General features: G+C 44.6%; 1 protein-coding gene across 3 annotated transcripts; it reads right to left on the bottom strand.

Annotated features, from left to right (window-relative positions):
• Positions 1-273,683: 273,683 nt before the first annotated feature.
• Positions 273,684-573,885, bottom strand: EPM2A (EPM2A glucan phosphatase, laforin). Of its 3 annotated transcripts, none has more exons than XM_077283028.1 (5): positions 573,499-573,675; positions 570,074-570,334; positions 437,722-437,896; positions 401,239-401,480; positions 273,684-274,023 (listed from the first exon to the last, which is right to left on the bottom strand). In XM_077283028.1, exons 2-5 carry the CDS (start codon positions 570,327-570,329, stop codon positions 273,902-273,904), a joined length of 795 nt encoding a protein of 264 aa, XP_077139143.1. In that variant the 5' UTR covers positions 570,330-570,334; positions 573,499-573,675; the 3' UTR covers positions 273,684-273,901. The 3 variants fall into 3 exon arrangements, with proteins under 3 accessions (XP_077139143.1, XP_077139142.1, XP_077139141.1); XM_077283027.1 differs by lacking the exons at positions 273,684-274,023; positions 573,499-573,675 and adding exons at positions 328,470-336,168; positions 573,689-573,885; XM_077283026.1 differs by lacking the exon at positions 273,684-274,023 and adding an exon at positions 328,472-336,168 and having other exon boundaries at positions 573,499-573,681.
• Positions 573,886-576,716: the final 2,831 nt, after the last annotated feature.

The following is a 576,716-nucleotide window of genomic DNA, read 5'->3' as shown; positions in this document are numbered from 1 at the left end:
TTTTCTCCCACGATTTCTCAGTTTGGCTGGATGGCCAGGACTAGGAAGACTTCTGGTGGTCCCATAATTCTTCCATTTAAGGATTATGGAGGCCACTGTGCTCTTAGGAACCTTGAGTACTGCAGAAATTCTGTTGTAACCTTAGCCAGATCTGTGCCTTGCCACAATTCTATCTCTGAGCTCCTTGGCCAGTTCCTTTGACCTCATGATTCTCATTTGGTCTGAAATGCACTGTGAGCTGTGAGGTCTTATATAGACAGGTGTGTGCCTTTCCAAATCAAGTCCTATCAGTTTAATTAAACACAGCTCGACTCCAATGAAAGAGTAGAACCATCTCAAAGAGGATCATAAGGAAATGGACAGCATGTGACTTAAATATGAGTGTCTGATCAAAGGGTCTGAATACTTATGACCATGTGATATTTCAGTTTTTCTTTATAATTAAATTTGCAAAAATGTCTACATTTCTGTTTTTTTCAGTCAAGATGAGGTGCATAGTATACATTAATGTGAAAAAATGAACTTTTTTGAATTTACCATATGGCTGCAATGAAGCAAAGAGTGAAAAATGTAAAGGGTTCTGAATACTTTCCATGCCCACTGTATAGTTTAATGCAACCCCATACCAGTATAATGCACCCCCATAGTATAATGGACCCCCATACTAGTATAATGCACCCCTATACCAGTATAATGCAGCTCCATAGTGTAATGCAACCCCATAGTATAATGTCCATAGTATAATGCATCCCCATAGCATTATAATGTACTCCAATAGCAGTATAATGCACCCCCATAGTGGTATAATGCACCCGCACAGCGGTATAATGCAGTCCCATAGTGGTATAGTGCCACCCCATAAGCGGTAAAATGCACCCCTATAGCGGTATAATGCACCCCTATGATGGTATCATTCACCTCCATAGCGGTATAATGCAGCCCCATAGCAGTATGATGCACTCCAATAGCAGTATAAAGCACCCCATAGCAGTATAATGCACCCCAATAGCAGTATAAAGCACCCCATAACAGTATAATGCACCCCAATATCATTATAATACTCCCCCATAGCTGTGTAATGCAGCCCCATAGCAGTATAATGCAGCCCTATAGCGGTATAATGCACCCCTATGGCGGTATAATTCACCCCATGACGATATAATGCACCCCCATGGCAGTATAATGCACCCTCATAGTGGTATAATGTACCCCAGATAGTGGTATAATACTCCCCCATAACTGTATAATGCAGCCCAATACCAACTGATTGAACGGGACGTATCACTGTTGGTCTAATCAGATGTACTTTACTGCGACTGTTGAATATTTATGGGTTATATATAATGAGGAATGTTGCCATGTTAAGGGAAAGACACCAAGGAATACCCCATTAAGGATACAGGCAGAAATAAGGGGGATCAATATATAATTTTGAGTGGTCTCCATAAACTGCCATATCCATATATTTTTCATCTGGGGGTGGCTTCATTGGTTACCTCCAGGTTGAGGCATATGTGTGGTTTATAAAATACTAGTTTTTATCTGTATATGTTCGTTTTTGTTGTAAGCACTGGCACTTTTTTGCACTTGTGGTCACTTTTTCTAGATTTTAGCAAATTGTATTAAAAGCTAAGTTTTATCAATATTTTCTTTAACCAGCCATCACAATGCCAAATGAATTGAAAACAAGCTTATTTATGACCTGGATCTCATGTGTGCTTCTATACTACCCACCTGATTTATTTATGATTTGAAAACATGCATGGTGGGGACGATGGGTAGGAGGGTAGGCACTTGCCTATGGCGCTACCATCTGCCTACCCAAAAGGAGTACAGAGTTGAGTGATGTCAGTCACTGACACGGCTCACCCCTCTCGCTGTCCTGCACCCTGGCCATCGCTCCCTCCCTGCTCTCATTTCCATTTGCGTCTATCAGACGCGAATGCAGTTGCTGTGAGCTGTGCCGCTATCACAGGAGATGAGAAGCTGTCATCACTCCTGCTATGCCGGGATCTCCAGCAAGACGCAGACCACTTCAGACCTGCGCTTTGTTGGAGAAGTCACACCCAGGAGACGTTGGATGTCGGGTTGCAGAGATGTAATCACGCCATCCAGCGTCTACTGCTGCACTTCACAGAAGAGAAGACGGTGGAACAGGAGCCGGGTTTATGTGAATTTGAGCTTTTTTTTCTCAATTCTTATATTACTGTTTGGGGGTATAAAATGAGGGGCTTTGCAGAATGGGGAGATACAATGATGGGGAGGGCTATGCAGATGCGGTGCCCCAGGGTCCTGGTCATCGCAGTGGTATTGCTTTCCTCTCGGGGAGAGCGATGCTGCGTTTGGAGGCAAAGAAGGATAACTGCATCCAGGTATCACAAACATGCAACACTTCACACTCCAGACCACCAGGGGGAGCTTCTGCTCTTATTTATTAGGTCACTCCCCATATATATATAGCTGGTAGTCTGTAGGGAAAGTCATTGAGTTCCAGACAGGAGTTCTGGCAGAAAGTTCCAGACCAGAGTGTGAGGAGGACAGAGGGTCCAAGGAGCTGTGCATGCCCTCTGAGCTGCAGATCCCGGAAAGAGACATTCAGAAGGCAAAACTGTATTGCATCGAGCGTGAAAGAAGTCGTAGCAAAGGAGAGGATACCAGAAGGGGACCAGCCCTACACAGGCTGCCTCCTTCTGAGGTGCAGAATCCCGGAGGCCGGAACACCGAGGGAGTAAGGACCTTTATGCTTTGCTCCAGAGACCGGCAGGACAGCTAATTGAAAGTTACCTGTCCGCCCCACAGCCAGGAGGCACGGTGGCAACCCTCGGAGGCTGGGGCGTGCTAGAGTCCCTATAAAAAGCCTCAAGCCAACAGTGATATAGGTTTGTCCTATCCGATTACGGGGGACAGAGAGAGAGACACCACATCTGTGAGACCCTTATGTGAAGACATAGGCAGTAAGGGACTACACCACTGCAGCGCAAGGGAAGGCTACTGATTTCCACCTGGACAAGGGGAATCTGGACTTGCCTCCAAACCAGCTGGACTCCGCCTGCCCTGTGATCTGGTGTCCTGGACTGTGAATGCTGAAGTCTTCAGTTAAGAGACTGCAACCTTGTGTCCTCATTCTTCTTTGCGCCTCTCACCATACCACCATCCATACACCGGGAAGCCCTGGGGATATACTTCACCTGTGGGAATGTATACCATCTAGCTGCCATAACATCACCCCAGCGGACCCCCTTAATGCGACGTCTGTCACCCTGATCGAATACCACAGGTGGCGTCACGAACACAAACTTTATCCCTTTAAAGACCTTTCCCTTTTACATGGATGTCCCAGAGCCATGAACTGAATCAGCCACCGTGACATCCCCCTATGAACCACAGGACCCGGTACAGAGTACCCCACAGCCCCATGGGGGCGATCCAACTTTGGCATCACGAACAGGATCTACTAAACCCTGTAAATAGGGTCATGTGTGCCTAAAGACTGTGCCAGAACTGTGCCTAACCGTGATTTATGCTAAAAGACTATGAGTAAGGAACCGCGATTTGCCGCCAAAAATTGCCGCCTAAACCGCCGACATTACAGCGCCATGAGAAACGCTGGAGAAGAAGGGCATACCACCATAGGAGGAGACTACCAAAGCGGCGCCAAAAGTAATGAACGCCCCTTCCGACTGGTGCTACGTGATGAGGACGTGCCCATCAGTCAGGGAGGTCCGCCTCCTGATTTGCAATGGCGGGAACAAGGAGAAGCAGGAGTCCCACCCCCAGAAAATGGAGGAGCAGCATGCGTGTGTGGCCGAAGACCCAGGAGCAGGGATGCTGACCAACAAGTACCTGAACGACGACGAAGTGACCCGGGACCATCGCAAGCCGCTGGGGAAGGACCCGAAACAACTGCTGCTGGAGAATCCGGACTTCCTGGAGCCGCCGGTGGAGGAGCTGAGCCACCAGTTCCGGGACACAGAGCTGACCGTAGTGAAGAAATGGGGACTCTGGACTTGCCTCCAAACCGGCCGGACTCTGCCTGCCCTGTGATCTGGTGTCCTGGACTGTGGATGCTGAAGTCTTCAGTAGAGTTGAGCGACTTTTACTTTTTTCGGACCGAGTCGGGTTTCGCGACGGGTCGGGTGATTATTGTGCAAAGTTGGGGGCCGACTGAAACAAGAAACCCAATGCAAGTTAATGGGGAATCAAAGTCGGCAGTGAGTGGAGGACAGGAAAACACGTACAGTGCCCATTTTAATGCCAAAAACATCAATTCTTATTACTGAAGCTTGTCAATCTTAATTTACTTTATAATAATAGTTAGGCATTGAAAACTGGGGGTCATTTGGCTAAAGTTGTGGGGGGTAGGGCTGGCTCAAGATTTTCGTGGGCCCAGGAAACGCAAAATATGTCACAGCGATGGAGCAGGGAGAGGTAAGTATTTCAACTATGGAAGTGCTGTGATCCTGGGCAAGCAGGGGAGGCCCACTTGTTGGCATTGGCACTGGCACAGGGCCCCTCATAGTACGGCGGTGTGTTTGACGGCGGGTGGCGCCTTCCACCGGCAGAGACACTTTTGCATACTATGAGGGGCCCTGTGCCAGTGACGTCGCCAATGAGTATGCCCCCCCATCTGATGAAGGAACCTGCACTTTCATCTGCACCTTCCTCTTTGTCCCCGTGTAAGGTGGTATAGTATGCGGGAAGGGGAACCTGACTTTCAGCAGGGTCAGATTCTGGCTGTGTAGAGTGCAAGGTAAATGTAGTGGTCTGGGTCAATGTACCAGCAGACTCATCTAGCAGTGGCTGGGCAATGGGCAGGATGAGGAGGAAACACAGATATAGGCCCAAATAATAAAGTAGGCTAAATGCAGTTCAAAGTTGGTAACAGGACTAAACAGGCGGCATTGCTTTGTTCAGCGGAGGACAACTGTAAGGAGTGGCAGACACAGTTAGTAGGCCCAAATAATAAAGTGGGCTAAATGCTGTTAAAAATTGGTAACAGGACTAAACAGGCAGCATTGCTTTGTTCAGTAGAGGACAACTGTAATGAGCGGCAGACACAGTTAGCAGGCCCAAGTAATAAAGTAGGCTAAATGCAGTTCAAAATTGGTAACAGAACTAAACAGGCGGCATTGCTTTGTTCAGTGGAGGACAACTGTAATGAGCGGCATACACAGTTAGTAGGCCCAAATAATAAAGTGGGCTAAATGTCTGCAAAAAAAATGTTCATAAATAAACAGGTGGCACAGCTAGGTACAGGGGTGGGCTCCTCTGCTGAGTAGCAGACAGTGGTAGTAGGCGCAAAGTATTAACTGGTCTAAATGGAGGCCGGCCCCCTGTATATTTTAACTATCATCTATCATTTCAACAAATTTGTATTGGCAGTGCCATTGAAGGATTTAACAGCCCAGACTACACAGTGGTGGAGCAGGGAGAGGTAAGTATTGCAAGTGGTAGATGACTGTTCGAGCTGGGGGGAACACTCTCTCATGGGTGGCGGTACTGGCACAGGGCCCCTCATATTAAGATGGTGTGTCTGACATTGGTTGTTCACCACCACCATCAGAGACACTTCATTGTACTATGAGGGACCCTGTGCCAGTGCTGTCGCCCAAGAGTGGTCACACCCACCTGTCCAGGCAAATGCCACTCGCACGGGTGCTTGCGCCAGGTGGAGACCACGGCCCTATTGGGGGAGTCAGCCCATTTAGGGAGGTATAAAAATGGCCTATGGTGGACATTCAGCAGCTGCAAATGGAGGAATTGGAGCAGTCACTAAGAGGAGGCCAAAAGCAAGACATTTTTCAGGCAAGCTACGTGTCAGCAGGGGAAGGTGGGGCCAAATAATTTGAAATCCATGATTGGTTCATTTTATTGAAGGTTGATCATCAACATTTCGGGTAGCCAGACGTGTCCTTTTTTTGGTCAGTATTGAACCAGCAGCACTGAAGACTCGTTCTGATAGCACACTAGCAGCAGGGCAAGCAAGCTCCTGTAATGCATATTCTGCCAATTCTGGCCAGGTGTCTATTTTAGATGCCCAGTAATCAAAGGGGAATGACCTGTAAGGGAGGAAAAGTAGTTCGTAACCATACTGGAGAAATGCTGTCTCCTGTCACTTTGAATCGATGAAGCAGTACCTGTCGTGTCAGCGGTCATTGCGAAATCACTCCACAACCTGGTCATAAAACCCCTCTGTCCACAGCCACTTTGGATATGTGCACCTCTAACACCTCTGCCATGTTGCCCCCTAGGGCTCGTGTGGGAACCATCACCGCCGCTGTGTGCTGGGAATGCCTGAACCAAACGGTCTACAACAGTTGCTTGTTTGGTAGCCAATATTTGCTCAAGGTTCTCATGTGGCATGATATTTTGTAATTTTCCTTTATATCGTGGATCCAGGAGGCAGGCCAACCAGTATTCGTCATCGGTCATCATTTTGATAATGTGGGGGTCCCTTTTTAGGATACGCAAGGCATACTCAGCCATATGGGTCAATGTTCCAGGTGTCAATTCACTGCTTGTGCTGGGTTGAGGAGCACTTTCTTGCAAATCAACATCACTAGTATCCCGCAAAAACCCTGTACCTGACCTTGCAACGCCACCAGTTTCTATTGCCCCCTGAGAAGCATCCTCCTCCAATAAATATTCATCCCCATCATCCTCCTCCTCTTCATTTGCCACCTCATCCAGGACAGTTCCCTGAGCAGACAATGGCTGACTGTCATCAAGGCTTCCCTCCTCCTCGGCTGCAGACGCCTGTTCCTTAATGTGCATCAAACTTTGCATCAGCAGACGCATTAGCATCCGCTCATGCTTATGATGGCGTCGTCTGCACTTACCAGCCATGTGCATTCCTCAAAACACTAAAGGACTTGACAGAGTTCTTGTAGCTTCGACCACTGCACACCAGACAACTCCATGTCTGCCATCCAAGTGCCTGCCCGTGTATGTGTATCCTCCCACAAATAAATTACAGCACGCCTCTGTTCGCACAGCCTCTGAACCATGTGCAGTGTGGAGTTCCACCTTGTTGCAACGTTGATTATTAGGCGGTGCTGGGGAAGATTCAGCGATCGCTGATGGTTCTGCATACGGCTGGAGTGTACGGGCGACCGGCAGATGTGCGAGCAAAGTCTTCGCACCTTGAGGAGCAGGGCTAGTAACCCCGGATAATTTTTCAGGAAGCACTGCACCACCAGGTTCAAGGTGTGAGCCAGGCAAGGTATGTGTTTCAGTTCTGAAAGGACTATGGCAGCCATAAAATTCCTTCCGTTATCACTGACTACCTTGCCTGCCTCAAGATGTACACCGCCCAGCCATGACTGAGTTTCTTGCTGCAAGTACTTGGCCAGTACTTCCGCGGTGTGTCTGTTGTCGCCCAAACACTTCATTTGTAACACAGCCTGCTGACGCTTACCACTAGCTGTTCCATAATGGGACACCTCATGTGCAACACTGGCAGCTGCGGATGGAGTGGTCGTGTGACTGCGCTCTGTGGACGAGCTTTCGCTTCTGGAGGAGGAGGAGGAGGGGTGGCAAACGCCTACAGCCAACTGTTTCCTAGACCGTGGGCTAGGCAGAACTGTCCCACTATGGCTGTCCCCTGTGGACCCTGCATCCACCACATTAACCCAGTGCGCCGTGATGGACACGTAACGTCCCTGGCCATGCCTACTGGTCCATGCATCTGTTGTGAGGTGCACCTTTCTACTGACTGATTGTCTCAGTGCATGGACAATGCGGTCTTTGACATGCTGGTGGAGGGCTGGGATGGCTTTTCTCGCAAAGAAGTGCCAACTGGGTAGGTCATAGCATGGTACTGCGTAGGCCATCAGGTCTTTGAAAGCTTTGCTTTCAACCAACCGGTAGGGCATCATCTCTAACGTGATTAGTATAGCAATGTGGGCGTTCAAACCCTGTGTATGTGGATGAGAGGATGAGTACTTTCTTTTCCTAACGAGAGTCTCTTGTAGGGTGAGCTGGACTGGAGAGCTGCATACGGTGGAACTAGCGGTGGTGGTGGTGGTGGACATGGCGGATTGAGAGAGGCTTAGTGATGGTATTCTTGATGTTGGCCTACATACAGTGTTTCCTACCAATAACCTTGTGATTCCCTGACTGCTTTGGCCTTGCGACGATACCTCCACATTTGCTGCTGGTGGTGTCCTAACCGGTGGGCTTACAGTGAGGGAAGCAATGTAGCGTTGCTGACTACCTTCATTCTGAGCAGGTGCACCAACGGTATGTGACGTTTGGTAGTTAGTCCAGGCTTGCAATTGCATGCTGGTTAAATGTCTATGCATGCACATTGTATTTAAATTTTGAAGATTCTTCCCTCTGCTAAAGGTCTTTGAGCATTTCTTACAGATAACTTTTGACTGATCATTCGGATCTTGGTTAAAAAATTGCCACACTGCACTCTTCCTACTATCGGATACCTTTTCAGGCATTGCACGCTGTGCTACTTTCACTGGATGGCCACGCTGTCCTAAAACTGTTTTTGTTTTTGACATACGTTTTTGGCCTGATACGGGCCTGCCAGATGACAGCTGTTGCGATGTAGATGGCTGCTGCGGATCATCCTCCTCCGCTTCTGAGCTACTGGCAGCGGCACCCTCTTCCCCCAATGGCTGCCAATCTGGGTCAACAACTGGGTCATCTATCACCTCCTCTTCAATGTCATGTGCATCTTCCTCTGTGTCACCGTGTAAGATGCTATAGCGTTTGGGATGGGGCACCATAGTCTCATCATGGTCAGATTCTGGCTGAGTACACTGCAAGGTCAATGTAGTGATCTGCGTCAATGGAACACCATAATAATCTAGCTGTGGCTGTGCATCAGTGCACTCCATGTCCGATTCATTTTGTAATGGGCAGTTAACAATTTCCCTTTCTAACCCAGGCACGGTATGTGTAAAGAGCTCCATGAAGTAACCTGTAGTGTCGCCTGACGCATCCTTCACTTTTGGTTTGGGTGAAGGACACAAGGAAGCGACTTGTTCCTGACCGGGAGCATCCACTGACGACTCGCTGCTTTTATATTTTGAACTTTCTGAAGAGGAGGCGAAAGAGCTAGAGGCTGAGTCAGCAAGGAAAGCCAAAACTTTTTCCTGCAGCTCTGGCTTTAAAAGCGGTTTTCCTACTCCAAGATAAGGGAGCCTTCGAGGCCTTGTGTAGCCAGACGATGACGCCTTAGGTGCTATTTTGCTTTTCCCACTACCACCAGATGCTCCACCACCACCACGACCATCAGTACCAGCTGGCAATGACCACCCACGGCCTCTTCCACCAGACTTCCTCATTTTTGGGAAAATCTAACCAAAATAACAACCATTATAGGGTACTGTAAAACAAGGTAGAAGGTGTATAAAAACTTGTTGAGAATTTAAATCTCCCTTTTTTTGGGGGGAGACTGCACCAAAACTCAGGCCCAGTGTATAACACAACTGTTATGATCTGGTGGCCTAAGAGCAGCATGAGACGTACTCTGGAGAAGGTGGTACATGTACTGACCGCAGACCCTGAACTTAACACCGCAACTAGAAGTAGCCGTGGAATGTACCTAGCACTCCCTGGACATCTCGACACAGCCGGAGGACTAATTACCCCTAGAGATAGAAAAGGGAAAAACTATCTTGCCTCAGAGAAAATTCCCAAAGGACAGACAGCCCCCCACAAATATTGACTGTGAGAGGAGAGGGGAAAAAAACATACAAAGACTGAAATCAGAATTTAGCAAAGGAGGCCACTTCTAGCTAAATAGAAAGGACAGGACAGAGTACTATGCGGTCAGTATTAAAACACTAGAAAATATCCACCACAGAAAATACAAAAAACTGCACAGCTAACTAAAGACATGGAGGGTATATCTGCATCTCCAGAGATACCAGCTTGGCTAAACATATCCTTATACAGACCAAGCTGGACAAGAAAAAAACATGGAAAAGAACTGAACAATAAGGCCACAGCATGTGGACAGAAAAAAAGTCAAGGCCAGAACTTATCTTTGTTGAAAAGAACTGCAAAGCAGGAGAGACCAGGCAGAGATGTGAATCCTCCAGGAACAATGGACAACTGGCACTGACTAAAGGGTGAAGCAAGACTAAATAGCCCAGTCACAATTGCAAAAAGTGAACACACCTGATAAATGCTGAGATTCAGAGACAGTAGCGCTACTTACAACCACCGGAGGGAGCCCAAGAGCAGAATTCACAACAGCACCCCCCCCTTGAGGAGGGGTCACCGAACCCTCACCAGAGCCCCCAGGCCGATCCGGACGAGCCAAATGAAAGGCACGAACCAAATCATCAGCATGAACATCGGAGGCAACAACCCAAGAATTGTCCTCCTGGCCATTACCCTTCCATTTGACAGGATACTGAAGCTTCCGCCTCGAAAAACGAGAATCCAAAATCTTCTCAACCACATACTCCAACTCCCCATCAATCAACACCGGGGCAGGAGGATCAACAGAGGAAACAACGGGCACCACATATTTCCGCAACAAAGATCTATGAAAAACATTATGGATGGAAAAAGAGGCTGGAAGGGCCAAACGAAAAGACACTGGATTGATAATCTCAGAAATCCTATAAGGGCCAATAAATCGAGGCTTAAACTTAGGGGAAGAAACCTTCATAGGGACATGATGGGAAGACAACTAGACCAAATCCCCAACCCGAAGCCGGGAACCAACACACCGATGACGGTTAGCAAAATGCTGAGCCCCCTCCTGAGACAACACCAAATTGTCAACAACATGAGCCCAAATTTGCTGCAACCTGTCAACCACAGAGTCAACCCCAGGACAATCAGAAGGCTCAACAACCTGCCATGAAGAAAAACGAGGATGAAAACCAGAATTACAAAAGAAGGGTGAAACCAAGGTAGCAGAACTAGCTCGATTATTAAGGGCAAACTCGGCCAATGGCAAGAAAGCCACCCAATCATTCTGATCAGCAGACACAAAGCATCTCAAATAAGTTTCCAAAGTCTGATTAGTTTGCTCGGTTTGGCCATTTGTCTGAGGAAGAAAAAGACAAATCAATGCCCAGCCTAGCACAAAAGGCCCGCCAAAACCTAGAAACAAGCTGGGAACCTCTATCGGACACAATATTCTCCGGAATGCCATGCAAACGAACCACATGCTGAAAAAAACAACGGAACCAAATCAGAAGAGGAAGGCAACTTAGGCAAAGGTACCATATGAACCATCTTAGAAAACCGGTCACAAACCACCCAGATAACTGACATCCTCTGGGAAACCGGAAGATCTGAAATAAAATCCATAGAAATATGCGTCCAAGGCCTCTCAGGGACCGGCAAAGGCAAAAGCAACCCACTAGCGCGGGAACAGCAAGGCTTGGCCCGCACACAAGTCCCACAGGACTGCACAAAAGAACGCACATCCCATGACAAAGAAGGCCACCAAAAGGACCTACCAACCAAATCTCTGGAACCAAGAATCCCCGGATGACCAGTTAACACAGAACAATGAACCTCCGAAATAACTTTACTAGTCCATCTGTCAGGAACAAACAATTTCCCCACTGGACAGCGGTCAGGTTTATCAGCCTGAAATTCCTGAAGAACCCGTCGTAAATCAGGGGAGATGGCAGAAAGAATCACCCCTTCCTTCAGAATACCGACTGGCCCAAGGACCCCAGGAGAATCAGGCAAAAAGCTCCTAGAGAGGGCATTAGCCTTAACATTCTTAGAAGCCGGAAGATACGAGACCACAAAATCAAAACGGGAGAAAAACAGGGACCATCGGGCCTGTCTAGGATACAGCCATTTGGCAGACTTGAGATAAATCAGATTCTTATGATCGGTCAAGACCACAATACGGTGCTTGGCCCCCTCAAGCCAATGTCACCACTCCTCAAATTCCCACTTCATAGCCAACAACTCACGACTGCTGACATCATAATTGTGTTCCGCAGGCGAAAACTTTCGAGAAAAGAAGGCACACGGTTTCATCAAGGAACCATCAGAATTCCTCTGAGACAAAACGGCCCCTGCCCCAATCTCAGAAGCCAAAAAATGCGATGGTTAGCACTCAACAGAAGTGGAGATGACGGTGCTAGTGAAGGGAACAAATTGCTCCAAAGTCACTGAATGTAAAGATCACTGCACACGTACAAGAAAAAAATTATGCTTGCAGGTGAAAGTTTATTTATAGTGGTTGTGAAATCAAGCGACTGGTAAATTAACGTTTCGGCTAATACATAGCCTTGGTCACAACGTCGCTAGTATGTAGAATAAAGTCTCCATTCAGGGTTGAACAGGTGCTGATAAGAGGTTATGTCCATGTAGTTTCCATGGAAACCCAACCACTTGGGTTTCCATGGAAACTACATGGACATAACCTCTTATCAGCACCTGTTCAACCCTGAATGGAGACTTTATTCTACATACTAGCGACGTTGTGACCAAGGCTATGTATTAGCCGAAACGTTAATTTACCAGTCGCTTGATTTCACAACCACTATAAATAAACTTTCACCTGCAAGCATAATTTTTTTCTTGTACGTGTGCAGTGATCTTTACATCCAATCTCAGAAGCGTCAACCTCAACCTGAAAAGGAAGAGAAACATCCGGCTGACGCAACACAGGGGCAGAAGTAAATCGGCGTAAAAGCTCCTGAAAGGCAAAAACAGCCGCAGAGGACCAATTCGTCACATCAGCGCGTTTCTGTTATGATCCTAGTGGCAAGGATCGCAAGTTTGACTAGCTAAGTAACTAAACCGACGACCAGCTCTGGGGAAGTGGTATCTGGATTGACCACAACCTGATCCTATCCGCAAACAACTATAGGCAGCCGTGGAACGTTACCTGAAAATCCTAGACGTCTCTTCACGGCCTGAGAAACTACCTATTCCAAGAGGGAAAGTAAAGTCCTTACTTGCCTCAGAGAAATGACCCCAAAGATATAGAAAAGCCCCCCACAAATATTAACGGTGAGTTAAGGGGAAAGCACAAACACAGAGATGAAATAGATTTAGCAAATGAGGCCCGCTAACACTAGATAGCAGAAAATAGGAAGGGAGCTGTGCGGTCAATAGAAAACCCTAAGCAAAATATCCACGCAGAGATTGCTCGAGCCCCCGCACCAACTAACGGTGCGGGGGAAGCAACTCCGTACCCCAGAGCTAACCAGCAGCAAGAACTCACATATTAGCAGGCTGGACTAAACTCATCATACACTGAAATCATATTGCAGACTGATGAGTAATCAAACAGAAACTTAGCTTCTCCAGAAGAGACTGAAAACGAAGATAATCAGGGGAGATCAGAATAGCACTGAATACATCGACAGCCGGCAACAAGTGGAGGTGAAGCAGAGCTAAATAGGAAACTCCCTAGTGCATAACGAGGCAGCTGATTAGCCACAGATCCGCAGGATAACAAACAAAGCCACCAGGGGGAGCCCTAAAACAAAACTCACACAATACCACCTGTGACCACAAGAGGGAGCCCGAAAACAGAGTTCACAATAGTACCCCCCCTTGAGGAGGGGTCACCGAACCCTCATCAAAAACCCCCAGGGCGATCAGGGTGAGCCACATGGAAGGCACGAACCAAATCAGCCGCATGAACATCAGAGGCGACAACCCAGGAATTATCCTCCTGACCATAGCCCTTCCACTTAACCAAATACTGAAGCCTCCGTCTAGAAATACGAGAATCCAAGATCTTCTCCACCACGTATTCCAATTCTCCCTCAACCAGCACAGGGGTAGGAGTCTCAACCGAAGGAACCACAGGCACCACATACCTCCGCAACAACGACCGATGGAACACATTATGAATAGCAAACGATGCTGGGAGGTCCAAACGAAATGACACAGGGTTAAGGACTTCCAAAATCTTATAAGGACCGATAAACCAAGGCTTGAACTTGGGAGAGGAGACCTTCATAGGAACAAAGCGAGAAGACAACCACACCAAGTCCCCAACGCGAAGTCGGGGACCCACACAGCAACGGAGGTTGGCAAAGCGCTGAGCCTTCTCTTGTGACAGCTTCAAATTGTCCACCACATGATCCCAAATCTGATGCAACCTATCCACCACAAGATCCACTCCAGGACAGTCAGAAGGCTCCACCTGACCCGAGGAAAAACGAGGATGAAACCCCGAATTACAAAAAAAAGGCGAAACCAAAGTAGCAGAACTAGCCCGATTATTAAGGGCAAATTCGGCCAATGGCAAAAAAGCCACCCAGTCGTCCTGATCAGCAGAAACAAAACATCTTAAATAGGTTTCCAAGGTCTGATTAGTTCGCTCGGTCTGGCCATTCGTCTGAGGATGGAAGGCCGACGAAAAAGACAAACCAATGCCCATCTTAGCACAAAAGGTCCGCCAAAATCTAGACACAAACTGGGATCCTCTGTCGGAAACAATATTCTCAGGGATCCCGTGCAAACGAACCACATTTTGAAAAAACAGCGGAACCAACTCGGAGGAGGAAGGCAACTTAGGCAAGGGCACCAAATGGACCATCTTAGAAAAACGATCACACACCACCCAGATGACAGACATTCTCTGAGAGACAGGGAGATCTGAAATAAAATCCATGGAAATGTGCGTCCAAGGCCTCTTTGGGACAGGCAAAGGTAACAGCAAACCACTGGCACGAGAACAGCAAGGCTTAGCCCGAGCACAAATTCCACAAGACTGCACAAAGGAACGCACATCCCGCGACAAGGAAGGCCACCAAAAGGACCTGGCCACCAAATCTCTGGTACCAAATATTCCAGGATGGCCTGCCAACACCGAAGAATGAACCTTGGAAATAACTCTGTTGGTCCATCTATCTGGGACAAACAGTCTCTCCGGTGGACAACGGTCAGGTCTATCCACCTGAAACTCCTGCAGCACTCGTCGCAAATCTGGGGAGATGGCAGACAAAATCACCCCTTCTCTGAGGATACCAGCCGGCTCAGAATCTCCAGGAGAGTCAGGCACAAAACTCCTAGAAAGAGCATGAGCCTTCACATTCTTCGAACCAGGCAGGTACGAGACCACGAAATCAAAACGAGAGAAAAACAACGACTAACGAGCCTGTCTAGGATTCAGCCGCTTGGCCGACTCGAGATAAATCAGATTTTTGTGATCAGTCAAGACCACCACATGATGCTTAGCTCCCTCGAGCCAATGTCGCCACTCCTCAAATGCCCACTTCATAGCCAACAACTCCTGATTACCGACATCATAATTCCGCTCGGCAGGCGAAAACTTTCTTGAAAAGAAAGCACATGGCTTCATCACAGAGCCATCAGAGCTTCTCTGTGACAAAACAGCCCCCACTCCAATCTCAGAGGCATCAACCTCGACCTGGAAAGGAAGAGAGACATCTGGCTGACATAAGACCGGAGCCGAGGAAAACCGGCGCTTCAGCTCCCGAAAGGCCTCCACAGCCGCAGGAGACCAATTAGTAACATCAGAACCCTTCTTGGTCAAATCCGTCAAAGGCTTAACAACACCAGAAAAATTAGCGATGAAGCGACGGTAAAAATTAGCAAAACCCAAGAACTTCTGAAGACTCTTAACAGATGTAGGCTGAGTCCAGTCATGAATAGCCTGAACATTGACTGGGTCCATCTCAATAGTAGAAGGGGAAAAAATGAAACCCAAAAAAGAAACCTTCTGGACTCCAAAAAGACATTTTGAGCCCTTCACAAATAAAGCATTGGCACGCAGGACCTGAAACACCATCCTGACCTGCTTAACATGGCACTCCCAATCATCAGAAAAAAACAGAATATCATCCAGATACACAATCATAAATTTATCCAGATACTCGCGGAAGATGTCGTGCATGAAGGACTGAAAGACAGAAGGAGCGTTAGAAAGTCCAAAAGGCATCACCAAGTACTCGAAATGGCCTTCGGGCGTATTAAATGCAGTTTTCCATTCATCACCCTGCTTAATACGCACAAGGTTATACGCACCACGAAGATCTATCTTGGTGAACCAACTAGACCCCCTAATGCGAGCAAACAGATCAGATAACAATGGCAAAGGATACTGAAATTTGACCGTGATTTTATTTAGAAGGCGATAATCAATACAAGGTCTCAGGGAACCATCCTTCTTAGCCACAAAAAAGAATCCCGCACCCAGAGGGGAGGAGGAGGGGCGAATAAGTCCTTTCTCCAAAGACTTCTTTATATAACTCCGCATAGCAGCATGCTCCGGCACTGACAAATTGAAAAGTCATCCCTTAGGAAACTTACTACCAGGAATCAAATTTATAGCACAATCACAATCCCTATGAGGAGGTAGAGAACTGAGTTTGGGCTCATCAAATACATCCTGGTAGTCCGACAGAAACGCAGGGACTTCAGAAGGAGTGGATGAAGCAATTGACACCACAGGAGCGTCACCATGAATTCCCTGGCAACCCCAACTTGACACAGACATTGCTTTCCAATCCAGGACTGGATTATGAGTCTGCAACCATGGCAGACCCAACACGACAACATCATGCAAATTATGCAGAACAAGAAAGCGAATCACCTCCTGATGAACAGGAGTCATGCACATGGTCACTTGCGTCCAGTACTGAGGTTTATTCGTAGCCAATGGTGTAGCATCAATACCCCTTAGTGGAATAGGGAATTTTAAAGGCTCCAAAACAAAACCACAGCGCCGGGCAAATGACAAATCCATCAGGCTCAGGGCAGCACCTGAATCTACAAAAGCCATAACTGGGTAAGATGACAGGGAACAAATCAGGGTAACAGACAAAATGAACTTAGGCTGTAAAGTACCAATGGTGACAGATTTATCAATCTTTTTTGTGCGCTTAGAGCATGCTGAGATAACATGAGCTGAGTCACCACAATAAAAGCACAACCCATTTTGCCGTCTATGATTTTGCCGTTCACTTCTGGTCAGAATTCTATCACATTGCATAGACTCAGGTGTCTGTTCAAAAGACACCGCCAAATGGTGCGCAGGTTTGCGCTCCCGCAAACGCCGATCAATCTGAATGGCCAGAGTCATTGACTCATTCAGACCTGCAGGCGTAGGGAACCCCACCATGACATTCTTAATGGCTTCAGAAAGACCTTTTCTGAAATTTGCAGCCAGGGCACACTCATTCCATTGAGTAAGCACCGACCATTTCCGAAATTTCTGGCAATACACCTCTGCTTCATCTTGCCCCTGAGAGAGGGCCAACAAAGCTTTTTCAGCCTGGTTCTCAAGATTAGGTTCCTCATAGAGCAATCCAAGGGCCAGAAAAAACGCATCCACACTGAGCAATGCAGGATCCCCTGGCGCCAATGCGAAGGCCCAATCTTGAGGGTCGCCGCGCAAGAAAGAAATAATAATCTTAACTTGCTGAACGGAATCACCAGAGGAACGAGGTTTCAAAGAAAGAAACAATTTACAATTGTTCTTAAAATTCAGGAACCTAGATCTATCTCCACAAAACAACTCCGGAATAGGTATTCTAGGCTCTGACATAGGACTGTGAACAACAAAATCCTGAATACTTTGTACCCTTGCAGCAAGATGATCTACACTGGAGGCCAAACTCTGGATATCCATGTCAGCAGCTGAACTCAAAGCCACACCAAGATTAAGAGGAGGAGAGAAGCTAGACACACAGCAGCTAGACACACGGCAGCAAAAAAAAAAAAAAAATCCTCAAGGCTTCTCTTCTCCTGCTTCTGCCATGCAATTAACACTTTATGGGCCGGCTGTACTGTTCTGATGCTAGTGGCAAGGATCGCAAGTTTGACTAGCTAAGTAACTAAACTGACGACCAGCTCTGGGGAAGTGGTATCTGGATTGACCGCAACCTGATCCTATCCGCAAAGAACTATAGGCAGCCGTGGAACGTTACCTGAAAATCCTAGACGTCTCTTCACGGCCTGAGAAACTACCTATTCCTAGAGGGAAAGTAAAGTCCTTACTTGCCTCAGAGAAATGACCCCAAAGATATAAAAAAGCCCCCCACAAATATTAACGGTGAGTTAAGGGGAAAGCACAAGTGCAGAGATGAAATAGATTTAGCAAATGAGGCCCGCTAACACTAGATAGCAGAAAATAGGAAGGGAGCTGTGCGGTCAATAGAAAACCCTAAGCAAAATATCCACGCAGAGATTGCTCGAGCCCCCGCACCAACTAACGGTGTGGGGGAAGCAACTCCGTACCCCAGAGCTAACCAGCAGCAAGAACTCACATATTAGCAGGCTGGACTAAACTCATCATACACTGAAATCATATTGCAGACTGATGAGCAAAAAATAATCAAACAGAAACTTAGCTTCTCCAGAAGAGACTGAAAACGAAGATAATCAGGGGAGATTAGAATAGCACTGAATACATCGACAGCCGGCAACAAGTGGAGGTGAAGCAGAGCTAAATAGGAAACTCCCTAGTGCATAAAGAGGCAGCTGATTAGCCACAGATCCGCAGGATAACAAACAAAGCCACCAGGGGGAGCCCAAAAACAAAACTCACACAATACCACCTGTGACCACAAGAGGGAGCCCGAAAACAGAGTTCACAACACCTTTCTTCGTCAAATCGGTCAGGGGTTTAACCACACTGGAGAAGTTGGGAATGAAACGGCGATAAAAATTAGCAAAGCCCAAAAATTTCTGAAGGCTCTTCACGGATGTGGGCTGGATCCAATCATGAATGGCCTGAACCTTAACCGGATCCATTTCTATAGATGAGGGAGAAAAAATGAAGCCCAAAAAAGAAATCTTCTGTACTCCAAAGAGGCACTTAGACCCCTTCACAAACAAGGCATTATCACGAAGGATCTGAAATACCATCCTGACTTGTTTCACATGAGACTCCCAATCATCTGAAAAAATCAAAATATCATCCAAATATACAGTCATGAATTTATCAAGATAATTCCGAAATATATCATGCATGAAGGACTGAAACACAGATGGAGCATTAGAGAGTCCGAATGGCATCACAGGGTATTCAAAATGGCCTTGGGGCGTATTAAACGCAGTTTTCCATTCGTCACCCTGCTTAATACGAACAAGATTATATGCCCCTCGAAGGTCAATCTTAGTAAACCAACTGGCCCCCTTAATCCTAGCAAACAGATCAGAAAGCAAAGGCAAAGGGTATTGGAATTTGACCGTCATCTTATTCAAGAGGCGATAATCAATACAGGGTCTCAAGGAGCCATCTTTTTTGGCAACAAAAAAAACCCTGCTCCCAATGGTGAAGAAGATGGCTGAATATGCCCCTTCTCCAAGGACTCCTTAACATAGCTCTGCATGGCGGTATGTTCTGGCACAGACAGGTTGAAAAGTCGGCCCTTAGGGAACTTACAGCCTGGAATCAAGTCAATAGCACAATCACAGTCCCTATGCGGTGGAAGGGAACTGGACTTGGGCTCATTGAATACATCCTGGAAATCTGACAAAAACTCAGGAATTTCAGAAGAGGGGAGGAGGCAATTGACATCACAGGAACGTCACCATGAACCCCCTGACAACCCCAACTAGTCACAGACATAGATTTCCAATCTAATACCGGATTATGCACCTGTAACCATGGGAAACCCAGCACAATAGCATCATGCAAATTATGCAACACCAGAAAGCGACAATCTTCCTGATGGGCTGGCGCCATGAACATGGTCAGCTGTGTCCAAAACTGAGGTTTATTTTTAGCCAATGGTGTAGCATCAATGCCCCTCAAAGGAATAGGCTGCAAGGGGAAACCACAACGTCTGGCAAATTCTAAGTCCATTAAGTTTAGAGCGGCGCCTGAATCCACAAATGCCATGACAGAAAATGACGATAATGAGTAGATCAGGGTCAGAGATAACAGAAATTTAGGTTGTACAGTACTGATGGTAACAGAGCTAGCGATTCTCTTGGTACACTTAGGGCAATCAGAAATAACATGAGCAGAATCACCGCAGTAAAAACACAACCTATTCTGACGTCTGAATCCTTGTCGTTCAGCTCTAGACACAATCCTATCACACTGCATAGGCTCAGGACTCCGCTCGGAAGACAATGCCATAGTGTGCACAACTCTGCGCTCGCACAAGCGCCGATCAATCTGAATGGCCAGAGACATAGAATTACTCAGACCAGCAGGCGTGGGGAACCCCACCATAACATCTTTAACGGATTCAGAAAGACCCTTTCTGAGGATTGCCGCCAAGGCATCCTCATTCCATTTAGTCAGTACAGACCATTTTCTAAACTTCTGGTAATATGATTCTGCCGCTTCTTGACCCTGAGACAGGGCCAACAAGGTCTTCTCAGCATGATCCACTGAATTAGGTTCGTCATACAATAACCCAAGCGCCTGAAAAAAGGTGTCTACATTAAGCAACGCCGGATTCCCAGGTTCCAGGGCAAATGCCCGATCCTGGGGGTCACCACGCAGCAGAGATATAACAATTTTAACCTGCTGGATGGGATCACCAGAGGAACGGGGTTTCAGAGCAAAAAACAGATTACAGTTATTTTTAAAGCTCAGAAATTTGGACCTATCCCCAAAAACAAATCAGGAGTTGGAATTCTACGCTCTAAAACCGGAGTCTGAACGATATAATCGGAAATACCCTGTACTCTAGCAGCAAGTTGATCCACACGAGAAGCCAATCCCTGAACATCCATACCAGCGCCGAACTCCTGAGCCACCCAGAGGTAAAGAGGGAAGAAAAAAAAAAAACACAACAGACTACAGAAAAAAAATGGCTCAGCACTTTCCTTCCCTTCTTCTGAGATGCGGTTAACTCATTGTTGGCCAGTTGTACTGTTATGATCTGGTGGCCTAAGAGCAGCATGAGACGTACTCTGGAGAAGGTGGTACCTGTACTGACCGCAGACCCTGAACTTAACACCGCAACTAGATGTAGCCGTGGAATGTACCTAGCACTCCCTGGACATCTCGACACAGCCGGAGGACTAATTACCCCTAGAGATAGAAAAGGGAAAACTATCTTGCCTCAGAGAAAATTCCCAAAGGACAGACAGCCCCCCACAAATATTGACTGTGAGAGGAGAGGGAAAAAAAACATACAAAGACTGAAATCAGAATTTAGCAAAGGAGGCCACTTCTAGCTAAATAGAAAGGATAGGACAGAGTACTATGCGGTCAGTATTAAAACACTAGAAAATATCCACCACAGAAAATACAAAAAACTCCACAGCTAACTAAAGACATGGAGGGTATATCTGCATCTCCAGAGATACCAGCTTGGCTAAACAAATCCTTATACAGACCAAGCTGGACAAGACAAAAACATGGAAAAGAACTGAACAATAAGGCCACAGCATGTGGAAAGCAAAAAATCAAGGCCAGAACTTATCTTTGTTGAAAAGAACTGCAAAGCAGGAGAGACCAGGCAGAGATGTGAATCCTCCAGGAACAATGGACAACTGGCACTGACTAAAGGGTGAAGCAAGACTAAATAGCCCAGTCACAATTGCAAAAAGTGAACACACCTGATAAATGCTGAGATTCAGAGACAGCAGCGCTACCACTTACAACCACCGGAGGGAGCCCAAGAGCAGAATTCACAACACACAACACAATGTAAGTGGCAGAACGTGACTGGCTGATATACGACAAACTAACAGAACTGATGTATATCCACTTTGTGACAATTTGAATCTCCCTTTTTTTTGGGGTTGACTGCACCAAAACTCAGGCCCAGTGTATAGCACAACACAATGTAAGTGGCAGAAAGTGGCTGGAAGATATATGAAAAAATACAAGGACTGTAGTACAATTTCAATATCCCTACAATGATCTTAGGACAAGTATGTCAGCAATACAAAGGACTGCTGCACACAAAAGTGTGGACAAATAAACAAGATAACTGTGCAGAAAGGAGCAACAGGATTTTTGCTTTTAAAAAAGCAGTTGGTTTGCACAGCAGCGTACAAACAGCAATGCAGCTATCAGGGAGCCTTATAAGGCAGCCTAATAAGCTACAGAGCTGATGCACAAAAATATAGCCTCCACTGTTCCTGCAAAAAAAAGGTGGTGTTGGACAGTGGAAATCGCTACAGCACAAGTGGTTTGGGGGTTAATCTTCCCTCCCTAACTATATCCCTTCTTCTGATGAAGCTGCAGCAACCTCTCCCTATGCTAAGATCGGCAGAAGTAAGATGGCGGTCGGCGTGCACGCCCCTTTATACCCCCTGTGACAACGCAGAAAGCAAGCCAATTACTGTCATACCCTTCTCTAAGATGGTGGGGACCGAGACCGAGACCTATGTCATCACGCTGCCCACACTCTGCATCCTCCTTCATTGGCTGAAAAATGGCGCTGAACGCGTCATATGAAACGCGAATTTGGCACGAAGATCGCCGACCTTATGGCTGATCCCACACTAGGATCGGGTCGGGTTTCATGAAACTTGAACTTTGCCGCAAGTCGGAGATTTTTGAATTTGTCCGATCCGTTTCGCTCAACCCTAGTCTTCAGTAAAGGTAAAGAGACTGCAACCTTGTGTCCTCATTCTTCTCTGTGTCTCTCACCATACCCCCATACACCGGGAAGCCCTGGGGATATACTTCACCTGTGGGAAGGTATACCATCTAGCTGCCATAACATCACTCCAGCGGACCCCCTTAAAGCAGCGTCGGTCACCCTGACCGAATACCACAGGTGGCGTCACAAACACAAACTTTATCCCTTTAAAGACCATTCTCTTTTACATGGACGTCCCAGGGCCATGGACCGGGTCAGCCACCGTGACATCCCCCTGTGAACCGCAGGACCCGGTACCGAATACCCCATGGCCCCATGGGGGCTGTCCATAGATGGTGGGGGAATAAAATGAGGTGAGGGGCTATGCAGATAAGTGATAAAATGAGGTGAAAGGCTGTGCAGATGGGGAATAAACTGAGGGGCTGTGCTAATGGCAGGGAATAAACTGAGGGGCTGTGCTAAAAGTGGAGAATAAACTGAGAGGCTGTGCTGATGGAGGAATAAACTGGGGGCTTTACAGAAGGGAGATAAAGTGGGCTGGGCAGAGAAGTGGTAATAAAATGAGGGGCTGTGCAGATGGGAAGGAATAAACTGAGGGGCTGTGGAGAGGAAGGGAAATAAAATCATGGGCTGTGCTGATGGGGGTATAAACTGAGGGGCTTTGCAGAGGGGATAAACTGCGCTGTGTAGAGGAGTGGGAATAAAATGAGAGGCTGTGAAGAGGGGGGATACAATGAGTAGCTGTGCAGAGGAGGGGAAATAAAAAGAGGCGCTGTGCAGATGGAGGAATATTCTGATGGACTGTACAGATGTGAATAAACTGACATGCTGTGCAGATGGAAAATGGGAATGGAAAATTAGAGTGGGGAAAGCCATGGTATAGGCTGTGGTCCATAAAGGCGGATGGTGTGGCAGTCAATTCTAATAATGGTAGAGAGTGTGGAGGCCATATACCATGGGAGGCTTATTTACAGTTGGGTGATATTATGATCAGATATTTTTATGCATAAGGCATTTCAATAACACTTATTTTTAAATGCTCTGTGTCGGGGTGTGTTGTAAAAGTATGGAAAAGAGGGAGGTCTACAGAGAACACCTGTGGCTGTGAAAAGCCATCATGGCATCTAAACAAGATGGATATGAAAAGAGAGATGACTGGATTCCATCTTACAAGGCACCTGGATGTAAATGCTTATTTGTGATACTGACTAATTCTCATCAGTACTGTGGTTCCTATATGGTCCGCAGTCTGATGATGACAGTTAATAACAACTCTTAGTAACACCTTACCATTGTTAGGGACATACTGGGAGTAGTAGGGTTGTATATTCATGCGATACAATTGTTTATGGGTCTTACATGATATTACAATTGATTGCTGTACTAAGCTTGGTTTTTGTATTCAAGTACTCTTGGTTCTGGTCATGTATTCATGTACTTATGGTGATTCTGGTGACATATTTATGTACTAATGGAGGTTCTTGTGACATTAAATTACTGATGGTGGCTCTGATGATGTAGTCAAGTACTGATGGTGGGTGTGTTGATGTATTCATGTACTGATGGTGAACCTAGTGATGCATTCATGTATTCATCAATTCATGGTGGTTCTGGAGATGAACTCATGTACTGATGGTAGTTATTGTGAAGTATTCATGTACTGATGGTGGTGTTGGTGACATTCCTGTACTGATGGTGGTTCTGGTGACGTATTTTTTTACTGATGATGTTTCTGGTGCCATATTCATGTACTATTGATGGCTCTGGTATTCTTATTATGTACTGATGATGATTTTGGCTTTGTATTCATGAACTCATGATTGTTCTGGTGATGAATAGTACAAGAATGACCATCACTGCATAAATATATTACCAGCACCGAAATACATCACCAGAACCACCATCATTTTTGTGCAAGCTGTATTTGTCACATTAGGAACGCAAAAACCATCAGACGTATCCTTTTAATAATAATGGGGTCTATTTGTTTTCCATTAGGGTATTTAACAGATGCTGAGCACCGCAGTTGAAAACTAATGGCCCTGATTGTAGTTACGCTTTATTAGTTTCCATAACTATCATTGGGTTCTACATTTAAAATATAGGACATCAGGGATGAATATCGCTATTTTTTTCCCTGTATTGTGTAAATAGTCAGAAAAAAATTATCGATCCTGTATCTAACTTTGAAATTGCACTCCCTGTTAAGGCTACTTTCACACTAGCGTCGTGCACTGCACGTCGCTATGCGTCGTTTTGTAGAAAAAACGCATCCTGCAAAAGTGCTTGCCAGATGTGTTTTTTCTCCATAGACTTGCATTAGCGACGCAGTGCGACGCATTGCCACACGTCGCAACTGTCGTGCGACGGTTGCGTCGTGTTGTGTCGGTCCGTCGCCACCAAAAAACATTGCATGTAACGTTTTTTGATGCGCCGTGTCCGCCATTTCCAAACGTGCATGCGCGTCCGGAACTCCACCCCCGCCTACTCGAACATCACAATGGGGCAGCGGATGTGTTGAAAAACAGCATCCGCTGCCCCCGTTGTGCGGCGCTTTCACTGCTTGCGCCGGTAAGTCGCAACGACGCGATTCGTCGTGCGTCGTACGATGCTAGTGTGAAAGTAGCCTAAGTAACATCCCTAAAGTACACCACTTTTTTTTACTTTTGATAACTGTTTTGTGAAAGAGGTAAAATTTCTACTGGAAGTGCTCAACACAGTTTGCTACCTAACCTATTGGCGTTGAAGGGGGATGTGCATTAGGGGTCTCTGAGCCATTCCTTTGCCTTGGGGTGGGAGGGGCACCATTGGATTCACCTGCCTAGTGCATCAAAATACTGTGTCCCGGCCCTGTGTGTACGGCATTGTCACGACTGAACACGGGTATGTCCGGCGGACGGCACAACATATAGGTACAATGGGGTGATAAAGGAAGAGGAAGGCCCTAATGGTAGGGATCAAGGGATGTGACATCTCCTGACACCAACCTGTGCCTGTCCCTAAGCTTCCCCTAACACCCTATGTGGGTCCTTCCCCGTCACTGTCATGTGCGTAGTCCCTGGTTGTCACCTCTACTATAACAATGTCACATGAGCCCCAGGAAAACCAAAGCCAACACCACGGGAATGGCATTAGCACCATCAGAGGTGATTATAGGTCTTATTTTACTGGGGGGAAATATAAAGATTGACACTAGGTTGTCTGGGCACTGGATAACCCTTTTAATGTGTGCACAAATCCGTAAGATAGTTTTCCGTGCTTGTATAACTTCATACAAACAATTCTCCCAGTATAATTAATTCTGCTTTTTAGAAGCAAAGCTATTTTTTAATGAAGATATGTAAATCAAAAAACGATTGATTAAATTTCATTAAAGTGAATTGATTTTTCAGTTAATCAGTTAATTTTAAGCCACCTCACCCTAACCTTAATAGTAGTTCAATATGAAATGCAATAAACTAATTAAAATGCTTCTTTAAAAAATCACTGTAACATTCCAAGAATCATAATAGCATTTTATTTGGCTTTTGGATTGTAAATGAAACTCATAAAGTATAAGGAAGTTCAACAGGATACACTTAAAGAAATAACTGTTCCTCTAAATAATAAAGTTGGCCCTGTGCAGAGGAAAATTTGGAAATTCAGTGGCTTTTAACGCTGTACAAGATGCCAGGGCCTACAGACTTTAATATCCCTACAAGACAAATGTAGCTTTACTCTTCACCTGCTGAAATGTGGGTGACCAATATAATACAAACTTACACTATGTGTTTTTTAAAGTAATTCACTGCATAATAAAAGTTATAAAAATTACCAGTATTCTTTCTAGATTGATTTCTGTGGTTTTCAAGATCAATAGGAACCTTCAATATTTTCTTGCAGTAGACACAAATCTGTCTAGGTCATCTAATGGTTTTGCTGGTGTAGGACTAATTCTACAGGGTGGACCATTTATATGGATACATGTAGAAGAAGGGAAATGCCCCAAAATGTATATCTCTATATAGAGATGTGTTTAGTGCATGTTTTATGTATATACACATTTATTTATACATGTATGTCACATGGAGCAAACCCCCCTTCCAGCCTGCTGTAAAACAAAGCTGCTATGAGCTGGAAAACAAGTTTCGTTTAGGACTGAGGGGATGTATTTTAGTGGACAATAGACCGCGACCTCATCCCCCACACCTGGGGCTGGACACACCTCTTTTAGTTGGTCACAAATAAGGGACAAGCCCAGGTGGTTCTTGTCCCTTTCTTGCCTTGCTGGATTCCTGGGACAAGGATGGACTTACACACATGGCTGAGTATACTAGGCCTCAGGGATAGCTGAGACATAGGTGGGAGGGCTGAGATTGTATGTGTGATTTGGGTGATTTAGACAGGTAATTCAGGGTGGGTTTTTACTGTGTGATATTGTTATATTATTGTATACTGTGGTGAGATTACTGTATTAGAGTTGTACATCCATATATTGTATATATATATATATATATATATATATATATATATATATATATATATATATATATATATATTTATAGTCGCCAGCTTGGGTATAAATATATATGCATGTTATAGACTGCAGACTTGTGTGTGTGTAATATATACCCTTTATTGATACACGGTTTTGTCTCAGTTAGTATATAGTGTAAGGAATAGATAACAGTTAGTGTATAGTATAAGGTAAAGATAACGTTGTGGTATTAAGTGGATATTAATTATTAGTCAATTTTGGCATCAATAGTTAATATCGGACCTCAATAGAGGTGTAAGGAGAAATCCTCCTTTGATACTATACGTTTAGTAATTTGTGGAGGAAAACCTGACCCTTTTACAATGGCGAGCTATAGGCCCACTGTTTAGATTTTGTTTAACATGTTTTGCTGTTTGAATTTCTGGTCATCGTCTATGAACTGATCAGGCCGGTGGGACGTGGCCAGATTACATTGATACAGGGTGAAATGTTGTGTAATCCTGTGCATTCAGAGCGCTGATAGTTCAGACGGGTGACGCAGATTTTCAATACAAGCTATACATGGAACAAAATCAAAAACAGAGAACTGTTGTGAATTCCGCTCTTGGGCTCCCTCCGGTGGTTGTAAGTGGCACTTTTGTGAGTTCTGCTCTTGGGCTCCCTCCGGTGGTTTTAAGTGGTACTGCTGCTCCTTGGATTTAGTAGTCAGCAGCTGCTTCCACTGATTGTCTTTCTGGCTCGGCTATTTAGCCTGGTTCTATCCTTCAGCCTGTGCCAGTTGTCAATGATACCAGGTTGGATTCACATCTCTGCTTGGATTTCCCTGATATTCTGACCAGTTCAGCAAAGATAAGTCCTTGCTTTGTTCTTTTGCAGTCCACTTGTTGTGGACGTAATCTTTCTGCACTTTCTATGTTTTTTCTAGTCCAGCTTGTCAGTATGGATTTATTCAGATAAGCTGGAAGCTCTGGGAAGCAGATTTACCCTCCACACCTTTAGTCAGGTGTGGAGATTTGAGGAGTACTGTAATGAACTGGTGGTTTAGGAGCAACATGGGACGTGCTCTGGAGGAGGTGGTACCTGTACTGACCGCAGTTCCTGAGCTTAACACAACACTAGAAGTAGCCGTGGGATGTTCCTGTCACTCCCTAGACACCTCGTCACAGCCGGAGGACTAACTACCCCTAAAGATAGAAACAGGAAAGCTATCTTGCCTCAGAGAAAATCCCCAAAGGATAGGACAGCCCCTGTTGTGAATTCCGTCTGGGTTTCCTCTGGTGGCCTTTAGCGATACTGCGGGTCTGGAGCTGGGCTCAGCTGCCTCATTTCCTGCTATGCTGGTTCCTATTTAACTCCACCTGGACCTTTACTTGTTGCCTGCTGTCGTTGTATTCAGTACTGGTTCTGACCTCTCCTGGATTTTCCTGGTGACCTGTCTATTTCTGAGAAGCTAAGTCTTGTTAGTTCTTTTTGCTCATTGTTCCCTTGAATATGTTTCTCAGTATATGATGTGTTCAGTCCAGCTTGCTTATATGTGATTTTTTGCTTGCTGGTAGCTCTGGGGAGCAGAAGTGCGCCCCTCACATCGTGAGTCGGTGTGGAGGTTCTTGTACTTTCTGCGTGGATAGTTTTTGATAGTTTTTGTACCGACCGCACAGATCCCTGCTATCTTCTGTCTATTTAGTGTTAGCGGGCCTCATTTGCTTAAACCTGTTTTTCATTCCTACGTTTGTATTTTCCCCTTAACTCACCGTTATTATTTGTGGGGGGCTGTCTAAACTTTGGGGTTATTTCTCTGAGGCAAGTGAGGCTTTGCTTTCTCTCTAGGGGTAGCTAGTTTCTCAGGCTGTGAAGAGGCGTCTAGGTTTTTAGGTAACGCTCCACGGCTGCCTTTAGTGTGTGTGGATAGAATCAGGATTGCGGTCTGTATAGTTCCCACATTCCCGGAGCTTGTCCTACTATTCAGGTTTACCTATCAGGTCAGTTTGGTGATCCTACCACCGGATCATAACAGTACAGCAGGCCAGTAAAGAGTTAATGCATCGCAAAAGAGGGATAAGAGAAATCCTGAGTTCATTTTTTTTTTTCCCTCTGCAGTGTGTCTAGCCTCTCTCCTCCCCTTAATCTCTGGGTGGTTCAGAATTCAGCTGCAGCTATGGACCTTCAGAGTCTGTCTTCTAGTGTGGATCATCTCACTGCTAGGGTACAAGGCATTCAGGATTATGTAGTCCGCAGTCCTATGTCAGAGCCTAAGATACCTATTCCTGAGCTGTTCTCCGGAGACAGATCTAGGTTTTTGAACTTTAAAAATAATTGCAAATTATTCCTTTCTCTGAGACCTCGTTCCTCTGGTGATCCGGTTCAGCAAGTTAAAATTATTATTTCTTTGTTGCGTGGTGACCCTCACGATTGGGCATTCTCTCTGGTGCCGGGAGATCCTGCATTGCAAAATGTTGATGCGTTTTTTCTGGCGCTTGGAGTGCTTTATGAGGAACCTAATCTGGTAGACCAAGCAGAAAAGGTTTTGCTGGCTCTCTCCCAGGGTCAGGATGAAGCAGAGGTTTTCTGTCAGAAGTTTAGGAAATGGTCTGTGCTCACTCAATGGAATGAGTGTGCCCTGGCAGCGATTTTCAGAAAGGGTCTTTCTGAAGCCATTAAGGATGTTATGGTGGGGTTCCCCACGCCTGCGGGTCTGAATGAGTCAATGTCTTTGGCCATTCAGATTGATCGGCGCTTACGGGAGCGCAAACCAGTGCACCATCTGGCGGTATTTTCTGAGCAGAAGCCTGAATCTATGCAATGTGACAGGATTCTTACCAGAATTGAATGGCAAAATCACAGACGTCAGAATGGGTTGTGCTTTTACTGTGGTGATTCTGCTCATGTTATCTCAGATTGTTCTAAGCGCATAAAAAACTTCGCTAAGTCTGTCACCATTGGTACTGTACAGCCTAAATTCATTTTGTCTGTTACTTTGATTTGCTCTCTGTCATCCTACTCAGTTATGGCTTTTGTGGATTCAGGTGCTGCCCTGAATTTGATGGATTTGTCTTTTGCCAGGTGCTGTGGTTTTATCTTGGAGCCTTTGCAATTCCCTATTCCACTAAAGGGAATTGATGCCACGCCATTGGCCAAGAATAAACCTCAGTACTGGGCTCAAGTGACCATGTGCATGACTCCTGCACATCAGGAGGTGATTCGCTTTCTTGTGTTACATAATTTGCATGATGTTGTCGTGTTAGGTCTGCCATGGCTGCAGGCTCATAATCCAGTCCTGGATTGGAAAGCAATGTCTGTGTCAAGTTGGGGTTGCCAGGGGATTCATGGCGATGCTCCTTTGGTGTCTATTGCTTTTTCTACTCCTTCTGAAGTCCCTGAATTTTTGTCGGACTACCAGGATGTATTTGATGAGCCCAAGTCCAGTGCCCTACCTCCTCATAGGGATTGTGATTGTGCCATAAATTTGATTCCTGGTAGTAAGTTCCCTAAGGGACGACTTTTTAATTTGTCTGTACCAGAACATGCCGCTATGCGGAGTTATATCAAGGAGTCTTTGGAGAAGGGGCATATTCGCCCGTCCTCGTCCCCTTTGGGTGCGGGGTTCTTTTTTGTGGCCAAGAAGGATGGTTCTCTGAGACCCTGTATAGATTATCGCCTTCTAAATAACATCACGGTCAAATTTCAGTATCCTTTGCCACTGTTGTCCGATCTGTTTGCTCGGATTAGGGGGGCCAGTTGGTTCACCAAGATAGATCTTCATGGAGCATATAATCTTGTGCATATAAAGCAGGGCGATGAATGGAAAACAGCATTCAATACGCCCGAAGGCCATTTTGAGTACTTGGTGATGCCTTTTGGGCTTTCTAATGCCCCTTCTGTGTTCCAGTCCTTCATGCACGACATCTTCCGAGAATATCTGGAAAGGTTTATGATTGTGTACCTGGATGATATTTTGGTCTTTTCTGATGATTGGGAATCTCATGTGAAGCAGGTCAGGATGGTATTTCAGGTCCTGCGAGCCAATGCCTTGTTTGTGAAGGGCTCTAAATGTCTCTTCGGAGTCCAGAAGGTTTCCTTTTTGGGCTTTATTTTTTCTCCTTCTACCATTGAGATGGATCCAGTCAAGGTCCAGGCTATTTATGACTGGACTCAACCTACATCGGTAAAGAGTCTTCAGAAGTTCTTGGGTTTTGCTCATTTTTACCGTCGCTTCATCACTAATTTTTCCAGTGTGGTTAAGCCTTTGACGGATTTGACCAAAAAGGGTTCTGATGTGACGAATTGGTCTCCTGCGGCCGTGGAGGCCTTTCAGGAGCTCAAACGTCGGTTCTCTTCGGCTCCTGTCTTGCGTCAGCCGGATGTCTCTCTGCCCTTCCAGGTCGAGGTTGATGCTTCTGAGATTGGAGCTGGGGCTGTCTTGTCACAGAGAAGCTCTGATGGCTCTGTGATGAGGCCATGTGCTTTCTTTTCAAGAAAGTTTTCGCCTGCCGAGCGGAATTATGATGTTGGTAATCGGGAGTTGTTGGCAATGAAATGGGCATTTGAGGAGTGGCGACATTGGCTAGAGGGAGCCAAACATCGTGTGGTGGTCTTGACGGATCACAAGAATTTGACTTATCTCGAGTCTGCTAAATTGCTAAATCCTAGACAGGCTCGATGGTCGCAGTTTTTCTCCCGTTTCGATTTTGTGGTTTCATACCTTCCGGGTTCGAAGAACGTGAAGGCTGATGCTCTTTCTAGGAGCTTTGTGCCTGACTCTCCGGGAGTTTCTGAACCGGCTGGTGTCCTCAGAGAGGGGGTGATTTTGTCTGCCATCTCCCCTGATTTACGACGGGTACTGCAGGAATTTCAGGCCAATAGACCTGACCGTTGTCCACCGGAGAGACTGTTTGTCCCGGATAGATGGACCAGTAGAGTCATTTCCGAGGTTCATTCTTCGGTGTTGGCGGGTCATCCTGGGATTTTTGGTACCAGGGATTTGGTGGCTAGGTCCTTTTGGTGGCCTTCCTTGTCGCGGGATGTGCGTTCCTTTGTGCAGTCCTGTGGGATTTGTGCTCGGGCCAAGCCTTGCTGTTCTCGTGCCAGTGGACTGCTTTTGCCTTTACCTGTCCCGAAGAGGCCCTGGACGCATATTTCCATGGATTTTATTTCGGATCTTCCAGTCTCTCAGAAGATGTCTGTTATCTGGGTGGTTTGTGATCGTTTTTCTAAAATGGTCCATTTGGTGCCCATGCCTAAGCTGCCTTCCTCTTCCGATTTGGTTCCACTGTTTTTTCAGAATGTGGTTCATTTGCATGGTATTCCTGAGAATATTGTGTCTGACAGAGGATCCCAGTTTGTGTCCAGATTTTGGCGGTCCTTTTGTGCTAAGATGGGCATTGAATTATCTTTTTCATCGGCCTTCCATCCTCAGACGAATGGCCAAACCGAACGAACTAATCAGACCTTGGAGACTTATCTGAGATGTTTTGTTTCTGCGGATCAGGATGATTGGGTGACTTTTTTGCCATTGTCTGAGTTCGCCCTCAATAATCGGGCTAGTTCTGCTACTTTGGTTTCGCCTTTTTATTGCAATTCTGGTTTTCATCCTCGTTTTTCCTCAGGTCAGGTTGAGCCTTCTGACTGTCCTGGGGTGGATTCTGTGGTTGATAGGTTGCAGCAGATTTGGAACCACGTGGTGGACAATTTGACGTTGTCACAAGAGAAGGCTCAGCGCTTTGCTAACCGCCGTCGCTGTGCGGGTCCACGACTTCGTGTGGGGGATTTGGTATGGTTGTCTTCTCGTTATGTTCTGATGAAGGTTTCCTCTCCTAAGTTCAAGCCTCGTTTCATCGGTCCTTATAAGATTTTGGAAATCCTCAACCCTGTGTCATTTCGTTTGGACCCCCCAGCATCATTTGCCATTTACAATGTGTTCCATAGGTCATTGTTGTGGAGATATGTGGTGCCTGTGGTTCCTTCTGTTGACCCTCCTGCTCCGGTCTTGGTCGAGAGAGAATTAGAGTATGTGGTGGAGAAGATCTTGGATTCTCGTGTTTCGAGACGGAAGCTTCAGTACTTAGTTAAATGGAAGGGCTATGGTCAGGAGGATAATTCCTGGGTTGTCGCCTCTGATGTCCATGCGGCCGATTTGGTTCGTGCCTTTCATTCGGCTCGTCCTGATCGGCCTGGGGGCTCTGGTGAGGGTTCGGTGACCCCTCCTCAAGGGGGGGTACTGTTGTGAATTCCGTCTGGGTTCCCTCTGGTGGCCTTTAGCGATACTGCGGGTCTGGAGCTGGGCTCAGCTGCCTCATTTCCTGCTATGCTGGTTCCTATTTAACTCCACCTGGACCTTTACTTGTTGCCTGCTGTCGTTGTATTCAGTACTGGTTCTGACCTCTCCTGGATTTTCCTGGTGACCTGTCTATTTCTGAGAAGCTAAGTGTTGTTAGTTCTTTTTGCTCATTGTTCCCTTGAATATGTTTCTCAGTATATGATGTGTTCAGTCCAGCTTGCTTATATGTGATTTTTTGCTTGCTGGTAGCTCTGGGGAGCAGAAGTGCACCCCTCACATCGTGAGTCGGTGTGGGGGTTCTTGTACTTTCTGCGTGGATAGTTTTTGATAGTTTTTGTACCGACCGCACAGATCCCTGCTATCTTCTGTCTATTTAGTGTTAGCGGGCCTCATTTGCTTAAACCTGTTTTTCATTCCTACGTTTGTATTTTCCCCTTAACTCACCGTTATTATTTGTGGGGGGCTGTCTAAACTTTGGGGTTATTTCTCTGAGGCAAGTGAGGCTTTGCTTTCTCTCTAGGGGTAGCTAGTTTCTCAGGCTGTGAAGAGGCGTCTAGGTTTTTAGGTAACGCTCCACGGCTGCCTTTAGTGTGTGTGGATAGGATCAGGATTGCGGTCGGTATAGTTCCCACATTCCCGGAGCTTGTCCTACTATTCAGGTTTACTGTCATGAATCCCCAATGGCTAGGGATAGCACAGGATGAGCAAAGTATAATAAATATCGGACGAGCTCTAGGGTGATGGAACCTGGGCTGACCGCTGCCCTAAGCCTGACAAACGCAACTAGAGATAGCCAGGGAGCGTGCCTACGTTGGTTCTAGACGCCACGCACCAGCCTAAGAGCTAACTAGTACTGCAGAGAAAACAAAGACCTCACTTGCCTCCAGAGGAATTAACCCCAAAGATATAGTTGCCCCCCACATGTATTGACGGTGAAATGAGAGGAAGGCACACACATAGAGATGATGTATATAGCTTTAGCAAATAGAGGCCCGCTGAAAACTAGAAAGCAGAATGACACAAAAGGGGACTGAGCGGTCAGCAAAAAACCCTAATCAAAAAAACCATCCTGAGATTACAAGAACCCATGTGCCAACTCATGGCACATGGGGAGAACCTCAGTCCACTAGAGCAACCAGCTAACAAAGAGACATTCTAAGCAAGCTGGACAAAAAAACCAAACAACTGAAAATCAGCACTTAGCTTATCCTGAAAGATCTGGGAGCAGGTAGGCAGGAACCAAACAGAGCACATCTGAACACATTGATAGCCGGCAAGGGAAATGACAGAGAGGCCAGGTAAAATAGGAAACACCCAGCCTCTGATGGACAGATGGAAACCAAAGGCCGCAACCCACCAAAGTCACCCAGTACCAGCAGTAACCACCAGAGGGAGCCCGCACACAGAATCCACAACAGTACCCCCCCCTTGAGGAGGGGTCACCGAACCCTCACGAGAACCCCCAGGGCGATCAGGGTGAGCTCTATGGAAGGCGCGGACCAAATCAGTCGCATGAACATCGGAGGTGACCACCCAGGAATTGTCCTCCTGACCATAACCCTTCCACTTAACCAAATACTGGAGTTTGCGTCTGGAAACACGAGAATCCAAGATCTTTTCAACAACATACTCCAATTCTCCCTCCACCAGCACCGGAGCAGGAGGCTCGACCGAAGGAACAACAGGCACCTCATACCTCCGCAACAACGACCGATGGAACACATTATGAATAGCGAACGATGCTGGGAGATCCAAACGGAAAGATACAGGGTTAAGAATCTCCGAGATCCTATAAGGACCGATGAACCGAGGCTTGAACTTAGGAGAAGAGACCTTCATAGGGACAAAACGAGAAGACAACCACACCAAGTCCCCAACAAGAAGTCGGGGACCCACGCGGCGACGGCGATTAGCAAACTGCTGAGTCTTCTCCTGAGATAACTTCAAATTGTCCACCACCTGATTCCAAATGTGATGTAGCCTGTCCACCACCACGTCCACTCCAGGACAATCCGAAGACTCCACCTGACCAGAGGAAAAACGAGGATGAAACCCCGAATTACAAAAAAAAGGAGAGACCAACGTGGCCGAACTAGCCCGATTATTAAGAGCAAATTCGGCCAGTGGCAAAAAAGCAACCCAGTCATCCTGATCAGCAGAAACAAAACACCTCAAATAAGTTTCCAAGGTCTGATTAGTTCGCTCCGTCTGGCCATTCGTCTGAGGATGGAATGCAGACGAGAAAGACAAATCAATGCCCATCTTGGCACAAAACGTCCGCCAAAATCGAGACACAAACTGGGATCCCCTGTCAGAAACGATATTCTCCGGAATCCCATGCAAACGAACCACGTTCTGAAAAAACAAAGGAACCAACTCAGAGGAGGAGGGCAACTTAGGCAAGGGCACCAAATGAACCATCTTAGAAAAGCGGTCACACACAACCCAGATAACGGACATTTTCTGTGAAACCGGGAGATCAGAAATAAAATCCATGGAAATGTGCGTCCAAGGCCTCTTCGGGATGGGCAAGGATAACAACAACCCACTAGCCCGTGAACAGCAAGGCTTAGCTCGAGCACACACTTCACAAGACTGCACAAAGGTACGCACATCCCTAGACAAGGAAGGCCACCAAAAAGACCTGGCCACCAAGTCTCTTGTACCAAATATTCCAGGATGACCAGCCAACACAGAAGAATGGACCTCGGAGATGACTCTACTGGTCCAATCATCCGGAACAAACAGTCTTTCTGGTGGACATCGATCCGGTTTATCCACCTGAAACTCCTGCAATGCGCGTCGCAAGTCTGGGGATACGGCGGACAATATTACCCCATCCCTAAGGATACCAGCAGGCCCAGTGTCTCCAGGGGAGTCAGGCACAAAACTCCTGGAAAGAGCATCTGCCTTCACATTCTTTGAACCTGGCAGGTATGAAACCACGAAATTGAAACGAGAAAAAAATAACGACCAACGAGCCTGTCTAGGATTCAAACGCCTGGCAGACTCAAGGTAAGTGAGATTCTTGTGATCAGTCAAGACCACCACGCGATGTTTAGCACCCTCAAGCCAATGACGCCACTCCTCAAATGCCCACTTCATGGCCAAAAGCTCCCGATTACCCACATCATAATTGCGCTCGGCGGGCGAGAATTTTCTAGAGAAGAAAGCACATGGCTTCATCACCGAGCCATTAGAACTTCTCTGTGACAAAACCGCCCCCGCTCCAATCTCGGAAGCATCAACCTCCACCTGGAAAGGAAGTGAAACATCTGGTTGACACAACACAGGAGCAGAAGAAAACCGGCGCTTAAGTTCCCGAAAAGCCTCCACAGCCGCAGGAGACCAATCAGCAACATCAGCACCCTTTTTAGTCAAATCAGTCAAAGGTTTAACAATACTGGAAAAATTAGCAATGAACCAACGATAAAAATTAGCAAACCCCAAGAACTTCTGAAGGCTCTTAACAGATGTAGGTTGTGTCCAGTCACAAATAGCCTGAACCTTAACGGGATCCATCTCAATAGTAGAAGGAGAAAAAATGTACCCCAAAAAAGAAATCTTCTGGACTCCGAAGAGACACTTTGAGCCCTTCACAAACAGAGAATTGGCCCGCAAAACTTGAAACACCTTCCTGACCTGTAGAACATGAGACTCCCAGTCATCAGAAAACACCAAAATATCATCCAAATACACAATCATAAACTTATCCAGATATTCACGGAAAATATTGTGCATAAAGGACTGAAAGACTGACGGAGCATTGGAGAGTCCAAAAGGCATTACCAAATACTCAAAATGGCCCTCAGGCATATTAAATGCGGTTTTCCACTCATCACCCTGTTTTATCCGCACCAGATTATACGCACCACGAAGATCTATTTTAGTGAACCACCTAGCCCCCTTAATGCGAGCAAACAAATCAGTAAATAATGGCAATGGATACTGGTATTTGACTGTAATCTTATTCAGAAGGCGATAATCTATACAAGGCCTCAGGGAACCATCTTTTTTTGCCACGAAAAAAAAACCTGCTCCCAGAGGGGACGAAGATGGACGAATATGTCCCTTTTCCAAGGACTCCTTAATATAATTCCGCATAGCAGTATGCTCTGGCAGTGACAGATTAAATAAACGACCCTTAGGGAACTTACTGCCAGGAATCAATTCTATAGCACAGTCACACTCTCTATGGGGAGGGAGCGAATTGAGCTTAGGCTCCTCAAAAACCTCCCTATAATCCTACAAAAACGCAGGGATCTCCGAAGGAGTAGATGAAGCTATAGAAATCGGAGGTGCATCATCATGAACCCCGTGACATCCCCAGCTTAGCACAGACATTGTTTTCCAGTCCAGGACAGGATTATGAGTTTGTAACCATGGCAGACCAAGCACTAGTACATCATGTAAATTATACAGTACAAGGAAGCGAATCACCTCCTGATGAACGGGAGTCATGCGCATGGTCACTTGTGTCCAATACTGCGGTTTATTCATAGCCAATGGTGTAGAATCAATTCCTTTCAGAGGAATAGGAACTTCCAGAGGCTCTAGACTAAAACTGCAGCGTTTAGCAAATGACCAATCCATAAGACTCAGGGCAGCGCCTGAATCCACATAGGCATCGACGGAAATGGAAGACAGTGAAAAAATCAGAGTCACAGACAAAATGAACTTAGACTGCAGAGTATCAATGGCAAAAGATTTATCAACCCTTTTTGTGCGTTTAGACCATGCTGATATAACATGAGCTGAATCACCACAATAAAAACACAAACCATTTTTCCGCCTATAATTTTGCCGTTCACTTCTGGACTGAATTCTATCACATTGCATAGTCTCAGGTGCCTGTTCAGAAGACACCGCCAACTGGTGCACGGGTTTGCGCTCCCGTAAACGCCGATCAATCTGAATGGCCATAGCCATAGACTCATTCAGACCTGTAGGCGCAGGGAACCCCACCATAATATCCTTAATGGCCTCAGAAAGACCATTTCTGAAGTTTGCAGCCAGGGCGCACTCATTCCACTGAGTAAGCACCGACCATTTCCGAAATTTCTGACAATATATTTCCGCTTCATCATGCCCCTGAGAGAGGGCTAATAAAGCCTTTTCAGCCTGAATCTCTAGGTTAGGTTCCTCATAGAGCAATCCCAATGCCAGAAAAAACGCATCCACACTGAGCAATGCCGGATTCCCTGGTGCCAATGCAAATGCCCAATTCTGAGGGTCGCCCCGTAGGAACGATATAACAATCTTGACCTGTTGAGCAGGGTCTCCAGAGGAGCGAGATTTCAAAGAGAGAAACAATTTACAATTGTTCCTGAAATTCAGGAAGGTAGATCTATCTCCAGAAAAAAACTCTGGAATAGGAATTCTAGGTTCAGACATGGGAGTGTGAACAACGAAATCCTGTATGTTTTGAACCTTTGCCGCGAGATTACTCAGGCTGGAAGCCAAACTCTGGACATCCATGATAAACAGCTAAGATCAGAGCCATTCAAGGGTTAAGAGGAGGTAAGAAGCAGCTAGACAGCAATTAAGGGCTAGGCAGCAAAACTCTGAAGGAAAAAAAAAAAAAAAAAAAAATTTTCCTTGAACACTTCTTTTTCTCCTGCTTCAGCCCAAACAATTAACACTTTGTGGGCCGGCTATACTGTCATGAATCCCCAATGGCTAGGGATAGCACAGGATGAGCAAAGTATAATAAATATCGGACGAGCTCTAGGGTGATGGAACCTGGGCTGACCGCTGCCCTACGCCTGACAAACGCAACTAGAGATAGCCAGGGAGCGTGCCTACATTGGTTCTAGATGCCACGCACCAGCCTAAGAGCTAACTAGTACTGCAGAGAAAACAAAGACCTCACTTGCCTCCAGAGGAATTAACCCCAAAGATATAGTTGCCCCCACATGTATTGACGGTGAAATGAGAGGAAGGCACACACATAGAGATGATGTATATAGCTTTAGCAAATAGAGGCCCGCTGAAAACTAGAAAGCAGAATGACACAAAAGGGGACTGAGCGGTCAGCAAAAAACCCTAATCAAAAAAACCATCCTGAGATTACAAGAACCCATGTGCCAACTCATGGCACATGGGGAGAACCTCAGTCCACTAGAGCAACCAGCTAACAAAGAGACATTCTAAGCAAGCTGGACAAAAAAAACAAACAACTGAAAATCAGCACTTAGCTTATCCTGAAAGATCTGGGAGCAGGTAGGCAGGAACCAAACAGAGCACATCTGAACACATTGATAGCCGGCAAGGGAAATGACAGAGAGGCCAGGTAAAATAGGAAACACCCAGCCTCTGATGGACAGATGGAAACCAAAGGCCGCAACCCACCAAAGTCACCCAGTACCAGCAGTAACCACCAGAGGGAGCCCGCACACAGAATCCACAACAGTTTACCTATCAGGTCAGTTTGGTGATCCTACCACCGGATCATAACAAGCCCCCCACAAATATTGACTGTGAGTGGAGAGGGAAATGACATACGCAGAATGAAACCAGGATGTAGCAAAGGAGGCCAGTCTAGCTAGATAGATAGAACAGGACAGAATACTGTGCGGTCAGTATTAAAAACTAGAAAAATCCACCACAGAGTTTACAAAAATCTCCACACCTGACTAAAGGTGTGGAGGGTAAATCTGCTTCCCAGAGCTTCCAGCTTAACTGAATCAATCCATACTGACAAGCTGGACTAGAAAAAACATAGAAAGTGCAGAAAGATTAAGCCCACAACAAGTGGACTGCAAAAGAACAAAGCAAGGACTTATCTTTGCTGAACTGGTCAGAATATCAGGGAAATCCAAGCAGAGATGTGAATCCAACCAGGAACCATTGACAACTGGCACAGGCTGAAGGATAGAACCAGGCTAAATAGCCGAGCCAGAAAGACAATCAGTGGAAGCAGCTGCTGACTACTAAATCCAAGGAGCAGCAGTACCACTTAAAACCACCGGAGGGAGCCCAAGAGCAGAACTCACAAAAGTGCCACTTACAACCACCGGAGGGAGCCCAAGAGCGGAATTCACAACAGAGAACCCAGTCTTCTGATTTTTAAAGTTTTTTCTTTTTCCTTTGCTTGGTAATCTTTGAGAGTTTGGTGTGATCTTTACCAGTCCAATCTTCCAAAGAGTCACAGTCATTCTCAAGGTAAAGTCCAGCTGGTCAGGAAAAGGCGGTCCAGGGGTAAAAGAACCTTTCCAAGCAGCAGAGAAGGTACAAGGAGGACGACCAAGATGGCTTCAGGAAGAGTGAGTATGGACTTATCTGTCATGTTCCCAATGGCAGGGAATTAAACACATAACACGGGAAAAAACAGGACGAGCTCTAGGGTGATGGAACCTGAGCTGACCGCGATCCTGAACCTCAACACTCAACTAACAGCAGCCGGGGAACGTTCCTGAGGGGACTCTAGACGTCTTGCGCCAGCCAGAGATCTAGCTACCCCTATCAGAAGAATCACAGACCTATCTTGCCTCCAGAGAAATATTCCCACAGAAATAGCAGCCCCCCACATATAATGACGGTGAAATGAGAGGAAGGCACAAACTTAGTTATGAAAACAGATTCAGCAAAATGAGGCCCGCTTAAGCTAGATAGCAGAGGATACAAAAGGTGAACTGCGCGGTCAGCTAAAAACCCTTCAAAATACCATCCTGAAATTACTTGAACTCATGTGCCAACTCATGGTACATGAGTGGTAATTTCAGCCCACTAGAGCAACCAGCAGCAGAGAATTACATATCTGCAAGCTGGACTAAAAACATGAAAGCAAACATGAAACAGGGAAATCCAGACTTAGCTTGTCTTGAAGACCTAGGAGCAGGTAGCAAAGGTAACAGAGACACACTGATACATTGATAGCCGGCAAGGGAATGACAGGAAAGCCAGGTTAAATAGGAAACACCCAGCCTCTGATGGACAGGTGGAAACCAGAGACCGCAACCCACCAAAGTCACCCAGTACCAGCCGTAACCACCAGAGGGAGCCCAAAAACAGAATCCACAACAGTACCCCCCCCTTGAGGAGGGGTCACCGAACCCTCACGAGAACCCCCAGGGCGATCAGGATGAGCTCTATGGAAGGCGCGGACCAAATCAGTCGCATGAACATCAGAGGCGACCACCCAGGAATTATCCTCCTGACCATAACCCTTCCACTTAACCAAATACTGGAGTTTACGTCTGGAAACACGAGAATCCAAGATCTTCTCAACAACATACTCCAATTCTCCCTCCACCAGCACCGGAGCAGGAGGCTCAACCGAAGGAACAACGGGCAGCTCATACCTCCGCAATAACGACCGATGGAACACATTATGAATAACAAACGATGCTGGGAGATCCAAACGAAAAGATACAGGGTTAAGAATCTCCAAGATCTTATAAGGACCGATGAACCGAGACTTGAACTTAGGAGAAGAGACCTTCATAGGGACAAAATGAGAAGACAACCACAACAAGTCCCCAACAAGAAGTCGGGGACCCACGCGGCGACGGCGATTAGCAAACTGCTGAGTCTTCTCCTGAGACAACTTCAAATTGTCCACCACCTGATTCCAAATCTGATGTAGCCTGTCCACCACCACGTCCACTCCAGGACAATCCGAAGGCTCCACCTGACCAGAGGAAAAACGAGGATGAAACCCCGAATTACAAAAGAAAGGAGAAACCAAAGTAGCAGAACTAGCCCGATTATTAAGGGCAAATTCGGCCAGTGGCAAAAAGGCAACCCAGTCATCTTGATCAGCAGAAACAAAACACCTTAAATAAGTTTCCAAGGTCTGATTAGTTCGCTCCGTCTGGCCATTCGTCTGAGGATGGAATGCAGACGAGAAAGACAAATCAATGCCCATCTTAGCACAAAACGTCCGCCAAAATCTAGACACAAACTGGGATCCCCTGTCAGAAACGATATTCTCCGGAATCCCATGCAAACGAACCACGTTCTGAAAAAATAAAGGGACCAACTCAGAGGAGGAAGGCAACTTAGGCAAGGGTACCAAATGAACCATCTTAGAAAAGCGGTCACACACAACCCAGATAACGGACATTTTCTGTGAGACAGGGAGATCTGAAATAAAATCCATGGAAATGTGCGTCCAAGGCCTCTTCGGGATAGGCAAGGATAACAACAACCCACTGGCCCGAGAACAGCAAGGCTTAGCCCGAGCACACACTTCACAAGACTGCACAAAGGTGCGCACATCCCTAGACAAGGAAGGCCACTAAAAAGACCTGGCCACCAAGTCTCTAGTACCAAATATTCCAGGATGACCAGCCAACACAGAAGAATGGACCTCGGAGATGACTCTACTGGTCCAATCATCCGGAACAAACAGTCTTTCTGGTGGACAACGATCAGGTTTATCCGCCTGAAACTCCTGCAATGCACGTCGCAAGTCTGGGGAGACGGTGGACAATATTACCCCATCCCTAAGGATACCAGTAGGTCCAGAGTCTCCAGGAGAGTCAGGCACAAAACTCCTGGAAAGAGCATCTGCCTTCACATTCTTTGAACTTGGCAGGTATGAAACCACAAAATTGAAACGAGAAAAAAACAACGACCAACGAGCCTGTCTAGGATTCAGACGCCTGGCAGACTCAAGGTAAATCAGATTTTTGTGATCAGTCAAGACCACCACACGATGTCTAGCACCCTCAAGCCAATGACGCCACTCCTCAAATGCCCACTTCATGGCCAAAAGCTCCCGATTACCCACATCATAATTGCGCTCGGCGGGCGAGAATTTTCTAGAAAAGAACGCACATGGCTTCATCACCGAGCCATCGGAACTTCTCTGTGACAAAACCGCCCCCGCTCCAATCTCGGAAGCATCAACCTCAACCTGAAAAGGAAGTGAAACATCTGGTTGACATAACAGAGGAGCAGAAGAAAACCGGCGCTTAAGTTCCTGAAAGGCCTCCACAGCCGTAGGAGACCAATTAGCAACATCAGCACCCTTTTTAGTCAAATCAGTCAAAGGTTTAACAACACTGGAAAAATTAGTAATGAACCGACGATAAAAATTAGCAAAACCCAAGAACTTCTGAAGACTCTTAACAGATGTAGGTTGTGTCCAGTCACAAATCGCCTGAACCTTGACGGGATCCATCTCAATAGTAGAAGGAGAAAAAATGTACCCCAAAAAATAAATCTTCTGGACTCAGAAGAGACATTTTGAGCCCTTCACAAACAGAGAATTGGCCCGCAGGACTTGAAACACCTTCCTGACCTGTAGAACATGAGACTCCCAGTCATCAGAAAACACCAAAATATCATCCAAATACACAATCATAAACTTATCCAGATATAAGGACTGAAAGACTGAAGGAGCATTAGAAAGTCCAAAAGGCATTACCAAATACTCAAAATGGCCCTCAGGCGTATTAAATGCGGTTTTCCACTCATCACCCTGCTTTATCCGCACAAGATTATACGCACCGCGAAGATCTATCTTAGTGAACCACCTAGCCCCCTTAATGCGAGCAAACAAATCAGTCAATAATGGCAATGGATACTGATATTTGACTGTAATCTTATTCAGAAGGCGATAATCTATACAAGGCCTCAGGGAACCATCTTTTTTTGCCACGAAAAAAAAACCTGCTCCCAGAGGGGACGAAGATGGACGAATATGTCCCTTTTCCAAGTACTCCTTAATATCATTCCGCATAGCAGTATGCTCTGGCACTGACAGATTAAATAAACGACCCTTAGGGAACTTACTGCCAGGAATTAATTCTATAGCACAGTCACAATCCCTATGAGGAGGGAGCGAATTGAGCTTAGGCTCCTCAAAAACATCCCGATAGTCAGACAAAAACGCAGGGACCTCAGAAGGAGTAGATGAAGCGATTGAAATCAGAGGTGCATCATCATGAACCCCCTGACATCCCCAGCTTAACACAGACATTGTTTTCCAATCCAGGACTGGATTATGAGTTTGTAACCATGGCAGACCAAGCACTAGTACATCATGTAAATTATACAGTACAAGGAAGCGAATCACCTCCTGATGAACGGGAGTCATGCGCATGGTCACTTGTGTCCAGTACTGCAGTTTATTCATAGCCAATGGTGTAGAGTCAATTCCCTTCAAAGGAATAGGAACTTCCAGAGGCTCCAGACTAAAACCGCAGCGTTTGGCAAATGACCAATCCATAAGACTCAGGGCAGCGCCCGAATCCACATAGGCATCGACGGAAATGGATGACAGTGAACAAATCAGAGTTACAGACAAAATGAACTTAGACTGCAGAGTACTAATGGCAAAAGATTTATCAACCTTTTTTGTGCGTTTAGAGCATGCTGATATAACATGAGCTGAATCACCACAATAAAAACACAATCCATTTTTCCGCCTATAATTTTGCCGTTCACTTCTGGACTGAATTCTATCACACTGCATAGTCTCAGGTGCCTGTTCAGAAGACACCGCCAACTGGTGCACAGGTTTGCGCTCCCGTAAACGCTGATCAATCTGAATGGCCATAGCCATAGACTCATTCAGACCTGTAGGCGCAGGGAACCCCACCATAATATCCTTAATGGCCTCAGAAAGACCATCTCTGAAGTTTGCAGCCAGGGCGCACTCATTCCACTGAGTAAGCACCGACCATTTCCGAAATTTTTGACAATATACTTCCGCTTCATCATGCCCCTGAGAGAGGGCTAATAAAGCCTTTTCAGCCTGAATCTCCAGGTTAGGTTCCTCATAGAGCAATCCCAGTGCCAGAAAAAACGCATCCACACTGAGCAATGCAGGATCCCCTGGTGCCAATGCAAATGCCCAATTCTGAGGGTCGCTCCGCAGGAAAGATATTACAATCCTGACCTGCTGAGCAGGGTCTCCATAGGAGCGAGATTTCAAAGAAAGAAACAATTTGCAATTGTTCCTGAAATTCAGGAAGGTAGATCTATCTCCAGAAAAAAACTCTGGAATAGGAATTCTAGGTTCAGACATAGGAGTGTGAACAACAAAATCCTGTATGTTTTGAACTTTTGCAGCAAGATTATTCAGGCTGGAAGCCAAACTCTGGACATCCATGTTAAACAGCTAAGGTCAGAGCCATTCAAGGGTTAAGAGGAGGTAAGAAGCAGCTAGACAGCAATTAAGGGCTAGGCAGCAAAACTCTGAGGGAAAAAAAATTCCCTTCAACACTTCTTTTTCTCCTGCTTCAGCTCAAACAATTAACACTTTGTGGGCCGGCTATACTGTCATGTTCCCAATGGCAGGGAATTAAACACATAACACGGGAAAAAACAGGACGAGCTCTAGGGTGATGGAACCTGAGCTGACCGCGATCCTGAACCTCAACACTCAACTAACAGCAGCCGGGGAACGTTCCTGAGGGGACTCTAGACGTCTCGCGCCAGCCGGAGATCTAGCTACCCCTATCAGAAGAATCACAGACCTATCTTGCCTCCAGAGAAATATTCCCACAGAAATAGCAGCCCCCCACATATAATGACGGTGAAATGAGAGGAAGGCACAAACGTAGTTATGAAAACAGATTCAGCAAAATGAGGCCCGCTTAAGCTAGATAGCAGAGGATACAAAAGGTGAACTGCGCGGTCAGCTAAAAACCCTTCAAAATACCATCCTGAAATTACTTGAACTCATGTGCCAACTCATGGTACATGAGTGGTAATTTCAGCCCACTAGAGCAACCAGCAGCAGAGAATTACATATCTGCAAGCTGGACTAAAAACATGAAAGCAAACATGAAACAGGGAAATCCAGACTTAGCTTGTCTTGAAGACCTAGGAGCAGGTAGCAAAGGTAACAGAGACACACTGATACATTGATAGCCGGCAAGGGAATGACAGGAAAGCCAGGTTAAATAGGAAACACCCAGCCTCTGATGGACAGGTGGAAACCAGAGACCGCAACCCACCAAAGTCACCCAGTACCAGCCGTAACCACCAGAGAGAGCCCAAAAACAGAATCCACAACACTTATCAACCCTTAAAAGATTAGCAAAACACAGTAAATTTCACCCAGTAACCCCCACTATACCCAAATCTGCAGAATTGTTGTGGTCTACCCTATTGGAACAAGCATGTAGGCATGACAGCATGTGTATAGAATGTCGGTCTTGAATAAGTCAAGTAAACGACTACAAATGTTAGCTAAACTGATCTGTGTGTATGAGGATTCCCTGTGTAATGCATATTCCCCAAATTTCCACTGCCAGTGTTGTGTGACTAATGTGCAGAGAGTGTGTGCCTTACAGACACAACTGGCAGAGAATGAACAGCATAATGTGGACAGAGAAAAGCAGATTGCTAGCCTTGAATCACAACTGCTGAAAATGAAAAATCATTGTGTTGATATGGAAGCCCAGCTGATTCAGTCAGGGGCTGAGATCAAAGCTGTGAAGAAAATGGCAGCAGCTAGTGATGCCATTATTAATCAGTGCAGTGTGGAGCTGGATACTAGTTCCCAACTGATTACTAGTCTGAAAAATATCATCAATGATTTTTCAAATGTGGTGCTGGCCTTCTCTTTGTCTCTGAAAACAAGGTCCGATCCCCGACCAATTGTGCCCTGTGCAGGGCAAAAAGGGGGGAGTGAAGGAACAGGTGAGGGATCAAATATTTTATCAAATTTTGATCCAATAACTAAAAGTAATGACAGATATGTGCTGTCTAAATTACAAAGAAAGTGTAAACGTAACATTGTTAAGAGTGCATCCTTAGTAATGGAAGAGTTTAAAAGTTCCAGACAGAAGGAAGTATCTCAGATCTCAGATCTCAGATGATGATCTCAGATCATGAGTAAGACTTCATAGTTGAAACGCGTTGATCCTCCTCACTGGTGTGCCTAGGTGTTTACTATGTAAAGTTTTTTGTTTAATAAAGTCTCACAAAGTCTAGACTGCCTCCACCTCCAGCTGGATCATTTCTCTTTTTGTCTTTATGTTCTGTCAGGGCCCCTAAATCAGGCATGGCATGTGTTAGATGTTATGCTTGCGCTGGCTCCAGCCATATTGCCAGGTACTGCAAGTGGCTGGATACAATGAGGGAGAGGAAATATCATTCTGTGAAATGTTTTAAATGTGGTCACTTTGGTCATATTGCAAGGAACTGTTATTGCACAAGTAATTGTGAGGGGCCTAGCAATATTGTCAAGGAGCACAGGCATTTTCACAGACATAATGGCATTATCTCTGTGTCATGTGCCCGACTATGTGCAGACTCCTCAAAATGGCCGATTACAACCAGGGAGGCTAGTGAGGCATTGATGTAAACTCAGTTTTCAGAGTTTCAGTCTGGCCTCTAGTCTTTCTGATTGTTTGTTTTGTTTTAGTTTCTTTTACTCTTCTTCTATTTGCTAAGTTTGCTCTTTTTTAATTGAAATGTACAGGTCCTTCTCAAAAAATTAGCATATAGTGTTAAATTTCATTATTTACCATAATGTAATGATTACAATTAAACTTTCATATATTATAGATTCATTATCCACCAACTGAAATTTGTCAGGTCTTTTATTGTTTTAATACTGATGATTTTGGCATACAACTCCTGATAACCCAAAAAACCTGTCTCAATAAATTAGCATATTTCACCCGACCAATCAAATAAAAGTGTTTTTTAATACCAAACAAAAAAAACATCAAATAATAATGTTCAGTTATGCACTCAATACTTGGTCGGGAATCCTTTGGCAGAAATGACTGCTTCAATGCGGCATGGCATGGAGGCAATCAGCCTGTGACACTGCTGAGATGTTATGGAGGCCCAGGATGCTTCAATAGCGGCCTTAAGCTCATCCAGAGTGTTGGGTCTTGCGTCTCTCAACTTTCTCTTTACAATATCCCACAGATTCTCTATGGGGTTCAGGTCAGGAGAGTTGGCAGGCCAATTGAGCACAGTAATACCATGGTCAGTAAACCATTTACCAGTGGTTTTGGCACTGTGAGCAGGTGCCAGGTCGTGCTGAAAAATGAAATCTTCATCTCCATAAAGCATTTCAGCCGAGGGAAGCATGAAGTGCTCCAAAATCTCCTGATAGCTAGCTGCATTGACCCTGCCCTTGATGAAACACAGTGGACCAACACCAGCAGCTGACATGGCACCCCACACCATCACTGACTGTGGGTACTTGACACTGGACTTCAGGCATTTTGGCATTTCCTTCTCCCCAGTCTTCCTCCAGACTCTGGCACCTTGATTTCCGAATGACATGCAAAATTTGCTTTCATCAGAAAAAAGTACTTGGGACCACTTAGCAACAGTCCAGTGCTGCTTCTCTGTAGCCCAGGTCAGGCGCTTCTGCCGCTGTTTATGGTTCAAAAGTGGCTTTACCTGGGGAATGCGGCACCTGTAGCCCATTTCCTGCACACGCCTGTGCACGGTGGCTCTGGATGTTTCCACACCAGACTCAGTCCACTGCTTCCTCAGGTTCCCCAAGGTCTGGAATCGGTCCTTCTCCACAATCTTCCTCAGGGTCCGGTCACCTCTTCTCGTTGTACAGCGTTTTCTGCCACATTGTTTCCTTCCAACAGACTTACCATTGAGGTGCCTTGATACAGCACTCTGGGAACAGCCTATTTGTTGAGAAATTTCTTTCTGGGTCTTACCCTCTTGCTTGAGGGTGTCAATGATGGCCTTCTTGACATCTGTCAGGTCGCTAGTCTTACCCATGATGGGGGTTTTGAGTAATGAACCAGGCAGGGAGTTTTTAAAAGCCTCGGGTATCTTTTGCATGTGTTTAGAGTTAATTAGTTGATTCAGAAGATTAGGGTAATAGGTCATTTAGAGAACCTTTTCTTGATATGCTAATTTATTGAGACAGGTTTTTTGGGTTATCAGGAGTTGTATGCCAAAATCATCAGTATTAAAACAATAAAAGACCTGACAAATTTCAGTTGGTGGATAATGAATCTATAATATATGAAAGTTTAATTGTAATCATTACATTATGGTAAATAATGAAATTTAACACTATATGCTAATTTTTTGAGAAGGACCTGTATTGTTAGACCAGTGAGGTTTAGACAGGAGGCAGAAAGGCCTTATCTGAGGTTCATTATGATTGCAATGATAACAGGATTTGTTAAGGTACCTTCACACTAAGCGACTTTGCAGCGAGAACGACGACGATCCGTGACGTTGCAGCGTCCTGGATAGCGATCTCGTTGTGTTTGACACGCAGCAGCGATCTGGATCCCACTGTGATATCGTTGGTCGGAGCTAGAAGTCCAGAACTTTATTTCATCGCTGATCACCCGCTGTCATCGCTGGATAGTTGTGTGTGACACCGATCCAGCGATGTGTTCACTTGTAACCAGGGTAAATATCGGGTTACTAAACGCAGGGCCGCGCTTAGTAACCCGATATTTACCCTGGTTACCATTGTAAAAGTTAAAAAAAACACTACATACTCACCTTCTGATGTCTGTCACATCCCCCGTCGGCGGCTAACCTGCACTGAATGTGTCAGCGCTGGCCGGCCGTAAAGCAGAGCACAGCGGTGACGTCACCGCTGTGCTCTGCTTTACGGCCGGCCGGCGCTGACACATTCAGTGCAGGGAAGCTACCAGCGGGGGACGTGACAGACATCAGAAGGTGAGTATGTAGTGGGTTTTTTTACCTTTACAATGGTAACCAGGGTAAATATCGGGTTACTAAGCGCGGCCCTGCGCTTAGTAACCCGATGTTTACCATGGTTACCCGGATGCTGCAGGGGGACTTCGGCTGTTGTGAATTCTGCTCTTGGGCTCCCTCCGGTGGTTATAAGTGGTAGTGCTGCTGTCTCTGGATCGCAGCATTCATCAGGTGTGTCAAGTTTTTGCAATCCTGACTGGGCTATTTAGTCTTGCTTGACCCTTTAGTTAGTGCCAGTTGTCCATTGTTCCTGGAGGATTCACATCCCTGCCTGGTCTCCCCTGCTTTGCTGTTCATTTCAACAAAGATAAGTTCTGGCCTTGATTTTTGCTGTCCACATGCTGTGGCCTTATTGTTCAGTTCTTTTCCATGTTTTTGTCTTTTCCAGCTTGGTCTGTATAAGGATTTGTTTAGCCAAGCTGGTATCTCTGGAGATGCAGATATACCCTCCACATCTTTAGTTAGCTGTGGAGATTTTGTATTTTCTGTGGTGGATATTTTCTAGTGTTTTAATACTGACCGCATAGTACTCTGTCCTATCCTTTCTATTTAGCTAGAAGTGGCTTCCTTTGCTAAATTCTGATTTCAGTCTGTGTATGTTTTTTCCCTCTCCTCTCACAGTCAATATTTGTGGGGGGCTGTCTATCCTTTGGGGATTTTCTCTGAGGCAAGATAGTTTTCCCTTTTCTATCTCTAGGGGTAATTAGTCGTCCGGCTGTGTCGAGATGTCTAGGGAGTGATAGGTACATTCCACGGCTACTTCTAGTTGCGGTGTTAAGTTCAGGGTCTGCGGTCAGTACAGGTACCACCTTCTCCAAAGTACGTCTCATGCTGCTCTTAGGCCACCAGATCATAACATTCGGCATCGTTGAAGACAGTTTCAACGATGCCGAAGTCGTTCCCCTGATCGTTGCTCGCTGGAGAGAGCTGTCTGTGTGACAGCTCCCCAGCGACCACACAACGACTTACCAACGATCGCATCCCTGGTCGTGATCGTTGGTAAGTCGTTTAGTGTAACGGTACCTTTAGTTGTTGGTTGTTTGCTGTTTTCTATCAGACCCCCTGTGAAGTAAATAAGGTTTATTTACTGGTACTTGATTTTTTTTAGCTCCAGTTTCCAATAGAATTCATAATGATAAGAGTAACACAGGTCGCAGGATAATAGAGTCACATCCATGGATGCTCTGATTTGTTGCTTGAACTAATATAGGTAGGGAGGTGTGTGTTCACCTAGGCTTTGAAGTTCAGCTGAAAAATTGACTTTGTTTTCCTGTGCATCTTAGATTGGATAAAGGGTGTTGTTACATGAACTAAAGGTACCTTCACACGAAACGACTTTGTAACGATATCGCTAGCGATCCGTGACGTTGCAGCGTCCTGGCTAGCGATATCGTTTAGTTTGACACGCAGCAGCGATCAGGATCCTGCTGTGATGTCGCTGGTCGCTGAATAAAGTCCAGAACTTTATTTGGTCGTCCGATCGCCGTGTATCGTTGTGTTTGAAAGCAAAAGCAACGATACCAGCGATGTTTTACACTGGTAACCAGGGTAAACATCGGGTTACCAAGCGCAGGGCCGTGCTTAGTAACCCGATGTTTACCCTGGTTACCAGCGTAAAAGTAAAAAAAACAAACAGTACATACTCACCTGCGCGTCCACCAGCGTCTGCTTCCTGACACTTACTGAGCGCCGGCCCTAAAGTGAAAGTGAAAGCACAGCGGTGACGTCACCGCTGTGCTGTTAGGGCCGGAGCTCAGTCAGTGTCAGGAAGCAGACGCTGAGGGACGCGCAGGTGAGTATGTACTGTTTGTTTTTTTTACTTTTACGCTGGTAACCAGGGTAAACATCGGGTTACTAAGCGCGACCCTGCGCTTAGCAACCCGATGTTTACCCTGGTTACCCGGGGACCTCGGCATCGTTGGTCGCTGGAGAGCGGTCTGTGTGACAGCTCCCCAGCGATCAAACAGCGACGCTGCAGCGATCGGCATCGTTGTCGCTATCGCTGCAGCGTCGCTTCATGTGAAGGTACCTTAAGACAGGCGGAGAAGCATGGACAGATAACGGATGTACACGAGGGAGTGTCGTGTTATACTGTTTGCTGACCTTGAAGTTTGGACGGATGACATGGTTTTGTTTAAGACCTGTTGCAGGATCCAACTATAGTCAGTGTACCTTAGTTTAACGTTTAGTTTTCCTAGGGAGTTAAGTAGCTGCGAGGGTTGTATGTTACTCTTTTGAATTGTGGAAAACTGGTAGGGGTGTCTGTATAGGAAACAGAGGCAATTGACTAGAATCAAACTATAAGAAAATTACATTCATTTTGTGGGGATAAGGAGAGTTGAGGCATTAGCTAATTACTGGGCAGCTCAAAAAAGGTAAAAGTATATAGAATGAGTGAGTTTGGGGGGACAGGGAAGCATCAAATAAGGATGTTTATTAACTGCACTGGGAGATCTCCCAGAGCGTATTGTTCCTTTTGTCCCATTTTAGGTATCTATGTAGAAGAGCACCTATCACTCCAGAGAAGAAGTCTTGACCTTTGCCCAAATGCCCCTGAGAGACTCCAGAATACCCCTCTTACGTTTGGTGCCGAGCTGAAACATCTTGTCAGGGTTGGCGGAACACACCGAATATATTTATTAGGTGAGATAGGTGCGTTCGCAACCCGGGATCCACCGTGCAGGAAAGAACCTGCTGCTAAGTAAGGAGGTGAAGTAAATCAGTATAAACGAACTCTGTTACTTCACAGAGCCTGTAGTAAAGAGAATGCTGTGCCCTGTTTAGCTCACAGGGGACACAGCTACTGAGTAGAGCCGACAGAGGTCATGCAGTCCAAACCAAACATGCAGCTCCTCTCCGGTGGAGCTGGAATTCTAATGGCTATTAGCCAGCCCTGAATTCACTCAAAGAAACTCCTCGCCGGAGGTGCCAGCATTCTAGGGGCTTATTTCAGCTGGGTCCCTGACTGCATACACAAAACTCCTCGCCGGAGGTGCCAGCATTCTATGGGCTTATTTAAGCCGGGTCCTTGACTACACACGTGTCCATACTGGCGCGGAGCTAGTACACATTTGATACTAGCGCATGGCCGTGCGATCATGAGAACCTTTTATAGCTGCAGCAACTTCAGGACCTTCCCAGAAGGACCAATGGAAGGCTGCCACAGAACTTGATCAGGTACAGGGCCTTCCTGGAGGACTAATGGAAGCTGCTGCAGTACCTGAGCATGTGACACTTGATCTCCACTGAGAGATCTTACCCTGGGCATGCTCAGTGTGTGCAAAGCAGGACTTAGTCCCAGAAAAGCCTGCTCGCCACAGACCATTGCAGGGTACAATAGCAGAGCCTGGGGAGGCAGCAGTAACCCTTTGCACAGTATCAGATTCAGTGAGACGCTGGGACTGACATCTCTGCTGAGCAGGCTCCACTGCAGCTGATGCAGAATGGGAGACCGCAGCAGGCATGGATCGAGATTCCCCCTGTGCAGCAGTGGGAACTCGACTCGTAACACATCTCCTCTCAGATTTCAACCATGAGGAGGAGACTGTAATAAAACCCAACACCATTTCGTCCTGTCATTTTTTTCCTGGTCATTATTTCATATATATTGGACTGTTTATGATCGGCAGGAGGATCAAAAGACTGGACACCCAACTGCACGGAAGTCAGGCTGAGCACCATTAACTCAGCTGGTGAAGGGGGTTAAGGACATAAGAAAAATCCAGTCCTTTACCCCAAATCCAATATATATATATATTGTATATAATAATGATGTTATATTCGTTTTCGTGTTACTGTGTAGTAATTCCATATGTGTGCATATAGACACTTTAGGTGTAAGTCCAGGACTACCTGTACATTGACATACTCAGTAAGTGTGTTCATGTGAAGGTGTTCATGCATTTACAGCCAGTAGATAACTCCAACTGTACGTGGATCAATGATCTGCATGTGCATTATGGATCATCAGCAGCCATGCTATTTTAGTTTATGTCTCTATTTGCATTATGAAATTGTAATTTGTATTTTGTGTGAATGGGGTGTGAATGGGGAAAAGAGTAAGGTTCCCTAGGGACAGGTCCCCTCATCTAAGGTATTTGCCACTTTAACCCTAGCAATGGTGAAGTTCGTAAAGGATGGATTGAATGTCGGTTAGAATTAGACGGCGTAATTTTCCCGCAGTCCAATTAGGTATTGTGACATCACTCCCTACTTAAGAAATTCTGACCTGCCTAGTAAAGATCTGCGTATCTGTCCATGGAGGAACCTCATCAACAATCTTCAATCAAGATTACAGAAGAGCCTGATGGAAGTCATGTCTGATGCATGTCTGATGAAAGTCGTTTCAAGTGCCTGAGTCCAGTCGCTTCCAGTCAGTAAAAAAAAAAAAAACATGTGACATCCAGTGCTCTCATCTTAACAGACATACTCAAAATCCTGCTGAATCAAGCTACAGGAGAGTAACGTGAAGTCTGGCAGGGTGACAGGTGCACACAGGATGATGTTGACTGACCGTGAGGGTGAAGCCGTTCCAGAGTCTCACCAGTCACAACTGGAGAAAGATGACATTGGGATAGGCCGACACCTGAAGACCGGTATCGACCACAAAGAGAAAAGACATAGCAAAAAGACTTTGATAACAAAAGACTCAAGAAAGAAGAAGAAGGTGTACTCTGTGGATAGAGATGTGGGTTACGGTGAACGGCAGGGAAGAGCTGATGGCCGTGTGGATGATGTCTAGGTACCTAAGTGCAGTATTATACTTCATTCCATCCTGAATTGTCACAATTTATATTTGGGGTTAAATAGGCAAATAAATCCCAGCACAACACTTCCTCAAATGTCATTGTCGTGTTTTCGACAACATGGGGAATGTAGAAGAAGGGAAATGCTCCAAAATGTATATCTCTATATAGAGATGTGTTTAGTGCATGTTTTATGTATATACACATTTACATATACACATTTATATATACATGTATGCCACATGGAGCAAAGCCCCCCTTCCAGCATGCTGTAAAACAAAGCTGCCATGAGCTGGAAAAACAACTTTCATTTAGGACTGAGGGGATGCATCTTAGTGGAAAATAGACCATGACCTCATCCCCCACACCATAAGGAACAAGACCAGGTGGTTCCCTCTCTCTTGCCTTGCTGGATTCCTGGGACAAGGACGGACTTACACACATGGATGAGTATACTAGGCCTCAGGGATAGCTGAGACATAGGTGGGAGGGCAGAGATTGTATGTGTGATTTGGGTGATTTAGACAGGTAATTCAGGGTGGGTTTTTACTGTGTGATATTGTTATATTATTGTATACTGTAGTGAGATTACTGTATTAGAGTTGTACATCCGTATATTGTGTATATATATATATATAAGAGGCATCGTGATTACTCGCTAATCCCGCCCCCTGCACAGTAGCTCTGCCCCCACACATCACCACACATAATCCCGCCCCCCACCCAAGTATTACACACAATCCTGCCCCCACAACATTACCACACACAATCCCGCCCCCCACCACATTACCACACACAATACCGCCCCACCACATTACCACACAGAATCCCGCCCCATCACATTACCACACACAATCCCGCCCCCACCATGTTACCACAAATAATCCCACCCCCCACCACATTACCACACACAATCCCACCCCCCCACCATATTACCACACACAATCCCGCCCCCACCACATTACCACACACAATCCCGCTCCCCCACCACATTACCACACATAATTCTGCCCCCTCACATTACCACATACAATCACGCCCCCCCACCACATTACCACACACAATCCCGCCCCCCACCACATTACCACACATAATCCCGCCCCCACCACATTACCACAAATAATCCTGCCTCCCACCACATTACCACACATAATCCCGCCCCCAAAACATTACCACACATAATCCCGCCCCCCACCACATTACCACACATAATCCCACCCCCCACCACATTACCACACATAATCCCGCCCCCACCACATATAATCCAGCCCCCACCACATTACCACACATAATCCCGCCCCCCACATTACCACACATAATCCCGCCCCCACCACATTACCACACATAATCCCGCCCCCCACCACATTACCATACATAATCCTGCCCCCCACCACATTACCACACATAATCCCGCCCCCCACCACATTACCACAAATAATCCCGCCCCCACCACATTACCACACATAATCCCGCCCACCACCACATTACCACAGATAATCCCGCCACCCCACCATATTACCACAAATAATTCCGCCCCCCCACATTACCACATAAGGCTCCATCCCCACACATTACCACACGAGGGTCTGTCCCCACACATTACCATACGAGGCTCCATCCCTCCACATTACCACACGAGGCTCCGTCCCCACACATTACCACACAAGGCTCTGTCCCCACACATTACCACACGAGGCTCCGTCCCCACACATTACCACACAAGGCTCCGTCCTCACACATTACCACATGAGGCTGCGTCCCCACACATTACCACATGAGGCTCTGTCCCCACACATTACCACACAAGGCTCCATCCTCAGACATTACCACACAAGGCTCCGTCCTCACACATTACCACACGAGGCTCCGTCCCCACATATTACCACACAAGGCTTCGTCCTCACACATTACCACATGAGGCTGCGTCCCCACACATTACCACACGAGGCTCTGTCCCCACACATTACCACACAAATCCAGTTTGCTTTTGATTTTACACTGTGAATAAAATGTATTAGTATTATTCTGATTTTTAATTATAGTGCTTTGGCACAAAGCACTATATTGTAATCCGAACGTGGTTAACTTCTTCTTATTCTTAGAAAACACGGTTTTGTTTCAGTTAGTATATAGTATAAGGAATAGATATCAGTTAGTGTATAGTATAAGGTAAAGATAACGTTGTGGTATTAAGTGGATATTAATTATTAGTCAATTTTGGCATCAATAGTTAATATCAGACCTTAATAGAGGTGTAAGGAGAAATCCTCCTTTGATACTATAAGTTTAGTAATTTGTGGAGGATATCCCAACCCTTTTACAATACACCTAAATAAAATGGTAATGGTTGGTGATATCAACTTCTTGTTTGTGGCACATTAGTATATAGGAGGGGAAAAACGTTTCAAGATGGGTGGTGACCATGGCGGTTATTTTGGATCCGACTTTATTTTTCCAATGGCAAGAGAGGCATGTAAGACATCAAACTTATTGGGAATTTCACAAAGAAAACAATGGTGTGCTTGGTTTTAACATAACTTTATTATTTCATAAGTTATTTATTTACAAGTTTATGACCACTTATAAAAAGTGTTCAAAGTAGGCAATGAGGAGCCAGCTGTCTATCAGGATGACATTCACAGCGATGCACCATCAACAGGGCAGAGCAGAATAGAAGAAGCTGTTGATGTGACATTACCAGTAGAAAGGAGAATCACCAGCAGGAATGGTATTGGATGCTTCTGAGTCAGAACAGATTGTCGCAGAACAGAACAGGCTAGTAGGTAGATCCTTTGCCCCATGGGCAATAAAAACCCAAAGGCCCGGATAACCCCTTTAACACTTTAAGAACTGGGAAATTTTTAGATTTCTGCACTTTCGTTTTCTTCTCCCCTTGTACCAAGAGTCATAACCTTTTTAGTTTTCCATTGACATATTCACATGATGGCTTGTTTTTTGCAGGACAAGTTGTACTTTTGAATGACACCATCCATTTTATGATATGATGTACTGGAAGGCAGGAATAAAAGCAAAAAAGAGTGATTAGCAATTATTTATTTACTTTTTTTATTAACAGGGCTCATTTTACAGTAGAAATGACCCGACAATATGATTCTCCAGTATGATTCAGTATAGTCAGTAAGGTCAGTATGATTATGGATACAACAAACATGCATAATTTTTCTGTTATTTAAGTGGTGAAAAAAATTCTGAAATTTAAAAGAAAAATCAAAGATTTTGGATGCGACTAGTGATGGGCGAAACCGAATAGTAAAGTTCGGAGCCTGTGCCAAACACTTAGTGTCTGTGCATGGACCCCGAACACGGACTTCTTCAGGAAGTGTGTGTTACTGTTCAGGTTCGGCACCTCGAACATTGGCTACTTCCCCATTGTCATCTGTGTAACAGAATGAAAAACACCGGCGGCTCTGATTGGCCGTAAGTTAGTTACCGCCGGTCAGAGAGCTGCAGTTCCTATGCTGTTAATGACAGCATGGGAGCCAGCAGTTGTGAACAGGAGTAGAAAGGTTACCGTCAGTCACAGACGTCGCCTGATGAGAGTACTACTCTTATCATCCAACACTTGGTGTCTCTGATAGAATAGAGATTAGGCAAGGCTGAAGAGAGTATTCATCAGCTGGCGCCTGTGTTATAAATACATTTTAAAAAAAGAAAAAAATTACACGGGGTTTCTTCCATTTTTCTCAACCAGCCAAGGCAAAACCGACAGTTGTCAGCTTCATCGTGGCTGGTTATCAAAAATAGAGAGGTCCCCACACTGTTTTTTATATAATTACAGTTAGTCCTCGGGTTACAACGGTCTCGAGTTACATCGCTTCATGGTTACGACGCTTTATACGACGCCTCATTCCGACTTACACGGTTTTGCGTCGTAAGTCGAACTACATGCAACTACGTGCAGTGGCAGAAGAATAGAGTCCAGTACTGTACACTGTACCCAGTTACACAAGGAAAACGAGTCTCCTGCACGCCATAACACCCTAATTATGTAGGGTACTGTGTTAGGATAGGTGTTTGGATAGGCTAAGTGTTTGCAGTACTGTACTGTTATTATGGTACAGTACTGTATGAATGTATGGTCTGACTTACATCAAAATTCGGTTTACGACGCCGTGTAAGAACAGATCAACATCGTAAGTCGAGGACTACCTGTATAATTATTATTTAAATAAATAATTTAAAAAAGTGTGCCCCCCCATTTTTGACAACCAGCCATGCTAAAGCAGACAGCTGGGGGCTAGCATCTTCAGACTGGTAAGGGGACATGGATATTGGCCCTCCCCAACATAAAAACAGCAGCCCACAGCCAACCCAGAAAATACACATCTAGTGGATGCGCCAATTCTGGCACTTTGCCTGGCTCTTCCCACTTGCCCTGGTGCGGTGGCAAGTGGGATAATAGGTTTTGGGTTGATGTCAGCTGTTTTATGGACACAGAGATCAAGCCCAGGGGTTAGTAATGGAGAGGCGTCTATAAGACACCACCATTACTAATCCCATAGTTAGGTTTTAAATTGAAATAAACACACTGACACTTTTATTTGAAATAAAAATTAAAAAGAAAAGTTGTACTCACCTGTATGCCTAATCCAATAATCCCTTGCCCCCTCTAAAAGACAAAAAATGATATAACACCATATTCCTCACCTATCCTACGATAATCCATTAATGGGCCATGTCTCACGACGAACCGGATTATTTGGATAGTGGTGGTCACATCAGTGATGCAAGTGCTATCCACGCAAGCCAGCTCCCACTGAAACAGGAGCATGACAGTGCTTAATGGTGAGAAAGGTCACTTAAGTTCATAGCTGATAAACCCTGGTGACCTCACTTAGAGCACTTTGGGCTGTGTGAGAACTTTCTCTGCATCAAAGTCTGGGAGATGGTATATGACGTACCCTGTGTTTCATAAGTCAGTTAGGAGTTAATGCAACATTGCATTAGGTGCCGTGTAAAATACTGCAAATGTGCCAGGTGCCTATTTTCAGTGAACCTTTCAGTATAGGGATATGATTTCTAAAATTCAGCTTTTGTTTATTAAAAGTTGGAAACTTGAACCAGCAGCAAAAGGGTTAAACAGTTCCAAATAAGTAAAACAGTTGCTATCTCCATTTAGCTTGGTGCCCTGGCCAATTTTATTTAGTGAAATTGAAGAGAATATAAACTGATAAAAATATTACAACACAATTACTTTCTGACCACCAGTTCACATTGAGGAACACATTTGTCCTTCACTTGTTTTAGATTGCAATGGTTTAGATTAATGCAGTTGGAAAGTTCTAAAGACTTTTGGTGACTATCTTTTAATTCTACGATTTTTCATCTACTCACCACTTTTAAAGAAAAAAAATGCCCATGCATCCCGCGGCTAAGCTATTATCAAGGACTATTTTTTTATGACAAAAATCAATGGCAAGCAGGAATTATACACCTTGCAGGCAGTGTGGGAACACTGGCAGTCAGAAAATGACAGTTTCTCCTTGTTGTGAGGATATATTGAACCATGCTTTAGAATACATGAAGGGATATCAGGTTCATTCTATTTATTTTTTTTTATTTTGTGTCCCTCATCCGGTATTAATTACCTTTTAGAATGATAAAACTTTTTTTGTAAAACTTGGTGTCACTTTTTAATGTAACTTTTGCTGAATTTATGATACCTGATAACTCTTCTAACATTATTGTATTAGTAAATATTAATAGTAGAAATGAGCAAATTTATTTGAGTAGAATTGAATTCTACTTAACAATACAAAAAAAAAATCAGCATTTTTGAGAATACGGATTTTTGTAAATTTGCTGTGCATGGATTCAGCAAAATAGCAGCCAGCATTTCCTGAATTGCAGACAGAGGTCAAAAGTTTAAAAAAACTTAAAAGGGTATTCCACAACAATTTAATTTTGTTACTAACTACATGCCTGTTGTACCCAGCACTAATCTTTTAGGCACAGAGTAGTAATATATTGGCATGTAAAAGTTTGGACACCCCTGGTCAAAATTACTGTTAGGTGAACAGTTAAGCAAGTCGAAGATGAAATAATCTAAAAAAGGCCTAAAATTAAAGATGACACATTTCCTTTGTATTTTAAGCAAAAAAAAAATATTGTGATTTTTTACATTTTAAAAATGTGTAAAAAGGAAAATGGTCCTATGCAAAAGTTTGGGTACTTGGAAATTTGTGTGTGCAGATAACTTTCACCAAGGTTTCAGACTTTAGTTAGTCTGTTATGGTTATGGTTAGTTCACTGGTTAGGCTACTTTCACACTGGCGTTAACTGCAATACGTCGCAATGCATCGTTTTGCCGAAAAAACGCATCCTGCAAAAGTGCTTGCAGGATGTGTTTTTTCTGCATTGACTAACATTAGCGATGCATTTGCGACACATTGACACACGTCGCAACCATCGTGCGACGGTTGCGCCGTGTTGTGGAGGACCGTGAGGAGCAAAAAACGTTACATGTAACGTTTTTTGCTCCCGACGGTCCGCTTTTTCCGACCGCGCATGCGCGGCCGGAACTCCGCCCCCACCTCCCCGCACTTCCCCGCACCTCACAATGGGGCAGCGGATGCACTGGAAAAATGCATCCGCTGCCCCCGTTGTGCGGCGGAGACAACGCTAGCGTCGGTGACCTCGGCCCGACGCACTGCGACGGGCCGAGCCCAACGCTAGTGTGAAAGTAGCCTAAGTTCCCAGCTTTATAAATACCCAGCCTCCTCTAACCTTGTGCCAAAAAACAGGAGCCATGGGTTCTTCTACACAGCTGTGTAGCACTCTTGGGGCTCATACTCACATGTGAGAAACTCGCATGAGTCTCGCACGTCAATACCCGGCACTCAGTAGCGGAGTGTGCGGCTGCATGTATTGCTATGCGGCCGCACCCTCCGATCCGAGTACCAGGTGCAGTGCCGGGTACTAACGTGCGAGACCCATCCGAGTTTCTCGTATGTGAGAATGAGCCCTTAAAATGAAAATGGTGGAAAGCAACAACGCAGGAGAGGGCTAGAAGATAGTAAAGCATTTTCAAGTTGCATTTTCCTTAGTATGAAATGTAATTAAGAAATGGCAATTAACAGGAACAGTGGTCATCAAGATAAGGTCTGGAAGACCAAGCAAAATTTCAGAGATAGCTGCTAGAAAGGCAAATCAGAACCTTGACTGCGAAATAGCTTCAGAAATACTTTGCAGACTCTGGAGTTGTGATATATTGTTCTACTCTTCAGCGACACCTGCACAAATATGGCGTTCATTGTTATGACCCCAATGGCGAGGGTCTCAGAGGAACGTAGAAGTCTGCAGAATACAAAAATCCAGCTCATAGGGCAGTGGTAACTGGGTTGACCATATATCTACTCCTAACGCCAACACTAGAAGTAGCCGGGGATCATTCCTACGTTGATTCTAGATGACACGCGCCAGCCGGAGAATCTAGCTACCCCTAGTAGAGGAAAACAAAGACCTTTCTTGCCTCCAGAGAAGGGGACCCCAAAGCTGGATAGAAGCCCCCCACAAATAATGACGGTGAGGTAAGAGGAAATGACAAACACAGAAATGAACCAGGTTTAGCACAGAGAGGCCCGCTTACTAATAGCAGAATAAAGAAAGGTAACTTATATGGTCAACAAAAACCCTATCAAAATCCACACTGGAAATTCAAGAACCCCCGAACCGTCTAACGGTCCGGGGGGAGAACACCAGCCCCCTAGAGCTTCCAGCAAAGGTCAGGATATAGATTTGGAACAAGCTGGACAAAAATACAAAACCAAAACAAATAGCAAAAAGCAAAAGGCAGACTTAGCTGATATAACTGGAACCAGGATCAGTAGACAAGAGCACAGCAGTCTAGCTCTGATAACTACGTTGCCAGGCATAGAACTGAAGGTCCAGGGAGCTTATATAGCAACACCCCTAACTAACGACCCAGGTGCGGATAAAAGGAATGACAGAAAAACCAGAGTCAAAAAACTAGTAACCACTAGAGGGAGCAAAAAGCAAATTCACAACAGTACCCCCCCCTTAGTGAGGGGTCACCGAACCCTCACCACGACCACCAGGGCGATCAGGATGAGCGGCATGAAAGGCACGAACTAAATCGGCCGCATGAACATCAGAGGCGACCACCCAGGAATTATCCTCCTGACCATAGCCCTTCCACTTGACCAGGTACTGAAGCCTCCGCCTGGAGAGGCGAGAATCCAAGATCTTCTCCACCACGTACTCCAACTCGCCCTCAACCAACACCGGAGCAGGAGGCTCAGCAGAAGGAACTACAGGCACAATGTACCGCCGCAACAAGGACCTATGAAATACATTGTGAATAGCAAACGACACAGGAAGATCCAGACGAAAAGATACAGGATTAAGGATTTCCAATATCTTGTAAGGCCCAATAAAACGAGGTTTAAATTTGGGAGAGGAGACCTTCATAGGAACAAAGCGGGAAGAAAGCCATACCAAATCCCCAACGCGTAGTCGGGGACCCACACCGCGGCGGCGGTTGGCAAAGCGCTGAGCCTTCTCCTGTGACAACTTCAAGTTGTCCACCACATGATTCCAGATCTGCTGCAACCTATCCACCACAGAATCCACCCCAGGACAGTCAGAAGGCTCCACATGACCCAAAGAAAAACGAGGATGGAAACCAGAGTTGCAGAAAAAAGGCGAAACCAAGGTGGCGGAACTAGCCCGATTATTAAGGGCAAACTCAGCCAACGGCAAGAATGTCACCCAATCGTCCTGATCAGCAGAGACAAAACACCTCAAATAAGCCTCCAAAGTCTGATTAGTTCGCTCCGTCTGTCCATTAGTCTGAGGATGGAAAGCAGACGAAAACGACAAATCAATGCCCATCCTACTACAAAAGGATCGCCAGAACCTGGAAAAAACTGGGATCCTCTGTCTGACACAATATTCTCAGGGATGCCGTGCAAACGAACCACGTTCTGGAAAAACACAGGAACCAGATCGGAAGAGGAAGGCAGCTTAGGCAAAGGAACCAAATGGACCATCTTGGAAAAGCGATCACATATCACCCAGATAACGGACATGCCCTGAGATAGCGGAAGATCAGAAATGAAATCCATGGAGATATGTGTCCAAGGTCTCTTCGGGACAGGCAAGGGCAAGAGCAAACCGCTGGCACGAGAACAGCAAGGCTTAGCTCGAGCACAAGTCCCACAGGACTGCACAAATGACTGCACATCCCTTGACAAGGAAGGCCACCAAAAGGACCTGGCCACCAGATCTCTGGTGCCAAAAATTCCCGGGTGACCTGCCAACACCGAGGAATGAACCTCGGAAATGACTCTGCTGGTCCACTTATCCGGGACAAACAGTCTGTCAGGTGGACAAGACTCAGGCCTATCAGCCTGAAATCTCTGCAACACACGTCGCAGATCCGGAGAAATAGCTGACAAGATAACTCCATCTTTAAGAATACCAACAGGATCAGCGACTCCAGGAGCATCAGGCACAAAGCTCCTAGAAAGAGCATCGGCCTTCACATTCTTTGAACCTGGTTAATACGAGACAACAAAATCAAAGCGGGAGAAAAACAAAGACCAGCGGGCCTGTCTCGGATTAAGGCGTTTAGCAGACTCGAGATACATCAGATTTTTGTGATCAGTCAAGACCACCACACGATGCTTAGCACCCTCGAGCCAATGACGCCACTCCTCAAATGCCCATTTCATGGCCAACAACTCCCGATTGCCCACATCATAATTTCGCTCGGCAGGCGAAAACTTCCTAGAGAAAAAGGCACAAGGTTTCATAACAGAGCAACCAGGGCCTCTCTGCGACAAAAAGGCCCCTGCCCCAATCTCCGAAGCATCCACCTCAACCTGAAAGGGAAGTGAGACGTCAGGCTGGCACAAAACAGGCGCCGAAGTAAACCGGCGTTTCAACTCCTGGAAAGCCTCCACGGCAGCAGGAGCCCAGTTAGCTACATCGGAGCCCTTCTTGGTCATATCCGTCAAAGGTTTCACAATGCTAGAAAAATTAGCGATAAAACGACGGTAGAAGTTAGCGAAGCCCAAGAACTTCTGAAGACTCTTAACTGACGAGGGCTGAGTCCAATCAAGAATAGCTCGGACCTTGACTGGGTCCATCTCCACAGCAGAAGGGGAAAAAATGAACCCCAAAAAGGGAACCTTCTGTACACCAAAGAGACACTTTGAGCCCTTGACAAACAAAGAATTTTCACGCAAAATTTTAAAGACCAACCTGACCTGCTCCACATGCGAATCCCAATCATCAGAAAAAAACTAAATATCATCCAGATAAACAATCAAAAATCTATCCAGATACTTCCGGAAAATGTCATGCATAAAGGACTGAAAAACTGAAGGCGCATTGGAGAGCCCAAAAGGCATCACCAAGTACTCAAAATGACCTTCGGGCGTATTGAATGCAGTTTTCCATTCATCACCTTGCTTAATGCGCACAAGGTTGTACGCACCACGAAGGTCTATCTTGGTGAACCACTTGGCACCCTTAATCCGGGCAAACAAGTCAGACAACAGCGGTAAAGGATACTGAAACTTGACAGTGATCTTATTTAAAAGCCGATAATCAATACAAGGTCTCAAAGATCCGTCCTTTTTTGCCACAAAAAAGAATCCCGCACCAAGAGGGGAAGAAGACGGACGAATATGTCCTTTCTCCAGAGACTCCTTGATATATGAACGCATAGCGGTATGTTCAGGTACCGACAGATTAAACAGTCTTCCCTTAGGAAATTTACTGCCTGGGATCAAATCTATAGCACAGTCACAGTCCCTATGAGGAGGCAGTGCACTGGACTCAGACTCACTGAAGACATCCTGATAATCAGACAAATACTCCGGAACTTCCGAAGGCATAGAGGAAGCAATAGACACAGGCAGGGAATCCCCATGAATACCACGACAGCCCCAACTTGAGACTGACATAGCCTTCCAGTCCAGGACTGGATTATGGGTCTGTAACCATGGCAGCCCTAAAACAACCAAATCATGCATTTTATGTAAAACCAGGAAACGTATCACCTCGCGGTGTTCAGGAGTCATGCACATGGTAACCTGTGTCCAATACTGCGGTTTATTTGCTGCCAATGGTGTAGCATCAATACCCCTAAGAGGAATAGGATTTTCTAATGGTTCAAGAGTAAAACCACAGCGCTTAGCAAATGAGAGATCCATGAGACTCAGGGCAGCACCTGAATCTACAAACGCCATGACAGGATAAGATGACAGTGAGCAAATCAAAGTTACAGACAGAATAAATTTAGGTTGCAAATTACCAACGGTGACAGGACTAACAACCTTAGCTATACGTTTAGAGCATGCTGAGATAACATGTGTAGAATCACCACAGTAGTAGCACAAGCCATTCCGGCGTCTATGAATTTTCCGCTCATTTCTAGTCAGGATTCTATCACATTGCATTAAATCAGGTGTCTGTTCAGACAACACCATGAGGGAATTTGCGGTTTTTCTATCACATTGCACCGAATTAGGTGTCTGTTCAGACAACACCATGAGGGAATTTGCGGTTTTGCGCTCCCGCAACCGCCGGTCAATTTGAATAGCCAGTGCCATAGTATCATTCAGACCTGTGGGAATGGGAAAACCCACCATAACATTCTTAATGGCTTCAGAAAGGCCATTTCTAAAATTAGCGGCCAGTGCACACTCGTTCCAATGTGTCAGCACGGACCATTTCCGAAATTTTTGGCAATACACTTCAGCCTCGTCCTGCCCCTGAGACATAGCCAGCAAGGCCTTTTCTGCCTGAATCTCAAGATTGGGTTCCTCATAAAGTAAACCGAGCGCCAGAAAAAACGCATCAAGATCAGCCAATGCCGGATCTCCTGGCGCCAGCGAAAAAGCCCAATCCTGAGGGTCGCCCCGTAAGAACGAAATAACAATTTTTACTTGCTGAGCAGAATCTCCAGATGAACAGGGTCTCAGGGACAAAAACAATTTACAATTATTCACGAAATTCCTAAACTTAAACCTGTCTCCGGAAAACAGTTCAGGAATCGGTATTTTAGGTTCTGACCTAGTATTTCTGATAACATAATCTTGTATGCCCTGCACACGAGTAGCCAGCTGGTCCACACTTGTAATCAAGGTCTGGACATTCATGTCTGCAGCAAGCATAGCCACTCTGAGGTAAAGGGGAAAAAGAAAAAAAAAACTCAGAATCTTCTTTCTTATAATCCCTCTTCTGCAATGCATTAAACATTTAATACTGGCCTGGCAAACTGTTATGACCCCAATGGCGAGGGTCTCAGAGGAACGTAGAAGTCTGCAGAATACAAAAATCCAGCTCATAGGGCAGTGGTAACTGGGTTGACCATATATCTACTCCTAACGCCAACACTAGAAGTAGCCGGGGATCATTCCTACGTTGATTCTAGATGACACGCGCCAGCCGGAGAATCTAGCTACCCCTAGTAGAGGAAAACAAAGACCTTTCTTGCCTCCAGAGAAGGGGACCCCAAAGCTGGATAGAAGCCCCCCACAAATAATGACGGTGAGGTAAGAGGAAATGACAAACACAGAAATGAACCAGGTTTAGCACAGAGAGGCCCGCTTACTAATAGCAGAATAAAGAAAGGTAACTTATATGGTCAACAAAAACCCTATCAAAATCCACACTGGAAATTCAAGAACCCCCGAACCGTCTAACGGTCCGGGGGGAGAACACCAGCCCCCTAGAGCTTCCAGCAAAGGTCAGGATATAGATTTGGAACAAGCTGGACAAAAATACAAAACCAAAACAAATAGCAAAAAGCAAAAGGCAGACTTAGCTGATATAACTGGAACCAGGATCAGTAGACAAGAGCACAGCAGACTAGCTCTGATAACTACGTTGCCAGGCATAGAACTGAAGGTCCAGGGAGCTTATATAGCAACACCCCTAACTAACGACCCAGGTGCGGATAAAAGGAATGACAGAAAAACCAGAGTCAAAAAACTAGTAACCACTAGAGGGAGCAAAAAGCAAATTCACAACAGTTCATGGAAGAGTCATTAGAAGAAAACCTCTCCTGCTTCCTCACCTATTACACTGGGTGAGGGAGGAGCTAGGTGCCCAACAAAGGGAAGAGGGTGGGGAAGCCGAAACACTAGGTAAGAGGGGAGTAGAGACACATTCAGATCTGACAACACCCTGTCTGCCCTAATGTCCCTAAATAGGTTCTGGACCTATCGCCGAGCAGGAACCTAATCCCTGACTGCCTCTGGTGATAGGCACTGAATAGTAAGGGGACGGGGTTGCACTAGTCAGCCCCCACTACAAATAAAGACAAACCAAGAAGACAAATGAGGGAATACACTTAGCTTGAGATGACACGTGACATGAGAGCTCACACCAGCAATCCTCCAAGATCCTCCAAGAAGAAACTAGTCGACTTCTAGCATTTCCAACAGACAGAGGTAAATAGAGCTATCACCAGCACCTTGCTGAAGTGACTAAACGCATTTAAACATCCAGCAAGGGTGTGTTCATCAGCAGCAGATGGTGGAGATCACCGCTAGATCCTAGAGGTGGAAGGATATCACTCCACAGCAATGATGCAAGATCTAGAATGTACACAACATAATCTATTATGGAAGGTGCCATAATGATAAGAAGTGAGAAAAGCTAGAAGAATAGAATAAAAATAAATCTGTATTGGTTACAGGGTTGGAAAGCAGCTTTCACCCAGCTGCACTGTCCTACAGCTACATTACTCACCTAACAGGTAAAATAACCTCATACAATACCAATACATAGGTGTTTTTTGTCCTTTTGGCTTGCTGGGTATGGATTGAATATACACTCTTATGGCACATGGATATATCACCCTATTGTGTATCCTACTTACTGGGCTCAATTTTCTCCCCTTAGATCTCTCTAAGGATGGGGTCACACTAGAGAGAAATACGGATGAGGGAGAGGTGCAAAAACAGCGCATTGCACATGGACCAATGTTTCTCTATGGGGCAGCTCCCATCAGCCGTATACTGTATACTGAGAAAATCGCAGCATGCTGTGATTGTCAGCGTATTCCTCCAAAAATACGCCAATGAAAGTCTATGGGGGCGAGAAAAATATGGATTATACATGGACACACGTCTGCCTTGCGAGAAATATGCACCGGTGTCCTATAGAAAAGCCATTAATTCAGTGCTGTGTACAGTAAAATCACACTGACAGGTTAGAATAGAATAGATAAAATAAATGTCTACACATAGACTAGGTATATATATATATATATATATATATATATATATATATATATATATATGTCAGTGAGACACATATACAGTATATATATATATATATATATATATATATACTAGATTGTGGCCCGATTCTAACGCATCGGGTATTCTAGAATATGCATGTCCCCGTAGTATATGGACAATGATGATTCCGACTGTGCCCGTCGCTGATTGGTCGAGGCAACCTGGCGGCCTCGACCAATCAGAGACGCGGGATTTCCATTATGACATCATCGTCGCCATGCTATGCCCGTTGCTGATTGGTCGAGGCCCAGGCGGCCTCGACCAATCAGAGAATGAATAAACGGGACAGACAGACAGACGGAAAAACCCTTAGACAATTATATATATAGATATATACACTATGTTCCAAATTATTATGCAAATTACATTTTTCTCAGATTTTCCTAAATGGTCAGTGCAAATGACAGTCAGTCTAATAAAAGTCTTCACCCGTTAGATTATACATCGAATTTTATTGAAGAAACCTCCCAATGATAACAGTATAATCTCCAAAATGAATAAAAACTCAAAATGCACTGTTCCAAATTATTATGCACAGTAGAATTTTTATACATTTGATATGTTTTAAAGAACTGAAAATGCTCATTTGTGGAATTTGCAGCATTAGGAGGTCACATTCACTGAACAAAAAAGCTATTTAACACCAAAACATCCTAACAGGCCAAGTTACATGTTAACATAGGACCCTTCTTTGATGTCACCTTCACAATTCTTGCATCCATTGAACTTGTGAGTTTTTGGAGAGTTTCTGCTTGTATTTCTTTGCCTCCCAGAGCTGTTGTTTTGATGTGAACTGCCTCCCACCCTCATAGATCTTTTGCTTGATGATCCTCTAAAGGTTCTCTATAGGGTTGAGGTCAGGGGAAGATGGTGGCCACACCATGAGTTTATCTCCTTTTATGCCCATAGCAGCCAATGACTCAGAGTTATTCTTTGCAGCATGAGATGAGGCATTGTCAGCATGAAGATGATTTTGCTCCTGAAGGCACGTTTCTGCTTTTTAGACCATAGAAGAAAGTTGTCAGTCAGAAACTCTATATACTTTGCAGAGGTCATTTTCACACCTTCAGGAACCTTAAAGGGCCCTCCCAGCTGTTTCCCATGATTCTGGCCCAAAACATGACTCCTCCACCTCCTCGCTGACGTTGCAGCCTTGTTGGGACATGGTGGCCATCCACCAACCATCCACTACTCCATCCATCTGGACCATCCAGGGTTGCTCAACACTTATCAGTAAACAAGACTGTTTGGAAATTAGTAGTCATGTATGTGTGGGCCAAATACAACCATTTCTGCTTGTGAACACTGTTTAAGGGTGGCCGAATAGTAGGTTTAGGCACCACAGCAAGCCTTTGAATGAGCCTACACCTTGAGGTTCGAGGGACTCCAGAGGCACCAGCAGCTTCAAATATCTGTTTGCTGCTTTGTAATGGCTTTTTAGCAGCTGCTCTCTTAATCCGATGAACTTGCCTGGCAGAAATCTTCCTCATTATGCCTTTATCAGCACAAACACATTTGTGCTCAGATACAGCCACAAATCTCTTAACAGTATGATGATCACGCTTATGTTTTTGGAAAATTTCTAATGTTTTCATCCCTTCACCAAGGCATTGCACTATTTGATGCTTTTCAGCAGCAGAGAGATCCTTTTTCTTTCCCATGTTACTTGAAAACTGTGACCTGCTTAATAATGTGGAACATCATTTTTAAGTAGTTTTCCTTTAATTAGAATCACCTGGAAAACAAATTATCACATGTGTTTAAGATTGATTTCAGTGATCCATTGAGCCCTGAGACACAATACCATCCACAAGTTTATTTGAAAAACAAAACAATTAAATCTTTATGACACTTAAATCCAATTTGCATAATAATTTGGAACACAGTGTATATATATATATATATATACACTCACTGGCCACTTTATTAGGTACACCATGCTAGTAACGGGTTGGACCCCTTTTGCCTTCAGAACTGCCTCAATTCTTCGTGGCATAGATTCAACAAGGTGCTGGAAGCATTCCTCAGAGATTTTGGTCCATATTGACATGATGGCATCACACAGTTGCCGCAGATTTGTCGGCTGCACATCCCTGATGCGAATCTCCCGTTCCACCACATCCCAAAGATTTCATGTTGTTTACGCCAAATTCTGACCCTACCATCCGAATGTCGCAGCAGAAATCGAGACTCATCAGACCAAGCAACATTTTTCCAATCTTCTACTGTCCAATTTCGATGAGCTTGTGCAAATTGTAGCCTCAGTTTCCTGTTCTTAGCTGAAAGGAGTGGTACCTGGTGTGGTCTTCTGCTGCTGTAGCCCATCTGCCTCAAAGTTCGACGCACTGTGCGTTCAGAGATGCTCTTAGGCCTACCTTGGTTGTAACGGGTGGCAATTTGAGTCACTATTGCCTTTCTATCAGCTCGAACCAGTCTGCCCATTCTCCTCTGACCTCTAGCATCAACAAGGCATTTCCGCCCACAGAACTGCCGCTCACTGGATTTTTTTTCTTTTTCGGACCATTCTCTGTAAACCCTAGAGATGGTTGTGCGTGAAAATCCCAGTAGATCAGCAGTTTCTGAAATACTCAGACCAGCCCTTCTGGCACCAACAACCATGCCACGTTCAAAGGCACTCAAATCACCTTTCTTCCCCATACTGATGCTCGGTTTGAACTGCAGGAGATTGTCTTGACCATGTCTACATGCCTAAATGCACTGAGTTGCCGCCATGTGATTGGCTGATTAGAAATTAAGTGTTAACAAGAAGTTGGACAGGTGTACCTAATAAAGTGGCCAATGAGTGTATATATATATATATTTATTTTTAATACAGAGCTAGATAGCATAAAAGCCGGTAATTCAATTGCCGGCTTTTGCTAAGTCCTACCAAACCCAACAGGATATGAGACATGGTTTACATACAGTAAACCATTTCATATCCGTTAATGTTAGTAGTTTGTGTGTGCAAAATTTTGGAGCTCTAGGTGTTAAAATAAAGGGTTAAATCATGGAAAAAACTGGTGTGGGCTCCCGTGCAATTTTCTCCGCCAGAGTGGGAAAGCCAGTGACTGAGGGCAGATATTAATAGTCTAGACAGGGAACATGGTTATTGGCCCCCCTGGCTAAAAACATCTGCCCCCAGCCACCCCAGAAAAGGCACATCTGTAAGACGGGCCTGTTCTGGCACTTAGCCACTGTCTTCCCACTCCCCTGAAGTGGAAGCCATTCAGGAATTCTGGAAAGTATTTTCAGAAGTGGAGTCACAAGCTCTACCACCTCATAGAGATTACGATTGCGCTATTGAGTTTGTCCCAGGTGCTACTCTCCCTAAGAGTCGTTTTTTTTAATCCAACGATTCCCGAGAGAGAGGCCTTAAAGGAATACCTACAGACTAGTCTTTCTGCAGGTCATATAAGACCCTCTAAATCCCCTGTGGCTGTGGGGTTCTTTTTTGTAAAAAAAAAGATGGGTCTTAGACCGTGTCTGGATTTCAGAGAGATTAATAAGATCACTGTGTGCAATCGTTACCCCTTGCCGCTAATTCCGGATTTGTTTAACCAATTAGTTGGAGCCAAGTGGTTCTCTAAGATCGATCTCTGTGGGGCATATAATTTGCTGCGGGTTAAAGAAGGCGATGAATGGAAGACAGCCTTTAATACCCCGGAAGGTCATTTTGAGTGTCTAGTTATGCCTTTTGGCCTTACAAATGCTCCGGCGTTCTTTCAAAATTTCATTAACGACATCCTGAGGCCGTTGATCGGTAGGAGTGTAATTGTTTATTTGGATGATATTTTGATCTATTCGCCTGATCTGGGGTCGCATTGGCAGAGAGTCCGTGAGGTTCTGCAGATTCTGAGAGAACACACTCTTTGCTAAACAGGAGAAATGCGAGTTTGCAGTACAGAAAATTAGTTTTTTGGGGTACTTTGTTTCCAGTGATGGTTTTGAGATGGACCCGGTGAAGGTTCAGACGGTTTTGGAGTGGCCTAGACCTGAATGCGTGAAGTCGATTCAGAGATTTTTGGGTTTTGCTAATTATTATAGAAAATTTATAAAGAATTTTTCTGTTATCGCAAAACCCCTTACTGATCTTGCTAAGAAGGGTTCCAATACTGTCCAATGGTCCTCTGAGGCTGTTAAGGCTTTTGAGCATCTCAAGGAGAAGTTTAGCTCTGCTCCTGTTTTGATCCAGACAGATGAGACTAAGCCCTTTCTGGTAAGGGTGGATGCCTCATCAGTAGGAGTGGGGGCTGTTCTGTACCAGGAGAGAGAGGATGGAGTGCATCCCTGTGCTTTCTTTTCTAAGAAATTTTCAGAGGCGGAGCTCAACTACGATGTTGGAAACCGAGAATTGCTGGCTATTAAGCTTGCATTTGAGCATTGGCAACATATTTTGGAGGGCGCTAGACATCCTATACAAGTCTTTACTGATCATAAGAACCTGATCTATCTGGATGCTGCTAAACATTTGAATGCCCATCAATAGGGTTGAGCGACTTTCATTTTTTTAAGATCGAGTCTGGTTTTGTGAAACCCGATTTAGTCCAGAGTCGAGTCGAGTGAAGTCGGCCGATTATCGCTAAAAGTCGGGGATCGACCGAAACACGAAACCCAATGCAAGTCAATGGGGAAGCATAGCCGGCAGTGAGTGGAGGCCAGGAAAACACCTACAGTGCACATTTTACTGCCAAAAACATCCATTCTTGTTTTCTGAAGCTTGTCAATCTTAATTAACTTTATAATAATAGTTGGGCACTGGAAATTGGGGGTCATTTGGCAAAAGTTGTGGGGGTAGGGCTGGTTCAAGGTTTTAGTGGGCCCAGGAAACATGGACTACGTCATGGCGGTGGAGCAGGGAGAGGTAAGTATTTCAACGTTGCAAGTGCTGTGATCCTGAGCAAGCAGGGGGGGCCCACTCGTTCGCATTGGCACTGGCACAGGGCCCCTCAAAGTACGGCGGTGTGTTTGCATGGCGGGGGCGCCTCCCACCAGCAGACACTTTTGCGTACTCTGAGTGGCCCTGTGCCAGTGACGTCGCCAACGAGTATGCCCCCCCACCTGATGAAGGAACCTGCACTTTCATCTGCACCTTCCTCTTTGTCCCTGTGTAAGGTGGTATAATATGCGGGAAGAGGAACCTTACTTTCAGCAGGGTCAGATTCTGGCTGTGTAGAGTACAAGGGGAATGTAGTGGTCTAGGTCAATGTACCAGCAGACTCATCTAGCAGTGGCTGGGCAATGGGCAGGATGATGAGGAAACAGATATAGGGCCAAAGAATAAAGTAGGCTAAATGCAGATCAAAATTGGTAACAGGACTAAACAGGCGGCATTGCTTTGTTCAGTGGAGTAGCAAACCCAAGAGCAGCAGACACTGTTTCAAGGGCCTAACCACACTAGTAGGCCAAATGCAGTTTAATATCTGATAGTGTAGGCCGAAAGCCAGAATGTGGAAGCTCAGCTTTGTTCAGTTGAGGACAACACCAGGGAGGGGCAGACACCGTTAGTAGGCCCTAACCACCATTTTGTTTTTTAAAAAACACTTAATGAGAGCCAGAAGGTTGAAGCTCAGCTTTATTCAGTTGAGGGCAACACCAGGGAGGGGCAGACACCGTTAGTAGGCCCTAAACACCATTTTGTTTTTTAAAAAACACTTAATGAGAGCCAGAAGGTTGAAGCTCAGCTTTATTCAGTTGAGGGCAACACCAGGCAGGGGCAGACACCGTTAGTAGGCCGGAACCACCATTTTGTTTTTTAAAAAACACTTAATGAGAGCCAGAAGGTTGAAGCTCAGCTTTATTCAGTTGAGGGCAACACCAGGCAGGGGCAGACACCGTTAGTAGGCTGGAACCAGCAATGTGTTTAAAAACAGCAGTTAATCAGAGCCGGAAGGTAGAAGCTCAGCTTTATTCAGTTGAGGGCAACACCAGGGAGGGGCAGAAGCCGTTAGTAGGCCCTAACCACCATTTTGTTTTTTAAAAAACACTTAATGAGAGCCAGAAGGTTGAAGCTCAGCTTTATTCAGTTGAGGGCAACACTAGGGAGGGGCAGACACCGTTAGTAGGCCGGAACCAGCAATGTGTTAAAAAACAGCAGTTAATCAGAGCCGGAAGGTAGAAGCTCAGCTTTATTCAGTTGAGGGCAACACCAGGGAGGGGCAGAAGCCGTTAGTAGGCCCTAACCACCATTTTGTTTTTTAAAAAACACTTAATGAGAGCCAGAAGGTTGAAGCTCAGCTTTATTCAGTTGAGGGCAACACCAGGCAGGGGCAGACACCGTTAGTAGGCCGGAACCAGCAATGTGTTTAAAAACAGCAGTTAATCAGAGCCGGAAGGTAGAAGCTCAGCTTTATTCAGTTGAGGGCAACACCAGGGAGGGGCAGACACCGTTAGTAGGCCGGAACCAGCAATGTGTTTAAAAACAGCAGTTAATCAGAGCCGGAAGGTAGAAGCTCAGCTTTATTCAGTTGAGGGCAACACCAGGGAGGGGCAGAAGCCGTTAGTAGGCCCTAACCACCATTTTGTTTTTTAAAAAACACTTAATGAGAGCCAGAAGGTTGAAGCTCAGCTTTATTCAGTTGAGGGCAACACCAGGCAGGGGCAGACACCGTTAGTAGGCCGGAACCAGCAATGTGTTTAAAAACAGCAGTTAATCAGAGCCGGAAGGTAGAAGCTCAGCTTTATTCAGTTGAGGGCAACACCAGGGAGGGGCAGACACCGTTAGTAGGCCGGAACCAGCAATGTGTTTAAAAACAGCAGTTAATCAGAGCCGGAAGGTAGAAGCTCAGCTTTATTCAGTTGAGGGCAACACCAGGGAGGGGCAGAAGCCGTTAGTAGGCCCTAACCACCATTTTGTTTTTTAAAAAACACTTAATGAGAGCCAGAAGGTTGAAGCTCAGATTTATTCAGTTGAGGGCAACACCAGGCAGGGGCAGACACCGTTAGTAGGCCGGAACCAGCAATGTGTTTAAAAACAGCAGTTAATCAGAGCCGGAAGGTAGAAGCTCAGCTTTATTCAGTTGAGGGCAACACCAGGGAGGGGCAGAAGCCGTTAGTAGGCCCTAACCACCATTTTGTTTTTTAAAAAACACTTAATGAGAGCCAGAAGGTTGAAGCTCAGCTTTATTCAGTTGAGGGCAACACCAGGCAGGGGCAGACACCGTTAGTAGGCCGGAACCAGCAATGTGTTTAAAAACAGCAGTTAATCAGAGCCGGAAGGTAGAAGCTCAGCTTTATTCAGTTGAGGGCAACACCAGGGAGGGGCAGAAGCCGTTAGTAGGCCCTAACCACCATTTTGTTTTTTAAAAAACACTTAATGAGAGCCAGAAGGTTGAAGCTCAGCTTTATTCAGTTGAGGGCAACACCAGGCAGGGGCAGACACCGTTAGTAGGACGGAACCAGCAATGTGTTTAAAAACAGCAGTTAATCAGAGCCGGAAGGTAGAAGCTCAGCTTTATTCAGTTGAGGGCAACACCAGGGAGGGGCACAAGCCGTTAGTAGGCCGGAACCAGCAATGTGTTTAAAAACAGCAGTTAATCAGAGCCGGAAGGTAGAAGCTCAGCTTTATTCAGTTGAGGGCAACACCAGGGAGGGGCAGAAGCCGTTAGTAGGCCCTAACCACCATTTTGTTTTTTAAAAAACACTTAATGAGAGCCAGAAGGTTGAAGCTCAGCTTTATTCAGTTGAGGGCAACACCAGGGAGGGGCAGAAGCCGTTAGTAGGCCGGAACCAGCAATGTGTTTAAAAACAGCAGTTAATCAGAGCCGGAAGGTAGAAGCTCAGCTTTATTCAGTTGAGGGCAACACCAGGGAGAGGCAGAAGCCGTTAGTAGGCCCTAACCACCATTTTGTTTTTTAAAAAACACTTAATGAGAGCCAGAAGGTTGAAGCTCAGCTTTATTCAGTTGAGGGCAACACCAGGCAGGGGCAGACACCGTTAGTAGGCCGGAACCAGCAATGTGTTTAAAAACAGCAGTTAATCAGAGCCGGAAGGTAGAAGCTCAGCTTTATTCAGTTGAGGGCAACACCAGGGAGGGGCAGAAGCCGTTAGTAGGCCCTAACCACCATTTTGTTTTTTAAAAAACACTTAATGAGAGCCAGAAGGTTGAAGCTCAGCTTTATTCAGTTGAGGGCAACACCAGGCAGGGGCAGACACCGTTAGTAGGCCGGAACCAGCAATGTGTTTAAAAACAGCAGTTAATCAGAGCCGGAAGGTAGAAGCTCAGCTTTATTCAGTTGAGGGCAACACCAGGGAGGGGCAGAAGCCGTTAGTAGGCCGGAACCAGCAATGTGTTTAAAAACAGCAGTTAATCAGAGCCGGAAGGTAGAAGCTCAGCTTTATTCAGTTGAGGGCAACACCAGGGAGGGGCAGACACCGTTAGTAGGCCGGAACCAGCAATGTGTTTAAAAACAGCAGTTAATCAGAGCCGGAAGGTAGAAGCTCGGCTTTATTCAGTTGAGGGCAACACCAGGGAGGGGCAGAAGCCGTTAGTAGGCCCTAACCACCATTTTGTTTTTTAAAAAACACTTAATGAGAGCCAGAAGGTAGAAGCTCAGCTTTATTCAGTTGAGGACAACTTGAATTAGGGACTGCATACAGACTTAGCAGGCTGTCCCCTGTGTGGACCATGCATCCAATACATTAACCCATTGAGCCACAAAGGACACGTAACCTTCCGTGGCCATGCCTACAGGTCCATGTGTCTGTTGTCAGGTGTACCTTTGTCAGTGTAGGCCTATTGGAAGGAGGGACCGCAGACAGGCTTCGAAGGCCTAACACAATAAAATGGGCTGGCTGTAGGCACTTTAAAATTGGTTCCAGGGGTACACGGGCAGCAGTGGTCTGGTCAGTGGAGGCCTAGTGGAAGGATGGACCGCAGACAGGCTTCGAAGGCCTAAAATAACAAACAATAGGCTCATGGCAGTTTTACAGCGGTTACATGGATACACGGGCAGGCAGCTTGGTGGTGAGTGGAGGAGTATTTAAAGTAGGGACCGCAGACAGGCTATCAAAGGCCTAAAATAACAAACAATAGGCTCATGGCAGTTTTACAGCGGTTACATGGATACACGGGCAGGCAGCTTGGTGGTGAGTGGAGGAGTATTTAAAGTAGGGACCGCAGACAGGCTATCAAAGGCCTAAAATAACAAACAATAGGCTCATGGCAGTTTTACAGCGGTTACATGGATACACGGGCAGGCAGCTGGTGATGAGTGGAGGAGTATTTAAAGTAGGGACCGCAGACAGGCTATCAAAGGCCTAAAATAACAAACAATAGGCTCATGGCAGTTTTACAGCGGTTACATGGATACACAGGCAGCTTGGTGGTGAGTGGAGGAGTATTTAAAGTAGGGACCGCAGACAGGCTATCAAAGGCCTAAAATAACAAACAATAGGCTCATGGCAGTTTTACAGCGGTTACATGGATACACGGGCAGGCAGCTTGGTGGTGAGTGGAGGAGTATTTAAAGTAGGGACCGCAGACAGGCTATCAAAGGCCTAAAATAACAAACAATAGGCTCATGGCAGTTTTACAGCGGTTACATGGATACACGGGCAGGCAGCTGGTGATGAGTGGAGGAGTATTTAAAGTAGGGACCGCAGACAGGCTATCAAAGGCCTAAAATAACAAACAATAGGCTCATGGCAGTTTTACAGCGGTTACATGGATACACGGGCAGGCAGCTGGTGATGAGTGGAGGAGTATTTAAAGTAGGGACCGCAGACAGGCTATCAAAGGCCTAAAATAACAAACAATAGGCTCATGGCAGTTTTACAGCGGTTACATGGATACACGGGCAGGCAGCTTGGTGGTGAGTGGAGGAGTATTTAAAGTAGGGACCGCAGACAGGCTATCAAAGGCCTAAAATAACAAACAATAGGCTCATGGCAGTTTTACAGCGGTTACATGGATACACGGGCAGGCAGCTTGGTGGTGAGTGGAGGAGTATTTAAAGTAGGGACCGCAGACAGGCTATCAAAGGCCTAAAATAACAAACAATAGGCTCATGGCAGTTTTACAGCGGTTACATGGATACACAGGCAGCTTGGTGGTGAGTGGAGGAGTATTTAAAGTAGGGACCGCAGACAGGCTATCAAAGGCCTAAAATAACAAACAATAGGCTCAAGGCAGTTTTACAGCGGTTACATGGATACACGGGCAGGCAGCTGGTGATGAGTGGAGGAGTATTTAAAGTAGGGACCGCAGACAGGCTATCAAAGGCCTAAAATAACAAACAATAGGCTCATGGCAGTTTTACAGCGGTTACATGGATACACGGGCAGGCAGCTGGTGATGAGTGGAGGAGTATTTAAAGTAGGGACCGCAGACAGGCTATCAAAGGCCTAAAATAACAAACAATAGGCTCATGGCAGCTTTACAGCGGTTACATGGATACACAGGCAGCTTGGTGGTGAGTGGAGGAGTAGTGCAAGGAGTGTCTGTCCCAGTACTCCCAAAATATAAATAGATGTTAATGTCTCGCAAAACAACCAAAACAAAAAAAAAGGTGGCATACTTAGGTACAGGGGTGGGCTCATCTACTGAGTTTCTGACATAGTAATTTGGCAGTAACTATTTAATGGTGCCAATATAGGACACAGACACAGACTACTTTAAGTTGCATCATAGATGTCTACAAATTTGTATTGTCAGTGCCAGACATTGAATGATGTCAGCGAATAGACTAAAGATTGGTGGAGCTGTGTGACATAATTTTGCACGTGGTAGAGCACATTTTGAGCTGGGGTAGGGGGGAACTCTCTTGAGGCCGGCGGGACCGCCCCAGGGCCCCTCATGTTACAACGGTGTGTCTGACGTTGGGTGCGCACCACCACCGCCAGAGACACTACATTGTACTATGAGGGACCCAGTAGCAATGCCGTCAACCAAAAGCGAGCACACCCACCTCTTCAGACAAACAGCAGTCTCACGGGTGCTTGCGCCAAGTCGCGATACCACGGCCCCGTGTGGGGAGTTTTGCCATTTAGGGAGGTGTAAACATGTCGTATGCTGTACAATCAGCTGCAGCAAATTAGACATTAGAAAAGTAATTCACAGGCAAGAGCTTTTCATAGGAAAGCTAGGTGTCGGCCGGGCAAGGTGGGGCAAAAGATTTCGAAATCCAGTTGTGGTTCATTTTAATGAATGTTAGATCGTCAACATTTTGGGTAGCCAGACGAGTCCTTTTTTCGGTTAATATTGAACCTGCAGCACTGAATACTCTTTCTGATAGGACACTTGCTGCCGGGCAAGCAAGCTCCTGCAATGCATATTCTGCCAATTCTGGCCAGGTGTCTAATTTGGAGGCCCAGTAATCAAATGGGAATGACGGTTGAGGGAGAACATCGATAAGGGATGAAAAATAGTTAGTAACCATACTGGACAAATGTTGTCTCCTGTCACTTTCAATTGATGCAGCAGTACCTGTCCTGTCTGCGGTCATAGCAAAATCACTCCACAACCTGGTCAGAAAACCCCTCTGTCCAACGCCACTTCTGATGTGTGCACCCCTAACACTCCTAGTCTGCTGCCCCCTGGAGCTCGTGTGAGAACGATCACGTGCGCTGTGTGCTGGGAATGCCTGAAGCAAACGGTCAACAAGAGTTGATTGTTTGGTTGCTAATATTAGTTCCAAGTTCTCATGTGGCATAATATTTTGCAATTTGCCTTTATAGCGTGGATCAAGGAGGCAGGCCAACCAGTAATCGTCATCGTTCATCATTTTCGTAATGCGTGTGTCCCTTTTTAGGATACGTAAGGCATAATCCGCCATGTGGGCCAAAGTTCCAGTTGTCAAATCTCCGGTTGTGATTGGTTGAGGGGCAGTTGCAGGCAAATCTACGTCACTTGTGTCCCTCAAAAAACCAGAACCCGGCCGTGACACGCAACCAATTTCCTGTGCCCCCGGGAAAGGTTCGGCATTAAAAATATACTCATCCTCCTCGTCCTCCACCTCCTCTTCGCCCGCTACCTCGTCCTGTACACTGCCCTGACCAGACAATGGCTGACTGTCATCAAGGCTTTCCTCTTCCTCTGGTGCAGACGCCTGCTCCTTTATGTGCGTCAAACTTTGCATCAGCAGACGCATTAGGGTGATGCTCATGCTTATTACGGCGTTGTCTGCACTAACCAGCCGTGTGCATTCCTCAAAACACTGAAGGACTTGACACATGTCTTGTATCTTAGACCACTGCACACCTGACAACTCCATGTCTGCCATCCTACTGCCTGCCCGTGTATCCTCCCACAAATAAATAACAGCACGCCTCTGTTCGCACAGTCTCTGAAGCATGTGCAGTGTTGAGTTCCACCTTGTTGCAACGTCTATGATTAGGCGATGCTGGGGAAGGTTCAAAGACCGCTGATAGGTCTGCATACGGCTGGCGTGTACAGGCGAACGTCGGATATGTGAGCAAAGTGCACGCACTTTGAGGAGCAGGTCGGAGAACCCAGGATAAGTTTTCAATAAGCACTGCACCACCAGGTTTAAGGTGTGAGCCAGGCAAGGAATGTGTTTCAGTTGGGAAAGGGAGATGGCAGCCATGAAATTCCTTCCGTTATCACTCACTACCTTGCCTGCCTCAAGATCTACTGTGCCCAGCCACGACTGCGTTTCTTGTTGCAAGAACTCGGACAGAACTTCCGCGGTGTGTCTGTTGTCGCCCAAACACTTCATAGCCAATACAGCCTGCTGACGCTTGGCAGTAGCTGGCCCATAATGGGACAACTGGTGTGCAACAGTGTCATCTGCCGATGGAGTGGTTGGCAGACTGCGTTCTGTGGAAGAGCTGTAGCTTCTGCAGGAGGACGAGGAGGAGGAGGAGGAGGGGGTGCGAACGCCTACAGCCAACTGTTTCCTAGACCGTGGGCTAGGCACAACTGTCCCTAAATTGATGTCGCCTGTGGACCCTGCATCCACCACATTCACCCAGTGTGCCGTGATGGACACATAACGTCCCTGGCCATGCCTACTGGTCCATGCATCTGTAGTCAGGTGCACCTTTGTACTCACAGATTGCCTGAGTGCATGGACGATGCGCTGTTTAACATGCTGGTGCAGGGCTGGGATGGCTTTTCTGGAAAAAAAGTGTCGACTGGGTAGCTCGTATCGTGGTTCAGCGTACTCCATCAGGGCTTTGAAAGCTTCGCTTTCAACTAACCGGTAGGGCATCATCTCTAACGAGATTAGTCTAGCTATGTGGGCGTTAAAACCCTGTGTACGCGGATGCGAGGATAAGTACTTCCTTTTTCTAACCAGAGTCTCATGTAGGGTGAGCTGGACTGGAGAGCTGGAGATCGTGGAACTTTCGGGTGTGCCGGTGTACATGGCAGACTGAGAGACGGTTGGAGACGGTATTGTTTCCGCCGGTGCCCTAGATGCAATATTTCCTCCTACAAAACTGGTGGTTCCCTGACCCTGACTGCTTTTGGCTGGCAAAGAAACCTGCACAGATACTGCCGGTGGTGCGGAAAATGGTGGCCTTACAGTGACGGAAGGGATGTTGCGTTGCTGACTAGCTTCATTGGCCGAGGGTGCTACAACCTTAAGGGACGTTTGGTAGTTAGTCCAGGCTTGAAAATGCATGGTGGTTAAGTGTCTATGCATGCAACTAGTATTTAGACTTTTCAGATTCTGACCTCTGCTTAAGCTAGTTGAACATTTTTGACAGATGACTTTGCGCTGATCAGTTGGATGTTGTTTAAAAAAATGCCAGACTGCACTCTTCCTAGACTCGGATCCCTTTTCAGGGATTGCAGACTGAGCTTTAACCGGATGGCCACGCTGTCCTCCAACAGGTTTTGGCTTTGACACGCGTTTTGGGCCAGATACGGGCCCGGCAGATGGAACCTGTTGCGATGTTGATGCCTGCTGCGGCCCCTCCTCCACCTCCGCTTCTGAACTACTGCCGCCTGCACCCTGTTCCCCCAATGGCTGCCAATCGGGGTCAATAACTGGGTCATCTATTACCTCCTCTTCGAGCTCGTGTGCAACTTCGTCTGTGTCACTGTGTCGGTCGGTGGTATAGCGTTCGTGGCGGGGCAACATAGTCTCATCAGGGTCTGATTGTGGATCTGTACCCTGAGAGGGCAATGTGGTGGTCTGAGTCAAAGGAGCAGCATAGTACTCTGGCTGTGGCTGTGCATCAGTGCACTCCATGTCAGAATCTACTTGTAATGGGCATGGCCTGTTAAATGTTTCACTTTCTAAGCCAGGGACGGTATGTGTAAAGAGCTCCATGGAGTGACCCGTTGTGTCGCCTGCTGCATCCTTCTCTCTTGTTGTAGTTTTTGCTGAGGAGGACAAGGAAGCGACTTGTCCCTGACCGTGAACATCCACAAGCGACACGCTGCTTTTACATTTACCAGTTTTGGAAGAGGAGGCAAAAGAGCTAGAGGCTGAGTCTGCAATGTAAGCCAAAACTGGCTGTTGCTGCTCCGCCTTTAAAAGCGGTTTTCCTAATCCCAGAAAAGAGAGCGTTCGAGGCCTTGTGTAGCCTGACGACGAAACTGGCTCCACAGCTCCAGACTTAGGTGGAATATTTTTATCCCCACGACCACCTGATGCTCCACTACCACTACCATCATTACCAGCTGACAATGAACGCCCACGACGACCTCTTGCACCAGACTTCCTCATTGTTTTAAAATCTTAACCAAAGTAACTTTATTTGTTGCTGTCAAACAACTTACACGGTGAGCTATAACTTCAGTATGATTTCAATATCCCTTAACAGGTTGGTGAGACCACAAGGAAAATCAGGCACAATGTTACACACTCTGTTTTCTGTGGCACAAAATCACAGAGATGACACACACGCAGGACTGTCACTCAAGCACTAATGTCAATATTAATCTCCCACCTAATTTATTTTTTTTTTTTTCTCAGGGAGACTTTAGAAACCAAATAATATTAAAAAAAAAACAAAAAAAAAAAGGCTTTCTATGGCCCACAATTAGAGAGAGAGAGGTGGCACACCCAGGAGTCAAGACTGGCGCACAAGCTGAAAGGGCAATATTACTCTCCCACTGTTTTTTTAAGTTTTTTTTTTTGTTATTTTCAGGGAGACTTTAGAAACCAAATAATATTAAAAAAACCAAAAAAATAAATAGCCTTTCTATGGCCCACTGAATGAGAGAGAGAGGTGGCACACCCAGGAGTCAAGACTGGCACACAAGCTGAAAGGGCAATATTACTCTCCCACTGTTTTTTTATGTATTTTTTGTTTTTTAAGGGAGACTTTAGAAACCAAATAATATTAAAAAAAAAAGAAAAAAAAAAGGCTTTCTATGGCCCACAATTAGAGAGAGAGAGGTGGCACACCCAGGAGTCAAGACTGGCGCACAAGCTGAAAGGGCAATATTACTCTCCCACTGTTTTTTTAAGTTTTTTTTTTTTTATTTTCAGGGAGACTTTAGAAACCAAATAATATTAAAAAAACCAAAAAAATAAATAGCCTTTCTATGGCCCACTGAATGAGAGAGAGAGGTGGCACACCCAGGAGTCAAGACTGGCACACAAGCTGAAAGGGCAATATTACTCTCCCACTGTTTTTTTATGTTTTTTTTTTTTTTTCAGGGAGACTTTAGAAACCAAATAATATTAAAAAAACCAAAAAAATAAATAGCCTTTCTATGGCCCACTGAATGAGAGAGAGAGGTGGCACACCCAGGAGTCAAGACTGGCACACAAGCTGAAAGGGCAATATTACTCTCCCACTGTTTTTTTATGTATTTTTTGTTTTTTAAGGGAGACTTTAGAAACCAAATAATATTAAAAAAAAAACAAAAAAAAAAAGGCTTTCTATGGCCCACAATTAGAGAGAGAGAGGTGGCACACCCAGGAGTCAAGACTGGCGCACAAGCTGAAAGGGCAATATTACTCTCCCACTGTTTTTTTAAGTTTTTTTTTTTTTATTTTCAGGGAGACTTTAGAAACCAAATAATATTAAAAAAACCAAAAAAATAAATAGCCTTTCTATGGCCCACTGAATGAGAGAGAGAGGTGGCACACCCAGGAGTCAAGACTGGCACACAAGCTGAAAGGGCAATATTACTCTCCCACTGTTTTTTTATGTATTTTTTGTTTTTTAAGGGAGACTTTAGAAACCAAATAATATTAAAAAAAAAAGAAAAAAAAAAGGCTTTCTATGGCCCACAATTAGAGAGAGAGAGGTGGCACACCCAGGAGTCAAGACTGGCGCACAAGCTGAAAGGGCAATATTACTCTCCCACTGTTTTTTTAAGTTTTTTTTTTTTTATTTTCAGGGAGACTTTAGAAACCAAATAATATTAAAAAAACCAAAAAAATAAATAGCCTTTCTATGGCCCACTGAATGAGAGAGAGAGGTGGCACACCCAGGAGTCAAGACTGGCACACAAGCTGAAAGGGCAATATTACTCTCCCACTGTTTTTTTATGTATTTTTTGTTTTTTAAGGGAGACTTTAGAAACCCAATAATATTTAAAAAAAAAAAAAAAAAGGCTTTCTATGGCCCACAATTAGAGAGAGAGGTGGCACACCCAGGAGTCAAGACTGGCACACAAGCTGAAAGGGCAATATTACTCTCCCACTGTTTTTTTATGTATTTTTTGTTTTTTAAGGGAGACTTTAGAAACCCAATAATATTTAAAAAAGAAAAAAAAAAAAGGCTTTCTATGGCCCACAATTAGAGAGAGAGGTGGCACACCCAGGAGTCAAGACTGGCACACAAGCTGAAAGGGCAATATTACTCTCCCACTGTTTTTTTATTTATTTTTTTTTTTTCAGGGAGACTTTAGAAACCAAATAATAAGAAAAAAAATAAATAAATAAATAGGCTTTCTATAGCCCACTGAATAAGAGATAGCACACACAGCAGTGGCACACAAGCCCTGACTGAGGCCAATATTTTTCTACCACTGATTGATGTAGTGTTTTTGTGTTGAGGTAGAATTTAGAACACAAATCACGGAAAAAATAAATAGGCTTTCTATGGCCCACTCAGTGAGAGATGGCACACACAGGGATGGCACTGTAGCAGAAATGCCAATCTTAATCTCCCACAAAAAAAAAAAAAAAAAAACAGGGACTGTCCTACAATTACTATCTCCCTGCAGTAATCTAAGCCAGGTATGGCAGGCAGCAATAGGAGTGGACTGATGCACAAATTAAATAAAAAGTGTGGACAAACAAAAAAGATAGCTGTGCAGAAAGGAAGGAACAAGAGGATATGTGCTTTGAAAAAAGCAGTTGGTTTCCACAGTGGCGTACACACAGCAATACAGCTATCACGGAGCCTTCTAGGGCAGCCCAATGAGCTACAGCGCTGAGGAAAAAAAAAAAAAAATAGCTTCCACTGTTCCTGCACACCGAAGGTGGTGTTGGACAGTGGAAATCGCTACAGCACAAGCGGTTTGGTGGTTAGTGGACCCTGCCTAACGCTCTCCCTGCTTCTGACAAAGCGGCAGCAACCTCTCCCTAAGCTCAGATCAGCAGCAGTAAGATGGCGGTCGGCGGGAACGCCCCTTTATAGCCCCTGTGACGCCGCAGACAGCAAGCCAATCACTGCAATGCCCTTCTCTAAGATGGTGGGGACCAGGATCTATGTCATCACGCTGCCCACACTCTGCGTTCACCTTCATTGGCTGAGAAATGGCGCTTTTCGCGTCATTGAAACGCGACTTTGGCGCGAAAGTCGCGTACCGCATGGCCGACAAGCACAGGGGTCGGATCGGGTTTCATGAGACGCCGACTTAGCCAAAAGTCGGCGACTTTTGAAAATGATCGACCCGTTTCGCTCAACCCTACCCATCAAGCTAGGTGGGCATTGTTTTTTTCCCGGTTCCATTTCTCTGTGACATATATCCCTGGGACAAAAAATGTTAAATCTGTTTAGTTTGTGACTATCCACCATTTTCTTGTGGAGTTCTGGCTGCAGGTCTTTTTCCTCTGGTGCTGGGTTTGTCTTGGTCAGGTGTTTGTATCACTCTTTATTAACCAGTACCTGCCTCCAATTCCTTGCTGGACAACAGTGTTAATCTGCTTGAGCTCTAGTTTGGTGCTTTGCTTTGTGTTCTGTGTGTGTTATTTGTGCAGTGCTGGTACCTCTGGTTCAGCTAGCCTTAGTTTCTGTTTTCTATTGGTTTCTGCAGCCTTCTCTGTGTTTTCTGCTAGGAGGTGACCCGTTTTTGTACCCAGTCCTTAGTTCTTTTAGGGAACCCCTTCCCCTTATCTATAAGTCTTTGCTTGAGATTAACCTAGGATCGTCGGGGGGTCTATTCACAAGGAATGGGTCGCCCACTCCATCGTAGGGTTTCAGCCTAGTCATAGTGCAGGGTCAGTTTTCCCCCTTCTACCTTAGTCCAGTGTTGCAGATCCGTAACACAGGGGAGTGTACGTTGCTCTATACATATCAGTGCATGGCCTGCAGGCACTGTATGTGTGTATATAGATATCATTGCATACATCAAAAGGGTCCACGTGCGCAGTAGATAGAGCCAGTTCATGCTATGTATTCAGCTTTGCTAACCAATAACTAAAAGGCACAGAGGATTGACAGAGGATATTGGTAAGGTCAGCAAGGTACTCCGTCAGCATTTTTCCAAACTTTGCACTCTTTGTGAGAATTCCCCGTGCTTCAGGGCCAGGGCGATGGGAGGGTCTAAGAAAACTTTTCCCGAACTTTGCCAGTGTTCCACTGCCTCTGCTGGATTGGAGTTGTGTCTCTCTCACCCAGTGGCGTAACTACAAAGTTATGGGCCCCGATGCGAACTTTCAAATGGGGCCCCCCCCCACCGTGCCAAAATATTTTCCACCCAAATTCACATTTTCCCTATTCATTTCGCACACTATAGCTTTATTGCAAAGTTGTATAGTGTGACTTCAGTTGCATAACTATCCGGTGCCCCATCCTGGCATATATTTGTCCCCTGTACTACCATTGTTATGTAATGTATAAAAGAAAATAAACCATGATACTCATCAGGGGCTAACATAGAAGTCATGAAGATCCATATAAGAAATATAATGCACCCCCATAGTCCTCCTTATAGTATAATACACTCCCCATAGTTCTCCTTATAGTATAATACACTCCCCATAGTCCTCCATATAGTATTGTACACTCCTCAGTCCTCCATATAGTATAATACACTCCTCATAGTCCTGCATATATTAAAATACACTCCTCATAGTGCTCCATATAGCATAATACACTCCTCATAGTGCTCCATATAGTATAATACTCATCAGTCCTCCATATACTATAATACACTGCTCAGTCCTCCATATAGTATAATACACTCCTCAGTCCTCCATATAGTATAATACACAGCTCATAGTGCTCCATATAGTATAATGCACCCCTCATAGTCCTCCATATAGTATAATACACTCCTCAGTCCTCCATTTAGTATTATACACTCCACATAGTCCTCCATATATTAAAATACACTGCTCAGTCCTCCATATAGTATAATACACTCCTCATAGTACTTCATATAGCATAATGCACCACCATCATCATCCATGTCGCACAATTCACTTCCCACAGTATAATGCACCCCATAGTTCTTCATATAGTATAATATATTCCCCATAGTCCTCGATTCAGTATTATGCAGCCACCCCAGAGTATAATGCAGCCACCCCACAGAGTATAATGCAGCCTCCCCACAGAGTATAATGCAGCCACCCCACAGAGTATACTGCAGCCCTGCCATACAATTCAATGTAACCCCCATAGAATATAATGCAGCACCCCTTATAGTATAATGCAGCCCCTCCATACAGGGGCAGTGAGAAAGACACGAGCAAATGGTGACGAGGGGGCAGGAGGGAAGGACAAGGGGGTAGGGGAGACAGGCACAAGGGTAACATAGGGGGGCTAGGGAGCAAGGAAGACAGACACAAGGGGACACATGGGGGCTAGGAGGCAGGGGAGAATGTTACAAGGGGACTAGTGGGCAAGGGAGACTGATAAAAGGGGACTAGGGGAAGACGGGGGAGACTTGGGAGGAGGGAAGAAGGGGGCACAGGGATTACGAGGACAGGGTAGATGGGGAACACACGGTGAGAAAGGGGACAGGGGAGACTTGAGAGCAGGGCAGAAGAGTCACATGGGGACAAGGGGCAGGGAATGCATGGGGGGTGCAGGAGGACTCAGGGCATGGGAGATGGGGAGCATTGGGGGACCAGGGGAGGAGGAACAAGGCATGTACAGGGGACCCGGAGGAACACAATGACCTGAACCTGGGGACCTACTAGGACATGGGGCACGGGAGAGCAGGGGGGAAATGGGGCTGGTGTCACAGGAGGCCGGGGACGCTGGGGGCCAAGGACGGCGACACATGGGCAGCAGACACACCTCACTTCCGCCGGTCGCGTACACCTCCATGTTCATCCCCGGATCCTCCACATGGCTGAGCCACTGCGGCATCCCCCTCCTGGGCGGCTCAGTCCACGTGCCCCCCACCAGCTCTGGAGCTGCCTGTTCCTGGTCCTAGCAGCCACCACAGGCTTTACCAATATGGCGGCCACCATCACCTGTGCAGATGCTGCACTGCCTGGGCCCCGCACACAGCGGGTGCGCGATGAAGTGATGTCATCATGCACCACTCCATCATTGCTTTGAACTGTACCGGAGTCGTAGACGCCAGTATAGTTCACTGCGGTGGCTGCGACGGGGGGAGTCGTGTGCCTCTGACCTGTTGGGCCCCTGACCTGCCAGAGCCAGTTGCAGCGGCGACCGCTGCGACCGTGGTAGTTACGCCCCTGCCTCACACACACACATACACTACAGATATCACACACACTACAGATATCACACACACACATACTACAGATATCACACACACACACTACAGATATCCCACACACACATACTACAGATATCACACACACACACTACAGATATCACACACACACTCTACAGATATCACACACACACACTACAGATATCACACACACACTACAGATATCACACACACACACTACAGATATCACACACACACACACAATACAGATGTCACACACACACACTACAGATATCACACACACACTACAGATATCACACACACATACTACAGATATCACACACACACATACTACAGATATCACACATACTACAGATATCACACACAAACTACAGATATCACACACACTACAGATATCACACACACACATACTACAGATATCATACACACAACACAGATATCACACACACACATACTACAGATATCACACACACACACACTACAGATATCACACACACACACTACAGATATCACACACACTACAGATATCACACACACACTACAGATATCACACACACAATACAGATATCACACACACACTACAGATATCACACACACACTACAGATATCACACACACACATACTACAGATATCACACACACATACTACAGATATCACACACACTACAGATATCACACACAAACTACAGATATCACACACACACTACAGATATCACACACACACATACTACAGATATCATACACACAACACAGATATCACACACACATACTACAGATATCACACACACACTACAGATATCACACACACACTACGATATCACATACACACAATACAGATATCACACATACATACTACAGATATCACACACACACACACTACAGATATGACACATACTACAGATATCACACACACACACTACAGATATCACACACACACACACACTACAGATATCACACACACACACACACACACTACAGATATCACACACACACACATACTATAGATATCACACACACATACTATAGATATCACACACACAACACAGATATCACACACACATACTACAGATTTCCCACACACACACATACTACAGATATCACACACACTACAGATACCAGCTCATATACACATCTCACACTCTCCTATCTGGTACAGGGGAGGCTGATATAACCATGGAGCAGCTCCTCACCTTCTCCTGCTTACAGCAGCTCTGTCCCACACCTCCCCCATTCACGCCTTCTGTCCCGGGGCTGCAGAGCAGGAGAAGCTGTCTCACCGTGATGACTGGAGCTGCTTCCTATCTCTCACATACCCCGGCTGCCCCCTCCCCCTAGATATGCCTCAGACTGTTGCTGTGTGGGAGGAAACTCCTGCACTGCAACAAGGTGTTGGGTGCCTCTGAACTGCCGGGCCCCTGACTCGCCGAGCCTGGTCGCAACGGTGACCGCTGCGACCGTGGTAGTTACGCCACTGCTTTCACCTGTACTCCTTGCTTGGCCAACGAACTGTGACCTCTGCTGCCAGCGTTTTTAGATGGGAATTTTTTTAATAATTTCGCAAGAAGTGCCCTCTGGTCCTCCAACATTTTAGTACACCTGCCTGCCTCTGGAATAAGAAATATAAGGTGCTCCTTGTAGCGTGGGTCTAGAAGTGTCACCAATCAGTATTGCCTGTCACCCAAAATTTTGAGAATGCGAGGGTGACAGGAAAAGCAGCGTAACACAAACTCAGCCAAGTGTGCAAGATTGCTAACAGTCAATACTTACATGTCCTCACCAAGAGGATGACTGACCATGCTCTCCTCCTCTTCCTTGATCTCAGGCCTCCATGACTTTCGACAAACCTCAGTAATATCATTGTAAATATATAATTGTAAATACATTATTGTAAATACACCCCTGTAGTTTTTATCTCCCCCACCTCATTGTAGATTGCAAGTCGTCACGACTCACGAGCAGGATCTTTTTTTGGAGTTTAATTATTGTTATCATTGTTAGTGTAGATTGTAAGATGTCACGAGCTGGGTAGTTTTATTTCTGTTTAATTATGGTATTATTGTTATTCTTGTTACTTAGGACTATTGTGTTTAAAACTGTTAAACTGTAAATATGTTGGCACTATATAAATAACTATAAATATTAATATTAGAACACAGAGAAGCAGGATGGAGACTTTAATTATGGCGTCATTGCCACTCATCATCTTGGTGGATTCCGCAAAGTTTTGAAGGATGGTACGTATGTCTGACATCCATGTCCACTCCTGAGATCTTATGTGTGAAGTCAGAACTGAATACCAACGGCCTTGTTGATGCTTGTAGTCACCAACTGTCCTCTTCTGCTCACAAATCCTTTCCAACATCTGCAGTGTAGAGTTCTAACGCGTGGGGGGACATCACACGCCAGTCGGTGAGCCAGAAGCTGAAAACGCTGCTGAAGCATGGCAAGGGCAGATGAAGCTCTAGCTGACTTTCTAAAATGGGTACGCAGAGACTTGTACTTTTCCTAGCAGATCTGGCACCTCCGTGTCACTTTTCAGAAAACATTGAACAATGAGGTTAAGCACACGGGCCAGGCATGGCACGTGTGTGAGCTCGCCTCGCCACAGAGCAGCCACCAGGTTCCAGCCATTGTCACACATGACCATGCTTGGCTGTAAGTTCAGCGGTTTCAGCCACAGATCTGCCTGCTCTTTCAGAGCTGTCCACAACTTTTCATCATTGTGCGGTTTGTCACCTAAGCATATTAGCTTCAGCACAGCCTGTTGCCACTTGGATGAGGCAGTGCTGCAGAGCTTCCAGCTTGTGACTGATGTGCTGCTTTTGGAGATGGAAGCTGAAGAGGATGCGAAGGAGGAGGTGCAGGAGCTGTAGACTGTGGGGGAAACCCAAATTGCCGTAGGGCCCGCAATACTCAAGGTTGGGAGGATGTACACCATCCCAAGGTTAGACTGGGACCCGGCTTCCACTATGTACTATGGTGTTGGCTGTGTATTTCTACTTGCATTCCAAGGACTGGGGTATGGACAACTGAACGCTGTGCTGGGACAAGAATGTGGACGTGCGTGTTGATGGTGCTAGGTGAGTTTGTGTGCAACTACAGATGCAGAGCAGGAGGCATCTTTGCATGCACCATGGACAGGGGATTGGATTGCATGTACAGCATTGGAAGAAGCAGTGGTATCACTGACACTGTTCATGGAGCCTTGTGTTCAACCAACAAAGTCGGGTGCTTTGCTGCCATGTGCCTGATCATGCTGGTGGTGGTTAGGCTGGTAGCTTTGCTACCCCTGCTGATGCTGGCATGGCCGGTGGTGCAAATGGCCTTTTTGGAGTTATTGGCAGAGTCTTTAAAAAACAACCATATTTTTGACAGACATTTTTTAGGCCAAGTCTGACACGCACATCTGTTACACCGATCTTCTGATGGGCATGAAACACATTCTGGTAATTGATGGTGGCTAAACAACTAAACATTGTAGACTGTATCCTGGATCTCATACCTCCCATAGCCACCACTGTTATTAATCATGTACGCTCCCATTCCTGTCATCACCATGCCCCTTTTCCTGATCACTTCATCAAATGATTTGTCCACCATATTTTTACTAAAAACCTGCACCTTCCCAGCAGCAACTGTGTAGGAAACCACTTTACAGTTTTGTAAGGTGTTTATGATGCCCCTAAAAAAATTTTTACACACTATGTTGATATGTACCCCCAGGGGGAAATGTTTGTCAGCCCATGCACTTAGTGTATGGGCATTCCAAGTCTAGGAGACTCACTCCTTTAACTTGGGCCTACTTTTTAATGACGCCTTCCTCCACGTCTCAACATCCACCGCCACTAGATCACCCGGGTTAATGTTTTCCGCGCTGCTACAGCCACTCTAGTTTTTTGCAAGAGTGTTTATGATGCCCGTAAGCAATTTAAAAAAAAAATTGACCCCCCCATGGGGAAATGTTTGTCAGCCCATACACTTAGTGTATGGGTATTCCAAGTCTAGGAGACCTGCTCCTTTAAATTGGGCCTATATAATGCAGACCCCCCCACAGAATATAATGTAGCCCCCTCATAAAGTATAATGCAGCCCCCTCATAGGGTATAATGCTGCCCCCCTCATAGGTTATAATGCAGCCCCCTCCACCTCCATAATTGTTCTCCCCCTCCATCGCCATCATTGTCCTCATCACCACCTCCATCATTGCCTTCTCACCCACCACCCCTATCATTGCCTTTCCACCACCTCGATCATTGCTTTCTCCCCCACAACCCCCATCATTGCTCATTCCACCACCTCAATCATTGCCTCCTCCCCCACTACCACCATTGTCCTTTCCACCACTACCATCATTGTGCTTTCCATCACAACCATCATTCCTTTCTACCCCACCACCCCCGTCATTGCCCATTTCAACACCTCCATCAATGCCTCCCCCCACAACCATCATTGCCTTCTCCCCCACCACCCCATCACTGCCCATTCCAGCACCTCCATCATTGCCCAATTCAACAGCTCCATCATTGCCTCAACCCACCACCCCCATCGTCCTTTCCTCCACCACCACCAACAGTGCCTTCTCCCCCACCACCCCATCACTGCTCTCTTCATCACCCACATCATTGCCAATCTCCAATACAGATATCTCCAATACACACACAGCACCACACATACAACACGACAACATTCTGTCACACACACACAAATCACTGCACCGCATACACACACGCAAGTAGACAGACAAACAGCATCACTCACCTCTCCACACATTCCCTGCATCCACACCACATCCTGGAAGCATCATCCTTGCCGGCACCTTTCTGTCTGAAACAGTCGCGTGCTGAATGATGACATCATCCAGCCACGCTGTGTCAGACAGGAATTGCCAGGCAGAAAGCAGGATGCCATTGGATCCCTGCAGCTCCGCTCCGCTGCCAAGCTGCAGGGATTACTCCCTGCCCGCCGATTTCCATCAGGGTTAGCTGCCCTGCGGGGGCCCAATGCAGCCCCACCGGCTTTACAGAATGCTGTAGATAAGCCCCTAATGCGGTGGCCGCAGCTTATATGCGAAAAATGAGGTGACAAATTCCCTTTAAGGTGTTGTCTATGCATTTGATTTTGCCTCCCATTGAATCTAATGGGGTTTGTGTGTGTTCGGCGAACTGTTCATAGAACGGTGGTCCATTCTGCAAAACCGAACCGAACCTTGAAAGATTCACTCATCTCTACTCTTGTTCTCTCTTTTACTATTTGAAAGATAAAGTTATCAGCAAGAATAAAGAATAATTTTCTGGACCTATTACTTTTGGCTGAGAGATTCCAAACAAATCTCCCATGATCACTGTGTCCTACTTTTTTGAAAATAGAGACATCTGATGTAAAAACAGTTCATCTATATCTTCAGTCTGTCCAGGTGGCCTATAGTAAACACCTACAATAGAGTATTTTCTGTTCTTAACTCCTTGTATTCTTACCCAGTTTCTACAGAGCTACCTCATCCCTTCTTCTTAATCCTATTTCTAATAAATAAGTTATAACCTTCTAGGTTTGTATTCCAATCATGTGAATCATCCCACCAAGTTTCAGTGATGCCTATGATATCATATCTCTCTTCCTGTTTTAGCAGCTACAGTTCACCTTGTTTGTTTCCCATGCGCTCTGCATTTGTATAGACTCATTTTAGTTGGTAGTCGGTTTCCCTTGCTCCTCTATTTTAATTCAGTTTGTTGTTTTTTTTCTTTATTTCCACATCTAATAGGAGAGTTCTCAAAAGAATTTATTAGCTGCTTATTTTTTCCTGGCTGTTATTTCCCATCCCATATTGCTATCCTGATGAGTGTAGCAAGGCGTTTACCAAATATGTGGGGAGACTTCTGTCACTCAACATGATATTGGCAGGCAAGCACTTCTCTGCTGATGTAGGACAGCTAAATCTCTTTGTGTCGTCTCCAAAGAGAAGAGGAAGATTGTTAACTCTGCTAGCACCTATATGCCTGTTAGTTTGTAGGCCCACCTTAAAAAAAATAAAATATTCCTGGGCATCCCCTATAATAAACATCTCACTACTCACCTGTCCATCCACCTTTTATGCTTGCTGCCTGCTGTCTGCTCCTCAGAGCCGGCTCCTCTTTCCCCACCCATGAGCCACATTTTCCAGTCTATTTCCTGTTGACAAGGACTTTCAGTTAGTTGAGCGAAACGGGTCGGCCATTTTCAGAAGTCGCCGACTTTTGGCAAAGTCGGGTTTCATGAAACCCGACCCGTAAACCCGTAAACCCGGAAACCCAACCCGGAAAGAAGCAGGGCGCGTCCGAGGGTGAGTATATACCTAATAGGAATATACTCACCCTCGGACGCACCCTGCTTCTTTCCGGCAGCCTTCCTTCCTAAGAATGAGCGCGTGAAGGACCTTAGATGACGTCGCGGCTTGTGATTCACGCGCTCATTCTTAGGAAGGAAGGCTGCCAGTTAGTACCAGGGCGCGTCCGAGGGTGAGTATATCAATATTTTTTATTTTGATTCTTTATTTTACACATTAATATGGATCCCAGGGCCTGAAGGAGAGTTTCCTCTCCTTCAGACCTGGGAACCATAGTATCCCATTGCACTGCATTGGGTTTCGTGTTTCGGCCGACCCCGACCCCGACTTTTTTATAGGATCGGCCGATTTCACTCGACCCGACTTTTGAGAAAGTCGGATTTCGTGAAACCCGACCCGATCCTATAAAAATAAAAGTCGCTCAACCCTACTTTCAGTTGCAACCAGGCCTCAGAGGTCACTGCAGATCACACATCTTGACATCACCGATGTACGACATACAATGCTCTCTGAGGTCTTGTGTCAGCCAGAAGGCCTGACCTACAGAGATCAGGTCAAAGATGCAACAGCGGAAAGGAAAGGCTGCTAATTGCCTCTTCTTTTAGCCATCGTGGCCTGTTCAGTAGTCTGAAAAGGATGCATGTAACATTGAAGGCGAAAAGAAGAAGAGTGGCGGAGAAAATGTAAGACTGCAGAGGGTTTTTTGACCCATTAAACCATTATGTCTCTGAATTTGAAGAAAGCGAATTGCATAAAATTTGGATTCTAGTGAATCCAAAGTTTTGTTAAATTCAAGAAGAATTTAATTCTACTTAACAAATTTGCTCATCTCTAATAACATGCCTGTTCTCTGGTACCACACAATCAACAGAGCTTCAGTATAGTAAACTATTCCAAGACCTTTTTTTAGGTAAAAATACCAAAGGTCCATATACGAACCACCACATAAAGGATACAATAGTCCAGAACACGAATGCAGTTCAGTAACAGGATAAAAGTCCAACAATCCAGCAGACAGAGGATAACATAGTCCATATACTCTTCTTTCTCTCTCACGTGCTGTCTTCACATCATGGTTCCACACAGGACTCATCTGTGTCTCACCTCCCTGATATTTTTAAGTCTCCCTCCTCATTCACAGGTCAGGAGGGGGAAGGTCTCAGTCTCAGGGGCTCATTGTTTCAACAAGCTTGGCCAACATGTCATTAGCATATTAGCAAACAATACAGTGCTGTGGGGCTGATATCAGATGGCAGCAACAGCCATTCATCAATTAGCAAATAACTCATTCTACAAGAGAACACCATGAAAATAAGTAAAATAAAAATATACACAAAAATGATACCCACATAGCATATCACACCATCACAACCTCTCCCCCCTCATACTAAGTGAGCACGCTATGAGGTCTACACAGACCTATAGCCTGCTCACTTTAGTCCACTTTGCTCCACTGTTTATAGTTCCTTGTACAGTGGTAGGGGTTGCAATAATCATGAGCACTTGTCCATAAATTCCCGGATCCTGGCTTTATGGTCATACCAGGCTTTTTGACTGGACTGGGCCATTTGCTGATGTTTATTAGCCAAGGTAGCTAGCTGAGCGAGACAGTCTCTGAACTTAAGAACATGGGGAAAGATGGGCAATCCGGTATCTGTGAGATCTCCCTCCAATTGTTCTTTCAGAAGAGTGAGAGGCCCACGGACCATCTGCTCGCACAAAATGACTTTGCAACTCCCCAATGTCATTTCCAAGGAGGATATCTGCAGGAAGTCCTCCCATAACTCCAATCCAACACAGTTTTTCTCCAAAACCATAATCTAAACGTACCAAAGCTTGCTGTATATATTTGCAGACACCCCCCACCAGGACAATGGGAATTCCTGGGCCCTGGTGAATTGCCTCGGGTCGAGCCACATGGGGGTCAGTGATAGTCAGGAATGCCCCCATGTCTCTAAATCCCAACACTTTGTATCCATCAATTAAGACATCCTGCAGGTGGCAATGCTGTTGCTCTGTATTTCTGATGGACAAAGTACGGAGTCTGTACACTCCAGGAGGTGTATCTATGGTACCGTGGTCGGTGGTCCACTCTGGTGGGGGTGGTGGTAGCTCTTCCTCAGGTGGGATGGAGTGCACAAGATGTACTGGACGAGGTGGGGCTGCTTGGAGCTCCCTCCGAATCCTTGAGGGACAGCCAGACTGCAAATGTCCAGGTTGCCCACACCCATAACATCTCCTCTCTGTGATACTCCCAGGTCGTGGTCAGAACTGTTGGGGCCCAGGATTGTGAGGGGTGATTGTCATCGGCTTGCGACTAGGTCGAAGGGCAGATATAATCGGAGGGGGACAGGGTGCAGGAGAAGGCTGTGGTTCATTGTCCAGAAGCCTCCTCCATTGCAGTCAGATAGCATCCTCGGTGCACGGCATGCGCTCCCAGACCAATTCCTGTACCTCTGCGGGGCACTTGGCAAGAAATTGTTCTACAAGGAATGCCTGTATAACATCTTCCACAGTAAAGGCGTTTTCTGCTTCCAGCCATCTCTGATATGCCTGGGACATCTTATGTGTATACATCCTAAATGATCCCCCCGTAGTGCATGGGAGGTCTCGGAACTTGGCCCTATATGAGTCTGGGGTGATAGCATGGCAATCCAGGATAGTCTGCTTTACAATGTTATAATCCCGATTCCGCTGTGAGTCAATGGTTCGGTAAGCTGCCACCAGGCTACCGTTCAGGAGTCCCACTAACAAACGCATCCAGCCAGAGTGGGGCACCTCCATCACAGCACACTGCTGCTCTAAGTCCTTGAAGAACCCCTCCACATCTCCGGAAGCCTCATCAAATGGCTTAAACTCTGTCCAGGTGATCCGTACAGGCTCCCTGATCGTTGGGTTTACATTCCACATTGCGTTACTCCCTCTTTCAAGTTCCATTGCTTCTTATCTCCACTGTGCCCGGTGGGCATCCTCCTCCTTGCACTCCTGAGAGACGCCTGGGCCCAGAACCGCCATCTCTTCTTCGTACCACACCACCCACTGGCTTTTTGGGGTGGGAGTCCTCGTCTCCAGTGCTCATCCTTCAGACATATGGGAGGAGGTGGCCGGGCTGGCACCCACCAGTCGGTCAATTAAGGCCTCTTTAGTCAGTCCCTGGTAGTTCAGGCCTAGGTCTCTGGCTCTCTCCTGTAAACTGGATACAGTCCATTTTCTGTACTCACTCTGTGGGTGGTTCTCCATTAGGTTACACTCTGTTGATCCTGCTGCTTGCCACCAGTTGTCACAGGGTCTTTCTCCGGTACCACACAATCAACAGTGCTAGAGTATAGTAAACAATTCCATGTCCCTTATTTAGGCAAAAATACCAAAGGTCCATATACTATCCACAACACAAAGGATACAATAGTCCAGAACAGGAATGCAGTTCAGTAACAGGATAAAAGTCCAACAATCCAGCAGACAAAGGATAACATAGTCCATATACTCTTCTTTCTCTCTCACGTGCTGTCTTCACTGTTGTGAATTCTGCTCTTGGGCTCCCTCTGGTGGTTGTAAGTGGTAGCGCTGCTGTCTCTGAATCGCAGCATTTAACAGGTGTGTTCACTTTTTGCAATTTTGACTGGGCTATTTAGTCTTGCTTCACCCTTTAGTCAGTGCCAGTTGTCCATTGTTCCTGGAGGATTCACATCCCTGTCTGGTCTCTTCTGCTTTGCAGTTCAGTTCAACAAAGATAGGTTCTGGCCTTGATTTTTGCTTTCCACATGCTGTGGCCTTATTGTTCAGTTCTTTTCCAAGTTTTTGTCTTGTCCAGCTTGGTCTGTATAAGGATTTGTTTAGCCAAGCTGGTATCTCTGGAGATGCAAATATACCCTCCATATCTTTAGTTAGCTGTGGAGATTTTGTATTTTCTGTGGTGGATATTTTCTAGTGTTTTAATACTGACCGCATAGTACTCTGTCCTATCCTTTCTATTCAGCTAGAAGTGGCCTCCTTTGCTAAATTCTGATTTCAGTCTGTGTATGTTTTTTCCCTCTCCTCTCACAGTCAATATTTGTGGGGGGCTGTCTATCCTTTGGGGATTTTCTCTGAGGCAAGATAGTTTTCCCTTTTCTATCTCTAGGGGTAATTAGTCCTCCGGCTGTGTCGAGATGTCTAGGGAGCGCTAGGTACATTCCACGGCTACTTCTAGTTGCGGTGTTGAGTTCAGGGTCTGCGGTCAGTACAGGTACCACCTTCTCCAGAGCATGTCTCATGCTGCTCTTAGGCCACCAGATCATAACAGTACAACTGGCCAACAATGAGTTAACCGCATCTCAGAAGAAGGGAAGGAAAGTGCTGAGCCATATTTTTTTTTCTGTAGTCTGTTGTGTTTTTTTTTTCTTCCCTCTTTGCCTCTGGGTGGCTCAGGAGTTCGGCGCTGGTATGGATGTTCAGGGATTGGCTTCTCGTGTGGATCAACTTGCTGCTAGAGTACAGGGTATTTCCGATTATATCGTTCAGACTCCGGTTTTAGAGCCTAGAATTCCAACTCCTGATTTGTTTTTTGGGGATAGGTCCAAATTTCTGAGCTTTAAAAATAACTGTAAACTGTTTTTTGCTCTGAAACCCCATTCCGCTGGTGATCCCATCCAGCAGGTAAAAATTGTTATATCTCTGCTGCGTGGTGACCCCCAGGATTGGGCATTTGCCCTGGAACCTGGGAATCCGGTGTTGCTTAATGTAGACACCTTTTTTCAGGCGCTTGGGTTATTGTATGACGAACCTAATTCAGTGGATCATGCTGAGAAGACCTTGTTGGCCCTGTCTCAGGGTCAAGAAGCAGCAGAATCATATTGCCAGAAGTTTAGAAAATGGTCTGTACTGACTAAATGGAATGAGGATGCCTTGGCGGCAATCTTCAGAAAGGGTCTTTCTGAATCCGTTAAAGATGTTATGGTGGGGTTCCCCACACCTGCTGGTCTGAGTGATTCTATGTCTCTGGCCATTCAGATTGATCGGCGCTTGCACGAGCGCAGAGTTGTGCACACTATGGCATTGTCTTCCGAGCGGAGTCCTGAGCCTATGCAGTGTGATAGGATTGTGTCTAGAGCTGAACGACAAGGATTCAGACGTCAGAATAGGTTGTGTTTTTACTGCGGCGATTCTGCTCATGTTATTTCTGATTGCCCTAAGCGTACCAAGAGAATCGCTAGTTCTGTTACCATCAGCACTGTACAACCTAAATTTCTGTTATCTGTGACCCTGATCTGCTCATTATCGTCATTTTCTGTCATGGCTAGTGTTGAGCATTCCGATGCTGCAAGTATCGGGTATCGGCCGATACTTGCTGTATCGGAATTCCGATACCGGGATTCCGATACTCTTGTGGTATCGGGTATCGGGTATCGCAACAACATTAATGTTAAAATGTGTAAAAGAGAGAATTAAAATAAAAAATATCGCTATACTCACCTCTCCGACGCAGCCGGGACTTCAGCGAGGGAACCGGCAGCGTTGTTTGTTTAAAATTCGCGCTATTACTTGGTTACGTGAATTCCCGGCTTGTGATTGGTCAGGTCGGCCATGTTGCCGGGACGCGGACCAATCACAGCAAGCCGTGACGAAATTACGTCACGGCTTGCTGTGATTGGTCCGCGTCCCGGCAATATGGCCGCCCTGACCAATCACAAGCCGTGACGTCACGGGAGGCTGGACACGCGCCCATTTTAAAATGAGCGCGTCCAGCCTCCCGGCTTGTGATTGGTTGACCGCGGCGCAACCAATCACAAGCCGTGACGTCACGGGAGGCTGGACACGCGCCCATTTTAAAATGAGCGCGTCCAGCCTCCCGGCTTGTGATTGGTTGACCGCGGCGCAACCAATCACAAGCCGTGACGTCACGGGAGGCTGGACACGCGCCCATTTTAAAATGAGCGCGTCCAGCCTCCCGGCTTGTGATTGGTTGACCGCGGCGCAACCAATCACAAGCCGTGATGTCACGGGAGGCTGGACACGCGCCCATTTTAAAATGAGCGCGTGTCCAGCCTCCCGTGACGTCACGGCTTGTGATTGGTCAGGGCGGCCATATTGCCGGGACGCGGACCAATCACAGCAAGCCGTGACGTAATTTCGTCACGGCTTGCTGTGATTGGTCCGCGTCCCGGCAACATGGCCGACCTGACCAATCACAAGCCGGGAATTCACGTAACCAAGTAATAGCGCGAATTTTAAACAAACAACGCTGCCGGTTCCCTCGCTGAAGTCCCGGCTGCGTCGGACAGGTGAGTATAGCGATATTTTTTATTTTAATTCTTTCTTTTACACATTTATATGGTTCCCAGGGCCTGAAGGAGAGTTTCCTCTCCTTCAGACCCTGGGAACCATCAGGAATACCGTCCGATACATGAGTCCCATTGACTTGTATTGGTATCGGGTATCGGTATCGGATTAGATCCGATACTTTGCCGGTATCGGCCGATACTTTCCGATACCGATACTTTCAAGTATCGGACGGTATCGCTCAACACTAGTCATGGCATTTGTGGATTCAGGCGCCGCTCTAAACTTAATGGACTTAGAATTTGCCAGACGTTGTGGTTTCCCCTTGCAGTCTTTGCAGAGTCCTATTCCTTTGAGGGGCATTGATGCTACACCGTTGGCTAAAAATAAACCTCAGTTTTGGACACAGCTGACCATGTGCATGGCGCCAGCCCATCAGGAAGATTGTCGTTTTCTGGTGTTGCATAATTTGCATGATGCTATTGTGCTGGGTTTCCCATGGTTACAGGTGCATAATCCGGTATTAGATTGGAAATCTATGTCTGTGACTAGTTGGGGTTGTCAGGGGGTTCATGGTGACGTTCCTTTGATGTCAATTGCCTCCTCCCCCTCTTCTGAAATTCCTGAGTTTTTGTCAGATTTCCAGGATGTATTCAATGAGCCCAAGTCCAGTTCCCTTCCACCGCATAGGGACTGTGATTGTGCTATTGACTTGATTCCAGGCTGTAAGTTCCCTAAGGGCCGACTTTTCAACCTGTCTGTGCCAGAACATACCGCCATGCGGAGCTATGTTACGGAGTCCTTGGAGAAGGGGCATATTCGGCCATCTTCTTCACCATTGGGAGCAGGTTTTTTTTTGTTGCCAAAAAAGATGGCTCCTTGAGACCCTGTATTGATTATCGCCTCTTGAATAAGATCACGGTCAAATTCCAATACCCTTTGCCTTTGCTTTCTGATCTGTTTGCTAGGATTAAGGGGGCTAGTTGGTTTACTAAGATTGACCTTCGAGGGGCATATAATCTTGTTCGTATTAAGCAGGGTGACGAATGGAAAACTGCGTTTAATACGCCCGAAGGCCATTTTGAATACCTTGTGATGCCATTCGGACTCTCTAATGCTCCATCTGTGTTTCAGTCCTTCATGCATGATATATTTCAGAATTATCTTGATAAGTTCATGATTGTATATTTGGATAATATATTGATTTTTTCAGATGATTGGGAGTCTCATGTGAAACAAGTCAGGATGGTATTTCAGATCCTTCGTGATAATGCCTTGTTTGTGAAGGGGTCTAAGTGCCTCTTTGGAGTACAGAAGATTTCTTTTTTGGGCTTCATTTTTTCTCCCTCATCTATAGAAATGGATCCGGTTAAGGTTCAGGCCATTCATGATTGGATCCAGCCCACATCCATGAAGAGCCTTCAGAAATTTTTGGGCTTTGCTAATTTTTATCGCCGTTTCATTGCCAACTTCTCCAGTGTGGTTAAACCCCTGACCGATTTGACAAAGAAAGGCGCTGATGTGACGAATTGGTCCTCTGCGGCTGTTTCTGCCTTTCAGGAGCTTAAACGCTGATTTACTTCTGCCCCTGTGTTGCGTCAGCCGGATGTTTCTCTTCCTTTTCAGGTTGAGGTTGACGCTTCTGAGATTGGGGCAGGGGCAGTTTTGTCTCAGAGGAATTCTGATGGTTCCTTGATGAAACCGTGTGCCTTCTTTTCTCGAAAGTTTTCGCCTGCAGAACGCAATTATGATGTCGGCAATCGTGAGTTGTTGGCTATGAAGTGGGCATTTGAGGAGTGGCGACATTGGCTTGAGGGGGCCAAGCACCGTATTGTGGTCTTGACCGATCATAAGAATCTGATTTATCTCGAGTCTGCCAAACGGCTGAATCCTAGACAGGCCCGATGGTCCCTGTTTTTCTCCCGTTTTGATTTTGTGGTCTCGTATCTTCCGGGTTCTAAGAATGTTAAGGCTGATGCCCTCTCTAGGAGCTTTTTGCCTGGTTCTCCTGGGGTCCTTGAGCCGGTCGGTATTCTGAAGGAAGGGGTGATTCTTTCTGCCATCTCCCCTGATTTACGACGGCTTCTTCAGGAATTTCAGGCTGATAAACCTGACCGCTGTCCAGTAGGGAAATTGTTTGTTCCTGACAGATGGACTAGTAAAGTGATTTCGGAGGTTCATTGTTCTGTGTTAGCTGGTCATCCTGGGATTTTTGGTACCAGATATTTGGTTGGTAGGTCCTTTTGGTGGCCTTCTTTGTCACGTGATGTGCGTTCTTTTGTGCAGTCCTGTGGGACTTGTGCGCGGGCCAAGCCTTGCTGTTCCCGCGCTAGTGGGTTGCTTTTGCCTTTGCCGGTCCCTGAGAGGCCTTGGACGCATATTTCTATGGATTTTATTTCGGATCTTCCGGTTTCCCAGAGGATGTCAGTTATCTGGTTGGTTTGTGACCGGTTTTCTAAGATGGTTCATTTGGTACCTTTGCCTAAGTTACCTTCCTCTTCTGATTTGGTTCCGTTGTTTTTTCAGCATGTGGTTCGTTTGCATGGCATTCCGGAGAATATTATGTCCGATAGAGGTTCCCATTTTGTTTCTAGGTTTTTGCCAGGCCTTTTGTGCTAGGCTGGGCATTGATTTGTCTTTTTCTTCCGCATTTCATCCTCAGACAAATGGCCAAACCGAGCGAACTAATCAGACTTTGGAAACTTATTTGAGATGCTTTGTGTCTGCTGATCAGGATGATTGGGTGGCTTTCTTGCCATTGGCCGAGTTTGCCCTTAATAATCAGGCTAGTTCTGCTACCTTGGTTTCACCCTTCTTTTGTAACTCTGGTTTTCATCCTCGTTTTTCTTCGGGGCACATTGAGCCTTCTGATTGTCCTGGGGTGGACTCTGTGGTTGACAGGTTGCAGCAAATTTGGGCTCATGTTGTTGACAATTTGGTGTTATCTCAGGAGGGTACTCAGCGTTTTGCTAACCGTCGTCGGTGTGTTGGTTCCCGGCTTCGGGTTGGGGATTTGGTCTGGATGTCTTCCCGTCATGTCCCTTTGAAGGTTTCTTCCCCTAAGTTTAAGCCTCGGTTTATTGGCCCTTATAGGATTTCTGAGATTATCAATCCAGTGTCTTTTCGTTTGGCCCTTCTAGCCTCTTTTTCCATCCATAATGTTTTTCATAGATCTTTGTTGCGGAAATATGTGGTGCCCGTTGTTCCCTCTGTTGATCCTCCTGCCCCGGTGTTGATTGATGGGGAGTTGGAGTATGTGGTTGAGAAGATTTTGGATTCTCGTTTTTCGAGGCGGAAGCTTCAGTATCTTGTCAAATGGAAGGGTTATGGCCAGGAGGATAATTCTTGGGTTGTTGCCTCCAATGTTCATGCTGATGATTTGGTTCGTGCCTTTCATTTGGCTTGTCCGGATCGGCCTGGGGGCTCTGGTGAGGGTTCGGTGACCTCTCCTCAAGGGGGGGGGTACTGTTGTGAATTCTGCTCTTGGGCTCCCTCCGGTGGTTGTAAGTGGTAGCGCTGCTGTCTCTGAATCGCAGCATTTATCAGGTGTGTTCACTTTTTGCAATTTTGACTGGGCTATTTAGTCTTGCTTCACCCTTTAGTCAGTGCCAGTTGTCCATTGTTCCTGGAGGATTCACATCCCTGTCTGGTCTCTTCTGCTTTGCAGTTCAGTTCAACAAAGATAGGTTCTGGCCTTGATTTTTGCTTTCCACATGCTGTGGCCTTATTGTTCAGTTCTTTTCCATGTTTTTGTCTTGTCCAGCTTGGTCTGTATAAGGATTTGTTTAGCCAAGCTGGTATCTCTGGAGATGCAGATATACCCTCCATATCTTTAGTTAGCTGTGGAGATTTTGTATTTTCTGTGGTGGATATTTTCTAGTGTTTTAATACTGACCGCATAGTACTCTGTCCTATCCTTTCTATTCAGCTAGAAGTGGCCTCCTTTGCTAAATTCTGATTTCAGTCTGTGTATGTTTTTTCCCTCTCCTCTCACAGTCAATATTTGTGGGGGGCTGTCTATCCTTTGGGGATTTTCTCTGAGGCAAGATAGTTTTCCCTTTTCTATCTCTAGGGGTAATTAGTCCTCCGGCTGTGTCGAGATGTCTAGGGAGCGCTAGGTACATTCCACGGCTACTTCTAGTTGCGGTGTTGAGTTCAGGGTCTGCGGTCAGTACAGGTACCACCTTTTCCAGAGTACGTCTCATGCTGCTCTTAAGGTACCGTCACACAGTACCATTTTAATCGCTACGACGGCACGATCCGTGACGTCGCAGCGATCGTATGATTATCGCTCCAGCGTCGTAGACTGCGGTCACACGTTGCAATCACGGCGCTGGAGCGATGCCGAAGTCCCCGGTAACCAGGGTAAACATCGGGTAACTAAGCGCAGGGCCGCGCTTAGTAACCCGATGTTTACCGTGGTTACCAGCGTAAACGTAAAAAAAAAAAACAGTACATACTTACATTCCGGTGTCTGTCCCCCGGCGTTCTGCTTCTCTCCACTGTGTAAGCAGCAGAGCCGGAAAGCACAGCGGTGACGTCAGACGTCACCGCTGTGCTCGCTTTCCGGCCGGCGCTCACACAGTGCAGAGAAGCTGAGACGCCGGGGACAGACACCGGAATGTAAGTATGTACTGTTTGTTTTTTTTACGTTTACGCTGGTAACCACGGTAAACATCGGGTTACTAAGCGTGGCCCTGCGCTTAGTTACCCGATGTTTACCCTGGTTACAAGCGAACACATCGCTGGATCGCTGTCACACACAACAATCCAGCGATGTCAGTGGGTGATCAAGCGACGAAAGAAAGTTCCATACGATCTGCTACGACGTACGATTCTCAGCAGGATCCCTGATCGCTGCTGCGTGTCAGACACTGCGATATCGTATGGATATCGCTAGAACGTCACGAATCGTACCGTCGTAGCGATCGTAATTGCACTGTGTGACAGTACCCTTAGGCCACCAGATCATAACACTCACATCATGGTTCCACACAGGACTCATCTGTGTCTCACCTCTCTGATATTTTTAAGTCTCCCTCTCCTCATTCACAGGTCAGGAGGTGAAAGTTGGAAGGGGCTCATTGTTTCAACAAGCTAGGTCAACATGTCATTAGCATATTAGCAAACAATACAGTGCTGTGGGGCTGATATCAGATGGCAGCAACAGCCATTCATCAATTAGCAGATCACTTCTTCTACAAGAGAACACCATGAAAATAAGTAAAATAGAAATATACACAAAAATGATACTCACATAGCATATCACACCTTCACAATGCTATTGGTCAATTGTTTTAGAACATTTCAGGAAAGCTACAGAGGAATGGTAAAATGCATTGTTTTAAGAAAAGAAGTTCCAACATTGTTATGACAAAGGGAATACAAATGTTCATTAAAATAATAAACAATGTTATGTTATCTTCAGTTATGTTTAGGTCGGTCTCCACATTAATGCAATATGCAAACAACCCACCTTGATTAAGCATTATTGCTAAAATGATTCTTCTGCCTAATGTTCAGCAGCTCAGACAAAGCTAGCAATGTGAAATTAACAACACTTTTAATTATCTATTAAGTGGCGGTGCTAATATTTATTTGATATCTTCATGAAAACATTATTGGAATAATGAATTGCAGCATAAAAGCTAATTAATAACTGGAAAACGATTAGCTGTTTCATATATAATAGGCAATAACATTAATGTTTTGTTTAGTTTCTCTAATTGGCTATGAAACCATTTATGTAAATTTCAACCTTGCACGAAAAAAAGTATCTGCCCAAAAACAAGCTATCATTTATTATTAAATGCTCCTTACTTTATTAACGTCCTAGGGCTATGTTTAATACTTTATTGTTTAGTGCTATATTGCGCCCATAAAACAGAACATTATGGCAATCCATGGTAATATGTAATAAAGGCAACAATAAAAATCACAATAGAAATGAAGAAAACTCATATATAGGTAATAAGTTGAATCACAATCTACAATAGGTAACAAATAAAAATGCCCTACAAAGTAAAGCCTTAGCATTAATACTTATTAGCTTGGTAAATCGCATTATATCTGTGATATATCTATGATTATTGCCTCTGCTGTATTCACACATTTTGTTACTTTGTTATTCCATGCACTGTAGAATAAGAATCTTTTGATGGAAGCCGTTTGTAAGCTGCTATTTACAAATCTGAGTCATCATTATTAGAATTAGTGTTATTTTATTATGTCTTTCTATTCAGTATGTTATATGGATATGAGTGCTCCATTATGACTGGACTTTCAGTCTTATTTGCTGTTAAAGGGTTGTCTCATCAAAAACCTCTTTAGTACAAAAACTGCTGTGATGACAAACAGCTACAGTGACAAAACAACTGATTTAAGTGAGAAAAGTTGCTCTTGGTTTCTCAGTTACCTGATTTTGCTGGTGAATGCATAAACCATTGATTCAGGTTAAATTCTTACAATGAGTTTTTGATGCTACGGATTTTGTGCAAAAAACACAGCGTCTTATAATTCCAGGAAAGTGGATGGGATTTATAGAAATCTCTTACCTATTGTGGCTTTTTTATGCTGCGTAAATGAACCTGCGATGAGTGTTTGAAATCTGGACTATGTCAATTTCTCTTCTGGGTACGCCGAGTTTAGTATGCAGCTTTTCCCCATAGAATTGATTTAGATGTGGAAAATCTGCAGGTAAAAAACTGATGTGTGCTATAGTTTTATAATTAAAACATGGAGAAGGGCAGGGCGTTCAAGTCAGAAAATAATATATAGTAAATAGATCAACTGACCGAACAATATATATATATATATAAATAGTTTGTAGCCAAAAAAAGTAAAATATACAATAGATCAATGGCCAAACTTCTCCATGTTTTAATTACATCTCAACACAATTGGTTCTGAGCGTCCTATATAAGTAGGCTTTACCCTGTCATTAGCCATAAGCAAGTGTTCACATTAGGCATTCAGCTCAGATACCATAGGTAAGTGTTCACACCAGACAGTCAGTGTAGTTACCCATTCGATCTGAGATTACCTTGATGTTTTGGTGAATGGGCTCACAACGTTTGCAAATCTTGTGCTAAAAATCTCATGTGTTTGTTCATAAAGTTCATAAGCCAGTATGCTATTCATATTTCACATATTTCACATTTCCCTGTTTTTTAGCACATATAAGTTTGGCCATTGATCTATTGTATATTTGACTTTTTTTGGCTACAAACTATTTATATATATATATATATATATATATTGTTCGGTCAGTTGATCTATTTACTATATATTATTTTCTGACTTGAACGCCCTGCCCTTCTCCATGTTTTAATTACATCTCAACACAATTGGTTCTGAGCCTCCTATATAAGTAGGCTTTACCCTGTCATTAGCCATAAGCAAGTGTTCACATTAGGCATTCAGCTCAGATACCATAGGTAAGTGTTCACACCAGACAGTCAGTGTAGTTACCCATTCGATCTGAGATTACCTTGACGTTTTGGTGAATGGGCTCACAACGTTTGCAAATCTTGTGCTAAAAATCTCATGTGTTTGTTCATAAAGTTCATAAGCCAGTATGCTATTCATATTTCACATATTTCACATTTCCCTGTTTTTTAGCACATATAAGTTTGGCCATTGATCTATTGTATATTTGACTTTTTTTTGGCTACAAACTATATATATATATATATATATATATATATATATATATATATATATATATATATATATATTGTTCGGTCAGTTGATCTATTTACTATATATTATTTTCTGACTTGAACGCCCTGCCCTTCTCCATGTTTTAATTACATCTCAACACAATTGGTTCTGAGCGTCCTATATAAGTAGGCTTTACCCTGTCATTAGCCATAAGCAAGTGTTCACATTAGGCATTCAGCTCAGATACCATAGGTAAGTGTTCACACCAGACAGTCAGTGTAGTTACCCATTCGATCTGAGATTACCTTGACGTTTTGGTGAATGGGCTCACAACGTTTGCAAATCTTGTGCTAAAAATCTCATGTGTTTGTTCATAAAGTTCATAAGCCAGTATGCTATTCATATTTCACATATTTCACATTTCCCTGTTTTTTAGCACATATAAGTTTGGCCATTGATCTATTGTATATTTGACTTTTTTTGGCTACAAACTATATATATATATATATATATATATATATATATATATATATATATATATATATATATATATATATATATATATATATATATATATATATATATATATATATATTGTTCGGTCAGTTGATCTATTTACTAGTGTAAGGATGATGTCACATAGGGGACCAAGGTAAAAAAAGTAAAAAAAAAAAGTTATTTAAAATTGTAAAAATATTTTTTAAAAATCCCCAAATAAAGAACAAAAAAAAACAGAAAAAATATTAATCCAATAAATACATTTATTTATGTAAATAAAAAATAAATGAAAAAAGTGCACATATTGGGTATTGCCATGTCCGGAATGACCCGACTTATAAAACTGTTTACACTAGTTAAGCATTTCAGTGAACACTGTAAAAAAAAATGAGGCAAAAAACTATGCTTTATCATCATACCACCAAACAATAAGAGCAATAAAACACAATAAAAAAATGAATGTAAATAAAAATAGTACCTCTAAAACCTCATCTTGTTCCGCAAAATACAAGCTGCCATAAGCGGAAAAATAAAAAAGTTACAGCTCACAGAGTAATGCGATGCAAAAGTAATTATTCTTTCAATACAATAGTTTTTAAAAGCTCCAAAACATAAAAAAGCAATAAAAATGAGGCATCGCTGTAATCGTACTCACCTGAAGAAAACAACTCCCTTATCAATTTTACCACAAGTGAAATAACCCCCCCAAAAAAAAATTCTGAATGACTAGTGTTTGTAAATTCTGCCTCCCAAAAAACGGAATAGAAAAAATGTTGTGTCTGAAAAGAAAAAGAATAAAAGAAGCTGTCACATGACTCTGTGGGTCAAAAAATGAAAAAAAATTATAGCTATCTAAATATGGCGATAAAAAGCGTGTTTTAGTGTGTGACAGCAGCCAAACATAAAAATCCGACATCGCTGTATTTGCACCAACCCGAAGAATACAGTTGTCTAATCACTTATACCACATGAGGAACTGCATAAAAAATAAATAAAACCAATTCTTCATCTGCTGTTGATTTGTTCATTCTGCCTGTAATTATGTATAATTCTCTGAAATACGTGAATCAGGTGGAACCTCTGGTGGAAGATTCCCTAGAATGAGGCAGATGGAGGCACTGTGGATGCCAGAGGACCATTGATCTGGCGGTGTCTGTCTTTTTAGGCGAGCATAAAAGAGCGGTCGACCACAGTTTTGTGCACTTCTGAAAAGAAGCTTACCACAGAACAGTGTCCAGATGGAGTCTAAAGTCACTCTGCTGTCTCGTTACAGTGAATGGATGCCACGGGGGTTAGATGGAAACCCTGAAGCAAGCACTCAGCATAGAGCGCTGGATTAATTTGATTCTAAATATTTTATAATGTTCCCAATAAATGCCTCAACTCAATCCACCAAAAAAAACAAGTCTCCACTCAGGTCCGTCATCTATTAACGGAAATATAGGGGGCTTCCACATTACTGGTAGCACAAAGGCTCTGGAAAAGTGCTATGGAACCTCACCCCCAAAAGAAATCCAGTAAATTCTGCACTCCCAAATCCAAATGCCCCTTCTCCCTTCTGAGCCCAACAGTGTTCCACATTTAGTGGCCACATGTCTAGCATTTCTGTAGCAATGAGAGCCCATCTAATTCATGAATGTGTTTCTCCAGAAGTATGAGCTGGGCATAACGTACTGGTGACTGCAACATACTAGACACTACAATAGTGGATTAGCGATTTTCACTCAGCAATATCCACTGCTGCTTGTTTCTGGAAAATACCCATGGATTTAAAATCATCATTGCAACTGTAGATAAATTCCCAAAGGGGTATAATTTCCAAAATGAATCATAGAATCATAGAATGGTAGAGGTGGAAGGGACCTCCTGGGTCATCTGGTCCAACCCCCTGCTCAAAGCAGGGCTCACTAAATCATCCCAGACAGATGTCTGTCCAGCCTCTGTTTGAAGACTTCCATGGAAGGAGAACACACCACCTCTCGTTCCACTCATTGATCCCCCTATCTGTCAAAAAAAAAAATTCTAAAATCTAATCTGTGTCTCCTCCCATTCAGTTTCATCTCAATGCTACTAGTCTTTCCTTGTGCAAATGAGAATAAGGATGATCCTTCTACAATGTGACAGCCCTTGAGATATTTGTGGACAGCGATTAAGTCTCCTCTCAGCCTTCTTTTTTACAAGCTAAACATTCCCAAATGCTGTAACTGTTCCTCATAGGACATGGTGTGCAGGCCAGTCACCATACTGATCGCTCTTTTCTGAACTTGCTCGAGTTTGTTGATGTCTTTTTTAAATGTGGTGCCCAAAACTGGACACAGTATTCCAGATGAGATCTGGCCAAAGAGGAGTAGAGGACGATAATGACTTCACGTGATCTAGACTGTATGCTTCTCTTAATACATCCCAGAATTGAATTTGCCTTTTTTGCTGTAGCATCACACTGTTGACTCATGTTCAGTTTATGATCCATTAGTATACAAAAGTATTTTTCACGTGCTGTTTCTGAGCCCTATTCCTCCCATTCTGTATATGCTTTTTTCATTTTTATTGCCCAGATGTAGTACTTTGCATTTTTCCATTAAAAACCATTCTGTTAGTTGCTGCCCACTGCTCCAGGTTATTTATGTATTTTTGAATCCTCTCTCTCTCTTCTCTAGCATTAGCTATCCCTCCTAGCTTGGTGTCATCAGCAAATTTAATCAGTGTACCCTCAAATTCCTTCATCTAAATCATTGATAAAGATGTTGAACAATATAGGCCCCGGACAGAACCCTGTGGTACCCCATTTGAGACATTCCAACTGGATGTGCAGCCTTTTATGACCACTCTTTGGGTCCAATCACTAATCCAGTTATGAATCCACCTAACAGTTGCCTTGTCCATTCCATATTTAGTCATTTTTTCAATAAGGATGGTGTGAGATACTTTGTCAAATGCTTTGCTGAAGTCAAGATATACTATATCTACAGCTGTCATAGAAGGACATTAAGTTAGTCTGACATGACTTATTAGTTACAAACCCATACTGACTCTGGTTAATCACGTCATTCTTATCCAGGTACTTACATACATGTTGTTTAACAATTTGTTCAAAGATCTTTCCTGGTATAGAAGTCAGACTCACCGGCCTATAGTTTCCTGGGTCCCCCTTCTTCCCCTTTTTGAAGATAGGAATAACATTTGCTCTTCTCCAGTCTTCTGGGACTTCTCCTGTTGTCCACGAATTTTCAAAGATTATGGACAGTGGTTCAAAAATGTTTTCTGCTATCTCCTTCAGTACTCTGGGGTGTAATTCATCTGGACCTGGAGACTTGAATTCATTTATGTTAGCTAAATGTTTCCTCACTATCTTTCTGTTTATAGATATCCTGGATTCTTCTACTCCTTTAATAGGACAGTGAAGATCAGTTGATGTTACAATTTCTTTCTGAGAGAAAACAAATGCAAAATAGGAATTTAAAAGTTCGGGCTTCTCACCATCCTTTCTTACCATTTCATCATTTTCATCCTGTAAAAATCCTATAGCACCTTTGACTTTTCTTTTACTTTTGACATATCCCACAAATCCATTTTTTATTGCTTTTGACATCTCTTGCAAGCCTTAATTCATTATCAGCTTTACTAATCTGATTCGTGCCCTGCAGGTTCTGCAAACAGCATTATATTCTTCTTTAGATATGCCTCCCTCTTTCCATTTGATTAACATTTCTTTCTTCCTTTTTAGCATGTGTTTAAGTTCTGTGTTCATCCATCCTGGTTTCCTTAAATGCTTCGTATGCTTCCCTCTTTTTGGAATTGTAAATGATTGTGCTTTGGGAATCTCATTTTTCAAGATTTCCCATCCTTCCTGGACATTTTTGTCCTTAAAGATATCCAGCCATTGGATCTCTCCAATTTTCTTTTGGAGTCCCTTAAAATCTGCCTTTCTGAAATCTAACCTTGAAGTCTAAAGGTACCGTTACACTAAACGATTTACCAACGATCACGACCAGCGATACGACCTGGCCGTGATCGTTGGTAAGTCGTTGTGTGGTCGCTGGAGAGCTGTCACACAGACAGCTCTCCAGCGACCAACGATGCCGAAGTCCCCAGGTAACCAGGGTAAACATCGGGTTACTAAGCGCAGGGCCGCGCTTAGTAACCCGATGTTTACCCTGATTACCATTGTAAATGTAAAAAAAAAAACACTACATACTCACCTTCTGATGTCTGTCACGTCCCCCGCCGGCGGTTTCCCGCACTGACTGTGTCAGTGCCGGCCATAAAGCACAGCACAGCGATAACATCACCGCTGTGCTCTGCTTTTACTTTATGGCTGGCGCTCACAGTCAGTGCGGGAAGCAGACGGCGGGGGACGTGACAGACACCGGAATGTGAGTGTTGTGAATTTGCTTTTTGCTCCCTCTAGTGGTTACTAGTTTTTTGACTCTGGTTTTTCTGTCATTCCTTTTATCCGCACCTGGGTCGTTAGTTAGGGGTGTTGCTATATAAGCTCCCTGGACCTTCAGTTCAATGCCTGGCAACGTAGTTATCAGAGCTAGTCTGCTGTGCTCTTGTCTACTGATCCTGGTTCCAGTTATATCAGCTAAGTCTGCCTTTTGCTTTTTGCTATTTGTTTTGGTTTTGTATTTTTGTCCAGCTTGTTCCAAAACTATATCCTGACCTTTGCTGGAAGCTCTAGGGGGGCTGGTGTTCTCCCCCCGGACCGTTAGACGGTTCGGGGGTTCTTGAATTTCCAGTGTGGATTTTGATAGGGTTTTTGTTGACCATATAAGTTACCTTTTCTTTATTCTGCTATCAGTAAGCGGGCCTCTCTGTGCTAAACCTGGTTCATTTCTGTGTTTGTCATTTCCTCTTACCTCACCGTCATTATTTGTGGGGGGCTTCTATCCAGCTTTGGGGTCCCCTTCTCTGGAGGCAAGAAAGGTCTTTGTTTTCCTCTACTAGGGGTAGCTAGATTCTCCGGCTGGCGCGTGTCATCTAGAATCAACGTAGGAATGATCCCCGGCTACTTCTAGTGTTGGCGTTAGGAGTAGATATATGGTCAACCCAGTTACCACTGCCCTATGAGCTGGATTTTTGTATTCTGCAGACTTCCACGTTCCTCTGAGACCCTCGCCATTGGGGTCATAACAGTTTGCCAGGCCAGTATTAAATGTTTAATGCATTGCAGAAGAGGGATTATAAGAAAGAAGATTCTGAGTTTTTTTTTTTTTCTTCTTCCCCTTTACCTCAGAGTGGCTATGCTTGCTGCAGACATGAATGTCCAGACCTTGATTACAAGTGTGGACCAGCTGGCTACTCGTGTGCAGGGCATACAAGACTATGTTATCAGAAATCCTAGGTCAGAACCTAAAATACCGATTCCTGAACTGTTTTCCGGAGACAGGTTTAAGTTTAGGAATTTCGTGAATAATTGTAAATTGTTTTTGTCCCTGAGACCCTGTTCATCTGGAGATTCTGCTCAGCAAGTAAAAATTGTTATTTCGTTCTTACGGGGCGACCCTCAGGATTGGGCTTTTTCGCTGGCGCCAGGAGATCCGGCATTGGCTGATCTTGATGCGTTTTTTCTGGCGCTCGGTTTACTTTATGAGGAACCCAATCTTGAGATTCAGGCAGAAAAGGCCTTGCTGGCTATGTCTCAGGGGCAGGACGAGGCTGAAGTGTATTGCCAAAAATTTCGGAAATGGTCCGTGCTGACACATTGGAACGAGTGTGCACTGGCCGCTAATTTTAGAAATGGCCTTTCTGAAGCCATTAAGAATGTTATGGTGGGTTTTCCCATTCCCACAGGTCTGAATGATACTATGGCACTGGCTATTCAAATTGACCGGCGGTTGCGGGAGCGCAAAACCGCAAATTCCCTCATGGTGTTGTCTGAACAGACACCTAATTCGGTGCAATGTGATAGAAAAACCGCAAATTCCCTCATGGTGTTGTCTGAACAGACACCTGATTTAATGCAATGTGATAGAATCCTGACTAGAAATGAGCGGAAAATTCATAGACGCCGGAATGGCTTGTGCTACTACTGTGGTGATTCTACACATGTTATCTCAGCATGCTCTAAACGTATAGCTAAGGTTGTTAGTCCTGTCACCGTTGGTAATTTGCAACCTAAATTTATTCTGTCTGTAACTTTGATTTGCTCACTGTCATCTTATCCTGTCATGGCGTTTGTAGATTCAGGTGCTGCCCTGAGTCTCATGGATCTCTCATTTGCTAAGCGCTGTGGTTTTACTCTTGAACCATTAGAAAATCCTATTCCTCTTAGGGGTATTGATGCTACACCATTGGCTGCAAATAAACCGCAGTATTGGGCACAGGTTACCATGTGCATGACTCCTGAACACCGCGAGGTGATACGTTTCCTGGTTTTACATAAAATGCATGATTTGGTTGTTTTAGGGCTGCCATGGTTACAGACCCATAATCCAGTCCTGGACTGGAAGGCTATGTCAGTCTCAAGTTGGGGCTGTCGTGGTATTCATGGGGATTCCCTGCCTGTGTCTATTGCTTCTTCTACGCCTTCGGAAGTTCCGGAGTATTTGTCTGATTATCAGGACGTCTTCAGTGAGTCTGAGTCCAGTGCACTGCCTCCTCATAGGGACTGTGACTGTGCTATAGATTTGATCCCAGGCAGTAAATTTCCTAAGGGAAGACTGTTTAATCTGTCGGTACCTGAACATACCGCTATGCGTTCATATATCAAGGAGTCTCTGGAGAAAGGACATATTCGTCCGTCTTCTTCCCCTCTTGGTGCGGGATTCTTTTTTGTGGCAAAAAAGGACGGATCTTTGAGACCTTGTATTGATTATCGGCTTTTAAATAAGATCACTGTCAAATTTCAGTATCCTTTACCGCTGTTGTCTGACTTGTTTGCCCGGATTAAGGGTGCCAAGTGGTTCACCAAGATAGACCTTCGTGGTGCGTACAACCTTGTGCGCATTAAGCAAGGTGATGAATGGAAAACCGCATTCAATACGCCCGAAGGTCATTTTGAGTACTTGGTGATGCCTTTTGGTCTCTCCAATGCGCCTTCAGTTTTTCAGTCCTTTATGCATGACATTTTCCGGAAGTATCTGGATAAATTTTTGATTGTTTATCTGGATGATATTTTGGTTTTTTCTGATAATTGGGATTCGCATGTGGAGCAGGTCAGGTTGGTCTTTAAAATTTTGCGTGAAAATTCTTTGTTTGTCAAGGGCTCAAAGTGTCTCTTTGGTGTACAGAAGGTTCCCTTTTTGGGGTTCATTTTTTCCCCTTCTGCTGTGGAGATGGACCCAGTCAAGGTCCGATCTATTCTTGATTGGACTCAGCCCTCGTCAGTTAAGAGTCTTCAGAAGTTCTTGGGCTTCGCTAACTTCTACCGTCGTTTTATCGCTAATTTTTCTAGCATTGTGAAACCTTTGACGGATATGACCAAGAAGGGCTCCGATGTAGCTAACTGGGCTCCTGCTGCCGTGGAGGCTTTCCAGGAGTTGAAACGCCGGTTTACTTCGGCGCCTGTTTTGTGCCAGCCTGACGTCTCACTTCCCTTTCAGGTTGAGGTGGATGCTTCGGAGATTGGGGCAGGGGCCGTTTTGTCGCAGAGAGGCCCTGGTTGCTCTGTTATGAAACCTTGTGCCTTTTTCTCTAGGAAGTTTTCGCCTGCCGAGCGAAATTATGATGTGGGCAATCGGGAGTTGTTGGCCATGAAATGGGCATTTGAGGAGTGGCGTCATTGGCTCGAGGGTGCTAAGCATCGTGTGGTGGTCTTGACTGATCACAAAAATCTGATGTATCTCGAGTCTGCTAAACGCCTTAATCCGAGACAGGCCCGCTGGTCATTGTTTTTCTCCCGCTTTGATTTTGTTGTCTCGTATTTACCTGGTTCAAAGAATGTGAAGGCCGATGCTCTTTCTAGGAGCTTTGTGCCTGATGCTCCTGGAGTCGCTGATCCTGTTGGTATTCTTAAAGATGGAGTTATCTTGTCAGCTATTTCTCCGGATCTGCGACGTGTGTTGCAGAGATTTCAGGCTGATAGGCCTGAGTCTTGTCCACCTGACAGACTGTTTGTCCCGGATAAGTGGACCAGCAGAGTCATTTCCGAGGTTCATTCCTCGGTGTTGGCAGGTCACCCGGGAATTTTTGGCACCAGAGATCTGGTGGCCAGGTCCTTTTGGTGGCCTTCCTTGTCAAGGGATGTGCGGTCATTTGTGCAGTCCTGTGGGACTTGTGCTCGAGCTAAGCCTTGCTGTTCTCGTGCCAGCGGTTTGCTCTTGCCCTTGCCTGTCCCGAAGAGACCTTGGACACATATCTCCATGGATTTCATTTCTGATCTTCCGCTATCTCAGGGCATGTCCGTTATCTGGGTGATATGTGATCGCTTCTCCAAGATGGTCCATTTGGTTCCTTTGCCTAAGCTGCCTTCCTCTTCCGATCTGGTTCCTGTGTTTTTCCAGAACGTGGTTCGTTTGCACGGCATCCCTGAGAATATTGTGTCTGACAGAGGATCCCAGTTCGTTTCCAGGTTCTGGCGATCCTTTTGTAGTAGGATGGGCATTGATTTGTCGTTTTCGTCTGCTTTCCATCCTCAGACTAATGGACAGACGGAGCGAACCAATCAGACTTTGGAGGCTTATTTGAGGTGTTTTGTCTCTGCTGATCAGGACGATTGGGTGACATTCTTGCCGTTGGCTGAGTTTGCCCTTAATAATCGGGCTAGTTCCGCCACCTTGGTTTCACCTTTTTTCTGCAACTCTGGTTTCCATCCTCGCTTTTCTTCGGGTCATGTGGAGCCTTCTGACTGTCCTGGGGTGGATTCTGTGGTGGATAGGTTGCAGCAGATCTGGAATCATGTGGTGGACAACTTGAAGTTGTCACAGGAGAAGGCTCAGCGCTTTGCCAACCGCCGCCGCGGTGTGGGTCCCCGACTACGCGTTGGGGATTTGGTATGGCTTTCTTCCCGCTTTGTTCCTATGAAGGTCTCCTCTCCCAAATTTAAACCTCGTTTTATTGGGCCTTACAAGATATTGGAAATCCTTAATCCTGTATCTTTTCGTCTGGATCTTCCTGTGTCGTTTGCTATTCACAATGTATTTCATAGGTCCTTGTTGCGGCGGTACATTGTGCCTGTAGTTCCTTCTGCTGAGCCTCCTGCTCCGGTGTTGGTTGAGGGTGAGTTGGAGTACGTGGTGGAGAAGATCTTGGATTCTCGCCTCTCCAGGCGGAGGCTTCAGTACCTGGTCAAGTGGAAGGGCTATGGTCAGGAGGATAATTCCTGGGTGGTCGCCTCTGATGTTCATGCGGCCGATTTAGTTCGTGCCTTTCATGCCGCTCATCCTGATCGCCCTGGTGGTCCTGGTGAGGGTTCGGTGACCCCTCACTAAGGGGGGGGTACTGTTGTGAATTTGCTTTTTGCTCCCTCTAGTGGTTACTAGTTTTTTGACTCTGGTTTTTCTGTCATTCCTTTTATCCGCACCTGGGTCGTTAGTTAGGGGTGTTGCTATATAAGCTCCCTGGACCTTCAGTTCAATGCCTGGCAACGTAGTTATCAGAGCTAGTCTGCTGTGCTCTTGTCTACTGATCCTGGTTCCAGTTATATCAGCTAAGTCTGCCTTTTGCTTTTTGCTATTTGTTTTGGTTTTGTATTTTTGTCCAGCTTGTTCCAAAACTATATCCTGACCTTTGCTGGAAGCTCTAGGGGGGCTGGTGTTCTCCCCCCGGACCGTTAGACGGTTCGGGGGTTCTTGAATTTCCAGTGTGGATTTTGATAGGGTTTTTGTTGACCATATAAGTTACCTTTTCTTTATTCTGCTATCAGTAAGCGGGCCTCTCTGTGCTAAACCTGGTTCATTTCTGTGTTTGTCATTTCCTCTTACCTCACCGTCATTATTTGTGGGGGGCTTCTATCCAGCTTTGGGGTCCCCTTCTCTGGAGGCAAGAAAGGTCTTTGTTTTCCTCTACTAGGGGTAGCTAGATTCTCCGGCTGGCGCGTGTCATCTAGAATCAACGTAGGAATGATCCCCGGCTACTTCTAGTGTTGGCGTTAGGAGTAGATATATGGTCAACCCAGTTACCACTGCCCTATGAGCTGGATTTTTGTATTCTGCAGACTTCCACGTTCCTCTGAGACCCTCGCCATTGGGGTCATAACATGTGAGTATGGAGTTTTTTTTTGTGTTAATTTTGCCTGAGAGAGATTCCCAACAAATGTCTGGATAGTTGAAATCTCCCATGACCACTATGTCATATGTTTTGCAGAACCTGGCCGTAAAGAGTTCATCCATATTTTCAGCTTGCACAGGCGGCCTGTAGTAAATGCCTACAATGGTGTCCATTCCATTCTCTCTTTGTATTCTTACCCAAACAGTTTCCACAAAACTTCCAGTCACTGAAACCTCAATGTCTGTACAGATACAGTATGTATGCTTTTGTAATATACAATGCGACACCTCCTCCTCGTTTATCAAGTCTGTTTCTTGCAAATAAGTTGTATCCTTCTAGCCTTGTATTCCAATCATGTGTATCATCCCACCAAGATTCAGTGATTTCAATGACATAATATTTCTTCTCCTGTGTTAGTAGTTCCAATTTATGCATTTGTTTAGAAACAATTTAGCTTGTGATTGGTTTCTCTTCCTCCAATATTTTTAAAATTTAGATTTTTTGTCTTTGTTCTTCCTTTCCACTTCTAATAGCAGAGTTCTCAATAGTATGTGTCAGGTGTATGGCTTTTTCTGGCCTTTTGCTTTCCTTCCCACATTGTTCTAGTTTAAAGCTTTCCTGATGAGTACAGCAAGGCGACTTCCAAATACCGTATTTTTCAGACTAGAAGACGCACCGGACTATAAGACGCACCTGGGTTTTTAGAGGTGGAAAATATTGAAAAAAATATTTGAAGCAAAAAAATGTGGTAAAATATTTAATGACATAAATAACATACTATTATATGTAGTGCTATTATATATAATAGTATGTTATTATGTTGGAAGCTACGGATAGAAGATGGTGCAGCGGGACCAGTGTGTTGTCTGTAAAGTACTATGTGAAGACGCTGGAGGGTGAGTATAAGAATAGGGGCACAGGGCTTATATTTAAAGCACCACTACAGCACTGAAAAATAACACTGGAGTGCTGCCTTAAGATCCCATGTGAGAACTATAACTCTCAGCATGTCCTGCAGATGCTATGGCATGCTGGGATTTATAGTTCACCACAGGAGTGGTGGAGTGCTTTTTTGTGTGTTTTAGTGACCAACCTTTTAATTAATTCTTAGTTGGTCACGATGTGCAGGTCCTGCAGCCAGCCACACTTTGGTAATTAAAGAGCTGGAGCATCCCATGACTGCACAGAGCCCTCCCTCTTGATGCCTCTCCACAGGTCATAAGAGGAAGCTTGCAAATTCTAGTGCCATGTCTGAAGGACCTGTGATGACAGCATGAAGAGGGAGGGTTCTGTTCTGTCATGTGCTTGCCCCAGCGCGCGCTCTTCATGACCCCACACAGCAATCAGCATCCAGCACAGCCCAGGCAGGGGCTGTGCTGTCAGGTATGCGGCGATCTCTCCTCTGGCATCCTGCTCCTGCTGCCTCCTCCATTGGACACACAGATCTCCCCAGCTGCTGCAGGAATCCGGTGCTGAGGAAACAATGTGGGTGTTTAAATGAAGGAATATTCATTTGCTGCTCCCCGCTCACTGCTCGGCACTGACAGGTGGGCGGGGAAGCGGCTAATGAATATTCACTTCACTTTAAGTATTGGGATCACATGGTTTCCCAGCACTGGATTCCTGCAGTGGGGACGTTCTCCTGCCTCCTACCAGTGGGATCCCAGTGCGATCCCACTCGCTGCTGCCCCCTCCCCACATATTATATCCATACAATAAGAAGCATCCCACATTTCCTCCCAAATTTGGAGGAAAAAAGTGTGTCTTATGGCCCGAAAAATATGGTACGTTTTCCAGACTTCATAAGGTGCACCTTATCTCTAACATACAGTCCATTATATAGGTAATTTACTCCATGATCCAGAAATCCAAATCGTTGCTGACGGCACCATCGACGTAGCCAGTTGTTCACCTGCAGAATCTTATTCCACCTCCTTGTTCCATGGCCATTCACTGGGAGGATGGAAGAAAAGACCATCTGAGCTCCAAGTTCTTTCACTTTCTTACCTAAGTTTTCAAAGTCACTGCAGATGGTTTCCAGGTCCTTTCTTGTGGTGTCATTTGTCCTAACATGAATTAGCAGTAATGGGTGGTCATCTGTAGGTCTGAAGAGTCTTGATATCCTGTCAAACACATCTTTAATTTTTGCACCTGGAAGAGAGCACATTTCTCTTGAGGTTATATCCGGTCTGCAGATAGCAGCCTCTGTTCCTCTCAACAGGGAATCCCCCCATGATCTCAACTCTCTGTTTCTTCTTCACAACATTTTTCTTTCTCCATTCAGGAGGACTCTGAATGTGTGCAAGGTTATTGTTTGTGGGTAAAGTCTTATCTTGATGTACTTCTTTATTGTTCTCCTGCATGAGAGCCTGATACTGGTACCTGAGCAGTATGGGTGCCAACTGCCTCCCCATCCTCCTGCTTCTCTGTGTCACATGCTTCCATTTCTCTGTTTCTTCAGGTGCACTTCGAAATTCTTCTCTTTCTGCAACATGAAGAGATAATTCTGCTCTGTCTAAGAACTCTTCACCTTCCTTAATGATTTTCAATGTAGCTAACCTCTCTTCTAGATTTTGCAACTTTTCCTCCAACAGGGACACAAGCTTGCATTTCTGGCATGTAAAGTTTGGCTTTTCCACTAGTAAGTCTGTGGACATGTAGCATGAAATGCAGCTCCCCAAATGGCTCCTGGCCTCTTTCAGGTCCTTACTGTTAAAGAGATATCAAAGCCATGAAAAACTTGCTAAAATTCAGCAACAGGCAAAATCCAGTGTTCTTTGAGCTCGCTGACACTCGTTACTTATCCCAGAAAGCACTGTTAATATGCAAATTCTCTCCTCAGGTCCATTTTCTCCTGTTACCCTTGTGATAGTTAACAAAAAAATGGGTCTAATGGAAAATTTTGTGAAAAAAAATTAAATGTTTGCTTATTTCCTTCCGCATTCCAATAATTCCTGTGAAGTACCTGAAGGGTTAAGGGGTGCAGTTTCTAGAATGGTGTCAATTTTTGGATATTTTCTGTCATTTAGGCCTTCAATGTCACCTTACAATAGCAAGGTGACATTAACCCTTTATTACCCCATATCCCACCGCTATACGGGAGTGGGAAGACAGAGGCTAAGTGCCAGAATAGGTTCATCTTCCAGATGTGCATTTTCTGGGGTGGCTGGGGGCAGATGTTTTTAGCCAGGGGGTCCTATAATCATGGTCCCTCTCTAGGCTCTTAATATCTGCCCTCAGTCACTGGCTTTCCCACTCTGGCGGAAAAAATTGCGCGGGAGCCCACGCCAATTTTTTCCGTTATTTAACCCTTTATTTTAACAGCTAGAGCCCCAAAATTTTTCACACAGACACTTGGAACATTACTAATGAGGAATATGTAAAAAAATAAGGGATATGAAATGGTCTACTGTATGTAAACCATGTCTCATATCCTGTCGGGTTTGGGAAGGAGATAGCAAAAGCCGGAAATTGAATTAACATCTTTTCTGCTATCTAGCACTGTATTAAAAATATATATATATATATATATATATATATATATATATATATATATATATATATAATGTTTTCATGAATATATGAGCCCATGGATCCATTGTATGTCCGTTTTGCAAGCCGGCGAGAAAATCTGTACGGATGCCATACGGATTACATACGGAGGTTTACATGCGCAAAATACGCTGCCACACCCTGCCTACGGATGACATACGGATCACTATTTTGGGAACATTTCTGCGTATTACGCATGTAAAATACGGACCGTATTTTCCTACGCTGGGTGTGACGCCGGCCTTAGAAGTACAAGGTGTCCAGTGCTTACAGAAATAACGAAAGAGATGCACTATGGATGAGCGATATATCTTCTTGGGTACATTTCGGTGGTATCTAACCCTCCAAATAATTGTTACAAAAATTTTCGGTATTATATTGCTCATACACACAGTATTACGTGTTCCTGGGTACATTTCGCTGGTATATATAATACTACAAAAAAGCAGTCAAAATCTGTCTTAATTCAAATACTCATCTATACAGTTTTACATGCTTTCTGTTACATTTTGGTGTTACATAAAGCTAAACAAAATGTAAACATTTATTATTGATTTGATTACTTTCAATTTTCTATCGCAGAGTGACACTTCCCCTGACAAAGCTGCAACTGTGCAGCGATACGCGTGGGGTCCTCCCACACCTTTTTTCTTCCAGACCTTCTGCTCATTCCTCCATACTGGGACCTCTCTGTGATTATTTGCATAAGGACCCTCTGATCCTGCACCACTTGCATGTTGCCTGGGCTGGGTTTGTATATCTCGTGGGGCATATCTGGCATTTAGGAGGATTTGCAGGCTATTTTATAAAATCACTACCTGCACCCCTAGATCTATCTCATTAATTATATTAAGGCTCCTGCATACAGCAACTGTTTATAACAGTGTTGATCTTACTCAGTCCTCACACTTTGCTGCTTCAGTTTGCATATTATTGCACTTATAGATTGTGGGACATATTTGGCATTATTTAAGCCTAATTGCAGGCCGTTTCATATAACTTTCTATCTGCATTCACATATGCATGTTATCAGTCCTTTTTTTTTTTTCTTTTTTCTTGCACACAGCAGAGATTTGGAGCATTGTCAGGCCTGCCCAACCCCCGCTCTTCGCCACGCAATCTCCCTATACATAGGGAGTTATACATGTGAGACATTTATGGGGACGCCCATTTATTGCCTATGCTTTCTGATATTGTAGATTGCTTTGATTATTGGATAATGTGATTTTGTGTATTTTATGCATCGCAATTTCGCTCATTGCCTCACTGTAACAATTTTGTTATCTGTTTGGTGTTATCATTTTCATATTTGGGGTTGTGTGTTTACATCAGGCTAAGGTCTATTGGCATGGGATAAGGTGTCAATATATTGTTTTTACCTGTTTTTAAACTTGTATGTGCTTTTTGTGACAATAAAGATATGTTTCTAATTTTACGCGTGTGCGTAGGTTTCTGTGCATTGGTCTTTTTCTCGATTTGTGCATAGCTTCTTTCCATGCATTCTGTGGCACCTTGGTTACTATTAATATATTATTATCAATTAAATTGTGGTGCACCTGATATTAAATTTCATAAGAAGAGCGTCACAAACGCCTCCCATCGGCACCCATGTCACATGTCCGCGGGTCGATGATGTGTTGGCATGACAACCCAGGAGCCGAATTGCTATGTGTAGCACAAGTGATCAGAAGATCTCAGCTTCTAGTCTATTCGAGACTACTGAAGCAAGGAAAAAGTAAAAAAATACTTTAAAAAATATTAAAAGAATTAAAAAATATAAAAGTTTAAATCAACCCCATTCAAAATAAAACAATAAAAAATACACATCGCTGTGTACAGAATTGACTGTTCAATTAATATATAAAAATAATTAATCTGATTAGTAAATGGCATAGCAAGAAAAAGAATCAAAATGCCATAATTACGTTTTTTTGGTCCCGCAACATTACATTAAAATGCAAAAATGGGCTGCCAAACGATCATATCTACACCAAAATGGTATGAATAAAAACATCAGCTTGGCATTAAACAAATAAGCCCTCAACCAGTCACAGATCACGAAAAATGGAGATGCTGTAAGTCTCGGAAAATGGCAACTGTTTTTTTGCAAACTTTGGATTTTATTTTCACCCTTTAAACAAAAAAGAACTTATACATGTTTGGTATCTAGGAACTTGTAAAGACTTGGAGAATCATAATGAACAGTCAATTTTGGCATTTAGTGAATAAGGTAAAAAAAAAAAAGAAAAAACTATTTTGGAATTGCACTTTTTTTGCAATTTTACAGTACTTTGAATTTTTTTCCTGTTTTCCAGTACACTATATGGTAAAACTAATGGTGTAGTTCAAAAGTACAACTCATCCTACAAAAAAGCCCTTACATTGGGTATATTTACAGAAAAAATGAAAAAGTAATGGCTCTAGGAAGAGGGGGAGCAAAAAACAAAAACTCAAAAACCTCAAGGAGGTGAATGGGTTAAACTCACAAAAAATCTTCAAACATTTTTTATTGATTCAATGATTCATGCATACAGTTTAACGTGCTTTGTGTAAAAAAAATAAATAAAAACCGAAATTGGCCTTCTACAGGTGTACACTTTCTTAACCCCTTCACGACATGCTCCGTACTAGTATGGATCATGTCGTGTCTCCTCCTTTGATGTGGGCTCCTGCGGTGAGCCCGCATCAAAGTCGCAACATGTCAGCTGTTTTGTACAGCATTACCTGAGCCACTTGTGTGGGTTGTAGAGTCGTCTCATGCTACCACGAGTGTGAAAGCACAACCAACATTCAAAAGTGACCAAAACATCAGCCAGAAAGCATTGGTACTGAGATGTGGTCTGTGGTCCCCACCTGCAGAACCACTCCTTTATTGAGTGTGCCTTGATAATTGCCAATAAATTCCATCTGTTGTCTATTCCATTTGTACAACAGCATGTGAAATTGATTGTCAAACAGTGTTGCTTCCTAAGTGGACAGTTTGATTTCACAGAAGTTTGATTTACTTGGAGTTATATTCTTATATTCTGTTGTTTAAGTGTTCCCTTTATTTTTTTGAGCAGTGTAGTTACCCTGACTTGACCTTGAAAATAAGCCGCCTGTGTGGCCGAAAACCAGGCCCACCTACAGAGTGCCCTGTAGCCACACCCAGGGTCAACACGCAAAGTGGGCTAAAGTGGTTTCCACCAACCAAACTCCACATACGCGGACAAAGACAATTCCTGGATGGCAGCGTAAGGACTAGACGCCATAGTAACTGTGTTATTGCTTTTCTTTTTTGTTTTTGTTTTTCTGTAATTTTTAAGACTTTGTAGATTTTCATTTACTGTTGTTATTAACTGTTCTTGTTATGTTTTTTCAATCCGGGATGTACTGAAGTTAACTAGGTGGGAATGTGGCACCCCAGAGTCCAGTTGCGACGGTGACATTGCCTCCCTTTGAGGGGTGATTTCATGCCTGGAAGCAGGAAGAGGTCCTCATGCCAGGTAATACACAGCATGCATCACAATTCCAGCTCCAGGCCAGAAGGCAGAACTCTAGACCCGACTACAGGGGAGCTGCTCTCTCTGGTCAGGAGGAGGAGTCAGTGTAGGCTATTAGGAAGTTAGTAGGAGGAGAGGGAAGAGAGGAGCAGAAACAAGGGCTCTGGGGAATTGCAGCTGTGTCAGAGCTGACCCCGGAGCAGAGCGTTGACAAGAAGTACACCAGAGTCCTTGGCTGTTCGGGTGCTGTACGCCCTGACAGCCAAATCTGGAGGGCAGGGGATTGCAAGCTCCCTGTCCACACTGAACACCCGGAGGCACCGCAGCAGACTAAGAGCCTGGGGCTGCTAGTGAACAGGCAGTGCCCTTGATAGGCTTGCTCTGTCTGCCATACAGGTCGAAGCCAACACATAGGAGAGGGCCGCAGCTAGCTACAGGCAGCAGGGACCTGAAAATAGAGCACAGCAGGAAGGCCTCCAACCCCACCTGGCAAGGTGGACCCCCTGAATGCTTCCAGGCTGGCCAGACTCCTGCTGTCATCTGTAACTGGAACCCTGGACTGCATGTTCATCCACCAAGAAGTAAAGGTAAAGAAAACTGCACTTTTCTGCGTCTCTTGCCTATTCTCTGCACCCCAACGTTCACCACAACCTGAACTGACTGTTATATCAGCCCTGGGGCCCCGCTCTACCCAAGGGGAGCTTTACCATCTTTGCTTCATCACCATTTGCACCAGTGGACATGAACAGCAGCGTCGGCCATCCCTTGCTGAACACCACGAGTGGCATCATGAATCAATCCCTTAAAACTTTTCTCCTTACATTTTTATTGCACGCCCAAGGCCATGGAGTCAAGTCACGGCCCCATGACTACCCCAAATAACTGTCTGACCTGGTTCTGAATACCCCACAGCCCTGGTGGGCGTCACAGATACATGCTGCCTAAACCCCAGGTAAGATTTATCAGACTGTGGCTGAATGATTTCATACGCTGCAATATTTTTTGTCTTCTGTGCGGCTACGTTCCTGGTGGCTTGTTGCAGCCTGCTGCCAGTAACTTTTAGGTCTGCATGTTCTCTGGGGCAACAGAAGGGGAGAAGCCACCAAGGATCCACAGGCCCAACTAGTCTCTCATATGACTCAGACCCTTGCAGCTATTAAAGTATGGTCTTCTCTGCATGCACAATGAGGTTCTGATGAAGACTGTCCATGTCTGTCATGATGTCTATAGTTTGCAGAGCAGACACTGATTCTTTTCTTCACTTCACATTCGTGTGTTGGTCGTCAAAGTAAAGAAGATAGTCATTGACTGGTCAAATTATAGACATTGCAACAGACAGTGACAGTCTTCTTTATCTGGACCTTACCATGCATTATGCATGCTCACCCCCCTCCATTCCCTGGCAATGAAGGCACTAGATCTTAGGCAGAAGAGGCAGATCACTGAATGAAGAGTGACCTGTCAATCACTAACAGGGGACAGTCGGCGGCGGGGATTAGGGAAGAGAGGAAGTAGAGCTGAAATTACAGTGCCCACCTAATCCATTTGTTGATCATTTGCTAATAATCCAGCAATACATTTCTATAAAATAAAGGTAAATGTGTAATCAGTATTACAGTGCCTTTACATATATGCCATTAGTTTGGGGTATAAAACCTGATGATGGGTTCCCTTGAAAGCAAGATATGCACAAGGCCATTTATTAATCTTCCTATTTTCAAAAGTGGGAAACACGGTGGCTCTGTTGTTAGCACTGTTGCTTTGCAGCATTGGGATCCTAGGTTCAAATCCCATTAAGGACAACAACTTCAAGTTCTTCTCATATTTTCATGAGCTTTGTCCCAGTTACCTACCACACAGAAAATATATACTGATTTAGAACTTATATTTCAGTCCCAAAGGGGAGACTTATGATGTCTGTAAAGCATTGTGTAATATGATGGTTGTTATGGCATCACCTTGTGAAGAGGATCCTCTAATGATCCAAGGTCTGCACGGGCACATAGATCCTGGGTGTTGATGCAGCTTTAGAAAAGCATGTATGGAGTGAGGACTTGAAACCCTGGAGTCAGCAGGTATGAAGCAAGGATTTGAAGCACTGGAGACTGCAAGCAGACAGGACACAGAAAGCAGGTATGGAGCAGGCAGTGGTGCACAGCCAAACATACAGAACTAGGAGTCTTAATACCAAGACACACGTGTTTGTATTAGTGGGCCTTATATAGGCCTAGGCAGATGATCACATAGAAGCACACCAGCCACTTCTAAAACCTGACGTAGAGTGCAGAGGCCAAAGGGGAAGGTAATAAAGCCCTGCCGAGCTGAGGCAGATGCGTAACAATGATATCAGAAAGCAAAATAAATAATATACCGTAACCTGCAAACTGTTATTGTCACCTGAATCAGCACTATCTGAGAGATCGTGGAGACAAAAGTGGCTCTTATGTTAGGCTCTATAGCACAAATTCCCACAACACCATGCACATAGGTCCCCTCATGACTTCTATGGTAGAAACAAGTTGGGAAGCATGAGAGACATGGAGGGAGAATGCAGGGCCAATTGTTATAGTCTTTAGCTGTGGACTGCCCTTGTCAGGGCGGAAGCAAAGGGGAATTAGGCCAGTGAAGTCATCCCTGGGCAATCACTAAAACTGCCTAGGACACCCTTGATGCCTGTCCACTGACAACTCATCAATGGGTGAAAATGTTCCTATTCCTTCCACTTATTATTTTTTGTTATTATGATCCACCATTGGGGTAGTTGGTTCTAACGTTCTTATTTTGAATATATCTTATCCATCACTGGAGTGGAATTTTGTTTGCATTATCTGACTCACTACACACCTTTGGAACTGCAGTGTCTCAAAAGTGTAAATGCCAATGCACACTAGCCCTACCGTGAATAATCAAGGGTACTCTACCCCCTCATTCCAATATACCTGATCCATCATTGGGATGGTATTTAACTGTACCTCATAAAGTATTGAGACTGTTATGTTAGTGCCTTTCCACTATCCCCATTCTCACAATTATTTCAGGGGCACTTTAATTTGTCCTCAACAAATTTCTGATCCATCATTGTTTTGGTTGGTTTTTGTTTATCGTGTTATATTCTGGTGTTTTTTGATTAGCAGTGCCTAGCATTATAATACAAGTACACCTAACATAGTACCCTTTTCATGATATCCCAAAGGTGTCCTTTTGCATTTTTTTTGTCCTTTTCAACCACATCCTCTTGTCTTAGGCAGGTATTGCACTATTCAGCATATAAATCAGAATCCATGCTGGCCTAGCACTCTATATGCCACAACTATACACATCATCCCCTGACCTTACTCCCGCTGTACTACAGAACGCCACTGTCTGTCCGCAGTCTCTAACATCATGTCCGCCCTCTATCTGAAACTCAACCTCTCCAAAACTGAACTTCTTCTGCTCCCGCCATCTATTAACCTCCCTAAATATGACATTTCCCTCTCCGTAGGTGGCACCATAATAACACCCCGGCAGCAGGCAGGCTGTCTGGGTGTTATGTTTGACTCCAATCTCTCCTTCACATTCCATATACTATCTCTTGCCCGCTCGTGCCGCTTACACCTAAAGAACATCTCTAGAATCTGTCCTTTTCTCACCATGGAAACAAAAACCCTCACTGTCGCCTTGATCCACTCCTGCCTGGACTACTGTAACACGCTATTAATTGGCCTCCCCCTCACTTGACTTTCCCCTCTCCATGTCTATCCTTAATGCAGCAGCCAGGGTCATCATCTGGCTAAAGGTACCTTCACACTAAACGACTTTGCAACGAGAACGACAACGATCCATGACGTTGCAGCGTCCTGGATAGCGATATCATTGTGTTTGACACGCAGCAGCGATCTGGATCCCGCTGTGATATCGCTGGTCGTTGCTGAAAGTCCAGAACTTTATTTGGTCGTCAGATCGGCGTGTATCGTCGTGTTTGACAGCAAAAGCAACGATGCCAGCAATGTTTTACAATGGTAACCAGGGTAAATATCGGGTTACTAAGTGCAGGGCCGCGCTTAGTAACCCGATATTTACCCTGGTTACCATTGTAAAAGTTAAAAAAAAAACACTACATACTCACCCTCTGATGTCTGTCACGTCCCCTGGCGTCCGCGCTGCTGCTCAGAGCTTCCTGCACTGACTGTGTCAGTGCCGGCCATAAAGCAAAGCACAGCGGTGACGTCACCGCTGTGCTTTAGGGCCGGTGCTTACACAGTGCAGGGAAGCGGACGCCGGGGGACGCGACAGGCACCGAAATGTAAGTATGTACTGTTTTTTTTTTTTACGTTTACGCTGGTAACCAGGGTAAACATCGGGTTACTAAAGCGCGGCCCTGCGCTTAGTAACCCGATGTTTACCCTGGTTACCCGGGGACTTCGGCATCGTTGGTCGCTGGAGAGCTGTCTGTGTGACAGCTCTCCAGTGACCACACAGCGACGCTGCAGCGATCGGCATCGTTGTCGATATCGCTGCAGCGTCGCTTAATGTGATGGTACCTTAATCGTTACTCGGACGGGTCCGCTCTTTGCCAGTCGTTACACTGGCTGCCTATTCATTACAGGATACAATTCAAAGTTCTTGTTCTCACCCACAAAGCTCTCCACAGTGCAGCACCCCCTTACATCTCCTCACTCATTTTTGGCTATCGGCCTAACCGACCTCTGCGCTCTGCAAATGACTTTCGACTAACCTCTGCACTAATCCGTACCTCCCACTCCCGACTCCAAGACTTCTCCGGCGCTGCGCCAATCCTCTGGAATGCTCTACCCCAAGATATTAGGATGATCCACAATTTACATAATTTTTTTGCCGCTCCCTCGAAACATATTTGTTCAGAGCGGCCTATCACGTTCCCTAATCAAAGTCATTTTATGTTTGTGTGTGTAGCCCATTCACTATCTCCATCTATCCCCCACCCCCTGAAGATGGCTGGACCATCATTGTAAATACATCATTGTAAATACACACCTGTACTTTGTATCTCCCCCACCTCATTGTAGAATGTAAGCTCTCACGGGCAGGGTCGACTTCTTTTGCTTTAATTATTGTATTGCTAACGTTATTACTTATGACTGTTGTGTTTGAAACTGTTAGGCTGTAAAGCGCTGCGGAATATGTTGGCGTTATATAAATAAAGATTGTTAATATTATTATTATAGTGGTTAAAAGTGTATTGACTATCTGTATACACAATTACAGATTTTAATTGCTCTGTCCCACTTATATATGTGTCTTATATTGAGTGTTTTCCATATTTAGATTTTAATTTGACTAAATAAAAGTTACATTTTATGACATTTTTGTACCTCTGCTGCTATTCCTCCACCAAAATCAGAGCAGCTAACTTTTCTTGTGTTTAGGACTAAGAGTAACTTGACATTTTTTTCCAAAACAAACTTGCCTGGCACTGCCACTATAATTTTCTAAGTATCTCCAATTCCTTTCAATTAACACAAACACGTTTAGTATGCACGCTGCTGTCCTAAAGTAAATATATGCAATGTGTAGCAGAGAGATAGATGCATTAATATAAATTATACATTGGAGCTGTCTTTTAATTAAATTAAAAGAATGCTGATAAGAGATTCTGCAAAAGGGAAATATTTATTTCACCTATTTCTTTTTTGGAAAGACAAAATAAATTTTACAAAACAGTAAACTATAAATGTGTTGAAATAATGATTGCAATGTCTCCATCTGCACTGATGGGGCCAGGAAAAGGTCACAAAAATATGGTGTGCAGTAAACCGATACCAGCTGTCCAATCAGGATAAATAATATTTTACCATAATTAAACCACAATGTTCTCGCAAATCAACTAATTATATGATTGGAGATGATGTTCCCTGTTTATGGAATTGTAAAATTATAAATCAACTCACAATTAAAAGTAAAGCAATAAGCACTCTAATTAAAGAAAAACCTCAAAGGTCAAATGGTCATATGATGTCTTATGGCGGAGCTGGATTTTGTAAATTTGAGTCAAAGTAACAATGTAATGATTATTAAAATTTACAGCCGACATTAGATCAGGAGCTTATTATTTGGAGAAAGTGCAGCTCGGGTGCCTGTTTAGTTGTCAAGGATCTATGGTTCGGCAATTTAATAAGGAAAACAACAGTGATTATTCCATTCTGGAACTAATCTTCAAGACCTGAGGTTCAGCTGGCTGGTAGATAAGCTGCAACGAGTACTGAATGCATTTAACTTTAATGAAGTAACTCATTAAGTTATTCATTGTTTTTAGAAAATATGGCTCACTAGTAAACTTATTCTGGTTTATGCATAAGATCCAGACAACTTAAAGGAAGATTTTTGCTACCCCATCTGAGAGCAACATGATGAAGGGACAAAGACCTTGATTCCAGCCCACTTAGTGGGCTATTTGCTGCCTTTTTTATAAAATCACAGTTTTATCTGCTGCAGATCTACCAGTTCTCTGAATGTTGAGCTCTGTACAACCCCGCACACACCACTGAATGGCAGCTTTCTATGTCTACTGTGCATAAGCAGAAAACTGCCAATCACTGGTGGAGAGGTTATACGGAGCTTATGAATATGAAAAATTACATGGCAGTAGGTTTAGTAGTCTTTCAGTGATACTCACCTGCTGATAAAACAGCACTTTTATCAGTTCAACTGCAAGCAGACCAGTAAGTGACACATCGTTGGAATCAGGGTTGCTGTCTCTACATAATACTAATCTCAGATTACTTGGAAAGAATCTGTTAAAAAATTCCCTTTAATTTTCTACCCAGGTATTGAGGCAGAGATCTAAGATGTCAACAGTTCTAAAAGAAATAGTGTACTGTTAAAATATACCTCGAAATAACAGGGATTTCCAGATAATATTTTAAGGCAATTGAGCAAACACAAACAGAAGCCTAGCCTCCAGAAGATACTTAAAGGGGTTACACCGGCGCTTTGCTTATATTTCCATATGGGGCTAGGAATTTACCTAGAACTGAATGCGCCCTAATTTGCATTTTACTTCAACCACCAGCACCACATCTATTAATTTTCTGGACATCACAGTGTTTATAGATGGAAAAGATATAACCTCCAAAATGTATAGTAAGCCAACAGACAGCAATAGCTATCTTTGATTGAATAGTTGCCATTTACTGATGTGGCTGGAAAATATTCCAAGAGGGCAGTTTATGGGAATCAAAAGAAACTGCACGAAGGAAGAAGATTATCATGAAGAATCACAACAAAATTACCACTAAATTTGTCCAAAAAGGATATAGCCAGGCCAAATTAAGGAAAATAAATGAAAAAATAAAAAAAGTTGAGGGAATTTTTATTAATCACTAATATTGATACTAAGGTGGAATGAGAGAATAATTCATTCAATATACCCATAATAACTAGTGATGAGCTAACGTGCTCGCCACTACTCGGTACTCGCCCGAGTATCGCTATGCTCGGCGTACTCAGCGACCAGCGAGCATTTCCGGGATTATTCGGCGGTAACTGCAGTCTCCACCCAGCAGTTTTGGTGGACTTTAGAGACCCAATCACGGTGCAGGGATTGTCTGCCAGGCCATGAAATGCCGCAGCCATCTTTATTGTGGTCGTGCAGTGATTGGCTGGGCCGTACAGCATCATCCCAAGTATAAGAGACCAGGCGCCGCCCTGCTCGCTGCATTCTGTTCCTATTTCAGCGAGAGTAGGGAGAGCTGCTGCTGAGATAGGGTCAGAATCGTGGTTTTAGAGGTAGTGTAGGTCTGCCACTCTTACATCCACAACTACTCAGAAACCAAAAGTCCTTTTTAGGGCTAATTCGTGGGTCCCGATATTGCAGCGCTAGGTAGGCACGGCATATCCACATCAGTGCAAGGCTTGCAGGCACTGTATGTGCATCCATTGCTCCCACTGCATCCTTCCCAAAGCTCCATAACTGCCTGCTGCAGCTTATTTACTGTCTATATACCTTTTTTTCTTTTTTTTTCAAAAAATTCCCCCCCCCCAAAAAAAAAAAATATACAGTCTGTTCTGTCAGACTGAGGCCTTTTGAAAAGTTATAGTTTGTCAGGCATACGTAGCATAGTTGTGTGTGCTACCCTTGTGCAAAGGCCCCAGATTTGCCAGTGTGGTATTTCCGTTACAGCCGTCATATCTCTGTGCTCCAAGTTTGGGCATTGGAGGCCGGTGTACTTATTGTTTGGCTGTGTGATACTCAAATTCTACACAGCACTATTTCGCATCAAAAAAAATTCAAAGGCCACAGATTTGCCAGTGTGGTATTTCCGCTACAGCCGTCATATACAGTACAGACCAAACGTTTGGACACACCTCATTTAAAGATTTTTCTGTATTTTCATGACTATGAAAATTGGAAATTCACACTGAAGGCATCAAAACTGTGAATTAACACATGTGGAATTATATACTTAGCAAAAAAGTGTGAAACAACAAAATTATGTCTTACAGTCTAGGTTCTTCAAAGTTGCCACCTTTTTCTTTGATGACTGCTTTGCACACTCTTGGCATTCTCTTGATGAGCTTGAAGAGGTAGTCACCGGAAATGCTTTTCACTTCACAGGTGTGCCCTGTCAGGTTTAATAAGTGGGATTTCTTGCCTTATAAATGGGGTTGGGACCATCAGTTGTGTTGAGCAGATGTCTGGTGGATACACAGCTGATAGTCCTACTGAATAGACTGTTAAAATTTGTATTATGGCAAGAAAAAAGCAGCTAAGTAAAAAAAAAACCGAGTGGCCATCATTACTTTAAGAAATGAAGGTCAGTCAGTCCAAAAAATTGGGAAAACTTTGAAAGTGTCCCCAAGTGCAGTTGCAAAAACCATCAAGCGCTACAAAGAAACTGGCTCACATGAGGACCGCCCCAGGAAACGAAGACCGAGTCACCTCTGCTTCTGAGGATAAGTTTATCCGAGTCACCAGCCTCAGAAATCGCAGGTTAACAGCAGCTCAGATTAGAGACCAGGTCAATGCCACACAGAGTTCTAGCAGCAGACACATCTCTACAACAACTGTTCAGAGGAGACTTTGTGCAGCAGGCCTTCATGGTAAAATAGCTGCTAGGAAACCACTGCTAAGGACAGGCAACAAGCAGAAGAGACTTGTTTGGGCTAAAGAACACAAGGAATGGAAATTAAACCAGTGGAAATCTGTGCTTTGGTCTGATGAGTCCAAATTTGAGATTTTTGGTTCCAACCACCGTGTCTTTGTGCGACGCAGAAAAGGTGAACTGATGGACTCTACATGCCTGGTTCCCACCGTGAAGCATGGAGGAGGAGGTGTGATGGTGTGGCAGTGCTTTGCTGGTGATACTGTTGGGGATTTATTCAAAATGGAAGGCATACTGAACCAGCATGGCTACCACAGCATCTTGCAGCGGCATACTATTCCATCTGGTTTGCGTTTAGTTAGACCATCATTTATTTTTCAACAGGACAATGACCCCAAATGCATCTCCAGGCTGTGTAAGGGCTATTTGACCAAGAAGGAGAGTGATGGGGTGCTACACCAGATGACCTGGCCTCCACAGTCACCAGACCTGAACCCAATTGAGATGGTTTGGGGTGAGCTGGACCGCAGAGTGAAGGCAAAAGGCCCAACAAGTGCTAAGCATCTCTGGGAACTCCTTCAAGATTGTTGGAAGACCATTTCTGGTGACTATCTCTTGACGATCATCAAGAGAATGCCAAGAGAGTGCAAAGCAGTCATCAAAGCAAAAGGTGGCTACTTTGAAGAACCTAGAATATAAGACATATTTTAAGTTATTTCACACTATTTTGTTAAGTATATAATTCCACATGTGTTAATTCATAGTTTTGATGCCTTCAGTGTGCATTTACAATTTTCATAGTCATGAAAATACAGAAAAATCTGTAAATGAGAAAGGTGTGTCCAAACTTTTGGTATGTACTGTATCTCTGTGCTCCAAGTTTGGGCATTGGAGGCCGATGTACTTATTTTTTGGCTGTGTGATGCTCAAATTTTATACAGCACTATATCGCATAAAAAAAATTCAAAGGCCACAGATTTGCCAGTGTGGTATTTCCATTACAGCCGTCATATATCTCTGTGCTCCAAGTTTGGGCATTGGAGGCCGGTGTACTTATTTTTTGGCTGTGTGATACTCAAATTCTATACAGCGCTATTTCGCATAAAAAAAATTCAAAGGCCACAGATTTGCCAGTGTGGTTTTTCCGTTACAGCCGTCATATATCTCTGTGCTCCAAGTTTGGGCATTGGAGGCCGGTGTACTTATTTTTTGGCTGTGTGATACTCAAATTCTATACAGCGCTATTTCACATAAAAAAAATTCAAAGGCCACAGATTTGCCAGTGTGGTATTTCCGTTACAGCCGTCATATATCTTTGTGCTCCAAGTTTGTGCATTGGAGGCCAGTGTACTTATTTTTTGGCTGTGTGATACTCAAATTCGGAGCCGGTGTATTTATTTTTTGGCTATGTGATACTCAAATTCTATACAGCACTATTTTGCATTAAAAAAATTCAAAGGCCACAGATTTGCCAGTGTGGTATTTTCGTGTCAGCACTGATATATCTACGTGCTCCAAGTTAGCGCATTTTAGGCCTTTTTTGCACAGTATTTGCTGTCTGTTACCCTAGTTCGGTACACTATTTTAGCTTGAAAAAGTAAAAAATGCAGGCCACATATCGAACAGTGTGGTATCTCATTAAAAATACTTCTCTTTCAAGTTGTTATGGCTTCTTCATGACTGTGTTAAATGCTCCAGCTACTACTACCACCATCCTCATCTTCTGCCTACAGGCAGTCACTGCGCACATAGAAAGTCTGAGGAGCAGAGTGTGAACGCTTGGGTGGTGTTGTACTCTGTCTCTGTATTATGAAGGCATTTTCTCCCGCCAATAACAGTGATACTGCCATAAAGCAAGGAGACATGTGCCCAATGACCACCAGAGAGTGAGGCACCGTGCGCTCCATGAACGTGAGTACAGCGCACGTGCACAGTAGAAAGAGACAGTTCATACTCTGTGTTCAGCTTTGCTAAACAATAATTAAAGGGCACAGAGGATGTTGGTATGGTCAGCAAGGTACTCCCTCTGCATTTCCCAAACTTTCCACTCCTTGTGAGAGTCCACCATGCCTCAGGGCCAGGGCAATGGGAGGGTCTGAGAAAACTCTCCCTGAACTTTGCCAGTGTTCCACAGCCTCTGCTGGATTGGAGTTGTGTCTCTCTCACCAGTACTCTTTACTTGGCCAACGAACTGTGACCTCTTCTGCCAGCGTTTTCAGATGGGATTTTTTTAAATAATTCAGCAAGAAGGGCCCTATGGTCCTACAACCTTGTAGTACACCTGTCTGCCTCTGGAATAAAAGATATAAAGTTCTCCTTGTAGCTTGGGTCTAGAAGTGTCAACAACACCAATCAGTATTGTCTGTCACCCAAAATTTGGAGAACGCGAGGGTGACGGGAAAGGCAGTGTAACCTAAACTCAGCCAGGCGTCATAGACTGCAAACAGTCGATACTTCCGTGTCCTCACCAAAAGCACAACTGACCATGGTCTCCCCCTCCTCCTTGTCCTCAGGCCTCCACTACTTTCGACAAACCTCAGTAATATCATTGTAAATACATCATTGTAAATACATTCCCCTGTACTTTTTATTTCCCCCACCTCATTGTAGATTTTAAGTTGTCACCCTTTTTTTTTTCATTTTAATTATTGTTATCGTTATAAGTTAGTGTAGATTCTAAGCTGTCACTAGCAGGGTAGTTTTATTTCTGTTTAATTATTGTATTATTGTTATCATTGTTACTTAGGACTGTTGTGTTTGAAACTGTAAATATATATAAATAAGCTATATAAATAACTATAAATATTAATATTAGAACACAGAGAAGCAGCATGGAGATGTTAATTATGGCGTCATTGCCGCTCGCCATCTTGGTGAATTCCTCAAAGTTTGGAGCATGGTACATATATGTCTGACATCCATGTCCACTCATGAGATCTTATGTGTGAATTCAGAACTGAACACCTGTGGCCTTGTTGATGCTGGTAGTCAACAACTGCCCTCTTCCACTCAAAAATCCTTTCCAAAATATGCAGTGTAGAGTGCCAATGCATGGGGAGGACATAACACAACAGTCAGCGAGACATAAGCTGCAAGTGCTGCAGAATCACGTCAAAGGTGGATGAAGCTCTAGCTGACTTTCTAAAATGTGTACGCAGAGCCTCATACTTTTCCTAGCAGATCTGGCACCTCCGTGTTGCTTTTCATAAAATGTTGAACAATGAGATTAAGCAAATGGGCCAGGCATGGCACATGTGTGAGCTCGCCTCGACACAGAGCAGATACCAGGTTCCAGCCATTGTCCCACACGACCATGGCTGGCTCTAGGTTCAGCGGTGTCAGCCACAGATCGGCCTGGTCTTTCAGAGCTGTCCAGTGTCCACAAATATTCATCATTGTGTGGGATGTCACCTAAGCATATTAGCTTCAGCACAGCCTGTTGCCGCTTGGCTGAGGCAATGCTGCAGTGCTTCCAGCTTGTGACTGATGTGCTACTTGCAGAAATGGAGGCTGAAGAGGAGGAGGTGGAGTAGCTGAAGACTGTGGGGACAACCCAAATTGACTAAGGGCCCGCATGTAATAATTATAGGGGATAACTCAGGAGACTCTTTGCGTGGAACAAGACAACTACAGGACACAGTTTTATAAGTGGTAAAGTCTATATTATCACACGGTGATTCAAACAGGTGCAGAGAGAAACTCAAGTCCACAACACTGTGCAAATAATAAACGCAGCTTAGCAGTCTATAGGAAACTTCAGAGGAAAATGCAATCAAGCAGAAAGTCTATGAAGCACAGTTATTCTTGAGGATACTTGACATGAATAAATCCTTGTCTTAGTCCAGGCACAGATAGATATGATTATTAGGCAGTTCAAATCATATCTTAGCTCAACCAGGGAGGCCTGGTTAATAGTCTCAGGTTATTGCAAAGCAGCAACAGCTTACATGTCCAGCAAATGCAGATGGAAGTAAACACGAACAGCAGATGAAGGAGGATTACTGGAAACTTGTGTATGCAGCAGGAACTCAGAGCAGAGTAACAGGATCACCACACAGGTTCACAGGAGCAGGTGTATAGCCAGGGAGTAATCAGAGTTCAGGAGCTGGATGCAAGGCAGAATACTCTAGCACAGACTGAAGGCTGGGGTGGAGTTTTATAGCAGGAGACACAGTGCACATGAGACCAAAGACGCCATCTTGAAAAAGGGCAGTAATGCACAAAAGGTAAAAAATGTCCTGACACCACAATACTCGTGGCTGGTCAGACGTGCACCATCCCAATGTCGGACTGGGTCCCGGCTTCCACTATGTTAACTCAGTGTGCTGTTAGTGTGATGTACCATCCCTGACCACAACCACTTGTCCACATGTCTGTGGTTAGGTTGACTTTGCCAATAACAGCATCTTGGAGGGCACAGGTAATGTTTTGGGACACGTGCCTGTGTAATGCCAGGACGCCACACTGGCACTAAAAGTCCTGGATGTTCGTGGCGTCGGTGTGATCCTCGACTCTGCCCTCTCTTTCAATATACATATCCAAGCCCTTGCCTCCTCCTGCCCACTACAACTAAAAAAAAAAGTTCTAGGATCTGTACATTCCAAGAAACTGCAACAATGTTTGTGCATGCCCCCATGATCTCCCGCCTCCACTATTGCAACCTTCTACTGTCTGGCCTCCCCTCTAGTACTCTTGCTCCACTCCAATCTATCCTAAAGTCTGATGCCTGAGTAATCCAACTGTACCTCGTTTATTTCCCGGCCTCTCCTCTCTGCTAGGCCCTTCACTGACTTCCAATTGCCCAGAGGCTACAGTTCAAAATCAAAACCCTAACTATGACATGCAAAGCCTTCCACAATCTGTCTCCATACATCCGTAACATGGTCTCCCAATGTCCAACTGGGTCATGGCTTCCTCTACGCTAACCCAGTGTGACGTCAGTGAGATATACCGTCCCTGGCCACAAGCACTTGTCCATGTGTCCGTGGTTAGGTGCACTTTCCCTGTAACAGCATTGTTGAGGGCCCGGGTAATGTTGTGGGACATGTCGTTGCTTGTGTAATGTCATGACGGCAGACCGGGCAAAATTGTGGCGGCTGGGTAGTGAGTACCTTGCAATGGTCACCGCCATCAGGTTACTGAAAGCTTAGGCCTCACACGGGCCTAAAATGCAACATTTTGAGCACCTGCAGATGAGAAATGTGTGAATTTAGTACTATGGCGTTGCCTCAGTATTTCCACTTGCGTTCCAAGGACTGGGGTATGGACAACTGAACGGTGCGCTGGGACAAGGACATGGTGGTAGTTGAGTTTGTGTGCAACTGCAGATGCAGGCATGAGGCGTGTTTGCATGCAGCATGTGTTAGGGTTGGCGGAACGCACCGAATATATTTATTAGATGGGATTGGTGCGTTCGCAACCCGGGATCCACCGTTCAGGAAAGAACCTGCTGCTAAGTAATTGGCGGCACTATATGGCGATATGAACCAGCTCTGTTAGCTTCACAGAGCGGCCGAGAAAACAAAGCTCTGTGCCCTGTTAGACTTTCACAGAGGCACAGGCTAACTACCCAAATGAGAGCAGTCAGTGGTCATGCATGCACACAAAACTCCTCGCCGGAGGTGCCAGCATTCTAGGGGCTTATTTCAGCCAGGTCCCTGAATACACACAAACACAATCTCCTCGCTGGAGGTGCCAGCATTCTAGGGGCTTATTTCAGCCGGGTCCCTGAACACATACAAACACATGACCACACTGGCGCAAAGCACATACCGTATATACTCGAGTATAAGCCGACCCGAGTATAAGCCGACCCCCCTAATTTTGCCACAAAAAACTGGGAAAACTTAATGACTCGAGTATAAGCCTAGGGTGAAAAATGCAGCAGCTACCGGTAAATTTCAAAAGTAAAAATAGACCCACCTCTTCCGACAAGCCTACAACCTGCAGTAACCACCGATCAACCAAACCGCTGCATGACGAGCTCTATCCTCACCTACTGTATTCTCACCCATCCCTTGTAGATTGTGAGCCTTCGCGGGCAGGGTCCTCACTCCTCCTGTACCAGTTATGACTTGTATTGTTTAAGATTATTGTACTTGTTTTTATTATGTATACCCCTCCTCACATGTAAAGCGCCATGGAATAAATGGCGCTATAACAATAAATAATAATAATAATAATACCAATAAAAGTAAAATTAATTGAGACATCAGTAGGTTAAGTGTTTTTGAATATCCATATTGAATCAGGAGCCCCATATAATGCTCCATAAAGTTTGATGGGCCCCATTAGATGCTCCATATTAAAATGTGCCCCATATAATCCTGCATAAAGGGTAATAAGGGCCCCATAAGATGCTCCATAGAGATATTTGCCCTATATAGTGCTGCACAAGCGTTATGGCCCCATACAGATGCTCCGTACAGTCACTTGCCCCATATAGTGCTGCACAAGTGTTATGGCCCCATACAGATGCTCCATACAGCCACTCGCCCCTTATAGTGCTGCACAAGTGTTATGGCCCCATACAGATGCTCCGCACAGCCACTTACCCCTTATAGTGCTGCACAAGTGTTATGGCCCCATACAGATGCTCCGCACAGCCACTTGCCCCTTATAGTGCTGCACAAGTGCTATGGGCCCATACAGATGCTCCGCACAGCCACTTGCCCCTCATAGTGCTGCACAAGTGTTATGGCCCCATACAGATGCTCCGCACAGCCACTTGCCCCTTATAGTGCTGCCCAAGTGTTATGGCCCCATACAGATGCTCCGCACAGCTACTTGCCCCTTATAGTGCTGCACAAGTGGTATGGCCCCATGCAGATGCTCCGCACAGCCACTTGCCCCTTATAGTGCTGCACAAGTGTTATGGCCCCATAAGACGCTCCGCACAGCCACTTGCCCTATATAGTGCTGCACAAGTGTTATGGCCCCATAAGATGCTCCGCACAGCCACTTGCCCCTTATAGTGCTGCACAAGTGTTATGGCCCCATACAGATGCTCCGCACAGCCACTTGCCCCATATAGTGCTGCACAAGTGTTATGGCCCCATACAGATGCTCTGCACAGCTACTTGCCCCATATAGTGCTGCACAAGTGTTATGGCCCCATACAGATGCTCCGCACAGCCGCTTGCCCCATTTGCTTTTGCTGCCATAAAAAAAAAATCACATACTCACCTCTCCGTCGCTCAGGACCCAGGCACTTTTACCTGCTCCTCGTGCGGCTCCGTCTTTGGCACTGACGTTCAGCAGAGGGCGCGCACTGACTACGTCACCGCGCCCTCTGACCTGAGCGTCACTGCCAGAGGATGCTGATGACGGGGACGCACCGGAACGAGGAGCGGTAAATATCGCGCAGTGCTGCGCTCCCCCTCCCCGTATACTTACCTGCTCCTGGCGCTGTGTCCCTGCTTCTTCCCCGGTGCTGCATCTTCTTCCTGTATTGAGTGGTCACCATTACCGCTCATACATTAATGAATATGCGGCTCCACCTCTATGGGAGGTGGAGCCGCATATTCATTTCTGTAATGAGCGGGACCATGTGACCGCTCAGTACAGGAAGAAGCTGCAGCGCTGGAAAAGCAGGGACGTCCAGGGACCGTGCAAGGAGCAGGTAAGTATAATTACACAGCCCCCGCCCCCCCTCACCTGCCGACCCCCGGGTATGACTCGAGTATAAGCCGAGAGGGGGACTTTCAGCCCAAAAAAATGGGCTGAAAATCTCGGCTTATACTCGAGTATATATGGTAACTTAGGAAGATACTAGCGCATGGCCGTGCGGCCATGTGAGCCTTAAATAGCTGCAGCTCGTGAGCCAATGAGAGGCTGCTACAGAGCCTGCGCACCTACAGGACCTTCCTAGAAGGACCAATAGATTTGGCTGCAGTACCTGAGCATGTGACCCTTGATCTCCACTGAGAGATCTTACCCTGGGCATGCTCAGTGTGTGCAAAGCAGGACTTAGTCCCAGAAAAGCCTGCTCACCGCAGATCAGTGCAGGGTACAATAGCAGAGCCTGAAGAGGCAGCAGTAACCCTTTGCACAGTATCAGTCCTAGTGAGACGCTGGGACCGACGTCTCCGCTGAGCAGGCTCCACTGCGGACGATGCAGAATGGGAGACCGCAGCAGACACGGATCGAGATTCCCCCTGTGCAGCAGAGGAAACTCAACTCCTAACAGCATGGACAGGGGACTGGCTTGCACGCACAACATCGGAAGAAGCAGTGGCATCACCTGCACACATTTTTCTTGGAGCCTTGTGTTCAACCGACAAAGCCGGGTGCTTTCCTGCCATGTGCCTGATCATGCTTGTGGTGGTTAGAATGGGTGTTTTGCTACCCCTGCTGATGCGGGCATGGCCGGTGGTGCAATTGGCCTTTTTGGGGTTATCGGCAGAGTCTTTAAAAAACAACCAGGCTGTTACAGGGACATTCAGTGTCTCCCTCTCCCACACCACCTCCTCACTTCGACCCCGGTCTTTTGATGTTCCCCAAGGCACAGTTCTAGGACCCCTACTCTTCTCCATCTACACCTTCGGCCTGAGCCAGCTGATGTAATGGCATGGTTTGCAATCTCTTCAGTACGCCGATGACACGCATATCTACCTATCTGTACCTGGCATCACCTCCTTACCGTCAAAAATCACACGTCTTCCCGCTAATTCATCCTTCTTTTGTGCTCGCTTTCAAAAAGTGGACATGGACCAAACAAAATACATCATCTTTCAACCATCTCAGGCTAAATAGACATGAGAGCTGTGTATGCATCATTCGGTACCACTTTAGTAAGAGGGAAAGTTTGCCCAAGAGAAAATGATTTCCCAGACATTCACAGCCTTTTTTGCACATTTTTTGCAGCTGTGATCTTCATCTTCTTGGTGTGGATGTAGTAAATTTCAAAGTGTTCATCAAAACCATCATCGTCCATATGATGGAAAGAGGAAATCTGGTGTTTCCCAGAGCCGTGGTTATGTACATTTTGTGGCATTCCTTTAACAGTGTTTGTTACACTAGAAAAAAGAATTGTTGACTGTGACATTTGGATATTATTGGTAATATGTATGGGTTAAGATGAAGAAGCTTGTGTGTTTATGCAGCGCCCCAGAGTCCTGGTCGTTGCAGTACTGTGGCTCCGCCACTATGGGGAGCCATGGTGCGTCCGATGGCACTGAAGGAGTTCCCCTGATCAGGTATCACAGACACCAATACATTTCACAGCTGGGCCTCCGGGGGGAGCTAAGGGTTCTATTCATTAGGCCACTCCCCACCATAGTGGGTAAACTGGGGGTCAGGCAGGAAGTTAGAGCAGAAAGCTGACTGGGTTGGAACCAGGCAACACCTTGTGGCAGAGGGTGTTGTGGGGGAAGATACAGTAGGGTCTCTGTCAGGGGTGGGATCCTAACAGAGGCTTGGCAACTTGAACGAATGTAACGGGACCGCGCCTGCTCCGGGTAGTGGCGGTGCCCAAGGAAGGACTAGAAGCGAGATAGATTGTGCTGAGTGAGAAACGAGATCAAGCAAAAGGAGAATACCAGTAGGGGTCGTGCTGTAAGACCGGAGCAACACCCTACTGAGGCGCACTACCGCCGGCCGGAACGCCGAGGGAGTATTATAACATTCAGCTTCAAGCAATACTCTAAACAGCGGCAGGACAGTCAGTCTAAGGCGGGCTGTCTAACTTAAATCACCTATGCAGTCTTGGGGGGCAACTTGTGGAGAGGGGCGACTCTAGGGTCCCGGAAGAGCTCCGAGCCTACCCGTCATACGGGTGCCGTCCCAACCAGAACAACAGGGAGGGACGGAGGATTAGAAGAACATCATTTAATCGAGTTGTGAGGGAACTTTAGAAACAGACACAACGGTTGTGGGGACTTTCCGTAAGCACAGCAGGGAAGGACCGCAACACATAGCGCTAGAAGGAAGGCACAGATTTCCACCTGTGAAGAGAACTCTGGAGGTGCCATCAGACCGGCCGGACTTGCGCAGCCTGGTGAACCGTATTCTGGACTGTGGACTCAGAGATCTTCAGTAAAGAGGTAAAGAGACTGCAACCTGGTGTCCTCGTTATTTACTGCACCGCACCACCACTACCATCATCCACTCCTAGTAATCCCCTGTGCGCCCCACGGCAGGGTCACGGACCGGGGCCTAGCCGCCGTGATAACCCCAGAGCAGAGACTCAGAGGCCCGGTACCGGGTACCCCTCGGCCCTGCGGCAGTGGGGGCGCTACATTTATAGTTACGGACCATGCACTGCTCTTTAAACTTTGTTTTTCACAAGCAGCCATCATTTTGTTTGGTTTTCCTACCACACTGATCTGCTTTCCCTAATTCAGCATCTCTCAAACATGTTGCACTTTGCCCTTTACACAGACACTTGCATCTTTGGCAACATATTTTTGACAGGAATTTTTTAGGCCGAGTCTAACGCGCATCTGTTACACAGATCTTCTGACGGGCATGAAACACATTATGGTAATTGGTGGTGGCTAAACGACTAATCATTGTAGGCTGTATCCTGGATCTCATACCTCCCATAGCCACCACTGTTATTAATCATGTACGTTCCCATTCCTGTCATCACCATGCCCCTTTTTCTGATAACTTCATCCAACGATTTGTCCTCCATATTTTTAGTAAAACGCTGAACCTTCCCAGCAGCAACTGTGTAGGAAACCAATTTACAGTTTTGCAAGGTGTTTATAAATTATGATGCCCGTTAACAAATTTTTTTTAAAAAATTCACCCGCCATGGGGAAATGTTTCACAGCCCATGCACTTAGTCTATGGGCATTACAAGTGTAGGAGACCCGCTCCTTTACATTGGGAATAGGCTTTAATGAGGCCTTCCTCCACCTCTCATCATTCTCCACCACTACATCACCAGGCTTCACGTGTTCCATGCTGCTAAAGACAGTCAATTTTTGTCAAGGGTGTCTATGATCCCCATGAAATATTTTTAAAGGGAACCTGTCACCTGAATTTGGCGGGACCAGTTTTGGGTCATATGGGCGGGGTTTTCGGGTGTTTGATTCACCCTTTCCTTACCCACTGGTAATATTGCCTTGCGCAGGCGTGTACTCCGGAACACAGAGAATGAACTTCAATCCAATATTGCGGCCAGCATGCAGCCAGCGGGTAAGGAAAGGGTGAATCAAACACCCGAAAACCCCGCCCGTATGACCCAAAACTGGTCCCGCCAAATTCAGGTGACAGGTTCCCTTTAAACGTTTACCCCCCATGGGCAATTGCTTGTCAGGCCAAGCACTCCATTACAAGTGTCAGACACCACCCCCTACATTGGGCCTACTTCTTAACCTGTCTCCTGCAATGTCTCCCTTAACTGCCACCAGATCATCAGGGTTGACGTGCTCTGTACTCTTATAGGCCACTGAATTTTGGGCTAGGGAGCTGTGATGCCACTATTTTAATAAGTCTAAAAAGGACCCCACATTGGGGAATTGGGCATGGCATTCCATTGGGCCTACTTCTTAACTCTGTCTCATGCAATGTGTCCTTTAACTGCCACTAGATCACCAGGGTTGACATGCTCAGTACTCTTATAGGCCACTGAATTTTGGGCTAGGGGGCTGTGATGGCACTATTTTAATAAGTCCAAAAAGGACACCACATTGGGGAATTGGGCATGGCATTCCATTGGGCCTACTTCTTAACTCTGTCTCCTGCAATGTGTCCTTTAACTGCCACTAGATCAACAAGGTTGACGTGCTCTGTACTCTTATAGGCCACAGAATTTTGGGCTAGGGGGCTGTGATGGCACTATTTTAATAAGTCCAAAAAGGACACCACATTGGGGAATTTTGCATGGCATTTCATTGGGCCTACTTCTGAACTCTGTCTCCTGCAATGTGTCCTTTAACTGCCACTAGATCACCAGGGTTGACATGCTCAGTACTCTTATAGGCCAATGAATTTTGGGCTAGGGGGCTGTGATGGCACTATTTTAATAAGTCCAAAAAGGACAACACATTGGGGAATTGGGCATGTCATTCCATTGGGCCTACTTCTTAACTCTGTCTCCTGCAATGTGTCCTTTAACAGCTAATAGATCACCAGGGTTGACGTGCTGCTCAGTACTCTTATAGGCCACAGAATTTTGGGCTAGGGGGCTGTGATGGCACTATTTTAATAAGTCCAAAAAGGACACCACATTGGGGAATTGGGCATGGCATTCCTTTGGGCCTACTTCATAACTCTGTCTCCTGCAATGTGTCATTTAACTGCCACTAGATCTCCAGGGTTGACATGCTCTGTACTCTTACAGGCCAATGAATTTTGGGCTAGGGGGCTGTGATGGCACTATTTTAATAAGCCCAAAAAGGACAACACATTGGGGAATTGGGCATGTCATTCCATTGGGCCTACTTCTTAACTCTGTCTCCTGCAATGTGTCCTTTAACAGCCAATAGATCACCAGGGTTGACGTGCTCAGTACTCTTATAGGCACAGAATTTTGGGCTAGGGGGCTGTGATGGCACTATTTTAATAAGTCCAAAAAGGACACCACATTGGGGAATTGGGCATGGCATTCCATTGGGCCTATGTCTGAACTCTGTCTCCTGCAATGTGTCCTTTAACTGCCACTAGATCACCAGGGTTGACATGATCTGTACTCTTATAGGCCAATGAATTTTGGGCTAGGGGGCTGTGATGGCACTATTTTAATAAGTCCAAAAAGGACAACACATTGGGGAATTGGGCATGGCTTTCCATTGGGCCTATTTCTTAACTCTGTATCAACAAAAAAGCGTGTGCACAGCTCTATATAATCATGCCCAGTTAGGTTCCAAAACCTTAGTGATACGTATAATAAAACCTGGCACTCAACTTTTATAAAGGTGTTTTTTTTTATTCCAAGCGGAAGTGAAGTAACAGCAATGCTGTTACTGCATTGCTGTTACTGCACTTCTGCTTGGAATAAAAAAAACACATTTATAAAAGTTGAGTGCCAGGTTTTATTATACGTATTTCTTAACTCTGTCTCCTGTAATGTGTCCTTTAACTGCCACTAGATCACCAGGGTTGACGTGCTCTGTACTCTTATATGCCACAGAATTTTGGGCTAGAGGACTGTGATAGCACTATTTTAATAAGTCCAAAAAGGACACCACTTGGGGAATTGGGCATGTCATTCCATTGGGCCTACTTCTTAACTCTGTCCCCTGCAATGTGTCCTTTAACAGCCAATAGATCACCAGGGTTGACGTGCTCTGTACTCTTATATGCCACCGAATTTTGGGCTAGGGGGGCTGTGATGGCACTATTTTAATAAGTCCAAAGAGGACACCACATTGGGGAATTGGGCATGGCAATCCATTGAGCCTACTTCTTAACTCTGTCTAATGCAATGTGTCCTTTAACTGCCACTAGATCATCAGGGTTGATGTGCTCTGTACTCTTATATGCCACAGAATTTTAGGCTAGGGGGCTGTGATGGCACAATTTTAATAAGTCCAAAAAGGACACCACATTGGGGAATTGGGCATGGTATTCCATTGAGCCTACTTCTTATCTCTGTCTTCTGCAATGTGTCCTTTAACAGCCAATAGATTACCAGGGTTAACGTGCTCTCTATTCTTATATGCCACAGAATTTTGGGCTAGGGGGCTGTGATGGCACTATTTTAATAAGTCCAAAAAGGACACCAAATTGGGGAATTGGGCATGGCATTCCATTGGGCCTACTTCTTAACTCTGTCTAATGCAATGTGTCCTGTTGTGAATTCCATTTCTCGGACTCCCTCCTGTGGTCATGAATGGTACTTTGGTTAGTTCTGCTCTTGGACTCCCTCTGGTGGCTTTGAGTGGAACTGCTGGTCTCTGAGGTTTGCTTTCTCAGCTGCCCTCGTTTATTGTTATGCTGGCTTCCCTATTTAACTCTACTCAGATCGTTACTTCATGCCAGCTGTCAATGTCTCAGTATTGGTTCAGATCTCTCTTGGACTTCTCTGAGGACCTGTCTACTCCAGCAGAAGCTAAGTCCTTGCTAGTTCATTTGTTGTTACTGCTGCCTGAATATATTTCTTAGTACTGCTAAATTCTAGTCCAGCTTGCTATCATGATATTTCCTTGCTAGCTGGAAGCTCTGGGGGTGCAGTGTTGCACCTCCACACCGTGAGTCGGTGTGGGGGTCTTTTTGCATACTCTGCGTGGTTTTTGTAGTTTTTTTGTGCTGACCGCATAGTTTCCTTTTCTATCCTCTGACTATTTAATGAAGTCTGGCCTCCTTTGCTAAAACCTGTTTCATTCCTGTGTTTGTGATTTTCCTCTTAACTCACAGTCAATATATGTGGGGGGCTGCCTTTACCTTTGGGGAATTTCTCTGAGGCAAGAGTAGGCTTCTATTTCTATCTTTAGGGGTAGTTAGCTCTTAGGCTGTGAAGAGGCGTCTAGGGAGAGTTAGGTACGCTCCACGGCTATTTCTAGTGTGTGTGATAGGAGTAGGGTTTGCGTTCAGCAGAGTTCCCACTTTCCCAGAGCATGTTCCGATTACTAGTTTACTCATCAGGTCATTCCGGGTGCTCCTAACCACCAGGTCCATAACAGTACAGCTGTGTTATGACCCCAATGGCGAGGGTCTCAGAGGAACGTGGAAGTCTGCAGAATACAAAAATCCAGCTCATAGGGCAGTGGTAACTGGGTTGACCATATATCTACTCCTAACGCCAACACTAGAAGTAGCCGGGGATCATTCCTACGTTGATTCTAGATGACACGCGCCAGCCGGAGAATCTAGCTACCCCTAGTAGAGGAAAACAAAGACCTTTCTTGCCTCCAGAGAAGGGGACCCCAAAGCTGGATAGAAGCCCCCCACAAATAATGACGGTGAGGTAAGAGGAAATGACAAACACAGAAATGAACCAGGTTTAGCACAGAGAGGCCCGCTAACTGATAGCAGAATAAAGAAAGGTAACTTATATGGTCAACAAAAACCCTATCAAAATCCACACTGGAAATTCAAGAACCCCCGAACCGTCTAACGGTCCGGGGGGAGAACACCAGCCCCCTAGAGCTTCCAGCAAAGGTCAGGATACAGATTTGGAACAAGCTGGACAAAAATACAAAACCAAAACAAATAGCAAAAAGCAAAAGGCAGACTTAGCTGATATAACTGGAACCAGGATCAGTAGACAAGAGCACAGCAGACTAGCTCTGATAACTACGTTGCCAGGCATTGAACTGAAGGTCCAGGGAGCTTATATAGCAACACCCCTAACTAACGACCCAGGTGCGGATAAAAGGAATGACAGAAAAACCAGAGTCAAAAAACTAGTAACCACTAGAGGGAGCAAAAAGCAAATTCACAACAGTACCCCCCCCTTAGTGAGGGGTCACCGAACCCTCACCACGACCACCAGGGCGATCAGGATGAGCGGCATGAAAGGCACGAACTAAATCGGCCGCATGAACATCAGAGGCGACCACCCAGGAATTATCCTCCTGACCATAGCCCTTCCACTTGACCAGGTACTGAAGCCTCCGCCTGGAGAGGCGAGAATCCAAGATCTTCTCCACCACGTACTCCAACTCGCCCTCAACCAACACCGGAGCAGGAGGCTCAGCAGAAGGAACTACAGGCACAATGTACCGCCGCAACAAGGACCTATGAAATACATTGTGAATAGCAAACGACACAGGAAGATCCAGACGGAAAGATACAGGATTAAGGATTTCCAATATCTTGTAAGGCCCAATAAAACGAGGTTTAAATTTGGGAGAGGAGACCTTCATAGGAACAAAGCGGGAAGAAAGCCATACCAAATCCCCAACGCGTAGTCGGGGACCCACACCGCGGCGGCGGTTGGCAAAGCGCTGAGCCTTCTCCTGTGACAACTTCAAGTTGTCCACCACATGATTCCAGATCTGCTGCAACCTATCCACCACAGAATCCACCCCAGGACAGTCAGAAGGCTCCACATGACCCGAAGAAAAGCGAGGATGGAAACCAGAGTTGCAGAAAAAAGGCGAAACCAAGGTGGCGGAACTAGCCCGATTATTAAGGGCAAACTCAGCCAACGGCAAGAATGTCACCCAATCGTCCTGATCAGCAGAGACAAAACACCTCAAATAAGCCTCCAAAGTCTGATTGGTTCGCTCCGTCTGTCCATTAGTCTGAGGATGGAAAGCAGATGAAAACGACAAATCAATGCCCATCCTACTACAAAAGGATCGCCAGAACCTGGAAACGAACTGGGATCCTCTGTCTGACACAATATTCTCAGGGATGCCGTGCAAACGAACCACGTTCTGGAAAAACACAGGAACCAGATCGGAAGAGGAAGGCAGCTTAGGCAAAGGAACCAAATGGACCATCTTGGAGAAGCGATCACATATCACCCAGATAACGGACATGCCCTGAGATAGCGGAAGATCAGAAATGAAATCCATGGAGATATGTGTCCAAGGTCTCTTCGGGACAGGCAAGGGCAAGAGCAAACCGCTGGCACGAGAACAGCAAGGCTTAGCTCGAGCACAAGTCCCACAGGACTGCACAAATGACCGCACATCCCTTGACAAGGAAGGCCACCAAAAGGACCTGGCCACCAGATCTCTGGTGCCAAAAATTCCCGGGTGACCTGCCAACACCGAGGAATGAACCTCGGAAATGACTCTGCTGGTCCACTTATCCGGGACAAACAGTCTGTCAGGTGGACAAGACTCAGGCCTATCAGCCTGAAATCTCTGCAACACACGTCGCAGATCCGGAGAAATAGCTGACAAGATAACTCCATCTTTAAGAATACCAACAGGATCAGCGACTCCAGGAGCATCAGGCACAAAGCTCCTAGAAAGAGCATCGGCCTTCACATTCTTTGAACCTGGTAAATACGAGACAACAAAATCAAAGCGGGAGAAAAACAATGACCAGCGGGCCTGTCTCGGATTAAGGCGTTTAGCAGACTCGAGATACATCAGATTTTTGTGATCAGTCAAGACCACCACACGATGCTTAGCACCCTCGAGCCAATGACGCCACTCCTCAAATGCCCATTTCATGGCCAACAACTCCCGATTGCCCACATCATAATTTCGCTCGGCAGGCGAAAACTTCCTAGAGAAAAAGGCACAAGGTTTCATAACAGAGCAACCAGGGCCTCTCTGCGACAAAACGGCCCCTGCCCCAATCTCCGAAGCATCCACCTCAACCTGAAAGGGAAGTGAGACGTCAGGCTGGCACAAAACAGGCGCCGAAGTAAACCGGCGTTTCAACTCCTGGAAAGCCTCCACGGCAGCAGGAGCCCAGTTAGCTACATCGGAGCCCTTCTTGGTCATATCCGTCAAAGGTTTCACAATGCTAGAAAAATTAGCGATAAAACGACGGTAGAAGTTAACGAAGCCCAAGAACTTCTGAAGACTCTTAACTGACGAGGGCTGAGTCCAATCAAGAATAGCTCGGACCTTGACTGGGTCCATCTCCACAGCAGAAGGGGAAAAAATGAACCCCAAAAAGGGAACCTTCTGTACACCAAAGAGACACTTTGAGCCCTTGACAAACAAAGAATTTTCACGCAAAATTTTAAAGACCAACCTGACCTGCTCCACATGCGAATCCCAATTATCAGAAAAAACCAAAATATCATCCAGATAAACAATCAAAAATTTATCCAGATACTTCCGGAAAATGTCATGCATAAAGGACTGAAAAACTGAAGGCGCATTGGAGAGCCCAAAAGGCATCACCAAGTACTCAAAATGACCTTCGGGCGTATTGAATGCGGTTTTCCATTCATCACCTTGCTTAATGCGCACAAGGTTGTACGCACCACGAAGGTCTATCTTGGTGAACCACTTGGCACCCTTAATCCGGGCAAACAAGTCAGACAACAGCGGTAAAGGATACTGAAATTTGACAGTGATCTTATTTAAAAGCCGATAATCAATACAAGGTCTCAAAGATCCGTCCTTTTTTGCCACAAAAAAGAATCCCGCACCAAGAGGGGAAGAAGACGGACGAATATGTCCTTTCTCCAGAGACTCCTTGATATATGAACGCATAGCGGTATGTTCAGGTACCGACAGATTAAACAGTCTTCCCTTAGGAAATTTACTGCCTGGGATCAAATCTATAGCACAGTCACAGTCCCTATGAGGAGGCAGTGCACTGGACTCAGACTCACTGAAGACATCCTGATAATCAGACAAATACTACGGAACTTCCGAAGGCGTAGAAGAAGCAATAGACACAGGCAGGGAATCCTCATGAATACCACGACAGCCCCAACTTGAGACTGACATAGCCTTCCAGTCCAGGACTGGATTATGGGTCTGTAACCATGGCAGCCCTAAAACGACCAAATCATGCATTTTATGTAAAACCAGGAAACGTATCACCTCGCGGTGTTCAGGAGTCATGCACATGGTAACCTGTGTCCAATACTGCGGTTTATTTGCTGCCAATGGTGTAGCATCAATACCCCTAAGAGGAATAGGATTTTCTAATGGTTCAAGAGTAAAACCACAGCGCTTAGCAAATGAGAGATCCATGAGACTCAGGGCAGCACCTGAATCTACAAACGCCATGACAGGATAAGATGACAGTGAGCAAATCAAAGTTACAGACAGAATAAATTTAGGTTGCAAATTACCAACGGTGACAGGACTAACAACCTTAGCTATACGTTTAGAGCATGCTGAGATAACATGTGTAGAATCACCACAGTAGTAGCACAAGCCATTCCGGCGTCTATGAATTTTCCGCTCATTTCTAGTCAGGATTCTATCACATTGCATTAAATCAGGTGTCTGTTCAGACAACACCATGAGGGAATTTGCGGTTTTACTATCACATTGCACCGAATTAGGTGTCTGTTCAGACAACACCATGAGGGAATTTGCGGTTTTGCGCTCCCGCAACCGCCGGTCAATTTGAATAGCCAGTGCCATAGTATCATTCAGACCTGTGGGAATGGGAAAACCCACCATAACATTCTTAATGGCTTCAGAAAGGCCATTTCTAAAATTAGCGGCCAGTGCACACTCGTTCCAATGTGTCAGCACGGACCATTTCCGAAATTTTTGGCAATACACTTCAGCCTCGTCCTGCCCCTGAGACATAGCCAGCAAGGCCTTTTCTGCCTGAATCTCAAGATTGGGTTCCTCATAAAGTAAACCGAGCGCCAGAAAAAACGCATCAAGATCAGCCAATGCCGGATCTCCTGGCGCCAGCGAAAAAGCCCAATCCTGAGGGTCGCCCCGTAAGAACGAAATCACAATTTTTACTTGCTGAGCAGAATCTCCAGATGAACAGGGTCTCAGGGACAAAAACAATTTACAATTATTCACGAAATTCCTAAACTTAAACCTGTCTCCGGAAAACAGTTCAGGAATCGGTATTTTAGGTTCTGACCTAGGATTTCTGATAACATAGTCTTGTATGCCCTGCACACGAGTAGCCAGCTGGTCCACACTTGTAATCAAGGTCTGGACATTCATGTCTGCAGCAAGCATAGCCACTCTGAGGTAAAGGGGAAGAAGAAAAAAAAAAAAAAAACTCAGAATCTTCTTTCTTATAATCCCTCTTCTGCAATGCATTAAACATTTAATATTGGCCTGGCAAACTGTTATGACCCCAATGGCGAGGGTCTCAGAGGAACGTGGAAGTCTGCAGAATACAAAAATCCAGCTCATAGGGCAGTGGTAACTGGGTTGACCATATATCTACTCCTAACGCCAACACTAGAAGTAGCCGGGGATCATTCCTACGTTGATTCTAGATGACACGCGCCAGCCGGAGAATCTAGCTACCCCTAGTAGAGGAAAACAAAGACCTTTCTTGCCTCCAGAGAAGGGGACCCCAAAGCTGGATAGAAGCCCCCCACAAATAATGACGGTGAGGTAAGAGGAAATGACAAACACAGAAATGAACCAGGTTTAGCACAGAGAGGCCCGCTAACTGATAGCAGAATAAAGAAAGGTAACTTATATGGTCAACAAAAACCCTATCAAAATCCACACTGGAAATTCAAGAACCCCCGAACCGTCTAACGGTCCGGGGGGAGAACACCAGCCCCCTAGAGCTTCCAGCAAAGGTCAGGATACAGATTTGGAACAAGCTGGACAAAAATACAAAACCAAAACAAATAGCAAAAAGCAAAAGGCAGACTTAGCTGATATAACTGGAACCAGGATCAGTAGACAAGAGCACAGCAGACTAGCTCTGATAACTACGTTGCCAGGCATTGAACTGAAGGTCCAGGGAGCTTATATAGCAACACCCCTAACTAACGACCCAGGTGCGGATAAAAGGAATGACAGAAAAACCAGAGTCAAAAAACTAGTAACCACTAGAGGGAGCAAAAAGCAAATTCACAACAAGCTGGCCCTCAAAGTGTTAATGCATCTCAAAAGAGGGATAAGAGAAGTTCTGAACCCATTTTTTTTTCTTTGCAGTGTGTTTTGTCTCTCTTTTCCCCTTAATCTCTGGGTGGTTCAGGACTCAGGTGTAGATATGGATATTCAAGGTCTGTCCTCTTGTGTGGATCAACTCGCTGCAAGGGTCCAAAGCATTCAAGATTATGTAGTTCAGAATCCGATGTTAGAGCCTAGAATTCCAATTCCTGATTTGTTTTCTGGGGATAGATCTAAGTTTCTGAATTTCAAAAATAATTGTAGACTGTTTCTTGCTTTGAAACCCCGCTCCTCTGGTGACCCCATTCAGCAAGTAAAAATTATTATTTCTTTGTTACGTGGCGACCCTCAAGACTGGGCATTCTCCCTTGCGCCAGGAGATCCTGCATTGCTTAATGTAGATGCGTTTTTTCTGGTGCTTGGATTGCTTTATGACGAACCGAATTCAGTGGATCAGGCAGAGAAAACCTTGCTGGCTTTGTGTCAGGGTCAGGATGAGGTGGAGGTATATTGTCAGAAGTTTAGAAATTGGTCCTCTGCGACCGTGGAGGCTTTTCAGGAGCTGAAACGTCGTTTTTCTTCGGCCCCTGTGTTGCGTCAGCCAGATGTTTCGCTCCCTTTTCAGGTGAAGGTTGATGCTTCGGAGATTGGAGCAGGGGCTGTTTTGTCTCACAGAAGTTCTGATGGTTCTGTGATGAAGCCATGTGCCTTCTTTTCTAGAAAGTTTTCGCCTGCTGAGCGTAATTATGATGTTGGCAATCGGGAGCTGCTGGCTATGAAGTGGACATTCGAGGAGTGGCGACATTGGCTTGAGGGAGCCAAGCACCGCGTGGTGGTCTTGATGGATCACAAGAATTTGACTTATCTCGAGTCTGCCAAGCGGTTGAATCCTAGACAGGCTCGATGGTCACTGTTTTTCTAATGTTTCGATTTTGTGGTCTCATACCTTCCGGGTTCTAAGAATGTGAAGGCTGATGCCCTTTCTAGGAGTTTTGTGCCTGATTCTCCGGGAGTCCCTGAGCCGGCTGGTATTCTCAAAGAGGGAGTAATTCTGTCTGCCATCTCCCCTGATTTGCGGCGGGTGCTGCAGGAGTTTCAGGCTGATAGACCTGACCGTTGTCCAGCGGAGAAACTGTTTGTCCCTGATAGATGGACTAGCAGAGTTATTTCTGAGGTTCATTGCTCAGTGTTGGCTGGTCATCCTGGCATTTTTGGTACCAGGGATTTGGTGGCTAGGTCCTTTTGGTGGCCTTCCTTGTCACGGAATGTGCATTCTTTTGTGCAGTCTTGTGGGACTTGTGCTCGGGCCAAGCCCTGCTGTTCTCGTGCCAGTGGGTTGCTTTTGCCCTTGCCGGTCCCGAAAAGGCCCTGGACGCATGTTTCCATGGATTTTATTTCAGATCTTCCTGTCTCTCAAAGGATGTCTGTCATCTGGGTGGTTTGTAATCGCTTTTCTAAGATGGTCCATTTGGTACCCTTGCCTAAATTACCTTCCTCCTCTGATTTGGTACCATTATTCTTTCAGCATGTGGTTCGTTTGCATGGCATTCCGGAGAACATTGTGTCGGACAGAGGGTCCCAGTTTGTCTCTAAGTTTTGGCGGTCCTTTTGTGCTAAGATGGGCTTGATTTGTCTTTTTCTTCGGCTTTCCATCCTCAGACAAATGGCCAAACCGAACGAACCAACCAGACTTTGGACACCTATCTGAGATGCTTTGTTTCTGCTGATCAGGATGATTGGGTGACCTTTTTGCCATTGGCTGAGTTCGCCCTTAATAATCGGGCTAGTTCGGCTACTTTGGTTTTGCCTTTTTTTTGCAATTCCGGTTTTCAGCCTCGTTTTTCTTCAGGGCAGGTTGAGCCTTCTGACTGTCCTGGTGTGGATTCTGTGGTGGACAGATTGCAGCAAATTTGGACTCACGTAGTGGACAATCTGACGTTGTCCCAGGAGAAGGCTCAACGTTTCGCTAACCGTCGTCGTTGTGTTGGTCCTCGACTTCGTGTTGGGGATTTGGTTTGGTTATCTTCTCGTTATGTTCCTATGAAGGTTTCTTCTCCTAAGTTTAAGCCTCGTTTCATTGGTTCTTAGAAGATTTCTGAAATTCTCAACCCTGTGTCATTTCGTTTGGTCCTTCCAGCTTCCTTTGCCATCCATAATGTGTTCCATAGCTCTTTGTTGCGGAGGTATGTGGCGCCTATGGTTCCCTCCGTTGATCCTCCTGCTCCGGTGTTGGTTGAGGGGGAGTTGGAGTATGTGGTGGAAAAAATTTTGGATTCTCGTATTTCGAGACGGAAGCTCCAGTACCTGGTTAAGTGGAAGGGCTATGGTCAGGAGGATAATTCCTGGGTTGTTGCCTCCGATGTCCATGCTGCCGATTTAGTTCGTGCCTTTCGTTTGGCTCGGCCTGATCGGCCTGGGGGCCCTGGTGAGGGTTCGGTGACCCCTCCTCAAGGGGGGGGTACTGTTGTGAATTCCATTTCTCGGACTCCCTCCTGTGGTCATGAATGGTACTTTGGTTAGTTCTGCTCTTGGACTCCCTCTGGTGGCTTTGAGCGGAACTGCTGGTCTCTGAGGTTTGCTTTCTCAGCTGCCCTCGTTTATTGTTATGCTGGCTTCCCTATTTAACTCTACTCAGATCGTTACTTCATGCCAGCTGTCAATGTCTCAGTATTGGTTCAGATCTCTCTTGGACATCTCTGAGGACCTGTCTACTCCAGCAGAAGCTAAGTCCTTGCTAGTTCATTTGTTGTTACTGCTGCCTGAATATATTTCTTAGTACTGCTAAATTCTAGTCCAGCTTGCTATCATGATATTTCCTTGCTAGCTGGAAGCTCTGGGGGTGCAGTGTTGCACCTCCACACCGTGAGTCGGTGTGGGGGTCTTTTTGCATACTCTGCGTGGTTTTTGTAGTTTTTTTGTGCTGACCGCATAGTTTCCTTTTCTATCCTCTGACTATTTAATGAAGTCTGGCCTCCTTTGCTAAAACCTGTTTCATTCCTGTGTTTGTGATTTTCCCCTTAACTCACAGTCAATAGTCAATATATGTGGGGGGCTGCCTTTACCTTTGGGGAATTTCTCTGAGGCAAGAGTAGGCTTCTATTTCTATCTTTAGGGGTAGTTAGCTCTTAGGCTGTGAAGAGGCGTCTAGGGAGAGTTAGGTACGCTCCACGGCTATTTCTAGTGTGTGTGATAGGAGTAGGGTTTGCGTTCAGCAGAGTTCCCACTTTCCCAGAGCTTGTTCCGATTACTAGTTTACTCATCAGGTCATTCCGGGTGCTCCTAACCACCAGGTCCATAACAGTGTCCTTTAACTGCCACTAGATCACCAGGGTTGATGTGCTCTGTACTCTTATATGCCACAGAATTTTGGGCTAGGGGGCTGTGATGGCACTATTATAATAAGTCCAAAAAGACAACACATTGGGGAATTGGGCATGGTATTCTATTAGGCCTACTGCATAACTCTGTCTCCTGCAATGTGTCCTTTAACTGCCAATAGATCACCAGGGTTGACGTGCTCTGTACTCTTATATGCCACAGAATTTTGGGCTAGGGGGCTGTGATGGCACTATTTTAATAAGTCCAAAGAGGACACCACATTGGGGAATTGGGCATGGCATTCCATTGAGCCTACTTCTTAACTCTATCTAATGCAATGTGTCCTTTAACTGCCACTAGATCACCGGGGTTGACGTGCTCTGTACTCTTATATGCCACAGAATTTTGGGCTAGGGGGCTGTGATGGCACTATTTTAATAAGTCCAAAAAGGACACCACATTGGGGAATTTGGCATGGCATTCCATTGGGCCTATTTCTGAACTCTGTCTCCTGCAATGTGTCCTTTAACTGCCACTAGATCACCAGGGTTGACATGATCTGTACTCTTATAGGCCAATGAATTTTGGGCTAGGGGGCTGTGATGGCACTATTTTAATAAGTCCAAAAAGGACAACACATTGGGGAATTGGGCATAGCGTTCCATTGGGCCTATTTCTTAACTCTGTTTCAACAAAAAAGCATGTGCACAGCTCTATATAATCATGCCCAGTTAGGTTCCAAAACCTTAGTGATACGTATAATAAAACCTGGCACTCAACTTTTATAAAGGTTTTTTTTTTATTCCAAGCGGAAGTGAAGTAACAGCAATGCTGTTACTGCATTGCTGTTACTGCACTTCTGCTTGCAATAAAAAAAACACATTTATAAAAGTTGAGTGCCAGGTTTTATTATACGTATTTCTTAACTCTGTCTCCTGTAATGTGTCCTTTAACTGCCACTAGATCACCAGGGTTGACGTGCTCTGTACTCTTATATGCCACTGAATTTTGGGCTAGAGGACTGTGATAGCACTATTTTAATAAGTCCAAAAAGGACACCACTTTGGAGAATTGGGCATGTCATTCTATTGGGCCTACTTCTTAACTCTGTCTCCTGCAATGTGTCCTTTAACAGCCAATAGATCACCAGAGTTGACGTGCTCTGTACTCTTATATGCCACCGAATTTTGGGCTAGGGGGGCTGTGATGGCACTATTTTAATAAGTCCAAAGAGGACACCACATTGGGGAATTGGGCATGGCATTCCATTAAGCCTACTTCTTAACTCTGTCTAATGCAATGTGTCCTTTAACTGCCACTAGATCACCAGGGTTGACGTGCTCTGTACTCTTATATGCCACAGAATTTTAGGCTAGGGGGCTGTGATGGAACAATTTTAATAAGTCCAAAAAGGACACCAAATTGGGGAATTGGGCATGGCATTCCATTGGGCCTACTTCTTAACTCTGTCTAATGCAATGTGTCCTGTTGTGAATTCCATTTCTCGGACTCCCTCCTGTGGTCATGAATGTTACTTTGGTTAGTTCTGCTCTTGGACTCCCTCTGGTGGCTTTGAGCGGAACTGCTGGTCTCTGAGGTTTGCTTTCTCAGCTGCCCTCGTTTATTGTTATGCTGGCTTCCCTATTTAACTCTACTCAGATCGTTACTTCATGCCAGTTGTCAATGTCTCAGTATTGGTTCAGATCTCTCTTGGACTTCTCTGAGGACCTGTCTACTCCAGCAGAAGCTAAGTCCTTGCTAGTTCATTTGTTGTTACTGCTGCCTGAATATATTTCTTAGTACTGCTAAATTCTAGTCCAGCTTGCTATCATGATATTTCCTTGCTAGCTGGAAGCTCTGGGGGTGCAGTGTTGCACCTCCACACCGTGAGTCGGTGTGGGGGTCTTTTTGCATACTCTGCGTGGTTTTTGTAGTTTTTTTGTGCTGACCGCATAGTTTCCTTTTCTATCCTCTGACTACTTAATGAAGTCTGGCCTCCTTTGCTAAAACCTGTTTCATTCCTGTGTTTGTGATTTTCCCCTTAACTCACAGTCAATATATGTGGGGGGCTGCCTTTACCTTTGGGGAATTTCTCTGAGGCAAGAGTAGGCTTCTATTTCTATCTTTAGGGGTAGTTAACTCTTAGGCTGTGAAGAGGCGTCTAGGGAGAGTTAGGTACGCTCCACGGCTATTTCTAGTGTGTGTGATAGGAGTAGGGTTTGCGTTCAGCAGAGTTCCCACTTTCCCAGAGCTTGTTCCGATTACTAGTTTACTCATCAGGTCATTCCGGGTGCTCCTAACCACCAGGTCCATAACAGTATCCTTTAACTGCCACTAGATTACCAGGGTTGACGTGCTCTGTACTCTTATATGCCACAAAATTTTGGGCTAGGGGGCTGTGATGGCACTATTTTAATAAGTCCAAAAAGGACACCACATTAGGGAATTGGGCATGGCATTCCATTGGGCCTACTTCTTAACTCTGTCTCCTGCAATGTAATGTGTCCTTTAACTGCCAATAGATCACCAGGGTTGATGTGCTCTGTACTCTTATATGCCACAGAATTTTGGGCTAGGGGGCTGTGATGGCACTATTTTAATAAGTCCAAAGAGGACACCACATTGGGGAATTGGGCATGGCATTCCATTGAGCCTACTTCTTAACTCTGTCTAATGCAATGTGTCCTTTAACTGCCACTAGATCACCAGGGTTGATGTGCTCTGTACTCTTATATGCCACAGAATTTTAGGCTAGGGGGCTGTGATGGCACAATTTTAATAAGTCCAAAAAGGACACCACATTGGGGAATTGGGCATGACATTCCATTGGGACTACTTCTTAACTCTGTCTCCTGCAATGTGTTCTTTAACTGTCACTAGATCACCAGGGTTGACGTGCTCTGTACTTTTATAGGCCTCATAATTTTGGGCTAGGGGGCTGTGATGGCACTATTTTAATAAGTCCAAAAAGGACCCCACATTGGGGAATATGGCATTACATTACATTGGGCCTACTTCTTAACTCTGTCTCCTGCAATGTGTCATTTAACTGCCTCTAGATCACCAGGTGAACATGCTCTGTACTGTTATAAGCTGGTGAATTTTGGGCATGGGGTCTGCGATGGCACTAGTATATTTTAAAAAAAGGTACCCCACTTTGGTGAAAATACATCCTTGTTGGCAAAGACTTCATAACATTTGTATACCTTAAAGAGCTCCCTTAAAAAGCTCCTTTTTGTGTTGCCTGGTTGCTCACATTGAACACAATACACTTCATATAAATTTGATAAAGCAATGCTGTTAGTTTGGCTCAGTAGTTCATTAAAAATATTTCTTTGTTGCCTACATTAGTTTCTCTCCTTGAGAGCCATAACTTGGGCTGCCTCAAATGTACAAATGGCAAATATACATATGGCGATTTGTAACCAAGATTTAAATACTGTATACCGAATGCATTCAGACAATCACGTAGCTGCATTTCTTGTAAAACATTTACAGATGTGACAGACAATGCTCATAGTGAAACAATCTTGATAAATGTTTGTTTATTCACTTCACAAACAGTTCTAAGCCTCTATATGTTTGCTGTTTGTCATTGTAAAACATTAAGGTTTACTGAAACTATGCCAGTGGTGGTTTGATCTAAATCCTTGTGGCTTTTATTTTCTAGGGATTTATGGCCCTTAGTCTGATGACTCCATGATATCTCAGTTTAATCCAACCTTGAAAAAAGTGGCCACTTGAAGGTCTGAGTGAAACTAGATTTACTACATAGTTTACATCACTATATAAGAGTACTATAAGTCCATCAAGGAGTGAATTGCCCAAAGGGACACTCAACTTAGAATAAATCAAATATATCCATATGGGTACAATTGCCAAGGATAATGAGTGATATAGGCCAGAACAAAATTATTTTAAAATTGAATATTTATTAGAAAAAATAGATAAAAACCTAATTATTAAACAGGGCTAAAAAACCTCCAAAGGGAGGAGAGCGAATACAGACACAGGTGGTACATGTGAGAAAAATAAATATATGCTAATTAATACTAGCAAAAACTATAGTACTGACAAATAAGGCACATGCAAATACCGCTGTAATAAATAACTACTATAACAAGACAAAATTACCGTCTATAATATGTGTAGAGATACAGCGGTATGCTCATATATGCGCACAAATACTATAATACATTGGCACCAGTATTCTATAGGAATAACACATCTATATGCAGATGACAACTAGTACAATAAGTATAATACAAGGTGGCAATCCCAAAAATTGGAGAACTAAACCTGCCAGAGGGGACAAACCGCTATAATCCAATGAAAAGTAATTATATGAATATAGCCGAAATCGGTAACATGCACTGGATAACGGTGTCCCATAAAGAAGGTGCTCACTAGCTGGTAATAGTAACCTTAATGGTGCCAATGAATAAAGATATGCTGTATAGTAAGAGGGCGCCCCCGGAAGAAGCGATCAGAGAAACGGTGCCCGTCGGGCGGGAGGGAGTACGCCAGACACAGCACATCGTGGTGGTAAGCACTCTTACTATACAGCATATCTTTATTCATTGGCACCATTAAGGTTACTATTACCAGCTAGTGAGCACCTTCTTTATGGGACACCGTTATCCAGTGCATGTTACCGATTTCGGCTATATTCATATAATTACTTTTCATTGGATTATAGCGGTTTGTCCCCTCTTTAGGGGTAGTTAGTCCTCCGGCTGTGACGAGGTGTCTAGGGAGTGACAGGAACATCCCACGGCTACTTCTAGTGTTGTGTCGCCTTCATGAAAGTCTTGTATAGTAAGATATCTTGACCCCTAAAGATGGAAACAGGAAAGCTATCTTGCCTCAGAGAAAATCCCCAAAGGAAAGGCAGCCCCCCACAAATATTGACTGTGAGTGAAGAGGGAAATGACATACGCAGAATGAAATCAGAATGTAGCAAAGGAGGCCAGTCTAGCTAGATAGATAGAACAGGACAGAATACTGTGCGGTCAGTATAAAAAACTAGAAAAATTCACCACAGAGTTTACAAAAATCTCCACACCTGACTAAAGGTGTGGAGGGTAAATCTGCTTCCCAGAGCTTCCAGCTTAACTGAATAAATCCATATTGACAAGCTGGACAAGAAAAAACATAGAAAGAGCTGAACGATTAAGTCCACAATATGTGGACAGCAAAAGAACAAGCAAGGACTTATCTTTGCTGAACTGGTCAGAATATCAGGGAAATCCAAGCAGAGATGTGAATCCAACCAGGAACCATTGACAACTGGCCCAGGCTGAAGGATAGAGCCAGGATAAATAGCCGAGCCAGAAAGACGATCAGTGGAAGCAGCTGCTGACTGCTAAATCCAAGGAGCAGCAGTTCCACTCAAAACCACCGGAGGGAGCCCAAGAGCAGAACTCACAAAAGTGCCACTTACAACCACCGGAGGGAGCCCAAGAGCGGAATTCACAACAGTATTCCCCCCTTGAGGAGGGGTCACCGAACCCTCACCAGAGCCCCCAGGCCGATCAGGGCGAGCCAAGTGAAAGGCACGAACCAAATCGGCGGCATGGACATCGGAGGCAACAATCCAAGAATTATCCTCCTGGCCATAACCCTTCCACTTGACAAGATACTGAAGCCTCCGCCTCGAAAAACGAGAATCCAAAATTTTCTCCACCACATATTCCAACTCCCCCTCAACCAACACCGGGGCAGGAGGATCAACCGAGGGAACAACAGGCACCATATATTTCCGCAACAAAGATCTATGGAAAACATTATGGATGGCAAAAGAGGCTGGAAGGGCCAAACGAAAAGACACCGGATTGATAATCTCAGAAATCTTATAAGTACCAATAAACCGAGGCTTGAACTTAGGGGAAGAAACCTTCATAGGAACATGACGAGAAGATAACCAGACTAAATCCCCCCCCGAAGCCGGGGACCAACACACCGACGGCGCTTAGAAAAACGTTGAGCCTTTTCCTGCGACAACGTCAAATTGTCTACCACATGAGTCCAAATCTGCTGTAACCTGTCCACCACAGAATCCACACCAGGACAATCAGAAGGCTCAACCTGCCCCGAAGAAAAACGAGGATGAAAACCAAAATTACAAAAGAAAGGCGAAACCAAAGTAGCCGAACTAGCCCGATTATTAAGGGCAAACTCGGCCAACGGCAAGAAAGCCACCCAATCATCCTGATCAGCAGACACAAAGCATCTCAAATAGGTTTCCAAGGTCTGATTAGTTCGCTCAGTTTGGCCATCTGTCTGAGGATGGAACGTCGAAGAAAAAGACAAATCAATGCCCATCCTAGCACAAAAGGCCTGCCAAAATCTAGAAACAAACTGGGAACCTCTGTCAGACACAATATTCTCCGGAATACCATGCAAACGAACCACATGCTGAAAAAACAATGGAACCAAATCAGAGGAGGAAGGCAATTTAGGCAAAGGTACCAAATGGACCATTTTAGAGAACCGGTCACAAACAACCCAGATAACAGACATCTTCTGGGAAACAGGAAGATCCGAAATAAAATCCATGGAAATATGCGTCCAGGGCCTCTCAGGGACCGGCAAAGGCAAAAGCAACCCACTAGCGTGGGAACAGCAAGGCTTGGCCCGGGCACAAGTCCCACAGGACTGCACAAAAGAACACACATCCCGCGACAAGGAAGGCCACCAAAAGGACCTAGCCACCAAATCTCTGGTACCAAAAATCCCAGGATGACCAGCCAACACTGAAGAATGAACCTCAGAAATTACCTTACTAGTCCATCTATCAGGAACAAACAGCTTCCCCACTGGACAGCGATCAGGTTTATCAGCCTGAAATTCCTGAAGCACCCGCCGCAAATCAGGGGAGATGGCAGAAAGAATCACCCCTTCCTTCAGAATGCCAACCGGCTCAAGGACTCCAGGAGAATCAGGCAAAAAACTCCTAGAGAGGGCATCAGCCTTAACATTCTTAGATCCCGGAAGATAAGAGACCACAAAATCAAAATGGGAGAAAAACAGGGACCATCGAGCCTGTCTAGAGTTCAGCCGCTTGGCCGACTCGAGGTAAATCAGATTCTTATGATCGGTCAAGACCACAACGCGGTGCTTGGCTCCCTCAAGCCAATGTCGCCACTCCTCAAATGCCCACTTCATAGCCAACAACTCCCGATTGCCAACATCATAATTGCGCTCCGCAGGCGAAAACTTTCTGGAAAAAAGGCACACTGCTTCATCAAAGAACCATCAGAATTCCTCTGAGACAAAACGGCCCCTGCCCCAATCTCAGAAGCGTCAACCTCAACCTGAAAAGGAAGAAAAACATCTGGCTGACGCAACACAGGGGCAGAAGTAAATCGGCGTTTGAGCTCCTGAAAGGCCTCAACTGCCGCAGAGGACCAATTCGTCACATCAGCGCCTTTCTTCGTCAAATCGGTCAGGGGCTTAACCACACTGGAAAAGTCGGCAATGAAACGGCGATAAAAATTAGCAAAGCCCAAAAATTTCTGAAGGCTCTTCACCGATGTGGGTTGAATCCAGTCATGAATGGCTTGGACCTTAACAGGATCCAATTCTATAGACGAGGGAGAAAAAATAAAACCCAAAAAAGAGACCTTCTGAACTCCAAATAGGCACTTAGACCCCCTCACAAATAAAGCATTATCACAAAGGATCTGGAATACCATCCTGACCTGCTTCACATGAGACTCCCAATCATCGGAAAAAATCAAAATATCATCCAAATACACAATCATGAATTTATCAAGATAATTGCGGAAAATATCATGCATGAAGGACTGAAATACAGAAGGAGCATTAGAAAGCCCGAAAGGCATCACAAGATATTCAAAATGGCCTTTGGCGTATTAAATGCAGTTTTCCATTCGTCACCCTGTTTAATACGAACAAGATTATATGCCCCTCGAAGGTCAATCTTAGTAAACCAACTAGCCCCCTTAATCCGAGCAAACAAATCAGAAAGCAAAGGTAAAGGGTATTGGAATTTGACCGTGATCTTATTAAGAAGGCGATAATCAATACAGGGTCTCAAGGAGCCATCCTTCTTGGCAACAAAAAAGAATCCCGCTCCCAATGGTGACGAAGATGGCCGAATATGCCCCTTTTCCAAAGACTCCTTGACATAACTCCGCATGGCGGCATGCTCTGGCACAGACAGATTGAAAAGTCGGCCCTTAGGGAACTTACAGCCAGGAATCAAGTTAATAGCACAATCACAGTCCCTATGTGGAGGAAGGGAACTGGACTTGGGCTCATCAAATACATCCTGGAAATCTGACAAAAACTCAGGGACTTCAGAAGAGGGGGAAGAGGAAATTGACATCAAAGGAACGTCACAATTTACCCCTTGACAACCCCAACTAGTCACAGACATCGATTTCCAATCCAGCACCGGATTATGTTCCTGTAACCATGGAAAACCCAGTACAACAACATCATGCAAGTTATGCAACACCAGAAAATGACAATCTTCCTGATGTGCTGGAGCCATGCACATGGTCAGCTGAGTCCAATACTGAGGTTTATTCTTGGCCAACGGTGTAGCATCAATGCCCCTCAAAGGAATAGGGCTCTGCAAAGGCTGCAAGGAAAAACCACAGCGCCTGGCGAATTCCAAGTCCATTAAGTTCAGGGCAGCGCCTGAATCCACAAATGCCATGACAGAAAAGGACGATAATGAGCAAATGAGGGTCACAGATAAGAGAAATTTAGGCTGTACAGTACTGATGGTAACAGAACTAGCGACCCCCTTAGTACGCTTAGGGCAATCAGAAATAACATGAGCAGAATCACCACAGTAAAAACACAGCTTATTCTGACACCTGAATCCCTGCCGTTCTGCTCTAGTCAAAATCCTATCACATTGCATAGGCTCAGGACTCCGCTCAGAGGACACTGCCATATGGTGCACAACTTTGCGCTCGCGCAGGCGCCGATCAATCTGAATGGCTAGAGACATAGATTCGCTCAAACCAGCGGGTGTGGGGAACCCCACCATAACATCTTTAAGGGCTTCAGAAAGACCCTTTCTGAAAATTGCTGCTAGAGCATCCTCATTCCATTTAGTGAGCACAGACCATTTTCTAAATTTCTGGCAGTATAATTCTGCCGCTTCCTGACCCAGACATAGGGCCAACAAGGTTTTTTCTGCATGATCCACAGAATTAGGTTCATCATACAATAATCCGAGCGCTTGAAAAAATGCGTCTACATTAAGCAATGCCGGATTCCCTGATTCAAGGGACAATGCCCAGTCCTGAGGGTCACCACGCAGCAGAGAGATGACAATCTTAACCTGCTGAATGGGATCACCAGAGGAACGGGGTTTCAAAGCAAAAAACAATTTGCAGTTATTTTTAAAGTTCAAAAACTTAGATCTGTCCCCAAAAAACAAATCAGGAGTAGGAATTTTAGGCTCTAAAGCCGGAGTCTGGACAACATAATCTTGGATACTCTGTACTCTTGCACCAAGTTGATCCACACGAGAAAACAAACCCTGAACATCCATGCCAGCGCCAAAATCCTGAACCACCCAGAGATTAAGAGGAAAAAAAAGACAAAACAGACAGCAAAAAAAAAATGGATCAGAACTTTTTTTTCCTTCTTTTGAGATGCATTTAATTCATTTTTGGCCAGTTGTACTGTTATGAACTGGTGGTTTAGGAGCAACATGGGACGTGCTCTGGAGGAGGTGGTACCTGTACTGACCGCAGTTCCTGAGCTTAACACAACACTAGAAGTAGCCGTGGGATGTTCCTGTCACTCCCTAGACACCTCGTCACAGCCGGAGGACTAACTACCCCTAAAGATGGAAACAGGAAAGCTATCTTGCCTCAGAGAAAATCCCCAAAGGAAAGCAGCCCCCCACAAATATTGACTGTGAGTGGAGAGGGAAATGACATACGCAGAATGAAATCAGAATGTAGCAAAGGAGGCCAGTCTAGCTAGATAGATAGAACAGGACAGAATACTGTGCGGTCAGTATATAAAAACTAGAAAAATCCACCACAGAGTTTACAAAAATCTCCACACCTGACTAAAGGTGTGGAGGGTAAATCTGCTTCCCAGAGCTTCCAGCTTAACTGAATAAATCCATATTGACAAGCTGGACAAGAAAAAACATAGAAAGAGCTGAACGATTAAGTCCACAATATGTGGACAGCAAAAGAACAAGCAAGGATTTATCTTTGCTGAACTAGTCAGAATATCAGGGAAATCCAAGCAGAGATGTGAATCCAACCAGGAACCATTGACAACTGGCCCAGGCTGAAGGATAGAGCCAGGATAAAAAGCTGAGCCAAAAAGACGATCAGTGGAAGTAGCTGCTGACTGCTAAATCCAAGGAGCAGCAGTTCCACTCAAAACCACCGGAGGGAGCCCAAGAGCAGAACTCACAAAAGTGCCACTTACAACCACCGGAGGGAGCCCAAGAGCGGAATTCACAACAGATGATTAGTGTTGTGAATTCTGTTCTTGGGCTCCCTCCGGTGGTTGTTTGTGATAGTGCAGTTGTCTCTGGGTTGTTCCAGGGCAGGTGTTTCTGCTGATTGCAGCTCTATTCGGTATTTAGGTGTGCTGGATTCATTAGTCAGTGCCAGTTGTCCATTGTTCTTGGAGGGTTTACATCCCTGTCTGGTCCCTTCTGCTCTGCTGCCAATTCAGCCAAGATAAGTGTCTGGTTTATTTTCCTGCAGCATACATGCAGTGTGCTTTTCAGTTCAGAACAATTTATTGTTTTGTCATGTCCAGCTTAGACTTGTTTGGATTTTTTCAGTCATGCTGGATTCTCTGGAGATGCAGATATACATTCTATGTCTTTAGTTAGATGTGGAATTTTTGTATTTTCTGATGTGGATATTTTCAGAGTTTTAATACTGACCGCTTAGTACTCTGTCCTATCCTTTACTATTTAGCTAGAAGTGCCTCTTTTGCTAAATCCTATTTTCAGCCTGTGTGTGTCTTTACTCTTATATTCACCGTCAATATTTGTGGGGGGCTGCCTATCCTTTGGGGTTTCTGCTCTGAGGCAAGATAGAATTCCCATTTCCATCTATAGGGTTATTTAGTCCTCCGGCTGTGTCGAGGTGTCTAGGATGTGTTAGGTACACCCCACGGCTACTTCTAGTTGCGGTGTCAGTTTAGGGTTGCGGTCTGTACAGGTACCACCTTCTCCAGAGAAGGTCTCATGCGGCTCCAAGGCCACCGGATCATAACAGATTAGGCTCCAACAAAATTTCAAGGGGTACGGTCTCCTGATCCACAGGCCCAGAGATTAAAGGTGACCCATCCACTGTTTCCATGGTAATTGGAGAGGCTCTTTGCTGAATTTCAATACCATGTTCCTTGTCAAATGCGATATCCATGAAATTGCCACCTGCACCAGAGTCAATCATAGCTGCACTGGAAATCCACTGTCCTGAACACAGGATCTTAATAGGGAGAGAACAGTGAGAGTTCTTCTCCTTCAGCTCCTTGGGGGGATGAAGTCATAGAAAGTGAATGGAATACAGCATTTAAAGGCAGGCTACATTCAGAGATGTCAGATTCATCATCACAGTTGTCATATTCTCCTACCGCTGCTAGCACCTGAATGTCAATCTTGTTAGGCCGCATGGGACACTTGGGACAGTTGATTAAAAAGTGGTCAGACTGGCCGCAGTAGAAACATAGACTTTCACGAAGGCGATGCTCCCGGCGCTCATTTATCTCGCGCCTCTGAATGGAATCAATTTGCATGGGCACCTCCTCCACCTCCTGAGAGGTTTTACCTGCAGGCTCTTTGGAAGGAAGGGAAAGTTAGAAACACGGTTATATGCAGCAAACTTCTCCTGCCTACGCTCAGTAAGGCGAATGTCTATGCACACACAATGCTGTATAAATGTCTCTAGCTCTTGTGGTGACTCAGAGCAAGCTAGTTCATCTTTTACAATACTAGACAGACCCCTTTTAAAAATAGGCAATTGTGCATAACTGTCCCAATAGGTATCTACCGCTAATCTCCTGAATTCAGTGGCATACTCAATAACAGAACGTTTAGCCTGGCGTAAAGACAATAAAGCAGATTCAGCGGTTGCACGACGATTAGGATCATCAAAAATTAATGCCATAGCGGCCAAGAAATCATCCAAGTTATTTAACCGTGGGTCTCGAGACTCAATCATCGGATTTGCCCAGGAGAGCGCTCGTGAGGTCAGCAGCATTATTACACACAATACTTTGGATCTATCAGTAGGAAAACGGTCAGCATGCACATCAAAATATAGCATACTTTGATTCACAAAGCCACGAAATTTGTCGCAATCACCATTAAATCTGAATGAGGGCAACTTAGGTGGGCTAGCTGGTGGCGGTTGCCCAGAGGGTATTTGCGTGTTTATGTCCTGAAAAGCCCATCCATACTGGGACTCTATGCCAACAAGTTTGTTTTCCTGGGCTGTCATGCGGGTGCTTAAGTCCTGCAAAGTTTGTCCAAACACTTGTTGATTGCGTTCAATGCTTCCAAACTTCTTTTTCAGACCTTCCACATCTTTCTGCAGTGATCTAATTATGGAAAACACCTGCTCTAATCTGCTTTCTGCAGTCATTGTTCCAGCAGTCTCCTCTTTTCTGGCTAGAGTATCCTGTAATAATAATTATAGAGGATAACTCAGGAGACTCTTTGCGTGGGACAAGACAACTACAGGACACAGTTTTATAAGTGGTAAAGTCTATATTATTACACGGTGATTCAAACAGGTGCAGAGAGAAACTCAAGTCCACAACACTTGGTGTAAATATTAAACGCTGCTTAGCAGTCTATAGGAAACTTCAGAGGAAAATGCAATCATGCAGAAAGTCTATGAAGCACAGTTATTCTTGAGGATACTTGACACGAATAAGTCCTTGTTTTAGTCCAAACACAGATAGATATGCTTATAAGGCAGTTCAAGCAATGTCTTATCTCCAGTTCAAGCAATGTCTTATCTCAACCAGGAAGGCCTGGGTGATAATCTCAGGTTTAAGCAGAGCAGCAACAGCTTACATGTCCAGCAAATGCAGATGGAAGTAAACACGAGCAGCAGATGAAGGAGGATTACTGGAAACTGGTGTATGCAGCAGGAACTCAGAGCAGAGTAGCAGGATAATCACACAGGTTCACAGGGACAGGTATATAGCCAGGGAGTCACCAGAGTCAGGAGCGGGATGCAAGGCAGAATACTCTAGCACAGACTGAAGGATGGGGTGGAGTTTTATAGCAGGAAGACACAGTGCACATGAGACCAAAGACGCCATCTTGGAAAAGGGCAGTAATGCACAAAAGGTAATAAAAATGTTCAGAGTCCTGACAGACTAAATGATGAGATCATTGAGCACTCCGAAGCAAATAAGGACCATAACGATCACCCACAAGTGGATGCATTGTCCATTAATATACAAAAATGACTACATGACAGAGAGCAGGAAATTAGGGAAAAAAGTTATCCAAATTCTTCAGAGATGACATTCCCTATATAGGTAAGCCAGATAATATCAACCATATAGAAAACAGAAAATCAAAGGACAATACATGCGAAATATTAGATGAGATACATACCAACTCTATACAAGGGTCCTTATTAGAAATTACAGTACATACCACATCATCCCAAAATTCTGCTCAAACTAGAGAGATTGATGGACCAAACAGAATCTCACCACCAATGGGTGTATTAGGCCCTAGAGACAAATAAATGGAGCCATATCATATTTACCATTAAAACATCCATTCAATCGGACCCAGTCACTTCTTGGAATCGATTTGAAATTTTATCAAATGGCAATATAATGTTTTTTTACAGTTTGTTTCAATAGCCTACATTCATGATTGTATTGCGTTGTTATTAGTGATGGGCGAGCACTAAAATGCTCGGGTGCTCGTTGCTCAGGTCGAGCAAATTGGAATACTCGGGTACTCGGCCAGAACATTGAGCCCAATGTAAGTCTATGGGAGACCCGAGTATTTTTACCGCAATCCCACAGGGGGTCCTTTTAAGGTCTAAAAATGTCTGAAAATGATGGAAACACTGCTTAAATGACACTGGAACCTCATCAGGATCGCCCCTGGATGCATTCCTGACTCCTAGTTTACAGCTTCAATCATTTTTTTCCGAGATTCATGCCATTTTTCCCGGTGCCACAAAAAACATTAAAACGAAACCAAAATGGGTTTTGCTTGGAAATATGTCAAGTTACATCCTTTGCAGGTTAATGACTTGCCTGTAAGGCCAAATATTTAACCCCAGACCGAAAATTTCCTCTCCCACTTAGGCTTAGTTCAGACGCAGCGTTTTTGAAGCGTTTTTCAACTTTAACATTGCTTTCAGCCACTACAAATGCATTAACTGGGAAATGTCATTGTAACATTTAACACCATTAGCTGGCCATGTGGTGTGTGACACATAAGCAGACCCATCTGGTTTCATTTACGAAGGAGGGACTCTTAAAGTTACAGAGCCTATTTTTACTGGAGCATCAGGAGGCATTAATCTTCTTAAAGGGCCATTATGAAACAGTGGGTCTACTAAGCTGTTGTAGCCTATGCTGTGAGTGGATGGGCTGCCAAGAATTACGACACACCACAATACCCCTGTCATAAGATGTCCAGGGGGGACTCCTGCAAAAGTGTTGCATTGAATTCAAGGCCTGCCCTGTTACCAATTCATATGCACCCCAATAAGCCTTTGAACCCACATAGTGGATGGGCCCATGAAAATCCACTTCACAATATGCATTTTGTACTCCCGTACTCCTTTGTTTTACACATTGGCAGGAAGGCGAGCCCTGCTGCATAGTCAGTCATATGCACCCCATTAGGCCTTGGAACCCACATAGTGGATGGGCCCATGAGAATCCACTTCACAATATGCATTTTGTACTCCTGTACTCCTTGATTTTACACATTGCCAGCAAGGTCAGCCCTGCTGCATAGTCAGTCATATCCACCTCATTAGGCCTTGGAACCAACATACTGGATGGGCCCATGAAAATCCACTTCACAATATGCATTTTGTACTCCCGTACTTCTTGGTTTTAAACATTGGCGGCAAGGCCAGCCCTGCTGCATAGTCATATGCACCCCATTAGGCCTTGGACCCCACATAGTGGATTGGCCCATAAAAATCCACTTCACAATATGCATTTTGTACTCCCGTACTCCTTTGTTATACACATTGGCAGGAAGCGAGCTCTGCTGCATAGTCAGTCATATGCACCCCATTAGGCCTTGGAACCCACATAGTGGATGTGCCCATGAAAATCCACTTCACAATATGCATTTTGTACTCCTGTGCTCCTTGGTTTTACACATTGCCAGCAATGCCAGCCCTGCTGCATAGTCAGTCATATGCACCCCATTAGGCCTTAGCACCCACATACTGGATGGACCCATAAAAATCCACTTCACAATATGCATTTTGTACTCCCGTACTCCTTGATTTTACACATTGGCGGCAAGGCCAGTCCTGCTGCATAGTCATATGCACCCCATTAGGCCTTGGAACCCACATAGTGGATGGTCCCATGAAAATCCACTTCACAATATGCATTTTGTACTCCCATACTCCTTTGTTTTACACATTGGCAGGAAGGTGATCCCTGCTGCATAGTCAGTCATATGCATCCCATTAGGCCTTGGAACCCACATAGTGGATGGGCCCATGAAAATCCACTTCACAGTATGCATTTTTTACTCTCGTACACCTTGGTTTTACTCATTAGCGGTAAGGCCAGCCATGCTGCATAGTCATATGCACCCCATTAGGCCTTGGAACCCACATAGTTGATGTGCCCATGAAAATCCACTTCACAATATGCATTTTGTACTCCCGTACTCCTTGGTTTTACACATTGGCGGCAAGGCCAGTCCTGCTGCATAGTCATATGCACCCCATTAGGCCTTGGAACCCACATAGTGGATGGTCCCATGAAAATCCACTTCACAATATGCATTTTGTACTCCCGTACTCCTATGTTTTACACATTGGCAGGAAGGCGAGCCCTGCTGTATAGTCAGTCATATGCAACCCATTAGGCCTTGGAACCCACATAGTGGATGGGCCCATGAAAATCCACTTCACAATATGCATTTTGTACTCCCGTACTCCTTGGTTTTACACATTGGCGGCAAGGCCAGCCCTGCTGCATAGTCATATGCACCCCATTAGGCCTTAGAACCCACATAGTGGATGGGCCCATGAAAACCCACTCGTATTTTGTAATGGTATGATGGTTCCCTCTTTGCACAATTATTTACAGGAGAATTTGGCAATTTTATTTGCCATGTTGTTAACACTAAGGTTCAGATAACTACATACAGTATAGTTAGGTCATCACCAAGAGGCTTTTAAACGTCATCCGTCTGGAATATCAGAGAAGCAACACCAAGAGAGAGAACCCCTGGGAGATTACCTACACTGCATGGGCATCCCCAATTATGCAGGTATCAGCACACTGTACATGTATAGTTACCCCAATTTTGGCATCTGTCTTAGTCATGTTTCTCTGGTCTTATATAGTGATTTACACTACGTAGTAACTCTAGTTTCACTCAGACCTTCAAGTGGCCAATTTTCAAGGTTGGATTAACCCCTTCCCGACCTGTGACACAGCGTATGCGTCATGAAAGTCGGTGCCAATCCGACCTGTGATGCATATGCTGTGTCACAGAATGATCGCGTCCCTGCAGATCGGGTGAAAGGGTTAACTCCAATTTCACCCGATCTGCAGGGACAGGGGGAGTGGTACTTTAGCCCAGGGGGGGTGGCTTTGCCCCCACGTGGCTACGATCACTCTGATTGGCTGTTGAACGTGCAACAGCCAATCAGAGCAATTTGTAATATTTCACCTATGAAAAGTGGTGAAATATTACAATCCAGCCATGGCCGATGCTGCAATATCATCGGCCATGGCTGGAAATACTGGTCTGCCCCCCCCCACCGCCCCCGATCTACTCCCCAGTCCTCCGATCGGTGGTCCGCTCCCCTCCGTCCTCCTGTCCGCTTTCCCGTAGTCCTGTCCGCTCCCCCCATGCTCTGATCCACCCCCCCTGTGCTCCGATTCCCCCCCCCCGTGCTCCGATCTCCCACCCCTCACACTTACCGATCCTCCCGGAGTCCGTCCGTCTTCTCCCTGGGCGCCGCCATCTTCCAAAATGGCGGGCGCATGCGCAGAGTTAGAGTTGGAATTAGGGTTAAGACTAGGGTTAGGGGTGTGTTGGGGTTAGTGTTGGAGTTAGAATTGAGGGGTTTCCACTGTTTAGGCACATCAGGGGGTCTCCAAACGCGACATGGCGCCACCATTGATTCCAGCCAATCTTGCGTTGAAAAAGTCAAATGGTGCTCTCTCCCTTCCGAGCCCCAATGTGTGCCCAAACAGTGGTTTACCCCCACATATGGGGTACCAGCGTACTCAGGAGAAACTGGACAACAACTTTTGGGGTCCAATTTCTCCTGTAACCCTTTGGAAAATAGAAAATTGCAGGCTAAAAAATTATTTTTGAGGAAAGAAAAATTTATTTATTTTTTTAACGGCTCTCCGTTATAAACTTCTGTGACGCATTTGGGGTTCAAAGTGCTCACCACACATCTAGATAAGTTCCTTTCGGGGGTCTAGTTTCCAAAATGGGGTCACTTGTGGGGAGTTTCTATTGTTTAGGCACATCATGGGCTCTGCAAACGCAACGTGATGCCATCAGAGCATTCCATCAAAGTCTGCATTTCAAAACGTCACTACTTCCCTTCCGAACCCCAACGTGTGCCCAAACAGTGGTTTACCCCCACATATGGGGTATCAGTGTACTCAGGACAAACTGGACAACAACTTTTGGGGTCAAATTTCTCCTGTTACCCTTTGGAAAATAGAAAATTGCAGGCTAAAAATTATTTTTGAGGGAAGAAAAATTTTTTTTTTTTAATGGCTCTGCGTTATAAACTTCTGTGACGCATTTGGGGGTTCAAAGTGCTCACCACACATCTAGATTAGTTCCTTTGGAGGTCTAGTTTCCAAAATGGGGTCACTTATGGGGGAGCGCCAATGTTTAGGCACACAGGGGCTCTCCAAACGTGACATGGTGTCCGCTAATGATTGGAGCTAATTTTCCATTCAAAAAGCCAAATGGCGTGCCTTCCCTTCCGAGCCCTGCCGTGCGCCCAAACAGTGGTTTACCCCCACATATGGGGTATCAGCGTACTCAGAACAAACTGGACAACAACTTTTGGGGTCCAATTTCTCCTTTTACTCTTGTGAAAATAAAAAATTGGGGGCTAAAAAATAATTTTTGAGGAAAGAAAAAAGATTTTTTATTTTCACGGCTCTGCGTTATAAACTTCTGTGAAGCACTTGGGGGTTTAAAGTGGTCACCGCACATCTAGATTAGTTCCATAGGAGGTCTAGTTTCCAAAATGCGGTCACATGTGGGGGAGCTCCAATGTTTAGGCACACGGGGTCTCTCCAAACGCGACATGGTGTCCACTAACGATTGGAGCTAATTTTTCATTCAAAAGTCAAATGGCGCTCCTTCCCTTCTGAGCCCTGCCGTGTGCCCAAACAGTGGTTTACCCCCACATGTGAGGTATCAGTGTACTCAGGAGAAATTGCCCAATAAATTTTAGGATCCATTTTATCCTGTTGCCCATGTGGAAATGAACAAATTGAGGCTAAAATAATTTTTTTGTGAAAAAAAAGTACTTTTTCATTTTTATGGATCAATTTGTGAAGCACCTGGGGGTTCACAGTGCTCACTATGCATCTAGATAAGTTCCTTTGGGGGTCTAGTTTCCAAAATGGGGTCACTTGTGGGGGAGCTCCAATGATTAGGCACACAGGGGCTCTCCAAACGTGACATGGTGTCCGCTAACGATTGGAGCTAATTTTTCATTCAAAAGTCAAATGGCGCTCCTTCCCTTCTGAGCCCTGCCGTGTGCCCAAACAGTGGTTTGTGACCACATATGAGGTATCGGTGTACTCAGGAGAAATTGCCCAACACATTTTAGGATCCATTTCATCCTGTTGCCTATGTGGAAATGAACAAATTGAGGCTAAAAGAAATTTTTTGTGAAAAAAAAGTACTTTTTCATTTTTACGGATCAATTTGTGAAGCACTTGGGGGTTCAAAGTGCTCACTATGCATCTAGATAAGTTCCATGGGGGGTCTAGTTTGCAAAATGGGGTCACTTGTGGGGGAGCTCCAATATTTAGGCACACAGGGGCTCTCCAAACGTGACATGGTGTCCTCTAAAGATTGGAGCCAATTTTTCATTGAGAAAGTCAAATGGCGCTCTTTCCCTTCCGAGCCCTGTCATGCGCCCAAACAGTGGTTCCCCCCCCACATATGGGGTATCGGCGTACTCAGGACAAATTGTACAATAACTTTTGGTGTCCAGTTTCTCTTTTTACCCTTGGGAAAATAAAAAAATTGTTGCTAAAAGGTCATTTTTGTAACTAAAGTTAAATGTTAATTTTTTCCTTCCTTGTTGCTTCTGCTGCTGTGAAGCACCTGAAGGGTTAATAAACTTCTTGAATGTGGTTTTGAGTACCTTGAGGGGTGCAGTTTTTAGAATGGTGTCACTTTTGGGTATTTTCAGCCATATAGACCCCTCAAACTGACTTCAAATGTGAGGTGGTCCCTAAAAAAATGGTTTTGTAAATTTTGTAGTAAAAATGAGAAATCGCTGGTCAAATTTTAACCCTTATAACTTCCTAGCAAAAAAAAATTTTGTTTCCAAAATTGTGGTGATGTAAAGTAGACTTGTGGGTAATGTTATTTATTATCTGTTTTGTGTCACATAACTCTCTCGTTTAACAGAATAAAAATTCAAAATTTGAAAATTGGGAAATTTTCAAAATTTTTGCAAAATTTCCATTTTTTTCACACATAAACGCAAAAATTATCGAACTAAATTTACCACTAACATGAAGCCCAATATGTCACGAAAAAACAATCTCAAAACCGCTAGGATCCGTTGAAGCGTTCCTGAGTTATTACCTCATAAAAGGACACTGGTCAGAATTGCAAAAAACGGCCAGGTCATTAAGGTCAAAATAGGCTGGGTCATGAAGGGGTTAAACTGAGATATCATGGAGTCATCAGACGAAGGGCCATAAACCCCTAGAAAATAAAAGCCACAAGGATTTAGATCAAACCACCACCGGCATAGCTTCAGTAAACCTTAATGTTTTACAATGACAAACAGCAAACATATAGAGGCTTAGAACTGTTTGTGAAGTGAATAAAAAAACATGTATCAAGATTGTGTCACTATGAGCATTGTCTGTCACATCTGTAAGGGTATGTGCACACGTCCGGATTTCTTGCAGAAATTTCCTGAAGAAAACCGGAAATTTTCTGCAAGAAATCAGCATTTTTTTTTTTGCGTTTTTTTTCCGTTTTTTTCGCGTTTTTTTAGCATTCTGCAAGCGTAATTAGCTTGCAGAATGCTAAAGTTTTCCAAGCGATCTGTAGCATCGCTTGGAAAACTGACTGACAGGTTGGTCACACTTGTCAAACATAGCGTTTGACAAGTGTGACCATCTTTTTACTATAGATGCAGCCTATGCAGCATCTATAGTAAAAGATAGAATGTTTAAAAATAATAAAAAAAAATAAAAAAATGGTTATACTCACCTGCAGGCGTTCCTTCCTATAGGTGCCGATGTGGTTCAGGACCTTCCATGACGTCGCGGTCACGTGAGCGGTCACATGACCGGTCTCAACCAATCACAAGACCGTGACGTCATCACAGGTCCTTTACTGCACACCAGCTATAGAAACCGAAGCGGCAGCATGCAGCGGAGAGGCGGGAAGATGAGTATATCACTATTTTTTATTTTAATTCTTTTTTTTGGACCAATTATATGGTGCCCAGTCCGTGAAGGAGAGTCTCCTCTCCTCCACCCTGGGTACCAACCGCACATAATCTGCTTACTTCCCGCATGGTGTGCACAGCCCCATGCGGGAAGTAAGCAGATCAATGCACTTCTAGGTGTGCGGAATCCCCTGCAATTCCGCATTTTAACCCCTTCACCCCCAAGGGTGGTTTGCACGTTATGGACCGGGCCAATTTTTACAATTCTGACCACTGTCCCTTTATGAGGTTATAACTCTGGAACGCTTCAACGGATCCCGGTGATTCTGACAATGTTTTCTCGTGACATATTATACTTCATGATATTGGTAACATTTCTTTGATATTACATGCGTTTATTTGTGAAAAAAACGGAAATTTGGCGAAAATTTTAAAAATTTTGCAATTTTCCAAATTTGAATTTTTATGCAATTAAATCACAGTGATATGTCACACAAAATACTTAATAAGTAACATTTCCCACATGTCTACTTTACATCAGCACAATTTTGGAACCAAAATTTTTTTTGTTAGGGAGTTATAAGGGTTAAAATTTGACCAGCAATTTCTCATTTTCACACATTTTTTTTAGGGACCACATCTCATATGAAGTCATTTTGAGGGGTCTATATGATAGAAAATACCCAAGTGTGACACCATTCTAAAAACTGCACCCCTCAAGGTGCTCAAAACCACATTCAAGAAGTTTATTAACCCTTAAGGTGTTTCACAGGAATTTTTGGAATGTTTAAATAAAAATGAGCATTTAACTTTTTTTTTACACAAAATTTACTTCAGCTCCAATTTGTTTTATTTTACCAAGGGTAACAGGAGAAAATGGACCCCAAAAGATGTTGTACAATTTGTCCTGAGTACGCGGATACCCCATATGTGGGGGTAAACCACTGTTTGGGCGCATGACAGAGCTCGGAAGCGAAGGAGCGCCATTTGACTTTTCAATGCAAAATTGACTGGAATTGAATGGGACGCCATGTTGCGTTTGGAGAGCCCCTGATATGCCTAAACATTAAAACCCCCCACAAGTGACACCATTTTGGAAAGTAGACCTCCTAAGGAGCTTATCTAGAGGTGTGGTGAGCACTTTGACTCACCAAGTGCTTCACAGAAGTTTATAATGCAGAACCGTAAAAATAAAAAATCATATTTTTTCACAAAAATGATCTTTTCGCCCCCAATTTTTTATTTTTCCAAGGGTAAGAGAAGAAATTGGACCCCAAAAGTTGTTGTACAATTTGTCCTGAGTACGCTGATACCCCATATGTGGGTGTAAACCACTGTTTGGGCGCATGGGAGAGCTCGGAAGGGAAGGAGCGCCGTTTGACTTTTCAATGCAAAATTGACAGGAATTGAGGTGGGATGCCATGTTGCGTTTGGAGAGCCACTAATGTGCCTAAACATTGAAACCCCCCACAAGTGACATCATTTTGTAAAGTAGACCCCCTAAGGAACTTATCTAGAGGTGTGGTGAGCACTTTGACCCACCAAGTGCTTCACAGAAGTTTATAATGCAGAACCGTAAAAATAAAAAATCATATTTTTTCACAAAAATTATCTTTTTACCCCCAATTTTTTATTTTCCCAAGGGTAAGAGAAGAAATTGGACACCAAAAGTTGTTGTACAATTTGTCCTGAGTACGCTGATACCCCATATGTGGGTGTAAACCACTGTTTGGGTGCATGGGAGAGCTCGGAAGGGAAGGAGCGCCGTTTGACTTTTCACTGCAAAATTGACAGGAATTGAGATGGGACCCCATGTTGCGTTTGGAGAGCCACTGATGTGCCTAAACATTGAAACCCCCCGCAAGTGACACCATTTTGGAAAGTAGACCCCCTAAGGAACTTATCCAGAGGTGTAGTGAGCACTTTGACCCACCAACTGCTTCACAGAAGTGTATAATGCAGAGCCGTAAAAATAAAACAAACATTTTTTTCCCACAAAAATTATTTTTTAGCCCCCAGTTTTGTATTTTCCCGAGGTTAACAGGAGAAATTGGACCCCAAAAGTTGTTGTCCAATTTGTCCTGAGTACGCTGATACCCCATATGTGGGGGGAACCACTGTTTGGGCGCATGGGAGGGCTCGGAAGGGATGGAGCGCCATTTTGAATGCAGACTTAGATGGAATGGTCTGCAGGCGTCACATTGCGTTTGCAGAGCCCTAATGTACCTAAACAGTAAAAAAGAACCACAAGTGACACCGTTTTGGAAAGTAGACCCCCTAAGCAGCTCATCTAGATGTGTTGTGAGAGTTTTGAACCCCCAATTGTTTCACTACAGTTTATAACGCAGAGCCATGCAAATAAAAAATATTTTTTTTCCACAAAAATTATTTTTTAGCCCCCAGTTTTGTATTTTCCCAAGGGTAACAGGAGAAATTGGACCCCACAATTTGTTCTCCAATGTGTTCCGAGTATGCTGATACCCCATATGTTGGGGTAAACCCCTGTTTGGGCGCACGGGAGAGCTCGGAAGGGAAGAAGCACTGTTTTACTTTTTCAACGCAGAATTGGCTGAAATTGAGATCGGACGCCATGTCGCGTTTGGAGAGCCCCTGATGTGCCTAAACAATTATAACTGAAACCCTAATCCAAACACACCCCTAACCCTAATCCCAACCCTATTCCCAACCGTAGATGTAATCCAAACCCTAACCCTAACTTTAGCCACAACCCTAACCCTAACTTTAGCCCCAACCCTAACTGTAGCCTTAACCCTAACCCTAGCCCTAACCCTAGCCCCAACCCTAACCCTAGCCCCAACCTAACCCTAGCCCCAACCCTAGCCCCAACCCTAACCTTAGCCCCAACCCTAGCCCTAACCCTAGCCCCAACCCTAACCCTAACCCTAGCCCTAACCCTAGCCCAAACCCTAACCCTAACCCTAACCCTAACCCTAGCCCTAACCCTAGCCCTAGCCCTAACCCTAGCCCTAACCCTAATGGTAAAATGGAAATAAATAAATTTTTTAAATTTTTTTATTTTTCCCTAACTAAGGGGGTGATGAAGGGGGGTTTGATTTACTTTTATAGTGGGTTTTTTAGCGAATTTTTATGATTGGCAGCTGTCACACACTGAAAGAAGCTTTTTATTGCAAAAAATATTTTTTGCGTTACCACATTTTGAGAGCTATAATTTTTCCATATTTGAGTCCACAGAGTTGTGTGAGGTCTTGTTTTTTGCGGAACGAGTTGACGTTTTTATTGGTAACATGCTCGGGCACGGGAGATTTTTTGATCGCTTTTTATTCCGATTTTTGTGAGGCAGAATTACCAAAAACCAGCTATTCATGAATTTCTTTTGGGGGAGGCGTTTATACCGTTCCGCATTTGGTAAAATTGATAAAGCAGTTTTATTCTTCAGGTCAGTACGATTACAGCAATACCTCATTTCTATCTTTTTTTATGTTTTGGCGCTTTTATACGATAAAAACTATTCTATAGAAAAAATAATTATTTTGGCATCGCTTTATTCTGAGGACTATAACTTTTTTATTTTTTCGCTGATGATGCTGTATGGCGGCTTGTTTTTTGCGGGACAAGATGACGTTTGCAGCGGTACCATGGTTATTTATATCTGTCTTTTTGATCGCGTGTTATTCTACTTTTTGTTTGGTGGTATGAGAATAAAGCGTTGTTTTTAGCCTCGTTTTTTTTTTTTTTTTTACGGTGTTCACTGAAGGGGTTAACTAGTGATATAGTTTTATAGGTGGGGTCGTTACGGACGCGGCGATACTAAATATGTGTACTTTTATTGTTTGATTTTTTTTATTTAGATAAAGGAATGTATTTATGGGAATAATATACTCTCGTACACCTTGGTTTTACACATTAGCGGCAAGGCCAGCTCTGCTGCATAGTCATATGCACCCCATTAGGCCTTGGAACCCACATAGTGGATGTGCCCATGAAAATCCACTTCACAATATGCATTTTGTACTCCCGTACTCCTTTGTTTTACACATTGGCGGCAAGGCTAGTCCTTCTGCATAGTCATATGCACCCCATTAGGCCTTTGAACCCACATAGTGGATGTGCCCATGAAAATCCACTTCACAATATGCATTTTGTACTCCCGTACTCCTTTGTTTTACACATTGGTGGCAAGGCCAGCCCTGCTGCATAGTTATATGCACCCCATTAGGCCTTAGAACCCACATAGTGGATGGGCCCTTGAAAATCCACTCGTATTTTGTAATGGTATGATGGTTCCCTCTTTGCCCAATTATTTACAGGAGAATTTGGCAATTTTATTTGCCATGTTGTTAACACTAAGGTTCAGATAACTACATACAGTATAGTTAGATCATCACCAAGAGGCTTTTAAACATCATCCATCTGGAATATCAGAGAAGCAACACCAAGAGAGAGAACCCCTGGGGCATCAGATTGCGCTGCTCGCCTGTCAGGATAATGTACCAGAGAAATCCAAGTAGATGTAATAGAGAATAGACTTTATTTCTACGCATTTCGTGGTGATCACACCACTTCCTCAGGACAGTCTATACATTTTATACCAGTTTATACCTTTATAGACCAGTATAGACTGTCCTGAGGAAGTGGTGTGATCACCACGAAACGCTTAGAAATAAAGTCTATTCTCTATTACATCTACTTGGACTTCTCTGGTACATTATCCTGACAGGCGAGCAACGCAGTCTGATGCTCCATTCTCTTCACCTAGCAAAGGATCAACACCTTGCTAGTGACATTTTCAGAGATTTGTTGGACCAGTTTGTGGTGATGTATTTGGACGATATGCTAATCTTTTTTGACTCTCTACAGGAACATGAAGAACATGTCAAAACTGTTTAAAGACGTCTGAAAGAGAACCATCTGTATATTAAGCCGGAGAAATGCGAGTCCCATCGTTCTGAGATACAGTTCTTAGGTTATATCATCTCTCCCCAGGGGCTGAACATGGAATCTGGTAAGATTCAGGCTATCTTTGACTGGCCGGTACCCAAGAACGTTAAGGAGGTCCCACGTTTTATTGGTTTTGCAAATTTCTACAGACGCTTAATTCGAAATTTTTCTGATATTGTCCATCCCATTACTTCCTTGACAAAGAAGGAAAAGCCCTTTAAGTGGTCATCACAGGCTCAAGAAGCTTTTGATCGGCTTAAGATCTGTTTCACATCAGCACTGCTGTTGATACACCCAGATACAACACTTTCTTTCATTGTGGAGGTGGACGCTTCTGATAATGCTTTGGGGGCTATTCTCTCCCAAAGAACTGGAGAGAAGGGTCTGCTACATCCTTATGCTTTCTTTTCCCATAGACTAACCTCAACAGAGAAGAATTACAACGTGGGAGACAAGGAATTGCTGGCTATTATTGCGGCTTTCAAAGAATGGAGGCATCATCTGCAAGGAGCTGCACAGCAGATCATAGTGCTAACTGACCATCGCAATTTAGAGTTCCTTAGATCCGCTAGATGTCTTTCTCCTCTTCAGGCTCGTTGGAACTTATTTTTAAATCAATTTAACTTTGTTATCTCGTACCGTACAGGTTCTCGTAATGGGAAGGCTGATGCTTTATCCCGAATCCATTGTTGTGATTCGGTTATTTGGCTCCCCCAGTGGTCACTTGTGGTACTGGTGTCTTGTGATCTTTTCACCTGTTTCTATCAGGATGTGGGAGTTTCCTATTTAGCCTTGTTCCTCAGTCATTCCAATGCCGGCCATCAATGTAACCAGAGTCTTTCTGTTGCATGTACCTGCTCCCAGTCTGCTGACCAGCTAAGTTGGACATTTCTGTCCTTAGTCTATTTTTGTATGTTTTGTCCAGTTTGCAGTTATGTGATTCTCTGCAGCTGGAAGCTCTTGTGGGCTGAAATTGCCACTCCGGTGCCATGAGTTGGCACATGAGTTTAAGGTAATTTCAGGATGGTTTTTGATAGGGTTTTGTAGCTGACTGCGAAGTCCACTATTGTATCCTTCTGCTATCTAGTTAGTGGGCCTCGCTGTGCTAAATCTGTTTTCATACTACGTTTGTCTTTTCACCTTAACTCACCGTTATTATATGTGGGGGGCTACTATCTCCTGTGGGGAATTTTCCTCTGGAGGCAAGCCAGGACTGTGTTTCATCTATTAGGGGTAGTTAGTCCTCCGGCTGGTGCGAGACGTCTAGCGAAAACGTAGGCACGTTCCCTGGCTACTATTAGTTGTGTGTATAGGTTTAGCATCGCGGTCAGCTCTAGTTTCCATCACCCGAGAGCTTGTCCGTTTTTCTATGTTTCTGATGTTCCCCTGCCATTAGGAACCAAAACAGTATGGCCGGCCTACATGTTTAATCTATGGGCTGAAGCAGGAGAGAAAAAGGAACTGTGTGGAATTTTTTTTTTTTTTCTCTGAAGTTGCACTCCAGCTCTAATTGCAGTCTCCTGCTTTCCTCTCCTCTTAACCCCTGAATGGCTCAGATTTTATCTGTTGAAATATGGATCTCCAGAGTCTGGCTACAAATTTGAATAATCTTGCTGCTAAAGTTCAGAATATACAAGATTTTGTTATACATGCTCCTCGGTCTGAACCTAAAATTCCTTTACCAGAGTTTTTCTCCGGAGATCGATCTTGTTTTCTGAATTTTAAATACAATTGTAAATTGTTTCTTTCTCTGAGATCTCACTCTGCTGGAGATCCTGCACAGCAGGTTAAAATAGTGATTTCATTATTGCGGGGTGACCCTCAAAATTGGGCATTTTCATTGGCTCCAGGGGATCCTGCGTTGCTCAATGTGGATGCGTTTTTTCTGGCCTTAGGGTTGCTTTATGAGGAACCTAATTTAGAGATACAGGCTGAAAAGGCCTTGATAGCCCTCTCTCAGGGGCAAGATGAAGCCGAAATATATTGCCAAAAATTTCGAAAATGGTCTGTGCTTACTCAGTGGAATGAGTGCGCTCTGGCGGCAAATTTCAGAGAAGGTCTCTCTGATGCCGTAAAAGACGTCATGGTGGGGTTTCCTACGCCTACGGGTCTGAATGAGTCCATGACAATGGCTATTCAGATTGATCGGCGTTTACGGGAACGCAAACCTGTGCACCATTTGGCGGTGTCTTCTGAGAGGGTACCAGAGAGTATGCAATGTGATAGTTTTCTGTCCAGAAGCGAACGACAGAATTATAGGCGCAAAAATAAGTTGTGCTTCTATTGTGGGAATTCAACTCATGTTATATCAGCATGCTCAAAACGAACAAACAAAGTTGCTAAATCCTCTGCTATTGGCACTTTGCAGTCCAAGTTTATTTTGTCTGTGACTTTAATTTGTTCGTTATCTTCTATTGTCGCGGATGCTTATGTGGATTCTGGTGCCGCTTTGAGTCTTATGGATTGGTCCTTTGCCAGGCGCTGTGGGTTTGATCTAGAGCCTCTGGAAGTCCCTATACCTTTAAAGGGTATTGATTCTACACCATTGGCTAGTAATAAACCACAATGCTGGACACAAGTGACTATGCGTATGACTCCAGACCATCAGGAGGTGATTCGCTTCCTTGTGTTGTTTAATCTACATGATGTATTAGTGCTGGGATTGCCATGGTTGCAAACCCATAACCCAGTCCTTGACTGGAAAACTATGTCTGTACTAAGCTGGGGATGTCAGGGAAATCATGGGGGCGCACATTTGGTTTCCATTGCTTCATCTATTCCCTCTGAGATCCCGGCTTTTTTGTCTGATTATTGTGATGTTTTTGAGGAGTCTACTCTTAATTCTCTTCCCCCTCACAGAGATTGTGATTGCGCCATAGATTTGATTCCTGGCAGTAAATTTCCTAAGGGTCGTTTATTCAATCTGTCTGTACCTGAAAATGCTGCTATGCGAGAGTATATTAGGGAGTCCTTGGAAAAAGGACATATTCATCCTTCTTCGTCTCCTTTAGGAGCAGGGTTCTTTTTTGTAGCCAAAAGAGATGGTTCTTTGAGACCTTGTATTGATTATAGACTCTTAAATAAGATCACAGTCAAATATCAGTATCCTTTGCCATTGCTGACAGATTTATTTGCTCGCATTAAGGGAGCTAAGTGGTTCTCTAAGATTGATCTTCGCGGTGCGTATAATTTGGTGCGAATTAAGCAGGGGGATGAGTGGAAAACCGCATTTAATACGCCCGAGGGCCATTTTGAGTATTTGGTAATGCCTTTTGGTTTGTCAAATGCCCCTTCGGTCTTTCAGTCTTTTATGCACAATATTTTCCGTGAATATCTGGATAAATTCATGGTTGTGTATCTGGATGATGTTTTGATTTTTTCGGATGACTGGGAGTCTCATGTTCAACAGGTTAGGAAGGTTTTTCAGGTTTTGCGGACCAATTCTCTGTTTGTAAAGGGTGCAAAGTGTGTTTTTGGGGTTCAGAAGATTTCTTTTCTGGGGTACATTTTTTCCCCTTCTTCTATTGAGATGGATCCTGTTAAGGTTCGGGCAATTTGTGACTGGACGCAGCCGACTTCTCTTAAGAGCCTTCAGAAATTTTTGGGCTTTGCTAATTTTTATCGTCGATTCATAACTGGTTTTTCTAGCGTGGTCAAGCCTTTGACTGATTTGACTAAAAAAGGTGCTGATGTTGCCGATTGGTCTCCTGCTGCTCTGGAGGCCTTTCGAGAGCTTAAGCGACGCTTTTCTTCTGCCCCTGTGTTGCGCCAGCCTGATGTTTCACTTCCTTTTCAGGTGGAAGTTGATGCTTCCGAGATTGGAGCGGGGGCGGTTTTGTCACAGAAAAGTTCAGATGGTTCAGTGATGAGACCTTGTGCGTTCTTTTCTCGAAAATTTTCGCCCGCCGAGCGAAACTATGATGTTGGTAATCGGAAGCTTTTGGCGATGAAATGGGCATTCGAGGAGTGGCGTCATTGGCTTGAGGGTGCTAGACATCAGGTGGTGGTCTTGACTGATCACAAGAATTTGATTTATCTTGAGTCGGCCAGACGTCTGAATCCTAGACAGGCGCGCTGGTCGTTGTTTTTCTCTCGGTTTAATTTTGTGGTCTCGTATCTGCCAGGTTCTAAAAATGTGAAGGCTGATGCCCTTTCTAGGAGTTTTGAACCTGATTTCCCTGGTGATTCCAAACCTACGGGTATCCTTAAGGATGGGGTGATATTGTCTGCTGTCTCCCCTGACCTACGACGTGCTTTACAAGAGTTTCAGGCGGATCGGCCTGATCGTTGTCCGCCTGGTAGATTGTTTGTGCCGGATGAGTGGACCAGTAGAGTCATCTCGGAGGTTCATTCTTCTGCGTTGGCAGGTCATCCGGGAATTTTTGGTACCAGGGATTTGGTGGCTAGGTCCTTCTGGTGGCCTTCCCTGTCTCGGGATGTGCGTACTTTTGTGCAGTCTTGTGATGTTTGTGCTCGGGCCAAGCCTTGTTGTTCTCGGGCTAGTGGATTGTTGTTGTCCTTGCCTATTCCTAAGAGACCTTGGACACACATCTCTATGGATTTTATTTCTGATCTCCCTGTTTCTCAGAAAATGTCTGTCATCTGGGTGGTGTGTGACCATTTTTCTAAGATGGTTCATTTGGTACCTTTGCCCAAGTTGCCTTCCTCATCTGAGTTGGTGCCTCTGTTTTTTCAGAATGTGGTTCGGTTGCATGGTATCCCGGAGAATATAGTTTCTGATAGGGGATCTCAGTTTGTGTCCAGATTTTGGTGGGCGTTTTGTGCCAGGATGGGCATTGATTTGTCTTTTTCGTCTGCATTTCATCCTCAGACGAATGGCCAGACGGAGCGTACTAATCAGACCTTGGAGACTTATTTGAGGTGTTTTGTGTCTGCTGATCAGGATGACTGGGTCACCTTTTTGCCATTGGCAGAGTTTGCCCTTAATAATCGGGCCAGTTCTGCCACTTTGGTTTCCCCTTTCTTTTGCAATTCGGGGTTCCATCCTCGTTTTTCATCTGGTCAGGTGGAATCTTCGGATTGTCCTGGAGTGGATACTATGGTGGACAGGTTGCATCGTATTTGGGGTCAGGTGGTGGACAATTTAAAGTTGTCCCAGGAGAGGACTCAGCATTTTGCTAATCGCCATCGTCGTGTTGGTCCTCGTCTTCGTGTTGGGGACTTGGTGTGGTTGTCTTCCCGTTTTGTCCCTATGAGGGTCTCTTCTCCTAAGTTTAAGCCTCGGTTCATCGGTCCTTATAGGATTTTGGAAATTCTTAACCCTGTGTCTTTTCGTTTGGACCTCCCAGCATCCTTTGCTATCCATAATGTTTTCCATCGGTCGTTATTGCGGAGGTATGAGGTGCCAGTTGTGCCTTCTGTTGAGCCTCCTGCTCCTGTGCTGGTTGAGGGTGAATTGGAGTACGTGGTGGAGAAAATCTTGGACTCCCGTGTTTCCAGACGGAGACTTCAATATCTGGTTAAGTGGAAGGGCTACGGTCAGGAGGATAATTCTTGGGTTTCAGCTTCAGATGTTCATGCCTCTGATTTGGTCCGTGCCTTTCATAGGGCTCATCCAGATCGCCCTGGTGGTTCTTGTGAGGGTTCGGTGCCCCCTCCTTAAGGGGGGGGTACTGTTGTGATTCAGTTATTTGGCTCCCCCAGTGGTCGCTTGTGGTACTGGTGTCTTGTGATCTTTTCACCTGTTTCTATCAGGATGTGGGAGTTTCCTATTTAGCCTTGTTCCTCAGTCATTCCAATGCCGGCCATCAATGTAACCAGAGTCTTTCTGTTGCATGTACCTGCTCCCAGTCTGCTGACCAGCTAAGTTGGACATTTCTGTCCTTAGTCTATTTTTGTATGTTTTGTCCAGTTTGCAGTTATGTGATTCTCTGCAGCTGGAAGCTCTTGTGGGCTGAAATTGCCACTCCGGTGCCATGAGTTGGCACATGAGTTTAAGGTAATTTCAGGATGGTTTTTGATAGGGTTTTGTAGCTGACTGCGAAGTCCACTATTGTATCCTTCTGCTATCTAGTTAGTGGGCCTCGCTGTGCTAAATCTGTTTTCATACTACGTTTGTCTTTTCACCTTAACTCACCGTTATTATATGTGGGGGGCTACTATCTCCTGTGGGGAATTTTCCTCTGGAGGCAAGCCAGGACTGTGTTTCATCTATTAGGGGTAGTTAGTCCTCCGGCTGGTGCGAGACGTCTAGCGAAAACGTAGGCACATTCCCTGGCTACTATTAGTTGTGTGTATAGGTTTAGCATCGCGGTCAGCTCTAGTTTCCATCACCCGAGAGCTTGTCCGTTTTTCTATGTTTCTGATGTTCCCCTGCCATTGGGAACCATAACATCCATGCTGCGGATTCCGTACCTGGAGCCCCGTCCAAGACCATTCTATCTGATGCCAACTTAATCGGAGTTATCCACGATCAGGACTTGTGGAAGCTAAAATTATTAACTCACAATTATTTAGAATATGATGATCAGTTTTATTTGCAGATGTGGGGTACTGCGATGGGAACCAGATTCGCGCAAAGTTTTGCAAATTTCTACATGGGGAGGTGGGGGCAGTTTACTCTCCCACCACACGGGATGCTTGGTTCTCTGGAAATGTTATCGTGATAAAATTTATTTTATTTGGTCTGGAGGACAGGAATTATTAACCTAATTTTTAAACAATATAAATAAAAATTGTTTTAAGTTACATTTTACTTCAACCCCAGCACCAGATATTTTAATTTTCTGGACATCCCAGTGTTAATATATGGAAAAGATATAGCCACCAAAATGTATAGTAAGCCAACAGAGAGCAATAGTGACATTCGATTAAATTCCGTGAGGGCAGTTTTATGCAAATTAGAAGAAACTGTACGATGGAAGAAGAATAAAAAATCATGAAGAATCACAAAAAAAAACCACTAAATTTGTCTTAAAAGGATAAAATCAGGCCTAATTAAGGGACATAAGTGAAAAAAATAATAGAAATGCAGAGAGATTTTTTATTAATCACTTATATAGATAATAAGCTGGAAAGAGAGAACAATTCTTTCAATAGACCCATAATAACTTAATACAATCATGAGTGTCAAGATGTTTTTAGCGTATATCATCTATTTTCTTAATTTATATACTCTTGTTAATGTCATGTAATTAACATGTCTGATGCATTTTATATTTCTTTATATCTATATACATATACTTTTTGTAGGCTGTGAACAAGATCTTCTGACCAAAACACTGACCTTCTTTTCCTTGCACAGAGCTATTGCTGAAATAAAATAAATACATAATTGTCTGAACATGGAAATACTTGCATGTGCTACACCAGTCTTGATTAATCAATCCATTAGTGTTTTAAATCTGCAAGTATGAAAAAAATTACCTAGTTATGAACAAGGGTTCAACTGACCAGATCTTAAACTGGTTCCTCTATTACATTACCTCAATGCCAATTTGTTTAACTGATGTATGTTTAATAGACATATCATGGCCTTCAAGGAACCCAAAAACAAATCTATACATACAGATCACTTCATTAAAAATATATGATGTACAAATCAGGAGTGTTGAAAATAAAGAATAATTTTTGAATGTTGCAGATGATGAGGTTGTTCATGAAGCTGATGGTGTGGAAGATATGGTTCATTATGATTTGGTTGAATCAGGACTGTCTTATATCTGAACCAGTAAATCACATTTTTTTAATAAAATTCATAATATTAACACTTGCAACTTAAAAACTAATGACATATTGTATATGACAGACTTTAAAATATGTGATTGTGTGTTCAGTTAATTTAATTCAACTTCTGTATAAATATAATTGTACTGTGCAGATGTTTCCATCAGGTGTAGACAAAATGTTGCAAAGTAAGAATGTTCACAAAAAAGTGTTAGTAGCTTAATAAGTAGCAAGTGTTAATAGTTCATTTTTTATCAATTATCAAAAGGCAAAGGGAATGAACAAAAGAGAAATCTAAATCAAACCAACATTTGTTTGACGACTAGAAACGATCGAATCTTTTGAAATTTTGAATTCACCAGCATCAACAAATTTCTGCATTCTCGCATCTCTACAAAACAGAATCAAGTTTAAAGGGCACCTGTCACCCCGTTTTTTCCGTATGAGATAAAAATACTGTTAAATAGGGCCTGAGCTGTGCATTACAATAGTGTATTTTGTGGACCCCGATTCCCCACCTATGCTGCCAAAATACGTTACCAAAGGAGCCGTTTTCGCCTGTCAATCAGGCTGGTCTGGTCAAAAGGGCGTGGTGTCTTCCCCCAGATCTTGCTTAGTTTTCCGTTGGTGGCGTAGTGGTTTGCACATGCCCAAGGTCCCGAATCCACTGCACAGGGGAGTTAAAAGAGCGCGATGTGCACTATTTCATTGGTGATCGGTGGGGTCGGCCATCTTCCTTTGGCCGCGCGTGCGCAGAAGCGGCGCTCTGCTGGCCGAGATGCGAACTCTGCTTCAGGAAAATGGCCGCCGCGATCTCCATCTGCGCACGCGCGGCATCCCGCGGCCATTTTCCTGAAGCCGCGGCCGGGGTCCACAAAATACACTATTGTAATGCACAGCTCAGGCCCTATTTAACAGTATTTTTATCTCATACTGAAAAAACGGGGTGACAGGTGCCCTTTAAGTACACTTCTGCACAGGTTTTACACAGGAACTCAACATTGAATTTGTTCCAAAAATGTTGGAGAACTAACCACAGATCTTTTTTAAATGTAGAGTTGCACAAATCCTTCTGTCTCTTCATGTTTAGAGATGAGCGAACATGTTCGGAAAATGCTTGCTAAATTTCAAATTCTGCACGAATGTGGCACATTCGGATTTGTGTTCGCTTTTACGAGCATTTTTACACAAAGTTGGCAAAATTTGGTCACAGTTCGGTAAAGCATCATGTTTCTACTAATGCTTTTGTCATTGCTTTGGCAAGGATAGTGGTGCTGTATAAAGAGCAGTGTGGATGGAGGGAAGTGTTTGATGAAAGGTGGGGTGTGGCGAGGATAAAAGAGCATATGGAGAGGTTAGAGGAGCGGCACACTCTTTTTTCCCCCTTATCTTTATGTGTGTTTATTCTGGCAGCCAATCAGGGCACATAAACCATCCACAATGTCCAGACACAAGTGCTTGTGTCATTGGCTGCTGAAGTCACATATCCTTCTTAAAGAGCGAACATGTTCTTTTAGTGCCATTTTGTTGCTAAGAGGCACAGAGAAAACCCTCCTGCTACTGCTTCAGGATTGTTAAAATGTTATCTAGGCGGTTGATAGTCAGATAGCTAGTTCAGATATATACAGTTATATGAAAAAGTTTGGGCACCCCTATTATTCTTAAGCTTAATGTTTTATAAAAATTGGTTTTTTTTGCAACAGCTATTTCAGTTTCATATATCTAATAACTGTTGGACACAGTAATGTTTCTGCCTTGAAATGAGGTTTATTGTACTGACAGAAAATGTGCAATCTGCATTCAAACAAAATTTGACAGGTGCATAAGTATGGGCACCTCACCAGAAAAGTGACATTAATATTTAGCAGATCCTCCTTTTGCAAAAATAACAGCCTCTAGTCGCTTCCTGTAGCTTTTAATGAGTTCCTGGATCCTGGATGAAGGTATTTTTGACCATTCCACTTTACAAAACAATTCCAGTTCAGTTAAGTTTAATGGTCGCCGAGCATGCACAGCCCTCTTCAAATGATCCCACAGATGTTCAATGATATCCAGGTCTGGGGACTGGGATGGCCATTCCAAAACAGTGTAATTGTTCCTCTGCATGAATGCCTGAGTAGATTTGGAGCAGTGTTTTGGATCATTGTCTTGCTGAAAGATCCATCCCCTGCGTAACTTCAACTTTGTCACTGATTCATGAACATTATTGTCAAGAATCTGCTGATACTGAGAGGAATCCATGCGTCCCTCAACTTTAACAAGATTCCCGGTGCCGGCATTGGCCACACAGCCCCAAAGCATGATGGAACCTCCACCAAATTTTACTGTGGGTAGCAAGTGTTTTTCTTGGAATGCTGTGTTTTTTTGCCGCCATGCATAACGCCTTTTTGTATGACCAAACAACTCAATCTTGGTTTCATCAGTCCACAGGACCTTTTCCAAAAAGAAATTGGCTTCTCCAAATGTGCTTTTGCATACCTCAGCCGACTCTGTTTATGGCGTGCTTGCAGAAACGTCTTCTTTCACATCACTCTCCCATACAGCTTCTCCTTGTGCAAAGTGCGTTGTATAGTTGACCGATGGACAGTGACACCATCTGCAGCAAGTTGATGCTGCAGCTCTCTGGAGGTGGTCTGAGGATTGTCCTTGACTGATCTCACCATTCTTCTTCTCTGCCTTTCTGATGTTTTTCTTGGCCTGCCACTTCTGGCCTTAACAAGAACTGTACCTGTGTTCTTCCATTACTTTACTATGTTCCTCACAGTGGAAATTGACAGGTTAAATCTCTGAGACAGCTTTTTGTATCCTTCCCCTGAACAACTATGTTGAATAATCTTTGTTTTCAGATCATTTGACAGTTGTTTTGAGGAGCCCATGATGCCACTCTTCAGAGGAGATTCAAACAGGAGAACAACTTGCAAGTGGCCACTTTAACCCTGCTGTTCTGTTAGGTCAAAAATGACCGTTTTTGAAATTCTATAATGTTATAAAAATTCAGCGTGTGATTCTGAGACTTGAGGCTCCCTGACTTTTCGTCATTAGGGGGGTACTCTCTGTGGGAATTTTTTTTTTTTTTAATTTTTGTTTATTTGGTACAATTTTTTTTACACTGGTACTGTTCGGTCAAAAATGACCGATAGGCCTTTATTCAGCTCTCTCTCCAGACAATTTTTGACAAAAATAAAGGTGCTATCACCTCATTTTGAACTATATATTGCATCTACTACTATTTATCAATGTATCTGACTACTTTTGGTCAGAACAGATTTACACATACCAACATTTTCAAGTTGCGATACAGCCGACGGATTCGCTTCCAGTATAGCTATGCGCAATTTATTTCACTGGTTTTTATTTACCCTGCTGTTCATATAGATCTAGTTCCATTCAGTTGTCAACATTTCATATTGTAAATCATGATTTTCTGATTTTCCATGTGTTTGCTGGTTGTACAGTATTACACTGTGCAATGATGTCCTAAGCAGAATTCACCTAAAGTGTTGTACTGTGAGCTTTTTCCTGCTGCAGGGTGGTGTCTGCTCTGATCTTATCTGTAGACAGATAACATAGCAGTGTAGAGTTTCAGTTCAGCTGGAGACAACACAGAGTGAGCAGAGGTTCAGACGTCAGAGCTCTGAAGTCCCATTTTTACAGGTATGTTACAGATAAATTATTCTTTTATTCTAAAATTATTCAATATTCTCACTGCTGTGATAAAATGGATGAAAGGGGGTTAGCATTAGGGTTGTGTAGACTCAATGTCTGCTTATGAGTACATATTCTCACTGCTGTGATAGAATGGATGATAGGGGGTTAGCATAAACGCCCCGTCTCACTAAGCGATTTACCAACGATCACGACCAGCGATATAACCTGGCCGTGATCGTTGGTAAGTCGCTGTGTGGTCGCTGGGGAGCTGTCACACAGACAGCTCTCTCCAGCGACCAACGATCAGGGGAACGACTTCGGCATCGTTGAAACTGTCTTCAACGATGCCGAAGTCCCCCTGCAGCACCCGGGTAACCAGGGTAAACATCGGGTTACTAAGCGCAGGGCCGCGCTTAGTAACCCGATGTTTACCCTGGTTACCAAAAAAAACAAACACTACATACTCGCCTTTCGGTGTCCAGGTCCCTTGCCGTCTGCTTCCTGCTCTGACTGAGCCGCCGTACTGTGAGAGCAGAGCGCAGCGGTGACGTCACTGCTGCGCTCTCACTTCTCACTGTACGGCCGGGAGTCAGTGAGAGCAGGAAGCAGACGGCAAGGGACACCGAAAGGCGAGTATGTACTGTTTGGTTTTTTTTGGTAACCAGGGTAAACATCGGGTTACTAAGCGCGGCCCTGCGCTTAGTAACCCGATGTTTACCCTGGTTACCAGTGAAGACATCGCTGGATCGGTGTCACACACACCGATTCAGCGATGTCAGCGGGGCCTCAACGACCAAAAAAAGGTCCAGGCCATTCTGACACGACCAGCGATCTCGCAGCAGGGGCCTGATCGCTGGTACGTGTCACACATAGCGAGATCGCTATGGAGGTCGCTGTTGCGTCACAAAACTTGTGACTCAGCAGCGATCTCGCTAGCGATCTCGCTATGTGAGACGGGGCCTTTAGGGTTGTGTAGACTCAATGTCTGCTTATGAGTACATATTCTCACTGCTGTGATAGAATGGATGATAGGGGGTTAGCATTAGGGTTGTGTAGACTCAATGTCTGCTTATGAGTACATATTCTCACTGCTGTGATAGAATGAGTGCATGCCTCATTTTTGTTTGCGACGCTCCAGCACCATAATCACAGGGCATATCTCAATGTGTGACGGGACGTTATTGTGTGTATTGTTGCGAAATTGTTTTGATTTTTTTTTTCATCTGATTATTGAAAACCATGTTCACATACAGTAAAACAATGCAACAGGTAATCAAATAACACTTGAATTAGGTACAAATCACAACTTTGTTAGGTCCGGTCAAAAATGACCGGGAACAGTATAAGTGTATAAAAAACAACGTTTTTTGCCATTTTATAGAGAAAAAAGCTTTTTTTTTTTTTTTTTTTGCCTTTGAAAAAAGTATATCTACATAATGTTTGATATTATTACTTATAGTTAACATTTAGATCAAGATTTTTTTTTTATCTGCAAAAATAATCAATTTTTACAAAAATCGAAAAAATACCATGTTCCCTTTTGGATATAAAAAAAATATAAAACAAGCTTTGTATTTATTTTTTTTTCTGGTATTTGAACAACCATCTTCACAAGCAATATAATAGTGCAAAAACTGTTAAAAAAAACCACTTAGATTAGCTAAAAATGATTATTTTATAAGGACGGTCAAAAATGACCGGGAACAGTACAAGTGTATGTGAAATCTAAACAGAACAGCAGGGTTAAGTAGCTTTTCTCATGATTGCATACACGTGGCTATGAAGTTCAAAGCTCAATGAGGTTACAAAACCCAAAAAAGTGCTTTAGTAAGTCAGTAAAAAGTAGGTAGGAGTATTTAAAACAAGAAAATAATAAGGGTGCCCATACTTATGCACCTGTCAAATTTTGTTTGAATGCAGATTGCACATTTTCTGTTAGTACAATAAACCTCATTTCAAGGCAGAAACATTACTGTGTCCAACAGTTATTAGATATATGAAACTGAAATAGCTGTTGCAAAAAAAACCAATTTTTATACAACATTAAGCTTAAGATTAATAGGGGTGCCCAAGCTTTTTCATATAACTGTAAGTCTGTGTGACTGTGTGTTAGGGGTCGGGTTCCCGCCTCTGCACAGGGGGAATCTTGGGCCATTTTCGCTGCGGTCTCCCATTCTTCTCCTGCCGCAGTGGAGCCTGCTCATCAGAGACGTCAGTCCCAGCGTCTCGCTCAATCTGACTCTGTACAAAGGGTTACTGCTGCTTTTCCAGCTTCTGCCATTGAAGCCAGTGCTGGGCAGCGGCGAGCAGATGCTTCTGGGACTAAGTCCTGCTTTTCTCGTTCTGAGCATGCCAAGAGTAAGATCTCTCAGTGGAGATCGAGGGTCACATGTTCAGATACTGCAGCTAAATCCATTGGTTCTCCAGGAAGGTCCTGAAGGTGCTCAGGCTCTGTAGCAGCCTCTGATTGGTCCTTCTAGGAAGGTCCTGTACTTGCTGCAGCTATTTAAGGTTCTCATGACCGCATGGCCATGCGCTAGTATTGATTCAGTTATGTGCATGCGCCAGTGTGGTCACATTTACGTGTGTTCAGGGACTCGGCTGAAATAAGCCCCTAGAATGCCGGCACCTCCGGCGAGGAGATTGTGTGCGTGGATTTAGGGCCCTGGCTGAAATAAGCCCATAGAATACCGGCTCCTCCGGTGAGGAGATTGTATGTTTGTGTTGCCACACACTGCCAACAGCTCGGCAGTTGCTGCATACTCCTGTGAAGTCAACAGGGTTCCGCGTTTCTTAGTTGCCAAGGTCTCAGCTGCTGACTCGGGGCGTCCTCAGGCGCGGGCTCAAAAGCCACCGAGGGTCAGAGTGAGATCTGGCACATCGTCTCTGTGAAGTAACAGAGTTCGCATCTACCACCATAAAGGGCCGCCATTTGCCAGCAGCAGGTCCTCTCCTGCACGGTGGACCCCGGGCTGCGAACGCACCAAATAATATCTCTATTAACTCGGTGCGTTCCGCCAGCCCTAACAGAATACTAGCGCCAGGGTCTGGTTAGTAAATGGCAGACATACAGCAGTCCAGGAGCTGGAGGGTAGGTTGGCAGCTCTCGAGAGCACAACCACAGCACGGATGTTACCGCAGTTGCTGTACAGGCTGCTAGCGTGGCTGCAGCAACCTTGTCCACTGCCACCCCTGTTCCAACATTATCTTGCCTCCCACTGCCAGAAAAATTTTCTGGAGAAAGCAAATCTTGTAGGGGTTTCGTGAGTCAGTACTCAATATACCTCGAGATCCTGGCTGCACGTTTTCCCACACAGCGGGCAAAGGTGTGATTTATTGTGTCTCTCTTGTGGGACAGGGCGCTGGAATGGGCTATGCCGCTGTGGGAGCGTGGCGATCATGTGGTGCAGAGTGCTCCGCTGTTCCTGAGCACTCTGAAACAAGTCTTTTTAGGACCTTGAGTCACCCATGACACGGCGCTCCAACTGCTGGCATTGACTCAGGGTTCGTCCTTGGTCAGCCATTTTGCCGTCCACTTCCGTACCCTAGCATCTGAGCTGGAGTAGTCAGATAAATCCCTTATCCCCATATTTTGGAGGGGGCTGGCTGACCACGTGAAGGACGCTCTGGCCACTAGGGAGATTCCCGCCACACTGGAGGAGTTAATAGCTGTCTCCACTCATATTGACCTCCGTTTTAACGAGAGGAGGTTAGAGCGAGCCCAGTATAGGCAGAGGTTTCGGCTGGCTCCCACCTTCGCCAAACCTCTGGAATCTCCGGTCCTGGTCCCTGAGTCACATGAAGTGTCACGAGCGGGATCTAAGTCCCGGACCGCTTGTGCACTCAAAGTCTGTCATGTTTGCCAGCAGTCAGGACATCTTGCCACCAGATGATCCCAGCGGTCGAAGAAACGTCAGCGTCTAGTGGTAGTAGGTGGAGGTACACTAGACACGGCAACGTTTGCCTCCAAATTGTCCTTTAAGGGGACAATTACTATAGGCTCATCCATCCACTTGGTAGAGCTCTGCGTGGATTCTGGGGCAGAGGGCAATTTTATGTCTTCTGCCTTCGCCCAACGTCACGCAATACCCCTGGTGATGCTAGCTCAGCCAGTGAAGGTACGAGTGGTGAATGGGTCGACACTGCCCTCACAGATAACACACCAGACCATCCCTTTTACTCTGTCCATGTTGCCATCCCATCAGGAGATTATATCTCTGCTCGTCATTCCTGAGGGAATTGATGAGGTCCTGTTAGTTCCACCCTATGCAGCTCTCCAGTCCAGCTCACCCTACATGAGACTCTCATTAGGAAAAGGAAGTACTCATCCTCGCATCCGCGTACACAGGGTTTGAACGCCCACATTGCTAGACTAATCTCGTTAGAGATGATGCCCTACCGGTTAGTTGAAACCGAAGCTTTCAAAGCCCTGATGGACTACGCTGTACCACGCTACGAGCTACCCAGACGACACTTCTTTTAGAGAAAAGCCATTTCAGCCCTCCACCAGCATGTAAAAGACCGCATTGTCCATGCACTCAGGCAATCTGTGAGTAGAAAGTTGCACCTGACAACAGATGCATGGACCAGTAGGCATGGCCAGGGGCGTTACGTCTCCATCACGGCACACTGGGTTAATGTGGTGGATGCAGGGTCCACAGGGGACAGCAATATTGGGACAGTTCTTCCTAGCCCACGGTCTAGGAAACAGTTGGCTGTAGGCGTTCATCCCCCCTCCTCCTCGTCCTCCAGCAGAAGCGAGAGCTCGTCCACAGATCGCAGTCGCACGACCACTCCATCCGCACCTGCCACTGTTGCACACAAGGTGTCCCATTATGGAGCAGCTAGTGGCAAGCATCAGCAGGCTGTATTGGCAATGAAGTGTTTGGGCGACAACAGACACACCGCGGAAGTTCTGTCCGAGTTCTTGCAGCAAGAAACTCAGTCATGGCTGGGCACTGTACATCTTGAGGCAGGCAAGGTAGTGAGTGATAACGGAAGGAACTTTATGGCTGCCATAGCCCTTTCACAACTGAAACACATTCCTTGCCTGGCTCACACCGTAAACCTGGTGGTGCAGTGCTTTCTGAAAAGTTATCCGGGGTTACCCAACCTGCTCCTGAAAGTGTGCAGACTTTGCTCGCACATCCGCCGTTCGCCCGTACACTCCAGCCGTATGCAGAACCATCAGCGGTCTTTGCAACTTCCCCAGCATCGCCTAATCATCGACGTTGCAACAAGGTGGAACTCCACACTGCACATGCTTCAGAGACTGTGCGAACAGAGGCGTGCTGTTATGTATTTATGGGAGGATACACATACACGGGTAGGCAGTTGGATGGCAGACATGGAGTTGTCAGGTGTGCAGTGGTCGAAGCTACAAGACCTGTGTCAAGTCCTTCAGTGTTTTGAGGAATGCACACGGCTGGTTAGTGCAGACAACGCCATAATAAGCATGAGCATCCCCCTAATGCATCTGCTGATGCAAAGTTTGACGCACATAAAGGAGCAGGCGTCTGCAGCCGAGGAAGAGGGAAGCCTAGATGACAGTCAGCCATTGTCTGCTCAGGGACGTCAACAGGATGAGGTGGCGAAGAGGAGGAGGACGAGGAGGATGATGGGGATGAGTATTTTTTGGATGAGGAAGCTTCTCAGGGGGCAACAGAAACTGCTGGCGTTGCAAGGCCGGGTTCTGGTTTTTTGAGGGAGACAAGTGACGTTGATTTGCCCGAAAGTGCTCCTCAACCCAGCACATGCACAGATTTGACAACTGGAACATTGGCACACATGGCAGATTATGCCTGGCGAATAGTGTTGAGCATTCCGATACCGCAAGTATCGGGTATCGGCCGATATTTGCTGTATCGGAATTGCGATACCGAGTTCCGATATTTTTGTGATATCGGAAATCGGAATCGGAAGTTCCCAGTGTATGGTTCCCAGGGTCTGGAGGAGAGGAGACTCTCCTTCAGGCCCTGGGATCCATATTCATGTAAAAAATAAAGAATTAAAATAAAAAATATGGATATACTCACCTCTCCGGCGGCCCCTGGACCTTACCGATGTAACCGGCAGCCTCCGTTCCTAAGAATGCAGTGAGTATAGGACCTGCGATGACGTCGCGGCTTGTGATTGGTCGCGTGAGCGGTCACATGAGCGGTCACGCGACCAATCACAAGCCGCGACATCATCGAAGGTCCTAGACTCCTCATTCTTAGGAACGGAGGCTGCCGGTTACATCGGTAAGGTCCAGGGGCCGCCAGAGGGGTGAGTATATCCATATTTTTTATTTTAACCCCTTAAGCCCCGAGGGTGGTTTGCACGTTAATGACCGGGCCAATTTTTACAATTCTGACCACTGTCCCTTTATGAGGTAATAACTCTGGAACGCTTCAACGGATCTTGGCGATTCTGACATTGTTTTCTCGTGACATATTGTACTTCATGATAGTGGTAAAATTTCTTTGATATTACCTGCGTTTATTTGCAAAAAAAATGGAAATTTGGCGAAAATTTTGAAAATTTTGCAATTTTCCAACTTTGAATTTTTATGCCCTTAAATCACAGAGATATGTCACACAAAATACTTAATAAGTAACATTTCCCACATGTCTACTTTACATCAGCACAATTTTGGAAAAAATTTTTTTTTTGGTAGGGAGTTATAAGGGTTAAAAGTTGACCAGCAATTTCTCATTTTTACAACAAAATTTACAAAACCATTTTTTTTAGGGACCACCTCACATTTGAAGTCACATTTAGGGGTCTATATAGCAAAAAATACCCAAAAGTGACACCATTCTAAAAACTGCACCCCTCAAGCTGATCAAAACCACATCCAAGAAGTTTATTAACCCTTCTGGTGCTTCATGAGAGCTAAAGCAATGTTGAAGGAAAAAATGAAAATTTAACTTTTTAGTCATGAAAACGATCTTTTAGCAACATTTTTTTTATTTTCCCAAAGGTAACAGGAGAAATTGGACTGCAAAAGTTGTTGTCCAATTTGTCCTGAGTACGCTGATACCCCATATGTGGGGGGGTACCACTGTTTGGGCTCATGGCAGGGCTCAGAAGGGAAGGAGCACCATTTGACTTCTTCAAGCTAAAATTAGCTGGAATTGAGATCGGACGCCATTTCGCGTTTGGTGAGCCCCTGATGTGCCTAAACAGTGGAATCCCCCCACAAGTGACCCCATTTTGGAAACTAGACCCCCTAAGGAACTTATCTAGATGTGTGGTGAGCACTTTTATCCCCAAAGTGCTTCACAGAAGTTTATACCGCCCGTACGTGAAAATAAAAAAACGTATTTTTTCCACAAACATGATGGTTTAGTCCTCAATTTTTAATTTTCACAAGGGTAACTGAAGAAATTGGACCACAAAAGTTGCAGTCCAATTTGTTCTGAGTACGCCAATACCCCATATGTGGGGCGGAACCACTGTTTGGGCGCATGGCAGGGCTCAGAAAGGAAGGAGCGCCATAAGACTTTTTCAAGCTAAAATTAGCTGGAATTGAGATTGGACGCCATGTCGCGTTTGGTGAGCCCCTGATGTGCCTAAACAGTGGAAACCTCCCACAAGTGACCCCATTTTGGAAACTAGACCCCCTAAGGAACTTATCTAGATGTGTGGTGAGCACTTTTATCCCCCAAGTGCTTCACAGAAGTTTATACCGCCCGTACGTGAAAATAAAAAAAACGATTTTTTCCACAAACATGATGGTTTAGTCCCCAATTTTTAATTTTCACAAGGGTAACTGAAGAAATTGGACCACAAAAGTTGTAGTCCAATTTGTCCTGAGTACGCCAATACCCCATATGTGGGGCGGAACCACTGTTTGGGCGCATGGCAGGGCTCAGAAGGGAAGGAGCGCCATAAGACTTTTTCAAGCTAAAATTAGCTGGAATTGAGATTGGACGCCATGTCGCGTTTGGTGAGCCCCTGATGTGCCTAAACAGTGGAAACCCCCCACAAGTGACCTCATTTTGGAAACTAGACCCCCTAAGGAACTTATCTAGATGTGTGGTGAGCACTTTTATCCCCCAAGTGCTTCACAGAAGTTTATACCGCCCGTACGTGAAAATAAAAAAACGTATTTTTTCCACAAACATGATGGTTTAGTCCCCAATTTTTAATTTTCACAAGGGTAACTGAAGAAATTGGACCACAAAAGTTGTAGTCCAATTTGTCCTGAGTACGCCAATACCCCATATGTGGGGCGGAACCACTGTTCGGGCGCATGGCAGGGCTCAGAAGGGAAGGAGCGCCATAAGACTTTCTCAAGCTAAAATTAGCTGGAATTGAGATTGGACGCCATGTCGCGTTTGGTGAGCCCCTGATGTGCCTAAACAGTGGAAACCCCCCACAAGTGATCCCATTTTGGAAACTAGACCCCCTAAGGAACTTATCTAGATGTGTGGTGAGCACTTTTATCCCCCAAGTGCTTCACAGAAGTTTATACCGCCCGTACGTGAAAATAAAAAAACTTATTTTTTCCACAAACATGATGGTTTAGTCCCCAATTTTTAATTTTCACAAGGGTAACTGAAGAAATTGGACCACAAAAGTTGTAGTCCAATTTGTCCTGAGTACGCCAATACCCCATATGTGGGGCGGAACCACTGTTTGGGTGCATGGCAGGGCTCAGAAAGGAAGGAGCGCCATAAGACTTTTTCAAGCTAAAATTAGCTGGAATTGAGATTGGACGCCATGTCGCGTTTGGTGAGCCCCTGATGTGCCTAAACAGTGGAAACCCCCCACTAGTGACCCCATTTTGGAAACTAGACCCCCTAAGGAACTTATCTAGATGTGTGGTGAGCACTTTTATCCCCCAAGTGCTTCACCAAAGTTTATACCGCCCGTGCGTGAAAATAAAAAATCCTATTTTTTCCACAAACATGATGGTTTAGTCCCCAATTTTTTATTTTCACAAGGGTAACTGAAGAAATTGGATGACAAAAGTTGTAGTCCAATTTGTCCTGAGTACGCCAATACCCCATATGTGGGGGGGAACCACTGTTTAGGCGCATGGCAGGGCTCAGAAGGGAAGGAGCGCCATAAGACTTTCTCAAGCTAAAATTAGCTGGAATTGAGATTGGACGCCATGTCGCGTTTGGTGAGCCCCTGATGTGCCTAAACAGTGGAAACCCCCCACTAGTGACCCCATTTTGGAAACTAGATCCCCTAAGGAACTTATCTAGATGTGTGGTGAGCACTTTTATCCCCCAAGTGCTTCACAGAAGTTTATACCGCCCGTGCGGGAAAATAAAAAATCCTATTTTTTGCCCACAAAAATGATCTTTTAGTCCCCAATTTTTTAATTTCCCAAGGGTAACAGGAGAAATTGGACCACAAAAGTTGTTGTCCAATTTGCCCTGAGTACGCTGGTACCCCACATGTGGGAGAAAACTACTGTTTGGGCACACGTCAGGGCTCGGAAGGGAAGTAGTGACGTTTTGGAACGCAGGCTTTGATGGAATCTTCTGCGGCCGTCACGTTCCATTTGACGAGCCCCTGATGTGCCTAAAAAGTGGAAATCCCCCACAAGTGACCCCAATTTGGAAACTAGACCTCCTAAGGAACTTGTCTAGATGTGTGGTGAGAACTTTGAACCCCCAAGTGTTTCACTAAAGTTTATACCGCCCGTGCGGGAAAATAAAAAATCCTATTTTTTGCCCACAAAAATGATTTTTAGTCCCCAATTTTTTAATTTCCCAAGGGTAACAGGAGAAATTGGACCACAAAAGTTGTTGTCCAATTTGCCCTGAGTACGCTGGTACCCCACATGTGGGAGAAAACTACTGTTTGGGCACACGTCAGGGCTCGGAAGGGAAGTAGTGACGTTTTGGAACGCAGGCTTTGATGGAATCTTCTGCGGCCGTCACGTTCCATTTGACGAGCCCCTGATGTGCCTAAAAAGTGGAAATCCCCCACAAGTGACCCAAATTTGGAAACTAGACCTCCTAAGGAACTTGTCTAGATGTGTGGTGAGAACTTTGAACCCCCAAGTGTTTCACTAAAGTTTATACCGCCCGTGCGGGAAAATAAAAAATCCTATTTTTTGCCCACAAAAATGATCTTTTAGTCCCCAATTTTTTAATTTCCCAAGGGTAACAGGAGAAATTGGACCACAAAAGTTGTTGTCCAATTTTCCCTGAGTACGCTGGTACCCCACATGTGGGAGAAAACTACTGTTTGGGCACACGTCAGGGCTCGGAAGGGAAGTAGTGACGTTTTGGAACGCAGGCTTTGATGGAATCTTCTGCAGCCGTCACGTTCCATTTGACGAGCCCCTGATGTGCCTAAAAAGTGGAAATCCCCCACAAGTGACCCCAATTTGGAAACTAGACCTCCTAAGGAACTTGTCTAGATGTGTGGTGAGAACTTTGAACCCCCAAGTGTTTCACTAAAGTTTATACCGCCCGTGCGGGAAAATAAAAAATCCTATTTTTTGCCCACAAAAATGATCTTTTAGTCCCCAATTTTTTAATTTCCCAAGGGTAACAGGAGAAATTGGACCACAAAAGTTGTTGTCCAATTTGCCCTGAGTACGCTGGTACCCCACATGTGGGAAAAAACTGTTTGGGCACACGTTGGGGCTCGAAAGGGAAGTACTGACGTTTTTGAATGCAGACTTTGATGGAATCGTCTGCGGGCGTCATGTTCCGTTTGCAGAGCCCCTGATGTGCCTAAACAGGAAAAAAACCCACAAGTGACAACATTTTGGAAAGTAGACCCCCAGAGAACTTACCTAGATGTGCCAACTTTGGAATTATTCTATTTCCTGTAAAGTAAATTAGTAGTGCATGGAGGTGTGGTACAATTTAAAGCAATCCTTCATACACAGGCCAGGTTTGTCGGGGCAGGTGTCGCATTGATAGATGGTGTCACTTCGAATTCCTCTTTTGTAGCACACTCGGCACCTTTTTTGCGGCTTACCTTTTTTTTCAGTTGGCGGGACCACCCCAGGAAAATGCTGGCCTGGTACGACACGTGCACCTTCAGTTCCAGAAGTACTGGAGCCCGCTCCTTCCCTCGTGCCAAACATCAGGGCCTTAACCACTACCTCCTGGAAATGAAGGTACGACGTATCGGTGTTGCGTGCACATCGTGACAGCAGGAAAGCGTTGAGCATTGCCATTTGTACGATGTGCACGGACAGCTTTTTGTACCACACCCTGGCCTTTCTCAAAGCACTGTATGGTTGGAGGAGTTGATCGGAGAGATCAACGCCCCCCATGTTTTTGTTGTACCCCAGTACACAGTCCGGTTTGCAGACCTGTGCAGAGGTACCCCGTACAGTGCTGAGGGCGCTGCCATCACCGTGTATGGTGGTCAACAGAAGGACATCCCTTTTGTCCTTGTACTTGACAACCAGCAGGTGGTCGCTACATTGGGCTTTGCTCTCGCCTTTTCTGAGAATCTGCCCAAGTAGCGTCTTCGGGAGGCCTCTCTGATTTTTGCGGACAGTACCGCAAGCTGCGGTACCTCGCGCAAAGAGAGATTTGTAGAGTGGGATGCTGGAATAAAAGTTATCGGTATAGAGGTGATAACCTTTATCCAGCAGTGGGTGCACCAAATCCCACACAATTTTCCCACTCACTCCCAGGATAGAAGGACACTCAGGCGGTTCAATCCTGCTGTCCTTCCCTTCGTAGACTCTAAAGCTGTGGGTGTACCCTGAGGTACTCTCACACAGCTTGTAGAGTTTGATTCCGTACCTGGCCCTCTTGCTGGGCAGGTATTGACGGAATCTAAGCCGCCCCTTAAAATGAATTAAGGACTCATCCACGCAGATGTCCCTTTGAGGCACGTACACTTCTGCAAACTTTTTGTTGAAGTGTTCGATGACCGGCCGAACTTTGAACAGACGGTCAAAGTTGGGGTCATCACGTGCGGGACACCGTGCATTATCGTTGTAATGCAGGAACTTATGGATGGCCTCAAAGCGCGTCCGGGTCATGACCATTCGGAATACTGGAGTGTTATATAAAATATCCACACTCCAATATTGCCGAAGTTCAGGCTTCTTCAGGATCCCCATGTGGAGGACTAGGCCCCAAAACTGCATCATTTCAACTGCGTCTACAGGAGACCAGTTAGAATATGATGAACCCGAGTTTTGGTCCAAAAATTGCCGAGCATACAGATTAGTTTGCTCCACCATGAGGTTGACGAAAGCTTCAGAGAAAAAGACTTTGAAAAAGTCTAGTTCTGTGAGGCCGGTGGTGTCAAACTTGATTCCTGATTCTGCCACAAAATCAGGAATCAGTGGCTCGTAATTTTCAGGTGGCGAGGTCCATATGGGGTCCGCAGTGGGGTGCGCTGGTTCGTCTTCAGCAATGGTGGGCGCTTCATCTTCATCTTCATCAACGATGGGCCTAGCCTCATCTTCTGTCCTGCGGCGTCTGCGTGGCGGTTCCGCAGGGCCGGAGGAGGAAGATGAGGAGTGGGAAGAGGATGAGGAAGAATCAGAAAAATAAAGAAAAGTGGGATCCTCTCCCTCGCTATCAGTGTCGGAGGCAAGGAAAGAATATGCCTCCTCCGCTGAATAGCGCTGTTGGGACGAACGAGATGAGCGGGACATTTTTTTTGTAAGTGTGGTGCTTGGGTGCACTTTATTGGTAACTGTGTAAGTGTGGGGGGATAGTGTTTGGTGCAAACTACTCTGAAAAGAAAAAGCTAAAGGAAAAAAAAAATACCTGTGAAAGAAAAGTATAAAACAGCAGGCCCTAGCTCTGATAAGTGAACCGCGTCACTTATCAAAGTTCAGTGGCTGCTGGGTGTGTGAACGGGGATGTGAAAAAAAAAAACGCAGGCACGAGAGCTCTGATAAATGAACCACGTCACTTATCAAAGTTCAGCGGCTGCTGGGTGCGTGCACAGGGATGTGAGAAAAAAAGAAAAAAAAGCACGGGTTAGACGCGGCGGGGTGAGCGCACGGAGATGTGGGGGAAAAAAAAAAGGAAAGCACGGGTTAGATGCGGCGGGGTGAGCGCACGGAGATGTGGGGGAAAAAAAAAAAAAGAAAAAGGAAAGCACGGGTTAGACGCGGCGGGGTGAGCGCACGGAGATGTGGGGAAAAAAAAAAAGGAAAGCACGGGTTAGATGCGGCGGGGTGAGCGCACGGAGATGTGGGGAAAAAAAAAAAAAAAAAAAGGAAAGCACGGGTTAGACGCGGCGGGGTGAGCGCCCGGAGATGTGATGAAAAAAAAAGAAAAGGAAGGCAAGGGTCAGATGCGGAGGCTGGGTGAGCGCACGGGGATGTGTAAAAAAAAAAAAAAAGAAAACGGCAGGCACGAGAGCTTTGATAAGTGAACCGCGTCACTTATCAAAGTTCGGCGGCTGCTGGGTGTGCGCACAGGTGTGGTGAAAAAAAAAAAGGAAAACGGCAGGCACAAGCTCTGATAAGTGAACTGCGTCACTTATCAAAGTTTGGCGGCTGCGGGATGGGTGTGCGGAATTGGGCAAAGGGGGCTGCTGAAAAAAAAGCGAGCACGAGTGTTGATCAGTGAACTGCGTCACCAATCAACGCTCGGCGGCTGCTAAAAGTGCGCACGGCGGCGACGCAAAGAGGGACGGAGGGGGTAAAAAAGAGGGGGGAAGGGGGGAGGGGGGGATGGGTGGATGGAGGGGGGATGGGGGGGTGGATGGAGGGGGGGATGGGGGGGTGAAGTGAGACCGGGTAGGGGCTGTTAGCACTTACCTTTTGTAGTCTCTCTTCTTTCTTTGGTTTTCTTTCTTCTTTCTTTCGCTTTTTTTGTATCGCAGGGGATTGTGGTGTTACAGGCTTCTGTAGCACCACAAGGCCCAGCAAGACAGGATCTGGCTGTGTGACCGCTCAGCAGGAGTCCCTCAGCTAGAGTGAGGACCCCTGCAGAGCGGTCACACAGGTCACCTGCAGGTGACAGACAGGTCACAGAGCGGTCACACCGCTGCTGTGAGCTGTCATTGGTGGGATCGAATGATAACATCGATCCCACCAATCCCTGCAGGGCTTGGTGACCATGGCAACTGCCTTGGATCTCTCCTATCCTAGGCAGGTCACTGCCAGGTCACCAGCAGGGCACACAGCGGTCACAACGTGACCGCCGCTGTGCCCTGTGATTGGCGCGATCGTCGATCGCATCGATCGCGCCAATCAGCACCTGCAGGCCCTGCTGGGCCTGCACTAATCACTGGCCTGTGATCGGTGCCATTGCAGCACCGATCCAGGCGGCTACACCGGGGGACAGCAGGGAGCAGGGCGTACGGTACAGAAGGGCACAGCGGCGGTATTACCGCCGCTGTGCCCTGTGATTGGCGCGATCGTCGATCGCATTGATCGCGCCAATCAGCTCCTGCAGGCCCTGCTGGGCCTGCACTAGGCTCTGGCCTACGATCGGTGCTATTGCAGCACCGATCCAGGCCAGTACAGCAGGGCACAGCGGCGGTAATACCGCCGCTGTGCCTTGCGATTGGCGCGATCGATACGATCGGCGATCGCGCCAATCCGGGGGGGTTGTGCCGGTGCCTGGCGTTGCCAGGCACCGGCCCTAGGATCGAGTACATCGGTACTCGATCCTAGCCTGCGACCTCATTGTTTCAGCCGCTCCGATTGGCTGAAACAATGAGGAACACTGTGATTGGCTGTTCAGAATTGAATAGCCAATCACAGCGATCCAGAGGCCTGGGGGGCGGTGCCAGGCCCGGGGATGTCGGCGCCATCTTCATCCAGGTAAGATGGCACCGGCAATTTAATGCGATCACCGCGACTTAAGTCGCGATGTCGCATTAAACAGTATGACGTACTATACCGTCGGTGGGAATTAAGGCCCACCCCACCTCGACGGTATAGTACGTCAGATGGGATTAAGGGGTTAATTCTTTATTTTTTACATGAATATGGATCCCAGGGCCTGAGGAGAGTTTCCTCTCCTTCAGACCCTGGGAACCATCCAGGATACCTTTCCGATACTTGTGTCCCATTGACTTGCATTGGTATCGGGTATCGGTATCGGCAATATCCGATATTTTTCAGATATTGGCCGATACCATCCGATACCGATACCGTTGAGTATCGGAAGGTATCGCTCAACACTACTTGCGAATCCTCAAAAGGGACCCACGCATTATAAAAATGATGACCGATGACGATTACTGGTTGCCCTGCCTCCTTGATCCTCGCTATAAAGGCAAATTGCAAAATATCATGCCACATGAGAACCTCGAACAAATATTGGCAACCAAACAATCTACTCTTGTAGACCGTTTGATTCAGGCATTCCCAGCACACAGCGCCGGTGATGGTTCTCACACGAGCTGCAGGGGGCTACAGGGCAGAGGTGTTAGAGGTTCACAAATCAGAAGTGGCGTTGGACAGAGGGGTTTTCTGACCAGGTTGTGGAGTGATTTCGCAATGACCGCAGACACGACAGGTACTGCAGCATCAATTCAAAGTGACAGGAGACAACATTTGTCCAGTATGGTTACTAACTATTTTTCCTCCATTATCGATGTTCTCCCTCCACCGTCATTCCCCTTTGATTACTGGGCATCCAAAATAGACACCTGGCCTGAATTGGCCGAATATGCATTGCAGGAGCTTGCTTGCCCAGCAGCTAGTGTGCTATCAGAAAGAGTATTCAGTGCTGCTGGTTCAATACTGACCGAAAAAAGGACTCGTCTGGCCCAAAATGTTGATGATCTAACCTTCATTAAAATGAACTAGGGTTGAGCGACTTTCATTTTTTTAAGATCGAGTCGGGTTTTGCGAAACCCGACTTTGTCCAGAATCGAGTCGAGTGCAGTCGGCCGATTATTGCTAAAAGTCGGGGATCGACCGAAACACGAAACCCAATGCAAGTCAATGGGGAAGCATAGTCGGCAGTGAGTGGAGGCCAGGAAAACACCTACAGTGCCCATTTTAATGCCAAAAACATCCATTCTTGTTTCTGAAGCTTGTCAATCTTAATTAACTTTATAATAATAGTTGGGCATTGGAAATTGGGGGTCATTTGGCAAAAGTTGTGGGGGGTAGGGCTGGTTCAAGGTTTTAGTGGGCCCAGGAAACGTGGACTACGTCACGGCGGTGGAGCAGTGAGAGGTAAGTATGTCAAGTTTGCAAGTGCTGTGATCCTAAGCAAGCAAGGGGGGCCCACTCGTTGGCATTGGCACTGGCACAGGGCCCCTCAAAGTACAGCGGTGTGTTTGCACGGCGGGGGCGCCTCCCACCAGCAGCGACACTTTTGCGTACTCTGAGGGGCCCTGTGCCAGTGACGTCGCCAACGAGTATGTCCCCCCACCTGATGAAGGAACCTGCACTTTCATCTGCACCTTCCTCTTTGTCCCTGTGTAAGGTGGTATAACATGCGGGAAGGGGAACCTTACTTTCAGCAGGGTCAGATTCTGGCTGTGTAGAGTGCAAGGGGAATGTAGTGGTCTAGGTCAATGTACCAGCAGACTCATCTAGCAGTGGCTGGACAATGGGCAGGATGAGGAGGAAACACAGATATAGGGCCAAAGAATAAAGTAGGCTAAATGCAGTTCAAAATTGGTAACAGGACTAAACAGGCAGCATTGCTTTGTTCAGTGGAGTAGCAAACCCAGGAGCAGCAGACACTGTTTTAAGGGCCCAACCACACTAGTAGGCCAAATGCAGTTTAATATCTGCTACTATAGGCCAAAAGCCTAAAGACTGAAGCTCAGCTTTATACAGTGGAGGACAACACCAGGGAGCGGCAGACACCGTTAGTAGGCCGTAACCACCAATTTTTGTTTAAAAAAGCACTTAATGACAGCCAGAAGGTTGAAGCTCAGCTTTATACAGTTGAGGACAACACCAGGGAGCGGCAGACACCGTTAGTAGGCTGTAACCAAAGTTGAAGGCCAAATGCAGTTTAATATCTGATACTTTAGGCCGAAAGCCTAAAGACTGAAGCTCAGCTTTATACAGTTGAGGACAACACCAGGGAGCGGCAAACAGAGTTATTAGGCCCCAACCACCAATTTTTTTTAAAAAAGCACTTAATGAGAGCCAGAAGGTTGAAGCTCAGATTTATTCAGTTGAGGACAACACCAGGGAGCGGCAGACACCGTTAGTAGGCCGTAACCACCAAGTTTTTTAAAAAACAGCACTTAATGAGAGCCAGAAGGTTGAAGCTCAGATTTATTCAGTTGAGGACAACACCAGGGAGCGGCAGACACCGTTAGTAGGCCGTAACCACCAAGTTTTTTAAAAAACAGCACTTAATGAGAGCCAGAAGGTTGAAGCTCAGATTTATTCAGTTGAGGACAACACCAGGGAGCGGCAGACACCGTTAGTAGGCCGTAACCACCAAGTTTTTTAAAAAACAGCACTTAATGAGAGCCAGAAGGTTGAAGCTCAGATTTATTCAGTTGAGGACAACACCAGGAAGCGGCAGACACCGTTAGTAGGCCGTAACCACCAAGTTTTTTAAAAAACAGCACTTAATGAGAGCCAGAAGGTTGAAGCTCAGATTTATTCAGTTGAGGACAACACCAGGGAGGGGCAGACACCGTTAGTAGGCCGTAACCAAAGTTGAAGGCCAAATGCAGTTTAATATCTGATACTATAGGCCGAAAGCCTAAAGACTGAAGCTCAGCTTTATACAGTTGAGGACAACACCAGGGAGCGGCAGACACCGTTAGTAGGCCGTAACCACCAAGTTTTTTAAAAAACAGCACTTAATGAGAGCCAGAAGGTTGAAGCTCAGATTTATTCAGTTAAGGACAACACCAGGGAGCGGCAGACACCGTTAGTAGGCCGTAACCACCAAGTTTTTTAAAAAACAGCAATTAATGAGAGCCAGAAGGTTGAAGCTACGATTTAGACAGTGGAGGACAATTTGAATTAGGGACTGAAGACAGACTTAGTAGGCTGTCCCCTGTGGACCATGCATCCACCACATTAACCCATTGCGCCGTAATGGACACGTAACCTTCTGTGGCCATGCCAACAGGTCCATGCGTCTGTTGTCAGGTGCACCTTTGTACTCACAGATTGCCAGAGTGCATGGACAATGCGGTCTTTTACATGCTGGTGGAGGGTTGGGATGGCTTTTCTCGCAAAAGAAGTGTCGACTGTTAGCTTGTAGCGTGTTACAGCGTAGTCCATCATGGCTTTATTAATATTAAATAAAATATATAAATAGGCTCAATGCAGTTTTAAATAGGTTACATGGATACACAGGCAGCATTGTGGTCAGTGGAGGAGGATTGCAAGGAGGGACCGCAGACAGGCTAACAAAGGCCTAAAATAACAAAAAATAGGCTCAAGGCAGTTTTAAATCGGTTACATGGATACACAGGCAGCATTGTGGTCAGCGGAGGAGGAGGATTGCAAGGAGGGACCGCAGACAGGCTAACGAAGGCCTAAAATAACTAAAAAATAGGCTCAAGGCAGTTTTAAATCGGTTACATGGATACACAGGCAGCATTGTGGTCAGTGGATGAGGATTGCAAGGAGGGACCGCAGACAGGCTAACGAAGGCCTAAAATAACAAAAAATAGGCTCAAGGCAGTTTTAAATCGGTTACATGGATACACAGGCAGCATTGTGGTCAGCGGAGGAGGAGGATTGCAAGGAGGGACCGCAGACAGGCTAACAAAGGCCTAAAATAACTAAAAAATAGGCTCAAGGCAGTTTTAAATCGGTTATATGGATACACAGGCAGCATTGTGGTCACTGGATGAGGATTGCAAGGAGGGACCGCAGACAGGCTAACGAAGGCCTAAAATAACATAAAATAGGCTCAAGGCAGTTTTAAAACGGTTACATGGATACACAGGCAGCATTGTAGTCAGTGGATGAGGATTGCAAGGAGGGACCGCAGACAGGCTAACGAAGGCCTAAAATAACTAAAAAATAGGCTCAAGGCAGTTTTAAATCGGTTATATGGATACACAGGCAGCATTGTGGTCAGTGGAGGAGGAGGATTGCAAGGAGTGTCTGACACAGTTAGTACTCACAAAAAATAAATAGATGTTAATGTCTCGCAAAACAACAAAAAAAAAAAAAGTGTGGCATACTTAGGTACAGGGGTGGGCTCATCTGCTGAGTTTCTGACAAAGTAATTTGGCAGTAAGTATTTACTGGTGTCAATATAGGACACTGACCCAGACTACTTTAACTAGCATCATAGATGTCAACAAATTGGTATTGTCAGTGCCAGGAATTGAATGATGTCAGCGCATAGACTAAACATTGGTGGAGCTGTGCGAGATAATTTTGCACGTGGTAGAGCACAGTTTGAGCTGGGGGGGGGGACTCTCTTGTGGCCGGCGGGACCGTCCCAGGGCCCCTCATGTTACAACGGTGTGTCTGACGTTGGGTGCGCGCCACCACCGCCAGAGACACTTTATTGTACTATGAGGGACCCAGTGGCAGTGCCGTCGACCAAAAGCGGGCACACCCACCTCTTCAGACAAACGGCACTCTAACAGGTGCTTGCGCCAAGTGGCGAGACCACGGCCCCGTGGGGGGAGTTTTCCCATTGAGGGAGGTGTAAACATGTCGTATGCTGGACAAACAGCTGCTGCAAATTAAGAGATTGGAACACTCAGTAAGACCAGTCCACCTTTAAGACCTTTTTATAGGAAAGCTAGGTGTCAGCCGGGAAAGGTGGGGCAAAATAATTTGAAATCCAGGAGTGCTTCATTTTAATGGAGGTGAGATCATCCACATTTTGGGTAGCCAGACGAGTCCTTTTTTTGGTTAATATTGAACCAGCAGCACTGAATACTCTTTCTGATAGCACACTAGCTGCTGGGCAAGCAAGCTCCTGCAATGCATATTCTGCCAATTCAGGCCAGGTGTCTAAATTGGATGCCCAGTAATCAAATGGAAATGACGGTTGAGGGAGAACATCGATAAGGGATGAAAAATAGTTAGTAACCATACTGGACAAATGTTGTCTCCTGTCACTTTGAATAGATGCTGCAGTACCTGTCCTGTCTGCGGTCATTGCGAAATCACTCCACAACCTGGTCAGAAAACCCCTCTGTCCAACGCCACTTCTGATCTGTGCACCTCTAACACCTCTGCCCTGTAGCCCCCTGCAGCTTGTGTGAGATCCATCACCGGCGCTGTGTGCTGGGAATGCCTGAATCAAACGGTCTACAAGAGTAGCTTGTTTGGTTGCTAATATTTGTTCGAGGTTCTCATGTGGCATAATATTTTGCAATTTGCCTTTATAGCGAGGGTCAAGGATGCAGGCCAACCAGTAATCATCATCGCTCATCATTTTAATCATGCGTGGGTCCCTTTTGAGGATGCGTAAGGCATAATCCGCCATGTGGGCCAAAGTTCCAGTTGTCAAATCTGCGGTTGTGCTGGTTTGAGGGGCAGTTACAGGCAAATCTACGTCACTTGTCTCCCTTAAAAAAACAGAACCCGGCCTTGCAACGCCACTAATTTCTGTTGGCCCAGGAGAAGCTTCCTCATTAAAAAAGTACTCATCCCCATCATCCTCCTCGTCCTCCTCCTCCTCTTCACCCGCTACCGCATCCTCTACACGGCCCTGACCAGACAATGGCTGACTGTCATCAAGGCTTTCCTCTTCCTCGGCTGCAGACGCCTGCTCCTTTATGTGCATCAAACTTTGCATCAGCAGACACATAAGGGGGATGCTCATGCTTATTATGCCGTTGTCTGCACTAACCAGCCGTGTGCATTCCTCAAAACACTGAAGGACTTGACACAGGTCTTGTAGCTTCGACCACTGCACACCTGACAACTCCATGTCTGCCATCCAACTGCCTGCCCATGTATCCTCCCACAAATACATAACAGCACGCCTCGGTTCGCACAGTCTCTGAAGCATGTGCAGTGTGGAGTTCCACCTTCGAGCAAAGTCTGCGCACTTTGACGAGCAGGTCGGGTAACCCCGGATAACTTTTCAGGAAGAACTGCACCACCAGGTTTAAGGTGTGAGCCAGGCAAGGAATGTGTTTCAGTTGGGAAAGGGCTATGGCAGCCATGAAATTCCTTCCGTTATTACTCACTACCTTGCCTGCCTCAAGATGTACAGTGCCCAGCCATGACTGAGTTTCTGTCTGCAAGAACTTGGACAGAACTTCCGCAGTGTGTCTGTTGTCGCCCAAACACTTCATTGCCAATACAGCCTGCTGACGCTTGCCACTAGCTGTCCCATAATGGCACACCTGGTGTGCAACAATGGCAGCTGCGGATGGAGTGGATGTGCGACTGCGGTCTGTGGACGAGCTCTCGCTTCTGCAGGAGGAGGAGGAAGAGGAGGAGGGGGGCCAACGCCTACAGCCAACTCTTTCCTTGACCATGGGCTAGGCAGAACTGTCCCAATATTGCTGTCCCCTGTGGACCCTGCATCCACCACATTCACCCAGTGTGCCGTGATGGACACTTAACGTCCCTGGCCATGCCTACTGGTCCATGCATCTATTGTCAGGTGCACCTTTGTAGTCACAGACTGCCTGAGTGCATGGACACTGCGGACTTTAACATGCTGTTGGAGGGCTGGGATGGCTTTTCTAGAAAAGAAGTGTCGACTGGGTAGCTCGTAGCGTGGTACAGCGTAGTCCATCAGTGCTTTGAAAGCTTCGCTTTCAACTAACTGGTAGGGCATCATCTCTAATGAGATTAGTCTAGCAATGTGGGCGTTCAAACCCTGTGTATGCGGATGCGAGGATGAGTACTTCCTTTTCCTAACAAGAGTCTCATGTAGGGTGAGCTGGACTGGAGAGCTGGAGATCGTGGAACTAGCGGTGGTGCCGGTGGACATGGGTGACTGAGAGAGAGTTGGAGATGGTATTCTTGCTAGTGCCCTACATGCAGTGTTTCCTACTGCGAACCTGGTGATTCCCTGACTGCTTTGGCCTGGCGACGAAAGCTGCACAGATACTGCAGGTGGTGCGGGAAATGGTGAGTTTACAGTGAGGGAAGGGATGTAGCGTTGCTGACTAGCTTCATTGGCCGAGGGTGCTGCAACCTTTAGGGACATTTGGTAGTTAGTCCAGGCTTGCAAATGCATGGTGGATAAATGTCTATGCATGCAACTTGTATTTAGACTTTTAAGATTCTGACCTCTGCTTAAGGTAGTTGAACATTTTTGACAGATGACTTTGTGCTGATCATTTGGATGTTGTTTAAAAAAATGCCAGACTGCACTCTTTCTACTATCGGATACCTTTTCAGGCATTGCAGGCTGAGCTTCTTTAACCGGATGGCCACGCTGTCCTCCAACTGGTTTTGGTTTTGCCAAGCGTTTTTGGCCAGATACGAGCCCGGCAGATGGAACCTGTTGTGATGTTGATGCCTGCTGTGGCTCCTCCTCCTCCGCTTCAGAACTACTGCCGCCTGCACCCTGTTCCCCCAATGGCTGCCAATCGGGGTCAACAACTGGGTCATCTATGACCTCCTCTTCTATGTCGTGTGCAACTTCGTCTGTGTCACCGTGTAAGCCGGTGGTATAGCGTTCGTGACGGGGCACCATAGTCTCCGCTGGGTTTGATTGTGCCTCACTACACTGCGAGGGCAATGTTCTTGTCTGAGTCAAAGGAACAGCATAGTAATCTGGCTGTGGCTGTGCATCTGTGCACTCCATGTCCGATTCAACTTCTAATGGGCATGGCCTGTTAACTGTTTCACTGTCTAACCCAGGAACGGTATGTGTAAAGAGCTCCATGGAGTAACCTGTTGTGTCGACTGACGCATCCTTCACTGTTGTTCTGGGTGAAGGACACAAGGAAGCATCCACTGACCATGCACTGCTCTGACATTTGGCACTTTCCGAGGAGGAGGCGAAAGAGCTAGAGGCAGAGTCAGCAATGAAAGCCAATACTTGTTCCTCCTGCTCCGGCTTCAAAAGTGGTTTTCCTTCTCCCAGAAAAGAGAGTGTTCGAGGCCTTGTGTAGCCAGACAACGAACCTGGCTCAACAACTCGAGACTTAGGTGCTGTACTGCTTTTACCACGACCACCTGATGCTCCACCACCACTACCATCATTACCAGCTGACAATGACCGCCCACGGCCACTACCTCTTCCACTAGACTTCCTCATTGTTTGCAAAACGTAACCAAAGTAACGGTATTTGTTACTGTAAAACAACTTATAAGGTGAACTCAAACTTCTGTAGGATTTATATATACCTTTATAGGTGCCTGACACTGAAAGGAAAATCAGGCCCAATGTTACACACTAGGTTTTCTGTGCCCCAATAATTTGAGGCAGATGGCACACACAGGACCAGCACTCAAGCAGAAATGCCAATCTTAATCTCCCACTATTTTTTTTTTTCAGGGACAATTTACCCCCCCAAAAAAATGGCCCAATATTACACACTGGTTTTCAGTGGCACACAAGGAGAGACAGATGCCACACACAGCACTGGCACAGAGGCAGACTTGCCAATCTTTATCTCCCACTATTAATTTTTTTTTTACAGGGAGAATTTACCCCCCCAAAAAAAATGGCCCAATATTACACACTGGTTTTCAGTGGCACACAAGGAGAGACAGATGCCACACACAGGACTGGCACAGAGGCAGACTTGCCAATCTTTATCTCCCACTATTAATTTTTTTTTTACAGGGAGAATTTACCAAAAAAAAAAAATGGCCCAATATTACACACTGGTTTTCAGTGGCACACAAGGAGAGACAGATGCCACACACAGGACTGGCACAGAGGCAGACTTGCCAATCTTTATCTCCCACTATTTATTTATTTTTTTACAGGGAGAATTTACCAAAACAAAAAACTGGCCCAATATTACACACTGGTTTTCAGTGGCACACAAGGAGAGACAGATGCCACACACAGGACTGGCACAGAGGCAGACTTGCCAATCTTTATCTCCCACTATTTATTTATTTTATTTTTTTCAGGGAGAATTAAAAAAAAAAAAAAAACAATACTACACACTAGGTTTTCTGTGGCACACAATGAGAGACAAATGCCACACACAGCACTGGCACAGAGGCAGACTTGCCAATCTTTATCTCCCTGCAGTAATCTCAGAAAAGTATGGCAGGCAGCTATAAAAAGGACTGCTGCACACAAAAGTGTGGACAAACAAACAAGATAGCTGTGCAGAAAGGAAGGAACAACAGGATTTGTGCTTTGAAAAAAGCAGTTGGTTTGCACAGCAGCGTACACACACAGCAACGCAGTTATCAGGGAGCCTTCTAGGGCAGCCCAATGAGCTACAGCGCTGAGGAAAAAAAATGTAGCTTCCACTGTCCCTGCAAACAAAAGGTGGTGTTGGACAGTGGAAATCGCTACAGCACAAGCGGTTTGGGGCTTTATGTACCCTGCCTAACACTATCCCTGCTTCTGACGAAGCGGCAGCAACCTCTCCCTACGCTCAGATCAGCAGCAGTAAGATGGCGGTAGGCGGGAACGCCCCTTTATAGCCCCTGTGACGCCGCAGAAAGCAAGCCAATCACTGCCATGCCCTTCTCTAAGATGGTGGGGACTGAGATCTATGTCATCACGCTGCCCACACTCTGCATCCACCTTCATTGGCTGAGAAATGGCGCTTTTAGCATCATTGAAACGCGACTTTGGCGCGAAAGTCGCGTACCGCATGGCCGACCCCACACAGGGATCGGGACGGTTTCATGAGACGCCGACTTTGCCAAAAGTCGGCGACTTATGAAAATGAACGATCCGTTTCGCTCAACCCTAAAATGAACCACTCATGGATTTCTAATTATTTTGCCCCACCTTTCCCGGCTGACACCTAGCTTTCCTGAAAAAAGGTCTTGCTTTGGGACTGGTGTTACTGACTGTTCCAATCTCTAAATTTGCAGCTGCTGTTTGTACAGCATATGACATGTTTACACCTCCCTAAATGGCCTAACTCCCCCCACGGGGCCGTGGTCTCGCCACTTGGCGCAAGCACCCGTCAGAGTGCCGTTTGTCTGAAGAGGTGGGTGTGCCCACTTTTGGTCGACGGCACTGCCAATGGGTCCCTCATAGTACAATGAAGTGTCTCTGGTGGTGGTGGCCCGCACCCAACGTCAGACACACTGTTGTAACATGAGGGGCCCTGGGCCTGTACCGCCAGCCACGAGAGAGTGCCTCCCCCAGCTCAAACAGTGCTCTACCACTTGCAAAATTATCTCTCGCTGCTCCACCACTGTTTAGTCTATGCGCTGAAATCCTTCAATGCCTGGCACTGACAATAACAATTTGTTGACATGTATGATGCTATTTAAAATAGGCAGGGGCCCTGTCCTACTTTTACAACAGTAAATACTTTGCGCCAAATTACAATGTCTGAAAGTCAGCGCAGGAGCCCACCCCTGTACCGAAGTATGCCCCCCCTTTTTTTTTTTTTTGGGCGAGACATTGACATCTATTTAGTTTTTTGGAGTACTTACTGTCTGCGGTCCCTCCTTCGAATTGTCCTCCGCTGAGCACACCAATCCTGCCTGTGTACCCCTGCCACGTAAAGGAAGCTGCATGGAGCCTATTTTGTTATTTTAGGCCTACTAAGTCTGTCTGCAGTCCCTCCTTCGAATTGTCTTCCGCTGAGCACACCAATGCTGCCTGTGTACCCCTGCCACATAAAGGAAGCTGCATGTAGCCTATTTTCTTATTTTAGGCCTACTAAGTCTGTCTGCAGTCCCTCCTTCAAATTGTCCTCCGCTGAGCACACCAATCCTGCCTGTGTACCCCTGCCATGTAAAGGAAGCTGCATGGAGCCTATTTTCTTATTTTAGGCCTATTAAGTCTGTCTGCGGTCCCTCCTTCGAATTGTCCTCCGCTGAGCACACCAATGCTGCCTGTGTACCCCTGCCACATAATGGAAGCTGCATAGAGCCTATTTTGTTATTTTAGGCCTTCTACGTCTGTCTGCGGTCCCTCATTCGAATTGTCCTCCGCTGAGCACACCAATGCTGCCTGTGTACCCCTGCCACATAATGGAAGCTGCATAGAGCCTATTTTGTTATTTTAGGTCTTCTAAGTCTGTCTGCGGTCCCTCCTTCGAATTGTCCTCCGCTGAGCACACCAATGCTGCCTGTGTACCCCTGCCACGTAAAGGAAGCTGCATAGAGCCTATTTTCTTATTTTAGGCCTACTAAGTCTGTCTGCGGTCCCTCCTTCGAATTGTCCTCCGCTGAGCACACCAATGCTGCCTGTGTACCCCTGTAACCTACTTTAAACTGCATAGAGCCTACTTTCCATTGTGGGCCTACTACCTGTGTCTGTCTCGGCCAGTCCACTCCTTGCAGTTGTGCTCCACTGAACAAAGCTATGCCGCCTGTGTACTCCTGTTACCAGTTGTGAACTGCATTTATCCTACTTACTTATTTGTGCCTAGTAACTGTGTAAGCCTGTCATAACAGTTGTCCTCCACCACAGAACCCAGCTATGCCACATGTGTACTCCTTTTACAAATTTTGAACTTAATATAGCCTTCATTTTTATTTTAGGCCTACTTCGTGTGTCAGAGCAACTAATTACACATGCCCTCCTCCGCTGAACCACGCTATGCTGCAAGTGTACTCCACTTACCAATTTTGAACAGCATTTTGCCTAATTACTTATTTAGGCCTACTTATTGTGTCTGTCTCCCATTACAGTTGTCCTCCACTGCACAAAGCTGAGCTTCAATCTACAGGCTCTCATTAAGTAGTTGTTGCTAATATGTGTGGTTGGGGCCTACTAACGGTGTCTGCCGCTCCAAGGTGTTGTCCTCCACTGTACAAAGCTGAGCTTCAATCTTCAGGCTCTCATTAAGTAGTTGTTCTTAATATGTGTGGTTGGGGCCTACTAACGGTGTCTGCCGCTCCCTAGTGTTGTCCCTCACTGTACAAAGCTGAGCTTCAGTCTTCAGGCTTTCGGCCTATAGTATAAGATATTTAACTGCATTTGGCCTACTTGTCTGGTTGGGCCCTACTAACGGTGTCTGCCGCTCCTGGGTTTTCTCCTGTTTGGTTTTCTTGAGCTTCAATCTTCAGGCTCTCATTAAGTAGTTGTTGTTAATATAACACTGCAGTTGGCCTACTAGTGTGGTTGGGGCCTACTAACGGTGTCTGGCCCTCAAAGGTGTTCTCCAGGTTTACTTGCCAGAGCTTCAATCTTCAAGCTCTCATTAAGTAGTTGTTGTTAATATGTGTGGTTGGGGCCTACTAATGGTGTCTGCCGCTCCCTGGTGTTGTCCTCCACTGTGCAAAGCTGAGCTTCAATCTTCAGGCTCTCATTAAGTAGTTGTTGCTAATATGTGTGGTTGGGGCCTACTAACGGTGTCTGCCGCTCCAAGGTGTTGTCCTCCACTGTACAAAGCTGAGCTTCAATCTTCAGGCTCTCATTAAGTAGTTGTTCTTAATATGTGTGGTTGGGGCCTACTAACGGTGTCTGCCGCTCCCTAGTGTTGTCTTCACTGTACAAAGCTGAGCTTCAGTCTTCAGGCTTTCGGCCTATAGTATAAGATATTTAACTGCATTTGGCCTACTTGTCTGGTTGGGCCCTTCTTACGGTGTCTGCAACTCCTGGGTTTTCTCCTGTTTGGTTTTCTTGAGCTTCAATCTTCAGGCTCTCATTAAGTAGTTGTTGTTAATATAACACTGCAGTTGGCCTACTAGTGTGGTTGGGGCCTACTAACGGTGTCTGGCCCTCAAAGGTGTTCTCCAGGTTTACTTGCCAGAGCTTCAATCTTCAGGCTCTCATTAAGTAGTTGTTGTTAATATGTGTGGTTGGGGGCGTACTAACGAAGTCTGCCGCTCCCTGGTGTTGTCCTCCACTGTGCAAAGCTGAGCTTCAATCTTCAGGCTCTCATTAAGTAGTTGTTGTTAATATGTGTGTTTGGTGCCTACTAACGGTGTCTGCCGCCCCCTGGTGTTGTCCTCCACTGAACAAAACTGAGCTTCAATCTTCAGGCTCTCATTAAGTAGTTGTTGTTAATATGTGTGGTTGGGGCCTACTAACGGTGTCTGCCGCTCCAAGGTGTTGTCCTCCACTGTACAAAGCTGAGCTTCAATCTTCAGGCTCTCATTAAGTAGTTGTTAATATGTGTGGTTGGGTCCTACTAACAGTGTCTGCCGCTCCCTGGTGTTGTCCTTCACTGTACAAAGCTGAGCTTCACTCTTCAGGCTTTCGGCCTATAGTATCAGATATTTAACTGCATTTGGCCTACTTGTCTGGTTGGGCCCTACTAACGGTGTCTGCCACTCCTGGGTTTTCTCCTGTTTGGTTTTCTTGAGCTTCAATCTTCAGGCTCTCATTAAGTAGCTGTTGTTAATAAAACACTGCAGTTGGCCTACTAGTGTGGTTGGGGCTTACTAAGGGTGTCTGGCCCTCAAAGGTGTTCTCCAGGTTTACTTGCCTGAGCTTCAATCTTCAGGCTCTCATTAAGTAGTTGTTGTTAATATGTATGGTTGGGGCCTACTAACGGTGTCTGCTGCTCCAAGGTGTTGTCCTCCACTGTACAAAGCTGAGCTTCAATCTTCAGGCTCTCATTAAGTAGTTGTTGTTAATATGTGTGTTTGGTGCCTACTAACGGTGTTTGCCGCTCCCTGGTGTTGTCCTCCACTGTACAAAACTGAGCTTCAATCTTCAGGCTCTCATTAAGTAGTTGTTGTTAATATGTGTGTTTAGTGCCTACTAACGGTGTCTGCCGCTCCCTGGTGTTGTCCTCCACTGTACAAAACTAAGCTTCAATCTTCAGGCTCTCATTAAGTAGTTGTTGTTAATATGTGTGGTTGGGGCCTACTAATGGTGTCTGCCGCTCCAAGGTGTTCTCCAGGTTTACTCTCCTGAGCTTCAATCTTCAGGCTCTCATTAAGTAGTTGTTAAGATAACAGTGCAGTTGGCCTACTATTTCGGTTGGGGCCTACTAACGGTGTCTGCCACTCCCTGGTGTTGTCCTCCATTGTACAGAGCTGAGCTTCAATCTTCAGGCTCTCATTAAGTAATTCTTGTTAATATAACACTGCTGTTGGCCTACTAGTGTGGTTGGGGCCTACTAACGGTGTCTGCCGCTCCCTGGTGTTGTCCTTCACTGTACAAAGCTGAGCTTCAGTCATCAGGCTTTCGGCCTATAGTATCAGATATTTAACTGCATTTGGCCTACTTGTCTGGTTGGGCCCTACTAACGGTGTCTGCCGCTCCTGGGTTTTCTCCTGTTTGGTTTTCTTGAGCTTCAATCTTCAGGCTCTCATTAAGTAGTTGTTGTTAAGATAACAGTGCAGTTGGTCTACTATTTTGGTTGGGGCCTACTAACGGTGTCTGCCGCTCCAAGGTGTTGTCCTCCACTGTACAGAGCTGAGCTTCAATCTTCAAGCTCTCATTAAGTAGTTGTTGTTATTATAACACTTCTGTTGGCCTACTAGTGTGATTGGGGCCTACTCACGGTGTCTGACGCTCCCTGGTGTTGTCCTCCACTGTACAAAGCTGATCTTCAGTCATCAGGCTTTCGGCCTATAGTATCAGATATTTAACTGTATTTGGCCTACTTGTCTGGTTGGGCCCTACTAACGGTGTCTGCCGCTCCTGGGTTTTCTCCTGTTTGGTTTTCTTGAGCTTCAATCTTCAGGCTCTCATTAAGTAGTTGTTGTTAAGATAACAGTGCAGTTGGCCTACTATTTTGGTTGGGGGCTACTAACGGTGTCTGCCGCTCCAAGGTGTTGTCCTCCACTGTACAGAGCTGAGCTTCAATCTTCAGGCTCTCATTAAGTAGTTGTTGTTAAGATAACAGTGCAGTTGGCCTACTATTTTGTTTGGGGCCTATGTTATGATCCGGTGGTAGGATCTCAAAACTGACCAGACACATATGACCAGAATATAGTGACAAGTTCTGGGGATGTGGAAACTATATTGACCGCAATCCTAATCCTATCCACACACACTAAAGGCAGCCGTGGAGCGCTCCTAAAATCCTAGACGCCACTTCACAGCCTGAGAAACTGACTACCCCTAAAGAGAAAGCAAAGACCTCACTTGCCTCAGAGAAATAACCCCAAAGTATTAGAGAGCCCCCCACAAATAATAACGGTGAGTTAAGGGGAAAATACAAACGTAGAAATGAAACAGGATTAGCAAATGAGGCCCGCTAACACTAAATAGATAGAAGATAGATAGGAGTCTGTGCGGTCAATACAAAACTATCAAAAATAAGCCACGCAGAGAATGCAAGAACCCCCACACTGACTCACAATGTGGGGGGCGCACGCTGCACCCCAGAACTAACCAGCAAGCAAAAAATCACATAAAGCAAGCTGGACTGAACTCATCATACACTGAGAAACATTTCCAAGGAAATAATGAGCAAAATAAACAAGCAAACTTAGCTTCTCCAGCAGGAGACTGGTCACAAGGAATATTCAGGAGAGCTGAGAATCAGGACTGAATACACCGACAGCAGGCGACAAGTAAAGGTCCAGGTGAATTAAATAGGCCCAGCCTAGGCAGGAAATGAAGCAGCTGAGCCCAGCCAAGACCAGCCATATCGCTAAAGGCCACCAGAGGGAGCCCAAGAACAAACTCACACAGTACCACTCATGACCACAGGAGGGATCCCGAGAACGGAATTCACAACAGGCCTACTAATGGTGTCTGCCGCTCCAAGGTGTTCTCCAGGTTTACTTGCCTGAGCTTCAATCTTCAGGCTCTCATTAAGTAGTTGTTGTTAATATAACACTGCTGTTGGCCTACTAGTGTGGTTGGGGCCTACTAACGGTGTCTGCCGCTGCTTTCTGTTCTCCACTGTACAGAGCTGAGCTTCAATCTTCAGGCTCTCATTAAGTTGTTGTTTATATAACACTGCAGTTGGCCTACTATTTTGTTTGGGCCTAGTAACGGTGTCTGCCGCACAGTTGGCGTTGTGTTATTTTCCAGAGCTTCAATCTTCAGGCTTTCGGGCTAGATTTGTAATATTAAACTGCATTGGGCCTACTAGTGTGTTTGGGCCCTTAAAAGGGTGTCTGCCGCTCCTGGGTTTTCTCCTGTTTTGTTTTCCCGAGCTTCCATCTTCAGGCTTTCGGCCTTTATTTGCAATGTTAAACTGCATTGGGCCTACTACTGTGGTTGGGCCCTTAAAACGGTGCCTGCCGCTCCTGGGTTTTCTACTCCACTGAACAAACCAATGCCGCCTGGTTAGTCCTGTTACCAATTTTGAACTGCATTTAGCCCACTTTATTATTTGGGCCTATATCTGTGTTTCATCCTCATCCTGCCCATTGCCCAGCCAGTGCTAGATGAGTCTTGTGGTACATTGACCCAGACCATTACATTCCCCTTGCACGCTACACAGCCACAATCTGACCCTGCTGAAAGTCAGGTCCCCCTTCCCGCATACTATACCACCTTACACAGGGAAAAAGAGGAAGGTGCAGATGAAAGTGCATGTTCCTTCATCAGGTGGGGGGGCATACTCGTTGGCAACGTCACAGGCACAGGGCCCCTCAGAGTACGCAAAAGTGTCACTGCCGGTGGGAGGCGCCCCCGCCGTGCAAACACACCGCCGTACTTTGAGGGGCCCTGTGCCAGTGCCAATACCAACGAGTGGGCCCACCCTGCTTGCTCAGGATCACAGCACTTGCAAAGTTGAAATACTTACCTCCCACTGCTCCACCGCCGTGATGTAGTCCACGTTTCCTGGGCCCACTAAAAACTTGAACCAGCCCTACCCCCCACAACTTTAGCCAAATGACCCCCAATTTCCAATGCCCAACTATTATTATAAAGTTAATTAAGATTGACAAGCTTCAGAAACAAGAATGGATGTTTTTGCCATTAAAATGGGCACTGTAGGTGTTTTCCTGGCCCCCACTCACTGCCGACTATGCTTCCCCATTGACTTGCATTGGGTTTCGTATTTCGGCCGATCCCCGACTTTTCGCGATAATCGGCCGATCGCACTCGACTCGACTTTTGAGATAGTCGGGTTTCGCAAAACCCGACTCGACCCCAAAAAAGTAAAAGTCACTCAACCCTACTCACCACACATCTAGCTTCTTCCCTTCCGAGCTCTGCCATGCGCCCAAACAGTGGTTCCCCCCACATATGGGGTATCAGCGTACTAAGGGCAAATTGCACAATAACTTTTGGGGTCCAATTTCACCTGTTACTCTTGGGAAAATAAAAAAAAGTTGGATCTGAAGTAATTTTTTTGTGAAAAAAGTTAAATGTTCATTTTTTTTAAACATTCCAAAAATTACTGTGAAGCACCAGAAAGGTTAATAAACTTCTGAAATGTGGTTTTATGCCCCTTGAGTGGTGCAGTTTTTAGAATGGTGTCACTTTTGGGTATTTTCTATAGACCCCTCAAAGTGACTTCAAATGTGATGTGGTTCCTAAAAAAAAAATGGTGCTGTAAAAATGTAACCCTTATAACTCCCTAACAAAAAAAATTTGGTTCCAAAATTGTGCTGATGTAAAGTAGACATGTGGTGAATGTTACTTATTTAGTATTTTGTGTGACGTGTGTATGATTTAAGGGCATGAAAATTTAAAGTTGGAAAATTGCAAAATTTTCAAAATTTGCCAAATTTCCATTTTTTTCACAAATAAACGCAAGTCATATCAAATAAATTTTACCACTATCATGAAGTAAAATATGTCATGAGAAAACAATCTCAGAATCATCGGGATCCATTGAAGTGTTCCAGAGTTATAACCTCATAAAGGGACAGTGATCAGAATTGTAAAAATTGACCTGGTCATTAATATGCAAACTACCATTGGGGGTAAAGGGGTTAATCTGTTGCATGAGGTATCAGAGCTCCCAGCACAGCAGACTTACAACAGTCCCTCACCCACCTCATCTTAATTTAAACTTAAATTCAAAGCTGTAAATGCTGTCCCAGACCCTTATACCTTATGCATGGCCCAAGGCTGACTGCTGCTGTGCCATTATCAAATTTGCACTGTGCGTCAATTGATGCCACTTTTCCGGGTGTCTGCCCCTAATTTGAACTTTTTGGACAGCTTTTTGCCACCCCCTGCCCCCTGTAGCTGTGTTGACTATGCGTTTGGTTTTGCCTCCCATTGAAATGAATGACTTTCAGATACGTTTGATGAACCATTCGGCGAAGATCGGTCCATTTGTCAAATCCAAACCGAACCTTAAAAGGTTCACTATCTGTTCACTTGTTATCCCAGACAGATACGATGATGTTGAGATAAAGCATCTACTGTATGTAGACCACAGAATCACTTCCAGGACTCCTTGTTCTTCTTTACATAAAAGATAGCTCTTAATGACATTGGTTGTAACTTTGTGGTAGATGTCCTGCTGCAGCATAGATTTGAAGCAAATCAGATGCCTCCCTGTTGGTATTGTATAATGATTAAGTATCTGCCTATATTTCTCAGCATTGAGGGCACCATTAACCCTGACAAAATTACTAACTCCATTTTGTGAAATGCTGTCCCAAACTTGCAAGGAACCTCCATAAATTATTTGTTGCCAGCAGATTAATTATTGTACCATTCGCTAAATCTTCAGCGAACTGCCTACTTTTACACAAAAATACTTCAGATTTTCATTCATTGGTCCATAGCACCTGCTGCCAGTATTTTGCTCTCCAGCGTTTATGTTTTCATGCATTGTTGAATAGACCCTTCATAAGCTATCGCCTCCATACAGCTCCAAACTAATCTCCCAATACCATCCCACATGTAATCCCAGGTCTTCACAATAGTTAATTTTTTCCTCTCCATTTGTATGTTCATGGCTCCAAAGTTTTTTTCAAGCTTCATCAATTCTCTGGATTTCAGTGCCACAGAATGTCTTGAAAACTCATCTTTTCAGAAAATTTTACAGGCTTTAATATCCCTACCGCTACCTCAATACCACCAAAGCTGCTGAAACCTCCAAGCCCACACCTCAAACTATAGTTTTCTTCCCCTAATCCATGTAAATAGTAAGCCTGTGAGGGCACTGTCCTCTCCTCCTTTGGACCAGTTTCCTAGTGTTAGTTTGTTCACTGTCATTTAAATTTGTATTTTATATGTAAACTCTCTGCACATGTACAGCACCATGAAATTAATGGGGCCTTAGAAATAAATAATAATAATAGTTAAGTCACTTGACCTTGTTTCCATGGTGAAGGTATGCTTGTTTGGACACAATTTGTTTATGAAGACCACTTCTGGCCAAACATCAGATGCATGTAACTGGGTTACACTGTTTGCTGCCAGTTTTAAGCTGATGGCACTGCTGGACACCTTCCAATTTCAGATGCAACTAAGCTTTGTTGCCCTACCACTGCATCTACGATCCTCAATGTTGCTCATTTCTTGTCTCTTTTTTTTTTTTTTTTTTTTTTTAAAGGCTTGAACAGCAAATCTTGAACCCAGAGTCAGCTTTGAAATATTGAAATATTTGTCTGGTACAACCTTTGCAGATGCAGCATAACTACCTTGTGTCTTGTTGTTGTGCTCAGTCTTACCATAGATTATGACTTGTGACATGAAACTGTCTTCCATAACTCTATATTTGTAACAGAGTTTGGCTGATCCTCACTCAGTTTTAAACCTCCTACACAGCTGTATCTGTTTTAGGTAATTACTTTTTTTTTCAACCTACATTTGAATATGATGATCATTATCACCTGCTAGTGTACCTAGATGAATTTGTAAGCTACGTATGGTAACAAGAAATGGAAGAATTGATCCAAAGTGAATCAAATTTGTGTATCAAATTTTCGGAAATTCACTGGACCTAGAGAATTCAAACTACCGGTATTTGCGATTTGATTTGAGCAAATCACCAAAAATGCCTATTGCTATTTTACACAATGCAGAAAATAGCATCAGTCAGAAATGGCTCACATGACCTTGGTAATGCACACACAACTATGTTCGTGACCAAGTGGGCTTCACAATAATACCTTGCAGCAATCAAATCACACAATAAAGCACATGACATAGCATAGCATAGCCTATCATAGCTTGTATATAATAGGGTTAATCTGTATGGGGGAGAGGATGTCACATCTCACAGATTAGAAACAGAAACAGAAATAGGGAGAAAAAGGCAAAAAAAAATCAGAATTTCCTGTGCAAATAGAGTGTGTGACAAAGAAGTGAAGAACGATTCCTATCCATTCGTCAATAGCCATATATGTAGAGGTTACTTTGACATTACTAAGTCCATATTTATATTAAAGAACTTGAAATATGTTGGATACATTCCTAGGAGACGTCAGAATGTTACACACATCTTTTCAAAGCAATTGGAATATCTGGAATTTGAAAATCTAATTTTTGAGAAATATTTGCAGGTGTTGGTGAATTCAAACTCTAAAAGATTTGATCATCTCTAGTGATCACGCAAATTATTTACTTTATTGTAAAATTGATTAAATATGTTGCAAACTGAGCCTAATTTCAGAAATTATATATACAGTATATTTCATATTTTAATAGAAACATTACATAAAAAAACTAGTAAGTCAATCTTAGCATTCTTCACTATTCTAGAAAAACAAACACAGTAAAGTTAAAACATTTCTATACTATGAAAAGGAAGATATACTCGTATTTCAGAACAAAGCCTCAAAGTAGACCTTAACACAAAGAGATGAACCCAGGAGCAGCACACTGAGTGATAAGCAAGAAGAAAAGCAACAGGAACTTTCTCCTTAGGGAGCAAAAAATCAAAAAAGAGAAGAAAGAGGGTTTTTTTAAGTCAAACATATGTATCACAAGAGAAATTGAACAATAATTCTGTAGAAATTTCTATCTATATGTTATTGCTAATTAATTTCAACAACCAATATTTAATATACTGTAGATTTAAAAAGCATGTCAATGGGGAGCTTTCTAGAAAAAAATGTAATATGGATAAAGAGATTAATAAGCAATTCTATATGAAAGAGTCAGACTCAAAGATATGAATTTGCAGGTTATTTCATACATGGTAGAAAGTGTTGCCCATATTATCTGCACATACTAACAATGTGGTGCATCACCACAGCAATAGCTCATGTACACTTTTTCTGAGTGAGCCCTACTGGGACTCCAAAACATACAATAAAGATACTTTGTTATGTCTTTCTAGCAGTTTGGATAGAGATTACCAAATCCTGGATATAAACATAATTTAGCATTCATCATGAAAACTTCATGAAAGAGAAAACCAGTCAAATAGTCTTTTTTACTGTCATAAAGGCATGCAAGCAGTGGTGAGATTAGAGGTTTCTGACTTCAAGGACAGGACTCTATGGTAGTCACTATTTACATCTATTCTCACATTGTCTTTGGGAGTTTAGTTTCAAATACAATTAAAATAACACAGAAAATACACTGCTCAACATTGAAATTGCAACACCAAGAATTAAGGAATTATGAAAATAACAGCATAGATTTTTAGAAATTACAAAAAAATATTAAAACATTTTCAAAACATCAGTGTCAAGACGCCGCATGCGGAGGCTTACGCATATATCCGCATTTCCTGCGTACACAATGTTAAAGATAGGGTACGCAGGACCCATGCAGCCGTAGGGTGGAGCTGAAGGAAGAGGCGCGGCAGTGGGCAGGGCTTCACAGAGGAAGCCCTCTGCCACTCTGCCAAACGCTAGTGTGAAACTAGCCTTAGCTGCTAACTTTGCAACTGCCAACCAATGACTTCTTAGATGTGTTCAGTGGGAGACTACTCTGGAGATTCAACATGCCCTAGTTGCATATTTTTAGTGAACAGCAAGTTTATTCCTTGCTGTCCTTTGTATGAGACTTGGTTAATAAAATGGACTTCGTTTTCAACCAAATATCTGGTTTCTTCATCTTGGGGGATAAAAGGGTCTGGCGCCACACAGACTGTGGCAGGGCTGAACAGGAATGTGTCTACTGCAATATCATCACACACACCCAAGAACCCCATTTTTCAGTAGCGTGCTTGAGTGCATAAATCATTCTACTCGTCAATACCTACCGCCCCAGGCACCATTATATTTGCATGACATTGGTCTACAAGCCAGACATCCAGCTACAAGTGTTCAGTTAACCTCATGATACTCTTCTCAAATGCTATCATGGTGCAGAGTAAGACAGCAATAGAGTAGATTATCTATCTTCTTTAGTGATGAGTCCTTATTTTGTCTTCGATGCAATGATAGCCATAGATTGGACTGAAGACCATGTGGATATTGCCATGAAGAGGCCTTTACAAGGGAATAAATGTGAAAGGGTTCAAGAAGCTGCTTTTCAATACCACAAAGCCATGACACGGCCTGCAGTATATCTCGACTTGTCACCTTGCTCACCTAAGACATTAGGTGCAAAGATAGCTGCCAGCAGTGATTTGCCTGCCAAGTGCATTCTCCATTTAGAAATATTTCTTAGACAACAACTAATAACTAGAGATGAGTGTACATGCTCTGTGATACTTGGATATCACTCAATTATCTGGGTGCTCAGATCTGCTAGGAACTGGGCATCCATTAACTGGTGCTCGGATTTGAAGCTTGAATCCCCACAATGCATGTTTGGCACCTGTTGCACAGCCAATAGACATGTAGGGATTGCCTGCCAGTCAATGTAATACCATAGCCATCTTGGTAGCGGCATTACTGTCATTGGCTGAAAGCATTACCTCATCAGAGGTTATAAAAGAACAGGCGCCGCCACGCTCGACACACTTACACCATTGCACATCACAGGGACAGTTCTAATTGGAGGGACATAGTGTTTGTCCAGGCCTGTGTCTGCACAATTTATGAAACTGAAGTCCTATAGTGTTGAGACTGGTGATGAAACTGAACCATCATACTAGCAATCCTTCTAAGGGCTAATCTTATGCTTTGTTGTTTGTATCAGTTACATTCTGCATTTAGCCTAGGGAGGGACAGATGTAGGAACTGACTTGTCAGATTGAAGCTTTTTCTGTGACCATTGTGGGTTTTTCTGTCATTAAAAGAGGGGTACCAACAATTTTCACCACGTGTGTAACACTCCAACAAAACGTTGACATTTGTTTCTGGATTCAGTCATCCATAGAGTTTTACATGCTTTCTATAAAATTTTGCTAGTATATAACACACCTAAAAAGCATTCAAAAAAATGTTTGGATTTAATTAGTCATCCATAGAGTATTACGTGATTAGTATTACATTTCGGCGGTATATAACACTCCAATAAAGCGTTGAAATTTTTTGGGTGATTCAATTAGTCATCCATAGAGTATTACATACTTTGTGGTATATAATACTCCCAAAAAGCGTTCACATAATTATTTAGATTCAATTAGTCATCCATAGAGTATTACATGCTTTCTGTAAAATTTTGGTGGTATAGAACACTCCCGAATAGCGTTTAAAATATGTTCTGGATTTAATTAGTAATCTACAGTGTATTAGGTGGTTTCTGTAAAATTTTGGTGGTATGTAAAACTCCAAAAAGGCAATAAAAAAATTTTCTGGATTAAATTAGAGTTGAGCGACTTTTACTTTTTTCGGATCGAGTCGGGTTTCGGTTGGGTGAAATCGTCCGATTATTGCGAAAAGTCGGGGGCCGACTGAAACACGAAACCCAATGCAAGTCAATGGGGAATCAAAGTCGGCAGTGAGTGGAGGACAGGAAAACACCTACAGTGCCCATTTTAATGCCAAAAAACTTCAATTCTTATTACTTAAGCTTGTCAATCTTAATTAACTTTATAATAATAGTTAGGCATTGAAAACTGGGGGTCATTTGGCTAAAGTTGTAGGGGGTAGGGCTGGCTCAAGATTTTCGTGGGCCCAGGAAACGTGGACTACGTCACGGCGGTGGAGCAGGGAGAGGTAAGTATTTCAACTTTGCAAGTGCTGTGATCCTGAGCAAGCAGGGTGGGCCCACTCGTTGGCACTGGCACAGGGCCCCTCATAGTATGGCGGTGTGTTTGACGGCGGGTGGTGCCTCCCACTGGCAGAGACACTTTTGCTAAATGCAGTTCAAATGTAGTAATAGGACTAAACAGGCGGCATTGCTTTGTTCAGTGGAGGAAAACTGTAATGAGTGGCAGACACAGTTAGCAGGCCCAAATAATAAAGTAGGCTAAATGCAGTTCAAATGTGGTAACAGGACTAAACAGGCGGCATTGCTTTGTTCAGTGGAAGAAAACTATAATGAGTGGCAGACACAGTTAGTGGGCCCAAATAATAAAGTGGGCTAAATGTCTGCCAAAAAATTGTTCATAAATAAACAGGCGACATTGCTTTGCTCAGTGTCGAAAAATTGTAATGAGTAGCAGACTAAGTTAGTAGGCCCAAATAATAAAGAGGGCTAAATGTCTGCCAAAAAATAGTTCATAAATAAACAGGTGGCATAGCTAGGTACAGGGGTGGGCTCCTCTGCTGAGTAGCAGACAGTGGTAGTAGGTGCAAAGTATTAACTGGTCTAAATGGAGGCCAGGGCCCCTGTATATTTTAACTATCATCTATCATTTCAACAAATTTGTATTGGCAGTGCCATTGAAGGATTTAACAGCACAGACTACACAGTGGTGGAGCAGGGAGAGGTAAGTATTGCAAGTGGTAGAGTACTGTTCGAGCTGGGGGGGAACTCTCTCGTGGGCGGCGGTACTGGCACAGGGCCTCTCATATTACGATGGTGTGTCTGATGTTGGTTGTGCACCACCACCATCAGAGACACTTCATTGTACTATGAGAGACCCTGTGCCAGTGCCGTCGCCCAAGAGTGGGCCCACCCACCTGTCCAGGCAAACGGCACTCACACGGGTGCTTGCGCCAGGTGGTGACCAAGGCCCTGTGGGGGAAGTCAGCCCATTTAGGGAGGTAAAAAATGGCCTATGGTGGACATTCAGCAGCTGCAAATGGAGGAATTGGAGAAGTCAGTAAGAGTAGGCCAAAAGCAAGACATTTTTCAGGCAAGCTACGTGTCAGCAGGGGATGGTGGGGCCAAATAATTTGAAATCTGGCTCAACACCTCCAGCCTTAGGTGCTATTGTGCTTTTACCACTACCACCAGATGCACCACCACCATCAGTACCAGCTGTTAAACACCGCCCACGGGCTCTTCCACCAGACTTCCTCTTTTTTTATGGAAAATCTAACCAAAATAACAACCGTTATATGGTACTGTAAAACAAGGTAGAAGGTGTATATAAACTTGTTGAGAATTTAAATCTCCCTTTTTTGGGGGGAGACTGAACCGAAACTCAGGCCCTGTGCATAAAACAACACAATGTAAGTGGCAGAAAGTGGCTGGCTGATATAAGACAAACTAACAGGACTGAAGTATATCCACTTTGTGAGAGTTTGAATATCACTTTTTTGGGGGGAGACTGAACCAAAACTCAGGCCCAGTGTATATAACAATGCAATCTAAGTGGCAGAAAGTGGCTGGCTGACATACGACAAACTAACAGGACTGAAGTATATCCACTTTGTGAGAATTTGAATCTCACTTTTTTTTTTGGAGACTCTAGTGATATCTGAATATCATCAAGCACATTCACTCATCCCTATTAGTAAGAAAACCGGATAAGATGCTAGTTATGTAGTGAGGCACTCCTCTAACTTCGCTTGTCATGCCAAGCAGAGGAACTCATTTCTCTTCATTATTGGTGACCTATGATGAGAAAGGATATTCTGGAGTATGTTTTTGCCTGTCCTTCCTGTGCTCAAAACAATGTGGCTAAGCATCTTCCATCTGTGCTTCTTCTACCACTTCCTGTTCCTTCTGCTCCCTGTCAGCACATTGCAATGGACTTTATTGAATCTCCCTGTGTCCTCTGGCTGCTCTGTCATCTGGGTTGTGCTGGACCTGAAGATAGCTCACTTTACTCCATTGTCTGGTCTTCCATTTGCTGCTCAGCAAGCTGAGAGTTTATACAGCACATCCTCCATCTTCATGAGTTTCCTTTCCACATTGTGTCAAATAAGGACATCCAGTTTATATCTAGGTTCTCGAGAGCTACTTGTAAACTATTGTATGTGACCTTGGACTTCTTGTCTGCATACCATCTTCAATCCAACAGTCATGTGGAGAGAGTTAACCAGATCCTGTCAAATTTCCTGTGACATGTCACAAATGTGTATTACGATGACTTGGTCAAGCTATTACCTTAGGTGTAGTTCTCTTACAATAACTATGTAAGTGAGGCCTCCACAAAATCTCCATTCTTCATCGTTTTTGGTCACCAGCCAGGTAGTCCTCTTCCAGTATCGGGTGCTTCTGGTATCCCAGGAGCCATTGCCCTCACTGAATAATTCTCCAAGAACTGGAGGGATACCAAAGCCACTCTGGAAAAGTCCTCCAAACGGATGAAAAAACATGCCGATAAGAGAGACCTGGATCCCCCAATCTTTCAACCATGAGATAAGGTGTAGCTTTCTTCAAGGTACATCCACCTGAAGATACCATACTACATGTTGAGTCCCTGCTTCATCAGTTCTTTTTAGGTACTTAAACACATCAACGAAGTATCCTTCAACTTCAATCTCCCAGCTTCATTATGCATGCCGAACTCCTTCCACGTATCTGTCCTCAAACCTTTCATCTTAAGTCCTTTCTTTGAGGATCCGTACACCTCTCCTGCTCCTGTCAGTTCTGATGATGTCTTTGAGGAAGAGAGTATCTTGGCCTCTAAGAGGGTAAGAGAAAATCCTATTTTCTAGTGGATTAGAAGTGGGTCAGTCCCGAGAAGAGGGGATGCTGTAGATGGGGATGGGGATGCTGTAGTGACAGCATCCTACATGCCTCCGCTCCCTTTCCCTGACAAGGACACCATCTTACTCACTATCCCTGCTGCCCATCTGTGTCTCCTGCCTCTGGCCTTGCTCCCCAGTGTTTGTGCATACCTGGCAGATTCCCTGGTAGCTTGATTAGGGTGCATCCTGTGTCTTAAAGAGGCATCGTGCATGCTCCTAAAGAGTGCTCAGCCAATAGCTGGGAGACACTTACTACTTAAGGCACCTCCACCTGTTGGGTGGTGCCTGAGCAACACTTGTGTTAATTACTTGCCTACCTGATGTTAGGTCACCATATTTACTTTGTCTGAGCTTGATCCAATGTTGTCTTACCTGTATCCTGCTTTCATTCCTGACCTGTCTGCTACCCAGAGACACAAAGTCTGTAGCAGTACCAGTGGCCACACAGTCTGTGCCAGTACCAGTGGTCATCCTATCTGCTACCCAGAGCCACACAGTCTGTGCCAGTTCCAGTGGCATCCTATCTACTATCCAGAGCTGCACAGTCTGTACCAGTACCAGTGGCCATCCTATCTGCTATCCAGTCGCACAGTCTGTACCAGTACCAGTTGCCGTCCTGTCTGTTACCCTGAGGTGCACAGTCTGTACTGTTCTCTTTCCAGAGCCACACAGTCTGAATCTGTACGAGTGGCTGTCCTATCCTGTCTGGGACAATCTATCTGAAACAACGTCTCTAACTCTTCGGGTCAGGTTCTACTCTTCCAGACACTGCCTTGGAGTGGTACCTGGCAGCTACCTGCCACACAAGCTTGACCTCACCATCAGAGGCTCCAGTGAAAACCAGGTAGCTGCTTAACTACGCCCCTCTAGGGTAAGCCCGGCATGTGGCGCAGTGGGTCCACGATCCACAAGCATTACAATGAGAATTTGCTGCTATCCCCATACTGCTTTGAGTGGAATCATTTTTATTGCTTGACAGATTAGTTTTAATCTTTGCATTGCTTCCTTCACCCCAGTCCACTAGATTCTGTTGTGCTCCATGTCGGGCTTTGCAAATGGCCCAATGTTATCCCATGTGAGTATCCGCCCAGGCCTATATGAGGCTTACCAAGACACATACCTGTGTCTTGGTATTAAGACTTCAGGGTAGCTATACTCTGAGTGTCTCTGTACATCTTGACCTGCTCAGCTGCTGTCTGCAGTCTCCTGGATGACTCCCACCTGCCTGCAGCTTCCAGAAGTCCATCTGCCTGCAGTCTCCTGGATGTCTCTCGCCTGCCTATGATTTCTAGCAACCCGCCTGCCTGCCTCCAGTCTCCAACACGTCTCCCACCTGCCTGCGGTTTCCAACACTCCAGCTGCTTGTCTGCGGTTCTGTGGACATCTCCTGCCTGCCTATGTTTTCCAATCCCTCAACTGTCCATGTCCCGTGTGCCTCATCTATCTGCTGCACGGATGCCCTTGGCCCGCATGCCCACCCAGACCAGGGGCATGGAGGATCCACCTCACCTGGTGAGTTTGACATTCAATTAGGTGCAATACTCTATATTTATGAAAGCTCCATGTAAGCTTTGATACATGATTTTGGGGTTTCTTGTGGGTAGCAGCTTTATTGCTGTAAAAACTATGGACTTTCCTTAAGATCCTCATATGTTTTTTCTAACTCCCTCAGGATAGTTGAAAAATGCTCATCAGAGCCGAGGGAACAAGCACTCAGTTTAGTACTTCTACAACCATTTTCTATTTAGAAATGAGTGGGGAAAACTGTTAGAAAATTCTATTAGTTTAATGAGCAGTTATCCTTTCGCATAGGTGATAAGTCTGCTGTACACAGTTACATTAATGCTTAAATATAATAAAAATATACATTTCCTTTAAATTATAGCTAATTGACTCTAGACTATGGTTTGATTTTGACAGAGACTGATACTAAAGTCACTTAAAGGGTTAATTCAGTTGGCAGTGCTTTTTCCCATATGTAAAAAACAGTCCATGTGTCATCAGTGTTTTTCATTAGTGTTTGGTCAGTGTGTCAGTTTTTACCATTAGCGTTTCATCAGTAATTTTCATGTATGTAAAAATAAATAAAACAAATACAAAACTTCTGTTCATTACAATGTTGATCACGGACAGCTCATAGACTGCACATAAATGACATTCATGTGCTGTCAGTGATTTTCACGGACCCATAGACTTGCATGAGTAAGTTTGATCTGTGACTCCAATCAAAAACTGACATGTTCGTGATACTTTGCTTGGGTGAGTGGGTAAGTGTTATGTCTGTGAAAACCATGGTTAGAGCAAGTGCGTGAAAAATGGACGTTTGACTGAGGCCTAAATTGAAGTATTACAGTGACTCATGCACAACCTCAAAGTCTTACTATGAAGGCCATGACATGAAATTGTGACTTCCCCCAACGAAAAACATTTTTGTTTTGCAGTTTAACAGTTTTCATGAGATAGTTACTATTACTTGTGAAGCTCAATTTTTGTAGTACTTTTGAATTTTATTACCTATGAAAGTTACTGAAACACTAGAATTTGTTTTGGAAAAAATGGAAACATCAAAAACTTTTTTTGAATGATTAATGTTCGTAGACGGAAAATGAACACATATGACAAGATATGTTGTCAAATGTTTGTATGAAAACAGCTAATAAAATATTAAGTGTGCAATAAATGAAACAGTAAAAACATCCCACTTACCATATGTCTTCTCAGTAGAAGAAAACAGCACAAATGTATTATCTGTAAGATCAGAATTATCTTCCTCATTAGGACATTTTCAAACTGGTGATTCTAGTAAACATTTCCTAAATTGTTTTTAAGAGATTAGAAAAAATTCTATGAAAAAAAGGAAATATTAATCAGGGGAACTGTGTTGATTTGCTTGACGTTTAAAGGGGGGGCTTCTTTGCATTTTAATTACATTTCTTAAACTGTGCAAAAGCTGTACTCTTCGCTATTAAAGCCATGAATTGAATCTCTTTTATGAATCACATATCATTCTGCAAAGTTCTTTTTTTTTCTCTCAAGGTGCAAGGCAATGAGGCTTCCACAAAAGATAATAAGGTCTCTCCCTATTGGCTGAAAGGGGTGATTGCCATGGCTACTTTTTTCAGACAATTTTCTCATTACTATTTCTAAAGTTTAACATTGAATTTACATAAGTGTTAGGGGTCGAGTTCCCGCCTCTGCACAGGGGGAATCTTGAGCCATCTCCGCTGCTGTCTCCCTTTCTTCTCCAGCTACAGTGGAGCCTGCTCAGCGGGGACGTCGGTCCCAGCGTCTGGCTCAGCCTGATATGGTGCGGATGATTACTGCTGCCTTTCCAGGTTCTGCCATTGTAGCCAGTACTGGTCAGTGCGAGCATACGTCTCTAGGACTAAGTCCCGCTTTTCCCCTTCTGAGCATGCCCAGGGTAAGACCTCTCATTTGAGGTCGGGGGTCACATGCTCAGGTACTGCAGCAGCTCCCATTGGTCCTCTAGGAATGTCCTGAAGTTGCTCAGGTACTGCAGCAACTCCCATTGGTCCTCTAGGAAGGTCCTGAAGTTGCCGCAACTATAAAAGGTTCGCATCAACTAACTTATGTGTTCTGCACCAGTGTGGTCATATGTATGTGGTTTCAGGGTTCAGCTGAAATAAGCCCCTAGAAGACCGGCACCTCCGGTGAGAAGTTTTTTGTGTGAGCGGATTCAGGGCCAAGCAGAAATAAGCCCCTAGAATACCGGCACCTCCGCTGAGGAGTTTTGCGTGTGCTATTCTGACTGCATGACCACTGTTTGCTCTATTTGGTTGCTGTGTTCCTCTGTGAGGTTAACAGGGCACAGCGTTCTCTTGTCTTTAGTGACTCTGTGAAGTAACAGAGTTCACTTATACCACCATATAGTACCGTCAGTTACTAGCAGCAGGTTTTACTCCTGCACGGTGGACCCCAGGTTGCGAACGCACCGATTACTCTATAAATATATGAGCATTTTAAGATTTTATAGACTTAACATTTGTACATAATGAGGACTTAAGTTATCACCGGACACCTTAAAGTAATATATTAGAGTGTATATTTCTCATGTATAGCTACTCTACCTTTTTGCCCTCAAATTACTTTCTGCTGACTCCTCTGCTCAGATCGGCGAGCCATTCCTCTTAATGCCAAGAAGGGCACTGTTGTAGCATGGAAAGCACAGTGGTAAGTCTAATTCAATCCTCCCTTGCCTTTCCTATGCTGTGACACTTACATTGCACAGACTCAAGATCTCCTCTTGCACAATCAACAGCGGATGTTAACTGCAACAAACACTTGAAACCCTGTGCAATGGTCAGGGTTGGATAAAGTACTTTTCTTGACCTATTACCTCACTAGATGCATTTAATTGATTGGTAGAAGCAGGGGGCTCCTTCTGTAATCATACTGTCCTCCCTAAGGCCGGCGTCACACTTGGCGTAAGACAATACGCCACGTATTATACGTCCGTACTACGGCCGTAATACGGAGAGATGTTCCCAAAATATTGATCCGTAGTCAGGGTGTGTCAGCGTATTTTGCGCATGGCATCCTCCGTATGTAATCCGTATGGCATCCGTACTGCGAGATTTTCGCGCAGGCTTGCAAAACCGACATCTAATGGATTTATGTGCTCAAATGTTCATTAAAACATATATACAGTATATATATATATATATATATATATATATATATATATATATATATATATGTCATTGAGACACATATATATATATATTCTGTATTTAGATTTCATTCAGCGCGATATCTGTGAACAGCCGGTAATTCAATTGCCGGCTTTTCATTTCTCCTGCACAAACCCGACAGGATATGAGACATGGTTTACATATAGTAAACCATCTCATATCCCCTTTTTTTTTTGCATATTCCACACTACTAATGTTAGTAGTGTGTATGTGCAAAATTTCAGCGCTGTAGCTGCTGAAATAAAGGGTTAAATGGCGGAAAAAATTGGCGTGGGCTCCCGCACAATTTTCTCCGCCAGAATGGTAAAGCCAGTGACTGAGGGCAGATATTAATAGCCAGGAGAGGGTCCATGGTTATTGGCCCCCCCGTGGCTACAAACATCTGCCCCCAGCCACCCCAGAAAAGGCACATCTGGAAGATGCGCCTATTCTGGCACTTGGCCACTCTCTTCCCACTCCCTGTAGCGGTGGGATATGGGGTAATGAAGGGTTAATGCCACCTTGCTATTGGAAGGTGACATTAAGCCAGATTAATAATGGAGAGGCGTCAATTATGACACCTATCCATTATTAATCCAATTGTAGGAAAGGGTTAAAAAACACACACACACATTATTATAAAGGATTTTAATGAAATAAACACAGCGGTTGTTGTAATAATTTATTGTTCTCGCAATACATTTCCAGGCCCTCGCTTGGCAAAATAATTAATGCACAAGATACATACCTTCTGATGTCAGATCACGTCCCACGAAGTAATCCATCTGAAGGGGTTAACTAATATTACAGGCACGAGCTGCGATAATCCACTCGCTCGTGCCTGTAATCCCCGGGTGCTGAAAGGAAAGCTGGATCTGTACTTACATTCAGTCGCGGTGATGCGCCCCTGCTGGATGTTCTCATGAACTGCAGCCTGGGAACTTTTTCCCACGCTCCAGGTCATATGAGGACATCCACCAGGGGGCGCATCACCGCGACTGAAGGAAATGTAGGTCAATGACCTACATTTCATTCATTCGCCGGGGGATTACAGGCACGAGCACCGCTGCATTTAGCAGGGCTCCTGCCTGTAAAATAATTAACCCCTTCAGATGGATTACATCGTGGGAAGTGATCTGACATCAGAAGGTATGTATCTTGTGCGTTTATTATTTTGCCAAGCGAGGGTTTGCAAATGGATTGCGAGAACAATAAATTATTACAACAACCGCTGTGTTTATTTCATTAAAATCCTTTATAATAATGTGTGTGTGTGTTTTTTAACCCTTTCAAACAATTGGATTAATAATGGATAGGTGTCATCATTGACGCCTCTCCATTATTAATCTGGCTTAATGTCACCTTCCAATAGCAAGGTGGCATTAACCCTTCATTACCCCATATCCCACCGCTACAGGGAGTGGGAAGAGAGTGGCCAAGTGCCAGAATAGGCGCATCTTCCACATGTGCCTTTTCTGGGGTGGCTGGGGGCAGATGTTTTTAGCCACGGGGGGGCCAATAACCATGGACCCTCTCCTGGCTATTAATATCTGCCCTCAGTCACTGGCTTTACCATTCTGGCGGAGAAAATTGCGCGGGAGCCCACACCAATTTTTTCCGCCATTTAACCCTTTATTTTAGCAGCTACAGTGCACAAATTTTGCACATACACACTACTAACATTAGTAGTGTGGAATATGCAAAAAAAATGGGGATATGAGATGGTTTACTGTATGTAAATCATGTCTCATATCCTGTCGGGTTTGTGAAGGAGAAGGAAAAAGCCGGCAATTGAATTACCGACTTTTCACTAACAGCGCTGCGTATTTCTCGCAAGTCACACTGCAGGTCCATGTGGAATCCGTATTTTTCTCGCCCCCATAGACTTTCATTGGCGTATTATTAGCGCAATGCGCTGACAAACGCAGCATGCTGCGATTTTGTACGGCCGTAGAAAGCCGTATAATACTGAACCGTAATATACGGCTAATAGGAGCAGCCCCATTGAGAATAATTGTGCCGTATGTAATGCGAGTTTTACGGACGTAGTTTCTGCGCTCTTACGTCCGTAAAACTTGCCAGTGTGACGCCGGCCTAAGGCTAAGTTAAAAAAAGCCGCATGTGGACACATCCGCATACAATGCATGTACTTGCGTACCCAATGTTAAAGATAGGTACGCAGGATGCATGCAGAAGTAGGCGGAGCATAGGCGGAGCTTAACCCCTTCATGACCTTGGGATTTTTCATTTTTCCGTGTTCGTTTTTCACTCCCCTCCTTCCCAGAGCCATAACTTTTTTATTTTTCCGTCAATTTGGCCATGTGAGAGCTTATTTTTTGCGGGACAAGTTGTACTTTTGAACGACATCATTGGTTTTACCATGTCATGTACTAGAAAACAGGAAAACAATTCCAAGTGCGGTGAAATTGCAAAAAAAGTGCAATCCCACACTTGTTTTTTGCTTGGCTTTTTTGCTAGGTTCACTAAATGCTAAAACTGACCTGCAATTATGATTCTCCAGGTCACTACGAGTTCATAGACACCTAACATGACTAGGTTATTTTTTACCTAAGTGGTGAAAAAAAATTCCAAACTTTGCTAAAAAAAAAAAAAAAATTGCCCCATTTTCCGATACTCGTAGCGTCTCCATTTTTCATGATCTGGGGTCTGTTGAGGGGTTATTTTTTGCGTGCTGAGCTGGCATTTTTAATGATTCCAATTTGGTGCAGATACGTTCTTTTGATCGCCCGTTATTGCATCTTAATGCAATGTCGCGGTGACCAAAAAAACGTAATTCAGGCGTTTCGATTTTTTTCTCGTTACGCCGTTTAGCGATCAGGTTAATGCTTTTTTTATTGATAGATTGGGCGATTTTGAACGTGGCGATACCAAATATGTGTAGGTTTGATTTTTTTTTTATTGATTTATTTTGATTGGGGCGAAAGGGGGGTGTGTTGTGAATTTGGTTTCTGGGCTCCCCCGGTGGTCACTGGTGGTACTGAACTTGTGTGCTTCATCGCCTCTGTTCACCTGTTTCCATCAGGATGTGGGAGTTGTCTATTTAGCCTTGCTCCTCAGTCATTTCTATGCCGGCCAACAATGTTACCAGAAGCCTTTCTGTTGCATGTTCCTGCTCCTAGACTACTATCAGCTAAGTTGGACTTGTAGTCCTAAGTTTGTTTTGCATTTTTGTTCCAGTTCTCTGTGATTGTTTATTTCTGAGGCTGGAAGCTCTTGTGAGCTGGAATTGCCACTCTGGTGTCATGAGTTGATATTAGAGTCTTAAAGTAATTCCAGGATGGTGTTTTGAAAGGGTTTTCAGCTGACTGTGAAGTTCCCTTTTCTGTCTTCCTACTATCTAGTAAGCGGACCTCAATTTGCTAAACCTATCTTCATACTTCGTATGTCAATTTCCTCTGAAATCACCGACAATATATGTGGGGGCTACTGTCTGCCTTTTGGGGAAAATTTCTCTAGAGGTAAGCCAGGTCTGTATTTTCCTCTGCTAGGGTCAGTCAGTTCTCCGGCTGGCGCTGGGCGTCTAGGGATAAAACGTAGGCACGCTACCCGGCCACTGTTATTTGTGCGGTCGGTTTAGCTCACAGTCAGCTCGAGTTCCCATCTTCCAAGAGCTAGTCCTTTTTGTATGCTTTACTACGTTCTCTTGCCATTGAGAACTATGACAGTTTGGCCGGCCAAGGGTTAAAATTATTGGCAGAAGAAAGGAGAGAAAAGAAGTCTGCAGAGAATTTTTTTTTTTTTTTTTTCTGAGTTTGCTCATTAGTTGATTTACTAGCATCTCTGCTTACTGCAGCCTTCGTCTCTCTCTCTCCTTCTAATCCTTGAATGGTTCTGACTTCACCTGATGAAAATGGATCCTCAGGGTTTAGCTACAGGTCTGAACAATCTCGCTATGAAGGTTCAAAGTTTACAGGATTTTGTAATTCATGCTCCTATATCTGAACCTAGAGTACCTTTGCCTGAATTTTTCTCCGGGGATAGATCTCGCTTCCAGAATTTCAAACATAATTGTAAATTATTTTTGTCTCTGAGATCTCGCTCCGCTGGAGATCCTGCACAGCAGGTCAGGATTGTAATATCCTTGCTCCGGGGCGACCCTCAGGATTGGGCATTTGCTTTGGCACCAGGGGATCCTGTGTTGCTCAGTGTGGATGCGTTTTTCCTGGCTTTGGGGTTGCTTTATGAGGAACCTCATTTAGAGATTCAGGCTGAAAAAGCCTTGATGGCCCTGTCTCAAGGGCAAGATGAGGCTGAAATATACTGCCAAAAATTTCGTAAGTGGTCTGTGCTTACTCAGTGGAATGAGTGCGCCCTGGCGGCGAATTTCAGAGAGGGTCTCTCTGATGCCATTAAAGATGTTATGGTGGGGTTCCCTGTGCCTGCAGGTCTGAATGAGTCCATGACAATGGCTATTCAGATTGATCGGCGTTTGCGGGAGCGCAAACCTGTGCACCATTTGGCGGTGTCTACTGAGAGGGCGCCAGAGATTATGCAATGTGATAGAATTCTGTCCAGAAGCGAACGACAGAATTTTAGGCGAAAAAATGGGTTATGCTTCTATTGTGGCGATTCAACTCATGTTATATCAGCATGCTCTAAACGTACTAAGAAGGTTGATAAGTCTGTTTCAATTGGTACTTTACAGTCCAAGTTTATTCTATCTGTGACCCTGATTTGCTCTTTATCGTCTATTACCGCGGACGCCTATGTCGACTCTGGCGCCGCTTTGAGTCTTATGGATTGGTCCTTTGCCAAACGCTGTTGGTTTAATTTAGAGCCTCTGGAAGTTCCTATACCTCTGAAGGGTATTGACTCCACGCCATTGGCTAGTAATAAACCACAATACTGGACACAAGTAACTATGCGTATTAATCTGGATCACCAGGAGATTATTCGCTTCCTTGTGTTGTATAATCTACATGATGTGTTGGTGCTTGGATTGCCATGGCTGCAATCTCATAACCCAGTCCTCGACTGGAAAGCTATGTCTGTGTTAAGCTGGGGATGTCAGGGGACTCATGGGGACGTACCTTTGGTTTCCATTTCGTCATCTATTCCCTCTGAGATTCCGGAATTTTTATCTGATTATCGTGACGTTTTTGAGGAGCCTAAACTTGGTTCACTACCTCCGCACAGAGATTGCGATTGTACAATAGATCTGATTCCGGGCAGTAAGTTTCCAAAGGGTCGTTTATTTAATCTATCTGTGCCTGAACACGCTGCTATGCGGGAATATATTAAGGAGTCCTTGGAAAAGGGACATATTCGTCCTTCGTCATCTCCCTTAGGAGCCGGTTTTTTCTTTGTATCTAAAAAAGATGGCTCTTTGAGGCCGTGTATTGATTATCGGCTTTTGAATAAAATCACGGTTAAATATCAGTATCCTTTGCCACTGCTTACTGATTTGTTTGCTCGAATAAAGGGGGCCAAGTGGTTCTCTAAGATTGATCTTCGTGGGGCGTATAATTTAGTGCGAATTAAGCAGGGGGATGAGTGGAAAACCGCATTTAATACGCCTGAGGGCCATTTTGAGTATTTAGTAATGCCTTTTGGTCTTTCAAATGCCCCTTCAGTCTTTCAGTCTTTTGTGCATGACATTTTCCGTGAATATTTGGATAAATTTATGATTGTGTATCTGGATGATATTTTGATTTTTTCGGACGACTGGGACTCTCATGTCCAACAGGTCAGGAGGGTTTTTCAGGTTTTGCACTCTAATTCCTTGTGTGTAAAGGGTTCTAAGTGCGTTTTTGGGGTTAAAAGATTTCGTTTTTGGGGTACATTTTTTCCCCCTCTTCCATTGAGATGGACCCTGTCAAGGTTCAGGATATTTGTGATTGGACGCAGCCCTCTTCTCTTAAGAGCCTTCAGAAGTTTTTGGACTTTGCTAATTTTTATCGTCGATTTATAACTGGTTTTTCTGATGTTGCTAAACCGTTGACTGATTTGACTAAGAAGGGTGCTGATGTTGCTGATTGGTCCCCTGCTGCTGTGGAGGCCTTTCGGGAGCTTAAGCGCCGCTTTTCTTCCGCCCCTGTATTGCGTCAGCCTGATGTTACTCTTCCTTTTCAGGTTGAGGTCGACGCTTCAGAAATCGGAGCTGGGGCGGTTTTGTCGCAGAAAAGTTCCGACTGCTCCGTGATGAGACCTTGCGCGTTCTTTTCTCGTAAATTTTCGCCCGCTGAGCGAAATTATGATATTGGTAATCGGGAGCTCTTGGCTATGAAGTGGGCTTTTGAGGAGTGGCGTCATTGGCTTGAGGGGGCTAGACATCAGGTGGTGGTATTGACTGACCACAAGAATTTGATTTATCTTGAGTCTGCCAGGCGCCTGAATCCTAGACAGGCGCGCTGGTCGTTATTTTTCTCTCGGTTTAATTTTGTGGTTTCTTACCTACCGGGTTCTAAAAATGTGAAGGCGGATGCCCTTTCTAGGAGTTTTGAGCCTGATTCCCCTGGTAATTCTGAACCTACAGGTATCCTTAAGGATGGAGTGATATTATCTGCTGTTTCCCCAGACTTGCGTCGGGTCTTGCAGGAGTTTCAGGCGGATAGACCTGATCGTTGCCCGCCTGGTAGAATGTTTGTTCCTGATGATTGGACCAGTAGAGTCATATCGGAGGTCCATTCTTCTGCGTTAGCTGGTCATCCTGGAATCTTTTGTACCAGGGATTTGGTGGCTAGGTCCTTCTGGTGGCCTTCCCTGTCGCGAGATGTGCGAGGTTTTGTGCAGTCTTGTGATGTTTGTGCTCGGGCCAAGCCTTGTTGTTCTCGGGCTAGTGGATTGTTGTTATCTTTGCCTATTCCGAAGAGGCCTTGGACTCACATCTCCATGGATTTTATTTCTGATCTCCCTGTTTCTCAGAAGATGTCTGTCATCTGGGTGGTGTGTGACCGTTTCTCTAAGATGGTCCATTTGGTTCCCTTGCCTAAATTGCCTTCCTCATCCGAGTTGGTTCCTCTGTTTTTTCAAAATGTGGTTCGCTTGCATGGTATTCCGGAGAATATCGTGTCTGACAGGGGAACCCAATTCGTGTCTAGATTTTGGCGAGCATTCTGTGCTAGGATGGGCATTGATTTGTCTTTTTCGTCTGCTTTCCATCCTCAGACTAATGGCCAGACCGGGCGAACTAATCAGACCTTGGAGACTTATTTGAGGTGTTTTGTGTCTGCGGATCAGGATGATTGGGTTGCCTTTTTGCCCTTGGCGGAGTTTGCCCTCAATAATCGGGCTAGTTCTGCCACCTTGGTTTCTCCTTTCTTCTGTAATTCGGGGTTTCATCCTCGTTTCTCTTCCGGTCAGGTGGAGTCTTCGGATTGTCCTGGAGTGGATGCTGTGGTGGAGAGGTTGCATCAGATTTGGGGGCATGTGGTGGACAATTTGAAGTTGTCCCAGGAGAAGACTCAGCATTTTGCCAACCGCCGTCGTTGTGTTGGTCCTCGTCTTTGTGTTGGGGACTTGGTGTGGTTGTCTTCTCGTTTTGTCCCTATGAAGGTTTCTTCTCCTAAGTTTAAGCCTCGGTTCATCGGCCCGTACAAGATATTGGAGATTCTTAACCCTTTGTCCTTTCGTTTGGACCTCCCTGCATCTTTTTCTATTCATAATGTCTTCCATCGGTCATTGTTGCGCAGGTATGAGGTACCGGTTGTGCCTTCCGTTGAGCCTCCTGCTCCGGTGTTGGTTGAGGGTGAGTTGGAGTACGTTGTCGAGAAGATCTTGGACTCCCGTGTTTCCAGACGGAGACTTCAGTATCTGGTCAAGTGGAAGGGCTACGGTCAGGAGGATAATTCTTGGGTGACAGCCTCTGATGTTCATGCCTCCGATTTGGTCCGTGCCTTTCATAGGGCTCATCCTGATCGCCCTGGTGGTTCTGGTGAGGGTTCGGTGCCCCCTCCTTGAGGGGGGGGTACTGTTGTGAATTTGGTTTCTGGGCTCCCCCGGTGGTCACTGGTGGTACTGAACTTGTGTGCTTCATCGCCTCTGTTCACCTGTTTCCATCAGGATGTGGGAGTTGTCTATTTAGCCTTGCTCCTCAGTCATTTCTATGCCGGCCAACAATGTTACCAGAAGCCTTTCTGTTGCATGTTCCTGCTCCTAGACTACTATCAGCTAAGTTGGACTTGTAGTCCTAAGTTTGTTTTGCATTTTTGTTCCAGTTCTCTGTGATTGTTTATTTCTGAGGCTGGAAGCTCTTGTGAGCTGGAATTGCCACTCTGGTGTCATGAGTTGATATTAGAGTCTTAAAGTAATTCCAGGATGGTGTTTTGAAAGGGTTTTCAGCTGACTGTGAAGTTCCCTTTTCTGTCTTCCTACTATCTAGTAAGCGGACCTCAATTTGCTAAACCTATCTTCATACTTCGTATGTCAATTTCCTCTGAAATCACCGACAATATATGTGGGGGCTACTGTCTGCCTTTTGGGGAAAATTTCTCTAGAGGTAAGCCAGGTCTGTATTTTCCTCTGCTAGGGTCAGTCAGTTCTCCGGCTGGCGCTGGGCGTCTAGGGATAAAACGTAGGCACGCTACCCGGCCACTGTTATTTGTGCGGTCGGTTTAGCTCACAGTCAGCTCGAGTTCCCATCTTCCAAGAGCTAGTCCTTTTTGTATGCTTTACTACGTTCTCTTGCCATTGAGAACCATGACAGGGGTGATTTAAACTTTTATATTTTTTTTATTTTTTTCACTTTTTTTTTAAACTTTTGCCATGCTTCAATAGCCTCAATGGGAGGCTAGAAGCAGGCACAGCAAGATCGGCTCTGCTACATAACAGCGATCATCAGATCGCTGCTATGTAGCAGAAATTCACGTGTGCTGTGAGTGCCGACCACAGGGTGGCGCTCACAGCTGCCGGAGATCAGTAACCATAGAGGTCTCAAGAACCTCTATGGTTACCATTCTAAAGCATCGCCAACCTCCGATCATGTGATGGGGGTCGGCGATGACTAGTGTTGAGCGATACTTTCCGATATCGGAAAGTATCGGTATCGGAAAGTATCGGCCGATACCGTCAAAATATCGGATCCAATCCGATACCGATACCCGATCCCAATGCAAGTCAATGGGACGAAAATATCGGAATTAAAATAAACCCTTTATAAACTTGTAGGTTCATTCTACATGAAGGAAAACAACTAAGAATAATGTAGGATGTATTGGGGGACGTGGCGGAGATATTAAAGGGACAGAGGTTTAGCCCAATGTAATAGAATAGCAGGATTTTTAATTTTTTTTTATGAAGTTCGGCGTTAGAAAGAATTTGACTATGTTATTTTTTTTTTTTTTTATGTCAGATATTGATGTTTCACTACTTCCACGCCCTTCACCTTCTTTTTTACTTCTCCCACGCTTTCTTCTTCATTATCCTCATCATCAGCTTCTTTGACATCAACTTCTTCACCTTATTCATCTTCTTCTTCATCTTCTACCTATTATTTTTTGGGTTACATTGTTCATATTCTTTTTATTTTACTATTATCTTCATCATATTCAACTTCTTCATCATATTCTTATTTGTGACAGGCATTCCCGTAGTTGTTATCTATAAAAGTTTGAAGATTACACCTTCCGTTCTGCCTGTCACAAACCAGTTACATTTGTCCGCGTTCAGTTTGGCCTGCAGCATCAGGCTTTATCCAGGGGCACCACGAGGAGGAACGGACTCACCCCCATACACTGCTTAGTCTTCTTCTGCTTATAATTTACATAATATTTTTTTGCTCTGATATTTTGTGTTATGCTTAATGTCCTTCTGCTCTTTGTTCTGCAGCCTCTTGTTCTTCTGCTTCTCGGTCTTCCAGGTCGTCGTCGTCTCCAGGGTCGTCGTCTCCGGGGTCGTCGTCATCGGGGTGGTCTCCGGGGTCGTCGTCATCGGGGTGGTCTTCAGGGTCATCGTCTCCAGGGTCGTCGTCATCACGGTGGTTGTCGTCTCTGGTGTCGTCGTCATCTTAGGGGTGTTCTTCCGGGTCATCGTGTTTAGTCTCTTGAACTTGGAAATGTAGCAGAAGGTACAAGAAGGCTGAGAAAATGCCGAGAACCAGCTGATGGAACTGGAACTCGGATGGCTACCCGAAGGTCCAAGAGCCAATGGAACTACCGAGGACCAGCTGACGTTACTGGAACCCGGTTACTAAGCAGGAGGTACCCGTGCCTGAAAGCACTACCAAGGACCACCTGACGTTGGTGGAACTCGGATACCCAGAGGGAGGCACCTAAGCCAAAGGCTCTGCCCGGAACCAGCTGACGGTACTGGAACCAGGATGGGGAGCAGAAGGTACAAGAGCAAAAGACACTGCCGAGAACCAGCTGACGGTGCTGGAACCCGGATGGGTAGCCGAAGGTCCAAGAGCCAATGGAACTACCGAGGACCAGCTGACGTTACTGGAACCCGGTTACTAAGCAGGAGGTACCCGTGCCTGAAAGCACTACCAAGGACCACCTGACGTTGGTGGAACTCAGATACCCAGAGGGAGGCACCTAAGCCAAAGGCTCTGCCCGGAACCAGCTGACGGTACTGGAACCAGGATGGGGAGCAGAAGGTACAAGAGCAAGTGTCTGCGTGGCTTTTGCAGGACACGATGCCGGCTGCACAGCAGGGGAACAGCTGGCGGTGCTGGACCCCACTGACACATTGGCTGGTGTTTTTCTCTGTGCAGCTAGCACATCTGGGCAAAAACTGGCGGTGTGTTAGAGCCCAGGGACAGCAGGAGGAGGAGCAGGAGGAGGAGGAGCAGGGGGAGGGGAGTGTAGGCCGAAGCCTGCACTGGCGGCAGCTTTGGGTGTGTTGTGTCTGCGTGGCTTTTGCAGGACACGTTGCCGGCTACACAGCAGGGGAACAGCTGGCGGTGCTGGACCCCACTGACACATTGGCGAGGTGTTTGGCTCTGTGCAGCCAGCACTTCCGGACAGCAACTAGCGTTGTTGGAGCCCGGGCTCTGCAGGTGGAGCAGAGTGTAGGCCGAAGCCTACTTGAACCGATTTCAAAGGTCACCTTTAACCCCCCCTCAGGGGTTAGAAAGTAGAAGAGCCACAGCTTATGCAGCAGTAGTGCTGCACAAGTCAAAGGTTGCTCTTTTAATTTTTCTCCTTGCACACGCTGAATGAAACACGTATAACATTTAGCCCTTTATACAGTCAAACTGTGTAATGGAGGCGCGAGTTCCCTTTGTAATGAGACGCAGCACAGGTGTCAAGAATCCCACCTTGGTGCTGGGTGCAGCCTCCCGAGCGTTGTTATTTGCTGTACAGGAGTCTGCGCTGTCGTGTTATCCCCTGGCCTAGCGCCGTTAGCGCTGCCCATCTTCTGGCATCATGTAATGTCGGCCGGTGCGGTTCGCGATGACCATGAATCCCAGCCCCGCAGTGTCTTAACATTGTTAAAACACTGCGGGGCTGGGATTCAGGGCCTGGCGCAGCACATATGTTGGCCTCTCACACTCGGGTCCTTACACCCGCTTCAGACTGTGCGGCGTCATCTGATCCCTTATCGCATGCCACGGCCATGAAGCCGCACAGTCCGAACAAGGCGGAAGGAGAGGAGGGACAGGCGAACTGATGCACTGATCCTGCCCATCAATCACACCCTCGCAGTCCCAATAAATAAGACACCGAGGGGCGTTGTGCGGGTCAGGGCGGCCGCAGAGGCGCAGCCAGCCAAACAATGATGCCAGAAGACGGGCAGCGCTACCAAGGGGGTTGCAGCGTGTCATTACAAAGGAAAGTCACACCACCGGGACGGTTAAATGGTCACACAGAGGACACATTGCGGACGTGTTTTCAGTTCCACATGTGCGAGGAGAATACGTTTCTGAGCCACCTTGCACACATGCAGCATTACCGCTGTACAAGGTGGCTGGATAACGTAAAAACGCCTGGGGGAGGGGGGACAGGTTCCCTTCAATTTCAGTTCTTGTGTCTGCGTGGCTTTTGCAGGACACGATGCCGGCTGCACAGCAGGGGAACAGCTGGCGGTGCTGGACCCCACTGACACATTGGCTGGTGTTTTTCTCTGTGCAGCTAGCACATCTGGGCAAAAACTGGCGGTGTGTTAGAGCCCAGGGACAGCAGGAGGAGGAGCAGGAGGAGGAGGAGCAGGGGGAGGGGAGTGTAGGCCGAAGCCTGCACTGGCGGCAGCTTTGGGTGTGTTGTGTCTGCGTGGCTTTTGCAGGACACGTTGCCGGCTACACAGCAGGGGAACAGCTGGCGGTGCTGGACCCCACTGACACATTGGCGAGGTGTTTGGCTCTGTGCAGCCAGCACTTCCGGACAGCAACTAGCGTTGTTGGAGCCCGGGCTCTGCAGGTGGAGCAGAGTGTAGGCCGAAGCCTACTTGAACCGATTTCAAAGGTCACCTTTAACCCCCCCTCAGGGGTTAGAAAGTAGAAGAGCCACAGCTTATGCAGCAGTAGTGCTGCACAAGTCAAAGGTTGCTCTTTTAATTTTTCTCCTTGCACACGCTGAATGAAACACGTATAACATTTAGCCCTTTATACAGTCAAACTGTGTAATGGAGGCGCGAGTTCCCTTTGTAATGAGACGCAGCACAGGTGTCAAGAATCCCACCTTGGTGCTGGGTGCAGCCTCCCGAGCGTTGTTATTTGCTGTACAGGAGTCTGCGCTGTCGTGTTATCCCCTGGCCTAGCGCCGTTAGCGCTGCCCATCTTCTGGCATCATGTAATGTCGGCCGGTGCGGTTCGCGATGACCATGAATCCCAGCCCCGCAGTGTCTTAACATTGTTAAAACACTGCGGGGCTGGGATTCAGGGCCTGGCGCAGCACATATGTTGGCCTCTCACACTCGGGTCCTTACACCCGCTTCAGACTGTGCGGCGTCATCTGATCCCTTATCGCATGCCACGGCCATGAAGCCGCACAGTCCGAACAAGGCGGAAGGAGAGGAGGGACAGGCGAACTGATGCACTGATCCTGCCCATCAATCACACCCTCGCAGTCCCAATAAATAAGACACCGAGGGGCGTTGTGCGGGTCAGGGCGGCCGCAGAGGCGCAGCCAGCCAAACAATGATGCCAGAAGACGGGCAGCGCTACCAAGGGGGTTGCAGCGTGTCATTACAAAGGAAAGTCACACCACCGGGACGGTTAAATGGTCACACAGAGGACACATTGCGGACGTGTTTTCAGTTCCACATGTGCGAGGAGAATACGTTTCTGAGCCACCTTGCACACATGCAGCATTACCGCTGTACAAGGTGGCTGGATAACGTAAAAACGCCTGGGGGAGGGGGGACAGGTTCCCTTCAATTTCAGTTCTTGTGTCTGCGTGGCTTTTGCAGGACACGATGCCGGCTGCACAGCAGGGGAACAGCTGGCGGTGCTGGACCCCACTGACACATTGGCTGGTGTTTTTCTCTGTGCAGCTAGCACATCTGGGCAAAAACTGGCGGTGTGTTAGAGCCCAGGGACAGCAGGAGGAGGAGCAGGAGGAGGAGGAGCAGGGGGAGGGGAGTGTAGGCCGAAGCCTGCACTGGCGGCAGCTTTGGGTGTGTTGTGTCTGCGTGGCTTTTGCAGGACACGTTGCCGGCTACACAGCAGGGGAACAGCTGGCGGTGCTGGACCCCACTGACACATTGGCGAGGTGTTTGGCTCTGTGCAGCCAGCACTTCCGGACAGCAACTAGCGTTGTTGGAGCCCGGGCTCTGCAGGTGGAGCAGAGTGTAGGCCGAAGCCTACTTGAACCGATTTCAAAGGTCACCTTTAACCCCCCCTCAGGGGTTAGAAAGTAGAAGAGCCACAGCTTATGCAGCAGTAGTGCTGCACAAGTCAAAGGTTGCTCTTTTAATTTTTCTCCTTGCACACGCTGAATGAAACACGTATAACATTTAGCCCTTTATACAGTCAAACTGTGTAATGGAGGCGCGAGTTCCCTTTGTAATGAGACGCAGCACAGGTGTCAAGAATCCCACCTTGGTGCTGGGTGCAGCCTCCCGAGCGTTGTTATTTGCTGTACAGGAGTCTGCGCTGTCGTGTTATCCCCTGGCCTAGCGCCGTTAGCGCTGCCCATCTTCTGGCATCATGTAATGTCGGCCGGTGCGGTTCGCGATGACCATGAATCCCAGCCCCGCAGTGTCTTAACATTGTTAAAACACTGCGGGGCTGGGATTCAGGGCCTGGCGCAGCACATATGTTGGCCTCTCACACTCGGGTCCTTACACCCGCTTCAGACTGTGCGGCGTCATCTGATCCCTTATCGCATGCCACGGCCATGAAGCCGCACAGTCCGAACAAGGCGGAAGGAGAGGAGGGACAGGCGAACTGATGCACTGATCCTGCCCATCAATCACACCCTCGCAGTCCCAATAAATAAGACACCGAGGGGCGTTGTGCGGGTCAGGGCGGCCGCAGAGGCGCAGCCAGCCAAACAATGATGCCAGAAGACGGGCAGCGCTACCAAGGGGGTTGCAGCGTGTCATTACAAAGGAAAGTCACACCACCGGGACGGTTAAATGGTCACACAGAGGACACATTGCGGACGTGTTTTCAGTTCCACATGTGCGAGGAGAATACGTTTCTGAGCCACCTTGCACACATGCAGCATTACCGCTGTACAAGGTGGCTGGATAACGTAAAAACGCCTGGGGGAGGGGGGACAGGTTCCCTTCAATTTCAGTTCTTGTGTCTGCGTGGCTTTTGCAGGACACGATGCCGGCTGCACAGCAGGGGAACAGCTGGCGGTGCTGGACCCCACTGACACATTGGCTGGTGTTTTTCTCTGTGCAGCTAGCACATCTGGGCAAAAACTGGCGGTGTGTTAGAGCCCAGGGACAGCAGGAGGAGGAGCAGGAGGAGGAGGAGCAGGGGGAGGGGAGTGTAGGCCGAAGCCTGCACTGGCGGCAGCTTTGGGTGTGTTGTGTCTGCGTGGCTTTTGCAGGACACGTTGCCGGCTACACAGCAGGGGAACAGCTGGCGGTGCTGGACCCCACTGACACATTGGCGAGGTGTTTGGCTCTGTGCAGCCAGCACTTCCGGACAGCAACTAGCGTTGTTGGAGCCCGGGCTCTGCAGGTGGAGCAGAGTGTAGGCCGAAGCCTACTTGAACCGATTTCAAAGGTCACCTTTAACCCCCCCTCAGGGGTTAGAAAGTAGAAGAGCCACAGCTTATGCAGCAGTAGTGCTGCACAAGTCAAAGGTTGCTCTTTTAATTTTTCTCCTTGCACACGCTGAATGAAACACGTATAACATTTAGCCCTTTATACAGTCAAACTGTGTAATGGAGGCGCGAGTTCCCTTTGTAATGAGACGCAGCACAGGTGTCAAGAATCCCACCTTGGTGCTGGGTGCAGCCTCCCGAGCGTTGTTATTTGCTGTACAGGAGTCTGCGCTGTCGTGTTATCCCCTGGCCTAGCGCCGTTAGCGCTGCCCATCTTCTGGCATCATGTAATGTCGGCCGGTGCGGTTCGCGATGACCATGAATCCCAGCCCCGCAGTGTCTTAACATTGTTAAAACACTGCGGGGCTGGGATTCAGGGCCTGGCGCAGCACATATGTTGGCCTCTCACACTCGGGTCCTTACACCCGCTTCAGACTGTGCGGCGTCATCTGATCCCTTATCGCATGCCACGGCCATGAAGCCGCACAGTCCGAACAAGGCGGAAGGAGAGGAGGGACAGGCGAACTGATGCACTGATCCTGCCCATCAATCACACCCTCGCAGTCCCAATAAATAAGACACCGAGGGGCGTTGTGCGGGTCAGGGCGGCCGCAGAGGCGCAGCCAGCCAAACAATGATGCCAGAAGACGGGCAGCGCTACCAAGGGGGTTGCAGCGTGTCATTACAAAGGAAAGTCACACCACCGGGACGGTTAAATGGTCACACAGAGGACACATTGCGGACGTGTTTTCAGTTCCACATGTGCGAGGAGAATACGTTTCTGAGCCACCTTGCACACATGCAGCATTACCGCTGTACAAGGTGGCTGGATAACGTAAAAACGCCTGGGGGAGGGGGGACAGGTTCCCTTCAATTTCAGTTCTTGTGTCTGCGTGGCTTTTGCAGGACACGATGCCGGCTGCACAGCAGGGGAACAGCTGGCGGTGCTGGACCCCACTGACACATTGGCTGGTGTTTTTCTCTGTGCAGCTAGCACATCTGGGCAAAAACTGGCGGTGTGTTAGAGCCCAGGGACAGCAGGAGGAGGAGCAGGAGGAGGAGGAGCAGGGGGAGGGGAGTGTAGGCCGAAGCCTGCACTGGCGGCAGCTTTGGGTGTGTTGTGTCTGCGTGGCTTTTGCAGGACACGTTGCCGGCTACACAGCAGGGGAACAGCTGGCGGTGCTGGACCCCACTGACACATTGGCGAGGTGTTTGGCTCTGTGCAGCCAGCACTTCCGGACAGCAACTAGCGTTGTTGGAGCCCGGGCTCTGCAGGTGGAGCAGAGTGTAGGCCGAAGCCTACTTGAACCGATTTCAAAGGTCACCTTTAACCCCCCCTCAGGGGTTAGAAAGTAGAAGAGCCACAGCTTATGCAGCAGTAGTGCTGCACAAGTCAAAGGTTGCTCTTTTAATTTTTCTCCTTGCACACGCTGAATGAAACACGTATAACATTTAGCCCTTTATACAGTCAAACTGTGTAATGGAGGCGCGAGTTCCCTTTGTAATGAGACGCAGCACAGGTGTCAAGAATCCCACCTTGGTGCTGGGTGCAGCCTCCCGAGCGTTGTTATTTGCTGTACAGGAGTCTGCGCTGTCGTGTTATCCCCTGGCCTAGCGCCGTTAGCGCTGCCCATCTTCTGGCATCATGTAATGTCGGCCGGTGCGGTTCGCGATGACCATGAATCCCAGCCCCGCAGTGTCTTAACATTGTTAAAACACTGCGGGGCTGGGATTCAGGGCCTGGCGCAGCACATATGTTGGCCTCTCACACTCGGGTCCTTACACCCGCTTCAGACTGTGCGGCGTCATCTGATCCCTTATCGCATGCCACGGCCATGAAGCCGCACAGTCCGAACAAGGCGGAAGGAGAGGAGGGACAGGCGAACTGATGCACTGATCCTGCCCATCAATCACACCCTCGCAGTCCCAATAAATAAGACACCGAGGGGCGTTGTGTGGGTCAGGGCGGCCGCAGAAGCGCAGCCAGCCAAACAATGATGCCAGAAGACGGGCAGCGTTACCAAGGAGCTTGTTGCGTGTGTCAATACAAAGTCAAATCACACCTGAGGGACGTTTTAATGGTCACAGAGGACACATTTTAGACGTGTTCACTTCAACATGGGCAAGGAGAATAAGTTTCTGAGCCACCTTGAACACATGCAGCATTACTGCTGTTCAAGGTAGCTGTAAAACATAGAAACACCTGGGGGAGGGGGGACAGGTTCCCTTCAATTTCAGTTCTTGTGTCTGCGTGGCGGTCGCAGGACACTTTGCCGGCTACACAGCAGGGGAACAGCTGGCGGTGCTGGACCCCACTGACACATTGGCTGGTGTTTTTCTCTGTGCAGCTAGCACATCTGGGCAAAAACTGGCGGTGTGTTAGAGCCCAGGGACAGCAGGAGGAGCAGGGGGAGCGGAGTGTAGGCCGAAGCCTGCACTCGAGCAAGTTGAAAGGAAACCTTTAACCCCCCCCCCCCCCAGGCGTTTGTAGCTGAAAGAGCCATTGTGTACAGCACTAATGCTGGAAAAGGTAAACTTAGCTCTTTTAATTATGGTCCTTGTACATGCGGAACCTAACATTTATGAAATGTGTCCCCACACAGCGTTAAACCGTCCGGTAGGTGGAACTTTCCTTTGTCGTGTGACGCAGCACAGCCATCATTTTTACCCCCTTGTCGCCGTTCGCCCCCTCCTCAGCGTTGTTTGAATCTGTCCCGGAGCCTGCGCTGTTAGGTTAGCCCATGGCTATGCACACATGTTGCGCTGCCCGTCTTCTGACCTCATTTGGTGTCAGGCTGGCTGCGCCTGTGCGGGTGCGTTGGCCGAGATCCCGCCTCGCAGTGTCGTCTCATGTAATCCCACCGCGGGCCTGTGATCTGTGCCCGTGCGCAGTGCATATCCTCTCCTCTCACTCCCCTCCCTACGGCTTTTTCAGACTGTGCGGTGTCACGGCCGTGGCATGCTATTAGGGACCAGCTGACATCGCACAGTCTGAAGAAGCCGTAGGGAGGGGAGTGAGAGGAGAGGATATGCACTGCGCACGGGCACGGATCACAGGCCCGCGGTGGGATTACATGAGACGACACTGCGAGGCGGGATCTCGGCCAGCGCACCCGCACAGGCGCAGCCAGCCTGACACCAAATGAGGTCAGAAGACGGGCAGCGCAACATGTGTGCATGGCCAAGGGCTAACCTAACAGCGCAGGCTCCGGGACAGATTCAAACAACGCTGAGGAGGGGGCGCACGGCGCCAAGGGGGTAAAAATGATGGCTGTGCTGCGTCACACGACAAAGGAAAGTTCCACCTACCGGACGGTGTAACGCTGTGTGGGGACACATTTCATAAGTGTTTGGTTCAGCATGTGCAAGGAGCATCACGAAAAGAGGCACTTTTTCCCTTTGCATCATCATTACTGCTGCACAAGGTGGCTCCTTCAGTAACAAACGCCTGGGGGGGGGGGGGGTCAGGTTCCCTTACATTTAACTTGTTGTGTCTGCGTGGCGGTCGCAGTACACGTTGCCGTATACACAGCAGGGGACCAGCTGGCGGTGCTGAACCCCACTAACACATTGGCGAGGTGTTTGGCTCTGTGCGTACAGCACTTCTGGACGGCAACTGGCGGTGTTGGAGCCCAGGGACGGGTGGAGGAGGAGGAGGTTGGAGGAGGTAGGAGGGATTGCCACACACACAGCAGGGGAACAGCTGACGTTACTGAACCCCAATAACAGAGGAGGGACTGTTGACTGTGCGTACAGCACTTCTGGACGGCAACTGGCGGTGTTGGAGCCCAGGGACGGGTGGAGGAGGAGGAGGTTGGAGGAGGTAGGAGGGATTGCCACACACACAGCAGGGGAACAGCTGACGTTACTGAACCCCAATAACAGAGGAGGGACTGTTGACTGTGCGTACAGCACTTCTGGACGGCAACTGGCGGTGTTGGAGCCCAGGGACGGGTGGAGGAGGAGGAGGTTGGAGGAGGTAGGAGGGATTGCCACACACACAGCAGGGGAACAGCTGACGTTACTGAACCCCAATAACAGAGGAGGGACTGTTGACTGTGCGTACAGCACTTCTGGACGGCAACTGGCGGTGTTGGAGCCCAGGGACGGGTGGAGGAGGAGGAGGTTGGAGGAGGTAGGAGGGATTGCCACACACACAGCAGGGGAACAGCTGACGTTACTGAACCCCAATAACAGAGGAGGGACTGTTGACTGTGCGTACAGCACTTCTGGACGGCAACTGGCGGTGTTGGAGCCCAGGGACGGGTGGAGGAGGAGGAGGTTGGAGGAGGTAGGAGGGATTGCCACACACACAGCAGGGGAACAGCTGACGTTACTGAACCCCAATAACAGAGGAGGGACTGTTGACTGTGCGTACAGCACTTCTGGACGGCAACTGGCGGTGTTGGAGCCCAGGGACGGGTGGAGGAGGAGGAGGTTGGAGGAGGTAGGAGGGATTGCCACACACACAGCAGGGGAACAGCTGACGTTACTGAACCCCAATAACAGAGGAGGGACTGTTGACTGTGCGTACAGCACTTCTGGACGGCAACTGGCGGTGTTGGAGCCCAGGGACGGGTGGAGGAGGAGGAGGTTGGAGGAGGTAGGAGGGATTGCCACACACACAGCAGGGGAACAGCTGACGTTACTGAACCCCAATAACAGAGGAGGGACTGTTGACTGTGCGTACAGCACTTCTGGACGGCAACTGGCGGTGTTGGAGCCCAGGGACGGGTGGAGGAGGAGGAGGTAGGAGGAGGTAGGAGGGATTGCCACACACACAGCAGGGGAACAGCTGACGTTACTGAACCCCAATAACAGAGGAGGGACTGTTGACTGTGCGTACAGCACTTCTGGACGGCAACTGGCGGTGTTGGAGCCCAGGGACGGGTGGAGGAGGAGGAGGTTGGAGGAGGTAGGAGGGATTGCCACACACACAGCAGGGGAACAGCTGACGTTACTGAACCCCAATAACAGAGGAGGGACTGTTGACTGTGCGTACAGCACTTCTGGACGGCAACTGGCGGTGTTGGAGCCCAGGGACGGGTGGAGGAGGAGGAGGTTGGAGGAGGTAGGAGGGATTGCCACACACACAGCAGGGGAACAGCTGACGTTACTGAACCCCAATAACAGAGGAGGGACTGTTGACTGTGCGTACAGCACTTCTGGACGGCAACTGGCGGTGTTGGAGCCCAGGGACGGGTGGAGGAGGAGGAGGTTGGAGGAGGTAGGAGGGATTGCCACACACACAGCAGGGGAACAGCTGACGTTACTGAACCCCAATAACAGAGGAGGGACTGTTGACTGTGCGTACAGCACTTCTGGACGGCAACTGGCGGTGTTGGAGCCCAGGGACGGGTGGAGGAGGAGGAGGTTGGAGGAGGTAGGAGGGATTGCCACACACACAGCAGGGGAACAGCTGACGTTACTGAACCCCAATAACAGAGGAGGGACTGTTGACTGTGCGTACAGCACTTCTGGACGGCAACTGGCGGTGTTGGAGCCCAGGGACGGGTGGAGGAGGAGGAGGTTGGAGGAGGTAGGAGGGATTGCCACACACACAGCAGGGGAACAGCTGACGTTACTGAACCCCAATAACAGAGGAGGGACTGTTGACTGTGCGTACAGCACTTCTGGACGGCAACTGGCGGTGTTGGAGCCCAGGGACGGGTGGAGGAGGAGGAGGTTGGAGGAGGTAGGAGGGATTGCCACACACACAGCAGGGGAACAGCTGACGTTACTGAACCCCAATAACAGAGGAGGGACTGTTGACTGTGCGTACAGCACTTCTGGACGGCAACTGGCGGTGTTGGAGCCCAGGGACGGGTGGAGGAGGAGGAGGTTGGAGGAGGTAGGAGGGATTGCCACACACACAGCAGGGGAACAGCTGACGTTACTGAACCCCAATAACAGAGGAGGGACTGTTGACTGTGCGTACAGCACTTCTGGACGGCAACTGGCGGTGTTGGAGCCCAGGGACAGGTGGAAAAGCAGAGGAACACAATGTAGGCCGAAGCCTGAGAAAGTCGAAAGGGAACCTTTAACCCCCCCCCAAGGCGTTTGTAGCTGAAAGAGCCAGCTTGTGCAGCACAAAAGATGCAAAAGGAAAAGGTGGCTCTTTTCATCATGCTCCTTGCAAACACAGAACTAAACACTTATAAAATGTGTCCCCTGCAACCGTAAAACCGTCCCGGATGGGGGACTTTCCTTCGTAATGTGACGCAGCCCAGCCGTCATTCCTACCCCCCCGGCGCCGCGCACCGGCTCCTCAGCGTTGTTTTATTCCGTCAAGGAGCCTGCGCTGTTATGTTATCCCGTGGCCAGGCACACTTAGCGCTGCCCGTCTTCTGGCATCATTTGGTGTCTGGATGGCTGCGCCTGTGCGGCCGCGCTGGCAGAGAGCCCGCCTCGCAGTGTCTTCTGATTTAATCCCACTGGGGGCCTGGGATCCATGGACATGCGCAGTGCATATCTGAACCTCCACCTCTCACTCATCTCCCTATGGCTTCTTCAGACTGTGCGGTGTCACGGCCGTGGCATGCTGTTAGGGACCAGCTGACACCGAACAGTCTGAAGAAGCCATAGGGAAATGAGTGAGAGGTGGAGGTTCAGATATGCACTGCGCATGTCCATGGATCCCAGGCCCCCAGTGGGATTAAATCAGAAGACACTGCGAGGCGGGCTCTCTGCCAGCGCGGCCGCACAGGCGCAGCCATCCAGACACCAAATGATGCCAGAAGACGGGCAGCGCTAAGTGTGCCTGGCCACGGGATAACATAACAGCGCAGGCTCCAGGACGGAATAAAACAACGCTGAGGAGCCGGTGCGCGGCGCCGGGGGGGTAGGAATGACGGCTGGGCTGCGTCACATTACGAAGTAAAGTCCCACCTCCGGGACGGTTTTACGGTATCAGTGGACACATTTTATAAGTGTTAAGTTCTGCGTGTGCAAGGAGCTAAACAAAAATAGCTACCTTTTCCTTGGGCAGCATTACTGCTGCACAAGGTGGCTCTTTCAGTAACAAACGCCTTGGGGGGGGGGGGACAGATTCCCTTACATTTCAGTTGTTGTGTCAGCGTGGCGGTCGCAGGACACATTGCCGGCTACACAGCTGGGGATCAGCTGACATTACTGAAACCCAATAACACTGGGTCGTATGTTTTGACTGTGCAGACGGCACGTCTGAGCCTCAACTGGCGGTGTTGGAGCCCAGGAATTTAAGTTCAGGTGGTAGAAAGATGAACACAACAGGAGACCTGGATAACGTATACAGTGACCTAATTATTCAATCAGGAGGAGGAGTGGCAAATTCCGGCGAGATCCAGGCCTTGTTCATTTTCAGGAAAGTAAGCCGGTCAACGTTATCGGAGGATAGTCGCATGCGACGGTCAGTTAGTACACCACCTGCAGCACTAAAGACACGTTCCGATAATACACTGGCCGCAGGGCAAGACAGCACCTCCAATGCATACTGGCTTAGCTCTGGCCATGTATCCAGCTTTGAGACCCAAAACTTGAAAGGGGAAGAGCCGTCTGGGAGTACAGCAAGAGGGCAAGACATGTAGTCTGTCACCATCTGACGGAACCGTTGCCTCCTGCTGACTGGAGCCGTCTGTGATGGTGTAGACTTTTGTGGCGGGCACAGAAAACTGTGCCACAGTTCGGCCATACTGGTCTTGCCTTGGGCAGAGGCACTGCTTCTGCTCCCTCTTTGTGCAGAGCCTCCACCACGGCCTGGACGCACTGAGCTGCTTTGGAATGCACTAGCAGCACTTCTCTCAGTTGGAATGGAGAAGATGATGGAATTGACCAGTGTGTCTTGGTACTCCCGCATTTTTCGCTCCCGGTTCAACGGTGTGATGAGGCTTTCTACGTTGTCCCGGTAGCGAGGATCGAGGAGGGTGAACACCCAATAATCAGACATGTTGAGAATGTGGGCGATGCGGCGGTCGTTTCTCAGGCACTGCAGCATGTAATCCACCATGTGCTGCAGACTGCCAACTGCCCAAGAAACGCTGTCCCCTGCTGGAGGCGTGATCTCTGCCCGCTCGTCATCACCCCACCCTCGCTGTACACACTGAGTACTGGACAATTGTGTAACTCCCTCCTCTGGACGGATGTCTTCCTCCTCCATTGACTCCTCCTCATCCTCCTCACAAACGGTCCCCTGCCTACGCGTTTGTGAGGAACCACGTGGCGCTGACTGTCCAGAAGATGATGGAAATGGTGAATCCTCATCCTCCACCTCTTCCACAACATCATCCCTTAGCGCTTGCAGTGATTTTTCAAGCAGGCAGATAAGGGGGACAGTCATGCTGACTAGTGCATCATCTGCACTCGCCATCCGCGTGGAATAATCAAAGGGACGCAAAACCTGGCAGACGTCATTCATAGTGGCCCACTCTGTGGTTGTGAAGTCTGTACGGCGCTGACTGCGACTTTTTTGCGCCTGAAGCAGCTGGTACTCCATTACAGCTTGCTGCTGCTCACACAACCGCTCCAACATATGTAACGTGGAATTCCACCTGGTAGGTAGGTCACATATGATGCGATGTTCCGGCAGGCGGTGTCGGCGCTGCAGAGCCGCAATGCGCGCTTTTGCCGTGCTGGAACGCCGCAAGTGAGCACACTCTAGGCGGACCTTGTGCAGCAGTGCATCAAGATCCGGATAGTCCCTCAAAAAGCTCTGCACGACCAAATTGAGCACATGTGCCAGACATGGGATGTGAGTGAGGTTGCCGAGGCCCAGAGCTGCCACCAGATTTCGGCCATTATCACACACTACCATGCCTGGCTGGAGATTCGCTGGCACAAACCACACATCGCTCTCCTGCTTGATGGCATTCCAGAGCTCCTGCGCTGTGTGGCTACGATTCCCCAAGAAAATTAATTTCAAGACGGCCTGTTGACGTTTGGCCACGGCTGTGCTCATGTCGGTCGTAACAGGTACACGTTCATCACGGGTCCATGTGGAGGTGGACTGTGACGGCTCCTGCAGCGATGATTCTGAGGAACTGGTGTAAGAGGAGGAGTCAATGCGTACAGAATGGATTCCTGCAATCCTTGGAGTGGGCAGGACACGTCCTGCGCCACTCGCACGGTCTGTACCCGGCTCAACGACATTAACCCAATGGGCAGTGAGGGAAAGGTATCGCCCCTGTCCATGTTGACTGGTCCACGCATCGGTGGTGAGGTGGACCTTGCTACTGACGGCGTTCAGTAGCGCGTGTTTTATGTGTCCCTCCACATGCTTCTGCAGGGCAGGGACGGCTTGCCTGCTGAAGTAAAAGCGGCTGGGCACTTTGTACTGTGGGACTGCCAATGACATGAAGTCACGGAAGCTGTCAGTCTCCACCAGCCTGAATGACAGCATTTCCAGTGACAGAAGTTTGGCAATGCCTGCAGTCAGAGCCTGTGCTCGTGGGTGGTTTGACGAGAAAGGCCGCCTTTTCTCCCATGCCTGTACTACCGATGGCTGTAGACTGGGCTGGGAGTGTGTGGATGACTGGGAAAGTGGCGCTGCGGGTGGAATTACAGCGGGTCTCTGGACAACAGGGGCAGAGGTTCTTCCACGGCGATCCTGGGAGGACGCCGAACCAGCTGCGTGTGAGGTAGAGGAAGAGGCAACACGAGCTGAAGAGGTGGTAGCTGCCGCTGTTGGTTGGCCTACCTCTTCAGTGTGTTTTTCTAACTCCGCCGGGTGCCTGTTGCGCACATGTTTCCACATGTTGGAGGTATTGAGGTTGCTGACATTTCGACCTCTTTTGACTTTTTGATGACACACGTTGCATCTGACATAGCAAATGTCATCTGCAACTGTGTCAAAAAAGGACCAGGCACTGCAAGTCTTGGGAGCGCCCTTTTTGGCTTTTGGAAGAGACATGCTCCTAACGGGTGCCAAAGCGGAGGCTGCAGGATCCGCAGTCTTCCCCCTCCCTCTCCCTCTTTGGGCCGTACGGGGAATCTCTTCCTCAGAGCTGCTCCCACCACCTTCCTGTCCCTCACGCCAAGATGGGTCGAGGACCTCATCATCTACACTACCCTCTGCCCCCAACTGCTCCTCCTGGGTAGTCTCAGCAGCAGAGCACGCACCAGTAAGTGGCACCTGAGTGTCATCATCAGCTGATGCGGCCTGCGATGTGGTGACCGGAGCCACTGGCCCACCCGCCTCTTCAGAGGAAGACAGAAAAAGCTGTTGGGCATCACTGCACCCTGCCTCTTCTTCCATTTCTCCAATGCTGCTTGGCTGGCCCCCTGTTTCCAAGCCAAGAGATTCAGAGAACAGAAGTAGAGACGGCTCCTGTCCTGGGCTCTCTGTCTGCCTGGGCAATTTGGCAGGTGGTGAAGAGACAGATGGCTGCTCTCCAGTGCTCTGTGTCTGAGAGGATGTGGCACTAATGGAAGTTGATGCATTAGCTGCCATCCATCCGACAACAGCTTCAATTTGTTCTTCACGCAGCAGCGGTGTACGGCGCTCGGACACAAAGCTTCGCATGAACGACTGTTGCCTGGTGAAAGTGGGTGCTGATGAGTCACCGGTGCCCGCAGCAGGCACAGAATCCCCACGTCCCCTCCCTGCTCCGCGACGGCTCCCACGCCCCCGTGCCTTACTCACTGCCTTCTTCATCTTGGTTGACTGATAAAGATAAGCAGAAAAGTACTAACGGATTTGTGTGCTTATTCCTGAGCAACTCCTCCTAACAGGTATAAGAAGCACTAATTATCTAAAGTGTGGACTAGACACAAATATGAGCTAATGTGGCCTACAGAAATGTAAAGTGGTGTAACTGGTGTGTTTGGTGAACTTTATTATTTATTTATTTTTTGGGGGCTGAACTGACAACAGATAGAGCTGCAGTCACACGGAGACCGTGCAGACAGACGTAAACGGCGCTACAAGGCCCAAAAACCCTCCTCTACTTTATCCTATGTAGTGTTTTTCCACAAATTAGCTGGAGACGGGTGGAAAGACACTAATAGGATTTTTTTGAATAAATTAGCAGCAGACTACACTATTTTGAAAAAAAAGAAAATTGATTTGGCGGTATGACGCAGTGAAAAACCCTGAGCTGGAGACAACCAGGCTATAGCTGCTCACAGATTACAGGGCGAGCTGCAGTCACACGGAGACCGTGCAGACAGCCGTAAACGGCGCTGCAAGGCCCAAAAACCCTCCTCTACTTTATCCTATGTAGTGTTTTTCCACAAATTAGCTGGAGACGGGTGGAAAGACACTAATAGGATTTTTTTAAATTAATTAGCAGCAGACTACACTACTTTGAAAAAAAAGAAAATTGATTTGGCGGTATGACGCAGTGAAAAACCCTGAGCTGGAGACAACCAGGCTACAGCTGCTCACAGATTACAGGGCGAGCTGCAGTCACACGGAGACCGTGCAGACAGCCGTAAACGGCGCTGCAAGGCCCAAAAACCCTCCTCTACTTTATCCTATGTAGTGTTTTTCCACAAATTAGCTGGAGACGGGTGGAAAGACACTAATAGGATTTTTTTAAATTAATTAGCAGCAGACTACACTACTTTGAAAAAAAAGAAAATTGATTTGGCGGTATGACGCAGTGAAAAACCCTGAGCTGGAGACAACCAGGCTACAGCTGCTCACAGATTACAGGGCGAGCTGCAGTCACACGGAGACCGTGCAGACAGCCGTAAACGGCGCTGCAAGGCCCAAAAACCCTCCTCTACTTTATCCTATGTAGTGTTTTTCCACAAATTAGCTGGAGACGGGTGGAAAGACACTAATAGGATTTTTTAAAATTAATTAGCAGCAGACTACACTACTTTGAAAAAAAAGAAAATTGATTTGGCGGTATGACGCAGTGAAAAACCCTGAGCTGGAGACAACCAGGCTACAGCTGCTCACAGATTACAGGGCGAGCTGCAGTCACACGGAGACCGTGCAGACAGCCGTAAACGGCGCTGCAAGGCCCAAAAACCCTCCTCTACTTTATCCTATGTAGTGTTTTTCCACAAATTAGCTGGAGACGGGTGGAAAGACACTAATAGGATTTTTTAAAATTAATTAGCAGCAGACTACACTACTTTGAAAAAAAAGAAAATTGATTTGGCGGTATGACGCAGTGAAAAACCCTGAGCTGGAGACAACCAGGCTACAGCTGCTCACAGATTACAGGGCGAGCTGCAGTCACACGGAGACCGTGCAGACAGCCGTAAACGGCGCTGCAAGGCCCAAAAACCCTCCTCTACTTTATCCTATGTAGTGTTTTTCCACAAATTAGCTGGAGACGGGTGGAAAGACACTAATAGGATTTTTTTGAATAAATTAGCAGCAGACTACACTACTTGGGAAAAAAAAAAAAAAAGGAACAGTATGAGGCAATGAACCACCCTCCCTGAACTGAATACAACCAACTATGGATGGCCTATGTGGCTGCACTCAGACTGGAGACTGGGCTGCACTCACACACACACACACACAGACCCTGCAGATCGCTGTGAAAACAGCGCTACAAGGCAAAAGCAAGGTGAATAGTAGGTGAACACAGCGGTTGCTAAATTAGCCTTTGGAAAGCACAAAGAAGCAAATCGCTATCTCTAAACTGTCCCTCAGTCAGCAAACAGCGTCCTGTCACTAACTGAATTCACAGCAGAGTGATCGCAAAATGGCGCCAGCGACTTTTAAACTGCATCATGACATCATTACACCAGCCAATCACAGCCTTGCCAGTAGTTTCATGCCCTCCATGCTAAACAGGATGTGCCCACACTTGGAATCAATCTCATTGGCTGAATTTCTGCTTTTTGAATCTTAGAACTTCCGATTCCGGTATCCGATACGCGGCAAGTATCGGAATCCCGGTATCGGAATTCCGATACCGCAAGTATCGGCCGATACCCGATACTTGCGGTATCGGAATGCTCAACACTAGCGATGACATAATTTCCGGCCGCCCGGCCGGATGCGGTAGTTAAATGCCGCTGTCTGCGTTTGACAGCGGCATTTAACTAGTTAATAGCGGTGGGTGAATTGCGATTTCACCCGCCGCTATTGCGGGCACATGTCAGCTGTTCAAAACAGCTGACATGTCCCGGCTTTGATGCGGGCTCACCGCCGGAGCCCTGCATCAAAGCAGGGGAGCTGACCTCGGACGTACTATCCCGTCCGAGGTCAGTAAGGGGTTAAGGGAGAATGTATAAGCAGGTTGCGGGATGCAGTGACGGACAGGAGGCAGACCAAAGGTTAACAAAGTGTTTAATAAACAGTAGTTACTCCTCGCAGGGAGATATGTACACAAGGAGCAAAGTTATACCTAATAAAGAGATAACTAATACGGGGGAAGGTTTTTTAACGAACAGGGGAGAATAATACAAATAACACTCTTAACACTTTGGGCATCAGCCACGGGTGTGCTCCTGCCCATGACTGAGGATGTTTAGATTATGACAAAAACAGCATCTGTCACAGTTCTGTGAAAACAATGGGGAAACTTCCCTGGCATTACCGGTGTCCTCGTGTGATCCCGATGATGGCGGTGTCCTCTGGTGGTCCTAGTGGTAGTGATGTCCTCTGGTGAACCTGGTGATGGCGGTGATAATCTGTGGTATTATCACGGGCACTGGCCCCAAAGGATGAGGGGAGGAAGGAGGCATAGTCTCTTCCCTCAGCGGTGAGAATCCCTACAATGCCGGACCCTGTGACACTGTACCGACACACTCTATAATGGCCAGCTCAGTCCGCTGTGCCATACTGATGAGCGCCTGTATCCTGTACACAGACCTTGCCTCTCATGGTCAGTACTCCTGGCCGGGGCTGTCTTGTCAGCGTCATCAGCTGTGTGAGCAGTCTCTTAAAGGTCCGCGATGTAAGCAGGGACAGCAGTGTTAGCGAGGACAGAGTTATCTGTGGTATCTCAGCGGGACACCGTCGATAGTTTCTTGTCAGCGCGTCCTCTCGTCCCCACTTCTGTCAGCACCGCCCCGTTGCCTCACAGCTGATCTACTCTGACAGGAATCTCGCACACGTGCCTTTCCCACCTGAACTGTTTGAATTTCTGCACATAAATTAACTGTCTGCTTAGCCACACCCCCTTCTCTCGAACACAGGGACACCCCAAGCTCTCCACCCTGTATCCTAGGTGACAGACCCGAAGGTACTGAACCCGTTACGGATGAGGCAAACCTGGTTAGTTTCTCCCACGTACAGATGTATGCAGCCATACACAGACCAGCCACACACGTGTGAAACCGGCTTAAGACAGGATTGTGAGAAAACCTTTAGGCTACAGAAGCCTATTAGGGCCTACCAGCAAAACTTACTTTAACTTACTTTACTTGGCTGAATACCAGTGTGAAACTGATAAATATAAGTGGGACCAGGTTGGGATCAAAAAGCAGCCATGTAATGTGAAGTGTGGAGTCCACACTATAAACTATACACAGAGCACCATATTATATACACATATCTACACTATATACAGTTAGTATATACTGTACTATATACCACACTATATACTTAATTGTGCTGTTTACATCACAAAAGATACACAGAGACTGTTGTGGTGTGAAAAAGTGTTTGCCACTTCCTGATCTCCTATTGTTTTGCGTGTTTGTCACACTTAATTGTTTCAGATCACCAAACAGATTTAAATATTAGACAAAGATAACACAATAAAACATAAAATGCAGTTTTTAAATGAAGGACTTTATTATTAAGGGAAAAAGAAATTCAAACCTACAGGGCCCTGCTCCTTCAGTAACAGGTTGTCTTGTGCCATAAGCCCCCATGAACACTGTGCCCTCCGATGGCACCCGCCTGTGCAATGGCAGTCTGGAACTTAGAGATATTGGTATACCTTCTGCATCCTCCTCTGCTTCCACCTCTTCCTCTGGGGTCACCACCTCCTCCCGCAGACTATTCAAAGTGTGCTACAGCATGTAGATGACCAGAATAGTGATGTTAATGATGGCATCTTCAGCGCTAACCATCTTAGTAGCCATTTTGAAACTGTGCAGAAGCATGTAGAGGTCCTTCATGTGTGCCCATTCCACAAGCGTGATTTGCACCATGTCCATACTGCGTTGGTCAAGGCTATGCAAAAGGACATACTTCACCATAGCTCATCGCTGCTGCCACAGTCGCTGCAACATGTACAGAGTTGAATTCCACCATGTCAGCACATTGCATATCAAACGGTTAACCGGTAAGCCGAAAGACCTCTGTAGCGAAGCAAGTAAATTACCTGTGGAGTGCAAACAGAAAGAAGTAATCAAACAACAACCATGCTTTCTGCAGCAGTGCATCCAGGCCGGGATAATGGCAGAGAAATTGCTGTGAAACCAGATTCAGGACATGAGCCATGCAAAGCAAGTGTGCGAGGTTGCCTCGGTGTAGGGCCACCACCAGGTTTGCAGTGTTATCGCATACAGCCTTCCCTGGCTCCAGGTTTAGTGGAGACAGCTATTGCTCAAACTCAGCCTGGATAGCTGTCCACAACTCTTGAGCTGTGCGACTGCAATCTCCAAAGCATATCAACTTAAACACTACCTGTTTGCAGTGACTCCTGGCTGCGTAGTACAGAGATTCTCTCTGCACTGTTGGAACTCGTGTCTCATTAAGGGAGAGGTTGATGGCACAAGTGCAGACCCTAGAGGAGGTGGAGGAGGCAGAAGCAGTGGAGGAATTGTTAGATATAGAGGTTTGCCCCGCAAGCCTTATGGATTCCAAGACTTGTGGAACAGCCCCTTGCCCACCTGCCCCAACAGCCACCCAGTGCCCAGTTAGTGAGATGTAACTCCCCTGGCCATGTTTGCTCATCTAGATGTCCGTGGTGAAGTGCATCCTGGTAGACATAGATTTTCAAAGAATGAGTGATGTTGTCTGCGACATGCTGGTGTAGCGCAAGAACAGATTTCTTAGAGAAGTAATGGCGACTGGGCAACTAGTACTGATAGACTTCGACAACCATCAGCATTCAGAAACCGTTTGTATCCACCAGGTGGAAAGGCAGCATTTCAGTGGCCAACAGATTGGTGATAGTGGAGTTCAAGCTTTTAGCTTTGCTATTTGTAGGAGGAAACATTCTTTTACGAGAACACAACTGTGGGACTGAGGGCTGGCTGCTATGCTGAGAGAGGGTGGAGTAGGGTGAGCACGACAAACTGCTGGACTGTGGGTGAGGTGCAGATGGAGATATTGTGGTGGATTGAGAAAGATGTGGTGTCCTCAGCGAATCAAAAACAGCAGGCACCTCCACTTCCATAACAGCTGACAGTCTCTCACTCACCCCGACTGTAAGGAGTAAACAAGTGGAAGTTCTGCGGCTGGAGACTTGTGTGAGAACACTTGTCACGGTGAAGGAGGAGGAAGAAGCAGCAGATGCAGTTGATGGTTGGTGAGGCCTGCTAGTCTGCATTTTAGCGAAATGAGATTCCAGACTAACACATGTTGATCGCACATGTGCCGGTTCATGCATGTAGTAGTCAAATTATTGCAATTTTTTCCTCTACTGAGTAGTTTTTTTGCAAAGTTGGCAGGTAACTTGAGTTGGGTCATACTTTTCAGTCTCAAAAAAAGGTTACTGTTGTTGGCCACAGACAGAGTTGTGGCTGAGGATGCTGTTGTGAATTAGACTTTTTGGCTCCCTCTTGTGGTCACTAGTGATATGACTCTGGGATTGTCTTTCCTCAGTTTGGCACTCACCTGGGTCGTTAGTCCAGGGGTGTTGCTATATAAACTTCCTGGATCCTTAGTCCAGTGCCTGGCATCGTTGTAATCAGATCCTTTCTGTTTGCTCCTGTCTGCTGGTCCCGGTTCGTGCAAAATTAAGCTAAGTCCTGCTTCTTTGTTTTTTGGTTATTTGCTTTGCTCTTATTATTGTCCAGCTTGTACTAAATGTGATTCCTGACTTTGCTGGAAGCTCTAGGGGGCTGGTGTTCTCCCCCCGGGCCGTTAGACGGTTCGGGGGTTCTTGAATATCCAGCGTGGATATTTTGATAGGGTTTTTGCTGACCATATAAGTCATCTTACTATATTCTGCTATTAGCTAGTGGGCCTCTCTTTGCTAAATACCTAGCTCATTCTTACATTTGTCTTTTCCTCTTGCCTCACCGTTGTTATTTGTTGGGGGCTTGTATCCAACTTTTGGGGTCTTTTCTCTGGAGGCAAGAAAGGTCTTTCTTTTCCCTTCTAGGGTTAGTTAGTTCTCCGGCTGGCGCGAGACGTCTAGAACCAACGTAGGCACGTTCCCCGGCTGCTGCTATTTGTGGTGCTAGGATTAGATATATGGTCAGCTCAGTTACCACTGCCCTATGAGCTGGTTTATTGTGTTTGCAGACTTAGTAATTATTTCTGAGACCCTCTGCCATTGGGGTCATAACAGTATGCCAGGACTACATTGAATGTTTAATGCATTGCAGAAGTGGGATAATAAGAAAGGAAATTCTGAGGTTTTTTTTTTTTTTTTTTCCTCTCTTCCTCCCCTTTACCTCTGAGTGGCTTGTGCTTGCTGCAGACATGAATTTCCAGACCTTGATTACAAGTGTAGACCAGCTTGCTGCTCGTGTGCAGGGCATACAAGATTTTGTTACCAGTAGTCCTATGTCTGAACCTAAAATACCTATTCCTGAACTGTTTTCTGGAGACCGATTTAAATTTAGGAATTTCAGGAATAATTGTAAATTGTTTCTATCTCTGAGACCCCGTTCATCTGGAGATTCAGTTCAGCAAGTTAAAATTGTTATCTCTTTTTTACGGGGCGACCCTCAGGATTGGGCTTTCTCGCTAGCGCCAGGAGATCCGGCATTGGCAAATATTGATGCGTTTTTTCTGGCGCTCGGATTGCTTTACGAGGAACCCAATCTTGAAGTTCAGGCAGAAAAAGCCTTGCTGGCTATTTCTCAGGGCCAGGATGAAGCTGAAGTGTATTGCCAAAAATTTCGGAAATGGTCCGTGCTTACTCAGTGGAATGAGTGTGCTCTGGCCGCAAATTTCAGAAATGGCCTTTCTGAAGCCATTAAGAATGTGATGGTGGGTTTCCCCATTCCTACAAGTCTGAATGATTCCATGGCGCTGGCTATTCAAATTGACCGGCGTTTGCGGGAGCGCAAAACCGCTAATCCTCTGGTGGTGTTGTCTGAACAAACACCTGATTTAATGCAATGTGATAGAATTCAGACTAGAAATGAGCGGAAAAATCATAGATGTCAGAATGGGTTGTGTTTTTACTGTGGTGATTCTACACATGTTATATCAGCATGCTCTAAACGCCTAACAAGGGTTGTTAGTCCTGTCGCCATTGGTAATTTGCAACCTAAATTTATTTTGTCTGTGACTTTAATTTGCTCATTGTCTTCTTACCCTGTTATGGCGTTTGTGGATTCAGGTGCTGCCCTGAGTCTTATGGATCTGTCATTTGCCAAGCGCTGTGGTTTTGTTCTTGAACCGTTGGTAAATCCTATTCCTCTTAGAGGTATTGATGCTACGCCATTGGCGGAAAATAAACCGCAGTTTTGGACACAGGTAACCATGTGCATGACTCCTGAACATCGGGAGGTGATTCGTTTTCTTGTTCTGCATAAAATGCATGATTTGGTCGTTTTGGGTCTGCCATGGTTACAGACCCACAATCCAGTCTTGGATTGGAAGGCAATGTCTGTGTCAAGTTGGGGCTGTCAGGGAATTCATGCTGATTCCCCGCCGGTGTCTATTGCTTCCTCTACTCCTTCGGAAGTTCCTGAGTATTTGTTTGATTATCAGGATGTATTCAGCGAGTCCAGGTCCAGTGCTCTGCCTCCTCATAGGGACTGTGACTGCGCCATAGATTTGATTCCAGGTAGTAAATTTCCTAAGGGAAGACTATTTAATCTGTCTGTACCTGAGCATGCCGCAATGCGTTCGTATATCAAGGAGTCTCTGGAGAAGGGGCATATCCGTCCATCCTCTTCCCCTCTTGGTGCGGGATTCTTTTTTGTGGCCAAGAAGGACGGATCTTTGAGACCTTGTATTGACTATCGGCTTCTGAATAAAATCACTGTTAAATTTCAGTATCCTTTGCCTCTGTTGTCGGACTTGTTTGTCCGGATTAAAGGTGCCAAGTGGTTCACCAAGATAGATCTTCGTGGTGCGTACAACCATGTGCGCATTAAGCAAGGAGATGAATGGAAGACAGCATTTAATACGCCCGAAGGTCATTTTGAGTACTTGATGATGCCTTTTGGGCTCTCTAATGCTCCCTCAGTGTTTCAGTCCTTTATGCATGATATTTTCCGGAAGTATCTGGATAAATTTATGATTGTTTATCTGGATGATATTCTGGTTTTCTCTGAAGATTGGGACTCACATATGGAGCAGGTCAGGATGGTGTTTCAGGTTTTGCGTGAGAATGCTTTGTTTGTTAAGGGCTCAAAGTGTCTCTTTGGAGTACAGAAGGTTCCCTTTTTGGGGTTTATTTTTTCCCCTTCTGCTGTGGAGATGGACCCAGTCAAGGTCCGAGCTATTCATGATTGGACTCAACCCACGTCAGTTAAGAGTCTTCAGAAGTTCTTGGGTTTTGCTAACTTCTACCGTCGTTTTATCGCTAATTTTTCTAGCGTTGTTAAACCTTTGACGGATATGACCAAGAAAGGTTCTGATGTTGCTAACTGGGCTCCTGCAGCCGTGGAGGCGTTCCAAGAGTTGAAGCGCCGGTTTACTTCGGCGCCTGTTTTGTGCCAGCCTGATGTCTCACTTCCCTTTCAGGTCGAAGTGGATGCTTCTGAGATTGGGGCAGGGGCCGTTTTGTCGCAGAGAGGCCCTGGTTGCTCGGTAATGAGACCATGTGCTTTCTTCTCTAGGAAGTTTTCGCCTGCTGAGCGGAATTATGATGTTGGCAATCGGGAGTTGCTGGCCATGAAGTGGGCATTTGTGGAGTGGCGTCATTGGCTCGAGGGTGCTAAGCATCGTGTGGTGGTCTTGACTGATCATAAAAATTTGATGTATCTCGAGTCTGCTAAACGCCTGAATCCTAGACAGGCCCGCTGGTCATTGTTTTTCTCCCGTTTTGACTTTGTGGTCTTGTATTTACCAGGTTCAAAGAATGTGAAGGCTGATGCTCTTTCAAGGAGCTTTGTGCCTGACTCTCCTGGAGTCGCAGAACCAGTTGGTATTCTTAAAGAGGGAGTTATCTTGTCGGCCATTTCTCCTGATTTGCGACGTGTGTTGTGTCATGGTTCTCAATGGCAAGAGACCGTAGTAAAGCATACAAAAGGACTAGCTCTTGGAAGATGGGAACTCGAGCTGACTGTGAGCTAAACCTACCGCACAACTAACAGTGGCCGGGTAGCGTGCCTACGTTTTATCCCTAGACGCCCAGCGCCAGCCGGAGGACTGACTGACCCTAGCAGAGGAAAATACAGACCTGGCTTACCTCTAGAGAAATTTTCCCCAAAAGGCAGACAGTAGCCCCCACATATATTGTCGGTGATTTTAGAGGAAAATGACATACGAAGTATGAAGATAGGTTTAGCAAATTGAGGTCCGCTTACTAGATAGTAGGAAGACAGAAAAGGGAACTTCACCGTCAGCTGAAAACCCTTTCAAAACACCATCCTGAAATTACTTTAAGACTCTAATATCAACTCATGACACCAGAGTGGCAATTTCAGCTCACAAGAGCTTCCAGCCTCAGAAATATTCAAAAACAGAGAACTGGAACAAAAATGCAAAACAATCTTAGGACTACAAGTCCAACTTAGCTGATAGTAGTCTAGGAGCAGGAACATGCAACAGAAAGGCTTCTGGTAACATTGTTGGCCGGCATAGAAATGACTGAGGAGCAAGGCTAAATAGAAACTCCCACATCCTGAAGGAAACAGGTGAACAGAGGAGATGAAGCACACAAGTTCAGTACCACCAGTAACCACCGGGGGAGCCCAGAAACCAAATTCACAACAGTACCCCCCCCTCAAGGAGGGGGCACCGAACCCTCACCAGAACCACCAGGGCGATCAGGATGAGCCCTATGAAAGGCACGGACCAAATCGGAGGCATGAACATCAGAGGCTGTCACCCAAGAATTATCCTCCTGACCGTAGCCCTTCCACTTGACCAAATACTGAAGTCTCCGTCTGGAAACACGGGAGTCCAAGATCTTCTCGACAACGTACTCCAACTCACCCTCAACCAACACCGGAGCAGGAGGCTCAACGGAAGGCACAACCGGTACCTCATACCTGCGCAACAATGACCGATGGAAGACATTATGAATAGAAAAAGATGCAGGGAGGTCCAAACGAAAGGACACAGGGTTAAGAATCTCCAATATCTTGTACGGGCCGATGAACCGAGGCTTAAACTTAGGAGAAGAAACCTTCATAGGGACAAAACGAGAAGACAACCACACCAAGTCCCCAACACAAAGACGAGGACCAGCACGACGACGGCGGTTGGCAAACTGCTGAGTCTTCTCCTGGGACAACTTCAAATTGTCCACCACATGCCCCCAAATCTGATGCAACCTCTCCACCACAGCATCCACTCCAGGACAATCCGAAGACTCCACCTGACCGGAAGAGAAACGAGGATGAAACCCCGAATTACAGAAGAAAGGAGAAACCAAGGTGGCAGAACTAGCCCGGTTATTGAGGGCAAACTCCGCCAAGGGCAAAAAGGCAACCCAATCATCCTGATCCGCAGACACAAAACACCTCAAATAAGTCTCCAAGGTCTGATTAGTTCGCTCGGTCTGGCCATTAGTCTGAGGATGGAAAGCAGACGAAAAAGACAAATCAATGCCCATCCTAGCACAGAACGCTCGCCAAAATCTAGACACGAATTGGGTTCCCCTGTCAGAAACGATAATCTCCGGAATACCATGCAAGCGAACCACATTTTGAAAAAACAGAGGAACCAGCTCGGATGAGGAAGGCAATTTAGGCAAGGGGACCAAATGGACCATCTTAGAGAAACGGTCACACACCACCCAGATGACAGACATCTTCTGAGAAACAGGGAGATCAGAAATAAAATCCATGGAGATGTGAGTCCAAGGCCTCTTCGGAATAGGCAAAGATAACAACAATCCACTAGCCCGAGAACAACAAGGCTTGGCCCGAGCACAAACATCACAAGACTGCACAAAACCTCGCACATCTCGCGACAGGGAAGGCCACCAGAAGGACCTAGCCACCAAATCCCTGGTACCAAAGATTCCAGGATGACCAGCTAACGCAGAAGAATGGACCTCCGAGATGACTCTACTGGTCCAATCATCCGGAACAAACAGTCTACCAGGCGGGCAACGATCAGGTCTATCCGCCTGAAACTCCTGCAAGACCCGTCGCAAGTCTGGGGAAACAGCAGATAATATCACTCCATCCTTAAGGATACCTGTAGGTTCAGAATTACCAGGGGAATCAGGCTCAAAACTCCTAGAAAGGGCATCCGCCTTCACATTTTTAGAACCCGGTAGGTAAGAAACCACAAAATTAAACCGAGAGAAAAATAACGACCAGCGCGCCTGTCTAGGATTCAGGCGCCTGGCAGACTCAAGATAAATCAAATTCTTGTGGTCGGTCAATACCACCACCTGATGTCTAGCCCCCTCAAGCCAATGACGCCACTCCTCAAAAGCCCACTTCATAGCCAAAAGCTCCCGATTACCAATATCATAATTTCGCTCAGCGGGCGAAAATTTACGAGAAAAGAACGCGCAAGGTCTCATCACGGAGCAGTCGGAACTTTTCTGCGACAAAACCGCCCCAGCTCCGATTTCTGAAGCGTCGACCTCAACCTGAAAAGGAAGAGTAACATCAGGCTGACGCAATACAGGGGCGGAAGAAAAGCGGCGCTTAAGCTCCCGAAAGGCCTCCACAGCAGCAGGGGACCAATCAGCAACATCAGCACCCTTCTTAGTCAAATCAGTCAACGGCTTAGCAACATCAGAAAAACCAGTTATAAATCGACGATAAAAATTAGCAAAGCCCAAAAACTTCTGAAGGCTCTTAAGAGAAGAGGGTTGCGTCCAATCACAAATAGCCTGAACCTTGACAGGGTCCATCTCAATGGAAGAGGGGGAAAAAATGTACCCCAAAAACGAAATCTTTTGAACCCCAAAAACACACTTAGAACCCTTTACACACAAGGAATTAGAGCGCAAAACCTGAAAAACCCTCCTGACCTGTTGGACATGAGAGTCCCAGTCATCCGAAAAAATCAAAATATCATCCAGATACACAATCATAAATTTATCCAAATATTCACGGAAAATGTCATGCATAAAAGACTGAAAGACTGAAGGGGCATTTGAAAGACCAAAAGGCATTACTAAATACTCAAAATGGCCCTCAGGCGTATTAAATGCGGTTTTCCACTCATCCCCCTGCTTAATTCGCACTAAATTATACGCCCCACGAAGATCAATCTTAGAGAACCACTTGGCCCCCTTTATTCGAGCAAACAAATCAGTAAGCAGTGGCAAAGGATACTGATATTTAACCGTGATTTTATTCAAAAGCCGATAATCAATACACGGCCTCAAAGAGCCATCTTTTTTAGATACAAAGAAAAAAACGGCTCCTAAGGGAGATGACGAAGGACGAATATGTCCCTTTTCCAAGGACTCCTTAATATATTCCCGCATAGCAGCATGTTCAGGCACAGATAGATTAAATAAACGACCCTTTGGAAACTTACTGCCCGGAATCAGATCTATAGTACAATTGCAATCTCTGTGCGGAGGTAGTGAACCAAGTTTAGGCTCCTCAAAAACGTCACGATAATCAGATAAAAATTCCGGAATCTCAGAGGGAATAGATGACGAAATGGAAACCAAAGGTACGTCCCCATGAGTCCCCTGACATCCCCAGCTTAACACAGACATTGCTTTCCAGTCGAGGACTGGGTTATGAGATTGCAGCCATGGCAATCCAAGCACCAACACATCATGTAGATTATACAACACAAGGAAGCGAATAATCTCCTGGTGATCCGGATTAATACGCATAGTTACTTGTGTCCAGTATTGTGGTTTATTACTAGCCAATGGCGTGGAGTCAATACCCTTCAGAGGTATAGGAACTTCCAGAGGCTCTAAATTAAACCCACAGCGTTTGGCAAAGGACCAATCCATAAGACTCAAAGTGGCGCCAGAGTCGACATAGGCGTCCGCGGTAATAGACGATAAAGAGCAAATCAGGGTCACAGATAGAATAAACTTAGACTGTAAAGTGCCAATTGAAACAGACTTATCAACCTTCTTAGTACGTTTAGAGCATGCTGATATAACATGAGTTGAATCACCACAATAGAAGCATAACCCATTTTTTCGCCTAAAATTCTGTCGTTCGCTTCTGGACAGAATTCTATCACATTGCATAATCTCTGGCGCCTTCTCAGTAGACACCGCCAAATGGTGCACAGGTTTGCGCTCCCGCAAACGCCGATCAATCTGAATAGCCATTGTCATGGACTCATTCAGACCTGTAGGCACAGGGAACCCCACCATAACATCTTTAATGGCATCAGAGAGACCCTCTCTGAAATTCGCCGCCAGGGCGCACTCATTCCACTGAGTAAGCACAGACCACTTACGAAATTTTTGGCAGTATATTTCAACCTCATCTTGCCCTTGAGACAGGGCCATCAAGGCTTTTTCAGCCTGAATCTCTAAATGAGGTTCCTCATAAAGCAACCCCAAAGCCAGGAAAAACGCATCCACATTGAGCAACGCAGGATCCCCTGGTGCCAAAGCAAATGCCCAATCCTGAGGGTCGCCCCGGAGCAAGGAAATTACAATCCTGACCTGCTGTGCAGGATCTCCAGCGGAGCGAGATCTCAGAGACAAAAATAATTTACAATTATGTTTGAAATTCTGGAAGCGAGATCTATCCCCGGAGAAAAATTCAGGTAAAGGAATTCTAGGTTCAGATATAGGAGCATGAATTACAAAATCCTGTAAACTTTGAACCTTCATAGCGAGATTATCCAAACCAATAGCTAAACTCTGGGGATCCATCTTAATCAGGTGAAATCAGAACCATTCAAGGATTAGAAGGAGAGAGAGACGAAGGCTGCAGTAAGCAGAGATGCAAGAAATCAACTAATGAGCAAACTCAGAAAAAAAAAAAAAAAAAAAAAATTCTCTGCAGACTTCTTTTCTCTCCTTTCTTCTGCCAATTATTTTAACTCTTGGCCGGCCAAACTGTCATGGTTCTCAATGGCAAGAGACCGTAGTAAAGCATACAAAAGGACTAGCTCTTGGAAGATGGGAACTCGAGCTGACTGTGAGCTAAACCTACCGCACAACTAACAGTGGCCGGGTAGCGTGCCTACGTTTTATCCCTAGACGCCCAGCGCCAGCCGGAGGACTGACTGACCCTAGCAGAGGAAAATACAGACCTGGCTTACCTCTAGAGAAATTTTCCCCAAAAGGCAGACAGTAGCCCCCACATATATTGTCGGTGATTTTAGAGGAAAATGACATACGAAGTATGAAGATAGGTTTAGCAAATTGAGGTCCGCTTACTAGATAGTAGGAAGACAGAAAAGGGAACTTCACCGTCAGCTGAAAACCCTTTCAAAACACCATCCTGAAATTACTTTAAGACTCTAATATCAACTCATGACACCAGAGTGGCAATTTCAGCTCACAAGAGCTTCCAGCCTCAGAAATATTCAAAAACAGAGAACTGGAACAAAAATGCAAAACAATCTTAGGACTACAAGTCCAACTTAGCTGATAGTAGTCTAGGAGCAGGAACATGCAACAGAAAGGCTTCTGGTAACATTGTTGGCCGGCATAGAAATGACTGAGGAGCAAGGCTAAATAGAAACTCCCACATCCTGAAGGAAACAGGTGAACAGAGGAGATGAAGCACACAAGTTCAGTACCACCAGTAACCACCGGGGGAGCCCAGAAACCAAATTCACAACAGTACCCCCCCCTCAAGGAGGGGGCACCGAACCCTCACCAGAACCACCAGGGCGATCAGGATGAGCCCTATGAAAGGCACGGACCAAATCGGAGGCATGAACATCAGAGGCTGTCACCCAAGAATTATCCTCCTGACCGTAGCCCTTCCACTTGACCAAATACTGAAGTCTCCGTCTGGAAACACGGGAGTCCAAGATCTTCTCGACAACGTACTCCAACTCACCCTCAACCAACACCGGAGCAGGAGGCTCAACGGAAGGCACAACCGGTACCTCATACCTGCGCAACAATGACCGATGGAAGACATTATGAATAGAAAAAGATGCAGGGAGGTCCAAACGAAAGGACACAGGGTTAAGAATCTCCAATATCTTGTACGGGCCGATGAACCGAGGCTTAAACTTAGGAGAAGAAACCTTCATAGGGACAAAACGAGAAGACAACCACACCAAGTCCCCAACACAAAGACGAGGACCAGCACGACGACGGCGGTTGGCAAACTGCTGAGTCTTCTCCTGGGAAAACTTCAAATTGTCCACCACATGCCCCCAAATCTGATGCAACCTCTCCACCACAGCATCCACTCCAGGACAATCCGAAGACTCCACCTGACCGGAAGAGAAACGAGGATGAAACCCCGAATTACAGAAGAAAGGAGCAACCACCGGGGGAGCCCAGAAACCAAATTCACAACAGTGTTGCAGAGATTTCAGGCTGGTAGACCTGACTCTTGTCCACCTGACAGACTGTTTGTTCCTGATAAGTGGACCAACAGAGTCATTTCCGAGGTTCATTCCTCGGTGTTGGCAGGGCATCTGGGAATTTTTGGCACCAGAGATCTGGTGGCTAGGTCCTTTTGGTGGCCTTCCTTGTCACGGGATGTGCGGTCATTTGTGCAGTCCTGTGGGACTTGTGCTCGAGCTAAGCCTTGCTGTTCTCGTGCCAGCGGGTTGCTCTTGCCCTTGCCTGTCCCGAAGAGGCCTTGGACACACATTTCCATGGATTTCATTTCAGATCTCCCGGTGTCTCAGGGCATGTCTGTCATCTGGGTGGTATGTGATCGCTTTTCTAAAATGGTCCATTTGGTGCCTTTGCCTAAGCTGCCTTCCTCTTCCGATCTGGTTCCTGTGTTCTTTCAGAATGTGGTTCGTTTACACGGCATTCCTGAGAATATTGTGTCTGACAGAGGATCCCAGTTTGTTTCCAGGTTCTGGCGATCCTTTTGTGCAAGGATGGGCATTGATTTGTCGTTTTCGTCTGCCTTTCATCCTCAGACTAATGGACAAACGGAGCGAACTAATCAAACTCTGGAGGCTTATTTGAGGTGTTTTGTTTCGGCAGATCAGGATGATTGGGTGACCTTCTTGCCGTTGGCTGAGTTTGCCCTTAATAATCGGGCTAGTTCCGCTACTTTGGTTTCGCCATTTTTCTGCAACTCTGGTTTCCATCCTCGCTTTTCCTCGGGACATGTGGAGCCTTCTGACTGTCCTGGGGTAGATTCTGTGGTGGATAGGTTGCAGCAGATCTGGAATCATGTGGTGGACAACTTAAAGTTGTCACAGGAGAAGGCTCAGCGTTTTGCCAACCGCCGCCGCGGTGTGGGTCCCCGACTTCGTGTTGGGGATTTGGTATGGCTGTCTTCTCGATTTGTTCCTATGAAGGTCTCCTCTCCTAAATTTAAGCCTCGCTTCATCGGTCCTTACAAGATATTGGAAATCCTTAATCCTGTGTCCTTTCGCTTGGATCTTCCGGTGTCGTTTGCCATTCACAACGTGTTCCATAGGTCTTTGTTGCGGCGGTACGTTGTACCTGTGGTTCCTTCTGTTGAGCCTCCTGCTCCGGTGTTGGTTGAGGGCGAGTTGGAGTACGTGTTGGAGAAGATCTTGGATTCTAGTCTCTCCAGACGGAGGCTTCAGTATCTGGTCAAGTGGAAGGGCTATGGTCAGGAGGATAATTCCTGGGTGGTTGCTTCTGATGTGCATGCGGCCGATTTAGTTCGTGCCTTTCACGCTGCTCATCCTGATCGCCCTGGTGGTCTTGGTGAGGGTTCGGTGACCCCTCCTTAAGGGGGGGGTACTGTTGTGAATTAGACTTTTTGGCTCCCTCTTGTGGTCACTAGTGATATGACTCTGGGATTGTCTTTCCTCAGTTTGGCACTCACCTGGGTCGTTAGTCCAGGGGTGTTGCTATATAAACTTCCTGGATCCTTAGTCCAGTGCCTGGCATCGTTGTAATCAGATCCTTTCTGTTTGCTCCTGTCTGCTGGTCCCGGTTCGTGCAAAATTAAGCTAAGTCCTGCTTCTTTGTTTTTTGGTTATTTGCTTTGCTCTTATTTTTGTCCAGCTTGTACTAAATGTGATTCCTGACTTTGCTGGAAGCTCTAGGGGGCTGGTGTTCTCCCCCCGGGCCGGTAGACGGTTCGGGGGTTCTTGAATATCCAGCGTGGATATTTTGATAGGGTTTTTGCTGACCATATAAGTCATCTTACTATATTCTGCTATTAGCTAGTGGGCCTCTCTTTGCTAAATACCTAGCTCATTCTTACGTTTGTCTTTTCCTCTTGCCTCACCGTTGTTATTTGTTGGGGGCTTGTATCCAACTTTTGGGGTCTTTTCTCTGGAGGCAAGAAAGGTCTTTCTTTTCCCTTCTAGGGTTAGTTAGTTCTCCGGCTGGCGCGAGACGTCTAGAACCAACGTAGGCACGTTCCCCGGCTGCTGCTATTTGTGGTGCTAGGATTAGATATATGGTAAGCTCAGTTACCACTGCCCTATGAGCTGGTTTATTGTGTTTGCAGACTTAGTAATTATTTCTGAGACCCTCTGCCATTGGGGTCATAACAGGATGCAGTGCTTCTCATAGTTGCATCACTTTGTGTCTGTGCGGCAAGCAGTAACGTAACCTCCTTGTTTTCCTCCTCCTGCACCTCCACTGCTGAGCTACTCAGCTGTGTGCTGCTTGGTTCATACCAAGTGGGATCTACAACCTCATCATCATACTCTATATTCTTCCACTCCTCACCCTGAGAGTCACCCTTCTCCTCTTTATGTCTGCACAGTACAGTCTGCATGTGCCTCAGGTATCTGAGTCTCATCAGGATCACCTCCACCCCAGGGTTAATGTCTGGTGATGAGGGTTTGAATGCTGCTAGGTTCCTACTTTGTCCAGCCCAACATCCAAGTAAAAAATATTTTTGGCATCGGTTAATTCTTTGAATCTTTTCAGCAGACATCTCTGATGCCCATGGAATAGAATGTGTGAAAAGTTCTGCAGATTTTCCCATCTGTGGTTCCCCACATTCAGTTGGGCGGTTGGAGAGTTGTGACGTTGGGGGAAACAAGGGTAATTGGGGTAAAAGCTCTGAGGATTGTACTGTGTATGTGATGTTCAGATGGAAGATGAGGAGAAGCCATTTGATCGAGTTGTTGCCATCCACTAATGTACATGTTTTTTATGGCCCTCATCTATAAGACCTTCCTGCCAAAGAAAGAGAGTCCTGTGGTCCGTTGTAGTAAGAGTTATTTTTTATTTTTGGGGAGTTTAGCAGAAGGTGATTGAAACTTAAATATTGAACCAGATGGCAAATTGTACAGGGAGGGACAATAACCAGGTTTTGTTACAATCCTGACACTTACATTCTAACAAAGGAGCCTTTTGATATTCAAAGATAAGAGTCAACTAATTAAAACTTTCCCATAGATGTCATCTTGTGAAATCTAATCTGTTGGTTTAAGAGGGGTTTTCTCTTGCATTCCAAGAAATGATCAAAGCGTTTAACTGAGATACATTGGATACTTTAACATATAAAATATGACTGAACTCTTTGGGAGGGGGTGACATACAGATACAGAGATAGACACAGCCTGATGGACATCTACTTTAAGAATGCAATGTATGAAAACTGTGATGCACATGTATTTAATTTACTTTATTGCTTATGTATTATTTGAATGACTGTTTATTTCTCATCTCATATCAAGTAAAACTTAGTTTACTCAATTCTCGTGTGAACATTTCTTATTCATCACAATCACTGAATCCATTACAAAACACCCATCCAGTACCAGATGTTGTCAGTTGTCTTTGGGTAGGACAAGACGGTGTTTGTCCAGTAGAGCTTTCAGTAACATTACCACCTAACCCACGCACACGTTGAACACCAAGCCTATTCCCCCTTCCACCACAACCTCGCTTTTTCCCACTCATGTTGGATGTACCCTTCTCCTCTTTTAACCATTTGTTTCAAAACCCTAGGTCCAAACTTGTCAGTCACCTGTCACTAAATTAACAATCAGTTTTTATTTGCAAAGATAGTGTGTTTGGACTACACTATTATCAGAATAGATTTAGATTCTGAAATATGTCCTCCTGCCTTCACCACAGTATTAGCCCAAAGTATTTTGATTAGGAAATGTGGCCTCCTGACAGCACCACAATATTAGCACAAACGATTTTAATTAGGAAATGTGGCCTCCTGACTGCACCACGATATTAGCACAAACTATTTTGATTAGGAAATGTGGCCTCCTGCCTGCACCACAGTATTAGCCCAAATGATTTTTGTTATGAAATGTGGCCTCCTGCATGCACCACAAGATTAACACAAATGATTTTGATTAGGAAATGTGGCCTTCTGCCTGCCCACCACTATTAGCACAAATGTGTTAGATGCTGAAAGATCGATTTCACACATTATCCTATCTAGCTGAACTAGCAGACAATAAATCGCTTATCTGACTACTTGCAGCAAGAGCAGCCTGTCTGCCCTGTTACACTGACAAAATGGCGCCACCAAAACAACAAGTCCGCTTTTATATGGAGAGGGACATGTGACTTCGGCAACCAATGACAGAAGTCCTTATGTCTGAATGCTGTGGATAGTTTCTGCGCCCTGATTAGCTGCCAGAATCTCCATACATAAGTTATTAAAATATAAATTAAAAAAAAGAATAAACTAAATCCTATATTGTAGCCAAAGTCCAAACAAAAGCATTAGTGGAAACGTGATTATTTACTGAACTGCGCCCGAATTTTGCCAACTTTGAGGGAAAATGCTCTGGAATACAAACATGAATCCGAATGAGCTACGTTTGTGTCAAATTTGAGATTGGCAAATGTTTTCCGAACAAGTTCGTTCATCTCTACTTGTAATGCCCTAAATAATAAACCAGCAGGTCACTTAAATATGTAGAGGAAACCCTAAAAACTTCTGAACACAGATCAAAAAGTCACGTAGACCCCCAAAAAATACACAAACAAAAACTACAGTTTCCCCAGGAAAAAAGCAAGCCTTACACAATTCCAATGGAAAAAAGTGTTTAAATTAGAACTTGGCACACAAAAAAAGTATGATTTTATTCTTTCTGGACCCAATATCTCCTTCTTACTAAACAGAATCCCACAATGTCTGTCAGCTACTTCACCTTTCTTTTCAGCTAGATTTATAAAACTTAACATGGATAAAACAGAATTTATCATCTTTCCACCATCTCCTTCAACATCCCCAACAGACCTATTCATCAAAGTCCATTAATGGCTGCCCACTCTCCCCAGTCCGGTAAGCTCACTACCTTGGAAAAGCCCTTGACTGTGATCTCTCCTTCAAACCACAGATCCAAGCCCTTTCTACTTCCTGACGACTCCAACTCAAAAGTATCTCCCAGATCCACACATTCCTCAACCAGGAATCTGCAAAAACACAAGTGCATGCCCTCATCAGCTCCCGCCTTGACTACTTCAACCTCCTGCTTTGTGGCCTCCTCTATAACACTCTCGTACCCCTTCAATCTATCCAAAACTCTGCTCACAGACTAATCCATCTATCCCCTCACTATTCTTTGGTCTCTCCTCTATGTCAATAGCTTTATTGGCTCCCCATTGCCCAGAGACCCCAGTTCAAAACCATAACCTTGTCATATAAAGCCATCCACAACATGTCTCTTCCATACCTCTGTGACCTAATCCCCCAGTACTTACCTGCATGCAACCTCCGATCCTCACAAGATCTCCTTCTCTGCTCCCCTTTTATCTCCTCTTCCCACAATCTCATACAAGATTTTTCCAGTGCATCCACTCCCTTACACTGAAACTGTCTCTAACCCAATATATTAGACTCACGCCTACCGTGGAATCCTTCAAAAGGAACCTAAAGACCTACCTATTCTAACAAGCCTACAACCTGCAGTAAGACTCATTCCACCATACCACTGCTCGACCAGCTTTGTCTTCACCTACTGTATCTTCACCCCCTGTAGACTGTCAGCCCTCACGAGCAGGGTCCGCTCTCCTGTATGATGTAAAGCACCAATAAATGGTGCTATAATAATAAATAATAATAATAATTGAGAAAAAGTATTGAAATACAGTATAAATTAACTCCAGCATCAAACTAGTATTTTTACAAACCAATGAACACTAAAAGTTTTAAATATAAAAGAAAGCCAAACATGACATAAATGTTCGTTTGTATTTCTTCATTATAGCCTGCTGTGTTACAAAAAAAATGGGATATCTGCAAATCAAAAGGGTTAACCCCTTACTGCCATTGGACAGAATAGTAAGTCCAATATCAGTACCCCCGCTTTGATGAGGGCTCCGACGGTGAGCCCGCATCAAAGCTGGGACATATCAGGACATGTCGGACATGTCAGCTGTTTTGAATCGCGATCCACCCACGCTTATTAACTAGTTAAATGTCGCTGTCAAACTCTGACAGCGGCATTTAACGTGTGCTTCCGGCCATTGAGCAGGAAATACGCGCACCGCTGACCCCCGTCCAGTGATCGGAGGTCATCGGTTCATCAGCATAACAACCAGAGATCTCCTTGAGACCTCTATGGTTGTTGATGCAGGATTGCTATGAGTGTCACCCTGTGGTCGGTGCTGATAGCAATGCAGTAATTCTGCTACATAGAGGCGATCAGAGCATCGCCTCTATGTAGCAGAGCTGTTCAAGTTGTGGCAGCTTCTAGCCTCCTATGCCAAAAGTTAAAGAAAAATAGTTTTAAAAATAAAAAAAAATCACCCCCCTTTCGCTTCATTCAAAATAAAACAATCAAAAAAATTAAACATACACATATTTGGTATCACTGTGCTCAGAATCGCCTGATCTATCAATAAAAAAAGGTTTAAACTGATGGCTAAATGGCGTAGCAAGAAAAAAATTGAAATGCCAGAATTACGTTTTTTTGGTCGCCGCCACATTGTATTAAAATGCAATAATGGCAATCAAAAGAACGTATCTGCACAAAAGTGGTATCATTAAAAACGTCAGCCCGTCATGCAAAAAATAAGCCCTCAAATGACCCCAGACCATGATAAATGGAGATGCTACCACTTAAATAAAAAATAACCTAGCCATGTTTGGTGTCTATGAACTCGTAATGACCTGGAGAATCATGACAGTTCAATTTAACCACACTTGTTCTTCCCGTTTTCAAGTACATGAAAAGCTAGGCTAAAACCAATGATGTCATCCAAAAGTATAACTCGTCCCGCAAAAAATAAGCCCTCACATGGCCATATTGACATAAAAATTAAAAAGTTATGGCTCTGGAAAGAAGAGGAGTGAAAAATGAAAACACAAAACCAAAAAAAGCTCCAGGGGTTAAGGGGTTAAAAACGTCTTAAATGCCATTTTGAGCACTGCAAAGGACTGTTCATATGTGGCGTATATTACACAGTATATTTGGTGCATTTTACAGTTTCAGCATAATCAATGACTTTTCTGAAATCTCATGCACATGCTTTGTCTTTTTGTATATATTTTTAGACTTGCTTAGTTTTAGCCAAAATACAAAATGTCAATTCCTTCAACGTTTTTGCAGCATTTTTCATCCATTCATTTTATTGAGTGAAAAACGCAAATAAGAACTCTGCAAAAATACAAATATAAAAGTGCATATTATAAACATTGCTTTCCCTTCCACAACTCTGGCTCCGGCGTCTGTGAACAGCAGTAAAGTGACCCCAGTGCAGCGAGATCTGGCGACTCTCATAAGCATTATAGTCAGTACCCGGCAATGTGAATAGCGATCATTTTACTGCTATTCACAGATGTCGAAGCTTTGTGGGAACATTTTTACAAATAAATTGTTGTGCGAGGTACTGTTTCTTGTGTTTATTTCTGTCTTTTTATATTTTTCAGGTATCCATTTCTGGACTACATTGGGTTCAGTGAATTACTGCGGACATGCATGGGTTTTTTTATTACTCAATTAATTGGCGAATGAGGGACAGTGTAGGGGAGTCTTTATTCAAATAAAGTGTTTTTTTCTTTGTGTGCGTTTTTTTTATTTTTTATTATCGGTTTGGTAATGGGGTGTCTGATAGACATCTCTCTATTATTAACCCAAAGGCTTGATGGCAGCTGTGATTTTTGACAAATGACAGCTGTCATCAAGCCCATCTACCATTACCCAGATTGCCATCACAGCAGGGCAATCGGGAAGAGCAGGGCAAAGAGCCAGAATTGGAGCATCTAATGGATGCAACGAATTCTGGGACAGCTGCGGTCTGGTATTTTTAGGTTGGTAAGGGCCCAATATCAGTGGACCTTTCCAGCCTGATAATATGAGCCCACAGCTGTCTGCTTTACCTTTGCTGATTATCAAATATAGGGGGGACCGCAAGGTATTTTTTAAAATGTATTAGCTAAATACAAGTACAGTAAACTTCACATGCCTGGCACTAGTTATATCTCACGGATATCTATCTATATATCTGTCTACAAGTATTTATCTATCCTATATCTATCTCTATGTTTGCATATTTAACACTTAAAAACACAAATAAGCACAGTAAAACCAAAAACACTCTGTTGCAAAAAAATCACAGTGAACAGCAAGTGCTAGTAAAAAGATGTAAAAAACAGGGTATTTGGTTGATACGGTTTTTGCAAAAAATGTATACTAAGGCACTCTACCAAACGTCAAGGTATACCCGTATCAGAGCAGTCCTAACTGATGTATGTAATTTTACTGTGCTTTTTTGTGTTTTCAAGTCTCTTGGTGGTGTGAACATCTCTCTACAGGCTTGTTCACTGTGCGCACGGCTCAAGTGTTTGTGTTTTACATATTTAACACTTAATCATTTGTAATTTCTATTCTGTTTTCTACTATGGTACATGTCACATGGACAGCACACCAACGGCGCACTTTATGTCATCCGTGTTCATAAGAATGGGAGGTATTGACATCCATGCTGCCAGAAAAAAATTGACATGTCAATGTGTGGGTCACACGGACAAACAGTCCGTGTGAACACACGGACATTTGTGCAACCCCATAGACTATATTGGGTGTACGTGTGTAAATGTCTCCAGCACGTATGAAACATGCCTTTCTGATGATGCTTCATTTGAGAATTCCAGTGCATGCTGGAATTCTCAAACAAAGCCTCTGCCTCCTCCCTAAAAAGAAGCGTCATCTGTGTTGCTCTTTTAAGAGGCTAGACTACTCCTTGCTCTGTCCCTGAACGCTGTGAACTCTGCGATAAGCACAATAACACCGAGCACTCTTTTGCCAGCTCAGATCAGCAGGGACAAGCCAGCAACAGAGTGGTGTCACAATACCTGGCTTCAGGAGATGAGAATGGCCCCAGCAGGTGAGGTCATTAGTATCTGCACCTTGAGTATTGTGACACCGCTTTCTTGCTGACTCTGCCATTCTCAAACAAAGCGTCATCAGAAAAGAAGTAGGGAAAAAAATAGAATAGCAGTTAGGTAGTGTAGTTATGGTACAGTAGATCATTTTTAATGTAAGTACATTAGAAATTAGTTCAGATTACGGCATCAAATAGGGATTTAGAATGAAATTTACTTTGACTTCAGACCCCCCTTTAGTGGGTTATATTTATACTTCTGGACAACTGAATCATCTTGCATTACAGTTTTTTTGTTAAATAGATTGTTTCTCCAATAAAATGTATTATGTATAGTGTAAATGTATAATAATTCATGTCTGATTGTTACGTAGTGAATGAAGTTTTTGTAAATCTTGAAATCAATAGTAGCTAGACACAATGACTGTGAATAGGAAATAAATAGTGTTTGGTTGTGTTACTGTTATACAGTAAAGATTTAATTTATGGGGTATAAAAAGTGATTTTTGAGACTAATGAAAGTGGAATATGACTGCAACACAATCATTTTATGTGTAATGTTAAGATTTGGATATTGCTTCCATTTTCTCTGCAGCTTGGCCTGTCTGCTCGCTCAATGGATCACTCATTAGTTTTGCCTTAGTAAGAAATTGCATAAAAATTAATTTCTTTCTTTCCAATTACTCTACTAATAAGTCAGATGTTCACATTTTATAGAAAGTGATTAAAAAACATTAGCATCTTTATGACTTATCAACTGAACTGCAGATAGAAATATACCATCTAGAGTTATCCTAGAATATTGTATTAAGCCTCTTAAATCCAAAGATAATGTATCAGGATCAGAAGATGTGCCTCTACCGACTACTATGGTTTATCTCCCATTCGGTGATCGGACGCAGCCAAGAATGCTTATATACGTGTATGTGTTAACATATGAATAAATAAATAAATATATATGTATATATATATATACACACATATATACATATATAGAGCTCTGCCAAAAATTAAGATACTGTACCACTGCAAAATGCTCAGTGTCTGATTTTTCTCTTTATAGGTATATTTTTGAATAAAATGTAAATTGTTCATTTATTCTATAAACTTTTGACAACATGTCTCCAAATTTCCAAGCAATAAATTTTGTATTTTTTTTCTGACAAAGAAAAATGGTCAAAATGTAAAAAATAATCCAGTGCTTTCAGACCTAAAATAATGGAAAGAAAACAAATTCATAATCTTAATTATTATTATTTATTTATATAGCACCATTAATTTCATGGTGCTGTACATGAGAAAGGGGTTATGTACAGAGTTATAGATATCGTTTACAGTAAACAAATTTACAATGACAGACTGGTACAGAGGGGAGAGGACCCTGTCCTTGTGGACTTACATTCTATGGGATAATGGGGAATAGACAGAAGGTCGGGGGTGGGGCAGCTCTGGTGGTGGTGAGGCGGCAGCTTGGGTGGTGGTGAGGCGGCAGAATGGTTATTGCAGGCTGTAGGCTTTTCTGCAGAGATGGGTTTTCAGGTTCTGTGTCAAGGATCCGCGGGTGGTGGATAATCGGACATGTTGAGGCGTGGAATTCCAGAGGATGGAGGATATTCCGGAGAAATCTTGGAGGTGGTTGTGTGAGGAACGAATAGGAGGTCTTGGGTTGATCGAAGATTACGTGAGGGAAGATATTGGGAGATTAGTTCAGAGATATAGGGAAGGGACAGGTTGTGGATGGCTTTGTTTGTTTGTGTTAGTAGTTTGAACTGGATTAGTTGGGGAATTGGGAGCCAGTGGAGGGATTTGCGAGGGGAGTAGCAAGGAGAGAGGTGGATTAGCCAGGCAGCAGAGTTGAGGACAGACTGGAGCGGTGCAAGAGAGTTAGCGGAGAGGCCACAGAGGAGGTTGTTGCAGTAATTGAGTCGGGAGATGATGAGGGCATGCACAAGAGTTTTGGTAGATTGTGGGCTGAGGAAGGGATGGATTCTGGCAATGCTTCTGAGTTGGTGGCGACAGGAGGTGGCAAGAGTTTGGACGTGTGGTTTGAAGGACAGGGCAGAGTCGAGAGTTACCCCGAGGCAGTGGATTTCAGGTGCAGGAGAGAGCGTGATGCCGTTTACCATAATAGATAGATTAGGTAGAGGGGATACGCGAGGTGGGGGAAAGATGTTGAGTTCGGTTTTGTTTACATTGAGTTTTAGGAAGCGAGAGGTGAAGAAGGAGGATATGACTGACAGACACTCCAGGATTCTGGACAGCAGAGAGGTAGATCTGAGTGTCGTCCACATACAGATGGTACTGGAAGCCATGGGACTTTATGAGTTGTCCTAGGCCAAGGGTATAGATGGAAAAAAGTAGGGGCCCTAGGACAGAGCCTTGAGGGACTCCAACAGTGAGAGGGCGGGATGAGGAGGTAGTGTGGGAGTAGGAAGTGCTAAATGTGCAGTCAGAAAGGTATGAGGCAATCCAGGACAGGGCAAGGTCTTTGATGCCAAGGGAAGAAAGAATCTGTAGGAGTAGGAAGTGGTCAACGGTGTCAAAGGCAGAGGACAGGTCAATAAGGAGGAGGATGGAGAACTGTCTGTTAGCTTTGGCTGTGAGCAAGTCATTAGTAATTTTTGTCAGGGCAGTTTCGGTGGAGTGGTGGGGGCAGAAGCCAGATTGGAGGTTGTCAAGGAGAGAGATGAGAGGTGGGAGGAAAGTTGAGCATCAACATGCTACTCAAGGAGTTTTGAAGCAAACGGGAGCAGTGACATGGGGCGATAGCTAGGCATAGCAGTTGGGTCAAGGTTAGTTTTTTGAGGATGGGTGTGATGGTGGCATGTTTGAAGACAGAGAGGAAGGTACCAAAAGATAGCAATAGGTTGAAGAGATGGGTTAGGGCTGGAATGAGCATGTTAGTGAGGTTGGGGAGCAGATGGGAAGGGATGGGGTCAAGTGCACAGGTGGTGAGGTGTGATTTGGAAAGAAGGTGAGTAAGCTCTCCTTCAGTGATGTTGGAGAGGGAGGTTATTAGGGAAGGGCAGAGGTCTGGTATGTAGAGTGGTTGGGGTGGTGGAACAGTAAAGGTTTGTGTTATCATTCCCACCGCTCTGCTGCCAGGTCCGGGCGCACCAGGATGTCTGTTCCTCCTGCTGCTGCACGTCCCTGCCACTCTGCTTTCGGGTCTGGGCGCATCAACTTCTCCCCTCCTGCTGCGATGTCTGCTTCCTGGTCCAGATGCATCCAAGCTCAGTCCTCCTCCTCTCTACTTCCGGTATCTCGCTCTCCCGGGAGGGGCCGGTGTCTGCATAGGCGCTCAGGGCTCTTCAGAGCGCACAGGCGCACCTTCCCCATTTCTCCTTCCTGCAGACACTGGGGCTAGTGATTCCCAGCAACCAATCCGGGTAAGGACTCTGCTATAAGAGGCAGTCCCTCCTGCATCTTGGTGCCTGATTGCCACATAGCCTCGCTTGTGCGTCTGGCCCTTACGCTTTCCCTGAGCTTTGTGTCCTTAGTATTGTCAGAGTCTGTGCCTTGCTACGTTTAATTCGGTTTTGTCCTAGTAGTCCTTAGTTCCGTTCCCCATTTTCCCAGCTTCTGTTTATCTTCCCTCCGTGCTCTCTTTTAACTCGTCCTTTTTTCCCACAGCTTCCTCCGTTCCGGCTTTCCTGCTCACTGGTCTGACGTCTTCCTTCCTGGTTCCCAGTTTGGTACCTACTATCAGGTTTTTTGGTTCTCTGTCCTGCGTTCCTCCTCATCCTCTTCCTCCTTTTCTAAGCTATCCCTCTTGCTACTTCACCGTGGTTTAGTGATCTCTGGGCTTGCCCCGGATGGTCCCTGTATAGGGGTCGGTTCATCATTAGGTCCGCTTGCCCAGGGGTAGGTCTTTCCTCGGTCCAGAGGGTCCACTCTTGTTCCTCCTTTCCGAACGTTATAGTTTACCTTGTTTGGTCGATCTTGTTTTTGAAGTAGGTGGCAAAGTCCTCAGAAGAGATGAGGGGAGTTGGAGGTGGCAGTGGTGGGCAGAGGAGAGATTTAAATGTGCTGAACAGTTGTTTTGGGTTGTAGGATAATGAAGATACAAGGTTTGTGAAATAGGTCTGTTTAGCAGAGGTGAGGGCTAATTTGAAGGCAAGTGTAGCTTGTTTGAAAGCAATGAAGTCGTCTGGCAGGCATGTTTTCTTCCAACACCGCTCCACGACCCTGGATGCTTGTCGAAGTTTTTTGGTGCTATTGTTACGCAAGGGTTACCTATTAATTTGTCGCACTTTGCCATGCATGAGAGAGGCGACTGAGTCTATGGCTAATGTGAGGGTGGTGTTATAGAAAGCGGTGGTGCTGTCCATGTCGTGGAGTGAAGATATGGAGGACAGGGGAAGAAGAGAGACTGAGAGTCTGTGAATGTCTAGGTGTGCGAGGTTTCTGCGATGTGGTAATGGCTGGATGGGTGAGGAGGACAAGGATGAGGTGAGTAGATTGTGGTCAGATAGGGGGAGAGGTTGTGAGATTAGATAAGGAACAGAGGCGGGTGAAGATGAGGTCTAGTGTATGTCCATCTGTGTGGGTGGCTGTGGAAGACCGCTGAGTGAGTCCAAAGGATGAAGGGCCAGGAGCTTGGAGGCTGCTGTCTGGCGGGTGTCAGTAGGGATATTAAAGTCACCCATGATGATGATGGGGATGTCAGCAGAAAGTGAAGAAGCCAGGTGGAGAATTGGTTGATGAAGGCAGTGGCTGAGCCCGGTGGTCGGTATATGACAGCCATTTGGAGATTAGAGGGAGAGTAGATAAGGACAGAGTGAACCTCGAAAGAAGGGAGGATAAGGGAGGGTGGGGGTTGGATAAGGTTGAAGGAACAGTTTTTTTAAAAAAAGAAACCCACTCCTCCGCCATGTCTGTTGCTTGAGCGAGGAGTGTGGGTAAATTGGAGGCCACTGTAACTCAGTGCAGCAGGGGAGGCCGTGTAAGGGGGCATCAGCCAGGTCTCAGTGAGGGCCAGGAAGGAAAGGTTGCGGGAAGTAAAGACATTGTGGATCACATGGAGCTTGTTACAGACAGAGCGGCATTCCAAAGTGCCCCAGAGAGAGGAAGCAGGGGGTGGGCGTCAGTGGCACAGATTTTAAGTGTGAGGGATTGCGGTAGTTTCTCTTAGTGTGAGAAGGATAGGGGTGAGGATTAGTGGGATGTATGAGGCGGGGGAGCCAGGATTGGGGGATATGTCGCCAGCAGTGAGAATGAGCAGAGAAAGGGAAAGCAGGTGGGTGAAGGAGAGTGATCGACCTATATTATATTTTGGTAGGAGAGGTCTGAGGTTAAAGAGCAGGTCTGCATATGAAGCAAGGTGGAGGGTAAGAGAGAGGGGGAGATAGTTATGTGGTTTGAGGGTGCAAGGGTTTGGGGTTAGTGAAAGAGAATGAGGATTAGTGGAGCAAAAACAGTGGGGGAAAATGTGAGCATGGTTAAAGAGCAGGGGAGGAAAAGAAAGGCAAGTAAAATTAGAAGACCCGTGATTAATCTTACCGTATGGCCAATTTCTGGACTATATCTGGTATATTTCTGATGATACACTTAAAAGATGTCACTTTAAATTATGTCACATCTGACCGAGGTCATATCTGACTGCTCCATTTAACTTATACCATTCAAGTGTCCATGAAATGGAAGTCAGGTGAGAGAGGGAGAGGGAGGAGGAAGGGGTGGAGGACAGTTCACAGCAGGGAACAATTAACATTATCATTTAGAAACAACAATACTAATGTTTTAACTCACGAAGAGTTCAAAAATCAATATTTTGTGGAATAACCTTGATTTTTAATCACAGCTTTCATGTGTCTTGGCATGCTTTCCACCAGCCTTTCACACTGCTTCTGGCACAAAAATTTAAGCAGGTCTTCTTTGTTTGATGGCTTGTGACTACACACCATCCTCTTGATTATATTCCAGAGGTTTTCAATGGGGTTCAGGTCTGGAGATTGAGCTGCCCATGGCAGAGTTTTGATGTGATGGTCTCTTAATTTTTGCCAGAGCTGTATATATATATATATATATATATATATACAGTGCCTACAAGTAGTATTCAACCCCCTGCAGATTTAGCAGGTTTACACATTTGGAATTAACTTGGCATTGTGACATTTGGACTGTAGATCAGCCTGGAAGTGTGAAATGCACTGCAGCAAAAAAGAATGTTATTTCTTTGTTTATTTTTTTTTTAAATTGGGAAAAGTTTTTTCAGAGGGTCATTTATTATTCAACCCCTCAACCCACCAGAATTCTGTTTGGTTCCCCTAAAGTATTAAGAAGTAGTTCAGGCACAAAGAACAATGAGCTTCACATGTTTGGATTAATTATCTCTTTTTCCTGCCTTTTCTGACTATTTAAGACCCTCCCCAAACTTGTGAACAGCACTCATACATGGTCAACATGGGAAAGACAAAGGAGCATTCCAAGGCCATCAGAGACAAGATCGTGGAGGGTCACAAGGCTGGCAAGGGGTACAAAACCCTTTCCAAGGAGTTGGGCCTACCTGTCTCCACTGTTGGGAGCATCATCTGGAAGTGGAAGGCTTATGGAACTACTGTTAGCCTTCCACGGCCTGGACAGCCTTTGAAAGTTTCCTCCCGTGCCGAGGCCAGGCTTGTCCGAAGAGTCAAGGCTAACCCAAGGACAACAAGGAAGGAGCTCCGGGAAGATCTCATGGCAGTGGGGACATTGGTTTCAGTCAATACCATAAGTAACGTACTCCACCGCAATGGTCTCCGTTCCAGACGAGCCCGTAAGGTACCTTTACTTTCAAAGCATCATGTCAAGGCTCGTCTACAGTTTGCTCATGATCACTTGGAGGACTCTGAGACTGACTGGTTCAAGGTTCTCTGGTCTGATGAGACCAAGATCGAGATCTTTGGTGCCAACCACACACGTGACGTTTGGAGACTGGATGGCACTGCGTACAACCCCAAGAATACCATCCCTACAGTCAAGCATGGTGGTGGCAGCATCATGCTGTGGGGCTGTTTCTCAGCCAAGGGGCCTGGCCATCTGGTCCGCATCCATGGGAAGATGGATAGCACGGCCTACCTGGAGATTTTGGCCAAGAACCTCCGCTCCTCCATCAAGGATCTTAAGATGGGTCGTCATTTCATCTTCCAACAAGACAACGACCCAAAGCACACAGCCAAGAAAACCAAGGCCTGGTTCAAGAGGCAAAAAATCAAGGTGTTGCAGTGACCTAGTCAGTCTCCTGACCTTAACCCAATTGAAAACTTGTGGAAGGAGCTCAAGATTAAAGTCCACATGAGACATCCAAAGAACCTAGATAACTTGGAGAAGATCTGCATGGAGGAGTGGGCCAAGATAACTCCAGAGACCTGTGCCAGCCTGATCAGGTCTTATAAAAGGCGATTATTAGCTGTAATTGCAAACAAAGGTTATTCCACAAAATATTAAACCTAGGGGTTGAATAATAATTGACCCACACTTTTATGTTTAAAATTTATAAAAATTTAACTGAGCAACAAAACTTTTTGGTTTGTAAGATTTATGCATCTGTTAATAAATCCTGCTCTTGTTTGAAGTTTGAAGGCTCTAACTTATTTGCATCTTATTAAACCTGCTAAATCTGCAGGGGGTTGAATACTACTTGTAGGCACTGTACATATATATGTGCAGTATATACACAGTGCCTTGCGAAAGTATTCAGCCCCCTGGAACTTTTCAACCTTTTCCCACATATCATGCTTCAAACATGAAGATACCAAATGTTAATTTTTGGTGAAGAGTCAACAACAAGTGGAACACAATTGTGAAGTTGAACGAAATTTATTGGTTATTTTAGATTTTTGTGGAAATTCAAAAACTGAAAAGTGGGGGGTGCAATATTATATATATATACAGTATATATATATGTATAGAGAGATACATACATACACACACAGTTGGTTGAAAAAGTGTTTGCCCCTTCCTGATTTCCTGCTGCATGTTTGCGACACTTAAATGTTTCAGATCACTAAACAGATTTAAATGTTAGACAAAGATAACACAACTAAACACAAAATGCAGTTTATAAATGAAAGTTTTTATTATAAGGGGAAAAAGAAATCCAAACCTACAGGACCCTGTGTGAAAAGGTGATTGACCCCTAAACCTAATAACTGGTTGGGCCATCCTTAGCAGCAACAACTGCAATCAAGCATTTGGGATAACTGGCAATGAGTGTTTTACAACTCTCTGGAAGAATTTTGGCCCACTCATGTTTGCAGAACTGTTGTAATTCAGCCACACTGGAGGGTTTCCTTACATGAACCGTCTTTTAAAGGTCATGCCACAGCATCTCAATCAGATTAAGGGTCAGGACTTTGATTAGGCTACTCCAATGTCTTAAGTTTGTTTTTCTTAAGCCATTCAGAGATGGACTTGCTGGTGTGTTTTGGATCATTGTCCTGTTTCATAACCCAAGTGTGCTTCAGCCTAAGGTCAGGAATAGATGGCCAGACATTCTCCTTCAGGATTTTTTGGTAGACAGCAGAATTCATGGTTCCATTTACCACAGCAAGTCTTCCAGGTCCTGAAGCAGCAAAACAATCCCAGACCATCACACTACCACCACATTTTTCTTTTGGTATGATGTTTCTTTTCTGAAATGCTGTGCTATGTCAACACCAGATGTAATGGGACATACAGCTTCCAAGAAGTTAAACTTTTGTCTCGTCAGTCCACAGAGTATTCTTCCAAAAGTCTTGGGGATCATCAATATTTTTTATGTTCGCCATTGAATGCCGGGACAATGTCAGCTTTATGCAGCTACAATTTGCTCTATTTATAATGTTTCTTAGATTTTATAGCATTATTGCTTGCTGCTTATGACAAAACTTGCTAAATATTGTCGAGAAGGAGCCATGTTATGACCCCAATGGCGAGGGTCTCAGAGGAACGTGGAAGTCTGCAGAATACAAAAATCCAGCTCATAGGGCAGTGGTAACTGGGTTGACCATATATCTACTCCTAACGCCAACACTAGAAGTAGCCGGGGATCATTCCTACGTTGATTCTAGATGACACGCGCCAGCCGGAGAATCTAGCTACCCCTAGTAGAGGAAAACAAAGACCTTTCTTGCCTCCAGAGAAGGGGACCCCAAAGCTGGATAGAAGCCCCCCACAAATAATGACGGTGAGGTAAGAGGAAATGACAAACACAGAAATGAACCAGGTTTAGCACAGAGAGGCCCGCTTACTGATAGCAGAATAAAGAAAGGTAACTTATATGGTCAACAAAAACCCTATCAAAATCCACACTGGAAATTCAAGAACCCCCGAACCGTCTAACGGTCCGGGGGGAGAACACCAGCCCCCCTAGAGCTTCCAGCAAAGGTCAGGATATAGATTTGGAACAAGCTGGACAAAAATGCAAAACCAAAACAAATAGCAAAAAGCAAAAGGCAGACTTAGCTGATATAACTGGAACCAGGATCAGTAGACAAGAGCACAGCAGACTAGCTCTGATAACTACGTTGCCAGGCATTGAACTGAAGGTCCAGGGAGCTTATATAGCAACACCCCTAACTAACGACCCAGGTGCGGATAAAAGGAATGACAGAAAAACCAGAGTCAAAAAACTAGTAACCACTAGAGGGAGCAAAAAGCAAATTCACAACAGTACCCCCCCCCTTAGTGAGGGGTCACCGAACCCTCACCACGACCACCAGGGCGATCAGGATGAGCGGCATGAAAGGCACGAACCAAATCGGCCGCATGAACATCAGAGGCGACCACCCAGGAATTATCCTCCTGACCATAGCCCTTCCACTTGACCAGGTACTGAAGCCTCCGCCTGGAGAGGCGAGAATCCAAGATCTTCTCCACCACGTACTCCAACTCGCCCTCAACCAACACCGGAGCAGGAGGCTCAGCAGAAGGAACTACAGGCACAATGTACCGCCGCAACAAGGACCTATGAAATACATTGTGAATAGCAAACGACACAGGAAGATCCAGACGAAAAGATACAGGATTAAGGATTTCCAATATCTTGTAAGGCCCAATAAAACGAGGTTTAAATTTGGGAGAGGAGACCTTCATAGGAACAAAGCGGGAAGAAAGCCATACCAAATCCCCAACGCGTAGTCGGGGACCCACACCGCGGCGGCGGTTGGCAAAGCGCTGAGCCTTCTCCTGTGACAACTTCAAGTTGTCCACCACATGATTCCAGATCTGCTGCAACCTATCCACCACAGAATCCACCCCAGGACAGTCAGAAGGCTCCACATGACCCGAAGAAAAGCGAGGATGGAAACCAGAGTTGCAGAAAAAAGGCGAAACCAAGGTGGCGGAACTAGCCCGATTATTAAGGGCAAACTCAGCCAACGGCAAGAATGTCACCCAATCGTCCTGATCAGCAGAGACAAAACACCTCAAATAAGCCTCCAAAGTCTGATTGGTTCGCTCCGTCTGTCCATTAGTCTGAGGATGGAAAGCAGACGAAAACGACAAATCAATGCCCATCCTACTACAAAAGGATCGCCAGAACCTGGAAACGAACTGGGATCCTCTGTCTGACACAATATTCTCAGGGATGCCGTGCAACCGAACCACGTTCTGGAAAAACACAGGAATCAGATCGGAAGAGGAAGGCAGCTTAGGCAAAGGAACCAAATGGACCATCTTGGAGAAGCGATCACATATCACCCAGATAACGGACATGCCCTGAGATAGCGGAAGATCAGAAATGAAATCCATGGAGATATGTGTCCAAGGTCTCTTCGGGACAGGCAAGGGCAAGAGCAAACCGCTGGCACGAGAACAGCAAGGCTTAGCTCGAGCACAAGTCCCACAGGACTGCACAAATGACCGCACATCCCTTGACAAGGAAGGCCACCAAAAGGACCTGGCCACCAGATCTCTGGTGCCAAAAATTCCCGGGTGACCTGCCAACACCGAGGAATGAACCTCGGAAATGACTCTGCTGGTCCACTTATCCGGGACAAACAGTCTGTCAGGTGGACAAGACTCAGGCCTATCAGCCTGAAATCTCTGCAACACACGTCGCAGATCCGGAGAAATAGCTGACAAGAAAACTCCATCTTTAAGAATACCAACAGGATCAGCGACTCCAGGAGCATCAGGCACAAAGCTCCTAGAAAGAGCATCGGCCTTCACATTCTTTGAACCTGGTAAATACGAGACAACAAAATCAAAGCGGGAGAAAAACAATGACCAGCGGGCCTGTCTCGGATTAAGGCGTTTAGCAGACTCGAGATACATCAGATTTTTGTGATCAGTCAAGACCACCACACGATGCTTAGCACCCTCGAGCCAATGACGCCACTCCTCAAATGCCCATTTCATGGCCAACAACTCCCGATTGCCCACATCATAATTTCGCTCGGCAGGCGAAAACTTCCTAGAGAAAAAGGCACAAGGTTTCATAACAGAGCAACCAGGGCCTCTCTGCGACAAAACGGCCCCTGCCCCAATCTCCGAAGCATCCACCTCAACCTGAAAGGGAAGTGAGACGTCAGGCTGGCACAAAACAGGCGCCGAAGTAAACCGGCGTTTCAACTCCTGGAAAGCCTCCACGGCAGCAGGAGCCCAGTTAGCTACATCGGAGCCCTTCTTGGTCATATCCGTCAAAGGTTTCACAATGCTAGAAAAATTAGCGATAAAACGACGGTAGAAGTTAGCGAAGCCCAAGAACTTCTGAAGACTCTTAACTGACGAGGGCTGAGTCCAATCAAGAATAGCTCGGACCTTGACTGGGTCCATCTCCACAGCAGAAGGGGAAAAAATGAACCCCAAAAAGGGAACCTTCTGTACACCAAAGAGACACTTTGAGCCCTTGACAAACAAAGAATTTTCACGCAAAATTTTAAAGACCAACCTGACCTGCTCCACATGCGAATCCCAATTATCAGAAAAAACCAAAATATCATCCTGATAAACAATCAAAAATTTATCCAGATACTTCCGGAAAATGTCATGCATAAAGGACTGAAAAACTGAAGGCGCATTGGAGAGCCCAAAAGGCATCACCAAGTACTCAAAATGACCTTCGGGCGTATTGAATGCGGTTTTCCATTCATCACCTTGCTTAATGCGCACAAGGTTGTACGCACCACGAAGGTCTATCTTGGTGAACCACTTGGCACCCTTAATCCGGGCAAACAAGTCAGACAACAGCGGTAAAGGATACTGAAATTTGACAGTGATCTTATTTAAAAGCCGATAATCAATACAAGGTCTCAAAGATCCGTCCTTTTTAGCCACAAAAAAGAATCCCGCACCAAGAGGGGAAGAAGACGGACGAATATGTCCTTTCTCCAGAGACTCCTTGATATATGAACGCATAGCGGTATGTTCAGGTACCGACAGATTAAACAGTCTTCCCTTAGGAAATTTACTGCCTGGGATCAATTCTATAGCACAGTCACAGTCCCTATGAGGAGGCAGTGCACTGGACTCAGACTCACTGAAGACATCCTGATAATCAGACAAATACTCCGGAACTTCCGAAGGCGTAGAAGAAGCAATAGACACAGGCAGGGAATCCCCATGAATACCACGACAGCCCCAACTTGAGACTGACATAGCCTTCCAGTCCAGGACTGGATTATGGGTCTGTAACCATGGCAGCCCTAAAACAACCAAATCATGCATTTTATGTAAAACCAGGAAACGTATCACCTCGCGGTGTTCAGGAGTCATGCACATGGTAACCTGTGTCCAATACTGCGGTTTATTTGCTGCCAATGGTGTAGCATCAATACCCCTAAGAGGAATAGGATTTTCTAATGGTTCAAGAGTAAAACCACAGCGCTTAGCAAATGAGAGATCCATGAGACTCAGGGCAGCACCTGAATCTACAAACGCCATGACAGGATAAGATGACAGTGAGCAAATCAAAGTTACAGACAGAATAAATTTAGGTTGCAAATTACCAACGGTGATAGGACTAACAACCTTAGCTATACGTTTAGAGCATGCTGAGATAACATGTGTAGAATCACCACAGTAGTAGCACAAGCCATTCCGGCGTCTATGAATTTTCCGCTCATTTCTAGTCAGGATTCTATCACATTGCATTAAATCAGGTGTCTGTTCAGACAACACCATGAGGGGATTTGCGGTTTTTCTATCACATTGCACCGAATTAGGTGTCTGTTCAGACAACACCATGAGGGAATTTGCGGTTTTGCGCTCCCGCAACCGCCGGTCAATTTGAATAGCCAGTGCCATAGTATCATTCAGACCTGTGGGAATGGGAAAACCCACCATAACATTCTTAATGGCTTCAGAAAGGCCTTTTCTAAAATTAGCGGCCAGTGCACACTCGTTCCAATGTGTCAGCACGGACCATTTCCGAAATTTTTGGCAATACACTTCAGCCTCGTCCTGCCCCTGAGACATAGCCAGCAAGGCCTTTTCTGCCTGAATCTCAAGATTGGGTTCCTCATAAAGTAAACCGAGCGCCAGAAAAAACGCATCAAGATCAGCCAATGCCGGATCTCCTGGCGCCAGCGAAAAAGCCCAATCCTGAGGGTCGCCCCGTAAGAACGAAATAACAATTTTTACTTGCTGAGCAGAATCTCCAGATGAACAGGGTCTCAGGGACAAAAACAATTTACAATTATTCACGAAATTCCTAAACTTAAACCTGTCTCCGGAAAACAGTTCAGGAATCGGTATTTTAGGTTCTGACCTAGGATTTCTGATAACATAGTCTTGTATGCCCTGCACACGAGTAGCCAGCTGGTCCACACTTGTAATCAAGGTCTGGACATTCATGTCTGCAGCAAGCATAGCCACTCTGAGGTAAAGGGGAAGAAGAGAAAAAAAAAAACTCAGAATCTTCTTTCTTATAATCCCTCTTCTGCAATGCATTAAACATTTAATACTGGCCTGGCAAACTGTTATGACCCCAATGGCGAGGGTCTCAGAGGAACGTGGAAGTCTGCAGAATACAAAAATCCAGCTCATAGGGCAGTGGTAACTGGGTTGACCATATATCTACTCCTAACGCCAACACTAGAAGTAGCCGGGGATCATTCCTACGTTGATTCTAGATGACACGCGCCAGCCGGAGAATCTAGCTACCCCTAGTAGAGGAAAACAAAGACCTTTCTTGCCTCCAGAGAAGGGGACCCCAAAGCTGGATAGAAGCCCCCCACAAATAATGACGGTGAGGTAAGAGGAAATGACAAACACAGAAATGAACCAGGTTTAGCACAGAGAGGCCTGCTTACTGATAGCAGAATAAAGAAAGGTAACTTATATGGTCAACAAAAACCCTATCAAAATCCACACTGGAAATTCAAGAACCCCCGAACCGTCTAACGGTCCGGGGGGAGAACACCAGCCCCCCTAGAGCTTCCAGCAAAGGTCAGGATATAGATTTGGAACAAGCTGGACAAAAATGCAAAACCAAAACAAATAGCAAAAAGCAAAAGGCAGACTTAGCTGATATAACTGGAACCAGGATCAGTAGACAAGAGCACAGCAGACTAGCTCTGATAACTACGTTGCCAGGCATTGAACTGAAGGTCCAGGGAGCTTATATAGCAACACCCCTAACTAACGACCCAGGTGCGGATAAAAGGAATGACAGAAAAACCAGAGTCAAAAAACTAGTAACCACTAGAGGGAGCAAAAAGCAAATTCACAACAGAGCCAAAAGTGAATTCTAGTGATCCCACTTGGATGCTTTTCTTCTGGTGTATCTGTTTCCTTCACTGTCAACAGCTTCATACGCTTCTCTCTTATTTTCCTCTGTTGCATGTAAATAGGCAATATAGGCAACACACGCGGTAATCGAAAAAAGTCCAAATGCCATAACTGGTTTGTTAGGTTTGATAAACAACTCCGGGTTCACGGCTCGGAACAGACTGGTCGTCTTCACCCCTCTAAATCCAGGTGTCCGATAGTCCTTGTCTTTGGGGACATCACCTTTAATACCAGAAGGTTCAGAGGATGAGGAGGACATCTTCATGGGTAGTAATGGCAGCAGGTTCTGGGTCCTTCTGGGATATGGTTAACTTTTAGTATTACATCCACCGTGTACGGCTCCCGGGAGGTCACACTGTTATGATAACCTGGTGGTTAGGAGCACTAGGAATGACCTGATGAGCAAACTAGTAATACAGGACCAGCTCTGGGAAGTGGGAGCTCTGCTGACCGCAACCCCTAATCCTATCACAACAACTAGAAATAGCCGTGGAGCGTACCTGACTCTGCCTAGACGCCTCTTCACAGCCTAAGAGCTAACTACCCCTAAAGATAGAAAATAAAGCCTACCTTGCCTCAGAGAAATTCCCAAAGAAACAGGCAGCCCCCCACAAATATTAACTGTGAGTTAAGATGGAAGTCACAAACACAGGAATGAAACAGGTTTCAGCAAAGGAGGCCAGACTTAACTAAATAGACTGAAGATAGAAAAGGTAACTATGCGGTCAGCACAAAAAACTATAAAAACCACGCAGAGTGTGCAAAAAGAGACCCCCGCACTGACTCACGGTGCGGAGGTGCCACTCTGCATCCCAGAGCTTCCAGCTAGCAAGGCAAAATCATGATAGCAAGCTGGACAAGAAAACAGAGATAAACAATTTGACTAGCAGGGACTTAGCTTTTGCTGGAGTAGACAGGTCATCTGCAAGATCCAAGAGAGAACTGAACCAGTACTAGAACATTGACAGCTGGCATCAAGTAACGGTCTGAGTGGAGTTAAATAGAGCAGCCAGCCTAGAACTAAACGAGGTCAGCTAGAGAAGGAACCTCAGAACCAGCAGCTCCACTCACAGCCACCAGAGAGAGTCCATGGACAGAACTCGCCGAAGTACCATTCATGATCACAGGAGGGAGTTCGAGAACAGAATTCACAACATCACACGTCACGTGCTCACACCTTGCTCCACCATCCGAGATCGCATGGTGGAGCAAGGTGTGAGCACGTGACGTATATCCCAGAAGGACCCAGAACCTGCTGCCATTACTACCCGTGAAGATGTCCTCCTCATCCTCTGAACCTTCTGGTATTAAAGGTGATGTCCCCAAAGACAAGGACTATCAGACACCTGAATTTAGAGGGGTGAAGATGACCAGTCTGTTCTGAGCCGTGAACCCGGAGTTGTTTATCAAACCTAACAAACCAGTTATGGCATTTGGACTTTTTTCAATTACAGCGTGTGTTGCCTATATTGCCTATTTACATGCAACAGAGGAAAATAAGAGAGAAGTGTATGAAGCCGTTGACAGTGAAGGAAACAGATACACCAGAAGAAAAGCATCCAAATGGGATTGAATCACTAGAATTCACTTTTGGCTCCTTCTCGACAATATTTAGCAAGTTTTGTCATAAGCAGCAAGCAATAATGCTATAAAATCTAAGAAACATTATAAATAGAGCAAATTGTAGCTGCATAAAGCTGACATTGTCCCGGCATTCAATGGCAAAGATAAAATCATGCATGGGGAAGATTTTGCTACTTTTCTCTGAATAGGACACTTGAGCGTAACGTGCTCTGTTTTGACTTTTGAATTATATGGTTGTTACCCTATAAAATAGCCCAATCATATAATTGTAAGCTGTGTTAATACTTGAACTCATAGGCAGGATGTTAAAGGGAATCTGTCACCCCCTGGACGATTGTGATCTATTACTATGGGCATACAGGTAATTGAATGATTAAACCAGTCTTTCCTGTATGCCTCATAGCTGCGGTGTAGATGTTGAGAAATTCGTTTATAATGTAATATTTTTTATGGCAAAACTGAGAAAAGTTTTTATGTTATTTTAGCTCAACAGTGGTTTTCATCTTTTAACTCTGCCATGCGGGACATTTTTGCCCATTCTTATGGTGGAGTCATGAACACTGACTTTAAATGAGGCAAGTGAGGCCTGCAGTTATTTGGATGTTGTTGTGGAGTCATTTGTGACCTCTTGGATGAGCTGCACTCTTGGGGTAAATTTGGTCAGCCAGACACTCCTGGAAAGGTTCACCACTGTTCAACAGTTTGCAATTTGCAAATAATGACTCTCACTGTGGTTTGCTGGAGTCCCAAAAATTGAAAAATGGCTTTACAACCTTTTCCAGACTGAAAGATCTGAATTGCTTTATTTAGCATTTGTTCCAGAATTTCTTTGGATCGTGGAATGTCTAGCTTTTGAGGCTCTTTTGGTCTACTTCACTTTGTCAGGCAGGTCCTATTTAAGTGATCTCTTGATTGAGAACAGGTGTGGAAGTAATCAGGCCTAGGTGTGGCTAGGGAATTTGAACTTCCCAAAGATGTGATAAACCAAAGTTACTTTATGTTTTAAGATGAGGGGAATAACTTTTTAAAACAGGACCCTGTAAGTTTATATATATAATAATTAAGACCTATAACTCTGTCCAATGTGTAAATCTGATTGATGATCTGAAACATTTACGTGTGACAAACCTGCAAAGGAAGGGGGCACATACTTTTTCACACAACTGTATATATATATATATATACAGTGCCTACAAGTAGTATTCAACCCCCTGCAGATTTAGCAGGTTTAATAAGATGCAAATAAGTTAGAGCCTTCAAACTTCAAACAAGAGCAGGATTTATTAACAGATGCATAAATCTTACAAACCAAAAAGTTTTGTTGCTCAGTTAAATTTTTATAAATTTTAAACATAAAAGTGTGGGTCAATTATTATTCAACCCCTAGGTTTAATATTTTGTGGAATAACCTTTGTTTGCAATTACAGCTAATAATCGTCATTTATAAGACCTGATCAGGCCGGCACAGGTCTCTGGAGTTATCTTGGCCCACTCCTCCATGCAGATCTTCTCCAAGTTATCTAGGTTCTTTGGGTGTCTCATGTGGACTTTAATCTTGAGCTCCTTCCACAAGTTTTCAATTGGGTTAAGGTCAGGAGACTGACTAGGCCACTGCAACACCTTGATTTTTTGCCTCTTGAACCTGGCCTTGGTTTTCTTGGCTGTGTGCTTTGGGTCGTTGTCTTGTTGGAAGATGAAATGACGACCCATCTTAAGATCCTTGATGGAGGAGCGGAGGTTCTTGGCCAAAATCTCCAGGTAGGCCGTGCTATCCATCTTCCCATGGATGCGGACCAGATGGCCAGGCCCCTTGGCTGAGAAACAGCCCCACAGCATGATGCTGCCACCACCATGCTTGACTGTAGGGATGGTATTCTTGGGGTCGTATGCAGTGCCATCCAGTCTCCAAACGTCACGTGTGTGGTTGGCACCAAAGATCTCGATCTTGGTCTCATCAGACCAGAGAACCTTGAACCAGTCAGTCTCAGAGTCCTCCAAGTGATCATGAGCAAACTGTAGACGAGCCTTGACATGATGCTTTGAAAGTAAAGGTACCTTACAGGCTCGTCTGGAGCGGAGACCATTGCGGTGGAGTACATTACTTATGGTATTGACTGAAACCAATGTCCCCACTGCCATGAGATCTTCCCGGAGCTCCTTCCTTGTTGTCCTTGGGTTAGCCTTGACTCTTCGGACAAGCCTGGCCTCGGCACGGGAGGAAACTTTCAAAGGCTGTCCAGGCCGTGGAAGGCTAACAGTAGTTCCATAAGCCTTCCACTTCCGGATGATGCTCCCAACAGTGGAGACAGGTAGGCCCAACTCCTTGGAAAGGGTTTTGTACCCCTTGCCAGCCTTGTGACCCTCCACGATCTTGTCTCTGATGGCCTTGGAATGCTCCTTTGTGTTTCCAATGTTGACCATGTTTGAGTGCTGTTCACAAGTTTGGGGAGGGTCTTAAATAGTCAGAAAAGGCTGGAAAAAGAGATAATTAATCCAAACATGTGAAGCTCATTGTTCTCTGTGCCTGAACTACTTCTTAATACTTTAGGGGAACCAAACAGAATTCTGGTGGGTTGAGGGGTTGAATAATAAATGACCCTCTGAAAAAACTTTTCCCAATTTAAAAAAAAAATAAACAAAGAAATAACATTCTTTTTTGCTGCAGTGCATTTCACACTTCCAGGCTGATCTACAGTCCAAATGTCACAATGCCAAGTTAATTCCAAATGTGTAAACCTGCTAAATCTGCAGGGGGTTGAATACTACTTGTAGGCACTGTATATATATATATATATATATATATATATATATATATATGTATATATATATTTCTGTAAAAAAAAGTGTGGAAAAAAATGCTGCAAAATTAAGAACAAAACAGCATCAATTCTTGCACTCAGGTTTTGAAGGAACATAGTAACATAGTTAGTAAGGCCGAAAAAAGACATTTGTCCATCCAGTTCAGCCTATATTCCTATATTCTATCATAATAAATCCCCAGATCTACATCCTTCTACAGAACCTAATAATTGTATGATACAATATTGTTCTGCTCCAGGAAGACATCCAGGCCTCTCTTGAACCCCTCGACTGAGTTCGCCATCACCACCTCCTCAGGCAAGCAATTCCAGATTCTCACTGTCCTAACAGTAAAGAATCCTCTTCTATGTTGGTGGAAAAACCTTCTCTCCTCCAGACGCAAAGAATGCCCCCTCTTGCCCGTCACCTTCCTTGGTATAAACAGATCCTCAGCGAGATATTTGTATTGTCCCCTTATATACTTATACATGGTTATTAGATCGCCCCTCAGTCGTCTTTTTTCTAGACTAAATAATCCTAATTTCGCTAATCTATCTGGGTATTGTAGTTCTCCCATCCCCTTTATTAACTTTGTTGCCCTCCTTTGTACTCTCTCTAGTTCCATTATATCCTTCCTGAGCACCGGTGCCCAAAACTGGACACAGTACTCCATGTGCGGTCTAACTAGGGATTTGTACAGAGGCAGTATAATGCTCTCATCATGTGTATCCAGACCTCTTTTAATGCACCCCATGATCCTGTTTGCCTTGGCAGCTGCTGCCTGGCACTGGCTGCTCCAGGTAAGTTTATCATTAACTAGGATCCCCAAGTCCTTCTCCCTGTCAGATTTACCCAGTGGTTTCCCGTTCAGTGTGTAATGGTGATATTGATTCCTTCTTCCCATGTGTATAACCTTACATTTATCATTGTTAAACCTCATCTGCCACCTTTCAGCCCAAGTTTCCAACTTATCCAGATCCATCTGTAGCAGAATACTATCTTCTCTTGTATTAACTGCTTTACATAGTTTTGTATCATCTGCAAATATCAATATTTTACTGTGTAAACCTTCTACCAGATCATTAATGAATATGTTGAAGAGAACAGGTCCCAATACCGACCCCTGCGGTACCCCACTGGTCACAGCGACCCAGTTAGAGACTATACCATTTATAACCACCCTCTGCTTTCTATCACTAAGCCAGTTACTAACCCATTTACACACATTTTCCCCCAGACCAAGCATTCTCATTTTGTGTACCAACCTCTTGTGCGGCACGGTATCAAACGCTTTGGAAAAATCGAGATATACCACGTCCAATGACTCACCGTGGTCTAGCCTATAGCTTACCTCTTCATAAAAACTGAATAGATTGGTTTGACATGAGCGATTTCTCATAAACCCATGCTGATATGGAGTTAAACAGTTATTCTCATTGAGATAATCCAGAATAACATCCTTCAGAAACCCTTCAAATATTTTACCAACAGTAGAGGTTAGACTTACTGGCCTATAATTTCCAGGTTCACTTTTAGAGCCCTTTTTGAATATTGGCACCACATTTGCTATGCGCCAGTCCTGCGGAACAGACCCCGTAGCTATAGAGTCCCTAAATATAAGAAATAATGGTTTATCTATTACATTACTTAGTTCTCTTAGTACTAGTGGGTGTATGCCATCCGGACCCGGAGATTTATCTATTTTAATCTTATTTAGCCGGTTTCGCACCTCTTCTTGGGTTAGATTGGTGACCCTTAATATAGGGTTTTCATTGTTTCTTGGGATTTCACCTAGCATTTCATTTTCCACCGTGAATACCATGGAGAAGAAGGTGTTTAATATGTTAGCCTTTTCCTCGTCATCTACAACCATTCTTTCCTCACTATTTTTTAAGGGGCCTACATTTTCAGTTTTTATTCTTTTACTATTGATATAGTTGAAGAACAGTTTGGGATTAGTTTTACTCTCCTTAGCAATGTACTTCTCTGTTTCCTTTTTGGCAGCTTTAATTAGTTTTTTAGATAAAGTATTTTTCTCCCTATAGTTTTTTAGAGCTTCAATGGTGCCATCCTGCTTTAGTAGTGCAAATGCTTTCTTTTTACTGTTAATTGCCTGTCTTACTTCTTTGTTTAGCCACATTGGGTTTTTCCTATTTCTAGTCCTTTTATTCCCACAAGGTATAAACCGCTTACAGTGCCTATTTAGGATGTTCTTAAACATTTTCCATTTATTATCTGTATTCTTATTTCTGAGGATATTGTCCCAGTCTACCAGATTAAGGGCATCTCTAACTCAGCATAGAGATTGTTCAAAACATCTTGGAAAGCCACAGATCTTCTTATGCAAATTCGTGTAATTCCTGAAAGACTTGATGATGTTGGGATTGGGGCTCTGGAGGCCATATGATCACTTCTAAAATGTCTTGTTCTTCTTTATGCTGAAGATAGTTTTAATGACATTGTTGGCTGTATGGTTGCAGTCATTGTCCTGCTGCAGAAAAAATTTGGAACCAATCCAATGTCTCCCTGTTGATAATCATACGATGGTAATGCATGATGCATAAAGAATTGACTGTATTTCTCAGCCCTGGCCTGTGACTTGCTGCAGCTATGATCGGACAGGAGTGAGAGGTCAACCAGTGGTGCTTATTCTGGTCATCTGACCGCTACAACCAAAGACAAACCGTGACTGAAGAAGTCATCCTCAGAAGGTAGCCACAGCACTCCTGTGGATGGGTGCACAAATAGGATCCTGTCACGTAGATAAAGACATAAAATTGTCACTCCAGATAGGTGAAAGGGTTGAGTTTATTATAAAGAGCAATCCAGAATGGAAATAAACAGTAAAATGCAGGAGAGCAATATGTGCATGATGGTATGATGGTACTGCATGATGGATTGCCTGTATTTCTCAGCCCTGGCCTATGATTTGCTGCAGCCATCAGGTGACAAAAGTGGGAGGTCATCCAGTGTTTCTTATTCTGGTCACCTGACCTCTACAACCAAAGATAAACCAGGTGACTGAAGAACAGGAAGTCATTGCTTGACTTCCTGTCCTGGAAGCAACCATTGGAGAGACCTGTACAAGTCTATAATCACTGCACACTTTGCGACAAAATTTATGCTTCAAGAAAAAATGCGTTTATTGCACGTGAAAAGGCGACAAGTACAAAGACGTTTCAGCCACTCTGTGGCCTTGATCACTGTGTCGCTAGAAAAAATGAAAACAGATATACATAAGATTTACATTACATACACTATATACAATATTTACAAAAGCAGCCATATACGGCATAATAGGCATAATAAGGGATTGAAGCCATGTCAGAAAGGCTAGTGACTTGGGGTATAGCCTATATGGGGACCCTTGAACCAGTATGGGACACCAGCTAGAGACACAAGAGAGAGATGGATGTTGTTTCAAGGAGACCAGTTAGAGTATTAAGGTCTATCTAGATCTAGATGATAAGACAGGAGCTACAGAACAATAGAGAGTGATGTGGGGACATACCGTAGTAGAGGTGCGTCACTAAGTTATGCTTGTACGTCCTGGATAGGCATGGGCCAGTTTTGGCACGTATAACCTGGTAAGGGTGATGGATACTAATTACAATCAAATAACTGCAGTATGATGTATTTATAAGTGTGCGGAGGCAGTATCCAGTACTTGTGGTGAGTTACAGTCCAATGTTATGGGGATAAGGTGTACTGGAGTACTGTGATAAGAGTAATGTGAGTAATATAGTAACCAGTCGGAGGATATAGTTACCCTTAGGTTAGAGCTGCACAGACCTAGATAGTGAGTGCGCCCCCTTTGGTTAGACGTGGTGGCATGGTGGCAGGGCTGCATGAGCCTGGAATATATGCGTGCCACTGGAATAAAGTAAAGCGTATGGTGATCAATATAGTGAGACCTTAGGCAATGTTTAATTGTGACACCAACATGTACTTACATGGTGGCCGGATCCGGAATCGTACGTAGGTGGTGGAGTGGAAGGGCTGGCACAACCGTGCCTTAGCAGTGGGAAGCCTGGGGGGACACAGGCTGAGCGCTTATTTATAGCGCTCGTAGGTCCGGTGACCGGAAGTGGGTAAACAGCAGGCGCCTGCGCTGTGGAGTCATATCCACGCTTGTGTATCAGGTGTTGCCGGGAAACGCCGGCACTTGCGCAGTAAGACATCAAGCTCAAACCGAGCTATAGAGATGAGGAGCGTAGGCGCATGCGCAGTGTGCGGTAGGCGGGCCTGCTTATGTTGTGGTGACCATGGTAATGTTAGTACTCCGCAGAGAAGAGAGGAGGGAGGAAGCAAAAAAAGAAAGAAAGAGAAACATTGAGCTTGTTGAGGGGGTGGCCCTAAAGATTAGGGGACTAACATTGAATGCCTCTTTATAAGAGTAAACATGTATACACAAGAAATAGCAACAGCATGGATACATATCTGGGGCATGGTCAATTGAGTCATTTGTACATCAAGCATTCAAATGCAGCAATAAAAGAACATAATACATCAATGATATGAAACAGTCGTTAGGGTAATTTCAATGGTGGGTACGGATAAATGAAACAAAAATAAATGAAGTAAGTTAAATCATAAAAGTAATATACATTCCAATGAAAAAATAAATTGACATAAATAAAAAGAAGAATAAGCAAATAATATGAAACAATAAATGACTCAAAAAAAGCTGAAAAAGCTGAAAAAGCGGTTGGACTAATTTCAATGGTAAACATGGATGAAACACTGAGTAAATGAAACAAATAAAATGTAATAAATCATAAAAGTAATATAATAATTTGGATGAAATACTGAGTAAATGAAACAAATTAAATGTAATAAATCATAAACGTAATATAATAATGTAGGAGTCCAAACCATAGAACAAGAAGGGGGGAGAAAGATGAAAGGAAAAAGAAGGGGGGAGGTGAGAAGGTGTTCTGAAGTTCAATCTTACCCAATCATAGAGATACGTAGATTAAGAAGAATTAGTTCATCTATGGAGAAAAGACAAGATATTATACTAACCAATCTATATCGCGGTTAAGGCCTTTGGGGTGAAGTGTGTCAAGGGTGTAGATCCAATATGTTTCCCGCTGTTTCAACATTTGGATATGGATATGGTTACCACCCCTTCTTGGTCTAGGGACCCTTTCTAACACCTGAAATCTGAGTTGGGCTACATTATGTCTGGCCTCTTTGAAATGTGCTGGTAGGGGCAACCATGTTTTTTCGCACCTGATTGTGGATTTGTGAGCAGAAATCCGGTCCCTGATGGCCTGGGTCGTCTCGCCCACATACAGCAGGCCACAGGGACACTTAATGATGTAGATCACGAAGTTAGACTCACAGGTGTAATAATCCCTTATCTGGTAAGATTTGCCCATTCTTGGGTGGACCACCTCGTTGCCTTTAATTATATTGGAGCAACACATACAGCTGAGGCAAGGGAATGTACCTGTCCTTCTCTGGCCGCTCAAAGTTCTGGTGCCTATTGATTTTCCTGATCCCAGGTCAGCCCGGACCACCCTGTCTTTGATGTTTTTGGGACGTCTTGTACACATCAGTGGAGGATTCCTGAAGATGTTAATGTTAGGGTATGCCCTATGCAAGAGAGGCCAGTGCCTCCGGATCAGATTATGGACCCTGAGCATGGAGGGGTGATGATAGTGGACAAACGGTACCCTAGGAGTTTTATTGGTCATGATTGGACAGATCATATTTTCATTGAGTGCCCTCCTGGATTCTGTCTCAAGAAGCTGTGCTGGATAGTCCCGGGCCCTGAACCTCATAGACATTTCATTTAATCTTGTTTCCCTAGTAGTGGGATTGGAAACTATCCTTGAAACCCTTTTGAATTGAGATCTTGGGAGACTGTTTTTAGTGTCCCGGGGATGACAGCTGCTATATAGAAGTAGGCTATTACAGTCTGTGGGTTTGGTATAGATGTCAGTACTTAATATGCCCATCTGGTCCTTAATGACCCTGGTATCCAGAAATGTGACCATATCCACTTGGTACGTAATTGTGAATGACAATTCTGGTCTGATGGTATTTATATGGTTGTAGAATTCAAGAAGACTTGTTTGGTCTCCTTGCCAAATGCAGAAAATGTCATCGATGTACCTATACCAGGCAAGTGCCTGGTCTTGGAAGGTGGTATTACAGTAAATATGGTCTCTTTCAAAACGATCCATGTACAGATTGGCATAAGCTGGTGCTACGTTAGACCCCATGGCGGTCCCGCATGTCTGTACATAGAAATCGTCTTCAAAGAGGAAATAGTTTTCCCTTAAGACCAGGTCCAGTAGGTCCAGGCACAACTGTTGTGATCCACTATCAATATTGGCTTCCTGTAAAGTAAGCCGTACCGCATCAATCCCCTTGTCATGGGCGATGGATGTATAAAGACTGTTTACGTCCAGGGTACATAAAATACTGTCAGGTGGAACCTGCTTGATCGCGTGCAGTTTTTGCAAAAAGTCTCCTGTGTCTAAGAGGAAAGATTTGGTACCTCGAGTATATGGTGTGAGAATTTTCTCAAGAAAAATTGAGAGAGGATTGAGGATAGAATCCATGGATGCTACAATCGGGCGGCCCGGTGGGTTTTGAAGGTTTTTGTGTATTTTCGGAAGTATGTATATCACAGGTGTGACCGGATGGTGATTTAGTAAATACGTCCTAGTTTTGTTATCAATGGTCTTAAGATCAAGGTGTCTATCCAGAACCGACGTGATTTTATGCCGAATTGAGAATGTGGGATCATTCTGTACCTTTCTGTATGTGTTGATATCGGAAAGTTGTCTCTTAATTTCTGATATGTAGTAGCTCCTGTTCATAATCATGATGGCGCCCCCTTTGTCCGCCGGTTTTATGACAATATTTTTATTGTCTCTGAGGGATTCTAGGGCTTGTTTCTCTACAGAATTGAGGTTATGGCGGACAGGGAGGAAGCCAAGGCGATGGTCGTGGATAGTTTGTTTAATGTCCCTATCGAGGTTGATGAAGGTCTCAACCGCGTGATTGATTTTTGGTGGCATAAAATTACTAGGGGTGCGCAGTCCCAGAGTCTCAATAGTAATTTTGGGATCTACGTCACGATTTGGTATTGTACCTACTGTGTTGGTATTGAGTTGGGAGGTGGCATCAAAGTGAACTTCAAGTCTAATGTTTCTATAGAAACGATGGAGGTCTTTTTCAAGTTGGAAAGAGTCCCACCTTGGTGTGGGGTAAAAGGACAAACCCATATTTAACACCTTAAGTTCAGTAGGGGAAAGAGAATAGTCAGAAATATTAACTACATTGTTTGGACTCCTACCTTCGACCGGAGCGTCATCTGGTGGTCTGCGTCCTTTTTTCTTTGCCCTCCGTATTGGCGTGTGTTTGTTCCTAAAAAAAAACGAAGGTCTCGTAGTGTGAAGGCTGCCAGTATCGCTGCCTGAGCCCGGTGAGGAGTCCCCCGCAGCCGAGGAGCCCCCTGAGGGGTGATTGCCACCCGCTGGTCGGCGAAATCTTGCCCGTTGTCGTCTGGGAGTTGGGTCCTCCCATCTATACACACAATTGTTTAAATAGTCCTCTGTGTCTCTTTGAAACTTGGCACGTTTTCTTTCCTCAAGATTTTTTTGGTGTGAGGACAGTATTGAATCAACTTTATTCTTAAGTGTGGTAAACTCGGTGTCATTCAAGGTTGCTGTGAGTTGGGTTTCGATAGTAGTGATCTTGACCTCGGTTTCCTTAATTGCTTCTTGTAAGTACTCGATTGTTAATAAAATAATGTCCAAAGAACATTTGTTCAGAATTTTCTGAAAAGTGGCGCAATATTGATCATTCTCCGAGAAGAGTGCAGGTCGTAGGTGGCTACGTAAGCCACGAGGAATCTTTCCTTGTCTATGGTACTCACCAAGGGTGGCACAGTGTAGGTCATAGGAGATGAGTTTCTTCTTTTCTTTTTCCCAGTCCCTAGTTTTGATGTCCTTACTGGGTATGTGGAGAAAGTCGGTTCCTTTCCTTATTCTTGACAGGATTGTGGATCCCGTGGCGTCATTGTAGGCGTAGGTTTCTGCTGACATGGGTTCTGTCGGTGCTTAAAGCCAAAAGTAGTTCAAATGTCAAGTATACAGATGGCTAGCACACGACTGAGGGAAGTAAGGTGCTAGTGAATGAGAAATAATCGTGCAGTGATTATAGACTTGTACGTATTGATGGGATTATTTCTCGTTCACTAGCACCTTACTTCCCTCAGTCGTGTGCTAGCCATCTCTATACTTGACATTGGAGAGACCTGTGCTGGAAGAACAGGGTTAAAGTGAGTATGACTTATTATAATATTAACAATGCCTGGATTTTGTAAAAAATGTTTGAATATCAGCTAAATGGTTTAACGAAGTGAGATGTTGTAAAGATTTAATCATAATTCCATCAGATTAAAGTGTTATTTTTAGGTGGTTTGAGCATCAAATGCTCTGTTTCTAGCATACCTTTAACCCAAATATATATATTTATATGCATTCTTTATCTAATGATACTGTATGCTTTAATGTAAAACTGTACTGGTCAAAAATGCAAGCCACTTTTTTTTTCAGAAAACATATATGGGTAGATACATTTTTTTTATTTTAGAAAATAACTAGGTTTTATTTGTATATGTAAAAAGTGTGAAACTTGGTCTGAAACCTCTTGGAATGAAGAGGCTTAATGTATTTTTATTTCTTTATAAACATATAAATGTTACAAAAAATTATGGAAGTTTGTAAAATATTGTAAATAAAATGTATGTATTTAATTAGTTGTACTCTTGGTGGAGTGGAAAGATGTATTACTATGTCTAATGTTTTCGAGTGGAAAATGATTGCAATTATATGGGCAAAATAATTCAAATGTAAGTAAATATCAACACCATTTATATGTTCTTGTTTAATGAACTTAAAGGAATTTGTACCGTTAGAGATATGAAATTCATAAGGCATTTATAGTTTCATTTGATTACTGAGGAAGAGGAAATGCATCAACATGCAGAAAACATTATTTCTGGTATAAGGATTATTTCCCTTTTAGAGGATTTTACCTTAACATGTATTTGCTACATGTACTGATCTTTATGAAAAATGTTGCACATTGTTATCCCGCACAAAGACAACAAATTAATAGTATGTGGTAATGGTATATGGAAACTGGCCAGAAAATGTATCACTATAGCAATATAGGGATACAATATATAAAGCCTACGCAAATACCCTGAAAAGCTTAAAAGCCTATGTTTCTCCTTCAGGTATGTTCACATGGCATCTTTTTCCATCATTGTGTTGAACAGGTTCACTCAAAAATATGGCAGAAAAAACTCTAATGAAATTATCAAAAGAATTGTCAAATTAATTGAGAAAATTACATTCTGGTCATATGTTCAGGCTTTTGAATGCTTTTTTAAACATTTCAAGCTGTTGTGGAAACCCTTTCACGGAAGAGCTGATTTTGGGTTAGACACAAGGGTTCTCCAGATTTGCCAGTGTTGGTCAAATTACAAATGGTGCATTAGAGACAAGAACATACACAGCCATGTCTACTAGTCCACAAACCCTATACAAAGGTAAGAGGGTTTTATTGTCTTCACAGACAAGAGGAAGTTACATATCCTTTTGTGGTAATGTACTGTAAGTTACAAAAAAAAGCTAAATGACTTCTGAAGAATGGCTTAAACCAGCTTCCAACAGTCTTCAACAGCTCTTCAGTAAACCAATATCCTGTGTAGTTGCTTTCACAAGCAGAACGTAAACTGAGCATACAAAACACAGAGATATTAATGCTACACATATAAATTGTTTAACCCCTTCCCGACATGCAACACATATATATGGCGCCGAGGGAGCTGCGTTCCCACAAAGCACAGTATGTATAAGGCACTGTGATCACGTGGGTTCACGATGAGCACCCACGATGGGTGCCAACTGTCAATAGTGACAACGACATTGCAGGGCATCGCAAAAGGAGGGAACTCCCTCTGTGCTCCGTTCGGCACAATTCAATATGATAGTGCTGTGTCGATGGTCTTGATGGTGATCCAGGCCAAATATGGCAGCCAGGGATGGTGGCCTGTCAGCTCATGCTAAGAGCATGCCTCCTACCTGCATGTCAGATGCTGCTCTAATTCTCTGCAATTCAGAAGCACTGCAGAGTATTAGATCAGCAATCTTTCAATGTAAAGTTGATGTTCTATACTGGGACAATGTGAAAAAAGTACATAAAAGGATAATAAAAATGGTAAAAATATATATATATTTTTTTTAAATCACAAAATAAAAAACAAAAAGAAAAAATATTACCGTATTTTTCGGACTATAAGACACACTTCAAATTTTCTGAAGGAAAACGGGAAAAAAATTAATGCGCCAAATGGGTGTGCATCTTACAGTTCAAATTCAGATACTGAGGGAGGGAAATCGGCAGTGCTGGTGGAGCGGGGTCACAGGAGGTGTTCGGTGGTCCTGCGATGGTCTGACTCCCATCCCAGGCTGGTTCGGCAGGTTCGGCGGTGCTCGGTGGTGCGGGGACTCTGACGACATTTTGTGAAAGTTCCTGCACATCCATTGCTGCAATGTAGGGGCCTCCAGGAAATTGGCTGCTGGAGGCAGCGCAGGCACAGAGTGAGATCTCGGCACCTAGATCTCTACTCCTGATATCTTGACTCCAGATACCTCAATCTCGGCCTTCAGTGGTCATTTTCCTGGAGGCCATTGCGGTGAAGTGAAGTGCGGGGAGGTGAAGTGCGGGGGCCCTGGACATTCACAAAATGTCAGTTTGGCCCCTGAACCACCGAGCACTACCAAACATGCCGCACCTGCCTGGGATGGGAGTCAGATCACCACCCTGCAGGGTCTGACCACCAAGCACACCTTCTTCCCAGCCCAGGAATTCTGCAGAATCACCTGACTCTTGCTGCTGTCACACTCCTGGTAAGTACATTCGGACTATAAGATGCACCCCCATTTTTCCACAAACATTTTTGGGGAGAAAGTGGGTCTTATAGTCTGAAAAATACGGTAATAAATAGATTTACACACGTGGTCAAAATTGTTGGTACCCCTCGTTTAATGACAGAAAAACCCACAAAAGTCACAGAAATAACTTGAATCTGACAAAAGTAATAATAAATAAAAGATCTATGAAAATGAACAAATGAAAGTCAGACATTGCTTTTCAGCCATGCTTCCACAGATTTAAAAAAAGAAATAAACTCACGAAATAGGCCTGGAAATTATAGTACCCCAGAAAATAATGTGACAAAAGGGACATGTTAAATCAAGGTGTGTCCACTAACTAGAATCACAGGTGTCTACAATCTTGGAATCAGTGAGTGGGCCTGTACATAGGGCTACAGATACTCACTGTGCTGTTTAGTGACATGGTGTGTATCACACTCAACATGGACCAGAGAAGCAAAGGAAAGAGTTGTCTCAGGAGATTAGAAAGAAAATTATAGACAGACATGTTAAAGGTAAAAGTTATAAGACCATCTGTAAGCAGCTTGATGTTTCGTGATTACAGCTTCACATATAAAAATTATAGCTATTGAAATATGGAGAGGCGCAATAAAAAATATTTTTTAGTGAGTGACAGCAGCCAAACATGAAAAAAATGTATAACTCTGGTATTGCTGTAATTGCACTGACTCAAAGAATAAAGTCTAAATAAATAAATAATAAGTCTAAATAGATAATAAGTCTAAATAAAGTTATAGCGCATGAGGAACCGCGTAAAAAGTTAATAAAACAAACTCTTTATCTGCTGTTGATTTTTTCATTCTGCCTCCCAAAGATCACAGTGAGGCTGAGCTCATATTTATCCTGTGCTCTACACTGAGCGCTTACACCGGGGTTTTTGTGTACATCTCTGAAAAACATGATTCAGAAACAACCCCCAGCAGAAGATTCTCTATAATGAGGCAGATGGAGGCACTGTGGACACCATGTGGCTGCCTATCATCCAGCAGTCCAATATAGAAAAATCAGCCGCACTCTTATGGTATATCTTTGCAAAAATGTGATGTATTTATTCACATGTGTTGAGACATGTTGTGTTGTCAGGACGTCCTGCTTCTGTGGGCGTGTGTCCTGACAACACAACAATAGGAGCCCTTAAAGCGACCACACTTCTTATTTTGCACACTATCTAGAAAACGCAGTTTGAGAAAGACCCGAGGCAGGGTCGAAACGTTACTACTCCGTTTATACTCTCTGCTGTGTGTGTGTGTATATATATATATACATTTTTGTCTCAACACATGTGAATAAATACATCACATTTTTGCAAAGATATACCATAAGAGTGCAGCTGATTTTTCTATATTGGACTTATTGTTGGGTTTTTCCCGAGTACAGCCAGCACCAACTTAAGATAGCTGAGTGCGCTCCTTTTTTCTTAATATATCATCCAGCAGTGTCCGTCTTTTTAGGCATGCATAAAAGCGCAGTCTACAACAGTTTTGTGCACCTCTGAAAAGAAGGACATTGCTAAACAGAGGCCAGAGTCCAGAGTAATTCTGCTGCTGCATTACAGTGAATGAATCCTTAAGGGGCCTCATCTGAATCACGTTATACAGCTCCTAGCCCCCAGAAGAAATTCAGCAAATTCTGAGTTCAAAATTCCAAATACCCCCTCCCTTTTGAGCATCACAGTGTGCCTAAACCACCTTTAGCATCTACATGTTTGGCATTTCTGTAGTGATGACAGCCCACCTAATTTACAGGTGCATGTCTCCAAAAGCATGAGCTGGGCATTACCATGTACTGGTGACTACCAAGTACTGATGACTACAACGTACTGGTGACTGCAACTTACTGGGGACTACAATGTACGGGCACCACAATGGCAGTTTGCAATTTTCACTCTTTTCTGGGAAAGACCCATGGAGCCAAAATCATCACTACACCTGTAAATGAATTCCCAAAGGGGTATAATTTCCAAAATGTGGTCAATTGAGGAGGGATTCTGCTCTTCTAGCCCATAGGGTCTCTGTATATGGAGAGCGCAAAACTATTCTAGGAACATCTAGTTCAAAACCTTACAATGTGAATCAATTAGAAAGTTTAAGACACTCTTTAAAAGCAGCTGGAATTTTCTTTATTGTTTAATGGATTTAAAAACTTGTCCAGAAAGTGACTTCTTATTTATTCCCTCTACCCCAAAATGTTAATAAAAACACTATGACTTTGAAATTGTGGAAAATGCCAGTCTGGATGAAGACTGGGCTGGAGTAACATTAAATCATTAAAGAAGCACTCCCATCAAAGTTTTTATCCTCTTTATATATTGCAATCATCATATTATATAGCACTGTGTACTTACAATTGCTCATTTTGCCTTTCTATCAAGTTAATTCTTCTATTTCCCATTAGGCCTATAACATCACGATTAAAAACTAACTAGCTGAAAACTTCTACGTTCTATGCAAAAAGAGGAAGTTAATTTTCCCTGCATGACGCATGGGTCACTTCAAAAGTCCCTGTCAGTGGAGAAGGAACAGCTGGATCAGTAGTTGAACAGGGGAATTATTTTTTCAAGGAAAATAGACTTCCTGTTTCTACATCGAACAGAGAAAATAAGAATTTACTGGATTGAAAGGCAAAATGAGCAGTTGGCAGTACACAGTGTTATATATGATGATTGTATCATTATTATTATACATTTATATAGCGCCATTTATTCCATGGCACTTTACATGTGTAAAGGGGCAAATGTAGACAAGTACAATAAACATAAGCAATATAAGGCACACACAAGTACAGAAGGAGAGAAAACCCTGCCCGCGAGGGCTCACAGTTTACAAAAAGTGGAATAAAACGTGATCAAAAAGACAAATCTAAATAAAAATTGTATGTCTGAAAACGTCATCTCATCCCACAAAAAACAAAACTGAATAGAACACCAAACCCAGGAAAAAGAAACTAAGAAAAGAGAGAGATACAACCGAGGAATTCATATAAGCGTATCTTTATTGAGGTAGCAGTAAGTCAATATACACATAATAATTAAAATATTTTACACAGAATATATTAAAAAAAAGAGAAGTGCAACACGAGACAACCAATACGGTACAAAATGATTAAATTACATAAAAAGATATAATATTTATATAAATCTCATATGTCCGGAATGGAAATAAGCAAAAATTGATCTCCGGCCGTTTAAGAAAGTGAATCACACGTAATATATTAAAAGAATTCGTGATGAAAAAACGTGATAAAGAAATCCCTCTTTATAAACACTAGTGATAAAAACTATATAATGACAGGTACTAGCCTAAGATAGGTATGTAAAGTGCATAAGTGCCACAGCAAAAAAAAGGGGGAGGGGAGGAACAGCTTATGTGGTAGGGCATAGACGTCTCAAAAATGTATATCAGATAAAAGTGGACAAGACCTGTGAATAATATCACAAAACCGTTATAAGGTAGAAATTACCCATAGAAAACTAATTATTTAGTTACCACATAGGCTGTTTCTCCCCTCCCCCTTTTTTTTGCTGTGGCACTTATGCACTTTACATACCTATCTTAGGCTAGTACCTGTCATTATATAGTGTTTATCACTAGTGTTTATAAAGAGGGATTTCTTTATCACATTTTTTCATCACGAATTCTTTTAATATATTACGTGTGATTCACTTTCTTAAACGGCCGGAGATCAATTTTTGCTTATTTCCATTCCGGACATATGAGATTTATATAAATATTATATCTTTTTATGTAATTTAATCATTTTGTACCGTATTGGTTGTCTCGTGTTGCACTTTTTTTTTTTTTAATATATTCTGTGTCAAATATTTTAATTATTATGTGTATATTGACTTACTGCTACCTCAATAAAGATACGCTTATATGAATTCCTTGGTTGTATCTCTCTCTTTTCTTAGTTTCTTTTTCCTGGGTTTGGTGTTCTATTCTTTTATCTAGTGGTCTCCACTACCTATTAAACCACACTTTATAAATCAATTATAAATTAACTATTGTTACATTTACCATTGTGTGTGTACGTATTGGTGTGGTTTAAACTCCCCTTTTTTTACAAAAAACAAAACTGCCATACAGCTGAAAGAAAAAAGTTATAGCTCTCAGAATAAAGAGATACAAAAATATTTTTTTTATTGTGTAAAAGCACCAAAACATGAAATACAATATAAATGTGGTATCACTGTAATCACACTGACCCAAAGAATAAAGCCTTATCAATTTTACCACACGCAAAACATCATAAAAAAAATCCCAAATTGCTGGTTTTTGTTCATTCTGCTACCCAAAAATAAAAAGCGATCAAAAAATGGCAAGTGCCCAAAAATGATACCAATAAACGTCAACTCCTCCAGCCAAAAACAAGCCCTCACATGACTGTCAGCTGAAATATGAAAAAATGATAGCTATTGAAATATGGAGAGGCGCAATAAAAAGTATTTTATATGAATAAACACAGTGAATAAAAAGGACTATTGTAGAAGATATACTGTAGCTTTTGAGTGAAAAAAGAGCTTCATGAAAAGGCATGTGATAAAACATAGATGAAGGAAATATCTCCACTTACTGACTAGGCTCCAGCAGAACAATATCTTCATATTGTAGATATAGATATGTTAATGATTTGTAAATTATTCGTAATTTGTATCTAGCTAATTTTTTATGTTTCACTGTATGGATTTATGATCATGTTCCACAAACAGAGCAATTACAAATTAATATTCTAATAACACCTGCACCGTGACGAAGACTCAGGATAGTCGAGACTTCAAATCTGTATGGTTTGCTAAAAGTACTGCATATATTTCGACACCCGTGAAATCACAAAATAAAGAACCTTTTTCCTTGCAACATTTGGGAGTGTGAAGAGAAATTACTGATAAGCATCAAGGGACCCATTCTAGTCTACTTAAACCTTCAACCCATTGACACTGAGTTCACTACAAATTATTTCATCTTGAAATAATGAATGAAATTAATGAATTTAGTTAATCTTTTAGCTGCTGTGTGGTACCACAAAAAAATGTGCTGTAGTTTGGACTGGAGTGCATTTCTATTATAATTTACTGCACTTTTGTAGCATAAATTATGATGAAAGTGTCAGATGTGCTTGGTAACATCCCCTTCCGGCTAAGCTATGCTCATTTTTCAAAAAGTTTCCAGAGCTGGACATGAATGAAAGTCGCTGAAAACTAACTTGATGTATCGGGGCATACATGTTCTCCAAAAGTGGTGCCATTAAAAAATACAACTTGATCCATAAAAAACAAGCCTTCATGCAGATAAGTCAATGGAAAAATATATGTAGGGCTCTGAGAATGGCCACGTCAGCTCAAACGCCCGAATGTCATTTTGCCCAGCTTCAGATGTAAGTCCCGATGGAGTTATTGAAAAGTGGATAAAACATGATGTGTAACAAAACAAAATTGCCTTTGCAGCCTGATGCTATTCAAAAATATTATTGTGTTCATTGCTGAAGATAACCCACAGAAGAATTTGGCTCCCTGCGGCTGTTTTACTAAAGTTGCACCTGGATGTCACATTCAACTAGTAATTGTGGCAAAGAACTGCTAGTTGTTCTTGCCTTAAGCTCAGCAATTGTAATAAAATGTTTATTGCAATTGCTGCAAAGAAAGGTCAGACTTTAACACTGCTGATTTTTCTCCATACACAGCAACCCTGGGTGCAAGATTATTCCTGATCATACACTGCCGGCCTGCCTTCCTTTTTCCTAAGCATATTTTTTTCTCAGTAATGCTGCTTCAATAACCATCTCATTTATAAAATATAGTTTATACAGTACAACAGCGCAATCACTACTTTGACCCAGGTCACTGTGAATAAAAAGTAAAGAAGAATGTGTTTTAGTCTGTCTGGAGAAAGTTTTCGAAGGTTACATTAACTGCAGTTTAAAATTCCTATAGATCCTTATTAGCAATGGTAAAACAGTATTCACAGACCCGAGCATTGATTCTTTTGGATTTCCAATTATACATTCCACATTAAAGCCCCAGTCTATGAATTAGGCTATTAACAATTACTATAATCTGCTGCCAGAAGAATTTCCATACACGGACATAATTTTGGCATATGTCTGCCCAATTTAAGACTGTGAGTTTGCGGACTTGTTGGCAGCAAATTAATTTCTGTACTGTTCAGCCGTTCAACAGTGAATATATATTTATTCAGGAACAAAGATAACACAGCTTACAACAGGTATTTCTTACAGGTTAGGATCTTAGCATTTTGACTGTCAGCTTGCAAAGTGAAAGTAAAAGAATGTGCTCCAGTGACACACACACATACACACACTGAGTGAACCGGACCTTCTGGTTTTGTGGGGAGGTGGGGGGTTAACAATGTATTATTGGCAATAAAACACTATTGCTGGAGACAGAAACTCATCCACTATTAAACAGTAGCAAATAGTAGTTAATGCAATGTATACAATAATAAGCATTAATCCAACACCCCCACTCAACAACTCCTTATCCTGTTAATCCCATGGCGGTTGTGAATTCTTCAAACTTGTCTCTTGGAAGTGTCTTTGTCACAACATCAGCTATCATCTGGTCAGTCTTGCAATAAACAAACTCAATTATGGAACATTATATCAAATCACGCAGCTGATGATGTTTAACGTCAAAGTGTTTGTTTCTCGCATTGATCTTCTCACTGCATGCAAGATTAATGTATCACTGTCGGTTGAGTTGATGGCTTACCAAGATAGCCTAACAAGTGGTTTAACCATATGACCTCTTGCCTTGCGTGGGCTGCAGAAACATACTCTGCTTCTGTAAATGACAAGGCTACATAGACCTGCTTTCTGCTAAACCAAGAAATGTAACTTTCTCCAAGCTTGAACAAACAGACGCTTGTCGATTTATGATAACTTAAATCACCAGCCCAGTCTGCATCCACATAGCCTGTGAGTTTTAGATCTCCTGTTTTAGATATCCCTAAATTTATGTCTTTAATCTCTTTCAAATATCGAAGAACTGTCTTAACGGTATTCCAGTCCTTTTGGCATGTTTTTTTTTTCACATATCTACAGAGAATTCCAATTGTTGCTGACATATCCAGTTGAGTCATAGTTGCTATGTATAGAAGTGCCTCCACTGCCTGTTTGTGTTTCTCATTGTTCAGTAACAGGTCATCTTTTCCTTCCAACTAAGTAACCAACTAAGTAGGATGGCTCCATTGGGGTTGATATACAATTGGCTTCTGACATTCCAAACTGATTCAGAATTGATTTTTGCACTTTGGTTTAAAAGAAATCTTCCATCTTCTCTTTGGACCTGGATTTCTTGATAATATGTCACATTCTCAAGGTCTTTAGTTTCAAAATGCTGATTCAGAATTTCAGTAATGTTTGCAATTTGTTTCCTCTTAATGAACCATAATCACATGGTCCAAATATAAGAGAATATACATCCACTTTCCGTCTGTACAATTTATGTGTGAACACGGATCTGAATGACCTCTTTTAAATCCTTCTTCCATCAAGACTTTGTTCATTTTGGTGTTCAATGCTCTTGCCAATTACTTAAGACCTTAGATAAATTTTTGAAGTTTGCAAACATGATTCTCTTCACCCTTTTGATATAACCCTGAGCCATGTTTAAGTCCCCTTCAATATCACCATTTAAAAAGGCAGTTTTGATGTCCAAATGTCTGATATATTTTATATAGCCATAAGAGTCCTGAATGTTTAGCAACTTAGCTTAGCAACTGGAGAAAATGAGGCATCATAATCTTCACCATATTTCTGAGAATATCCTTTTGTGACTAATCTTGCTTTAAATTGCAACTAATCATGCTTTAAATCTGTGAACCTTGCCTTCAGAGTCATACTTGGTTTTAAAAACCTATTTACATTTGGTTGCTTTCTTGCTCTGTGGTAGTTTGGTGAATTTTCAAGTTTGATGTTGATGAAGGGACTTCATTTCCTCATTAGCAGTGTTAATCCACTTTAGTTTTTCATGGACAGGTAGTAGTTGCATCTCATTCCAACAAAAAGAAGGGTGCACTCTGGTTAGTTAGAAACCACATATACACTGTGTTCCAAATTATTATGCAAATAATATTTCCTTATATTTTCTCTAAATTACCTATCTGAATTGCAGTCATTGTTATTTTCCAGTCATCTACTATTCTAGTATAATTGCAATGTTTTGGAACAAACTGCCTATGAAAACAGTATCTTTTTAAAAAAAAAAATAAACACTCAAAATGCATGTTCCAAATTATTATGCACAGCAGAGTTTTCAACCTTTTTTTTTATTTTGAACAAAAAAATGGTCAATTGTGAAGTTATAAGCTTTATCAGCTTATTACAAAATGAAATCAAATAGTTTTCAAGTGAAAACTTTATTCTAGGTGATGTTACATTTGCACATAGGACCCCTTGTTCGAAAGAAGCTTCTGAACTCTCTCGTCCATTGAATTTGTCAGTTTTTGGATGGTTTCTGCTTCAATTGTTTTGCATGTGGACAGAATACCCTCCCAGAGCTGTTGCTTATATGTGCACTGCCTCCCGCCATCATAGACACTCCTTTTGATGATGCTCCAGAGGTTCTCAATGGGGTTGAGGTCAGGGGAAGATGGTGGCCACACCATAAGTTTGTCCTCTTTTATGCCCATAGCAGCCAGAGATGCAGATGTGTTTTTTGCAGCATGAGACGGTGCATTATCATGCATGAAAATGATCTTGCTGCGGAAAGCACGGTCCTTCCTCTTGAACCATGGCAGGAAGTGATGTTTTAGAAACTCCACACAGATTATGGAGTTCATCTTTACCCCTTCAGGGATCATAAAGGGGCCGACAATCTCTCTCCCCATGATTCCAGCCCAAAACATTACTCCACCTCCTCCTTGTTGGTGCCTTAGCCGTGTTTTCATGGGGTGTCCATCAACCAGCCATCCTCCACTCCATCCATCTGGACCATCGAGCGTTGCACGGCACTCATCAGTGAACGAAACAGTTTGGAAGTCAGTCTTCATGTATCGTTTGGCCCACTGGAGCCGTTTCTGCTTGTGTGCAGTGGATAGAGGTGGTCGACAGGATGGCTTACGCACCTCTGAAGGACCCTGCATCTTGTTGTTCTGGGGATGTTGGAGGCACCAGCAGCTTCAAAAACTTGTCTGCTGCTATGACAAGGCATTTTTGCAGCCGCTCTTTTAACCTTACGCAATTGCCTGTTGGAAAGAGTCCTCAATTTTTCCTTATCAGCACGCACACGTGTGTGCTGGGAATCAGCTACATACTTCTTGATTGTGCGATGATCACGATGAAGTGTCTTGGCAATGTTGATTGTAGTCATGCCTTGACCTAAATACTCCACAATTTGTTGCTTCTCAGCAGCCGACACATCCTTTTTCTTTCCCATTTTGGCAAAAAATGTAGGCTGCTTAATAATGTGGAACAGCCTTCTTAAGTAGTCTTGCCTTTATTTGGACACACCGGCCAAACTAATGTGCACAGGTATCTGCAATTGCTTTCAGTGATATAAAGAGCCCTGACACACATCACCATCAATGAGTTTAAATGACAAACAAAAAAATTCTAACCTTATCACTCCTAAACTCTTGCATAATAATTTTGAACACAGTGTATTGTAAAGGGGTGCAGTGCCTGGTCCGTATATATACATATATATATATATATATTTACATATTTACAAGGAGACTTGGTATATGTATTCTTTAGATATGGGGGTGTGGTGTGTTTACATTGCATGTTTTTAATTGCTTTTATATGTTTTTTGTGGTGATAATAAAGGTTAAAAAAATTTCACTCCTATGCGGTTGTGCAGGCTCTCTCTGGTCCGGTCCTTTCTCTTTTTCTTTGGTTGCATCTCATTCCATGACTGCGGCTCTGAGTTATGTTCTGTTTTGGCAAAGTAGGATAGACACTTAGCTAGTATAACCTTGTTTGATCTTGATGATCTCCTGACTTCAGGTTCACCTGATTCTTATGTTGCTTCTTCAGTGGTTAAAGAACCTAACTAAATGTATACATCATTTTCCTTGTTATTTTGAAATTGTGACTGAGATTGATGTTGCTTCAGCAGGACTAATGGTATAATGCCATAAAACTTGAGCGACACGAAGTTCTCATCAATCATTAAATCTCTGCCATTCTGCAAGGGCCTATCACCTTTTCTATTCTATTCCATTCTGTTCTCCTTTGTTGACTCTTTCAGTAATGGCACCAATCTGTTTGTCACGAGGAGCTTCTCTTCAGGACCTTGCCATTTCTGGTTGGGTGACTTCTGGCAGCTCTGCCCATTCTCTTTCAACTGACTGTGACTGGCGTGGTTTCTTCTCCTTTCATCATGCCCATTGGGGGCGACTACTGCTCACCGTGAGCTGGTCTCTCTGGACAACTCCCGCCTTCATGCACTTACTCTCCAGGTACACCCACGAAGGGTAATTCTATCTTGCCATTTTGCACCACTCACCGCCATCTTGTCATCCTCCTTGTCGGATGTTCTGTAGCACAGCTCAGCTATGCGATGGTCAGCTCTGCTATGCATGCAGGGGAGCATGATCACAAACAACCAATGAAATATGAGTTTGAAAACATCCATGAATATTGGTCAAATAGAGGCTCACAATCACTATATTATGAAACGTCATCTCATCCATATAAATAGAAATTGCCCACATTGAGATTTATCGATCTCTATAAAGATGAAAATAGGAGAGCAGAGGGAATGGCCTACAGCACTGTGGAGAAGCAGAAGGTTGCTGGGAAATGTAAATAAAAATAGGACCACCCATTCAGCTCTGTGAAGCTGGATGTATAGAGGGGCAGAGGGAGATGAAAAAACGCAATGGTACAAGAAAAAAACTTTATGTTGGGACTTGTAGAGAGGGAGAGATAGTCATCTCACCACATATCTGACACTGGATGGGGGAGAAAATCCAGGATGGAAGCAGCCCTGGTCCTGGGCGTTTCTTGAAGCAGAAAAAGAAAGGAATGTTCTACAGCGTAGATAAGTAAAACTTCAAGTTTATTCCAAACTTGTTAAAATGTGGACATGTTGGCACACCAAAGAGATCCAGGGGGTGCTAGACCAACATGTTTCAGCTATGGAGTCATAGTCATGTTCTGTCACATTATTCTGAGATAAAGACTTAAATGCTTTCTGTGAACAGAAGGTGAACAGCTGTGTTAATGTGCAGTCAAGAGTAAGATGCATGCAGTTTAATTCTATGTTATCTATGGATAACAAGTGAACAAGAAAGCAAGAAAATAGGTATGTAAAGAACAATATTAATAAAAACATCACAATATCCAAGGAGAGAAGATTATATTATATCAATTATATTGCAGTATCAGTTCATGTTGTTTATTCAGGCCTAGTTGTACTCTAATTTGTAATTTATGTTGGGATTGTCCTATGCTTTGTAAAAATATTGCCACTATGGGAATAATCATTTAACATTATATTGCAGTACAACTCTGCCAAATTCAAGGACCAAAATATAAGTTTCTATAATTAATGCACTAAGTGCCCTAAACTAAAACCTACATACAGTAGAACGGAGCTGACCAAATTTCTGATAGAAGTCTCCTTCAGAACGCATCATAGCTTCCTCATCAATGTAAACAGCAGGTCTTCTAGATGCTAGAAAATACTGCGCTTTTCGGAGATTCCAACCTATCACATACATAAGAAAACCACAGACTGCTGCCGTAGATCTACCAACGCCAGCATTACAGTGAACATAAACTGTGTGGCCATTTTCTAAAAGTCCGAACAGGAGATATACAGCTTGTGGTAGGACCCGGACTCTGCCTATAAAAAAAAAAGAACAAGAAAAACAGAATTTTATTAAAGAATGACAAACGCTTGATTGAACATAATCATACAGGTAATGTATTATTTTACTAGGAATTATTTATTTTTAGAATTTTATACAATTGGATATATGAATTTGGTTCCAGAGAGGAATGGAGAGCGATGGACTCGGTAATCACCGACTTTCCCCTAGACAATGAATAGAAAAGAGGTGTAAACAACCTAAGCTCTTTTCAGACGAGCTCCACAGAGTATTTCTTAGGATTATTTGTACTACCAATGGTCAGACCACAGTGATTTGTAAATGTTCTCTGATCCTAAAGATTGAAAATTATTTCCTATCTTGGGAAAACCCCATTAAAAAGAAATATAATTTATAGTGGCTGCAACATTACTTAAATTTTATTAAAAATACTTGGACTGCTATAAAATAATATAAGCCATTTGTACACACAGCATATTAAATCTGTGCACACTGTGCTCTGCCAGGCTAATCTAGACATACCTCTTGCCTCTTTATTCATATATAACAATATCCTTATAACTTTAGTAGCCTCTAATAGATACTGCATGCTGTTATTAGTCTGTGATCTACAAATACTCTTAGATCCTTCTTTTTAATCTCTCCTAGTTTTACTCTCCCCAGGAAAAGACTTGGGCAATGTACAACCACATGCAGTTTTTTGACTGTTCCGGTGCAACCAGCGGACCAGGGCAGCCACAGGATACAGTGGTATCCTGTAACACATACCTCTCCCCTGCCAGGCAACTTGCTTTCGCTGGATGCAGATACCGGTGAATATAATAATGAACCGGTGAATATAATAATAAAGCCTCCGACTCCAAGTTCCATCATTCAGTCTGTGTAACTAAGTCTCTGCTCAATGATGTCATCAGGTCGCACCTGCTGCACAGAGATTCAATACACAGTCTACGGAGTAGAGCATGAAAGGAAATGGGGTGAGTAGTGTTATTTACCGTATTTTCCGTTTTGTAAGACGCACTTTATTTCCCCCAAATTTGGGGGGGAAATGGGGGTGCGTCTTACAAAGCAGATATACCGCTTACCGTTACAGGCTGGGATGAGGGGGTGTCCGCTGCCGCCCGCTGCTGCTGCCGCCCGCCACCGCTGCTGCTGCCGCCCGCCACCGCTGCTGCTGCCGCCCGCCACCGCTGTCGCCCGCCACCGCGGTTGTCTGCTGCTACTCCGGTGCTGCGGGGGCTCTGGCGACATTTTATGAAAGACCAGAGCCCCCCGGCAGTTCGTCCATGCGTTCCTTCCTGTATGACTGACTCCGGGAAAATGGCCGCCGAAATCTCGGGAGATGAGATTTCAGCGCTGAGATCTCATCTCTCGAGATTCCGGCGGCCATTTTCCCGGAGTCAGTCATACAGGAATACATGGACGAACTGCCAGGGGGCTCTGGCCTTTCACAATATGTCGGCAGAGCCCCCGCAGCACTGGAAACAGCCCTGCAGCCCCGAAGCCCCCCTGCAGCACAGGAGCCCCCCCGCAGACCGCCTCATCCCAGCCTGCAGCACAGGAGCGCCCCTGCAGCACAGGAGTCCCCCTGCAGACCTCCTCATCCCAGCCTGCCGCACAGGAGCCCCCCTGCTGTACAGGAGCCCCCCTGCAGACCCCCTCATCCCAGCCTGCTGCATAGGAGCCCCCCTGCAGACCTCCTCATCCCAGCCTGCAGCAATGATCCACTCCTGCCTCCAGCAACGACCCTAGGACCCTGATCCACCGCAGCCACAACCCCTGGTAAGTAATAAGACGCATGGATTATAAGACGCCCCACCAATTTATTAAAAAAAAGTTTTTTCCTATTTTTCTCCTCAAAATTTGGGGTGCGTCTTATAATCCGGAGCGTCTTACAAAGCGAAAAATACGGTAATTATCAGTCAGAACTTGTGTGGGGCAAATGTGGGGACCACTAAACCGTGTGAGGGGCTGTGTGGACATCATACTTGTGTGGGGGCTATCATACTGTGCTAGAGTTTGTAGGGACATTATACTTGTGTGAAGGGTCATTATATTATGCGAGGGGCTTGTGTGTGGGGCTATTATGCAGTGCATGGGGCTGTGCAGACATTTAACTATGTAAAGGGATGTAGGGACATCATATATACAGTGGGGGGCAAAAAAGTATTTAGTCAGTCAGCAATAGTGCAAGTTCCACCACTTAAAAAGATGAGAGGCGTCTATAATTTACATCATAGGTAGACCTCAACTATTAGAGACAAACTGAGAAAAAAAAATCCAGAAAATCACATTGTCTGTTTTTTTATCATTTTATTTGCATATTATGGTGGCAAATAAGTATTTGGTCAGAAACAAAATTTCATCTCAATACTTTGTAATATATCCTTTGTTGGCAATGACAGAGGTCAAACGTTTTCTGTAAGTCTTCACAAGGTTGCCACACACTGTTGTTGGTATGTTGGCCCATTCCTCCATGCAGATCTCCTCTAGAGCAGTGATGTTTTTGGCTTTTCGCTTGGCAACACGGACTTTCAACTCCCTCCAAAGGTTTTCTATAGGGTTGAGATCTGGAGACTGGCTAGGCCACTCCAGGACCTTGAAATGCTTCTTACGAAGCCACTCATTCGTTGCCCTGGCGGTGTGCTTTGGATCATTGTCATGTTGAAAGACCCAGCCACGTTTCATCTTCAATGCCCTTGCTGATGGAAGGAGGTTTGCACTCAAAATCTCACGATACATGGCCCCATTCATTCTTTCATGTACCCGGATCAGTCGTCCTGGCCCCTTTGCAGAGAAACAGCCCCAAAGCATGATGTTTCCACCACCATGCTTTACAGAAGGTATGCTGTTGGATGGATGCAACTCAGTATTCTTTTTCCTCCAAACACGACAAGTTGTGTTTCTACCAAACAGTTCCAGTTTTGTTTCATCAGACCATAGGACATTCTCCCAAAACTCCTCTGGATCATCCAAATGCTCTCTAGCAAACTTCAGACGGGCCCGGACATGTACTGGCTTAAGCAGTGGGACACGTCTGGCACTGCAGGATCTGAGTCCATGGTGGCGTAGTGTGTTACTTATGGTAGACCTTGTTACATTGGTCCCAGTTCTCTGCAGTTCATTCACTAGGTCCCCCCGCGTGGTTCTGGGATTTTTGCTCACCGTTCTTGTGATCATTCTGACCCCACGGGGTGGGATTTTGCGTGGAGCCCCAGATCGAGGGAGATTATCAGTGGTCTTGAATGTCTTCCATTTTCTAATGATTGCTCCCACTGTTGATTTCTTCACTCCAAGCTGGTTGGCTATTGCAGATTCAGTCTTCCCAGCCTGGTGCAGGGCTACAATTTTGTTTCTGGTGTCCTTTGACAGCTCTTTGGTCTTCACCATAGTGGAGTTTGGAGTCAGACTGTTTGAGGGTGTGCACAGGTGTCTTTTTATACTGATAACAAGTTTAAACAGGTGCCATTACTACAGGTAATGAGTGGAGGAAAGAGGAGACTCTTAAAGAAGAAGTTACAGGTCTGTGAGAGCCAGAAATCTTGATTGTTTGTTTCTGACCAAATACTTATTTGCCACCATAATATGCAAATAAAATGATAAAAAAACAGACAATGTGATTTTCTGGATTTTTTTTTCTCGGTTTGTCTCCCATAGTTGAGGTCTACCTATGATGTAAATTACAGACGCCTCTCATCTTTTTAAGTGGTGGAACTTGCACTATTGCTGACTGACTAAATACTTTTTTGCCCCACTGTATGTGAAGCGCTGTGGGAAACTCAAATTGTATGACGGGCTATAGGAGTATCATACTGTGTGAGTGGCTATGTAGAAATCACACTTGTGTGTTGGGGCATCATACTGTATGAGAGTTGGGGGGATATCATAATTGTGTAGGGAGCTACTGTATATTTCTGTGAGGGTGTGTAGGGACATCATATGTGAAGGTCTGTGAGGAAATCATACTGTGTGAGGGGCTTTGTTGACATCATACAACAAACTGTCCCCGCTCCAATCTGTCCTGAATGCTGCTGCCAGGATCATATTCCTCACCAACCGTTACACCGATGCCTCTACCTTGTGCCAGTCATTACACTGGCTACCCATCCACTCCAGAATCCAGTACAAAACTACTACCCTCATCCACAAAGCACTCCATGGCTCAGCACCACCCTACATCTCCTCTCTGGTCTCAGTCTACCACCCTACCCGTGCCCTCTGCTCCACTAATGACCTCCGGTTAGCATCCTCAACAATCAGAACCTCCCACTCCCGTCTCCAAGACTTTACACGTGCTGCGCCGATTCTTTGGAATGCACTACCTAGGTTAATACGATTAATCCCCAATCCCCACAGTTTTAAGCGTGCCCTAAAAACGCATTTGTTCAGACTGGCCTACCGCCTCAACGCATTAACCTAACTATCCCTGTGTGGCCTATTAAAAATAGAAAAAAAAACAAAACACATAATCAGGTTCCTTGCATCGTGTTCTCATACACTTTATGCAGTTAATAGCACTCTGTGTCTGTACTGCTACATACTTAGGCAGTTAACTGGTTCATGCAGCTTTACATGAACACCCGAGCCTTACACTATGGCTGGTCCAAATAACTAAAGCAATTGTTACCATCCACCTCTCGTGTCTCCCCTTTTCCTCATAGTTTGTAAGCTTGCGAGCAGGGCCCTCATTCCTCCTGGTATCTGTTTTGAACTGTGATTTCTGTTATGCTGTAATGTCTATTGTCTGTACAAGTCCCCTCTATAAGTTGTAAAGCGCTGCGGAATATGTTGGCGCTATATAAATAAAAATTATTATTATTATTATTATACTTGGTGTGTGGGACTGTGGGAATATCATACTAAGTGGCAGGGCTGTAGGGACATTGTGCTTGTGTGGTGGTGAATGATACTCTGTGGTGAGATAAATGGGTGTTCAAAATTAATACTGTGTGAGGGGCTGTGGAGATATCATACTGTGTGAGTTGTGTGAAAAATATACTATGAGTGGGTGACAGTGGGGACATCATAGTATGTGATGGGAGTTGTTGATCAATCCACAGCAATTTTTATTAAATATACTTAAAAGGGTTGTCTGGTTTAAAACAACAAGTCTGCAGCCACTCTATGCAGCTGTTCCTGGCAATGACATTGACAAATCCTCACAGTGTGTGCACTGTGAGGATTTGTCAATGTCATTGCCAGGAACAGCGGTCATGTGACTGCAAGTTTGCGATATGCATACTCCCGGCAAGAATCCGACTAGACGTTTTCCAGCCTCGCACAATACACTTGGATTGACAGTGCCGGAAACAGTCCAGTTGGATTCTAGTCAGGAGTATGCATATTGCATACTTGCGGCCAAGTGACAGCCATTCCTGGTGCTCACAATGGTGAAGTGGTGGACTGTGAGGTTTAACAAGTCTGCACTCACAGAGTGACTGCAGACTTGTCAAGTTAGACCAAACAACCATTTTAAGGCTGAATAACAGGAACAATTTGATTTGCTTCGTTTTATAAACTTTATAAAAAACAGTAAATTATATGGTTTTGATTAGCTTCTACAGGTAAGAATACATGTTACAATAAGCCGTATCGTAAGTCTTAACAGTAGCTGCCGCTCAACACAAGTAATTCTGCTCAATATTAAGTGAAAAGAATATAAAATAAATTATAATAATAAGCAGAGTTAAGTTTGTCCGGTTGTTTCAGCCCTTCATAACAATAAGGGTTTCTCATATGAGCCTTTGGCAAAATTCATTGCCTACCATTGCCCAACACCATATTACGCATGCAGGTTATTAGTGGACGAATGTGCAACTTTAAATTTCTCCAAATTGAACCTCATCTGCTTAGTTGACGCTCAGAAACAATGCTGATTTAAATACCTTTTAGAAATCCTTCAGCTTCCCAGATTCTGCAGCTGTTTTATGCGTCGCTCCACTGCAGAGATATTCACATTTGTTTCTTCTGCAGTGCAATATCAATATATATGTATACATGTATCTGCTTTGGAATCCATCTGGGTGTTTCTTCAGAGTCTTCTCTGGAGCCATATGCTTTTACCTCTTCTTCCCATTCACTGCCAATCACAGCTTGACAGTTTTTTAGACCAGTAAGCTGCTAGATCAGCTGCTGAGCTGTGATTGGCTGCATCTGGGAGGCGTGAAACAGCATGCCCCAGTGTAAACTCTGAAAAAACACCCTGTTAGGCCTCTTTCACACTTCAGTTTTTTTACAATCAGTCACAATCTGTCAAAATGTTGAAAAGACGGATCCTGTGCAGATTGTAAAAAACGGATGCACTGGGTCCGTTTTTTTGATGGATCCGTCGAGGCTATGTGCACACGTTGTGTATGCGTCTTTGCCGCATTTTTCCACTGCAAAAACACATACACAACACAACCCAGGTTAAAAATAATTAAAAAAATAAAAAATCATGATATTCCTACCTTCCGGCGTCCCCCGCAGCCTTTCCGATGCTCGCGATGCTGCCGGCAGCTCCGGTTCAGGAGCTGCCAGCAGCATCGCGAGCATCGGGAAGGCTGCGGGAAGGCTGCGGGGGACACTGGAAGGTAAGAATATCAAGTTTTTTTTATTCCTCCTGTACCAGTTGTGACTTGTATTGTTCAAGATTTTTGTACCTGTTTTTATTATGTATACCCCTCCTCACATGTAAAGCGCCATGGAATAAATGGCGCTACAATAAAAAATAATAATAAAATTATTATTATTATTTTTAACATTATATCTTTTTACTATTGATGCTGCATAGGCAGCATCAATAGTAAAAAGAGTGAGAGAGAATTTCCCTAAGGAGAAATTTTTCCTTGCATGCTCAGTTTCAAAAGACGGCATCCGTCGCTGGATTCCTGCTTTTGACAGTCAGCGATGGATCCTGCGCCCATAGGCTTCAATTATAGTCAACGACTGACAGCACAGGATCCGTCGCTGAGCGATTTTCCGACGTACAGAAAAAACGTTCCTCTGTGCATTGTCTCCGCCCAGCGGACAGCAATTTTACGACGGATCCAGCGCACGACGAATGAAACGGAAGGCCATCCATCACAATCCGTCGCTAATACAAGTCTATGAGAAAAAAAAGGATCCAACAGAAACATTTGCTGGATCCGTTTTTTTTTCACAAAACGATGCATTGTGACGGAAAAAGAAAGACGGAATTGTGAAAGAGGCCTTAGTCTGCAAGCACAGATTTCTATTAATGGACTCTATAAGAAACAACAGTGAATATCTCAGCAATCAAGAGACGCAATACAAAAAGGAAATGATCAGAAACATAGGAGCTCAGGGTTTTTAAAACAAGCTATTTCACTCAATATTTTTGAGCAAGTGACAAGTCCTCTTTAATAAACAAGCTGAACCGTGCGGTACACCACTGACAACTTGAGACCATTCAGTTAGATTCACAACTCTATTGGTGCAGTCTTTGAGCTAGTTTTCGATCCAATTACAAATCTTACTTTACATTCTAAGTCTGTAGACCTTAATTTAACCATAAGGCATCTATGTGGTAGGACAGTGCCTTTGCAAAGTCCAAAAATACTATGTCCACAGCTAGCCCTTTGTACAGTTTTCTACTCACATCTTTATAAAAACTTAACGAGTTAGTTTGACAACTTCTGTCCTTAGTAAAACCGTGTTGCTACTACTTGTAATGTTATTTTCTGCCACATAATCTTGTATTTAGTCCCTTACAAGTCCTTCAAACATTTTTCCAACAATGGATGTTAAAGGGACACTGTCAGTAAGATCAAGCTTCCAAATAGTAAATATGGGCATGCTGGTCTTTGAAATGTAAATCTACCAACACTTTGCATCTTCTATCCGTTGTTGCAGTCCTGAATAATTATCTTTTTAATTTATATGCAAATTAGGCATTAAGTGCTCTGGGTATGAATCATAGAATGGTAGAGTTGGAAGGGACCTCCTGGGTCAACTGGTCCAACCCCCTGCTCAAAACAGGATTCACTAAATCATCCCAGACAGATGTCTGTCCGGCCTCTGTTTGAAGACTTCCATGGAAGGAGAACTCACCACCTCTCGTGGCAGCCTGTTCCACTCATAGATCACCCTAACTGTCAAAAAGTTTTTTTCTAATATCTAATCTGTGTCTCCTCCCATTCAGTTTCATCCCATTGCTTCTAGTCTTTCCTTGTGTAAATGAGAATAAAGATGATCCTTCTAGAATGTGACATACCAGATGATTTGCCATTGCCTTCTGAGGTTGTTTTACTACACAGCACCAGCCTCTTTTGCTTGATCGATAGCACACTGTGTGACATCAGGAATCTGACAAGGAAATCATACATACAATCAGCTATCAATCAAACTAAACAGGCTGGTGTTAGGTGGGTAAACAACCTCAGGAGGCAGTGGGTCCTTAAGTGCTCTGTCACACCCAGAGCACTCAATGCCTAATTTGCATAGGAAAATAAATGCTAATTTCTCATGAATGAAGAAACAGATAGAGAATATATAATCTATTATAATATATAAGATATCAATAGATTTACATTTCAAAGACCTAATGCCCAGCATACCCAAATATGTGGTTTGGATGGGGGTGGACGGGTAATCATACACACAGATTTCCTTTATGCTTACTGGTCTACAATTAGCTGTAAAAACCTAGAACCCTTTTTCAAAATGGGCCCTACATTAGCTGGGTGTCAGGCACTAGACAAAGTACCAGTCACTAAATACTCTCTAAATATTATATACAGGGGTACAGCAATAAGGGAGCTGAGTTTCTTAAGACATCTTCGATGCAACCCATCAGTACCCAGGGCCTTGATTACATTAATAATATTTAGCTTAGCTTGGGCCATATCTACATTTAGCCATTAGAGTGTATTAATTGATGTATTAAGTACACTGGGATTAACTATCAGCCACTATAGATATATTTATATTTTTCACCATTCTGGACATTTATTTTTATATTAAAGGTAGCCAGAGAGCCATGTTACCAGAAAATCCACAAGAGAACATATCAAACTGATACAGATGACAGCCCAACATTTGGTGGCAGGTACATTTCAAGTACAATTTATTGAGATATCAAGGACAGGAGCAAATAGGTTATAACAATAGTTTATTTTCTTTGACATTGTTTTAATTCCCTTATAGTTTCTTGCTCCTGATTTCTTACATAACTTTAGAAATAGCTTTTACATTTGTCAGTCTGTCTGAAAACCACAGCTGAATGTCAAAACAAGTCATGTTTTAATTTTAGTTTACAATAACTATCAAGTTATAATTTGCGACTATAGTCTTAGCTCTGTGGGTATTCTACTACACAGGATCAGCCTGCTGATATACTACTCTGAACAAAAGTCAATATATTCTTAGTAACCCATCAGTTTAATTGTGATAAATTTAGCAGGTGACTTCATGCTAGCAGTAAACCGCGTATTCCTTCTTCCTACAAAAGGAAAATCAACTTCAGAAATTCAGTAATTCATGTTTTTCCAGCATAGAAATCTTTTTTTTTTTAAATCAAATAGATTTTTATTGATTAATAAAATACAATAAACATTTAACAATAACACATGTGTTTTTCAATTCCCCCCCAGCATTAACCCCCCTTTACCCATCCCCATCCCTCCCCCCTTTCCCACTTAGACAGCTCACATCCTTCTTTTAACATGTCTTGTAGCATTATATACTTTAATATAATATAATGTCCTTCACTATGAATTTATATACCATTATTTTATAGGCAAAACCTCCTCAGGCCTATTTTCCCTTAATCTCCTCCTAACCCAATTCCAACCAAGGGGTCCACAATTTGTCATACAGAACCATTTTCCCTCTTTTCTGATATACTCCCTTTTCTATGGCATACTTGATGTATTCTCCCCTCGAGGGAGGCTCCTCTTTCATCCAATTTCTTGCTATGACCTTCCGAGCCATGTATAGCAGTCTAGCGATTGCTATTTTCAATGTGTTATCTACAATTATCTCATCCACATATCCCAGCACGCACACCACTGGTTCCCTTGGAATTACACATCTATACGCCCCTTCTATCTGGCTGAGAACCACTAACCAAAAAACAGTCAACCTCGGACACGACCAGAGCATGTGGAACATTCCAGCATTATCATTCCTACACCTAGGGCATTCCGAATCGGGTCTCAACACAGCTCTATATAGGACATCCGGAGACCTAAATACTCCGTGAGAAAGTCTATATGGCTCATTTATTGATAGGTTTGGTACCCATTCTAAAACAGATTCCCATGTTTCATTCTCCAAGCGACCCAACTCTCTTTCCCATTTAGCCCTCGCCCCAAACGGATATCCCAGTAGGTAAGTATGGAGTAAGTCCTTATATAAGGAAGAGCTAACACCCCTCGATGTTCCTGATCCGCAGACAATATTCCAATACTAAGTCACTTTGGATTTTGAGGCAATCCCCCCTTATTCTGAGCCTAAAAGGCATGTCGAACTTGTGCATATTGATAACCCCCGGATGTCTCGAGGCCATACTCAGACTGCAGCTGGCAAAAGGACTTCAACTCCCGTCGCTCTAAAATCTGATAAACATATCGAATCCCTTTAGCCTGCCATCCTGATATACATCCCATTGCCGAAAATTCTGGTAAATTATTATTAAACCATAGTGGAGAAAACCTGGTAAGACAAGTGACCCCACGAATATGTTTGACTCTTCCCCATATTTTATATATCAAAAGCAATGTTGGATATATTTTCCCAAGCATCCCAAGGGAACCATCCTCTAAACACTGTACCGCCGGACTTCTTTTGGTAATCTTTTCTATTAAGAGTTGTACCCCGGTGGCGGACGTGACCTGCTCCCAGCCCTTTAAATGTTGACATTGGGCCGCAAGGATTAGGCAAGGCCAGACACTCGCGTCTTTAGGCCGCTGAAGCATCTCCAACCTAATTCGTGGGTGCTGTCTCACCCACACGAAACTTCTAAATAATGAGTTAATCAGTTTGAATTTCCCACGTGGTATCCAGATAGGTGAGTTATGAATAACATACAATATTTTAGGCATCAGAATCATTTTGATAAGATTAATTCAACCCACAACAGACAAATGCAGCTTAGACCAAGCCCCCACCTTAGCCTTAAGAGTTTCCAGTACCGGTGTCAGATTCTTATGCAAGTAATTTGTAATCGGCAAAGAGATTAATATCCCCAGATATTTGAATTGGTCTGCTATCTTAAGTCTACCCCCTTCCATAGAATCACCCAGCTCACCCCCCACATCATCCACCATAAATAAAATTGATTTATTCCAGTTTATTTTTAGTCCTGATAGAGAGACAAATCCCTCGATGAGCCGCATAGCATTGCTCAATGAGTCATGCGTGTCTCCCAGAAATAGCAGTATATCGTCAGCGTAAAGCGCTATCTTCTCTTCTATTGACCCATATTTAAACCCTAAAACCTCGGTGGGCTGTCGAATTTTGGCGGCCAATAGTTCCACGGCCAGAGCAAACAAAAGAGGGGAGAGCAGACACCCCTGTCTCGTTCCTCTATGCAGCTGTATCATGTGAGAAAGCGCGCCATTCACTCTCACTCTAGCTTATGGTTGCTCATATAGCAGCTGAACCCAAGACACGAAATGTGGGCCAAAGTCAAAACAGTGTATTACCTGCCACAAGTACCCCCATTCCACACTATCGAATGCCTTATGGGCATCTAAGGAAGCAATAACTCTATGCCCACCGTTATCAGCCTCCAGTTGTAAATTCAAAAAGAGTCTTCTTAGATTCACTGCCGTAGACCTATCAGGCATAAAGCCGGACTGATCTGGGTGAATTAATTTAGAAACAACACCTGTTAATCGGGTCGCTAACACCCCGGCCAGGAGCTTAACATCTGTAGTAAGTAGAGAGATCGGGCGATACGATTCAGGCCGTCGCAGATCTTTATCTTCCTTTGGAATTACTACTATTATGGCTTCCCTCATGGAAGCTGGCAAGGTTCCCCTAAGCTTGGCCTCCTCCAATACCACTCTTAATCTGGGTATTAACACCTCTTCCATCTCTTTATATGTTTCGGCTGGTAGCCCATCTACTCCTGGCACCCTACCTCTTGCTATCGCCCTTAAAGCCCGACTTAGTTCTTCATCAGTAATAGGGCCCTCCAAACTTTCCCTATCCTCCTCACTCAGTCTAGGCAAGGCGATTCCCTCTAAAAATGCCATATTGTCTCCCTCCGATGGGACCACACCAGAGGAGTACAGATCCACGTAGAATTCCATAAAGACCCTTAAGATCTCAGAGGTCTCCGATACTTTCATACCATTGTCAAGTTCCAATGAATGCACGAATGATGCACTCCTCTGAGCAGAAGCAACCAATGACAACATATGTCCAACTACCTCCCCCTCCTGGTAAAACACCAGATGTTGGAACTCTCTCTTCCTCTCTGCCCTCTCCATTAGAATTTTATCCATGCAGTTCTGGGCTTCTGTTACCAATTTCCCAGCCTCAGGAGTACCCAGTGTAATCAAATCATCTTCAGCAATTCTCAGCCTTTCCCTCGCGTCATTCTCCGCCTGTTTTGACCGACGTTTACAACTACTAATATCCCTAAACTGCAGCCCTCTCAAAAATGCCTTCATAGTCTCCCAAATGGTAAGTATATCCGCACTACCCTCATTAATCTCAAAGAACTCCTCTACCTCTCGCTTTATGGCATCAAAAAAAGAACATAGAAGCAACTAACCTTAAAATTACAAATCTTTATTTAGAATAAAGATAAAAAAGTCTTTAACAAATATGTAAAAGAGTGGGGATAAAACTATGCAAAAGAGACCACCGAAAGAGGTAATACATTGCAATTTCATTAAATACCTGAACAATTCATAAATATATGCAAAAAATTAAATTTAATAGTGCTTAGCACAAAGCCTTATGATATTATAACAGTGTATCAAAGGCAACATGCACGTGCTAATGAATCCAGATGCATTTCTAACAAAGCGTATCCCAAAGTAAACAATCCAAAAGTGACTAAATATAGATACTAGGCTATGCAGGAAGTTAGAGAAAATATAATAAGGGAATATAACCCTTTATATGCAACAAGTGAGACCGTAGTCTCATACAGAACAACACATCAGACCCAGTGGTTCAATTAGTGTATAATAGCCCGAATACTGTAACAGCCTAAATGCCAGAGAATTCACATATGGGGAAGCATTGTGGGTGATATATTAAGAAGAAACATGCTGGATTATTATCTCAAGGTGGCGGCACTGGCCTGACGCGCGTTTCGCGTATAGCTTCGTCAAGGGAAATGTGCGTACTAACTGTGGATTGCCAATTGCTTAAATAGACCCAGCTTGATCATGAGTGGCGGCAGTTTGATGACGGCGCTTCCGTCGGCGATGCTGCGTGATGTCACCGCTGATCGGCATCATGTGACGCCTGACCACTCCCCCGCCCGACGCGTCAGAGCGGGAGGCAGACCAGGCGCCAGCAGAGACACGTCTCCACGGCAACACCAATTTATCTAGGCAGTTTTCTGTTTTTTTGATGCTCTCGCTGTATGGTCTCCAAGCTCACACTATGCAACCAGTTAGGATGAATTTTCCACTCTCCCCTTTGTCATGCCCATGTCCCCACCGGCCTCAACTCCACCTCCAACGGATTATGATCCGAGAACGCCCGTGGCAAATACCTTACTTCTCCCACCAAAGTGTCAAACATGTTATTCCCGAGCGCCATGTCTATTCTAGATAGCGCATCATGAGCCGGTGAGTAGCAAGAGTATCCCCTCTCCCCCACGTGTCATACTCTCCGCAGATCAATCATACCGATCTCTCGCACATATGTTCCAAAAGCTGTAGTATGACTTTCCGTCCTACGCTGTATGTTTTTATTTCTATCCCAAAAATCATCGCAAATGTTATTGAGGTCTCCTATAATTAAAAGCGGCAACGGATCTCCCCGTCCAATCAATTCCAAAACTTCTCTAATTTTTTTGCTAGAATAGGGGGGAGGGATACATATAGCCACCACGTACATCAAAACCCCAAGCAGTCTACATTTCACTATCACATATTGCCCTTTCACATCAACATACACCTTCACCTCTTCATAACCAGCACCGATACTCCTCTTGCGTACGTAGAGAAAGTGGAGTGATATGACCTCTGCAGCCATCACCTACTCAAAACATTGACCCTCTCACGTACCAAGTGCGTTTCCAACAGACATGTCAAGGAGGCCCTTTGATCACGAGCATATGGAAGAACTGCCGCTCTTCTGGTCTTGTCTGCTAGGCCTCTAACATTCCAACTTAGAATTTTAATGCGTTCCCCCATCATGTCGCAGAATAGTGATCCAAGAATCCTTACTCCCTAACCTGAGCTGTCTAACCCCCCACCCCCACCCCTTGAACTCTCCCCTCCCCTCCCATCCCAACCCCCCTAAACTATCACATTTTCCTCTCATCGAGAGTGGGGCTCCTAGGCCCGTTTGTGGCACTCTCACCTAAGTTACCACCCCCTCTGGCTCCCGCCACCAACAGCACCACAGCTCCTTACATTGATTAATAACATATCAAAACATACAATAAAGTAAAGAAACTACAAAAGCAATATTTGCAGAACACCCTGTCAGCATCCCCCAACCCCCTCCATATTATCCAACTCAAACTCTGTCTGGCCCATTAATCAACCTGGCCATACTCCACTCTTCCAAAGTTTGAAAGAGCTATAGGCAGAAAATAAACATAGAAAGAAGCCCAATTCTCTTCTGTCAAAAGTGAAGCAATAACCACATATGTTGCCACAGAAAGTCAGCCTCCTGCAGCCTGCAGTTTCTTGGCATTAATATCAATCCACTGAGTAGAGTCCTCTGGCGTCATGAAGAAGTGTGCTTTATTAAAGGTGACCACTCTCAACCTCGCAGGGAAAAACATGGAATATTGCACCCCCACTTCTCTCAATCGCCTCTTGACACCAGTAAACTGCATTCTCTGTTTCTGGACCGCAGCGGAGTAGTCCAGATAAATGGCAATCCTCTGTCCTCCAACAGTGAAGTCCTCCATTTCTCTGGCCTTCCTAAGTATAATGTCTCTGTCTCTGTATTTTAATATTTTAGCCAGCATAGTACGGAGGTTAGCTCCAGGGGGAGGGGGCTGCAGTGGCACTCTGTGCGCTCTTTGCACGGCAAAAACCTTTGTCAGAACTTCAGCTCCGATCTTCTCCTTCAGCCAGCTTTCAATAAACTCAGCGGGATTTCTCCCCTCTGTTTTTTCCCGCAAACCGACTATCCGGATGTTATTTCTTCTGGATCTGTTTTCTAGATCCTCATTTTTTGCCACCAATTCCGTTATCTGTTGGATAAACTTTTTCTCTGCCTTTTGCAGTTTTACAATATGATCCTCAACAGTGCTCATCCTCTCTTCCACTTCTCCCATACGTTTGTCCATTCTCTGTACAGCAGCCTTTATTTGTATAATCTCCCCTTTAACCTCCTTCATCTGAAGGGTTAAGTCATTTACGGACTGGTTACAAGAACATAAAAGGATAAAAACATCCTTTATGGTTGGTTCCCCACTCAATTCCACTGCCTTTTCAGCCTCTGCCTCTGCAGCCACTATCTTCCTCCCCCTTTTGTGCCCCGGGCATTCCTTTATCAAGTCTCTCCTCCATCTCCTCCTCTCCTCCAGATATCTCTTCAGATGTTTCCTGTGCCTTCTCCCCACCATCCACCCAGGCAAACCTTTTTAGCTTTGCTGTAGCCTCAAGACGTTTCTGACAGGCGGCATTTGCATTCACAGCGTCTGCTCTGGCAGCGGCGCCATCTTGGATCCCACCAGCCTCTCCTGCGCCCACGTCCTTCTGCTTCCTTCTCATCATTTCGTCTCTCACTGGGCGGCTTCTGCAACTCCCCTCCCCTTCACTCCTGGGGACTTCAGCCCGCAGGTACAGCACAATTTGAAGCAGACAGCTGTGTCTGCTCAGGATTATCTTGCTGGTAGCAGCGGGAGCTCTTTCCTCAGCTAGGACACGCCCCCCAGCATAGAAATCTTTAACTTTTTCCAAACTTTCATTATTTTAATATTTTCATTTGCCCGTCTAATTTGTGTGGATATTACTTTACTTGTCTATATAAATATAGATCCTTTTCATACAACATACAGTGGGGAAAATAAGTATTTCATACACTGACAATTTTGCAAGTTTTATCAACTACAAAGAATGGAGAGGCCTGTGTGTAAGAAGTGTCATGGTTCCACCCCTCAGGGTGTCTGGGATGCAGTTACTGACTACTCGGCCTTCCAAACTGGTACAGGGGCATGCTGAAGCTGTGAGTACTTTGATTGACAGCATGACCATCCAGTCTGTTTCAGGGGCATGCTGAGCTGTTGGTGTGTTGATTGACAGCTCAACTAGCCAATCTGTGACTGGGAGGTGATGGCTGTCTCAGGTGTTCACTATCCCGGGTAATGGCCATGCCTACTTAACTGAGCAGCTTCTCCCAGACCACTGCCAGACGTACATTCATCTTGTGAGGTTTGTGCTTTGTGCTTCCTGTGCCTTGAGTTCAATATGCTTGATCTGTTGCCTGACCTTGTATTTTGTTCTGACCATCTGCCTGTTTAACCCCTTTAGCACTGATCCATTATCCTTCCGGTACTCTGACCTCGGAACATTACCTGACTACGCTTTTGTCTCTTTCCTCTGTTTATGACATACCCTCCTGGCTTCTGACTTTAGACTCCCTGACCACTCTCGCCTTTACAATTTTTAGGGGCGTGAACGGACCGCCATGAAAGAATATGTTAAAGAAAGTTTACGGAAAAGTCATATCCGTCCTTCCTCCTCCCCTGTAGCTGCTGGGTTTTTCTTTGTTAAAAAGAAAGATGGGGGTCTCCGTCCTTGCCTTGATTTCCGAAAACTGAACAAAATCACGGTTAAAAATACCTACCCAATGCCACTCATCCCCGACCTATATAATCAGCTTCTGGGAGCCAGGGTGTTTTCTACGCTTGATCTTAAAGAGGCTTACAATTTGATATGCATCCGGAACGGTGATGAGTGGAAAACGGCGTTTTTAACGTCTGAAGGTCTGTTTGAAAACCTTATCATGCCTTTCGGATAATCTAATGCACCTGCTGAGTTTCAGAATTTTATGAATGATATTTTCTCTGATTGCATTGGAAGATTTACTATAATGTACCTCGATGACATTCTAATTTTCTCACCAGACTTGTACACTCAGCAGGAACATGTCCGTCAGGTGTTACAGAGATTGAGGGAGAACTCTGTTTGCTAAATTAGAGAAATGTGTTTTTTCTGTTCAGGAAATCTCTTTCTTGGGGTTTATTTTGTCAGAAGGGTTTAAGATGGACCCCGGGAAGGTGCAGGCCATAATTGATTGGGTTCAACCTCGTGATCTTAAGGCTTTGCAGCGTTTTCTGGAATTCACCAACTATTATAGAAAATTTATCAAGGGGTTTTCACAAATTGCTAAACCACTTACTGACCTTACACGTAAGGGGGTGAATCTCAAGGGTTGGTCGCCAGGGGCTATCAGGGCTTTTGAAAGATTAAAAGTGTTTTATGTCCACACCCATTCTAATCCAACCTGATCTCCAAGAACCGTTCATTGTGGAGATCAGAGTGGGGGCTGTCTTATCGCAGGGGCCCAAAACTCTGACTAACCTGCATCCATGTGCTTTTCTTTCTAAAACATTTTAAACGGCAGAGAGAACTTATGATATTGGGAATTGGGAGTTACTTGGCGTCAAATTTGCCTTTGAGGAATGGAGGCATTTTTTGTTGGGTGTAGTTCATCCAGTCACGGTGATCAAGGATCACAAGAATATACCTTACACTGAATTGGCTAAAAGGCTAACTCATAGACAGGCCAGATGGTCCTTGTTTTTCTCTGGATTTAATTTTTCTATTACATTCAGGCCAGCGTCTAAGAATGTGAAAGCTGATGCTTTATCTCGTAGTCTAGATTCTATTTCTCCGTCAGAATCTCCATCCTCCATTATTCCTCAGGGTATTGTGGTGTCTATGGTAACCTCTGAGCTGGAAGAGGAGATTCGTATAGCCCAGTCGTTGGCTCCTTCTACTTCCCCAGGATCCAAATTATTTGTGCCTGTGTACCTAAGGTTGAGGGTGTTACAAGAATTTCATGATTCCATTTTAAGTGGCCATCCTGGGGTTACTGCCATATGGAAAGCCATCGCTAAACTTTTTTGGTGTCCATCCATGCATAAGGATATTAAAGATTTTGCATCTGCTTGGGAAGTCTGCCAAAGTCAGTCATAGCCCGCCGGCTGGGGAAATGGCTCCATTGCGTATTCCAGAAAGACCATGGACTCATTTGTCCATGGATTTCATTACAGATTTGCCTCTGTCTAATGGAACACTGCTATCTGGGTAGTAGTTGATCGATTCAGCAAACAAGCTCATTTTGTTCCTTTGTCAGGATTACCTAATGCAGAGACACTTTCCAGGTTGTTCATCTCTCATATTGTAAGATTACATGGGATCCCTCTAAACATTGTGTCTGATAGGGGAGTACAATTTATGTCTAAATTTTGAAGAACTTTTTGCAATAAACTAGGGATTGACTTGTCATTTTCATCTGCTTATCACCCAGAAACCAATGGTCAGACTGAGAGGACAAATCAATCTTTAAAACAAATTTTAAGGTGCTTTGTGGCTGTTATGATTCTGAGGCGGAAACAAGAGTGGACCCTCTGGTCCGTGGAAGGCGACCCTCCGGACGAGCAAGCCAGGTGTAACCAACCCCTATACAGGGATCGTTAGGGAGCAGGCCCGGAGATAACCAAACCACGGTAGCAGGCACCAGGAGAGACGGCTCTTGATAGAGAAATAAACAAAGGAGAGGATTAGGCAGGGATACTTTAGGAGCGAGAAGGGTGGAATCCTGGAGGAACGGGTAGGGACGGAGCAGAGGGAAAACAGAGGCTGACAGGAACTGAGGGAAGCAGGAGGAGAGGGTAAACCGAGAAGAGACTGAGTACGGGGAACTAGAGCTGAACCAGTACGGGGGTTCAGAGCAAAGCACAAGAGACAAAGGAGGCCAGAGACAATAGCAAAAAACTAAAGACACTCAGGCACCTCCTAGCAGGGGAGGCGACCTGATATACCGTGAGGTCCACAGGGATTGGTTGCTGGGGGACCAAGTGGATCAGAACATCCGGCGCTGGAACCAGGAACCGGGAGGAAGATCTAGCGTCGGATCCTGCGCGCCTGCGCAGAAGCGGACATCTGACGGTGCAGTGAAGGCGTGCGCTGAGGACGGGCATGCCGCTGACCGGAAGCAGGAAGTGCGGCAGCGGGGAAAGGAGACGCAGCGGTGAAAGGAACAGAGCGCCGGAGCCTGGGAGAGGAGCGAGCGCTGAGAACGGGGTCGGCAGCGGAAGCAGCAAGTCGGGAGCGGTAAGTATGCGTAGTAACAGTACCCCCCTCTTTAAAATCCCCACTCTTGAATTTGGCAAGAAATTTTTCAAGAAGACGAGGTGCATTAATATTCTCCAAAGGTTCCCACGATCTCTCTTCAGGACCAAACCCCTTCCAATCCACCAGAAAAAACTCTTTTCCACGAACTCTCTTCTTGGCTAAAATGTCCCTCACCTCAAAAATGTTATTGGCTTGGAGAGGCTGCGGAGAGACACAGGGAGAAGAATGGAAGCGGTTAAGGATAACAGGTTTGAGCAGAGAAACATGAAAGGTATTGGGAATACGGAGCGAGGCAGGCAACTTCAGCTTGTAGGCGACTTCGTTGACCCGACTCAGAACTTCAAAGGGCCCGATGTAACGAGGACCGAGTTTGTAGGAAGGAATTTTGAGCCTAATGTAACGTGAGGCGAGCCAAACCTTATCGCCAGGCAAGAATGGAGAAGAGTCTAGACGCCTTTTGTCTGCGTGAGTCTTCATTTTGACAGACGCCATCTCAAGAGCCTTTTTAACCTCAGTCCATATTGCAGAGAAATTCGAAGTCAAAGAGTCAGCGGCTGGAACTCCAGTAGTGGAAGAAATCGGCAGAGGCATATTCGGATGTTGACCAAAGACAACAAAAAAAGGAGATTTAGCTGAAGACTCACTAGAGTGGTTGTTATAGGCGAATTCGGCCCAAGGCAGAAGGCTTACCCAATCATCGTGGTGAGAATTAATGAAGTGACGAAGATAGGTAGCCACAATCTGGTTAGTCCGTTCAGCTTGACCATTAGTCTGGGGGTGATAGGCAGAAGAAAAATCGAGAGACACTTTCAAAAGCTTGCAAAGCGCCCTCCAAAAACGAGACGTAAACTGAACTCCTCGGTCAGACACGATGTTTTGAGGAAACCCATGAAGTTTGAAGATGGTTGAAATGAAGACCTTTGCCAATTCTGGAGCCGTGGGAAGACCAGGCAAGGGAATGAAGTGAGCCATCTTGGAGAACCGATCTACTACCGTAAGAATGACTGTGCAATTTGTGGATTTTGGTAAATCGGTAATGAAGTCCATGGCGATGTGTTGCCACGGACTGGAAGGCACAGGAAGAGGAAGCAATCCTCCACGAGGTAACTGTCTTGGCACTTTGCATTTCGCACAAGAAGGACATGAGGCGACAGACTGTTCGATATCTTGTCGTAATGAAGGCCACCAATAGTAGCGGGAGACGAGAAGGAGAGTTTTCTTAACTCCGGCGTGGCCTGCCAATTTAGAGGAATGTCCCCAACGCAGAACTGTCTCTCTGTCATTTTCAGTGACTAAAGTCTTACCCGGAGGAGGACAGATCACCCTCAAAGGGGCTACAGTAACGATCTTACTGGGATCCATGATATGTGCTGGCTCCTCGTTGAAGTCCTCAGGCTGCGAAAGTCTGGACAGAGCGTCTGCTCTGACATTTTTGTCACCTGGCCGAAAACGAAGCTCGAAGTCAAAACGGGCAAAGAATAGGGACCATCGAGCCTGCCGAGGATTCAGCCTGTGCGCAGTTTGAAGATAGGCCAAGTTCTTGTGGTCAGAAAAAATCACAAAAGGATGAACGGCTCCTTCTAGAAGATGTCTCCACTCCTCCAGAGCCAACTTTATGGCCAAGAGTTCTCGGTCCCCAATAGTATAATTACGTTCCGAGGCCGAAAACGTTTTGGAGAAGAAGCCGCAGGGGACCAGACGACCGGTAGAGGTTCTTTGGGAAAGCACCGCTCCGGCACCAGTGGCAGAGGCATCCACCTCGAGAACGAATGGTTTATTGATCTCCGGACGATGTAAAACTGGGGCGGAGGAGAATGACTGCTTCAGAAGCAAAAAGGCTTTTTCGGTCTCAGGAGTCCAAGTCTTTGAGTTGGTCCCTTTATGGGTGAGAGCAGTGAGAGGCCGCACTACAGAGGAGAAATGTGAAATAAATTGCCTGTAGTAGTTGGCAAACCCTAGAAATCGTTGGATGGCTTTAGTCCCATAGGGACGTGGCCAGTTGAGAATGGCACTCACCTTCTCGGGATCCATTTTAAGGCCGGTGTCAGAAATGATGTATCCAAGAAAGGGCAAGGAAGTTTGCTCGAAGAGGCACTTCTCATACTTGGCGTAAAGACGATTCTCTCTTAGACGTTGCAGAACTAGACGAACGCTTCTTCTGTGAGAAGGTAGATCTGCCGAAAAAATCAGGATGTCGTCTAAATACACCACCACACAGGAATAAAGAAGGTCTCGAAAGATGTCATTCACGAATTCTTGGAAGACTGCGGGAGCATTACTGAGTCCAAAGGGCATGACTAGGTATTCGTAATGCCCGTCCCGGGTGTTAAAGGCAGTCTTCCATTCATCGCCAGAGCGAATTCGAACAAGGTTGTAGGCTCCCCGTAGATCTAGCTTCGTAAAGATTCGCGCCCCTCTTAGTCGGTCGAAGAGCTCTGGAATAAGAGGCAGAGGATACTTATTCTTGACTGTAATGTTGTTCAAACCCCGGTAATCAATGCAGGGTCGAAGAGATCCATCCTTCTTCTTGACAAAGAAGAACCCCGCACCAGCAGGGGAAGAAGATTTTCGAATGAATCCTCTAGATAGGTTCTCTTGGACGTAATCGGACATAGCCTTGGTCTCGGCGGGAGAGAGCGGGTAGATTCTCCCTCTGGGAGGAGTGGAACCAGGCAGAAGCTCGATCGGGCAATCATAGGGCCGGTGCGGAGGTAGAGTTTCAGCCTCCTTCTTATCAAAGACATCCAAGAAGGACCAGTATGGAGTTGGTAGTCCGGAGGGAACGGAGTCAGCAGGAAGCGGGGCTACAGGACGAACTGGAAGAAGACATTGGTTTTGACATGTGGATCCCCAACGAAGCACATCACCCGAGCGCCAGTCCAGAGTTGGTTCGTGCGTGCGGAGCCAAGGTAGACCTAGAAGCAGAGCATGGGTTAGATTAGGTAAAACATAGAAAGTAATCTTCTCACGATGGAGAGCCCCAATACGCAGTTCGATCTCTTCCGTAACCAAAGTGATGGTGTCTTGCAAGGGTTTTCCATCCACGGAGGAAATCAAACGAGGAGGATCCAAAGAAAGAACTGGAATGCGAAGCCTCCGAACCGCCTCAAGACTGATAAAATTGCCTGCCGCGCCCGAATCCACATACGCAAGCTCAGAAAAGCGTTTTCGATTGAGAATAAGTAAAACAGACAAAAACAAAGGTTGAGAGGAGTCTAAGTCACCTAGGGAGGCCTCTCTTACCTGTCCTAGGCGGAGGAGTTTTCCGGCCTCTCAGGACATGCCCGTAGTAAGTGTGAAGCGCTACCGCAGTAAAAGCAGAGTCCCTGGGAACGTCTCTCCCGACGACGTTGCTCTGCCATCTTGACTCGGTCGACCTGCATGGGTTCTGGTACGGAAGCTGTAGGTGACGAAGAGAGCTTAGGACTCCCTGACCTGCGGAGAGATGGTAGAGGGCGAACCGACCTCCTCTCTCTAGCGGACTCTCGTGATCGCTCTTGAAAGCGAAGATCAATGCGCGTAGAGAGGGATATGAGGTCCTCTAAAGAGGTTGGGGTATCTCGTCCAGCTAACTCATCCTTAATTCGACTGGACAGGCCCCGCCAGAAGGCGCCAACCAAGGCCTCGTTATTCCACCCTAATTCAGAGGCCAGGGTTCGGAATCGAATAGCGTACTGGCCAACAGATAGAGAGCCCTGCTGAAGATTGAAAAGCGACTCAGTTGTGGAAGCTAAGCGTCCGGGCTCGTCAAAGACCCTACGGAAGGTCTCTAAAAAGGAGGGCAATTGAGAGACTACGGGATCATCCCGCTCCCACAGAGGATTGACCCAGGACAAAGCCTCTCCCTCCAAATGAGACACTATAAAAGCCACCTTGGCTCGGTCAGTGGGATACTGCTGGGGAAGGAGCTCGAAGTGGAGGCGACACTGGTTTAGAAATCCCCTACAGAGTTTGGGATCCCCATTAAACCTCGGCGGCTTACCAAGGCGAGGTGGCGGATGAGGCAAGGAAGAAGAATTTGGGTCCTGTGGAACCGAGGCGGAGGCCGCGGAGACAGACTGCAAATTAAATAAACGATCGTCTATGGAGGCCATGTAGGATAGCATACGTGTTTGCGTATCACGCTGTTGGGAAAGTTCCTGCTGCAAACCCGCGATTTGATTAGCATTACCCGGGTCGGCGGTCTGTATAGCAGACAGGCGGGACTCCATGTTTTTCATGAAAGACATCATGCGCTGTTGATTGTCGCGCATGTGCGCCAACTCCTTCTGAGCAGAGAACGTGGTACCTGCGGGGTCCATGGCCTGAGTGTGCTGTTATGATTCTGAGGCGGAAACAAGAGTGGACCCTCTGGTCCGTGGAAGGCGACCCTCCGGACGAGCAAGCCAGGTGTAACCAACCCCTATACAGGGATCGTTAGGGAGCAGGCCCGGAGATAACCAAACCACGGTAGCAGGCACCAGGAGAGACGGCTCTTGATAGAGAAATAAACAAAGGAGAGGATTAGGCAGGGATACTTTAGGAGCGAGAAGGGTGGAATCCTGGAGGAACGGGTAGGGACGGAGCAGAGGGAAAACAGAGGCTGACAGGAACTGAGGGAAGCAGGAGGAGAGGGTAAACCGAGAAGAGACTGAGTACGGGGAACTAGAGCTGAACCAGTACGGGGGTTCAGAGCAAAGCACAAGAGACAAAGGAGGCCAGAGACAATAGCAAAAAACTAAAGACACTCAGGCACCTCCTAGCAGGGGAGGCGACCTGATATACCGTGAGGTCCACAGGGATTGGTTGCTGGGGGACCAAGTGGATCAGAACATCCGGCGCTGGAACCAGGAACCGGGAGGAAGATCTAGCGTCGGATCCTGCGCGCCTGCGCAGAAGCGGACATCTGACGGTGCAGTGAAGGCGTGCGCTGAGGACGGGCATGCCGCTGACCGGAAGCAGGAAGTGCGGCAGCGGGGAAAGGAGACGCAGCGGTGAAAGGAACAGAGCGCCGGAGCCTGGGAGAGGAGCGAGCGCTGAGAACGGGGTCGGCAGCGGAAGCAGCAAGTCGGGAGCGGTAAGTATGCGTAGTAACAGTGGCAGCACAACAGGAGGACTGATCTTCATTTTTACTACTCACTGAGTTTGCTTTCAACAGTCAAGTAAATCAATCTACTGGGACCTCGCCATTCTTCTGTAATTATGGTTTTCATCCCCATTTTGGCGAATTTTCTAGGATTAGTTCTGAATGCCCTGGGGTGGAGGTCACAGTGCAGAGGCTTGGGGATGTCTGGAGGGAGGTTCAAAAGAATATTAAGACTGCCCAGATCCGCCAAAAATGTAAGGCCGATAGAAGACGTTTGGTGGGTCCTGTTTTTAAGATTGGGGATAAGTGTTGTGAATTCTGTTCTTGGGCTCCCTCCGGTGGTTGTTTGTGATAGTGCAGTTGTCTCTGGGTTGTAATCCGGGCAGGTGTTTCTGCTGATTGCAGCTCTATTCGGTATTTAGGTGTGCTGGATTCATTAGTCAGTGCCAGTTGTCTATTGTTCTTGGAGGGTTTACATCCCTGTCTGGTTCCTTCTGCTCTGCTGCCAATTCAGCCAAGATAAGTGTCTTGTTTATTTTCCTGCAGCACACATACAGTGTGCTTTTCAGTTCAGAACAATTTATTGTTTTGTCTTGTCCAGCTTAGACTTGTTTGGATTTTTTCAGTCATGCTGGATTCTCTGGAGATGCAGATATACATTCTATGTCTTTAGTTAGATGTGGAATTTTTGTATTTTCTGCTGTGGATATTTTCAGAGTTTTAATACTGACTGCTTAGTACTCTGTCCTATCCTTTACTATTTAGCTAGAAGTGCATCTTTTGCTAAATTCTGTTTTCAGACTGTGTGTGTCTTTACTCTTATATTCACCGTCAATATTTGTGGGGGGCTGCCTATCCTTTGGGGTTTCTGCTCTGAGGCAAGATAGAATTCCCATTTCCATCTATAGGGTTATTTAGTCCTCCGGCTGTGTCGAAGTGTCTAGGATGTGTTAGGTACACCCCACGGCTACTTCTAGTTGCGGTGTCAGTTTAGGGTTGCGGTCTGTACAGGTACCACCTTCTCCAGAGAAGGTCTCATGCGGCTCCAAGGCCACCGGATCATAACAGATAAGGTTTGGTTGTCGTCTAGGAACATTAAACTTAAAGTGCCGTCGGCAAAGTTGGGTCCAAAGTTTATTGGTCCATATGAGATCCTAGAGGTGGTCAACCCTGTGGCATTTAGGTTAAAGCTTCCTCCATCCCTTTGCATCCCTAATGTATTCTATAAATCCCTATTAATGGAGTATGTGCCTTCTGCATTGCCTTCCTCATCCCCGCCTCCTCCGATTTCAAGTTGATGGTGGCCTGGAGTATGAGGTTCAGAGGGTTGTAGATTCTCAGAGGGTCTGTAATTATCTCCAGTACCTCATCCACTGGAGAGTATATGGACAAGAGGAGAGATCTTGGGACCCTGCTCGAGATGTGAAGACCAAACGGTTAGTCAGGGCCTTCCATCTAAAATTTCCTGGGAAGCTTGGGGGTCTGGTGGCCCCCCTAGAAAAGGGGGTACTGTCACGGTTCCACCCCTCAGGGTGTCTGGAATGCAGTTACTGACAGCTTGGCCGTCTAATCTGGTACTGGTGTGATGAAGCTGTCAGTACTTTGATTGACAGCATGACCATCCAAATCCAAATATAGAAGAGGGACAGCACCACAGCAATTGTGAAAAAAGAACCAAAAGTTTATTCCACCATCTGCAATGTTTCGGTCCTCAGACCTTTGTCAAGCATAATACAAAAACAATCCAACCACCATTATATATCATTAACCCCACCCCACCAATTGACCAACAACCAATGAGGCGGTTCAGTACAATCAAAAAATATATACACACAGAACAATGATTAAAATCCACATTCCATGAATAGCCCACCATATATTCTGACCATTAGCGGGGTTATACCCTCCCTGATCGCTCCTTCTATATGAATCATCCCCAGAAAACACGAAAATAAGCAACCCACATGTCCTAAAGGTAAACAGCGATCGCACCAATCCATGTGAAGCGTCAGCCGTTGTTGTGGCAACAGGGCGTGTCCATAACGTCACTAGTCCAATCCCATTCATGGGACTCCCACGTGACATCACAATAGGGCATGTCCATAACGGCGCTGGTCCAATCATAATCGTGGAGTCCCCACGTAACAACAGCGTCATACGTCCAGCATGCCTTGCACCGCTCACACAGGTTGATTCTCCGGATCATTAGTTCCTCAATGCGCATGTCCAAAGCGCCATCTTCCCCTCACTCTTTTGTGCGCAAGTCACAGTTTCACGCTCCGGTACCCTTTCTATGCCGGGACAAATCTAGCGCAACAGCGCATACCAAAGAAGGCTCTCCTCAGACCTCAAGAGATGTCCCAGATATATATAGTAACAGGGAAGATAGCATCCGCATATCAATAGCGATCTAAACTGACAGCCGAGAAGCTTCATAATATTTCAACATCCCAGGTCCACATGTGAAATAACGGATAACCTAATCCAACCGGATTTCAGCCGTTCCATATGGACCTGAAATGAGAAATCACACAGACAGAGAGAAGCTAATATCCAAAGAGATCTAAATGTCAGATCATATATGTATTTGCACACAGGGATATATTAAAGACAATAAGGACACCATTTCTCCTCAAACTGATCCCTATACAAATTCATAGTTAGACAACCACCATGTTTGCCATAGCAATCATATAATAGACCCCTTATATATATTTTCAACCATGAAAGGCCGGTCGCATATATACCAATCTATAAGGGATGATTCTATATATAGGGGGCTATTCTGATTAATATAATAAAATACTGTACAAAATAGGTTAAAAACAAAATTATACCGATGGAGAGACTGCAATGGATCAATCGAACATTTATAGAAGACAACTTTGTGGATAATCAATATTTAATCCTTTCGGGAAAAGTGTATCTAACTCATATATCCATTTTAGCTCTTTCCTTTTGAGAAGAGAAATCCGATCCCCCCCACGTCTAGGTATAGGTACATCATCTATAACACGATATCTGAGCTGATTGATCGAATGCCCCAGATCATGAAAATGTCGGGGTACTGGAAGGTCAATAAGTTTTTTTCTTATCGTACTTTTATGCTTTGAAATTCTAGCTTTGACCTCCATCGTGGTCTCCCCTACATAGTAGAGACCACATGGGCAGCTCAGGACGTACACCACAAAACTACTTTTGCAAGTATAGCGTTTGCGTATTGTATATTCCTTCCCAGTCTGGGGGTGGTAAAACACCGCCCCTTTAAGGAGGTTATTGCAACTTGCACATCCGAGACATGGGAAATTGCCCATGCTTGGACGACTCAAAGTAGTCTGTAGGTCCCTCCTTGCACTGCCCACATCGGAGACCACTAATTCATCTTTCAAACTCCTATTCTTCCTATATGAGAATAACGGAGGCGATTGAAACTCACCAACATTCCTATGACCCCTACTGAGTACCGACCAATGTCTACGTATGATCTCCGAGATCTGTCCACTCTGGCTGTTAAATGTTGTGATGAACGGTATCCTCCTCGAGGAATCAGGAGCCACCCTGGGGGCCAGGAGCTCATCCCTATCTTTACTCAATGTTTTTGCTTTAAATTTATCCAAATCCTTCAACGGATATCCTCTCATTATGAATTTTTGGCACATCTCATTGAGTCTCGTGTCTAACCTAGATTCATCAGAGACAATCCTCCTGACCCTCAGGAGCTGGCTCCATGGTAAAGACTCTACCATTCTACGTGGGTGTTCACTGGAGAAATGTAGAAGGTTATTTCTGTCAGTTCGCTTGACAAACAGGTCAGTATGCAACAACCCCTCACATTTGTAAATACTTGTATCTAGGAATTGTATCGTTGTCTGAGAGCTTTCCATGGTGAAACCCAACCCAGGGTAAATGTTATTCAAGTAAGAATGGAAGTGCACAAGCTCATCATGTCCTCCATCCCAAATTAGAAAAATGTCGTCGATGTAGCGCCGCCAGCCCCTAACATGGCTCCAAAACTCAGACCTGTACACATGTTCACCCTCCAGGACAGCCATATAGATGTTTGCATATGTGGGGGCCACATTGGACCCCATGGCTGTCCCGCGGCGCTGCAGGAAGTAGTCATCACCGAAGAGGAAAAAATTCCTCCTCAGGACGAACTCCAGCAGCGCCAGGGCGAACTGTGCACATTCCGGAGCCATGTCGGAGCCGGCCAATGCCACACCGACGGCAGATAGTCCCCTAGCATGTTCAATGGATGTGTACAATGAGGTCACATCAAATGACACCAACCACGTGGAATCCCTGACCTGTACACCCTCCAAGGACCTGATAAAGTCACTTGTATCCTTAACATAGGATGGTGCGGCAGTCGCAAATTTTCTCAGCAAGTGATCCAAAAAAAATTGCTACTCTATTGCAGAGAGACCCCCTGCCCGACACAATCGGGCGACCAGGGGGTCTCTGTAGGTCCTTATGAATCTTAGGCAGGGTGTACAGGACAGGAACCACCGGATGTTCAACCTTCAGATATTTGGCCAGTTTGTCGTCAATTAAACCATTGTTCAAAGCCTCCTCAATTATCAAATCCAATTCCAATTTAAATTTCTGGGCTGGGTTCACCTGGAGTCTCTCATAAACCTCTACGTCAGAGAGCTGTGATCTGATCTCCCCCACATAATATGCGGTATCCATCACCATCAAGGCCCTGCCTTTGTCGGCTGCCTTGATGGTGATGGATTTATTGTTCTTCAAGGTACCAATCTCTTTACGCTCTGCAAATGTTAGATTAGAACGACTACTCCTCCTCCCCTCCTGTTTCAATCTGGCTACATCAGCCTTTACCAATTTGCAAAAGGTCTCCACAACTGGATCCTGAACCGGAGGCACAAAATCACTTTTGTTGAAGAGACCAAACATATCAAGGGAGAGATGTGTCTGGGGGTCTGATGTCACAACCCTCTCTTTTCCTGAAAAAAATGTTGCCAATTTCAGCCGTCTAAAAAACAAATACAGATCATTATCGACATTGAACCAGTTTATCCTACTTGAGGGGCAAAACGAAACCCTTTGGAGAGTGTTCTGACCTGCAAATCTGAAAGAGTAAGTGAAGAAATGTTTACCACCAAGGAAGTTTTCTCTGTTATTTCTTCTTCCCTTTGGATCTCGTCATCAGACCTTGGTTCTCTCTTTCTGTGTTTCCTGCCACCCCTGTGGCCCCTCCGTCTCCTTGAGGAATCACAGGTTCTTTGGCTAAAAAACGAGTTGAATTCAACGCTCCACCTTCATCCGTAGAATCCGATTCTCCACCTGTGAAACCAAAAGCTGCCTGCACATTGGATCCTCTCCGTGGTCTCCTCATTTTTTTAGGAGCACCCCTAGGGCGCCCATGCCCTGATATCGGCCTATTCGTTGTAGAGTTCCTGAACTGCCAATTATAGATCCTACCATTGCTATAATCATCCAGATCCCTGTACCACTTGGATCTTTTGGTATCTTCCAATCCGGCTCTAAATTTAGTCAATTTCTCTTCCATTCCGGAATTAATATGACAAAAATCATCAGCCGTAACAATAGATAGAATGGTATTCTTTGTCTCTTCTTGTTTAATTTTTAAGGTCTCAATCTCTTTTCTTAGAAACTCTATATTTAATAGCATAATGTCAAAGGCATATTTGTTACCAATTGCTTCAAACTTTGCGCAAAATTGCATATTATTCGGCAGCAAGGTGGGTCTCAGATTAGGCCTTAATCCCCTCGGGATTCTCTTGGCCTTGAAGTACTCTACCAGCGTGCCGGCATGTAATTCCAACGAGATCATCTTTTTCCTTTCAGTCTCCCATCTTGTTTTCAATATCTCAATAGATGGTTGTTTCAAATAAAAGTTGTCAACCTCCGCATTCGATATAATCCTTACAGCGTCTTCATCAGTATAGAAAAAACAGGTGGATGCTGGCTCACCATTACTTGTACCAGCACATATTTCCATATTTAAAAACCAGAAGCCAAAGAAGCTAAAAAAGCTAAAAAAGGCACAGGGTGCAGGCCAGACAGGACCCCACCAGGCAAAACTAACAAAATAGTAGTCCAGCCGCACCCTAAATGTATAGCATCTCCATGGACAACAAGGTGCACGTCCTTACCAGGGGATCCATCCCGGTGTCAAAGTCCAAATCCAAATATAGAAGAGGGACAGCACCACAGCAATTGTGAAAAAAGAACCAAAAGTTTATTCCACCATCTGCAACGTTTCGGTCCTCAGACCTTTGTCAAGCATAATACAAAAACAATCCAACCACCATTATATATCATTAACCCCACCCCACCAATTGACCAACAACCAGCTTCTCTCTGTCTGTGTGATTTCTCATTTCAGGTCCATATGGAACGGCTGAAATCCGGTTGGATTAGGTTATCCGTTATTTCACATGTGGACCTGGGATGTTGAAATATTATGAAGCTTCTCGGCTGTCAGTTTAGATCGCTATTGATATGCGGATGCTATCTTCCCTGTTACTATATATATCCGGGACATCTCTTGAGGTCTGAGGAGAGCATTCTTTGGTATGCGCTGTTGCGCTAGATTTGTCCCGGCATAGAAAGGGTACCGGAGCGTGAAACTGTGACTTGCGCACAAAAGAGTGAGGGGAAGATGGCGCTTTGGACATGCGCATTGAGGAACTAATGATCCGGAGAATCAACCTGTGTGAGCGGTGCAAGGCATGCTGGACGTATGACGCTGTTGTTACGTGGGGACTCCACGATTATGATTGGACCAGCGCCGTTATGGACATGCCCTATTGTGATGTCACGTGGGAGTCCCATGAATGGGATTGGACTAGTGACGTTATGGACACGCCCTGTTGCCACAACAACGGCTGACGCTTCACATGGATTGGTGCGATCGCTGTTTACCTTTAGGACATGTGGGTTGCTTATTTTCGTGTTTTCTGGGGATGATTCATATAGAAGGAGCGATCAGGGAGGCTATAACCCCGCTAATGGTCAGAATATATGGTGGGCTATTCATGGAATGTGGATTTTAATCATTGTTCTGTGTGTATATATTTTTTGATTATACTGAACCGCCTCATTGGTTGTTGGTCAATTGGTGGGGTGGGGTTAATGATATATAATGGTGGTTGGATTGTTTTTGTATTATGCTTGACAAAGGTCTGAGGACCGAAACGTTGCAGATGGTGGAATAAACTTTTGGTTCTTTTTTCACAATTGCTGTGGTGCTGTCCCTCTTCTATATTTGGATTTGGACTTTGACACCGGGATGGATCCCCTGGTAAGGACGTGCACCTTGTTGTCCATGGAGATGCTATACATTTAGGGTGCGGCTGGACTACTGTTTTGTTAGTTTTGCCTGGTGGGGTCCTGTCTGGCCTGCACCCTGTGCCTTTTTTAGCTTTTTTAGCTTCTTTGGCTTCTGGTTTTTAAATATGGAAATATGTGCTGGTACAAGTAATGGTGAGCCAGCATCCACCTGTTTTTTCTATACTGATGAAGACGCTGTAAGGATTATATCGAATGCGGAGGTTGACAACTCTTATTTGAAACAACCATCTATTGAGATATTGAAAACAAGATGGGAGACTGAAAGGAAAAAGATGATCTCGTTGGAATTACATGCCGGCACGCTGGTAGAGTACTTCAAGGCCAAGAGAATCCCGAGGGGATTAAGGCCTAATCTGAGACCCACCTTGCTGCCGAATAATATGCAATTTTGCGCAAAGTTTGAAGCAATTGGTAACAAATATGCCTTTGACATTATGCTATTAAATATAGAGTTTCTAAGAAAAGAGATTGAGACCTTAAAAATTAAACAAGAAGAGACAAAGAATACCATTCTATCTATTGTTACGGCTGATGATTTTTGTCATATTAATTCCGGAATGGAAGAGAAATTGACTAAATTTAGAGCCGGATTGGAAGATACCAAAAGATCCAAGTGGTACAGGGATCTGGATGATTATAGCAATGGTAGGATCTATGGTTGGCAGTTCAGGAACTCTACAACGAATAGGCCGATATCAGGGCATGGGCGCCCTAGGGGTGCTCCTAAAAAAATGAGGAGACCACGGAGAGGATCCAATGTGCAGGCAGCTTTTGGTTTCACAGGTGGAGAATCGGATTCTACGGATGAAGGTGGAGCGTTGAATTCAACTCGTTTTTTAGCCAAAGAACCTGTGATTCCTCAAGGAGACGGAGGGGCCACAGGGGTGGCAGGAAACACAGAAAGAGAGAACCAAGGTCTGATGACGAGATCCAAAGGGAAGAAGAAATAACAGAGAAAACTTCCTTGGTGGTAAATATTTCTTCACTTACTCTTTCAGATTTGCAGGTCAGAACACTCTCCAAAGGGCTTTCGTTTTGCCCCTCAAGTAGGATAAACTGGTTCAATGTCGATAATGATCTGTATTTGTTTTTTAGACGGCTGAAATTGGCAACATTTTTTTCAGGAAAAGAGAGGGTTGTGACATCAGACCCCCAGACACATCTCTCCCTTGATATGTTTGGTCTCTTCAACAAAAGTGATTTTGTGCCTCCGGTTCAGGATCCAGTTGTGGAGACCTTTTGCAAATTGGTAAAGGCTGATGTAGCCAGATTGAAACAGGAGGGGAGGAGGAGTAGTCGTTCTAATCTAACATTTGCAGAGCGTAAAGAGATTGGTACCTTGAAGAACAATAAATCCATCACCATCAAGGCAGCCGACAAAGGCGGGGCCTTGGTGGTGATGGATACCGCATATTATGTGGGGGAGATCAGATCACAGCTCTCTGACGTAGAGGTTTATGAGAGACTCCAGGTGAACCCAGCCCAGAAATTTAAATTGGAATTGGATTTGATAATTGAGGAGGCTTTGAACAATGGTTTAATTGACGACAAACTGGCCAAATATCTGAAGGTTGAACATCCGGTGGTTCCTGTCCTGTACACCCTGCCTAAGATTCATAAGGACCTACAGAGACCCCCTGGTCGCCCGATTGTGTCGGGCAGGGGGTCTCTCTGCAATAGAGTAGCAATTTTTTTGGATCACTTGCTGAGAAAATTTGTGACTGCCGCACCATCCTATGTTAAGGATACAAGTGACTTTATCAGGTCCTTGGAGGGTGTACAGGTCAGGGATTCCACGTGGTTGGTGTCATTTGATGTGACCTCATTGTACACATCCATTGAACATGCTAGGGGACTATCTGCCGTCGGTGTGGCATTGGCCGGCTCCGACATGGCTCCGGAATGTGCACAGTTCGCCCTGGCGCTGCTGGAGTTCGTCCTGAGGAGGAATTTTTTCCTCTTCGGTGATGACTACTTCCTGCAGCGCCGCGGGACAGCCATGGGGTCCAATGTGGCCCCCACATATGCAAACATCTATATGGCTGTCCTGGAGGGTGAACATGTGTACAGGTCTGAGTTCTGGAGCCATGTTAGGGGCTGGCGGCGCTACATCGACAACATTTTTCTAATTTGGGATGGAGGACATGATGAGCTTGTGCACTTCCATTCTTACTTGAATAACATTTACCCTGGGTTGGGTTTCACCATGGAAAGCTCTCAGACAACGATACAATTCCTAGATACAAGTATTTACAAATGTGAGGGGTTGTTGCATACTGACCTGTTTGTCAAGCGAACTGACAGAAATAACCTTCTACATTTCTCCAGTGAACACCCACGTAGAATGGTAGAGTCTTTACCATGGAGCCAGCTCCTGAGGGTCAGGAGGATTGTCTCTGATGAATCTAGGTTAGACACGAGACTCAATGAGATGTGCCAAAAATTCATAATGAGAGGATATCCGTTGAAGGATTTGGATAAATTTAAAGCAAAAACATTGAGTAAAGATAGGGATGAGCTCCTGGCCCCCAGGGTGGCTCCTGATTCCTCGAGGAGGATACCGTTCGTCACAACATTTAACAGCCAGAGTGGACAGATCTCGGAGATCATACGTAGACATTGGTCGGTACTCAGTAGGGGTCATAGGAATGTTGGTGAGTTTCAATCGCCTCCGTTATTCTCATATAGGAAGAATAGGAGTTTGAAAGATGAATTAGTGGTCTCCGATGTGGGCAGTGCAAGGAGGGACCTACAGACTACTTTGAGTCGTCCAAGCATGGGCAATTTCCCATGTCTCGGATGTGCAAGTTGCAATAATCTCCTTAAAGGGGCGGTGTTTTACCACCCCCAGACTGGGAAGGAATATACAATACGCAAACGCTATACTTGCAAAAGTAGTTTTGTGGTGTACGTCCTGAGCTGCCCATGTGGTCTCTACTATGTAGGGGAGACCACGATGGAGGTCAAAGCTAGAATTTCAAAGCATAAAAGTACGATAAGAAAAAAACTTATTGACCTTCCAGTACCCCGACATTTTCATGATCTGGGGCATTCGATCAATCAGCTCAGATATCGTGTTATAGATGATGTACCTATACCTAGACGTGGGGGGGATCGGATTTCTCTTCTCAAAAGGAAAGAGCTAAAATGGATATATGAGTTAGATACACTTTTCCCGAAAGGATTAAATATTGATTATCCACAAAGTTGTCATCTATAAATGTTCGATTGATCCATTGCAGTCTCTCCATCGGTATAATTTTGTTTTTAACCTATTTTGTACAGTATTTTATGATATTAATCAGAATAGCCCCCTATATATAGAATCATCCCTTATAGATTGGTATATATGCGACCGGCCTTTCATGGTTGAAAATATATATAAGGGGTCTATTATATGATTGCTATGGCAAACATGGTGGTTGTCTAACTATGAATTTGTATAGGGATCAGTTTGAGGAGAAATGGTGTCCTTATTGTCTTTAATATATCCCTGTGTGCAAATACATATATGATCTGACATTTAGATCTCTTTGGATATTAGCTTCTCTCTGTCTGTGTGATTTCTCATTTCAGGTCCATATGGAACGGCTGAAATCCGGTTGGATTAGGTTATCCGTTATTTCACATGTGGACCTGGGATGTTGAAATATTATGTTTAATCTCTTTTATTAAAGTATTAAAATAGTACAACATATCACAAATACAAACATACATATAGACTAAAGTAGTTACAAAACTTCTCCAAAATAGTATGTGTTTTTTACTTCACGCAAATATGGTATCATCACAGAATCATATTTATTAGTTATTGCTGTATATGTTCCTTGCTGAACTCTTCTATTCTTTCTTAGCATCTCGTATTGTCCACCACCTGTTGCCCCATTTCGATAATTATTTCGCTAAGCGGAAGTCTATTTCCAATTGCTATATTTATCCATAGAATCCGCCCAATATATCATTTATCCCTGACTGCAGCTTGCTTATGGTATAATGTCAGACTTAAAGGAAAGATAAGAAGAAAAGAGGAAAAAGAAAGGAAAAATGAGAAGGGGAAAGGAAGGATCATGCCTCCGCAGCCCTCTGAAACCAGCCCAGGAAAGCCGAGGAGAAACCTCACTGCCGGGAAAGTACCTCCCATTTCTCCATGAGAGCCCCGAAACTCCCAGAGTCCCTAAATAAAATCCAGGGTTGCCATGTCCGCAAGTACCTAGAGTTATCACCCAAAGCCTGTGCAAACAATTCCTCCATATGGTGGATATGTGAGAATTCTGTTAACCATTCAATCATGGACGGAATTTTCGTTGTACGCCAATGTCTAGGTATAACCATGCGGGCTGCCGTCAAGCAAAACCTCAGGAGACTACTTTTTTGTTTGGCTATTAGTCCCGGTAGCATGGACAAGATGGCCATGTGCGGAGTAAGATTTATATCCTCTCCTGATATTTTATTGTAAGTCGAGAATACTTCTCCCCAGAAACTCTTTATCCCTGGACACTGCCACCAAATATGGAACAAAGTTCCCCTTGCGTTCCCACAGCGCCAGCACCCATCTGCCACCGAGGGGAATATGGCATGCAACCTCACAGGATATTGGTACCATCTAGTAAGAATTTTGAAATTCTTCTCTTGGGCATGGCTGGCCGGAGACATCCCATGAGCGCAGCGGTATGCCGATGTGATTTCCCTCTCAGTAAATGTGCATCCCATTTCCGCCTCCCACGCTCTAATATATCCCGGGATAACTGTTGAAGTCTCCTCGTTTAGTAATTTGTACACAAGAGAAATCTGATGCGATGGGGGTGTCTGCTGGGCGAATATCCTCTCAAACTGTGTCAGAGAAGGTGGTGGTACTTCTCCACCAGAAATTCGTCTGACAAATGATTTTAATTGTTCATACTCTAACCAAGATAGTGTACGAGTAGGACATTCGTCTTGTAGCTCGTTGAGAGAGGAAAGACCCTTCTGCGATATTATTTGATATATTCTTTGATTGGATTCCACCCTCCATCCCAAAAACCTCTCGCAGTGAAGGCCTGGTGGAAAATCAGGATTAGCGAATATAGGAGACAATGGGACAGTTGTGCTCATTAATTTTTTCTTATATTTTAGCATGTCCCAACTCTTAAGGATCTCGCCAGCCATCATATCCCAACAACCCTCCCCTATTTTCTCTTTATTTCTGGTCACTATCCACGGTAAATTCCGCAATGGAACTAGGTACCCCTCCTGTTCCAGTCCAACCCATTGTTTGGTCTCCCGTCTATAATGCCAATCAAAAAGATGGATCAATTGTGAGGCCTGGTGGTATGTCTTTAAGTCTGGAAGTCCCGCCCCCCCTTGTGATTTAGGTCTCGTCAATGTTCTGTAACTCAGCCTAGATCTGTTCTGACGCCATATAAAATGTATTAGAGCTGATTTAATAGTCTTAAAAAAACTTAGAGGTGGTGTGATCGGTACCGTCTGGAACACATAAAGGAACCGGGGAAGCACATCCATCTTGAATGTGTTTATGCGGCCAAACCACGAAATCATTTTTTGATCATACTTTTTTAGATCCCTTATAGTTTTATTCAGTAGGGTTTCGTAGTTTAGTGTGTATAGTTTATTTAGATCTGAGGGGACCTGTATGCCCAAGTATTTAATGGCACCAGCCTGCCATTTAAATGGGAAATTCTCCTTTGCCCTATCCACATCTTCCGATGGCAAAGTAATATTAAGTGCCTCAGTTTTGGTGTAGTTTATCTTAAAATTACTGACCTCTCCGTACTTTTTGAATTCAGACATTAATGCAGGTATAGTGATATGAGGTTGGGAGATGTATAGAAGAAGGTCATCTGCATACAATGAAGTTTTATAATGCTTCTGGCCTATCTTGATACCCCATACACTAGGGTTATTTCTTACTGCTACCGCTAAATGTTCCATTGCCACCGTGTACAACAAGGGCGAAAGAGGACACCCCTGTCTTGTTCCATTATGAATCCTAAAGGGGTCCGAGAGCCATCCATTAATTTTAATTGTAGCTGACGGGTTCGTGTATAGGGCAGCAATTATAAGAATCTGTCCCCCAGCCCTATCTGTCGGAGAGCTGATTGAAGGAAGCTCCACCTCACTCGGTCAAACGCCTTTTCGGCGTCCACCGATATCAGTCCCAGGTGCTTCCGGGAGGTCCTGGCATGAGCGATCAAAGATATAGTCTTCAACACTCCATCACGTGCCTCTCTTCCCTGAACGAAACCCACTTGGTCTGAATGTATGATATATGGTAATAGGGGTGCAAGTCTGTTGGCCAGGATCTTCGCGAATAATTTCATGTCTATATTGATCAGAGAAATTGGTCTATAGTTAGAGACCACTGTTGGATCTTTTCCCAGTTTTGGCAATACTGTGATATAGGCCGCCAGAGATTGATGCGTAAACCCTGAGGACTCAGAAATGGAGTTATAAGTCCTTGTCATGTGTGGTGTTAACTGTTCTCTGAAGAGTTTATAAAAGTGGGGGGAAAACCCATCAGGGCCAGGGCTCTTCCCGTTTGGAGTATTTTTTATGGCCTCATCCACCTCTTGTGTCGATATGTCTGCTGTTATGACCCCAATGGCGAGGGTCTCAGAGGAACGTGGAAGTCTGCAGAATACAAAAATCCAGCTCATAGGGCAGTGGTAACTGGGTTGACCATATATCTACTCCTAACGCCAACACTAGAAGTAGCCGGGGATCATTCCTACGTTGATTCTAGATGACACGCGCCAGCCGGAGAATCTAGCTACCCCTAGTAGAGGAAAACATAGACCTTTCTTGCCTCCAGAGAAGGGGACCCCAAAGCTGGATATAAGCCCCCCACAAATAATGACGGTGAGGTAAGAGGAAATGACAAACACAGAAATGAACCAGGTTTAGCACAGAGAGGCCCGCTTACTGATAGCAGAATAAAGAAAGGTAACTTATATGGTCAACAAAAACCCTATCAAAATCCACACTGGAAATTCAAGAACCCCCGAACCGTCTAACGGTCCGGGGGGAGAACACCAGCCCCCTTAGAGCTTCCAGCAAAGGTCAGGATATAGATTTGGAACAAGCTGGACAAAAATACAAAACCAAAACAAATAGCAAAAAGCAAAAGGCAGACTTAGCTGATATAACTGGAACCAGGATCAGTAGACAAGAGCACAGCAGACTAGCTCTGATAACTACGTTGCCAGGCATTGAACTGAAGGTCCAGGGAGCTTATATAGCAACACCCCTAACTAACGACCCAGGTGCGGATAAAAGGAATGACAGAAAAACCAGAGTCAAAAAACTAGTAACCACTAGAGGGAGCAAAAAGCAAATTCACAACAGTACCCCCCCCTTAGTGAGGGGTCACCGAACCCTCACCACGACCACCAGGGCGATCAGGACGAGCGGCATGAAAGGCACGAACTAAATCGGCCGCATGAACATCAGAGGCGACCACCCAGGAATTATCCTCCTGACCATAGCCCTTCCACTTGACCAGGTACTGAAGCCTCCGCCTGGAGAGGCGAGAATCCAAGATCTTCTCCACCACGTACTCCAACTCGCCCTCAACCAACACCGGAGCAGGAGGCTCAGCAGAAGGAACTACAGGCACAATGTACCGCCGCAACAAGGACCTATGAAATACATTGTGAATAGCAAACGACACAGGAAGATCCAGACGAAAAGATACAGGATTAAGGATTTCCAATATCTTGTAAGGCCCAATAAAACGAGGTTTAAATTTGGGAGAGGAGACCTTCATAGGAACAAAGCGGGAAGAAAGCCATACCAAATCCCCAACGCGTAGTCGGGGACCCACACCGCGGCGGCGGTTGGCAAAGCGCTGAGCCTTCTCCTGTGACAACTTCAAATTGTCCACCACATGATTCCAGATCTGCTGCAACCTATCCACCACAGAATCCACCCCAGGACAGTCAGAAGGCTCCACATGCCCCGAAGAAAAGCGAGGATGGAAACCAGAGTTGCAGAAAAAAGGCGAAACCAAGGTGGCGGAACTAGCCCGATTATTAAGGGCAAACTCAGCCAACGGCAAGAATGTCACCCAATCGTCCTGATCAGCAGAGACAAAACACCTCAAATAAGCCTCCAAAGTCTGATTGGTTCGCTCCGTCTGTCCATTAGTCTGAGGATGGAAAGCAGACGAAAACGACAAATCAATGCCCATCCTACTACAAAAGGATCGCCAGAACCTGGAAACGAACTGGGATCCTCTGTCTGACACAATATTCTCAGGGATGCCGTGCAAACGAACCACGTTCTGGAAAAACACAGGAACCAGATCGGAAGAGGAAGGCAGCTTAGGCAAAGGAACCAAATGGACCATCTTGGAGAAGCAATCACATATCACCCAGATAACGGACATGCCCTGAGATAGCGGAAGATCAGAAATGAAATCCATGGAGATATGTGTCCAAGGTCTCTTCGGGACAGGCAAGGGCAAGAGCAAACCGCTGGCACGAGAACAGCAAGGCTTAGCTCGAGCACAAGTCCCACAGGACTGCACAAATGACCGCACATCCCTTGACAAGGAAGGCCACCAAAAGGACCTGGCCACCAGATCTCTGGTGCCAAAGATTCCCGGGTGACCTGCCAACACCGAGGAATGAACCTCGGAAATGACTCTGCTGGTCCACTTATCCGGGACAAACAGTCTGTCAGGTGGACAAGACTCAGGCCTATCAGCCTGAAATCTCTGCAACACACGTCGCAGATCCGGAGAAATAGCTGACAAGATAACTCCATCTTTAAGAATACCAACAGGATCCGCGACTCCAGGAGCATCAGGCACAAAGCTCCTAGAAAGAGCATCGGCCTTCACATTCTTTGAACCTGGTAAATACGAGACAACAAAATCAAAGCGGGAGAAAAACAATGACCAGCGGGCCTGTCTCGGATTAAGGCGTTTAGCAGACTCGAGATACATCAGATTTTTGTGATCAGTCAAGACCACCACACGATGCTTAGCACCCTCGAGCCAATGACGCCACTCCTCAAATGCCCATTTCATGGCCAACAACTCCCGATTGCCCACATCATAATTTCGCTCGGCAGGCGAAAACTTCCTAGAGAAAAAGGCACAAGGTTTCATAACAGAGCAACCAGGGCCTCTCTGCGACAAAACGGCCCCTGCCCCAATCTCCGAAGCATCCACCTCAACCTGAAAGGGAAGTGAGACGTCAGGCTGGCACAAAACAGGCGCCGAAGTAAACCGGCGTTTCAACTCCTGGAAAGCCTCCACGGCAGCAGGAGCCCAGTTAGCTACATCGGAGCCCTTCTTGGTCATATCCGTCAAAGGTTTCACAATGCTAGAAAAATTAGCGATAAAACGACGGTAGAAGTTAGCGAAGCCCAAGAACTTCTGAAGACTCTTAACTGACGAGGGCTGAGTCCAATCAAGAATAGCTCGGACCTTGACTGGGTCCATCTCCACAGCAGAAGGGGAAAAAATGAACCCCAAAAAGGGAACCTTCTGTACACCAAAGAGACACTTTGAGCCCTTGACAAACAAAGAATTTTCACGCAAAATTTTAAAGACCAACCTGACCTGCTCCACATGCGAATCCCAATTATCAGAAAAAACCAAAATATCATCCAGATAAACAATCAAAAATTTATCCAGATACTTCCGGAAAATGTCATGCATAAAGGACTGAAAAACTGAAGGCGCATTGGAGAGCCCAAAAGGCATCACCAAGTACTCAAAATGACCTTCGGGCGTATTGAATGCGGTTTTCCATTCATCACCTTGCTTAATGCGCACAAGGTTGTACGCACCACGAAGGTCTATCTTGGTGAACCACTTGGCACCCTTAATCCGGGCAAACAAGTCAGACAACAGCGGTAAAGGATACTGAAATTTGACAGTGATCTTATTTAAAAGCCGATAATCAATACAAGGTCTCAAAGATCCGTCCTTTTTTGCCACAAAAAAGAATCCCGCACCAAGAGGGGAAGAAGACGGACGAATATGTCCTTTCTCCAGAGACTCCTTGATATATGAACGCATAGCGGTATGTTCAGGTACCGACAGATTAAACAGTCTTCCCTTAGGAAATTTACTGCCTGGGATCAAATCTATAGCACAGTCACAGTCCCTATGAGGAGGCAGTGCACTGGACTCAGACTCACTGAAGACATCCTGATAATCAGACAAATACTCCGGAACTTCCGAAGGCGTAGAAGAAGCAATAGACACAGGCAGGGAATCCCCATGAATACCACGACAGCCCCAACTTGAGACTGACATAGCCTTCCAGTCCAGGACTGGATTATGGGTCTGTAACCATGGCAGCCCTAAAACAACCAAATCATGCATTTTATGTAAAACCAGGAAACGTATCACCTCGCGGTGTTCAGGAGTCATGCACATGGTAACCTGTGTCCAATACTGCAGTTTATTTGCTGCCAATGGTGTAGCATCAATACCCCTAAGAGGAATAGGATTTTCTAATGGTTCAAGAGTAAAACCACAGCGCTTAGCAAATGAGAGATCCATGAGACTCAGGGCAGCACCTGAATCTACAAACGCCATGACAGGATAAGATGACAGTGAGCAAATCAAAGTTACAGACAGAATAAATTTAGGTTGCAAATTACCAACGGTGACAGGACTAACAACCTTAGCTATACGTTTAGAGCATGCTGAGATAACATGTGTAGAATCACCACAGTAGTAGCACAAGCCATTCCGGCGTCTATGAATTTTCTGCTCATTTCTAGTCAGGATTCTATCACATTGCATTAAATCAGGTGTCTGTTCAGACAACACCATGAGGGAATTTGCGGTTTTTCTATCACATTGCACCGAATTAGGTGTCTGTTCAGACAACACCATGAGGGAATTTGCGGTTTTGCGCTCCCGCAACCGCCGGTCAATTTGAATAGCCAGTGCCATAGTATCATTCAGACCTGTGGGAATGGGAAAACCCACCATAACATTCTTAATGGCTTCAGAAAGGCCATTTCTAAAATTAGCGGCCAGTGCACACTCGTTCCAATGTGTCAGCACGGACCATTTCCGAAATTTTTGGCAATACACTTCAGCCTCGTCCTGCCCCTGAGACATAGCCAGCAAGGCCTTTTCTGCCTGAATCTCAAGATTGGGTTCCTCATAAAGTAAACCGAGCGCCAGAAAAAACGCATCAAGATCAGCCAATGCCGGATCTCCTGGCGCCAGCGAAAAAGCCCAATCCTGAGGGTCGCCCCGTAAGAACGAAATAACAATTTTTACTTGCTGAGCAGAATCTCCAGATGAACAGGGTCTCAGGGACAAAAACAATTTACAATTATTCACGAAATTCCTAAACTTAAACCTGTCTCCGGAAAACAGTTCAGGAATCGGTATTTTAGGTTCTGACCTAGGATTTCTGATAACATAGTCTTGTATGCCCTGCACACGAGTAGCCAGCTGGTCCACACTTGTAATCAAGGTCTGGACATTCATGTCTGCAGCAAGCATAGCCACTCTGAGGTAAAGGGGAAAAAGAAAAAAAAAAACAAAAAAAAAAACTCAGAATCTTCTTTCTTATAATCCCTCTTCTGCAATGCATTAAACATTTAATACTGGCCTGGCAAACTGTTATGACCCCAATGGCGAGGGTCTCAGAGGAACGTGGAAGTCTGCAGAATACAAAAATCCAGCTCATAGGGCAGTGGTAACTGGGTTGACCATATATCTACTCCTAACGCCAACACTAGAAGTAGCCGGGGATCATTCCTACGTTGATTCTAGATGACACGCGCCAGCCGGAGAATCTAGCTACCCCTAGTAGAGGAAAACATAGACCTTTCTTGCCTCCAGAGAAGGGGACCCCAAAGCTGGATAGAAGCCCCCCACAAATAATGACGGTGAGGTAAGAGGAAATGACAAACACAGAAATGAACCAGGTTTAGCACAGAGAGGCCCGCTTACTGATAGCAGAATAAAGAAAGGTAACTTATATGGTCAACAAAAACCCTATCAAAATCCACACTGGAAATTCAAGAACCCCCGAACCGTCTAACGGTCCGGGGGGAGAACACCAGCCCCCTTAGAGCTTCCAGCAAAGGTCAGGATATAGATTTGGAACAAGCTGGACAAAAATACAAAACCAAAACAAATAGCAAAAAGCAAAAGGCAGACTTAGCTGATATAACTGGAACCAGGATCAGTAGACAAGAGCACAGCAGACTAGCTCTGATAACTACGTTGCCAGGCATTGAACTGAAGGTCCAGGGAGCTTATATAGCAACACCCCTAACTAACGACCCAGGTGCGGATAAAAGGAATGACAGAAAAACCAGAGTCAAAAAACTAGTAACCACTAGAGGGAGCAAAAAGCAAATTCACAACAGTCTGCCTCTAGCTCATCTGTTATCTCTGTGGAAAGTCTAGGAAGTGGCGTGTCTGCTACATATTTATCTATTTTAGCCTGTATGTCCCCGGCGTGATTAGCCGAGTGCATACCCTCCAAGTTATATAGCTTCTGATAGTATTCTCGTATTGTTTCTAGAATCTCCCCTGGGTCGTGAGTCTCCGTTCCCGTACGTTTCTGAATTTTTGGAATGTAAGTCGTCTGAGTCCTAGGATGTAATAATCGAGCTAGGGGGCGGTCGCATTTATTGGCCTTATGATAAAGGAGACTTTTAAAATTATTTCTGAATTTCAGCGATTGCTCATTTAATAAATTTCTAAGGGTCTCCCTATGTTTAATTAATTCCCCTAGTATTACCGGTGACATAGTATTTTTATGTTTTTGCTCCAATACATATATAGTATCCATTAATTCTTTTGTTTTTTCCAATCTCTGTTTTTTAAGACGGGATCCGTGTTTTACCAGGATTCCACGAAGCACGCATTTTAGGGTCTCCCATTTCACCGGGGTCGAGGTGTCATCGTTTGCGTGATCTGACCAAAACTGTTCTATTGTCTTTTTTATGTCTGTCATGCAATTCAAGTCTTTCAACAAATTGTCATTCAATCTCCAAGTCCAGGGATGGTCCACTACATCTGGTGGGGAAATGTCTAAGAACACCGGGGCATGATCCGACCATAAGAAGCTACCAATGGACGGTCGGGGGCGCCAGGATAGGGCATGATGGCTGACAAGAAAAAAGTCAATTCGGCTATAGGAATCATGAGAACTGGAATAGTACGTATAATCTCTACCTCCAGGATTATGTGCTCTCCAAATGTCCACCAGCTGCATCCCATGGATAGATTGTTTCAAAAGGGACAATTGCCTAGTGATTCCTCTCACATTTCGTGTTGAGGTATCCATTCGTGGGTCAAGGGTGAGATTGAAGTCCCCCCCTATCACCATCACCCCCTCAGCAAATTCCGCTACTCTCCTTAGGAAACCCCGGCCAGCCCTGGCCTGATTTTTGTTTGGGGCATACCACCCCGCAATAGTGTAGAGGGTTGTATGAATCCTAACTTTTAATAGTAGGTACCTGCCTTCTGGATCCGCATATGTGTCCTCAACTGTGTGCTGGAGGGACTTGTGGATCGCAATAGACACCCCCCTCGAACGACTTTCGGGGCAAGTGCTATGGAACCAAGTCGTGAAGTATCGGTCCTTGATAGTAGGGATATTGTTTTTTTTAAAATGAGTCTCCTGAAGTATAAGTATTTGTACCTTAAGCTTATGCATTCCATATAGGATTTGTGACCTTTTCTGGGGCGTGTTAAATCCCCTGGTATTCAGGGATCCCATAGTGATCTTTGGGTGCATTGTTGTCTGAGTCGTGCCTTCTCTCTCCCTACTGAGAGGGCCGCGGAGGCCAAAGTAGATCTAATTTATCAAAGAAATAGAGATAGTGAATAGAAAAGGTAGATAATTAGACACGTATTCAGTTAATTGCGAAATCAGGGTCAATATCTATCGAAACGTAGTACGTCTTTGAAGCCTGAAGTGGTGTGCTCTACGTAAGATGCCTTCTTATACCCTAAAATATGTGGTGGAGAAATGTGTTAACCGCCAATGCCGTTCAACGGGTTATGGCTTCTCCGTAGGGTCATAAGCTATGTGCGATATGGAGTGAGACTCCCTCCTCCGACACAACCATCAGTAACCTCTCCTCAACTGAGGGGAATAAATGTTAACTTTAAATTGACTTAACCGGAACCTGTCATATAGCGAGGTAGGGCCAGAGTATGGTTTACAGTCTTTGTTCTAATGCCATTCACATCTCCCAATTCTCCCTCATGCCCCAAATGAAAGCTACGCCAGACTTAAAAATAATGCAGGGGTGCAGGATATCAACGACGATTCAATGAGTTGTTATAAAATACTATCTACATACTATAATATAAACCAAAAACCAACCATCTTCCACGACAGTCGTGAACTTATCATCCGCTTGGACTACCACAGTGGGGCAGAACAATGGCACAATATGTAGCACCCCTAGTGGGGGAGGAAAAAAAAAAAAAAAACCCCAAGAGAGGGGGGGAGAAGGGAAAAGGGGGAAGGGTGGAGAAAGAAAGGGGGGGAGGGAAGAAGGGAAAAGGGGGAAAGAGGAGGGGGGAAGGGGAGGAGGAAGGGGAAAAGGGAGGGAAGGAGAAAAAGGGAAGGGGGCATCGTTCTCTTGATTCCCATTAAATTCCTGTGGAAAGCGTCTGCCTTCTTTTTCTATGCGCTGTCTATCTTGAAGTCCTTGCGGAATCAATAACGGTCGTTGCTATGCAAGATATTCCACTCAATGGCACCAATCAAATGTTAGTGAACTGGAGTGTGGACATCCATCTGTGCTCCTGATCCTCATGAAAATGAAACCATATATATCCCGCAAACCCTTTCCCCCACCCAAACAGGCAGTCATGGAACCCATTCTGTCATGATCCTAACTTCATGGTTCTCTCCCTTCTTCGTTACCTCTGGGATCACGCCCTTCTCTATCCATTCTTCTGCCTGCTCTCCTCTGCCTTTGAGGGAAAAATTGCCTGGGAGGGTCTGCTCCTCTGTACTGTAATGGCAGAGAAGGCCATTCTGTGATTTCCACCCTTGGGATGTTAAGCGCCGCCGAAAAAGCAGGGATGCCGTTCGACTCAGCAGGTGAACCCTGCCTTCTTTTTGGACACGTAGGCGGAACGGAAACCCCCAAGTGTATGATATATCATACTGGCGTAAAACATCTAGTAACGGGCGGAGAGCTTTCCTCCTCTGCAGAGTCCACCGAGATAGATCAGGCAATAGCTGGATTCTGGTATCTTTGTATTTTATGGTGTTCTCTATTCTTGCCTTGGACATCACTTCATCCTTTATTTGGTATCTATGCACCCGGCATATCACATCACGTGGAGGAGCCTGGTTTTGAGGACCCAACGCCCTATGAGCCCGGTCTAGTTCAAGGGGTGACTCCTGTGGACGCTGCAGAACAGAGTTAAATACTTGCTGCAGTGCGCCTCTTATGTCTTTGGGTGCCACTGTTTCTGGTAATCCTCGAACCCTAATATTGTTCCGCCTTCCCCTATTTTCGGCATCATCAAGCATATCTGCCAGCATTTGAGTATGATAGGATTGTTCTGCAAGCGTGTCATCCTGGGCATCTAATCTGGCCGTCAGAGCCGCGATAGCTTGGTCATGTACATTAACCCTTTCATTGCACTGTTGTATCTCATCCCTCAGGGTTGATAATTCTGCCTTATACGATGTCTCTAGGCGGATCACATATTGTTCCATGTCCTGTCTGGTGGGCATATCACGTAGTCTAGCATTCAACAAACCCATATCGAGTCCAGGGATCAATTGTGTGTTATATCCAAAGCCCTGTGAGTTATATGCAGGATAGCAGAGAGAGGGCATTATCTGTGGGGCCTGAGTTTGTGTGAGGCAACCCTCCTGAACTGGTTGGCCTCCCCCTACAACCACAACATCAGGGGCTATAACGTGCCTGGAGGATTCAGAGCTGCTTCTGGGGTAGGGGGACGCAGGGCTCTGAGATGGACCTTCATTGTAATCCATTTCACAATCTTCTTCTTCTGTCCTATGCACTTCCCCATCGTCCTGTGTCTCTCCTGTCCTCCCTCGCCTCCCTCCTGTGGCCCCCTCCCCTCCCCAGCTCCATCTTGAAGCACTGCTGGTAATGATTTATGTCCTCCCTCACATTTCCCAGTTCCAGAAGCAGCATCTCCACTGTGTCTCACCTCCTGTGTCACTGACCCCTCGGAGCTGCTTCCCGCCCCTGCTTCTGCTGTGTCAGCGTCTGTTACAGCGTCTGCTGTCTCCTTCTCATCCACTGTCGCCATGTTTCTTAGGCCTTCTCCTCTGTCTGGACCGACCAGGAATTTTGTTATCTGTTGAGCTGCGGGCTCCCCTGCCACCGAGGGGGTTCCTCCGTATCCCTTCTTCTTTTTGGGACCCATGGTAGTGCTGTTGGGATCCGGAATCGTGCTCTGATATGGTATTTAGTCGGTTTTATGGAGGGAGCTCCTCTGCCTGCTTCCTCACTTCACCGCTGTCATGCCACGCCCCGGGATGTTGAAATATTATGAAGCTTCTCGGCTGTCAGTTTAGATCGCTATTGATATGCGGATGCTATCTTCCCTGTTACTATATATATCCGGGACATCTCTTGAGGTCTGAGGAGAGCCTTCTTTGGTATGCGCTGTTGCGCTAGATTTGTCCCGGCATAGAAAGGGTACCGGAGCGTGAAACTGTGACTTGCGCACAAAAGAGTGAGGGGAAGATGGCGCTTTGGACATGCGCATTGAGGAACTAATGATCCGGAGAATCAACCTGTGTGAGCGGTGCAAGGCATGCTGGACGTATGACGCTGTTGTTACGTGGGGACTCCACGATTATGATTGGACCAGCGCCGTTATGGACATGCCCTATTGTGATGTCACGTGGGAGTCCCATGAATGGGATTGGACTAGTGACGTTATGGACACGCCCTGTTGCCACAACAACGGCTGACGCTTCACATGGATTGGTGCGATCGCTGTTTACCTTTAGGACATGTGGGTTGCTTATTTTCGTGTTTTCTGGGGATGATTCATATAGAAGGAGCGATCAGGGAGGGTATAACCCCGCTAATGGTCAGAATATATGGTGGGCTATTCATGGAATGTGGATTTTAATCATTGTTCTGTGTGTATATATTTTTTGATTGTACTGAACCGCCTCATTGGTTGTTGGTCAATTGGTGGGGTGGGGTTAATGATATATAATGGTGGTTGGATTGTTTTTGTATTATGCTTGACAAAGGTCTGAGGACCGAAACGTTGCAGATGGTGGAATAAACTTTTGGTTCTTTTTTCACAATTGCTGTGGTGCTGTCCCTCTTCTATATTTGGATTTGGACTTTGACACCGGGATGGATCCCCTGGTAAGGACGTGCACCTTGTTGTCCATGGAGATGCTATACATTTAGGGTGCGGCTGGACTACTATTTTGTTAGTTTTGCCTGGTGGGGTCCTGTCTGGCCTGCACCCTGTGCCTTTTTTAGCTTTTTTAGCTTCTTTGGCTTCTGGTTTTTAAATATGGAAATATGTGCTGGTACAAGTAATGGTGAGCCAGCATCCACCTGTTTTTTCTATACTGATGAAGACGCTGTAAGGATTATATCGAATGCGGAGGTTGACAACTCTTATTTGAAACAACCATCTATTGAGATATTGAAAACAAGATGGGAGACTGAAAGGAAAAAGATGATCTCGTTGGAATTACATGCCGGCACGCTGGTAGAGTACTTCAAGGCCAAGAGAATCCCGAGGGGATTAAGGCCTAATCTGAGACCCACCTTGCTGCCGAATAATATGCAATTTTGCGCAAAGTTTGAAGCAATTGGTAACAAATATGCCTTTGACATTATGCTATTAAATATAGAGTTTCTAAGAAAAGAGATTGAGACCTTAAAAATTAAACAAGAAGAGACAAAGAATACCATTCTATCTATTGTTACGGCTGATGATTTTTGTCATATTAATTCCGGAATGGAAGAGAAATTGACTAAATTTAGAGCCGGATTGGAAGATACCAAAAGATCCAAGTGGTACAGGGATCTGGATGATTATAGCAATGGTAGGATCTATGGTTGGCAGTTCAGGAACTCTACAACGAATAGGCCGATATCAGGGCATGGGCGCCCTAGGGGTGCTCCTAAAAAAATGAGGAGACCACGGAGAGGATCCAATGTGCAGGCAGCTTTTGGTTTCACAGGTGGAGAATCGGATTCTACGGATGAAGGTAGAGCGTTGAATTCAACTCGTTTTTTAGCCAAAGAACCTGTGATTCCTCAAGGAGACGGAGGGGCCACAGGGGTGGCAGGAAACACAGAAAGAGAGAACCAAGGTCTGATGACGAGATCCAAAGGGAAGAAGAAATAACAGAGAAAACTTCCTTGGTGGTAAATATTTCTTCACTTACTCTTTCAGATTTGCAGGTCAGAACACTCTCCAAAGGGCTTTCGTTTTGCCCCTCAAGTAGGATAAACTGGTTCAATGTCGATAATGATCTGTATTTGTTTTTTAGACGGCTGAAATTGGCAACATTTTTTTCAGGAAAAGAGAGGGTTGTGACATCAGACCCCCAGACACATCTCTCCCTTGATATGTTTGGTCTCTTCAACAAAAGTGATTTTGTGCCTCCGGTTCAGGATCCAGTTGTGGAGACCTTTTGCAAATTGGTAAAGGCTGATGTAGCCAGATTGAAACAGGAGGGGAGGAGGAGTAGTCGTTCTAATCTAACATTTGCAGAGCGTAAAGAGATTGGTACCTTGAAGAACAATAAATCCATCACCATCAAGGCAGCCGACAAAGGCGGGGCCTTGGTGGTGATGGATACCGCATATTATGTGGGGGAGATCAGATCACAGCTCTCTGACGTAGAGGTTTATAAGAGACTCCAGGTGAACCCAGCCCAGAAATTTAAATTGGAATTGGATTTGATAATTGAGGAGGCTTTGAACAATGGTTTAATTGACGACAAACTGGCCAAATATCTGAAGGTTGAACATCCGGTGGTTCCTGTCCTGTACACCCTGCCTAAGATTCATAAGGACCTACAGAGACCCCCTGGTCGCCCGATTGTGTCGGGCAGGGGGTCTCTCTGCAATAGAGTAGCAATTTTTTTGGATCACTTGCTGAGAAAATTTGCGACTGCCGCACCATCCTATGTTAAGGATACAAGTGACTTTATCAGGTCCTTGGAGGGTGTACAGGTCAGGGATTCCACGTGGTTGGTGTCATTTGATGTGACCTCATTGTACACACCATTGAACATGCTAGGGGACTATCTGTTGTCGGTGTGGCATTGGCCGGCTCCGACATGGCTCCGGAATGTGCACAGTTCGCCCTGGCGCTGCTGGAGTTCGTCCTGAGGAGGAATTTTTTCCTCTTCGGTAATGACTACTTCCTGCAGCGCCGCGGGACAGCCATGGGGTCCAATGTGGCCCCCACATATGCAAACATCTATATGGCTGTCCTGGAGGGTGAACATGTGTACAGGTCTGAGTTCTGGAGCCATGTTAGGGGCTGGCGGCGCTACATCGACGACATTTTTCTAATTTGGGATGGAGGACATGATGAGCTTGTGCACTTCCATTCTTACTTGAATAACATTTACCCTGGGTTGGGTTTCACCATGGAAAGCTCTCAGACAACGATACAATTCCTAGATACAAGTATTTACAAATGTGAGGGGTTGTTGCATACTGACCTGTTTGTCAAGCGAACTGACAGAAATAACCTTCTACATTTCTCCAGTGAACACCCACGTAGAATGGTAGAGTCTTTACCATGGAGCCAGCTCCTGAGGGTCAGGAGGATTGTCTCTGATGAATCTAGGTTAGACACGAGACTCAATGAGATGTGCCAAAAATTCATAATGAGAGGATATCCGTTGAAGGATTTGGATAAATTTAAAGCAAAAACATTGAGTAAAGACAGGGATGAGCTCCTGGCCCCCAGGGTGGCTCCTGATTCCTCGAGGAGGATACCGTTCGTCACAACATTTAACAGCCAGAGTGGACAGATCTCGGAGATCATACGTAGACATTGGTCGGTACTCAGTAGGGGTCATAGGAATGTTGGTGAGTTTCAATCGCCTCCGTTATTCTCATATAGGAAGAATAGGAGTTTGAAAGATGAATTAGTGGTCTCCGATGTGGGCAGTGCAAGGAGGGACCTACAGACTACTTTGATTCGTCCAAGCATGGGCAATTTCCCATGTCTCGGATGTGCAAGTTGCAATAACCTCCTTAAAGGGGCGGTGTTTTACCACCCCCAGACTGGGAAGGAATATACAATACGCAAACGCTATACTTGCAAAAGTAGTTTTGTGGTGTACGTCCTGAGCTGCCCATGTGGTCTCTACTATGTAGGGGAGACCACGATGGAGGTCAAAGCTAGAATTTCAAAGCATAAAAGTACGATAAGAAAAAAACTTATTGACCTTCCAGTACCCCGACATTTTTATGATCTGGGGCATTCGATCAATCAGCTCAGATATCGTGTTATAGATGATGTACCTATACCTAGACGTGGGGGGGATCGGATTTCTCTTCTCAAAAGGAAAGAGCTAAAATGGATATATGAGTTAGATACACTTTTCCCGAAAGGATTAAATATTGATTATCCACAAAGTTGTCTTCTATAAATGTTCGATTGATCCATTGCAGTCTCTCCATCGGTATAATTTTGTTTTTAACCTATTTTGTACAGTATTTTATGATATTAATCAGAATAGCCCCCTATATATAGAATCATCCCTTATAGATTGGTATATATGCGACCGGCCTTTCATGGTTGAAAATATATATAAGGGGTCTATTATATGATTGCTATGGCAAACATGGTGGTTGTCTAACTATGAATTTGTATAGGGATCAGTTTGAGGAGAAATGGTGTCCTTATTGTCTTTAATATATCCCTGTGTGCAAATACATATATAATCTGACATTTAGATATCTTTGGATATTAGCTTCTCTCTGTCTGTGTGATTTCTCATTTCAGGTCCATATGGAACGGCTGAAATCCGGTTGGATTAGGTTATCCGTTATTTCACATGTGGACCTGGGATGTTGAAATATTATGAAGCTTCTCGGCTGTCAGTTTAGATCGCTATTGATATGCGGATGCTATCTTCCCTGTTACTATATATATCCGGGACATCTCTTGAGGTCTGAGGAGAGCCTTCTTTGGTATGCGCTGTTGCGCTAGATTTGTCCCGGCATAGAAAGGGTACAGGAGCGTGAAACTGTGACTTGCGCACAAAAGAGTGAGGGGAAGATGGCGCTTTGGACATGCGCATTGAGGAACTAATGATCCGGAGAATCAACCTGTGTGAGCGGTGCAAGGCATGCTGGACGTATGACGCTGTTGTTACGTGGGGACTCCACGATTATGATTGGACCAGCGCCGTTATGGACATGCCCTATTGTGATGTCACGTGGGAGTCCCATGAATGGGATTGGACTAGTGACGTTATGGACACGCCCTGTTGCCACAACAACGGCTGACGCTTCACATGGATTGGTGCGATCGCTGTTTACCTTTAGGACATGTGGGTTGCTTATTTTCGTGTTTTCTGGGGATGATTCATATAGAAGGAGCGATCAGGGAGGGTATAACCCCGCTAATGGTCAGAATATATGGTGGGCTATTCATGGAATGTGGATTTTAATCATTGTTCTGTGTGTATATATTTTTTGATTGTACTGAACCGCCTCATTGGTTGTTGGTCAATTGGTGGGGTGGGGTTAATGATATATAATGGTGGTTGGATTGTTTTTGTATTATGCTTGACAAAGGTCTGAGGACCGAAATGTTGCAGATGGTGGAATAAACTTTTGGTTCTTTTTTCACAATTGCTGTGGTGCTGTCCCTCTTCTATATTTGGATTTGGACTTTGACACCGGGATGGATCCCCTGGTAAGGACGTGCACCTTGTTGTCCATGGAGATGCTATACATTTAGGGTGCGGCTGGACTACTATTTTGTTAGTTTAGCATGACCATCCAGTCTGGTTCAGGGGCGTGCTGAGCTGTTGGTGTGTTGATTGACAGCTCAACTAGACAATCTATGACTGGTAGGCGTCAGCTCTCTCAGGTGTTCACTATCCCGGGTAATGGTCATGAGCAGCTTCTCCCAGACCACTGTCAGACGTGCATTCATCATGTGAGGTTTGTGATTTGTGCTCCCTGTGCCTCGAGATCCATATGCTTGATCTGTTGCCTGACCTTAGACTTCGTTCTGACCATCTGCCTGTTTAACCCTTTCAACTCTGATCCGTTATCCTCCTGGTATTCTGACCTCGGAACGTTACCTGACTACGCTTTTGTCTTTTCCTTCTGTTTATGACGTACCCTCCTGGCTTCTGACCTTGGACTCCCTGACCATTCTCACTCACAGCTTAGCCGTGAGTAGTGACTAGCGTCACAAGAAGTATTTCCTGGTGCCGACGCGTCCTAGCCAGTCTCCAGACCTGAACCGAATAGAAAATCTTTGGAGGGGGCTGAAACTCAATGTTGCCCAGCAACAGCCCCGAAACCTGAAAGATCTGGAGAAGATCTTTGTGGAGGAGTTTGCAAAAATCCCTGTAGCAGTGAATGCAAACTTGGTCAAGAACTACAGGAAACGCCTGACCTCTGTAATTGCAAACAAAGGTTTCTGTACCAAATATTAAGTTCTGTTTTTCTATTGTATCAAATACTTATTTCATGCAATAAAATGCAAATTTATTATGTAAAAATCATACAATGTGATTTTCTGGATTTTATTTTTAGATTCTGTCTCTCTCAGTTGAAGTGCACCTACGATAAAAATTACAGACCTCTCCATTCTTTGTAGGTGGTTGTACTATTTTGTACCTGTGTTGACCCTGCCTTTATCATGCGGGACCTGATACATCCTGTTGTACATTTTTAATAATAAAGATATCCCACAATGGACCACAATATTTTTGATCTCTCACACATACTCGTCGTATCGTGAGGAAAAATTACCACATAAGAGATCAATAATATTAATCAGGGACACTCCAAAAACACATTATAAAGACCAGAGAAAAACACACGGAGTATACGTCCCATTTCAAAGATAAAAATATACATTTTATTTATAGAAAAGTACAGACAATAATTAATCACAATTTTTAGAGACAATGAGGAGACCTAGGAAAACACTGAATAGTTGCAGCAGTGAAAACCCCCCAATGGCACACGGACAGTATTTTTCCCTAAAGTGCTATTAGTGCACAGTTTCAAAGGGCCCACAATAGGGTGCCCTTTGCCCAGTCAGCATGTGTTATATTAAAACATGGTTCAGATAGCTCTTACCCATGGGTCAGGTGTCAGGGGGGGTCACCGCCGGAGCCCCAACGCGCGTTTCGCGTCGGCTTTGTCAGGGGGCATCCCCCTGACGAAGCCGACGTGAAACGCACGTTGGGGCTGCGGCGGTGACCCCCCCTGACACCTGACCCATGGGTAAGAGCTATCTGAACCATGTTTTAATATAACACATGCTGACTGGGCAAAGGGCACCCTATTGTGGGCCAGTTGTAGTTATTTTGGTGTAAGATGCTCTTGTACCTTTGAAACTGTGCACTAATAGCACTTTAGGGAAAAATACTGTCCGGGTGCCATTGGGGGGTTTTCACTGCTGTAACTATTCAGTGTTTTCCTAGGTCTCCTCATTGTCTCTAATAATTGTGATTAATTATTGTCTGTACTTTTCTATAAATAAAACGTATATTTTTATCTTTGAAATGGCACGTATACTCCGTGTGTTTTTCTCTGGTCTTTATACTGTTGTACATTTTTGTCTGGACATGGTATTGCAAGTATGGCTGCTATTTTTTCTGTGATGTTTTTGTGGTTTAGGGAAATCCATGATGGTGGTCTGTAAATGTTCTTTAGGTAGTGTTCCTAGAGATATAGTGTTATTGAAAACCATTGCTAGACAAGGGATGAGGGAATTTGAAAACCCCTTGAAACATTCACTAGTGAATCCATTGTGTTAAGCTAGTAAAACTTCCAGATTTCTGAAAGAGAAGGGAGGTTTTGTGAATTTAAAAAGGACCTTCTTTAATTTGTTTTGGGGGTTAATGAATCATAAAGTAGATTAAAAAGAGAGCTGTATGGCTAGTTCCCACAATGAGCTTTTGATGCATTTTTGATTTTGGGGAATTTTTGCAGCGTTTTACAGTTCCAGCAAAGTGGATGGGATTTATAGACATCCCATGCCCACTGTGCTTATTTTTAACACAGCGTAAACTGACCTGTGGTGCGAGTTTCAAATCTGCAGCATGTCAATTTCTATTGCGAGTACGCTTACTTTTCTGTGTGGAATTTCCCCCTAGACTTACAATTTTTGAGGAAAAACCCCAGGAAAAACATGCACATGCGGTTTAAGTACATTTCCATGGCAGAAACACATGTAATCTGCACCTAAGTATGTAAATAAAGTTTTGTCAAAGCCAATTACCGGGAAGTATTAAAAAAGAATCAGCTTTATATAAAGCATATCATGCCAAAAAGAGAGAAAAATCACAGCGTCAAAAGCGCCATAAAACGTATGTTAAAAACGCACACAAATATGCAATAAAAAAGGCAAGTAACCTATCTAAAATAAAAGGTGGAGGAATGGTGCAGAAATTCTGTATCAAAAACTTAACAAAAGCTCATCATAAGGCCATGTGCACATATTGAGTATTTGGTGAGTTTTTTACTTCAGTTATTTGTAAGCCAATACCAGAAGTGAAACAATCAGAGGATGTATAAGAGAAACACATGCACCACGTCTCCATTTTTTTATCCACTCCTGGTATTGGCTTACAAATACTGAAGTAAAAAACTCACCATATACTCAATATGTGCACATGGCCTAAAAGTCCATAAAAGCATCTGCTATTTGTTGAGGGTGTGATATTTTGGACTGGTCTGAAGGGAGCTTAAAGAGTAAAAGTCATTTTAATTTTTATTTCATAAATCAATAGAACACATGAAAATAAGCAACTTTGTAGTACATAGTATTTCTTATAATAGATCTTATTTATAGCAAAAGCTTGAAAGCCTGCACTTCTTGCCTAGGAAATTGCCTGTCATGGGTTTACTGTGACAGAGAGGAGCCAGAAGAGTGCAGCATCTGATTTCTCCTACCCTTGCACTGGTTATAAAGCACTTCACCTTCATATTAAATGGTGTAAGTTTCTTTTAGCAGTGCAGGGGTTAATCTGCTCAGTTGAGAGCTCCTGGAAGCATTCCTGCCTTAAGGCTCTCAGTTGTGCACAGGTAGCCACTCCTATCTCCTTTATAAACTGGGTCCTGGCTAGCACTCATTGTCAGAGAGATATCTTATGCTGCATGGCTGGAAATTGTTAGTGGTTGTTGTTTGAAAAGGCGTTTGGTGGATTTATCGGAGACTGTTGCTAGGTTTTGACTGTGTGATAATTTCCTTTCTTCTACTACTTTGGTTTAACCCCATCCTCCACTCCCCAGTGTTTACCTCTGTTGTTTGTGTGTGTTTATTTGTATGTTTGGTATTTTCCTTTATCCCTGTTCTTATTATCTTGTTAGTTTGGTTGGTGTATTATAGTACACTACTACTCCTCTCTTCCCTGGGTGGGGGAAGGGTACAAACTGAGGGAGGATACAGGAGCTAAGGCAAGTTACATGGCCCCGGCATCTTCACCATCAGAAGTAATCTGGGGAACAGGGCGAACTAGGGCGCCCCTAGCATAGGGACAGGTAAGGAGCATCTGGTCCTGGGACACCCGACAACAGTCGTGACACTGGCCTCTTTTGTCAGAATGCTTAAATGGCCAGTAACCTTTGCAATGAGCATTAAACTATAGAATAAAAAAAAATCCTTTGTTCTTTAAAATGGAGAGAATTTCTGATAGGCGGTAAATTGCAAAATTATTTTGTGTTTGCAATTTTACCGGTTTAAAATAATAAGAACACCATTTTAAAAGAATCTCAAGCCTTGAGTTTTTATGCTCCGCCACATTCCATTGAGCACAACGTTATAAATATATTGGACAATTTGAAGTTTTCTAAGTTAAATTTTAGCCAACACAGGCTACAATATATAAATTGATTTAAAATAAATGAATGGGCTAAGTTCTAATTGTCATCAACTCTGATATATATTAGACTTCGAGCAACATGAGCCATATTTGCCAACAAGTATACTCATTCATAAGAGATGACACAGATACTACACTGCAAGTACAATGGTGCTTCCAACAGAGTGTACGCCAGCATTACTAAATTATTAGCAAATATCTCAACTGTATCCAATATTGAGTGGAAATAGAAATCACTTTCCATCTGCGCAGGTAATCTGAAAGTACTTTATCTATCATTTGGAAGAAACATCTTTGTTATATAGCCACAGTGGAAAAACTGGTTTCAACACACTGCAAAATGTTCTTATTCCTTGCTCTGATATTGTTACAATTGTAAAAGTCATGTTTCCATAACCTAGGAAATGAAGAAAATTGCCCTAAATAAAAGTAATTTATATCTGATGTTGAATGGCACATACCAGCGAGATAAAATGTTCAAGGAAAATGATCGATGCTGGCATTGATTTCTCTTTCATATTCTCATTAGGAAGGGTTGAAGAAAGCTAATATGTTTTCATGCCGTAGTCACCATAAGCGACAGAGCTTCATTTAAAGCTTAATGCATAGTAAGTAAAAAGAACCAGTTAACTGTATTGTTTTTCTCTTACAAACAGACACAATATAAATTACAACATTGTTAATAAACCACAGTGACACGGAAAGACCCTCATGTGAGAGAAGTGGTATACTGGGAACCTTTGCAACTGTCCAAATATCCATCTTTTATCACAGATCTACAATATGATATATAGAACGCTCTTAGGAATCTCTGGAAACCCTGATAGCTTGTTTAGAGGGAATGGGCGCTATTAGTCACAATAACCTTTCCAATTTTCTAAATGACAGAAATGTCCCCGCTGTTCCTTTTGAATAGAAGAAAGAAAAATGTGATAATTTACTGTGACACAAGGCGGTTTATGGCCTCCAATTACCAAAATATCATTTGATACAATACCATTATTTGCATTCTGAAAAAAATATATATACTGTATATAACATTATTGCACTCATGCTCACAATTAGCTGCATTACATAACTAGAAACAATGACTATATTATAACATAACACAACTATGCCCTGGCCTATAGGGGAAATGTGCCAAAGTAAAATAGCACTATAAATAAAGCCCAATGTATAACCCGTGACCCAATGCTTCTATCTTAGAATTTATAAAGATTTCAGTTGTTAAAAGTTAAAGGTCTTAGTTAATACCCACAGTAGATTATACCCATACTCAGCATATTTCCTATCCTTCAGAAAAGGTCTGTGCATTTACATATACTTCTCTGGCTGCCCACAAGTCATTAATAACCCCTTAACGACTACCAATATGCCTTTTAACGGCGGTTGTTAAGGGTACTTAAACCACAGCCCCACAATTAACGGCGCTGTGGAAAAACTGTATAGCGCCCCCCAGAGTTGGAAATTCTTCGGGGCCTCAGCTGCCGGAGGTAGCCGAGACCCCAGAGACCATGATTCGGGTCGGTTTTTACCGACCACGGGGTTGCAAATTGCAAAAGTCCTTGTGTTTGTAAGCAGTATATAACAATATCAATCTATGAAGATGTGAATAATCCTTTAAATCATTCTGAATTCTAAACAGCCAATTGCAGCATTTCTCAGTGTTTCAGGCAATCAGAATGCCTGAAACAATGATGCCCAGCCTACAATTGGTGCTGTAAGAGCGCCGATCATAGGCTGTTGCTTAGCAGCAATATCGGCCACACCAGGCTCAGCTCTGATTGGTGTGATCAACGTCGATGCTTTCTGTTTTCTAGGACTTTTTTGTACCTGTCCATTCCCCCTTCCTCCTTAGCGTCAGACAATAAAAGAGTAAAGATATATGGTAGTAATCATTGTCTAGTACGGTATTTTTTACTAAAATGAGTTAATGTCAGAGCGGAAAAAAAATCATCCGTGCGTCTTACAGCTGTCGAGCGCTTATCACTGATGCACATCAGTGATCAACCTCTGGTTGTTGGGGGTTTTTTGTGAAAAAAGGATAAAAAAATTATTTAGATTAGGGAAAGTAAAATATACACCGCTCCAAAAAATAAAGTGAACACTAAAATACCACATCCTAGATATCAATGAATGAAATATTCCAGTTGTAAATCTTTATTCATTACATAGTGGAATGTGTTGAAAATAATAAAACCTAAAAATGATCAACGTAAATCACAACTAATATCCCACGGAGGTCTGGAGTTGGAATGATGCTCGAAATCAAAGTGGAAAATGATCCAACTTCAGTGGAAATGCCTCAAGACAAGGAAATGATGCTCAGTAGTGTCTGCGGCCTCCACGTACCTGTGTGATCTCCCTACAGCACCTGGGCATGCTCCTGATGAGGTGGCGGATGGTCTCCTGAGGGATCTCCTCCCAGACCTGGACTAAAGCATCCGCCAACTCTTGGACAGTCTGTGGTGCAACGTGACGTTGGTGGATGGTGCGAGACATGGTGTCCCAGATGTGTTCAATCGAATTCAGGTCTGGGAAATGGGCGGACCAGTCCATAGCTTCAATGCCTTCATCTTTCAGGAACTGCTGACACACTCCAGCCACATGAGGTCTGGCATTGTCCTGCATTAGGAGGAACCCAGGGCCAACCGTTCCAGCATATGGTCTCACAAGGGGTCTAAGGATCTCATCCTGGTACCTAATGGCAGTCAAGCTACCTCTGGCAAGCACATGGAGGGCTGTGCAGCCCTCCAAAGAAATGCCTCCCCACACCATTACTGACCCACTGCCAAACCGGTCATGCTGAAGGATGTTGCAGGCAGCAGATCGCTCTCCACAGCGTCTCCAGACTCTGTCATGTTTTTCACATGTGTTCAGTGTGAACCTGCTTTCATCTGTGAGGAGCACAGGGCGCCAGTGGCGAATTTGCCAATCCTGGTGTTCTGTGGCAAATGCCAAGCATCCTGCACGGTGTTGGGCTGTGAGCATAACCCCCATATGTGGACGTCGGACACTCAAACCATCCTCATGGAGTCGGTTTCTAACCATTTGTGCAGACACATGCACATTTGTGGCCTGCTGGAGGTCATTTTGCAGGGCTCTGGCAGTGCTCCTCCTGTTCTTTCTTGCATAAAGGCTGAGGAAGCGGTCCTGCTGCTGGGTTGATGCCCTCCTGCGGCCCCCTCCACATCCCCTGGTGTACTAGCCTTTCTCCTGGTAGCACCTCCAGCCTCTGGACACTACACTGACAGACACAGCAAACCTTCTTGCCACAGCTCGCATTCATGTGCCATCCTGGATGAGCTGCATTGCCTGAGCCACTTGTGTGGGTTGTAGAGTCCGTCTCATGCTACCATGAGTGTGAAAGCACAACCAATATTCAAAACTGACCAAAACATCAGCCAGAAAGCATTGGTACTGAAATGTGGTCTGTGGTCCCCACCTGAAGACCACTCCTTTATTGAGTGCATCTTGATAATTGCCAATAATTTCCATCTGTTGTCTATTCCATTTGCACAACAGCAAGTGAAATTGAATGTTTAACAGTGTTGCTTCCTAAGTGGACAGTTTGATTTCACAGAAGTTTGATTTACTTGGAGATATACTCTGTTGTTTAAGTGTTCCCTTTATTTTTGAGCAGTGTACTATAGTAGTCATTGTCTACTACAATACCTTTTACTGTATTTAGTGTCATCCGTGCAACTGTCCTACAACTGTCGAGTGCTGATAACTGACACACATCAGTGATCAACCTCCGATTGTTGCTTTTTTTTCTTTAATCTTTTTCTTTCTTTTCTAAATAAAAAAAGTTTACATGAAGCACTCGCACACAAACACCTAAATAAAATTTGGTACTCACACAAACACCACATATGTAAAAAAAAAGGTCCTGCTCATTCCAAACCCGGTATTCAGTGGAGGAGGCATATGCCTTCCTTGCCTCCAACAATGATAGTGAAGGAGAGGATCCCACCTTTCTTTACTTTTAATCCTCATTCTCTTCCTCAAGTGATGCTGAACCGCAACGCAGTCACCCCAGGGCAGAAACTGAACTAACGCCCATTGTTACTGACCCTGTACAGACTTCCCCCTCAAAGATTATGAGCCACTGATTCTTGATTTTGTTGCAAAATCAGGAATCAAATTTGACACCACCAGCCTCACAGAAATTGACATTTTCAAAGTCTTTTTCTCTGAGAAATTTGTAAACCTCATGGTGGTTCAAACAAATTTATGCACCCAAAAAATTTTGGTACAAAACCGTCCCTTCATCATTTTCTAACTGGACTTCTGTAGATCCAGTAGAAATTATGACGTTTTGGGGATTGGTCCTTCATATGGGGATAGTGAAAAAGCCAGAACCAATATTGGAGTGTTGATGTTTTATACAACACTTCATCCCTTTGCGAGCTACAGTAGCCTGTGGTGCTGTCTGCAAGAACCAGAGAGGACTCCCTAAGACGTTAATTGGGCAGCTGATCAAAAAGGGTGAGAATAGAGCCCAATATAGCGACAACTTGTTGGTGGCAAAATACAAGGATAAGGGGGATGTCCTTTTCTTGACCACCATACATGGTAATGGCAGTACCCCCAGCTCTCTCTACGAGGTACCTCTAAACAGGTATACAATTCACATTGTGTACAAGGGTAAAACAAGAACATGAGGGGAGTAGATCTCTTTGTTAAAGTCCTCCAGCCATACAGTGCCATGAGAAAAGCCAAGGTACCATAAGCTGGACATGCACATTGTACAGATGACAACACAACGCTTTTGTGCTATCACTATGTGCAGACCAGACCAATATGTCATACGTTCAGTTCCAGAAGGTAGTGATCAAGGCCCTAATCTTTGCAGAACAGGAAGGAGTGGGCCCCACTACTTCCGGAACTGAAGGTGCTCATATTGTATCAGGCCAACATTTCCCAGGGGAGGTCCCTCAAAGCCCAAAAGAAGGAAGGTCGCAAAAGAGGTGTCAAGTGTGTTACAGTAGGGGGATAGGCAAGGACACCTCTCATCAATGCGACACCTGCCCTGACAAACCTGGTCTATGTATAAAAGAATGCTTTAGACTGTACCACTCATCCATGACCTACTAAATTAATTTCTGACTTACACAACTCACGTATGCAAACCTGACAAACTCTACACAACTCATGTATGCCAACCTGAGGAACACTTCACTACTCACGTACAGTATGTCAATGTGATGAACTCTACACTTGAACTCATGTATACATACCTGAAGCACTCTATACAACTTACGTATTCTACTACATTATAAAATTCACATACCCGGAAACAGTAGATCAGTTCCAAAATGAGGTCACTAGTGGGGCATTTCCACTGTTAAGGCAAATAAGGTGCTCTCCAAAAACACCATGATGCCTGCAGACCATTCCATCAAAGTCTGCATTCTAAAACGTCACTCCCGAATCCTACCATGTACCCAAACAGTGGTTTTCCCTAACATATGGGGTATCAGCGTACTCAGGAGAAATTGCACAACAGATTTTGGGGTTCACTTTCTCCTGTTACCCTTGTGAAAATAAAAAAAAAAATTGGGGCTAAAAGATCATTTTTGTGTAAAAAAATTGTGATTTTTTATTTTTATTACTCAACAATAAAATTTTCTGTGAGACACTTGGGGGTTCACGATGCTCACCACGTATCTAAATAAATTCTTTCGGGGGTCTATATAAAAGTCTGCCTTACAAAACGTCACTCCTTCACTTCTGAGCTCTGACGTACCCAAATAATGTTTTTCTCCTACATATGAGGTATCAGCGTACTCATGAGGAATTGCACAACAAACTTTGGGGTCAGTTTTCTCCTGTTACCCTTGTGAAAATAAAAAAATTGGGGACTAAAAGATCATTTTTGTGGAAAGGTGATTTTTTTTATTTTCAAGACTCAATATTATAATTTTCTGTGAGACATTTGGGGGTTTAAGGTGCTCACCACATATCTAAATAAATTCTCTCCAAACGCAACATGGCGTCCGCTCTCAATTCCAGACAATTTTGCGTTCAAAAAGTAAAACGTTGCTCCTTCCCTTCCGACCCCTACCGTGCGCAGTGGTTTTCCACCACATATGGGGTATCAGCATACTCAGGAGAAATTGCACAACTTTTGGGGTCCAATTTCTCATGTTTCCCTTGTGAAAATAAAAAAATTGGGGCTAAAAATTATTTTTGTGGAAAAAAAATTTGATTTTTTATTTTCACAGCTCTACGTTATAAACTTATGTGAAGCATTTGTGGGTTCAAAGTGCTTACCACACATCTATTTAAGTTCTTTGAAGGGTCTAGTTTCCAAAATGGTGCTACCTGTGTGGGGTTTCTATTGTTTACGCACATCAGGGGCTCTTCAAACTCAACATGGAGTCTGCTCTCAATTCCAACCAATTTTGCATTCAAAAAGTCAAACAGTGTTACTGATTAAGTGTACAATTTTCTAAACACTCTTGTGATGCTGCTGAAGGAATGAGACAGAGAAGCGGTGCAGTCTTGAAAATTGAAGATAGAAACACCACTTTAATAATGTAGATGGGAGGTTCAAAAGTGATACTTTCATTTTATATGAAACTAGAGGTACACTATCCATGAGAACATTAACATATGGTATCAGCATACTCAGGAGAAATTGCACAACTTTTGGGGTCCAATTTCTCATGTTTCCCTTGTGAAAATAAAAAAAATGGGGCTAAAAATTATTTTTGTGGAAAAAAAATTTGATTTTTTATTTTCACAGCTCTACGTTATAAACTTATGTGAAGCATTTGTGGGTTCAAAGTGCTTACCACACATCTATTTAAGTTCTTTGAAGGGTCTAGTTTCCAAAATGGTGCTACCTGTGTTGGGTTTCTATTGTTTACGCACATCAGGGGCTCTTCAAACTCAACATGGAGTCTGCTCTCAATTCCAACCAATTTTGCATTCAAAAAGTCAAACAGTGTTACTGATTAAGTGTACAATCTTCTAAACACTCTTGTGATGCTGCTGAAGGAATGAGACAGAGAAGCGGTGCAGTCTTGAAAATTGAAGATAGAAACACCACTTTAATAATGTAGATGGGAGGTTCAAAAGTGATACTTTCATTTTATATGAAACTAGAGGTACACTATCCATGAGAACATTAACGTATGGCTATATTATATGTGAACTCAACTCCATCAGGACACATACCTTCTGTACTCATATCAGGTGTAGGAATCCAAATATACGTCAGTCCAGCTTCATTATATAACCTGAACATGGTGTCCGGACTCATGGGCTCAGAATACTTATTACAGCCTTTGGAATTCTGGATAACATCCCAATCTGTCTGGAAGTTCAGGACAGCAGTCACTCCTAATTCATGTTTCATCTTGATAGTAATGTGCTCCAGCTGCCGAGGGCAACTTCCAAGATAGATATTCGGCAGTATTCTAATTATAAGAAACAAAATGCATAGATATTCTATCAAGAGACAGATATACCCGCAAACTGTAAGCTCACATTGCGTGCAAATCAGTTTTATGCTGAACATTTAGATAATGACAGGCATCCAACATTTCAGCTTCTACTTTGCATATGTATTTTATGTTGTTGCCTCTATCCTTGTTTGACATTGTCTTAGTTTTGCCTTGTTATCTGACTAGAATAATTTTACTAAGATTTGTAATTTGCAAAGATCAGTGAAAATCTGGCTATTACAATTCCTTCTGTTATATATGTATACCTGTACATTCACAAACAAACAAAATTGTTGGTACCCTCCTTAAGAAAATACCAATGATCAATGATTAAAGTAAGAAAAAAACAATGATCACTGAATGATTGCTTTAATTTTCCATTTACATCTACTGAATAACAACTAATGAAAATCTTACATTGCTTTTGAATTATTCAACAGAAAATTAAAAAAAACAATGAAAATGGCCTAGACAAAAATGATCGTACCCCTAGAAAAGATTGAAAATAATTTTACCATAGGACATGTGAAATGAAGGTTTGTCCTGTAATTAGCATCACAGTTGTTTACAAACTTGTAATCAGTCAGTTTTCCTATTTGAATGGTGAAAAGTAGTCACTGTGCTGTTTGGAATTATAGTGTGTGCCACACTGAACTATGGACTAAAGAGAGTCTCAGGAGATTAGAAAGAAAATTATAGACAAACATGTTAAAAGTAAAGTTCCTGTTACTACAGTTGCACATATTACAGTATTTAGAAGTCTGAGTTCTGTGGGACTGTAGCCAACCTCCATGGTTGTGGCCGCAAGAGAAAAATCTATGACAAATTGAAGAGACGGTTAATTTAACTATCTCGACTTTCACTGTGACAGAATATTCTGGTTGTGCTAAAAACTGCAAGTTCTTATTCGCACTTCAGAATAATTACCTCTCTCAGCTGATAGATGAACCAAGGGAGATAATCTGCTGGGTCTGGTCCTGTCAAACAGACTAGATACAATTACAGATCTACAGATCAGATAGCATTTAGGATGCAGTGACCATAATATGGTAAGCTTCAATGTAATATTCAAAAACATTTCAAAGGGGAAATGCAAAAACCTGAAATTTTAGGAAAGCTCATTTCAACAAATTAAGGGAAGAGCTTAATAGTGTAGACTGGAACCATGTCATGGTAACTAGGGATATTGAACATAAATGGCACATGTTTAACCCCTTAACCCCTTTCTGCCATTGGACGGAATAGTACATCCGATGGCAGAACCCCCGCTTTGATGCGGCTCCCACAGCGAGCCCGCATCAATGCCAGGACATATCAGCTGTTTTGAACAGCTGACATGTGCCCGGGCGGAATTGCGATCTTATTAACTACTCTGACAGTGGCATTTAACAAGCACCGGTGACCCCGTCACATGATCGGGGGGTCGTCTGTGCATCAGCATAACAACCAGAGGTCTCCTGCAGACCTCTATGGTTGTTGATGCCAGATCGCTGTGAGCGCCACCTTGTGGTCGGCACTCATAACAATGCTGTAATTTTGCTACATAGGGGCTATGCCAGCTTCTAGACTCCCATGGAGGCTATTGAAGCATGTCAAAAGTTAAAAAATATATATTTTTAAAAATATGAAGAAAATATAACATTTCAAATTTCAAATGATAAAAAAAATGAAACCTACACATATTTGGTATCGCCGAGTTCAGAATCGCCTGATCTATCAATTAAAAAAGAATTACCTGATCGCTACACAGTGTAGCAATTAAAAAAAATTCAAAACGCCAGAATTACCTTTTTTTGCATTAAAATGCAATAACGGGGATCAAAGCAAAGCAAAATGGTATTATTAAAAATGTCAGCTCGGCACGTAAAAAATAAGCCCTCACCCAACCCTAGATCACGAAAAATTGAGACGCTATGTGTTAGGAATCGAGTTCCCGCTACTGCACAGGGGGAATCTCGAGCCATGTCTGCTGCGGTCTCCCATTCTGCTTCTGCCGCAGTGGAGCCTGCTCAGCGGAGACGTCGGTCCCAGCGTCTCACTGAGTCTGATATTGTGCAAAGGGTTACTGCTGCCTCTCCAGGCTCTGCTATTGTACCCTGCACTGATCTGCGGCGAGCAGGCTTTTCTGGGACTAAGTCCTGCTTTGCACACACTGAGCATGCCCAGGGTAAGATCTCTCAGTGGAGATCAAGGGTCACATGCTCAGGTACTGCAACTTCCATTGGTCCTCCAGGAAGGTCCTGTACCTGATCAAGTTCTGTGGCAGCCTTCCATTGGTCTTTCTTGGAAGGTCCTGTAGGTGCTGCAGCTATATAAGGTTCTCATGACCGCACGGCCATGCGCTAGTGTCAAATATGTACGAGCTCAGCGCCAGTGTGATCATGTGTGTGGTCAGGGACCGGGCTGAAATAAGCCCCTAGAATGCTGGCACCTCCGGCGAGGAGTTTTGTGTATGCAGTCAGGGACCCGGCTGAAATAAGCCCATAGAATGCTGGCTGTTGTGAATTCCGCTCTTGTGCTCCCTCCGGTGGTTATAAGTAGCATTTTTGTGAGTTCTGCTCTTGGGCTCCCTCCTGTGGTTTTGAGTGGTATGGCTGCTTCTTGGATTTAGCATCAGCAGCTGTTTTCACTGATCGTCTTTCTGGCTCTGCTATATTAGTCTGGCCTTTTCCCTAATTCAATGCCAGTTGTCAATTGTTGAGCTTGGAGTCATGGCTCACTGAGGATTTCCCTGTCACTCTGACCATTTCAGCAAAGCTAAGTCCTTGCTTGTCTTTTTGCAGTTCACTTGTTGTGGACTTTGTTGTTTAGCACTTTCTATGTTTTGCTCATTTGTCCAGCTTATCAGTATGTATCTAGTCAGCTAAGCTGGAAGCTCTGGGCAGCAGAGTTTGCCCTCCACACCTTTAGTCAGGTGTGGAGATTTTTACATTTCTCTGCGGTGGACTTTTTCTAGTTTTTATTACTGATCGCACAGTGTTCTGTCCTGTACTAATTCTTTCTAGCTAGTAGTGGCCTCCTTTGCTAAATCTTGTTTCATACTACGTATGTCATTTCCTTCTCCTCTCACAGTCATTATTTGTGGGGGGATGTCCTATCCTTTGGGGATTTTCTCTGAGGCAAGATAGCTTTCCTGCTTCTACCTTTAGGGGTAGCTAGATCTCCAGCTGTGACGAGGTGTCCAGGGAGTGACAGGAACATCCCACGGCTACTGCTAGTGTCTGTGTTAAGATCAGGAACTGCGGTCGGTATAGTTACCACCTGCTCAGAGCTAGTCGCATGTCGCTCCTTAATCATCAGACCATAACAGCTGGCACCTCCGGCGAGGAGTTTATGTGTGAATTCAGGGCTGGCTAATAGCCGATAGAATTCTGGCTCCACCGGAGAGGAGCTGCGTGTTGGTTGGACTGCATGACCACTGTCGGCTCTACACAGTAGCTGTGTCCCCTGTGAGCTAAACAGGGCACAGCGTTCTCTTTACTACGGGCTCTGTGAAGTAACAGAGTTCATTTATTCTATTTTGCTTCGCCGCCTTACTTAGCAGCAGGTTCTTTCCTACACGGTGGATCCCGGGTTGCGAACGCACCTATCCCATCTAATAAATATATTCGGTGCGTTCCGCCAACCCTAACAGTACACTAGCGCCAGGATCTGGCTAAGTAATGGCGGATGAACAGCGATTTCAGGGGTACATCCAGCTGCTGGAGGGCCGGTTGGGGTCTCTTGAGCGTGCAACTTCGGCGGTGGATTTTACCGCAAGAGCTGTTCAGGCTACTAGCGTGGCTGCAGCAGCTTTACCCACTGCCACCTCTGTTCTGACTTTATCTCACCTCCCATTGCCTGAGAGATACTCTGGAGACAGTAAGTCCTGTAGGGGTTTCGTGAGCCAGTGTGGTATACACCTCGAGCTCCTGGCTGCACGTTTTCCCACAGAGCGGGCAAAGGTGGGATTCATAATCTCTCTGTCGGAGAGAGCGTTGGAGTGGGCTACGCTGCTGTGGGAGCACAACGATCATGTGGTGCGGAGTGTTCCTCAGTTTCTGGACACTCTGAAACAGGTCTTTGTAGGACCTCAAGTCACCCATGATATAGCGCTCCAACTGCTGGCTTTGACTCAGGGTTCAACCATGGTCAGCCATTTTGCCGTTCGCTTCCGGACATTAGCGTCTGAGTTGGAATGGCCAGATAAAACCCTCATTCCTGTATTTTGGAGGGGGCTGGCTGACGATGTGAAGGACACTTTGGCCACTAGGGAGATTCCCGCCACACTGGAGGAGCTCATAGCTGTATCAACTCGCATAGACCTTCGTTTTCATGAGCGAAGGTTAGAGCGAGCCCAGTGTAGGCAGAGGTTTCGGCTGGCTCCCACCTTCGCCAGACCTTTGGAATCTCCGGTCCAGGCGTCCGAGTCAAATGACGCCATAAAGATGACACGAGCGGGATCCAAGTCCCAGTCCGCTCGTGCACTTAAGGTCTGTCATGTTTGCTGGCAGTCAGGACATCTTGCCTCCAAGTGTCCTCAGCGGTCGGGAAAACATCAGCGTCTAGTGGCAGTTGGAGGAGGTACACTAGACATGGCGACGTTTGCCTCTAAGTTGTCCTTCAAGGGGACAATTACCATAGGCCCATCCACTCTTATGGTAGAGATATGCGTGGACTCTGGGGCAGAGAGGAATTTTATGTCATCCGCTTTCGCCCAGAGTCACGCAATACCCCTGGTGATGCTCGCCAAACCAGAAACCGTTCGAGTGGTAAATGGGTTGACACTACCCTCACAGATTACCCACCAAACCATTCCTTTCACTCTTTCTGTGTCTCCATCACATCAGGAGATTATCTCCCTATTAGTCATTCCTGAGGGAATTGATGAGGTCCTGTTGGGGATACCATGGCTACGCAATCATTCTCATATAGAGTGGTCCTCAGGGAGAATTTTGGGATGGAGTAAATCCTGTGAGGGTAGATGTCAGAGGGAGTGCATTCAGGTTGCTACAACAGAGGTACCCGCAGATCTTTCCTCTCTCCCCAAACACTATTGGCCCTATGCGGACGTGTTCTCCAAAAGGGCTGCGGAGACCCTTCCGCCTCACCGCCCCTATGACTGTCCTATTGACCTCTTGCCTGGTGCTGAGCCTCCCCAGGGTCGAGTCTATCCGTTATCTCTCCCGGAGACGGAGGCAATGTCTCAGTACATCCAAGAGAATCTGGGTTGGGTTCTTCTTCGTACAGAAGAAGAGTGGAGACTTACGTCCATGCATAGACTACAGGGGTCTTAATGCCATCACCGTTAAGAACAAGTACCCATTACCCCTGATTTCTGAGCTTTTTGATAGGCTACAGGGAGCAAGGGTATTTACAAAATTAGATCTGCGGGGTGCTTACAACCTGATTCGCATCCGTGAGGGGGATGAATGGAAGACGGCTTTTAACACCAGGGATGGGCACTATGAATATCTGGTGATGCCCTTCGGGTTCTGTAATGCCCCAGCCGTTTTCCAAGACTTTGTGAATGACATCTTCCGGGAAATGCTCACCACCTCGGTCGTAGTCTATCTGGATGATATTCTCATCTACTCTCCAGATATTGACTCCCATCGGAGAGATGTTCACAAAGTCTTCGACCTCTTACGGGCAAACTCCCTCTACGCCAAGTTGGAGAAGTGTGTGTTTGAGCAGGAGTCCTTGCCCTTCCTTGGTTATATCATCTCTGCCCAGGGTTTGGCTATGGATCCTGCCAAGCTACAGGCTGTGATGGACTGGCAGGAACCCCATTCACTTAAAGCGGTGCAGCGCTTTATGGGGTTCATTAATTACTATCGTCAGTTCATCCCACACTTCTCAACTTTGGTAGCTCACTTGGTTGCCCTCACCAAGAAGGGAGCAAATCCCAAGTTGTGGTCAGAGGATGTCTCCAAGGCCTTCCTCTCAGTTAAGTCACACTTCGCTAGCGCTCCCATTCTACATCGCCCTGATGTAGATAAGCCATTTATCATGGAGGTGGATGCCTCATCTGTTGGTGCTGGAGCAGTCCTTTTCCAAAAGGATGCTCAAGGTCGGAAGCATCCATGCTTCTTCTTCTCCAAGACCTTCACACCGGCAGAGAGGAATTATTCCATCGGGGACAGGGAGTTGCTAGCCATGAAGTTGGCTTTCTCAGAGTGGAGACATCTCTTGGAGGGAGCTCGCTTTCCCTTCCAGGTTTTCACTGACCACAAAAACTTGGTATATCTACAGACGGCCCAGCGGCTGAATTCTCGCCAGGCTAGATGGTCCTTGTTCTTCTCCCGGTTTCATTTTACTCTTCATTTTCTCTCCGGGGAGAAGAACATTAGCGCCGATGCTCTCTCCCGCTCCGTAGTGTCATCTGAGGAAGAGGAGGAGCCTCGGCTTATTGACCCTTCTGAGAGCCTGAGAACTGTAGCTCCGGTTTCGCTAGAGTCTGTGCCCCCAGGCAAGACTTTCGTGCCAGCGAATTTGCGACCGGAGGTTCTCTCTTGGGCTCACTCGTCCAGAGTGGGTGGGCATTTTGGGACCAAAAGGACATCCGAGCTTTTGGCGAGAACGTACTGGTGGCCGCATATGGCCCGTGATGTCGGGGACTATATTCGGGCAGGCGTTTCCTGCGCCCAGAATCGGTCTCCTCGGCAACGGCCTGCTCGGTTGCTTTACCCCCTACCGGTGGCAGACAAGCCTTGGGAAATGGTCGGGTTGGACTTCGTGGTTGGCTTACCCAAGTCGCGTTGCTGCACCGTTATCTGGGATTTCACCGATCATTTCTCTAAGATGGTGCACTTGGTGCCGCTTCCACGGTTACCTTCTGCACGGGCCTTGGCGGCATTATTCATAAAGCACATTTTCCATTTACATGGAATGCCTGATAAAATTGTCAGCGACCAGGGTCCCCAGTTCGCGTCTCGGTTTTGGAGAGAGCTCTGCCGTTTACTCAGCATAGAGTTGAATCTCTCCTCTGCATACCATCCCGAGACGAATGGGTTGGTAGAGAGGACCAACCAGACTCTGGTGACATACTTGCGACATTTTGTCTCTGCTAGGCAGGATGATTGGGCATCTTTGCTACCTTGGGTGGAATTTGCCTTGAACAACGCCATAGCCGATTCCACTTGGCAGACTCCTTTTTTCCTTAATTACGGCCAGCATCCGCGTGTCCCTGTGCCCATGCCCGTGTCATCCACCGATTCTAGGGTGGCAGACTGGGCGGTGGAGGCATGTGACATCTGGGACCGCACACAGGATGCCATCCGGGCCTCCAAGGAGAGAATGAGGGTTTCTGCTGATACACACCGGCGCCCCGCTCCGACCTTTGCTCCTGGCGACTTTGTGTGGCTCTCTGCCCATAACATCAGGCTGCGAGTTGACTCCACTAAGTTTGCGCCTCGCTACATTGGCCCGTTCAAGGTTCTGGAACAGGTCAACCCTGTGGTCTACCGTTTGGCTATTCCTCCATGCCTTGGTATCACCGACACTTTTCACGTTTCCCTCTTAAAGCCCGTTCATTTGTCCCGGTTTTCTGAGTCATCTGCCGGGACATCGGGTTCATCCTCGGATGAGTTTGAGGTGAATGCTATCATGGGGTGCAAGGTGGTACGTGGCAAGAAATTTTATCTGGTGAATTGGAAGGGTCACGGTCCAGAAGATAGAACCTGGGAACCTGTGGAGCACATTTGGGCTCCGCTGCTCATTGCAGCTTTTGAGCGTAACAAGGCTCAAGGAGGGGGGCCCTAGGAGGGGGGGTAATGTTAGGAGTCGAGTTCCCGCTGCTGCACAGGGGGAATCTCGAGCCGTGTCTGCTGCGGTCTCCCATTCTGCATCTGCCGCAGTGGAGCCTGCTCAGCGGAGACGTCGGTCCCAGCATCTCACTGAGTCTGATATTGTGCAAAGGGTTACTGCTGCCTCTCCAGGCTCTGCTATTGTACCCTGCACTGATCTGCGGCGAGCAGGCTTTTCTGGGACTAAGTCCTGCTTTGCACACACTGAGCATGCCCAGGGTAAGATCTCTCAGTGGAGATCAAGGGTCACATGCTCAGGTACTGCAACTTCCATTGGTCCTCCAGGAAGGTCCTGTACCTGATCAAGTTCTGTGGCAGCCTTCCATTGGTCCTTCTTGGAAGGTCCTGTAGGTGCTGCAGCTATATAAGGTTCTCATGACCGCACGGTCATGCGCTAGTGTCAAATATGTACGAGCTCAGCGACAGTATGGTCATGTGTGTGGTCAGGGACCCAGCTGAAATAAGCCCTGAGAATGCTGGCACCTCCGGCGAGGAGTTTTGTGTATGCAGTCAGGGACCCGGCTGAAATAAGCCCCTAGAATGTTGGCACCTCCGGCGAGGAGTTTATGTGTGAATTCAGGGCTGGCTAATAGCCGATAGAATTCTGGCTCCACCGGAGAGGAGCTGCGTGTTGGTTGGACTGCATGACCACTGTCGGCTCTACACAGTAGCTGTGTCCCCTGTGAGCTAAACAGGGCACAGCGTTCTCTTTACTACGGGCTCTGTGAAGTAACATAGTTCGTTTATTCTATTTTGCTTCGCCGCCTTTCTTAGCAGCAGGTTCTTTCCTGCACGGTGGATCCCGGGTTGCGAACGCACCTATCCCATCTAATAAATATATTAGGTGCGTTCCGCCAACACTAACACTACGGGTATCGGAAAATTGCGCCATGTTTTTTTTTTCTTTTTTAGCAAAGTTTGGAATTTTTTTTCACCACTTAGATAAAAAAGAACCTAGACATGTTTGGTGTCAACGAAGTTGTAATGACCTGGAGAATCATAATTGCAGGTCAGTTTTAGCATTTAGTGTGAGCCTAGCAAAAAAGCCAAACAAAAAAACAAGTGTGGGATTGCACTTTTTTTGCAATTTCACTGCACTTGGAATTTTTTTCCTGTTTTCTAGTACACGACATGGTAAAACCAATGATGTCGTTCAAAAGTACAACTCGTCCTAGAAAAAATAAGCCCTCACATGGCCAGAAAAATAAAGTTATGGCTCTGGGAAGGAGGGGAGCGAAAAACAAAAACGCAAAGCCGAAAAAAGCTCTGGGGGTTAAGGGGTTAACCACTGGGCTATTTTCCATTTTTGTGCTTTCGTCTTTTGCTCCCCTTTTTCCAGAGCCATAACTTTTTTATTTTTTGTTCAAAGTGGCCATGTGAGGGCTTGTTTATTGTGGGACAAGTTGTACTTTTAGTTTCAACAATTTTATTGCAGATATTATCAGAATAACATGAATGACATGGAATATGAAGTAAAAGGATCCCCTCGCAGGGGGAAGTATATCAATGTAAATAATATTAATACAATATCCTTTACTTATTCATTTTAGCTGGAAAGAACAAATATACATTCGTATAACATTAGCTGCATTGTATTAATAACAAAAGCAAAGGAAAAAAAATTTAAAAAGACAAACAAAACAACAACAAAAAAATGGGAAGGAATGTAAAACCTTGGGTAATAACTTTGGGGGTTATGTTGACGTACTCTATAATTTGTGTAGGACGTAAGTCCAAGTCATCAATTAGTAGTATCCATGTTTTAATTTATACAGATAGTGACATTATTCTGGAAAAGTGGCCATCAGTCTGAGTCTGGATCCATGGGTCCCAAATACCTCGGAAGATTTCAAGAGAGTCGAATCTGGTGGCTTCTATTTTTTCATATAGCATAATTAAATTTATCCGTCTTTTCACCTGGGCTATTGATAAAGTATTGGTTTTACATTGCCCAGCTATGTGTGTATGCCATGGTAATATAACCTATAAGCTGACACATCTTACCATTGGCATTGATTGGCCTATCACCTAAAAGAAATACCATTGGTGGAAGGAGTAGTTCCTTTTTCAGGACAGTTAATTAATTTAACTACATCCTTCCAAAGAGATTTCACTATGGGGCATGTCCACCAAGTGTGGAGCGTACCTCCCACTTCATCACACCCCCCTGAAGCATTTGTCTGGAACTGTATGATAGATTTTGTGTAGGTAACTATGGACATAATGAGTCCTATGGAATAATCTGAGGGAGGTTTCGGTAAGCGAGATTTGGTTACTTCCTTATAAAAGGTTTTCATAGCATTTATACCATCTCTGAGGTGAAAGGGTTAATTGTAGATCTTCCCATTGCTCCATGGTTTTTGATTTCAAGTCAACATTGGATTTTTTTAATGTATTATATAAATCTGATATAAGGCCCTTTCCCAGAGGGTCGTGTAAGCACTTCAGTTCATAATTAGTTGGTTTTGGATTTGGTGCATTAATAGTTAAGGTCGGCCAGAACTGAAATATTTATTCTAATCTGAAATTTTCGAACATTGGTACTTGTCGTTTTATAATGAATGTTTGTTTCAACATTAATTTAAAGTGAGTAGTTAAACGCTGCATCTAGCTATTTTATTTTGCTTCCACCAGGAGTGATTCCTGGATGCTACGCCCGGGGAAAACATGGGGTTATCAAACAGTCCCAAAAGTGGTGATGGTTGTGACTGTAGAGCAAATTGAAACCTGTTGGCTCTCCATGTACGTAGTGAGTGGGATGTGCATGGTGAGTGTATAGCCAGGCCTTTTGATAAAGGTCTGATAGCCCAAATGAGGCTCTCCAGAGAGTAAGGTGCTAGATTTGAGATTTCTATTTGAGACCAGAGAGGCAAGTGTTGATCTGCATTCAGGGCTGCCAATTGTGCAATCTGGGCTGCTCTGTAATAATTAGCAAAATTTGGTAAAGAAACACTTCCCTGTCGTTTGTGTCTGAATAATATCTGTTGTGAAATATGAGTTTTTTTGTTATTCCATATAAAACGTCGTATGTGCGAGTGGAGCGTTCTAAAAGTCATGGAAAGTATCAGAATTGGCAGTGAACTAAATACATTTAGAAATTGAGGCAGCATTACCATTTTTATGGAATGAATTCTCCCTAAAAAGGAAAGAGAAGGAGTGGACCATTTGGATAGATTTTGTATCAATTTTTGTAGCAAAGGAGTGTGATTGTGTTTAAATAAAGTATTTTTGGAAGGCGTGAGTGATTCCCAGATATGTGATATATTGCTTTGAGTGTTGAAAATGGAAATGAGTTAAAATTAAATTTTGTACTGTGAAAGGGATATTGAGAAACATAATCTCCGATTTGTCACGTTGACCTTCAGTCTGGAAATGTCTTCAAAATGATGAAGTGTTTATAAGGTTTGGTAGGGATATATGAGGGTTCGTTAATGTTAGCAAGAGATCATTAGCAAACCAGCTGACCTTATATTCATATTTACCTATTGTTTGGCCCGTAATATTGGGATGTAAGCGAATCTTTTGAGGTAAAGGTTCCATGACCATAGCGAATAGGGCTGGAGATAAGGGGCACCCTTGCCTGGTTCCCCTATTGATAATTATTGGTTCAGGAGAGGTCAAAGGTAATTTTAGATAATCAACTGGATTGTTATAGAGGAGTCTAAGTGAATCAATTAATTGTTGTGATATCCCCATTTTGATCATGATAGTGAACAGGTATGGCCAGATAACAGCATTGAAGGCCTTCTCTATAGTCAGGGCCAAAAGAATTAGAGGAGTTTTTAGGGGGTAAGTTTCTTAGCAGCATGGATAAGGTTAAGATTTTTGCGAATATTATCTGGAGCTTGTCTTGTTGGTATGAATCCAACCTGATCTTTATGGATCAAGCTGGGAAGATACCTATTGATCCTATCCGCTATAATGGCAGAGAAGATTTTGAGATCTAAATTTAATAAAGATATGGGTCTGTCATTTTTTGTAAGTAAGGGATCTCTCTTTGGTTTTGGAATGACAGTTATATGTGCTGTATAAAATCCTGGAGGCATTGCTTGACCGTTCAGCATGTTGTTACAATATGCTTGAATGTGTTTAGTTAAAATATTCAAGAATTTTTTATAATATAGGGTGGTCAGCCCATCTGGGCTTGGAGTTTTCCCTGCTTTTTAATCGCTTTATGGTGGACTTGATTTCATCCTCAGAGATGGGAGAATGCAGCATTGCAGCGAAACTTGGAGTCGGGGCTGGTAAGGGAACTTCCGTTAGGAAGTCATCTAATTTAGACATGGAGAAATTTGTAGTGTCGGTATACAATTTCTGGTAATAATTTTGAAATGCTTTCTAGATATTATTTGGATTAGAGGTGATTTGAGATTGATTATTTTTATAGAGAAAATGGCATCCAAGCGTTCTTTATTTTTTAGTTTGCGTGCTAGCATTCGATCCATTTTGTTGGAAAACCAATAAAATGTCGCTTGAGTCCATCTAATTGCCCGTTCCGTGCGAGTGGTCAATAATGTATTTAACTGCAGCTTTAAATCGTAAATTCTTTTAGTTAAATACAGAGAGGGATGCGACTGATTTGCTAACTCTGCCTTATAAAGTTCATTTTCTAGTGACGTTTACTCATGTAATCTATCCCTCTTTTTTCGAAGCAATCCGAATAAGAGCGTCTGTTATATATTTTTGATGGGCCATCCATATATTACTTAAAGAGGTGTCAGCACTTTTTTGTTTGGGGATTAGTCAGTAATGATTTGTTCAATGTCCATTTATATAAACGTGATGTTGCTAGGTCCAGTGATCAGACCAAGATGGGGGATGTGCCTAGAGTACAATAAAGATGGCGTGTTCTCTGAATTCGTAAGTATCCAATCTATTCTAGAGTAAGAATGGTGAATTCTAGAGAAATAGGTGTAACCTCTTGATTGCTGGTGTGCCTCTCTCCATGTGTCGACTAAGTGATGGGATTTAAAAATAGGTTGTACTACGTTTTTTTCTCTCTTAGATATATCTGATTGCTTATTGTAGGAGCTGTCGGGTGTTGCATCTATGGTTAGGTTGAAATCTCCGCCCATATGATAAAATCATATGAAATGGTGTTCAAAACCCTCGTTATTGATTTGATGGTTTTCATTTGCATCGTTGAGGGAGCATAGCAATTAACTAGGCAAACTCATTTCTCTTGCACTGTTCCCCAGAGTATTATGTATCTGCCTTCATTATCTAGGATTATATCTTCTTGTATAAATGGGAAGGAGTTGTGGCGAAGGACGGCAACTCCTCTTTTGTTATCGTGAGAAGCGAGAAAAATTCTTGAGTATGATTTATGAAAATATTTGGGAGACAGGTTATTAGAAAACAGAGTTTCTTGTAAGAATAATACATCAGGAAAATGTTTTAGGTAATCAATGAAGGCATGCTTTCTTTTTAATGGGGAATTGATTCCCTGCACATTGTGTGACAATATCTTATACATTTGTAGTAATCAAGGAGATTCTAATCATGTCAACTGTAGTGATAGTGTGTGTGATGGCCTGACTCATATCAACCACTAGTCTGTATACATACTTGAGTTTCGTCAACAATTGATTAGTTAGGGGTAGGTTGAAAGGGTAAAAAGGAACAGGAAAACATGAAAAACGATTACAACAAACAACCAATATGAGGGCTAAAGTGTCCTGGCCCATTAACAGTGGGACCAATATCAGTAATAGCCCAGAATGGAGTGGCATAATAGCTCCAAAGGCACTGCACTCTCTAAAAGAAAGAGGTTAGCCCCATTTACCTTAAATAACAAAGTATATCATATAAAAGTAACACCATAGTAAAGTCCTAATATTACCATTGCCCTCCAGACCCAATCATATATCAAATGGTTTGGATGAAGCTGTGGATGTGGCCTCAAAGAGCATGGTGTCTATTGAATTGTGGTTTAGTGGACCTTGTACGGCGAACTTCTGTCCATTCCCTGTGTGGTCTTTGTCTCTGTGGTAATGCTCCAGATTCAAGCAACGGGATACCCGCTTTTTCTAGTGCCCTTTTGCCTTCTTCCTGATTTTTTGGGGAGTAGGTGGAATTGCCATGGAAGAAAATTAGTGCATGGGGGAATCCCCATCTGTACTTGATGTTCGCTTTCATTAGCACCATTGTTGTATCTTTCATAGATATTCTTCTCATTAAAGTCGCCGGGCATATGTCAGGGTATAGTGAGACAGTTTCAGGAACTTCCAGCAGATTATTATTATTATTATTTTATTTTTTTTATTTTTTATTTTTTATTTTTTTCAAATTTTCAAATTACATGAACAACAAAATGGTACACATGAATCTGAGACATCGTGTTACATACTTTTGAATGGAATAAAACGTACCATACAACTGCATATTAATATCGAGGTGACCATAACTATAGTTATTTGCATAAAATATTGGTGGCAATTTTAGGTCACGAGGTTCGGGTTGTGCAACCCAAAAGGCTAAAAACAAAATAGTAAACAATTAAAATGTGACTCAAGAACAACAAAAACTGGGGGTGAAGAGAGGGGGGGGGGAAATACCGGAGGGGAGATAGTGGTCGATGTAGAAATTTCTGAGTACAGGTTATTAGTTTGGGGAGGACGGATACACTACTACCTAAAACCAGTAGAAATTAGTCAGGTAGTTTCGACCATCTGTAGCAGAGTGCCATAGAGAATATTTAAGTAAAACTAAAGTAACCAGGTGAGTGAATAGTGCCCGGGTCCACCACAGTGCATTGTCAATAAACTCGATGAGTTCACAGGGGAACCATTTTGTATAGCTAAGAAGAATAGCTAGTGGAAGGCAGCGAAGTAGGATTATTTAACATTTGCCATGGTAACCATGTCCGAAAGAATTTATCATGTGAATAAGAGTCCCAGCTGGACAATTTCTCCATCCTACAGATTTCCTGAACTTTTTTGGTCCATTCATCAATATGAGGGGGGTTCTTTTGTCTCCAGTGCAACGAGATCAAGTGTTTGGCTGCGGCTATTAGAAGAGGGAGAAGGTCATGTTTTTTCGGTTTGTATGACTTCGTGGGAAGTGACAGCAGAGTTTCTTGGGGTGTTAGGTTGTGAGTTATCAGTCCCAATTGGCGGAGTCGGTCGGAAACGTCTTTCCAGAATTTTGTGATAGCTGGGCATGACCAGAATATGTGCGATAATGAACCCTTTGACTTCATGCATCTCCAACAAAGAGGAGAGTCTGAGAGGCCCAGGTGATAGAGTGATTCGGGGGTTCTATACCATCTGGAAAGGACTTTAAAAGCATTCTCCTGTAACAGGACACATCTTGAGAACCCGTGTGAGTGTCCTAAAATTTGATTTGATTCCTTATTGGAGAGAGAAATGTTTAACTCCGACTCCCAGGAGGATAGGTATAAGGGTTTGAAATTAGTGTTTGGGGAAATTAAATTATGGTATAGTTTAGATATTAATTTAGGGGGTGTGGGATTAAGTTTTAGTATAAGTTCGAACCAAAGCCAATCTGGGTTGTGTTGGATGTTTGACTTTAGTTTGGACATGATATGTTGAACGTGGTGTACTTGTATGAAGTCTCGGGGATGCTTCCTGGCTTCACATGGCCAACTGTTATTACAGTTGATTAGATTAGAAAGCAAATGAGAAACTGGGAGATTCGGTAATGAGTCCCAAAGGTCAAATGCATCTACATATTTTGGATCAATGAGCCAAGGTACGACCCCCAGAGGCATGCTATCAAAAAAGAGACAGTATGGCCAGTTATTTGGGATCAGTTTCCTCCTAATGGACAGTGTTGTGCTAGTTATTTCTTCAAGGGAATTTTTTTGGGGGATGGCTGAGGTCCAGAGGTATTTCTCAGCTCCTTTTCCCAATAGTAAAAGTTCCAGGTTAGGTGTTTTATGGGAAGGTCTGGGTTTGGTCAGAGATATCCACCTGGCCAAGTGGATTGCCCGGTAGTAATTCTCAAAATGTGGAAGTCCAAGACCCCCTTTTTTTTTCGGGAGAGGATTTTGAATGGCAGTCTAGGTCTTTTACCCTTCCAGACATATCTTTTGACCATTTTATTGATTGCTGTGAAGAAAGTCTTGGGGAGAGGTATAGGAATCATGTTCATTGGGTAGAATATCTTTGGAAGGATGTACGATTTGATTATGTTTATCCTCCCAATCCATGAAATGTATGGTAAGTCATAGGTTTGAAGGAGTGTTTGAAGGTTGTCCAGGAGGGGCTCAAAATTGTGTTTGTATAGAGTGTAGGGGTTTGCAGTGAGAAAGACACCTAAGTATTTCAATTTATCTGTAAGCCAATTGAAGGGGGTAGACTTTTTGAGATGTAGGGCGACCTCGTCTGGTAGTGAGACGTTCATGACTTCTGACTTGTGCATATTTACTTTGAAGTTGGAGACTACTCCAAACTCCTCGAGAAGTTTCGAAATAGAGGGGAATGCGGACTTGGGGTTTGAGATCAAGATCATAAGGTCATCAGCGAAAGCAGCTGTCTTAAATTCTGTGTGATCCACGGTTAGACCCTTTATAGATTCTTCTTGTCTTATTTTCTGTATTAGCGTCTCCATAACCAACACAAAGAGCGTTGGGAAGAGAGGGCAGCCCTGCCTGGTCCCGTTTCCTATCCCAAAAGAGTCCGAAAGTAGCCCGTTGACTCTAACTCTAGCAGTTGGAGTTGAATACAGAGTCATGATGGCATCAATAAGAGGTTGTGGGAAGTCAAACTTCTTTAGAGTGCATACCATATAATGCCAGCTGACTCTGTCAAAGGCCTTCTCGGCGTCAGTTGATAATAGAGCCAACGGGATTCCGGAGCGTCTGGCATGTGAGATGGCTAAAAGGATTTTTAATGTGTTGTCCTTCCCTTCACGACCTCTGACAAAACCCACTTGGTCAGGGTGTATCAGGGAATCAAGGACACTATTGATCCTGGATGCAAGGATTTTAGCCCAGAGCTTTAGATCAGAGTTCAATAGAGATATTGGGCGATAGTTGCTGCACTGACCGCCATCTCTCCCCTCTTTGGGAATAACAGATATGTGTGCTTCTAAAGTCTGTCTGGTTGGGGGTATTCCTGCTAGAAAGGAGTTAAACAGGGAAGTCAAATGCGGTAGGAGTGTGTCCGAAAATTTTTTATAGTATGACAGTGGGAAGCCATCTGGGCCCGGAGTTTTATTGGTCGCCATATTTTGTAAGGTGTCGCTAATTTCTTGGCTGGTAACTTGAGACAGAAGGGCTGCATGGTCTTTGGATTGAACCTTTGGGAGGGAGAGAGGCGCTAAGAAATCATGGATCTTGCCTGTCGCAGCTATACAGTCTTTCATAGAATCGGGGGACTCTAAGTTGTAGAGGGATTGATAATAGCGTCTAAACGCCTCAGCAATATCCTCGGATCTGTCGACCTTCGCGTTCAGATCGTTGTATACATGCTTTATAAATTTGCTCTCCTTCTGTTTTTTGAGAAGGTGGGAGGTCAGCTTGCTATTTTTGTTCCCGTGCATATAGAATCGATGTTTACAATGCATGAAAATCTTAGCCGATTTGACATTAAGCAAATCTTTTAATCTGACGCGGAGGTCGACTAAGTCCCGTTGGAGATCCTGCTTGTCAGTTTTTTTATGTAGGCGCTCCGTGGTTGCGATTTGGTGAAGAAGAGACATCATCTCTTTATCTCTTTGTTTTTTTTCGTGGGCTCCGATTGAGATGAACTCTCCTCGGAGCACCGCTTTGTTGGCCTCCCATATGTTGGGTGTTATTGACCCATCTGTAATATTTTCTAAAAAGTATCGTGAAAGTGCGTACTTTATTTTCTCTAAGTTTTGTGGGTTATCTAATAGGGATTCATTAAGTCTCCAAGATGATGCTGGACGGGGTAAGGTGTCGATGACAATGTCTATGAAGATTGGTGCGTGATCTGAGATTGTGATTAAGCCAATACTAGCTGACTTAATTAACTTTAAGGATCTCGATTGTGTCAAAAGGAGGTCAACACGATGGTAGGATGAGTGAGGGGAGGAGAAGAAGGTGAAGTCTTTAGTGGTAGGGTGAAATATACGCCATGAGTCAATGAGATGTAGGGTGGATAGTTTGTTCAGGAGATTATGCCTTAGTTTTTTTAGAAACAAAGGATAGGCCGCTTGAGGAGTCAATCTCTGGATTTAAGGTAATGTTAAAATCTCCCCCTATAATTAGTAACCCCTCGGTGAAAAGTTGTAAAACCTCCAATGTTTTCGATATCCACTGAACCTGGTGTTTATTTGGTGCGTAGAGGTTAGCAAATGTGACCAGGGTGTTAGCTAAGTGTCCCTTAAGAAAGATGTATCTCCCTTCATGATCACTCAATGTATCTTTGGGCGAAAACGGTAAGCCTTTTTTTAGTGCTATGCTGACACCCTTGGACGCAGAAGAGTTGCAACTGTTGAACCACGTTGGGTATGGGGAGAAGGAGGTGTTAGGCGTCCTACCGCTTTTAAAGTGTGTTTCCTGGAGGAAGGCTACTTGGGTTTTTTGTTTTTTTAGAAGATTAAGAATTTGGTTTCTTTTTGCGGGTGTATTAAGGCCTTTGACATTAAAGGAGGCAACTGTGATGGACCCGGGGCTCACCTTACTATTCGCACTCATCATGTCTTGAAGAGAAGATTATCCCATCACGGTACCTCTCTGTGTCCGCTGCAGTTCGACACAGTCCCTGTTGTTAGATTGTTAAAGATGGCGGCGCCGTTATCTCACTCTCTCTCTCCACATAAAATTCGGGTCCTGTGCCGGGATGGGATCTCGGACCTCTCACAGGTTACTCCCAGGCTTGACAGAGCTTCTTATTTGTTGCGGGGGTTATAATCTACCCGAAATTGAGCCTTATTCGCCGTGGAAATCAGTAATTGAGCAGGAGCTCCAAATACATGCGACTGCTCCTTTGCTCAGCTAGGCCACGCCCCCCCGCAGATTATTTTTATTACGACCTGCTGCTAAGATCAGCTCTCTCGACTCTTTGTGGAGTAGTTTAAGGACAACATCCCGCAGTGATGCATCTTGCCTGTGTCCACCCAGTGCTCTGTGGATCCTCGTTATATGTAAGATGTTGGGGTCTGTTTGAGGGAGGAGAGCACCAAAAAGATTTGAAGCCAGTTCCATAAGGTTGGAATTACTTTCTGGCAGCCCCTTGATTCTGATGTTGCCACGTCTCGATTCTCCAAATCCTCACATTCTCAAGTTCCAGGGAGTCGATTCTGACATCTTGCTCTTGCAATTGTTCTATGTCAAATTCGATAGCATCGGCGGTGTCATGCATTCTTTTTTTCCAGATCATTGCTTCTTTGCTGCAATTTCTTGGATTTGCTGTGTGAAGTTGTCCACGGCCGCTGATAACTCAGGTTTAAATATTTTTTGAATGGTTGTTAGTAGGGTTGAGCGACTTTTACTTTTTTGGGATCGAGTCAAGTTTCGCGAAACCCAATTTTGTGAAAAGTCGGGTCAGGTGAAATCGGCCGATTATTGCGTAAAGTTGGGAGCCGACCGAAACACGAAACCCAATGCAAGTCAATGGGGAATTAAAGTCGGCAGAGAGTGGAGGACAGGAAAACACCTACAGTGCCCATTTTAATGCCAAAAACATTAATTCTTATTACTGAAGCTTGTCAATCTTAATTTACTTTATAATAATAGTTAGGCATTGAAAACTGGGGGTCATTTGGCTAAAGTTGTGGGGGGGGTATGGCTGGCTCAAGATTTTCGTGGGCCCAGGAAACGCGGAATACGTCACGGCGGTGGAGCAGGGAGAGGTAAGTATTTCAACTTTGCAAGTGCTGTGATCCTGAGCAAGCAGGGGGGGCCACTCATTCGCATTGGCACTGGCACAGGGCCCCTCAAAGTACGGCGGTGTGTTTGATGGTGGTGGCGCCTCCCACCGGCAGAGACACTTTTGCGTACTATGAAGGGCCCTGTGCCAGTGACGTCGCCAACGAGTATGCCCCCCCACCTGATGAAGGAACCTGCACTTTCATCTGCACCTTCCTCTTTGTCCCCGTGTAAGGTGGTATAGTATGCGGGAAGGGGAACCTGACTTTCAGCAGGGTCAGATTCTGGCTGTGTAGAGTGCAAGGGGAATGTAGTGGTCTGGGTCAATGTACCAGCAGACTCATCTAGCAGTGGCTGGGCAATGGGCAGGATGACGAGGAAACACAGATCTAGGCCCAAATAATAAAGTGGGCTAAATGCAGTTCAAAATTGGTAACAGGACTAACCAGGCGGCATTGATTTGTTCAGTGGAGGCCAACTGTAATGGGAGGCTGACACAGTGAGTAGGCCCAAATAAGTAAGTACCGTATTTTCTGGTGTATAAGACGACTGGGCGTATAAGACGACCCCCAACTTTTCCATATAAAATATGGAATTTGGGATATGCCAGCTGTATAAGACTGGGGTCATCTTATACGCCCAGTCATCTTATACAGCGTGTGGTTCCCAGGGTCTGAAGGAGAGGAGACTCTCCTTCAGGCCCTGGGATCCATATTCATGTTAAAAATAAAGAATAAAAATAAAAAATATGTATATACTCACCCTTCCGAGAAGCCTGGCTCTCACCGGTGTAAGCGTCTGCCTCCGTTCCTAAGAATTGCAGAGCATGAAGGACCCTCGATGATGTCACGGTCAGGTGACTGGCCTGTGATTGGTCCGTGACCGCTCATGTGACCATGTGACCTGACCGTGACGTCATCGAAGGTCCTTCACGCTCTGCAATTCTTAGGAACGGAGGCAGACGCTTACACCAGTGAGAGCCAGGCTTCTCGGAAGGGTGAGTATATACATATTTTTTATTTTTATTCTTTATTTTTAACATGAATATGGATCCCAGGGCCTGAAGGAGAGTCTCCTCTCCTTCAGACCCTGGGAACATCCAGGATCGCTCCCTGCACACGCCGTACCCGGCGTATAAGACGACCCCCGACTTTTGGGACAATTTTTAGGGGTTAAAAAGTCGTCTTATACGCCGGAAAATACGGTAGGCTAAAAGCAGTTCAAAATTGGTAACAGGAGTAAACTGGCGGCATAGCTTTGTTCAGCGGAGGACAACTGTAATGGGAGGCAGACACAGTTAGTAGGCCCAAATAAATAAGCTAAATGCAGTTCAAAACTGGTAAAAGGACTAAACAGGCGGCATAGCTTTGTGCAGTGGAGGACAACTGTAATGGGAGGCAGACACAGTTAGTAGGCCCAAATAAGTAGGCTAAATGCAGTTCAACACTGGTAAAAGGACTAAACAGGCGGCATAGCTTTGTGCAGTGGAGGACAACTGTAATGGAAGGCAGACACAGTTAGTAGGCCCAAATAAGTAGGCTAAATGCAGTTCAAAATTGGTAACAGGACTAAACTGGCGGCGTTGCTTGGTTCAGCGGAGGACAATTGTAAGGAGTGGCTGACACACTTAGTAGGCCCAAAAAAGTAAGTATGCTAAATGCAGTTCAAAATTGGTAACAGGAATAACCAGGTGGCATTGCTTGGTTCAGCGGAGGACAATTGTAAGGAGTGGCTGACACAGTGAGTAGGCCCTAATAATTAAGTAGGCTAAAAGCAGTTCAAAATTGGTAACATGACTAAACTGGCGGCATTGCTTGGTTCAGCGGAGGACAATTGTAAGGAGTGGCTGAGGACAATTGTAAGGAGTGGCTGACACAGTGAGTAGGCCCTAATAATAAAGTAGGCTAAATGTCTGCCAAACAACCAGGTGGCATAGCTAGGAACAGGGGTGGGCTCCCTCCTCTGCTCGGTAGCAGACAGTGGTAGTAGGCGCAACATTTTAACTGGTCTAAATGGATGCCAGGGCCCCTGTATATTTTAACTATCATCTATCATTTCAACAAATTTGTATTAGCAGTGCTATTGAAGGATTTAACAGCACAGACTACACAGTGGTGGAGCAGGGAGAGGTAAGTATTGCAAGTGGTAGAGCACTGTTCGAGCTGGGGGAGAACACTCTCTCGTGGGCTGCGGTACTGGCACAGGGCCCCTCATATTACGACGGTGTGTCTGATGTTTGTTGTGCACCACCACCGTCAGAGACACTTCATTGTACTATGAGGGACCCTGTGCCAGTGCCATCGCCCAAGAGTGGGCACACCCACCTGTCCAGGCAAACGGCACTCACACGTGTTCTTGCGCCAGGTGGTGACCATGGCCCTGTGGGGGGAGTCAGCCCATTTAGGGAGGTATAAAAATTGCCTATGGTGGACATTCAGCAGCTGCAAATGGAGGAATTGGAGCAGTCAGTAAGAGGAGGCCAAAAGCAAGACATTTTTCAGGCAAGCTACGTGTCAGCAGGGGAAGGTGGGGCCAAATAATTGGAAATCCATGATTGGTTCATTTTAATGAAGGTTAGGTCATCGACATTTCGGGTAGCCAGACGTGTCCTTTTTTCGGTCAGTATTGAACCAGCCGCACTGAAGACTATTTCGGATAGCACACTAGCAGCAGGGCAATGTAATGCATATTCTGCCAATTCAGGCCAGGTGTCTATTTTAGATGCCCAGTAATCAAAGGTGAATGACCTGTGAGGGAGAACATCAATAAGGGCAGAAAAGTAGTTTGTAACCATACTAGACAAATGCTGTCTCCTGTCACTTTGAATCGATGCAGCAGTACCTGTCGTGTCAGCGGTCATTGCAAAATCACTCCACAACCTGGTCAGTCTACAAGAGTTGCTTGTTTGGTAGCCAATATTTGCTCATGGTTCTCATGTGGCGTGATATTTTGTAATTTTCCTTTATATCGTGGATCCAGGAGGCAGGCCAACCAGTAATCGTCATCGGTCATCATTTTGATAATGCGGGGGTCCCTTTTTAGGATACGCAAGGCATACCCAGCCATGTGGGCCAGTGTTCCAGGTGTCAATTCACTGCTTGTGCTGGGTTGAGGAGCACTTTCTTGCAAATCAACATCACTTGTGTCGCGCAAAAACCCTGTATCTGACCTTGCAACGCCACCAGTTTCTATTGCCCCCTGAGAAGCATCCTCCTCCCATAAATATTCATCCCCATCATCCTCCTCCGCCTCTTCATCCACCACCTCATCCAGGAGAGTTCCCTGAGCAGACAATAGCTGACTGTCATCAAGGCTTCCCTCATCCTCGGCTGCAGACGCCTGCTCCTTAATGTGCGTCAAACTTTGCATCAGCAGACACATTAGTGGGATGCTCATGCTTATGATGGCGTCATCTGCACTTACCAGCTGTGTGCATTCCTCAAAACACTGAAGGACTTGACAGAGGTCTTGTAGCTTCGACCACTGCACACCAGACAACTCCATGTCTGCCATCCAACTGCCTGCCCGTGTATGTGTATCCTCCCACAAATAGATTACAACACGCCTCTGTTCGCACAGCCTCTGAAGCATGTGCAGTGTGGAGTTTCACCTTGTTGCAACGTCGATTATTAGGCGGTGCTGGGGAAGATTCAGCGATCGCTGATGGTTCAGCATACGGCTGGAGTGTACGGGCGACCGGCGGATGTGCGAGCAAAGTCTTCGCACCTTGAGGAGCAGGGTTGGTAACCCCGGATAATTTTCCAGGAAGCACTGCACCACCAGGTTCAAGGTGTGAGCCAGGCAAGGTATGTGTTCCAGTTGTGAAAGGGCTATGGCAGCCATAAAATTCCTTCCGTTATCACTGACTACCTTGCCTGCCTTAAGATATACACTGTCCAGCCATGACTGAGTTTCTTGCTGCAAGTTCTCCACCAGAACTTCCGCGGTGTGTCTGTTGTCGCCCAAACAGTTCATTTGCAACACAGCCTGCGGACACTTACCACTAGCTGTTCGATAATGGGATACCTCGTGTGCAACACTGGCAGCTGCGGATGGAGTGGTCGTGCAACTGCGCTCTGTGGACGAGCTTTGGCTTCTGGAGGAGGAGGGGGAGGAGGAGGAGGGGTGGCGAACGTCTACAGCCAACTGTTTCCTAGACCGTGGGCTAGGCAGAACTGTCCCACTATGGCTGTCCCCTGTGGACCCTGCATCCACCACATTAACCCAGTGTGCCGTGATGGACACATAACGTCCCTGGCCATGCCTACTGGTCCATGCATCTGTTGTGAGGTGCACCTTTCCACTGACTGATTACCTCAGTGCATGGACAATGCGGTCTTTGACATGCTGGTGGAGGGCTGGGATGGCTGTTCTCGCAAAGAAGTGCCGACTGGGTAGGTCATAGCGTGGTACTGCGTAGGCCATCAGGTCTTTGAAAGCTTTGCTTTCAACCAACCGGTAGGGCATCATCTCTAGCGAGATTAGTCTAGCAATGAGGCCGTTCAAACCCTGTGTACGCGGATGAGAGGATGAGTACTTTTTTGTCCTAACGAGAGTCTCTTGTAGGGTGAGCTGGACTGGATAGCTGCATATGGTGGAAGAAGCGGTGATGGTGGTGGTGGACATGGCGGATTGAGAGAGGGTTGGTGATGGTATTCTTGATGTTGACCTACATACAGTGTTTCCTACCAAAAATGTGATTCCCTGACTGCTTTGGCCTTGCGACGATACCTCCACATTTGCTGCTGGTGCTGTCTTAACCGGTGGGCTTACAGTGAGGGAAGCAATGTAGCGTTGCTGACTACCTTCATTCTGAGCAGGGGCACCAACGGTACGGGACATTTGGTAGTTAGTCCAGGCTTGCAAGTGCATGCTGGTTAAATGTCTACGCATGCACGTTGTATTTAAATTTTGGGGATTCTTCCCTCTGCTAAAGGTCTTTGAGCATTTCCTACAGATAACTTTGCACTGATCACTCGGATCTTGGTTAAAAAATTGCCACACTCCACTATTCCTACTATGGAATACCTTTTCAGGCATTGCTCACTGTGCTACTTTCACCGGATGGCCACGCTATCCTAAAACAGTTTTTTTGGTTGACAAATGTTTTTGGCCTGAGACGGGCCTGCCAGATGAAAGCTGTTGCGATGTAGATGGCTGCTGCCGATCATCCTCCTCCGCTTCTGAGCTACTGGCAGCGGCACCCTCTTCCCCCAATGGCTGCCAATCTGGGTCAACAACTGGGTCATCTGTCACCTCCTCTTCAATGTCATGTGCACCTTTCTCTGTGTCACCATGTAAGGTGCTATAGCGTTCGGGACGGGGTACCATAGTCTCATCAGGGTCAGTTTCTGGCTCAGTACACTGCGAGGGCAATGTAGTGATCTGAGTCAATGGAACAGCATAATAATCTAGCTGTGGCTGTGCATCAGTGCACTCCATGTCCGATTCATCTTGTAATGGGCTGTTAACAATTTCCCTTTCTAACCCAGGCACGGTATGTGTAAAGAGCTCTATGGAGTAACCTGTTGTGTCGCCTGACGCATCCTTCACTGTTGGTTTGGGTGAAGGACACAAGGAAGCGACTTGTTCTTGACCGGGAGCATCCACTGACGACTTGCTGCTTTTAAATTTGGAACTTTCTGAAGAGGAGGCGAAAGAGCTAGGGGCTGAGTCAGCAAGGAAAGCCAAAACTTTTTCCTGCTGCTCCGGCTTTAAAAGCGGTTTTCCTACTCCCAGATAAGGGAGCCTTCGAGGCTTTGTATAGCCAGACGATGACGCTGGTTCAACACCTCCAAACTTAGCTGCTATTTTGATTTCCCCACAACCACCAGATGCTCCACCACCACCACCACCATCAGTACCAGCTGGCAATGACCGCCTACGGCCCCTTCCACCAGACTTCCTCATTTTTGGGAAAATCTAACCAAAATAACAACCGTTATATGGTACTGTAAAACAAGGTAGAAGGTGTATATAAACTTGTTGAGAATTGAATTCTCCCTTTTTTGGGGGGGAGACTGCACCACAACTCAGGCCCAGTGTATAACACAACACAATGTAAGTGGCAGCAAGTGGCTGGCTGATACACGACAAACTAAGAAGACTGAGGTATATCCACTTTGTGAGAATTTGAATCTCACTTTTTTTGGGGGGGAGACTGAACCCAAACTCAGGCCCAGTGTATTTTACAACGCAATGTGAGTGGCAGCAAGTGGCTGGCTGATACACCACAAACTAAGAGGACTGAGGTATATCCACTTTGTGAGAATTTCAATCTCACTTTTTTGGGGGGGAGACTGAACCCAAACTCAGGCCCAGTGTATTTTACAGCGCAATGTGAGTGGCAGCAAGTGGCTGGCTGATACACCACAAACTAAGAGGAATGAGGTACATCCACTTTGTGAGAATTTCAATCTCACTTTTTTTTTTGGACACAGAACCCAAACTCAGGCCCAGTGTATTTTACAATGCAATGTGAGTGGCAGCAAGTGGCTGGCTGATACACCACAAACTAAGAGGACTGAGGTATATCCACTTTGTGAGAATTTCAATCTCCCTTTTTTTGGGGGGAGACTGAACCCAAACTCAGGCCCAGTATATTTTACAATGCAATGTGAGTGGCAGCAAGTGGCTGGCTGATACACCACAAACTAAGAGGACTGAGGTATATCCACTTTGTGAGAATTTCAATCTCACTTTTTTTGGGGGGGAGACTGAACCGAAACTCAGGCCCAGTGTATTTTACAACACAATGTAAGTGGCAGAACGTGGCTGGCTGATATAAGACAAACTAACAGAACTGACGTATATCCACTTTGTGACAATTTGAATCTCCTTTTTTGGAGGGGAGACAGCACCACAACTCAGGCCCAGTGTGTAACACAACGCAATGTAAGTGGCAGCAAGTGGCTGGAAGATATCTGAAAAAATCCAAGGACTGTAGTACAATTTCAATCTCCCTACAATGATCTCAGGACAAGTATGGCAGCAACAAAAAGGACTGCTGCACACAAAAGTGTGGACAAATAAACAAGATAACTGCAGAAAGGAGCAACAGGATTTTTGCTTTTAAAAAAGCAGATGGTTTGCACAGCAGCGGTGCAAACAGCAATGCAGCTATCAGGGAGCCTTATAAGGCAGCCTAATAAGCAACAGAGCTGATGCACAAAGATATAGCCTCCACTGTCCCTGCAAAACAAAGGTGGTGTTGGACAGTGGAAATCGCTACAGCACAAGCGGTTTGGGGGTTAATCTCCTCTCCCTAACTATATCCCTGCTTCTGACGAAGCTGCAGCAACCTCTCCCTATGCTAAGAGCGGCAGAAGTAAGATGGCGGTCGGCGTGCACGCCCCTTTATAGCCCCTGTGACGCCGCAGAAAGCAAGCCAATCTCTGTAATGCCCTTCTCTAAGATGGTGGGGACCGAGACCTATATCATCACGCTGCCCACACTCTGCGTCCTCCTTCATTGGCTGAGAAATGGTGCTGAACGCGTCATATGAAACGCGACTTTGGCGCGAAGATCGCCGACCTCATGGCCGATCCCACAGTGGGATCGGGTCAGGTTTCATGAAACCTGACTTTGCCGAAAGTCGGACGATTTTTGAATTTGTCCGATCCGTTTCGCTCAACCCTAGTTGTTAGGAGTTCTTCTATCGTCATCGTCGGTATCATGTTTGTTGCTGAGGTCATGTCGGTCTGTTGTGTCCTCTGAGATGGACTTTTGGGGTCCTGTGAGGTAGATTGTGATGATGACATCTTGAGACTCGTTGATTTTGTGCGCTAAGATATTAAATGTGAGATCAGTCTAGTATTGGATTCAGAAGCAGCATTTTTTTTAAGGCATTATTTAAAGAACACGCAGTTCTTATATCTTTGATTATGGAGATTGGTAAGACATTTGAGCGCATGGTTGTGCCTATGGTACAGAACCTAGTGCATCATAGCTATAACCCACCAGGGCTGTTTATGCCCTCCGTATTTTAAGGGTTTTTATATCCGTGAATTAGATATCTAAATTGCCAGGGGGTGGCAGTGTTATATCTGTGCGTGCACCCAGTAAATTCTAAAGCCTGAAAGTCTATTTTACTTGTATAGCATTTAGATTATGCTTAGAGATAGCTTATATAGAATTAGTAACAGACCACTAGGTGTCGATTTTGTCCTAGAAATAGTTCTGAACATAGCAGATATAAGAAAATTCCAGTTGTCCTTTGTCATTTACTTTGGGGCATGAAGAGTTAAAAGGAGACCACAGAAATAGCAATTTCCAGGAATATGGGCACAGTAGAGTTCTTCTGATTTAAGCTCATTCACCTCTGTCCCCTCCTGTGTTCCCCTATTCAAGCTCTGTCTCTCTCTATTTAAGTGGTGAAAAAAAAATCCAAACTTTGGTAACAAAAAAAAAAATGGCGCCATTTTCCAAGACCAGTGAGGGCTTATTTTTTTATGTGTACCGAACTGATCTTTTTATTGATACCATTTTGTTGTATACACGATCTTTTGATCGCCTGCTATTGCATTTTATTGCAATGTAGCAGCGAACAAAAATCTGTAATTCTGGCATTTTGAATTTTTTTCTCATTATGCCGTTTACCCATCTGGTTAATTATTTTTTTATATTGATAGATGGGACAATTCTGAACGTGGCGATACCAAATATGTGTATGTTTGATTTTTTTTATTGTTTTATTTTGAATGGGGTGAAAGGGGGAAGATTTGAACTTTCATATTTTTAAAAAATATAGATAGATATTTTTAAAAACTTTTTTTTTTTTACTTTTTGCATGCTTCAACAGACTCCATGGGAGACTAGAAGCTGTAGTTGTCCCATCGGCTCGGCTACATACAGGCGATGATCAGAAAAATCAAAGTTCACAACCCGATATAACAAGTTAAACTCAAGAAGTAAGTCTGTGTATGAGCAAATTAAACTTTTACAAATCTCCCAGCCCAGGTGTTATTCATCCACGAATATTGAGGGATTTGCGCTCAGTAATTGATACCACTGTACCACTGTACCACAGTAATTGATACCACTGTATCTCATATTCTTAGACTCTCTTGTAACAGGGGTTGTGCCACAAGATTGGAGGATGGCTGATGAGGTTTCCAATATTTAAGAAAAGTAAGAAGGTGGATCCAGGCAACTACCGTCCAGTAAGTCTGATATCAGTAGTGTGCAAAGTTTCTGGGGGCATTATAAGAGATGATCTACAGAAATATATTGCAGAGAATAATATAATAAGTGACAACCAGCATGGATTCATGAAGCATAAGTCGTGTCTAACTAACATGTTGGGTTTCTATGAGGAGATAAGTGCAAATCTGGATGTAGGTAATGCAGCTGCTATGATTTATCTAGACTTTGCAAAGGTATTTGATACTGTACTACATAATAGCTTTATACTGAAGCTCCGGAAGCAGGGACTAGGGGAAACTATATGCAGATGGGTAAGGAACTGGCTAAATGACAGGAAACAAAGAGTTGTCATAAATGGCATGTTCTCTAAATGGGATATAGTCAACAGTGGGGTTCCACAGGGATCTGTGGTAGGACCAATTCTTTTTCACCTCCTTATTAATGACCTTGAGGATGGGATTGAGAGTAAAGTGACAGTCTTTGTTGACAACACCAAACTATGTAAGATATTAAAATCTGACCTTGACATTACAATATTGCAAAATGATCTGGATAAGATGTTTGTATGGGGAAATACTTGGCACATGAAATTTAATGTTAACCCCTTCCCGACATCTGACGTTATAGTACGTCAGATGTCGGGTCCCCTGCTTTGATGTGCGCTCCGGCGGTGAGCGCACATCAAAGTCGCGACATGTCAGCTGTTTTTTACAGCTGACATGTGCGCGCAATAGCGGCGGGTGAAATAGCGATCACCCGCCGCTATTAACTAGTTAAATGCCGCTGTCAAACGCAGACAGCGGCATTTAACTACCGCATCCGGCCGTGCGGCCGGATATGAGCGCATCGCCGACCCCCGTCACATGATCGGGGGTCGGCGATGCTTGTACATTGTAACCATAGAGGTCCTGGAGACCTCTATGGTTACTGATCGCCGGTGGCTGTGAGCGCCACCCTGTGGTCGGCGCTCACAGCACACCGGCATTTCTGCTGTGTAGCAGCGATCTTATGATCGCTGCTGCATAGCAGAGCCGATCGCGTTGTGCCTGCTTCTAGCCTCCCATGGAGGCTATAGAAGCATGGCAAAAGTAAAAAAAAAAAGTAAAAAAAAATGTTAAAAAAATAAAAAAAATATAAAAGTTTAAATCACCCCCCTTTCGCCCCAATCAAAATAAATCAATAAAAAAAAAACCCAACCTACACATATTTGGTATCGCCGCGTTCAGAATCGCCCGATCTATCAATAAAAAAAAAGCATTAACCTGATCGCTAAACGGCGTAATGAGAAAAAAAATCGAAACGCCAGATTTACGTTTTTTTGGTCGCCACGACATTGCATTAAAATGCAATAACGGGCGATCAAAAGAACGTATCTGCACCAAAATGCTATCATTAAAAATGCCAGCTCGGCACGCAAAAAATAAACCCTCACCTGACCCCAGATCACGAAAAATGGAGACGCTACGAGTATCGGAAAATGGCGCAATTCTGTTTTGTTTTGTTTTTTGCAAAGTTTGGAATTTTTTTTCACCACTTAGGTGAAAAATAACCTAGTCATGTTAGGTGTCTATGAACTCGTACTGACCTGGAGAATCATAATGGCAGGTCAGTTTTAGCATTTAGTGAACCTAGCAAAATAGGCAAGCAAAAAAACAAGTGTGGGATTGCACTTTTTTTGCAATTTCACTGCACTTGGAATATTTTTCCCGTTTTCTAGTACACGACATGGTAAAACCAATGATGTCGTTCAAAAGTACAACTCGTCCCGCAAAAAATAAGCCCTCACATGGCCAAATTGACGGAAAAATAAAAAAGTTATGGCTCTGGGAAGGAGGGGAGCGAAAAACGAAAACTGAAAAAGCTCCGGGGGTGAAGGGGTTAAAGGGAACCTGTCACCTAGTTTTTAGCTATTAAACTGGTCCCAGTGTGCGGTTAGTGATGCAATTAAAAAACACCTTTTATCATTAGAGGATTCCCTCACATACCTTGTCTTTCAGTTATACGGGTGGTGACTTTATCTTTTCAGTCACGGATCATTCAGTGTACTTTTGAAATTAGGCATGACAACAGAATTGCATTTGATTGCTGTTACTAGCCCGAAGTCACAGCAACCACATATCAAATCCCACGCATGCGCACTGCCCATCCGCTCCTCGGGTCCTGAACCGCAGAGTGGAGGAGGACACAGTAACGAGCATAGCGTGCGCGCTCACAAGTTATGTAGACATGGACTCAGAGCGGCTACATTATTACAAGGGATGGAAGGCCTCTCATATGATAAGAGGTCAGAAAATTGGGATTGTTTAGCTTAGAAAAAAGATGCCTCAGAGATCTCATTTAGGCTACGTTCACATTTGCGTTGTGCGCCGCAGCGTCGGTGCCGCAGCGCACAACGCAAACAAAAACGCGGCAAAACGCACGCTAAAACGCTGCGTTTTGCGCCGCATGCGTCCTTTTTGGCCGAAAGTTGGACGCAAAGAAAATGCAACTTGATGCGTTTCTTGCGTCCAACGCTTGCGGCCATGCGGCGCAAAACGCAGCACAACGCATGTCCATGCGCCCCCATGTTAAATATAGGGGCGCATGACGCATGCGGCGCCGCTGCGGCGCCCGACGCTGCGGCGCTGACCGCAAATGTGAACGTAGCCTTACATGTATAAATATATGTGTGGTCAGTACAAAGGAATGGCACACGGCTTATTCCTTCCAAAGACCATACTAAGGACCAGAGGGCACTCATTACGCCTTGAAGAAAGGATATTAAAGCAGCTTAAGAGGAAAAGGTTCTTTACAGTTAGAGCAGTCTGACTGTGGAATGCCCTCTCACAGGAGAAAGTAATGGCAGACACTATAACAACACACATAACATTGCGGGTTATAGTTAATTTAATGACAAAATGTATAATTGGTGGAGAAAGTATGAAAAAAGACCTATGTCCATCAAGTTCATCCTATCTAACTCAAGGTCATCAGTCTCCGATTGCACCATCTTTCGCTGTCTTGGCCAAAGTAGACTTCATGGAAGACAAGTGAGGGGGAAACCAATGTTGAAAGCAAATCATAAAAAAGTGAGACTGGAATTCACCAAAATGCATATTCACAAACCACAAAGCTTTTGTGAGCATGTCTAGACAGATGAGATTAAACTGTATTTTTTTGGCAAGTCACACCAGCTTTGTGATCACAGATGCAAAATTCAAATATACAAACAAAAGAACATTCTACCTACAGTCATGGACAAAAATTTTGAGAATGAGACAAATATTAATTTTTCGAAAGTCTACTGCTTAATTTTTTCTAATGGCATTTTGCATATACTCCTGAATGTCAGAGTGATCAGCTTAACAGCAGTTACTGTACTTGCAAAGTCAATATTTGCCCAGAAAATAAACTTTAACCCCCAAAACACATTTCAACATCATTGCAGTCCTGCCTTAAAAGGAGCAGCTAACATCGTTTTAGTGATTGATCCATTAACACAGGTGTGGGTGTTGATGAGGACAGGGCTGGCGATCAATCAGTCATGATTAAGTAAGAATGACATCACTGGACACTTTAAAAGGAGGCTGGTGCTTGGTATCATTGTTTCTCTTCAGTTAACCATGGTTATCTCTAAAGAAACACGTGCAGCCATCATTGCACTGCACAAAACTGGCCTAACAGGGAAGAGTATCGCAGCTACAAAGATTGCACCTCAGTCAACAATCTATCGCATCATCAAGAACTTCAAGGAGAGAGCTTCCATTGTTGTCAAAAAGGCTCCAGGGCGCCCAAGAAAGACCAGCAAGCGCCAGGACCGTATCTTAAAACTGTTTCAGCTGCGGGATCAGACTACCAGCAGTGCCGAGCTTGCTCAGGAATGGCAGCAGGCTGGTGTGAGTGCTTCTGCACACACTGTGAGGCGGAGACTCTTTGAGCAAGGCCTGGTTTCAAGGAGGGCAGCAAAGAAGCCTCTTCTCTCCAGAAAAAACATCAGGGACCGACTGATATTCTGCAAAAGGTACAGGGAGTGGACTGCTGAGGACTGGGGCAAAGTCATTTTCTCTTATGAATCCCCTTTTCGATTGTTTGGGACATCTGGAAAACAGCTTATTCGGAGAAGAAGAGGTGAGCGCTACCACCAGTCTTGTCTCATGCCAACTGTAAAGCATCCTGAAACCATTCATGTGTGGGGTTGCTTCTCAGCCAAGGGAATCGGCTCACTCACAGTCTTGCCTAAAAACACAGCCATGAATAAAGAATGGTAACAGAATGTCCTCCAAGAGCAACTTCTCCCAACCGTCCAAGAGCAGTTTGGCGCCCAACAATGCCTTTTCCAGCATGATGGAGCACCTTGCCATAAAGCAAAGGTGATAACTAAATGGCTTATGGAACAAAACATAGAGATTTTGGGTCCATGGCCTGGAAACTCCCCTGATCTTAATCCCATTGAGAACTTGTGGTCAATCATCAAGAGACGGGTGGACAAACAAAAACCAACAAATTCTGGCAAAATACAAGCATTGATTATGCAAGAATGGACTGCTATCAGTCAGGATTTGGTCCAGAAGTTGATTGAGAGCATGCCAGGGAGAATTGCAGAGGTCTTGAAGAAGAAGGGTCAACATTGCAAATATTGACTTGCTACATTAACTCATTCTAACTGTCAATATAACCTATTGGTACTCATAATATGATTGCAATTATATTTCTGTATGTGATATAAACATCAGACAAACAGTAATAAAAACCAGAGGGCAGCAGATCATGTGAAAATATAATTTTGGTGTCATTCTCAAAACTTTTGACCATGACTGTACTTGTTAAAAATGGAGGAGGCTCGGTTATGTTTTGCAGCTGATTTGCTGCATCTGGCACAAGGTGCCTTGAATATGTGCAGGGTACAATGAACTGTCAAGACTGTCAAAGCATTCTGAAGCTAAATGTTCTGCTCAGTTTTAGAAAGCTTGGTCTGAGTCACAAGTCATTGGTCCTCCCAACAGGATAATGACCCAAAACACACAGCTAAAAACATCTAAGAATGGTTAAGAGCAAAGCATTCTGAAATGGCCTTCTATGAGACCTGGTCTACAGTAAATCCTATTGAACTTGAATGCAGTCTGGAGAAGTCACACCTTCCCACCTGAGACAACTGTAGCAGTTTGCTCATGGGGAGTGGGCCAAAATACCAGTGAACAGGTGCAAAAGTCTCATTGAGAGTTATGGAACTTGTTTGCAGTGATTGCCTTAAAAGGTTGTGCAACAAAATATTGATTTGAAAATGCAATAATTTTGGCCATTTTTATTAGTTTTTTATTTTCCTGTTGCATCACAATTCAAAAGCAATGTCTGATTTTTCATTAGTCGATATTCAATAAATTTATTTTGAAAATTACATTTGTCAGTTTCAATGATTATTTCAGTGAATATTGTGGGGTTTTCTTACTAACACAGGGGTAACAACAATTTTTTTCCCACATATGCATATACAGTGGCATGTAAAAGTTTGGGCACCCCTGGTCAAAATTAAAGAAGTTTTCCACTACTTGAACAACTTTTTGTCATACCCCATGCATGGCCCCAATAAAATAAAAAAGCTTACACTCTCCTCCAGTGGTGTCTGCACTCGCTATTATAGGGGTTCCTGTGCTGTTGTTGTGACACGTGACTCTGGCACCCAATCAGAGCCGGTGACACTGTCCCTGACTACCTCTTTATGTTTGATTTGTCCGAAGGCGGGGACACTGACATCAGCGCTGAATAAGCGCCGGAATTACACTTTACAACAACCGCACAAGAGCCCTGGGACCGCGAGAGCTGACACTGCGGGAAAGGCGGTGGCACTGGAGGCAAGTGTAAGCTTTTTCTTTTCTGGGCCCAAAATATTTAGGTCAAGAAGGGGTTGTCCTAGTACTGGACAACCCCTTTAATGTTATTGTGAACAGTTAAGCAAGTTGAAGATGAAATGATCTCTAAAAGAACATTAAAGATGACCCATTTCCCTTGTATTTTAGGCAAAAAAATATATTGTCATTTTTTACATTTTAAAAATTACAAAAAGGAAAATGGGATGACGCAAAAGTTTGGGCACCCTTTGGGATTTGTGTGCTCAGATAACTTTTGACCAAGGTTTCAGACCTTAATTAGCCTGTTAGGGTCATGGCTTGTTCACTATCATTGATAGGAAAGGCCAGATGATGCAAATTTCCCAGTTTTATAAAAACCCAGCCTCCTCAAACCTTGTACCAGAAAACAGCAGCCATGGGTTCTTCTAAGCAGCTACCTAGCACTCTGAAAATGAAAATGGTGAAGGTCCACAAAGCTGGAGAAGGGTGTAAGAGAATAGCAAAGCATTCTCAAGTTGCCCTTTCTTCAGTTTGAAATGTAATTAAGAAAGGGTAGTTAACAGAAAAAGTGAGGTCAAGATAAGGTCTGGAAGACCAAGTAAAATCATAGTGAGAGCTGCTCATAGGATTGCTAGAGAGGCAAATCAGAACTCCCACTAGACTGCAAAAGACCTTCAGAAAGATTTATCAGACTCTGGAGTTGTGGTACATTATTCTGCTGTTTCGAGACACTTGCACAAATATAGCATTCCTGGAAGAGTCATCAGAAAAAACCTCTCCTGTGTCCTCACCATAAAATTCAGCATCAGAATTATGCAAAAGAACATTTAAACAAGCCCAGTGTACTTTTAAACAAGTCACGTGGATCGATGAGGTTAAAATAGAACTCTTTGGCCACAATATTCAAAGGATCAAAGGTGTGTGTGTGGAGAAAAAAGGGCACAGAATTTCAGGAAAAATGTCTTGCCAATCATTAAGCATGGGGGGGTGGATCAATTATGCTTTGGGGTTGTGTTGCAGCCAATGGCATGGGAAATATTTCACAGATAGAGGGAAGATTGGATTCAATTAAATTTCAACAAATTCTTGAGGCACACATGACACAATCTGTAAAAGAGATAAATTTTTAAAAAGAGGATGGCTTCTACAAATGGAAAGACTATTAGCTGGCTACAAAAAGTGTTTACAAGCTGTGATACTTTCAAAAGGGGGTGCTACTAGGTACTTACCATGCCCAAACTTTTGCATGGGACCATTTTCCTTTAACTTGCTTAACTGTTCACAATAACAGTATTTTTTTTAACTGGGGTCCCCAATCTTTTACATGCCACTGTAGTATAATGTATACATATATGAATACATATACAGACGTATAAAAAAAAATCTGAGTTTGGACCACAGAGATAAGCCTGAGAGTCAGTTCCCAACAACAAAGGTTGCCTTGTTGTAGCTGGTTGGTACACATGAATTGGTCAATTTATGCTCTAATTACCTTAGACTGGTTTACGTTTACACTATGTTTTGCCGCCCCAATGTATTGATTGTGTCCTGTTATAAGAAAACATACAAACAAATGGCAAGTGGAAAACTAAAATCTTTTAACATTAAAACAATGTGGAATCCAAACTATGGAAAAAAGGGAGAATGATGAAGTGTACCTCGAGAAATGCATGGCCTCATTATCTGCAATGTGGAAGTAGAAGTCTGTGGTGTGCTTCATTTCATTAGTATGTCCAGTGGTTTCGATCCAATGTCCTATTGGGTAGCAATAAACACCATCTACAATGTTATTTTCTTCGTAAGCACAGCAGCGGTCATGGTGTGGCCCATTACCTGTTGAGGCAGAAATTCAGTGCAGTTGAATGATCTAGGCTTACACCTCCAATCCTTCTATATTATTTCAAAACACTCTTTTTCGGTGATTACTTTGTATCTCTATTCATACTGCACCCACACACACAAATGATACACCATTTGAAAGGTAAACTTGCCGCCTTCAGCAAGAAAATAGCCAAACAAACCACACATCCACAATGTTATCACAAAATACATCTTAAACCTTCATTTTCATAAAACTGCAGTAAGGAAAAATGACCTGCAGGTGTCACCACACTACCCCAAAGCATACTAATGCAAAGCTGAAACAAATCCTAGCATTTGCCTTTGGGGGCTTTGCAGCTTGCCGAACTCCTTGCCCAGCTGATTTCAGGCAGGTACATATAAAATATTTGCTACATACAGTATGTGGAAGTAGAATAAAAGTAAAACTTTACCTGTTTAAGACTTCACCTTTAAAACTGAAGATATAAATGAATGCAGCCTAAAAGTGACCATCAGATTTTCCGTATTATTGGACAGTCATTGAAAAGTCTATCTTCCTTCTAAGGTTGCAGCTTATTGGTGACCTAGAGTCACTTCTGGTTCCTAGTAAAAAACTGCAGCGTTGACATAACTCAGACTGTACATTGTTTCCCGATGGGAGTGATTGGTGGAATCAACCTTGCAAAAATTGAAAAAAAGATCCAACCGTTGGGAAAACAAAGGTAAAATAATCTGTCGATATTACATTTTTTTTTAAAGTAATATTTCCAATTATTATACAATGGTGTAAATACGCTCAGTTATGAGGTCAATTTTCCATCATTTTTACTGTCAAAGTGACACTGCTGTACAGGGAGATGCTCCGTTCACATACACAGGGCTGTGTTGCACTTCCCTACACAGCACATAGATGGCAGTGCTACTGTGAAGGGGAAAAAAAATGCTGCTGCCCCTGTTCTTTTGCAAGGTCCTGACAATCAGACCCCTTCTGATCAGTAAGTAAAATACCATTATGTTTAATGTTGGGGGATCTCCTTTAGGCTGGAGTCACAACGTATAAAAAAAAAAAATCGGTCCGTTTTACACGGACGAGAATCACAGAAATGTTCCCTGAACAGTGATCTGTATGTCACCCGTGTGCAGTGCGAGGATGTGATTTTCTTGCATGTAAGCATCCGTGTGACATCCGTATGCAAAATGGACATATAATGGGGATACATGGGCTCAAATATTCGTGAAAACATATATACAGTATATATATATACAGTGGGGCAAAAAAGTATTTAGTCAGTCAGCAATAGTGCAAGTTCCACCACTTAAAAAGATGAGAGGCGTCTGTAATTTACATCATAGGTAGACCTCAACTATGGGAGACAAACTGAGAAAAAAAATTCCAGAAAATCACATTGTCTGTTTTTTTTATCATTTTATTTGCATATTATGGTGGAAAATAAGTATTTGGTCAGAAACAAAATTTCATCTCAATACTTTGTAATATATCCTTTGTTGGCAATGACAGAGGTCAAACGTTTTCTGTAAGTCTTCACAAGGTTGCCACACACTGTTGTTGGTATGTTGGCCCATTCCTCCATGCAGATCTCCTCTAGAGCAGTGATGTTTTTGGCTTTTCGCTTGGCAACACGGACTTTCAACTCCCTCCAAAGGTTTTCTATAGGGTTGAGATCTGGAGACTGGCTAGGCCACTCCAGGACCTTGAAATGCTTCTTACGAAGCCACTCCTTCGTTGCCCTGGCGGTGTGCTTTGGATCATTGTCATGTTGAAAGACCCAGCCACGTTTCATCTTCAATGCCCTTGCTGATGGAAGGAGGTTTGCACTCAAAATCTCACGATACATGGCCCCATTCATTCTTTCATGTACCCGGATCAGTCGTCCTGGCCCCTTTGCAGAGAAACAGCCCCAAAGCATGATGTTGCCACCACCATGCTTTACAGTAGGTATGGTGTTTGATGGATGCAACTCAGTATTCTTTTTCCTCCAAACACGACAAGTTGTGTTTCTACCAAACAGTTCCAGTTTGGTTTCATCGGACCATAGGACATTCTCCCAAAACTCCTCTGGATCATCCAAATGCTCTCTAGCAAACTTCAGACGGGCCCGGACATGTACTGGCTTAAGCAGTGGGACACGTCTGGCACTGCAGGATCTGAGTCCATGGTGGCGTAGTGTGTTACTTATGGTAGGCCTTGTTACATTGGTCCCAGCTCTCTGCAGTTCATTCACTAGGTCCCCCCGCGTGGTTCTGGGATTTTTGCTCACCGTTCTTGTGATCATTCTGACCCCACGGGGTGGGATTTTGCGTGGAGCCCCAGATCGAGGGAGATTATCAGTGGTCTTGAATGTCTTCCATTTTCTAATTATTGCTCCCACTGTTGATTTCTTCACTCCAAGCTGGTTGGCTATTGCAGATTCAGTCTTCCCAGCCTGGTGCAGGGCTACAATTTTGTTTCTGGTGTCCTTTGACAGCTCTTTGGTCTTCACCATAGTGGAGTTTGGAGTCAGACTGTTTGAGGGTGTGCACAGGTGTCTTTTTATACTGATAACAAGTTTAAACAGGTGCCATTACTACAGGTAATGAGTGGAGGAAAAAGGAGACTCTTAAAGAAGAAGTTACAGGTCTGTGAGAGCCAGAAATCTTGATTGTTTGTTTCTGACCAAATACTTATTTTCCACCATAATATGCAAATAAAATGATAAAAAAACAGACAATGTGATTTTCTGGATTTTTTTTTCTCAGTTTGTCTCCCATAGTTGAGGTCTACCTATGATGTAAATTACAGACGCCTCTCATCTTTTTAAGTGGTGGAGCTTGCACTATTGCTGACTGACTAAATACTTTTTTGCCCCACTGTGTATATATATATATATATATATATATATATATATATATATATATATATATATATATATAGGGTTGAGCGACCTTTAGTTTTTTAGGGTCGAGTCAGGTTTTGTGAAACCCGACTGTCTTAAAAGTCGAGTCGAGTGAAATCGGCCGACCACCGTGAAAAGTCGGGTTTCGGCCGAAACACGAAACCCAATGAAGGAAATTATTATTTTTATTTATTTATTTATTTTTTTTCTCTCTCTCTCTCTCTCTCCCCCTCCGTCCCAGCACAGAAAATTTCGTATTGCACATTCCAAATCCCTACTGCGCACAAGCGATAACATGACGATAGGCGTTCACTCCCCTAAGACCTATGTCATCACTCTGCCCACGCTCATTCATTGGCTGAAAAAATGGCGCTAAACGCGTCATACGAAACGCGACTTTGCCGCCAAGATCGCGTACCGCATGGCCGACCCCGCACAGGGATCGGGTCGGGTTTCATGAGACGCCGACTTTGCCAAAAGTCGGCGACTTATGAAAATGAACGACCCGTTTCGCTCAACCCTATATACATATACAGGTCCTTCTCAAAAAATTAGCATATAGTGTTAAATTTCATTATTTACCATAATGTAATGATTACAATTAAACTTTCATATATTATAGATTCATTATCCACCAACTGAAATTTGTCAGGTCTTTTATTGTTTTAATACTGATGATTTTGGCATACAACTCCTGAAAACCAAAAAAACCTGTCTCAATAAATTAGCATATCAAGAAAAGGTTCTCTAAACGACCTATTACCCTAATCTTCTGAATCAACTAATTAACTCTAAACACATGCAAAAGATACCTGAGGCTTTTAAAAACTCCCTGCCTGGTTCATTACTCAAAACCCCCATCATGGGTAAGACTAGCGACCTGACAGATGTCAAGAAGGCCATCATTGACACCCTCAAGCAAGAGGGTAAGACCCAGAAAGAAATTTCTCAACAAATAGGCTGTTCCCAGAGTGCTGTATCAAGGCACCTCAATGGTAAGTCTGTTGGAAGGAAACAATGTGGCAGAAAACGCTGTACAACAATAAGAGGTGACCGGACCCTGAGGAAGATTGTGGAGAAGGACCGATTCCAGACCTTGGGGAACCTGAGGAAGCAGTGGACTGAGTCTGGTGTGGAAACATCCAGAGCCACCGTGCACAGGCGTGTGCAGGAAATGGGCTACAGGTGCCGCATTCCCCAGGTAAAGCCACTTTTGAACCATAAACAGCGGCAGAAGCGCCTGACCAGGGGGACAGAGAAGCAGCACTGGACTGTTGCTAAGTGGTCCCAAGTACTTTTTTCTGATGAAAGCAAATTTTGCATGTCATTCGGAAATCAAGGTGCCAGAGTCTGGAGGAAGACTGGGGAGAAGGAAATGCCAAAATGCCATGGTGTGGGGTGCCATGTCAGCTGCTGGTGTTGGTCCACTGTGTTTCATCAAGGGCAGGGTCAATGCAGCTAGCTATCAGGAGATTTTGGAGCACTTCATGCTTCCATCGGCTGAAATGCTTTATGGAGATGAAGATTTCATTTTTCAGCATGACCTGGCACCTGCTCACAGTGCCAAAACCACTGGTAAATGGTTTACTGACCATGGTATTACTGTGCTCAATTGGCCTGCCAACTCTCCTGACCTGAACCCCATAGAGAATCTGTGGGATATTGTGAAGAGAAAGTTGAGAGACGCAAGACCCAACACTCTGGATGAGCTTAAGGCCGCTATTGAAGCATCCTGGGCCTCCATAACATCTCAGCAGTGTCACAGGCTGATTGCCTCCATGCGACGCCGCATTGAAGCATGTTAAATAAAGAACCGTATGCACTATCTAGTGAGGGTGCTCGGGTAGGGTCCCACACCATTAACAGTAAAAATAAACCCGGCACTCAACTTAGGGTGAATTTCATAGGATTTAATAAAGAAACGTTTCGGCCTATCTGGCCTTCTTCAGTCAACCTGTAATGTCACTACAAGCGAACTTGCTGCATCCGGCTCAATAGTGTGAAGTTTGAGTAACCTTAGAAGGAGAGAGCGGTGTGTGAGCAGGTCCAGGCGACGCGGTATCCACCGCTTGTCCATGGACACTTCACACTATTGAGCCGGATGCAGCAAGTTCGCTTGTAGTGACATTACAGGTTGACTGAAGAAGGCCAGATAGGCCGAAACGTTTCTTTATTAAATCCTATGAAATTCACCCTAAGTTGAGTGCCGGGTTTATTTTTACTGCCGCATTGAAGCAGTCATTTCTGCCAAAGGATTCCCGACCAAGTATTGAGTGCATAACTGAACATTATTATTTGATGGTTTTTTTGTTTGTTATTAAAAAACACTTTTATTTGATTGGACGGGTGAAATATGCTAATTTATTGAGACAGGTTTTTTTGGTTTTCAGGAGTTGTATGCCAAAATCATCAGTATTAAAACAATAAAAGACCTGACAAATTTCAGTTGGTGGATAATGAATCTATAATATATGAAAGTTTAATTGTAATCATTACATTATGGTAAATAATGAAATTTAACACTATATGCTAATTTTTTGAGAAGGACCTGTATATATGTCAGTGAGACACATACCTCTCTGTGTTCATCATCTCATTGAATACATTTACATTTGACCAGCTTGATTTTCCTGAAATTGCCTGCGCCCCTAACAACCATTGTGTGAAAATATTGCATGGGCCAACTAGTACTACATATAAAAGTGAGAAATGTTATAATGAATGAAGAGACTAGTTAGCTACTTAGTCTCTTTTCTTAAACAATAGTAAAGAATATTATTGAGTATATTGGGTGACAGTGAATTGAGCGAGGCCATGCCCACTAGACGGGTTCTGGACTGCAGTATGCATAATGCACCCTTGACCCAAGTTCCGCAGGCACACAGTGCGTGCGCTGGGGGGTATTCAAAAGTCTGCAGTTACACAGAATGACTGCAGAATTGTCATTCTAGACCAGACAAGCCCTTTAAGGAGCAAAAGAGGGATAAAAGGACATGAGCATATTGGAGAGAGTCCAATGGGTTTTTTGAGCTACAATCTCCTTTCTTGCTCTATGGTTGTGTTTAAGTCGACTTATTAATCAACCAACAAGAGAAATTCTTTGGTGTCTACAAAAAATAGTCATAATTCAGAAAAAATACTTTAGCATTTTAGTATTAAACAGAACATGTAATTTGAAAGCTTAGATGACACAGTCTCACTCAATTTGTTTCTAAAGGTTCTGCTAAAAAGAATAAGAAATATTCTTCAACTCCTGATCTCCAGTTAATTGACCATCTATCATCAGCTCTGAGATGGTGACACTAATGGTTTTGAAGCCTGAATATTTACAAAGCTGTAGAAGTGACTCAAGTCCAAGACTGGTAATTGTACATGTACGATAACATAAAATGATGCTGAAAAATAAACAGAAATTGCAGTAAAGTAACACAATGTCAGCACTGACAACAGTCATCAGAGGTGTGTAACGATTCATTTGGGTTTATAACATAGTAAGCCTTTCATTTTTTTTTGTAGAGTGCTTACGAGAAGAGAACATTAATTCCTAACCAAATAACTGGGCAAAGAGACAAAAAATCTTGCCATAGGCATTTAATGTAGAACATAAATACATTTCTCAGTGCTCCTTGACAGCTTGCTTAAACTAATTGGGGAATGATTTTTAAAATCTTCTGCTTTGCCAGGATGAAAACGTGATTACAACTTTATTTCTACAATTACACAACAGAGCAAACAATAACTATGCCAATGGACAAATCTAAAGTATTGACCATAAATTAACAATCATTGCATACAGGACAACAGACCCAGCAAGTTGTCAGATTTAGCAGTAGGCATCTAGGTAGTCATGCTTTTATGTCACTTAGATTCACATGACCGTTTTCTCCACATCTGAGAAAATTGATCAGATTATGCTAATCACACTCTTATCAGAGTTTGATTAGTGCAATCCAATTTCCTAGGAGGTGGAGAATAAATTTTTTTTCCCACTTTCTCTATTATGTCACACTGTGAAAACTAGACCAATAGAGTTTAATGGGTGAGTGTTAGAGTTCCCGCCTCTGCACAGGGGGAATCTCAGGCCATCTCCGCTGCGGTCTCCCATTCTTCTCCTGCCGCAGTGGAGCCTGCTCAGTGGAGACGTCGGTCCCAGCGTCTTGCTCAGTCCCACTCTGTACAAAGAGTTACTGCTGCTTTTCCTGATTCTGCCATTGAAGTCAGTGCTGGGCAGCGGCGAGCAGACGCTTCTGGGACTAAGTCCTGCTTTTCTCGTTCTGAGCATGCCCTGAGTAAGATCTCTCAGTGGAGATCGAGGGTCACATGGTCAGATACTGCAGCTAAGTCCATTGGTCCCTTCAGGAAGGTCCTGTAGGTGCTAGGACTAAGTCCTGCTTTGCACACACTGAGCATGCCCAGGGCAAGATCTCTCAGTGGAGATTTAGGGTCACATGCTCAGGTATGGCAGTCTCTCATTGGTCCTTCTAGGAAGGTCTTTTTCGTGCTGCAGCTATATAAGGCTCGGATGGCTGCACGGCCATGCGCTAGTATCAATTCATATATGTGCTTTGCACCAGTGTGGTTATGCATGAGTGTGTTCAGGGACCCGGCTGAAATAAGCCCCCAGAATACCGGCACCTCCGGTGAGAAGATTGTATGAGTGTGTTCAGGGACCTGGCTGAAATAAGCCCCTAGAATACCGGCTTCTCCGGTGAGGAGATTGCATGTTGCATAACCACTGACTGCTATCAGCTTGGCAGTAAGCTTGTGCTCCTGTGAGGCTAACAGGGCGCAGTGCTTCCCCTTTCACGGCTACTCTGTGGAGTAATAGAGCTAGTCTATACCGCCAAACAGTGCCGCCATTCGCTAGCAGCAGGTTCCTCCTGCACGGTGGACCCCGGGCTGCGAACGCATCCATTATAATAAACATCTCTATTTACTCGTGCATTCCGCTAGCCCTAACAGTGAGTGCCATCCAATTCACAGTCCAAGGAAAATAAATCAGACATGTGCACAGCCCCACAGAATAGCATAGAAATGAGTGATATCTGGCATTTTCCCATATAAATCATCTATGGTATAACCACATAGATTTAGGACATCCGTATGAGTTCTATCTGTATTTTTCACGCATGGAATTCGTACCTTATATAGTATATGGGGCTGTTCACATGTCAGATTTTTTCTTTTTGATGACAAAGGGGTCCACACAAAATTGCGGGGACATGTTGTCATGATCTGCTTAGTTTGTGAGATTAGGTAGTTCAGAGGTTAATCTGTATGGCCTCACTATGGGATTCTGGGAGGCTTCTTATAGCCTCATTGGGGGTCATTCCTCGTTGCTTATACTCTGACCCTTGGCCGACTGTGTGTGACCCTGTTGTGCCTGTGCTTTGTGCCTGGGCTCAGGGCTGCCACTAGGAATTTCGGGGCCCCATACTGGCAAAATTTTAGTGGCCCCCTTGAAACTCCACCCAGGCTCCACCCCAGCCCCACCTCCACCCCTCAAACTGTCCACAGTCCCACAGCTCTCTCTTGAAAAAACTCCACTTCTCACCAATCACACATTAACAGTTCCCATCACCAGATCACACATATAGCCAGCAGCTTTTGTTTTAGCCAAAAGATTTTTCTAATCTGCCACCACAACAAGGCAGACTCTTTTGGCTGAGCTCCATTCTAAGCTACCTATTAAAAATTTGTTAAAATATGCAATACAATTTAGGTATATTTTTATTTATTTTTCAATTTTTAATATGACCAATAATATCATATACAAGGGACAAATACACTGCACCATGACCAGATCACATATTACCACCACATAGTGACCTGTAATACCACATACAAGGAACTAATACTGCCACACAATGTCCAGATCACATATTACCACCACAGTGACCGTATAATACCAGATACAAGAGACAAATACCACCACACCATGACCAGACCACATATTACCACCACAATGACCTATACCACATACAAGGAACAAATACTGCCACACCATGTCCAGATCACATATTACCACCACTACAGTGACCGAAGAATAGCACATACAAGGAACAAATACCGCCACACCATGACCAGACCACATATTACCACGACATGGTGATGAATAATACCACATACAGGGAACATATACCGCTACACCATGGCCGGACAGCATATTACCACCACATAGTGACTGAATATTAAAATACTGATCAGTAATACAAAAAAACAATACTATCACCAAAAGGGCCATTATATACCGGAGATCTGTACTAAGTATGCAGTGTCTGTGTACAGGTAATACAGTGATCACCAGTTTACATTATACACAGAAGCTCTGTATATAGTGTCAGTGTTAAAGTAATACAGCGATCACTGGTGACATTGTACACAGGACCGCTGTATATAGTATACAGTGTATAGTGTCAGTGTACAGGTAACACACTGACTCACCAGTGACGTCTCTAGGTGTATTCCTTCAGCTTCGCTTTTCATCTTAATCCAGCACAGACCACCACCACTTCTTCCAGCCAGGAGTCATCTCTGCAGGAAATAACACAGTTATCTAGTGCTCCGCTTGCATAACACATTACTTAATTTTACTTAATATAATGTCGCTCTGCACAGTAACAGGACCACCCCCCCCCCCCCATTTAAAACACTATCCTCAAAAAATAAAATAAATACATCACTGCAGTAATAATATCCCTTAATTAGCCCCTATGGTAATAATATCCCCCAGCCTGGCCCCGTGTATCTAATTCCTGGCTCCAGCCATACGTTTTCCCATTCTGCCCTCATGAGTATCGATCCTGCCCCATCTGTCCCATGATCCTGCCCCATCTGTTCCCATGATCCTGCCCCATCTGTCCCCATGATCCTGCTCCATCTGTCCCCATGATCCTGCTCCATCTGTCCCCATGATCCTGCACCATCTGTCAACATGATTCTGCCCCATCTGTCCCCATGATCCTGCCCCATCTGTTCCCATGATCCTGCCCCATCTGTCCCCATGATCCTGCTCCATCTGTCCCCATGATCCTGCTCCATCTGTCCCCATGATCCTGCACCATCTGTCAACATGATTCTGCCCCATCTGTCCCCATGATCCTGCCCCATCTGTCCCCATGATCCTGCCCCATCTGTCCCCATGATCCCCCCATGATCCTGCACCATCTGTCAACATGATTCTGCCCCATCTGTCCCCATGATCCTGCCCCATCTGTCCCCATGATCCTGCCCCATCTGTCCCCATGATCCTGCATCATCTGTCGCCATGATCCTGCCCCATCTGTCGCCATGATCCTGCCCCATCTGTCCCATGATCCTACCGCCCCATCTGTCTCCATCATATCCATCCTGCACCATGATCCTGCCCCGTATCTCCCATCCTGCCCCATGTCTCACATTCTGCTGTCTCCCATCCTGCTCCGCTGTCTCACATCCTGCCCCCGTGTCTCACATTCTTCCCATGTCTCACGTTCTGCCCCGTGTCTCACATTCTGCCCCCGTGTCTCACATCCTGCCCCCTGTGTCTCACATCCTGCCCCATGTCTCATTCTGTCCCATGTCTCATTCTGCCCCGTGTCCCACATTCTTCCCCTGTGTTGTTTCCATTCCTTCTCCCTGTGTTTTCATCCTGCCCCGTGTTGTTTCCATTCCTGCCCAGTGTTGTTTCCATTCCTGCCCTGTGTTGCTTCCATTCCTGCCCCATGTTTTCTTCATTCTGCCCCGTGTTTTCTTCATTCTGTCCTGTGTTTTCTTCATTCTGTTCCCTGTGTTGTCATCATTCTGCCCCCTGTGTTGTCTTCATTCTGCCCTGTGCTTTCATTCTGCCCCCTGTATTGTTTTCATTCTGCCCCCTGTGTTTTCTTCATTCTGCCCCCTGTGTTTTCTTCATTCTGCCCCCTGTGTTTTCTTCATTATGCCCCCTGTGTTTTCTTCATTCTCCCCGTGTTTTCTTCATTCTCGCCCGTCTTTTCTTCATTCTGCCCCCTGTGTTTTCATTCTGTCCCGTGTTTTCATTCTGCCCCCTGTGTTTTCTTCATTCTGCCCCGTGTTTTCATTCTGCCCCGTGTTGTTTTCATTCTGCCCCGTGTTTTCATTCTGCCCCATGTTGTTTTCATTCTGCCCTGTGTTTTAATTATGCCCCCTGTGTTTTCATTCTGTCCCCTGTGTTTTCATTCTGCCCCGTTTTCATTCTACCCCGTGTTGTTTTCATTCTGCCCCCTGTGTTGCTTTCATTGTGCCCCCTGTGTTTTCTTCATTCTGCCCCTGGGTTTTCTTCATTCTGCCCCATGTTTTCTTTATTCTGCCCCCTGTATTTTCTTCATTCTGCCCCCTGTGTTGTTTTCATTCTGCCCCCTGTGTTGTCTTCATTCTGCCCGGAGTGTTGTCTTCATTCTGCCCCTGTGTTGTCTTCATTCTGCCCCCTGTGTTTTCACTCTGCCCCGTGTTTTCATTCTGCCCCCTGTGTTGTTTTCAATCTGCCCCGTTTTCATTCTGCCCCGTTTTCATTCTGCCCCGTGTTTTCATTCTGCCCCGTGTTGTTTTCATTCTGCCCCGTGTTTTCATTCTGCCCCCTGTGTTTTCATTCTGCCCCATGTGTTTTCTTCATTTTGCCCCATGTTTTCTTCATTCTGCCCCCCGTATTTCCTTTATTCTACCCCTGTGTTGTTTTCATTCTGCCCCGTGTTTTCATTCTGCCCCCTGTGTTTTCATTCTGCCCCATGTGTTTTCTTCATTTTGCCCCATGTTTTCTTCATTCTGCCCCCCGTATTTCCTTTATTCTACCCCTGTGTTGTTTTCATTCTGCCCTGTGTTGTCTTCATTCTGCCCCGTGTTGTTTTCATTCTGCCCCGTGTTGTTTTCATTCTGCCCCGTGTTGTTTTCGTTCTGCCCCCTGTGTTTTCTTCATTCTGCCCCCTGTGTTTTCTTCATTCTGCTCCCTGTGTTGTCTTCATTCTGGCATGTTTTCTTCATTCTGCTCCGTGTTTTCTTCTCATTCTGCCCCCCTGTGTTGTCTTCACTCTGCCCCCTGTGTTGTCTTCATTCTGCCCCCTGTGTTGTCTTCATTCTGCCCCCTGTGTTTTCTTCATTCCTGCCCCGTGTCTCCAATCTGCCCCGGGCATGCCGCATTCATTAAAAAAAAACAAAACAGCTTTCTTCTTACCTGGCCGAGCTCCATCGCCGACGTCCATCCCAGACATTTCAGCGCGGACTCGCCGACGAATGAAAATGACATCATACGCCGGCGACGTGCGCGCTGACATCAACTGCCAGCCTCCGATTGGCTGGCGGCTTTAACTATTGCCTTGCGGGCCCAGACGGGCCCGCAAAGCAATACAACCTGTGTCTTGGGGCCCGAGGCTGGGCCCGATGGGCAGATGAGACAGGGCCCGATGCAGGTCCCCTCTGCCCACCAGGCCCCATACACCAGTCAGGGCAGTAATGCCCTGATGGCGGCCCTGCCTGTGCTACTTTATGCTTGTCTGGTTCTGATCTGGTTCTGTCTCTGTTAAGAGTTCTGCCTGTCCCTCCTGTACTGCACTGCTATCTCCGTGTATGACTCCTTGCTTACGTTCTGACTATTCTCTGATCACCCCTCCTGTACCACGATGCCCTCTCCGTGTATGACCCCCACTTGTTCGACCTGAGTTCCCCTCTCCTCTACTTCAGGGTCCCTGTAGAATCCTGCACTCATCTCCAGCAGCAGGACACTAAGCCCCGCCCCCTGTAGTAACATGATCGCAGGTCCTTCTGTTTTCTGCCATCCTCAGCACGCTGCTCAGGTCCCGTCTGCCTGAGCTTTCTCTGCGGCATCTGACCCCAGGCTCTCCCACAGTGTGGGTGAGTCACCCTGCTCTGCCATGACAGTGCACCGGTGCTGACAGGATCCTGATACATGTCCAATATTGATCCGGGAGTCAGATAAAAAATCATCAATGAGAATCTATGGCTGCCATCACACTAGCAGTATTTGGTCAGTGGGTGATAAATGCAGAAGTGGTGCATATGTTTCTATTATACTTTTCCTCTAATTGTTCCACTCCTGGTTTTGGCTTACAAATACTGATGTAAAATACTGACCAAATACTGCTAGTGTGACGGAAGCCTATGGGTCAGTGAAAAAATGAACAGTACTCCATGCCAATCAAGAGTGGTCTGTTTTTTACAGACTGCAAAATAGGACATGCAGAAACTTTTTATTTTGTTTCCCACTCAAGAAAACTGATGAAACTTAGACCAATCTCAGATAAAACTATGATAAAAATCTGATGAAACGGAAAAAAATGATAAAAAACTGATAAAAAACTGATGAAACTAGGGCAGTTTTCTCATACATGAAAAAAACAGATGTGTGAATGAGCCCTTATATTGAGAAGTCTAAATACATATTTGGCTACTTCTTTACTAAACTCTATAGGAACAGCGGATGCAATGAATTAGAAAACAAGAGTTATGGCATCCATGTTCTTCTGATAAGTGAGGGTTCCAGATGTGGGATCCACCCCAATCGGGCATATCCTATGCCATCAATGAAGGGATAACCGCTGTTGCATAGTTTAGCAAAAATTAATATATAAATAAAATCACCACTAAAATTCATGTTAATACTTACATTTAAAAAAATGTATATGAACTTAAAAAAAACTCCAGGAAACAATCATAAAATAAAACGTGTTTGCTTTCTTATTGGACATTTTGCCCTAAAGACAATTTCTCAGCTATAAACATTCAAAATTGACAGAGAAAGTATAATGAATGAATGAAAAAAAAAAAACTTAAATGAAAGCTTTGATGGAAGTTCACATTAAGCCGGTAACGAAACAAGACCAAGGTCAGTAATGTTTTCTTGCCTCCAGCACCAGAAGATTAAATTATTCACCCAAGGTCATCTAAACTTAAAAGTGATTTTGAAAATTTCTATGGAAATAGAAGCTTGTGGTTCATTATTCAAAAGCTTACCTGAAAACTAATGCAATCTGTTAAAGTAATTTACACTGAGAGATGCCAAGGCGTAATTAACTCACATTAACCCAAAGTGTCATTAACCTACCTGAATTAAAGTGCAACACAGCATACTATAGTTGAACTACAAAGTAAGGGCACATATAGGTGTGCCGACCGCCGATTAGCTACACGATAGTCGATCTGTAGTTGTGCAATGACCTGCTTAGTCAATTCCATGAACGTACTATGTACACAGAACATCTTGGTATTGGCAGCACATCGCCTGTTTACACTGGACTATGTGCTTTCGAAAACAATGAGATTTATTGCTTGCTTAAAAATCACTCCACCTGCTGAATGAGTGCTTTGCTTATTCGTTCGGTAATTTTCTAATTATCAGCTCGTATAAGTGGGCCTTCAGGGGTATCTGGGAATAGTAGGCTTTTAAAATAAAATGCTGGTATTTATTATTCTTGCTTATATAGAACAAATATATTTAGCAGCACAATGAATACATTATCATCACTCACTTATACATAACTAAAAAAAATAATAATTAAAATCATTCCACTTCTCTGCCTAATAATACATTTGAAAAAATAAAAAAAACACAGATGGCATTAATTGCATCTTTAAAGTCCAGTCTATCAAAATCTAAAGTTAATTAATCCCTACAAGAAAATTTAATTGCGCTTTTTTAGGGTCACCTTAGCTTCTTACAAAAAGCAGCCAAAACATCATACTGAATGCAGCCCAAAATAGAATTGAATAAAAATGTCAGCTCACTACGCAAAAAAAAGCCCTGCCACATCTACATTTTTTTTTCAAACTTCTGACATTTTGTTTCAACACTGTCCACACATCAGTATCACATTGCAGTCACTAAAAAAATGGCTTTGCATTGTAATCCTAAACATTATCATCTGCACTCCTTTTGCAAACACCTGAAAGTGGAGGGGAGGAGTGATATCACACATCAGTGGGGAAATCCTGTCCACAATTACAGCACTCAAAATGAAAACCAGCATTGCAATTAGTTTTCATGTCAAATGCGGGCAGATGCTCTCCTTAGTGTTAAACCCTTTCACGACCTTTGACGTACATATATGTCATGGTCGGGTAGGGGTTCCATACCTTTGACGTATAGATACATCATGGCACTCTTATGGGCACCGGAGCAGTGCCTGCAAAATTGCCACCAGGAGCTTGGCCTACTTGATAGCGGGGCCCCGGCTGTCACAACCAGGAGCAGTGCCCACACCAGCCCTGGCTGTTAACCCCATAAATGCCGTGATAGGTATCGATCGCATAATTTAGGCGATAGTAGAGGGGGGCTTCCTCTCCTGTCTGAGCGGCGCCCCAGAGATGAAACTGCATTGGCCTGATTGTTGTCATGGCAACACGAGGTCATGTCGAGCTCTGGGTCTGCCAGCTGTGGGGAGCCTGTTCAGACCATGCCCCTCTAAAAGGCATTCTGTCAGTGCAGCAGTGACAGGTAAAATTCATTGCAATGCATTATACCAGCGATCACTCTAATAAAAGTCCCATAGAGGAACAATGTAAAAAAAAAAAAGTTATGAATTTTATTTTTTAACCCCTTAACCCCCAAGGGTGGTTTGCACGTTAATGACTGGCCCAATTTTTACAATTCTGACCACTGTCCCTTTATGAGGTTATAACTCTGGAACGCTTCAACGAATCCTGATGATTCTGACAATGTTTTCTCGTCACATATTGTACTTCATGATAGTGGTAAAATTTCTTTGATATTACCTGCGTTTATTTGTGAAAAAATGGAAATTTGGCGAAAATTTTGAAAATTTCGCAATTTTCCAACTTTGAATTTTTATGCCCTTAAATCACAGAGATATGTCACACAAAATACTTAATAAGTAACATTTCCCACATGTCTATTTTACATCAGCACAACTTTGGAGCCAACATTTTTTTTGTTAGGGAGTTATAAGGGTTAAAAGGTGACCAGCAATTTCTCATTTTTACAACACCCTTTTTTATTAATAATATAATAATAATAATAATTTTTATTTATATAGCGCCAACATATTCCGCAGCGCTTTACAACTTATAGAGGGGACTTGTACAGACAATAGACATTACAGCATAACAGAAATCACAGTTCAAAATAGATACCAGGAGGAATGAGGGCCCTGCTCGCAAGCTTACAAACTATGAGGAAAAGGGGAGACACGAGAGGTGGATTGTCACGATTCTCACCGTGACTGTCAAGTTCCCTTAGCCGCGGCCAGCAGTTTGTCACGAAATCCACAGGGATTCCTGACCACTGCCACCAATAGGTCACGGATTGGGGTGACTTTAGACCAACAGACGGCTATCACATGTGCAGGGGGGCTTATCTTAGTTATCCCTCCACTGCCACAATGTGATAAAAAAACACACACAAGTTTATTGACCTCTTAGGTTACAGCAGGGGCTTATTTTAGGTATCCCACTGCTCTTCAATTTACCATGAACTGCAGGGAATTGTGTATCCCGCTTACAGTTCCACTTAAACCTTGCAGCTCTCTGGCGCCCCCTTTACCGTCAGGTCAGATTAGGTACTGCACCTAGGGTAATTAGTCGCCAGAAAGGCTGCCTGCTGTGTATGGGCTATTGGGCACGCTGCAGCGTCGCGATAACTACTCCCGCTCGGGCAGGAACAATAATTATCAAGCCGCAGTCGCTGCAGTGACACCCAAAAGCCTGCACACGGTCGCTGCCACCAGCTCCGATTAAACGGGTCCGAAGCAAACCCAAAACAGTAGCGTAATTTCCCTTCAAGAGACAGGGTACGTTTTTAGAGCATAAAGAACGAACTAGTATTAAATATTATACAACAGAAAGGTTAGGCAGTGCTTTATCAAAATATTTTACAAAGATGTTACAAAGGAGACAATTGCAAATATGTACAAGGTAATTATGAAAATAAAAGGATTAAATGAAGAAAAGGTAACACTCACATATTCTCAGTTCATTGCATTGCAGGCAACCATACGTCCCAGCTCATTGGACGTGCTGAGGGCACTTCAGGGAAGAACAAGAAGACTCCAATTTTTTATTAGGGACCACATCACATTTGAAGTCATTTTGAGGGGTCTATATGATAGAAAATACCCAAGTGTGACACCATACTAAAAACTGCACATCTCAAGGTGCTCAAAACCACATTCAAGAAGTTTATTAACCCTTCAGGTGTTTCACAGGAATTTTTGGAATGTTTAAATAAAAATGAACATTTAACTTTTCTTCACAAAAAATTTACTTCAGTTCCAATTTGTTTTATTTTACCAAGGGTAACAGGAGAAATTGGACCCCAAAAGTTGTTGTACAATTTGTCCTGAGTACGCTGATACCCCATATGTGGCTGTAAACCACTGTTTGGGCTCATGGTGGAGCTCGGAAGGGAAGGAGCGCCATTTGACTTTTCAATGCTAAATTGACTGGAATTGAGATAGGATGCCATGTCTTGTTTGGAGAGCCCCTAATGTGCCTAAACATTGAAACCCCCCACAAGTGACACCATTTTGGAAAGTAGACCCCCTAAGGAACTTATCTTGATGTGTTGTGAGAACTGTGAACCCCCAAGTGTTTCACTGCAGTTTATAACGCAGAGCCGTGAAAATAAAAAATCCTTTTTTTTCCACAAAAATTATTTTTTAGCCCCCAGTTTTGTATTTTCCCAAGGGTAACAGGAGAAATTGGGCCCCAAAAGTTGTTGTCCAATTTGTCCTGAGTACGCTGTTACCCCATATGTGGGGGAACCACCGTTTGGGTGCATGGCAGACCTCGGAAGGGAAAGAGCGCCGTTTGGAATGCAGACTTAGATGGATTGGTCTGCAGGCGTCACGTTGCATTTGCAGAGCCACTGATGTACCTAAACAGTAGAAACCCCCTGCAAGTGACCCCATATTGGAAACTAGATGTCATGGGAAACCTAGGTAGGCAAGAGCTAATAACCCAGGCCCCTGCAATTTCCCTCAACTCTGGGAAACCCTGACTGACCCTCTCCCAGAGTTTACACTGATGGTGTGCATGTCTGGGCCTCCACCCTCACCCTGTCTCCTGTTTCATCCCTAGGCTGAAACCTCCACCCACCACTCAGTGAAGAGACCACTAACCAATACCCACAGTTAGCACAGACAAGGATAACGGAAAATATACACCACGACGCAGTCACTCAGGAATACACAATAAGTGCACAGGGCAAAACAAATACAAATATAGGAAGGAGGAAAATATGACAAAGGGAAATATACACCACCAGATACGATACTCCTTTTCCTAGACCACCACTCCAGACCGAGATAACCAAGCACAAGACAGAAGCTATAATCGGCGACGCCCAATGTTCAGAAGAACAATTTAAAGGCAGTGGGCGTGACCCAGCTTCCAATCCGAGCACCAGCTAAATTAACCCCGGTCCAGCTAGACAAAATCTAGCCGACGCCACTGAGCGCATAGTGGACAAAAGCGGAATTACCGCTGTCTGACGAACGCCCTAGTATGAACAGCGTCCGACATGACAGTACCCCGCCTTCTACGAGGGACCCCAGGGCCCTCACGACTTATAGGACCCGGCTTGTCCGGATGGCAGCGATGAAACATACTGACCAGCCGATCCGCATGAATGTCCGAGGCTGGTACCCAAGACTTCTCCTCCGGCCCATAACCACGCCAGTGTACCAAGTACTGTAAGGTGCGGCGCACTACACAAGAGTCAACCACCTTGGAGACTTCAAATTCCAAATTACCATCCACCAAGACTGGAGGAGGCATCGGTGTCGCGTCCACAAGACCCACCATCTTTTTTAGCAACGATCTGTGGAACACGTTGTGTATCTTATACATCGTAGGAAGCTCCAATCGGTAAGCTACTGGGTTAATGACAGCGGTGACCTTAAATGGACCAATAAACCTAGGACCCAATTTAAGGGATGGTATTTTGAGTATTATGTTTTTTGTGGATAACCACACCCAATCATCCACACTCAGGTCCGGACCTGGCACACACCTACTGTCAGCCACATGTTTGTACCTTGCACCCACGCTCAACAAGCGCTGCTTAACTCTCCTCCAGACTGATGACAGTTGTGCTCCTAACTGGTCTTCCTCCAGGACACCGGAAGAGCCCCCCTGACTCAAAGTACAAAATTGAGGATGTAGCCCGTAAACACAAAAAAACGGAGACTCCCCAGAAGACTCCTGGCGGTGATTAGTGATGGCAAACTCAGGCAAAGGAAGGAACGTCGACCACTCCTCCTGGTTATTAGAAACAAAGCAGCATAAGTACTGCTCCAAATTTTGGTTCATACGCTCGGTCTGACCATTCGACTGAGGATGAAACGCCGAAGAATGAGACAACTTGATCCCCAGCCGTGAGCAAAACACTTTCCAAAATTTTGCCACAAACTGAGTACCTCTATCAGAAATTATGTCAGACGGAACCCCATGAAGTCTGACCACCTCCTGCACAAATACCTGAGCCAAAGTCTTAGCGTTAGGCAACGAAGGCAAAGACACAAAATGCGACATTTTTGAGAACCGATCAACAATCACCAAAATGACCGTGTTCCCAGCTGAGGAAGGCAAGTCAGTGATAAAATCCATGGAGATCTCCGTCCAAGACTTACTAGGTACCTCGAGAGGAAGTAGTGTGCCAACAGGACGGGACCGGGGTGTCTTAGCCCTAGCAAATGTGGTGCAAGCTGACACGTATGAGACCACGTCCTGTCGGATTTTGGGCCACCAAAACCGACGTGACACCAACTCCAAAGTACCCCTGACCCCTGGGTGGCCAGCCAGGACAGCATCATGATGCTCCGCCAAAACTTTTAAGCGGAGATGAAGCGGTACAAACGATTTGTTGATGGGAAGCTCAGATGGTACCTCCTCCTGAGCCTCGGCAATCTCAGCCTCAACCTCAGTTGAGAGAGCCGAAACCACAACACCCTTTTGGAGGATGGTTACCGGATCTTCCCGAGGTTCTCCCCCCGGAAAACACCTGGACAGAGCATCCGCCTTAGTGTTTTTAGACCCAGGTCTGTAAGTAACAACAAAGTTGAACCGCGAGAAAAACAATGCCCAGCGAGCCTGCCTGGGAGATAGACGCTTGGCAGACTCCAAATAAAGCAAATTCTTATGGTCGGTAATTACAGTAACCTGATGAACCGACCCCTCCAAGAAATGTCGCCATTCCTCAAAGGCCAACTTGATTGCCAACAACTCCCTGTTGCCGATATCGTAGTTACGATTGGCAGACGACAGTTTCTTGGAGAAATAGGCGCAAGGACGCAAATCGCTCAAGGATGAGCCTTGTGACAACACCGCCCCCACACCAACCTCAGACGCATCGACTTCCACAACAAAAGGTTTTGATACATCTGGCTGCACAAGAATGGGGGCCGAAACAAAACTGTTCTTAAGAAATTCAAATGCGCGTACAGCGGCCTCAGGCCAAACAGAGAAATTGGTACCCTTTTTAGTCATGTCTGTTAGCGGTTTAGCAATGATAGAAAAATCCTTGATAAACTTCCTATAGTAGTTAGAAAACCCAAGGAACCGCTGAAGTGCTTTCAGGTTATCAGGCCATTTCCAACGGAACACCGCTTGCACCTTAGCGGCGTCCATTTTAAACCCAGAAGCAGACACAATATAACCCAAGAAAGGCAACTCCTGAACCGAACATACACATTTCTCAAGTTTTGCATAGAGCTTATTCTCATGGAGAAGCTGTAACACCTGCCTGACATGATCTAAATGAGTATCACGGTCGCAAGAATATATGAGAATGTCATCCAGGTATACAATAATGAATTTCCCCAAAACATGCGAGAACACATCATTTATGAAATGTTGGAACACTGCTGGTGTGTTTGTTAACCAAAATGGCATCACCAAATTTTCAAGATGACCCTCAGGGGTATTAAAAGCCGTCTTCCACTCATCACCTTGACGGACTCTTATGAGGTTATACGCCCCCCTGAGGTCAAGCTTGGTAAACCACTTAGCACCTGCCACCTGGTTGAACAAATCTGGTATCAGTGGCATAGGGTATGGATCACGAACCGTAATCTGGTTCAACTCCCTGAAATCCAGTCACGGGCATAGTCCGCCATCTTTCTTCTTAACGAAGAAGAACCCCACTGCCACAGGCGAGGATGAAGGCCTGATGTGCCCTTTGCTCAAACTGTCAGCAATGTAATCCTTTAACGCTTGTCTCTCCGGACCGGAGATGTTAAACATCCTTGCTTTAGGCAATTTGGCCCCTGGTTTAAACCTGATAGTACAGTCATGGGAGCGATGTGGCGGCAACTCTGAACAACCCTTCTTAGAGAACACATCCGCAAAATCCAGAAGTGACTCAGGAACGCTTAAAGTCACAGCAAACACACATGTGGCCAGGCAATTCTCCTGGCAGAATTCGCTCCACTGAATTATGTCCTGAGTTTTCCAATCGATAACCGGGTTGTGCATAGACAACCATGGGAAACCCAAAACCACCTGGAAGATTCCTGAGCACCTTACATGTAACCTGCTCGGAATGTAGAACCCCAATGTGGAGTTTCACCTCAGCCACATACTCAGTAATCTCCCCCTGTGAGAGAGGAGCTGCATTGATGGTGACCACGCGGATAGGATGAGGCAGTTTTTCGATCCTAAAACCTGCTGTGCACGCAAACTCCTCATCAATGAGATTTGTGGCAGAACCACTATCCACAAAAACAGTGATTGGCAGCTCTCTGCCAGCGATAATAACTTTGGCAGGGAGCATGCATTGAGAAACCACCATGGAGGATATGCATAAGCTCAGATTGGTCTCCTCCACACCCTCTGAGCTTAGAAGTTTTCCGCCGTTGTGTTTTTCCTTAGACAGCAGAGGACAAATGTTAACAAAATGACCAGTTTTACCACAGTAAAAACAGGCTCCCTGCTTCTTGAGCACAGGGGCTCGATGCTTAACATGTGACACCCCTGCGATCTGCACAGGCTCCGTGGGCTCACCTGTAGCAACCTCTCATGAACCTATACCTTCTCTCATAGGCGGCGTCTCAGGCTCCCCCTGACGCAAACGGCGATCAATGCGGACAACAAGACTCATAGCGGAATCCAGAGAAGGAGCCTCGTACATCAGGAAGGCTTCTTTAACCCTTCCAGAAACCCCATGAATAAACTGACTCCGCAGCGCAGGATCATTCCACTGAGTGTCGACCGCCCGGCGGCGAAATTCAGAACAGAAATCCTCTGCAACACGCTCCCCCTGTCGAATAGTGCGTATCTTAGATTCTGCTAGAGCCATTCTGTCAGGATCATCGTAAATGTCTCCAAGAGCAGAAAAAAAACTCTCCACTGAGTTAAATGCAGCAGAATCAGAAGGCAAAGAAAACGCCCATGCTTGAGGATCCCCGTTTAGTAATGACAACACCAGATCCACACGCTGAGCCTCATTACCTGAGGAGATCGGGCTCATACGAAAATAAAGTTTGCAAGCTTCACGAAAAGTAACAAATTTACTGCGTTCCCAGCAAACCTTTCAGGCAAAGGAAACTTAGGCTCAGCAACTCTACCTGTCGCTCCAGCTTGCACATTAGATACTGCTAGTCCCTGTTGCTGCACTGCCCCCCTCAACTCAGTGACCTGTAGGAACAGCGCCCTCAACTGGTGGGTTACGGAAGTCATGGGATCCATGGAATTCAAATAATGTTGGCCGATTATAATGTCACGGGAAGTCTAGGGAAGGCAAGAGCTAATAACCCAGGCCCCTGCGATTTCCCACAACTCTGGGAAACCCTGACTGACCCTCTCCCAGAGTTTACACTGATGGTGTGCATGTCTGGGCCTCCACCCTCACCCTGTCTCCTGTTTCAACCCTAGGCTGAAACCTCCACCCACCACCCAGTGAAGAGACCACTAACCAATACCCACAGTTAGCACAGACAAGGATAACGGAAAATATACACCACGCCGCAGTCACTCAGGAATACACAATAAGTGCACAGGGCAAAACAAATACAAATATAGGAAGGAGGAAAATATGACAAAGGGAAATATACACCACCAGATACGATACTCCTTTTCCTAGACCACCACTCCAGACTGAGATAACCAAGCACAAGACAGAAGCTATAATTGGCGACACCCAATGTTCAGAAGAACAATTTAAAGGCAGTGGGCGTGACCCAGCTTCCAATCCGAGCACCAGCTAAATTAACCCTGGACCAGCTAGACAAAATCTAGCCGACGCCACTGAGGGCATAGTGGACAAAAGCGGAATTACCGCTGTCTGTCGAACGCACTAGTATGAACAGCGTCCGACATGACACTAGACCCCCCAAGGAACTTATCTAGATGTGTTATGAGAACTTTTAACCCCCAAGTGTTTTACTACAGTTTATAACTCAGCCGTGAAAATAAAAAAATCCTTTTATTCCACAAAAATTATTTTTTAGCCCCTGGTTTTGTATTTTCCCAAGGGTAACAGGAGAAATTGGACCCCAAAAGTTGTTGTCCAATTTGTCCTGAGTACGCAGATACCCCATATGTTGGGGTAAACCCCTGTTTGGGTGCACGGGAGAGCTTGGAAGGGAAGGAGCACCGTTTTACTTTTTCAATGCAGAATTGGCTGGAATTGAGGTCGGACGCCATGTCGCGTTTGGAGAGCCCCTGATGTGCCTAACCAGTGGAAACCCCCGAATTCTAACTGAAACCCTAATCCAAACACCCCTAACCCTAATCCCAACCCTAACCATAACCCTAACCACACCCCTAACCCGAACATGCCCCTAGCCCTAATCCCAACCACACCCCTAACCCCAACACACCCCTAACCCTAATCCCAACCCTAACCACACCCCTAACTCCAACACACCCCTAACCCTAATCCCAATCCTAATTCCAACCGTAAATGTAATCCAAACCCTAACTTTAGCCCCAACTCTAACCCTAACTTTAGCCCCAACCCTAACTTTAGCCCAACCCTAACCATAACTTTAGCCCCAACCCTAACCTTAGCCCCAACCCTAACTTTAGCCCCAACCCTAACTGTAGCCCCAACCCTAACTGTAGCCCCAATCCTAACTGTAGCCCCAACCCTCACTGTAGCCCTAACCCTAACTTTAGACCCAACCCTAACTTTAGCCCCCACACTAACCCTAATGGGAAAATGGAAATAAATACATTGTTTTACATTTTATTATTTTTACCTAAGGGGGTGATTGTTAAATATTAATTATTAATTGAATTATTCTTATTCTCAATTCAGTACTGAGCACATTGCTTCTTGCTGACAGTACAAAAAGCTATTTCTCTGTGTGTAGCTCAGAGTATAACTCAACACCATATAAAGGGGAACACGTGGTCTGTGGGACACATAAATAACGTCTCTTAGGAGGGTGTAGGGGCTTTTTGTCACGTGGGGGCTGTCACCTCCTGCCTTCACCATCATTCTCCATGGACATCAGACAAGTCACACAAGGAAGGAACAGTCGGTAGCCATAATGATTTCAGACTTCACACAGATGGCTTTTACCATTCAGAACTTTGGGAAAGATGAGTAACAAGTGCTGATATTTAAACATGGACAATCTGTTTGTAACTATTTCATCTATTTTTATGTTTCGCTGCAATGTGGTTTTTTATAAGTAGAGATGTTATTAATTGTATTTTTATATGCATAGTGAAATAATTAAAATTTAATCCAGTAATAATATTTAGAATTACATTAAATACATATATTAAATATATACATATGTATAAGATATTTAAATTACTTTGTTTTTAAATAAATATGAAATTAACCTTATCTTTTATTTTTCCTTAGAGTTTTCATTTCAAAGCAGGAATTGAAGAAAAAACCTCTTACATAAATTTATGTCTTTATTTACACAGGAAGTTATAATAACTGCATGATTTTATATATTTAACATTTAAGAGAAAATACATAACTAACAATCTAAAACTTGTGCACTGTAATTTTTTCCTTTCCATGGCAATATAATATATATTTTTTTCTCCACTGCATGGCATGACATGTCACACCCCTGTTTCAATTTAGAGCTGTAAGAAGAAGCTTTAGAAGTTCCAGGCCCTGCACCAAATATAGCTGTAGAACAAATGCTCAAGTTTCTTATGGATGAGTCCTATCTATAGGTTAGAACATAGCGTTATTGTAGATAGTGTTAGATAATATTTGGGGAATATTCAAAGAAATATTAGAATATTAAATTTAATAGTTTACAATGCGCATTCATAATTAGGATACAATATATTGGGTTAATATATATATATATTCTTATTCTTTGTAGTTGAAATATGTAGTCTCAACTTCTATGTGTGTCACAGTCTGAGTGACAGATGACAGATGAGCGTATGAGCAGCTGCTAAGAGTAAAGTTGACGTAAGAGAGACTAATGTGGAATGTGTATGTACAGTATGAAAGAGGCCTCATGATTTATGGTATGTTGAAAAAAAACAAAAAAAAACAACAACTTGTGTTTATGGGAAATAATGCGATTCAGTCAATATTAAGATATTTAAATATTATTTACTCAACATAAATTTCTATATTTCTTTAGTAATTATTATTTCTTGATTTGGTTAATAGTGAATAAGTACAATCACACATCAATATGGTTTATCAAGAAAATCTACATTTAGAATAATTTTTCCAAATTATAATTTTATGATATCTAGTGTTTTTTAATGGTTACATAGATGGGTACACATCTTCAAACAAATATATGGCACAAGCTGATATGACAGTTATAAAATTAATTATTTTTTAATTTTGGTTTTTAAAAATTAATTTTTTTCATAAAATAATAATTTTGATATTAAGGGGTAAATGTGTTTTTGATCCAAATTACATCATCACATTTCATCAATACCTCTTCACATATTTTAATAAAGAAGAAATATTAATAAGGTACTATTGGGTATAATAACATTAAGTATTATAAAAGTCATTTTTTTCTCTAATGAAGGATATTATATGCAAAGCTGCATAATTTCAATATTTTGGTAATCCAAGGTTATAACAACATCTAAATGATGAAAATATTAAGGAAATGTGTTATTGAGACATAACCTCTGCATTTATCATCAACATATAAGGTCTTCTTTTTATTTTTATTTTCAATTTTTATTTTTCATTTTTATTTTTTACTCCAAGAAAAAAAAATCAATATTTAATAAAGTAATGTCTAATACAAGGATATTGCTTTATCAAATATAGTGATCATATGGTTTCATTATATAAGAAATGTTTCAATTCTGAGTTAAATACAACAATTCTTTCACTCATTCATTCATGTATTCATATATATTCTTATTTTGGTTCATGGCTACACATTCTTACATATTATTGGTTTAATAAATATAGTTTATTACAAAAAAAAGAAAACACACTGACATCTATGGGTTCAAAAAGAAATTACACCTATAACATAAAAATGTCCTATCACATGAAGAATTTGGTTAATAATGTATTATCATTTATTATTATTTTATTTTTTCCAAATATAAATTCCATATTAATATTCTGATAATAATTATATGGATATTATTGATTGCTATGGTAAGCTATGATATTATAGGTTAGGAAAATTACCAGATTTGGTATAGAATAGGGAATGAAGACTTCAATCAAGATACTGAAGTTATGTTAATAAAGACTTTTCATATTTCTAAATTCAAATGATTCTTAAAAGTTGCAAGAAGAAAAAGCCGTTATGCAGAAGTTCCACAAGGTAACAATGCTATGATTTCTGAGTAATAAGACTGTGTCAAATACAATTCATGTCACCACTCACAACTACAGCATCCATCACTGACAACTATGAGTACTGTATCTAAACTGCCAACCACGGAGAGGACGATGATCCTATGATGCTAAGATGAACTGTGTTATTATGTTTTATCATGTTCCAGTGGTTTCCTATCACCTATAAGACTTCCATGAAAGCTGGTGAACAACCAGGTAATTGTCAGGACGCTACAACTCTGACATGTGTCCTGTGCAGTAAAGACTGGTTATGGTGTTATGATTAGCAGGGAAGAGTCAATTTATCCCTTGCTGTGCTGACCAAAGATGTCACACCTGTTCCAAGACCAATGCGGATGATATGGAAGGATTCCAGATCCAAGGCGAGCCAATGTAAGTCCAGGTCTTTAAAGGTGACACTGCACAGATATTAAAGCTACATTTCATCTATGAACTTTGTTTTCTTATCAACATTTGAATTTATGGACTTTGATTGACACATGACACACGGTTTCTACAATATCTACATGCTATCATCTATTTCAAAAGAATTATAATAAAGATTGTTTTAAAAGAACCAAGAAGAAGACATCAAAATGAAGACCAGATGACATCAGACCTGAGATGCTTCAATTATGTATAGGGAAGTCTAATTATATATTTTATATGAATATTAGTCAAGGCTTACCATAACATGAATTTACATATCATTATATTATAGAGTACGTATAACAATATTATTATTATTTATATTATTATTTACTAAATTATTTTGCCAAAGAAGAAGAAAAGAAGAAAGAAGATCTTATTAATATATTTTATTTGAGGGTTCCAATCAATGTCTGTCACCCTCAAAAGGGGGAATTGTTAAATATTAATTATTAATTGAATTATTCTTATTCTCAATTCAGTACTGAGCACATTGCTTCTTGCTGACAGTACAAAAAGCTATTTATTTGTGTGTAGCTCAGAGTATAAGTCAACACCATATAAAGGGGAACACGTGGTCTGTGGGACATATAAATAACGTCTCTTAGGAGGGTGTAGGGGCTTTTGTCACGTGGGGGCTGTCACCTCCTGCCTTCATCACCATTCTCCATGGACATCAGACAAGTCACACAAGGAAGGATCAGTCGGTAGCCATAATGATTTCAGACTTCAGGCTTTTACCACTCAGAACTTTCGGAAAGATGAGTAACAAGTGCTGATATTTACACATGGACAATCTGTTCGTAACTATTTCATCTATTTTTATGTTTCGCTGCAATGTGGTTTTTCTGTGGACAATTCAATAAACCACTACATATTTTATGAGAATATCATGACATTTTTCTTTAAGAACAACGCACCTGGTAAAGTCCTGATTAAATAAATGTGCGAAAATAAGCATATTTAACATTGGCCAAGCCAGCCAGTTTTGATTTTTTGTGCTATTTTTGCTAGATGTTGTGCATGTTTTCAGGAATTCCACTTCAAAACATTAAGTCACAAAGATCTCACAAGAACCTACGAGTAACAGAGACTAACAGGTGTCAGTTGAATTGACAAGCACTAGCATTGGAAGTGCTGAAAATAGATGTGCTGATGACCAGAGCCCAGCGTAGTAAAGCAAAGGAACAACAAGCTGAGATATTTCAAGGTAAGAAAAATGGATTTAATTAATACGTATTCTAAGTCAAGTCAGATGGAATTTGTAAGTTTGTACAAATCTAGCTTAGAAATATTTTGGCTCTCTTTATTTGCAGAATGCAAGATAGCTAATATCTAGAAAAAAAGAAAAAGAGCAACTGAAAAATATATTACATATGGTTTATGTATTTAACGAGTTTGTTACAGAGAAGTCCAAAAAAGACTGTGTAGAAAGAATTTCTAAGGAAATGGAAATTAATGATGTTCCCAAGATTGACTGTAATGTAAAGAGTAAACAAGATGTGACGCACGTGTCTGTAATGGCCACCCAAGGTGACTTTGTGTCTCATGAGGAAAAACAAGATGGAGGAAAAGTAGGAGACACGACAACTGACAAAGATGATGTACGAGGGACAGATGTAGAAGGGCCACTAAAAATAGAAGAAGGCTCAGAAGCCCAACTTCAAACTAAATCTAGGAAAATCTTGTTAAAATTAAGCAAAATCATTCCTGCATATGATGACAAAATCCATGTGTGCAGAAACTCAGAGATATTTGAGAGTTTTGCTGATAAGTTTGATTTGACTAATGAGGAGAAAAATCAGTTGTTTAAAATGTGGCTTCCAGTAACTTTTTCAAGAAGGTTCTCATTAAAAATGCAGAATGATGAGTTCCATGAAGAAATGACTGATGTAGAAAAATTAAAAATTTTGATATTTTGTGGATTAAAAGAAAATTATCCAGATCTTGATATTCTTTTAAAATTGAAGACTGGCCGGAAAGAATGTACTTTTACATTCATGTCCATATTTGAAAGGTTGTACAAGACGGTCATTACAAATTTCAATAAACAATCAATGATAAATTGTTTTGTAAACAAATTTGGATTCCTAAATCCTGCATCTCGTGTTTTTGCATCACAAAAAGATTCTTTATTTGAATGTGCGCAATCTCTTGATTTTTCTAGAAAACATGAGAATCTTGAAAGGAAAACAAATCATACTAAGTTTTTTAAAACAGGCAGAATTATATCTTCTGAGAAACCAAAATCAAAATCTACAAAATTGACCCAAAATCAAATCTATGAAGTACCAAGAAAATTACATATTTGTTACAAACCCTATGAAACGATTCAGGAGTCCATTAATGAAGTTGCTCTGAATGGGTTAAAAGTTGATGGGCCAGATCTGTCTGTAAAGATGGCGGAAATTGACAGACAGAAGCAGGTGAGCAACAGCATGAGGGGTAGACTGAATACTCCATTAACAGAGCTTTTCAAAGAATCCATAAAAATGACCTTATTAAATAGCGCTTTTCAACAAATTATTGACAGAGAGTTGAGATTTGGTTTAGGAATTGGCTAAAAATGTAATTATATTATATGATGTGTAAATGAGTTATACAATGTATTATTTATTAATATGTAATTATTTTATACAATGTAATTCTGCAGTTATATATATTAATATAGTATACAGTAAATACTGTAGCATATTTGTATAAGTAGAGATTATATTAACTGTATTTTTATATGCATAGTGAAATAATTAAAATTTAATCCAGTAATAATATTTAGAATTACATTAAATACATATATTAAATATATACATATGTATAAGATATTTAAATTATTTTGTTTTTAAATAAATATGAAATTAACCTAATCTTTTATTTTTCCTTAGAGTTTTCATTTCAAAGCAGGAATTGAAGAAAAAACCTCTTACATGAATTTGTCTTTATTTACACAGGACGTTATAATAACTGCATGATTTTATATATTTAACATTTAAGAGAAAATACATAACTAACAATCTAAAACTTGTGTACTGTAATTTTTTCCTTTGCATGGCAATATATATTTTTTTTCTCCACTGCATGGCATGACATGTCACACCCCTGTTTCAATTTAGAGCTGTAAGAAGAAGCTTTAGAAGTTCCAGGCCCTGCACCAAATATAGCTGTAGAACAAATGTTCAAGTTTCTTATGGATGAGTCCTATCTATAGGTTAGAACATAGCGTTATTGTAGATAGTGTTAGATAATATTTGGGGAATATTCAAAGAAATATTAGAATATTAAATTTAATAGTTTACAATGCGCATTAATAATTAGGATACAATATATTGGGTTAATATATATATTCTTATTCTTTGTATGTGAAATATGTAGTCTCAACTTCTATGTGTGTCACAGTCTGAGTGAAGTTGACGTAAGAGAGACTAATGTATAATGTGTATGTACAGTATGAAAGAGGCCTCATGATTTATGGTATGTTGAAAAAAAAAAAAAAAACAACAACAACTTGTGTTTATGGGAAATGGCGCTTGAGAAAGGCTCAGTTGAGCCGAAACGTCGCTGAGACATGTGGGTCCATTAAAGTCCTACATATTTACTTGAAAACGGAGTGCTGCCTGCCTTTTTTTGAATATTGATTGGAGACGACCGGTGGACGGGTGGTCTATGGGCATTGCACCTGAAGCTACGTATAGGAGTTGTGCTGTTCCAATTTTGGGTATTATATTTCTTTAGTAATTATTATTTCTTGATTTAGTTAATAGTGAATAAGTACAATCACACATCAATATGGTTTATCAAGAAAATCTACATTTAGAATAATTTTTCCAAATTAAAATTTTATGATATCTAGTGTTTTTTAATGGTTACATAGATGGGTACACATCTTCAAACAAATATATGGCACAAGCTGATATGACAGTTATAAAATTAATTATTTTTTAATTTTGGTTTTTACAAATAAATTTTTTTCATAAAATAATAATTTTGATATTAAGGGGGAAATGTGTTTTTGATCCAAATTACATCATCACATTTCATCAATACCTCTTCACATATTTTAATAAAGAAGAAATATTAATAAGGTACTATTGGGTATAATAACATTAAGTATTATAAAAGTCATTTTTTTCTCTAATGAAGGATACAGGTCCTTCTCAAAAAATTAGCATATAGTGTTAAATTTCATTATTTACCATAATGTAATGATTACAATTAAACTTTCATATATTATAGATTCATTATCCACCAACTGAAATTTGTCAGGTCTTTTATTGTTTTAATACTGATGATTTTGGCATACAACTCCTGATAACCCAAAAAACCTGTCTCAATAAATTAGCATATTTCACCCGTCCAATCAAATAAAAGTGTTTTTTAATAACAAACAAAAAAACCATCAAATAATAATGTTCAGTTATGCACTCAATACTTGGTCGGGAATCCTTTGGCAGAAATGACTGCTTCAATGCGGCGTGGCATGGAGGCAATCAGCCTGTGACACTGCTGAGATGTTATGGAGGCCCAGGATGCTTCAATAGCGGCCTTAAGCTCATCCAGAGTGTTGGGTCTTGCGTCTCACAACTTTCTCTTCACAATATCCCACAGATTCTCTATGGGGTTCAGGTCAGGAGAGTTGGCAGGCCAATTGAGCACAGTAATACCATGGTCAGTAAACCATTTACCAGTGGTTTTGGCACTGTGAGCAGGTGCCAGGTCGTGCTGAAAAATGAAATCTTCATCTCCATAAAGCATTTCAGCCGATGGAAGCATGAAGTGCTCCAAAATCTCCTGATAGCTAGCTGCATTGACCCTGCCCTTGATGAAACACAGTGGACCAACACCAGCAGCTGACATGGCACCCCACACCATCACTGACTGTGGGTACTTGACACTGGACTTCAGGCATTTTGGCATTTCCTTCTCCCCAGTCTTCCTCCAGACTCTGGCACCTTGATTTCCGAATGACATGCAAAATTTGCTTTCATCAGAAAAAAGTACTTGGGACCACTTAGCAACAGTCCAGTGCTGCTTCTCTGTAGCCCAGGTCAGGCGCTTCTGCCGCTGTTTATGGTTCAAAAGTGGCTTTACCTGGGGAATGCGGCACCTGTAGCCCATTTCCTGCACACGCCTGTGCACGGTGGCTCTGGATGTTTCCACACCAGACTCAGTCCACTGCTTCCTCAGGTTCCCCAAGGTCTGGAATCGGTCCTTCTCCACAATCTTCCTCAGGGTCCGGTCACCTCTTCTCATTGTACAGCGTTTTCTGCCACATTGTTTCCTTCCAACAGACTTACCATTGAGGTGCCTTGATACAGCACTCTGGGAACAGCCTATTTGTTGAGAAATTTCTTTCTGGGTCTTACCCTCTTGCTTGAGGGTGTCAATGATGGCCTTCTTGACATCTGTCAGGTCGCTAGTCTTACCCATGATGGGGGTTTTGAGTAATGAACCAGGCAGGGAGTTTTTAAAAGCCTCAGGTATCTTTTGCATGTGTTTAGAGTTAATTAGTTGATTCAGAAGATTAGGGTAATAGGTCATTTAGAGAACCTTTTCTTGATATGCTAATTTATTGAGGAGGAAGACTGGGGAGAAGGAAATGCCAAAATGCCTGAAGTCCAGTGTCAAGTACCCACAGTCAGTGATGGTGTGGGGTGCCATGTCAGCTGCTGGTGTTGGTCCACTGTGTTTCATCAAGGGCAGGGTCAATGCAGCTAGCTATCAGGAGATTTTGGAGCACTTCATGCTTCCATCGGCTGAAATGCTTTATGGAGAAGAAGATTTCATTTTTCAGCACGACCTGGCACCTGCTCACAGTGCCAAAACCACTGGTAAATGGTTTACTGACCATGGTATTACTGTGCTCAATTGGCCTGCCAACTCTCCTGACCTGAACCCCATAGAGAATCTGTGGGATATTGTGAAGAGAAAGTTGAGAGACGCAAGACCCAACACTCTGGATGAGCTTAAGGCCGCTATTGAAGCATCCTGGGCCTCCATAACATCTCAGCAGTGTCACAGGCTGATTGCCTCCATGCCACGCCGCATTGAAGCAGTCATTTCTGCCAAAGGATTCCCGACCAAGTATTGAGTGCATAACTGAACATTATTATTTGATGGTTGTTTTGTTTGTTATTAAAAAACACTTTTATTTGATTGGACGGGTGAAATATGCTAATTTATTGAGACAGGTTTTTTGGGTTATCAGGAGTTGTATGCCAAAATCATCAGTATTAAAACAATAAAAGACCTGACAAATTTCAGTTGGTGGATAATGAATCTATAATATATGAAAGTTTAATTGTAATCATTACATTATGGTAAATAATGAAATTTAACACTATATGCTAATTTTTTGAGAAGGACCTGTATTATATGCAAAGCTGCATAATTTCAATATTTTGGTAATCCAAGGTTATAACAACATCTAAATGATGAAAATATTAAGGAAATGTGTTATTGAGACATAACCTCTGCATTTATCATCAACATATAAGGTCTTCTTTTTATTTTTATTTTCAATTTTTATTTTTCATTTTTTATTTTTTCTTCAATTTTTATTCTTAATTTTTATTTTTTACTCCAAGAAAAAAAATCTATATTTAATAAAGTAATGTCTAATACAAGGATATTGCTTTATCAAATATAGTGATCATATGGTTTCATTATATAAGAAATGTTTCAATTCTGAGTTAAATACAACAATTCTTTCACTCATTCATTCATGTATTCATATATATTCTTATTTTGGTTCATGGCTACACATTCTTACATATTATTGGTTTAATAAATATAGTTTATTACAAAAAAAAAGAAAACACACTGACATCTATGGGTTCAAAAAGAAATTACACCTATAACATAAAAATGTCCTATCACATGAAGAATTTGGTTAATAATGTATTATCATTTATTATTATTTTATTTTTTCCAAATATAAATTCCATATTAATATTCTGATAATAATTATATGGATATTATTGATTGCTATGGTAAGCTATGATATTATAGGTTAGGAAAATTACCAGATTTGGTATAGAATAGGGAATGAAGACTTCAATCAAGATACTGAAGTTACGTTAATAAAGACTTTTCATATTTCTAAATTCAAATGATTCTTAAAAGTTGCAAGAAGAAAAAGCCGTTATGCAGAAGTTCCACAAGGTAACAATGCTATGATTTCTGAGTAATAAGACTGTGTCAAATACAATTCATGTCACCACTCACAACTACAGCATCCATCACTGACAACTATGAGTACTGTATCTAAACTGCCAACCACGGAGAGGACGATGATCCTATGATGCTAAGATGAACTGTGTTATTATGTTTTATCATGTTCCAGTGGTTTCCTATCACCTATAAGACTTCCATGAAAGCTGGTGAACAACCAGGTAATTGTCAGGACGCTACAACTCTGACATGTGTCCTGTGCAGTAAAGACTGGTTATGGTGTTATGATTAGCAGGGAAGAGTCAATTTATCCCTTGCTGTGCTGACCAAAGATGTCACACCTGTTCCAAGACCAATGCGGATGATATGGAAGGATTCCAGATCCAAGGCGAGCCAATGTAAGTCCAGGTCTTTAAAGGTGACACTGCACAGATATTAAAGCTACATTTCATCTATGAACTTTGTTTTCTTATCAACATTTGAATTTATGGACTTTGATTGACACATGACACACGGTTTCTACAATATCTACATGCTATCATCTATTTCAAAAGAATTATAATAAAGATTGTTTTAAAAGAACCAAGAAGAAGACATCAAAATGAAGACCAGATGACATCAGACCTGAGATGCTTCAATTATGTATAGGGAAGTATAATTATATATTTTATATGAATATTAGTCAAGGCTTACCATAACATGAATTTACATATCATTATATTATTGAGTACGTATAACAATATTATTATTATTATTTATATTATTATTTACTAAATTATTTTGCCAAAGAAGAAGAAAAGAAGAAGATCTTATTAATATATTTTATTTGAGGGTTCCAATCAATGTCTGTCACCCTCAAAAGGGGGAATTGTTAAATATTAATTATTAATTGAATTATTCTTATTCTCAATTCAGTACTGAGCACATTGCTTCTTGCTGACAGTACAAAAAGCTATTTATTTGTGTGTAGCTCAGAGTATAAGTCAACACCATATAAAGGGGAACACGTGGTCTGTGGGACATATAAATAACGTCTTAGGAGGGTGTGGGGGCTTTTGTCACGTGGGGGCTGTCACCTCCTGCCTTCACCATCATTCTCCATGGACATCAGACAAGTGACACAAGGAAGCCATAATGATTTCAGACTTCAGGCTTTTACCACTCAGAACTTTGGGAAAGATGAGTAACAAGTGCTGATATTTACACATGGACAATCTGTTCGTAACTATTTCATCTATTTTTATGTTTCGCTGCAATGTGGTTTTTCTGTGGACAATTCAATAAACCACTACATATTTTATGAGAATATCATGACATTTTTCTTTAAGAATAACGCACCTGGTAAAGTCCTGATTAAATAAATGTGCGAAAATAAGCATATTTAACAGTGATGAAGGGGGGTTTGATTTATTTTTATAGCTTTTTTTTAGCGGATTTTTATGATTGGCAGCCGTCACACACTAAAAGAAGCTTTTTATTGCAAAAAATAGTTTTTGCGTCTCCACATTTTGAGAGCTATAATTTTTCCATATTTTGGTCCACAGAGTCATGTGAGGTCTTGTTTTTTGTGGGACGAGTTGACGTTTTTATTGGTACCATTTTCAAGCATGTGACATTTTTTTATCGCTTTTTATCCCAATTTTTGTGAGGCAGAATGACCAAAAAACAGCTATTCATGAATTTCTTTTGGGGGGGGCGTTTATACCATTTGGTAAAATTGCTAAAGCAGTTTTACTCTTCGGGTCAGTACGATTACAGCGATACCTCATTTATATAATTTTGTATGTTTTGCCGCTTTTATACGATAAAAACTATTTTATATAAAAAATAATTATTTTTGCATCGCTTTATTCTGAAACTATAAGTTTCTCATTTTTTCATTGATGATGCTGTTTGGCGGCTCATTTTTTGCGGGACAACATGACGTTTTCAGCGGTACCAGGGTTATTTATATCCGTCTTTTTGATTGCGTGTTATTCCACTTTCTGTTCGGCGGTATGATAATAAAGCGTTGTTTTTTGCCTCGCTTTTTTTTATGGTGTTCACTGAAGGGGTTAACTAGTGGGCCAGTTTTATAGGTCGGGTTGTTACGGACGCGGCGATACTAAATTACTAAATATGTGTACTTTTATTGTTTTTTTATTTAGCTAAAGAAATGTATTTATTGGAACAATATTATTTTTTTCTTTATTTAGGATTTTTTTTTTCTTTTTTACACATGTAAATATTTTTTTTTAAACTTTTTTACTTTGTCCCAGGGGGGACATCATACTATAGTGTCAGATCGCTGATCTGACACTTTGCAAAGCACTGCAGGGAGGCTTCCCGGCGCCTGCTCTGAGCAGGCGCTTGAAAGCCACCTCCCTGCAGGACCCAGAAGTAGCCCCACGGCCATTTTGGATCCGGGGCCTGCAGGGAGGAGTAGGTAGGAGGGGGCACCATTCATCTTTCCCTTAACTAGGACCATTTTCGCTGTCCCTGCTACCGAAAAACATCCCCACAACATGATGCTGCCACCTACATGTTTCACTGTGGGTATCGTGTTCTTGCGTTGATGGGCTATGTTAGTTTGGTGCCAGACATAGCGTTTACCTTAGTGGCCAACAAGTTCAATTTTGGTCTCATATGACTATAGCACATTCCTCCATACATTTATGGAGTCTCCCACATGTCTTTTGACAAACTCAAAATGAGCCTTAAAATTTTTGTTAGTAAAGGCTTTTTTCTGGTCACTCTTCCAAAAAGGCCATCTCAATGGAGTGTACAGCTTATTGTGGTCGTATGGACAGATACTCCAGTCTCTGCTTGGGAACTCTGGAGCTCCTTCAGTGTTACCTTTGGTCTCTGTGTTGCCTCTCTGATTAATGCCCTCCTTGCCCAGGCTGAGAGATTTGGTGGGCAGCCCTCTCTTGGCAGGTTTGTTGTGGTGCCATGTTCTTTCCATTTGATGATAATGAATTTGATGGTGATCTGGGGGATTATCAGAGACTGAGATATATATATATATATATATATATATATATATATATATATTTTTATAACCCAACCCCGATTTGTACTTCTCAAAAACTTTATTCCTCACTTGTATCGAGATCTCCATGGCCTTCATGGTGTTTGATTACTGGTGCCTTTTGCTTAATGGTGTTGCAGCTTCTGTGACCTTTAGGAAAAGGTTCTGGAAAATCGCTATGGCTCTTCGCTTTCCAAAAGAAATCCAGCAAATTCTGCGCTACCCCATCAAATGTCCCATCCCTTCTGAGCCCCCAGGGATGAGACATTGTGAGCTACAAAGGCACAGGAAACTTGCTCAAAGTTAAGGAAAGATTAATGCAGCATGTTATCAGCAAATACCGGAGGCAAATTTGCACTCATCAGCCCAGAAGCTGCTCATGGGATGTACTTGGACGTTCCACCATGACAACGATCCAAAACACAAGGACAGGTCGACCTGTCATTGGCTACAGCAGAACAAAGGGAACGTTCTGGAGTGGCCATCTCAGTCTCCTGACCTCAATATCATTGAGCCACTCTGGGGAGATCACAAGCATCATATACAACTATCACAAAAGACTTCAAGCTGTCATTGATGTTAGAGGGGGCAAAACACGGTATTAAGAAATGGGGTATGTGAACTTTTGATCAGGGTCATTTGGATGTTTTGGGTTGTCATTATGATTTAACCCCTTCATGACCTTGGGATTTTCCGTTTTTCCGTGTTCGTTTTTCGCTCCCCTCCTTCCCAGAGCCATAACTTTTTTATTTCTCCGTCCATATGGCCATGTAAGGGCTTATTTTTTGTGGGACGAGTTGTACTTTTGAACGACATCATTGGTTTTAGCATGTCGTGTACTAGAAAACGGGAAAAAAATTCCAAGTGCGGTGAAATTGCAAAAAAAGTGCAATCTCACACTTGTTTTTTGTTTGGCTTTTTTGCTAGGTTCACTAAATGCTAAAAGTGACCTGCCATTATGATTCTCCAGGTCAGTATCAGTTCATAGACACCTAACATGACTAGGTTCTTTTTTATCTAAGTGGTGAAAAAAGATTCCAAACTTTGCTAAAAAAAAAAAAAAAATTGCGCCATTTTCCGATATCCGTAGCGTTTCCATTTTTCATGACCTGGGGTCGGTTGAGGGCTTATTTTTTGTGTACCGAGCTGATGTTTTTAATGATAGCATTTTGGTGCAGATACATTCTTTTGATCGCCCGTTATTGCATTTTAATGCAATGTCGCGGCAACCAAAAAAACGTAATTCTGGCGTTTCTAATTTTTTTCTCGCTACACTGTTTAGCGATCAGGTTAATGCTCTTTTTATTGATAGATCGGGCGATTCTGAATGCGGCGATACCAAATATGTGTAGATTTGATTTTTTTTATTGATTTTTTTTGAATGGGGCAAAAGGGGGGTGATTTAAACTTTTCTATTTTTTTATTTTTTTCACATTTTTTTTAACTTTTTTTTTTTTTACTTTTGCCATGCTTCAATAGCCTCCATGGGAGGCTAGAAGCAGGCACAACCTGATCGCCTCTGCTACATAGCAGCGATCTGATGTTCGCTGCTATGCAGCAGAATTGCAGGTGTGCTGTGAGCGCCGACCACAGGGTGGTGCTCACAGCTACCAGCGATCAGTAACCATAGAGGTCTCAAGGACCTCTATGGTTACAATAAGGAAGCATCGCCGACCTCCGATCATGTGACGGGGGTCGGCGATGCGCTCATTTCCGGCCGCCCGGCCGGAAGCCGTAGTTAAATGCCGCTGTCTGCGTTTGACAGCGGCATTTAACTAGTTAATAGGCGGCATTTAACTAGTTAATAGGCGCGGGCAGATCGCGATTCTGCCCGCGCCTATTACGGGCACATGTCAGATGTTCAAAACAGCTGACATGTCCCGGCTTTGATGCGGGCTCACCACCGGAGCCCGCATCAAAGGCTTCTGACCTCGGACGTACTATCCCGTCCGAGGTCAGAAAGCGGTTAAAAAGAGAAAACAGTAGTTTGACAATAAATGGCTTCATCCAACCACTAACTATGAGTGGAGAAAAAGTTTTGGTGTTATCATTCATATTCTCTGAAAAAAGGCCAAGAAAGCAAAAATTCTGCCGAGGTATGTAAACTTTTGAGCACAACTGTATATTGCTCCATACAGAATGGGGCCCATATACTGTTCCTTAAAGAATAGGTCTCATATAATGCTCCTTACAGTATATGCTGGGCACTATGATGCTTCCATATAGGTTGGGCCCCATATATTGCTCAAAACAGAATGAGCCCCATATATTGCTCGATATATATAATTGGCCCCATAAAATGCTCTATATATAAAGGGGCCCATGTACTGATCCAAATGTAGTTGACCCCATAAGATGCTCCATGAGAAATTGGCCCTAAAAGATGCTCCATATATAATTGACCCCATATACTGCTCCATATGTAATTGGCCCCATAAAATGCTCCATATATAATTGGCCCCATAGTGTTTCATATGTAATTGGTCCCATACCAGGGTGGATAAAAATCAATGTTTTTTTAAAAAAAAATCAAAAAAATCGGATTTTTTTTATTTAAATCGGATTTTTTTCAATAAACTGCTTTTTGAGGAAAATATTTTACCATCCAAAGGTTCTTCCATCATGAGATAAAGCTGAGTTGTTTAACTCAGAAGAATAAAGGCTGTGTATGTGTAACATTCACAATGCCATGCTCTTCCAGAGGTTTCTGTAGGATGAGTGGGCAGTTTCTCTCCTATATTATCACAGACGCTCGCTTTACTTACGCAGTTCTCAAAACTGAATTTGACTCCGCAGAGGTCCCAGCCTCTTCTTCATGGCAAAAATGTTACAACATGAACAGAGTTGAGAAAAAGACCTTAATCCTATTGTTCTACAAACCTATGAATACAGAATCAACCCCTTCAGTGCCAAGTCCAAGAAGTTAGACAATATGTTTCTGATTGTTTGGAGTGGAATAGATCTGCACAACACAAGAAGAATGTGAATCTAAGTGTGAGGAGGAGGAAGGGCAAGCAGACAAGAAAATGAAAGTGAAACTTTGAGCACAATACTGCAACATAGCCACAGACAGACAAGTCTGGATCTGTTTGTGTGTACGATACGATCTGAGGTTTATTACATTCTTTCCTTATAATGGCAGCAGGCCGTAAAAGAGACCCAGTTTGGGAATATTTTAATGAAGCTCCTTCGCCTATCGGTAAGGCAGGCATGCGTGCAAAATGCAAACGATGCAACAAAGAGATGCAAGGCCTGGTGGCGCGAATGAGGCAACATCATGAGAAGTGCGGTGATGAAGATGACCAAAGAAACACTTCTGAACAGGCAGGATCTTCAGGTTGGTAAACATTTTTATTGAATCCTATTTCTAAAGACTGCATCTCAAAAACATTTCTAGAATTCGCCCTTTTCTTACTTTCGACTCTGCAAAAACTCTTACTGTTTCTCTTATTCATTCCCGTCTGGACTATTGTAACTCTCTACTAATCGGCCTCCCTCTTACCAAACTCTCCCCGCTCCAATCTGTCCTGAATGCTGCTGCCAGGATCATATTCCTCACCAACCGTTACACCGATGCCTCTACCTTGTGCCAGTCATTACACTGGCTACCCATCCACTCCAGAATCCAGTACAAAACTACTACCCTTATCCACAAAGCACTCCATGGCTCAGCACCACCCTACATCTCCTCTCTGGTCTCAGTCTACCACCCTACCCGTGCCCTCCGCTCCGCTAATGACCTCAGGTTAGCATCCTCAATAATCAGAACCTCCCACTCCCGTCTCCAAGACTTTACACGTGCTGCGCCGATTCTTTGGAATGCACTACCTAGGTTAATACGATTAATCCCCAATCCCCACAGTTTTAAGCGTGCCCTAAAAACGCATTTGTTCAGACTGGCCTACCACCTCAACGCATTAACCTAACTATCCCTGTGTGGCCTATTAAAAATAGAAAAAAAAACAAAACACATAATCAGGTTCCTTGCATCGTGTTCTCATACACTTTATGCAGTTAATAGCACTCTGTGTCTGTACTGCTACATACTTAGGCAGTTAACTGGTTCATGCAGCTGTACATGAACACCCGAGCCTTACACTATGGCTGGTCCAAATAACTAAAGCAATTGTTACCATCCACCTCTCGTGTCTCCCCTTTTCCTCATAGTTTGTAAGCTTGCGAGCAGGGCCCTCATTCCTCCTGGTATCTATTTTGAACTGTGATTTCTGTTATGCTGTAATGTCTATTGTCTGTACAAGTCCCCTCTATAAGTTGTAAAGCGCTGCGGAATATGTTGGCGCTATATAAATAAAAATTATTATTATTATTATTATAACTGTCATGTGTGAGAAAAATTATATTTCTTATTATTACTGCATGTTACTGTCATTTGGTACAGTTATGAAGAAAAACAAATATTCCTTTTGGGGCAGGGGCAGTGATGTGTTGTGTACAATAAGCAGAAATTGTATAAACAATAAAATAACAGCATTGACTTTTTTTGTTTAGGGGAATTCATGGATTCTGGAAACTATCCACCTCCAAGATCACCATCATCCTGTTCTACAGTTTCAGAGTTATCCATCCAGGATAGTGCTTCATTAGCAGCAGCATCATCATCATCATCAGACACCCACAGCCACATATCACCATCACCCAAAAGGAAGAAAAAACCTTTACCTCCTGAAACCACCATAGATAGGTTTGTGATAAGAACTAGCAGATTAGAAAAAGAGTTGATTGATGAAAAAATTGCCCAGTTTATTTATGCAACGAACTCTTCTTTCCGTCTGACTGAGAACCCACATTTCATTAATATGGTTCAGTCACTGAGACCAGGATACAGTCCACCCAGCAGAGCTGATGTTGCAGGGAAACTGCTGGATCAAGTGTATGACAGAGAAATGGAGCAATGTGCAACAGCTCTGGAGGGTAAAATTGTTAACCTAAGTATTGATGGGTGGAGTAATGTCCACAATGATCCTATTGTATGTGCTTGTATAACAACAGAAGAAGGTAAAGTCTTCCTTGCACAAACAACTGATACGTCAGGAAATGCACACACAGCAGAATACTTACAAGAAGTGGCAGTAAAAGCTATAACGACATGTGAACAAAAATTCAAATGTCTAGTACGCAGTTTGGTCACTGACAATGCTGCAAACGTATCCAAGATGAGAAGAGATTTGGAAGAGCAGGGAGGGAATACAAAGCTGCTAATAACATTTGGTTGCAGTGCTCATTTGCTGCACCTCTTAGCCAAAGACTTAAGTGTTCCAGAAATAAAGGCTAATGTTGTTGAAATTGCTAAATACTTCCGTAATAATCATTTTGCTGCAGCAGCTCTGAAAAGGATGGGTGGAACCAAGCTAACGCTCCCACAAGATGTTAGATGGAACTCTGTGGTGGACTGTTTTGAGCAGTGTATCAAAAACTGGCCTATTCTGATGACACTTTCTGAAGAAAATCGAGATAAAATAGATGGCACTGTCACTGCCAAAATCCTCAACATTGGGCTTAAGAGAAATATTGAACATATGCTGAGCTTCCTGAAACCCATCTCTCAAGCTTTAAACAAAATACAGAAAAATAGCTGTTTTATTGCGGATGCTGTTGAAATTTGGAAGGAACTGAGTGAACACTTAAAAACAGAACTACACATGGACAGAATTAAATTACAAGCAGTAAACAAACGAATGGGACAAGCACTGACTCCAGCTCATTTTTTGGCAAATATTGTCAATATCCAATATCAGGGTCAAAACCTAAGTGCTGAGGAAGAGGAGTTAGCTATGACATGGGTATCCAGCAATCATCCATCTTTAATGCCAACTATAATAAACTTCAGAGCTAAGGAGTAACCATTCAAGAAATATATGTTTGCTGAAGATATTTTAAGGAAGGTCACACCAGTAAACTGGTGGAAGTCACTTAAGCGCTTGGATTTAGAGACTGTTCAAGTAATGATTTCACTTTTAACAGCAGTAGCTTCTTCTGCAGGCGTTGAAAGAATATTCTCTTCCTTTGGACTCATTCATTCTAAATTGAGAAATCGGTTGGGACCCAATAAAGCAGGAAAGCTTGTTTTTCTTTTCCAGATTATGAATAGGAACAAAGAAGAAGATGATGATGAAGATGACGACAAGTGAGCTACAGAGGACAGCAGGGACAGTAGTATTTAAGTTTTTCATGTGTCGGCTGGGCTGACAGTCTAAGTTTCTTAAAATATATATATATTTTGTTTAGCCAAATTAGTTAACAAACATGGATGTTTGTTTAAGCAAATAACTTATGCTGTAATGTTGTTATTGTTTCAGTTGAATAAATCTATTTAAATTGTTATTAAGGTCAGGATTATTTTTCTCCTTCCTAAGTACAACAGAACAGTGGTGTCCAAATATGAATGATTAACCCATTAAACTGGGGAGAAAAAAGTAATATAAAAAGTGATTCTAAAAATCTTCATCTACTTGCATGTTAAAGTAGCAAGAACTAGTTTAGGTAGAAACTTTGATTTAAATCACTGATTTAAATCAAGCCTTACTGACTAGTGATTTAAATCCACCCTGTCCCATACACTGCTCCATATGTAATTGGCCTCATAAGATGTTCCATACATAATTTGCCACATGTACTGCTCCATATGAAATTGGCCCACAAGATGCTTACTATATAATTGGCCCCATATGTAATTGACCCCATAAGATGCTCCATAAGTAATTGGCCCTACAAGATGCTCCTTATATCATTGACCCCATATACCGCTCCATATGTAATTGGCCCCATAAGATGCTCCATATATAATTGGCCCTATACACTGTTCTATATGCAATTGGCCCCATATACTGCTCCATATATAATTGGCCCTATAAGATGCTCCATATGTTATTGGCCCCATGTTCTGCTCCATATGAAATTGGCCCATAAGATGCTTCATATATAATTGGCCATATACACTGTTCTATATGCAATTGGCCCCATATACTGCTCCATATATAATTGGCCCCATAGGATGCTCCATATGTTATTGGCCCCATGTTCTGCTCCATATGAAATTGGCCCATAAGATGCTTCATATATAATTGGCCCCATATACTGCTCCACATGTAATTGGCCTCATAAGATGCTGCATACTGTATGTAATTGGTTCCATATACTGCTCCATATGTAATTGGCCCTATAAGATGTTTCATATGTAATTGGCCCCATATAGTGTTCTATATGTAATAGGCCCCATAAGATGCTCCAAACATTAAAAAAATTAAATACTCACCTCTCCTCGCTGGCCGATACTCTGCTCCAGAGTCCCCAGCGTCGGCTCTCTGAACTATGTCTGTTCAGGCAGAGGGCGTACACGTCTCATCATCGCACCCTCTGACCTGAATGTCACAGTCAGAGGACATGGAAATTAATGCAGTGGTCCAACCAGGAGAGGTAAGCATCGCAAGTGCCGGGGCCCGAAGCAGGCGGGAGGGGCACATTCACAGCTGCCAGCACTGGCACAGGGCCCTCATAGCTTGCTGGTGTCCCCGACGCCAAATGGGCCCCCCCACTTGCCCGGGTGCTGATGCCGACCTTGGTTTTGGTGCACTCAGGAGAAATTGAACAAACTATGCAGTGAAAGGCACCATTTAATGGTTAATATTTGCTTTCTCTTACTACAGTTATGTGCAAAATAATAGCAGTGTGTTTAAAACAACTGATAAAAAGCTAAATCCCTAGAATAGCATTTATTTCAATATACATGCACTGGGAGAACTGCACATTCAATTCCAAATAAAAACATGAACAAGATATAGCTTTTTAATCTGAAGATGAAGAAAAAGGAATAATAGGCTTCTCAAAAAATAGCAGTGTCTGAATGTTGATTTACAAACTCTAATCTTTATAGTATGAACTGAAATTTGTTTGCAGACTTAGCTTTTCTGTTAATTGCTGAACTGAAATTTAGTTTCTAACCTTCATTTTGGATAACCGCTTTACATTTGTGTGGGATGGAGTCAACTAATATCTGACATCTGCAAATCTTTATTCCAGCCCAAGCTGACTACATTCAACAACAGCATTGTTTATGTCATTTCACACATTCTCAATCGCATTGAGGTCTGGGGATTTGGCTGGCCAATTCATAATATCAATCTTCTTGGTCTCGAACCAGGATGTTGCCACTTCCTGGTGTTTTGGGGGGTTGTTGCTCTGTTGAAACCACCATTTCAAGGGCATTTCTTCTTCAGTATAAGCCAACATGACCTCTTCCAGTATTTTGATATATTCCAACTGGTCCATGGTGCCTTGTGTCACTTAGAAATGACTGTGGTAACCGACCCAGTCCCTTGAACTAGAGGAGCCCTAGTCTTTCCCTGTCCCTCAGATTACCCTAGATAGTGGAGACGCCGGGGTCTTGTACATAGCTAAGCTCCTAACTTAGCCCATATTGGATACCTCCTCCACCCAGTGAGGTGAGGGGCCAAAGTGTATTTGAAAACACTAACCAGACAGACAAGGGTAATCAGACAGGGATAAAAGAGAACTACAATCATACAAATACACACAAAACAACAAAGTGGGAAACGGGAGGTAAAGGAAGGGGAAACAAAATAAGAGAGGATAAGGATGAACACCCAAACCAACTCCATGCAGCAATCTCCAGCAAAACTCTCCGATCACCACCTCCAAACACTAAACTTTCTCCTTCAATATCAAACCAGGAAGGAGAACTATCATTGCAACTCTTATGTGCCAGTGGTGAGCATATATACCAGAGGGGAGTGCCAACACAGAACAGCTGAGACAATTCAGGATGGAGACCTCTAAGAGATCAACTGATCTGATTAACCCTTGCCATGAGAGAGCAAGGAAAAACCTGCACTGTTTAATAGGATGGTGAAGCAGTTCGAATAAGTGCAGGAGTTTGTGTAACCAGATGCCGCAATCTTTTGTTCCCACTTTGTTGTGGTACGACCGTGACACCTGGTATGTGATAAAAAGGCTCAACTCCATAGTATGACAAACATCTCCAAACCACTGTCTGTAGCCTTTAGACTCAATAAGAACAATCTTGCACTCATCTGTCCACAGAATGTTGCACCACTTCTCTTTAAGCAATGTGTTCTTTGGAAAACTATAACCTTTTAAGCATGTCTTTTTTTTAGCAAAGGTACTTTATGAGGGTTTCTTGCAAATAGTTTGGCTTCACGTAGGCATCTAATGATGGTTGCAGGACTCACAGACAACTGAAGATCTTCTTTTATCTTCCTGGAGCTGATCATTGGAGGCTTCTTTGCCATTCTTGATATTCAATTAGCAGATGGTAGTATTTATTATCCTATCATGTTTCAGGATTTGTTTGCTGTTTAAAAACATTTTAAAATCATTTTAGCTGAGCAACCAATTATTTTTTGCACTTCCTTATACATTTTCACCTTTCCAATCAACTTCTTTCTCCTTTGGTACAATGTCTGGAACGACCCATTATACTCACGAACAAGGGCCAAAACCAGTAGGTACAACATTTGCTGTCCTCCTTTTTTAACCCCTTAATCCCATATGACGTACTATCCCGTCAAGGTGACCTGGGACTTAATTCCCAGTGACGGGATAGTACGTCATATGCGATCGGCCGCGCTCACGGGGGGAGCGCGGCCGATCGCAGCCGGGTGTCAGCTGACTATCGCAGCTGACATCCGGCACTATGTGCCAGGAGCGGTCACGGACCGCTCCCGGCACAGTAACACCCGGCACACTGCGACTAAACATGATCGCAGTGTTCCGGCGGTACAAGGAAGCAGGAGGGGGCTCCCTGCGTGCTTCCCTGAGACGATCGGTACAAGGCGATGTACTCACCTCATACCGAGCATCTCCTCCCTGCAGGCCCCGGATCCAAAATGGCCGCGGGGCTACTTCCGGGTCCTGCAGGGACTACTTCCGGGTGCAGAGCAGGCTCTGGTAAGCGACGAGCACTCTGTCAGATCGCTGATCTGACACAGTGCTCTGCAAAGTGTCAGATCAGCGATCTGTCACTATACAGTGATGTTCCCCCTGGGACAAAGTAAAAAAAAAAAAAAAATTTAAACTGTAAAAAAAAAAAAAAAATCCTAAATAAAGAGAAAAAAAAATATTGTTCCCATAAATACATTTCTCTAAATAAAAAAAAAACAATAAAAGTACACATATTTTGTATCGTCGCGTCCATAACGACCCGACCTATAAAACTGGAACACTAGTTAACCCCTTCAGTGAACACCGTAAAAAAAAAAAAAAAAAAAAAAAAAGAGGCAAAAAACAACGCTTTATTATCATACCGCCGAACAAAAAGTGGAATAACACGTGATCAAAAAGACGGATATAAATAACCATGGTACCGCTGAAAACGTCATCTTGTCCTGCAAAAAAAGAGCCGCCATACAGCATCATCAGCAAAAAAATAAAAAAGTTATACTCCTCAGAATAAAGCGATGCAAAAATAATAATTTTTTCAATAAAATAGTTTTTATTGTATATCGTATAAAAGCGCCAAAACATAAAAAAATAATCTAAATGAGGTATCGCTGTAATCGTACTCACCCGAGGAATAAAACTGCTTTATCCATTTTAACAAACGTGGAACGGTATAAACGTCCCCCCCCAAAGAAATTCATGAATAGCTGGTTTTTGTTCATTCTGCCTCACAAAAATCGGAATAAAAAGCGATCAAAAAATTTCACATGCCCAAAAATGGTACCAATAAAAACGTCAACTCGTCCTGCAAAAAACAAGACCTCACATGACGATGTTGACCAAAATATGGAAAAAATAAAGGTCTCAAAATGTGGTTTGCAATAAAAAGTGTCTTTTAGTGTGTTACGGCTGCCAATCATAAAAATCTGCTGAAAAACCCGCTATAAAAGTAAATCAAACCCCCCTTCATCACCCCCTTAGGGAAACATGAAAAAATTTAAAAAAATGTATTTATTTCCATTTTCCCATTAGGGTTAGGGCTGGGATAGGGTTAGGGCTAGGGTTAGGGTTAGGGCTAGGGTTAGGGCTAGGGTAAGGGTTAGGGTTGGGGCTAGGGTTAGGGTTGGGGTTAGGGCTACAGTTAGGGTTAGGGCTACAGTTAGGGCTGGGCTAAAGTTAGGGCTGGGGCTAAAGTTAGGGTTGGGGCTAAAGTTAAGGTTAGGGCTACAGTTAGGGTTGGGGCTAAAGTTAGGGTTAGGGTTGGGGCTAAAGTTAGAGCTAGGGTTGGGGCTAAAGTTAGGGTTAGGGTTGGAGCTAAAGTTAGAGTTAAGGTTGGGGCTAAAGTTAGGATTGGGGCTAAAGTTAGGGTTAGGGTTTGGATTACATTTACGGTTGAGATTAGGGTTAGGGGTGTCAGGGTTAGGGGTGTGGTTAGGGTTATGGTTGGGATTAGGGTTAGGGGTGTGTTTGGGATAGGGTTTCAGTTAGAATTGGGGGTTTCCACTGTTTAGGCACATCAGGGCTCTACAAACGCGACATGGCGCTCGATCTCAATTCCAGCCAATTCTGCGTTGAAAAAGTAAAACAGTGCTCCTTCCCTTCCGAGCTCTCCCGTGCGTCCAAACAGGGGTTTACCCCAACATATGGGGTATCAGCATACTCAGGACAAATTGGACAACTATTGGGTTCCAATTTCTCTTGTTACCCTTGGGAAAATACAAATTTGGGGGGCTAAAAAAACATTTTTGTGGGAAAAAAATGAATTTTTATTTTCACGACTCTGCGTTATAAACTGTAGTGAAACACTTGGGGGTTCAAAGTTGTCACAACACATCTAGATAAGTTCCTTCGGGGGTCTAGTTTCCAATATGGGGTCACTTGTGAGGGATTTCTACTGTTTAAGTGCATCAGGGGCTCTGCAAATGCAACGTGACGCCTGCAGACCAATCCATCTAAGTCTGCATTCCAAATGGCGCTCCTTCCCTTCCGAGCTCTGCCATGCACCCAAACGGTGGTTCCCTGTTGTGAATTTGCTTTTTGCTCCCTCTAGTGGTTACTAGTTTTTTGACTCTGGTTTTTCTGTCATTCCTTTTATCCGCACCTGGGTCGTTAGTTAGGGGTGTTGCTATATAAGCTCCCTGGACCTTCAGTTCAATGCCTGGCAACGTAGTTATCAGAGCTAGTCTGCTGTGCTCTTGTCTACTGATCCTGGTTCCAGTTATATCAGCTAAGTCTGCCTTTTGCTTTTTGCTATTTGTTTTGGTTTTGTATTTTTGTCCAGCTTGTTGCAAATCTATATCCTGACCTTTGCTGGAAGCTCTAGGGGGCTGGTGTTCTCCCCCCGGACCGTTAGACGGTTCGGGGGTTCTTGAATTTCCAGTGTGGATTTTGATAGGGTTTTTGTTGACCATATAAGTTACCTTTCTTTATTCTGCTATTAGTAAGCGGGCCTCTCTGTGCTAAACCTGGTTCATTTCTGTGTTTGTCATTTCCTCTTACCTCACCGTCATTATTTGTGGGGGGCTTCTATCCAGCTTTGGGGTCCCCTTCTCTGGAGGCAAGAAAGGTCTTTGTTTTCCTCTACTAGGGGTAGCCAGATTCTCCGGCTGGCGCGTGTCATCTAGAATCAACGTAGGAATGATCCCCGGCTACTTCTAGTGTTGGCGTTAGGAGTAGATATATGGTCAACCCAGTTACCACTGCCCTATGAGCTGGATTTTTGTATTCTGCAGACTTCCACGTTCCTCTGAGACCTTCGCCATTGGGGTCATAACAGTTCCCCCCACATATGGGGTATCAGCGTACTCAGGACAAATTGGACAACAACTTTTGGGGTCCAATTTCTCCTGTTACCCTTGGAAAAGTACAAAAAAGGGGCTAAAAAATAATTTTTGTGGAAAAAAATGATTTTTTTATTTTCACGGCTCTGCGTTATAAACTGTAGTGAAACACTTGGGGGTTCAAAGTTCTCACAACACATCTAGATAAGTTCCTTGGGGGGTCTAGTTTCCAATATGGGGTCACTTGTGGGGGATTTCTACTGTTTAGGTGCATCAGGGGCTCTGCAAATGCAACGTGATGCCTGCAGACCAATCCATCCAAGTCTGCATTCCAAATGGCGCTCCTTCCCTTCCGAGCTCTGCCATGCACCCAAACGGTGGTTCCCCACCACATATGGGGTATCAGCGTACTCAGGACAAATTGGACAACAACTTTTGGGGTCCAATTTCTCCTGTTACCCTTGGGAAAATACAAAACTGGGGGCTAAAAAATAATTTTTGTGAAAAAAGTTTTTTTAAAATTTTCACGGCTCTGCGTTATAAACTGTAGTGAAACACTTGGGGGTTCAAAGCTGTCAAAACACATCTAGATAAGTTCCTTAGGGGTTAGAACATCTAATTCCACCAAATGATTTATTTTTATAAATAGATCACTCTAGCAACATATAGAACAAAAAAAGGAGATTTCAAGATACAGAAAAGAACCCAATAGGAGTGTTTATAGCAAATATATAAATTTATTAAATCATAAAATACAAAAATTACACAAAAATAGAAGCAGGGTAGGGCTAATTAAACAGGTTACAGAGCCCGGCTAACCACATATAGCACCAATTATAAGCAAAAAAACACAGTCAGAAAATATAAATCAGAGTAAAAATTACCAATATAATCTTAAAGTGCCATGGTTGGAAAAACTATATTAAACAGCAAAAAATATCCAAAAGACTATATTAGCCTAGCACAACCAGCATAGAGCTCCTAGATACAAAGTGCCACAGTGCAAGATGCAGCAAGGGTTTGAACCTGGAAACGTGAAAAGACTGTGCTGAACAGCATGGATAAATTAACCTAGCATGAAGCTCCAGATACAAAGTGCCATAGTGCCATAGTAAAGGTGCAGCAAAGGTTTGAATCTAGGAACAAAACTAGCCGATATAATTGAAGCTGTTTAGTGTATCATATTACCTAAGATAGAATGTGGATACCGGGCCCCAGCCTGTCGCCTCAACGCGTGTTTCGCCGATCTTCGTCAGGAGAATTTATTCTCTTACCCTTGGGAAAATAAAAAATTGGGGGCGAAAAGATCATATTTGTGAAAAAATATGATTTTTTATTTTTACGGCTCTGCATTATAAACTTCTGTGAAGCACTTGGTGGGTTAAAGTGCTCACCACACATCTAGATAAGTTCCTTAGGGGGTCTACTTTCCAAAATGGTGTCACTTGTGGGGGGTTTCAATGTTTAGGCATATCAGGGACTCTCCAAACGCAACATGGCATCCCATCTCAATTCCAGTTAATTTTGCACTGAAAAGTCAAACGGCGCTCCTTCCCTTCTGTGCTCTGACATGCACCCAAACAGTGGTTTACTCCCACATATGGGGTATCGGCATACTCAGAACAAATGGCACAACAACTTTTGGGGTCCAATTTCTTCTCTTATTCTTGGGAAAATAAAAAATTGGGGGCGAAAAGATAATATTTTTGAAAATATATGATTTTTTATTTTTACTGCTCTGCATTATAAACTTCTGTGAAGCACTTGGTGGGTTAAAGTGCTCACCACACATCTAGATAAGTTCCTTAGGGGGTCTACTTTCCAAAATGGTGTCACTTGTGGGGGGTTTCAATGTTTAGGCACATCAGGGGCTCTCCAAACACAACATGGCGTCCCATCTCAATTCCAGTTAATTTTGCACTGAAAAGTCAAACGGCGCTCCTTCCCTTCCAAGCTCTGCCATGCACCCAAACAGTGGTTTACCCCCACATGTGGGGTATCAGCGTACTCAGAACAAATTGTACAACAACTTTTGGGGTCCATTGTCTCCTGTTACCCTTGGTAAAATAAAAATTTGGAACTGAAATAAATTTTTTGAGAAAAAAAGTTAAATGTTCATTTTTTTTTTAACATTCCAAAAATTCCTGTAAATACCTGAAGGGTTAATAAACTTCTTGAATGTGGTTTTGAGCACCTTGAGGGGTGCAGTTTTTAGAGTGGTGTCACACTTGGGTATTTTCTATCATATAGACCCCTCAAAATGACTTCAAATGTGATGTGGTCCGTAAAAAATATTGGTGTTGTAAAAATGAGAAATTGCTGGTCAACTTTTAACCCTTATAACTCCCTAACAAAACAAAATTTTGGTTCCAAAATTGTGCTGAAGTAAAGTAGACATGTGGGAAATGTTAATTATTTTGTGTAGAAGAATAGGAGACAAAAAAGCGCAAATAGGGTCTTACCCTCAGGACTGCTCTTAAAGAATTATGAGAGAACTGCTCACCTGATGGTGCAAAGTAAAGGCGTGTAATTTGTCAGCTGCTGCAGATCCACAGGTCGGCGCTGCGACCTCTTAGAGACGTTATAATAGATGAATGTGGATAACATCTGCGCTGCTATGACAAATAATGAATCCAGATATAGTTGTAAGGTGTTCGGGTGGTTTATTCAACGCGTTTCGAAGCTCATGGCTTCTTCATCAGGAAGTTTCCACACAAAGATATCTTTGTGTGGAAACTTCCTGAAGAAGAAGCCATGAGCTTCGAAACGCGTTGAATAAACCACCCGAACACCTTACAATTATTTTGTGTGACATATCTCTGTGATTTAAGGGCATAAAAATTCAAAGTTGGAAAATTGCAAAATTTTCTAAATTTTTGCCAAATTTCCGTTTTTTTCACAAATAAATGCACGTTATATCTAAGAAATTTTACTACTATCATGAAGTACAATATGTCACAAGAAAACACTGTCAGAATCGCCAAGATCCGTTGAAGCGTTACAGAGTTATAACCTCATAAAGGGACAGTGGTCAGAATTGTAAAAATTGGCCCGGTCATTAACGTGCAAACCACCCTTGGGGCTTAAGGGGTTAAATAAGGTCCATAATTGATACCAATTTTTTCACAGAATGAATGATCTCTGTTGTGAATTTGGTTTTTGGGCTCCCCCGGTGGTCACTGGTGGTACTGGACTTGTGTGCTTCACTTTCTCTGTTCACCTGTTTCCATCAGGATATGGGAGTATCCTATTTAGCCTTGCTGCTCAGTTATTCTAGTGCCGGCCATCAATGTAACCAGAGCCTTTCTGTTGCATGTTCCTGCTTCTAGACAACTATCAGCTAAGTTGGACTCTTAGTCCTAAGTTTGTTTGCATTTTTGTTCCAGTTCACAGTTATGTTATGTTTCTGTAGCTGGAAGCTCTTGTGGGCCGAAATTACCACTCCGGTGTCATGAGTTGACACATGAGTCTTAAAGTAATTTCTGGATGGTATTTTAATAGGGTTTTCAGCTGACCGTGAAGTTCCCTATTGTATCTTCTTACTATCTAGTAAGCGGACCTCGCTTTGCTGAACCTACCTTCATACTGCGAATGTCTTTTCCTCTGAACTCACCGTCAATATATGTGGGGGGCTTCTGTCTCCTTTTTGGGGGAATTTCCCTAGAGGTAAGCCAGGTCTGTTTTTTCCTCTATTAGGGTTAGTTAGTTCTCCGGCTGGCGCTGGGCGTCTAGGGATAAAACGTAGGTACGTCACCCGGCCACTGTTAGTTGTGTGATAGGTTTAGCTCACGGTCAGCTCGAGATTCCATCACCCAAGAGCTAGTCTGTTATTTAAGTTCTCTGACGTTCCCTTGCCATTGGGAACCATGACAGTATGGCCGGCCAAGGGTTAAAACCGTTGGCAGAAGAAAGGAGAGAAAAAGAAGTCTGCAGATTTTTTTTTTTTTTTTTCTTCTGAGCTTGCTCTATAGTTTACTCAGTTGCATTTCTGCTCTAATTGCAGCCTTTGCCTCTCTCTCCTTCTAATCCTTGAATGGCTCTGATCTCACCTGATTAAAATGGATCCTCAGAGTTTGGCTACAGGTTTGAATAATCTTGCTACGAAGGTTCAAAATTTACAGGATTTTGTTATTCATGCTCCTATGTCTGAACCTAGAATTCCTATACCAGAATTTTTCTCCGGGGATAGATCTCGTTTCCGGAATTTCAAATATAATTGTAAATTATTCTTTCCCTGAGATCTCGCTCCGCTGGAGATCCCGCACAGCAGGTTAGGATAGTAATTTCCTTGCTGCGAGGTGACCCTCAGGATTGGGCATTTGCGTTGGTACCCGGGGATCCTGCGTTGCTCAATGTGGATGCGTTTTTTCTGGCTTTGGGGTTGCTTTATGAGGAACCTAATTTAGAGATTCAGGCTGAAAAAACCTTGATGGCCCTATCTCAAGGGCAAGATGAAGCTGAAATATACTGCCAAAAATTTCGTAAATGGTCTGTGCTTACTCAGTGGAATGAGTGCGCCCTGGCGGCGAATTTCAGAGAGGGTCTCTCTGATGCCATTAAAGATGTTATGGTGGGGTTCCCTGCACCTACAGGTCTGAATGAGTCCATGACAATGGCTATTCAGATTGATCGGCGTTTGCGGGAGCGCAAACCTATGCACCATTTGGCGGTGTCTTCTGAGAAGGCTCCAGAAAATATGCAATGTGATAGAATTCTGTCCAGAAGCGAACGGCAGAATTTTAGGCGAAAAAATGGGTTGTGCTTCTATTGTGGTGATTCAACTCATGTTATATCAGCATGCTCTAAACGTACAAAAAAGGTTGATAAGTCTATCTCAATTGGCACTTTACAGTCTAAGTTTATTTTGTCTGTGACCTTGATTTGTTCATTATCGTCAATTACCGCGGATGCCTATGTCGACTCTGGCGCCGCTTTGAGTCTCATGGATTGGTCCTTTGCCAGGCGCTGTGGGTTTGATCTAGAGCCTCTGGAAGTTCCTATACCTCTGAAGGGTATTGACTCTACACCATTGGCTAGTAATAAACCACAATACTGGACACAAGTGACTATGCGTATGAATCCAGACCATCAGGAGACGATTCGCTTCCTTGTGTTGTATAATCTACATGATGTTTTGGTGCTCGGATTGCCATGGTTACAATCTCATAACCCAGTTCTTGACTGGAAAGCAATGTCTGTGTTAAGCTGGGGATGTCAGGGGGCTCATGGGGACGTACCTTTGGTTTCCATTTCGTCATCTATTCCCTCTGAGATTCCGGAATTTTTATCTGATTATCGTGATGTTTTTGAGGAGCCTAAGCTTGGTTCACTACCTCCTCACAGAGATTGCGATTGTACCATAGATCTGATTCCGGGCAGTAAATTTCCAAAGGGTCGTTTATTTAATCTATCTGTACCTGAACATGCTGCTATGCGAGAATATATTAAGGAGTCCCTGGAAAAGGGACATATTCGTCCTTCTTCATCTCCCTTAGGAGCCGGTTTTTTCTTTGTATCTAAAAAAGATGGCTCTTTGAGGCCGTGTATTGATTATCGACTCTTGAATAAAATTACAGTCAGATATCAGTATCCTCTGCCACTGCTGACTGATTTGTTTGCTCGAATAAAAGGGGCTAAGTGGTTCTCTAAGATTGATCTCCGTGGGGCGTATAATTTGGTGCGAATTAAGCAGGGGGATGAGTGGAAAACCGCATTTAATACGCCCGAGGGCCATTTTGAGTATTTAGTAATGCCTTTTGGTCTTTCAAATGCCCCTTCAGTCTTTCAGTCCTTTATGCATGACATTTTCCGGGAATATTTGGATAAATTCATGATCGTGTATCTGGATGATATTTTGATTTTTTCGGATGACTGGGATTCTCATGTCCAACAGGTCAGGAGGGTTTTTCAGGTTTTGCGGGCTAATTCCTTGTGTGTGAAGGGTTCTAAGTGTATTTTTGGGGTTCAAAAGATTTCTTTTTTGGGGTACATTTTTTCCCCCTCTTCCATTGAGATGGATCCTGTCAAGGTTCGGGCTATTTGTGATTGGACGCAACCTTCTTCGCTTAAGAGCCTTCAGAAATTTTTGGGCTTTGCTAATTTTTATCGTCGATTTATAACTGGTTTTTCTGATGTTGCTAAACCTTTGACTGATTTGACCAAAAAGGGTGCTGATGTTGCTGATTGGTCCCCTGCTGCTGTGGAGGCCTTTCGGGAGCTTAAGCGCCGCTTTTCTTCCGCCCCTGTGTTGCGTCAGCCTGATGTTACTCTTCCTTTTCAGGTTGAGGTCGATGCTTCCGAGATCGGAGCTGGGGCGGTCTTGTCGCAGAAAAGTTCCGATTGCTCCGTGATCAGACCTTGTGCGTTCTTTTCTCGAAAATTTTCGCCCGCCGAGCGAAATTATGATATTGGTAATCGGGAGCTTTTGGCTATGAAGTGGGCTTTTGAGGAGTGGCGTCATTGGCTTGAGGGGGCTAGACATCAGGTGGTGGTATTGACCGATCACAAGAATTTGATTTATCTTGAGTCTGCCAGGCGCCTGAATCCTAGACAGGCGCGCTGGTCGTTGTTTTTCTCTCGGTTTAATTTTGTGGTCTCATACTTACCAGGTTCTAAAAATGTGAAGGCGGATGCCCTTTCTAGGAGTTTTGAGCCTGATTTCCCTGGTGATTCTGAACCTACAGGTATCCTTAAGGATGGGGTGATATTATCTGCTGTTTCCCCAGACCTGCGACGGGCTTTGCAGGAGTTTCAGGCGGATAGACCTGATCGTTGCCCGCCTGGTAGACTGTTTGTTCCTGATGATTGGACCAGTAGAGTCATCTCGGAGGTTCATTCTTCTGCGTTGGCAGGTCATCCCGGGATCTTTGGTACCAGGGATTTGGTGGCTAGGTCCTTCTGGTGGCCTTCTCTGTCTCGAGATGTACGAGTTTTTGTGCAGTCTTGTGATGTTTGTGCTCGGGCCAAACCTTGTTGTTCTCGGGCTAGCGGATTGTTGTTATCTTTGCCTATTCCAAAGAGGCCTTGGACTCACATCTCTATGGATTTTATTTCTGATCTCCCTGTTTCTCAGAAAATGTCTGTCATCTGGGTGGTGTGTGACCGTTTTTCAAAGATGGTTCATTTGGTGCCCTTGCCTAAGTTGCCGTCCTCTTCCGAGTTGGTTCCTCTGTTTTTTCAAAATGTGGTTCGCTTGCATGGTATTCCGGAGAATATCGTTTCTGACAGGGGGACCCAGTTCATGTCTAGATTTTGGCGGGCGTTCTGTGCTAGGATGGGCATTGATTTGTCTTTTTCGTCTGCGTTCCATCCTCAGACTAATGGCCAGACTGAGCGAACTAATCAGACCTTGGAGACTTATTTGAGGTGTTTTGTGTCTGCGGATCAGGATGACTGGGTTGCCTTTTTGCCGTTGGCGGAGTTTGCCCTCAATAATCGGGCTAGTTCTGCCACTTTGGTTTCTCCTTTCTTTTGCAATTCGGGGTTTCATCCTCGCTTTTCTTCTGGTCAGGTGGAGTCTTTGGATTGTCCTGGAGTGGATACTGTGGTGGATAGGTTGCATCGGATTTGGGGACAGGTGGTGGACAATTTGGAGTTGTCCCAGGAGAAGACTCGGCATTTTGCTAACCGCCGTCGTCGTGTTGGTCCTCGTCTTCGTGTTGGGGACTTGGTGTGGTTGTCTTCTCGTTTTGTCCCTATGAGGGTTTCTTCTCCTAAGTTTAAGCCTCGGTTCATCGGCCCGTATAAGATTTTGGAGATTCTTAACCCTGTGTCCTTTCGATTGGACCTCCCGGCATCTTTTTCTATCCATAATGTCTTCCATCGGTCATTATTGCGCAGGTATGAGGTACCGGTTGTGCCTTCCGTTGAGCCTCCCGCTCCGGTGTTGGTTGAGGGTGAATTGGAGTACGTTGTGGAGAAGATCTTGGACTCCCGTGTTTCCAGACGGAAACTTCAGTATCTGGTCAAGTGGAAGGGCTACGGTCAGGAGGATAATTCTTGGGTGACAGCCTCTGATGTTCATGCCTCTGATTTGGTCCGTGCCTTTCATAGGGCTCATCCTGATCGCCCTGGTGGTTCTTGTGAGGGTTCGGTGCCCCCTCCTTGAGGGGGGGGTACTGTTGTGAATTTGGTTTTTGGGCTACCCCGGTGGTCACTGGTGGTACTGGACTTGTGTGCTTCACTTTCTCTGTTCACCTGTTTCCATCAGGATATGGGAGTATCCTATTTAGCCTTGCTGCTCAGTTATTCTAGTGCCGGCCATCAATGTAACCAGAGCCTTTCTGTTGCATGTTCCTGCTTCTAGACAACTATCAGCTAAGTTGGACTCTTAGTCCTAAGTTTGTTTGCATTTTTGTTCCAGTTCACAGTTATGTTATGTTTCTGTAGCTGGAAGCTCTTGTGGGCCGAAATTACCACTCCGGTGTCATGAGTTGACACATGAGTCTTAAAGTAATTTCTGGATGGTATTTTAATAGGGTTTTCAGCTGACCGTGAAGTTCCCTATTGTATCTTCTTACTATCTAGTAAGCGGACCTCGCTTTGCTGAACCTACCTTCATACTGCGTATGTCTTTTCCTCTGAACTCACCGTCAATATATGTGGGGGGCTTCTGTCTCCTTTTTGGGGGAATTTCCCTAGAGGTAAGCCAGGTCTGTTTTTTCCTCTATTAGGGTTAGTTAGTTCTCCGGCTGGCGCTGGGCGTCTAGGGATAAAACGTAGGTACGTCACCCGGCCACTGTTAGTTGTGTGATAGGTTTAGCTCACGGTCAGCTCGAGATTCCATCACCCAAGAGCTAGTCTGTTATTTAAGTTCTCTGACGTTCCCTTGCCATTGGGAACCATGACAGATCTCACTAACTGAGCGCAGCACTGCTATTAATTATAACACCCCCTTTCATTAAATAGTCAATTACACTCAATTAGCAGTGTGCATGTCATGACTGTTGATTCGGTTTGTTAATCATTACTCGCCTACACTAAGTCATGAATTTTTTCCCATGTTGCATGATCTTTTCTGCCAAAATCAGTGATTTAAACATTAGTCATAATAGACTACTATTATTTTACACACAACTGTACCAATAAAAGTCACCATTGGTTAATACACATGTTTTTGCCCCAGACCACGACCATCAGCAGTAACAGCCCTTCAACCCGTTCAATCCTCGTACTTGGCTGCTACAGCAATTGTAGTAAAAGTAGTAGCAGTGGGGCTGGGATTCTTAGGCCGCAGTCACATTAGTGTATGACATCGGATGCGATATACTAATTACATTATGCTCCAACTCTGCTGCAAGCATGAGCAGTGTGTCAGTGCTCTGATCCGCGCACATGCGAGAATCGGAGCACAGGTGAGGAGGTGACAGAGAAATTATTTTTTCAAATTTGTATGTTTCAAAGGGCATGCAACCAAATATTAGGTTGAGAGTGCCAACAATTTTGCCTGGACTATTTTTTAAGTTTTGTGTGAAATTATGTCCAATCTGCCTTTTTTCTTTGTTGTTCCAATACACACATAGGAAATAAAACATGTGTATAACAAATCATGTGTAATTGCAATCATTTTCTGTGAGAAATACCGTATTTTTTGGCATACAAGACGCACTTTTTCCCCCCAAAAAAAGGGGGGAAAATGGGGGGTGCGTCTTATATTCGCAATGCAGGCTTACCGTGGACCGTGGCGGCAGAGGTGCGGCGGCAGAGGTGTGGAGATGAGGAGGCGCAGTGAGCGGGGTCCCTTTCCCCGGTGAGGTGATGCAGCGGAGCCGGGTGAATCCTGTTGTTATCGGTGTGCGCGGCCATCTTCCTGAGGCCGCGCGTTCGCAGATGGAGCTCTGCTGCCCGGGGCTTCAGGAAAATGGCCGCGGGATGCCGCGCGTGCGCAGATGGGGATCGCGGCGGCCATTTTCCTGAAGCCCCGGGCAGCAGAGCTCCATCTGCGAACGCACGGCCTCAGGAAGATGGCCGCGCGCACCGATAACAACAGGATTCACCCGGCCCTGCTGCATTACCGGGGCTGCTGCATCACCTCACCGGGGAAAGGGACCCCGCTCACTGCGCCTCCTCATCTCCACACCTCTGCCACCATGGTAACAACAGGATTCACCCGGCTCTGCTGCATTACCGGGCTGCTGCATCACCTCACCGGGGAAAGGGACCCCTCTCACGCCATACCTCTCACTGTGCCTCCTCATCCCAGCACCTCTGTCGGTAACCACTGCTGCCACCCTCCCATGGACACCAGGCCGTGGCGTCGCCCACCTAAGCAGGAAGGGACCCTGCTCAGGTGCACGCCGTACCGCCTCACCCCACCTCTGCCGACACCATGCCTCCTGTGACCCTGCTCTGCCACCACCAGCCCACAGGTAAGATACTGTAAATTCGGACAATAAGACGGACCCCCATCTTATAAAAAAATCTTTTTTTCTGCAATTTTCACCCCAAATTTGGGGTGCGTCTTATGGTCCGGTGCGTCTTATAGTCCGCGAAATACGGTACTTCATTTTCTGCAACAATTTCAACGGTGAAAAAACTTTCGGCCATAACTGTATGGCTGTTTCGGATATCTTTGATTTTCCTCATACGTAAAAAAAACAGTCCAAGTTTCAACAGCATTTTAGTTAAGATTTTCATCAGTGTTTCGTCAGTGTGTTAATTTCTCCGGCATCTTCTATCAAACAAACATTCTTTGAGGGACACACAGACTTGAATTAACGAGTTTAGTAGACTTGGATCAAAATTGGACATGTCACCATTACATGTTTTGCTTCATATATGAACAGCCCTATACAGTAAACTAAGTTAGGCATGAGTGCTGTCCCTGAAAAACAAAATTTGAATTCATGAGTGAAAAACTAACATCTGAATGAGGCCTTATTGACTTACACAATGACTGTCACTGACAAAATGTTGGGATTTAAGGAGTAACGTTTCTCCTTGTGGAGAGTGTCAAGCCAGGCCTGGCATGTAAGAGTGAGGAGACTTAGATATGCCATGCATGCTCCTCTGGGAAATTCAATATGCAAATTGCCTCTTCAGAGAGAAAGAGGACTAGAATAACGAATAACGAACCTTGCCATATGACTTAGGATAAAAGCCAAATCAGAAGACATGATATTTATTATTGAGAACCAAATCTTTATTTAAGTTCTTAATGAACTTACAAGAGACAGCTCACCTGAACAAAGTCATTATGTAGGTATACACTTGGGGACTGCTGAAAGTCCTTAAAGGGAATTTTTCACCAGGTTTTTGATACCCCATTTGACGGCAGCACGATGTAGAGGCAGAGACCTGAAAATGCTAAAGCACATTCACACTAATAGCGCACAAACCAAGGAGACAAATACCTGAACCTGACTGAACCTTGTTCAGCCTAGGTAAAGCCCGTCTCTGACCCTGGTCTGTCCCTGCCTGACACTGGAGGTAAGATAACATAATAGCTACTCGATGGCGGCTTAAGGCCCCGTCTCACATAGCGAGATCGCTAGCGAGATCGCTGCTGAGTCACAAGTTTTGTGACGCAACAGCGACCTCCATAGCGATCTCGCTATGTGTGACACGTACCAGCGATCAGGCCCCTGCTGCGAGATCGCTGGTCGTGTCGGAATGGCCTGGACCTTTTTTTGGTCGTTGAGGCCCCGCTGACATTGCTGAATCGGTGTGTGTGACACCGATCCAGCGATGTCTTCACTGGTAACCAGGGTAAACATCGGGTTACTAAGCGCAGGGCCGCGCTTAGTAACCCGATGTTTACCCTGGTTACCAGCGTAAATGTAAAAAAAAACAAACAGTACATACTCGCCTTCTGATGTCCGTCAGGTCCCTTGCCGTCTGCTTCCTGCTCTCACTGACTGCCGGCCGTACAGTGAGAAGTGAGAGCACAGCAGTGACGTCACCGCTGCGCTCTCAGTGTACGGCGGCTCAGTCAGAGCAGGAAGCAGACGGCAAGGGACCTGGACACCGAAAGGCGAGTATGTACTGTTTGTTTCTTTTGGTAACCAGGGTAAACATCGGGTTACTAAGCGCGGCCCTGCGCTTAGTAACCCGATGTTTACCCTGGTTACCGGGTGCTGCAGGGGGACTTCGGCATCGTTGATGACAGTTTCAACGATGCCGAAGTCGTTCCCCTGATCGTTGGTCGCTGGGGAGAGCGGTCTGTGTGACAGCTCCCCAGCGACCACACAGCGACTTACCAACGATCACGGCCAGGTCGTATCGCTGGTCGTGATCGTTGGTAAATCGCTTAGTGAGACGGGGCCTTTACTCTGAATGTCCTTAGTAGCTCCTAGTATCACTAGAGTAGCAGTTCCCTAAGGAATGAAGGAATCACACATGAAATATCTGCACCCAACTTAAACTACAGTTAAGTGAATGAATCCAACAAAAACTATCACCATCAGGAAACAGCAGCAGGGGAAGGTTTAGGCTACTTTCATACATCAGGTTTTTACCTTCAGACCGAATTTTGATAAAAACGCATCCGACTGGGTGATCCGGATAATTGGATCCTTTGTTTCTGGGGGGGGGGGGAGGGAGAGAGAGAGAGACCAGAATGGAAAATGCATGATTTAAAAAAAAAAAAAAAACGGAATCCGTCGCTGGGTTCCATCATTTGACCTCACGTTTCATCAGTTTTTCACCGGATCTATCGCTGTGCATTTTTTCGACGGACACAAAAAACTTTCCTATGTACGTTTTCTCTGGCCACCGGAAAATAAATTTTCGACGTATCCGACAAAAAACGGATGAAACGTGAGGCCATCCATCGCAATCCGGCGCTAATACAAGTCTATGAGAAAAAAACGGATCCAGTGGCGACTTTTGCCAGATCCGTTTTTTTTCAAAATTCGCCGAATTGTGCCTCACGGCAAAAACCTGATGTGTGAAAGCAGCCTTAGAAAGCTGTACTTGAAAGGTAATATGGCAGACACATAGAGTAAATGAAAAACACCTGTTACCCACAACCAACAGAAACAAAGATAACACAACTAAAACACCCAAGGAAAAGGTGCATCTGCTGTAGCTCAGCACAGACAGACACAGAACACAGGATCAAGGGTTCAATCCAGAAGCATGACAAGACCCTGATTCCAGCAATGTGTCATTTACTTTGCTGGGTGCTACAGTTTTGATAAAAAACTGTTTTCTCTGATGCAGATAACCCAGTTCCCTGAATGCTGAGCTCTATATGACACCAACCCACACCCCTGATTGGCAGCACTGTGCAAAGGCAGAAAGCTGCCAATCAGTGGTAGAGGCATGGCTGAACTACCTGGCAGCAGGTTAACTAATCCTAAAGTGATGATAATATGTTGATATTCTGAAAACTAAGCTAAGCAGCCCAGTAAGTGTCACATCACTGGAATCAGGGTCTGTGCCCCTACTTTATACTGCTCTCAGATTAGGTAGCAAAAACCTGATGATAGATTCCCTTTAATTGATATTTTAAAGGACAAATCCAATTTTCCATGTTCATATGAAAGTTGGATATACCTGTTCCATGCTATATGAAGTAATAGTTTTAAAACTTTGCTAAGCTGTCAAAGCAGATTTTCAACATTTTGTTAAAAAAAATTAAAAGAATTTTGTTAGATAAATATACAATAATACAAAAGTCTGCAGGTCTCTCAAATCCTTTAGATTCCTTCCCATCTACACTGGAAAACAGAGTGGATTACGGTAAAATTAAGTTATCACAGAAAATGTGAGAAGTACAAAAATGGTGGAGTCCAACCACACCCATATGGCTGTTGTAGTCATTTTATTGGCAATATATTCCTACTACAAATTCCATCTTTCAAATTACAGATTTCTAATTACTATACTTTACTATACTTTGAATTAGACTGGAATTTGACTGTAAGGTAACAGAATATCAAACCACTACCATGTTTTGGTTTCTTTTCTCTTTCACACCTATACTACTCTATTTTCCGTACCTCCTGTAATCCCCCCACCTAGTAAGGAACTAGTAATTTCACCCTCCATCCTCCTCAGCCATCTCACTTCCTCCTGACTGCTGTTCCTCCACATACAATCCTCTTTCTCCAGACACACACGGCCGCATCATGTCCTATCCTGCTCTCAGGTTTTAACGCTCTGTCTGCTACTCCTCATCGCTGGTGACGTATCCCCAAATCCTGGCCCTCCTCAACATATCCCCACACTCATTTCTAACCCCCTTCCATGATCCTCTACACGTTTTCCCAACCATGATAACCTTATACCCAGTCATTCAGCCGCCACTCCCCCGGTCCCCCTACCTGGAGCACTATGGAACGCATGCTCCGTCTGCAACAATCTGCCATTTATCCATGACCTCTTCATCACCAACAAACTCTCCTTCCTCGACATCACTGAAACCTGGCTCACCCCCTCTGACTCAGCCTCTCCGGCTGCACTTTCCTATGGCAAATTTCACCTCTCTCATACCCCTCTCCCCAGCACCAAATATGGTGGAGGAGTTGGCTTGCTCCTGTCCACCACCTGCTCCTTTACTCCAATCCCACTACCACCCTCCGCTACTCTTCCTTCGTTTGAGGTGCACTCCGTCCGCATCTATTCCCCCTCCAACTGGCTGTCATCTACCGCCCCCCAGAACTAGCCATCCCCACCTTTCTCAACCACTTCACCACCTGCCTACTTCATTTCCTTTCTGCTGACATCCCCACTATCATCATGGGTGACTTCAATATCCCCATTGACACTTCCACCTCAGCTGCCACTAAACTTTTATCGCTTACTGCCTCCTTCAGCCTCACTCAGCGGTCTTCTGCGGCCACTCACACAGATGGTCACACAAAAGACCTTATCTTTACCCACCTCTGTTCCCTTACTAATCTCACCCCTCCCCCTGTCAGACCACAACCTACTGACATTCTCTTTCCTCTCCTCTCTTAGTGTGCAACCCCCACTCCACAAACTCACTCACCCTCGCAGAAATCTCAAACACCTCAATTTACAATCACTCTCTGAGTCTCTTCTCCCTCTTACAGACATAGCTTTCCTTCATGACACAGATGCTGCTGCCAAAGAACTGAGACGGGCTTCCAGGGTCACTGAGTGGAGATGGAAGAGATCCCACTCTGCTGAGCATTTCATCACATACAAGCAGTCCCTCACCAGCTTCAAGTCTACGCTCACTGCCGCAAAACAAACTTATTTCTCATCTCTCATATCCTCCGTCTCACAACCCTAAACAGCTTTTCAACACTTTCAATTCTCTACTCCATCCCCAGCACCTCCTCCCTCCCCTCTCATTTCTGCTGAAGACTTTGCCTCTTTCTATAAACAGAAGATCAATACGATCAGAGAAAGCTTTGGACCGCAGCGCCCAATGCCCCTGTTAGCTACTCAACCCTGTTCCTCCAAAACCAGCTTTTCCACCATGACAGAAGATCAGCCAAGATCACACCCATCCTCAAAAAGCCCTCCCTCGACCCATCCTCTGTGTCTAGCTATCGCCCGATATCTCTTCTCCCTTATGCCTCAAAACTACTGGAACAGCATGTCCATCTTGAACTGTCCTCCCACCTCTCCTCCTGCTCCCTCTTTGACCGGTTACAATCTGGCTTCCGACCCCATCACTCAACTGAAACTGCCCTAACTAAAGTCACCAATGACCTAATAACCACCAAGAGCAAGCGACACTACTCTGTCATCCTTCTCCTGGACCTGTCTCTTGCCTTTGACACTTTGGACCATTCCCTACTGCTACAGATTCTAGCATCTCTTGGCATCACAGACTTGGCCCTATCCTGCATCTCATCATATCTAATAGACCGAACTTTCAGTGTCTCCATCTCCCACACTACATCCTTACCTCGCCCCTTGTCTGTTGGTGTCCCAAAAGGCTCAGTTCTAGGACCCCTACTCTTCTCCATCTACACCTTTGGCCTGGGACAGCTCATAGAATCCCACGGTTTGTGGTATCATCTCTACGCCGATGACATGCAGATCTACCTATCCGGACCTGACCTCACCTCCTTACACACCAAAATCCCACACTGCCTGTCTGCTATCTCGGCCTTCTCTTCTGCTGGCTTTCTAAAACTGAACATGGACAAAACAGAATTCATCATCTTTCCCCCATCTCACTCTACCCCTCCACCAGACCTATCCATCAAGGTCAATGGCTGCTCACTTTCCCCAGTCCCGCATGCTCGGTGCCTCGGGGTGATCCTCGATTCTGCCCTCTTTCAAGCCACATATCCAAGCCCTTGCCGCCTCCTGCCGTCTCAAACTCAAAAATATTTCCAGGATCCGCGCATTCCTTGACAACGAAACCACAAAAACACTAGTGCACGCCCTTATCATCTCCCGCCTTGACTACTGCAACCTCCTACTCTCTGGCCTCCCCTCTAGCACTCTAGCACCACTCCAATCCATCCTACACTCTGCTGCCTGACTAATCTACCTGTCTCCCTGCTACTCCCCAGCCTCTCCCCTATACCAAGCCCTTCACTGGCTTCCTATCGTTCATAGACTCCAGTTCAAAACCCTTACTACGAAATACCAAGCCATCCACAACCAGTCTCCTCCATGCATCTGTGACATGGTCTCCCGGTACTTATCTACAAGCAACCTTCGATCCTCACAAGATCTCCTTCTCTACTCCCCTCTTATCTCTTCTTCCCACAACCGCATCCAAGACTTCTCCTGTGCTTCCCCCAAACTCTGGAACTCTCTACCCCAACACATCAGACTCTCGCCTAACATAGAAACCTTGAAAAAGAACCTGAAGACTCACCTTTTCCAACAAGCCTACAGCCTGCAGTGATCCTCAACCTACTGAACCGCCGCACAACCAGCTCTACCCTCTCCTAGCGTATCCTCACCCATCCCCTGCAGACTGTGAGCCCTAGAGGGCAGGGCCCTCCCTCCTTCTGTACCTGATAGTGCCTTGTTTTTGCTCATGTTTATTGTATGTGTCTATATTTGCCTCTTTTCACATGTAAAGCACCATGGAATAAATGGCGCTATAAAAATGTATAATAATAATAATAATACTATGGGGTTGATACACATGATTAAACAACTTACAAATTGTACAGAAAGCTAAGCAAGCCATTGAAATTTACAATGAATAGTCTTTATTAAAACTATTAATTAAACATGATTAAAAACAATTACAGGTAATTTATTGCTTTATTCATCGTAATCTCAGGAATATAATATATCCTTACTCAGCAAGCATATAATTATATTGCAGCAGACTATTATGATTTAGAATCTATATCCACTGCTCAAAAAAATAATGGGAACACTTAACCCCTTCCCGACATCGGATGTACTATACCGTCCGATGTCGGGTCCCCTGCTTTGATGTGCGCTCCGGCGGTGAGCGCACATCAAAGTCGCGACATGTCAGCTGTTTTTTACAGCTGACATGTGCGCGCAATAGCGGCGGGTGAAATCGCGATCACCCGCCGCTATTAACTAGTTAAAATGCCGCTGTCAAACGCAGACAGCGGCATTTAACTACCGCATCCGGCCGGGCGGCCGGAAATGAGCGCATCGCCGACCCCCGTCACATGATCGGGGGTCGGCGATGAGTCAGGAAGGTAACCATAGAGGTCCTTGAGACCTCTATGGTTACTGATCGCCGGTGGCTGTGGCGCCCCCCTGTGGTCGGCGCTCACAGCACACCTGCATTTTAGCTACATAACAGTGATCTGATGATCGCTGTTATGTAGCAGAGCCGATCGGGCTGTGCCTGCTTCTAGCCTCCCATGGAGGCTATAGAAGCATGGCAAAAGTTTAAAAAAAAGTTAAAAAAAATGTGAAAAAAAGAAAAAAAATATAAAAGTTTAAATCACCCCCCTTTCGCCCCAATCAAAATAAAGCAATAAAAAAAATATCAAATCTACACATATTTGGTATCGCCGCGTTCAGAATCGCCCGATCTATCAATAAAAAAAGCATTAACCTGATCGCAAAACGGCGTAACGAGAAAAAAATCAAAACGCCAGAATTACGTTTTTTTGGTCGCCGCGACATTGCATTAAAATGCAATAACGGGCGATCAAAAGAACGTATCTGCACCGAAATGCTATTATTAAAAACGCCAGCTCGGCACGCAAAAAATAAGCCCTCACCCGACCCCAGATCACGAAAAATGGAGACGCTACAGGTATCGGAAAATGGCGCAATTTTATTTTTATTTTTTTTTGCAAAGTTTGGAATTTTTTTTCACCACTTAGGTAAAACATAACCTAGACATGTGAGGTGTCTATGAACTCGTACTGACCTGGAGAATCATAATGGCAGGTCACTTTTATCATTTAGTGAACCTAGCAAAAAAAACAAACAAAAAACAAGTGTGGGATTGCACTTTTTTTGCAATTTCACCGAACTTGGAATTTTTTTCCCGTTTTCTAGTACACGCCATGGTAAAACCAATGGAGTCATTCAAAAGTACAACTCGTCCCGCAAAAAATAAGCCCTCACATGGCCAAATTGACGAAAAAATAAAAAAATTATGGCTCTGGGAAGGAGGGGAGTGAAAAACGAAAATGGAAAAACGAAAAATCCCACGGTCATGAAGGGGTTAAACAACAGAATATAACTCCAAGTAAATCAAACTTCTGTGAAATCAAACTGTACACGTAGTAAGCATCACTGTTTGACAATCAATTTCACATGCTGTTGTGGAAATGGAATAGACAACAGATGGAAATTATTGGCAATTATCAAGACACACTCAATAAAGGAGTGGTTTTGAAGGTGGGGACCCCAGACCACATCTCAATACCAATGCTTTCTGGCTGATGTTTTGGTCGCTTTTGAATGTTGGTTGTGCTTTCACACTCGTGGCAGCATGAGACGGACTCTACAACTCACACAAGTGGCTCAGGTAGTGCAGCTCATCCAGGATGGCACATGAATGCGAGCTGTAGCAAGAAAGTTTGCTGTGTCTGTCAGCGTACTGTCCAGAGGCTGGAGGTGCTAACAGGAGACAGGCCAGTACACCAGGAGACAAGGAGTGGGCCGTAGGAGGGCAACAACCTAGCAGCAGGACCGCTACCTCAACCTTTGTGCAAGGAGGAACAGGAGGAGCACTGCCAGAGCCCTGCAAAATGACCTCCAGCAGGCCACAAATGTGCATGTGCCTGCACAAACGGTTAGAAACCGACTCCATGAGGATGGTCTGAGTGCCCGACATACACAGATTGCGGTTGTGCTCACAGCCCAACACCGTGCAGGACGCTTGGCATTTGCCACAGAACACCAGGATTGGCAAATTCACCACTGGCGCTCTGTGCTCTTCACAGATGAAAGCAAGTTCACATTGAGCACATGTGACAGACGTGACAGAGTCTGGAGATGCCGTGGAGAGCGATCTGCTGCCTGCAACATCCTTCAGCATGACCAGTTTGGCAATGGGTCAGTAATGGTGTGAGGTGGCATTTCTTTGGAGGGCCGCACAGCCCTCCATGTGTTCGCCAGAGGTAGCCTGTCTGACATTAGGTACCAAGGTGACATCCTCAGACCCCTTGTGAGACCATATGCTGGTGCGGTTGGCCCTGGGTTCCTTCTAATGCAGGACATTGCCAGACCTCATGTGGCTGGAGTGTGTCAGCAGTTCCTGCAAGATGAAGGCATTCAAGCTATGGACTGTCCCGCCCATTTCCTAGACCTGAATGCGATTGAGCACATCTGGGACATCATGTGTCACACCATCCACCAACGTCACATTGCACCACAGACTGTCCAGGAGTTGGAGGATGCTTTAGTCCAGGTATGGGAGGCGATCCCTCAGGACACCATCCACCGCCTCATGCCCAGGCATTGTAGGGAGGTCATACAGGCACATGGATGCAATACACACACAACTGAACATCCTTTTCCTGTCTTGAGGCATTTCCACTGAAGTTGGATCAGCCTGCAATTTGATTTTCCACTTTGATTTAGAGCATCATTCCAAATCCAGACCTCAATGGGATACTCATTTTGATTTACATTGATCATTTTTATGTTTTATTGTTCTCAACACATTCCACTATGTAATGAATAAAGATTTGCAACTGAAATATTTAATTCAGTGATATCTAGGATGTGGTATTTTTGTGTTCCCTTTATTTTTTTGAACAGTGTACTATTTCCAGTGCAATCTTTATGTCAATATATACCCAAAAGAAATGTTCATCTAGAAAAAATATCTAATGACTATTACTTTATTTGTATATAAAAACATGATAGCACAAAATATCATATTAAAAACAAGAGACTTTTATTAACACAATTTAAAATCAAAGAAAATAAAAACAAAAATTATATATTAAATTTCACTATTTGTGCAGGGCAGGGTATGTCAAACTGATTGGTAAAAAAAATCATAAATAAAAAATAAAATATATGATGAATAATAGTTGGAACTCAATTCAAATATAATTACTATAAAATCAATATCAAGTGAATGAAAAATAAATATATGTTAATTAAGCATTGTGAGAATATAGTGAAAGAATCAAAAGTGCTCATAAAAAATTCTCATGATCAAAATACATGAAGTGCATCACTGATAAAATATATGTATATGTACACTTAGAGCAAATTATATACTGAATAATTAAATAAAATTCATGTGAAGAAAGCCGACTGTATCAAAATCAAAGACATGATAATCAGATAAAATATTGATGTCAATAAATCAACATATATAATGGATACCATGAATATCAACCAGTTCTGACACACCTCTGCCCCTGCACACACCACTCCAACGCGCGTTTCGCTTCCGCTTTGCTCCCTATCAATATTGATATTTGATATTCATATTGAATATTGGTTAGTTATATTTTGGTATTTCTTTTCTATATAGGATTTTGTCAATATTTATGTCATCCTGTAGGAAATGGGTAGCATGGAATTTTGGAAACTTTTCATTGATACTTATGTTTAATGCTCCCATATTTCATACAGCGTGCTATTATAGCATTCAATTTATTTGATGTATGATTCCATTTACCATGATCTGTAATTGTTGACTCTTCCATTTTGACAGATTGTATAACACCCTGTCAGTACTCAAAATTGCTATTTTTATTATTTTTGTACTTCTATATTGATACTTTGCATATATTTTAAACTTGATGTTATCAATAAAAGTAATCTTTTTTAATATATTTAATCAAGTTGCTCCTTCTTTATCGCTATAAGTGTATAAATATTTACATTGAAGGGATCGGTACCTAATTGTATATGGATTGTTTCTTTTGGATTTTGTTAATTACTAGTGGCCGTCTAACACACACAGTACATATAAAGAGCCTGCTCCTATGGTTCTACTCATGTGAATGAGGTAGTGGAAGAAACAACAGCCTACTGTATCAGAAATTATTGCAGTAGATCTGGTAGAGCATGTATGGAGAACAAAACAGGCATGGTAAATTGCATATTATGTATTGACCTTGGATTATCAGCATTATAGAAAGGAATATTATGTGCAAAGAATTTGATGTGCAACTTTATTGCGCTTCTTTATTCAAACTACATTCCTCAACAATGACATTGTAATGCCAAGAAGGAAAGTCATGGAACTATGAAAACCACAGGCTGGATAGACAATGATATACAAATAATAGGGAAATGGAAAACAAATTTTCAAAATCGCTGATTCAGTATTAAATATGAGATACAAGTACTTACACACCTTGGTTGCTATCAATGAAGTTAGTAATGGTTACCTGAAGAATGTTCTACCACGTTGAATGCACTTGGGGACTAAAATCATCAAGATCCGCTGCTGGCAGTTCCCTTTCCAATTGCTTACCAATGATATCTCAGATGTGATTCATGGGAGACATAGCCCAGAGATGTTGAAGGTCATGGCAGCATGATTAGGCTGCACAGTCTACTCATAATAGCAACAGCAACATGTGGTGTGCCCCTGTTGTGTTGAAAGATGGCTCCTGGGTCACTTTAGAAATCGTTGTATCACTGGTTCCATAACCAAACCAATGTAAAACCTAGATTTTAGTGTACCTGGACTGAATATTGGTATGCCACCACAGGCACATCATAAACCGAGGACTTGTATCTGTTTTTCAACATGCCAACATCAGGAACGGATGCCAACTTGACTTTTTATTTTTTTCTGGACAGGTTATCAAGAAATCATTGACAGAAAATATTTTTACAGACACATTTGAAAACCATATTAAATCATTATGAATATAAGTAATAAATGATTACAGACCATAATTCTGATAGGAAGACATGAGCTGCATTCACTGTAAACTGTAAAATGAGGATAATTACAGTCAAAAGAATCTGCAATTTCAGTATCTTCAAAAATGACGCTTCCATTTTTCACGGATAGGGATCAAAAAAAGGGCCCTATTTTTACAGACTGTCCTGGAATTTCTCAATGGTTGGCAACCCTGACACCAGGTTTGTAGTACTATGAGTAGTCTAAGTGGCCTAATGTTGCTAGCATGGTATACAGCATCTCCAGACTTGACTCCCATCGAGCACATCTGGGCATCTGGAAAGGGAGCTGCCAGGAGAAGATTTTGATGATTTCCATGCCCAATTACACTGTTTTCACGGATAGGGATCAAAAAAAGGGCCCTATTTTTACAGACTGTCCTGGAATTTCTCAATGGTTGGCAACCCTGACACCAGGTTTGTAGTACTATGAGTAGTCTAAGTGGCCTAATGTTGCTAGCATGGTATACAGCATCTCCAGACTTGACTCCCATCGAGCACATCTGGGCATCTGGAAAGGGAGCTGCCAGGAGAAAATTTTGATGATTTCCATGCCCAATTACACTCAGTATAGCAAAACATTCCTGAGACAGCCATTAATAACCTCACTGATTGAATGGTTGGAAATGTGTGTATATCTGTCGGTGGCACTCACAATCATACCGAGTAAATAAAGATAATTTGAAAATGTTGATTCTATTGATCATCATTTGCATATCATTAACATGTCTATCCATCCTGTGATATCCATAATTGCACAACTTTTCCTTCTTGACGTTGCCATTTCAATGTTCAGGAGTGTGTGAATGATGGGCATCATGAAACCTTTTGATACATTTAGTTATTGTAACACAGTTAAAAATTAAAGGGAACCTGTCAGCAGAATTGTGCTCAGTAACTTACACACAGTGTCAGGTCAGCGCCGTTATACCAATTAAAATGATACCTTGGTTGATGAAATCTGACTTGTGGTTGTTGTTTAATCTTTATTTTCAGTTTTACTGAGATCCTCATGATTGGGGTGGCCTGTGGGGGTCTCATGTGGTGCTCTGATTAGCTATTCACACTGATGGCTTATGACAGTTCACTGATCCCTCAGTGACCTGCCCCCTTGTTTTCATAATGAATATAATATGTTTTGAAAAAAAAATTCACATTCAGCAAGCAGGCACCCGCGCTGTATGTAGCATGATCACATCTATAATGTTCATTTAATTATTGTAATTGGTGATATATATTTATTCAGAAAAAAATTTCTCCCTCAAAATGGCACCGCTTGCGCAGTAGCATCTATCGGCGATCCGATAGATGCTACTGTGCAGGTGCCGCCATCTTGCTAGAGGAGAAAAAAGTTTTGTCTCCACCAAGATAGCACTGATGATGCCTGCGCAATAGCATCTATCGGATCGTTGAGATAAGTGCTACTGCAAATGCGCGGCCAACGCCATTTTGAGAGATTTTTTTTTCTGAATGAATTTATATCACCAAATACAATAATTAAATGGACGTTACAGATGAGATCATGCTCCAGTGCAGGCGCCGATGCCGGCCTGCTGAATGTGAATTTTTTATTTTTTCAAAACATATTATGTTCAGTATGTAAAATAGGGGGCAGGTCACTCAGGAATCAGTGACTGTCATAAGCCATCCGTATGAATACTAAGCAGACCACCACATGAAGACCCACCTCAAAGCCCCTTCCTGAAGCTCGAGAATCTCATTAACTGAAAACTACAAATAAAAATTAAACAACCACAAGACCGATTTCATCAACCAAGGTATCGTTTTAATTAGTATAACAGTGCCAATCTGACAGTGTATGCAGGTTACTGTGCACAATCCTGCTGACAGGTTCCCTTTAAGAAAGTACCCAAAGGACAGAAAATAAAATAGAAGATGCTTCGTATGCAAGATACTGCTAATTACATTTCCAAAGCGATTCCCTTACTGGAAATTCTAATGACAGAAAGCAGCAGTTATTTCCATTTGGCCAGTGTAAAAGAAATTATTTATCAGTTTTAACGTCTTTATCCAAGTGCATATAAATTTGTGTAGAGCGTATCCTGTCATTAATAGCACTTAATGGGATAAAATAAATATAACTGAAGAATACATGCAGATACTTTAGATTTTTTATTGAATACAAAATGGTCATTATGCCTTTAATATTTGCCATTTATAACAGGAGTATTTTGCCTGTTAAAATAGGCAAAGTAAATATTAGATTTTGAAAAGCTCAGCCTACTCATCACGAGATAGAAGCAACAGCAGACACAGAAAGTTACACAGTAAATTATCCTGGCATTCCTTAACAAGAAACTTGATACCTAATTCATGCTGCAAGAGGCCCACAGTCAGCAAGAATCAAAGACTGGCTGCTTTTACAGCCGCATAAGTTTCATTGAGAAATTCTGTGGCATTTCAGAGAAACAATACTTTGGACAAAAATATGTGACTAGGATCTCATGGAAATACTGGCAGTGTAAATAAGCCCTTAGGAAACCTATTTTTCGGACTATAAGATGCACTTTTTTCCTCCAAAAATGTGGAGGAAAATGGGGGTGCGTGTTATAGTCTGGATGTACCTGTTCTGGCTGCGGATAGGGAGGTGGGTGAGTGACAGTGGCGGAGCAGCATGTCACAGGAGGCAGGAGAACTCCTGTGCCCGCTGCTAAAGAGAAATGAATATTCACTGCATTCCAGGCCCATGGGAGTGGAGAGCAGCAATATTAATTTCTCTTTAATAGCGGACACACTGTTAGCCGCAGCAGCCGGCTTTCTGCAGCTGCCGGGCGTTCACGTGTGCCCGCTACTTAAGGGAATGAATATTCACTGCTCTCCACTCCCATTGGTGTGGAATGCAGTGAATATTCATTCCCTTTAGTAGCGGGCACACGTGAACGCCCGGCAGCTGCAGGAAGCTGGTGGCTACGGCTAACACTGTGTCCGCTATTAAAGAGCAATGAATATTCACTGCTCTCCACGCACATAGTCCCAACGTGGGCAGCAGGGAGTATTCTGGCAGCTGTCCTCAGCTTGTAATCAGCGCATGACATCACTGCCATGCGCTGCTTAAAAGCATAAATCAGCTGCTGGCATCAGAACAAGACGCTGCGAGGGAGCACAGGAAGGTAACTATAATGGTTTATGTTTTTTTTATGTTTCTCTGATGGGGCCATGCATACCAGGATGGGGATTGAGGACAATCATACCAGGATAATGATGGGGTCATGCATACCAGGACGGAGATGGGGGCCTGCCATACCAGGATAGGGATGAGGGGGCCATGGATTCCAGGATAGTTATGAGGGGGACCATGCCTGCCAGGATTGGGATGAGGAGACCATGCCTACCAGGCTAGGGATAAGGGGGCCATGCACATCAGGATAGGGATGAGGAGGCCATGCATACCAGGATAGGGATGAGGGGGCCATGCATAGTCCTGTCAGACTAATCTGATCAGCTTCTATGAAGAGGCAAGTTCCGGACTGGACCAAGGGAACCCAGTAGATGTAGTGTATATGGACTTTTCAAAAGCTTTTGATACGGTGCCACACAAAAGGTTGATACATAAAATGAGAATAATGGGGATAGGGGAAAATATGTGTAAGTGGGTTAAGAGCTGGCTCAGGGATAGGAAACAAAGGGTGGTTATTAATGGAACACACTCGGACTGGGTCGTGGTTAGCAGTGGGGTACCACACGGGTCAGTATTGGGCCCTCTTCTTTTTAACATATTTATTAATGATCTTGTAGGGGCATACAGAGTAGAATTTCAATATTTGCAGATGACACTAAACTCTGCAGAGTAATCAATACAGAGAAGGACAATTTTATATTACAGGATGATTTATGTAAACTAGAAGCTTGGGCTGATAAATGGCAAATGAGCTTTAATGAGGATAAATGTAAGGTCATGCATTTGGGTAGAAGTAATAAGATGTATAACTATGTGCTTAATTCTAAAACTCTGGGCAAAACCGTCAATGAAAAAGACCTGGGAGTATGGGTGGATGACAAACTCACATTTAGTGGCCAGTGTCAGGCAGCTGCTACAAAGGCAAATAAAATAATGGGATGCATTAACATTAAAAGAGGCATAGATGCTCATGAGAACATAATTTTACCTCTATATAAGTCACTAGTTCGACCACACTTAGAATACTGTGTACAGTTCTGGTCTCCAGTGTATATGAAAGACATAGCTGAACTAGAGCGGGTGCAGAGAAGAACGACCAAGGTTATTAGAGGACTGGGGGGTCTGCAATACCAAGATAGATTATTACACTTGGGGCTACTTAGTTTGGAAAAACGAAGGCTAATGGGTGATCTTACATTAATGTATAAATATATGAGGGGACAGTACAAAGACCTTTCTGATGATCTTTTTAATCATAGACCTGAGACAGGGACAAGGGGGCATCCTCTACGTCTGGAGGAAAGAAGGTTTAAGCATAATAACAGACGCGGGTTCTTTACTGTAAGAGCAGTGAGACTATGGAACTCTCTGCCGTATGATGTTGTAATGAGTGATTCATTACTTAAATTTAAGAGGGGACTGGATGCCTTTCTTGAAAAGTATAATGTTACAGGTTATATATACTAGATTCCTTGATAGGGTGTTGATCCAGGGAAGTAGTCTGATTGCAGTATGTGGAGTCGGGAAGGAATTTTTTTCCCCAATGTGGAGCTTACTCTTTGCCACATGGGTTTTTTTTGCCTTCCTCTGGATCAACATGTTAGGGCATGTTAGGTTAGGCTATGGGTTGAACTAGATGGACTTAAAGTCTTCCTTCAACCTTAATAATTATGTTACTATGTTATATACCAGGATGGGGGCAATGCATACCTGGATAGAGATGAGGGCTTTTCTTACCAGGATATAGAGTAGGGGGCCACCCATACCATGATAGGGATGAGGAGGCTATGTTACCAAGATAGGGATGAGGGGGCCATGCATACCAGGATAGGGATGAGGGGGCCAATGGATACCAAGGAAGGGATGAGGGGGCCACGCATACCAGGATAGGGATGAGGGGGCCAATGGATACCAAGGTAGAGATGAGGGGGCCATGCATACCAGGATAGGGATGAGGGGACCATATATACTAGGCTAGGGGATATTAGTACAGAATTGGCCACATTTTTTGCTTCAATTTTTTTCTAATTTCCTCCTCTAAAACCTAGATGTTTTCGTTAACCTAATTGTCCAGAAACCTACTCTGTTATGACCCCAATGGCAGAGGGTCTCAAAAGTAAATACCAAGTCTGCAAACACAAAAAAACAGCTCATAGGGCAGTGGTAACTGGGCTGACCGTATATCTAAACCTAGCACCACAAATAGCAGCAGCCGGGGAACGTGCCTACGTTGGTTCTAGACGTCTCGCGCCAGCCGGAGAACTAACTAACCCTAGAAGGGAAAAGATAGACCTTTCTTGCCTCCAGAGAAAAGACCCCAAAAGTTGGATACAAGCCCCCAACAAATAATAACGGTGAGGTAAGGAGAAAAGACAAACGTAAGAATGAACTAGATATTTAGCAAAGAGAGGCCCACTGACTAATAGCAGAATATAGTAAGATGACTTATACGGTCAGCAAAAACCCTATCAAAATTTCCACGCTGGATATTCAAGAACCCCCGAACCGTCTAACGGCCCGGGGGGAGAATACCAGCCCCCTAGATCTTCCAGCAAAATCAGGAATCACATTTAGTACAAGCTGGACGAAAAATAAGAGCAATGCAAATAACCAAAAAAACAAAGAAGCAGGACTTAGCTTAATTTTGCAAGATCCAGGACCAGCAGACAGGAGCAAACAGAAAGGAACTGATTACAACGATGCCAGGCACCAGACTGAGAATTCAGGAAGTTTATATAGCAACACCCCTGGACTAACGACCCAGGTGGGTGCCAAAACTGAAGAAAGACAATCCCAAAGTCATATCACTAGTGACCACAAGAGGGAGCCAAAAAAGTCTAATTCACAACAGTACCCCCCCTTTAAGGAGGGGTCACCGAACCCTCACCAAGACCACCAGGGCGATCAGGATGAGCAGCGTGAAAGGCACGAACTAAATCGGCCGCATGCACATCAGAGGCAACCACCCAGGAATTATCCTCCTGACCATAGCCCTTCCACTTGACCAGATACTGAAGCCTCCGCCTGGAGAGGCGAGAATCCAAGATCTTCTCCACTACGTACTCCAACTCGCCCTCAACCAACACCGGAGCAGGAGGCTCAACAGAAGGAACCACAGGTACAACGTACCGCCGCAACAAAGACCTATGGAACACGTTGTGAATGGCAAACGACACTGGAAGATCCAAGCGAAAGGACACAGGATTAAGGATTTCCAATATCTTGTAAGGACCGATGAAGCGAGGCTTAAATTTAGGAGAGGAGACCTTCATAGGAACAAATCGAGAAGACAGCCATACCAAATCCCCAACACGAAGTCGGGGACCCACACCGCGGTGGCGGTTGGCAAAACGCTGAGCCTTCTCCTGAGACAACTTTAAGTTGTCCACCACATGATTCCAAATCTGCTGCAACCTATCCACCACGGAATCTACCCCAGGACAGTCAGAAGGCTCCACATGTCCCGAGGAAAAACGAGGATGGAAACCAGAGTTGCAAAAAAATGGCGAAACCAAGGTAGCGGAACTAGCCCGATTATTAAGGGCAAACTCAGCCAACGGCAAGAAGGTCACCCAATCATCCTGATCTGCAGAAACAAAACACCTCAAATAAGCCTCCAGAGTCTGATTAGTTCGCTCCGTTTGTCCATTAGTTTGAGGATGAAAGGCAGACGAAAACGCCAAATCAATGCCCATCTTAGCACAAAAGGATCGCCAGAACCTGGAAACAAACTGGGATCCTCTGTCAGACACGATATTCTCAGGAATGCCGTGTAAACAAACCACATTCTGAAAGAACAAGGGAACCAGATCGGAAGAGGAAGGCAGTTTAGGCAAAGATACCAAATGGACCATCTTGGAAAAGCGATCACATACCACCCAGATGACAGACATACCTTGAGACACCAGAAGATCTGAAATGAAATCCATGGAAATGTGTGTCCAAGGCCTCTTCGGGACAGGCAAGGGCAAGAGCAAGCCGCTGGCACGAGAACAGCAAGGCTTAGCCCGAGCACAAGTCCCACAGGACTGCACAAATGACCGCACATCCCGTGACAAGGAAGGCCACCAAAAAGACCTAGCCACCAAATCTCTGGTGCCAAAAATTCCCGGATGCCCTGCCAACACCGAGGAATGAACCTCGGAAATGACTCTGCTGGTCCACTTATCGGGAACAAACAGTCTGTCAGGTGGACAAGAGTCAGGTCTACCAGCCTGAAATCTCTGCAACACACGTCGCAAATCCGGAGAAATGGCTGACAAGATAACTCCCTCTTTAAGAATACCAACTGGTTCTGCGACTCCAGGAGAGTCCGGCACAAAGCTCCTTGAAAGAGCATCAGCCTTCACATTCTTTGAACCTGGTAAATACGAGATCACAAAGTCAAAACGGGAGAAAAACAATGACCAACGGGCCTGTCTAGGATTCAGGCGTTTAGCAGACTCGAGATACATCAGATTTTTGTGATCAGTCAAGACCACCACACGATGCTTAGCACCCTCGAGCCAATGATGCCACTCCTCAAATGCCCACTTCATGGCCAACAACTCCCGATTGCCAACATCATAATTCCGCTCAGCAGGCGAAAACTTCCTAGAGAAAAAAGCACATGGTCTCATTACAGAGCAACCAGGGCCTCTCTGCGACAAAACGGCCCCTGCCCCAATCTCAGAAGCATCCACTTCAACCTGAAAGGGAAGTGAGACATCAGGCTGGCACAAAACAGGCGCCGAAGTAAACCGGCGCTTCAACTCCTGGAAGGCATCCACGGCTGCAGGAGCCCAGTTAGCAACATCAGAACCTTTCTTGGTCATATCCGTCAAAGGTTTAACAACGCTAGAAAAATTAGCGATAAAACGACGGTAGAAGTTAGCAAAACCCAAGAACTTCTGAAGACTCTTAACTGACGTGGGTTGAGTCCAATCATGAATAGCTCGGACCTTGACTGGGTCCATCTCCACCGCAGAAGGGGAAAAAATAAAACCCAAAAAGGGAACCTTCTGTACTCCAAAGAGACACTTTGAGCCCTTAACAAACAAAGCATTCTCACGCAAAACCTGAAACACCATCCTGACCTGCTCTACATACGAGTCCCAATCATCAGAAAAAAACAGAATATCATCCAGATAAACAATCATAAATTTATCCAGATACTTCCGGAAAATATCATGCATAAAGGACTGAAACACTGAAGGAGCATTAGAGAGCCCAAAAGGCATCACCAAGTACTCAAAATGACCTTCGGGCGTATTAAATGCAGTTTTCCATTCATCTCCTTGCTTAATGCGCACAAGGTTGTACGCACCACGAAGATCTATCTTGTTGAACCACTTGGCACCTTTAATCCGGGCAAACAAGTCCGACAACAGAGGCAAAGGATACTGAAATTTACCAGTGATTTTATTCAGAAGCCGATAGTCAATACAAGGTCTCAAAGATCCGTCCTTCTTGGCCACAAAAAAGAATCCCGCACCAAGAGGGGAAGAGGATGGACGGATATGCCCCTTCTCCAGAGATTCCTTGATATACGAACGCATTGCGGTATGCTCAGGTACAGACAGATTAAATAATCTTCCCTTAGGAAATTTACTACCTGGAATCAAATCTATAGCACAGTCACAGTCCCTATGAGGAGGAAGAGCACTGGACCTGGACTCGCTGAATACATCCTGATAATCAGACAAATACTCAGGAACTTCCGAAGGAGTAGAAGTAGCAATAGACACCGGCGGAGAATCGCAATGAATTCCCTGACAGCCCCAACTTGAGACAGACATAGCCTTCCAATCCAAAACAGGATTATGGGTCTGTAACCATGGCAGACCCAAAACGACCAAATCATGCATTTTATGCAGAACAAGAAAACGAATCACCTCCCGATGTTCAGGAGTCATGCACATGGTTACCTGTGTCCAAAACTGCGGTTTATTTTCCGCCAATGGCGTAGCATCAATACCTCTAAGAGGGATAGGATTTACCAACGGCTCAAGAACAAAACCACAGCGCTTGGCAAATGACAGATCCATAAGACTCAGGGCAGCACCTGAATCCACAAACGCCATAACAGGGTAGGAGGACAATGAGCAAATTAAAGTCACAGACAAAATAAATTTAGGCTGCAAATTACCAATGGCGACAGGACTAACAACCCTTGTTGGACGTTTAGAGCATGCTGATATAACATGTGTTGAATCACCACAGTAAAAACACAACCCATTCTGACGTCTATGATTTTTCCGTTCATTTCTAGTCTGAATTCTACCACATTGCATTAAATCAGGTGATTGTTCAGACAACACCACCAGAGAATTAGCGGCTTTGCGCTCCCGCAAACGCCGGTCAATTTGAATAGCCAGCACCATTGAATCATTCAGACTTGTAGGAATGGAGAAACCCACCATCACATTCTTAATGGCTTCAGAAAGGCCATTTCTGAAATTTGCGGCCAGAGCACACTCATTCCACTGAGTAAGCACGGACCATTTCCGAAATTTTTGGCAATACACTTCAGCTTCATCCTGGCCCTGAGAAATAGCCAGCAAGGCTTTTTCTGCCTGAATTTCAAGATTGGGTTCCTCGTAAAGCAATCCGAGCGCCAGAAAAAACGCATCAATATTTGCCAATGCCGGATCTCCTGGCGCTAGCGAGAAGGCCCAATCCTGAGGGTCACCCCGTAAGAAAGAGATAACAATTTTAACTTGCTGAGCTGAGTCTCCAGATGAACGGGGTCTCAGAGATAGAAACAATTTACAATTATTCCTGAAATTCCTAAACTTAAATCGGTCTCCAGTGAACAGTTCAGGAATAGGTATTTTAGGTTCAGACATTGGACTACTGGTAACAAAATCTTGTATGCCCTGCACACGAGCAGCAAGCTGATCTACACTTGTAATCAAGGTCTGGACATTCATGTCTGCAGCAAGCTCAAGCCACTCAGAGGTAAAGGGGAGGAAGAAAGAGAGGAAAAAAAAAAAAAACTCAGAATTTCCTTTCTTATTATCCCACTTCTGCAATGCATTAAACATTCAACTTTGGCCTGGCATACTGTTATGACCCCAATGGCAGAGGGTCTCAAAAGTAAATACCAAGTCTGCAAACACAAAAAACCAGCTCATAGGGCAGTGGTAACTGGGCTGACCGTATATCTAAACCTAGCACCACAAATAGCAGCAGCCGGGGAACGTGCCTACGTTGGTTCTAGACGTCTTGCGCCAGCCGGAGAACTAACTAACCCTAGAAGGGAAAAGATAGACCTTTCTTGCCTCCAGAGAAAAGACCCCAAAAGTTGGATACAAGCCCCCAACAAATAATAACGGTGAGGTAAGGAGAAAAGACAAATGTAAGAATGAACTAGATATTTAGCAAAGAGAGGCTTACTGACTAATAGCAGAATATAGTAAGATGACTTATACGGTCAGCAAAAACCCTATCAAAATTTCCACGCTGGATATTCAAGAACCCCCGAACCGTCTAACGGCCCGGGGGGAGAATACCAGCCCCCTAGATCTTCCAGCAAAATCAGGAATCACATTTAGTACAAGCTGGACGAAAAATAAGAGCAATGCAAATAACCAAAAAAACAAAGAAGCAGGACTTAGCTTAATTTTGCAAGATCCAGGACCAGCAGACAGGAGCAAACAGAAAGGAACTGATTACAACGATGCCAGGCACCAGACTGAGAATTCAGGAAGTTTATATAGCAACACCCCTGGACTAACGACCCAGGTGGGTGCCAAAACTGAAGAAAGACAATCCCAGAGTCATATCACTAGTGACCACAAGAGGGAGCCAAAAAAGTCTAATTCACAACACTACTCTTTATCTATGTAGCCAATTACTGTCTATCTCTAACCTACCCTTTGCTTCTAGACTCTTTTAACCTTTGCTACAACTGAAAAACTTTTGTTTATTGAAGGTCCTTCACTCAATTTAACCTATTAAAGGGGTTTTCCAACGAACAGAAGTTCATTTAATCAATACATCTTGAAATAACTTTAATTTCCACAACTGGATGTGTTTAAATAAAATGTTCCAGTGCTGAGATAATCTTATAAATGTGCCCCTGCTGTGTAATGTGTAATGGCTGTGTCTGACCGTACAGGGACATGGTCTGAACATACCACATCTCCTGGGCAGGGGAGGAAGAAAAAGAGTATACTGACATTATAACAGGGGATCACAGCTGCTATTTTTTGTGGGGTAAAACATTTCCCTGCATGTTTTTAAAAAATGTTTTACACAGAATTTTGAAACAAAAAAACCCTGAAAATCACATTGTATAATTTTTACAGAATTAATTTGCATTTCATTGTATGAAATAAGAATTTGATACAATGGAAAAACAGAGCTTAATATTTGGTACAGAAACCTTTGTTTGCAATTACAGAGGTCAGACATTTCCTGTAGTTCTTGACCAAGTTTACACACACGGCACCAGGGATTTTGATCCACTTCTCCATATAGGTCTTCTCCAGATCTTTAAGGTTTCGGGGCTGTCGCGCATGAAGTGGATACCAAAAAGTTCTGTTTTGGTCTCATCTGACCACATGGCCTTCTCCCATGCCTCTCCTGGATCATCCGAGCACGCTCGCTCGTCACTAGTAAATAACAGAACAGTGGAGCTGAACTTTGTCTCCTTACAAGCACAATTGCTGCAGCTCTCAAATATGTTATATTGTAACAATGTTGCAGCACTGGTTGCCTGTGAGATGGAAGCTGAAGCTGAGAGGAACTGTTACTATTGGATCACCGCCCAGTGAATTCACATTTGACTCTCAACAGCCCTGTGAGACCCAGACACAGGATCAACGTACCTCAGCACCCTCCTTATCTCCTTTGAGGATTTACAATAGAGACTACAAACGGCACACACCTCTCACAACTCAGAGCAGGCAACAGCTCTTATCTCCTGCTCACAACTGAGGTTGTGGAGCTTTCTCTGACTTGCTTCATACTCCGCTAAACTTTACAGTTCAGACTATCCATATACAAACTACGAACGGCACGCACCTCTCGCAGTTCAAAGCAGGCATCAGCTCTTCTCTCCTACTTACAGCTGAGGTGGCGGTGCTTTCTCGGACTTGTTTCACACTCTGCTGAACTTTCCAGGTTGGACTATCCACTGGGCCACTATTGATCACACTTCAATCTGTGGCCAGTGTACCATGGCACCCTCTTTTCATCACCTCAGAAGATTTGTACTCAAGTCAACACAGACAGCGGGCACTACACATCTCTGACAGTAACAGCGCATTAGGTAAAAGTACACCTATTTCTTTTTATTGCAACTATCAGTCAGTATACATACCTCATAATATTTAGAGTACTAAATTTAACCTGTTACCCTGCCCCAGTCTTGGGGTTATTTCTCGGGTCATCTCACAACTAGGATATATCTGATATAATTTATGTTTGTCTTGAAGACACTGACCCTACTAGTTCAAGCTGTTTAACAACTGTGTTGTCGACTTTGTCCTTTGGCACTTCATATCATATTGATTTTTTTACACAAAAAAAAACATTTTTTTTTAATTACCTAGAGGATCAACCTCAAATGTATGTGATGAGTGCATGCTTTTCCTGACATTTAGTGCCGTTTTGGAATTTTTTTATTTTTTATATGTCAATTTCTAGACAACAGGTGGAAGTTGTCCACCAAATCAGGCAGCTGGGTAGGTTTTAGTGTATAAAGCGCCAGTGGTATTGTCTTCTACTTGGAGTATTAGGAATTGCTCGGTTCGAGTAACGAGCATCCGAGCATTTTATTGCTCGCTCATCTCAATTAATGATCAGTATGACGGCATTCAGTCAGTGTGTGGTGACAATATGTTGTCACATTATGGTGGTATTTCTTATCCTTATATAACAGGATTATTCGTCTAATAGTAAATTTTGATTTATTCCTATGTACTCCTAAAATCCAAGGCACCAGTTATCTTCATTCCCCCCAAAAATGTTATTGACAGCAGTGTACACACGGGAAAGTTAGCAACATTTCGGCCACACAGGGCGCCTGTTGAGACAAGAAAATAAAATGCACATGGATTCTTGGAGTACGTGCAATTTTTACAACCTAGTGGACGGGCTGTGCCAAGTCTGCAGTGAATACTGAGTGGTGCATGGGATACACTTTGTTTTGCATGGGATACACCTTGTTTGGATTTCTTCCAATGTCAGGCAGAGTCATATTTGTAATAGAGAGCCCCCATCTGCGGAAGAGATGTAGGACCATGCAGCCCTCCTTCCTATGTGCTTTCAAATGCCAGAACAGAATTTCAGCCCCAGTCTTAGGCTATGTGCCCACGTTGCAGAAATGCTGCGGAAATTTCTGCAGCATTTCCGCAACTCCTTGCCGCGGGTAAAACGCATGCGTTTTCCAGAAAAACACAAGCATTTTGCAAGCGTTTTTATCTTGCAGAATGCTTGCGTTTTCCAAGCGATTTGAAGCATCGCTTGGAAAAGTGATTGACAGGTTGGTCACACTTGTCAAGCATAGTGCTTGACAAGTGTGACCAACTTTTTACTATTGATGCTGCCTATGCAGCATCAATAGTAAAAGATAGAATGTTAAAAATAACAAAAAAAATAAAAAGTATGGTTATTCTCACCTTCCGACGGCCCCCGATCTCCTCAGCGGTGCTCCTGGTACGTTCCGTTCCCAGGGATGCTTTGCGCGAAGGACCTTTGTGACGTCACGGTCGCGTGACCGCGATGTCATCTCAGGTGATTTGCGCAATGCATCCCTGGGAATGGAAGCCGACGCGTGCACCGCTGAGAGGCGGGAGGACTCCGGGGGCCATCAGAAGGTAAGTATATCCCTATTTTTTATTTTAATTCAAATTTTTTTTTACATGAATATTGTACCCAGGGCCTGAAGGAGAGTCTCCTCTCCTCCAGGCCCTGGGTATCATCCGCACATGAAGCGCTCACTTTACGCATGGTGGGCATAGCCATATGCATAAAGTGAGCGTTTCAATGCAATCCTATGTCTGCGGAATCGCCGCAATTCCGCAGAAATAATGAACACGCTGCGGATTTTACCGCTATGCGATTCCGCAGCGGGAAAATCCGCAGCATGGGTACAGCAACTGCAGAATCCCATAGGATTGCATAGGAATGCGTTTTTTAAGCGTTTTTAAGTGTTTCCGCTGGGGCAAAAAATGTGGCAGAAACGCATAAAAAACGCAACGTGAGCACACAGCCTTACACTGCATGCCACCTATGTTTTGGCATAAGAAGATAAAATGGATGTATCATAGATAACATTGCATTAGTATGTTATTATTATTATTATTTATTGTTATAGCGCCATTTATTCCATGGAGCTTTACATGTGAGGAGGGGTATACATAATAAAAACAATTACAATAATCTTAAACAATACAAGTCATAACTGGTACAGGAGGAGAGAGGACCCTGCCCGCGAAGGCTCACAATCTACAAGGGATGGGTGAGAATACAGTAGGTGAGGATAGAGCTGATCATGCAGCGGTTTGGTTGATCGGTGGTTACTGCAGGTTGTAGGCTTGTCGGAAGAGGTGGGTCTTCAGGCTCTTTTTGAAGGTTTCGATGGTAGGCGAGAGTCTGATGTGTTGTGGTAGAGGGTTCCAGAGTAGGGTTGATACACGAGAGAAATCTTGTATACGATTGTGGGAAGAGGAGATAAGAGGGGAGTAGAGAAGGAGATCATGTGAGGATCGGAGGTTGCATGTAGGTAAGTACCGGGAGACGAGGTCACAGATGTATGGAGGAGACAGGTTGTGGATGGCTTTGTACGTCATGGTTAGGGTTTTGTAGTGGAGTCTCTGGGCAATGGGGAGCCAGTGAAGGGATTGACAGAGGGGAGAGGCCGGGGAATAGCGGGGGGACAGGTGGATTAGTTGGGCAGCAGAGTTTAGAATAGATTGGAGGGGTGCGAGAGTGTTAGAGGGGAGGCCACAGAGCAGGAGGTTGCAGTAGTCAAGGCGAGAGATGATGAGGGCATGGACTAGGGTTTTTGCAGATTCTTGGTTGAGGAATGTACGGATTCGTGAAATATTTTTGAGTTGAAGTCGGCAGGAAGTGGAAAGGGCTTGGATATGTGGTTTGAAGGAGAGATCAGCGTCAAGGATTACCCCGAGGCAGCGAGCTTGTGGGACTGGGGAGAGTGGGCAGCCATGTACTATAATGGATAGGTTTGTTGGGGGGGTCACGTGAGATGGGGGAAAGATGATGAATTCTGTTTTGTCCATGTTAAGTTTCAGAAATCTAATGGAGAAGAAGGATGAAATAGTGGACAGACATTGAGGGATTCTGGTTAGTAGGGAGGTGATATCTGGTCCAGAGATGTAGATCTGTGTGTCATCAGCATAGAGGTGATACTGAAAGCCATGAGATTCTATGAGCTGTCCCAGGACAAAGGTGTAAATGGAGAAGAGCAGGGGCCCAAGGACTGAACCTTGTGGGACTCCGACAGATAGGGGGCGAGATGAGGAGGTGGTGTGTGAGTGGGAGACGCTGAATGTCCAGTCTGTTAGGTATGATGAGATCCAGGATAGGGCCAAGTCTGTGATGCCAAGGGATGAGAGGGTCTGTAATAATAGGGAATGGTCCACTGTGTCAAAGGCAGCCGACAAGTCTAGGAGGAGGAGGACAGAGTAGTGTCGCTTGCTCTTGGCGGTTAAGAGGTCATTGGTGACCTTAGTTAGGGCAGTTTCAGTGGAATGGTGTGACCGGAAGCCAGATTGTAAGCAGTCAAAGAGGGAGCAAGAAGAGAGATGGGAGGACAGTTCAAGGTATACGTGTTGTTCCAGTAGTTTGGAGGCATAAGGGAGAAGTGATATTGTGCGATAGCTAGATACAGAGGATGGGTCAAGAGAGGGCTTTTTGAGGATAGGTGTGATGGAGGCATGTTTAAAGCTTGAGGGGAAAACACCAGTTGTTAGTGATAGGTTGAAGAGATGGGTTAGGGTTGGGATGAAGACTGTGGTGAAGTTTGGGATGAAGTGGGATGGGAGCGGGTCAAGTGCACAGGTGGTGAGATGCAATTTTGAGAGTAGAGTGGAGAGTTGATCTTCTGTAATGGTGGAGAAGTTGGTTTTGAAGGTGGAGGAGGAAGGGCTCTGGGGGTTGTTGACCAAAACTGTCTCTGATGTTATCAATCTTCTGCTTGAAAAATGAGACAAAGTCTTCAGCTGAGATAAGTGGGGAGGGAGGAGGTGCTGGGGGACGGAGGAGAGAATTGAAGGTGTTGAATAACTGTTTATGGTTGTGAGACAGGGAGGATATGAGAGATGAGAAGTAGGTTTGTTTAGCTGTGGCGAGTGTGGTCTTGAAAGTAGTGAGGGACTGTTTGAATGCGATGAAGTGCTCGTTGGAGTGGGATATTTTCCATCTGCGCTCAGCAGCCCTGGAAGCTCGCCTCAGTTCTTTGGTCAGGCTGGTGTGCCAGGGTTGTCTGTTGATTTTGTGAGCTTTGGTATGTGTAAGTGGGGCAGCAGATTCCAAAGCTACAGCTATTGTGGTGTTATATAGAACGGCAGCGTCATCCGCATTGTGTAAGGAACTTATGTCTGTGAGAGGAAGGAGGGATTCAGAGAATGAATGTAGGTCAAGATGTTTAAGATTTCTGCGAGGGTGTGAAAGTTTGTGGGGTGGGGATTGTAGACATGGAGTGGAGAGGGAAGGGAATGTGAGAAGGTTGTGGTCAGAGAGAGGAAGAGGTGAGTTAGAGAGGTTAGATAGGGAGCAGAGGCGGGTGAAGATGAGGTCCAGTGTGTGACCATCTTTGTGAGTGGCTGCAGAAGACCATTGAGTGAGGCCAAAGGAGGAAGGGAGAGATAGACGTTTAGTCGCAGCTGAGAGGGAAGTGTCAATGGGGATGTTGAAGTCGCCCATGATGATAGTAGGGATGTCCGCGGAAAGGAAATGAAGTAGCCAGGTGGTGAAGTGGTCAAAGAAGGTGGTGGCTGGCCCTGGGGGGCGGTAAATGACAGCCAGTTGGAGGTTGGAGGGGGAGTAGATGCGCATAGAGTGCACCTCAAAGGAAGGGAGGGTAACAGAGGGTGGCAGTGGGTTTGGGTGAAGGAGCAGTTATCTGACAGGAGAAAACCAACTCCTCCACCATGTTTGCTGCTGGGGCGGGGTGTGTGAGAAAGGTGGAAGCCATCGTAAGAGAGTGCAGCAGGGGAGGCTGTGTCAGAAGGGGTGAGCCAGGTTTCGGTGATGGCAAGGAATGAAAGTTTGGTAGTAACAAAAAGATCATGGATGTAGAAAAGCTTGTTGCAGACAGAGCGAGCGTTCCACAGAGCTCCTGTTAGTGGGACTGGGGAAGCGGGGGCTGGTCGAATGGGTATAAGGTTAGAGAGGTTACGGAAGTTTGTGATAGATCGTGGATGGGAGGTAGAAATGACTGTGGGAATGTGGTGAGGAGGACCAGGATTTGGAGAGATATCACCAGCAGTGAGAAGGAGCAGAGAAAGTGTTAGCAGGTGGGAGCAGGAGAGGGCATGAGGGGGCTGTCTGTGTTTGGAGGCAGAGGATTGTATGTTAAGGAACAGTTCTGAGGAGGAGGTGAGATGGATGGGGAGGATTGAAGCAGAGATAAACAGTTCCTTACTTGGTGTGGGGATTAGGGGAGTTAGCAGAAAGTGAAGGATTATAGGGGTGAAAGTGAAAACAAACAGAAACATTGTTTACAGTGACTGGCCAGTTACCTTCAGGTTCAATTCAGGTTTTAATTCTACTGTTATCTTCACACTTTTAGGACACACTTCTAGGAATCACACTGCAGACTAAAGTCATGCAGACTTTAGCTATGCAATATATGTAAAACTAAGTGCATTTAGGTGTGAAGCAGAGAGGAGTGTTCTCTGCTCATCTTGGTCAGAGAATTAAGAGTGGACCAGATGCATACAATCAAGCCTGAGTAAACAAGGTCATAAATTACACAGGGTAGAGCTGGGGTTAGCTGAAAGGCATACCATGAGAATGCTAGGAGCAGAGGAAAGTCTGTGTGCAAAGCTGGGTGATGTACTATGTGCACTTCATAGACAGACAGCAGGAGAGCAGGAGAGCTGGGTGGATGAACATACCATGAGAATGCTAGGAGCAGAGTAAAGTCTGTGTGCAAAGTATGTCTTAAGTATTACAAATATGTGACCTGCAGGATGTCTTTTAAATAGCAAAATGAGCTTCCCAATAATGCCTCATTGAAGAATATGCAATACAGATACAAATACAGATTAATTTCTATTTTAAATATTCTATATATCTGCAATAGCCTTATACACAAACATTAGCTACATATTAAAGGAGATAAATAAAAAAAACAGATGTTATAGTGATAAACAAGTGAAAGTGACCAAAGCCTTCAAAATGAATCAGAACTGACTTTAGCTTTTATAAGGCACAGAAGCTTCTTTACTTAGATATTGCTACCGAGAATATAGGTGCTTCTACCACAATGTAAAGGTAAATGGTGACCCCTAATGGTCACACATTATATACATCCTCAATGATGTTAATAGATTCATGTTGATTTAAAAACAAAAGTTTCTGCATATTATTATTATTATTTATTATTATAGCGCCATTTATTCCATGGCGCTTTACATATTATCCAAATATTCGTAGTGTCAGACCTTCAGAAATTTCACAAATTATAGCTCTAGAAGTCATAGGCTATGTGCACACGTTGAGGATTTTTTGCGTTTTTTTTCGCGTTTTTTCGCTATAAAAATGCATTAAAAAAGCATACATTATGCATCCCATCATTTAGAATGCATTCCGCAATTTTTGTGCACATGATGCGTTTTTTTCCGTGAAAAAAACACATCGCTGACTAGACATCTTTGAGCCTGTTTCAGAAGAAGAAGTCTCCAAGCTCCTCGCTTCTGCTCGGCCTACAACCTGCAACAGTGACCCCATTCCTTCACATTTCCTGCAGTCTCTCTCACCAGTGGTCACCACTCACCTGACTAAAATATTTAACCTCTCTCTTTCTTCAGGTATCTTTCCCTCCTCATTTAAACATGCCATCATAACCCCTTTACTTAAAAAGCCATCCCTGGACCAGAACTGCACTGATAACTACAGACCTGTCTCTAACCTTTCCTTTCCTTCATCTCTAAACTCCTGGAACGCTTGTTCCACTCCCGTCTAATCCGTTATCTCTCGGATAACTCTTTTCTTGACCCCTTACAATCTGGTTTCCGCTCTTTACACTCCACTGAAACTTCCCTCACTAAAGTCTCTAACGATCTAATAACAGCCAAATTCAAAGGTCATTGCTCTCTGCTGATTCTCCTGGATCTATCTGCCGCATTCGACACTGTGGATCACCAGTTCCTTCTCACTATGCTCCGCTCCATAGGCCTCAAGGACACAGCCCTCTCCTGGTTCTCCTCCTACCTCTCTGACCGCTCCTTCACTGTATCTTTTGCCGGCTCCTCTTCCTCTCCTTGTCCCCTTACTATCGGGGTTCCGCAAGGCTCAGTCCTAGGCCCCCTCCTCTTCTCTCTTTACACGGCCCCTATTGGACAAACAATCAGCAGATATGGGTTCCAGTATCATCTCTATGCTGATGACACCCAATTATACACTTCTTCCCCCGACATCACCCCTACCCTAATTCAAAATACCAAGGATTGCCTGTCTGCTGTCTCTAACATCATGTCCTCCCTCTACCTGAAACTAAATCTCTCCAAAACGGAACTTCTTGTGTTTCTCCCTTCTAGTAACCTCACTCTAGCCAACATCAAAATTACCCTGGAGGGTTCAACCATAACTCCCAAGCAGCATGCCCGCTGTCTTGGGGTCATATTCGACTCCGAACTTTCCTTTACTCCCTATATCCGATCACTCACTCACTCTTGTCACCTGCATCTTAAAAACATCTCCAGAATCCGACCTTTTCTCACCGTTGAAACTGCTAAGACTCTTACTGTTGCTCTTATTCATTCTCGTCTGGACTACTGCAACGATCTTCTAATCGGTCTCCCTCTTACCAAACTTTCTCCTCTCCAATCCATCTTGAATGCTGCAGCCAGAGTCATATTTCTGTCCAGCCGCTTCACCAATGCCTCCATCTTGTGCCAGTCATTACACTGGCTACCCATTCGCTACAGGGTCCAGTATAAACTCATCTCTCTCACCCACAAAGCTCTCCACAGTTCTGCACCGCCTTATATCTCCTCTCTCATCTCTGTATATCGCCCTACACGTGCCCTCCGTTCTTCAAACGACCTAAGACTAACATCCCCTGTAATCCGAACCTCACACCTCCGTCTCCAAGACTACTCTCCTGCTGCGCCAGCTCTCTGGAATGCACTTCCCCAGACGATCAGACTGATACCTAGCCCCGACCTATTCAAGCGAGCTTTAAAAACCCATCTCTTCAAACAAGCCTACCACACCAACTACTCAGTAAACTAACTTTGCTCTGTTCCCTCCCTCCAAATATTACGCTGAATCTGCACCCTACTATTCATCTGTCTCCACACCCTCCATGCACACGATTAACTGCACTTGATACTTGACTATTGCACTTAAACACACGGGCTGATGACCGGATCATGCAGCTTTGTATGAAAATCCCTATGTATTATAATTGCCAGACCTGAAATAACAAGCACTTTTCACCTATTGTGTCCCCCCATTTCCTTGTAGATTGTAAGCTTGCGAGCAGGGACCTCACTCCTAATGTCACTGTTTAAATTGTCTTAACTCATACTGAATTTATTGTTTGTACATGTCCCCGCTTAATTGTAAAGTGGTGCGGAATATGTTGGCGCTATATAAATAAAAATTATTATCATTATTATTATTATTATCGCGGTAAAAAACGCAGCATGTTCATTAATTTTGCAGATTTTTTGCGGATTTCCCACTATATCATTGCATTGGGAAATCTCCGGAAAAATCAGCAGATTGCTTTCAGAAAATGTCCGGTTTTGCTCAGGAAATTTCTGCAAGAAATCCTGAACGTGTGCACATAGCCTATACTTCTGCATTCTGATTGGTCATATAAGAGTAGACATAATACCATTCCCGAGCTTACTAAGGTATGTTCACACATCACTTTTTTGCTGTTTTTAGTTTTTTTCATTATAAGGTATTTCATTTTCATTTTTTTAGATTTTTAAAAGCATTTATTTTTTTTAGAACACACACAAAACAGGTAAACTAAAGTAGCATCCTGTGCATTCCTGTTGCCAACAGGAGCAGGGGGGACTACTTTAGTTTTGCCTGGAGCACTTTTGGTTTTTGTTGTAAAAATAAAGAATTAAATGGAAACCAAGTGGACACCATGTAAGTGAATACTTCCCTCGGCATCCTGTGCATTCCTGTTTTAAATAGAAGCAAATTCTGTTTATCTGTTCTGTTTGTTCTAAATGGAACAAACGGAAAAGATTGCCAGACATGTGAAGAGATCCTACAAATGAATAGAGATCAAGGAGGCATAATGTTATCATAATGTTTGCTAAACTAGCTTTCATTTAAGAAAAAGTAAATAAAAAAAAAAAAAACATACCTGTTGATGAATCACACTTAAAATCAAAAATTGAAAGAGCGAGCACTGGATTTCTAAAGGCATAAATGGAATATAGAATTGCCCTCTGTGTACAATGTGTATTTTAGCTCACCAGTATAAATCAACTTGCCGCGATTGGATCGAGTTATTAATTTATCAACACAATGAGACCCTGACACAATGAATCATTTTCTGCTTTGCAAAAACACATTTACAAATCATACAGAAATATGAAGGCACAAATTTTCTTCATGTTCCTTAGGCCTCTTTCACACGTCAGTGTCTCCGGTACGTGTAGTGACAGTTTTCTCACGTACCGGAGACACTGACACACGTAGACCTATTCAAATGAATGGGTCTATGCACATGTCTCCGTGTTTTCACGGACCGTGTGTCCGCACGCAAAACATGGAGACATGTCCGTTTTTCTCCGTCAGCACGTACAGCAATACGTCCTGCACACGTGCACATGGAGAACAGAGGAGAGACGAGACATCGCGGGAGCTGGGTGAGTATTTCTATGCAAGGGGCCGGGGGCGTACTGGGGATGGGAGGCGGGAGCTCACCTGCAAACTTTATTCTTCACAAAAAATAACAAAAACTTGATCTTTCATCTCTTCTCTCCTGCGGGGGAGAAGAGATGAATGCCGCCTTCAGCACCACACAGGGGGGACAGCGCTTACTGTAGCGCTGTCTCTCCTGCACGGTCCGTGTGGTCCTCAGGCGGCACACTGATGCCGCACGTGTGCCACACTGATGAGCACACGGACACACGAACACGGATAACTCCGGTACCGATTTCTCCGGTACCGGAATTATCTGGACGTGTGAAAGAGGCCTTAGTGATATTTTCTACATTTTTCATATTACATACAGCCAATCAAGGGCAGATTATAAATGCAAAAAGAAGCTTAGGGGGCTCATAAATAAAACTGCCATACACCTCATGACTTTCTCCAGGCAAGTGAAACCAAGCGGTCTCTGCTATGAATGTTTTCTTTGCACTATTTATTCACAAGCTATGTAAAACATTATAGATGAATGCGCAATGGGAATGTGTCATCAGATGTTCACTGTATAATCCAAGAACAGAATTATGTAGAGGCAGAAACCCTGATTCTTGTGATGAATCACTTACTGGGCTGCGTGTTGTTTTTACAAAATCCCTTTCTTTTCTGTTACAGATCTAGGATTTCTCTGAATGTTAAGCTTCAGAGAAGCTGATTAAGAGCTTTCTGTATACAGTGTACATTGACAGAAACCTGTTATTCAGTGATGGTGGCAGGGTCATACAGAGCAGGAGGAAGAAAGATATGAGGCAACTTGTCCTTTAGTGATAATATCCTGCTGATAAAACACCGATTTTATTGAAACTGCAACAAGCAGCGCAGTAAGTCACACATAACTGGAATCAGGGACTCTGTCTCTACAATATGCTGCTCTCAGATTACATAGCAAATATCTGCTGCTATATTCCCTTTAACCCCTTACCGACATTGGGTGTACATTTACGTCGATGTCGGTCTCCAGTGGTCAGCGCTCATATCAACTCAGCAGTTCTACTATATATAGGCGATCTGAACATCACCTGTATGTAGCAGAGCCGATCGGGCTACGGCAGCTTCTAGTATCCTATGAAGACTACTGAAGCATGCCAAAAATAAAAAAAAAATGTAAAAAAAATATTTAAAAAATAAAAAAATATAAAAGTTCAAAACACCCCCCTTTCGCCCCATTCAAAATAAAACAATAAAAATAAAATCAAACCTACACATATTTAGTATCGCCGGGTTGAGAATCACCCGATCTATGATTAAAAAAAGGGATTAACCTGATCGCTAAACGGCGTAGCAAGAAAAATTACGTTTTTTTGGTCGCCGCGACATTGCATTAAAATCAAAAGAACATATCTGCACCGAAATGATATCATTAAAAATGTGTGTGTATTGAGCACCTAGAACCCACAGATGCTTCACAGAAGTTTTTAACGTAGAGCCGTGGAAATAAAAAAATTACATTTTCCCAAATTTTTAGCTCCATATTTTGCATTTTCATAAAGGTAAAAGGAGAAATTGCACCATACCCCATATGTGGGATAATACTACTGTTTGGGCGCACAGCAGGGCTCGGAAGGGAAGGAGCGCCAATTGACTTTTGGAATGCAAAATTGGCTGGAATCGATAGCGGACGTCATGCTGCGTTTCGAAAGCCCCTGACTAGTGGAAACCCTAAACAAGTTGCCCCATTTTGGAAACTAGACCCCTCAATATTGAGCCGTCAAAATAAAAAAAAAAACATTTTTACCACAAAAATGCTATTTTAGCCCCCACTATTTTATTTTCACAAGGGTAGCAAGAAATAATGGACCCCTAAGTTTGTTGTGCAATTTCTCCTGAGTATGCCATGGAGCATGAAAGGGAAGGAGCGCCATATTGCGGTGCAGGTTTTGCTGGAATGGTTTGAGAGTGTCCTGTCACATTGGCAGAGCCCCTGAGGAGCCAGAACAGGAGAAACCCCCATAAGTGACTCCAAACTACACTTCTCGATGAGTTCATCTAAGGGTGCAGTGATCATATTGACACCATAAGTGTGTCACAGAATTTGATACCATTGGGCAGTGAAGAAAATATAATACATTTTTACCACAAAAAATTGTTTTAGCCCCAAATTTTACATTTTACTGGGAAATGGGTAAAAATGGTGCCAAAATGTGTTACACAATTTCTTCTGAACTTGGCAATACCCCATATGTGGCCGTACAGTACTGCTTAGCCACACAGGAAGACTCTGGAGGGACGGAGCGCTATTTGACTCTTGGAGAACAAATTATTATAGAATAGTTTCCAGACTCAATATAAAGAGCCCCTAAATGCCAGAAAAGCAGAATCCCCCCTCAAGTGATCCCAGTTTGGAAATTATACCCCTTTAGGAATTTATCTACAAATGTAGTGATGATTTTGACTCCATGGGTGTTTTCCAGAAACAGGCAGCATTGGATGCTGCTGAGTGAAAAATGCAAACTGCCGTTGTAGTGACCAGTACGTTGCAGTCACCAGTACGTTATAACCCAGCCTTTGCTTCTGGATACATGCACCCATAAATTTGGTGGGCTCCGTCTCCGCAAGATAACAGTTTTTGTATAGGATGTGGTGATTCCGCAGGTGTTCAATGAACACATGCAGAATCACTGCGCATACAAAAGGGGGCAGGGCTTTGGGCGGAGCAGGGTATTCGCTGCATCCAAAGAGCGCTGCCAATACGCCCCGTGGACACATAGCCTAAGTGATTAGGCGACTTTATTCTTTGGGTCGGTGCGATTACAGTGATACCAGATTTATATCAGGTTTTTATGTTTGGCTGCCGTCACACACTAAAAGACGGACACTTTTTATTGCAAAAACAAGTTTTTGCATCACCATATTTTGAGAGCTATAATTTGTTTCATATTTCAGCCGACACAGTCATGTGAGGTCTTGTTTTTTGCGGGATAAGCTGACGTTTTTATTGGTACCATTTTTGGGCACATGACATTTTTTGATCACTTTCTATTCTGATTTTTGGGAGACAGAATGATCAAACACCAGGAATTCAGGAATTGTTTTTTTGTTTTTTTTTAATGATGTTCCATGTGCAGTAAAATTGTGCAAATTGACAGCCGGCTCAGAGAAAGTGCTGCGCGTGGAATCCCAAGTGTCAGCAGCGTAACTACCACGGTCCCAGGTGGGACTGCACTTGTCCCGAAGCAGAGCCCCTCCACAGCAGAGAGCCGCACACCACAACTATGGCTGCTGCTGCTCTGTGCGCACAGGACCTAGGATGAGGTCACAGTAGGGGAGGAGTCAGAGTCACATGATCGGGACGGGAGGACCTCTGTGTAGTGCAGGACTCTGCTGGTTTTCATGGTGCTGGACGAGGGTAAGGTTTTGTGTGGGGTCAGGAGTGGTTTGTGTGGATGTAGCAGAGCCGTGTGTGTATGAGGTGTACAGAGTGGAGCCGTGTGTGCAAGGTGTATGGAGCAGAGCCATGTGTGTACGGAGCGGAGCCGTGTGTACGAGGTGTACAGAGCGGAAGCCGTGTGTGCAAGGTGTATGGAGCGGAGCTGGGTGTGTACGAGGTGTACAGAGCGGAGCCGAGTGTGCAAGGTGTATGGAGCGGAGCTGGGTGTGTACGAGGTGTGCGGAGTGGAAGCCGTGTGTGCAAGGTGTATGGAGCGGAGCTGGGTGTGTACGAGGTGAGCGGAGCGGAAGCCGTGTGTGCAAGGTGTATGGAGCGGAGCTGGGTGTGTACGAGGTGTACAGAGCGGAAGCCGTGTGTGCAAGGTGTATGGGGTGGAGCTGGGTGTGTACGAGGTGTACAGAGCGGAGCTGGGTGTGTACGAGGTGTGCGGAGCGGAAGCCGTGTGTGCAAGGTGTATGGAGCGGAGCTGGGTGTGTACGAGGTGTACGGAGCGGAGCCGTGTGTACAAGGTGTACGGAGCTCAGCCGCGTGTGTAGGAGTAACTAGGTGTGGCCATTATACTGTACGCAATATGTGTGCGTTTGTGCGTGCATGCGTAGCGCTGCGGGTGAATGTGCAGAGAGGTAAATGGTTTTGTGTGTGTGTACGGGGAGGAGAGGCGAGGGCAATGATGGGGCTGACGGGGAGAGTGCAATAATTGGGATGGAGGGAGAGGAGGAAATGATGGATGTGGTGGAATGGGCAATGATGGAGGTGGAATAGGCAATGATGGGGGCGGAAATGATGGAGGTGGTGGAATGGGCAATGATGGAGGTGGAAATTGGAATGGTCGATGGTGGTGGGGGGAGAATGCAATGATGGTGGGGAGGAGGAAATCATGGAGGTGGTGGAAAGGGCAATAATGAGGGGGGGAAGAAATTATGTACGTGGTAGAATGGACAAACATGGTGGTGGTGGAAAGCACACTGATGATATTGGAGGGGGAGAAAATGATAGAGGTGGTGGAATGGGCAAGTATGGTGATGGCGGCGGAAAGGACAATGATGATCGTGGTGGAAAGGGCAATGATAGGGATGGTGGGGGAAGAGAAAATGATGGATATGGTAGAAAAGACAAAGGAGGAAATGATTGAGGTGGTGGAATGGGAAATTATGGGGTGGTGGGGGAGAAAGCAATGATAGTGGTGGTGGAGAAGGCGAAAATGGAGGTGGTGAAGAGAGCAATGATGGGGTGGGGTAGAGGAAAATAATAGGCATATATGAGGAAACAGTACAGGAGAATGGGGGGCATGTATGGGCAATGGGGGGCATGTATGAGGAAACAGTACGGGGGGATGGGTTCAGACAGTATGGGGAGCGAATGGGGGAATGTATGCGGGCACAGTATGAGTAGAGATGTGAAAAATGCATGTTTACAGAGTACGGGGAGTGAGGGTGATGGGATGTGTGCAGACACAATGGGGAGTCAGGTGAGCAGGCAGTATAGAAAGTGAGGGGGTCAATATATGAGGAAACAGTATGGTGAACAGGAGGGATGTGAGAGGAGACAGTATGAGGAGGGAGGGGAATAGTGTGAGGAGACAGTATGGGAGGAGAAAAGTGATTGGGCATAGAATAGAAACTGAGTAGTGGGGGCGTAGCATGGAGGGACAGTGTAAGGGCACAGCCAGGAGGGGACAGTATACCAAGGAGGGGGAGTGTGATGAGAGAGTACAGTATAAATACTGGGCCCTATAGGGGGACACAGTGTGAGAGGACAGTGTGAAGAGGGGTCCGGTATGGAAAGGAGAGGTCAGTGTGAAGAGCATGTACCATAAGAGGGACAGTGTGGGGGTCATATTTTATGCAGACAATATAGTGAGGGGCAATGTTTTATACAGGAGCATTATAATGACACTTGTATCTTTAAGGGCATCATGTGGAGATTTTCTGCAAAAGAACGGAGAAGATGGAAGTCTGCAGAGACGGCTGTAGATGAGAAAACTCATCATGGGATCTGGACAAGATGAAGAAAAGAAGGAGATCGGCTCCAGAGACGACGTCATCTATAAGGTACCTGGATGTAAATGTTATTTGTGATACTGACTAATTCTCATGTTTTTATTTATGTTAGGAGCATTAAAGGGGATGTCCAGGTTTGTAATGAGTCTGTAGTCATTCTATGTGACTGCAGACTTCTGAGTTCTCACAGTGCGCACTGCACGCTGTCAGGATTCTCTCGTGCCGGCGATTTACATACATGCGGTCACGTGCTGACTAGACATGCGTGGCCTCACTCTATGAAAATTAACTGAGTGAGGCTGGGCACGTCTGGTCGGAATGTGGTCAGAAGTATACAAATCACATGCTTGTGCTGACATGACTGTCCACCGGCAAGGGAGAATCCTAAAAGTGTGCAGTGCATGCGTTGTGAGAATTCAGAAGCTGCGATGTCAGGATTCAGCTCTGCAGGTTCCAGTAGTCGTCACATGGACACTTCACTCATATGTGATTTTCATACTTATGGTCCTGTGACAACGAGCTTCTCTTCCTGCTTCTCTCAGTTTTTCACTGAATATTGAGAGCATTAAGGAGAGCGGCTCGTGGGTACATGACTAAGTGTGCAAATCGCATATGTCTTGGGGGGGGGGGCCAAAATGAATTCTTGCCCCGGGTGCCAGAAACCCTAGATAAGCCTCTGGCTGGGAGCGTCACTCTGACCGAAGCCTTTATAGCCTGCGCAAGCGCCAGCGCAGTCTGGACCCCACAGAGTGACGCAGCCCAGAGGAGATCGCGGTATGCATAAGCACTGAACGCATACCGCGATCTCTGACGGAGAAGCAGGGACGTGCCAGGAGGGGGTGAGTATGCTATATTCACCTGTCCCCGATCCACTGGCGCTCCGTCTGCCGCGTTCTCTGCCTGTGATGTTCAGGTCAGAGGGTGCAATGACGCGATCAGTGCGCGCCGGTGCTGCCCTCTGACTGAACAGTCACAGCGAGAGGACCCGGAAGACGGAGCGCTGTTGGATCGGGGACAGGTGACTATACCTAGTGCCCGGGGCCTGAACCAGCGGCGACTCCGGCACCTGACCCCCATAGTGCAAAGGTGTCCCCGCCTGCTCAGGCCCCTGGCACTCGGCGCCCAGCGACGATAGGTGAGTATGTAATTTTTTTATCGCAGCAGCATACGGGGCATATAATACTATGGAGCATCTTAAGGGGCCATCAACTTTTATGGAGCAGCATACGGGGCATATACAATGGAGCATCTTATGGGGGCCATCAACCTTTATGGAGCAGCGTAAGGGGCATATGGATGGGAGCAGCACATGACAGAATGGGGGCTCAGGATGGGAGCAGCACATGACAGCATGGGGACACAGGATGGGAGCAGCACATGACAGCATGGGGGCGCAGGATGGGAGCAGCACATGACAGGATGGGGGCGCAGGATGATAGCAGCAAATGACAGCACGGGGCGCAGGATGGGAGCAGCACATGACAGAACAGGGGCTCAGGATGAGAGCAGCACATGACAGAACGGGGGATCAGGTTGGGAGCAGCATATGACAGCATGGGGGTGCAGGATGGGAGCAGCACATGACAGAATGGGGGCTCAGGATGGGAGCACATGACAGGATTGGGGCGCAGGATGGGAGGAGCACATGACAGAACGGGCGCGCAGGATGGAAGCAGCACATGACAGAAAGGGGCGCAGGATGGGAGCAGCATGTGACAGAACTGGGGCGCAGGATGGAAGCAGTACATGACAGAATGGGGGCCCAGGATGGGAGCAGCACATGACAGAAAGGGGGCTCAGGATGGCAGCACATGACAGGATTGGGGAGCAGGATGGGAGCAGCACATGACAGAATGGGGGCGCAGGATGGCAGCAGCACATGACAGAATGGGGGCGCAGGATGGGAGCAGCACATGACAGAATGGGGGTGCAGGATGGGAGCAGCACATGACAGAATGGGGCGCAGGTTGGGAGCAGCACATGACAGAATGGGGGCTCAGGATGGCAGCACATGACAGGATTGGGGCGCAGGATGGGAGCAGCACATGACAGAACGGGGGCGCAGGATGGAAGCAGCACATGACAGAAAGGGGCGCAGGATGGGAGCAGCACATGACAGAACTGGGGCGCAGGATGGGAACAGCATATGACAGAATGGGGGCGCAGGACGGGAGCAGTACATGACAGAAAGGGGCGCAGGATGGGAGCAGCACATGACAGAACTGGGGCGCAGGATGGAAGCAGTACATGACAGAATGGGGGCCCAGGATGGGAGCAGCACATGACAGAAAGGGGGCTCAGGATGGCAGCACATGACAGGATTGGGGAGCAGGATGGGAGCAGCACATGACAGAATGGGGGCGCAGGATGGCAGCAGCACATGACAGAATGGGGGCGCAGGATGGGAGCAGCACATGACAGAATGGGGGTGCAGGATGGGAGCAGCACATGACAGAATGGGGCGCAGGTTGGGAGCAGCACATGACAGAATGGGGGCTCAGGATGGCAGCACATGACAGGATTGGGGCGCAGGATGGGAGCAGCACATGACAGAACGGGGGCGCAGGATGGAAGCAGCACATGACAGAAAGGGGCGCAGGATGGGAGCAGCACATGACAGAACTGGGGCGCAGGATGGGAGCAGCATATGACAGAATGGGGCGCAGGACGGGAGCAGTACATGACAGAACAAGGGCGCAGGATGGGAGCAGCACATGACAGGATGGGGGCACAGGATGGAAGCAGCACATGACAGAACTGGGGCACAGGATGGAAGCAGCACATGACAGCATGGGGGCGCAAGATTGGAGCAGCACATGACAGAATGGGGGCCCAGGATGGGAGCAGCACATGACAGAATGGGGACACAGGATGGGAGCAACACATGACAGCATGGGAGCGCAGGATGGGAGCAGCACATACCAGAATAGGGGCGCATGATGGGAGCAGCACATGACAGGATTGGGGTGCAGGATGGGACCACCACATGACAGGATGGGGGCGCAGGATAGGAGCACATGACAGGATGAGGGCTCAGGAAGAGAGTAGCACATGACAAGATGGAGGTGCAAGATGGTAGCAGCACATGACAGCATGGGGGCGCAGGATGAAAGCAGCACTTGACAGCATGGGGGTGCAGGATGGGAGCTGCACATACCACAATGGAGGCGCATGATGGGGGCAGCACATGACAGGATTGGGGTGCAAAATGGGAGCAGCACATGACAGCATGGGGGTGCATGATGGGGAGCACCACATAACAGGATGGGGGCGCAGGATGAGAGCAGCACATGACAGGATGGGGGTGCAGGATGGGAGCACATGACAGGATGAGGGCTCAGGAAGAGAGTAGCACATGACAGGATGGGGTGCAGGATGAGAGCAGCACATGACAGGATGGGGGGCGCAGGATGGGAGCAGCACATGACAGGATTGGGGTGCAGGATGGGAGCAGCACATGACAGCATGGGGGTGCAGGATGGGGACCACCATATTACAGGATGGGGGCGCAGGATAGGAGCACATGACAGGATGAGGGCTCAGGAAGAGTAGAACATGACAAGATGGAGGCGCAAGATGGTAGCAGCACATGACAAGATTAGGACGCAGTATGGAGACCATATACCAATGTAAATGCTCACCACCCGGGCGCAGAACGGGTTCAATAGCTAGTGTATATATATATATATATATATACATATATATATATATATATACATATATATATATGTATTTATTGGTTTAATGCTTTTCTTTTCTTTTAATTTATCTTGTGATTTTTTTTTTTTTAAATAGTTTTAAAACATTTTTTTTTACTTTTTTTCTTTTTTAACTCTTTTTACTTGGTCCCTGAATGGGCCATCAGTTTTTATTTGCCTGATCACTGGTCTCTTACAATGCAATACACATGTATTGCATTGCTAGAGACCTGTCAGTTTTACACAGGCAGACCGCTTATTCGACACTTATTTTACACTGGCAGTCATCACGTGACCTCCGGCTGCCATGGCAACGCGGATCCCCCTTGATGTGATCCCATCTCATCACGGGGGGGGGGGTTGGGAGGTAAGTATAGCAGAGGGAGACCCTCTGCTATAACATGTCTAGACACTGATAAGCCACCCCCCACATACAAGGTGATAAAGGGAGGGTGTGGACAGTTGCAGGTCACTTCTCAGCAGACAGCCAAGCAGAGCAGACAGACCACAGCACCTTGGAGAAAACAAGCCTCTGAACAATGTGAGTATATCCTAGCCAATGCCTTTATTTTCTATTTTCTTTCTCTACATGTCCTAATTTCTGCCATTTCTTTCTTTCTACATGCATCAGAATGTCTTCTTCGGATTCTTCCCATGAGGAGTTTCTTCCTGGGCTGTCTGAAGTCGAGCAGGTCAGTGAGGTGAGTACTTGCCTCGTCAGATTGGTAAGTATTCACTGTCACATCTACACATGTGACAATTTGAATTTTTCTTTTTTTTAGAGCTCTTCTACTGTGGCAGAGACAGGGCAGGGTCAGCGGAGTCAAGGTCCGGTGGAAAGACGTATACAAGGCTGACTGTTATCTTGAATCTTCCTTTCTTTCCATTCGAATTTCTTAACTTTTTTCTTCTGGAATCCTTTTGTATGTTGACTTTCCTATTCATGCCATTTCTCAGCATCTTTTTTCTTTCTTTTCCTTATGTTAATTGAGCAAACTTTAATGACTTTATTTAATTTTTAGGTTTCACAACGGGAGGATGATCTTATTGAGAATGACCTCCTCATCTCGCTGGTCAGGAGCGAGTCCCGTTGTGGGACACCCGGGATCCACTGCACTCAAACGTCACGATCCGGCGCTTATGGAATGAGGTGACCAAAGAGATGTGGGATGGCTGGGACAACCCCCCGACACGGGTCCAAAATGCATATGGTAAGCATTGCACTGTGTGAGCACGGCCAAAAGTCCTTTTTCTGACCACAATTTTTTTTTAACAGTGGCCAAAGTCAAAACACGTTGGCGTTCGATGAAGGACCGCTTCAACAAGGACCTGCGTCAAGAGAGCCATGTTCCCAGTGGTTCAGGAGCAAGGATCAGAAGATACAAATACCATCGAGTTCTGGCATTTTTAAGACCGGTCCTTGCCCAGAGAACGTAAGTATCACGTGCATTAGGTTATATTGTATTGCCATAATCTGTATTTTTATATTCCACAGGATTTTGCGTCTGGTTAATATTTGGTATTAATTTTCTTTTTCCTTTTTTCACAGCACATACAGCACTACTGTTGGCCCAGGTTCTGGAGCGGTCCTTCATCCAACAGCCATGGACCCGTCCCAGCCATCCAGCAGCGCAGCAGCAAGTGGGCCTTCCACACTAACTGGAGACCAGGGAGCTGGTCCATGAGGTCTTCCCCTTTCGCAGTCCTCTTCCACTGCCCCTTTTTTTTTGGGCTCCTCCCGGCAGCGGCAGAGGGCTTCGGACAGGTCACTCATGCCCGAGTTTTTGCACTTGAGCTCGGTTTTACACGAAGCAATCAAGGCTTTGGGTGACCGAATAGATGTTTCACATAGCCTCTTGAATGCACGTATCCAGGAGGTCAGCAAAAGCCTTGACCAAGTGAAAGCCGACCTCCAGAGGCCAGCACATCATTTTTTTAACCAAATTGAGCAGGGCATGTCGGAACACCTTACTCCTGATCTCCAGCTGAGTGTCATGCAGGCCTGCAATGCTGCTTATGTGCAGGCTATGCAGCAGAGTCGGTATTTCCAGCAGACAGTGTCGGCATATCCACCTGTGCCTTCACTGTCACGATTGACCTCAATGCCGACCTCTGCTGCATACCACTGCACGGCCACCTCAATTCCTTCCACAGCCGGACACCACTACAGCACCACCACCATGCCGAGTGCAGTTGGACATCCCACCGCCACCACCATGACAAGCGCTGCTCCTGCTTGGACCTCCTCCACTGACACCACGATGCAGCAGGACCCTGGCATGGCCTTCCGTACCGCCACCACCACGATGCAGCAGGACCCTGGCATGGCCTTCCGTACCGCCACCACCACGATGCAGCAGGACCCTGGCATGGCCTTCCACTCTACAAACGCTATGGACTCTGGCATGGCCTTCCGCTCTACAAGCGCTATGGACTCTGGCATGGCTGCACGATCTACGAGCACAATGGACTCTGACACAGTGCAGCCAGACCCTGAAAGGTCACCCACCACCACGCCACGCCATATGAGCCCACCAAGACCTCCCACAACCAGGCAAACAAAAAAAAAAAACACACACAAAAAAAACAGAGGACTCTTAGCATTCCTCCCCCTTCACCTCCCAATGTGTCTGTAATGTTAGGTTTGTCTCACCCTTCCAGTGCGTCTCAAGCCTCTCATGTGTCAAGCCCATCCCCGAACTACCAGACCCCAGTAGTTTCATTGCCCCTTCTCCTGCCACCTCTGCGTCGTCCACGGTTAGCCAGGCCTCAGTGCTTCACACTCCACGTTTACATCACTCTACCCCAAGCCGGCGCAGTTAAATAAAGTTTTTTGGTTGTAAAAAAATAAATACAATTTGATTTGCCCAAATTGGGTTTGGTTTATTGTATCTATCGCCGCCGGCAACACACACCGTGCGCCAACTAAGAAACTTCGCCACACACTTACTTTTTGGGCCATATCATATCTCCAGTAGTTATAAAAAAAAAAGACTGCAGCTTTGTGTGTCTTTAGTATACAGATATGAGGTGGGCCCAAAAATATTAGATGTATTATCTCCATAATCTCTTCTTTCTGGTTAGTCTGTGACTAGTGTGGCAGTCTGAAGAGAAAATGGTGGAAATACAGTGCAGACCTCTACTGAACAGGTCAGGTGTCAAAAAACTCATTAGTTGGGACACCTGACCTGGTGAGTATAGAACTGCCTTTTATAACCACCATTTTCTCTTCTTTGTACATAATCTATTACACATAAATTGAAGGGACGATGGTGGTCACACACTGCATATCTATGCTCACCTGCACACGTGTCAGAAGTAGTGAATTCATGAAGCTTATATGTGCATCATGAATTCATTATTTCTGACACCTGACTTGATGAGTATAGATCTCTTTAGTGTGACAGTCATTGTCTCTTCAGTCTGTGTCCAATGGATAAAGCAGAACCAGGACGCAATGACGTCAATAAGCTTAAATAAAGCAACATGGCTGCCATTACACTAGCAGTATGTGGCCAGTGTTTTATATCAGTATTTGTAAGCCAAAACAAGGAGTGGAACAATTAGAAGTAAATTCTGATATTAATATAATAACTATCACCTCTGCCTCTATCACCCACTCCTGGTTTTGGATTACAAATACTGATATTAAATACAGACCAAATACTGCTAGTTTTAGGACAGCCTTGGTTCGTAGAGGAAATACATAGGCGACACGGTCAACACAACCAAAAATAAAGTTTATTAATGAGAAATATTATTATCATTGCAGAAAATTACTGGTACAGATCGAATTACAACAGGACATTTACACAACATTGTCCTGCCATGACACATGTCCAATATCTGAATCAAAAAAGGCAGCAAATTGGTCCCGCATGTGACCAACTGCTGCAGTTGACCGCAGCGGGTGATGCTGGAAATCGGGCAGTGGGTGTGCAACTGGTTAATCCAGTTCAATGTTGGGTTGCTCCTTAGCCATTATATAATTGTGTAGAACCACACAGGTTTTGACCACCTCGTCGACTGTTTCCACTTTTAGATTTATGGCTGATGCAAGAATGCGCCATTTAGAGACCAGAATGCCAAAGGTACACTCTACTGTTCTTCGGGTCCTGGTCAGTCTGTAGTTAAAGATCCTTCTAGTGTGGTTCAAGTCCCGACTGGAATAGGGCTTCAGTAGGTTTTCACACATCTGAAAGGCCTCATCCCCAACCATAACAAATGGCATTGGTGGACCTTGAGTGTTGGGGAGAGGTTGTGGCGGTGGAAAATTGAAATTTTTGCCATACACACGTCGGCCCATATCCGAGTTCTTGAAAGTCTGGGAATCGTTGCCACGGCCAAAAGCTCCAATGTCCACGGCGATGAAGCGACAGTTCGCATCGGCTATTGCCATTAGGACAACAGAAAAATATTTTTTGTAGTTGAACTCCAGAATTTTTCCGCAATTTCAAGCCACATGTCCAAGGTGGGTAGGGGTATAAACTCATCCCGGAGTACATTCCACAAAGCCCGGCAGGTGTCCGCAACTATTCCGGTCAGGGTGGATATTCCAAGCCGGTATTGGTAGTGGAGGGATGATAATCTCTCTCCGGTTGCCAGATATCTGTAAGAAAAAGAAACCCCCAAAAAATTACAAACTATTCTATTTATGGTGTGGTTACAATTACAAACTATTCTATTTATGGTGTGGTTACGCTAAAGCAAGAAAGGAAAATACCCAAAACATACATGTCAGAAAACACAAAATTTGAACTGTCATTGTTTTAGATTTGGAACGTACCTTAATGTAACCAGCAGACGTTCCTCCGGTGGAATCGCTCTACAGAGCTGGGTGTCCTGTCTCCGTGTGGCTCCTTGGACACGAGCAAACATATCCCGGAACGAGTCTTGCGACATCCTTGTATATTCATTGAATTTCTCCGGGTTGGCATTAAGCTCGGCATACAGCGTGTGATAGGCTCCACGGCTCTCACGTAGTTCGATAATGGGGTGTCTCCAAAAACGCCTACATTGTCTCCTCCATCTTTCGCGATTTCTGTCTTGCTCCCAAGCAAACGCACAGGCAAGAAACAGCTTGATGCTTAAATCCAGGTTGAAATAAAAGCTCTCCATGTGAAGATCCATTATGACACAGCATACAGGAGCAAAATCTGAACATTTCAGCTGTTCAAGGGTCTATATATAGAGATTCCATAATACACGCCCTCTGTAGTCCCATTGGCGGTGTCTGGTTGTCTAGATTGTTCTCTTGTGAAATTTCACATCATGCGCACCAAAAGCGCAAACGCAGGAAAAAACGCATATAAACACGTACAAACGCGGCGTTTTTTTAACCGCATGCGATACCGCATGCGTCTAAAAAACGCCGCGTTTGTACGCGTTTATATGCGTTTTTTCCACCACTTGCGGATGCGTTTTAAACGCTGCGGATTTAAACGCAAATGTGAAACTAGCCTAAGAGACCACTGCACAGTTTTATGAAAATCAGCGTCTCTACATGTCTGACAGCCATTCCATTCCAGTGTCAGTTGAATTCCAACCAGAGTACACCTCATTCTATCAAAATCAAGGGTGAGGTAAGCCCACCAGCATTAGGGGCTTATCTACAGCATTCTGGAATGATGTAGATAAGCCCCCGATGTATCCTAAAAGATGATAAAAAGAGGTTAGATTATACTCACTCAGGGGCGGTCCCGGTCCGGTCCGATGGGTGTCGCGGTCCGGTCCGGCGCCTCCTATCTTCATCAGATGACGTCCTCTTCTTGTCTTAACGCTGCGGCTCCGGCACAGGCGTACTTTGTCTGCCCTGTTGAGGGCAGAGCAAAGTACTGCAGTGCGCAGGCGCCAGGCTTCTCTGATCTTTCCCGGCACCTGCGCACTGCAGTACTTTGCACTGCCCTCAACAGGGCAGTCAAAGTACACCTGCGCCGGAGCCACAGCGTAAAGACTAGAAGAGGATGTCATCGTATGAAGTTGGGAGGCCCCGGATCGGACCGTGACGCCCATCATACCGGGACCGCCCCTGGGTGAGTATAATCTAAGCTCTTTTTCTCATCTTTTAGGATACATCGGGGGCTTATCTACAGCATTACAGAATGCTGTAGATAAGCCCCTGATGCTGGTGGGCTTAGCTCACCTTCCATTTTGGGGGTGACAGGTTCACTTTAATGTGCTTCTGATTAAGTGATCACCTGAACCAAATCTCATTTAAGGAAAGTATAAAAAACCCTGCTGTGGTGTTCAAAATCCTCTTGCAATAAGACAAGCTGGATGGCAAAACAAGTGCTAGTAATATCTCAAAAGTAATAGGAATGAAAAAATAACTTTTAGGGTATGTGTCCACTTTCAGGATGGCCGGCGGTTTGGACGGAGCGGCAAACTTGCTCTGCCCAAAGCTCCGCCCCCTTCTGGAGACGTGATCATGCCGGATGTGTTCATTGCACACATCCGGCATCATCGCACCCCACACATAGGGCCCTGTGATTTACCTTGCGGCGGCGCAGCGCCGCCGCAAGGTAAACGGACATGCTGCGATCTAAATAGACGCACCGCATGTCCGTAATCGCAGGGCCGCCAGGTGCGTGTTACCACGCATAGTGGAGACGGGATTTCATAAAATCCCCTCCACTATGCTGTAACATCTGGACGCTGCGGATTGAACGCTGCGACTCCACGCAGCGTTCAATCCGCTGCTATTCCAGATGTAAAACGGCACGTGGACACATACCCTCAATCATGCCAAAGGAGTTGAAAAGAAAAGTCTTGAGTGAGGAAAAGAAGGGCTCAATTCTGGCTTTACTAGCAGAGGGACAAAATGAGCATCATGTTGCCTCCATCCTTAATTTCTAAGACGGCAGTCCGATACAACAAGGTCAATCAGCAGACATTGGAGACAACAAAGCTACAGACCGGCAGGGGGCAAAAACGACTCTGCACTGACTGGGATGACCGTCATCTTATTTAAATGTCACTCAGCTAGAGATGAGCGAGTATGCTCCTTACTCGAGTTTCTCAGAGCATGCAATCACCACAGGCAATCCCCACATGTATTCAAGCTGTCTAGCAGCCGCAAATCATGCAGCTGCGTCAGCATAAACTAAATCTCTGAGCACGCCGAAATACTAGGAGACCACCTGACCATGCTCAGAGAAATTCGAGTAACGAGCATACTCGCTCATCACTACACTCAGCAACCACAGGATGACATCAAGTGACCTACAAAAGGAATGGCAAATGGCAGCTGGGGTGAATTGCATGGCAAGAACAGTTCGTAACAGGCTCCTACAGGCAGGATTCAAGTCATGTAAAGCTAGAAAAAAGCCTTTCATCAATGAGAAGCAAAGGAGAGCCAGGATGAAGATGGCCAAAGACCACAAGGATTGGACCATAGATGGTTGGAGTAAGGTAATCTTCTCTTGTGAATCTTATTTTCTGCTTTGCCCAACACCTGGTCATCTAATGGTTAGACGGAGACCTGGAGAGGCGTACAAGCCACAGTGTCTTGCACCCACTGTGAAATTTGGTGGAGGATCGGTGATGATCTGGGGATGCTTCAGCAAGGCTGGAATTGGGCAGGTTAATCTTTGCGAAGGACGTAAGAATCAAGCCGCACACAAGGTTATCCTGGAAAGACAGTTGGTTCCTTCTGCTCAGGCAATGTTCCCCAACTCTGAGGACTGTTTTTTCCTGCAGAACAATGCGCCATGCCACACAGCTAGGTCAATCAAGGTGTGGAAGAAGGACCACCACATCAAAACCCTGCCATGGCCAGCCCAATCTCCAGACCTGAACCTCACTGAAAACCTCTGGAATGTAATCAAGAGGAACATGGATAGTCACAAGCCAACAAACAAAGAAGAACTGCTTACATTTTTGTACCAGGAGTGGCATAAGGTCACCCAAAAGCAGTGTGAAAGACTGTTGGAAAGCATGCAAAAACACATGAAAGCTGTGATTAAAAATCATGGTGATTCCACAAAATATTGATTTCTGAACTCTTCCTGAGATAAAACATTAGTATTCTTGTTTCTAAATGATTATGAACTTTTTTTTTACATTATTTGAGGTGTGCACGCAATGCATTTTTTTTGTTATTTTGACCATTTCTCATTTTCAGAAAATAAATACAAATTTTGTATTTATTGCTTGGAACTTCGGAGACATGTTGTCAATAGTTTATAGAATAAAAGAACAATTTACATTTTACTCAAAAATATTCCTATAATGAGAAAAATCAGACAAACTAATATTTTGCAGTGGTTTCTTAAAGGGTACCTGTCACCCCCAAAATCGAAGGTGAGCTAAGCCCATCGGCATCAGGGGCTTATCTACAGCATTCTGTAATGCTGTAGATAAGCCCCCGATGTAACCTGAAAGATGAGAAAAAGAGGTTAGATTATTGTTGTGGATTCTGTTTGTGGGCTCCCTCTGGTGGTTACTGCTGGTACTGGGTGACTTTGGTGGGTTGCGGCCTTTGGTTTCCACCTGTCCATCAGAGGCTGGGTGTTTCCTATTTTACCTGGCCTTTCTGTCATTCCCTTGCCGGCTATCAATGTATTCAGATGTGCTCTGTTTGGTTCCTGCCTACCTGCTCCCAGATCTTTCAGGATAAGCTAAGTGCTGATTTTCAGTTGTTTGGTTTTTTGTCCAGCTTGCTTATTATGTCTCTATGCTAGCTGGTAGCTCTAGTGGACTGAGGTTCTCCCCATGTGCCATGAGTTGGCACATGGGTTCTTGTAATCTCAGGATGGTTTTTTGATTAGGGTTTTTTGCTGACCGCTCAGACCCCTTTTGTATCGTTCTGCTTTCTAGTTTACAGCGGGCCTCTATTTGCTAAACGTATATATATCATCTCTATGTGTGTGCCTTCCTCTCATTTCACCGTCAATACATGTGGGGGGCAACTATACCTTTTGGGGTTCATTCCTCTGGAGGCAAGTGAGGTCTTTATTTTCTCTGTAGTGCTAGTTAGCTCTTAGGCTGGTGCGTGGCGTCTAGAACCAACGTAGGCACGCTCCCTGGCTATCTCTAGTTGCGTTTGTCAGGCGTAGGGCAGCGGTCAGCCCAGGTTCCATCACCCTAGAGCTCGTCCGTTATATATTTGCACCTTGCTTGTCCTGTGCTATCCCTAGCCATTGGGATTCATGACAGTATAGCCGGCCCACAAAGTGTTAATTGTTTGGGCTGAAGCAGGAGAAAAAGAAGTGTTTAAGGGAAATTTTTTTTTTTTTTTTTTTTTCCCTTCAGAGTTTTGCTGCCTAGCCCTTAATTGCTGTCTAGCTGCTTCTTACCTCCTCTTAACCCTTGAATGGCTCTGATCTTAGCTGTTTAACATGGATGTCCAGAGTTTGGCTTCTAGCCTGAGTAATCTCGCGGCAAAAGTTCAAAACATACAGGATTTTGTTGTTCACACTCCCATGTCTGAACCTAGAATTCCTATTCCAGAGTTCTTTTCTGGAGATAGATCTACCTTCCTGAATTTCAGGAACAATTGTAAATTGTTTCTTTCTTTAAAATCTCGCTCCTCTGGAGACCCTGCTCAACAGGTCAAGATTGTAATATCTTTCCTGCGGGGCGACCCTCAGAATTGGGCATTTGCATTGGCACCAGGGGATCCTGCATTGCTCAGTGTGGATGCGTTTTTTCTGGCATTGGGATTGCTCTATGAGGAACCTAACCTGGAGATTCAGGCTGAAAAGGCTTTACTAGCCCTCTCTCAGGGGCATGATGAAGCGGAAATATATTGTCAAAAATTTCGGAAATGGTCGGTGCTTACTCAGTGGAATGAGTGCGCCCTGGCTGCAAACTTCAGAAATGGTCTTTCTGAGGCCATTAAGGATATTATGGTGGGGTTCCCTACGCCTACAGGTCTGAATGAGTCTATGGCTATGGCCATTCAGATTGATCGGCGTTTACGGGAGTGCAAACCCGTGCACCAGTTGGCGGTGTCTTCTGAACAGGCACCTGAGACTATGCAATGTGATAGAATTCAGTCCAGAAGTGAACGGCAAAATTATAGGCGGAAAAATGGATTGTGTTTTTATTGTGGTGATTCAGCTCATGTTATATCAGCATGCTCTAAACGCACAAAAAGGGTTGATAAATCTTTTGCCATTGGTACTCTGCAGCCTAAGTTCATTTTGTCTGTGACTCTGATTTTTTCACTGTCTTCCATTTCCGTCGATGCCTATGTGGATTCGGGCGCTGCCCTGAGTCTTATGGATTGGTCATTTGCTAAACGCTGCGGTTTTAGTCTGGAGCCTCTGGAAGTTCCTATTCCTCTGAAGGGAATTGACTCTACACCTTTGGCTATGAATAAACCGCAGTATTGGACACAAGTGACCATGCGCATGACTCCCGTTCATCAGGAGGTGATTCGCTTCCTTGTACTGTATAATTTACATGATGTACTAGTGCTTGGTCTGCCATGGTTACAAACTCATAATCCTGTCCTGGACTGGAAAACAATGTCTGTGTTAAGCTGGGGATGTCAGGGGGTTCATGATGATGCACCTCCGATTTCAATCGCTTCATCTACTCCTTCTGAGATCCCTGCGTTTTTGTCTGACTATAGGGATGTTTTTGAGGAGCCTAAGCTCAATTCGCTCCCTCCTCATAGAGATTGTGACTGCGCTATAGAATTGATTCCTGGCAGTAAGTTCCCTAAGGGTCGTTTATTTAATCTGTCACTGCCAGAGCATACTGCTATGCGGAATTATATTAAGGAGTCCTTGGAAAAGGGACATATTCGTCCATCTTCGTCCCCTCTGGGAGCAGGTTTTTTTTTCGTGGCAAAAAAAGATGGTTCCCTGAGGCCTTGTATAGATTATCGCCTTCTGAATAAGATTACAGTTAAATATCAGTATCCATTGCCATTATTGACTGATTTGTTTGCTCGCATTAAGGGGGCTAGGTGGTTCACTAAGATAGATCTTCGCGGTGCGTATAATCTGGTGCGGATAAAGCAGGGTGATGAGTGGAAAACCGCATTTAATACGCCTGAGGGCCATTTTGAGTATTTGGTAATGCCTTTTGGACTCTCCAATGCTCCGTCAGTCTTTCAGTCCTTTATGCACAATATTTTCCGTGAATAGCTGGATAAGTTTATGATTGTGTATTTGGATGATATTTTGGTGTTTTCTGATGACTGGGAGTCTCATGTTCTACAGGTCAGGAAGGTGTTTCAGGTTCTGCGGGCCAATTCTCTGTTTGTGAAGGGCTCAAAGTGTCTCTTCGGAGTCCAGAAGATTTCTTTTTTGGGGTACATTTTTTCTCCTTCTACTATTGAGATGGATCCCGTCAAGGTTCAGGCGATTTGTGACTGGACACAACCTACATCTGTTAAGAGCCTACAGAAGTTCTTGGGGTTTGCTAATTTTTATCGTCGGTTCATTGCTAATTTTTCCAGTATTGTTAAACCTTTGACTGATTTGACTAAAAAGGGTGCTGATGCTGCTGATTGGTCTCCTGCGGCCGTGGAGGCCTTTCAGGAACTTAAGCGCCGGTTTTCTTCTGCTCCTGTGTTGTGTCAACCAGATGTTTCACTTCCTTTTCAGGTTGAGGTTGATGCTTCCGAGATTGGAGCGGGGGCGGTTTTGTCACAGAGAAGTTCTAATGGCTCGGTGATGAAGCCATGTGCATTCTTCTCTAGAAAATTCTCGCCCGCCGAGCGCAATTATGATGTGGGTAATCGGGAGCTTTTGGCCATGAAGTGGGCATTTGAGGAGTGGCGTCATTGGCTTGAGGGTGCTAAACATCGTGTGGTGGTCTTGACTGATCACAAGAATCTCATTTACCTTGAGTCTGCCAGGCGTTTGAATCCTAGACAGGCTCGTTGGTCGTTGTTTTTTTCTCGTTTCAATTTCGTGGTTTCATACCTGCCAGGTTCAAAGAATGTGAAGGCAGATGCTCTTTCCAGGAGTTTTGTGCCTGACTCTCCTGGAGACTCTGGGCCTACTGGTATCCTTAGGGATGGGGTAATATTGTCCGCCGTATCCCCAGACTTGCGACGTGCATTGCAGGAGTTTCAGGTGGATAAACCGGATCGTTGTCCACCAGAAAGACTGTTTGTTCCGGATGATTGGACCAGTAGAGTCATCTCCGAGGTCCATTCTTCTGTGTTGGCTGGTCATCCTGGAATATTTGGTACTAGAGACTTGGTGGCCAGGTCTTTTTGGTGGCCTTCCTTGTCTAGGGATGTGCGTACCTTTGTGCAGTCTTGTGAAGTGTGTGCTCGAGCTAAGCCTTGCTGTTCTCGGGCCAGTGGGTTGTTGTTATCCTTGCCCATCCCGAAGAGGCCTTGGACGCACATTTCCATGGATTTTATTTCTGATCTCCCGGTTTCACAGAAAATGTCCGTTATCTGGGTTGTGTGTGACCGCTTTTCTAAGATGGTTCATTTGGTGCCCTTGCCTAAGTTGCCTTCCTCCTCTGAGTTGGTCCCTTTATTTTTTCAGAACGTTGTTCGTTTGCATGGGATTCCGGAGAATATCGTTTCTGACAGGGGATCCCAGTTTGTGTCTAGATTTTGGCGGACTGTTGTGAATTCGGTTTGTGGGCTCCCCCGGTGGTCTGTTATGGTAGTGTCTCTTATGTGCCTTCCTCCATCTCTGATTACCTGTCGCCACCCTCTTGGGGAGTTTCCTATTTAAGGCTGCTTGGCTGTTAGTCACTTGCCGGCCAACAATGTGCTAGTAGCATTCTGTTGCATTCACCTGCCTCAAGTTCCAGTTCAGCTAAGTTGAATTTTGTTTCTTGTTTTGCTATTTTTGTCCAGCTATCTGCAATGTGACTCTTCAGTGCTGGAAGCTCTTGTGGATAGAAAATTACTACTCCAGTGGCATGAGTTGTCACTGGAGTTTAAAGTAATTTCTGGATGGTGTTTTTGAATAGTGATTTTTAGGTCGACCGTGAAGTAACTCTTTCCTGTCCTTCTGCTATCTAGTAAGCGGACCTCACTGTGCTAAATCTGCTGTTCATCCTACGTATGTCATTTCCTCTGAACTCACCGTCAATATCTGTGGGGGCCTACTATCATCTTTTGGGGTTCCTCACTGGAGGTAAGGTAGGCCTGTATATTCCTCTTATAGGGGTAGTTAGATCTCCGGCTGGCGCGTGGTGTCTAGGGCATCGTAGGTACATCCCCCGGCTACTGTAAGTGTTGGGTCAGGTTCAGGTCACGGTCGACCTTAGTTTCCATCACCCGAGAGCTAGTCCGTTTTGTATTTTTTTCCCATGGTCATTGGGGTAACCATAACAGTTTGGCCGGCCAGTAAAAAATCTATGTGTTAAAATATGCACTAAAGTAGGAAGGAGAAGAAAAGGTTTTTTTTTTTTTCTGTGTTTGAAAGTGCACCTTAGTTTGATCATTTGTATTCCTTGCTTAAACTGCAGTCTTCAGCCTTTTTTTTTTCTCCTCTCCTCTTAACCTCTGAATGCTTGGGTTACACCCATTTGAAACATGGATCCACAGAGTTTAGTTGCGGGTTTGAATAACCTTGCGACAAAAGTACAGAACCTACAAGATTTTGTTATACGTGCTCCAATGTCTGAACCTAAGATTCCTCTGCCTGAATACTTTACCGGAGACAGATCCCGGTTTTTGAGTTTCAGAGAAAATTGCAAATTGTTTTTGTCTCTGAGATCTCACTCTGCTGGTGATCAGACTCAACAAGTTAAAATTGTTATCTCTCTACTGCGCGGCGACCCACAAAGTTGGGCATTTGCATTATCGCCAGGGGATCCTGCGTTGTTAAATGTAGATGCGTTTTTTCAGGCTTTGGGGTTGCTTTATGAAGAACCTAATTTGGAGATTTTGGCTGAGAAAGCCTTGATAGCTCTTTCCCAAGGGCAAGATGAAGCTGAGATATACTGCCAGAAATTCCGTAAATGGTCGGTGCTTACTAAATGGAATGAGTGCGCTTTAGCAGCTAATTTCAGAGAAGGTCTCTCTGATGCCGTGAAGGATGTCATGGTGGGGTTCCCTGTGCCTACAGGTCTGAATGATGCCATGAAATTGGCTATCCAGATTGATCGGCGTTTGCGGGAGCGCAAATCTGTGCACCATATGGCGGGGTCTTCTGAGGAAGAATCTGTGCACCATATGGTGGTATCTTCTGAGCAAAAACCTGTGCACCATATGGCGGTGTCTTCTGAGCAAAGACCTGTGCACCATTTGGCGGTGACCTCTGAAAAGGCATTGGAGCATATGCAATGCGATCGTGTTTTGTCTAGAGGCGAACGTCAAAATTACAGGCGCAAAAATGGATTGTGCTTCTACTGTGGAGATCCAGCTCATGTTATATCAGCATGCTCTAAACGTATAAATAAGGTTGATAAAAAGGTTGATAAATCTTTTTCTACAGGTACCTTGCAGTCAAAATTTCTTTTGTCCGTGACATTGATTTGTACCTTATCATCTGTGACTGTGAATGCTTATGTGGATTCTGGCGCCGCTCTGAGTCTCATGGATTGGTCCTTTGCCAAGCGTTGTGGGTTTGATTTGGAGCCGTTGGAAGTTTCTATTCCCCTGAAGGGTATTGATTCTACACCTTTGGCTAGCAATAAACCACAATATTGGACACAAGTGACTATGCGTCTTACCCCAGACCATCAGGAGATTATTCGTTTCCTTGTATTATATAACCTACATGATGTCTTAGTGCTTGGATTACCATGGTTACAGATTCATAATCCCGTCTTGGACTGGAAATCTATGTCTGTGTTGAGCTGGGGATGTCGGGGTATTCATGGGGATGCACCTTTGGTTCCTATTTCTTCATCTACTCCCTCTGAGATCCCAGCATTTCTGTCAGATTTTTATGATGTCTTTCAAGAGCCTAAAGTTGATTCTCTCCCTCCCCACAGAGAGTGTGACTGCGCTATTGAATTGATCCCCGGTAGTAAGTTTCCTAAGGGTCGCTTGTTTAATTTGTCTGTACCTGAACATACTGCTATGCGGGAGTATATCAGAGAATCCTTGGAAAAGGGTCATATTCGCCCCTCGTTGTCTCCACTAGGGGCAGGATTTTTCTTTGTAGGTAAAAAGGATGGTTCATTGAGACCTTGTATCGACTATCGACTTTTGAATAAGATTACAGTTAAATACCAGTACCCGTTACCTTTACTGACTGATCTGTTTGCTCGTATAAAGGGGGCTAAGTGGTTCACTAAGATCGATCTACGTGGTGCGTATAATTTGGTGCGGATTAAGCAGGGGGATGAGTGGAAGACCGCATTTAATACGCCTGAAGGCCATTTTGAGTATTTGGTAATGCCTTTCGGTCTCGCAAATGCTCCTTCCGTTTTTCAGTCCTTTATGCACGATATTTTCCGTGAATATCTGGATAAGTTTATGATTGTGTATTTGGATGATATTCTTGTTTTTTCGGAGGACTGGGAATCTCACGTTCAACAGGTCAGGAGAGTTTTTCAGGTTTTGCGAGCTAATTCTCTTTTTGTAAAGGGCTCAAAGTGTAGTTTTGGAGTTCAGAGAATTTCCTTTTTGGGATATATTTTTTCCCCTTCATCTATGGAGATGGACCCTGTCAAGGTCCAGGCTATTTGTGATTGGATGCAACCTACTTCTTTGAAGAGTCTGCAAAAGTTCTTGGGTTTTGCTAATTTCTATCGCCGATTTATAGCGGGTTTTTCTGCCATTGCTAAACCTTTGACTGATTTGACCAAAAAGGGTGCTGATGTTGCTAATTGGTCCTCTGCGGCTGTGGAGGCCTTTCAAGAGCTTAAGCGCCGCTTTTCTTCCGCTCCTGTGTTGCGCCAACCTGATGTGTTACTTCCGTTCCAGGTTGAGGTGGATGCTTCGGAGATCGGAGCAGGTGCAGTTTTGTCGCAGAAAGATCCTGACTGCTCAGTAATGAGACCATGTGCGTTTTTCTCCCGAAAGTTTTCGCCCGCTGAGCGAAATTATGATGTGGGAAATCGGGAACTTCTGGCCATGAAGTGGGCGTTTGAGGAGTGGCGTCATTGGCTTGAGGGTGCTAGACACCAGGTGGTGGTCCTCACTGACCACAAGAATCTAATTTATCTTGAGTCGGCCAGGCGTCTGAATCCTAGACAGGCGCGCTGGTCGTTGTTTTTCTCCCGATTTAACTTTGTGGTGTCATATCTGCCTGGGTCCAAGAATGTGAAGGCGGATGCCCTCTCTAGGAGTTTTGAGCCTGACTCGCCTGGTGATTCCGAACCTACCGGCATCCTGAAGGATGGGGTGATATTGTCAGCTGTCTCCCCAGACCTGCGGCGTTCTTTGCAGGAGTTTCAGGTGGATAGGCCTGATCGCTGTCCGCCTGGTAGACTGTTTGTCCCTGATGATTGGACCAGTAGAGTTATCTCGGAGGTTCATTCTTCCGCGTTGACAGGTCATCCTGGAATTTTTGGCACCAGGGATTTGGTGTCTAGGTCCTTCTGGTGGCCTTCTTTGTCTCGAGATGTGCGCATGTTTGTGCAGTCTTGTGATGTTTGTGCTCGGGCCAAGCCCTGCTGTTCTAGGGCCAGTGGGTTGTTGTTGCCCTTGCCTATTCCTAAGAGGCCTTGGACGCACATCTCTATGGACTTTATTTCTGACCTTCCGGTTTCTCGTAGGATGTCTGTCATCTGGGTGATTTGTGACCGTTTTTCCAAGATGGTTCATTTGGTACCTTTACCCAAATTGCCCTCCTCCTCTGAGTTGGTTCCTCTATTTTTTCAGAATGTGGTGCGTTTGCATGGTATTCCTGAGAATATAGTGTCTGACAGGGGTACTCAGTTTGTGTCTAGATTTTGGCGGACGTTCTGTGCCAGGATGGGTATCGATTTGTCTTTTTCGTCTGCATTCCATCCTCAGACTAATGGCCAGACTGAGCGTACTAATCAGACCTTGGAGACTTACTTGAGGTGTTTTGTGTCCGCTGATCAGGATGATTGGCTTGACTTTTTGCCATTGGCAGAGTTTGCCCTTAACAATCGGGCTAGTTCTGCCACTTTGGTTTCTCCATTTTTTTGTAATTCAGGGTTTCACCCTCGGTTTTCGTCCGGTCAATTGGAGTCTTCGGATTGTCCTGGAGTGGATACTGTGGTTGATAGGATGCATCAGATTTGGGGACAGGTTGTGGACAATCTGAAGTTGTCCCAGGAGAAGACTCAACAGTTCACTAATCGTCATCGGCGTATTGGTCCTCGTCTTTGTGTTGGGGACCTGGTGTGGCTGTCTTCTCGATTTGTTCCTATGAAGGTCTCGTCTCCTAAGTTTAAGCCTCGGTTTATCGGCCCTTATAGGATTCTGGAGGTTCTTAATCCTGTGTCCTTTCGTTTGGACCTCCCAGCATCTTTTAATATCCATAATGTTTTCCATCGGTCATTATTGCGGAGGTATGAGGTACCGGTTGTTCCTTCTGCTGATCCACCTGCTCCTGTGTTGGTTGAGGGTGAATTGGAGTATGTGGTGGAAAAGATCTTGGACTCCCGTGTTTCCAGACGGAAACTTCAGTATCTGGTTAAGTGGAAAGGTTATGGCCAGGAGGATAATTCTTGGGTGACAGCATCCGATGTTCATGCTCCCGATTTGGTTCGTGCATTTCATAGTGCTCATCCAGGTCGCCCTGGTGGTTCTGGTGAGGGTTCGGTGCCCCCTCCTTAAGGGGGGGGTACTGTTGTGAATTCGGTTTGTGGGCTCCCCCGGTGGTCTGTTATGGTAGTGTCTCTTATGTGCCTTCCTCCATCTCTGATTACCTGTCGCCACCCTCTTGGGGAGTTTCCTATTTAAGGCTGCTTGGCTGTTAGTCACTTGCCGGCCAACAATGTGCTAGTAGCATTCTGTTGCATTCACCTGCCTCAAGTTCCAGTTCAGCTAAGTTGAATTTTGTTTCTTGTTTTGCTATTTTTGTCCAGCTATCTGCAATGTGACTCTTCAGTGCTGGAAGCTCTTGTGGACAGAAAATTACTACTCCAGTGGCATGAGTTGTCACTGGAGTTTAAAGTAATTTCTGGATGGTGTTTTTGAATAGTGATTTTTAGGTCGACCGTGAAGTAACTCTTTCCTGTCCTTCTGCTATCTAGTAAGCGGACCTCACTGTGCTAAATCTGCTGTTCATCCTACGTATGTCATTTCCTCTGAACTCACCGTCAATATCTGTGGGGGCCTACTATCATCTTTTGGGGTTCCTCACTGGAGGTAAGGTAGGCCTGTATATTCCTCTTATAGGGGTAGTTAGATCTCCGGCTGGCGCGTGGTGTCTAGGGCATCGTAGGTACATCCCCCGGCTACTGTAAGTGTTGGGTCAGGTTCAGGTCACGGTCGACCTTAGTTTCCATCACCCGAGAGCTAGTCCGTTTTGTATTTTTTTCCCATGGTCATTGGGGTAACCATAACAGCGGACGTTTTGTGCCAAGATGGGCATTGACTTGTCTTTCTCGTCTGCATTCCATCCTCAGATGAATGGCCAGACGGAGCGAACTAATCAGACCTTGGAAACTTATTTGAGGTGTTTTGTTTCTGCTGATCAAGATGACTGGGTTGCTTTTTTGCCACTGGCCGAATTTGCTCTTAATAATCGGGCTAGTTCTGCCACGTTGGTCTCTCCTTTTTTTTGTAATTCGGGGTTTCATCCTCGTTTTTCCTCTGGTCAGGTGGAGTCTTCGGATTGTCCTGGAGTGGACATGGTGGTGGACAGGCTACATCAGATTTGGAATCAGGTGGTGGACAATTTGAAGTTATCTCAGGAGAAGACTCAGCAGTTTGCTAATCGCCGTCGCCGCGTGGGTCCCCGACTTCTTGTTGGGGATTTGGTGTGGTTGTCTTCTCGTTTTGTCCCTATGAAGGTCTCTTCTCCTAAGTTCAAGCCTCGGTTCATCGGTCCTTATAGGATCTCGGAGATTCTTAACCCTGTATCTTTTCGTTTGGATCTCCCAGCATCGTTTGCTATTCATAATGTGTTCCATCGGTCGTTGTTGCGGAGGTATGAGGTGCCCGTTGTTGAGCCTCCTGCTCCGGTGCTGGTGGAGGGAGAATTGGAGTATGTTGTTGAGAAGATCTTGGATTCTCGTGTTTCCAGACGCAAACTCCAGTATTTGGTTAAGTGGAAGGGTTATGGTCAGGAGGATAATTCCTGGGTGGTCGCCTCCGATGTTCATGCGACTGATTTAGTCCGCGCCTTCCATAGAGCTCACCCTGATCGCCCTGGGGGTTCTCGTGAGGGTTCGGTGACCCCTCCTCAAGGGGGGGGTACTGTTGTGGATTCTGTTTGTGGGCTCCCTCTGGTGGTTACTGCTGGTACTGGGTGACTTTGGTGGGTTGCGGCCTTTGGTTTCCACCTGTCCATCAGAGGCTGGGTGTTTCCTATTTTACCTGGCCTTTCTGTCATTCCCTTGCCGGCTATCAATGTATTCAGATGTGCTCTGTTTGGTTCCTGCCTACCTGCTCCCAGATCTTTCAGGATAAGCTAAGTGCTGATTTTCAGTTGTTTGGTTTTTTGTCCAGCTTGCTTATTATGTCTCTATGCTAGCTGGTAGCTCTAGTGGACTGAGGTTCTCCCCATGTGCCATGAGTTGGCACATGGGTTCTTGTAATCTCAGGATGGTTTTTTGATTAGGGTTTTTTGCTGACCGCTCAGACCCCTTTTGTATCGTTCTGCTTTCTAGTTTAGAGGGGCCTCTATTTGCTAAACGTATATATATCATCTCTATGTGTGTGCCTTCCTCTCATTTCACCGTCAATACATGTGGGGGGCAACTATACCTTTTGGGGTTCATTCCTCTGGAGGCAAGTGAGGTCTTTATTTTCTCTGTAGTGCTAGTTAGCTCTTAGGCTGGTGCGTGGCGTCTAGAACCAACGTAGGCACGCTCCCTGGCTATCTCTAGTTGCGTTTGTCAGGCGTAGGGCAGCGGTCAGCCCAGGTTCCATCACCCTAGAGCTCGTCTGTTATATATTTGCACCTTGCTTGTCCTGTGCTATCCATAGCCATTGGGATTCATGACAGATTATACTCACCTGGGCGGGCGGTCCGATCCGATGGGAATCGCGATCCGGGCCGGGGCCTCCTATCTTCATACGATGACGTCCTTTTCTTGTCTTCACTCTGCAGCTCTGGCGCAGGCGTAATTTGTCTTCCCTGCTGAGGGCAGAGCAAAATACTGCAGTGCGCAGGCGCCGGGCCTCTCTGACCTTTCCCGACGCCTGCGCACTGCAGTACTTTGCTCTGCCCTCAACAGGGGAGACAAAGTACGCCTGCGCTGGACCCGCAGCATGAAGACAAGAAGAGGACGTCATCGTAAGAAGATGGGAGGCCCCGGACTAGACCGCGACGCCCATCGGACCGGACCGCAGCGGGACCGCCCCTGGGTGAGTATATTCTAACCTCTTTTTCTCATCTTTCAGGATACATCGGGGGCTTATCTACAGCATTACAGAATGCCGGTGGGCTTAGCTCACCTTCAATTTTGGGGGTGACAGGTTCCCTTTAATTTTTGCCAGAGATGTAAGTATATATAAAAAAAATAAAGGGAACACTAAAATCCCACATCCTAGAGATCACTGCATGAAATATTCCAATTGTAAAGTGGAAAATGAAGTTACAGGCTGATCCAACTTCAGTGGAAATGCCTCAACACAAGGAAATAATGCTCAGTATTGTGTGTGGCCTCCACGTGCCTGTATGATCTACCTACAACGCCTGGGCATGCTCCTGATGAAACTGTGGATGGTCTCCTGAGGGATCTCCTCCCAGACCTGGACTAAAGCATCCACCAACTCCTGGACAGTCTGTGGTGCAACGTGACATTGGTGGATGGTGCGAGACATGATGTCCTAGATGTGTTCAGTCGGATTCAGGTCTGGGGAACGGGCGGGCCAGTCCATAGCTTTAATGCCTTCATCTTGCAGGAACTGCTGACACACTCCAGCCACATGAGGTCTGGCATTGTCCTGCATTAGGAGGAACCCAGGGCCAACCGCACCAGCATATGGTCTCACAAGCAGGGCTGTGGAGTCGGAGTCGTGGAGTCGGAGTTAGTTTTGGTTGGAGTCGGAGTCGGTAGAAATGTACCGACTCCGACTCCAGCTTTAAAAAAAATGTATTAATATTTCATAATTGAACTTTCATCTGAATTTTATAAATGTTACTCAAATATATATGTTCTATCAAACTATGAACAACAGTGATAAGCAGTTCTGCTGGAGATAGAGACATTTCTTACTTTTTGTGTGTCACACTGTTCTCCACTGCCCTTATCTAATCTTATACTTGGTTAACCTCATGCTGCCCCAACCCCCCTACTTACAAAGTATGAAACTGAAAGTGAAAATGTGTTGCAAATTCTTAGTAGTAAAGCTCCTCCTCTAGACTAGATGTTTACTAGGTGTGCATCTTCCAAGCATCTCACAGCTGCTACTCAGAAGAGGAAGACTGTAAGAAGTATTATCCTTTCAACAAACTTTGCATCAGTTAACTGTGAGTACATGAGGAATAACAGTATTACTGACCACTATATCAGTTGTACGACCTGGCAATAATTTTGTACAATTGTTTTTAGGAAAAACAATTGTCATTTGGATTGTGAATGCAGAATTAAAAACCTGAGAATGTCAAAGAAGCATCACATTAAATCAGCTGTATTTGAACATTTCACCATCACTCAAGATAGAAAACATGTCTGTCAGTGTATGACAAATGATCCAGATGAAAACAAATGCTGTGAAGCCAAGATCAGTGCATATTCAGGCAAAGATAAAAATGCTCCTACCAGAGCTTCTAATCTAAAGAGACATTTACAGCGCTTTCATCCAGAAGTACTGAAAGCAGTGGATGAGAAAGACTGCATCCAAACCAATGAACCAGTGCCAGCTCTTCCAGCCAAACAAAGGAGCAGAGAACTTTGCAGCCATCAGTTGCAAGATATTTTGTCAGTGACAAAGTTAGTAGATACATTTAAAAAACAGATCATAGAGCTTGTAAAGGATAGTGTGCCTATTTCATTATTTTCACGACCAGCTTTTATGTGTCTGAATGGGGAAATGGCCCGCAAGCTTGGTGTTTCTCTGGAGAGAGAGAGAGTATTAGAAAATTAGTAATCGAAGAAGCTTTTAAACAAAAGGAAGAACTTAAAAAAACTCTCAAGGGACACTTTCTGTTTCTTAAAATGGATGCCTGCACACGTCACAGAGTGAACTATTTTGCCATCAATGTCCGATTTGTTTGTGACAAAAATGAAATAGTTACCAAGACATTGGCAGTAAAAGACACCAAAGCTCATCACACCAGTGAGTTTCTCCAGGTCTTGGTGGAAAAGGTTCTGCACGACTATGAACTTAAAATAGAACAAGTTCTTTCTGTCGTAACTGACAATGCTTCAAATATGATAAGTACTATTAAGCTAATGAATGAGAGTAATGATGGTGACCAGCAGCTAGAAGAACATTCTGGGTCCACAGACACAGAAATGTTTGAAATAGAGGAACACAGTATTGTAACTGAGGAGCAAACTGAAGTTGCTTCAGATGAACAGCAACATGATAGTTTAGATGATCTTGTTGAAACTGTGTCAATACGTTCTTTCATTCATCACATGCGCTGTGTTGTGCATACGCTACAGCTGGCTATAAGAGACAGTCTGCAAGAAGGACATGCTGCTGCACTGATTGGCAAGGTGAGAAAATTGGCTACTGTTGCCAGAACCCCTAAAGTTTGACTCAATTTTGAAGAGACGTGCTGCAAAAAGGGGCAATTATTGATCAAGCCACACGATGGGGCAATACTTAATGATTCAGCGCTTGGTTGAACTGAAAACCTTTCTTGCAGACATGGCTAATCCTCATCTGATGCTAAATGAAAGTCAGTGGAATCAGGTGACTGAGCTGGAAAAATTGCTAGAGCACCCATTTACAGTGACTAAATAATTACATATGCAACTCTATATTAACTCTATAGCGCCACCTGTTGGAAGTAGCGATCCTACAAGTCACAATCAACCCTTTAACGAGTCGTGCAATATGACTTAGGATAAAAGCCAAATCAGTATCTCAATTCGCAGACACGGTGTTTCGGGCTGTTGGCCCTCGTCAGTGCGAAGCATGAGAACTGATTTGGCTAGGTGAGAGGCTCTGGACTGGGGTCTAAGGGGTAACGTTTCTCCTTATGGAGAGTGACATACCATCTCTGGCTTGTCAAGGTAAGGAGGCTTATTTGCCAAGCAGAGGACTTAACTCCAGGTATTTTCTTAAAGGAGTGGAAGAACCTGATGGATGTTTCGCCTGTCCCAAAGAAGAGGGTTAATTGCAAGTGGCGTTGCTACATCAATGAAACGGAGAGAGGAGCTACTATTACAAAATAACATTCTTTTGGCAGCTGTTTAGGTAGACCCAATGCATCGGATTCTTCTAGATGATCAACAGCTAACTAAAGGAAAATAAGCTCTGTTTGAAATAGCAGTAAGGATGAAAGGGTTGCAGAACTGTCAGGAGGAACAAGAATAATTTGGTCGTCCTGCCACATCTTCACCCTCATCAACTGATGAAGAATTTAATTTTGAAAAATATTTGGATCACAAGGACCGTGCAAAGCATTCCCGCATAGAAGAAGAGTCATCCCCATCAAAGAACACAGCCAGTACATTTCAGCAGAATTTTTCATGTGCACTAAAAGAAATTGAGAAATTTGACCGTTCATCAAAAATAACAGTGCAACAAGCGATTCCTCTGTATCCTGACATTGTCAGAGATGTGGCCCGAGTGGTTACTGCTTTGCCACCAACCCAAGTTAGTGTAGAGAGGTTGTTCTCTGCTCTCAAAATAATTATATCAGATTTGAGGGCATCCATGAAGGAGGATCTGACAGAGGCAATACTTTTTCTGAGGACAAATTTATAGATTTCTTCTTATTAACTGCATAACAGTGTTTATTGCATATTTACTTACAAGAGTTTAGAAAAGTTTATAAAAGTTATTTGCTATATTGCTATAGTCTAATTGTATTCTAATAAATATAGTTTTTGCTCTAAGTGGTCTGATTACTTATATGATGGTGAGAAACTGAATAAGCACGATGTTAATATTTTATAACAGTAAATTTATTGTTACGAATTGGCCAAGTCGGAGTCGCAACTGTGGCTTACCGACTCCACAGCCCTGCTCACAAGGGGTCTGAAGGATCTCATCTTAGTACCTAATGGCAGTCAGACTACCTCTGGCGAGCACATGGAGGGCTGTGCGGCCCTCCAAAGACATGCCACCCCACACTATTACTGACCCACTGCCAAACCGGTCATGCTGAAGGATGTTGCAGGCAGCAGATAGCTCTCTACAGCGTCTCCAGACTTTGTCACGTGTGTCAATTTGTGCTCAGTGTGAACCTGCTTTCATCTGTGAAGAGCACAGAGAGGCAAATTTGCTGATCCTGGTGTTTTGTGGCAAATGCTAAGCGTCTTGCACAGTGTTGGGCTGTGAGCACTACCCCCATCTGTGGACGTTGGACACTCAGACCATCCTCATGGAATTGGTTTCTAGCCGTTTGTGCAGACACATGCACATTTGTGGCCTGCTGGAGGTCATTTTGCAGGGCTCTGCTAGTGCTCCTCCAGTTCCTCCTTGCACAAAGGCTGAGGTAGCGGTCCTGCTGCTGGGTTGTTGCCCTCCTACGGCCCCTCCATGTCTCCTGGTGTACTGGCCTGTCTCCTGTTAGCGCCTACAGCCTCTGGACACTACACTGACAGACACAGCAAACCTTCTTGCTACAGCTCGCATTCATGTGCCATCCTGGATGAGCTGCACTACCTGAGCCACTTGTGTGGGTTGTAGAGTCAGTCTCATGCTACCATGAGTGTGAAAGCACAACCAACGTTTAAAAGTTACCAAAACATCAGCCAGAAAGCATTGGTACTGAGATCTGGTCTGTGGTCCCCACCTGCAGAACCACTCCTTTATTGAGTGTGTCTTGATAATTGCCAATAATTTCCATCTGTTGTCTATTCCATTTGATTGCCATTGTTGCTTCCTATGTGGACAGTTTGATTTCACAGAACTTTGATTTACTTGGAGTTATATTCTGTTGTTTAAGTGTTCCCTTTATTTTTTGAGCAGTTAATATACACAGTGGGCCATTTATATAGATACACCTAAATAAAATGGGAATGGTTGGTGATATCAACTTCCTGTTTGGGGCACATTAGTATATGGAAGGGGGAAAACTTTTCAAAATGGATGGTGACCATGCTGGCCATTTTGAAGTCGGCCATTTTGGATCCAACTTTATTTTTTTCAATGGGAAGAGGGTCATGTGAAAACTTATACAGAATTTTACCAGAAAAACAATGGTGTGCTTGGTTTTAACTTTATTCTATCATGAGTTATTTATAAGTTCATGACCACTTATAAAATGTGTTCAAAGTGCTGCCCATTGTGTTGGATTGTCAATGCAGCCCTCTTCTCCCACTCTTGACACACTGATAGCAACACTGCAGAAGAAATGCTAGCACAGGCTTCCAGCATCTGTTGTTTCAGATGCTGCACATCTCGTATCTTCACATCATAGACAATTGCCTTCAGATGACCCCAAAGATAAAAGTCTAAGGGGGTCAGATCAGGAGACCTTGATGGCCAATCACCTGGCCCACGACAACCAATCCACTTTCCAAGAAACTGTTCATATAGGAATGCTCGGACCTGAAACCAACAATATGGTGCATTGCATCTGTACCACACAGCAGGTGCAGTAATAGAGACACAACAGCAGCGGCTCAGTATTTGGGGTATCAGCAGGATGAGGAGTTTGTGCAGGTTGGGAATAGATGGTGATGGGGCTGGAATATGAGAAGTGAAATGTGTCTTTATTGTAATCTCTGCAGCAGAGTCCTGGCTGGAAGAAGTTGTCATGACGGTCTGGGCCAGATGGAGAAGACGGGAAAAGTGAACGATTCCATCAGAAAGAACGTCCTCTTTAAGTCACCATCTATAACTCTGTTGTAATCACTTGTATGATCTGTAGGACTGGTATCTACCACTATATGGTCACAATATGGCGGTAATATCAGTGTTGGTCTTTGTGAAGATGTTTTTTTAGTTACAGCAGGATCATCTGCTAAGGTTCTCCTACGTCCACTATGAGGGTGCACCACCATAGTTGCAATCAGAGGTTAGGGGCCCACTCAGATGTGTCGTTCCTCCCTGAGCTGAACCCCTAGCTACGCCTCTGATAGATAGATATCCTAAAATACAAAGGAAATGTGTCATCTTTAACTTTAGGTGTGATAGAGATCATTTGCTTAACTTGATTAACAATAACAGTAACTTTGACCAGAGGTGCCCAAACTTTTAGATGCCCCTGTATCTCCTCCCCTCTCCTATCTCTGTACTGGGCATATTTGTCTTCATTAATATGTTTAAAACTACACCAAAAAATCTTGATGATGGGGCAAACTGGAATCAAACGATCCTTATTCATGAGGAGGTGTGACCCTCCATGCACTACGCCAGAAATCTCACTCCAGTTAGGTACTGCACTGATATTTCTAGCATAGAGAATGCCACAGCTCATAAAGAACTAGACGAGGAGTGGTGTCACACCTCCACTGCACCACAGCTTCATGCATTTTGGCAGAACTGAGAGAAGTTCTTGTGAAGGCGCTAAATGTTGCAATTTGTAGGCGGTACACTGAGTTGCGTCTAAATTTTGCGACTGTTCAAAGCTGTTATGCCGGAATTGTCACACGAAAGCTTTGATGGATCGAGCCCATTATATGCACATATCTAAGGGCTCATTAACACTTCAGTTTTTCACTTATGTGTGTGAGTGATATCCATTTGTTCCACAGATAGCAAGCATACCTGTGACAATCTATGGGGCTGCTCACATGTCTATGATTTTTTCACAGACAGAGTGGTCAGCGAATAATCAAAGTAACATGTCCGATATTGATCAGAGTATCAGATCAAACTCGGCAAAGATAGTCTATGGTTCCATGAAAAAAACAGACAGGCAATTGAATGCCATCGTTGTGCTGTTCATTTTTCACTGACAGATAGGAGAAGGTGCAGACATTTTTTTTTCTCAACGGTGAAAAAACTTATGAAACTTTGTGGCATTTGTGCAGTAATGGCTTTCCTCTGGCAACTCGACCATGCAGCCCATTTTTCTTCAAGTGCTTCCTTATTATGCATCTTGAAACAGCCACACCGCTAGTTTCCAGAGAGTCCTGTATTTCAGCTGATGTTACTTGTGGGTTTTTCTATGCATCCCAAAAATTATTCTGGCAGTTGTGGACAAAATTTTTGTTGGTCTACCTGACCGTGGTTTTGTTTTGACAGAGCCCCTGATTTTCCACTTGTTAATCACAGTATGAACTCTGCTGACTGGCATTATCAATTCCTTGGATATCTTTTTGTATCCATTTCCCTTATTATACAGTTCAACTACCTTTTCCAGTAGATTCATTGACAATTTTTTTGCTTTCTCCATGACTCACAATCCAGAAAAGTCAGTGGCTCGAGGACAGATGCAAGAGTCTGTCTGGATCCCAGAAACTGAGTGTATGTGCACACGTTTACAGTACCATGTAAACCTATGGAAAACAAAATCCTCGGTGCACATGCTGCAGAAAAAAAACACGCGGAAACGTAGCGTTGTTTATTCCGCAGCATATCAATTATTTGTGTGGATTCCGCAGAGGTTTACACCTGTGCAAAAAAATTGCAGTAAATCCGCGGTAATTCTGCAGGAAATCCGCAGTGCGGTTTACCTGCAGAATTACCAAAATTAGTCCGGAAAAATCCGCAGAGTAATCCGCAGCGTGTGCACATACCCTCACTCAGCTTTTATGCACACACTGATTACAAGCAAACAGGTCACAGGTGAGGATGTTACCTTAAGGGTATGTGTCCACGTTCAGGATGGCCGGCGGTATCGTCGGAGCGGCAAAGCCGCTCGGCGCTAAGCCCCGCCCCCTTCTGGGACGCGATGATGCCGGATGTGTTAACTGTACACATCCGGGATCATCGCACTCCTCGCATAGGGCCCTGTGATATTCCTTGCGGCGATGCTGCGTCGTCACAAGGAACACGGACATGCTACGATCTGAAAAGACGCGCAGCATGTCCGGAGTCGCAGGGCCGCCGCGTGCGTGTTTCCACGCATAGTGGACACGGGATTTCAAAAAATCCCCTCCACTATGCTGGAACATCTGGACGCTGCGTGTTTGACGCTGCGGCCCCACGCAGCGTCAAACACGCAGCGTTAACTGACCGTGGACACATACCCTAAGTAGCCAGTCAAACCCATTTGTATCAACTTCTGTGCATGTTATCAGGCCAAAATCACCAGGGTATGTGAACTTTTGATCAGAGCCATTTGGATGTTTTGGGTTTGCATTATGATTTAAAAAGAGAAAACAGCACATTGCCCTAGTGAACAGATGCGGTGCTGATAAGATATATAAGGGGAGAGAATGATCTATTAGAGATCACTCTGTCCCCACCATTCTTCATCAGCCGGCATAAAGTGGACAGTAAACAAGCGTTAAACTCTGGGTGTCACTGATCGGAGTAGTGGATCCATTTGTAAAATTGATGTGTGTATGGATTAATGATACTCTATGGGTCAGGGTGCTGTCTAAGAAAAAAAAAAATGTGTGAATGTAGCCCAAGAGCAAGAAATAAATGATGCTCACATATTCATGTTCACATTTTCATAAACATCATAAGCGCAGCTCTTTAATAGAGCATAGCACTGGAAGTAAATTAAAGAAAATTGGTACCTTCCCAAATTAACACCCCAGCTTCTTTTTTGATAAACTTGAACCAAAATTTGTCAGTGCATGGCTCTTCCAGTAGTACCTCTCCCACCCAGAGAGATGGCTCAATGGTAGATAGAGGACAACGTGTGGGCTTCATTGGTACAGCAAACTGAGGGTCCCAGGCTCCCATCTCTGCTCTTGATCCAAGCACTAAGAGTTCAGTGTCTGTGTGGCTGAGAGTGATGACTACACCAAATCTGAACAGCATCGGCTTCATGGTCACTACAAAAGATAAAATCATGAATACATGGAATAAGTAGAATGGTTTCTATTTAGCTTTTATCAAGCACGTTTTCAATTCTAAAATGGATCAAATATTGAAAAACTAAATGAAAGAATGTCTTTGTTAAAGGGGATTTCCAACTTTTTAACATATGGCCCAAGTACATCCTCACTGACTGGCTGAAGAGTCCACAGCCTGACCATGACACGCTCCGTGTGGTACCCACTCGCCATACGGGCGGCACACGTGTGCCGCACGTATGGCCTACGTGAGTTCCCAGGCACACGGACACGGATAACTCCGGTACCGATTTATTCCGGTACCGGAATTATCTGGACGTGTGGGACAGCCCTCAAGGTATGTGTCCACGGTCAGTAAACGCTGCTTGTTTGACGCTGCGCAGAGCTGCAGCGTCAAACACGCAGCGTCCAGATGTTCCAGCATAGTGGAGGGGATTTTATGAAATCCCGTGTCCACTATGCGTGGAAACACGCATCCGACTTCCCTGCGACTCCGGACATGCTGCGCGTCTTTTCAGATCGCAACATGTCCGTGCTACCTGCGGCGACGCTGTGTCGCCGCAAGTAATATCATAGGGCGCTATGCGAGGGTGCGATGATCTCGGATGTGTACAGTTAACACATCAGGCATCATCGCGTCCCAGAAACGGGGCGGGGCTTAGCGCCGAGCGGCTTCGCCGCTCCGGCGATACCGCCGGCCATCCTGACCGTGGACACATACCCTTACATGGTGTCAGGTGTGAACGATCACTGGAAGTTCAACATGGCACCTCATGGCAAAGAACACTCTGAGGATCATGAAAACAGAATTGTTGCTCTACATAAAGATGGCCAAGGCTAGGGATGCACAACTCCAGTCCTCATGGGCCACCAGCAGTGCATGTTTTCAGGATTTTATTAGCATTGCACAAGGTGTTGGAATCATCACCGATGCAGGTGATCAAATTATCACCTGTGCAATACTAAGGAAATCCTGAAAACATGCACTGCTGGTGGCCCATGAGGACTGGAGTTATGCACCCTTGGCCTAGGCTATAAGAAGACCCAACACCCTGACACTGAGCTGCAGCACGATGGCCAAGACCATACAGCGGTAACAAGATTCCACTCAGAACATGCCTCGCCATGGTCGACCACAGAAGATGAGTGCACGTGCTCAGCGTCATATCCAGAGGTTATCTTTCCAAAATACACGTATAAGTCTTGTCAGCGTTGCTGTAAAGTTTAAAAGGAAGGGGGGTCAGCCTGTCAGTGCTCAGACCATATGCCGCACACTGCATTAAATTGGTCTCCATGGCTATCGTCCCAGAAGGAAGCCTCTTCTAAAGATGATGCACAAGAAAGCCTGCAAACACTGTGCTGAAAACAACCAGACTAAGGACATGGATTACTGGAACCATGTCCGGTATCGGGCGTGTGTGCCGACAGCCAGGAGTACAAAGACAACTGTGTCCTGCCTAGTCAAGCATGGTGATGGGAGCGTCATAGTTTGGGGCTACGCGAGTGCTGCCAGCTGTGGGAGCTACAGTTGAGGGAACCATGAATGCCAATGTACTGTGACATACTGTCACGCTGTCTTTGGCAAGGAAGGAGGGCCTCAAACTGTCCCTGGGACCCTAACTATCCCTGTCCCGGGGAGTAATCTTGAAGGTAGAGAGGCCCGAGTCTCCGACCTTTCTCAGCCTCAGCTCCTGTTAAACCCTGATATGTTCCTTCCCCCACCCCATGAGGCATGGGACAGAAATGTATGGTAAACAAGACAAAATGTGAGGGGTGTTCTCACTTTTGTGATATACTATAGCTCTTCCAAAAGACAATTCCAGCAATACCTTTATATGGCCAGTCTATTACTGAGAAATCTGCGTTCGGATTGATATGCAAATGAGCCTGTAGATATGAATCCTTCGTCACTCCAGCTCTACTCCCCGCCCAGCGCCACCAGGTATGTTTGATTTTGAAGTGCTCCAGCAATACAGAGGAAAACATAATTTAAAAGTTGCTGGACCAGAACCGCATGGGAGACTAATCCTCAGGGTCTTGTCCCCGCCAGCTCTCCTGAAGGGACAGGTCATGCAGACCATGGATCAGCTGGCAGGTTTCCTTTAAGGGTATGTTTCCATGGTATTTGCTGCGGAATGGATGCTGCGTACAGCCGCAGGGCCCAGATGTTACAGCATTTTATGAAATCCCATATCCACTATGCGTTCAAAGATGCAGGTGGCAGACCTGCGTATACACACATGCAGCGCGTCTTTATATGCGCACAATCTCCGTAAGATAAATATCACCTTTCTATGTATAGGATGCGGTGATTCCGCATGTGTACAATGAACACATCTGTAATCACAGCGCCTACAAAAGCCGGCAGCGCTTTGGATGGGGCAGGTGTCCGCTGTGTCCAAAGAGCTACCATTCCGGACCGTGGAAAACATACCTTAATGCTTTTAAGGGTATGTGTCCACGTTCAGGATTGCATCAGGATTTGGTCAGGATTTTTCATCAGTATTTGTAAGCCAAAACCAGGAGTGAGTGATAAATGCAGAAGTGGTGCATATGTTTCTATTATACTTTTCCTCTAATTGTTCCACTCCTGGTTTTGGCTTACAAATACTGATGAAAAATCCTGACCAAATCCTGATGCAATCCTGAACGTGGACACATACCCTTATACCGCATCTAGGAAAAACTGAAAAAGTGTCTGGTCATGGGAAATATGGCCTGGGATTGAAAAGGATGAATCCTGGAGATCCTTCCTCCCCATGGTGAATGACCGGGCACCTTGTTGGGCATGAGGCACGTGCCAGCTGTGGAATACATGCACATACAGAACAGTGGCAGCGTTTTCCCGCTGATGGCAGTCACTTATGCTTCAATAAGACAAAAACACTTGTTCATGTTGCAATATTAGTGTGGATATTTTTATAATTTCCACTTATAGTACATGGAAACCACATTTGTGCTGAGCGTCCGCCATGAGCGACCTCAGTCAGTGACAGCCCGGCAGCACACAGCGCTGTGTAGTACGTGTCGGGGTATATGTATCAGTGTAGGAGCGCCTCCCAGAGGTAACGCCGATAACTACATGCCGGTGGACGTCTAGGAGCTCACAAGGGCCGCATGTGAGCAGGTAGCGGCCGCTGTACCTGTGTGCGGGGCTCAGGCCTGGACAGGACACAGCGGCTCCGCCCACGTCTGAGGGCCTCATGCTCCGTGTATGGGAAGGAGGACGGGAGAAGCGCTGCGGGCACTGCTGGAGCCGCCACTTACAGGACCTTGTGCCCGGCCTCCCCGCGTTATCACCAAACAGCGATAGGTGTAGCTACAGCGCACTACCGTGGTGGATCCAGCAGAGGGCGCTCCTCAGCTGGCGGACTACTGTCACTGCGACGGACGGAGCTGCTCCACTCTATCCCCGTGTGCTGGCCACTATCCGGTGCCGTGCACATGCACACCGGGAACGGACACTAGAAAGCTCAGCTGCTCAGCTCCTGGTCTCGGTGCAGATATTAACCCCTTCCCGTTTCCATCTTTGCACTTTTTCTTCCTGGAGCCATAACTTGTGTTTTTCTTTCTCAGCTGCATGTATGAGGGTTTGTTTCGCAGCAAGACCAGTTTACACCATTTCCTTCCCCATATGATGGGCAGAGAAGTGGGAAAATCTGCACGGGGTGAAGAGTGAAGAAGAAAAAGAGATGCGGAATTTCGTTCTGATTCACGTTTTCTCTATTGGAGCGTTGTATTTCGCCGCTGTCACCGTATCACACTGTTCCCATGGCAGCAGGCTGGTCGTCACTGTGAAGCTTCAGGGTTTGTGTGCACGTCCGATTTATTTTTCTCAGAGTCTGTCCGAGTGACTTGCATCCGATATCACCCTCGGCCATGCAGGTCCGGGAGCACACTGGACGGCACTCGGATAACGACTGACGCAGTAGAGAAGATGGAGACGTTTCATGTTCCATCTTCTCATCTGAGCGAATCGGATCGCACCGATCAGAGTGTGATTAGCATAATCCAACCGATTCTCTCAGATGTGAGTAAGTACGGTGGTGTGACCCCGGGCCTTATAGTAAGGATATGTGCCCACATTGCGGATTTTGATGTGGACCCCTGTTTTGGACATACGGAATTGTATCAAATCCACAGTGTAGTACACAAGCATTGTTAGTCTATATGAAATTGACATTTGCTGTGCACATGCTGCGGGAAAAAACGCTCGGATCTGCACCCATTGACTTCCATTGTGTCAGGCCAATCCGCAGCAAAACCGCAGGTTTAAAAAAGATCTGCGGATGTGCCTGCGAGAAACGCTGCAGATCAGGAGTTGGAAGAGTGTGTGTGCGGGTGTTTGTGTGTCTGCGGGGCTGTGTGTGCGCGCGTGCGGGTCTGTGTGTAGGCAGGCATCGCCCTATGGGACTATTAGTCCCATCCGGCTATGCCTGCTACAGTGACAGGTAGCAGGATGATGGGACAGTAGTAGTCCCATCATCCGGCTACTGTGTTCAAGTGTAAAAAAAAAAAACACAAACAGTGCATACATATAGACATACAACATACAGTATATACTCACCATACAGCTAATCCCCAAAGCCCTTGATCACCTGTGAAAAAAGTAATATCTACTATATAATTGTCTAAGGGTCACTTCCGTATTTGTCTGTATTGGAAATCCCAAGTCGCTGATTGGTCGCGGCAAAACAGCCATGACCAATCAGCGACGGGCATAGACCGGCGGCAAAATGGTCGCTCCTTCCTCCCCGCAGTCAGTGCCCGCTCCATAATCCCCTCCAGTCAGCCCTCACACAGGGTTAATGGCAGCGTTAACGGACCGCGGTGTAACGCACTCCGCTAACGCAGATATTAACCCTGTTTGACCAACTTTTTACTATTGATGCTGCGTATGCAGCATCAATAGTAAAAAGATCTAATGTTACAAATAATAATAATAAAAAAAGGTTATTCTCACCTTCCGACGTCGCGCGCTGTCCTCAGCAATGCAAGCGGCAGGTACCAATGCCAAGGATGCTATGCGAGAAGGACCTGCCATGACGTCACGGTCATGTGACCGCGACGTCATCACAGGTCCTGCGCTCATACCAACCCTGGGACCGGAAGCTGCCGCATGCACCGCACACAGGCGCCAGGACTTCAAGGGGACTTCGGAAGGTGAGTATATGTTTATTTTTTATTTTAAATCTTTTTTTAACCATATAGTGCCCACATTGCTATATACTACGTGGGCTGTTACATACTGCGTGAGCTTTGTTATATACTACATCTCTGTGCTGTATACTATGTAGCTGGGCAATATACAACGTGACTGCAATATACGTGACCAATATACTACGTGGCTGTGCAATATACTACGTAGCTGTGCAGTATACTATGTGGCTGTGTCGGTTCTGTTATATACTACGTCGGGCGCAAGTGTCGGGCGCCTGAGCAATGAGAGGTATGTCATTTTTTTTTTTTTTCACAGCAGCATATGGGGAATAATAGGCTATGGAGCATCTTATGGGCCCATCAACCTTTGTGCAGGATTATATGGGGCATAATCTATGGAGCATCCTATGGGGCCATCAACCTTTGTGCAATATTATATGGGGCATAATCTATGAAGCATCTTATGGGGCCATCAACCTTTGTGCAGCATTATATGGGGCTTAATATTCTATGGAGCATCTTATAGGGCCTTCATTAACCTTTTCTGCAGCATTATATGGGGCATATTTTAATATGGAGCATCTAATGGGGCCCATCATGAACTTTATGGAGCATTATATGGGGCGTATTTTGTATGGAGCATCTTATGGGGCCCATCATGAACTGTATGCAGCATTATATGGGGCTCCTGATTCCGTATGGATATTCAAAAACACTTAACCTACCAATGTCTCAATCAATTTTGCTTTTATTGGTATCTATTTTTTTTTATTTAAATTTACCAGTAGCTGCTGCATTTCCCACCCTAGGCTTATACTCGAGTCAATAAGTTTACCCAGTTTTTTGTGGCAAGATTAGGGGTCTCGACTTATACTCGAGTATATACGGTATATATCACTTAGCTCTGCTCCTCGAGGTAGACATAGGCACATGTGTGGTTAAAGTCTCTGGGTGGTGTAATGATTATAAGGGATAACTCAGGAGACTCTTTGCATGGAACAAGACAACTACAGGACACAGTTTTATAAGTGGTAAAGTCTATATTATCACACGGTGATTGAAACAGGTGCAGAGAGAAACTCAAGTCCACAACACTTGGTGTAAATATTAAACGCAGCTTAACAGTCTATAGGAAACTTCAGAGGAAAATGCAATCACGCAGAAAGTCTATGAAGCACAATTATTCTTGAGGATACTTGAC

Source organism: Ranitomeya variabilis, chromosome 2 (assembly GCF_051348905.1).
Source record: "Ranitomeya variabilis isolate aRanVar5 chromosome 2, aRanVar5.hap1, whole genome shotgun sequence".
NCBI classification, from domain to species: domain Eukaryota; kingdom Metazoa; phylum Chordata; class Amphibia; order Anura; family Dendrobatidae; genus Ranitomeya; species Ranitomeya variabilis.
This window is presented reverse-complemented; position numbering and strand designations above follow the sequence as displayed.

Bases quoted from the DNA above. Each gene is read 5' to 3' on its own strand.
- EPM2A (XM_077283027.1), bottom strand. From the start codon at position 570,329: ATGAAGCCGATGCTGTTCAGATTTGGTGTAGTCATCACTCTCAGCCAC. The intron at 437,897-570,073 runs GTACCAATTTTC...CTGCCTCAACAG, and splicing joins TGGGGTGTTAATTTGGGAAG to GTAATGGGCCACACCATGAC. The intron at 401,481-437,721 runs GTACACTTCATC...TCTTATAATTAG, and splicing joins GAGGCCATGCATTTCTCGAG to AATACTGCCGAATATCTATC.